At 45.4% G+C, this 475,817-nt stretch overlaps 70 protein-coding genes, 1 non-coding gene and 2 pseudogenes across 116 annotated transcripts; 39 read left to right on the forward strand and 34 right to left on the reverse strand.

Annotated features, from left to right (window-relative positions):
* Nucleotides 1–2,068: 2,068 nt before the first annotated feature.
* LOC108154033 lies at nucleotides 2,069–2,841 on the reverse strand. Its single transcript, XM_017284125.1, has 4 exons — nucleotides 2,719–2,841; nucleotides 2,507–2,662; nucleotides 2,277–2,444; nucleotides 2,069–2,224 (listed from the first exon to the last, which is right to left on the reverse strand). Exons 1-4 carry the CDS (start codon nucleotides 2,839–2,841, stop codon nucleotides 2,069–2,071), a joined length of 603 nt encoding a protein of 200 aa, XP_017139614.1.
* A 3,049-nt stretch (nucleotides 2,842–5,890) lies between these two features.
* On the reverse strand, nucleotides 5,891–8,053 carry LOC108157808. The gene is made up of 4 exons (XM_017290003.2): nucleotides 7,654–8,053; nucleotides 7,459–7,547; nucleotides 7,339–7,396; nucleotides 5,891–7,090 (listed from the first exon to the last, which is right to left on the reverse strand). Exon 4 carries the CDS (start codon nucleotides 7,084–7,086, stop codon nucleotides 6,142–6,144), a length of 945 nt encoding a protein of 314 aa, XP_017145492.1. The 5' UTR covers nucleotides 7,087–7,090; nucleotides 7,339–7,396; nucleotides 7,459–7,547; nucleotides 7,654–8,053; the 3' UTR covers nucleotides 5,891–6,141.
* Nucleotides 8,054–16,329: 8,276 nt separating this feature from the next.
* LOC108157766 lies at nucleotides 16,330–29,402 on the forward strand. Its single transcript, XM_017289948.2, has 6 exons — nucleotides 16,330–16,779; nucleotides 22,456–23,129; nucleotides 23,188–23,323; nucleotides 25,360–25,493; nucleotides 27,677–27,905; nucleotides 28,038–29,402. Exons 1-6 carry the CDS (start codon nucleotides 16,725–16,727, stop codon nucleotides 28,142–28,144), a joined length of 1,335 nt encoding a protein of 444 aa, XP_017145437.1. The 5' UTR covers nucleotides 16,330–16,724; the 3' UTR covers nucleotides 28,145–29,402.
* A 7,484-nt stretch (nucleotides 29,403–36,886) lies between these two features.
* On the reverse strand, nucleotides 36,887–39,496 carry LOC108154530 (annotated as a pseudogene).
* A 1,514-nt stretch (nucleotides 39,497–41,010) lies between these two features.
* Nucleotides 41,011–43,714, reverse strand: LOC108157665 (nose resistant to fluoxetine protein 6-like). The gene is made up of 9 exons (XM_017289824.2): nucleotides 43,416–43,714; nucleotides 43,017–43,350; nucleotides 42,890–42,963; nucleotides 42,626–42,828; nucleotides 42,440–42,552; nucleotides 42,171–42,384; nucleotides 41,939–42,120; nucleotides 41,413–41,881; nucleotides 41,011–41,348 (listed from the first exon to the last, which is right to left on the reverse strand). The coding sequence occupies exons 1-9, from the start codon at nucleotides 43,681–43,683 to the stop codon at nucleotides 41,112–41,114; spliced, it is 2,094 nt and encodes a 697-aa protein (XP_017145313.1). The 5' UTR covers nucleotides 43,684–43,714; the 3' UTR covers nucleotides 41,011–41,111.
* A 609-nt stretch (nucleotides 43,715–44,323) lies between these two features.
* On the reverse strand, nucleotides 44,324–47,188 carry LOC108157666 (nose resistant to fluoxetine protein 6-like). The gene is made up of 9 exons (XM_017289825.2): nucleotides 46,889–47,188; nucleotides 46,463–46,823; nucleotides 46,336–46,409; nucleotides 46,072–46,274; nucleotides 45,901–46,013; nucleotides 45,632–45,845; nucleotides 45,399–45,580; nucleotides 44,874–45,342; nucleotides 44,324–44,801 (listed from the first exon to the last, which is right to left on the reverse strand). The coding sequence occupies exons 1-9, from the start codon at nucleotides 47,157–47,159 to the stop codon at nucleotides 44,565–44,567; spliced, it is 2,124 nt and encodes a 707-aa protein (XP_017145314.1). The 5' UTR covers nucleotides 47,160–47,188; the 3' UTR covers nucleotides 44,324–44,564.
* A 3,932-nt stretch (nucleotides 47,189–51,120) lies between these two features.
* On the reverse strand, nucleotides 51,121–51,248 carry Trnal-caa. The gene is made up of 2 exons: nucleotides 51,211–51,248; nucleotides 51,121–51,165 (listed from the first exon to the last, which is right to left on the reverse strand). It is a non-coding gene; the product is annotated as a tRNA-Leu (tRNA).
* Nucleotides 51,249–52,280: 1,032 nt separating this feature from the next.
* LOC108157641 (probable low-specificity L-threonine aldolase 2) lies at nucleotides 52,281–55,327 on the reverse strand. The gene is made up of 6 exons (XM_017289786.2): nucleotides 55,224–55,327; nucleotides 54,310–54,520; nucleotides 53,482–53,556; nucleotides 52,984–53,386; nucleotides 52,750–52,886; nucleotides 52,281–52,682 (listed from the first exon to the last, which is right to left on the reverse strand). The coding sequence occupies exons 2-6, from the start codon at nucleotides 54,515–54,517 to the stop codon at nucleotides 52,363–52,365; spliced, it is 1,143 nt and encodes a 380-aa protein (XP_017145275.1). The 5' UTR covers nucleotides 54,518–54,520; nucleotides 55,224–55,327; the 3' UTR covers nucleotides 52,281–52,362.
* A 217-nt stretch (nucleotides 55,328–55,544) lies between these two features.
* Nucleotides 55,545–129,982, reverse strand: LOC108156685 (extracellular serine/threonine protein CG31145). Of its 2 annotated transcripts, XM_017288324.2 has the most exons (17): nucleotides 129,882–129,982; nucleotides 128,519–128,671; nucleotides 110,535–110,580; nucleotides 85,272–85,373; nucleotides 82,308–82,557; nucleotides 81,074–81,969; nucleotides 76,309–77,262; nucleotides 72,163–72,456; nucleotides 66,050–66,174; nucleotides 64,902–64,980; nucleotides 64,105–64,197; nucleotides 61,931–62,174; nucleotides 58,922–58,930; nucleotides 58,531–58,611; nucleotides 58,082–58,194; nucleotides 57,077–57,217; nucleotides 55,545–56,980 (listed from the first exon to the last, which is right to left on the reverse strand). In XM_017288324.2, the coding sequence occupies exons 5-17, from the start codon at nucleotides 82,329–82,331 to the stop codon at nucleotides 56,782–56,784; spliced, it is 3,252 nt and encodes a 1,083-aa protein (XP_017143813.1). In that variant the 5' UTR covers nucleotides 82,332–82,557; nucleotides 85,272–85,373; nucleotides 110,535–110,580; nucleotides 128,519–128,671; nucleotides 129,882–129,982; the 3' UTR covers nucleotides 55,545–56,781. The 2 variants fall into 2 exon arrangements, with proteins under 2 accessions (XP_017143813.1, XP_017143814.1); XM_017288325.2 differs by lacking the exons at nucleotides 58,922–58,930; nucleotides 85,272–85,373; nucleotides 110,535–110,580; nucleotides 128,519–128,671; nucleotides 129,882–129,982.
* Nucleotides 102,655–104,256, forward strand: LOC117187064 (G2/mitotic-specific cyclin-B-like). Its single transcript, XM_033388843.1, has 2 exons — nucleotides 102,655–103,758; nucleotides 103,826–104,256. The coding sequence occupies exons 1-2, from the start codon at nucleotides 103,018–103,020 to the stop codon at nucleotides 104,114–104,116; spliced, it is 1,032 nt and encodes a 343-aa protein (XP_033244734.1). The 5' UTR covers nucleotides 102,655–103,017; the 3' UTR covers nucleotides 104,117–104,256.
* Nucleotides 107,843–109,638, forward strand: LOC108154032 (G2/mitotic-specific cyclin-B-like). The gene is made up of 2 exons (XM_033388844.1): nucleotides 107,843–109,127; nucleotides 109,195–109,638. Exons 1-2 carry the CDS (start codon nucleotides 108,387–108,389, stop codon nucleotides 109,483–109,485), a joined length of 1,032 nt encoding a protein of 343 aa, XP_033244735.1. The 5' UTR covers nucleotides 107,843–108,386; the 3' UTR covers nucleotides 109,486–109,638.
* Nucleotides 129,983–137,885: 7,903 nt separating the features above from the next.
* On the reverse strand, nucleotides 137,886–142,283 carry LOC117187247 (annotated as a pseudogene).
* Nucleotides 139,359–140,319, forward strand: LOC108157174 (GILT-like protein 3). Its single transcript, XM_017289096.2, has 3 exons — nucleotides 139,359–139,696; nucleotides 139,764–140,072; nucleotides 140,136–140,319. The coding sequence occupies exons 1-3, from the start codon at nucleotides 139,418–139,420 to the stop codon at nucleotides 140,238–140,240; spliced, it is 693 nt and encodes a 230-aa protein (XP_017144585.1). The 5' UTR covers nucleotides 139,359–139,417; the 3' UTR covers nucleotides 140,241–140,319.
* On the forward strand, nucleotides 141,010–142,162 carry LOC108157175 (GILT-like protein 2). The gene is made up of 4 exons (XM_017289097.2): nucleotides 141,010–141,347; nucleotides 141,419–141,592; nucleotides 141,652–141,945; nucleotides 142,007–142,162. Exons 1-4 carry the CDS (start codon nucleotides 141,288–141,290, stop codon nucleotides 142,109–142,111), a joined length of 633 nt encoding a protein of 210 aa, XP_017144586.1. The 5' UTR covers nucleotides 141,010–141,287; the 3' UTR covers nucleotides 142,112–142,162.
* A 296-nt stretch (nucleotides 142,284–142,579) lies between the features above and the next one.
* Nucleotides 142,580–144,781, forward strand: LOC108155634 (eukaryotic translation initiation factor 3 subunit D-1). The gene is made up of 3 exons (XM_017286571.2): nucleotides 142,580–142,902; nucleotides 143,028–143,956; nucleotides 144,022–144,781. Exons 1-3 carry the CDS (start codon nucleotides 142,704–142,706, stop codon nucleotides 144,583–144,585), a joined length of 1,692 nt encoding a protein of 563 aa, XP_017142060.1. The 5' UTR covers nucleotides 142,580–142,703; the 3' UTR covers nucleotides 144,586–144,781.
* An 86-nt stretch (nucleotides 144,782–144,867) lies between these two features.
* Nucleotides 144,868–146,255, forward strand: LOC108155636 (spaetzle-processing enzyme-like). Its single transcript, XM_017286575.1, has 2 exons — nucleotides 144,868–145,690; nucleotides 145,749–146,255. Exons 1-2 carry the CDS (start codon nucleotides 144,942–144,944, stop codon nucleotides 146,146–146,148), a joined length of 1,149 nt encoding a protein of 382 aa, XP_017142064.1. The 5' UTR covers nucleotides 144,868–144,941; the 3' UTR covers nucleotides 146,149–146,255.
* Nucleotides 146,256–146,527: 272 nt separating this feature from the next.
* On the forward strand, nucleotides 146,528–148,004 carry LOC108155635 (spaetzle-processing enzyme-like). 2 transcript variants are annotated; one of them, XM_017286572.2, is made up of 4 exons: nucleotides 146,528–146,670; nucleotides 146,740–147,126; nucleotides 147,187–147,496; nucleotides 147,554–148,004. In XM_017286572.2, the coding sequence occupies exons 1-4, from the start codon at nucleotides 146,589–146,591 to the stop codon at nucleotides 147,981–147,983; spliced, it is 1,209 nt and encodes a 402-aa protein (XP_017142061.1). In that variant the 5' UTR covers nucleotides 146,528–146,588; the 3' UTR covers nucleotides 147,984–148,004. The 2 variants fall into 2 exon arrangements, with proteins under 2 accessions (XP_017142061.1, XP_017142062.1); XM_017286573.2 differs by having other exon boundaries at nucleotides 146,530–146,670; nucleotides 147,557–148,004.
* Nucleotides 147,988–153,829, reverse strand: LOC108155632 ((E3-independent) E2 ubiquitin-conjugating enzyme UBE2O). Its single transcript, XM_017286570.2, has 9 exons — nucleotides 153,161–153,829; nucleotides 152,690–152,952; nucleotides 152,408–152,609; nucleotides 152,097–152,340; nucleotides 151,255–152,029; nucleotides 150,310–151,192; nucleotides 149,218–150,238; nucleotides 148,931–149,149; nucleotides 147,988–148,865 (listed from the first exon to the last, which is right to left on the reverse strand). Exons 1-9 carry the CDS (start codon nucleotides 153,506–153,508, stop codon nucleotides 148,585–148,587), a joined length of 4,236 nt encoding a protein of 1,411 aa, XP_017142059.1. The 5' UTR covers nucleotides 153,509–153,829; the 3' UTR covers nucleotides 147,988–148,584.
* Nucleotides 153,830–166,936: 13,107 nt separating this feature from the next.
* LOC108156517 (outer dense fiber protein 3-B) lies at nucleotides 166,937–167,989 on the reverse strand. The gene is made up of 4 exons (XM_017288022.2): nucleotides 167,870–167,989; nucleotides 167,561–167,779; nucleotides 167,309–167,495; nucleotides 166,937–167,245 (listed from the first exon to the last, which is right to left on the reverse strand). The coding sequence occupies exons 1-4, from the start codon at nucleotides 167,886–167,888 to the stop codon at nucleotides 166,981–166,983; spliced, it is 690 nt and encodes a 229-aa protein (XP_017143511.1). The 5' UTR covers nucleotides 167,889–167,989; the 3' UTR covers nucleotides 166,937–166,980.
* Nucleotides 167,990–168,088: 99 nt separating this feature from the next.
* Nucleotides 168,089–169,130, forward strand: LOC108156518 (histone chaperone asf1-like). Its single transcript, XM_017288023.2, has one exon. The coding sequence runs from the start codon at nucleotides 168,290–168,292 to the stop codon at nucleotides 168,905–168,907; it is 618 nt and encodes a 205-aa protein (XP_017143512.1). The 5' UTR covers nucleotides 168,089–168,289; the 3' UTR covers nucleotides 168,908–169,130.
* A 90-nt stretch (nucleotides 169,131–169,220) lies between these two features.
* On the reverse strand, nucleotides 169,221–173,205 carry LOC108156510 (synaptic vesicular amine transporter). The gene is made up of 7 exons (XM_033388900.1): nucleotides 173,113–173,205; nucleotides 171,276–173,048; nucleotides 170,655–171,212; nucleotides 169,982–170,583; nucleotides 169,702–169,918; nucleotides 169,514–169,638; nucleotides 169,221–169,453 (listed from the first exon to the last, which is right to left on the reverse strand). Exons 2-7 carry the CDS (start codon nucleotides 171,442–171,444, stop codon nucleotides 169,361–169,363), a joined length of 1,764 nt encoding a protein of 587 aa, XP_033244791.1. The 5' UTR covers nucleotides 171,445–173,048; nucleotides 173,113–173,205; the 3' UTR covers nucleotides 169,221–169,360.
* A 146-nt stretch (nucleotides 173,206–173,351) lies between these two features.
* On the forward strand, nucleotides 173,352–175,396 carry LOC108156513 (lysosomal acid glucosylceramidase). The gene is made up of 4 exons (XM_017288017.2): nucleotides 173,352–173,546; nucleotides 173,628–174,640; nucleotides 174,696–175,038; nucleotides 175,098–175,396. Exons 1-4 carry the CDS (start codon nucleotides 173,489–173,491, stop codon nucleotides 175,361–175,363), a joined length of 1,680 nt encoding a protein of 559 aa, XP_017143506.1. The 5' UTR covers nucleotides 173,352–173,488; the 3' UTR covers nucleotides 175,364–175,396.
* Nucleotides 175,397–175,680: 284 nt separating this feature from the next.
* Nucleotides 175,681–178,927, forward strand: LOC108156512 (lysosomal acid glucosylceramidase). Its single transcript, XM_017288015.2, has 9 exons — nucleotides 175,681–176,039; nucleotides 176,098–176,240; nucleotides 176,296–176,455; nucleotides 176,514–176,661; nucleotides 176,720–177,040; nucleotides 177,105–177,234; nucleotides 177,308–177,421; nucleotides 177,482–178,005; nucleotides 178,166–178,927. Exons 1-9 carry the CDS (start codon nucleotides 175,979–175,981, stop codon nucleotides 178,263–178,265), a joined length of 1,701 nt encoding a protein of 566 aa, XP_017143504.1. The 5' UTR covers nucleotides 175,681–175,978; the 3' UTR covers nucleotides 178,266–178,927.
* A 625-nt stretch (nucleotides 178,928–179,552) lies between these two features.
* On the forward strand, nucleotides 179,553–181,474 carry LOC108156516 (alpha-tocopherol transfer protein-like). Its single transcript, XM_017288021.2, has 3 exons — nucleotides 179,553–180,396; nucleotides 180,464–180,836; nucleotides 180,895–181,474. The coding sequence occupies exons 1-3, from the start codon at nucleotides 180,104–180,106 to the stop codon at nucleotides 181,147–181,149; spliced, it is 921 nt and encodes a 306-aa protein (XP_017143510.1). The 5' UTR covers nucleotides 179,553–180,103; the 3' UTR covers nucleotides 181,150–181,474.
* Nucleotides 181,475–181,525: 51 nt separating this feature from the next.
* On the forward strand, nucleotides 181,526–182,747 carry LOC108156515 (alpha-tocopherol transfer protein-like). Its single transcript, XM_017288020.2, has 3 exons — nucleotides 181,526–181,842; nucleotides 181,911–182,283; nucleotides 182,345–182,747. The coding sequence occupies exons 1-3, from the start codon at nucleotides 181,541–181,543 to the stop codon at nucleotides 182,603–182,605; spliced, it is 936 nt and encodes a 311-aa protein (XP_017143509.1). The 5' UTR covers nucleotides 181,526–181,540; the 3' UTR covers nucleotides 182,606–182,747.
* LOC108156514 (myogenic-determination protein) lies at nucleotides 182,630–188,749 on the reverse strand. The gene is made up of 5 exons (XM_017288019.2): nucleotides 188,010–188,749; nucleotides 186,353–186,475; nucleotides 186,211–186,285; nucleotides 183,060–183,138; nucleotides 182,630–182,996 (listed from the first exon to the last, which is right to left on the reverse strand). The coding sequence occupies exons 1-5, from the start codon at nucleotides 188,538–188,540 to the stop codon at nucleotides 182,806–182,808; spliced, it is 999 nt and encodes a 332-aa protein (XP_017143508.1). The 5' UTR covers nucleotides 188,541–188,749; the 3' UTR covers nucleotides 182,630–182,805.
* A 5,792-nt stretch (nucleotides 188,750–194,541) lies between these two features.
* On the forward strand, nucleotides 194,542–203,260 carry LOC108156530 (glutathione-specific gamma-glutamylcyclotransferase 1). Of its 4 annotated transcripts, none has more exons than XM_017288038.2 (5): nucleotides 194,542–194,815; nucleotides 200,127–200,665; nucleotides 201,637–201,672; nucleotides 202,289–202,367; nucleotides 202,442–203,260. In XM_017288038.2, exons 2-5 carry the CDS (start codon nucleotides 200,330–200,332, stop codon nucleotides 202,876–202,878), a joined length of 888 nt encoding a protein of 295 aa, XP_017143527.1. In that variant the 5' UTR covers nucleotides 194,542–194,815; nucleotides 200,127–200,329; the 3' UTR covers nucleotides 202,879–203,260. The 4 variants fall into 4 exon arrangements, with proteins under 4 accessions (XP_017143527.1, XP_017143525.1, XP_017143526.1 ...); XM_017288036.2 differs by having other exon boundaries at nucleotides 194,542–194,809; XM_017288037.2 differs by lacking the exon at nucleotides 194,542–194,815 and adding an exon at nucleotides 199,897–200,006.
* Nucleotides 203,261–203,265: 5 nt separating this feature from the next.
* On the reverse strand, nucleotides 203,266–204,762 carry LOC108156529 (26S proteasome non-ATPase regulatory subunit 13). The gene is made up of 4 exons (XM_017288035.2): nucleotides 204,547–204,762; nucleotides 204,378–204,491; nucleotides 203,787–204,317; nucleotides 203,266–203,731 (listed from the first exon to the last, which is right to left on the reverse strand). Exons 1-4 carry the CDS (start codon nucleotides 204,654–204,656, stop codon nucleotides 203,338–203,340), a joined length of 1,149 nt encoding a protein of 382 aa, XP_017143524.1. The 5' UTR covers nucleotides 204,657–204,762; the 3' UTR covers nucleotides 203,266–203,337.
* Nucleotides 204,763–204,962: 200 nt separating this feature from the next.
* On the forward strand, nucleotides 204,963–206,261 carry LOC108157075 (ubiquitin-like domain-containing CTD phosphatase 1). Its single transcript, XM_017288910.2, has 2 exons — nucleotides 204,963–205,304; nucleotides 205,357–206,261. Exons 1-2 carry the CDS (start codon nucleotides 205,142–205,144, stop codon nucleotides 206,157–206,159), a joined length of 966 nt encoding a protein of 321 aa, XP_017144399.1. The 5' UTR covers nucleotides 204,963–205,141; the 3' UTR covers nucleotides 206,160–206,261.
* Nucleotides 206,204–211,182, reverse strand: LOC108157074. Its single transcript, XM_017288909.2, has 8 exons — nucleotides 210,486–211,182; nucleotides 208,847–209,266; nucleotides 208,593–208,782; nucleotides 208,150–208,384; nucleotides 207,841–208,021; nucleotides 207,556–207,769; nucleotides 207,294–207,491; nucleotides 206,204–207,236 (listed from the first exon to the last, which is right to left on the reverse strand). Exons 1-8 carry the CDS (start codon nucleotides 210,658–210,660, stop codon nucleotides 206,264–206,266), a joined length of 2,586 nt encoding a protein of 861 aa, XP_017144398.1. The 5' UTR covers nucleotides 210,661–211,182; the 3' UTR covers nucleotides 206,204–206,263.
* A 1,584-nt stretch (nucleotides 211,183–212,766) lies between these two features.
* Nucleotides 212,767–213,733, forward strand: LOC108154031 (vacuole membrane protein 1-like). Its single transcript, XM_017284123.1, has 4 exons — nucleotides 212,767–212,871; nucleotides 212,949–213,208; nucleotides 213,280–213,478; nucleotides 213,722–213,733. Exons 1-4 carry the CDS (start codon nucleotides 212,767–212,769, stop codon nucleotides 213,731–213,733), a joined length of 576 nt encoding a protein of 191 aa, XP_017139612.1.
* A 2,393-nt stretch (nucleotides 213,734–216,126) lies between these two features.
* Nucleotides 216,127–256,153, reverse strand: LOC108156814 (proteoglycan Cow). 4 transcript variants are annotated; one of them, XM_017288509.2, is made up of 11 exons: nucleotides 255,664–256,153; nucleotides 228,274–228,337; nucleotides 227,965–228,067; nucleotides 227,459–227,839; nucleotides 222,965–223,113; nucleotides 221,903–222,111; nucleotides 221,723–221,842; nucleotides 221,558–221,654; nucleotides 221,103–221,489; nucleotides 219,894–220,031; nucleotides 216,127–218,656 (listed from the first exon to the last, which is right to left on the reverse strand). In XM_017288509.2, exons 1-11 carry the CDS (start codon nucleotides 255,796–255,798, stop codon nucleotides 218,550–218,552), a joined length of 1,890 nt encoding a protein of 629 aa, XP_017143998.1. In that variant the 5' UTR covers nucleotides 255,799–256,153; the 3' UTR covers nucleotides 216,127–218,549. The 4 variants fall into 4 exon arrangements, with proteins under 4 accessions (XP_017143998.1, XP_017143997.1, XP_033244996.1 ...); XM_017288508.2 differs by having other exon boundaries at nucleotides 221,094–221,489; XM_033389105.1 differs by having other exon boundaries at nucleotides 221,103–221,492; nucleotides 255,664–256,152.
* On the forward strand, nucleotides 238,850–240,611 carry LOC108156815 (aminoacylase-1-like). The gene is made up of 5 exons (XM_017288510.2): nucleotides 238,850–238,940; nucleotides 239,036–239,137; nucleotides 239,225–239,716; nucleotides 239,770–240,187; nucleotides 240,251–240,611. Exons 2-5 carry the CDS (start codon nucleotides 239,047–239,049, stop codon nucleotides 240,453–240,455), a joined length of 1,206 nt encoding a protein of 401 aa, XP_017143999.1. The 5' UTR covers nucleotides 238,850–238,940; nucleotides 239,036–239,046; the 3' UTR covers nucleotides 240,456–240,611.
* LOC108156818 (aminoacylase-1-like) lies at nucleotides 240,838–242,342 on the forward strand. The gene is made up of 4 exons (XM_017288513.2): nucleotides 240,838–241,012; nucleotides 241,070–241,561; nucleotides 241,622–242,039; nucleotides 242,098–242,342. The coding sequence occupies exons 1-4, from the start codon at nucleotides 240,922–240,924 to the stop codon at nucleotides 242,300–242,302; spliced, it is 1,206 nt and encodes a 401-aa protein (XP_017144002.1). The 5' UTR covers nucleotides 240,838–240,921; the 3' UTR covers nucleotides 242,303–242,342.
* On the forward strand, nucleotides 242,571–244,084 carry LOC108156816 (aminoacylase-1-like). The gene is made up of 4 exons (XM_017288512.2): nucleotides 242,571–242,720; nucleotides 242,777–243,268; nucleotides 243,328–243,745; nucleotides 243,805–244,084. The coding sequence occupies exons 1-4, from the start codon at nucleotides 242,630–242,632 to the stop codon at nucleotides 244,007–244,009; spliced, it is 1,206 nt and encodes a 401-aa protein (XP_017144001.1). The 5' UTR covers nucleotides 242,571–242,629; the 3' UTR covers nucleotides 244,010–244,084.
* A 1,727-nt stretch (nucleotides 256,154–257,880) lies between the features above and the next one.
* LOC108156791 (serine-rich adhesin for platelets) lies at nucleotides 257,881–261,836 on the reverse strand. The gene is made up of 8 exons (XM_017288468.2): nucleotides 261,308–261,836; nucleotides 261,086–261,180; nucleotides 260,824–261,006; nucleotides 260,573–260,761; nucleotides 259,043–260,511; nucleotides 258,652–258,978; nucleotides 258,473–258,577; nucleotides 257,881–258,407 (listed from the first exon to the last, which is right to left on the reverse strand). The coding sequence occupies exons 1-8, from the start codon at nucleotides 261,345–261,347 to the stop codon at nucleotides 258,347–258,349; spliced, it is 2,469 nt and encodes an 822-aa protein (XP_017143957.1). The 5' UTR covers nucleotides 261,348–261,836; the 3' UTR covers nucleotides 257,881–258,346.
* An 807-nt stretch (nucleotides 261,837–262,643) lies between these two features.
* Nucleotides 262,644–267,937, forward strand: LOC108156310 (arf-GAP with coiled-coil, ANK repeat and PH domain-containing protein 2). Of its 2 annotated transcripts, none has more exons than XM_017287699.2 (10): nucleotides 262,644–263,090; nucleotides 263,991–264,107; nucleotides 264,182–264,275; nucleotides 264,350–264,514; nucleotides 264,571–264,714; nucleotides 265,120–265,415; nucleotides 265,604–265,741; nucleotides 265,815–265,970; nucleotides 266,032–267,195; nucleotides 267,258–267,937. In XM_017287699.2, the coding sequence occupies exons 1-10, from the start codon at nucleotides 263,038–263,040 to the stop codon at nucleotides 267,442–267,444; spliced, it is 2,514 nt and encodes an 837-aa protein (XP_017143188.1). In that variant the 5' UTR covers nucleotides 262,644–263,037; the 3' UTR covers nucleotides 267,445–267,937. The 2 variants fall into 2 exon arrangements, with proteins under 2 accessions (XP_017143188.1, XP_017143189.1); XM_017287700.2 differs by having other exon boundaries at nucleotides 262,645–263,090; nucleotides 265,625–265,741.
* Nucleotides 267,755–270,374, reverse strand: LOC108156311 (zinc finger and SCAN domain-containing protein 12). The gene is made up of 3 exons (XM_017287701.2): nucleotides 269,249–270,374; nucleotides 269,056–269,189; nucleotides 267,755–268,999 (listed from the first exon to the last, which is right to left on the reverse strand). The coding sequence occupies exons 1-3, from the start codon at nucleotides 270,297–270,299 to the stop codon at nucleotides 268,268–268,270; spliced, it is 1,917 nt and encodes a 638-aa protein (XP_017143190.1). The 5' UTR covers nucleotides 270,300–270,374; the 3' UTR covers nucleotides 267,755–268,267.
* Nucleotides 270,375–270,932: 558 nt separating this feature from the next.
* LOC108157254 lies at nucleotides 270,933–272,380 on the reverse strand. Its single transcript, XM_017289232.2, has 2 exons — nucleotides 271,464–272,380; nucleotides 270,933–271,404 (listed from the first exon to the last, which is right to left on the reverse strand). Exons 1-2 carry the CDS (start codon nucleotides 272,212–272,214, stop codon nucleotides 271,052–271,054), a joined length of 1,104 nt encoding a protein of 367 aa, XP_017144721.1. The 5' UTR covers nucleotides 272,215–272,380; the 3' UTR covers nucleotides 270,933–271,051.
* Nucleotides 272,381–272,711: 331 nt separating this feature from the next.
* On the forward strand, nucleotides 272,712–276,320 carry LOC108156670 (26S proteasome non-ATPase regulatory subunit 1). Its single transcript, XM_017288293.2, has 4 exons — nucleotides 272,712–272,813; nucleotides 272,902–273,881; nucleotides 273,945–275,252; nucleotides 275,316–276,320. The coding sequence occupies exons 2-4, from the start codon at nucleotides 272,936–272,938 to the stop codon at nucleotides 276,152–276,154; spliced, it is 3,093 nt and encodes a 1,030-aa protein (XP_017143782.1). The 5' UTR covers nucleotides 272,712–272,813; nucleotides 272,902–272,935; the 3' UTR covers nucleotides 276,155–276,320.
* A 1,083-nt stretch (nucleotides 276,321–277,403) lies between these two features.
* Nucleotides 277,404–280,727, forward strand: LOC108157579 (probable maleylacetoacetate isomerase 2). Of its 2 annotated transcripts, none has more exons than XM_017289699.2 (4): nucleotides 277,404–277,819; nucleotides 279,521–279,698; nucleotides 279,757–280,087; nucleotides 280,146–280,727. In XM_017289699.2, exons 1-4 carry the CDS (start codon nucleotides 277,592–277,594, stop codon nucleotides 280,273–280,275), a joined length of 867 nt encoding a protein of 288 aa, XP_017145188.1. In that variant the 5' UTR covers nucleotides 277,404–277,591; the 3' UTR covers nucleotides 280,276–280,727. The 2 variants fall into 2 exon arrangements, with proteins under 2 accessions (XP_017145188.1, XP_017145189.1); XM_017289700.2 differs by lacking the exon at nucleotides 277,404–277,819 and adding an exon at nucleotides 278,960–279,084.
* A 1,083-nt stretch (nucleotides 280,728–281,810) lies between these two features.
* LOC108157736 (probable maleylacetoacetate isomerase 1) lies at nucleotides 281,811–282,862 on the forward strand. The gene is made up of 3 exons (XM_017289911.2): nucleotides 281,811–282,211; nucleotides 282,272–282,602; nucleotides 282,667–282,862. Exons 1-3 carry the CDS (start codon nucleotides 281,902–281,904, stop codon nucleotides 282,794–282,796), a joined length of 771 nt encoding a protein of 256 aa, XP_017145400.1. The 5' UTR covers nucleotides 281,811–281,901; the 3' UTR covers nucleotides 282,797–282,862.
* A 7,514-nt stretch (nucleotides 282,863–290,376) lies between these two features.
* LOC108156012 (RNA-binding protein Nova-1) lies at nucleotides 290,377–324,810 on the reverse strand. Of its 18 annotated transcripts, XM_033389861.1 has the most exons (8): nucleotides 321,793–322,560; nucleotides 308,107–308,144; nucleotides 297,536–297,785; nucleotides 294,581–294,646; nucleotides 293,405–293,548; nucleotides 292,693–293,333; nucleotides 292,074–292,596; nucleotides 290,377–291,020 (listed from the first exon to the last, which is right to left on the reverse strand). In XM_033389861.1, exons 2-8 carry the CDS (start codon nucleotides 308,116–308,118, stop codon nucleotides 290,800–290,802), a joined length of 1,857 nt encoding a protein of 618 aa, XP_033245752.1. In that variant the 5' UTR covers nucleotides 308,119–308,144; nucleotides 321,793–322,560; the 3' UTR covers nucleotides 290,377–290,799. The 18 variants fall into 18 exon arrangements, with proteins under 18 accessions (XP_033245752.1, XP_033245757.1, XP_033245754.1 ...); XM_033389866.1 differs by lacking the exons at nucleotides 297,536–297,785; nucleotides 308,107–308,144; nucleotides 321,793–322,560 and adding exons at nucleotides 307,199–307,714; nucleotides 324,781–324,810; XM_033389863.1 differs by lacking the exon at nucleotides 297,536–297,785 and having other exon boundaries at nucleotides 307,199–308,141; nucleotides 321,793–322,534.
* A 605-nt stretch (nucleotides 324,811–325,415) lies between these two features.
* LOC108155782 (alpha-mannosidase 2) lies at nucleotides 325,416–334,857 on the reverse strand. 2 transcript variants are annotated; one of them, XM_033389565.1, is made up of 6 exons: nucleotides 334,726–334,857; nucleotides 334,355–334,669; nucleotides 328,736–328,941; nucleotides 327,220–328,677; nucleotides 326,098–327,160; nucleotides 325,416–326,036 (listed from the first exon to the last, which is right to left on the reverse strand). In XM_033389565.1, exons 1-6 carry the CDS (start codon nucleotides 334,837–334,839, stop codon nucleotides 325,878–325,880), a joined length of 3,315 nt encoding a protein of 1,104 aa, XP_033245456.1. In that variant the 5' UTR covers nucleotides 334,840–334,857; the 3' UTR covers nucleotides 325,416–325,877. The 2 variants fall into 2 exon arrangements, with proteins under 2 accessions (XP_033245456.1, XP_017142331.2); XM_017286842.2 differs by lacking the exons at nucleotides 334,355–334,669; nucleotides 334,726–334,857 and adding an exon at nucleotides 329,313–329,444 and having other exon boundaries at nucleotides 328,736–329,256.
* LOC108155785 (two pore potassium channel protein sup-9) lies at nucleotides 329,760–331,584 on the forward strand. The gene is made up of 5 exons (XM_017286845.2): nucleotides 329,760–330,091; nucleotides 330,155–330,310; nucleotides 330,371–330,432; nucleotides 330,492–330,892; nucleotides 330,948–331,584. The coding sequence occupies exons 1-5, from the start codon at nucleotides 329,911–329,913 to the stop codon at nucleotides 331,219–331,221; spliced, it is 1,074 nt and encodes a 357-aa protein (XP_017142334.1). The 5' UTR covers nucleotides 329,760–329,910; the 3' UTR covers nucleotides 331,222–331,584.
* Nucleotides 331,656–333,388, forward strand: LOC117187257 (tubulin beta-2 chain). Its single transcript, XM_033389566.1, has 3 exons — nucleotides 331,656–331,750; nucleotides 331,826–332,253; nucleotides 332,307–333,388. Exons 2-3 carry the CDS (start codon nucleotides 331,861–331,863, stop codon nucleotides 333,252–333,254), a joined length of 1,341 nt encoding a protein of 446 aa, XP_033245457.1. The 5' UTR covers nucleotides 331,656–331,750; nucleotides 331,826–331,860; the 3' UTR covers nucleotides 333,255–333,388.
* Nucleotides 334,858–334,899: 42 nt separating the features above from the next.
* Nucleotides 334,900–336,994, forward strand: LOC117187258 (two pore potassium channel protein sup-9-like). Its single transcript, XM_033389569.1, has 5 exons — nucleotides 334,900–335,504; nucleotides 335,568–335,723; nucleotides 335,784–335,845; nucleotides 335,905–336,305; nucleotides 336,361–336,994. Exons 1-5 carry the CDS (start codon nucleotides 335,324–335,326, stop codon nucleotides 336,632–336,634), a joined length of 1,074 nt encoding a protein of 357 aa, XP_033245460.1. The 5' UTR covers nucleotides 334,900–335,323; the 3' UTR covers nucleotides 336,635–336,994.
* A 71-nt stretch (nucleotides 336,995–337,065) lies between these two features.
* On the forward strand, nucleotides 337,066–338,930 carry LOC108155784 (tubulin beta-2 chain). The gene is made up of 3 exons (XM_017286844.2): nucleotides 337,066–337,160; nucleotides 337,236–337,663; nucleotides 337,717–338,930. Exons 2-3 carry the CDS (start codon nucleotides 337,271–337,273, stop codon nucleotides 338,662–338,664), a joined length of 1,341 nt encoding a protein of 446 aa, XP_017142333.1. The 5' UTR covers nucleotides 337,066–337,160; nucleotides 337,236–337,270; the 3' UTR covers nucleotides 338,665–338,930.
* Nucleotides 338,931–339,418: 488 nt separating this feature from the next.
* Nucleotides 339,419–341,827, reverse strand: LOC108155783 (LMBR1 domain-containing protein 2 homolog). Its single transcript, XM_017286843.2, has 3 exons — nucleotides 341,641–341,827; nucleotides 340,247–341,578; nucleotides 339,419–340,184 (listed from the first exon to the last, which is right to left on the reverse strand). The coding sequence occupies exons 1-3, from the start codon at nucleotides 341,809–341,811 to the stop codon at nucleotides 339,582–339,584; spliced, it is 2,106 nt and encodes a 701-aa protein (XP_017142332.1). The 5' UTR covers nucleotides 341,812–341,827; the 3' UTR covers nucleotides 339,419–339,581.
* An 82-nt stretch (nucleotides 341,828–341,909) lies between these two features.
* Nucleotides 341,910–342,317, reverse strand: LOC108155786 (BBSome-interacting protein 1). The gene has a single exon (XM_017286846.2). It carries the CDS (start codon nucleotides 342,162–342,164, stop codon nucleotides 341,928–341,930), a length of 237 nt encoding a protein of 78 aa, XP_017142335.1. The 5' UTR covers nucleotides 342,165–342,317; the 3' UTR covers nucleotides 341,910–341,927.
* A 372-nt stretch (nucleotides 342,318–342,689) lies between these two features.
* Nucleotides 342,690–344,277, forward strand: LOC108155773. The gene is made up of 2 exons (XM_017286830.2): nucleotides 342,690–343,956; nucleotides 344,018–344,277. Exons 1-2 carry the CDS (start codon nucleotides 342,805–342,807, stop codon nucleotides 344,159–344,161), a joined length of 1,296 nt encoding a protein of 431 aa, XP_017142319.1. The 5' UTR covers nucleotides 342,690–342,804; the 3' UTR covers nucleotides 344,162–344,277.
* LOC108155775 (omega-amidase NIT2) lies at nucleotides 344,184–345,242 on the reverse strand. Its single transcript, XM_017286834.2, has 2 exons — nucleotides 345,136–345,242; nucleotides 344,184–345,079 (listed from the first exon to the last, which is right to left on the reverse strand). The coding sequence occupies exons 1-2, from the start codon at nucleotides 345,152–345,154 to the stop codon at nucleotides 344,247–344,249; spliced, it is 852 nt and encodes a 283-aa protein (XP_017142323.1). The 5' UTR covers nucleotides 345,155–345,242; the 3' UTR covers nucleotides 344,184–344,246.
* Nucleotides 345,243–345,874: 632 nt separating this feature from the next.
* On the forward strand, nucleotides 345,875–346,528 carry LOC108155777 (60S ribosomal protein L34). The gene is made up of 2 exons (XM_033389570.1): nucleotides 345,875–345,955; nucleotides 346,018–346,528. Exons 1-2 carry the CDS (start codon nucleotides 345,891–345,893, stop codon nucleotides 346,463–346,465), a joined length of 513 nt encoding a protein of 170 aa, XP_033245461.1. The 5' UTR covers nucleotides 345,875–345,890; the 3' UTR covers nucleotides 346,466–346,528.
* Nucleotides 346,080–351,518, reverse strand: LOC108155774 (odorant receptor 85f). 2 transcript variants are annotated; one of them, XM_033389568.1, is made up of 4 exons: nucleotides 347,692–351,518; nucleotides 347,439–347,640; nucleotides 347,230–347,385; nucleotides 346,080–347,169 (listed from the first exon to the last, which is right to left on the reverse strand). In XM_033389568.1, exons 1-4 carry the CDS (start codon nucleotides 348,459–348,461, stop codon nucleotides 347,116–347,118), a joined length of 1,182 nt encoding a protein of 393 aa, XP_033245459.1. In that variant the 5' UTR covers nucleotides 348,462–351,518; the 3' UTR covers nucleotides 346,080–347,115. The 2 variants fall into 2 exon arrangements, with proteins under 2 accessions (XP_033245459.1, XP_033245458.1); XM_033389567.1 differs by having other exon boundaries at nucleotides 346,080–347,385.
* Nucleotides 346,589–347,097, forward strand: LOC108155779 (protein FMC1 homolog). The gene is made up of 2 exons (XM_017286838.1): nucleotides 346,589–346,672; nucleotides 346,731–347,097. The coding sequence occupies exon 2, from the start codon at nucleotides 346,732–346,734 to the stop codon at nucleotides 347,035–347,037; it is 306 nt and encodes a 101-aa protein (XP_017142327.1). The 5' UTR covers nucleotides 346,589–346,672; nucleotide 346,731; the 3' UTR covers nucleotides 347,038–347,097.
* Nucleotides 351,519–351,643: 125 nt separating the features above from the next.
* On the forward strand, nucleotides 351,644–352,265 carry LOC108155778. The gene has a single exon (XM_017286837.2). It carries the CDS (start codon nucleotides 351,745–351,747, stop codon nucleotides 352,195–352,197), a length of 453 nt encoding a protein of 150 aa, XP_017142326.1. The 5' UTR covers nucleotides 351,644–351,744; the 3' UTR covers nucleotides 352,198–352,265.
* Nucleotides 352,266–352,849: 584 nt separating this feature from the next.
* LOC108155771 (tyrosine-protein kinase Fer) lies at nucleotides 352,850–382,707 on the forward strand. Of its 6 annotated transcripts, none has more exons than XM_017286825.2 (14): nucleotides 352,850–352,935; nucleotides 354,620–354,925; nucleotides 357,016–357,203; nucleotides 376,182–376,278; nucleotides 376,334–376,670; nucleotides 376,732–377,010; nucleotides 377,076–377,253; nucleotides 377,467–377,670; nucleotides 380,549–380,923; nucleotides 380,990–381,203; nucleotides 381,283–381,369; nucleotides 381,432–381,560; nucleotides 381,622–381,804; nucleotides 381,871–382,022. In XM_017286825.2, the coding sequence occupies exons 2-14, from the start codon at nucleotides 354,730–354,732 to the stop codon at nucleotides 382,020–382,022; spliced, it is 2,619 nt and encodes an 872-aa protein (XP_017142314.1). In that variant the 5' UTR covers nucleotides 352,850–352,935; nucleotides 354,620–354,729. The 6 variants fall into 6 exon arrangements, with proteins under 6 accessions (XP_017142314.1, XP_017142312.1, XP_033244889.1 ...); XM_017286823.2 differs by having other exon boundaries at nucleotides 377,470–379,062; XM_033388996.1 differs by lacking the exon at nucleotides 352,850–352,935 and adding an exon at nucleotides 352,996–353,014 and having other exon boundaries at nucleotides 377,470–379,062.
* On the reverse strand, nucleotides 382,550–385,165 carry LOC108155772 (L-threonine ammonia-lyase). The gene is made up of 5 exons (XM_017286829.2): nucleotides 384,840–385,165; nucleotides 384,706–384,776; nucleotides 383,490–383,940; nucleotides 383,141–383,433; nucleotides 382,550–383,079 (listed from the first exon to the last, which is right to left on the reverse strand). The coding sequence occupies exons 1-5, from the start codon at nucleotides 385,095–385,097 to the stop codon at nucleotides 382,728–382,730; spliced, it is 1,425 nt and encodes a 474-aa protein (XP_017142318.1). The 5' UTR covers nucleotides 385,098–385,165; the 3' UTR covers nucleotides 382,550–382,727.
* Nucleotides 385,166–385,719: 554 nt separating this feature from the next.
* LOC108157089 (phosphotriesterase-related protein) lies at nucleotides 385,720–387,263 on the reverse strand. Its single transcript, XM_017288953.2, has 5 exons — nucleotides 387,135–387,263; nucleotides 386,537–387,049; nucleotides 386,320–386,484; nucleotides 386,040–386,257; nucleotides 385,720–385,976 (listed from the first exon to the last, which is right to left on the reverse strand). Exons 1-5 carry the CDS (start codon nucleotides 387,151–387,153, stop codon nucleotides 385,839–385,841), a joined length of 1,053 nt encoding a protein of 350 aa, XP_017144442.1. The 5' UTR covers nucleotides 387,154–387,263; the 3' UTR covers nucleotides 385,720–385,838.
* Nucleotides 387,264–388,743: 1,480 nt separating this feature from the next.
* LOC108156275 (AN1-type zinc finger protein 6) lies at nucleotides 388,744–408,976 on the reverse strand. Of its 4 annotated transcripts, none has more exons than XM_017287645.2 (5): nucleotides 408,411–408,976; nucleotides 395,762–396,205; nucleotides 395,549–395,707; nucleotides 392,648–392,846; nucleotides 388,744–392,572 (listed from the first exon to the last, which is right to left on the reverse strand). In XM_017287645.2, exons 2-5 carry the CDS (start codon nucleotides 395,858–395,860, stop codon nucleotides 392,424–392,426), a joined length of 606 nt encoding a protein of 201 aa, XP_017143134.1. In that variant the 5' UTR covers nucleotides 395,861–396,205; nucleotides 408,411–408,976; the 3' UTR covers nucleotides 388,744–392,423. The 4 variants fall into 4 exon arrangements, with proteins under 4 accessions (XP_017143134.1, XP_033244236.1, XP_017143136.1 ...); XM_033388345.1 differs by lacking the exon at nucleotides 408,411–408,976 and adding an exon at nucleotides 396,346–396,363; XM_017287647.2 differs by lacking the exons at nucleotides 395,549–395,707; nucleotides 395,762–396,205; nucleotides 408,411–408,976 and adding an exon at nucleotides 393,274–393,478.
* Nucleotides 393,404–395,542, reverse strand: LOC108156273. Of its 2 annotated transcripts, none has more exons than XM_017287642.2 (2): nucleotides 394,320–395,051; nucleotides 393,404–394,218 (listed from the first exon to the last, which is right to left on the reverse strand). In XM_017287642.2, the coding sequence occupies exons 1-2, from the start codon at nucleotides 394,615–394,617 to the stop codon at nucleotides 393,422–393,424; spliced, it is 1,095 nt and encodes a 364-aa protein (XP_017143131.1). In that variant the 5' UTR covers nucleotides 394,618–395,051; the 3' UTR covers nucleotides 393,404–393,421. The 2 variants fall into 2 exon arrangements, 1 of the variants encoding a protein (XP_017143131.1); XR_004471778.1 differs by lacking the exon at nucleotides 394,320–395,051 and adding an exon at nucleotides 395,131–395,542 and having other exon boundaries at nucleotides 394,131–394,218.
* A 4,021-nt stretch (nucleotides 408,977–412,997) lies between the features above and the next one.
* On the reverse strand, nucleotides 412,998–415,118 carry LOC108156274. Of its 2 annotated transcripts, none has more exons than XM_017287643.2 (7): nucleotides 415,026–415,118; nucleotides 414,633–414,767; nucleotides 414,423–414,561; nucleotides 414,233–414,362; nucleotides 414,082–414,176; nucleotides 413,598–413,834; nucleotides 412,998–413,533 (listed from the first exon to the last, which is right to left on the reverse strand). In XM_017287643.2, exons 2-7 carry the CDS (start codon nucleotides 414,701–414,703, stop codon nucleotides 413,432–413,434), a joined length of 774 nt encoding a protein of 257 aa, XP_017143132.1. In that variant the 5' UTR covers nucleotides 414,704–414,767; nucleotides 415,026–415,118; the 3' UTR covers nucleotides 412,998–413,431. The 2 variants fall into 2 exon arrangements, with proteins under 2 accessions (XP_017143132.1, XP_017143133.1); XM_017287644.2 differs by having other exon boundaries at nucleotides 414,633–414,757; nucleotides 415,026–415,105.
* An 823-nt stretch (nucleotides 415,119–415,941) lies between these two features.
* Nucleotides 415,942–416,779, forward strand: LOC108157188 (homeobox protein MOX-1). Its single transcript, XM_017289117.2, has one exon. It carries the CDS (start codon nucleotides 416,281–416,283, stop codon nucleotides 416,764–416,766), a length of 486 nt encoding a protein of 161 aa, XP_017144606.1. The 5' UTR covers nucleotides 415,942–416,280; the 3' UTR covers nucleotides 416,767–416,779.
* LOC108157187 (MKI67 FHA domain-interacting nucleolar phosphoprotein) lies at nucleotides 416,764–418,162 on the reverse strand. The gene is made up of 3 exons (XM_017289115.2): nucleotides 417,974–418,162; nucleotides 417,559–417,906; nucleotides 416,764–417,498 (listed from the first exon to the last, which is right to left on the reverse strand). The coding sequence occupies exons 1-3, from the start codon at nucleotides 418,067–418,069 to the stop codon at nucleotides 416,848–416,850; spliced, it is 1,095 nt and encodes a 364-aa protein (XP_017144604.1). The 5' UTR covers nucleotides 418,070–418,162; the 3' UTR covers nucleotides 416,764–416,847.
* Nucleotides 418,163–418,658: 496 nt separating this feature from the next.
* Nucleotides 418,659–420,452, forward strand: LOC108156736. The gene is made up of 6 exons (XM_017288395.2): nucleotides 418,659–418,877; nucleotides 418,935–419,126; nucleotides 419,189–419,392; nucleotides 419,454–419,687; nucleotides 419,754–419,800; nucleotides 419,853–420,452. The coding sequence occupies exons 1-6, from the start codon at nucleotides 418,725–418,727 to the stop codon at nucleotides 419,860–419,862; spliced, it is 840 nt and encodes a 279-aa protein (XP_017143884.1). The 5' UTR covers nucleotides 418,659–418,724; the 3' UTR covers nucleotides 419,863–420,452.
* A 341-nt stretch (nucleotides 420,453–420,793) lies between these two features.
* Nucleotides 420,794–422,162, forward strand: LOC108156735 (diphthine methyl ester synthase). Its single transcript, XM_017288394.2, has 2 exons — nucleotides 420,794–421,069; nucleotides 421,164–422,162. The coding sequence occupies exons 1-2, from the start codon at nucleotides 420,935–420,937 to the stop codon at nucleotides 421,872–421,874; spliced, it is 846 nt and encodes a 281-aa protein (XP_017143883.1). The 5' UTR covers nucleotides 420,794–420,934; the 3' UTR covers nucleotides 421,875–422,162.
* A 38-nt stretch (nucleotides 422,163–422,200) lies between these two features.
* Nucleotides 422,201–423,516, reverse strand: LOC108156734 (COP9 signalosome complex subunit 6). The gene is made up of 2 exons (XM_017288393.2): nucleotides 422,974–423,516; nucleotides 422,201–422,906 (listed from the first exon to the last, which is right to left on the reverse strand). The coding sequence occupies exons 1-2, from the start codon at nucleotides 423,370–423,372 to the stop codon at nucleotides 422,262–422,264; spliced, it is 1,044 nt and encodes a 347-aa protein (XP_017143882.1). The 5' UTR covers nucleotides 423,373–423,516; the 3' UTR covers nucleotides 422,201–422,261.
* A 1,328-nt stretch (nucleotides 423,517–424,844) lies between these two features.
* LOC108157234 (elongation of very long chain fatty acids protein 7) lies at nucleotides 424,845–440,137 on the reverse strand. 3 transcript variants are annotated; one of them, XM_017289193.2, is made up of 7 exons: nucleotides 439,997–440,137; nucleotides 434,111–434,351; nucleotides 432,001–432,191; nucleotides 431,843–431,920; nucleotides 430,036–430,198; nucleotides 429,833–429,969; nucleotides 425,549–425,830 (listed from the first exon to the last, which is right to left on the reverse strand). In XM_017289193.2, exons 2-7 carry the CDS (start codon nucleotides 434,268–434,270, stop codon nucleotides 425,549–425,551), a joined length of 1,011 nt encoding a protein of 336 aa, XP_017144682.1. In that variant the 5' UTR covers nucleotides 434,271–434,351; nucleotides 439,997–440,137. The 3 variants fall into 3 exon arrangements, with proteins under 3 accessions (XP_017144683.1, XP_017144682.1, XP_033244729.1); XM_033388838.1 differs by having other exon boundaries at nucleotides 434,111–434,416; XM_017289194.2 differs by lacking the exon at nucleotides 439,997–440,137 and having other exon boundaries at nucleotides 424,845–425,830; nucleotides 434,111–434,270.
* A 2,607-nt stretch (nucleotides 440,138–442,744) lies between these two features.
* LOC108157235 (elongation of very long chain fatty acids protein AAEL008004) lies at nucleotides 442,745–446,523 on the forward strand. The gene is made up of 4 exons (XM_017289195.2): nucleotides 442,745–442,782; nucleotides 444,792–444,982; nucleotides 445,065–445,630; nucleotides 445,690–446,523. The coding sequence occupies exons 2-4, from the start codon at nucleotides 444,922–444,924 to the stop codon at nucleotides 445,963–445,965; spliced, it is 903 nt and encodes a 300-aa protein (XP_017144684.1). The 5' UTR covers nucleotides 442,745–442,782; nucleotides 444,792–444,921; the 3' UTR covers nucleotides 445,966–446,523.
* Nucleotides 446,524–448,993: 2,470 nt separating this feature from the next.
* On the reverse strand, nucleotides 448,994–454,701 carry LOC108157570 (elongation of very long chain fatty acids protein 7). 2 transcript variants are annotated; one of them, XM_017289689.2, is made up of 4 exons: nucleotides 454,555–454,701; nucleotides 450,575–450,678; nucleotides 450,314–450,504; nucleotides 448,994–450,129 (listed from the first exon to the last, which is right to left on the reverse strand). In XM_017289689.2, the coding sequence occupies exons 2-4, from the start codon at nucleotides 450,630–450,632 to the stop codon at nucleotides 449,395–449,397; spliced, it is 984 nt and encodes a 327-aa protein (XP_017145178.1). In that variant the 5' UTR covers nucleotides 450,633–450,678; nucleotides 454,555–454,701; the 3' UTR covers nucleotides 448,994–449,394. The 2 variants fall into 2 exon arrangements, with proteins under 2 accessions (XP_017145178.1, XP_017145179.1); XM_017289690.2 differs by lacking the exon at nucleotides 454,555–454,701 and adding an exon at nucleotides 451,675–452,067.
* A 2,554-nt stretch (nucleotides 454,702–457,255) lies between these two features.
* LOC108156881 (adiponectin receptor protein) lies at nucleotides 457,256–461,534 on the forward strand. 4 transcript variants are annotated; one of them, XR_004471916.1, is made up of 8 exons: nucleotides 457,256–457,357; nucleotides 458,027–458,409; nucleotides 459,375–459,473; nucleotides 459,745–460,097; nucleotides 460,156–460,457; nucleotides 460,519–460,598; nucleotides 460,665–460,930; nucleotides 460,984–461,534. XR_004471916.1 is itself a non-coding variant. In XM_017288614.2 (7 exons), exons 2-7 carry the CDS (start codon nucleotides 458,059–458,061, stop codon nucleotides 460,797–460,799), a joined length of 1,320 nt encoding a protein of 439 aa, XP_017144103.1. In that variant the 5' UTR covers nucleotides 457,256–457,357; nucleotides 458,027–458,058; the 3' UTR covers nucleotides 460,800–461,534. The 4 variants fall into 4 exon arrangements, 3 of the variants coding, with proteins under 3 accessions (XP_017144103.1, XP_017144102.1, XP_017144104.1); XM_017288614.2 differs by having other exon boundaries at nucleotides 460,665–461,534; XM_017288613.2 differs by having other exon boundaries at nucleotides 457,286–457,429; nucleotides 460,665–461,534.
* Nucleotides 461,535–465,232: 3,698 nt separating this feature from the next.
* LOC108157695 (elongation of very long chain fatty acids protein AAEL008004) lies at nucleotides 465,233–472,886 on the forward strand. Its single transcript, XM_017289865.2, has 5 exons — nucleotides 465,233–465,490; nucleotides 471,261–471,352; nucleotides 471,413–471,670; nucleotides 471,732–472,031; nucleotides 472,101–472,886. The coding sequence occupies exons 2-5, from the start codon at nucleotides 471,269–471,271 to the stop codon at nucleotides 472,290–472,292; spliced, it is 834 nt and encodes a 277-aa protein (XP_017145354.1). The 5' UTR covers nucleotides 465,233–465,490; nucleotides 471,261–471,268; the 3' UTR covers nucleotides 472,293–472,886.
* Nucleotides 472,887–473,058: 172 nt separating this feature from the next.
* LOC108157541 (UPF0676 protein C1494.01) lies at nucleotides 473,059–474,513 on the forward strand. The gene is made up of 4 exons (XM_017289643.2): nucleotides 473,059–473,418; nucleotides 473,476–474,084; nucleotides 474,148–474,302; nucleotides 474,365–474,513. Exons 1-4 carry the CDS (start codon nucleotides 473,176–473,178, stop codon nucleotides 474,444–474,446), a joined length of 1,089 nt encoding a protein of 362 aa, XP_017145132.1. The 5' UTR covers nucleotides 473,059–473,175; the 3' UTR covers nucleotides 474,447–474,513.
* The last annotated feature ends 1,304 nt before the right edge of the window (nucleotides 474,514–475,817 follow it).

A 475,817-nucleotide genomic window follows, 5' to 3' on the forward strand; every position in this document is an offset into this window, starting at 1 on the left:
GGTCCCCATTGACCGGATACGGCCACGGGGCCGTGGGGTGGGATTGTGCCATGGTGTCCTTGGGCTGTCTTGTGCCTCCGCTGTGTCACTGTCCCCGGCGCATTTTTCTCCGGCGCTCGCCTGTCAATTTGTCTTTTCATTTCTCTCTTCTGCTCTGCTCTGTTCTGTTCTGTTCTGCTTGGTGCTGCTCAGCTCTGTTTCTGCTTCCCAGCCTCCCAGCCTGCCACTTATTTCCTGTCGCTGCCGTTGAATGCATTTTTAATTGGCTTCAAATTTCCAGCAGCGCCGAGTAAGACGAGACACAGAGAAAATAAAATGAAATTGAATTTTATTATTAAACACTCGGCTGTAGCGTGCAATCAGCCTTGGAATTGAATGTAAAGCTGAGAAAAACGAAGACGAAAATGCAATGCAATGCAATGCAAGAGTCTATTTGATATCGAGTAATTGCCGCGGGACTATCAACGAAACCTGCAGAAAAAGCACGGTTGTTCATCATAATTTAGCACACAGCTTCTCCTGATTTTGTCTCACCTCAGCTGAGAAAGTTTCCCAAGCAAAGGAAAATCTCCCAACTTTGCCCGGCAAAGAAAAGTGTTCGGCATCCCTCTCTGTCCGGTTCTTTAAAATCGCACTTTGTACCACTTTCGGAGCGTTTATTGATTTCAATGATGACCCCAAAATGCTACGTAAGTGAGGCGGCCGGCGGTCCTTCGGCCAATTGAAGGAGGTGACGATGGGCTGCACAGGCGGGGCAGACGGGGCAGGCTGTCAAGGTGAAAACGAGCAGAAGGCCTTGACATTTTATGCCTGTCTATCGGATTGCGTATCAAGAGTGCTTGTTGGTCCAAGTATTTAATTAAAATGAAACGCAATCATATGGATACACCAACATCCACGCACATCCATGCACATCCATAGAGGACACACTTAATCCATCTGCACTTCTGGGGAATACCGTTCGTGCTGCATTTTGCGGCAATAAATTCACAGCCAACTGCGTGCGATGCTAAAACAAACTACTAACTAACACACACACACAGATACACACGGATGCAAATATGCATATACTCACACACCTGGGGCGCAGCTGATCTCCTTGGGGGGTCTGCGTCGCCCCGCTCTCTGGTGCCAGCGACGAGGCTCTGCACATTTTTGTTACCAAGATTTTAACTGTCAGCAAGTTGGGCGACTTAATTTGAATTTACGGCACCGCCAGGGGCGTACTCGTTCTGACTCTTTACCACCACACTATTTCTAACCCTCTCTTCCTCGCTCTCTTTCTGTCCCTCTCTCTCTCCCTCTCACTCTCTCTCTCACTCTGTCTCTCTCTCTCTGGGGTAGCCGAGCTATTATTTTTCACAAACAGTATTAAATAGTGAGTGCAGTAGTGGCTGCTCCTGCTGCTGCTCTCCAGGTTGCAGTTCCGTGTCCAAGTGTACGTGTGTTGGTGCCTGGGGCCCCATGTAACAGTGTGTGTGTGCTAGTGGTGTGTTTGTGTGTGTGTGTGTCGGTTGTGGGTGACAATAATATTCAAATTCTACTTTGTTGCAGCGCCCAGCACAACGGGCACTGGGCATGGCAGTGACACTTTTACACTCAATATATCTGCCTAAGAAGTCGCCACTCGCCTGCTTACCCCCGTAACATACACTCAAAAAAAGCAGGAAACTCTTACGGCACGAAAAAGCGGTATCCCCGAGGAAAATCGGTTGGGGTTTGGCCATGATCCGACAAAAACCCGATATTTTGAATAAGCCTCAAAACCTCTATTAACTTTTTCGTGGTCAATGAACCTATTATTATTATGATAGTTTAATTGTTTTGTTATGCTCGTTACTGTCCATTTGGACTGTTTAAATAAATTGGAACGATTACGGCATGACAGACCTATAACTGTGTAAGTAATTATCGGATCACAATAATGTCGAGCAACTGAGCATCATCGACAGTCTCACTAAAAGATCAATGAATGGATAATCTTTACAGGATTATCTAATTTCTCAATCAATTTGAAGTTTTTCCGTGCCCATAATAGATATATATTATTGTTTTTATTTTACAAAGTTTAGGAAAGTGTCCCGTACACGTTGACAGAAGCTCGATTTACGTTATTAGCAAACCAGTTGGAATGGAAAAGGTATTGGCCATGGGGATATGGGAGAACTTCCGTGAATTGCTTGTTAATATAGTCGGTAGACAGCTTATCCACCACCAGATCTTGCTGGAGGAAACCAAATTTGTAGAGTAAGATAATATGTTGCGTGTATACTTACATCGAAGGGGCAGGTATGATTCATGTTAGAGTGTGCGCTAAAAAGATTATAAAACCAACCAAACACTGGGTTTGATTTAGGATATTTTATTACTTTACAGGCATCCACGGTGATATTGTAGAGGAAAGGCTTATAGCCATTGAATCGCTTGAACAGGGAAATGTTTATCTAGAACAGGTGAGAGATCACAACAACTTGAAAAATACACAAATTTAGCTCTATAATCATACTTTCACTTGTCTAATGGGAATTTTATACAAATTCACTTTTAGCGACATGTACTTGTATGTCCGATTCACCGACTTTAGATAGCAATACTCAAAATCGCAGAATTCCTTGTCCAATGAAGTGCAATTGATGTTTGTATACTCCACTTTGGTAGCAATCTAAGAAATGCGCTAGTAATTCAGAGGATTTTAATGTCGATTCAAAGGATACCCACTCCCCTGACTAGGTAAAGGAACACATAGAGCCGAAGCAGATAAATGTACGTAGCGTTCATCATGAACACCAATGAAACTATGGTGATATTTTCTCGCTTCGTGGATACGGCATGGTTACCCATGGTCAATGAAGCGAGTAATTATCCGATTTAGTGTGTATATTTCACATTTAAGCTGCGACTGATCAATCATGTATGTAAAGCATATGCAAAAACGATTGGTTGCAAGCAATAATTATGGAAATGAAAATACCAAAATATGATATACATATGTATGTTAATTGTTGCGGTGATCACTTCTTCTCTGTGTAAAAGCTTTACGGTCTAATACATGTTTGTAATTGTGGGAGTGCTTCGGCGTTGTTGAAGTTATAATTCCCATAGTTTCATCAAATAGTTATTAATGCTAAAAAAATAAATTTAAGATATAGGCAAATATAGGCAAATAGGGATAAGAGTAGTTCAATATCGCTGTCTCAATGAAAAAGTCCCATTACCTATTCAAATATATCGTGGCTAATATTATTTTCCACAAATCTGACACACATTTATCTATTTTCTTACAGTGTAGTTCTCAAGTCCCGCTTGCGTTTTCATATTTATGTGTCTCCTGATAGCGACGCCCGTTGCAGTCAAAAGTTTTACTTCGTTCACACTCGCACTTGTGCTAGTACTCTTCTCTCTCTCTCTCTCTCTCTCTCAGTTACCCTCTCTCTTTCTGTTTGTGTGCATGTGTGTATGTTTATATGCTAATACTTTAGCGCACATGGCAGGGCGCTATTATCGCGACTGCCACTTGGGCGTCGAACTTCCGTTTCCCTGCTGCTTTTGCTTTTGCCATCGCCTTCAGCCTTCAACTCTGGAAGGGTCTCCTGATGGAGGAGGATCTCCGAGCACTGAGCACTGAGCACTCGATGGCAGCCCAAAAGCATTTGCAATTTCAGTTTGCATTTGAGCCTGAGCTCTCGTCTCTCTCTGTCTATCTCTCTGTCCATCTCTTTCTTTGACTCCCGCGCTGCTTCTCTCTCTTTCGTATGTTGTAAAATGAATTTTACTTCATTTTGATATGTTTTCCCTGCTGGTTTTAGTGCTGGGCACATAAATACTTGTGGGATGTGTGGGGCGGCGTTCAGTTTGTTTTGCCACTATCGCAATGATAATAAATTTTATTAATCTGGCTGTCACCCACCCACACATACACATAGACATAGACAGAGAGAGAGAGAGAGAGAGGAAAGAGTTAGTGAAATGGATGGTGGAAGGGTGGGGTACACTCTCGCTGATCAAGTGCTCAACTAGTCGAGAATGCATTTGTAAGCGTGGCCGAGGATTCAGTGCCGCTTGGTGGCGTCTCTTACAGCTTGTTTCCATTTACATTTCGTGGCAGCTGTGTGTGAGAAAATTTATTTCATAATTATTGTTGTATGCTATAATCGTGTGGTATATTTATATTACTTATATACTCACGGGAGTGCCCTGTGTTAGCTCCAAGTCCCTTAAAGAAAATCTAAATAAACTTCCCTTAAATTCCTGATTGAATTTCCCTAAAGATTCTTATGGCATCCTTAGAAGGATTTTCTTCAGCGTACCTTCAGAACATTTCAGGACACTCTAAAGCCAAGTAACCACCTAAATAGTTCACTCAGACGCGGTCACCAAAAAAAGAGTCCTAAACATCCAACCAACGCTTTCCGTGAGAGCTCCGACCTCAAAGGGATATATGTAGGTATGATTGTATGTGTGTATATGTGCTAGGTAAAAGTATGAGCTTGTGTGGAGCTGTTGGAAACTATATAGAAACTGGCAGAACTGGCTAATCAAAAATTAATTCAATTTCTTGTCCGCTCAAAGGCTGGTGGCCGCAGTGAAAGTGCGTCCACATCCTGTAAGGCCTCGTCCGGACTAGGCCACCGATTAAGGCCCTGAAGCCTGGAACAGGAACGGGGCTGAAAGCCAAGCATTAAATTTGATGATGTCAGCCATGCACGAACCCTTCCGACCATGTCCTGTTGCTATACATGGCTCCGGGAAATGCAGTCCAAAAACCAACAAATGCCGGAAATGCGCCGCGACTGTCGCTGGTGGAGATGGAGCTGCCCCTGCAGCTGCCACAGCCACTGCGATTAAACTTTCTGCATTAAATATTTGGAGGAGGGAGGGGGCTTGGGGTTTGAGTGCCTGGGGAATAGAATTGGGAACGAGGCGCGGATGCTGTGGCTGCCTTTTTGCCAAATCTAATTGCAAATTTTATGTAGCGACAGACCAGTCCGCCTCCGCGGACTCCCACTCGACAACTCTGTAGAAACAATGTGGCGGCCACTGGAAACTGTCACTTTTTTCCGTTGTTCGCGCTTCCCGTTTGGGCGGCAGTAAATCATGAAATTTATTTAACAACATGCAAGCCAGAAAACAAAAAAAAACAGGCAACATAAATTGCACAAATGTCCGCACATCGAGTGGCAGTAGCCGCTGCCCCCCATCTGCGTGACTGCAGTGGAGCCAATCCTCCAGGAGCAGAAGGAATTGTCATTAATTTTGATGTGTTTTTAATTCGGTTTTGTGGGGGCAACCCATTGAAAAAGCCTCAAAGAACACACAGAGAGGAGCATGGAAACACTATTTGGGATTTAATTAAAACTAATGAAAACTTTTGCCCCAGCTGCAAACCTGCCACTGTGCCACTCGAGCAACAGTCAATCTTGCAATTTGGGCCCAACGACAAATGACAAGAGGCAGACACGGACCGGCACCGACTGCTGCCGTCTGGCACCGGCCGAACACTTGGCTGGCATTTTCAGAAATCTACCACAACTGGAAGGGAATTCGGACATATACGTATGAGACGGAGATGGAGACCGGAGACCGCAGACCGGGGACGAATTTCAGATTCGACCTCCAGGCAGAATGACAGAGAAAAGTTGAAAACACTTTTGCCACAATTGCAGAAACCGAACGAAATGAGCTACAGCCATGCACTCGAGGGCACCTCGGAAATGAGCAATGAAAGTGCGTGGCCAAGTTGGACGCCATTATGCAATTACACAAGTCCCTCAGTCTTCAGTCCCCAGCCCCCAGCCACCAGTCCCAGCGCTAGCCCTAGCCCAGTGTATTCTGGGAACAGAGCTATGGGCCGGAGAAACGAGTATCAAATCTCAATCTCTTTTTGTTCTTTTTTTATTTTGTTTATGTTTGTTTATGTTCGTTTATGTTTGTTTGTTATTTTTGTTATGTTTATTTTGTTTATTGTAGTTTATGATGAAATTGAACCGCATATATATCCCAGATCCCGTGAAATTCTAAGAGAGTTGTTCGCCTCAGTTCTTCTTTGGAAGATATCCAAATCTGGATTTTCTTAATAGCTTCCAGCGCGTTGTACTGGTCTTTGGAGCAACAATGGTGCCCGTCTTTGCCTCGGATGCCGCCTTAATTGTCAGACCTGGGGGAGGTCTCACAGCTTGGAGACCGGCATCTGGGTGTGCGAAGTATCGCGTAATTTTGGGACCGCATTGGTACTGTGGGCATCTGTCCTAGCTGTCGAGCTGACGATTTTCGAGCTAACAGACTGCGGTTTCTTTTCTGGTTGCTCGGCGACTCCGTTTCTAGTTGCACGAGTAACTCCTCTTCTGGCTGGAGGAAGGAGTCCTTTTCTGGCTGGACGATGGACTCTGTTTCTGAATGCACGACGGACTCCGTTTCTGGCTGCAAAATGGACACGGGTAATCCGATTTGCTGCACGAAGCAATTGGATGCCCCACCTTCTGGCTTAATGCTCACTAAGAAGCAGTAGGCGTTTCCCTCCACCAACGGCTGCTCCTGTAGGAGCTGCAGCTGCATGAGCTGATCCCCAATATGATTGATAATCCTCATTGATTCTGTAGAGGATCTCCTCCGATCGTTAAGTGACGGCTTGACTCTGTCAATGAGGAAGGTGGCCTGCCTGCTGATGCCAGGACGTTTTTCTCCATCTTGTTCCTCCGTCTCCTTCGAAAATATGCGCAGTTCCTGCATTTCCTGAAAGAACTTCTCGTCCATCTCGGTCATTGTGATTGGCATGTCGGGCGGTGGCTTTGTGTCCTCAAAGCGGTCTAGCAATCGGTCACACTCCGCCATTACCTTCGCCATTCGCTCGGCCTCTATTTGGTCCAAGTCAGCCACAGTCGGGGGACAGTATGTCAAAGGCATTGCATCCACAAGAATGAACGGAACGCCATCGCTGGTAGACTGTTCCCCCTGCTCTGTTCCAGCTATATTCTGATTCCCGGCATTGTTGCTTCCAATACCGTTCGCATTGGCTTTGTTTAATTGGCCAGTGGGGTCCGATGGCCCGGAATTCTTAGCGGACTTACGGCTCTTCTTCGTTTTGTTCATTATGCTGTGAGTATGGGTGCATCAGTGGCTGTAGGCATGGGTGTAGGTGTGGGTGTATGTGTGGGTGCTGGTATGGGTGCTGGTGTGGGTGGGTATGTGCATTAAGCAAACGATCGGCAGGCCGAGCAAATTTGCCAGCGCCAAACGCTTTGCCATTCATCGGATTGGTGTGGTGTGGTGTGGTGTGGTGTGGCCAGGGCTGAAAACTAATCCGCGATTAGCTGAACAGCTAGCGAACACTCGAGCACTCACCTGAAGGCCAGAAACTTAATGGTGCCGCTTCGATACCACAAACAAACAGAAATTTAAGCTGCTCAAAAGTACTCCGGATGAAAAACACAAAATTGAAAAGGAGGAAACTTCTCTGCGTACACAAGAATCAAGAGCACAAGGAAAGTCCCTCTTCGTCTTGGGTACGGGCACGGGCACTTGTGGCTGCTTCTCTCAGTAGACTATGGGATCTGGATCGGAATGGAGGGAATGGAGGGAATGGGAGTGGTGTACAATCCGTAAACCAAAACTTTATTTTGTGCTGATAAAAACTTAAATGTTGCTTCTGCCCCTTACTGTGCCTGTTCCTGTGTTCCTGTATTTCTGTTTCTGCTTTTGCCTCTGCCACTGCCTCTGCCACTGCCACGCAATCGTAAATGTTTGATATCCCCAAAGGTTAACAATTTCCTGCCGCTGGCCTCTTCCGACCTGCTCGGCTTTTCCTGGCTCAAGCTCAAGTTAGTTTCCTCTGTTTCTTATTTGGTTTTAAAAGAATTTTGTGGTTGGCCAAATGAAACCGCAGCGTTGGTGGATGCCACAAGCAAGTACACGTACACACCGTACACGGTGTGTATGTGTCTGTGCTGCTGGCGTGTGTGGCTCTTGGCTATTGCTGGGTTGAGTGGGTCGAAAGTGGAATTTAGAAATATTCCCGAATACTCTGTGACTATGATTTCTGATATTCTATATCTCGATAGTACTGTCACTCGTATCTATAGAACTTGACAGAACAGGCAATGCATCAATGATGCACATTAGATCTGTTCATAGTGAACAAATATTGGATTAACCCAAAGCAAACACAGTCGGGAAAGAGCGCCTTCCTTTCCGCTTCTCTCTTTGGCCTACGATATGACTTACGATATTCGAGGGCGCTTACTCTTTGTACTAAAAGAGCTTTTGGCTCTCTCTGGCCTAGTCCTGGCCGTCGAGGGGAGAGCCGAGACTGCCACACGAAGCTCCACGACCGCCACACGAGGCACAAACAAATCAAACAGGCCCGTGTCCGTGTCCGTGTCCGTGTCCCAGTGCATTCAGTCGAAATCGGCGCGAACTGTGGCAAGGACGTGTACGCAAGTTTCGGCAAAAGTCAGTCTGAAGTCGAGCTGTGGCTAAAGTTCGTGGCAAAGTTGAGCCATTGCAGGTGCTTGGGGGCAGGCAACCGGAGGCGTGAAAACACATTTGTGGCGAGTGTAATTTTTTCCCTTCCACCCCGCTAAACGTGTGCGGGCAATTAAAGTTCCTCGTGGCACCTCCATCGTCTGAGTGAGTGACTGCTGACTGGTCGCGCAAATTGCATGTCAGGGCAGAGGGTGCATGCCATCGAAATGAATGTGCCGCAGGAATACAAAGCTTAAAGTGTTGCATAGCTAGTAGCTACCCCTCCAGTTCAGTTTCAGGCCGCACTAAGTGGAATTACCAACCAAAAGTGCACAAACATACATATGTATGTACTTATGTAAACCGCATCAAAGGCAAGTGAAATTAATAAATGTAAATGGACTTACATGAAACCACACGTGTGCACAGTGTAAAAAATCTAATTAATGCTGAGAGAAAGACAGAAAGAGGGAAAATTTTGGATAAAAAACAAATGCAAATGGCCGGCAGGTTGCTGTGAAAGCAGCAGCCACATATGAAGCCAGGGAAATGCCATTCGGTTGACAAAAACAAAGCCCAGACCCCAGTGGAGAGAAACTCGCATATATATCAAAATTTATGGAACCCCCTCCCTCACATTTATGTGGGAATGGGGGCTCTTCTGGCATGGCTCTGGTTGTGGCAGCAATTTTATTTATTTGTTTGCTTTACTTATACAGCAGAAACGACAACAACTACTATGCCAGAGGGAAAACTCTAATGAAAACCAACAGCATTCTGTTGGCACTTTCTATTCTGGAATATTTCCCATCAAATGCCGAACTTTTGAGGCATCTCTCCAGATTCAAGTGCTGGCAATTAGCCGAGCGGTTTCTCTCCCTTTAAATCGTGTTTGACTTTTGAGTGACCACCCTTTGAGGGAGTCTAGCCCCCTGCTGGCAACATCCAATGGGGCCTGGCGAGTGGGGCAATTGTGGGCAAACAATGCATATTCTAAAATGCTAAATGGTTGGCCATTGTAGGTGCCCTTGCCACCAAACCACAACTGAAATGATGGCCAACAAAGCGCGGGAGTTGTCAAAACAAAGCACATAACGATTCAGTTAGGGTTCGCTTCGAATTGTCATAATTTCAATTAAAATTCAATTGAAAATATATGCACAGGCAAACAATGGCGTAAATCATGGGATTGGGGCCCACAGCACGGCCATAAAAGTCAATTGAATTATGCATTCAGCGAAATTTATCCCTATATATACACGAGAAACAATATACATACATATATCATATCAGTGTGTACATAGGCAGAACTCCAAAAGAATATCCATTCCTTCTCCCCTTTTCGGTATTGATTAACCATTGAAAGGTAATTGACATTTCAATAATTCCATAAATAGTCAAGTAACGGGCCCGAACCCTACCCTACCCCTTTCCACCATTTCCCATTAAGCGTTTTCCATTTTCTTTCCTTTTGCTTTCAATTTAGTTCACGCCACTTGAGCGAACTTAAATATTTCTTCACACTTTGCCTTGTCGCCATCGTCTTTTGGCGAAAGTTTTCCAATTATATGTCGCCTTTTTTGTACCCAAAAACAGTTTTTCCACAACGCGTTTCATATTTGCTTCTTTTTTTGTGCCTTCGCTTCTCTCTTCCTCTTCTCGCTGGGCAAAGTTTTTATCGGCGCACAGAAAAAATTATGCTTTCGTTCATATATGATTGGCATAGCGGCGGCCCGAAAGTTTTTCCCCCCCAGCAAAAGGTTATCATAGGCAGAGTTTTTCTTCCGAAAGAGACAATTTTTCAGAGCTACAGTATTCGTATTTTCGTTGCTGCCAGATCAAATGAAAATCAATTCTGATTTGGGACAAATGTAAGCCGAAAGTCAGGTACATTTTGGCCCTGCACTTATGGTCTTGTTCGTCCGGACTTGTTGATATTGTTTTAGCCTTATTTGCATTTGCATTACCATCACTACCTACCTCTATATATATGTATGTATAGGTGTATCTGTAGCTGTGTGTACTGCCATCCGCATGTTCCAAGATATGGCATACACGTTATTTCACTTTAGTACATTAGGGCAGACTTCCTCCCGCCGGTGCGCTTAATTTCCGGCAGAGTCAACAATACGAATAGGAATCCCTGGGGGGAGTTTGCGGAGTGGGAAAGACCACTGGGGATTAAGGATTGGTCTTTCTTCTCCCTTTCTCTCCTTCTCCCTCTTTCTTTGTTTTTGTGCTTGCTTCCTGTGCATTAAGAGACATTCTCAGAGAGAGAGAGAGACAGATAGGAGCGGATATATAATTATGGGTAACATTGGGGAATTTTGTGATTCCCAAGTATTTTATCTTTTATTCAATATTCAACGTTCTAAAATCGAATTTCAGCTTCATTAACATCCAAAGAAATATTTTCATTCAAGTCGTTAAACATTTCGAACCACAATCATGTGTCGGTTTTCACATGTAAACGCCAAAACCTTTGTCCAATTAGGGACCTGAAGCGGTTTCCTTGTAATTACATTACCGACTCTGGCGCACTTCCGCTTAATCAAATATTAATGTTCTTGCATTTAATTTATTAAAATGAAATTTAATAATGTAGATTTTTATGCTCCTTCCCTCCAACATACCAACCGCGCAGTGGGCGGGGGCCAATCAATTTGATGGGAATTCGTTTCACATGTACCATGTATTTTACGCTTCACGCAGCCGTTAAACTCTCAACCGCCACCGCCTCTACACCGCACTGTCGCTGTGTGCATATTTGAGAGCCCTCGTATCACTCATACGCACCGTTGCCCCACTCTAAAGCCATCTCTCGCGAGGCACAAACGTAGCACACAAATCTTTCATATAACATTTAATTTTTTTGACTCACGCGCCAACTTTTGCGGCAAGTCAAGCAAGTCAAGGAGTGGGTGCCCCAAGGAGCCAGGCTGAGCTGCGGCTGTGAGACTTGGGAAGCCGCCGCCGCCGCAGCCACAAAGTTGCCATGGGAATGCTGTGGTGCGAGAGCGATATTATATATAGCCGGAGCTAAGGGTAAGGCAATGGCCGCTGAGGGTTCTCAATTTGTGGAACTATTTATAGACGCAGCATTCATGGACCTTGGTTATGCCCGAAAACCGCTAAGGGCTTTCCATTGAATCACTTTTGTTTGTTTGTTAGTTGTATTTAAAATATTTTGGTTTCAAATTCCATTACTCCGTCATACTTCACCCCCTTTCCCTTTGCTGTGAAAATTGCCTTACACTCCGCTTTCTGGCGCATTAAGTACTTTTTCATTTCCTTTTCTGCAGCGACTCCCTGCCTCGTTTTCTGTTTTTGTGGCGCGCCGAGAGAGGGAGAGAGCAACAAAATTTGTTTGCCATAAAAAATGTTTGCGAGCTACGCGTCTGGGTGACAAAATGTGCGATGGTGCCCCCATCTGCCACACAATTGCGGCATGCCGTGGCTTTCCACTTGCCTAACGCTACTTTGCATACCGATCCGCTTTGTACTTTCCTCGTTGCCTGGTTTTGTTTTTGTTTTTGTTTTGTTTTTTCTCTTCCCCGGCTTTCTTTTTTCCAGCTCTGTGCTCATTTATTTTGTATGTGTCTTGCACCTGAAATAAGACACCTGGAACGGGGAGAGGGAAGGAAGAGGGAGCCACTGTCAAACGGATGGGCGGGCACAAGTATGGCATTAAAAATTTAAGTTTTATGTCAATGTATGTCTTCTGCTCTGACTTCCTGCCTCTGAACTGTACACGGAGTTCTCTTTTTGACGTTGATTTAATTAAAGCCCCAACAATTTGGACGAAAACTGCAGTCGAAGTAGCCAAACAACGCCCAAAAGTAATAGGCCCCATCAAATATATATGTACATAGGGCATGGGGGTGTATGTGCCTCGCGTTCAGCAAATTATGATTTATTTATAATAGTTGGCTTAGGACGATCCCCGGCTGAGGTTGGCCTATAAAAAGGAGGCAGTCATAAACACTTTGTAGTTGGCTTTCACGCTCCGCATGACAAGTTGGACCATTCCATATCTTTTTTTTGTATCCTCCCATAAACGCATTTTATCCTCAACACGTGATATTTTTTAACACACGAGAGAGAATCTTTATTAGTTGAGCACTCTATGGAGAGGCCATCAAAACTGGGATGGAAACAACGTGGAAGCACATCTGTGCGGATGGAATAAAATGTACAGCCACCCCGAAATGAATTTGCATTGTCCATCAAACTGTTCTTATTTGTTTTCCCTTTTCTCCCTGAGGTATATATTTTTTGTGAAGTTGGCAGCTGCATTTGTTTATGGGAGAACATTTTTACGACCCACTTTATCAGATCGTTACCGCAACGAACTTAAAAAAAAAGGTATCGTCCTCCCTCACCCTCATCCAATCAATTGTCATCGATGCGATGTCCTATGTGATGTCCTAATCCGTCAAGCCGCATGGGTCTGATGGAGTGCTTAACTGCTTGACATACAGAAGCCACATGAATTTATTGAGAAAGCCAAATCCACATGAAAGTCCCATTAAATATATTGTATCTGCCAGATCAAGCAGTGTCCGAATGGGAGCATCCCCACTTGATTTACTTTTCTCCTCAGTAATTGATATTTAGTGACATTTTTAGAGCTGGGATTCACATTGGATGTGAACAATCAGAACCACATTCAAAGCCATACAATTTGTACATCTTTAATCGCATGTCAGGTCCAACTTCGACGGGGACCACAATTTGGCTTTGAGCGCTAATGTAAAATTTATTTTTAATTGGATTAAGTGTCAAACATTTTGACTTTGTGCCAGCAATAATTTAGTCTGTTGAATTTTAATGCGATTTTTGGTAATGCAACTTTTGCACCTGCACCGGCCACACCACCACAAACTGCTCCCCATCCCACCCGTGCCTTCAGGCACATAACTTCCTGTGGAAAAGTGGCTGGGGCTGGGGCTGGGGCTCGGACCCAGATTCATGTGTCAAATGAAAAATCAATACCATTATATCCAAAATACACAGAGAAGATATACACTTGTGCTGGGCCATGTAAATAGCTGGTTGACATTCTGACAACACGACAGGCCGTCGGGAGGGGACTTCAAATGACTCCCCTAATGTTATTAGGTCACTTGCGGCTATATGTTTATTTCTATGTTTCTAAAGCACACACACACGTGTGCATGTGGGCATGTGTGTGTGGTTTTTCGTATTGTACGAGTGGAAAATGAAAAGCAGTAGCGGGACGGTGGGATGGCGGTATGATGGGAGGAAATTTAATTTCCCAGCCCATCACAGTTGGGAAAAATTATAATAATTGCTAAAATAATCGATTTGGGGCCGGGTGCTGATATTGGCCAGTGCATATTAAACCATATTCCCATAATAGCAGGGATAGCAGGGGCTCTGTAGTTTGTATATCGCAGAGCAGATACTGCCAGAGCTCAGAAAGTTGTGTCAACAATCTGAAAGATACACAATACATCCATTGCCTGCATGCACACAGAAGATACTCGCTCACACACACACACACACACATGTCAGCACCCGGGACAACCGAGGGACAAACTTCTTGTTTGGGGTTTTGTTTCACAATAATAAAGTGCGGCTGCAGCTTTAATAACTTCTGCCGTCAACAAGAGGTCCAACAATAACTACCAAGTCCCTGATAGAGACAAAAAAGCCACGGAGAGAGTGAGGGAGAGAGAGAGGGAGAAAAGCAGGAAAAGCCAGAGCAAACAGCCAGACTCTGCAGAGCGGCAGTGGCAAAAGTTCAACCAGAGAATGGAGCTGCATTCTAATATGATGGGACCGCAACTACAAAAGTTACCAACCTCCAGAGGGTGGTGGGACTCGGCTGAGCTAAATGGGGGGGGCACAGGACAGTGGAGCCTTGCCACAATGCCAGGAGACGAATTACATTTGTCGCGCAATGTTTGCACATATTTAAGCAACTTAAGAATTAGCCAACTTTGCTGGAAAATGCAGCGGAAAAATGCTGGCAGTTGCACTGCACTGCACTGTCATTGGAACCAGCAAATCTCCAACCCCCCTCGTGGCATTTCCCTCGCTTTCTCACTTCCTCTGTCAGTCAGTAATGCTTTTGGGGCAACATCAATCCGGCAAAACTCTTGAGCAACCCAATTTGAGTTGCCCGCGCTTTGCAATGCAAAATGGCGGCGCTGCAAAGTTTTTGCTGCATAATCGCAGGCGCAGCACTTTGGGGCAAGCAAAACAAAACTCTAGAAGAACGAGAAGCGAGTGGCAGAGTGGTGGAATAGCATAGTGGAAGGAGGGCACAGGAACAGAAGAGCAAACAAACTTTGCTGGCACTGCGCATAATGAAGCGACAGGGCAGAAGCGACAGCGGCAGCGGCAGCGCAACAGACAAATTCATCTCCGAGTGTGGACAAAAAGGGCAACAGCCAAGGGAAGGGAGAGGGATCTGGATCTGGATCTATACCAACCCAGAAGTAAGACCAGCAGGATTGGGGATGGAGCTGGAGTCGGGAAAAAGTTTCCGTTGCCAAATGCGAAAAGAATAAGACGGGACACAGAGCGTCACAGTTTACTTGGCATTTACATTTCCGTTGCCGCCCGAAAGTTGTTTTCCATTTGCTCTTGCTCTTACTCGAATTTTTTTCTGATGATTACTTCGGCTTCATTTTTCATTAGGACGAATTTTCCGGGCCGCCCGCAGTCCCAGGACGAACTGCTGCCAGACGGAACGCGACTCGTTTGATTTATGCCTATTTCATGAGCCCGAAACGTCGCGTCGCGTCGAAACGTTTGAAGGCCGCGATACGTGTCCTTGAGCATTGTTTTTTATCTGGTATAAAAATGTCCATTAGCACATCTGCTAGATGGGAAAATAGTCACAAGTTGGGAACAGTTTTTTGTGCTAGGGAATCAGCACTTCGATCCTCTTTTTTGCGGAACCGTTTTTCCGTTCTTTGGAAGTCATTTTCGTATTCTTTTGAAACCATTTTCCTCCTCCTTCTAAATGTTTATTTATGATTTTTTGTATGTTGACTAGCGTTTTTTTTCTAGCGATTTGAGACCAAATGCGCTTGCTTTTCCTCCGATTTCCTTTTTGGCAAATGTTTGCATAGAAATTCTGAATTCTTTTCGATTTGTTCCATATCCATATGCATGGGCCGGCCTGACCTATGACCTCAGTTGCGGCATGTGGCCGTAACAGCTGTCAACGTCCACGGTCTCCTTGTCCTTGGCATGCCCATGCTCGCCCACATATTAACCTTTATGACCCGACTCTGCCGCGTTTATTTATAGGTGGTAAACGGAAAAAATTCGAGAAAACGGCAACTAGCTCAATGGAGCAACATCTGACGCTGGGTGGAAGTCTGACCGAAATAAATGACAGCATAATGCTGATGGGAATGCTACATAATGGGCTCTCGTTTCTATTTCCATTTCCATCGGCAGCAAGTGCTAACCAGGAAACAATGGGCACAATCAATAATTTTGTCTCTCCATTTCGGTCACAGAAATCATTTGCTGATGGCGAAATCGAGGTTACAGCCGCTTGCAAAAATAGAAAAAAATAGGAAAAATAGATAAAGAAACAATGTCACTTGATTGAGAATTATTCTCGGAGCAGCCACAGAAATATGGTTACAGCGGGAGGGAGGGGGAGAAAGACAAATGTTTCGTTTGTTCTTTGACCTGGGGGAAATGACAAACTCGACCTTATTAAGGGGAAACGTCGAACAAATTGAAAAGCAAACTTGTTTTGGGTAGAAGCCCTCCCAAAGTCGATATGCAGATAACCATAAATAAGACAACTTTACCTTGGTTTAACTTGAATACTTTATTAAAGCCCATTTGTTTCGCTTCTTTCGTTCTCTTTGCAGGTTGCACAAGAGGAACAAAGCCGATTTTAATGAGCTCGTGGCAGTGGCAACACATGAGCCCAGCACTTGTCCCTGCAAGCCAACTATAAACGGCAACAGGCTGGAGGTTTATGCGAAAAGTTGCAGAAAGTAATAAGCCAACAAAACACAACACAAGCCAAGGCAAATCCATGGAACAATAAAGAAGAGCCATCAAAAGACCAAAAGAAACTAACCGAAGAAAAACGCTTAAATCAGCAAAAAGAAAACTCTGGAAGGCAGGGGAAAGCTTTCCCGGGACGCGACGTAACAGGATTCCATTTCCTGAACACAGCAATCCTCATCATCGGCTGCTTGGTGATTGTTTTGCAAAGGATTACTTGTACCCGTACTCGTACTCGTATATATTATGTTGCAAACATGAAATACCCAAACGATACACGAATCATTGTGCTCATTTGCTGTTTGCTGCAAGGTGAGTGCAAAAGCATCCCATGTTCCCACACAATACAGCAGGAATGGAATAAATGGGGATACGAGCAGAACAATTTCCAGTTCAGTGGCTGCCACTGCCACAGTCACAGTGCCATGCGCGCGTGTCGACACCTTGCCAGTCAATAAAAAGCAAATTGTAACTGCTCGACAAAGTCACTTGTGGCGTTTTAACACCCAAACGCACATATGAAACCTTCTGTGCGTGTCGGAAACCGAAACCTTCCCCCTTCCCAAAAAAAAAGGAGAATGCCCCACACTAATCCGCTTCAGATGAAGACCCCATCCTGCCGCCTGCTCGTTTCACTTATTTCAGTTATTTCTCCTGTGTGCCGCATGCGGAGCGCATACAAATGAGTGAAGCATAGGCCGGAGGCCAGCGATTGCCATGAAGCCACTTGGGCCTTTCGGTCATATTCGCCTTTCTTTAAATAAAACATGATCATTTTTTTAATAGAATTTCCCTGAGCTTTATGTGCGGTATACTATGTCCCACCTATTCGCTCACCTGCTGAGAGATCTGACAATTTGTGCTTGTGTGTGTGCCAGAGTTGGCTCCATTTCGATTTGCTTACGCATCTGTCAAGTGCAGGCAAAGGAACGTGACATGACAGACACAGTTCGACTGCAGTAAACCTGCCACTTCCACATATCCATCCACCCATCCACCCATCTATCCATTCACTCAGCCACCCCTCCCCAAGGAAATCACTCACTCGTATTAAACGCCATTGACGCACGAGTACTGCAGAGGGTCGTCGCGGCACAGGCTGGGACAGTCGTGTAGGTGGCTGCATAAATTCCATTTCATTTTGCAAATATGTAATCGCACCCAAAGTGCACCTAGTAGCAGTAGCAGTAGCAGCACACACAACACACAATGCCACATCGATTTCCTCCCACCTCCACCATCCAGCAGCCTGCCTTTCTGTACCTCCCGCGTTCGTGAAACAATAAAAGAAAACTTTGGCTGCATTGGTAAATTGTTTGTCGAACGTGCCACACTCCACTCCAGTCCCTGCCATTTCCCCTTGTCTGAAACTTGCGCTGTTCTTGTGTGTTTCATTCAACTTTAAGTGGCTGCAAATGAATCGTCCGTCCAAATATTACCCATACGCCGTGAGTGCGGCGACAGTTTACATGCTTCTTGGCTTTCCCTCGTCCCCTTTGTCTGTGGCACAGCTATTGTTTTCCTTATTTTCAATTACACGCTAGCACTGCTTCTCTATTGCTCTGAATTCTGCCTTTTTCTGTCCGTTTTCGTTTCCGTATGCGTGTCGGCCTTCTCCCCTGATGAGCCAGCCAGCCATCACCTGCGGTTATTTTGATTTTAATTTGCTCGTTTCTCGCTCGTCAGTTGCTTGTCGCTGTCGGTGTTGCCGTTGCCGTTGCTCTGGTTGTTTCTATTTTATTCATAAATGTTTTGTTCGCTATCTCAGCGCACCAACACACTTGGAGCTCTAAGCACAGAGCCACACTTGCACACTCGCACACATGCCTGTCAGAGTCCCTTAGAGTTGTGCTGTCGTTTTGCTTCTCTGTGTGAGGATTTGCGCCAGATTTGTGTCAACTTGAATACATCACAAACGCTTGAACAGATTTGCCTGTTGTTGAAACTACTGTTGTTGTTGTTGTTGCTGCTGCTGTTGTTGCTGCTTCTGTTGTTGCGTTGTGGTGTGGCTGTAAACAAAAAATGCACACGCAATCGCGCAGCGGCAACGGGGCGTATGAGTATTTCGCTTTCTCCCTCTGGCTCTGTGTTGCCTTTGAAAACTGTTGCATACTTTTTTGCGCGGTTGCCGCTGCCTCTCTTGTTGAAGCATTGTTCTTGTTGTTGCCGCGCAGCCTTGTGCGGCCCATGCCCATGCCCCTGCTGCCGCACGGCTGTTGCAAGGATACCCTTTGTTGTTGCTTGGTTACTGCACAAACTAAACTAAAACTATCCCAAAGGCTTTTTCATTACAATTTTGCTTAGGTTTTTCGCTCTCAACCCCTTCTGCTGGATTTCTCTCTCTCTCTGGGATTATTCAGCTTTCGCTTCTACTGCTGAATTTTTTAATATAATTGTTTGCTTACTTATTTGGGGCAAGGCCAAATGAATGGCCAGCATTGTGAAGTTTTGCTGAGTTGAGCCCCGAAGAGTGTTTCTTAAACGCAATTAATAAACCAACGCTAAACGAAATTTAAACTGTCAATGAAACAATAAATATTCATTAGGGATAGGGACCGCAATGAGCACCATGAAAAAGGTAAGACCATAACCGAATGTCAGAGTTTTAATGAAGTCTAGACGATGCAAATGAGGCAGCAACAAAAAAACACAAGAAACCAGACCTTAATGAGCTGCCTCTCCAAGTGGCTGGCATTTCACTATCCAGGGCCTGTCGTCCTTGTTGTGTCTTTTACTTTTTTGACACTTTTCGGCAACTTTTCCCTGGCACCCTATCTCGCATTGTCTGGGGGACACTGCAGGCTTTGGACAACACTTTGGCGTCGAATGATTTGCCAGATAGCAAAGTTTACCAGCCTCTTTCCACGCCCTAAAGTGGGGCCACATAATTGCTGCGAAGGCGCAAACTCATTAGTGGTGTAAAGTTAAGCGCCATTCAACCGATCCCTCCCTCCTGCTAAACCGGTACCCGTACCCGTACTGTGCCACTGTGCCACTCAGATTTCCCATCATTGATAGCAAGTAAGCTGCTCCAACCGATTTCTGTTGCTTGCTTTATCTTCTAATGGCGGCCTTCATTATGCGCTATTTGGCAGCGCACTGTGGGTCAGTTTTCGCCCCATCGCGCCACCCATCTAGCACTCCTATATCGCTCGACCCCTCCACCCATGTCCCTCGTTTGTTTGTCTTTCTACTTTTCCGTCCTTCGGTTCGTTCCCTTCTCTTCCCATCAGTTTGGTTTCCTTTCGTTTCGTTTCTGTTTGCCAATTTTATCGAATTATGCTAAACAGCCCCACCCTCCCACAAAACCGGTGGTGGGTGGGTCAGAGAACGGTGCCCGAGGACTTAGTTAACCTAAAGGTAAGCTGCCAGGTAACCTCTGGTCGAGTGGGCGGTTGGATTGGGAATAGGTGGAGGCCTGGCATGGCCTGGCCTGTTCAAATATGCGTTAATGAGCGAAATTATCATGCATACTAAATGATATTCTAAGGCCTGCCTCCCGCCACCACTCAGTCTTATGCATATTCAATTTACATCAAGTACCCCGCGTTGCTTTGCGGATACTTTACATAATAATTTAAATATGCAACATTATTTTAGTTCAAGGAACTCGCGGGAACAGTCAGGAGGCACACAGCGAGATATCTCGAACTTTTATTCCCCAACTTTATTATTCGTTCCCAGTGCCCGAGGGCACAGTGGGTGAAAAGCAGTTTTGTACTGAACTAACTTAATAAAAACTTGTAACTTTTCATTTCCTACAATACTCCTAAGTGAAAGGTGAATTTAAGAGAATAATTTATGCAGAAACTCTCACAAAAGCCACTCATTTTGCTGGGACTTTTAGGATAATTAGTCAGTCATCTCGTTCTCTATTTCCATCCGAGTGACGACCATCTATGGTTTCCCTTAGTAGAACTGCATTCGGGTAAAGCATTGACATACCCTTTTAAATGGGATTCCATTTGGGATTCCGTTCCCCTGTAATTTAATTTCGTATTTGAATGTAGGCTTTCGTCTGTCAATGGAATGGGAGGCTAGCGGAGGGGAGTGGAGCTAAAATTCTTTGATAATATCCCCTTTGCATACCCCGAAAGGCAATTTTAATCAGCTCTCATGCAACTTTCACCCATTGTCTGCGTGTGTCTGTGTATATGTGTGAATGTGTGCCACGAGCTGCTTGCCACCAGGCCGAGACCGAGCGCTGGCAGTGCTTTGTCTCGCTTTTCCTGGGCTGCTGCCAGCCTCCATTTGGCTCCAGCTACTCTGACGGGACTTTGCTGGTTTTTAATTAACATTAAGATACTTTGTTTTGTAGCCAGAATGACATGTGTTTGCTGCAGCTTCTGTTGTCTCGGCTCCTGCTTTGTCTTGCCACGTATCAAGGCGATCGCATCTGGGGACTGAGACTGGGACTGCGCCCCGACTTTTGTTGTGCCTGCCTCGCGAGCCGCTTAATTTCATTAAGAAGCCCATTTGCTGCCTTCGGCTGACTGACATCACCGCTGACAGGCTACGCCCACGCACCTGGAGGACGCACCTGGACGACGCACCTTGACTCGTTCATCAAAGCCGCGCTGTGGCTGTCATAAAAATTGGCCAATTAAATAACGCGTGCCGCCATTAAGGCAGAGTACCAAATATTCTTGCTAATTAATGGGAAAATGTAATTACTTCAAATGAATGTGTATAACTTTGAGGGGAGATGAAACTCTACTGCAAATGTTGGTTCGGTATTCGGGAATGCATTTAAATGTTTCTTAATCACAAAATTGATAGCAGATTGCCGAAAGTTTGTTGGAAATCAAAATTGTTTATAGGACTCCCAACGCATACCACACATGAACACAAGACCACAATCATTCTGCCAATCCATTTCCATTCGACATTTCAATCCGTTTCTAGTGGCCCCCGGGAGTTGGTAAAAGTTGTGCAGCTGCAATGGAAAAGTTTTGTTCGCAAAGCCCCAGCTCAGAGACTGTCAATCTGTTTAATCCAATTCAATTGCTGATGTCTTTAAGCGGCTTCTGAAGTTCTCCCTACACTTACAGCTACAGCTGCCAATGGTCAATTAGCTGACAGCTCTGCTCCTAATGGTCAGCCATTCTTGTCCAAATATTCAAATATTTATGACGACTGGCAGGGCGGACCTAGTCCTAGAAGTAGCAGCTAGAATTCCAATTTAACGCTGAGTGAACAGCTCCGCGTTTCCTCGAAATAAACCACTAAACGACGTATTTATTCAGCGGAATGGCAAGTGACAGCAGGGATGCGGATAACAGCCAATATCCTGTGGGAGGGCGGTGGTGGGATGGCAGCTCATAATTTGTGGCCTCGCCGTGGCTCTGTTTCGCTGTAATTTTACAAAGGATTAAGCCCGATTACGCACTCATTTATTAATATTTACGAGCCGCTCGACACAGGATAACAGATAGCCATGTCGCATGGTGTCATGTCCTGGCCCATCTCCCCGTCTACCCTTCCCCCATTCCAGGGTTACTCATAAATAAGCAATTGACGATCTATCCGCTGGTCATTTTTAATTAAAACAATAATTGTGTGTCCTGGCCAAGGGTATGGGTATGGGTGTGGGTATGGACAGGGAGCACGAGGTAGAGACCACTATATATAGTATATACATAGTGGCCTTTTCTAGAGGACAAATCAATTATGCAAATTTCTCCTTCAACAGGAGCCGGAGCGGGAACAAGGCAGGCGGAAAATCTGCGCCATCAACGCCATCAACGAAAAAAAAAGACTCGACTTGACTCGACAAGGAAAACGTTGGAAATATTTTAATTTTCCTTCGCTCTTGTTATGACTGGCGCAATCCCCCTGGAGGCGAGCACTCGCTTGCTTTCGATGCGCCCTTTTCTTATGCAAATATGTGCCCCATATCCTTGGGCGCCTTGGGAGCTTATTGATTTTCGGGGCGCTGATTTCAATATTCCCCGTATTTATCCTTGTGCTTATCCTTGCCGTCCCCAGGTCTGGCCGTGGGCCTGCGCATGATCAAGGTCTCCATTCCTGCCTACAAGCTGCGGGGCGAGTCCGCCTTCCTCGAGTGCCAGTACGAGCTGAACCGCACCCACCACCTGGGCCTCGGTGGCCATGGCCTGCAAACCCACTCGGATCACAGCTACGGCCGCAACCACGACCGACCGTCTCACGCCGGAGACTTCCACTACCCGGATGGGGCGGACTCGGTGGACGATGAACGACCGCCACATCGTGGTCGGATGCACCAGGGCCAGCGACAGCATGGACAGCGCCAGCGTCAGCGTGACCGTGAGCCGATCGCCATGGGACAGTACCGCAACCCGCCGCCACTGACGCCGCCAGAGAAGTCACCCTACGGCCACAGCGTGTATCGCGGGAGTGCCGCCTCCGGGTATCTGGGCGCCCATGTAGGTGCCAGCACCCACAGCGGCGGCAGCATCAGTACCAACGGGGGCTCCATGGGCTACATGCCGGAATTCGACCGAACGGACAGCTTCGGAGACAGCGCCGAGGAGGAGGATGAGGATGAGGAGGAGCAGGCCGAGGAGGGCGAGGCCCTATACGCCATCAAGTGGTACAAGGACAACGAGGAGTTCTATCGCTATGTGCCAAAGGCCCGACCCCCCAAGACCAGCTACCGCGTGGATGGAGTCCGTGTCATTGTGAGTATCCCTCCCACCCAGAGATTATGTTTGTCCAGGCTGATTGTTCCCATTGCAGGAGGAGCTCTCCGATGCCAGTCGCGTGCTGCTGCGAGGCCTCACCCTCAACTCCACCGGCCTCTACCGATGCGAGGTCTCCGCGGAGGCGCCCAACTTCTCATCGGTGCAGGGCGAGGGCCGCATGGATATTGTCTGTAAGTAGCCGAAAATTTCAATCAATTCCGAAGCACGTTCTGCATTATTTTGTTGCACTACTCAGGGAAGCAACAACCCAGCGAAAATGTTTGTTCGAAAAATTTCGATTCAATTACAAAGGACAAAGGCAAATATTGAAAGGACAAATAGAGTGTACCCTCAAGAGGGTGGCAGATGATACCCTTAGGATGTATGCAGATTTTAGATCCTGTATCCTTTCCCCCAGGCAGTTTGTTTGCTCATTTATCTGCATGCATGCAGATGCGTTTTGAATATTATTCATGGCTATCCAATGCACATCGAATATATTCCACTCCCTTCTCTGTGCCTTTGCATATTCACACTCGTAGACCAATATACTAGAATCGTTTAAAAATCAGTTACAATTAATGAAAACCATATTTAAAAATCAGTTTGGTATTATTTTCATAGCCTCATTTCAAGCACTTATCCCAAACTGTTTTCATAACGGGCCAAACTCTGACCTGACCTTCATTAGAATTATTCCGTGAGCCATTTACTATTATTGTTTTTTGGGATAAGCTTTAGCGATTCTAATTTGAATATTTAAACTGTGTGGTCCGTTTCCTACAGCAAATCCCACGCAAATCTCTCCTGGACCTCTCCACCTCTCCTTCCACCTCGCATGAATCCCAGAATCGGATCGAGTATATTTTTGCAGCTTCAACGAGGACTCACACTCGTGCTGGCCCCTGGCTTTGGCCGCCTAATGCGACTGGGGAGCGCTGTTTGTTTGGGGGTTTTTAGGGAATGCTTTTAAAAAGCAATTCATAAGCTTTAGTTGCGCAACAGCATATTTCTGTAATCCAAGCTCGGTCTCTCTCTGTTTTTTAACGGTTTACACTGGCGCTAAACTTTTCCTGCACCAACGCTGCCCTCTCCACCCCTTGTTTGCAGTATTTTTTCCGTATTTGTATTTATTTTAAACCAAATGGCCAGCAGCAAAAAGAGAATATATAAAAATGGCAAGAGCCTCGGCCCCGTCCTCGTCCTCAGTCTGCTGGAATATCAACATGGCAGTGGTTGGGGGCAAGCGATTTATAAGTTAAAATGCCATTTTAATGGATATTTCCGCAGCCTGGCCGCTTACTCGCACAACATATTTTGTGTAGTCCTCCCCGTGTAGAGAAGGAGGACGAGGACCTTCCCCCATTGCTTTATCTGTGTGTTTTATGTTCTATTTGAGCAGCGAAAAAATATTTATTTGTATATCCCATTGGATTCGGCGGTGCCCGTGCCCGTGCCCCTACCCTCCCCGTCCAGCACCACTGGATGTGTGCTCGGCAAATATTTGCAGGGCAAAGCAAACCAAAAAAAATTGTTAATAAATTACTCGACCAAAGGGGGGCCGAAAAACGAAAGCCGCAGCAAATATTTATTGACGATTCTTTGTGGGGACTTTGAACATAGGAAACATATTCCAGTATGGAAGATAATATTAAGTGAATAGCACAATATTTATGTGAATCAGTGCTTGAACAGATTTCAGTTTATATATTTCGAAAGAGAAACTCGTCTAGCAAGAAAGTTAAGTGAATATCATAATAATGCTTCATGTTAAAAGTGGGTCGTACTTTTGTTAATTGTTGGTTAAGGTCCCAATTCTTTATGCGTGTGCAACTGCGGGTTTTGGCTATGCGTGTAAGAGCGTCACAGATAGGTTTGAGATTAAGTACTTAAGCGGGAAAATGCTATAAATCTGGTATGGCATATAGTATGAATGACTACGAACTATAGAAAACTCAAATAAACGGCTAATTTATCAACAATGGTAAGTAATATACATATCCTTCGGGGTAGTAGAAGCCAGGTAATATTTATATTAATAAGAACCTGCCATCGACAATTCGTATATATGTATTTGTATGGTTTGCTCGAACAGTGTCCAGTAGGGAATATAGAATAAATAACTGTATGACAATAAAACATTCCAAGAGGAGGCCTGTTCATATTTCTGTTTATGGTAATCAACAATCAACAATTTATATATGCAATACCATTTTGTTTCTTTCAGTTCTCCCCCGCGATGGTCCGCACATCAGGGGCCAGCAGTATCAGTATCAAATTGGCGAATATCTATATTTAAATTGCACGTCGGGGAAATCGCATCCGGCCTCGCATCTGCAGTGGTTTGTCAATGAGCAGCCGGTGAGTTTGTTAACACCAAATTTATTCCACCTGCCACCCTTTTTTTCAACATCGCCCCAATTTTCCCCCCCAAACAAATAAAGCAGATCAACATTTACCCTTTTTTTTATCGGCCGTGCACCTAAACGGTCATGCACCCTCCTCCTCTTGCTAATCAAGACCTTTCGGCAGTGGGCAGTGGGGCGGATGGGGGGAATCGGTGAAAAGAAATGTCGGAATTATGCATACAGTAAATATTTGAGCCTCTAACAACGCGGCAGACAACGACCCCCGGGGGCGGAACCGTGCAGAACCGTGCGGATCCGGGGCTGGACTCCATCCAAAGTCCGGGGGAAAGGCTCAGCTGCCGAGCAGGTTTTTGAAATTATTTCATGAACAAAAATCATGTTCCCTCGTATATTCCGCATATTCGGGCTTTCCATCGTTCTCGTCGAGCCCTCGCTTTTGGCTTTGGCATGTTTTATGGCCGAATGTTGGGGGCTTAGGTATGGAAGGTGTGTGGGTGCAGTGCAGGATGGGTCTGGGGCTGGGCCATCCATCTGGCCGAAAGCTTGCTTCATGTCTGCCAGAACCGTAGCCGGAACAGAAAATATACTGGTAGAGGGACTGAGATTGGGGGGAGAGGGAGAGGGTGGCAGTGCAGTGCATTTTATCGTCGACGTTGACTACATGGCACTCAAATTGTGTGAATCGAGGCGTTAAGGTACGAGTTAGTTCATTGTACCATGCTACCTCTCGCACTCTCTCGTTCTACCTCTCTCTTTCTGGTGGATACACCGTCCCCCTGAATGAACCTACCCCACAGCAGCTCTCGTGTTCCATTGTATAAATACGAGAAAAATCAATAAGTGCGATTAGGCACGTTTCCCGGTTTATTTGCCTTCCAACAATGGCAGCTCTCCGCCGCCGCCGCTGCGTCCGTTCGTCCTGGCCACCGCCTCACCCTTCTCAGCCGTCAAATAAATAAAATGGAGGATAAAGAACAATGAAATTGTTGAACGTTTATTTAATAACATTTGTCATGCAGTCAGGCAACGGCAACAACCCTCCAATAGCAGCTTCAATTGTCCAACATGTCTTGTATGCTTGTTCCCCTCCCACCACCTTCCAGGCAACTCTGCAATTTACAATAAAAATGTCCATCAGAATGAGGAAAATATTCCGGAAATTCACCCGAAAAACTTATAATGCCCTGGCATTGGTATTGGTCAGGCCACAAACTGCGTAGAAATACATTTTTCTGGTAGATTGCTTGGCATGCGACAGGCATTTTGAAGGCCCTCATTTTGTAGCCTGTCTGCCACGACAGCTGTTTGTTGTGTAAGCAGAGCCGTTCCCTGGCCTCCACATTTTTAATTTATACTTTTAAAATTTCCATTTTAAATTCAGGCGTTTTGTATCCGGTTCCTGCAATGGGACCCCATAAAGAAACGCCAACCAATCGGCTAACAAATGGCAACAATTTCGCTGGCAAAGTGTTGCTCCCCGCCCACCGTTCCATTCGAATTCGAATTCCCAGTCCGATTACACTCCCAGAGCCTCTCTCCCACTCAGTCCCCAACCCAGAGAACAGAGCCCAGAGCCCACAGAAGAGAACCCAATTTCCCAAGAAAATCGAAAAAGGGAAGGCAAGGAAAAGTTCAAGTTATTTATTTGAGCATTTCACATTTTTTATCAGGTCTGCACATTTTTCTTATTTATGGCAAATGATTTTATTTCTTTTCGGGCAAAGCTTAAGTGTGGACCTATAACCCCTTCGTGGGGAGCTCCACTTCCACTTCCACCTCCACTTCCGCCCCTCAGAAAGGCAGTGCACTCTGCTGACAGCAGCAAACACTGAAAGGGAGGAATTATCAAGCTCTTGTAATTGTAACCTTCAGCTCAGACTCTCCCCGTCTCAGCAGCCCCAACTCCCAAGCTCCAAGATGGGAATACAAAAGCGTCCCCTTAAGCATTTGCCAGACATGGGCCAGACACGCCCCCTGCTCGTGGCTCGTGGCTCGTGGCTGTTGCTCATACGCCGTGTGTCAACCCCTGGCCAGGGTCGGAAACTCTTCTTTATAGAAGGTGACTCCTTCCAGTCGGCAGTTCCTTAAGCTTCCTTCCGGATGCAGAACATTTAATTTCGCTCTCAGACCTTCCCCATTTAAAACTCTGCTCTCTTATTCCGTGTTCCATTGCAGATCCTGGACGAGCATTACCTGTACAAATACAACGATATCGTGCACAAACACGGGCTAATCACCTCGACGCTGGGCCTGCAGCTGCCGCTGGAGTCGCGCCACTTCCACGACGGCGACATGCGCGTCAAGTGCCTGGCCAGCATATCCCCGGTCCTGTGGAAGGGCGGCAAGGAGAGCGTACTCCAGCGGCGGCCGGGCATCATTGACAATCGGGAGGCCATGCTCCTGGGTGAGTGAACTTTGAACACGACAACTGTCAGCACTCGACTAATTCAATTCAATTGCTTTCTACATCTATCTCTGTGTGTATCTGGGTGTGTGTATCTGTGTGTGGCTGTGGTATCTGTGTGTGTATGTGTAGTGAGAAGTGCAGCTGGTCATTCGCAGAACAGTCTACTGCGCTCCCTAACCATCACCATCATTGTGGCCCGCGCGTGTCAGTGGCTACTCGGCTCGGAGCTGACCTAAGCGACCAGAGGCACGCCCCTGCCTCTGCCACCCAGACTCGTTTCAATTAACATGAATTCATTTTCAATTCAATTCAATTGCAATTGCAGAGCATAAATGGTGATTTTGTATACTTTAAGTGTAATATCCTTAGTTTTTAAGAGCAAACCGCATGAGATCAGATCAGATCAGAACGAAGAGGACAGACGACAGGGGCACTGGATCACAGGATCACCAATCAAAAGGCGAGAAATTGGGTAAATGTGCTATGGCATGTAAAAATCATTAAGAAAGCAACCAAATACATAGTATTAAAAGGCAGGGGAGTCAGCCAGCACTCAGCCACTACCTTAAAACACTGCTTAATGCAGGAGCAGGCCGGAACCGAAACTGAAACGGAGGCTAGAATACAGCAGAGCGGAATTCAATTACCAAAATTGTTGAGCAAGTGAATTCCCATCCGGAATATCATGCATCCACTCCAGACCACTCCAATCCCGCCCCATTCCCGCCCCAGCCGTGGAATCGTTGTGCGTAATTTCTGTGTAAATACTTCAATGGGAGGACTAAAGGCTAAAGTCCAAGGCAAACTCCGAACTCTTGTCCAATAATGTCTCATTGGCATCAGTTTCGAATGGGAGCTGGAACTTTGCCATAACAGATGCTAAAACTAGATAATTCCTAAAACAAAAACGAGAAACGAAAGCTGCAAGAATGAAGAGTGCAACGACATTTTAGTTTTTCGGTCTATTTATTCTGTTATTCTGGCCATTGAAGGGAATTTTAGTTTGTATTTAGTTTTGTAATTGCTTTTAACAGAACAGAACAGAAGAGAACTGTGAATATGCATGAGTTAGCCTTGCTTTCAAGAATTGTCAAAAACTATATGCACATTCCCATTGTAAGACCCCTTGAAGTACAGCTTCCTGAATAAATATGAACACTGTATAAAAGAAAAACTGGATATTATCATATATATATACACACACACACATACATACATACATATATTCATAAGGACCTCTGTTTAACTAGAACCATAAGCCATCTGTTTAAGTTGTAGCTCTATCGAGGCGAACTATCGTTTGAAAATTCAATTGACTTGTACGTAGTATTACCAAAAAAAAGAATACTTTCAAAGGCTCCCCCCAGATATAACTACTATATATAAAGATTATATGTATATGTATACAATAAACGAGGAATGACGAGACTCGACACCCGTGACCCCAGACCCCTTCTCCCAGAGTGTTTAAACAAATATAAATGTGAAAGCAAACATTGAGTTGTCGTTTCTTTATTTTTTTTTTGGTGGAACAGATACGGGTGCGGATACGGATGCGGAAGTGCTATCTGCAGGCAGCAACACGCACGCGGGCCATACAACAGTAGACATTAACACCTGTAAAACCCAAGGCGGCAACGGCAGCTCTCACGCCCTTTGGGCAAAATGTGTTAAAATCGTGGTTGCCTCTTGGAACGACAACAAAGGAGACACAACAAATTATATACATATACATACTCGTATGTGTGGCACATAAAAGCGCGCAAAGTTAAAATAACACGTACAAATTTTGTATGCAAACAAACCGCAGAGCACTCACACCCATATAAACAGATACATTCACACGTACATCCGCACATATCCAAGCAGAAGCACAGACACACATGGCCACGTTTACAGAGGCACGCACGGGATGGCCGCAAATGAAAAAATTGCGTGTAGCCTTTTAGGCGCTTTCGGTGGAAGCTCGTCTTGTTTCGCTTTTTTATTTGAGCCGGCTTCTGCTGCTGCTGCTTGTGCCACTCTCTCTGGCGGACCTCTCTCTTGGTCTTGTTCTTCGTTTGGCCAACATTTTGATGGCATACTAAACTTTATGCGAGGCACACATAAATAGAAATGCGCGCAAAAAACTTTCACAAAGCAAAGGCCAAAATAAAACAAGGGAGTTGTTTTGGCGAGATGGTCAGACGATTGAGGGGATGGTTGGAGCTGGAACACACGCAAACGCCGTGAGCCAGCCGGAATTCATGCGTGGCCAGCGGCAGTTTCCACTGGCATCCGCCTACCTATTTACCTTAGGCTGTGAGGCACCACAATTCCTAACCTCACTCAACCACCCACACGCAAGCACCTGGACCACCCATACCGCCCATAACAAACCCCTCTACACGCTCCACAGCGAGTGGGACTTCACCCATCTAATCTGGAACTGCGCTTTGGCCAGTTTGACCAAAGATTTATGTGTGCCTTGCCTTGCATAAGCGGCGCCATTTAAATGTCTGGGATCCCCGAACCCAAACCCAAACCTCTGCCAGTGCCCCCCTTTCATCTCCATCATATGTTTGGGTTTGACCGGAAGTGGGCGGGCCTGGCCTCACTAGGCGGAAATGAGAGCAAGGGGGTGGAAACGAAAAAATTTATGACCAGCGATTGCATAGCTGATAAATTTAGCTTGCACTCAACTGGGCGCGGCCCCCGAGGCAGAGAGAGAGAGAGAGAGAGGAAGAGTGAACATCACAGCGATGGTGTTGGAAATTATGACGCGTCAATTCGTGGGTGGGTTGTCAGACACCACCACCCAACCACCCAACCACACAACCACCCAACCTGCAGAACCACTTCTCTGAGAGAGAGGTGCGTGCGGAAGTGACAGACTAAATTGCAGCGGGGCTGGAACAACAGTTGCTTTTGATTAAAGTTGCATTAAATTAGCCTCCACACACAGTCTCTCCCTCTGATTAATGAGTGCCGGAAAAGTTACTGACAGCAAAACGGAGTTGCCTTTTGCTCTGTGGGCGGGGCATGGGCATGTGGCAGAGTGGCGTTGCAGTCAACATTTAATCAGTGGGAGACGCTGAAAGGGAATGATCAGTGAGCACTTTGGCTGATTGAAATTTACGGCCCGAAGATCCCAGAGTTTTTTGTCAGATTGATGGAGCCCATTAACCGGAAACCGGACAGCAGATAGAGTAATCCCATCGGAATTATGCAATTCTGTTGACCGGACTTTCAGTGATAATCATGCAGGAGCATAGCACTTGACTTTTCGTAACCTTTTAAGTGCCCTGCACCACGGGACGGCTGCATACATACATGATATTGGTCTTGACACACGCAAAAAAAAACAAAAAAAAACAACACTGACCCGGCAGCATCATGCATAATTTATGTGGCAGCCATTCCTCTTGCGCCACACTCGATGCCATGCCCGTTAAGGGCAAATCACAATGCACTTTATTGCACAACGAAATGCAACAAAATAATATGCCATTCACATCGTTTTCTCGTCGATTGAAATGGTGAAATGAAATGGCAAAGGCGAAAGGAGAGCAGAGGAGAGGAGAGAGGAGCGGAGTTGACCACTTTGGCCATTTGCATAATATTGATTCCATTTGCCAGCTTCAATGCCGTGGAATACAGCACGTAATGCCCGTTCGAGTGCACCCCACACACACCCGCATCCTCAACCATGCCAACTGGCTTTCATTCTATCGCATACATTCCCGCTGTGGACTATACAAATAAATTTCAGTGAGTTGTAACCGAATGGAATTGAGTAAATGGAAATCACATGAAATCGCCGCAGCTTCTGCCATAAGCATATGAAAGTCATGAGAGCCAACACATTCAGAGGCGCACTCGAATTGCGAATGCAAATTAAGACAGAGCCCCAGCACATCAGCTCACTTTGGGCTGATGAACTGCAGCAGCCAGAGTCGGAGCCAGAGTCAGAGCCACACACCGAGACAGGCAGCCTCCATTAGAAAAACGCATTTAGTCGATGTTCGTCAATTAGGATCCCTCCCGTACGAGAACGAAAAACGAAAAACGATAAATGCTAAAATGAGAAATGTCCGAAATGGAAGAGGATTTCAATGAAGCCGCCGTGCCTGTGGCTCCGTAATGATATTTCACCCGGATGCCAATGCCGATGACGATGCCGATGCCGATGCCAGCTGCTTCGAAACTGTTCGCAATCAAGTTGGCCTCAGATTCAGGCAGGACTGCTACCAGGACTCCTCTGCATGGCAGGATGTGTGTCGTGGCCTCCTCGCTGTGCCTGTGTCCTTCTGGCATGATGATCTTGCTGTGCCCAAAATGACACTCCCACTGGTGGCATTTGCATGCAAAACCGGCTTGTTACGTTATGAATACTCGTACCAGAGACAGGACACAGTCAGGACCATCGACCAGTGCTGCAGTAGCGTGTCTATTTACGGCCTAAATTAGCGGTCAAATGATGCACTTTGTGCTGGAAACTCGGACATGTCCATTTGGCTGGCAGCGGAGTACAGGGAGTAACACTGCCACTGACAGCACGCCTCGCGGATATTAAGCCTTTGATTGATGGCCGCGAAATGTGGTAATAGTTTTTCGGCCTGTTCCTCTGCTTCTGCCTTATCTGGCCTTAGCTGTCATCCCAGATGGTTGTGCGCCTCCTTGGGCATATGCTGTGGGCGGGACAGAGTTCCAATTAGCTGAGCACCCTGTGTGGCAAGGCACCCTGTTGCTGTAACCAGCACAAAGGCATTCACATAAAGTGGTTACAAGTATGCGGCAATTAGCATTTAGCGAGCACCACATGCCAACCACAATGGCACGACACGGCACAGGACAGCGGAGTCTCTGGCTCCTCCTGCTGCTTCTGGTAGGGCTCTGCTGCAGGGTGTCCTGTCGACATAATACTATACATACAAAAACAAGGACAACCGACTGCTTCCACAAACACCCCCTACCTCGACTAGGCAATAGAATTACGAAGTGAACAATGTCATCGGCAAAACACAAGAGCCAGCGCCATTCCCTGACCAGGAGCCTCTTTTGTTTTGCTATTCCCCATTTGGGAGCCAAACATTTTACGCCCCCAACTACTCCTGATTACTTAACTAAATATGGCAGCTTATGGCGGGGCACGACATGTCCACTAAACTCTCTGATTTAGACGATTTGCATGTACAGGCGACTCGCCTACGCTGCGTATTGGGCGGTGGGCGGATTGAAGCCGTGTGCGAGGCTCTAATTAGCTTGCCCCAAGCATTTGCAACAGAATTATTAGCGAGAAGCTGCCCAGCCGCCATTGAGAACGAACCTAATGAAGGTGAGGGCACCTGATTAGGACGAGACACAGAAGCCGCAAGCTGGACGATTGGGATGGGGACATTAACTACTGTCATAAAGAAGAAACTCAAGGTTGATGCACTTCATGACAATGACCTAAGCAATAAATGGGAATCTCAAAGCAAAACAATAGACTGTAAGCCAGAAGAGTTCTGGGAATGGAAAAGCTGCAAAAGATTTGTTCTACTTTCCAGCTTTTTCCGTTTAAGCCAGGCCCAGATTTTCCCAAATCGCACTCGCACTCTATCCCATAAAACGAGTCGTTAAGTTGGCTCAAACACAATGAAGAAAAACTTTCCTTTGTAGTCTACTTTCTACTGAGAGTTTTCTTAAAGGCTGAGTTCATTAGCATGTCGTCCCTTGGCCAATACTTTTCGTGCAACACTTCAAGGCACAGACAGGCCAATGGTGGATCTATGGTCTTATCGGGGAATTCTTATCTGGGCTACATAAATTCCTGCCTCGACTTGGGCGTCGGGAAAGTTTCTTGAGGTTTGCTACATGGGGCAACCGGCTGTGGGGGGCGCTAATTAAGACACGCAAAGTGCGGCTCTAAGACAAATGGTTCCGTAGCACGTAAGCGGCGCGTCAATCTTTGGCCCTGGGAGTCGTGGTGGTCCCTCCAATGCCGCCTCGAGGCTCAGACACTTTTCTCTCTCAGACTCCCAGCCGTGTTTTATTTCCGAAAAGTTTTGTTCCTCTCTTCACCCCGCCCTCTGCCTTCATTCGACGCCTCATAAAAAATGTCAATGAAGTGATTTATAAAAGCAGAGAAAAACCGCCCTCTCAGAGAAAAATATGCTAATGTGCATCCGTTAATCAGCGTCCACTGTCGCCGAGATGAACAGCGTTTGATAAGGCCAAGTTTTCATATTGCAAAAGGTATTCATTTGGCCGTCAGTGGGGGCTGGCCACTGGTCAGCGACTTATTAGGCAGCCTGTTATTTCGCAAACACCAAGTAGCCAACCATTTTTCGGCCCAAGCATAATGTCTTCATTGGCCTTCTCCCTTTTTGCCCAATTCGTTGTTTCGTTGTGTGTTCTTTTTTGCGTGCCTAGAGTTGCACATTAAATTTTAATGCCATATTTTATGCTTTCAGAATTTACATAAATTTATTCTAGCCGCAGAATGTGTGTCGGTGTGTATTTGTTTGAGGGGCCTAATCAAATCAAAAGAGTGACGGACCCACAAGCTTCCCTCTTCAGCTCCCTGCAGTCCAGCCATGAATTGCTAAGCAGACATGCAAAGTTTTCTGCTCGAATTGCCGGAGGTTTGACTCAAGGGTGGAGCACACGGAGAAGTCTCCCCACTCACAGATACGCTCACATACTCACATACACACCTACAAACAATCACTCATGTTTGTTTGTGTTTTGATGTGGTTAGAAAAATTGCAGGCCACGTTGCGCATACGACGCGTTGCTTGGCAGAGGGCCAAAGGACCAAACAACAACCGAAGCCACAAAACCAAGAGAAAAGTCAAGCCATGAGAGTGGATTGTTTACACACCCTTTCAAATCAATAATTTCTATGACAGTCATATGATTAGCTGCACAATTTTGCCTTTAGCTTAAGTTGTATAGTTATTAGATATTGGCGGCTCTGTTTGTTTTCTGCCCTGCTTTCTTAACAACTATTCCGAAACGTAGCACCCTTTGCAAGGGTATAACAATGTAGTCATGCTATTGGGACACAACAACCGCAAGAACCAAAATAGGAACCAAGAAGAGCCCTTGCCATTGCCATTGCTTCGGCTATAGCTTTTGCCTTTCGAGCTGGCCCATTGTTGTTTTTCTTCCGCTTTTTTTTCTCGTCTCCCTCATGGCGGAAGGCGTTCCTAGAAAGGCGCATGTATAATTAGAGCTATGAAGCATGTCCGGTGAAGTTTGGCATTTAAATGTGGCAACAACAAAAACAGCAAGAACAGCAGCAGCAGCTGGGGCACAGAGGTAGCAGGATCGCCATTTTACCATTACCAACTTTGAAATTGGACAGAGTACTACAAAAGTACAAAAGAGAGAGTGGGCTGGGGATACTGTTGCCCAGATATATTTTATAATGCCACAAACATGCACGACTACAGCTATACATGAGAGTTTGTGTGCATTTCGTTTAGTTTACGTACTGCGCCTCCACATGCACAGAGGACACGGATCCAGGATCCAGGATCCAGCCCCAAACCCGCAGTCGAAACCAGACAGCCCCCGGGTCTGGCAGCAGGAACTTTGTGTGCAACTTTATCTTTTGATTTATACAATAATAAACAGAAATGTGCACAAAAGTTCTTTGTACTTCTTCTGGGGGGCAGGAGAAGCAGCAGCAGCAGCAACAGCAGCAGCCGCAGAATTGCAAAGTTAAATCGAGATATGTTTACACGAGCAGTTGACTCTTGCTAATTGGAAGCCACGTCAAAGGAACTACCCTTGGATCGCTTTCCAAGCAATTGTCATGGCTTATTACAGTAGCTTATAGCAGCAGCAGCAGCAGCAACAACAGCAGCAGCTTTCTCCTTGGACAGAGAATCAGAATATGCGATTACAATGGGTACTCGTACTCGTGCTCCTATTCAGAGTGGTCTTCGGGCTGCGTGGATCGATTTTCAATTGTAGGCGCTCAACGAGTTGTAAGTGGCCCCACCCTCACACCACACCCTCACCCTCCCGCACAAATGTGTGCCCAATAACCCATTAAATGCAACCAAATGCAATGGAACACGCAACCGTCTCTGCCGCCAGCCCCCTGTCCCCAAGCAACCAGTAACCAGTAACCAGTACCAGGCAGCCAGCCACCTGCACCATGTGGCATGGCGTCAATGTGGTGCACATTAAGCTTAACGCCGCTTAAATGCGAGTAGCGCAGAGAGCTTTAAGGCGCTGCCTGTAATGGCGAGCATTCATTTCGTATTCGCTGGGGGTGCCGCGTAATAATGTTAAATGTCAGGTGCAATGCAGCTGCAGCCGGAGACGTAGCCGAAGCCAGAATCGGAGCCGGGGCTGGGGACAGGGCCAGGGCTGTACCTGCCCCTGTCCCTGTCCCACCAGCAGTTGCAGTCGTAATCGAAGTGGAAATGGAAGTCAAAGCCAGAGCCAGAGGCAGAGGTAGAACCAGCGCCGGAGTCGAAGCGCACCAGCAGGCACTAATTAAGTTGCCTGGGAGCCGCGTAACTGCCATAAAATATGCGCAGTGGGGAGTTCGAATTTGGATCCGGATTCAGATCGGTTTGTCGGCCCCGCCACCGTAGCAGCCGTAGCAGACACCAGACACTCACTGCAAATAGTTGGTGCACACTCGCGGTGCAGAATGTACTTGCACTTGTACGATATTTTATGGCATTGGGCTAAGCGAAGTCGACTCGAGTCAAGAAGTTTTCAGTCTCCATTTGTTTTCAGGTTTAAACCTACACAAAACATGCAACCAAAGACTGTGGGAAGGCGAAGGCAAGCTCAGAGCTCCTCAAGGAGGTGGAGCATCAACCGGAAATGCAGGAGTACGTAGATAAATGTCTTACTCAGTCAGAGGCACACAGTCCAGACCAGTCCATGGTCTGCTCCAAAGGCGGAACCCCTGAGAAGGTTCGACGATCAGAGGTATAGGAGATTTTGGCAGAATTTCCACATTAAGTAAATAAAAAAAACAAAAATGACCTTTCAATCTAAGAATAATATAATCTAATCATCGGCTGAGCTTTCACTTTGTGTTTTCGTCTTTTTTCCCCTCTGTTTTTCTCGTCTCTAAACTGGAAAGCTGGGAAGCAGGAGCCTCCGCTTTTGACTTCACTTTGGGTCGTAGAAGAGTGTCGAATCCACCAAAAGGTGCCTCAATGATAAGGTAAAATACATACGCCATCAAAACCGTGAATCCGAAATCGGACCAAAACTTAAGCATCTGCAAAAATTGATAAAGGTTGCATTTAAGCCAGAAGAGTTGATCATTCACAAATTAAACCTACCACAGTGTAGTCGGAGAAGTACGTGCTGGTCCTTGTGTTTTTGCTGTTTACTTCCAGCATGAACATGTGCCAGATGTACACGGAATAGGAGAGTCTCGAGAGAGGCTGCCACAATGGCGAGGATAGGAAACTGTCTGCCAGACCGCCATGGCCCTGCATGCAGGCAAAGACGATCCAACACAGGGCTAGGGGCCAGCCCACTCGGGTAAGCGTGTAGTACAGAGACTCCTTGAGGGTAGACAGGGGTGGAGCACTCATTGGGTCACAGGGTACAGGGCAAAGATTGAGGTGAAGATCATGGCCAGACTAAGAACCCATCCTGACCATACGGCAATCCGGCCTAGCTGGAACTTCTTCCCCCGATTTAGGTGGAGAAAGTATCCGAACAGAAATCCAATCAGCCAAGGAGCGGCGTGCCGGTGCGTGGCGAAGTATAGCTTTTTATTAGCACTAGTATCAGCGGTAAGATTCCTTAAAAACAGAAAATGATTCTGAAAGGCGAGTAAGAATCTATCATTGAACTTACGTCAGAACCAGCGAGTATTTGTTGATCATCATCGTGGCAAAGAGGCAAGACGAAACCAGGAGCACAAGCACCACAATGCCAGCGGCTGCCTTCTTGCCCCACTTGTACAGAGCAATCAGCAGAAGCGGAGAGATAAGGTATAGTTGCATATCCACTGCCAAGTACCAGGAATGGGACATGCACTGAAAGGGTGATCCAGAGTTGTTCAAAATTGTCGGCGGGGAATAATTTTGTGTGCTTTAGTTACAATATTCGATGTGGCATAGTTCTGCACGAAGAGCAGTGTCCAAAACCACCCGCTCTCACATGCGGCACTACCAGTGTATCCACCGGCGAAAAGCGGCCCGCCTGATACCACGGGCATGAACTTCATATAGACTAGAATAGCCACTGCCAGGACGGGAACGATGCGTATAAGCCGATGGAGATACATCAACGGAGCGTTCAGACTACCATTGGATCTGCCACAAAATAAGGAATGCGCAATGATCAATGAAATATACGGTTTCATATACGGTATACCAGCAGGCCGCCAACGAAGAAAAAGGAGTCCACAGAGAAAACACCGTGCAGAATAATGCTGGAAAATGGTTGCTCGACCCACTAAAAAAATTAAGAAAGGAAAATTTACGATCTGAATTGTTTTTGCATAAACAGAAATGAGGCCACTAACCGAAAGCATATTGAGAGTATTTATATTCGGAGAAAGTAGCGAAAAAATGTATTCATGACCAAAAACAACCCAGAACAGGGACATGCAGCGGATTCCATCAAGACAACTGATCACATTCGGATTCGATTTGCTGTCAACAATGCGGAAAATGGCACGAGAACTTGACCGTGCCAAGCAAATCTTCACAATCGCAGGTACACTACCTGGAAGGCAAAATACGAGTTATTTCATTTTGTAAATCATTCCGTTCTCTCCGTTACTCACTCTGATCCTGGCATAGGAAGTAGTTGTAGAGCGTGCATAGACCCACGATAGTACCCATCAAGCCAAGAAGTACACTGCAATCCATAGTATGAGTCACAGAATTTAATTATGATACGGTCTAACTTACACTGTGAAAATGGTCATTCCATCCCAAGGTTTCGATTCACTTGTCTGGCAAGAAGCTTCTTTAATGTTCATACTTAAGCTGCTCGAGTTAAACAGTTTCTGCACTAATTGTTCTAGAAACAAATCCATGTTTGCCGCAGAGCACGAAGCCGGAAAGCATGATGCGATCTTCAATTGGTTCGTTAGTAACGAAACATATTGAGGCAGGGAACTAAAGGACACGTTGAGAAAGCAGTACTTTCCATTTATGCTGTGACTACTGGTGATCTCTTTGCTGATCTTGATGCATTCATCGAAATTGCCAAAATTGACGATGTTACCATACAGCAGTCCCGACGGAATGGAGCCCCAAGCATCGATCACTGCTCACAGAATTCATCCAGTTTAGTTCGCACTCACTTGAATATAATTTTCATTATTTACTTACTCTTCAGTGCCCATAATTGTCCAGCAGTAAGAGCCTGCATGAACTGCGCCATGTCCGCGAGACACAACAGATCCTTCTGACTGGGTATTAGGGAGTGGAATAGATCCAAGTCCGTGAGCGATGCATTTCGAAAGTGTTCGGCAAACTCGACTCCCAGTGAACGGAGCCCCGTCAGCCGCTGGTAATCTTGCAGGACATCTCCGTCTTTCAGTTGTGCGGCACTGACAAGTACCAGTCCGCAGACAAATACGGCTAATACGTTCACCATGGTAGCACAAATTCAATTGAAGGTGCTAGACAAATTACCAGGAAATTTATTAAAAAAATATACCCAAATCGACGATAAGCATAGGTCGCGTAGTCGATTACGAAAAGCCTTGTCACAGCCTTGTGACTGGAATAATGAAATTAAGCTTACGAACTACCCGATAGTATTGTATCAGCTAATATTCTTGGTAGACGAAACCCTATTTTGTTGTGCCATCTTATCATATTTAGTTAATCGTTATTTTATTGAGATTTGCCTATGCGACTGATTTGCAAAAACCAATACAAAGGTTGACTTTGATTTATATTTCATACCTTATCATTTCTATATGCCAAATCTTGTCCTTTCACTTGAACATCACAAATACTATCCCCTCAAATACTGAGTAAGCCTCAGACGGGACGACGCACAGTGGGACATTCGGCCATTTCAGCTTATTAAATTAATAGCTTCTGAAGAAATAAAAATATCTTCATGAAAGCCATTTGAAAGAAAAATCTTCCAAAAGTTCAAGAATAGTTTATATTTTATGAAAATTTAAATATAAATTTTAAAAATATACAAAACAAAACTTTATAATATAACTTCGTCGAATTATTTATTTGTGTAAAGTAATCATTCACATTCAAACATATATCTAACAGACCAAGCAATTCTGAGAAATTTCTGGATCTCACATGTCTACTTAATATCCCTTGCCTAAGTTTAAAAGCGCTGCGGTTCGGTGCTGTTTGGCTTTCAGGCTTCTATTTTTCCCTGATATGCGATTTCGTGGGCTCTTAAGCTAATGCCGGTTTCATTTTCATCGGTGTGAATCAATCGGCGAATACTCCCTCCAATAGATTATATTAGTTCATATTGTATTGGAAGGCGTAAAAGCTACGTGGCGCTAAGGCAGTATATAGATAATGCAAAAATCAGTGCACTGCTATTTAAAAGCTCTTCAAAGACTGATATCTGGTCAATAGCCTGATCGTAGTATAAAGGTTGTTCTCCATAAATAAACAAAACATGCACATATTGTTGTGAAGTAAGCCGCTTACTCTTGTATAATTTCAAATTCCTTCATATTCTAGCATTCCCTAATCATATGTTCATCATTCTAGCTTAATACTAAAGAACATACTTTTATGCTTATAAGTGTGCTGTTATTGTCTATATACCTAACTTAACTGTAACAAAAGCCTTAACCAAGATGGAAGATTGGACTATACAGCAGGGGTATTCGGGAGTGGAATATATCCAAGTCCGTAAGAGATGTATTGGATGTATTGACCAACAGAGGACCCCCACAACGCTTCCTATGCTAATGCTAATTCGATTGATGGCGTTTCGCCATCTGCCAGGGATTTTATACGAAAACTTTGAAGGCAATCGGACGATAAGTACTATCTATCTAGAACCACCAGCCGATTATAAAAACAACTGTGCTGAGTAAGGTAGTCTTGAGTAGTCTGAGGTACTCAGACTAGCACAGCGAAATACTTGATACAGCCGAACATCATTGATAATTACTCTTATCAGTCTAGTGTTTGGGTAGTCGGAAGCTCACATCTTTTTTATGTGGTTTTGTAATCTACAAAAGGTTTACATAAGTGCGAAAAAAACCCATTTTGATATTTACATCTTTAACTATTCTGGAGTAGTCTCTGTGGCTTCTTCCTTAGGCACGTTGGACTCAACCAGATTACTTCCGGCATTCAACTGGTCCTGCTGAACATCAACTGAGGACTGCTTTTGTTCGCTTGGAGCTTGGGGCTGCCGGGTTCGTAGAAGACTATCGAGTCCGCCAAAAGGAGCCTCAATGACAACGTAAAGCAGATACGACATCAAAATAGTGATCCCAAAGTCAGACCAAAATTTCAGCATCTGAAAATCATCAATGAGGTTAGTTAAAAATGAGCAATCATCAACAACTAGAAACAAAACCTACCAAATTGTAGTCCGAGAAATAAGTATTAGTACGAATGCTTCTATTGTTGACTTCCTGTACGAAAAGGTGCCAGATGTACACGGAATAGGAGAGTCTCGAGAGAGGCTGCCACAATGGCGAGGATAGGAAACTGTCTGCCAGACCGCCATGGCCCTGCATGCAGGCAAAGACGATCCAACACAGGGCTAGGGGCCAGCCCACTCGGGTAAGCGTGTAGTACAGAGACTCCTTGAGGGTGGACAGGTGTGGAGCACTCCATTGGGTCGCAGGGTACAGGGCAAAGATTGAGGTGAAGATCATGGCCAGGCTAAGAACCCATCCAGACCATACGACAATCCGGCTTAACTGGAACTTCTTCCCACGATTCAGGTGAAGAAAATATCCAAAAAGAAATCCAATCAGCCAAGGTGCCGAATGAGTATGTGTGGCAGAATACAGTTTCCTACCGGCATCTCCTTCCGTTCCATTCCTGCAATTAAATGGGGTTGAAGAACTCCAACGACAAACAGAAGGATCGTGGACCTACTTGAAGAGCAATGAGTATTTGTTGACCATCATCGTGGCAAAGAGGCAGGACGAGAGTAGGAGCATAAGAACCGCGATGCCAGCTGCTGCCTTTTTGCCCCACTTATACAGAGCAATCAGCAGAAGCGGTGAGATTATATAAAGCTGCATATCCACTGCCAAGTACCATGTGTGATCCAGGCACTGAAAACGATAATCGTACAAATGGTAATAAGAGAAGATCTATGACTTACAATATTTCTTGTAGCATAATTCTGCACGAACAGCAGCGTCCAGAACCAGCCCTTTTCACAGGCGGCTGTACCATGGAATCCACCTTTGAAATAAGGTCCCCCAGAAACAATGGGCGTCAGCTTTATGTAAACTAGGATTGCTATTGCAAGTATCGGCACGATCCGTATAATACGATGCAGATACATAAGCGGCACATTCAGTTTTCCTTTGGATCTGTCAGAAAATTGGCAATAATTCTCGATGGATACAAAATATCTCAAACACTTACTTATCCATTGAGCGAAGAGCAACCGTAGCCACAAGTAGGCCACCAATAAAGAAAAAGGAATCAACCGAAAAAAATCCGTGGAGAATAAAGCTGGAAAAGGGTTCCGCGACCCACTAGCAAACAAAAAAAACAGAGGAAATTAAAGATCTGAATGGTTTTTGCACATACAAGCATGAGGCCACTAACCGAAATCATATTGAAGGTATTTATATTTGGAGAAATTAGCGAATATATGTATTCATGGCTAAAAACAACCCAGAACAGGGACATGCAGCGGATTCCATCAAGACAACTGATCACATTCGGATTCGATTTGCTGTCAACAATGCGGAAAATGGCACGAGAACTGGCCCGTGCAGAGCAAATCTTCACAATCGCAGGTACACTACCTGGAAGGCAAAATACGAGTTATTTCATTTTGTAAATCATTCCGTTCTCTCCGTTACTCACTCTGATCCTGGCACAGAAAGTAGTCGTAGAGCGTGCATAGACCCACGATAGTACCCATCAAGCCAAGAAGTACACTGCAATCCATAGTATGAGTCACAGAATTTAATTATGATACGGTCTAACTTACACTGTGAAAATGGTCATTCCATCCCAAGGTTTCGATTCACTTGTCTGACAGCTGGCCTCGCTGAATTTTATATTTGTGCTGCTTGAGTTCAACAAATTCTGCATTAACTGCTCCAGAAACGTATCCATATGTGCCGCAGAGCAGGAAGCCGGAAAGCAAGATGCGATCTTGAGCGAAATGGATACGGCGGGTACAATGAGAAAACAGTACTTTCCATGTATGCTGTGACTACTGGTGATCTCCTCGCTGATCTTGACACACTCATCGAAGTTACCCAGATGGTAGGCATTGCCGGTCAGCACTCCAGAGGGAATGGAGCCCCAAGCATCGATCACTGCTCACAAAATTCGTCAACTTCAGTTCTCATTCACTTGAATATAATTTTCAGTATTTACTTACTCTTAAGGGCCCATAATTTTCCAGCAGTGAGCGCCTGCATGAACTGCGCCATGTCCGCGAGACACAACAGATCCTCCTGACTGGGTATTCGGGGGTGGAATAGATCCAAGTCCGTGAGAGATGCATTACGGAAGTGTTGGGCAAACTCGACTCCCAGCGGGCGGAGTCTTTTTAAACGCTGGTAATCCTGCAGGACATCGTCTTTCAGTTGTGCGGCACTGACAAGTACCAGTCCGCAGACAAGTAGACTGCTTAAAACGTTCACCATGCTAATACTTTTTCGATTGAAGGCATTGCACCTTTTGACTGTGATTTTATAGGAAAGTTTTGAGGGAAATCTGGCGATAACATTATCAGTGTGACAGCCCTCGAGTCGAGTATATCAGCCAAAATGCTTAATTCAGTCGAACATCACCGATAAGGAGCAATCCGTCTAAATTCTAAGTAGTCACAAGCTCAATTATTTATAATCTTTTCTCAGGTAATCGTTTTACTTATTGACTTTTGATGGATTAAATTTGGTTTTAATATGAGTGAGTAAGAAAAAAACAGAGAAAACAAAAGTTTTGCAAAAAATGGATGTAGAGTGCAATTATTGCCATTAGTGGTCGTAGATCCTCTCATTGTTTCAATTTTTTTTCCCATTCTCATGACAAGTATTAGCAAAATGGCGAGAGTTCGTGAAGAGATTCCGCCTCCCGGCAAAATTTTAAAAAATTGCAAACAGAGATGCAAAAAAAACAGGGAGAAAATCCCTACTGCTGTCATCGACTGCGATACAAACTCTGGCGCTTACGTATAATTACGTATAAAATATGTTCTATGTAAATAATCAACCAATTTCTTTTCGGTTTTATTTGCCGTTCGTTTTCTGACATGATAAATATAGTACGAGAACGAAGAATACAATAAGTATAGACAATGGAAGAGATTACTTGGAAGACTATATGTTTTTATTAGTTGAATTTGTGAGTAAAGCGCTTGTCGAATAGTTATTTGTAAGAGCTAATATCTCAAGTGGCTTCAAAGTCATAACTTAATAACAAACTTAAACATGTCTGGTCAGCGAAAAGTCATTGAATACAAGAAAACCATACTGGATCTAAATATGGAAAAGACAAAACACGACTATTAGCATCTTACATTTAACTATTCTGAAACAGTCGTTGTGGATTCTTCCTTAGGCTCTTCAGGTTCATCCAGATTCCTTCCGTCATTCAACTGATCCTGCTGGACATCGACTGACGACTGCTTTTGTTCGCTTGGAGCTTGGGGCTCCCGGGTTCGTAGAAGACTATCGAGTCCGCCAAAAGGAGCCTCAATGATAACATAAAGCACATACGACATCAAAATAGTGATCCCAATGACAGACCAGAAACTAAGCATCTGCAAAGCATAACATATTGTACATTTGTTATAATCCACTAGTTTCTATCAACTATCTGAAACAAAACTTACAAAGTTGTAGTTCGAAAAATATGTATTGGTCCGTAGAATTCTGCTGTTTACTTCCAGAGTGAACATATGCCAGATGTACACGGAATAGGAGAGTCTCGAGAGAGGCTGCCACAATGGCGAGGATAGGAAACTGTCTGCCAGACCGCCATGGCCCTGCATGCAGGCAAAGACGATCCAACACAGCGCTAGGGGCCAGCCCACCCGGGTAAGCGTGTAGTAGAGAGACTCCTCGAGCATGGTGAGAGGAGGAGCCCTAAACTTGGATGCGGGATACATGGCAAAGATTGAGGTGAAAATCATGGCCAGGCTAAGCAGCCATCCAGACCACACGACAATCCGGCTTAGCTGGAACTTCCTTCCACGATTCAGGTGCAAGAAGTACCCGAAGAGAAATCCAGTCAGCCATGGACCAGCATGCGTGTGTGTGGATCCATAGACATCCACACCATCACCTCCTTTATTTCCATTCCTGAATTAAATGAGACTTAATAACTTTAAATGTAAATAGAAAGATCGTGGACTTACTTCGCGAGCATTGATTCATTGTTGACCATCATCGTGACAAAGAGGCAGGTCGTGACTAGAAGCAACAGCACTACAATGCCAGCAGCTGCCTTTTTGCCCCATTTATACAGAGCAATCAGCAGAAGCGGAGAGATTATGTATAGTTGCATATCCACTGCCAAGTACCAGGCATGACCTAGGCACTTAAAAAAGGTAATCGTATCAATTGGTAGGAGCTAAGATCTATGACTTACAGCATTGCTTGTTGCATAATTCTGCACGAACAGCAGCGTCCAGAACCAGCCCTTTTCACAGGCTTCTTTGTCACGGTACTCTATATAGCCGAGCGGTCCGTCGGCGACAACAGTAATCAGATTCACGTAGACAAGAATGGCCACTGCCAAGATAGGGGTAATACGTATGAAGCGGTGAAGATACATCATTGGCACATTCAGCTTTCCCTTGGATCTGTCAGAAAGTTGGCTATGAGTGTTGATGGACTTAAAATAGTTCGAATACTTACTTCTCCATTGATCGAAGGACAACCATTGCAACTAGCAGACCACCAATGAAAAAAAATGAATCCACCGAGAAATATGCGTACAGAATAAAGTTGGAAAATGGTTCTTCGAGCCACTAGAAAATTACAAACGCCATAAAAAATGATGAATAATAAAATGATTAGTGGACTGACCAACACTGTGGGTAGGGTATTTATATTCGGATTGCCTGCAGAATATCCGACTCCATGTCCAAGAACCACCCAGAACAGGGACATGCAGCGGATTCCATCAAGACAATTGATCACATTCGGATTCGATTTGCTGTCGACAATGCGGAAAATGGCACGAGAACTGGCCCGTGCCGAGAAAATTTTCACAGTCACAGGGATACTACCTGGAAGGCAAAATACGAGGTAAACCATTTTGTACATCCTTCTGTTCTCTCCGATACTCACTCTGATCCTGGCACAGAAAGTAGTCGTAGAGCGTGCATAGACCCACTATAGTACCCATGAAGCCGAGAAGCACACTGCAATCTATAGTGTGAGTCACAGAATTGGATTATGATACGGTCTAACTTACACTGTGAAAATGGTCATTCCATCCCAGGGTTTCGATTCACTTGTCTGGCAGCTGGCCTCTCGAATTTGTATGTTTATGCTGCTTGAGTTTAATATTTTCTGCATTAATTGTTCCAAAGGCGCATCCATGTTTGCCGCAGAGCACGAAGCCGGAAAGCATGATGCGATCTTCAATTGGTTCGTTAGTAACGAAACATATTGAGGCAGAAAACTAAAGGACACGTTGAGAAAGCAGTACTTTCCATTAATGCTGTGACTACTGGTGATCTCTTTGCTGATCTTGATGCATTCATCGAAATTGCCAAAATTGACGATGTTACCATACAGCAGTCCCGACGGAATGGAGCCCCAAGCATCGATCACTGCTCACAAAATTCATCAACTTCAGTTCTCATTCACTTGAATATAATTTTCAGTATTTACTTACTCTTAAGGGCCCATAATTTTCCAGCAGTGAGAGCCTGCATGAACTGCGCCATGTCCGCGAGACACAACAGATCGTCCTGACTGGGTATTCGGGAGTGGAATAGATCCAAGTCCGTGAGCGATGCATTTCGAAAGTGTTCGGCAAACTCGACTCCCAGTGAGCGGAGCCCCGTCAGCCGCTGGTAATCTTGCAGGACATCTCCGTCTTTCAGTTGTGCGGCACTTACGAGTACCAGTCCGCAGACCAACAGACTGCATAATACGTTCACCATGCTAATAATTTTTCGATTGCTGGCGTTTCGACATTTTTCCAGTTACTTTATATGAAAACTTCGAAGGCAATCTTGTGATAAGCGATATCAAGGAGTGTTTCAGCCTTCCAGCCGATTATAAATATCAGTAAGTAGAAAAAATTTGAATTCAGACGAAAATCCCAATCAATGAGCAATCAGTAGAAGTTCTAAGTAGTCGCAAAATCCCCCCCATGTTAAAAAAATGTTATTGTTTTTGAAGATACTTAAAGCAAACCCTTAAAGTTATAAAACCCTTTTCTAACTTTACGCTTTTGTAAGTATTTTTGTTACGCTTTGGTAACTGTAACAAAGTTCTCTTCCACTGTGGCTTGAAAATAAAGACTGGCCGGGCCTTCCCTTACTCGGTATGTACTCGAAAAGAAACCAGCAAGGGGTCAGCCAGCGAACGATAAAAAACGGTAAGTTGTAAAGAATGTCCGGCTCAGAATTCACTGAGAATAACATTAGGATACGACACATACTTTAATTTTGCACACCTTTAAATAAGAAAATCAAATCATACTATTTTATTTTCCAGCTGCCATAGGAAGGAAATGAAGATCGTTTGAGCCTGTTGCATGGACAGGCTTATTCTCGGAGTCTAATAGCCTATCAATTGGCGATCGAAACCGAGATTAATTCGATTTTCAGAAAGTCCAGGAAGTTCGTTTGCAACATGTTCGGTGTATGAACTGGCACATTACTCATCGCCAAGTCATTTAGGAGCTTCTCAAGAGGTACAATCTCGAGTGGCTTTTAAGAAGTTCTACTGATTTTACGTATGCGTACAACGCACACCTGTTTCTAAATAATCGAAACAAAAAATAACTATCTAATCCATGGCGATAAAGTAGAAAGTTTTTTTTTCAAGTACGAATCTTATTGGTGAGACACACAAGCCAAAGGTCCTTCTACATTTTTTTTCTTTGATTTACCCATATAAGGGTTTCCCATTAGGGTTGGAAACGGTTCGCTCTGTCGAATAAACTATTTTAATTATATGATAAACTGGATATACATATTATTTTAATAATAAAGTATATAAATAATTATTTTAAAACTATACCGAAGCAGTCGCTGTGGCTGGTTTATGCACTTCAACAACAACATCATTCAACTGATGGTGCGGGGCATCGACTGAAGCCAGCTTTGCATCTTTGTCATTTGGGGGCTCAACCGGGATAATGGATCACTAAAAAAAGCGTCAATGATAGCGTAAAGCACATAACATTAAAATACGGATCCCAAAGTCAGACCAACATTTCAGCATCTGAAATCGAATATCATTAGCATCATTAAAGTTGGTTAAAGATGAGAATATTTTTTCAATAACCACAAGAGAGTAGGCCTACCATATTTTAGTTGGTGAATGAAAATTCGTATGAACAATTTTTTCTGTTGACTTCCAGAATGGAAAGCTGTGCACGGAAAAGGAGAGTCTCGAGAGAGGCTGCGACAATGGCGAGGATAGGACACTGTCAGCCACACCACCATCGCCCTGCATGCAGGCGAAGACGATCCAAAAGCACAGTGTTGGCCAGGACTTACTGACTTAATCTTGACTGATCATAATTTTCCATTAGTGAGAGCCTGTAAAAACTTTGCCATGCCCGCGACACACCACAGATCCTCCTGACTGGGTATTCGGGAGTGGAATAGATCCAAGTCCGTGAGCGATGCAATACGGAAGTATTCGGCGAACTCGACTGCCAGCGAGCGCAGCTCTATCAGACGCTGATAGTCCTGATAATCAGTTGAACGGCACTGGCCACGAGCAGTTCTCAGACAAGCGGAGAACCATAACGTTCACCATGCCCATACTAATTCAATTAACGCTACTCAACTAACGCCTAGTGCCTTTATACGACAAAAGCATTCTGTGCAATCTTGTGATAAGGGCTATCTTTAAAACACCAGTAGGTGTAGTAGCTTGGACTGAAACAAAAACATTCAAGTTCAGAGAAACACCCCCGATAAGAAAGAAGCAGCCTAGTTTCTCGGTAGTCGGAAGAACACATCAATTAATCAATCTATTGTTATTGACAGCTAATGAACCTTCTTGATACGTCAATTTTTGATTTCTTTAATAATTTTCGGTAATCAATAGACTAATCTGAAAGTAACCACACTTTTACGATTTGGCTAACCGCGATTCGGTGAATGATTAATAGGAGAAAACCCAACAAACAGTGGCATTTTATGGTTATTGTGTTTGTGTTAGTGTTAGGACGCATCTGGAAAAGATATTTTGTTCTTAAATTATACTATGTTGCAGTCTGTTGCAGCCATGTTAATACATTTTACTGATGATCGGTCAAAATAAAGGGAATTCATAGTTTATTAAGAACCCATAGGCACGACTGTTCCTCCTTTTCTCCTGTGCTCGTGAGTACTTTAAATGCTCACAGCTTGAACGCGACGTAAACCTATTATATTTTTTGCCAATAATTTTCGAAGCATTAGCTCATCATCAATTTGCTGCCTTGTGAAATTGGCAGCAATCACGTTATGCGCACCCGGACACGCCCCCACAAAGCCCGGGAAAAACCACAGGAAAACACATACTCCGAGAAAAACATACAGCCACACACACACGCCAACACAATCACACACACACACACACAAACACACCAGCCACCTATACTTGAGCACATTTGCTTAATTTTCGAAATGAGTTCGCATGACTTACAGCCACACCGACGCCATGCCGCCATACCACCCGATATCCTGTATCCCGTATCCTTTATGGCTCGCTCTTCCTTTGCCTTCGTCTGTGAGTCATTCGTTTGCTTTCTCGTTGATTAAATGCGGAAATTGTTTGACTTTAGTTAGGCGCATGCAATTAATTAAATTAGAGCACCCGAAAACCCATCAAACGAAAACATTCCATAAAAGAGTGCTCCAAGTGTACCGACAACATAAGAGAAAGTAAACCCGTTACAGATCCGATTTCCATGGGCTTATTGAAATTAAATTATCATTTTGTTTCCACGCCTCGATGTGGGGGGCTGGACCTGGAGCCAGCGCCATTTTATGCAAATTTCAATTTATGCCGCAGCACAATCCCAGCCGGCTCCTTGGGCCCGGGGCTTACGACTTTATTCCATGACAGTTTGTCGTTTAAGTTGGCCGAGCAAAGGAGGGGAAAAAGTGTAGCACGCCAATGCTCCTCAACTGCCATAATGAGGGAATGGCGTTTTTCCATCATATTTTATAGGAGCAAGGAGCCCATTCATCATGTATCGCGCATATAACAAAGGCATATGAAACACTTTTGCTCCGATTCCTGGCACGTGCCATAAAACGCGGCGCGGCATTGCCAATAAAGCCTGAGATACGCTCGGCGCGATAATAAACATGCTAATGGCCATTAAGAGGCGAATTTGAATTGAAAATCCCTACAAAATTAATACAAATACTAACGTAACGTGGCTTTACTTAATTGGACATGTCGACCGTGTAAATGCATAATTAAATTACTTAAACTTTAACTAAATCAAATGCAGGCGCAGGCACAGGCAGGGGCACGGGCACATACGCCCAAAGTGAAATATTCGCTTAAATAGTTCATTAGAAGCAATTCATTTGTTTAAACGCGTGTGTTACATAATTGAATGCAGTACATACTGTAGCCTTGTCCGTCCGTAGATTTAATTACGGTAATTGGCTAGAAATGGTATTTAATGTTTACAGAGCCAAAAGTACATGCAATTATGTCAGGAGCATCCTTAAAAAAACTGCTTTAATGGCTAACGAAATGCAATTATAAAATAATGTAAATTTACAATAGAAAAAAAAGACATTAATTGGGAATACATATGTACATAGTTATATTGTAAATTGATCTCAACTAATCGAGCATACATACATAAAATAAATTTCAAAAAAATTTAGAAAAAGAAGAAAACTAATAAAAACGATACAAAAGAAAAAAGATGATTGTCAGAAGTGGGATTCGAACCCACGCCCTCATAGAGGACCAGAACGCTCATACAAACGACCCTTCTGGGAAGGGCAAGACTGTTGATATCTTGAGTCTGGCGCCTTAGACCGCTCGGCCATCCTGACACGTTGCAAACCGTAGGACTAAAGCACTGTCAAAAGCTAAAGTAGGGGATGAGATGACGTCGCCAATTACAAAGGCAACAACAATAATGATGTTGTCGATGGGGAGGGAGTTTCTGGCTGGGAAGCAATAACAGCAAACAGGCATTTTCACACCCAAGGCAGCGTCGCGTGTTTGGCAGCTATTTATAGATTCTCTCCCGCTCTCTCACTCTCATTTCAAAAGCTCGCGGGTGTGCTTTTGTACGAAGGCAAGTGCATACTTTTAGGCTCAACTAATGGAAAATCAAATGCAGCTGAAAGTTGATAGAATCGCTCGAAATCCGGATCTGTAATTACTTGCCATTTTGGGAGATGACTTTTCCTTTACATTAATCCAGCGCAGAGGCTGCTGAGGGAGGGAGTGTAGGGCCGGCAGACAAAGCTGGCAACTTTGGTCGAGTCAATTCAATTTCAATTTATCAAATGCTTCAGCAATTTCTCTAATTGAATTTCGTTTCATTTGGCGGAGCATAATTTATAAAATATAACATTTCAATGCCGGCCAGGACAAAGGGCGTCCTACACCGAAATCCCGCCTCTTATTGATGCCATTCACTCAGCCCCAAGGAGCGCCCGGCTCTAATCTATTGTAAGGATGCCGAGCCCTGGTATCCATCCGCCGTAACGTAATCATTTTGAGCGCATTCCGATAAGTTTGCTTATAAATCACAAATGTCCGACATCCAGGATAGAGCAGAGCCCCGGAGGAGCTGTAGTTGTAGCTGTGGCGCCCAAGGGATGCCCTTGGCCGAAGGCTTTTAAATCGATGAGCACATCGCAGAATTGACAATAATATTTTTAAAATAATTTTATCATTTCATTCAGCCGGGCATTCATGCAGACACACAAGGAAAGGCAGGAAGAAGGAGGACGGAGGACGGAGAACGGATGACTGTCTGTCCATCAGCATCGATGGAGCTGCTTCGGACTCGGTCATGCGTGAATGTAAACGCAGCTTGAACCCACTCGAGGGGCAGTAATACAAATTTGGGCATTTCTTTATCCTCTTTAATTAAACGAAAAAAACTGGAATCTAATTATGTTTGTCTTTCCATTCCGCATTCGAGGGAACTCTTTACGAACGGGGCCACCGCTGGTCGTACTGCCCGATGACGTAGGTCAGCTTTTTGATGGCCAGCTCCACCTGCTCGTCGTCCACCTGGTGGTAGAGCACCACTCGGGCAAAGGCCCAGTCGCGAGCACTGGCCTTCAGGACAATCCCGGAGCCATCCTTGGCCGTCACTCCAGCTGCCAGTTCCTCGGGCTCGACCTGGGCCAGGCGCTCGGCAAACTCACTGGCCGTCAGCTGGGATCGCTTGATCTCGATCAGGAGAATGTTGCTCTGGACAGTGTCCAAGTCTACAGTGATATTGGGACTCTGTAGGTTATGTATGGCTGATGGAATAGTTCGTTAGTGAATGGAATGAATAGATAAATATATAGATCCCAATTAGATAGTTACCATTTGCAATTCGCTTTGCCCGCTCGTGATCCTTGCCGAGCAACGGCACAACCTCCTCCAGAGCCACCAGGCCGGCAGCAGCTAGTATTCCCGCCTGCCGCATGCCCCCACCCAAGGCCTTGCGCAGACGACGAGCTCTACGAGAAACCAGAAACGGAGACACAGAAAAAGGATAAGCTGGCATCGAAGGTGATTTCAGAGAGAGAGAGAGAGAGAGAGAGAGAGGAAACCCACTGTGAAATGAACCGCTGGGAGCCGACTAACACAGAGCCCACCGGTGCGGACAATCCCTTGCTGAGGCAAATGGAAACCGAGTCAAAGTCCCGGCAAATGCGCGCCACGCTGACGCCCAAGGCGGCAGCTGCATTGAACACCCGGGCCCCGTCCATGTGCAGTGCGATGGGTGCACAACCCACTCCTGGCTGTCGCAAGAGATTGGCCAGCTCGTCGAGGAAGGCCAGAGGAATCACCTTGCCGCCGCAGATGTTGTGCGTGTTCTCCACCACCACCAGCGAGGTGATGGGCTCGTGGTAGTCGTCGTGACGGATCCGGCGTCGCAGCTCCGTGAGGCAGAAGGTGCCATCGGGCTCGTTCTTGAGCGTAGCTAATTGCACGCCAGCCAGGTGTGAGGCTCCCCCTAAATGTGATTAATGAATACACACAGTCAATGTTTGTTCCCTGCTCCTGCTCCTGCTCCTTTTCCTCTGCGGGATCCGGGGATCCAGGTCTCACCTTGCTCGTACAGAAAGATGTGCGATAAATCGCCGACAAGGGCCTCCGCGCCGCGCTTGTGGCAATGAACCATAACTGTGGGGATTACAAAGAGATGCTCGAGTATTCACTTAGCTTGCGAGGGGCGGTAATTGAACTGGTATTAAATATTCATGCAGAGTCCCCACAAAACAATTCATTCAAGATTCAGTCTCTGAATCAAATGGAGTAATGCTTAAATTGTGTGCTGCCTCAATAGAAAAAACGCACTGCCTGGCCTCTATACGAATGATATTATATGAATGAAGATGACTCCTGGAAAGGAAAGTCTCTCCCGCTGCATACCCAATGAACGACCCTCGTGAAAAATTAGCACAATCATAAGTCTCGGTGCATTCTCTTTGAATGAAATGCAAATTTCAAATTCCATTAGAAATATTAATTTTGAGCGGACGCATAAATTTCCAGGAGGCACTCCCAGTCCTGAGGCTGCTCCCGTTCCATCCCCATCCCCGTCACCACTCCCATCTATCCACTTCTTTAGGTATACATTCTGTTGAGTGTGGCACACGTCCACGTCTAATATTAAAGTCTATAAAAATTAATGTTATGTTTATGGGCGCCCTTAACCTTTACGATAATGTACCTGATGCATGATATGAGCTCTGCTTTCTTGTTTCTCCCTCGTTCTTTTTTCTTGTTTGCCTCATTTCTGGTGGCTGCCCCTGGCTTTTGTAATCCGAAACTGGCCGCACTTTAAACTAATAAACATAAGCGACTCCACCGTCCGTCCCCGTCCCATGGAGAGGCTGAGAGCCGTGTTATTTATGTGCATCTCTTGCCACTCACTTGCCAGCAGATTTCCCATGGTGCCGCTGGGCACAAAGAGCCCGGCCTCCTTGCCAAAAATGGCCGCTGTCTTCGCCTCCAGTTCGTTGATGGTGGGATCCTCCCCGTAGACATCGTCCCCGACGACGGCCGTGGCCATGCGGGCCCTCATCTCAGCCGTGGGCTGGCTGACGGTGTCCGAGCGTAGGTCCACAATGGCGGGGGGCATTTTCTAATGTGGGATTGTGGACGGAAGTGGATTAGGTGCGGCATTTGCATAAGTTCTGTTATGTTGATTCGCTTGCTTTCTTTATGGTGTGTTTTCGAGACGAAAGAGTATATCTACATACATATATAGAACATGAAAGGAAGTCTAGCTTTTGATACCCTTGCAGATCATACAATTATCCGATTCATAATAAAACTTCACTGAACTTTTTAAATATACATATGTACATATTATTATTTTTAGAAGCAAATAAATATGTTTTCACTAAGATTGAGTTCCTGCTTGTAGTTCTGTGTTTAACAAAAAGAATGGACTGTCAGCAGATTCAATAAGATAATTTTGTTGGCTGTTAAAGGATTTTTACATAGTGAAAGATCGGAGAAGTTGGCACCTTCTCTTTAAACAACTGGCTAATATCATTATACCCTGTGCTTAGGGCATCAGATCAGGCCACGTAAGTTGCATTGCCATGATTTGATATTCACTTGCATCATACAATTGATTAGCCGCTGTCTGATGTAGCTGGAGCACCACACTTATGGACAGGCAGCAGCACTTGGACACTGATTTGCGATTATATAACCTTCAGCGATAATATTTATGCTCGAACACTTGACACTTGTCTCTTTAATTCAATTAAAATACCGGTGTAAAGCAAAAAAAAAAACATAATTGAATTAACAAACTATAAATAAGAAGAACTCACATAAGCAATTAGTTGATAAGGCGTGGAATGCGAATAAAAATTGGACACAACGTGCTCGCACGAGTAACAAAAAAGCAGTGACTGACCCCCCGCCGTTTGGGGCCTCCAGAAGAGAACAGAGCATTATCGGAGAGCCCCATACAGCGCGATTTACTGTACAGAATTGAGCGTCGATCGATGAGCAGAAAGCTCAAGCACAGCAAGAGAGAGAAAGCTCTCTCCAGACACCGTTCTTACACTGCCCTGCAAAGCTGGAAGACTTGCAAAGCTCGTATACACTGAAAATATTCAAGGGCCAAGAAATAACAAGAGCGCTGTAAATTTTCTTTGGTACTTTTTTTATTAATTATTTTCTGTAATTGTCACTAAAATTTTTACTAATTCTAACACAATTTTTGTATTCTTCCCGTCAATCGTTTTTCCTCACTCTGTTCACACTGTGTCTCTGGACCAACAAACAAGTTCTACAGAGATAGATCTCTCGATCTCTCTCTCTCTCTCTCTCTGCAACCACATCATAAGGTACAATTCAAAGATGTTACAATAATAAAAATAACAAATGTAACTTAGTTATACATATACTCGGTAATCATAATTAGTTTTTTTTAACAGTAGTGTGTTTGTTTTGTTTTGTTTCCCACATGGTGAAGTACATGATTTTCGCTGGAACTAATTGGACTAACTAAGAGGAGGGACCCAGGAGGGCGGTTGCCCACCCACCGGATCCGGATAAAGCTACGCCTGATATCGATCATAAAGTTATGTTAACTTACCAACTAAATTTGCAACAACTTTTCTTACGAATTGTGGGGTAGGTATAGGAGTAGGTGTAGGGGTAGGGGCTGGCAATTTGCATACGCGCTAAGTGTATGCACATCAAAGTTGTATGTAAAATGTATGAACAAATTATAAATAAATATTTAGAAAATAGTTTCAATTTTCCGTTTCAGTTTTAGTTTCTGTTCTGTTTCAGTTTCAGTTTTCCTTTTTATTTTTATAGTCTTTTGAAGAAGTTGCATTCCTGCAAACGCCAGCAAAGTGTAGGGTTTAGTTTTGTTCAGCGTTAGTTTTACTCTTGCCTTCAAGTTACGAGTTTTTGTGTACTTTTGGCACCCACTGTGGTGTAAATTGGTATGGATATAAGGGGGGCGGTACTCAATTTTCATTGCCAAATCACTGTAAACTCCCATACCAGGCGAACAGGCAGGGCCAAAACAAAAATGGGGGTGGAAAATCATATCAACTAACATTAGAGTGAATTAATTTCTGGCCTTGGCTCTTGCTGGGTTCTGATTTCTGGCATCTGGCTTCTGGCTTTTTGGTATGTGCAGACAGAGATATTTCACTTCAAGGAGATATTTCACTTAGGACGCTGATCTGATCTTTTACAAAGATCGATTGCCATTAATCTTAACGTTAAATTCCGTCTCCGTCTCCGTTTTCGTTTCCGTTTCATAATTGGACAACACACAGGACACGCAACTAATAGCTAGGGGTTTAAGCTAATGCTCTAGGATGCTTTTGTTGGTTCTGCCACGCGCCATTTCCATTCCTAGCGCTATGAGGACAGGTCATTCTCGGAGGCGTCCACCTCACCGGGGGGATTCCGCTTTATGCAATCCCGTATGCTCTGCAAGATGATGCCCGTGCGCCGATCGAGGGCATCCAGATGGGGCTGCCAGAGCACCGGACTCACCGGGTCGTTGCTCAGCGATTCGTTCATCAGCTGCGACAGCGTCTTGGGACCATTGTGGAACCTTGTGGAAATAAACATAAAAATAAAAAAACACAAAAATTTCAGAGGGTCAGTATTGGATTTGGGTGTTATCCTTTCTTTCTCAGGGTATACTCACTCAAGCAGCCTGATCAGCGTTGACTTGCGGATCACACAGCACTGCAGGACGGGCGCCAGGATGGAGAGCTCGTCCTGAAAGGGACGACCAAAGCCACGTCCATGGTCCAAGTGCAAGGGAAACGTCTCATTGCCATAGATTCTGTAATGCATGTGAAAGATCCGAAAGACCGAATTAAAGTGGATGCAGCACTCAGCATCCCCATCAGCCTCCCCATCAGCCTCCCCATCAGCCTTCTCCTGGCAGATATCCTGGATAATTGCCTGGCAATATGTGGGGAAAAGTGCCAGACTCAGACGCAATCACCGCACGGATGCTCGGATGCTCGGATTGGATTGGCTCAGTCATGTGTGAGCAGGGTGCGATGGGTGCGAAGGGTGCGAAGGGTGGAAGGGTGCCGTGCCGGCGATGACATCGCCATAAGCCCAACAAACGCTTTTGCATAACAAACAATTTAGTAGCAGCCAAGTCACCTGGTACCTGGTACCTGGTGCCTGTTCCCTGGTCCTAGTGCTGGCCAGTTCCCGACCACATCCCGGTGCCAGCATCGATGATGTACCGACTGTGGGAGCGGCGGCTTCTGAGGCTGAGATGTTTTGTAACCTTTTGCCAGACAGGCTGGGGAATATCTTTCCGTGGCACTGCTCTGGCTGTTGCTCCTGCGGCCATGGCAATAGCTGTTGCTGTTTGGCATGCAGGTGCAGGCATATCCTTGCCAAATGCATGCGCTTAGGCGGCCGCATATGAGGCGTATACGTAACGTGCTAAAAGCAGCCAGAGCCATTGCCATTGCCATAGCCAGAGCCAGAGCCAGAGCCAGAGCCAGAACCAGACAGTGAGAGGCAGCGTGGCAGGAAGCCAACGGAGCCATGTGTGCGGAAATAAACCGATCGCATTAGTTGCCATGCCAAGGACAGCCATCCAGCTATCCAGCCATATCCAGCTAAGCCCCAACCCAACACAACTTCCCTTTCCCCCAAAAAGGATACCCCGCCATATACTCACTTGAAGGTCTCATAATGATGACGATCCATGTTGCCAGTGAGGAAATCAAAGACGGCCATGTCCATGAGGTCGTACAGTCGCCTGCCCTCGTCGTAGGGTGGAATATCACGGACCTAAGTGGGTTTTTAGGGTGAAAATCAAATGCAAAATTAAGTTGCATCCAAGGGCAGAGAAATTTCCAGGCGAGGGAGAATGCAAAACAAGAAAATGGAAATCGACTTGGCCAGAGATGTCTTAATTAAGTCAACTCCGTGTCCGGGTCCGGGTCCGGGTCGGACCACAATAAAAACATTTGCATTTCAATCGAGTTTAAATGCAAATTAAATAAAAGTAACCGCAACGGAAGGAGCTCCTCGGAGTTCCTTCGAGTCACGAATGGAGGGCACTCCTTTTGCTGATTGTCCATTCCCTCTTCTTCCCCCCCATCCCTCGAATCGGGAAATACATACCAGGGCACAATAATTGGCATCTGTCTCCCACTGAGCCTTCTTCCGCTTGTGATAGGAGCGTCGCCAAGGATGCCGCCAGAGCTGTGGAAGGAGCAGAACAGACAAGAATGCAACATAAAATCAATTTCCATTCCGGAGGAGCAGTAAGAAACAGTAAATGCGCCCAGAAATCATCCTGTCTTAGCACGAGGCACCCATTCGGTTAAAATGTAAGAATATTAATATTTCGCATTTTGCTTTATGGCTTTATGGCTTTCTCTTTGGAGAATTCTTCCAACTGCAGCGAAATTAATTTTGCTTAAATTAAATTATTCGCCGGCCAGCAGAAGGGCAATAAAAGTTAGTCTCCCGCTAGACTTTGGCCGAGGTCCTTCCTTCCACCGCAACTTACCTTCCGACCCTGGACAGGCCAAGGGGTAGATTTGTATGTGGAGGAGGGGCATGCCCCAGGACAACAACAACGCAATGGAGGAACAGGAACAGCAACAGAAACAGGAACAAGATCAGGAACGGGAACGGGAGCGCGAGGCGGCGCAGAAGCAGCAACAACAAAAATTATATAAAATATATATATAAAAAAGGAATTAAAAAACAAGGTCCGGGGCGAGCGGGCGAGCAAGCGAGAGAAAAATGCAAAATAAAAGCTCAGCGCGTTGGGCGTTTTATGCATAGAGGGCGTGGCGTGACCATAGTGTGTAATGACCGGAAGCCTCATGGGGGGGGTTAACGGTCTCAGAATGCAGCAGCAGCAGTACCACGACCACGACCACCACCGGCAGCAATCGGTGCAAAGCAAAGCCAAATTCCCCGCCACACACACACACACACACCGTGGAAACTGCTGGAAAAGCGGGAAAAGCAACAAACTACAACAACAAGCACAAGAAGCAGAAGCAGAAGCGGCAGAGGCAAACATAAAGCACAAAGGTGAGTTAAGTTAACGGTAGAATGGTGACAGCAATGGAATGGAATGAAAGGGCAAGGTGCAGGGAAATCTGCCGTCTTTTAGGGTAATTTTTTGGTTGTTTTTTTGCATAGAATGCAAAGTTTTTCCACCCTTCCCATGGCTGCATCATTCCACCCACCACCCCAGCAGGTCAGCTTCCAAAAAATGCATAAATCAAGAAAAATTAAATTATATAAGGATGCGGGCAGGGGGTCAGATACGGATGGAAGCAACGGAATGCGGCAAATGTGAGGAAAGCAATTTGCAATTTTTGTTAGCACCGCGTTAAATGCCCTTGATAAATGCTCGAAACCTGAGCAAGATACTTAAAGATGGCAATGGCAAATGGCAGAATGGGGGAAATGACTTCAATGGGGCCATTTTTGGTGGCATTCTCCATGCAAAATGGGTATGAGTTTTGTTTTAAATAGTTGCACAGCCGCCTGCTTAAATGTATCTTAAAGATGAACGCAATTTAATGGAATTTTTTCAGTAATTCTGTATGCAAAATGATCCCCCAATGAGCCTAGGAAATAGATATACGTATATTAAACTGATTCGCTCGTGTGACTGTATTATTTCATGTGTTAATTGATGAATGTGTCTGCCAGACCAATTAACATTTATAGCTGACAGATTTAACAAATGACACTGACATGAAACCAAATATTATTGTGCTATTGGAAATATGAAAATCGATTATATGTTTAATATAAATATGTATGGGACTAAAGGTAGTCGTAGAAGTAGATGTGAAGCTACTATGTGTGTCCCAGTACCACAATTTTCCATAGCTGGCTTTTAGACAATTCTTCTGCTGTTCACTTTTAAACGCTTGAGAGGAACCTCTTCTCTTTGCACCTCAAGTGCTGCTGCCATATTGATTCTCCACTCATTTAGGGCATTTTTTGTTATCCACAACCAAGCCCTTCCGGCAATCTCAAAGCATTTAACAAGCGTGCAAATCAAATTTGCAACTTAATTAAAATTCTGTTCTGTTACAAAGAAAAAAACAAAAAAATTTTGCTCGTTGTTTACTTCTAGCCAACTGGTGCCCTCAGGGCGATGGGAAACCCGAACAGAGAAAACAGAGAAAAAGGGGAAACCGAAACGGATACGGATACGGAAACAGAGAATGTAACAAGGACGTGAAGGAGGCAGGAGGAACTGCACGAGGAGTGAAAAGAAAAATGATCTCTTGTGCATAATTTACAGTTTCGCCTTACGCTAAATCTCAAGTATACACTTAACCATTTTCTACTTGTAAACTGTTTTGAGAGCGAGCCGCAAAAGGAAAAAAAAGGGGGAAATAAAGTGAATTATTCCTTTGAGGCTCGGGGCAAGGATACCAAAAAAATAAATGTATAAAATAGACTAAAAATAAAATCTCTGGGCAGGACCTGATTGTGGGTAGAATACGGGAGAATGTTTGGGAGGGAGGGATGAACCCTTTTTATAGCCTTGGAGACGCTGTCCGGCAAAAGGCTTTAATTTTTCGGTAATTTGCATTTAAAATCGGTCCCTTTTCTCTCCCAAATCTGCTCCGTTTTGATGGAGTGGACTTTAGAATTTATTAACGTCACAGACCCAGATCGTATAAAGTCGAGTCCGAGTCCGAGTCCGAACCCGAGTCCGAGTCCTGCATTTATACATTTCATTTAACGCTCTACCAGACGCTGAAGAACTGATACAATATTTTGCTCTTAATTCAACAGCCAAATGAATGAATGAAACTGCCGAGTGGCTGGCCAAAGGACGGGGAAACGAATGGCAATGGGGATGGGGATGGGGATCGGAGAGGTAAGCGAGTCTCACAAACAAACAAACAAAGGATACAAAAAAAGTTTACAGCAAATTATGTAAATTAAAAGAGAGTTTCTCCTCTTTGCGAGCTCCAGCCATTAAAGGAAAATTTTTTAAAAATACCTCCTCTTTTCCTCTCTATAAGTGAGCTATTTTTTATGCTTTGAGCTCCCTAATTGGGTCGGGTCGGATTTGGTTTAGGTTTGGTTTCTGTTTGGGCTTGGGTTGAGGTTGAGGTCCGAGAGCTTAGGTAGTTCTGGCAATCGAGCTGTCTGGAGCCCCATGGCTCACCTGTTGCTGTTGCTGTTGCCACAACACATACTACATTCTGAGTAAATAAAGTGATTTGTTATTTGGCCTGGCCAAGCGAACGAAATTAGTAATGAAAGCGGGCGAACCACAGCACATAAATCGTAATCTGGCTGTGCAGTGCTGAGTGCTGGCCGTGCATTAATCAAAAACCACTTAGCCCGGCCCGAGGCTGGTGCTGGGTCCGCTCGAGGTCCTCATGACCACGACAGCAGCCATGAGAGACATGAGGTAGATAGATCCAAGCGAAGACCCATGCGTGCTGGATGCCGGATGCTGATTGTGTGGTGGAATGTGGCATGGCATGGCATGGCATGGGATGATAGAGAATGTAGTACATACCTTGCGATTTCCCGACTCAAAGTTGGGCAGAAAGGCGGCAAAGGAGCCCTCGAGCAGGTCCGGGTTGCCGCAGATGGCATGTGAGGTGTCACAATAGTAGGAGCACTTGCCATGGAAGCATAAATTCAGCGACGGCGAAACAAAGAAGGTCTTCAATAAATTCTCCTCGGCCAGTTGATAAATTTCGGTCGTAATGTTCAGTGTACGGCCCGCCACGGGCATGGCACGCCGGAATCCCAGTATCCTGTAACCAGAGAAAACGAGGAGCGGTTAATAAAATGGCCAGCAAATACACCGAAAACAACAAATAAAATAACCAGAGAGACATCTCAATTTTATTAATGGCAGAGACACACACACACACGCACAGAAAAATGGAGAAAATCTCGGAGTGTGAAGCGAAATGCGTAATCAAGAAAGGAGCAAAAGATTCCGTGGAAGCGGGGGAAAAACAATCGGTTGAATATTTACTTCCTTATTCACTTGAGGAAACCAAAACGAAAACAATCGAGTTAATTGGCTGCACGTGGCTGCCACATCTGACAGATACTTTTCCAGGCAACTATGTCTGGCAGTAACTGGAAGATTGCGTGCCCATCAATTTTAAGCTGTTTAAACAAAACTTTAATCCGATTGATTGGAATACAGAAAATAGATTTCAAATCCAATTACTGCATAAATCTTTAGACACCTTTCTGCCTCGAAATGGGTTTAAAGTGTTTCGCCCACAAAATAACATCGCAAAATGGAGGGAATATTTATTGTCTGGCAGCAGCCGCTCCAGAAGTTGGGGCACACTCCATTAGGGGGCTGACAGGCCAAGCTGAGCTCAAAGTTTGCCCTTGCAGGTGGGGCCATCGATGGGGATGTGGTATCTGTGCGGGGGGGGGCTTGCCTGCGTGTGGCAGCCACAACAATTACACAAGTTATGACGCCTTATCTGAATTCAAAAATGGCCCAGCGGGGGAGCACTCGACCTGGACACGGGCCTGGACTCGACTGAGCCCCGAACTGGCAATTAACCTCGCTGTCAAAGTTTTGTCAAACGCAAGCAGCTGCTAACTATGCAGACAATTTTGAGTCTAAATTACGGGGGAACATGTCAGCCACGGCCTGGCCTGGCCTGGCCTGGCCATGGACTTGGCCAAGTTAATTAGCCATGAAAGGGTCGCCACGTAGTCGGAGTCGCAGTCGGAGTCGGGATCGCTGGGATGTTCAAAGTTATGTGCCCACATAATTTACATGCGTTGGCGCCATATCCTTTTTTCCCACTCCCACTCTCTCTCTCTCTCTCTTTCCCTGTTGGCTTGAAAAATATTCTTAAATATCATTTAATGGCGCCATTTGGTTCCTGTCCTTATGTCCTTATGTCCTTATGTCCTTGTGTGTGTGTGTGTCCGTGCGAGAGGGTAAATGTATGAACATTTTTTATTTTATGCGACGGCCCATCATAAATAATGAACATAAATTGACTGTGGTAAGACCTCAGCATGCGTCCGAGGACCTCCGAGGGGGAGTGCCGGGATTATTGGGGCCGCCTTCTAATCGCAGAAGGTCAGGCATCCTTGTGGCTTTCAAATTGCCAACGAAAAAACGAAAAAAACGTATCATAAATTTGAATGCCGAATGTAGGCCCAGCGCATGCCGACAAATTGGTTAATTTGATTGCTTTGTCAGGTACCAGAAAAATAAAATACTGTTTCGCCAAAAAGTCATAAATGTAGAAGGGAATTTCCCGGCTGCGATGCATTGCCGGACCAGCTGTAATAATCCTTGGGAATGCCGTAATGAATATTGATATGCGATACGAATACTCTGGGATATTTTTAAATTAAATTTGAAACTGTTTTTCAGACCACAGACACAAAGCCCACCCGTGCACCACCGCATTCGATTCCCTTCAGATACAGTTTATGTTTACCTAATTGAATATTTCAAATTGATTTCGATTTCGATTTTATTATTTTTATTCTTTCATTTGTGCGGCTCTCCTGCTGATGTTGTGGTGGCATTTCATGAAATTTTCAGCATAAATATTTGCGTATAATTGAAAATTAAATGAAAAATAAATACAAGTGCTACCAGCTCTGCCAGACATTTACATCGAATGCGCATCGATTGGTTGCATTCCGGCAATGGGGCGGGGGAGGGCGCTGGGGGGGCGCGGCACTCACCTGTCCAAGTGGAAGGCAGCAATCTCGGCAGTGTGTCGCTCGTAGTCCGTGAAGTAGAAATGATTGGGCAGCGTTTGCTGGTCCCTGGGAAACCTGTGGAAATGTAAATCAGACAGGTGACAATGTGGCAGAAAAAAAGGCCAAGGGGCTGAATTGAATAGAAACTGCGGGCGTCTGTCACCAGCTTAATGCATTTGCGTGGGTGGCCACTTTTGAGTCGGTGGCCAGAGGGGGAGAGGTGTGTGGAGCAGAGCACCTGCAGTGTTACGTGCCAGCTTAATTACGTACACGAGGCCCCACACGAAGCGAGGACTGCAATTAAAAAGAAAATATTTAAAAAAAAAGAGACGAGCACCCATTCATTTAAATTGCAAATGAATGGCATTAAAAGGACACTTTGCACTTTGGCAGCTGCTCCAGGTCCTGGCTCCGCAACCACCTTCAGCTCCGCTCCAGCTTCACATCCAGCAGCAGGTCCTTTCGGAGTTGTGGCTTGGTTGCCAATGGCAGGTGGAAGGTGGAAGGATGAAGGACACATTGACCAGGGCAACACGTTTAAATCTCATTAAAAAGTGCATAAATGTTTTAAATTTGCTCACAGCAAAACGTCGGAATTTCCATCGACATGCGACGGACGCTCCGCCGCGAAAGTCAGCGAAAATGTGCGGATTTTTATTTACTCGGAAAATGGGCAAAAGTGTCGTCGACAAGTGGGCAAAAGTTGGATTCATTATGGGGCCAGGAGACAAATGCATTAAGCGGTGAAGATGCGCTGAGGAGTCCACGGCCATACTTACCGCATCGGCTTCATTAAGGCCTTGATATCGTTCGGGTATTCAATGATCAATTTCAGCTGGGTTCCGCCCTCCTTTTGCACTGCGGAGAGAACCAAGTGGAGAAATGAATGTTAATTAATCAGGCACTCGAAATTAATTGATGGAAAAACCGAAACCGAGACCGAAAACGAGAGAAAATCATGAAATATTCCCAATTCAATGACTCGTCGCTGTGCAATCATCGGCTTTGAAGCTGTTGCCAAACCAGAATCCCCGAAAATGTACACTCGACTAAATTACCAATTAAATTCCATTTGAAAGAGCTCACAAAGAAAAACATAAATATTACGTATACGTAACGCAAACGCACACAAAGGATCCCCCTGTTCGGTTTCTGCATGTGAAATCAACCGCAATGCATTGGCCATTACAATGACAGACAGTAGGGTAGCTCATTGGCCACATTTCGGACTCTGGCTGGGGGGGGGTCTGGCTGGGATGAGAAAATTAAACCGCATTTCATTCGAATTTAAACGGAAAACCAGGACTGGAGAAGGTGGGGAGCTGCAGAGCGGGGAAGATTCTACTTTACTCATGAGTTATGACTCGAAAGTTGCTCCCAAGCCCATGTCATGGGTGTGTGTGTTAGAAGAAGTTATTTGTGTACGTACGAGTATACGTATGCGTGATAAATGCTTGCCAGCGCCGGAAGGAACCCTTGCAGGGAGGCAAAGTTGCAACAATTATGCCACCAAAGTGTCATTGTTGCTCCGCTCTCTCCCCCTGTGTCTCTCTCTCTCTCCCTAACTGGAAATGAGTTTTCTTTTTGTTGCTCGGAGATGCTGCTGTTAAAAGTTTATTATTAATAAATTAAGACTTTAATGAAGGCGCTGGTAAAACTTTCAAATGGAAATAGTTTCGCAGCGGCACCTCAATAATCCAGCGGCCCCCAGGCCCCAGAGTCTCTTCCCTCCTTAATTGAGTTAAATGTGCAAGCAGCAGGCCCACTCCACAGCCAGGAGACATCTAATCCCGCAGGCCAGAGGCCAACAAACTTTGCCAGTTGAAGACTACGAGTATTTATGACTTTGGAGTGCCACAATTGCAGAATAAGAAGATATATATATATATAGATGTAGATATAGATATAGAAGGGGAATGCGTCTTACCAACATGCTGTATTGGCAGCTTGATCATGTCACGTAGCACCGCATCCACCAGAGTGTCCTGTTCGCTGTACAGCTCCTTCTTCGTGATGCGCAATTGGAAGCGCTCCAAATTGCTGGCATTGGCACTGCAGAAACAAAATGTTGGAAATGTAAGTAAAAATCGAACACTGAATCGAAGCCGTAAGCCAGCTGTCGTTTGACGGCACCCAGGCACCCAGGCACCCAAAAGGAAACCGTCGGGACAATCAGGGACTGGGTTTTGGGTTCTCCGTCTGGGCTGGTCTGGTCTTGTCGGGTCTGGTTCCCTCATAAGTATGCCATGCTCTGGGCTGCATATCAAGATTTCTCACATTGATTTGTCAAAGCAATGCACACAGAGAGAGAGAGAGCTGGGCCACCAGGAAAAGTGTTCATTCCATCTTTCCCTTCTGTCCGTCTGCCTTGTCTGTCATGACAATTTGGTTTGCAAATGCCAAGGCAGCACAGCACCCATATCAGCCGTAATCTTTGGTACACTGCCCCCTGCGTTTCTTTGCCTTCCGCCTGGCAATTGCCAGAAACTATCTTTTCCTCTCCGATTATGCTTTAGACTCGTTTTTGACATGTGCCGCTCCACATATGGCAAATGCTTTTGTCTTAAGCCCTTGCTTCCAGCAACTACTCGTAGATTCTGATTCCGATTCCGATTCCAATTCAGATCCAGATTCCGATTCAGTCCGATTTGTGCTGGTCGACCACAAAAAACCGATTGCAAATATGTAAGCTCCAAAATGTTCAAACCAAAACCCAGTCCCCGGTCTCCGTTCCCTTCGCTCTGTGTTAACTTTTGGCAGTGGCTTTCCCTGTTGCACTGCAGACAACAAATTATCCCAGCAGTCATGACAAATTGAAATGCAAAACTTTTCACTGAAATCTAGCTTCTGCTGCTGCTGCTGCTGCCACTTCTGTGCTGGCTGCCCCGGCACTTGGCCAAAAATGATGGCGAATGATGGTTGTGGAATGAGAAATGATTTCTGCTGCTCCATTGTACGCCAAGTTTATCACGATAATGAAGTCATATCCGGAGCTGTTCCGCTGCTCTGCTGCTCTCGATGGCATCCACATAACTCATTCTTTCCCCTTCTCTGTCGCTGTCGCTGGCTCTGTCCTCCTGGACTCCTTTCTCCTCCTCTCTGTCATAATTTGCCCGTGGACGTCTGTGCGGAACGCTCAACGCTTAACGCTTTTTATGCTGCCTACGTTTGTCTGCCTCTGATTCCTTTTGGCGTCTTGATCTTACCTTTTGTTCGACCGGAAGGAAACAAATGTCTAGCTGGCCGGCAACCTGGCTGCCTGTGCACGGAATGACTTTCAATATTTCAACGTTTTATGGCAACGGTGACAGCATCCTGACTGTCTAGCATCCTTTGCCTAGCAATGAGCGGGACTTTAAAGAGCTCCAGCTCTGGCAGCAGTCTAATTGCCACACCAGAGCCAGGCGGCAATTGTCATGAGGCTGCGGCGACCGCAAAAGCGTGGAATTGACACGGGTTCCAGGGTTCGAGTAAGTGCCATCGTGGCAGTGGCAGGAACACATGCTTCAGTCGTGCCACAAAGTATGCTTCATGAGGTTGCCATGGCAAAGTCAAAGTCCTGTTCATATTTCATTTGTCAACTGCGGTGGAAAGCCAACAGCAGCAGCAGCAGGAGGAACAAAATGCAGAGGAGCACCAGAAAGGAGCAACAGCAAGGAGAATTCACCACAAAAACAGGGGAAAGGGGAGGAGGAGGAGGAGCAGTAGTGGTGCCTCCTCAGAACCTGCGTAATTGATGAAGCCTCCCGCTGTGGACACTGACTAAGCACTGGACCCTATCCGCACAATCCTTGGCCGGTGGTCAGCAGCGGCTTGGCTTGAATGTTTTCCCAATAGTTTTTTGGCAGCAAGCTGTTGCACTGGGGCACGGTCGATGCTACAAGGAAAACCCACAAAATGGAGGAGATAGGAAATGCAAAATTCAAATCGCTTTTGTAATTGAGTCACGTAAATCAGTTGCAGCGGCCGCCAGTCAACAAAAGCCCGAAATCGCATTACAAGCGAAAGTAAAAGGGACACAGAGAGAGGAAGAGAGGGAGAGAGACAGAGAGACAGAGATGTGGCACGTGACACAAATGCACACAAGCCCACGTATACTCTGTCCCTCTCTTTCTCTATCATACACGCGAAATGCTGACAACCGCAGTGACAGCAACGCAACGCAACGTAAGCGGCTAACAACTCTGCCCCTCCGCTGATCCCCTAACCAACCCCCTACCCCTCACCCTCACCCTTTTGCCACTTGTCTAAAATCCGCGCAAAAGTTTGTTATGCAAAAGCGTTGACAACTCAACGACGTTGACGACAGAGAAAATAAGAAAAAAACAGAGCAAAAATAAAAATAAAAAAAATAATTGAAAAAGAGATTTTCATATAATTGGTCGTCTCACCGCCACCCCTGGGGCAAGGGGCAGTGGCACGTTCCTGCCGGTTACTTGCGTCAAGAGTTTACTTTGAGTTATGTTTAGCGGAAATTAAATTTAAATGTCAGCCGAAGGCCGGGCGCTTTGGCAGGCGGCCATCTTTGAATGACGCCCACTAATCAGCTTAATTGCGCTCGGTTTGACGATCCAACGGGACGATGGGACGATGGAACGATGGAACGATGGAACGATAGGAACGTTCATGGTGGGATGTTGCCATGGAGATGAAGCCAAAAATAAATAAAGCTAACTCACAATACAGTAAGTTCCAGGAGGTTTTTCCCGCCAAAGGATCTACTTTAAACAGATATCTGAGGCTGATGATATCTCCAGCAAGATACAAAATTATTAATTAATGCAATATTAAATTTCAATTGCCACCGGACTTGGGGCTCAGGCCGCGTAAAACATTCCAAAGTCCGGGAGAAACTTCCGCAGGATTATGACTGGTCGAGTGACTGGCTTTCACTGGATCTTGCTGCCGCCTACACCATTGTTGTCGGTGTTAGCCGTAGACCAAGGCCGGGCCCCTGAAGGGGAGGGAGTGGGAGTGGGAGTGGGAGGGGGGGATACTATAATAACAGCTGTCAGCCGGCATGTCCTGGCCTTTGCTTAAGCCTCGCAGTGGCGTACTCGCGAACGCACTCCCGCAACCCGCAATTATTTTCCCATAAGAAAATGTCAGTAAAGTTTTCCCTTCGCAGTTTCCTCTCCTGGCAGCTGCGACCAGGCCGAAGCCGCAGGAGCCACAAAAGTGCTCCACAGATAGACAGAGACAGAGACAGTGGGAAATAGGAAGGGGAGGGGACGGGTGAAAACTTTGTGCGTGTGAAATTTTGCGACCGCGAAGACCAAAGAAGGGACGCCAGTACTTTGGTGGACGGACGGACCACGATTGCAGCACGGCTCACACAACGGACACTTTGGCAGAGAGTTTGGCGAAGAGGAGTCGCTGGCAGAGGTGGAGGGGGGCAACGGGGCAGACGAGTCGTTGTAGCCGGGCACAAGAAAGTGAAATTAAACTTATATTGTAGCCGGGATAAAACTTCGGCGGCAAGAGCGCGCGAACATTAAAACCAATGACAGGCAACCGACTGCAGCTGGGATCCCAAGAACAAGAACAAGCACAAGAGGAGGGCGAGCAGGGATACGACACTCCTGCCGCTCTTCCTGGAGTATCCTTGAGATGTCAGCAAGCTCTCAGTGTCTTACACACTCGTCGACACTGAGCACAGTCGTTTATTGCTAAGCGCATTCCTCCAGCTCCACCTCATTCCCCAAGCCGAAACTGACTCGCATTCGCATTTGGACGGATCCTGCTCGACAGCTGCTAAAACTTCTTGTATTTCTCCTTTTTGTCCTGGCGTAATTCGCCTGAAATAAGATTTCTTCTGTGGCAGCTCAACGCGGTCGCAATTGCAGGCTAATTAAAAATTTGTCATACTAATTAAACGCAAGCCGCAGAAGGACGCGGCGGCCACAACTTTCGCTGAATCAGTGGCAATGTCAGTGGCTGTGCTGTGGCACCGTGCCACCGTGGCACTAACTTTCCGTAATTATATCCCAGCTAATGTTGGACAGGCTTTTGTAGTCACTGTGTACCTGCCTGCCTGGGACTCTTCAGCCCGGGGCTAATATTTCATCGTGTAATTTTAGGCACATTTGCATTATGTCACATTTTTTCACATCTTTTCACCGCCGCCGCCGTCGCTCGGTTGGGCGGTTAGGCGGCTGCATTCTCATGGAGATGGAGACGGATCTACCTGCGGTGCATTGTGCGAGCAAAAAAGTGCTGACTGAACCACGAAGCCAACTCCGGGAGGAGGGAAATTAGATAAAAGACAACGTCAAGCATATAGGGGCTTCTCGGTGTGCATCTGCTCACCGAGCGACAGTATTTTAATGAGATATAGTATCTCTGGCGACGAGCGACAGGCGACAGGACAGCAGCCTCAGCCAGATATGCCTCTCTCTCTTCAAGAAAGCCAAATTGGTTGCCTAAATATACCTGAGGCTGAATTTTCGGATACATTTCATTTAAAAACAGATTTTAGATTCACAAAAGACGCACTTGATTGTAAAGAAAAGACTCCGTTTGTTAACTAAACTTTTTGGTTTTCCAAAATATCATAGAATCTACCAAATTAGTGTACCTTCGTCTTCAACCTTATCTCTCCTTGAAAGAGCATCTAAAAGTCCTCAAGTGTCCACAAGTTATCCTTTAGTTTGTCCTTTTTCTTGTACCCACGAACATTTACTGGAAGCAATTTCGCTTGTTAATGAAATTTGCATTCGAGCTACGTGAGGAAGACCAAACACACAAACACAAAAAAAAAAGTGTAGCAAACTTTCTGGCTTGGTTTTCGGTGATGTGCTATAAATTAGAAAATCAAGCATTTTATGCTAATGCCGACGCCCCCACTTAGCCGGCGAGCGCTTGGCAACCCAGACGACAGCGGGGAGATTCCTCCCCTCCCCTGCAAAAACAACCAGTCAGTGGAGGTGGAGGTGCAGGAGCAGCAGGAGTCGGCGGAACAAGAACAGCAACAAACTGTTCAGTTTGACAAGTTTTTGCCACTTTGCATTTTCCCCTTTTTCGATTTTCCACCCCCCGGCTTTTCTCTTGTCGCTTGTCTCCTCGCTTTTCCCCTTTCTCTTTTTTGTGCAACTTTAGCCAACTAGTGAAGCAAATGAAATTACTCATACGCTACGTATTCAATTTTGATAAAAACTGCCAAAAACGATTTCGAGCGAACAGAAGCTTCAACATTGCTTCTTCGAGTGTCTGTCTGTTGATTGGGCGAGGGGGAGGGGAACAGGAAAAATGGAAAATAAGGAGTAACCTCTACCCGAAGAAAAGCGTAAAACGTAACGAGTACCGAAACCGAAACGGAAAGATGGAAGATGTAAGATGGAGGAAACTAAGCTGATTACCCGCCGACGGGGGGAGGGGGGAGGGGGGAGGGGGGGCAGGAGGAGGAAAATCAAATGACAGCTCGACGAAATAAATTTCATTGCTGCCTCAAGTGTGTGTTGAAGGTACGGTGGGGCTGCACATCCACATTGATTTTTTTATTGCAGTTTTATTTGATTGTACTTCCCTGCCAAATTACGCATACGCCATGTTGAGACAAGGCAAACTCTCATCAGCGTTATCGGTGAGCGGCATCTCCTCCAGCAGCCTCCCACCCCCCTCCCCCGAAAATCCTATTGCCCCGGGCAACAACAATCAGGCAACACTTACCCGAAACAGATAGAGACATATAGATATGGAGAAATGGGTTCTCGAGCACGAGAATGGGCTCGAGGATGAAGACGCACCAGTCGTAGAGCGCAGAGCAAATGTCTAAAGCGTAAATGTGTCACGTAAATGGAGCGTAAATTTCAATGAAAATCATTTCAATTCCGTTAAAGCCCCAAAAGTGCCGCAACTGCTGGTTGCACACTCAACCCGCTTTCAGTTGGCACTCCCTCTATCAATTACCACGTGCGCCTGGTGCCTGCTAAAGTGGCCCAAGGACTCGGGCCAACATTATGTCCTTCCGCTTAGAGGAAATTGAATTTTCTCCGTCGTCTTTCTCCACAGTCCTTCTCCGTCGTAGTCCCGCTCACTCACCTGGCTGTGCGATGCAGCATCTCGGACAGCGTGGGATTATCCACGGACACATCCGGCGCATTGTCCACTATGACATGGTAGTACTCGTCGGTGAGCAGCAGCTTCTGCAGATCCACATACCGATCGTGCGGCGTCGGCTTGCGGGTGGAGTGCATGGTTCCAGTGCCGGGTCCGGCAGCGCCTCCAGACCCTCCTGCCGCTGCCGCTGCAGCCGCATCTTGGCCACTGGTTACGCCTCCGCTCTGACTGGCAGCCGCAGCCTGAGTGGATGCCTCCTTGGAGCCCGATGAGTTGCTGTCAAGAGGGAGAGAAAGAGAGAGAAAGATTGTTAAAGGTCGGTTTAAAAAAGTGGCATAATTAGCTTCGGGCGGGGGGGGAGAGGGCGATGCTGATGCTAAGGCACACTCGACAATGGTCTTCGGGCTCTTGTTGCTAATTGCAACTGCCAAGTGGCAGGATCTGAGGTGGAGGCTGAGGCTGAGGCAAGCTTTAAGTGGCAGCAAGCAAGAGGCAGCTACGTAAGTGGCCCCTGGCTAAGCAACTAAAGACACGCACTTGCAGGTAAGTTGAAACTTTGTCAGCCCCGACTTTTAGTTGCATTTATCCAAGAAGAACACTCCCACACACACACAGATAGCTTCACACAGATACACGAGCAAACTTGACTGCAATAAACTGAAATTGCAGGCACTTCAATGTCTGGCCCTGCAATACCCCGCCCCCCAAGTACATGTAGGGCAGGGTCCCAGCCAGCCCGGCACAGTGGAAGGAAGTTCGACATTTGTTAGATAATTCCATTAGAAGCAAGTGCCCCAGGCATGGGGGACGCCTTTCCTTGGAATCCACCTCGACTCGTGCCACAGGTTCTATTTGCTTTGCCCCACTATGTGTGGCACACTCGACTTTGGTAATCATCTGCAGTTTAGTCGGCGGCGCCTTCTTCAGACAAAAAGAGTGCTCGAGAAATGAATTAAAGTTTTCGAGAATTTGTTGGCAGCCTTGACTCTTGGCTTTAACCATCGCTCGTTAGGCCTGGATGGGGCCAGAGCGGGGCGGCAAATATGAAATTATGTGGCACTTGTGTGACCATTAAAATGAATGTCAGATTCTGCTGGCAAGCGCCGGCCTCTTCACATGCCCCAAAATGCACATCATTAGACAGACTGGGAGCCGTGCCACACAGAAAATCTGTGCCCAAAAAGATGAGTACTTTCCATTTCGGCAAAGTGCCGTTTTCAATTTTTAATTGTTGCACAAGTCTTCCCCCTGAGCTCCTCCGTCTCCACCTGCCGCCAGTCTTATCCGTCACCTCGACAGGTGTGTGCACATGTGTGTGTGTGTGTGTGTGTGTGCGAGGCATCCGATGGATGCAAAACTTTTTCAATTAACATTTTGCCAGCCAAAGTCTGAGCCAAAGACTGACACGATGCTGCTTTAAACGAATTCCCCAGCGAATTAGACGATATCATCCGGGAAAGCCGGCTTTCACTTTGAATTTTCCCCCGTAACGAGTTTGTGCAGATTTCACGCATTTCATTGAAAACCGCATAATGCCACTTTACGTGCTAATAAGTATTAAAATCTCCCTTTGTGTACACACTTATGAAGCCGCAGCCGTCCTTCCTTCCGCTCCCATACAAAATTGATTCCACATGCCACCAGCAGCAACGCGCTGCGCCTGCCACACGGCCAGCCCCTGGCAAAAGCAATGACATTACGAGTACAAGGGTCGGCCCTTGTTTTGTCCTCCGTTTTGGGGAAGGGGCGGCGGCGGCGGCGGCGGCTGCACGCCGCGATCGATGGTGGCGTGCACTTAATTACACTCTGGCGAAACTTTGCTCATTAAACTGTCACATGATGTGCGTAACGCTGCCCACATAAGCTGCCCCTGTGATGCGGTTAATTAAACAGTCAACAGTAACAGCCAACAGTAACAGCCAACAGTAGCAGCCACGAAAAGCAGGGCGGCATACACACGATATACAGCAGCTGCGATTGACAGCAGCGGGATCAAATGCAGTTCAAAGTTTATGCAAGTCCAGGGGTTGGGGGGATATTGATGCTTCAACAAGGAGCAAATTAAGATCTAATGGACTGCCTTGGAGCAGTAACGCACAATTAATGGTACAGCCACGATAGGACCAATGAATGTCTGAGACAAAACAGTAAACCATAAACTGTGAACGGAGACTGTAAGAGGATTACGCTCAGGGAACACACACCTGCCACCTGTCGTAAGGATATGCAGAGGCATCTCCCCTTTTGGGATACCTCAACAAACGTTTCGACTTAAATAAGGTGTGGTAAAGGGTCTTGCATTTCTTTATAACTGCAATCGCTCAATGCTAATACTATTATTATTATTAATAAGAAATAAGAAACTATAACATTTATTGCCTTGTTACAGCAACTCCCATTGATACCCCTTTCCCTTGTTCCATTAAAAGACAGCGAGAAATATTCAAGCCGTTGCCAAGATGATGCTACGGTTTTCCGTTTTTTAATGAAATAATTAAAAAATTATGAGGCTGGCAGACGAAAGAGGGGTAGCAGACGGGTAGGGGGCGGAGGTGGAGATGGAGATGGAGCCACCTCTGACGACGAAACATTTGATGCTTAAATAGAATTTATTACGCTTCACAGCCACGTTGCACGACTCAGTGCATGGAGGCATCATAATTTTGCATTTTCCTTGGCGCATAAGTAGATAGCGGCAGCAACAGCAACAGGACCCCAAGACCTGGGGGCTGGGGGCTGGAGGGCGCCGTAACCCCCAGGACACGGAATCAGAATCAGGCAGGGATCCCAGCAGCTGGTAGTAGCTGGCAGAGGAATCTCCGAGACACGAAGCTCGGCAAATATGGGCAGGCAGGCGAACGACTTATGAATTAATTAAATATTTACTGGCTAAACATTGGCGTTTTACGTTCCCTGCGCCGCGCTGTCAGGTCGAGTCCCGGGACTCCACAGAACGGTATAGGGTATATATAGAGTGGGGTATGGGGTTCGGGATCGTTTGTTGCACCTGGAGGCCTGGACCGGTGAGGGACCAAACGGAAGGTCTTAACAGTTTCCCTTGCGCCTTGCTGCGTCATTTTGATGTTTTATTACTTGACTTCCGCCGGCCGCAGCAAAATGGCGCCGCAGCAACCTCCTCCTCATTACCACCCCCGCACGCAACGGAGAGACGGAAAGACGGGGCAACAAAAATAAAGAATAAGGTGTGTAAAATGAAACCGACTTGGCCCGGTCGCCGCTTTGTATATATATTCTATAGAAAGGCATTAAGGTGGCGGGCCACGGGTGGCTCTTCCAGCTTGTCTAACTCCTTCGCCTCCTGCCCATCCCCCTGGCCATACCTTGTTGTAGTTTCCAAGAAGGTACCTTAGCTGCTGCTCCGTGGCCGCCCATCAGCATGGTCTACCTCTTGGGTTTATGTTTTGCAGCAAATTACGTTTTAATGCCAGGCCAAGCCAAGTTTTATTGCAACTTTTGTTGCATTTCTGCTAAATTGAATTATGTACAGTGCCGTGTTCCATTCCATTCCCTGCCGTGTGGCAGAAAACAGGAGGAGTCGGAGCAGAGGTTGGGCCACGGCTAGAGGGAATGTTTGCCGAAGTCAATGGCCCCCGACCGCCGACCGCCGACCACCGACCCCATTCGCGATTTGTGCATAATTTTTAATCCCCTCGAATGGGCAAAGACGGGACGGAGCAGCGGATAGCGTGGCCCGCGCGAGCAGCAATAAATCTTGGCCCTTCAGGGGTTTCCCGTTTCCCGTGTTCCCGCTTTCCGTTTTCCCGTTTGCGTTCAAAGTTCACGATAACAACGATAAGTCGATTAACTGGCTAAGTCTTCATCGAAAACTAGCAGGGTTTCTTCATTTCCATTCGACTGTTCTCTTTATTCTCGGCTGTACTTTAAAATTTGACTATCGATAAGTTCCGATTATTGCGATGACCAACTATGTAATTGATTGATTCTAGTCCATAAACTTGAATTGTTAAATGTTTCATTCTTTAAACTGACTTTCCCGCTAGAAACTGCTCTCCCCACGGACTAGTTTCCAAATCTGATTCCACGATTCCGATCCCCTCCAGGGAGAGAGGGGGTCGGGGGATGGGCTGTTAATGGTTTTGCACTCACCTTTTCTGCAGGAATTTGCGCTTGAACTCGTGCAGCATTCCGCCGGCTCCCGCTGCGGTTGCATCGTAATCATTGCCATTGCCGAAGCGGATCTTCTGGTGCTGGCTCTGGTGCTGCTGCTGCAGCAGATGCCGATTGGCCACACCAAAGTCCATCTGCACATCGACGATGAGGAGGAGGGTGAGCAGGACCAGAGTGGCCCCCAGGCTGATGAAAAGCCGCTCCTTCAGCTTCATAGTACGCAGGACGGCCATGATGGGATTTGTGGGGCAGCTGTTGCTGCCACCGATGGTTTCTTTGCTGACTGTTGCTGTGGCAGCCTTTTGACTGTTCCAATCGCTGGCCCCGAAACTATTACGTAGCCTCGACAACCAGCCCAGGCTTTTGCCAGAACCTAATCCTGGAGCTGCGGCCGGTACTGCCGCGGGTGGTGCCTCTCTGCCAGAGGCGTCTGCGGTGCGAGGTGTGCGCACCAGGCGCCGCCTGATAATCACACGTCGTCGGGGCGGTACCTCCTCCTGCTCTGAATCTGGCTCTAGCTCGTGGGGCTGTAACTTCTCGTCAAGAGCTCGCAATCGCAATCGCTCTCGTGGCTCGGACGGCTCTAGGGTGTCGTCGTGCGAGTATCGCCGGCCGAGGGCATCAACTGAAGCGGAAGTCTCAGCAGCGGTTCCCCAGCTATTGGCTTCGCCCTTGTTATGCTTATGCAAATTGGTTACGCTTATTTGTTCAGCTGATAACTGGCCAAAGAGTGGGCTGCCATCGGTGGTGGGACGGGGGCGGGGGCTATCGTAGACTGTTTCGATGTCAGTGTAGTTGTTCCAATATTCCGACTCTTGCTCTGGTTGCACCTCTGCCTCTGCCTGCTGTTGTTGCAGTTGCAATTGCTGTCGATATCGGAATCGCTGCAATCGCTCTGCTAGCGGTGTGGACTGCGCTGTCGCTGTGCGAAGGCTGCAAAGAGAGCAACAACAAAAAATATCATTAGAAAGCCCAAAGGAATGGCCAGGAGTGCTGCAAGGGGGGAGTTAGTGCTGGGCGGAGCCTCTCTGTTCGAAATACAATCAAAATCGATCCTTAAACAAATTATGGCCAATGCGATTCCAAATCACTGAATAAACAAAAAGAAATCAGAGAGAAAAGAAGTCCAAAATTAAAGGAGATACCCAGACACCCTGTAGATACCCCTTAGCTCGATGGGCGGCCAGGAAATGGGTTCTATATCGTCGATCTATATCCATGAAATCAAAGCAAAAACATTTGCAAATCCTTTTCCATAGAAGAGTAAAATATCTATGAGGCCACTTCAAATGTTTACAACTTTATGAGAATGTTACTCCACTTTCTCTTTCTCTGCTGCCCCCCTCCCGCTCTCTCCACCTCTCTGACTAACCATAAAAAACATGAAAAATATGAACCGTTCGGACGGACATTTTGCAGTTCGTATTTTTTGCGTCTGGTTATTCATAAAGCGGCGTCAACGACGACGGCAGCGGCGTCATGGCATCCGCTATGTTGACTGCCACCGGAAATGCGACAGCAGCCATTTTTTTCTAGCTACTGTTATCGTTTGCCACTGCTGCCACTGCCACTGCAGCTGCTGTTGCTGTTGCTGTTGGAGCTGCCATCATGTTGCCGGCTGTAGTTCTATTTTATTGTCTCCATTTTTATTGTTCATGCTTTTTCCTGCCTACAACTGCTGAATGGTGAACGTTGCACGTTGCACGAGCATATTTTTCATGCTACTCGACTCGTTCCCAGTTCCAGTTCCCGTCCCCGACCCCGTTCCCTTGCCCGCTCCCGGCTAGTCGAAATTTTGAATTGTAACTATAACAGGATGGGGCTGGCCGCGTCCTGTTGCCACAGGACCGAGAGGACCAGGCCATGCAAAGTGGCCGTTTTCTGTTTAGAGCCGGTGGCAGAGTTAACGAAGCTTGTGGCACACACAAACACACACACACACACACACACACACACGTGCAGAGGAGTCAACATTGGTTATTTAAGCTGCCTGACGACCAACAAATTCGTTGGTCACTAGCGTTGCGCTTCTGTCTCTGTCTCTCTCGTTCAAAGAGATATTCAGAAAGCCCCCTTTGATTGACAGGCATATACACTTGCACAATCGATTGAGGGGGAGGGGCTGGGGCTGGGTCCGGGTCTGGGTCTGGGCCTGCTTTATGCCAACGTAGCACATGGTTAAAACTTGCACTTGCTCCACAAAATTAAATGTCAGATTCTGCAGTTTTGTATGCAAAATTGCTGATTAGAGCAGGCAGGCAGAGACAGACAGACACACACACACACACACAGGCAGAGTTATCAGACAGATACGAGTAGATAGATAGATACTCGTACTCGTACTGAGGGGCAGGCGGCAATAAATTGGCAAACAAAAGGCAGCTGAAAATGTCTGAGAAGCAGTCACGTCAATCAAATCACATATCATGCCAATTTTCTATGCAGGTCCCCCCGAAACCCCAGGGCCCCCTTGAATTGGTAGAATCATATCCATGACGAGATGATTTGACAGCCAGACAGCATAAAGACTGGATCTGTTCTTGGGTCTAGCTATGGGCTGGCTATGAGGCCTGTCAGAAAAGGGTTGCACAGACCTGTCTGCGGCGATGCCCGGCAACAGGCCGCCGGCCAGAGAGTGTTGCCAACATCAATGGCCAGTCGAATACGTAATCCGTGGGCGATGGAGGAGGAGAGTAGCGTAACACGGGTCTCTGTCCCCATATAAGGTGATAAGAGCTGGCAGCAGCAGCAGCAGCAGCAATTGCTGTCGTCGCACATTCGATGTTGCTGTTGTTTCTGCCGCCTCGCCTGATAAAATTGCTGCGTTGCATTAAATTAAGCTCAAGCGCGGTAGGGGGCGATGCGGTGCGGTGTGGGGTGTTTAAATGCCACACTGTCGCCTGTCTCGTACTGGAAGTCAAGTGCGAGGAGGGCACAAGCAAAGCAGAAGCCCCAGCAACAGATACGAACAGCAATGGCATCGTTTTAATGCAATTGCTGACAGCAGCAGCAGCGGCAGAGACAACAGCCACATCGCTACACTGAGTGACAGCAATTTCCTTTCCCATTTGCGCTTTGTTTTTATTAATCAGACATACAGCGGAAAAAAACAGAAAAGAAAGAAAGAAAGAGATGTACTTAAATCAGCTGAAGGGCAAAAGAGTGCAACGTAATGGCAGCGCAGAACGAAAGAGTGTGAAAAAATGGAAGGGAATTTCTATAAAAAGTTTTCCATATCATTAATTAAATTAAGGAATTCAGGCAAATTGATTTACGCCCACATGGAGATCTATCAGGGAAAGGGCCATAGGGAACCATCAAGGACACTTCCACTGTCTTTCAGCAATGCAAATACCAATTAGACTTTATTGAAATATTCAGAAACACTTCTATCCACTTCCGGAAATACGACTCCCTTCCGTAAAACATATCTCAAGTGGAGCATATCAAATATCGCGGGCTATCTGTTGGGAAACTGTTGCCACAAATCGAATTCACTTTCAATCAAAGTTGACAAATGCCTTTCCGCTACCTTTCTCCCGCTCAATTAGCCCTCTCGAAAGTCAATGAACTGAGCATTGGAAAAGAGGGTATTATATGTACGTGCACGACGAGTATATTGTCCAGCACTTGAATGGGAGACAGAGCTCTGTATCCCCGGATCCCCGAGTCCCCTTTTCCCCCCACATTGATATGCTATGCTTGATTGGGTTTTGGGATTTCCTCGACTTTCCTCCACCCTAATTGTTTGTGTGTTCCCAATAGTAAATGCAACTGCGTAACCCGCTTCCAACGCAACGAAATGCAATGTAACTCGACTGCTGCTCGACTTGGATCCATTCAAATCAAATCAGTGATTGTGCAACATCTGGAAATGACACGCTTAATGCATTTCCCCCCCTCTCGTGGCCCTCTGCTCGGCGGCGACCCTGCTACTGGTTTCGCTTTTTCTTGGGGCCACGCATCGATGCCGTCCGAGAATGTGGCTGTCCATCGCCGACAAAAGACTCGACTTATTGATCGGTTACGCCAGCTGTTGCCATGTCCTGGTAACACTATTAGAGCGGTTTGCACTTGAGTTGACAGCAGAAAGGCGATAGAGAAGGGCCAGATACAGAGATCGAATCTATGGATACCCTAGGATTGATCTCGACAGCCTGCAGCAAAAAGGGAAGAGTCCAATCTCCCCTCGAGTGTCCAAGAACACGTACTTTGTGGGGTCTCCATCGAATCGCTGTACTCTCCGCCAGAGCATACAACAAATTAGAAGAGCACTGGTACCGGCAACACCCTCCTCTATCACATGGCTTCGCCTTATCGACCCCCAATCGACCAAGCAATCAATCCAGCTGCAATTCGATATGCAAATGATTGGCAAACTGTTGCAGTGGCAGTCGGGGCAGCCATGGCCAGGGAGTCTCAAGGTTAGTTTGGCTTACATATTTGGTTCATTTACATGGCGGCATCGGCATCGGAATCGGCATCCAATCTGATGCGGATTCCATTCCATTTGCGCGTTCCCTCCCTCCCCCCCACCGTGTGACAAACGAAGCGCAAAACTTAAGCAAATTGGGTGCCAGGGGGCGGTGGGCGGTGGGCGGTGGGAGTTTAAGACACAGAAGAAAGCCAGGCTAAATGCAGTTCTGGTTAGTAGGGAGCCCTTGCTGGCGCTGTTGCTGCTGCTTTTCTGGCTTTTGCTTTGCCTTTGCTTTTGCCTTGTGCTCTGGCCCTTTTGTTAATTTACCTTTGGCTGTGCAAACTTTCGCGCTGCTCCCACTGGTCTCTCGGTGGCTGCCACTGTTGCTGTTGCAGCAGCTTATCATCATCATCATCGTCTTGGGGAGCATAAGCAGAAAGGGAGGCTGGGGCTGGGGCAACAGTCGAGCATCTTCCGTGCTGCTCAGGGTTCTGCAACGCTGTTCTCAGGTGATTCAGTGCCAGCGATTTCTCAGCAGATTTGCCCCAGGTCATTTCATTACCAAAGTCAACAGAAATGTCCTGTTGCGGCTCCCTTTGCTCCTGCTGCTGCTCCTGCTCGTTGTTAATAAAATTTTCCAGCTGGCTCGTTGACTTCCAGTTTTTGTGTCCACCTCCGTGGGACTGGTACTGGGACTGGGACTGCGATTGGTATGGGGACCAAAGAGCAGGAGCTGCCGGCGTCTGCTTCATTGCCAATTCAAATGCGCTCTGATGCCAGCCATTGTTGGCCCTCCACGGAATAGAGATGCCAGCAGCTCCCGGCAGCTCGTCAGGGCCGGCATTGTCCTGGCCATGGACGTTGACGCCATTGCATTGTTTCACTGCTGATTGATTCACAGTCATTGCCAATTGATTTATGCCCAAGGCGACCGAGCCGCTGCGCCTCCCAGCCCCGCTCTGGCAATCATTGTAGCCATCATGGTCGATCCCATAGCCGCCGTCGAGGCTGCTATCATTCCCATTGGTTTTCCTGGCCAGCTGCCCGGTGGATACTCCGCGCAGTGAGTCCTTCTCCAGGCTGGCTCTCTGGAGGGACACGCTGCTCTGGCTCCGCTGGCGCTGCTCCTTCCGCCGGGCCAACTGTGCCGCCGACGGGGCGAAGAGGTTCCGTATGCTCGCCTGGCGCTGGCCGACATCGATTTCGCTGCCGCTTGGCTTCACCTACAGATTTATTCAGATAATTGTACGAGTGCGTGGACGAGTACGAGCAAGTGGGGCAAACGGGGGACAACGAATCGGTTTTTTAGGCCCAAGAAAAATCATGCTCAAGGAATGCATAAAACGAACTTCTGGCTTTTTTTTGGGTTAGTAGAAGGCGCAACGATATGGAACCAAACAGTTGTTATCTTAATGCTAAAACCAACAATAATTTAAGCCAACGAAATGAAAGTAAACGAAGTGCATGGCTCAGAGCTATATCCAGGATCCACAGAGCGAGAAAGGAGATAGACAATGGCCCTTTCATAATCGGATGAAAACCATTCTGGAGTGCTACTTACACTCATCCTCGAGGCGAGTGACATTGAAGGAAGTGCCCGAGCTGGATGGAATGGACACGAGAGAGCCAACTAGACAGGAGACTAGAGAGCTAGAGCTGCTGCTGCTTCCCGGCCTGGTCGAGCAGAGAGGGTCATCAAGTGGATGAGATGGTCGGATGGCTGGGTGCTTGCCCGCTTGCTGAATGCCGATGGAGAGCTTTTCTCTTCCACTTTTCTTTTCTTCGGCGAAATTTCTTAAAGCTGGATCAGTCTGTTCATGTGTGTGTGTGTGAAAGAGAGCCACACAAAAGAGTGCCACAGATTGGAAGAGACATGAATGGACACAGAGGGAGAGAGAGGGGTACGGTAAATGCATGAAAATTTGAAACGTTAGACAGATTAGCATAAGCGGATAATTCGGAAAAGCACACAGCACAGCAAACGGGGTTCAACGGCGGGAATTCCAAGCAGGAAAAGGCGCAAGGAAAATCCAAAGAGAAATGGACAGCATGTGTGAGGCGCTTAAGTGCTGCTGCTGCTGAGGCTACAGAGGCTGATGCTGCTGAAGCATTAGGTCTCTGCCAAACGGGGTCGTCGTGGGGCACAGCAAGGCCACAACAGTCCTCCTCCCGAAAAAAAAAAAAAAAACAAAAACTGAAGCAAAAGATGAACGAAACGAAAGCTCTCTATCGGCTTGAGGTTCTCTCCACCAGATAAAAGCGAATGCCAGACACTGCCCAAAAATATAACTCTCTCTTAAATTTTTGAAGAGTTTAGCACTTAAAATTCTAGTCCAAAAAAAGCTTTTCCCATTTAGATTTTTATATTTAATTTCGATATCCGCTCTCTAGATTCAACTTTTTTCGCTCAGTGCACACAAAACCTGTGTACGGAAATATGCTGCAATTTTCCGAAGCACAGATACTCGCATTTCAATGTTTGCCAAATGCCAACAACACAGTCGTAGGTGGAAATGCGTGGAAATGTCTATGTATCTATGCTAAGCGACAGAGTGTCAATGAAAGGTGAGAGGTGAAAGGTTACGGGTGGCTATAAAGCTACATATTTTGATGTTTACACTTCCAGACACAAGACAAGCAAATAATATCACAAAAGTCACCAAAAATTGATATGAAAAAGTTAAAATATGTATCTTTGAGGACGGTTATGCGGGTGTATCTGCAGAATATCTTTAAACGGGAAGGTGCCAGCGCTTTAAAGAAAAGTGCACCAAAAAATAAAAAGGGGAAACGGAAACGGAAGAGCAATGGAGTTCTCTGTGGCAGAAAATCCATGCCATCCCTGTGTGAGATCCCTCCTCGGCAAACATTTGTCTCCTGACGTGCTCTCTCTCTTTCTCTTTCTCTATCTCTATCTATCTCTATCGCTTCTTGGCATTGACATTTTTCAGTTGCATGCAAGCACTGCTGAAAGATGCGAATACTTTCTATTTTTTCCTTCAGCTTTTACCCGAGTTTTCGTCGCTGTGTTTGTGGTTTTTCCCTCAAAAATAATCAAAAGGGGTTGAAGGGCAGACACACACACACACACAGACACACCCACACAAACAAACAATCCAAAAATAAGGGAAAAAGGGAATGAAAACCAGAGCAAAAGGCGGTGATTCCCTATCTGATACGGAGTTACATCTGTTTCGTTTGAGAGCGAGAGCGAGAGAGATTCTCGCAGAGCGACAGGGAAAAGATGGAGAAAGAAGATGGTGTGGAGAGGGAGAGGGAGAGAGAGAGAGGGGAAGCAAGCACATCTCGCAAAAAAATTGCATGTCAAGTGAAATTACTTGTTTGCCAAAGAGGAACGAATGGGTTGAAACGCGTCAGGAATGTTAAGGGTAGCAGGAAACGGAAACGGCCATGGGCAGGGCTGGGGGATGGGAATGGGTATATGGATAGGGGCAGCAATGACAGCTGCAGCACACACACAATGGAAGAGTGAGAGTAAATAATCCCGCAGGATGGAGGAGCAACAACAATACTACAGCCCTGTGTGTGTCCTGGCGGCAGACTTTGATATACGGAGACGACACTTCGATTCTGGCCGGGATATATGTATGTATGCCTGCACCTAAGCACGATAAATTGAGATGAATGTCTGGCATGCAGCTAAGTCTCTCACTCTCTCCTTCCAGCCATCTGTTTGTGCACCTATCCCTATATCTATCTTTCCATCCATCTATCCATCTGTATCCTATGGCGCGTCCTGACTTACACTTGACACATTTTCCAATCGGTTGGAAAAGTACATTTGCCTGTTGGCTGTCTATCTTTTGGGCACGGTCTAACCGGGGAGTGTGTGACTTTGAGGTACTTTGCGGCTTATCGTCTAGACGGGGGTGTGTGTGGGCGAATCGTTTGGCCGTCGCTGTGGCTGTGGGTCTATAAATATTTAAAAATGTGTTTCATTGCATATGGGCCATGAAAAGGATCCCGACACGACTGTTGCACCATTAAAATGCAGCACGCATTGGGCCTGCAATTGCATTGCATAATTTAAGGCGTTCTTTTGAGGGGTTCGAGAGGGGGGTGGTTGGTGGGGTGTGTGTGTGGGTGTTGGGGCGAAAGTTGCCATAAAATATTCATTTAAAATGCAACACGCAACACTTTGCAATGACGCATTTCTCCACCCACTCCAACCACTTCGCCCACGCATTTAATGGCAGGCGTGGCAAATGCAAATGTCAGCAGGGGGCAGCAGGGGGAAGCAGGAAAATTTGCATGCCGATGACATGCCCCCCCAAACTGGACACCGAGCCTGCTGTGAGGTTTATTCTCGGATATAGGAAGCGGGCAAGGAGATCTAATCCCACGCAGCGTCAGGCCTGAGGAACCCTGCTGACTGACTGAGTGACAGACTGACAGGCAGGCAGACAGGCAGCCCTGACGTGTGTGCGTGACTGTAGCTGTAGCTGTATCTGCATATCTTTGGCAATAGCAGGCGTAACAAATCAAGCAACAAACAAGAACTTACCGCAGCTCAAACCACAGCCAAACAGCTCTCGAGCCACCAGTCTCCGGCCTCCAGTCTCCAGCTCCGCAAAATATGTAGTACTTCAATTGTACGCAAATCGAACTGCAATATAATGTGGAAAACATTTTCATTAGCATTTTGATGGCATTAACAGTAGGAAGGGGGGAGGGGGGAGGGGGGAAACTTAAATTGGAAATTACTTTGCATAATCAAGGTTAACTGGAGGCAAACAGGCGGCCATTAAGTGATTGAAAGACAACAGAGGACAGGAGGACAGGAGATAGGAGATAGGAGAGGAGATTAGGCGGGCGATGAGCCCCGCCCCGAGACAATGCCAATTGATTGCCATTCAAATCTGTGCTGGAATGTGTCAGATTATTGATTATATCTCCTTAATGATGCCTCTGCCTCTGTCAATGCAAGCCCACATAATGCACAAAGGTTGTACGAGCAGGAGTCAAGCCACAGATGTGGCAGCAACAGCAACAGCAACAACAGAAGCATTAAGCTATCCCCCCCGACAATAGGCCACACATTAACAGGCAGATGTATTTTAAGAGGAAAATCAAGTAAGATATACCCCGTTTACCCCGTCAGGCAAACTGGCATTCGATCCATTAAAATTATGCACAATTATCCAATTCACTCGACCGTCGTTGCATCGTTGCATCGTGGCATCGATGCCTCGTCGGTTGTCATGATTGCTGGCTCGGCCATTGTTGTCTTTGGTCTTTGGTTATGTGTACTTTTATTTTTTAACCAAATTTATGGCTACGAGGACTGCGATCCACTCACGTTTTTCCAGCAGCAGCCTCGACTCGGAGTCGGAGTCGGAATCGGAGTCAGAGATTATGAGGCCGGTCCGGGGGCCTCATTGCACGTTTTGCAAAAGGCAACCGAAAAGGGAAATTTTCACGGTGCTCACGTAATTGAATTGCAATCGGGCTAAATTGGCATTTATTATAATAAAAGCAAATATGCAATTTTGCCTTTTCACTCGACGGAAAAAAATAAATAAACGGGAAACGAATAACAGCCAAAGGAAAGGTCTTGCCAAGGCTATAAGCAAAAGACTGGCCCCGAGTGTAGAGAGAGAGAGAGCAAGAAATAAGTAAGCCAAATGGGAAAGTTATTAAATAATAGACGAGACTCCTTGAGCAGCATTCACTCAAGTTCAGACTGATGCCCTGGAAAATTCATCTGAAAAGCCATCATCAATTCAAACGAGACTCCAGTGTCCGCCCGCCTGCCGTTGACCTACATTGATGGCTATTCCCTCCATCTTCCGCCCACAAATCAACCACAGAGAAATTCAATTTAAATAAATAATTTTACAGTATCAAAGCACAGCAGGAAAAAACACATAGAAAATGTGGGGAAAATGGAAAGGGAAACACCCGCCGACAGGTAATAATCGAAAGGCGAAAGGATTTTCCATAAGCTTTGAATCAAAATGGGGGAAAAACAGGCAATTAATTGTATAAATATATTTCAAAATTCCAGGATTTAGTGTATAATTAATCCATAAATGAATATTAGTTTAATATATGTGTACTCGAATACTCGTATTTATATGTGTACTCATATTTATTGCAGCGCCATTGTGCGAATTTAATTTAATTCAATTATGGCCAAAAGCCGTGCCACATTTAATGCGATTTTCATTGAATGAATGATGGACCAAAACGGCTTAAATCACTCTAAGTTGCTTTATCAAATCGGAACTCAATTAAACTCCCCGGCGCGGCGTTCTCCCTCCATCCTTGGATTTCCCGTTCGTTTCCTTTGGCCAACATTCAATTTGCAATTTTCTAATTATGTGGTTGAACATTTTGGTGTATTGAAAGCAATTACGCTAAATAATTACAAATTCCCGTTGCGTGTACGTAAACGTACTCGTATTCGTACTCGTACTCGCATGTGGCATGTGGCAAGTGGCAGACAGCCCACACTCCACTCTGCTCCCTTTACCTCCGCTACCTCCGCTACCTTTTCCCCTTTCCTTTCACAGTTCCTGTCTCTCTAAGTGACGTGCTGTCTGTCTCTGCCACACGGTTCTCCAGATGCTCTTTCCTTGGAAAAATATTGTTGTTTTGGCCTGAGAAAACTGTGATTTATACAAGGTATTTCTAAGGGCATCCAGCTGTTAGCTATTCCCCAGCCCTGCTTCTGCCTCTGGCTTCCCTAATGACTGCGACGCCGGTTTCAGGGGGGAGGCAGACATTGGAGCTGTTGATGTTGATGGGGCGCTTCAATGGAACAGTTAACGTCAAGTGCCAAATCAGTTTTGCTCTGCGCCAAACAATTTCCGCATTTAATTACATTGATTATCCACGAAAGCCCAAAGAGCGGGAATCACCTCGTCGTCACTCCTCCCGTAAATGGCCCACTCTTTAGCACCATTTTTTCCACCTTTTCGAAAACTTTCGCCTCAGCATTAATCTTGAAATTGCCACAAATTGTTGGATGCATCATGGCCCAGGCCGAGGCCGAGGCCGAGGCAGAGCCAGAGGCCTCTGCCTTGCTGTGACAATGCCCAGCGAGCGTGTCATTGCCGTTGAATGCCATGCCTCCTGTGGTGACAGCATTCAACACTTTCATGCTCTGGCAGTGCAAAAACAACAGCCACATGTTTGTGTCAACACATTTGGGCTTTTTGTTGCAGCAATCGTAATGATTATAATTGTGGCAGCTGTAAAGCTGCAGTGGAACAAACAAAAATCCATTAACTCATAATTTTCTGCTATGCTGAACACAATCCACAGCCCAATCCAGAACCCGGGGCTCTGCCAGAGCCTCTCCGCTGCCTCTGCTACTTCTGCTGCTTCTGCTCTTTCCACTGATTTTCCCTGAGTGTTCAGTTTGTTGTCGTTAAGCCAACACATACATGAACGATACAAAATAAAAACCAAATTGCGCGCAATTTTACGGGAGAGCGCATTTTGCCACACAGCCCCCAAAACCACACCCACCCGGGCACCACCCACTGTAGTAACACCCACTCCGCCTCACACCCACCACCGGGGAGGCAGTGGAGTCACGTATGCGTGAAATATTGTGCAAACAACAACTCACACAATAGCTTCAGCTGCAACACAAACAATCACTGCAGCAGCATTTAAAATACACTGCCACAAAAGCCACTGCAGATCGATTATTGCCATTGCCAGGTGTTCCAATCGATGGGCTGTGATTTGCTGCGTATATTTCCTATAACTGAATGGACACATGAGTGAATTAAAAATTGAAAATTATAGAAAACTTTCAAATTTGGGTAGCTACATCTTCAGGTATATCCATTCTATCGACACGACTCCAAAATCCTGTTAAAGGTCATACAATTTCCATTTCAACCCATCAATTATACTGGGAATATTCTGGGAGTGTACTGGAAATCTTAAATATGGGGAGTGCTATCGAAACTACAACCCAATTTTGGTCTCCTGCAAAGTACACTTAAAAGTTATCCTTTTTTTGCAAAGTGTAATTAATTCCACCCTTCGAATAGTTCCAAAAACCCATGGACCTCGAATATAGAGCACTTCTTGGATACATTTAAAGATTCTGTCTTGAGAATGCATGCAGTCTTATAGTCTGTAGAAGGATAGGCCTCCAATACCTCCTCCAGTGATGCTTCATCATATGAATATCCGTTACAAACTTCCCCTCAAAATCATGCTACCCCTCGCGGAGGCGTCACAGCAGCCACTGACTCATTTTAGACCCAACGTTTGAGTGCAGCGTCGCTGCAAGTCGGAAAAATTTTTGTGCCAGCCAGAGTGGGCGACATGTGTGGGGGGGGGTGGAGAGGGAGGGGGGTACATGTGGCAGACGGAACTCGTTTGTAACCGAAAAATAAAATTCACACGGCTTCTCAGCCGTTCGCTGTTGTTGTTGTTGTTGTTGTTGTTGTTGTTGTTGTTGTTGTTGTTGTTGTTGTTGCTGATTATGGGAAACAGTCAAAACGGGTTTGATTGTTGTCGTTGTTTTGTTTTTAGTTGGTGTAGTTGTTTTTGGAGGTAATTTAACTTTTGCATGTAACGGTTTTTGGTTTTTGTTTTTGTTTTTGTTTTTTGTTGTTGCTGTTCAACTGAGAGTACAACAATGATATAGTGGCTATTTATAGGCACATTCCCATAGTACGATGCGATTGTGAATCTTTGCAGTCTATAAAAAGTTATTTCCTTGTGAATATTAACCAAAATATCCCATAGATTTAACAGTCCATATATCATATGATACTTATTAGGGAGTGCAGGGAAAGACTGCACCATCAAGGGGCCCATGCCCAGAGCCTTCTGCCGAACAGACCGAGGGGCGCTGCCGCAGGACGCGCGACGCCTTAGCCAATGCAGGAATGATAGATGATAGTCTAGTATTCGAGGCAAATTCTAACCAAACTTACCAAAAGAATGAAGAGCATGCATTCAAATACAATTATAAGAAAGGTGTGTGAGCATTAGTAATTTAATAAGAGGAAGGGAATAGGGAATTAGTGGTGGATATATTATAATCCGAGCATAAGACCCTAAACCATTCATGCAAGAAATCGTGCATCAAAATCTCAGCATCTCTCTCTTAAAAGTAATCCATTAGGTCCCAAATTGATTGGTCTGAATTTTCTAGTCCTAGAATAATAGTCCAAAAGTCAAAGTACCCGTAAGCCGTGTTTCAGATCTGATCTAAACATCAGCCATAATCAAATTAATCCAACATTTATCAATAGCTGACGTTCAGGCAATAAATCACATGCAAATGATTGCTAATTGACTCCTCCGATGGATCATGGTGGCCGCCCCTCAAAATGGGTCCTACACCGGTACCAATTTGCGCTGATTACAGTGGAGTAGACCTACCGCACACAGAAATCAATCATAGTTCTGTATATAGAGAATTAACAATTGAAATGAATATTCCAGAAAGTACATAAATAGCCCCCTGATGGGGGAATAGAAAATGTCGCAAATTACAGACCCCCTGAGCAGTCGTTGAACTCAATCAAAAGCCGATAGAAAAGCCATATAATTGGCACACCTACAATTACAACGATTCGATTGGTTTGCCATTAAAGAAAGGATAATTAAATGATACGAAGTTCACACTTGTGATGGCCACCGAATAATCGAATCAACTGCAGCCTTGGGTTGGTTTTTCATGGCAAAACTCCATCTCAAGGCTGCGATTTTGAAAGCGAAGTGTTTTGTCTGCTCTCGTGTTCGGTTGATGCAGTTTTATGAACTGTAAATTGGTTAAATTACAAGCAATTATATATAATTCCATTGGCAGGCGGCTCACACACGGCTCACTTGTCGGGCTCCCCGTCAAACGCATTTTGTCAGACAATTTCATTAACAACAATTGCCGCCACGGAGCCCCGGGGCCTGCGGGGGTATGTGTGTGTGCATAACCGCTTCATTTCCATTAGCCATACAATTTGATTAAGTTCCGAAAGAGGGCCAGTCCAGGCCACAGCACAGCAGAGCAGAGCGGAGCAGGGCACAACTCCCATTCCGCTGGCAGATTACAATAATTTCTTTATCAAAGCAAACAATAAGAGACATACGCACAAACACGCAACAATAATAGCAGCCTGGTGTTGTTGTGGCAGGGGCAGGGCCCCAGAAGTCTTAGAGGTCGTTGCATGTTCAACAACAAGCAGAGACCTTAATTCCAGAGTAAGAAGCTCAGAGAGGGGGCGAGGGGAGGGGCCAAAGTTGTGCCCTTGGTGCATACCCCAGAGATGGATGGATGGATGGATGGAGAGAGAGGGAGGGAGAGACGTGGACAATGACAATGAAACGGAAACTAGCGGAAATCATTAGAGTCTGCACAAATGACTTCCAAGATACTTTTCCTACGGTGGCCCGCAAGCAGTTTTCGCCTTGGCTCCGTCCGCACAGTGGGCCACACGGAACGGACCCACAGGAAGACCCACATCATCACCCACAATAAAAATGGGGAAAATTCTGTCAAAAATGGTTCGCGGGAAAACTATTTCCCGGCCGAAATAAATGCTTGTCATCATGGAAATGGGAACCACTGCCATGAACGGAATATTGAGTGGGTTGAAGCCGCTGACAGACCTAAGATTTGGGGTAGATTTGGGCATAATAAAGGGTATTCCAGTTTGGTCGAACCCGTGTCGCATAGAGATTCTGACAGACTTTAGAGGATGATGGAGGATTCCCTTCCATTTTCATCCTTTTCCTACCACTGTGCTGTCGTCCGTTGGGTCTGTTTCCTTCTGCTGCTATCTATGGCATTGCCTTTGTTCCGCTTCTCTATGTATATTTCTATCTTTTTTTTTGGCCCCACACACACACACACACACACACACACACACACACACACAGAGAGAAGAGAGAGCCATGGAGCCAATGGTAGTTCTTGTTGTGACTTTGTTAGTTTCTGCTGCTGGCAGCTGCTTCTGGGGCATCTACTTAAATATCCGGTATCATTATTATAAAAATCACAAGCTGAGGATCCCCGGGCGGGCGGATGGACGACGCACTGGGTGGGGCCCAGGAAGCAATTAGGGATGCAGAGCATAATTGCCGGAATATTTCCCCAGCTAGTTTTTTTGCTGTTGTTTTTTCTTTAGCAGGGGGATCCAATTAACAGAGATTAAAGGTGTGAAAAGCTATAGCTTTTATCCCGTGATTAGTCCCGGTGGAGGGAGGGCCTGTCCTGTCCGAAGGGAGGATGGAAGGATTCATTGTCCAGGAGCTGCACATTTGTCCGGCATAAGCTGGACCCAATGAGGGACCCTAAATAAAACTCAAGCAGCCGTCAACGAGGCGTATGCGCCACGTGCAAATGAGATGCCAAGCTGCCGCCGCCGCCGCCGCCGCCGCTGCTGCTGCCACTGGATGGGGCAAGGGAATGCAAAGAGTGCCACGAAGTGGAAGGTAAATAAAAAGCAGATAAAAATCAAATTAACAAAACGAAGTGAAGAGAAATTGCTCTCGCAAGTAAATAAAACTCCCAGGCCCAGGCGACTGTCGGTCGGAGGGCGGGAAAAAGCGGAAAAGCCACCTGATAAAAAAAAGTGGACACTGGACTTGTGCCCCGTTTTTTGGGGGGAGGCCCAATTTATATATTTCAGCATTTGTTATGGCCTCCCCCGTTCCCCGTTCGCTGATTGCAAACAAAATGAATTCAGCTACTGAGAAATGACAGCGACAGCTTTTGGGCGGAGGAGGAGGAGGCCATCCAGATTCGTGGCAATATAAAAATACAATTTAACAATGGACTGCCGCCAGGACGTTTACAAAAATACATTTAATGACACAGAGGGCGTTGAAAAAAGAACCAGCCCGGCCCCAAAAAGTGTCCGTAATCTGCTTAAAAGCACAGCTCGGGGAGGACTACGACGGGGCGGCTATCGTGCGGCGCTACGTGTGCCGCAAGGCATCAAAATTAACGGCAAGAAATTTAAAAATGTAATTGACAGGCCAACTGACGGTCGGCCGGAGGCCATCAGCGATCAACAGACGCCTCCGTCGGCCCACCTTCGGCAGTTATTAAAACACACGCGGTCGACACACAGCACGACAGGACACGGTGCGTATACGCAATGAGGAAGCGGAAATGCAGCATTAAATGGAAATAAAACCAGCGGGCAGGAGCTGGCGCCGCTTAAGGACACTTTGGCCATGGCCATCGTCATGGGCAGGACGCGACTCGTTGTGGTTCGCTCTTGGCGTAATTGCTCTCAGCGGAGGGCTTAACATATCCCAGCCCCAGCCCCACGGCCATGGCTGATCCGTCCTGCCCCGTCCATCCGTCTGCCCGTCCGTTCGTCCGTCCGCCTGCGGATCCGTTTGTCAATGCTTTATTTGCGTTTATCGCAATCATTTCGCTGTCCTTCGCTGTCCCTTCGAATCCTGTTAATATGGCAATTTACATTTACATTATTTTTATGATGCCGCACGCAGAACACAGCAGACCTCTGAATGGAGCGAGTGAATCGGTTTAAAGATATATACTATACGAGTACGAGTACGAGCACGAGTATATGCATATATTTTTCCGCGTTGCGTACATTCTGTCATAATCAAGTCGGCCGCTTGTCAGGCAATCCACTCGCTGCCTGCGGTTATCGCATTTAACGGCTGCCCCACAGAAAAGTTAAATATTTTAAATTCCCGCCATAATGGAGCTGCAAATGCCAGCCGGCAGCCGCCAGCCACTGATGAGGCAGGCCCTGCCGCTGCCACTGGCGCTGCTGCCACTGCTGGAAGCCATAACAATTAGAAGCAATTGCTACTCTCTGGCAACTCCGACGACGACTGGCAACTGCTGAAATGCCACTGGCTGCCATTTCACTTATTTCACGTGCAACTTGCAGCTTGGCCACAAGGCAAGTGAGTGACGAGCGACCAGGCGACGTGGCGACGACAATGCCACTGTGCCATTGCACTTGGCTCCCAATCCATGCAGATGGCTCCAGCGAGTGGGAGATGGTCGGCAGATGCTAAGGGTAGATGCCACTGAGGAAAACTAAAGCCTTAAAGATACTCCAATCTCATCGAAATGGTAGCTTCTTTAAGGAGAGATTCCACAGGTACATTCCTCATCTTTTTAATTGGAAATTCGAGCTAGGATGCAGAGACAGCTTTCTATCAGTCAAGTGCCTTGCAGGGACTCACTCTCGACCATCATTATTAGGAATGTATCTCCCTTAACAAGGTAAAGGATCTTTCAGACCGAAGCCTTGCAAAATCCTAAAGTTACGTACATTTTCCTAGCTTTAGGCCACCTTCTTATTTTTCTCTCAGTGTAAGCTAAAGGAGAGTGAATGTTGGCTGGAATGTTGGCATCTCGTCGAAAAAAGGTAAGCCCCATGACGGGCATCGCATTGCCGCAGCGCAGCGCCGAGCCGGAAGCTGTGTGGAAGGCAGCGGCGAGGCAGCAGCGACCATGTGAAAATTTCACTTTCATGTTTGACTTAGACCAACAGCACACACACATACATACATCTCTGTCTGTCCTTCTTTCGCGCTTTTGTCAATTTGCTTGGCTGTTGCAACAATGCGTCGGTGGCTGCTGCAACTGCAGCGATGCTTCTTCTCTGCGGCTCTCTTGCCGCACCTTTCGGAGACACACTTTTGAGTCTCGCATTACCCCAAGGCATGCGTCGCGTTTTCGGTTGCATTTTCTTCTTGCCTCATGCTTCATGCGCCATGCATGTCGCTTCCCTGCCCCCTGGGTCGCTGTCGTTCCACCGGGCATTATGTGACATCCCACAATGAATGGGACTGCGCGTCATAAAAAAACCGAAAACAACAGCAACAAAACAGAAAGTAATACAGGAAAAGATGAAGAGAAAAAAACCCCATGCCACGTTGTTAAAGAAAAGTGCAAGCGACACAGTGTGTCCACTTAAAGCAGGCAACAATGTGTGCCACCAACAGCAGCAGCAGCATCAGAGGCAGAGGCAGCATCAGCAGCAACCATAGATGCAGCAGCAAGAGTCATGACAAAGCTGGAGGCAACAACAGCACAATCTGCAACAGCCGCAGCCGCAGCATCAGAAACAATTTTGAGGCATTGCATAAGAGGCTGCAGGGAGCACACGATCTCTCCCAGCAAATGAGCGTGGGAGAAGCGCTTAATTATCCCCAAAATGGGGGAAAAATAGAAACAAAAGGAGGTTTTAATGGATAAACTATCAGTGAAGAGAAAACAAAAGGAGAAAAACAGAAAAGATCCAATTTATGGATGATTGAAGGAAGGAATAATAGGACTTGATGTGAGGAAAGCTACTCCAGGAATATTTATATTGAAACCTCTATTGAGACCTCTTTGTGTGACCAAAGTGAAAAGAAGGTTATCGCTTAGGATCGCTTTAATCAGTGATAACACTTATCACACTCTTCCAATTTCGATATCTTTTTGGGATTTTCTGTTCAGAAATTCCGAATTGCTTGTGGGGAATGTTCTATTTTCGTGGCCTTTCGCAACATTCTTCAGACAAAAGTCTTACCTTGATAAATATTTATAATTTATTGTCTTTTACTATTCTGAGAACTTTTAACTCCCTTTCCAGCTGCACGTACTGTAATTCCTACCGTCAATCATCCATAAATCCTCGTGTTATCTCGTGTCACCGATTTAACTTCGTATCTCAGATGACGGGGGTGGGGGTGGAACACATGGAAAACTTCCAACAACAAAAGTCCCCCCCATGGCCCAACGATAAGAGAACATAATCAATAATGCAACGAAACTTTGGTTTTCCCAGGGAGTTTTCCTTGAGAGAGGGCGCTGAGGGTGGCACCCATGTGCCAAACCATGTGGCAAGCACTCGGCAACAGGAACCGGGGTGCCAACCAACGGAGCAACAAGAAAACAAACAAACAAGCAAGCAACAACTGCAAGTGCAACTGCAATCAATTGCATCTTCTGCCGCATGAATGCGTGACTGAATAGCAGCCCATCTATGAATGGGTGCACATGTCTGTGTGTGTGTGGGGCTCTGTTTGTGTGTGCGTGCGTCTGGATGAGTGGCATGGGGCACATATGGGATGGATGGTCATATCGGATGGTCAGTTGCAGGGTGCATCGAAGCTGTGGGCTTTTTTCTCCTTTAGTTTTCCCTCTCAAACCACGTACATATTTTTTGTTCCCCTGTTGCAACGGCAATTCAAGTGCACTGCAGTTTCAGTTGCATCGCATTGCATGACTGACCGACTCGACAGGGGGCAGGGGCAGTGGCCTGGACAGGGACACGGGGCAGGTGCAGCTGCAGGGAAAGGTGGAGGCTCGGTGAATGGCTGAGTAACAGAATATGGGCATGGGGGCGAGTGCTGTAGGCGTGGCAGGGGCAGTGGCAGTGGCAGCATAACCAAAGGGCGTAAACGTAAAAGTGCGCGTTATGTTTGTCGACGCCAACAAAATGTAAAAGAAAACCACGGGAAAAACCATGAAAAACAGACACTAGGCCCACAAGCGACGACATCCGAATGCGACGAATGAAAATCACACCCACACACACACTCGCCAAGGGGGGTGAGGGGGAGGGGGAGGGGGGAGTAAGGTGTGAGATAAGGAGACTTTTACTTTGTTGCACGCTGGCTGGGCCCTCGGGGGGCCTTAACAATGATATTGATTTGCTGTCATTATTGTTAGAGTTTCGCCGAGCGGCACGTCACTCCAGAGGGGGGGGTGGGGGGTGTTGGGCCACTGTGTGGAGGAGCACAGCCATCGATCCTTTGGGCGGCCTTGCCTTGGGGGCACCGCGAAAGGACGGGCGCCACAAGAGACGCCGCAGAACTGTAGTTACAGAAATTTGAATTTCAACCGGCACTCGATACTCGCGAAATTGAAATTGTTATTTGTTTGTGGGGGCGGCGGTGGGGGAGGAGGGTTTCTGGGTGAAAGGACCCAGCGACATAAATAGAAAACTACGCCATGGAGTTGCCACCACCCACAGCTTGCCCCAGGGGCTGACCACTCCACACACACACACACACACACACACACCGCCCCACGAGTCGAGGAGAGTGTTTTTTGGGGCCATTTTCTTCACCAGCTCTCTGTCAAAATTTAACTGCTGCTTGTTTTTTGGTTTCTGTTTGCTTCTCTTGCAGTTATTGACTTTTTGCAGGCAGGCCGGGAGGCAGGCAGGGAGGCAGGCAGGAAGGCGGGGAACAAATGCAATTTGCATTTTGATAACATTTCCCAGCTGTGCTGCATTTTAATTGCATTCCCTTTCTTCTTTCGGGAGACGTTTCCCTTCCCTCGTGAGTGGTGGTCTCTCCCTGCAACAAACTGAGTGAAAGACGTAACGAAATCAATTGTCAGGTCATCTGTCAATTTATTTGTTATTTCCCGCCGACTGTCAGGCTGTCTGAGGCACTGAGACACTGAGACACTGAGGCAGGGCTGCACGAAGGCACAGACACAGAAGGTGGCAGTGCAAGCGGCCAAAAACAAACACAAAACGTAATGCTTTTAATGCTTGCAACAAAATTGCAGCCGTCCCGCCAGACAGGCAACAAGACGGCCAGTAGCCCCTGCCTGCAGTACGGCAAAAAGTTCAAAAGTTCGCTTTGTCGCGCTTTGTTTGTTGTGCAAACAAATGATTTGTTTTAGCCGTAGTTTTTCCCATTCCCGTTCCCCCCCCTCCCCGTTGCAGGCAAAGTGTAATTGCCACACGACCAAAAGGCGTAGCAAAATTAGGCAAACGTTTTGCTCAACGTCTGGTTTCTCTTCTCTTCTGGAGAGTTTTCCTCCTTTCGGTTTGTTTGGCTTTTGCCATTTGGCTGGAAATTATCGACTTGTCGCCCAGCTGCCTCTCAAGAGATCCCCCTTCTGGTGGCGTCTCCCCCCCGTCGAATGGGACTGAAAATCTCCACAAAACGAACAACAAATGATTGGCATTATAGCATAGTTTGGCCTTAATTTGTTCAACAATGGGAAATGGGAAATGGGAAATCCATCGTTTGGGGGCCGCGCAGCAGGCGGCAGGAGGATCCACAGAATTAACCACACCAATTACACGCACAAAACGCCAAAACAATTAATGAAAGGGCTGTCGGGAAAAACAAGTGAAAAATCTATTTGGAGGCGGCTTCCAGTTTCGGTTCCGGCATAAATCAAATTAATTGAAATTAATGGTTCACCGGTACATCATCGGAGTGTTGGAGGAGTGCGCCCTCACGCAAATATTTGCCCAACAAATTTCCCTCTTATTTTTTCTCCTTCCTGGTTTTCGGGTGGTATTTGCCCTGCCACGAGGAGGATTGGCGAAGGATTGGTGTAGGATTGCTGTAGGATTCCATTGACCATTAGGTTTGTGCGCCCGCTCTCTGTGGCCCACTAATTATTTTGGCTTACACCCGGGCCCCGGATCCGGGCTACCAGCGTTAATCCCTTTGAAGCCAAGCGGTAGAAAGAAAGGGATAAAGCAAAGGGATTCGCCAAGGGTTTATGCGGATAATTAATGCGATATCTGATGTGACTTCTAATCGCAGCCATGGGATTGTTTATGCAAATTTTGCTGGGCCGAAGAATGGAAATGGATACAGGGCTGGTATTGGGCTGCAGCGTTTAACAATTGGCTTAAAATTGCAAAGGGAAAAGGTTAAGGGTCATGCATGATGTTTTTTCATTGAAAAAAGGCTTATAGAATATTTTTTCTGGATATATTTATCTTAATTATTTATAGTTTTTATTTTAATATTATTATTCCTTTAAATTCCTAATTTCCCACAAAATACAATTAAGGCGACCTTTTTGTTCAATAAATAATTCGTTTTTTTTTTGCATTATATATTTTTGTGTTTTCTATTTTATTCCTCCTTCATTTATTGCCTTTTAAATTATTTAAATTACATTTTTGTGGACACACCGGGAATCACTTTTTATTCCGACAAATCTGATCCACTGTTCGCGTTTTTGTCCCACGCATAAACGATCTATCGGAGCGGCGGCGGCACATCCCTTAGACCGGAGCTTTATTTGAACTTCAAAGGAGCGAGCGTTGGAGAAATTAATGAAATGTTTGTCAAGTGCGGTTTTTCGGGCCACCCTTTCCTCTTGGACCCCGATGCCCGCTTTATTTGAGTCATTAAAATGATTTAATAAGGCCGTAAGCCGACAGCCGAAAGTCCATAAACCGATTTGCCAAACGAAGAAGAGACAGTCGACTGGTGACTGTCGAAACGCAGTTCCTCAGTTAACTAAACGCAGGTCATTATATAGTTATGTCGGGGACGGTATCCGTAGTTGGGCCAGAGCCGGACGCACCCATGAATAATGATTAGAGCCTACAAACAGATTTTTGCCGCTGTAATTCCTGGTCAAAATTTACATATTCAGCCATTCATGAGTGTGGAGGGAGGCAATCCTCCATTCGAGTTCAAATTCAAATTCATATGCCATAATGGGCAGACATATGGAAGGCATTAGTTGGAGGCGTTGCTGTCCCTCCCAAGGGGGCGTGTGGGCGTGGTCTGCGGCGGGGGAGTGCCACAAAAACATCGCATTTTCCAATCAATTGAATTTCAATTTGCATAATTTTCTGTATGTCAATGTAATGTATACAAAATTCGATTATTTCCATTGAATTGAGCCAAAGACATGGCAGAGAGTGGATTCCGAAATCGGCCAAAGGACGGACCCTCAGAAGCGCTCCTTCAATTTCTCTGACCAGACACACACACGCACACAGAGAGAGAGAGAGAGAGAGAGAGAGAGAGAGAGAGAGAGAGAGAGAGAGAGAGAGGATAGAGGAGGATAGTGGATATTGAGGATATTGAGGATATGGGAATATGCTAACGCTCTAATGGGTGTGTCATGGAGTGGACAAACATTATTGCAGAATTTATTTCTATTCTGCCCTCCCACACGCACACACACAGGCAGACAGACAGACCCACACACAGGTCGCACACAGGTCACACACATTGTGACCTCAAAGTAACCCGAAACTGGCAAACGGAATATACATATCCAACAGATACAAAAGGCAGGACTCGAAGAGAAACTCTGGATCCAAAGCGGGAAAGCGTCAAAAGAAAAAAACCAAGCAATAAAAGGCACGGCCCTGAAATGCTCGCACCGATTCAGTTCCAGCTCGTTTCAGCTCTGAAAAACTATCAGAAATTCCATAAAAAGAAAACAAGAAGCAGACCGAATCGTAAACAACTTGTGGGAGGATAGATCGAATGGGTAATGCTCTTAAGAGAGAGAGAGAGTACGATTATGAGATATAAACAAGCTATAATTATGAATGATAATTCATCATGATATATCCTCTGATATTTCCACCACAAAACCATCATGGAACACAGAACTAAAGGATCCTGTCTTTCCGAATTTTAGCATTAATTTCTCCATCATTTTATGGTTCTTTTATGGCATTCTGCACTTTTGCGAAGAACCCTTCCAATAATTGTATTGCTTCCGAAGACACTCCATAGCTAAAGTACTCCAAGGACACTCTGCACTGTGCGTGTGTCCTTTTTGAGCATTTTACACGCCCACATGGCTGGCAGGAAAACCTTTTGAGGGAGCACAAAAAAATCAAATTGGAAACGACTCCGAGACAACAGAAAAAAGGGTTCAGAGATGTATTTACAGCCGGGTGTCAGGGCTCGCCCGCCGGCACTCCCCTTTCGGCACTTTTCCAGACTTGTGTTCTGTGGCCGTCTACTGGGAAATGCAGAGAACACGCAAAACCAGCCCGCAGCAGACAGAGAGTCCTGCCGAAAACTGCCCCACGAAACAATAAAAAAAATACAAAAAAATGTGCACAAAATTCAAGCAGAAGTTCCGCGTGGGACAGCCGCAAGATACAAGTTTGTGTCCGTTTCCTATTGCCACTCACTGGTTTTTTTTTGTTGGGTGGTCAGGGGGTGTTGTTGTTGTTGGTTTTGTGGGTGCGCGTGTCGTAAAAATTTAATTAAAAAATAATTTTGACAACAATAAAAATCAACGCTTGGAAAGTCCACTCTCCCGATGATGACAATAGAAAACCAAACCGAACCGAACCGAAGCGAAGCGAACCGCAGGCCAGCACTAATGATTAAGCATACGCCTCGAGGGACAGAGCAAATGGTGGGCCGCCTCGCGATTTTGCGGTTTTACTGTTGCTTTGCTCGAATGATTGCCCCGCCCATTAACTGGGCCCAAATGTGCGAATTATGTGCATGAAACAGCGGGCCATTTATGGCCATTTATTGTAACGCTCTCGCTGGCTGTTGCCTCTGATGTTTCTTTGGCTTTGACTGTGGCGGGATTTGAAGCCGCTTTTCCACGATACGTTTTTCACATGTTTCTCGCATCCTTTGAGTACTTTTTGGGGGAGAAATTAACCATCGCCGACAAAGGCATCGTTTAGCAGCCGGATTTAGGCACCTCTGGCACCGCTCCTTTTTCCTTCCCCCTCCGCACTTTTGTGTCAAGCTGAGGGAAATTATGATGACGACTTTTTATGGGCCTCCAAGCCATTGTCCTGGCTCTGGCTGTGGCCCCTCCTAGCCATTGTTTCTCCAGCCCATCCCTTCTTAATGTCCGCCTGACAGCTGAAGCGGTCCGCCCCGGCCGCCTGGATGTCCTTGCGCCTCAACACTGCCCTTTCTTTTGCGAGTCAATAAAAATTCAGTAAAACGTTCTCGACATAGGCTCAAGGATTATTATTGCTACTTTATGACAGTTTATTGTGTGTCTGTGTGTGTGCACAGATTTAAAAGGTTGTATTCACACAGCCACACAGACAAGTGGTCTATGGTGTTGGGGGCTGGGGGCGGGGGGCTGGGGCTCCTGCTTAACACGAAGTAACTTGTGTCCTGACAACCCAACTTGTAAAGTGCTCGAGACGCAAATTGCTGGGGCCCCATGTCCGGAGACCCAGCAACAAAGTGGAGCATTTTGTACTCAATATCACAGATAATTGAGGGGCCCAAAAGCAGAAGAACTTCTACAAAAAAGAAAGAGCCGCCTTTAAAGGGGATATTTTCAGCTGAATTAAAGCTCCTTCCATCGATTTCAGTGGGGATTACATATCCAGAATCCAGAATCCCCTGTCACCTTCCCATTTCCCCCCTCTGCAAAAACATCCTCCAATCAAATATTCAGTTTGACAAAAGCCAACTTCTTTTTTGGCTCTAAACCAAACGACAGCAAGGGGATTTCCCCCCCAAGAAAACTTTTGGCCAACAAGAAGTGCAACCAAAGTCGGCAGCTAATTATATGGCAACAGAAGGGTTTTCCAGGGGGGGAGGCAAAAATCTGCCGTTAGACAAAGCCTCTAACCCCAAACAAACTTTGCCTCTGACTTTTGGCCCAATTATGGCCACGTTTCAATGTCGAGTCGTAAAAATTTGCATACTTCCAAAGCTTTTTAATGTTTTTTTTTTGCTGTTGCCCGCCACAAGGGAGGGGGGAGGGGCCCAACACGTTGACACCTTCGTTTTCATTCGTTTCCCGGGGGCAGGGGGGCAGGGGGGCAGGCACGGGGAACACGGAGGTTGACCAGAAAAGAAAACTCGCTGCTAATTGCGAGTGTCGAGAGGCTCAAAGCAAATGGCTTAATTACGTTGCTGTTTCTAATGCCGCTGCTGCCGCTGCCGCTGCCGCCGCCGCTGATGCTGCCCCAAAGGTCAGTCGAGCACAAAAGTTCATTTGCATAATTTGGCGGGGTTTTTAATTTGGTTCGGCATAGCATTTCCCACGTAACATTTGCATAAACAGATTCTACAGTCGACGGTTGGGGCAATCAGCAAAAGTCCCCCCCCCCAACCGTCGCGACGGCAAAAAACATATTGGAGCCCAAAAAATCACTGCAGCACAAACACCAAAGACAAGGCACACAAAACTTTGCAAATCACATCTAATTTAATAATTACTTAAGTAAGAAAATAAAAGAGCACAGATTCGACAGCAATACCCTGCAAAAGTCGTTCGTTTATTCGGTTTTATTCAAAAACTTAGTCACTGTCGACTTAAATATCATCAAGTATTATTCAGTAGAAAAGTATACGTTACGGAGAACTAGAAAAAGTAAAACCAAAGCGTCGTTTCGTGTGTGTTAATTGTAAATTTTTTTGGAAAATCTATTCGAAATCAAAAGTCGTTCGTTTATTCGGTTTTATTCAAAAACTTAGTCACTGTCGACTTAAATATCATCAAGTATTATTCAGTAGAAAAGTATACGTTACGGAGAACTAGAAAAAGTACAACCAAAGCGTCGTTTCGTGTGTGTTAATTGTAAATTTTTTTGGAACTTCTATTCGAAATGTCTTGCGGGGCTGACGATCACGCCTCGAATAATATGGACGAGGTCCAGCTGAATAGACCGACAGTGCCCTCGAATGAGGAAGCCCCGAAACGTGCTTTTCTGGGCGCTCTACAGAACTGCGGGGACATCGTGGAGCCATCGACAATCATTCGGCCCGCCATCAAAGACATCGACGCCAAGGACGGGGGGCGCCTCGTGCTCGTCTCGGAGTATGCCAACGATATCTACGACCATCTGTACAAGCTGGAGGCCGAGCAGCCGATCCGCAACAACCACCTGGCCGGCCATAGGGAAATCGACCACAAGATGCGTGCCATTCTGATCGACTCGATCAGCCAGATGCATTGGGGGTTCCAGTTTAAGGCCGAAACCTTCCAGCTGACCGTGGCCATCATCGATCGCTATCTGCAGGCGGTCCAGAACACGGAGCGCGACAAACTGCAGCTGGTGGGCGTGACGGCCCTCATCATTGCCGCCAAATACGAGGAGACGGTCCAGAAAAACATTAACCACTTTGTCTCCATCACCGATGAAACCTACTCGGCCAGTGAGATCCGCGCGATGGAGCAGCAGATCCTCCGGGCCATCGATTACAATTTGTCGCGTCCGCTGCCGATTGATTTCCTGCGGCGCTTCACGAAGGCCGCTGGGGCCCAACGTGAGCACCACATCATGTCCAAGTATTTTGTGGAATTGGCTTCAGTTGACTACGATTTGGCCAGCCGCAAGCCATCAGAGGTGGGTTCTCGGCACACACTGATCTCAATCATGTATCATGCCACAGTGCCGTTCATGCTGCTTTCAGATTGCTGCTGCTGCTCTGTTCCTGTCGCTGCACTTGCTCAATGGCAACCACCTCGCCGGCACTGGCTTCAACGACCAGCTCTGGACACCGACTCTGGCCCACTACTCCCGCTACACGGCCGCCCACCTGCGGCCCATCACGCGGCAGATCGCCAAGTTGGCGCGCGAGGCACCGCAGGCGGAGCTGCAGGCCCTCCACAAAAAACACCAAGGCTTGCAGTTCTTTGAGATCGCAAACAGGGCCGAGCTGAGCGGCCCCCTGATTAACTCCATTGTGGGCCAAAACAACTAATTTTGTGACTCCCCAAATGTTTAAGTTTTGGTTTTTTCTTAGTTTTAATTTCAAATTTTTGGCGTTATTGATTGTTACTTGTTTTATATTTTGTATTCGAGTTTAAGTTTGTTTCGAACTGGTTCATTCGTTCAATGCTTTAAGATCGAATATATTATAATATCAGTCCAATGTTTATCACATCCAAATATCCATTCAATAGGCGACTTGTACAACTGTTTCACTACGAATCGATTTCATCCGTGATGGCAGTTTTTATGCAATACTCAAGTATTTCTAGGATTTACCTCAAAGCAGTTTTGCTTAAGGGAAAACTCGACAAATTGCTACCAATTTAGCTCCGGCTAAAAGCTAACTGGAGACTTGCATAGTATCCATGGATATCCATCAAAGTCGGAGAATCGTTTTGCTAGAAAATATTTACATAAAAGTTTGGTTTTTTTTTCCCATGTTTTCTGTGTGTGTTAACATTTTTGTTGTGCGGCTCTGGTTATTTGCTCATCAAATTAGTTTTCTCGCACACGTTTTCAATTTTCGACAAACGCTAAAAGTTTCTTGCCACGCACACACACACGAGGGGTGGCAGAGATGTTTACCTGCCCACAAATGCGTGAGAGTGCGGGGGCCGAGAAGCGCCAAAGAGCATGTCAATTGTGGAGAATGTTTGAGTATTTTTGGAAAATTTAAATAAACCGGTAAACACCCCACCAGAATTACAATCGAAATTCCTGTAATGCAAACACACACACACACACACACACACGCCTGCAGCACACATAGATAGACGCATCCGCAAACAATAATGAGAGATTCTGGCTGTGTGCTGAGATGTGCATAAATCAGCTGTGGGCAGTGGGAGGGCGTCCCGTGGCAAGTGTTGCCAAAAACTTCATTTTATTGGTGGCACTCTCATAATTGGCAACTTCCTTTTTGACATATTCCCAACGCACCCCCCATGTCCCCTCCCCACAGTTATTTGGGTCAAACAACATTTACAGCATCAAATGTCTCCCCCCAGCAGCCTCCCTGCCCGCCTGCATTTGGCATTGCGTATACGCAATGGAATCCACATATCAGATCTGTATGCACATAAAATATTTGCGTATGGGCTGCTGATTATTTCGGTTTGTTTATGAGCTTTAATTAATTGTATCTGCATTTAACTCGAATTGTTTCTATGCGTTTTTTGGTGTGTTTTTGTTTGCTCATTTGTGGGTTTAATTATTGGCCAGCCTATGGATTGTTTTCAATAAGGGATTAGAATGGATAATTTGTCAAATTCCAACAGTGCGTATGATTGATGTATTTATTTGAGCCTAAAATGATTCAAGGAAATGGGGAAAAGCACTGGAAAATCAGGAAGAATTCCCAGTATTTTCCATCATCATTATTTTCAGTCTCTTTTATCTGTACCATAATCAAAGGAAAGTTTTATAAAGTTTTGGCATTAAATCCAATCTAATGGAAAGAGAACTAAAGCCAAGGTAATATTCATACTGAGAGGGAGCCCAAGGAGCATTCATTCAATCTTTAAGATCAATCTATAGAAAGTGCATGCAGCGTAAGTCGATTGAAAGTACTACTAGGAATCTACGTACATGTAACATTCATAGAATCATCAGGTACTCAAATAAGGGTTATATTTAAATATGTATTTGTTTGATTCATTATCCCAGTAGCCCCCTTGAAAGGCCAATTCCATTCCTCAATCTTTTTGGTGACAATTTCTAAAAAATACATTATATTATTAGCAAAAACATCCCAAAAATGCCGCCCCCCAAAACAAGAATTTCCACGCATTTATCTGACAGATAGCCTCCTTATCTGCAAGATTGTGGCTTCGCGACGCGTCGTTGGCGATGGATTAGATAACAATGATCCAGAGAGAGCGAGAGGGCGCGAGTGGGAGTGGGAGGGGCTCCATCGTCCAGTATCCGGTTAGCCCCTGAGCCATTGGCAAATATTTGCATGGCTCTTGGCCCTCCTGCTGGATGGATGGATGGATGGATGGAATGGCTCTTATTGCAAACAGGCAAACATAGACGATGTTTATTTGCGGCTCTTGTTGACACAAATGTGTCATTGATTATGCACGATCCACATACATTTTGGGGGCATGTGCCCGTACCCCGCATAGGATATTCCTTCAAAATTTAACCCAATTTACGACAGCTTTTGTTTGGTCACGAAGCACACACACACACACACATTGTACAATCGTACAATCGCACAATATATTTCATATATTTAAAAGGCAAATATTAACCAATTGACAGCGCGAGCCGAGCCGCCAAAATATTTAGCATACGTGCTAAATAAATTTGTGCATAAATTAAACGCCAAAGTTTGTTAATGAATATTTCTGGTTGAACTGTGGGGGCCAGTTACAGGCCAGAATGAATTCAGGGTTTCATATTTTTGCTGATTCATTCCGACACTAATAAGAAAACCAAATTTCGTTATATCACATATATCAAATATCGTATAATTTCGAGGCACAAAACCGCATCTTTTTGGTGGCGGTCTTGAAAAATAAAACGCAGCCCAGGCCATCCTTAGATACTCTACAATTGTACAATTTAGGGCAGGCTTTGTAGAGGAATTATAGGGGAAATATATTTTATCGTAGGAAAAAGATTTATGCTTTAAGAAACCAATTACATTCCGCATCAACACCACGGCTTTTCGGCAGATTTTGCAGTACAATATTTGAAGAATCTCCATAACATTTTGCACAGTTCTTCGCACTTTTAAATATGTGTTGCCATGAATTTTCGTGGGATATTTCTGTAAGTAATAATTTGTTAATCTGTGGAAGAAGGAAGTACGTTATTTGATTGATATGATATTGATATTCCCAAGCGAATCCCCGAATTAAGGTGTTCAGCATTTTCATATTTTGTACGAAAGTCTTTCAGGAATAGCCAGAAATGGGATAAGTGGAGGATATAACAGTAGTTAGTACAAGGTTATTCCATATTTTCCACGATCATTCCGCTCAACCTTTGCTCGGAGAGTATCCCCTGTATCCACGACTATCTGTTGTGCAAATACACTTTTGCCGCATTTGTTTTTGTCAAATGAAAGCCCCCGCCATCCACTTTGAGTAAATCCTTTAATCCTCTTATCTTTTATTATAAAAAAGAAAACAACCCATCTTATACCCTTACCTTCCTCATAATCCATCTCAAAAAGAGAACGACACCAAATTGTTAGCCCCGAAAACCAACACACACTTCACTTGGCCAATTTTCGGCTACTTTGTTGTTAATTCACACAATTTGCACAGAGTTTTTTTTCCTCATTTCATTGGGAATTTGTTTGCCTCTGAGTCTCTCGGAGACCTCTCGAACTCACACACACACACCCACACACAGTCACAAATGTCGGTTATTGTTATTATATTTCGGTAAATATTTAACCACCAATACGATGCGGCTGTTGATATTTGCATTTGAGATGTGAAAAACGAATGTGGTTTTATTTTCGTCTTTTTTTCGGGCTGCGAGGAAGGCTTTTTTACATGCCTGTCTTTTCGTTTTTTTTTCTGTGATTTTCAACGAGAAATAAAATATATTTTGGCAGTGACATGCCAAAGCCGCAGTTGACATGACGCTGGAAAGTGTGACCCCGGCGATTGGTGGTGTTAGCCGTGCTAACAAATTACTTTTTTTATTAGCGAATCCGGGCACATAATTTAATAATTACTTAAGTAAGAAAATAAAAGCGCACAGATTCGACAGCAATACCCTGCGAAAGTCGTTCGTTTATTCGGTTTTATTCAAAAACTTAGTCACTGTCGACTTAAATATCATCAAGTATTATTCAGTAGAAAAGTATACGTTACGGAGAACTAGAAAAAGTACAACCAAAGCGTCATTTCGTGTGTGTTAATTGTAAATTTTTTTGGAACTTCTATTCGAAATCAAAAGTCGTTCGTTTATTCGGTTTTATTCAAAAACTTAGTCACTGTCGACTTAAATATCATCAAGTATTATTCAGTAGAAAAGTATACGTTACGGAGAACTAGAAAAAGTACAACCAAAGCGTCGTTTCGTGTGTGTCAATTGTAAATTTTTTTGGAAAATCTATTCGAAATCAAAAGTCGTTCGTTTATTCGGTTTTATTCAAAAACTTAGTCACTGTCGACTTAAATATCATCAAGTATTATTCAGTAGAAAAGTATACGTTACGGAGAACTAGAAAAAGTACAACCAAAGCGTCGTTTCGTGTGTGTTAATTGTAAATTTTTTTGGAACTTCTATTCGAAATGTCTTGCGGGGCTGACGATCACGCCTCGAATAATATGGACGAGGTCCAGCTGAATAGACCGACAGTGCCCTCGAATGAGGAAGCCCCGAAACGTGCTTTTCTGGGCGCTCTACAGAACTGCGGGGACATCGTGGAGCCATCGACAATCATTCGGCCCGCCATCAAAGACATCGACGCCAAGGACGGGGGGCGCCTCGTGCTCGTCTCGGAGTATGCCAACGATATCTACGACCATCTGTACAAGCTGGAGGCCGAGCAGCCGATCCGCAACAACCACCTGGCCGGCCATAGGGAAATCGACCACAAGATGCGTGCCATTCTGATCGACTCGATCAGCCAGATGCATTGGGGGTTCCAGTTTAAGGCCGAAACCTTCCAGCTGACCGTGGCCATCATCGATCGCTATCTGCAGGCGGTCCAGAACACGGAGCGCGACAAACTGCAGCTGGTGGGCGTGACGGCCCTCATCATTGCCGCAAAATACGAGGAGACGGTCCAGAAAAACATTAACCACTTTGTCTCCATCACCGATGAAACCTACTCGGCCAGTGAGATCCGCGCGATGGAGCTGCAGATCCTCCGGGCCATCGATTACAATTTGTCGCGTCCGCTGCCGATTGATTTCCTGCGGCGCTTCACGAAGGCCGCTGGGGCCCAACGTGAGCACCACATCATGTCCAAGTATTTTGTGGAATTGGCTTCAGTTGACTACGATTTGGCCAGCCGCAAGCCATCAGAGGTGGGTTCTCGGCACACACTGATCTCAATCATGTATCATGCCACAGTGCCGTTCATGCTGCTTTCAGATTGCTGCTGCTGCTCTGTTCCTGTCGCTGCACTTGCTCAATGGCAACCACCTCGCCGGCACTGGCTTCAACGACCAGCGCTGGACACCGACTCTGGCCCACTACTCCCGCTACACGGCCGCCCACCTGCGACCCATCACGCGGCAGATCGCCAAGTTGGCGCGCGAGGCACCGCAGGCGGAGCTGCAGGCCCTCCACAAAAAACACCAAGGCTTGCAGTTCTTTGAGATCGCAAACAGGCCCGAGCTGAGCGGCCCCCTGATTAACTCCATTGTGGGCCAAAACAACTAATTTTGTGACTCCCCAAATGTTTAAGTTTTGGTTTTTTCTTAGTTTTAATTTCAAATTTTTGGCGTTATTGATTGTTACTTGTTTTATATTTTGTATTCGAGTTTAAGTTTTTTTGGAACTGGTTCATTCGTTCAATGCTTTAAGATCGAATATATTATAATATCAGTCCAATGTTTATCACATCCAAATATCCATTCAATAGGCGACTTGTACAACTGTTTCACTACGAATCGATTTCATCCGTGATGGCAGCACTCCTGTGATATCGGACCTTGACCGTTTCGTGTCCAATTTTCGCCACACCCCCTTCCGCCCCCGCAAAGGACGAAAATCTGGGGCATCCACAAATCTCAGAGACTATTAAGGCTAGAGTAACCAAATTTGGTATCCGCACTTCTGTTAGATCTCACTATAAAACGTTTATCTCAGAATTTCGCCCCACCCCCTTCCGCCCCCACAAAAGACGAAAATCTGTTGCATCCACAATGTTGCACATTCGAGAAAACTAAAAACGCAGAATCATAGATAATGACCATATCTATCAGATTGCTGAATCTGGATTAGATCAGATCATTTTTATAGCCAAAAGCAAGAAATCAATTTGCACAGGCTACGCAGCCCCCGACGTCACGCTCAGACTGATTTTCTGTCTCTCTCGCACGCACTCTTTGTCGTGTCGTTTAATATTAGCGGCGTCTGCCGGAGGAGAGTTATACTGACTTAATATCGGGTATAACTGTAGAGTTGCGGTGTCCGCAGCAACTCACAACGTTCCCCCTCGTTTTATTAGCGAATCCGGGCACATGACCGGGCCATAACGAGGCTTTGGCTCGTACCTACGTTCGTCAGGTACGATTATCAGCTAGTTGTTGATTAAACATTGGTTATGTAAAATGCTGGTGCAAATAAACGACTGAGTTCCCTCCGGACTAGCATCATCATCATCATCGTCGTCACAGCTACTGGAAGCTACACGCTCAACGAATGTGTACACCTCTTTTTTGATAAGATTTTCAGCAAATCCCCGAAGAATTCCCAGCATTACTCACCTCTAGGTCTGCTCCCCACGGTGTTCAAATATCCTCTGGGAATTGTCTGCAAAAAGAGTGAGGAAATCGTAAACCTGATTAATATGCAAATGTCAAGTGCGTTATAATTAACTGCTTAACCCAGTTTTTTCTTGATTTTTTTCGTTTTTTTATTTTTGCCTGTTTCGTCATGTGTTTTGTGCTTCCGCCTACGAAGGGGCTTTGAGAAATGCCAAAAACCAGTTTATTGCACTTGACGTCTGTCGACTCTGAGACTTCGACTCTGACTTCGACTTTGACTGAATGTCTGGGATTAGGCTTTGGAATTTTGATAGCCGGTGTTTGGCGAATCGGAAGGGTATATATTACAAAATATTTATTTGTCAAGGTGTGTGCGGGAGAAAGAAGAAAATGTTGTCGAAGCAATCTTCGAAAAGTATCAGTGTATTCTGGCTGAGAATCATCTAGGGAAAGGCGTGTGGCATTCACAATTTTAGGATTATTTGGTTCCACATTGATGGTGCTATGATTCCAGACATAAAGGCCAAGAGATGGCATCCTAGCAACTAACCGAGGGGCTCTACCGCACGCCGCGCGACACATGGTAACTAAACAGCAGGAACAGGCAGGAAATATCAAAATAAATTTCTTTTATCAGGATTGGTAGACTGTTAGAGCCTCTGCGACCAGCCTCTGAGATCGAAAAGTCAGCATTTTTATTTTAAGCTCGGATTAAACATTGAAAGATCAATGATATTCCAGCCAATTGCAAAGAAAATCAATAATCATGACGATTGAACGAATCTCAGAAGATTAATAAGAAGATCTTCTCTTGCAAATACCGGGCATCCTCTAGTCGGAATAGCGACTGTCATCTTCTCACTTATTGGATCCATTTTCATGTAGCTCGAACCGGTTTTCCATTGAGATGCGAGGCGCAGAGTGCCGGCCGAGTAATTCAGATAAAATACTAAATTTCAGCAAATATACAGCTGTGGGTCACTCTTTCAACAGGGGCGTAAGAGGGGTTAAAGCGTCGTCGGTGGGGTGGGGCATAATGCAATGCAGCAAAATCGGGCAATGGGGGCATGTGGCAAGAGAGACTGGGTCACTTGATGATGCTAAGCTGCTTAGACGTTAATTAAATTAGTTTACAAGTATCGTGCCCCCATGTTTGAGGAGGTGTGACGCACTGGTGCATGCGGCAGACCACCGACCACCGACCACCCGCCGCACCCCTCCCCTTAACCCACTTGTGCAATTGCACTTGCACTTGATATACAATTAGATTCTTTGTTGCCCCCAGGCCATTTGCGGAAAAGGGGCAAAAACAACTGTGGCTCTTTGTGTGCAACGCCTGCCCCAGCTGCAACACCACATTGCCCCTCCAGGCAGCTCCCATCTCGGGCATCATCGTGCAGCTCTCCCATTAATGAACTTTTAATTGTTGGCATCTTGGCGGAGCCGCCCGCCGCCTGCCGCCAAGCTAATTGTTTAATTAAGTCATTAAAATGCTGTAAAAATAATGAATAGAAGGCCTAGGAGACCACAGCTAATATCTGGATTACCACAGAGGCTGCTGTTGCCCCCTGACATGCGACACTTGCACCCCAGGGAGGCTTACAGATATTACCCCCAAGTCAGGCCAAAGTTCGGCCTAAAGTGAATATGTTGCATGACTCTTAGTCGGACTCCAATTGGAGCTTAGTAAACCCATCAAAATCTCATACAAGTGGATGGAAATGCCCCGTGGCAAATGGTGTCTCTTTGTGCCGTTCGCTTATGGGAAATTTCGTATAGCGAAGAAACGTAAACCCATACTTTTCCCATTACCCTATCCATTACCGCATCCATTACCTAAATGATGGCTAATCTTCCAGCAATCCGAAGCCTGTCCCTTCCACAAAGTGAATTCTTTCTTCCTTTGTCAACTGTTCCCCATCCCTGTCCCTACCTCATGCCACTCTTCTCCATTAGCCAGGGCCCCGCATTAAAGGCGGGGCGAAGGGCCCCAAGAAAGTAAAGTAAGTATTAACCTATATCCCTGGGTCGCTCTGTCACATCTTGCCATTCGCGTGACTTGTCAATCTTTTGACAGACAATTGCCACACAACAGACACCGCAGCCACAACAAAGGGTGGCTGCCACATTGGTAACACCAACAATTAGATGGCCCAAAGTGGCGGAGAAGGCCATCCATAATGGCAGAAGGGGGCGGGGGCACAAAGCCCAACAACAATTGCTGTCACCATGACGATAAGCGATAACAAATTCATTAATTAAAATATTTAAGTGCCAACAAAGAGCAACAAGAGCAAAAAAGTTGCCATGCAAATGACTTTATCTATCGCTGCGGCCCCTGCCGCTTGCCGCATGCCCCCTGCCCCATGCCACATGCTGAACTGAATTGTTTTGCATTTAACGATAAAACAGATGGCAAAAAAAACGGTCCACATTACAGCGAAATGTGTCCATCAATAATAAAAATAGTAATAATATAAAGAAATATGTATTAATAAATGAAATGCCGCACTTGAAGAGAAGAGAGTTATGCACCAATTAAAGTGAATATCAATAATTTTTCAATTTGTTTTATCCGCAATTTTGCTCAGGTTTTTTCTGCACTTATTTTCGCCATGTTGTTTTTCCATCAAGCGGCAGTTTATTGTAATCTCTTTATGCGTTGACTTTGTTTTCACTTTAATTAAATTTCATTAACATCCGCAACATTGCTATAGCAACAAGCAACAAGAAACAAACAACCGGCGACGAGCGACGAGCGACAACGACAACAAATTGATTACATTCGAGAAATTGTTTCAAGGGGCAAGGTTTCTTGCCACTGGGGGGAGGGGTAGGGCTTCCTCTCTCGAATACAAAATTGCACAAAATGTATATTCAAATATTATTCGAAGGGAAAACTAAGGCTGAATAAACTTTTGCACCTTTTGCGTTGATACATTGCCACTCGCCTGAACCCCCATTCGACCTGGAGGTCCCTGCTGGAGCAGGGATAAATTGATAAATTGATAAATTGAAACACTTTTGCCAAGTCGGGGACCCACTCGGCAAGTTTCTCTCTCAGTGTGAAACTTAATATTTTCTTTTTAAAGTCCACACACACTGGGAATGGGGGGTTAGGGGGGACGTTATACCAGTAATAATGATGAATTTGCTTAAACTTGTGCCAATTAAAACCGAATTGTAAACAATAACTGCAATTGAGTCCCTTATAGATGGTAAAGTGTGTTCTATTTTACCAGAATCTGCCTTTGACTTGTGGCATAAAATTTGAAAAGAGTTTCAACTTTATTTTTATTTAATCAATCAAGAAATTTCGGATTTCAGAATCACTTTTACCCACAAACCATTTATTGCAGCTGAAATCTGTGCTTCTATAGATAAATGAACAGCCATTAAAAAGCAATAAATCCATTTACTTAGAGTCCGGTTGTGCTCCTCTAATAATCTCCATTAAAAATTCATTTGCATATCACTCATACGCGGCGTGTGACAAACAGCAAAAGCGGCAACCAAATCCCATTTTTGCGCGCACACACGAACAAAAATAAAGGGACAAAACAAATGAAATAAAAATTTGAGCAATAACAGCGGATAAACCAATTTAAAAAAAAATACAATCTGCAATCCAAATCCGCACACACGACAGGGAGACAGGGAGAGGGCGTGGGCGAGGGCGAGGGCGAGGGCGAGGGCGTGGGAGAGAGAGACAGGAGATGGCTACATTTTAAATACAATCATGCCATATGTATCTGTTTGTATCTGCCTCGCTTTTCTCTATTTTTTCCCGTACAGAACCGAAATTGCAATGTCTGTCACAGCAGGAACCCGAAACCGACCCCGACCCCGACCCCGACCCCAGCTGGACTGTGACCCGCAAAAATCCTATTTTAATTGTTTAAGTGTCAGCAAAGCCAAAGATAAAAAATATGCAACCAAAAAATTTGAATAAAAATCAAGTGCCGGAGTGTGTGGCAGTGTGCAGTGCTTTTAATGAATTCAATCAAACTCGGATTGAAATTGCAGCAACTTTGGATGGAGTGGAGATTTTTTTTTTGGTTGTATTCCATCCCCGCTGGGGGCATCATCGTCCTTTTTGTGGGGCATGCACGAGTTGCTGCGGGGCCAAAGAATGTTAATGAGGACCCAAAAAGAATCGGTTTATGTTCAATTTTATTGTCGGCAAAGGAGAGGCGAGGAAAAGGGAGGAGAAAACATGGATGCGAAGTATATGGGTGGAAAAAGAGGGAGCGGAGAGCTCCCAAGAGATTAATGATTCCTAAAGTAGATACATATAGAATATGATGTGATATGGCTTATCTCTCTATTCTATAGATGGTCGTCGTCCGCACGAGAGAAGCGATTAGAGGTAGTACACATTTCCCATAAGCGAACGGACACCTTCGTTATGACGAATAGATACTAACCATTCGTCAGAGACCCCTAAGTGAAACCAAATCGAAGTACTTCTGCTTCACTCTCTCTCTCTCTCTCTCTTCCTCTTTATTATTCTTTTTTTCTATGGATTGTATCCATCTTCTTCTGCCATTAATGTTTTGCGCGAAACTTTCGCTCGGTAAAACATGTTAATTGAACTTTCATTGAAACGCAAGTCATTAGAAAGCAAAAGCAGAACACAACAGCGCATTTTCCATGGCTTCGATAAGAAAAGGAAATTGAAACAGCAACAAATACTTGGCTAATTCAAAACTTAATGATTAGTTGGCTCGTTCGTCCGTCCGTCCGCTCTTCGCTTTCATTGTCAGCGCGACTGAAATTCAATTAAATGCAATTATATTATCGCCTTTTGTCCCGGACTAATTGGGTTAAGTGCGAACGCCCCTGCCCCTTCCCCCGCCCAATCGGTCCGCTTATCGGAACCGGGGGTTTCTCTAAAACTTCCTCCGAATGAATCAATCAGCAGAAATATCTCTGTATTCGTACATATTGTGCATTTTGCACTGAAATTTAATTAGATCAGAGAGGGGCAGAGTGGGGGAGCGGAGTCTGGGAATGGCGGACGACGCTCCCATTCAATTGACAACCCGACGGCAGACAATGGTTTATTTTCGGCATAAACAGCACAAAAATAGGATAAACGCGGACCCAGTGGGGGAGTTCGACTTTTGATACCCTGTATTTTGTTATTAAAATAAAAAGTCAATCCCTTGAACTAAATAAAGAACATAAGAGAAAGAATCCACAGAGGAACCCAACAAAAATTGTCGCCTTGCAATTGCACAAATATTTGTCTCTCTCTGTCCCTCTGAGTAGGTGCCAGAGTCCCGCTAGTTGGCTCTCTAAAGACACCTCCGAAGGTGCGAAGAGCAGGAGAATACAAGAGAGCAAACACAAACACAATACCCGGTAGGGCCCCCCCCTTCCAACGACCAACGACACGATCCGTCTTGTCGGCGCTCGCACTGTGTATATGTATGTGTGTGTGTGTGTGTGTGCGAGCAGCAACAACAAATAACAAAAACAGAAAAACGACGAATAAAAGAGGGGACGGACCCAAGTAAAAGAAAAGACAGAAACAAATTCAAAAACAAAGACAAAACAGGCAAAGGTCAATATTGGAAATTGATAAACAGCAGCAGAGGCAGAAGCTGAGGCAGAGGCAGCAAAAAAAAACAAAAACAAACAAAAACAAGAAAGGGAACACTTTTGTCATTTTGGGAGTCGATTCTTTGATGCCCTTCAGATTGTTAGACCTTAGGGAGAGAAAATATTAGAAAGCCAAATCTTTTTAAAACAAATTTTATTTAGTTTTAAAGCAAAGCCTTCCACTCTGAAGCTCTTCCTATGATAGGTATAGTCCCCCTGAGATGCCCTCAGAATTCTAGGGTAGCAATCGGAAGACAAGAGCCAACCTGAGCTCTACCCCTACTCCATCTCCTTCTCCTGCTCCTGCTTTAGATGTTTGTCCTTCGCGGTTTCATAATTAAATGTAAACAATTGTGTTGTTGTTTTTTTCCACCTAACCTCTCACCTAGCCACTACCTCCCGCCTCCCTTTCTATCTCTTTCGGTCCATTTCATTGACCACAAAAACCAAAAATATAATTTTGAATTAATTTGTTTTGCATTAAATTTGAGGCAGCAGGCAGCATCAAAATTCAACTACGAAACGGAAATAATACGAGCAATATAAATAGACAAGGCTATTTTTAAAGGGAATTGTGTTTTAAATTGGGACATGATACATCATTTTAAAATGTACATGAATAAAAGGGACAGAGGAAGGACTGAAAATAATAACAGCAAACCCAAAATTAGCAGAAATAATTAAAAACAGAAATCTTTCAAAGCGGGGCTTTAATTGATTGTATCAAAAAAATTAACTAAAAGAAAATAAAGAAAAAGGGAAAAAGAAAACAAAATAATTAGCTTGAATTCAATTAAGGAAATTTTTATAATTTTTCCTTCATTAGATACAAAGGAAGGCAGGCTCTGAAAAGGATATTTAACCGATTCGAAGCTCTATACCAGATTGATGCCAGAAGATCAGGTATATGTATATGTATGTACTCGTAAAAAGGGGAACCGTTCTTAACATTTTGAGAACTGTTCCCCCACGGAAATGTATTTCAAGGCCAGATTCAATGATAAATAAATGAATTTCTGTTCGTTACAGATATCCCTGCCATTTATTTTCCAAAAAAAAAGGGGTTACCTACACAATCTTCCCCTCCTTGGACTGCATCACTTCAAACACTCGTTGAACATGTCGATGGGATTCCACAACAAAGTACAAAAAAAGTATAAAAAAAATAAAATGTTCACTTAGTCATGATGCGTTGATTTGAGGCCGTGCGTAAAATTAATTTTACGGCCTGCTAGGGGCCATAACACATGTGGAGGATTGGCTAAGAGGCCAGAGAGAGAGCCATAGCCGTGGCCCATAGCCAAATCGAATATCGAATGGAATCGAAACTCGGCAAAAAGTTGTGCTGCTGCTGCTTCCACTCATGTGTTTGGGTTTGGTTTCGAGCACTGGTTCGAGTCTTTTTATATTCCACTTTACGAGTATTTCCAACATTTATTCGACATTCTGCGGGCCGCTTATATTGGTTGATTTTTGTATAAACAAAATCCGCAACGGAAGTTGCAACCAATCGGCATTTTTAGTTGTATTTTTGCAATTGTAATTGCAATAAAATATCTATTGAAAAAAGTGCTTTTGAAAAATTAATTTTCTGTCTGCAAAACTGTGCGCTCGCTCGCTCGCTCGCTCTCTGTCGCCGTCACGCTCGAACAAAGCCCCCAAAACACAATGCGAAATAATCAGAGTTTTCTTCTTCTTGTTGTATCATGTTGTATCTATAGAAATGTATATATAGTATAGTACATATAGCTACAGCATATGCCATATCTGTATGTCGTGTGAGAGCCCATTTACAGCCCCCCGGCAATGTTGTCGCTCGATAAAATTTTATTTGTAAACTAAATTCGCATTTAAATGTAAAAAAATCGAATTTAATTTCTACTTTCAAAGATATATTATTTCTTTATTTTAGTAAAACCAAAATATTTGTATTCAAAATCGATTCTGCGGCGGGGGGAAAGGAGGAAAGAAAGCCCTTACAAAGGGATGGCTAGCTTTTTGAAGAGCTTTCACACATACCCGACTCATGGACTAACAAAGTGCACTTGTAGTCGAGTGCTGGCGCTGCAATGTGGCAAAGCTCACGCATACACATACAGGCTTTTAAAAACTGCCGGATAATGCTGTAATTTGAGTTCGAGTTTGATTTTGACTTTGAAATGCAATACTTGGCCGCAATTAAATTCTGCATTCAGCTAAAGGATTCAATGGAATTAAATTCAATGGAATTAAATATTCACACAATGTGCGACCATTTAATTAATCTAGAAATTTCAATTGCCCATTGTCCCGAGGCACCAGGCACAGACACAGACAGACACGGCCTAATGACGTGTCAATCGAAGGTACTATTTGACAGAGAAGGACTCTCTTTAGCTAATAGTTTTATTCCCTCCATTACTCCGACTAACGTCCATTGACAGTTTCATCGTAATTATAGTCCATTTGTCCAGACATCACCGACAAACTCAATTAAAGCCAGTGTCTGTCCATTTTCATTTATCCAGATCCCAGATCCCAGATCGGGTTGATTTTCTGTCAACATTGCGGCGCTACCCATCAAATATAAACCGAACAAAAAACGCTTAAAAATAAAACTAAAACAATTCGCAGACAAAATGGAATACGATTCGATTTGGATGTGGACGTGGATGTGGATGTGGATGTGGATTGGGGTTCAGTGAGCGGTCGAATTCATTGAATATTTTGGGGGACACAACGCATTCAATAAAACGAAAAAAGAAACGATAATGAAACTTGAATACTCTAAAAAGGCTTAACAAATTAAAAATCAGACTGGATCTATTCAGGCTTAGAATACATTGAAAAGCCGATGAGTTGACCCAGTGATCCAAAATCTTATTCGTTCTAAGGGGAATGTCTTTTGTTGGCCTTTGGGCATTCCAAGAGATAAACTTCAACGAATAAAATAGAGTATCTTCCACTTAACAAATTGTTCATGAGGAAACTCCAGCTTTGAATTAAACTGAAAACTGCATAAAGTGCCACCTCAAGGGTAACCCCCTGTCTGCCCTTTATATTGCCACACACACACACACACATGCACTTAAGAGGGGGTGGCACGGACTGGCTAAGGTTAAAGCTCCAGCCACGCCCCATGCCTCATGCCTCATGCCCCGACCATTTAAGGTTGCAGCTGCACTGACGGTTAAATGGATATTTTAAGGTTGGTCTCTGGTTCTGGTCGGTCGCTGGGCTTTGAGCTCTCCGGCTTTCGGTTGTGGGGGATGCGGTCGACGGTCTGTTGCCTTTTTAAGTACATTCCCAAAAAAAAAAAACAACAAAAATGAAGTAATAATAAAGATAGAGAGAGAGAGAGTGAGAGAGAAAGAGCAACTCAAGCATGGCCAAAGCCAAAGGTTGTTGCAATACCTGGTCTCAAGAGTAGAGGGGGATCAGCAGAGCGGCAGAGAAAGAGAAAGAGAGAGAGAGAGCCACATTTAAGTTGGCTTATTTTTTTTTTTGTTGGTTCGTTCTATAAGATTTAATTACAAAACTGCCCCTCGGTGTGGCCCCTCGTTTTCTTTCCGCACTTTTCACCTGCCACCGAGGGGCACGAATAAAAGAATCTACGTGCACAGTTACGCTTTGTGTATTTGCAACCTTTTGACTGTTGCCTAAACGCCGCTGACTGCCTGCCCCGTTTGTTGGCCCCCATTTTTGGGGCATTGTTCTGGGTCCCCCGCAGACCCCCTCTGTCCGGGCCCCCCTCTAAATGGTTTGACACACTTTTCTTGGGGTCTGGCCTCTTCTGGGACTCTGCTACCGTTTCGCTGTGTTTCGCTGTGTTTCGCCGTGCTTTGCTTTGCTCTTTAAATGCTATTTAAGTTCTGTTTTTTTATTCTTCTTCAGAGAGATGTCTTTATTCATCTGAGATCTGAGAAAGCTGCCACAACGGGGAAAAATGAAAGCTGTGCCGAAAATTTCCGAGTCATGTTCTGGAAAGCGTAACAAAAGACGGAGGAGCACCGGGCATAACAGAAAATGCTCACATCATGGATGTGGCTGTCTGCAGAACCAAATTGTAGCCGACAGACACATGAAACAAGAACAGACCGAAGCACACAGGCACACACAAAAGTATAAGCACACCACAGAGACACACTAGCACACACATGTGAAGGCACATTTTAATAATGCGTATCGTTTACACTAAACAAAGTAAGTGGCATAAGTTTTATAACTCATTAACCTTTCCAGCGAGCAGAATACCGAGAGACCGAAAGACCACGGACCGACGACTGAGGACTGCGGAAGAGAGCCACAAACTTTCCTCCCGCAGACAGCTCTGTGGCTGTGGCTGGGTGTGGATGTGAGTATCTGTGTCTGTCTGTCGTTCTGTGTCACTGGCTCACACACAAGACCAACAATGGCAGGCAGCCACATCTCCAGGCATCCACCAGCCAGCAGCCAGCACCCAGCCGAGCGTCTTTGCCCAGAGTATCTATAAGATACTCATACGTTTCAAGCTTCATTTAATGCGCTTTATTAGCTAAAGCTGCCAAGCCCCACACTCAGGCTCACAGCCACATCGACATCGACAGACACACATCGAAATCGGACAATGATTTTCACTTTTCCCGAGGCACAAGCCTATTAAAATTATATTTATGATTAATCATGCACTCCCAATAATGCGAGCAGATGACAGCAACAACAATAACAATAATAACAATACCAATAACTGAACATTTTCTATAGCCAGTTAATGAAGGAATTGTAACACAATGTGATGATACTCCGGTATTGGAATGCAGTGCAGTTCAGGGCTTTCTTGAGGGAAATCAGAACACTGACCGATTAGAAAATACGCAATGATATGACAATTTACAGAGTCTTTTATGTAGGTCTAATAGGGGTAAAGGAAAGTAGAGCACACGGGAAAACAGAGCCGAGAAACTACAGTACAGATTAGTCAACGATACAGTTGATTCTTTGCTTAGCTATAAAAATGTCCCATAAGCGAGTGGACTCATTCGTAAAAGCAAAGACCATGCAGAGACCATACTGTCCCTATTTTGTTACAAAAAGTTAAGAAAAGTTCAAGGTAATATATATTTTATATAACTAAATCACTTTTTGCATAACAGATTAAAACAGTAGAAAGTTCTATCCTCCCACAAGAAGTGGTATTATTTGTGGTATTATTCAAATGATTCTAAGAATTTTATAACAATTGCCAGAACGTTTCCCCTTTCCTCTTCTATACCCGCAGTGCATTTCATAACCGACGCGTCGGCCATCAAAGACAGACATAAATCTTTGCTGGCACTACTCTGGGACTAGGACTACGAGTACTACGAGCTGTAGCTATGATATAACCAGTAACTGCAGCCATTGACAACAGTCCAGGCATACAAAATAGGTGGCATCTCTCAAACAAACGCTCGAAGGCACTCGTGTGGCATGTGCTGGCGGCTTCCTGCTTGTCAAGAACGAACCCCACACGCATCATGCTCTGAATAATAATCCTACAAATACAGAGGGAGAGGGAGGTATTTGAAATATTCAACACCGTTTTGGGGAGGGGAACAGCAGCAGAAGAATAAGGCACTCCACTTGGGGCTCAATCAAATGGATCTGCGACAAGTTAAACTTGTTTGGGTTTCTGTATTTCTCGCATAATTATGTCTGGCCAAAACGAACAAACCAATTATTACAAAAAGATACTCTCTTGCCGCAGCTCCAAGCCAAGTTAATGGGCGCGATGGATCGTATGAGAAATGCTCTGCCAAATCAAACAAGTTCGTAAATCACTCAAATGAGGGGCAACAACTTCAGACTGAGACTTCTGTCCGTCTCCGATATTTTACGAGGCAGCCGGCAATTGCAGTTTAAATGCACGAAAATTTCATTGACACACATATTTTTATTTCAGCTTTTTTTTTATTTATTTTTACTTGAACTCTACACTCCGCTACGTGCCTCCATAAAAAAGGTACAGCACAAAACTGCTTAAACAAAGAAGAAAACGGGTTTGTTTAGAGCCCAGGCTACGGGGAAGTCCACTCCTTTGGTTTTTGTTTTAAGTAGCAAATCAAAAATTATTGAATTATAGATAATGTGGTTTGTAAGGTTAATGAAGTTGATCTTCATTAAGAGGTCGTTTGGAATGGGAAAGATACTTATTTCGGAACAGTAAAAGCGGAGGAGGAGGCGTTTTAGGGATTACTCGTAAACTGTGATCGAATCGGAAGTCACTTTTAAATACTTAACAGAACAACTTTTTAGTTATTCTTTGAGTGTGTTTTACCAACACTGGTGGACTCCTTAAAGCTACTACTGTTACTGCTTTAATGATTTGTACCGTTATGTATGCCTTTTCCATGTGCCCCATCTTTAGCATTTATAAAGACCTTTTTCGGTATCTCCTTGCGACCAAATATTTCCTCCTAGCTCATGTTTCGCAACACTGGTCACCATTTTTTAGGCTCTCAAAGCTCACTCCTCAAGAACTTTTCATCTGTAGACAAGTCTGAATCTCATCCCATTCTCCTTCGTACTTATGTTTATCCTCTTTTAGCCTTCTCTCCATAAGACCATAACTGGGCTTTCCAACACTTCGCCCACCTATCCAACACTACTCCTTCCCGTTGCATCCAAGGCTTATGTATTTTTTTAGCAGCTTTCCATTGCTCTGGCCAGAGCCTCATTCGAAATTCAATGCAAAGCCGCGATCGCACGTTCCTCTGCGGCTTACATTTTATTTGCATTATTTCTCGCGTATTTTTTTCGCTGTTTTTTTTCCTGAATAATCTTTTTGTTGCCTCTCATTTTCGATGTCGCGACATTTATTTCGCATCGAATTTTGCGCTGACTTTTTGAAAACATTGACAAAAATTGAATTTCCTGCTGCCTCCGTAAACAGATTTTTTCCGCAGCGAATTTTTTAAGCAGCAATCGGTTTTATTTGTTGCTGCTGCTGCTGCTGCTGCAATTTGTTATTAAAACGAAAGCTACATTTATTTTGGAAAAAAGTTAAAATTAAACTCGAAACAAAACAAAACGAAACGAATATTGCATAAAACGTGACATTTGTGAAACTCACAATTTAATTTGATTTTTTTGTTTTACTATTTTTATTTTTGTTTTCAGTTGCATTGCACCGAATGTTTGGCGGTGCTTGATTTTTTTTTTTAGTTTATTTTATTTTGTTGTTTGTTTATAGGAACTACGACGAGTACGGGTACGAGTGTTGTGGCTGGTGATTGGTGATTGTTTGTGCCGTGCACGTTTTGGACCCACGCGATGTATTTCCCATACAATACACATGGATACTTACGGGGATACACACTCCTGGTGGGGTGATGTGGGGGTTCGAAACAATAAGGGTCTCTCTTTCGGTTGTAGATAAATCTCTATAGTTGTATAGAGAGACCCAAACGTGACATCTGTGAGAGTTTTGTAATGCATTTACATATATCCTCGTGTCTCTATGGCTGATTCAAATTCAATAACTCATTCACATGGATGATTAGTGGCTTGTAGTATTTTAGATATTTTCGTTGCTTGAAATCCCAAAGGGCTTGTTGGCAAACGGGCGCTGAGTGTTTCATGCGAATGTGGCCGTTCGTTTATGGGGAAATAAGTAGAAGAGATGCTTAAAACTTCTCAACAAACTCCATTCGACGAGAATACTATAACTCTTCCTAAGATATTTTTTCCTTGCAAGGCCTTCAAATATATAATTTTCGAATGCTTCCAAATTATTGTTTGGAATCTTTAAACTCAAGAATTTCCAGCACTTCTAGGCGAACATGTCTTATCAAAATTCATTTTTGTGTGGTGTTATCTCCACCAAGTATTTTTAAATTCTTTCTGGAAATGCCCCATCAATTGAACTTTGTTGCCTGTTCTGTTGTTGATGTTGTTTTTCTCCATGGCAGACCTTGGATTGTGCAACTTACATATTTTCGGAATCCTACAGGTGAGCTTTCCAAAGGATTCAGCTCAAGTTTCTAAGCAAGTTTAAAGCTCACTTAGCGCCATCTGGGCAAAGCTCCTGGAAGCAAATTCAAAGAAAGAAAGACAAAAAAACCAAGCCAAAACAAACACAAAACTTTCTTCTTTTCTTTATAGAAACTTCAGTCTTTTGCTTTGCGTTGCCATAAAAAACCCATTAAAATATATATGCATACAATAAATAAAATAAACAATTATTCATTTTTCATGACAAAAAGCGATTATTAAATGTAATCCGAGAGGAGGGCCGCTGCCGCTGCCTCCGCCTCTGAAAAGTAAAACGAAAAAACAAACCACATTTTTTTAACGATTTAAGCAATTTTTATGGCCCCGCGTTCAGGTTAATGTTATTTTTTAAGTTTATTTACTGCTTGTTGTATAATAAGCACCATGCGGGATGGCATTTCTGTTTTTTTTGTGTAAATTAAAAAGTTTGTCAAACAGAATTGATCCGCAAAAAACTAGTAGGAAATACTCGTAAATAATCGCACGAACGAGCAGCCGTTGATGAATGCTTAAAAAAAACTGGCCAATAAACCGGTCGGTGGGTGGGTCAAGACTAACTGTAAAATGGCCATCAGGCGACGCCTGAAATACACATTTGACGTCCAATAAATATTTAATAATTCGCGTGATGCATGGCCCATAATAAGAGTGTGTGTGTGTGTGTGTGTGTGTGTGTGTGTGCGTATCAGACACTTTTGACGGCATTTAAATATTACTATATGGCGTGCCGTTAACAATGCAGCGATAGGTTACCGCTCTCGCTCCCGTTACATCCACGAAACTGCTGGCCAACAACTCATCAAAATTGAATACAATTAAATGGCTGGCAAATAACATTAAATGTGATTGATCCAAAGTTTTGATATATCACGACAGATCCCCCGCAAAACGTTGAAATATGATGAAGGCATTGCGTGATCCAATATTATTTATTGGCCTTAAAAACGAACAGATAATGGAATTACACCAATAAAGAAAGCCATCAACCATATTAATTCGTGGAATAATGCCGGAAATACTGGCATCAAAGTGACAAAGCTCTAAAAATAAATGCAACTGAAAACTAGTTCAAAATTGATCGGTTAAAGGTCAGTTTAATGGTCTAATTTACCGAAACATGCACTCAAATTGTCATGCAACAATTACACTATTCCATACATATGTATGTATGTCAAATCTCATAGCCAATTTTTGTCAAATTAAAATGATTGAAAATATATAAAAATAAAAAAGACCGATTGCAGTTTTTTTTTCTCTGGACACCTTGAGAACACGCCTCTGAAAATCAAGAAATAGATAAGAAATCCGAGTTCCCATATTCATTAATATGAGAGCGTTCTTCGATATCTTTAAGTAAAAATTTACCAAAAATAATTCTCATCGGACTGGGGAATGGGTAAGCCGTCTTTATGGATTTCTGGAGCCTCTTTTTCCGCCTCTACGAACCTAATAAAAGATGTCGTCTTCATATATCTGCTATCAAATATGTATTTTCCAACTTTCATTTGAGTTTATTCGCTTAAAACCTTTTAGTTTCGGGCAATTATTATCGTATTAGCGATATCATATTCCCCCAATCATACCATGCCATTCTCTACCATTCCTTTCCATTCATCAGAGCAGTGGGGCCGAATCAAAGGGCGTAACAGAATCCACATTTCCCACACGATCACGACCAGCCTCGTGCACGTTTACAAATAATGAAAAACCATAATATTCAGCAGTTGTTTGTTTTGTTTCGTGTTTTTTTTTCGGATGCCGTATTAAAAAACCATTAGGGAAACGACAGAAACTCGATGAGTGGAATTGAAATCGAAATCCGCAACAATGCGGCAGAGAAACGATACAGAAATACAATGTACTCGTATTCGTAAAATATTTATGGGCAAATTGTCTTTGCGTTCGGTTTGTGTTTGCTTTTGGGGGTCTGCCCCGACGCCGCAGGCGGCACGGCGCGGCCCGGCACTGCGGATAGACATTTGGCGGGCGTGAAGTTGTGCATGGAATAGTACTCTCGTATAAACAATAAGCGATCTGGAAACGTGCTGATTAATGTTTCAGCCATGGAGAGGTGGAGAGAAGAGGAGAGGAGAGCGAAAAGTGGTACTGAAAAATGGCATAGGTCAGTTTTTACACTAATTGAAATAGAATGTTATTATGTCTGGTTGTGGGTCGTTCGTGGGTGCCACTACTGACTGTGCCATATATGAATGTATCTACAATTCCGGTTGTGAATGGCAGTGCGCTCCTCCTCTTGGAGTGGAGCCATCGTTTAGAAAGCATCTCCCGGCTTCAGCTTCAACTTCCTTTCACTTTAGAATGCGATTCACCAGCGACTGGGCGCAGAGCGAAAGTAAAGCCGCGGCGGTATTCAACAAAGAGGAAAATTCAACAAATGATATGCTTGGAAACCCCTTTAATGACAGCACTTTTTGGGTTCTGATCTGAGATTTTAGTCAGAAGAAACACGAAATCGTGTTATGGCTTGTAGCTTTTTTTTGAGCATTCGAGTAATTTGCATAAATTCTTAGCTGTAAAAAATCAGAAACTTTCTAAAGAATCAGAAACTCAAAAATGACATCAACAAGTGGCCAAAGTAGCAGCTTGGAGTAGAAGACCTGCAGAGCTTTAGGATGTGTAGGAGAGCTTTCGTTTGGTGGCAGCTTTTTGTGTGTGTTTTATGGCGCCTGTGGGAATTTTAATGAAAGTCCAAGTACAGCTGGATGACAGCTGAGCGGGAAAACTGTCACGTGGTGGAGCTTTCGGAGTGCGAGAGAAACGGAAATGAGAGAGTGTGCAGCTGAGAGAGCGAGGAGGAGAGAGACATCCCTGGGATGCGCATGTCCTTCAACTGTCAAAACAAGCAATAGAATAGCGCTGATTATATTTCCGATTGGGTTTGGGGGTTTGTTATTGAAGCACAGAAGCGTTTCCTTTCGTTCCTCCATTTGGCCTGGTTTGACGATTGAACTTCCTATCTGCTGCACTCTGGGCGGGGGACTTCAACTTTGATTGACATGATGGAGTGGCAAATGCAATCTAAAGTGCGGGGCGCGCGACTGATGAGTGCTCGCACAAGTATCTCGTGGATGTGACGTTCGTTGGCAAACAATCCCCAACTGTCTGGGAGGCAAACTAATGAGGCGCCAGGAAGCCAAGACAAAAACAGCAACAAACAACTTGAGCATGCAATGCAACAGACGGAGAGGGAAATGACATCCCCAACCACTGCCACTGCCACTCCCACACACACACACACCACCTTTGATAGTACAGTGAATGCTCCCAATACGAAAAGGTATCAATCAAACGGGGTATAGTTTCCCAATCGAAGTTTCACGTATCTCTTTTTGTTGCATGGAAAATACCCAATTAGTTTTATTTTTGTATATTTCTCTACCGAAAACCAAGGAAGTTTTGTGTTTTTGAAAATTACATTTAATGGAAATGTCTCCTAAAAAGATCAATAAGGGAAAAGCCCACCAGGTCATGTTTAATATTAGCTTCAGAAATTAATTACCACTTTAATAGGCTTGTTAAATGTGGTTAGAGGTGCTTTACACAGTCAATTCTCAGTAGAGTGAGTTTTTATTTCCCCGATTGCCTAACAGGTCTGTTCAAAGGGCTGGAAAGCAGAAAATTGACTAGATCTTACTCATATCTGTATATACTTTACACATTTAGAATGCATTTGAAAGGTTCACACTTCCTTGCAGTTTAACAATGATTTGAATGCACTAATCTTCCCCTTTAAGGTGTGTTTACTGTGTGATAAAATATGCACTAGCCCATCTCATATCAAAGACAGCCGAAGACAGCCCCTGTCACATGGATTCCAATGAAAACGGGGGGATTGTTTTGCTTCACAAAGCAATATTTTGGTAAGTGTTGCGAATAACTAAGAGATAATGATTACCCCACCTGATACATGCAGCCCCGTGTCCCCTTAACGCTGTGTTTACTGTGGAAAAAGGCGCGCCAAGGTTAAGCGTTTGCCGAATGAAGGAAGGTGGGGCTAGTGCTGCTGCTGCTGCCGCTGTCGGCAGGAGGCGGCTGTGGCAGGGGGTGGCAGGGGGTGGTGCGATGTGGGAGCAGCTTGTGCAATCAGCTGTTGCTAATGAAAAATGTCGGCAAGTTCAGGAAGCGGCAGGAGTAAGGCAAAAGTCAAAGCTTATTGATTTTCTACGTGCGGCGTGAGGAGCTCCTCACGGGGGGCCCTCGGACCCTTAGACCCTTGTATCCTTGTATCCTTGGCTCCGGGGTTACGGATACGATTGTTTACTTCTCGTATTTTTCAGAAGCAACCTGAGCTGGAGCTTCCAATAATGGACAATTGAGCCGTAAAATCACTTAATTAATTAGTGGAATTGTATGGGGGGAAAACTTACCCACTCTCCGGTCGTCGCTGTACGGAAGATTTTATGGAAATTTTTGTATAATTTCAGTTTTATTTCAGTTATAACCTTTTGATTTCATAATTGTTTAATTGGGTTTTGTTTTGTGTGTTGGCGGGGGGGGATTTTCTCTCTGATTTATTTCCGCTTGAAATTAAATGCAATTATAATTAAATACATATAAGTATGATATAAACGATAGTATTTTGTTGACGGCAATTATATTGTGTATATGCACTCGCGCTGCGCTGCGTCGTTTTTTGCATGATAATTACAGCGGCTTTTGCATATTTGATAAAGTCACTCGACAGAGGCGATTTTCCCAGCGCGAAATGGGATCTATGGGGAGGTGGGGGTCTCGGATGGAAGTGGGACTTGAACTGCGACTGCGACTAGGGCTGCGACTGGGAGGAAGGCATATGAAACGTCGCAAAAAAACCGATTTGATGATAGCTAAAGGTCGCCGGCAAAGCGCTGATAAACCGAAAACCTGACGCCCAACAAAGTAACGGGAGATAGAGACAGACACAGAGAGAGGTAGAGAGGTAGAGAGAGAGCTACAGAGAGAGTGAGAGGTATTAGATGGCTTATCAGTGGGATGTTATCAGAGCTGCCGCTGTTTCTGATGCCGCTGCTGATTCCTGCCGACGATAGCGATGTACACACCGATACACAAATTGAACAACAGTGCAATCAAACGGCAACGAACTGTTGTTTATATCTGTTTTGTGCTTGTTCGACATGTATCTGTATCTGTATCCCATGTTTGGCGCGCTGTAGAACTAGCATCGAGAGACACTGGGGCATAGTGGGGCTGGGTTTTGTGATAAGCAGACACCTGACTGTGAGATCTTTCCAGAGGCTGGCAAAAGCCAGCGTATAATTTATTTTCAGTAAACTTTTGATAGTTTTGTTGTTATTTTGACAGCCAAACAAACACCATGAACTTGAGGCACACACAGACGAACACTCTACGGGAAGCACACTCGTAGAACCGCACAGACACCAGATTTCTATATATAAATAAAGCTTCTCGATGTTGCACCACTGTCGCTTTGGGGTTTTCCTTTTGGTTTGGCTTTTCCTTTTTCTTTTCTATTTATGCACTACACAACGACGGAGATTATTTCAGTGATTATTGTGGGTTTTATTGAAATTATTTCTGTATGCAAATCAAAAAGGCAAAAACTATAACGATTTATTCTGCCCATCGTGATGTCAAAAGACAGAAAGAGAGAGAGGAAGAAGCGCGCGTGGGAGCTCCGCAGTGCAGAGGAGAGAGTGTGAGCGCGCGCGCGAGAGCAGCAGGCAGCAGGCAGCAGGCAGCGAGGTAAAAGCAGCCAAGCAGCAAACCCACCAAAAAGTAAAAGACACAGTCGTGCGCGTCCGCGTCCGTCTAAAGCTCCAACGAGACAGCGGCAACGTTCCGATAACAACTGACGGGAGACCCCAACAGCGGAGCCCCAACAGCACCAGCGTACCTCTGCCAGAGCGGCAGTGGCAGTGGCAGTGGCAGAGGCAGAGGCAGCAACAAACACGCACACATACAGTTAACCCGTAAAATTCCTTCAGTAGTTGTTGCTTTACGACGTTTCTACGTGATGGCACATTGCACACTGCCTTCTTGTTGTTGTTGTTGTTATTGTTTTTATTGTGTCAATCAATTGACAAGCTCTGGGACTGACCAGGCCTTAGCTCTGCTCTGCTCTGCTCTCATTTAACTGTACAATTTACACATCTCCCATCCTCTCTCTCATTCAATGCTCTTACTCTCATTCTCTCTCTCTCTCGGTCTCCGCTCTCACTGGCAGTGCTAGATGCTCTCACTAAGCTAAAACAGCTGATTACGTTATAAAATGTAAACAGACCCAAGAGAGCCATCAATTGCCTATAAAAAGCTTGCTCTCACTTTTAGCTTTTGCTTTTGCTTGTGCTCTCAGCAGGGGGCTGCGGTGGGCGACAGGTAGTGGGTGCCGCCGCCGTATTAATGAGCTTACATTAAAACGCTTTCAAATCCAAAATACAAGCTGTCTGGTAATTGCATTCGACTTAGAAGTAGAAACAAAGCCAAGGTAGACGGAAACGAGTTTCGAATGTGGCAGACACCAACGCCGACATCGACCCTGTTGCACTCGCAGAGGGCGGCCAAAAAGAGACGCAAAAAGAGAGATCAAACGGCCCAGGGCACGCCAAAGAGTACGTCCCCAAATTTCAGTCAATTTTGGATCCCACAATTGGTATACCCTAAAGGGAAGAAGGGTAACGTTACTTGAATGCAACACGCCAGATAATCCATTGAAAACGCGGATGATCAAAACTGCTTGTTTTTAGTGGTAGCTAAAATAGCACAAAAAAAGGGAAATTACTTCTTAGAATCGTTTCCTCCTTCATCCAATGATCTTAGGATTATCTATACTTTGATTCATTCCACTTTATAGAAAGTCTTTTTCCTTTTTCTTCATGCCCCTATTCAATCTTCCTACTTCCCATTATATCCTGGATTCACTTGTCTCTTCCTGATATAGAGATCCACCTCGATGAGGGTATGTTCCGTTTCGTCGAATTGAGTCTTCTTTCAGTGGAGTCCTCCTCCTCCCTCAACTTGGCAGACAAATTGTAATTGGCTCTAGCGTTAATGGCACGCTGGGCCCAAAAAATAAAAGTACTTGTATACTATATATAAACGAATCTATGCACACATTTACAAGAGTCTATGGGCGACACACAAACCGCAAAAGGCAACAGAAATAGATGGCAAAGAATTTCTAGTTGACTGAACACTGAATGTGGCCGCAGAGCCATCAGTCTGACAGGCAACGACCGACGACCTAGACCCAGATTGAAAGCCAAAGCTATGGTTAACGGAAACTGAGATGAGCACCCCGGAGTCGGAGGCGTCATAAATCTTGTGCAATGCCCCATTGGCAGCACAAGAGGCTGTGGGTTGTGGGCTGTGAACACCTCTGATCCCTGACAGAGAATGCCTCCGGAGTCTCTCCGCGCTGGGCCGAAACAATGGCCATTTGCATGGGTCGCATAATTATGGGCCCCCGGGGCCATCGCGCACACTCATTCTAATGGCAATTTGTTGGCCACTGTGCTAATGTGATTAGAGGTTGACGTGTTGAAGTGTTGCTGATGCGCTGATTGCTGCCGTCGTCTTGTTCTTGGCCACTTGTTGCCCAACGACCCAACGGCGCAACAGCCCAACAGCAAGGGGGCCAAAAGGAAGTTTTCCGAGCCGTAAATTACTCGCTTACTGTTTCCGCTTTGCACCTATGCAGAGTGCTACTATCTGTGCCATCTGACATCCATCTCAGATCCGAGATCTCTGCGAACGAATGGAAAAGACAGAACTGGGTAGAGTTTTCTATTTGTTATTTGCTTTTCCATCCACGCTTTTTGTATCTATGTAGGTATTCCTTCTAGTTTCCAATCCAATTAAAGCCCGGCCAGCTGTCGGGCCGTGCTGGGTTTGCCCTACATGGCTCGGCCTGCGTCTGCGTCTGCTGTGCCCCCAATTTTGAGTCAAGTGTTATTTTGGGTGGTTTCTGTGGGCATGCCACAATTATATGACAATTATAAATAAATATCACCGCAGTATCAAGTATCTTTCCCCTGACTGAATCGCTTTATCTTGGGAGCTACGTAAGTCCACCCAGTTTAGAAGGTGTCGTCCCAGCCCGGATACGTGTATCACTATGCTATCTTTGTTATTCTATCTGGACAGCGGCTAAGATTTACGAGGAACCAACACAACTCCACACTTTGGTGGGCCTTGAGTCATTTGGCTATGCGGCTATTGGCATCGGAACTAACTAACTGTTTGAAGTGAGATCATTAGCCGCACCTTCTGCAAGGCCATTGCAATGAATTTTACTCCTCTACTCATTTTGGTATAATTTCCATTTATTTTCTTTGAGGTTATTGGCATCGGAACTAACTGTTTTTAAAGCAATCACTCGCCTTGCCTTTCCAGCTCACCTTTTGCCCGGCTATTGCACTCAATTACCAGGTGCCATAAAGCATTCTTTTCGCCTCGTAAGTGGAAATGGAACTTTACCGCACCATCCAAGCACGATGAGAACCCGTTTTTACCTCCCAGCGAGCCGGCCCTCGGACTCGGACTCATCTGTCGACACTTGGTCTAGATAAACGCGAAAAAGGGTAAAAGATACTAGATAATAATTCTTCCTCTATCCTTCTCTGTCTGACATCATCCTCCACAGATAGAGATACACATTCGCCAAATTGGAGCAGTGCAAAAGGTTTTTCTCTTTTGGTTTTTGTGAAATTCTTTATGAATCTTTCAATCGGACAACAATCTGGAATGTCAAAGTTGACAACACTGCCTCTGTGTTTAGTTTCGGAAAACTATGAGATTTATTTGCCTGCAGTTGCTTGGGAAAATGCATTTTCGGCATTCGCGACTGTGTCTGTGGCGTCATTTATCTGTGTATGCCCCATGCCCGGTTGCATGTGCGGCAAAGCTCTTTATAGACGATACTCTAAGGTATGGTGGGGCATGTTGATCACCAGATCCAAGTAATAATTACCATAAAACTATACAGTAGGGTGTAAAGGTGACTAATGGAACAAGTACTAAATTAAAGAACAAATTGAGAGGGCACTAAAAATGCAAATTCAGTATGAAAGATCTGCAGGGGCAAGTTGAAGGTAAGATAATCCGAGTACTGGGGATACCTAAATATCTTTCCTTATTCATTCAAATCTCTGCAGCCCGAAACAACTCTCGAAGAACCTTAAACAATTGCTAATTCGTTCAACTAGCAGCTTGAACCGAGTTTATACAGCCACTAATCTCATGGAAACTATCTCGAAATGTATCTCATTACAAACAGAGCATCTGGCATTCGATTTCGCCATGCCCCCCCTCTGCTTTTTATAATACTTTTGCACGCAAGCCAGAGACAAGACAAACCCAAGGAGGAGCCACATAGTAGAGTGGAGCACAGCAGAGCAGAGCAGAGCAGAGCGGAGAGCACTAAAGCAAACCAGACGCTGATGGATATCATCATGTAATACCCGAGAAATGTGTAACGATGAGGCAATCGCAGCTGGGCTGCGGCAGTTGTCGGATTATGCTACTACGAGTAATAGTAATGTGGCAGGGAAGAAGTCTTTTTGTGGCAGGGAGAATTGACAATGCTAATGGGGCGGCGGAAATCAGGCATTTCCACTCATAATTTGCATAAGAAATCAGCTTCGACTCGTCACAAGGGACGGGGACTGGGGGGTATCTCAATTATATGTCCAGACACGTTCCCCAGACGTGGACAGAACGCATCCAATGGAGCTTAGGCTGTGATGCCTTGACCGCTTGTAGCGCATAGCGGATATCAATTTGTACAACTTTGGAAATTCTCAATTCAGGCAGAAAACTACAGAGAGAGACTGGGAGAAAGGCGGAGAGAAAAGGAGAAAGAGTCGCAAATGATATGCAACGAAACGAAAAGAAATTTCTTCCTGCCCCAAAACTGGCCGAAACTGCAAACTGGTCCACCGTGACCCACTAAGGCCTCTCTTTCGGAAAGCTGAAAGGCACTGAAAGCCGGCCTTAACACTGCCGCATGCCCCAATGGTGGAAAGGGACCCTCCGCTACTCTCTCAGAATGAATCAGTTGTTCTTATAATACAAACATTGGCAACTCATTCAAGAGAAAGTTCGTTTAATTATTTTTAAGCCATGCGTAATACCCCGACGGCTGTTTAACCGGTTTAAGCGAAAAAAATAACTGCAGCTCTTTAATTAATTACTAAATAAGAAGTGAATCTTAGGTTAGACTTCTTTCCGGAAAGAAAAAAATTTTATAAAAAAGAACATGGCAGATATTAGCAGGATACTTTGTCAAGAAATTATAGATTCTGTGACGATTGTGACTCATTTCATTGCTGCTTAATGAAATTAAATTTATTGTGGAACAGATGCCACATTTGGATGGCGATAGAGAAACGATTTTTGCTGGAGGAAATAAGCAATAATTAAGAGCATAATTCCCCAAAAAGATATATTGGATATCTAAGTCATCTTTTGCTATCTTTAGTGATATGCGAATCTCTTCTTTACTTTTTCGGATCGGAAATATTGTACTCTTTCGGAAGAATAAAATTCAAATTGCACTCTTAGGTAAAGGATTGTTTTTTGAAGTATTTCCCACAAAATAACCCTTTCATCATTGCCTTTCTATTGTAAGACGTACAAAATATTTATAAATTCTTCACCTTTAAGAGTTTAGTCTTGTAATTTCTTGTTTCTTCAACAAGTCGCCATAAAATGTTCACCTCACACAAGGGTTAACGGCTCTGGCTGAATGCGTTTTCGGCAACTAAACAAGATCAACCGCAAAAAGAAGAAAAAACAGCAATAAGACACAAGTAACGTGGCTTCATTGGCTTGCGGTTGAAAATTTCCAGCTCGAAATGTTGCAACAAGAACAGGCGATGGTAGAAAAACTGCAACCAAAAAAAAAAGACCCAAAACCTCTAGAAAATACGGCAGAAAAGTTTGACTTTATCGAGTCGAAACTTCGGATACTCTTAATGAAAAGATAAAAGCTATAGATGCTAATGAGTTGAGTTATAAATTCGAACTGTTTTATTTTCAAAACTTATGCACTATATATAAGAATCCAACGCTAAGAAGAGAATGTGCGCGATGTTCTCTCGCTCATCCCAAAGGTACATATGTCGAACCGCTCATAGTTCTAGGTGTTCCTTATCTCTCCTTAGATAAAAAACAAGACTCTTTGAGCTCTGGTTTTAATAATTTCCTAGAAAAGAAGATTACAAAAATGTATAATTCACTATATAATCATTTGATCATTGCTCAACTTTTAAATGATCTAATGATACCCTACTGTTACGGTCAGAAAAGAGTCATTTCTGCAGTTTGCGGCAAACAAAGCGACAAACTTTTGTAAATGCAAATTAGAAGACCGAGAAAAAGCACAATAAACGACTCCAGAAATTGGAACAGAGACTCCAACGAGTCCAATTCTGATTCCGAGGCGCAGATTGAGAGACCAGAGATAAACGGTATTCGTGGGATGGGCCCGGAGGCTGTAGGAACTCTGAGTAACTCTGCAGAGTGATCTATGTACTGGTCAGCGGAAAGGCAATTTGGGTTAACTGCAACTGCAACACGTTCGAATTTGGTGGCTTCCAGTGCCAGTGCCAGTACCAGTACCAGTGCCAGTTGGTATTTGCTAGCTGGGCAGACGATGCCAATTATTGTGCGGAAATCTACGAGGCGCTTCATGAAATACTGTCACTTTTTTTCATCTCTCTTTCTCTACCGGTTGGTGGATCCATCCTGGATGGTTGGAGACTGCTGGCCACCTGCTGTGGTTATGGTCAGCCACACAATTATAAATACTGGTAACAGAGGGGGTGCTGCGGGGGCTGCGGGTGCTGCGGACTTTGAAGGCATTCTTGCGTGCAAACCTTGACCATGAAACACGCTCTATGATGACGTGCCCATAAACGCTGCTGGCAACAATCCCAAACATTTACGTGGCAATTAAGAGCCACAGAAAATTAGTTAGAAATTGAAATTGCTCAACTACCCCATGCCATCGCACCGCATCCCATCCAGTACCGTACCTCCAGACCATGTCCAGACCAGGTCCAGCTCCAGGTCCCACTCCAGACCGATGGTCAATGGCATTCACTCACTCACTCACTCGCTCGCCGGCCGTTGTTGAGCAAGCCCCCAAGCCTATGCGACAGTTACAACTATATATGTGGCCAACAGGTTATCCAAGCCGAAAAAAAAAACAACAACAACCGTTTTGGACCGGCCTCCACCCGGGGAGCAGAGCGGAGCGCTCCACCAAAATGGAGCCGTTTGCCTCGCTCTGTCAATTAGCAGCAACGCGACATGACAGTGCACTGAACTTGTAACGCTTTGAAATGTTTGTTCGCTTTTTTCTGTTCCTCCTTTTTCTGTTTGCTGCTGAAAAATTCAGTTTTTCGGAATTGTTAATGTGACACACTTAGCGGATAGCTCCAAAATATTCGCAATTAACCCATTTTCCAGCTGATTTCTGCGAAGAGCTGCGAAAGAGTACGAAATCTTGAGCGGAAATTCTATGGTTTCTAGGGAAATTTAATAGCTGTGGGCAGTCTTCAGAGAGATTGTAAAATACACCAAAAGCTAATAATAATAATGGATGACAGCCTGTTTCTCTGTGTGTTCTGGCACATTGATTATAAATCTTTTTTGTTTGATTAAATAAGATGCAGATACTCTCAGAGAAAATAGCTTTAAGGATCTAATGGTTACACTTAGGTTTAAATATTTGTGCCACTATATTTGCACCGCGAGTTGTAGTTCACTGACATTAATCTGACAATATTTGATCTAAATACACATCATATATAAAACATATACATTTAAATGAATTTAAATATAATATATTTATTTTAAAATGTTTTATAGATGCTGGGAATAAAGACTTCTTTATGTGTTCTTTATGTGGCTTTGTTTTTATGTGTTTGTTCTTTGAGAGATATCATTGAGTCTTGAACAAGCAAATACATTTGAGAAGATATACAATGTATGTATAACTGCGCCAATTCGATAGCTTAATTCCTTTTTTAATGGTTTATTTCATTAATAAAATGCCTCCATATAGTAATTAATGGACTCTCAGATAAATACGAAAGTTGTTTTACAATTCTATTAGAAAACATTTTATTACTGACGCACCAACAAATTTGTGGGCCAAAACAATTACCCCCCAATAAGAGAGAGAGAGAAAGCGAGATTTTGGGAATCGTACAGTCAGTCCATGCTTGCAATCATGTCACCCAAATTGTCCACTGATTAGGGGATTGTAGTAGTTCAGTGGGTTAGGTCTGGAACTCCCCACAGCTGGTAAATGATGTTTGCAGATAGAGCGAGCGGGAGGGCTACTGTTGTTCTCTGGAGAGCTGGAAAATTCGTACAAACTCTAGAGAAGTACATGTACATAGTGGTGGATCGTACGTGTAACTATGGAGGGGAATACATATGTACATTGCACAATGGACCAGCAACGAAGGGCATTTGTGTTTGGTTTGTGAGGCTGCAAAGTGCGGAAGCGGACGATGAACAATAAATTAAGTATATTCTGCGCACTGGGAGTGCTTCTCATCTCCATAGCGACAGTCAGGTTACTTATTTTTAAGCCATGCGTAATTCCCCTTTGCTTATTTAACCAGTTTGAGCGAAAAAACATATGCAGTTCTCAACTTAATTAATATTTAAGAATATTTAATCGTTGGCGAAACTTCTTTCCGGTGAGTAAACAAGTGAAAATATTATCCTTAACGATGATATAAACAGCTCTCACTGGGATATGGTGTCAGGAAAATTGGAATTCAGTTTATTGGGAACAGTTTCAAATGTTTGTAATTCAACTTTTCATGAATTAAACTTTAGTTTAGAATGGTGAGCGTTTTTCACGTTGGACAGCTTTATTAATGTCGACCATACCGACACTTATTTCAGTTTTTCGTCCACAGATCCTCCAAATAGGTGAAAGAAATATTCGATGAAAACTGCGGCTTGCCATCGAACATCCAAATTAACGTAAGGAGATATTCCCCCGATGGCAGTACCACGGGCAATTCAATGCGATGAAAATCCCTTAGCGTCTGCACACCCTACGATTAAAACCTAAAATGTTGGAGAATCGAATAATGTACACGCTCAATCCGTACCATATAAGGACATGAATGATTCACTGTGGACGAATCCTTCAACAGATTATAGACCATCTTGGCTACTGGGTGGTTGCGTCTCCTCATAAACTCGCAGCAATCCAAGTGGAAGTCGAAGAGGCTTGTATCCATTCGCCCTCTTCCAAAATTTAAATTTGAGAGAGATTTTGTAGGCTGGCTCTAAGACCGTGAGATTTACATTCAAACTTGTTTTGTTGCGAGAGTGGGCCTTCAGGCGACACGTATGCATGATGACCCATGATTTATTGTAGGACTCGCACTTGGCATTTGTCAGTTTAACCGCCGGAGCCTCCTGCAATAATCAAGTATAAGTATTATTACGATTAGAAACTTGCAATCGATACTTACAGAGCCAATAAGAAATATAGTTAAGCATATTATGCCAAAAGAAATCAGTTTGTAGTCCATTGCTTGCCATCAGAGTTCCAATCTGCGACTGCCGATGAAAGGTCTAAAGGGAAGTGAATGTTCATGTCTGAATGGCTATTTTTAATCACTCCATTTATTTGAGGATCATTTGCATACATATATCAACATAATCTGCAAAACTACATCCATAATGTACCAGGTATCTCTCTGGTTATACGTAATGGTTCGGATTGAAATTATTTCCTAAAATTGTTTGATGGATTTGTTTATCGGATTTGTTAAATGCTGAAATTGGGCGTAACGTTTTGTGAAATACGAATTGTTTAAACGTTTCCTGCCGGGGAAAATTGTGTACATTCGGAAGAACAAAATTCTTATGGAACTCTCAACGAGAAAAAAAGTTTGTTTTAACATTTCGCCCAAATTCATACATAAGTTCTTCCTTCATTGCCTTTCAAATTGTCCACTGATTAGTGAATTAGTGTCTGTCCAAAAGTTTAGTGGGTTAGGTCTGGGGTCCCGCGTGCTCCCCACATCTGATGTAGATAGCAGTAAATAATGTTTACAGAGAGAGAGAGAGAGGAAAGGAGAGCTATTGTTGTTCTCTGGAGAGCAAGAACAGCTGTACATATTAGAGTAGTACCGTATATAACGTCTGTATAGTTGGGGATCATACGTGTGCGTGTTCTGAATATATGGAGACGAATATGTACAATGGATCAGCAACGAAGAGCATTTGTGTTTGGTTTGTGAGACTGCAAAGTGCGGAAGCGGACGATGAACAATAAATTAAGCATATTCTGCGGACTGGGAGTGCTCCTCATCTCCATAGCGAGAGGAAATGGCCAGCCACAGTCCAACGAGACGGTGGTGACATCCACCAGCACCACTGAAACAGCACTAGTAGTGCCTCAGAAACTACTGGTGGCCATCCACTATGAGGCCCTGTGTCCGGATAGCGTGTACTTCATCCGCCGACGGCTCCACGATGCACTGCTGGACAACGATTGGTGGCGATATACTGAGCTGAAGCTGTACCCCTTCGGTAAAGCGGGAGTGAGTATTTGGAGCTATGTATTCATCACGTTTGATCACTATTAATTCCCTGTCGTTCTCGTTCCAGTTCTACAACAACACTGCCACTAAGGAGATGCAGGTATTTTGCCAGCACGGATGGGAGGAGTGCGAACTGAATGCGCTGCATGCCTGCATACTGGAGACACTAGAGATTCAAGAGGCCTTCAAGCTGATCTACTGTATGCTGCGGGCCTATAGCAACCAGCTGGACAAGTGTTCCAATCACCTGGGTCTCGACGTGAGTGCGGCGAGGAAATGCAAGCAAACGCGCAAGACCCCAGAGATCCTGGCTCCCTACGGCAAGGAGACTCTGAAGTTGGGCCTGTCCTTTGTCCCCACCATTGTGTTTGAGAATGTAAGTTTACTTCGTAGATTCCCTCCAGACTTCTTCTTTGAATCGATGTCTCAATCCCTTAAGGTATTCGAGCCATACGAGCAGAGCAGCATTCGCTACAACTTTGAGGGTCATTTCTGCAGTCAATACGAGAGAAAGTTCAACATCAGGCTGCCCACCTGCGTCTAGCCAGATCCTATTTAACTATGATGAGCATGCAAATGTTTTATTATGTGGTAAAACCAATAAATTATAATTACACCCGAGATACCAGTTTGGCTGGCTGGGTTTCCCGCTGACTCAGAGACTCCGCCTGCCCCAAAACGGCAGTGAAAAGCTAAAATTGGATCATCTTATCGTTCGCATTTGCATAGGGATCCTATGATTAGCCTCAGACGCAGCTGTAAATAAGATTAGAGCCCCAGTGTGATGGTTCCGCTGCTCAATTTTCAGCGTAATTGCGCGCAGTGCTGTCGTAATCTGTGTTGTTCGGCCTTTGTTTTTTGGACGGACAGACACTGACGCAGGCTGGCACACGCTCAGCGGTGGGTCTCGAGGAAATACAATATACAGCCCAGGCCCCTACACTCATAGGTTGATTGAGAGACCCCCGACAGGGGCGCTGGTTACCAGAGGGCTGGGGAACAAAATGGTACGGAAATCCGCAATAAAACTACCTGGATGGGTACTTTAACTGCTTGTGTGAAGAACCAGACCGATACCAAAAATCATATATGATCCTGTTAATCGATAGTCACGTGAACGATCCTTATACACATATCCGTTGATTATCCTTAAGATAAATAGCAGTCGAACGACAGCGTCCTTTATCAGTAAAAGTCTGGGATATGCGCGAAGGATCCACGTGAATCAATGAAAATAAAAATATTTCATTTCTGATTCATCGATATTCCATCGAACCCATTGATCCTTCTCCCATCGCTGCGATAGAAATCTTTCAAATCAATAGAGAAATCTGTCAATATTTTTCTACACTTAAACTATGTATATGTACTCAACACAATAATTCTAAATTGAACCATCTAAATTGGATTGGCGAATCTCTGCGAAGTGAAAGCACCCTCTGGTCGCGAATTCAAGCCACGCCACTGCCGCCTTGTGGGAAACACTACGACATTGCGGCTCATACAAAATTTGGACTTTATTTCAGTGTCAAGCTGTCGCTGGCGCTGTGCGGGACTGAACGATTTAAAGATCATCAACTCAATCTTCCCAATGAGGGCGTTTGTCTTTGTCTGTCTACTGATGTGCATTATGGCGCTGGCCAGTGCGAGGGTGAGTGACATTGCTCCCTCCAGTTCAGGGGACAACAGCGATCTAAAACAAGAACATTGTGAATTTTGCAGCGTCATCATGCACGAGAGACAGAGGAGAGTGACAAACTGGCCGTAACACTGTACTACGAGGCACTTTGCCCCTACTGCATGACATTTGTCACCACACAACTGGGTCCCTCGATGCTTCTGAATGATCGACTGCCATTCGCGGATCTCCAGCTAATACCCTACGGCAATGCACATGTGGGTGGTTCTCTGTCCATCAGAATTTGAATTTAGCATTAAATCCCATATAATTTTAGCTGGATGACGAAGGAAATGTCGTGTGCCAGCACGGCGTCGAGGAGTGTGATTTGAATGCCTGGCATGGCTGCATACTGCAGCACCATAACATCACCGAAGCTATGACAATGATTGCCTGCATGATGCGCGGAAAGAAGAACAGACTGGACAAGTGTGCCGAACACTATAGCATCGATGTGAGCGACGTCAAGGAGTGCCGGAAATCTCGTAGTGTGAATGATATACTAAACGAGTACGGTAGGGAGACGGCCGAGGTGAAGCACCAGGGCGTTCCAGCCGTAGCACTGGATTACGTAAGATAAAATATGAGCATCGGATACCGAATGTGGAAGATTAATTTTTCCTCTTCCATAGGTGTACAACGTAGAAGAACAAAGCAGTCTGCTTAATCATTTCGATATTGTTTTCTGTGCTCAATATGAGCTCATGTACCATTTGAAACTAAAGAACTGTGTGTAATTTTTAATAAAAAAAACTATTGAGAAAATCTCTTACCAATCTATCAACTAATTCGATCGTATAAATCGTTATTCGGGTGTATGGAATTCTTGTCGCACAATTAATTGTTTGGCGCCATTTATTTATTTATTAGTAAGCATTATTCAACGGAATATCAAAATTGAGCAATTCTCTTACGTTTTCTTACGTTTTTTTTATTTTACCTATTTTGCTAAAACCTTTTTTTAGACAAGATCCAATAAAAGCAAATGTTTAAAATAAAGCAATCATTTAGAAAATATGTTAATTAATCGCATAAAATTATGTGGGCATGGCTGAGAGATCTATCTAGAAAGTAATATTCGACGGAACATTAAAAGCGAGGAATATATATAATAGAACTTGAATTCGTCAGTATATTTACGGTATATTTTTAAGCTGAGACGTGCTATTATGGTATTTTTCTGGGGTCAGACCGTATATCACACATGCGCTACAAACCCGCGGTCACACCGTTCGAGTAATTCGCGAAACAAGTTTTTTCAATTTTATATCAATTGATAAATTGGAAAAAATCAATTAAATATACAGACAGGCCAGTGAAAAGCGTGCGATGAGCGAGACCATAAACACCGCGGCGCAGTTTACGTCCTTTGAGGAACCGCCCGTGCAGTTCAACGAGCGGGGCTGGGGACCATGCGAGCTGTCGGACACGTTTAAGGATGTACCATACCAGCCGTTCAGCAAGAACGACCGTCTGGGCAAGATCTGCGACTGGACGAGCACCTCGAACAACGACAAGAAGTACCAGAGTAAGTGCAATACAGATGCCGTCTGAAATTCGCATTTCCTCACATTTGTCCGCCCTCAAAGTGAGGTTATGTACGTGTGTCGTGGCAGAGGTTACAGCGGTGTTGTGTTTTTGTGTTTCTTTCAGACAAGTACGCCTCCAGCTTTGGCACTGGCAACCAGTACTCGTACTACCATGAGGAGGACGAGACCACCTTCCACCTGGTCGACACGGCCCGTGTGCAGAAGCCGCCCCACCAGCGCGGACGCTTCCGCAACATGCGCGGACGCGGTGGTCGCGGTCGCAATCCCCGCGGCGGCCTGAACAACCACCACCACCACGGCATGACGACGCTCAACGGCAAGAATGTGAAGGCTCGTGATACCCGTCGCGGCATGGGCAAGAAGTTTGGTCATCGCGGTCCGCCCCCGAAGATGCGCGAATCGTCGGTGGCCGTGCGCGCCGACTGGGCTTCCATTGAGGAGATGGACTTCCCCCGTCTTATCAAGCTATCGCTGCCCAACATCAAGGACGGTGTCGATATCGCCACCTGCGGCACCCTGGAGTACTACGACAAGACCTATGACCGCATCAATGTGAAGAACGAGAAACCACTGCAGAAGATCGATCGCATTGTGCACACGGTGACCACCACCGACGATCCGGTTATTCGTCGTCTGTCCAAGACCGTGGGCAATGTCTTTGCCACAGATGCTATTCTGGCGACCATTATGTGCTCGACGCGCTCCAACTACTCCTGGGACATTGTCATCGAGAAGGTTGGCGACAAGATCTTCATGGACAAGCGTGATCATACGGAATTCGATTTGCTGACTGTGAACGAGAGCAGCGTGGAGCCCCCAACCGACGACGACAGCTCTTGCAACTCGCCCCGCAACCTGGCCATCGAGGCCACCTTCATCAACCATAACTTCAGCCAGCAGGTGCTCAAGACCGGCGACCAGGAGGCCAAGTTTAAATTCGAGGAGCCAAATCCCTTCATCAGCGAAGACGAGGACATCCAGGTGGCCAGCGTGGGCTATCGCTACAAGAAGTGGGAGCTCGGCAGCGATATTGTAAGCAAAAATTCACGACTCATCGAATCACTACTCTAACGAATTCCAACCCATTTGTGTGGTAGGTTCTGGTGGCGCGATGCGAACACGACGGCGTGCTGCAGACGCCCAGTGGCGAGCCACAGTTCATGTCGATCAAGGCCCTCAACGAGTGGGACTCCAAGCTGGCCAATGGCGTTGAGTGGCGCCAGAAGTTGGACACACAGCGCGGCGCCGTGCTGGCCAATGAGCTGCGCAACAATGCCTGCAAGCTGGCCAAGTGGACGGTTCAGGCGGTGCTTGCGGGCTCCGATCAGCTGAAGCTGGGCTATGTGTCGCGTATCAACCCGAGGGATCATTCGCGACATGTCATCCTGGGCACGCAGCAGTTCAAGCCGCACGAGTTCGCCACCCAGATCAATTTGAGCATGGACAATGCCTGGGGCGTTCTCCGGTGCATCATTGACCTGGTGATGAAGCAGAAGGACGGCAAGTATCTGATCATGAAGGATCCCAACAAGCCGATCATTCGTCTCTACGATATCCCCGACAACACATTCGATTCCGATGACTCGGACGACGGCGAGGGCGATGATGGTGAGGGTTTCCAGCAGGTCTACAACTATGCGAACAACAGCAACAAGATTTAGACGTTACGCATTCAGCACCCACTTACAGAACCACATCTGGGCTGGGCGTGCGTCAGAGCCCTTTTATTAACCATAATATCCATCGATAACCCATGTCCTTTCGCAGAAGTAGACGTGTTCTAGGCGCTAGTTGTAAGAATTTGTATCCGAGTTGTATATGCAGCATATTCCTAGTAAAACACAGACGGCGAAACGACAAGACCTGCTCTTTACTGGAGGGTGCCTCAATAGTTTCTTCATCATTTATACAGAAATTGGTCTGATTCATTTCGCATGCTGTTATAAATAGGAACATTCGACTGCCGCATGTTACGTAGAGCAGTCATCGCTTTAACTCTGGCGAAAGAACAACCGAAATGTGCTCCGAGAGAAGGCTTTTGCTCCTGCTGCTGCTGCCGCTGATAGTCGTGGTGCAAGCTGCTGCCTTGCTAGCCTTTGCCAATTGCACTCCCGAAGAGCGTTGCATCACCCTCAAGAGGTGTCCGCAACTACTGGACAAGATCAAGGCCTACAATGTGGCCCAGCGGAAAATGATCGGCCACAAGCAATGCGCTTTGAAGAGTCAGCACAACACACTCTTGGATCAAGTGTACGTCTGCTGTCCGGAAGTGCCTCCCGTTGCCCAGACGGGCAACATCCTCCCCATCATTGGAGAGTGCGGCGTGACCTTGCCTTCCTTTCGCATCGTTGGGGGCACCAAGGCAGGTCTCTATGAGTTTCCATGGCTGGCACTGATCCGACACGAGAAACCTGTGGCACTGCAGCTTAGGACGCTCCGGGATTTGCTCAAATTGTTTGTCGTGGAACCTACATCCTTCGGTTGCGGAGGGGCACTGATCAACACTCGCTATGTACTGACCGCAGCCCATTGCGTGGCCAGCCGAAGGCTCATCGAGTCGGGTACAGTGGTGGCCAGCGTTCGTCTTGGCGAATGGAGCACGGAGACTGCTCCCGACTGCTTCAACGAGGTGAATGGTAGAGAATTCTGTGCTCCCAGCCACCTGGACATAGAGGTCGAGAAGAGGATCGTCCACGACGGGTATGTGCCCGATAGCAGGGACCACTTCAACGACATAGCTCTGCTGCGTCTCAAGCGGAGTGTCAGGTGAGGAGCCTCCCCATCTGGGAGACCATCGGCCTAATGAAAGCTCTCCGCTCTTTAGCTACGCCAACAACATCCAACCCATTTGCCTGCCAGATAGCCAGAGGCTGCGCAATAGTCACTTCCAAATAGCCGGCTGGGGCCACACCGACTTGGACAGGGCGAGCCCCGTCATGCTTAAAGCCACTATTATGGGCCGTGGTGTGGATGAGTGCCGCGCAAGATATGGCCCGATGAGGGACACCCAACTGTGTGCTGGCGGCACCGATCATAGAGACACCTGTAACGGGGACTCGGGCAGCCCCCTAATGGCCACCATCAGGGTGGGCGGCCGTGAATTCATCTATCTCGCAGGCATCACCTCGTACGGACCAAGGCCGTGCGGTCTGCAGGACTGGCCGAGTGTCTACACCAGAACAGGGGCCTTCATCGAATGGATAGTGATGCATCTGGAGGCTTGATCTTTCTTTGAATGCGATAGAAGTGTGAGAGGAACGGCGCTGTATTTTCTATCTATGTATAACGTCATAAGAATAACTGGTTAAGAAATTAACGACTGCACATTGGATCTAGAGATCTTTAGATGGGAGAGCATACTCAGCACAGGCAGGGATTTGGACAGGTGGCTTGGGTTTGGCCCACATATTTTGCACAATGCTAATTGGAATCTCCGGGAAAACACTCCACATACATTGTACATACAAACATATCAGTATGCAATTCTCTTTCCCGTTATCTCGGGTCACCTTTGACACGCTGCCATTTTTCTCTCGCGATAATCTCGCGGTTGCTTATCTCGTCAGCGTCCCACTAATGAGACTTAAACCGGCTCAGCCACCGGAGAGTGCCTTTAGTCTCAGCTTGAAGCCCCGAGCGATCAGATCAATCGTAATCTGCCAAGATGCTGACGGATCCGAAGCAGATGCTGATGCCGATGCTGCTCTCGCTGCTGTTGCTGCTGGTGGCCGGTGCACAACGAGCTGGTGAGCTGTCCTTCGAGGGGCCAACAACCGGTTTTGATCAGTGCATTCATTCAATGCAATTTCATTTAGATGCTGCGCAGATCACCTTCGGCAGCTGCATCCCGCAGGAGAGTGCGGAGCGCGGCTTCTGCGTCCACATTGAGAGCTGTCCCTTCCTGTTCACCATCCTCAATACGGATAAGACGACCCCGGCCCAGCGCACCCTGCTCTCGAAGAGCCAATGCGGCCTGGACAACAGGCGCGAGGGTCTGGTGAACCGCATTCTGGTGTGTTGTCCGGTGAGCAAACGCGCCGGCCAACTCACGAATGTCCACACTGCGGCAGAGGAGCACTTGCCGGGCAACGTTCTGCCCGGCAATGAGACATGTGGCATACATTTTGCCGACCGCATTGTGGGCGGCCACAACACCACTCTCTCGGAGTTCCCTTGGATGGTCCTGCTGCAGTACAAGAAGCGTGAGTGGAGCAACAATTTGAGGGAATAGTTCTCTAGATCATCTGTTTCCGAATTTGCAGTTTTCTCAGAGGATTATAGCTTCAATTGCGGCGGGACCCTGATCAACTCTCGCTATGTGCTGACTGCCGGACACTGCCTGGCCAGTCGCCGACTGGACATGTCCGGCACAGCCCTGCATGCTGTCCGCCTGGGCGAGTGGGACACCAATACGGACCCCGATTGCGTGACCGAGAAGAATGGCCAGAAGACATGCGCCCCCAGGCACATCGACATTGAGGTGGAGAAGCTAATCATCCACGAGGAATATGTCCCCAACTCCATTGACCAGATGAACGACATAGCCCTATTGCGTCTCAAGCAGAGTGTCAGGTGAGTGGATCTCATCTAATCTGATCTGATCTGGTCTCTATGTAATCGTGGCCTTAGCAGCTTCTCGGATTATGTGCGACCTATTTGCCTGGGCGTCAATGGCGATGTGCGGACGAATCTGTTCGAGGGCTATGCCATGGACGTGGCTGGCTGGGGCCTGACCGAGAAGAGGGTGCCCAGTCCGTGGAAGCTAAAGATCACCGTCGATGTGTGGAACTTGAAGACGTGCCAGGACAAGTACAGCCCGTACAAGTACAAGCTGAACGATAACCAGCTGTGTGCTGGTGGCAAGGCGAATGTCGACACCTGCGGCGGCGACTCGGGCGGTCCCCTGATGGTGGCAATCAACACTGGCGGCAGGGAGGTGTTCTATGTGGCCGGCATCACCTCGTACGGTCCGGATCCGTGCGGCCTACCGGGCTGGCCGGGTGTGTACACCCGCACGGGTGCCTTCATCGATTGGATACAGCGTAAATTAGAGGCATAATAAATAATGTTTGCTAATTTATTCACATTTCTCGCATTGGCTAGCTTAAAATATAGAACTAGTGCTGGGACAAGGAGCGTTAAACTTAAATTATGCTAAGCTCTCTCCTCTCTTTCTTTCAAGTGGAATGCGAAACAAAAACAGATACAAAAATCGAAACTAGGCACGACATGCGTTCGATACATGGGATATATTGAGGGGGGATCGGGGCGGGGGCGACTTAGGGCGACAAAAATAAAATATATTTTGTGGCATTCCATACAATACAACATTTCGCTTAGCTAAACGCTACTTAATATACATACATGTTTGCTTCTTATATATTCTAGAACGCATCGCTATTATTTCATGGATGTGTGACAAAGTAAAGAACATTTAATTTAGTTTATGAACATTTTGCATAACTAAAAAGGCGATTGCCAGCAATTCGAATAGGCTTAAGAATATAGAGATTCGATAGTGTATGTATAGTATATAGTATATAAAACGCTGCCCATTGCCTGGGGCCAGCCAGACTTCCATCGCGGGTGGCAAAAGTCTTCTGAGTTGTGTGGGGAGGCACCACTGGGCATGGGTAAGCGCCGAGAATGGCGAGATTCAATTAAACTTCCTCTGGCGCAGCGCGTGGCGCTTTTCCAGTTTCGATGGCCATCCACTCGGTATTCGGCACATCCATGGCTTCCAAAGCGGGCTCTACAGCGTCCAAGCCAGCATCGGGGGCATTCAATGCGGTCTCCGGGGCATTCAACACGGGACCCAAGGCATCCAATGCGGGCTTTAGTTGAGCTAGAACGCCCTTGACCGCAACACAAAAGCCACGACTGCACGGGAGTAGGGGAAACTCGGGCACCTCGCAGGGGGCCTTGTAGTCCGCAGGCATTTCTATAATATGGCCATGAGCCATGAGTTACAATATCAAGACACTTTTATTGCACTACCATACTCACCCTTAATGTTGGTAATTCTCAGGCGCTGTGCCTCAGACGAGTAATCGGCCCAGGCCTGTATGCGGTCATACAGCTCGGTGCCAAACTCCTTAAAGTGCTGAATCAGTTCGTTGCGGAAGATGGGCGGCGGATTCTGCAGCTGCTTTACCGTGGAATGGGCTATTTTTATGATAGCCATTTCATTATAGACCCGAGAGTTCTCCAGGCCCAGTTGAGTGCCTAAAACAATGGGGAAATGGAATGAAATTGAATGTGTTCTTTGGTTGATCGAGTGCTTAAATTCCTACCGCGTTGCTTCTCATAGCCCGCCTCATTATAGTAGGGCTCATCGACCAGTATGAGACCCTGTATCGAGACGAGCACCTGCAGCATGGTGCTGGTTATCGACCACATTTCGGTGTCGCGCCCTGCCCAAGTGCCCAGCAGGGACACGCACACCTTGCCCTCTTCGTACAGGTTCGGATTGAGACGTTCTGTGCAGTAGCTGGTGTAATGACAGATTGGCGGACCCCTCGGGTAGTCGCGACCCATTTGAAAGTCAAAGAAGAACAAGGCGTTCTGGTAGGGCGTGCGCTTGGGCCCCACCATCATCACCGACATGAGATCCATCCGATCCTCATAGGCTCGCACCTTGACGCCCGGCGGCAGCGACAACTGTAGCAGGGAGTACTCGCGCTGAATAGATCGCTGGTACTGCGACTTGTTGGCCGGTGTCACAGGATTGAGGATGAAACGATGAGAAAGCGGGGCATTGGGCACCACCTCGAAGCAGTTCTCGCAGACTGGAGAGTGGCGAGAGGGAGAGACAATTTTGGGCGTGGGAGATGGCGATGATGAGGCCATGGGACGATCGATGGGTGGCAGCGACTCGGACAATGCCTTCAGGTCGAATGTGTGCTCCATGGCATCGTCGCACTTTTCCAGTTTCTGCTCAACATCCATCTCAGCTACTGGCTGCGGCGGCAACACCACCTCGTTGAGGTCGATGCAAACGTCCTCTGGGTCAACATCATACGTGCCAGGATCTGAATGTTCGTCTTCGTCTGTATCCTTAGCTTCTTGGGCTGCTCTGCGTGCACGTTTAATTTTATCTTTAACCAAAACGCGGCACTTGCACAATTGTTCCTTAATAAGCTTAGAAAACATCTCGATGGTTTCCGGGCCGCAGGTGTCGGAAAAGTAAATGACCACTTGTGGCTTCAGCTCAGGCGACGGCTGGTTCCGTGGCTCGACAGGATCATGATCGCTGGCCGAGTTGGTCAGCTCGCTCATGCTGTTTTCGCCCCGTGAGTGAACGCCAGAATCATTCTGATGGGAAATAAAAAAAAAACTTTGCTCAAGAAGCACTCGCGACACGGGCGACACGAAAATATCCTTACCTTTGCCTTAGTCCGTATGTCAAAAGCGACAAGAATACTGTTTCGTGCTACTTCGATCAAATGATTGTATTCGCATCGATATTTGGCAATCAGCTTGGCATTTTCACTATTCTCATCCTCGTTGGATGCTGTAACCTCCTCTTCTTCCTCCTCCTCCTCGGTGACAATATCGCCAGTTCTCTTGCATTGAACTTCGTCTATTTTGGTTGATAATTTTCGCTTTGTGGGCGTCGATGTCGACGTGGGGCTCACAGGAGGGCCAGCCACATGGAGCCTCAGTGGCGTCGTGGCCAAGTCCAAATCAGAGTCAACGTTTATTATATTTTGGATAGCCCTGAAGGTTTTGGAGATGTGATTCGAATCTAGCGCGCGCCCCAAATGCTCCGGCCCAAAGAAGCTGCTCTTCAGCAAGAGGTCCAGGTAATGGCAATTTGTATAGATGGCCACCAAATCGATGTGTACCTCTGACTTTGCGGCATCCGGCAGCAGATTGTGGATCTTCACCAACTTCCCCAGAGCATCGCTCACGCTATCGATGCCCGTTAGGATGTGCTCTTTCTCCGTGAGCTGTCCGTACAGACTATCCTCCGACTGGGTCTCCCACGAGTTATCCGATCCATCGGACAGATAACCTTCGTGGTCGTGATCATTCTGGTTGATCTCGAATAGATCCTGCGGATAGCACATGGTAATATGTCCCTTGGCCCACCAAACGCGCACACGGCCATCGGGAAAGTTGTCAACCACCTGGCCAGCAGCCGATTTGGCATTCTCGTTCGTAAAGTTCGCGACCCTAATGACCATGGTGCCGGGTCGATACTGATAGTCGGCGTGATCCTTCAAATCGTAGACGCTTAACTCCTCCACCTCTCTGCATATGGGACTGCAACAGAGAAAATCAAGTGAGCGGAGATTCTCCTGGTCAGAAAAAAGCACAATACATACACTGTATCTTTTTTGGTATAAATGTTGAACCATTTGACTTTTGAAATACGTTCGTCATGATCCACGGACTGAATGACGCCGTATTCGGTCTGCGAGAGGCTATTCTCGTTCGCCTTGCTCACAAAGTCGCCCGGAAAGAACTCATGATTGTCCAGATGGTGTATGGGATACAGATGTGTCGACTGGATGTTCTCCTCTACGGTTCCATCCTGCCAGACGATGGTTGCGGTACTGCGTACCACTAAGGTCTCCACCACAATCTTATCACCTTCTCGGGGATCAATATGTTTCTTAACAAATGGTGATGAAAGTGTCTTCTTTGTAATCTTCTTCTTTTTGCCGTATCGTCGGTTGCCAATCCGCATGGTGATGCGCTGCTGATAATTGGTGGCTGCCCCACCACCACTACTCGTTTTTGTGGCGGCATCCACTGGAGCCTCATTCTTTTTATCACTTGCCTCAGGTTGTAGTCCGGCTGCCAGCTCCTCTTGGCCTTCCGAGTCCTTAGTTACGTCCAAGGAGTCTTCGTCGCCATCGCCATCCTCAATCAAGTAGGTATCATCTGATAAAACCTTTGTAGACGATCCACTGCCCGGTTCCCGGACTTTGGCGGCGCCTTCGGTATCGCCATTTCGGGAGCGCGAATTGCCCGATTTATTCAAATTACGTCGAAACTTTGACGTATTGCGGGCACCGCCACTACTGGAGCCTTTCGGCTTGCTCCGCTTGGTATCAACAATTCCCTGATTTTCGTAAATAAGCCTATATTTAGCCGCTGGAATGGGAAATTAGGTGGCGTGAGTGATTATATTCGTCGAACAGTTGACAAATTAACTTATTACTTAGTTCTTCCTCCCAGTCCTGTTTATTGACTAGTGGATCATTTTTCGTATATTTGAGGAATGATCGATCGTGAATTTGTATCATGTAGGATTCATAAATATTGAGGCGCTTCATTTGCTTCAACTCTTCGCCCGTGACATGAGTTTTTGGCTGTTTCAGAGGATCGCCATTGCAATCGTTTGTAGTGACACGGCACGTCCAGTCCACGTCCACGCCAAGCGTTTGGATCGATTCCACGGTATACTATGGTAGAAATTACAAAAAATAAAAGTTAAGCCCTTGCGTTTGGTTGCATTGTGCGTTGTCTTACCAAGGCTCGCTTTCGTTTTAAGGGCAATGGTATGTCCGGAGTGAGATTTATAAAGCGATCGAAGGGCGGCAGACGACCCACAACCACGTTGCCGGGAAACAACACATGGGGAGTGAATACTTCAGGCAAATACTTGGAATTCGCATCCCGGAACTTGTGGAAATAAGCCGAGCCAATTTCCAGGCGACCCCCGCTGGCGGTTCTGCAAAGTCAAACATCCACAAAAAAGCCGCAAATGAGAATTAAGCAAGCCAAAGGCGATTGTATGTTCGGGAAGGTTACCTGAGCACGGTCACCTCGTCCACATTGATGGTGGTGCCCACCCAGGTGTCAAAGCATACGGGTATATCACGTGCCCATGGCAAGATCGGACACAAACGCTCCGCAGGTACATTCTTGATGACGAATTTTGAGCCAAGCACCTTTACGTCCGCGCTCACGTTTAGATCCCTTACATAGCCAGACGGCCCGGTAAGTACTCTCTGGCCGGGCAGGCAGCGACGCACAACATCGCCCGGCATCAATGTGCGGTCCGCCAGGCCGATCTGCAAAGCCACATGTTGGGGAAACCGAAAAGAAGCGGAAAGAAAAGAGCAAACAAACACGTGTCAATGCCGAAAAAATACGAAATACGAAAAACAGAAGAAAAAACAGTTGTTAAAACAAAACAGTTATGAACAGTTATTTGTAGGCCAATGCCACTGGCAATGTCACTGGCAGTTACATAACCTCAACTAGGGTGGCTGTACTTACGGCTGACTCCATTCGAATCTGTTCCTTGCCATCGGGATAGAAGGCCACTCGCACCTCGCCCGCAAACAGCGGATCATTATCATCCTCGTCCTCCGATGAGTGCGACTCGGTCGTCTCAGTTACGACGCCAAAGTGCACGCGTCCCCGTGAATCGATGCGAAAGATCTCGTCCTCGAAAAAGAAACGGCAAGGACTGTTCTCGGCACTCTTGGACGCCGCTGTTCCGCCGCCCGTCATCCGGTTGCTTGATGGAGCACCACTGGCCAGGTCCGCCTCGTAAGAATAGCACTCCAGGTTCTTGGGGAGGGTGCCAACATTCTTGTCAGCACCCGCCACACGATTTGACATATTATTACCAATGATGGACTGCGTTCGTGGAAGATAAGTTATAGCTTGCGAGAAAGTGGTGCAACGTCTTTGGGCTCAGTTGGACAAACAATTTGCGTGGCGAGCTCCTACCGACATAACTCTTCTATTAACGATTTAATCTAACAATTATGATACTGAAACTCTCTGCGAGTCTCTCTCTATACGGAAAACCTCGAAAACGGAATAAATTTTTATGCGGCAAAAATCTCTCTTTAATTCGAAAACTTTGCCGACTTCTTTTAAAATTAAAACTATAAATAAAACATTCAAATACTACAAAAACAAAACGAGAAAGCAAATGCGAGTGCTACTTATATTTAGTGTGACCGCGGATTTGTCGATAAGATATACGGTCTGACACTCAGAAATATACCGTAAATGTACCGATGAAAAAAATAACTTGGCTCACTTAACCCCTGAAGCAAGGCGGATATCTCCCAAGAGGAGAAGTCCAAGCTAGCCTGGGCTGAGCAACGGGTACAGGAGGGCCGCGAATACTACGCGCAGCTGCCGCAGATGAAGGCAACAAACGGTGGATTCGCCAACAAGGTGGAGGAGATGTTGGCCACCAAGAGGCAACGCTCGATCGAGAGTGCTGCCAAAGACACTCCGGCGAGCAAGCGGCAACGCGGGCCCCCCAGCCGAAGACGAGGAAGCCGAGGCAGAAGGCCATGAGCGAGGTGTCCAAGAGACATCTCATTGTGGCCTTGATCGATCGCAGCGATGAGAACGGGAAGATGACGGCGGCGCAGTGGAAGTTAGTCCACGCGCAGCTCGTCGAGGCACTGTTCTCCCGAATGGAGGAGGACCCTAGCGCTCCCATGCCCACGTTCGATGGAGCGGGATGGCTGAACGGGGTCAAAATCCTCAAGTGCAATGACGACCCAACGCGGCAGTGGCTGGTGCAGAAGGTGCCCCTACTGGAAGCTCTGTGGGAGGGGGCCAAGCTGGAGGTGGTAGACAGGGAGCTGATCCCGTCCATACCAAAGGCGAAGGTGCTCTTCCCCATTGCTGTCCAGGGGGAGCGAGCACTGAAGCTGCTGCAGAGGCAAAATCCGGACGTGCCAACTGCTGATTGGAAGGTTCTGCATGCCGGTAGCCCACTACCCAACGAGGGTGGCCAGCACGTGATCCTCCAGATCAGCAAGGTGGCGGAGGACATCCTGTATCCCAAGTTCGGGAGATTGGCGTGGGGCGTAGGTAGCGTATACCTACGGCTGAAAAAGCGCCACCCCGAGGATAAAGATGCGCACACCCTCCAGGCAGGCGAGGTCGAGAAGGACCTAGGTCTGGAGACCATAGTGGAGGCCGCCCAGGGTCTTACGCTGGACGACTCGGAGGAGGAGGAAGACGGTGACGGTGACCTGACAATCATAGTCAACCCGTCGTGCGAGGTTGAGTTAGCCACCCATGACACTAAGGGTGCTGCAACTCAATCTCCATAAAGCAAGGTAGCGTCGGCGGAGCTCCTCATTGCCATGGAGCAAGGGCCCGCCGACATAGCTTTAGTCCAAAAGCCGTGGATTGCGTCAGGCAACTCTGTGGCCGGACTAAAGTCCTCAAATTACAGCCTTCTCTACTCAACATCGGTAAGCAGGAACAGAACCGCCGTACTCGTACGGAAGGGAATCCATGCTCATCTTATGTCTCATTACAGCACGGATGACCTGACGGTGGTGATGCTGGAGAGCGAGGAAAAGCGCCTAATGGCAGCTTCCTGCTACAAGGCACACGACAGGCCCGCCCCGCCGGAAGAACTTAGGAGTCTGGTGACAGAAGCCGGCTCCAAAAATCTCCAACTCCTCATCGGTGCAGACGCCAACGCCCATCACAATGTGTAGAACGTACACTCAGGGAGATACGTGAGTGGGCGGAAGAGGTAGGACTCAGTATCAACGCGGACAAGACGGACCTCATCTTCTTTACCAAGAGGTACAAGGTACCGATATGGACCCCCCCGAAAATTGACCAAACTAGGCTGACTCAAAAATCACAGGTGAAATACCTAGGCACAGTACTGGACAGCAAGCTGGCATGGAGGCCCAATGTAGTGGAAAGGGTGAAGAAGGCTACCATTGCGCTTTATGCATCCAAGAAGATTCTCAGCAGCACATGGGGCCTGTCACCTGCTCTAATGCATTGGATCTACATCTCGGTGGTGCGACCAACTCTGCTGTATGGAGCCTTAGTGTGGTGGCAGGCTATTGAAAAGAAGACATGCCATAAGCTTATGGAAAAGACTCAGCGACAGGCTCTGCTCTGTATTACAAGGGCGCTGAGGTCAACCCCAACAAAAGCACTCGAAACTATACTCGGAATCGACCCCCTGGACTTTCACGCTCGCCTGATTGCGGGAAAGGCAGCACAACGCCTTATAGCATCAGGAAACCTATCCATACAAGGATACGGGCACAGTTCAATTGGCAGGGACATGACCAGATCAACTGATTACATGACCCCACAAACTTGCCTTGACGTCAAAACAACCACATCTTTGGGACCTGAAGACTGGAAAATTGGAAGGGACCAAACTGAGCACCTCAACATATACACAGACGGCTCCAAGATGGAAGGAGGAGTAGGAGCGGGCCTATACTGTACAGACCCTGAGATAAGCCTGTCGTATAAGCTACCGGACCAATGAAGCATATTCCAGGCAGAAGTTTTTGCCATCGGGAAGGCAGCGGAGGTCGCTCTCCTAACAGAACGAGCACACGATGCGGTCAACCTATTCGTCGACAGCCAAGCGGCGATAAGATCCATGCAGTCGTCCGCGGTCAGTTCCAGAAGTGTCTTGGCGAGCAGGGAGGCATTAGACATCCTAAGCACGACAAAGACAGTGCGGATCTATTGAGTTCCCAGCACCAGGGCATCGAAGGAAACGAAGCGGCGGACGCACTAGCTAAGGAAGGCGTCGGGCTGGAGAATAGGAGAACCGATAACGTGCCTGTCTCCCTCAGAACGCTGCAAGGCGATCTAGAGAAGCAGGCTAGAGCACAGACTGATAGCAGGTGGAGGAGTACCACCACCTGCAGAACCTCGAAGATAATGTGCAAGGAGCGCAACGAGAAACTTAGCCACTACCTACTGCACCTACCACGAAAGGACTGTAGATTGCTAGTGGGGATACTAACAGGTCACTGTCTGGCTGCTGCACATGCAGCAAAGCTAGGCATCACCAACAGAGACAGTTGTAGGAAATGTGGGGAACCTGGGGCTATCGAAACCCAGGAACATCTCATCTGCAACTGTCCGGCTCTCTCAAGGGCAAGGAGGAGATACCTGGGCGCCCCAGTGTTGGCATCACTGGAAGATGCCTCCAAAAGGACGCCACAGGAACTGCTGGCCTATGCTAAAAACACCTCGATTCTCGGGGACTTTTTAAAACCACATTAACACTCCCGCGACGGTTCATACACACCCCCATCCGGATAACTAAGGGCCATATTGGCCTATGCGTGGCCCCGCTGAGGGCCGTCCGGGTTAACCTAACCTAACCTAACCCCTGAACCAGTTTAGCAAATGGAGTTCTGTTATTACAGTGAATACTGTTTGAAATTTGACGTTTCACCTGAACTGCGCTAGAACTCGGCAAGTTTCATCATTTTCATGTAGTGTATTTTAACACCCACTTGTTGACCAGTGGGATAATCGTTCTCTGCACATGAGCGGATATCCTTCATATCCATAGAAAATTACACTGATGAATTATTTTTCTACAAGATCGGCTAATTTTAAGTAACTTCCTCTTGTTGTGGACGAAATGAAACTCAAACTCATATCAGCTATCAGTATGGACATTTTTATACCATGTATCCTTTTTATTTTGCGTTAAAATTAGGTTTTCCAAGCTGAGCTATATGGACCTATTTATGCTTTTTTTTTTATAAAAATCTCGACCGCAAAACCTATTCTTGGTGTCTGAAAGAGACCATAAACTGCAGAATTTCGTTAAGACAGCTTTAAAACAGGATCTGGCTAGTTTGTGCATTAAATGGAGCTTAAGATGACAAACAGGCCTTAAAAGCTCCAATCACAGTTCTTTATGTTCTTAAAAACTCACCATTTTATTCTTGGACCGTTGATAACGTATGAGTGAACAATATGTTCGGAGAATGATAATAATAATAAGTAAGGCGATACGAATCATAATAACTTCGGAAAACTTTAAAGAATATTTTAAACAGTTTAAACAGTTCTTTAAAAGTAAAGCAAAGACTACTTTGCCAAATTTATAAATCATTTACTAAAAGCCGATTAATTTCTACCCGTAAGTACATAATTCTCTCAACCAGTAATTCTAAAGTTGCTGAGACCAGATTTAAAAACCCAATGGCATATAGGGTCAGGCAACTCTGTGGCCGGACTAAAGTCCTCAAATTACAGCCTTCTCTACTCAACATCGGTAAGCAGGAACAGAACCGCCGTACTCGTACGGAAGGGAATCCATGCTCATCTTATGTCTCATTACAGCACGGATGACCTGACGGTGGTGATGCTGGAGAGCGAGGAAAAGCGCCTAATGGCAGCTTCCTGCTACATGGCACACGACAGGCCCGCCCCGCCGGAAGAACTTAGGAGTCTGGTGACAGAAGCCGGCTCCAAAAATCTCCAAATCCTCATCGGTGCAGACGCCAACGCCCACCACAATGTGTGGGGAAGCCCTGACACCAACGATAGAGGTGAGTCACTCCTAGACTTTATCTTATCCACTAACTTAGATGTGGCAAACGTGGGGGAGGAACACACCTTCGTGGGTCCCACCTCGTCAAACGTGCTAGACCTAACTCTTGTCACGGGAAAGAGTACCTTGGTATCTGACTGGAGAGTCCTCGAAAGTTCTTCTTAGACCATAAGTACATTCAGTTCAAGTGCGAATTCAAACACTCTTCGAAGATAACAGTCTATAGAAACCCCCGAAACACAAACTGGGTAAAGTTTAAAAAGACTGTTACTTCGAAGCTCGCGAATCCGGGCTCAGTGAAATCCGCGGAGGATATAGAGAAGTCCCTAAAGACCCTATCCAACGAGTTACTGAACGCCTACCATGCATCGTGCAAACCCTCGAGAACGAAGAGGAGGTCCAAGCCACTCTGGTGGAACCGAGATCTCTCTCTCCAAAGGAACAACCTCAAGGAATTCTTCAAGATCGCCAAACAAGCGAACGAAGAGATTGTCAATGAGGAATATAAAATCCTACTTAGGAGCTACAAGAAGGAAATACGTAAGGCACAAAGGAACTCGTGGAGAAACTTCTGCTCCAACATTGAGAAAGTGCCCGAAACCGCTAGGCTCCGGAAGCTGCTCTCAAAGCAGCCCACAGTACAGAGCCAACTAAAACTAGACAACGGACAGTGGACAGAGGGCAGTAAAGAAGCCCTAACAGCACTAATGGAGGCGCACTTCCCTGGATGCACCGAGGTCACTGACGCCAAGGAGCATCAGGACCTAGCAACTGAGGAACAGCTCCCCCCAATAGGTCTGTTAACCACTAAGAGAATCCACTGGGCCATAGACTCCTTCGCGGCCATAAAAGCACCAGGACTGGACGGGATATTCCCAGCCATGATGCAGTTGACCAAAGAGGTTATTACCCCATGGCTCTTCTCAATATACTCAGCATGCCTAAGTACAGGCTATATCCCCATCCAATGGAGAACCTCGAGGGTTGTCTTCCTCCCTAAGGCAGGAAAGTGCAGCCACGTGAGTCCCAAGGATTACAGACCGATAAGCCTTACCTCCTTTCTACTAAAAACACTAGAAAAGCTGTTGGATTTACACATCAGGAATGAGGTAGGGGGACTGATGTCAATAAACCAACACGCCTACACCAAGGGGAAATCAGTGGAGACGGCACTACACTCGCTAGTAGCCACCATCGAGAGCGCCCTTCACAACAAAAAGTATGCTTTGGGAGCATTTGTGGACATCTTAGGAGCATTCAACAACGTGGCAACAACCGCAATAACAAGTCGCCTAGAAGCGAATAACATACACCCTGCAATCAACGTCTGGATCAAAAACCTCCTAAGTTGTAGACGGGTGCAATCGGAGTGGGGCACCGCTTCCATGGTAAAGGGGGCACACAGAGGCACACCTCAAGGTGGAGTCCTATCGCCACTACTGTGGAATTTGGTGGTCGACGACCTCAATAAGAGATTTGAAAGGAAGGCCCCAAAAATAACAGCCTATGCAGATGACATAAGCATACTTATTACGGGTGTATGTACATCGACCCTCAGCTCCATAATGGAACGTACACTCAGGGAGATACGTGAGTGGGCGGAAGAGGTAGGACACAGTATCAACGCGGACAAGACGGACCTCATCTTCTTTACCAAGAGGTACAAGCTACCGATATGGACCCCCCCGAAAATTGACCAAACTAGGCTGACTCCAAAATCACAGGTGAAATACCTAGGCACAGTACTGGACAGCAAGCTGGCATGGAGGCCCAATGTAGTGGAAAGGGTGAAGAAGGCTACCATTGCGCTTTATGCATCCAAGAAAATTCTCAGCATCACATGGGGCCTGCTCTGTATTACAGGGGCGCTGAGGTCAACCCCAACAAAAGCACTCGAAACTATACTCGGAATCGACCCCCTGGACTTTCACGCTCGCCTGATTGCGGGAAAGGCAGCACAACGCCTTATAGCATCAGGAAACCTATCCATACAAGGATACGGGCACAGTTCAATTGGCAGGGACATGACCAGATCAACTGATTACATGACCCCACAAACTTGCCTTGACGTCAAACCAACCACATCTTTGGGACCTGAAGACTGGAAAATTGGAAGGGACCAAACTGAGCACCTCAACATATACACAGACGGCTCCAAGATGGAAGGAGGAGTAGGAGCGGGCCTATACTGTACAGACCCTGAGATAAGGCTGTCGTATAAGCTACCGGACCAATGAAGCATATTCCAGGCAGAAGTTTTTGCCATCGGGAAGGCAGCGGAGGTCGCTCTCCTAACAGAACGAGCACACGATGCGGTCAACCTATTCGTCGACAGCCAAGCGGCGATAAGATCCATGCAGTCGTCCGCGGTCAGTTCCAGAAGTGTCTTGGCGAGCAGGGAGGCATTAGCCATCCTAAGCACGACAAAGACAGTGCGGATCTATTGGGTTCCCAGCACCAGGGCATCGAAGGAAACGAAGCGGCGGACGTACTAGCTAAGGAAGGCGTCGGGCTGGAGAATAGGAGAACCGATAACGTGCCTGTCTCCCTCAGAACGCTGCAAGGCGATCTAGAGAAGCAGCCTAGAGCACAGACTGATAGCAGGTGGAGGAGTACCACCACCTGCAGAACCTCGAAGATAATGTGCAAGGAGCGCAACGAGAAACTTAGCCACTACCTACTGCACCTACCACGAAAGGACTGTAGATTGCTAGTGGGGATACTAACAGGTCACTGTCTGGCTGCTGCACATGCAGCAAAGCTAGGCATCACCAACAGAGACAGTTGTAGGAAATGTGGGGAACCTGGGGCTATCGAAACCCAGGAACATCTCATCTGCAACTGTCCGGCTCTCTCAAGGGCAAGGAGGAGATACCTGGGCGCCCCAGTGTTGGCATCACTGGAAGATGCCTCCAAAAGGACGCCACAGGAACTGCTGGCCTATGCTAAAAACACCTCGATTCTCGGGGACTTTTTAAAACCACATTAACACTCCCGCGACGGTTCATACACACCCCCATCCGGATAACTAAGGGCCATATTGGCCTATGCGTGGCCCCGCTGAGGGCCGTCCGGGTTAACCTAACCTAACCTAACCCCTGAACCAGTTTAGCAAATGGAGTTCTGTTCTTACAGTGAATACTGTTTGAAATTTGACGTTTCACCTGAACTGCGCTAGAACTCGGCAAGTTTCATCATTTTCATGTAGTGTATTTTAACACCCACTTGTTGACCAGTGGGATAATCGTTCTCTGCACATGAGCGGATATCCTTCATATCCATAGAAAATTACACTGATGAATTATTTTTCTACAATATCGGCTAATTTTAAGTAACTTCCTCTTGTTGTGGACGAAATGAAACTCAAACTCATATCAGCTATCAGTATAGACATTTTTATACCATGTATCCTTTTTATTTTGTGTTAAAATTAGGTTTTCCAAGCTGAGCTATATGGACCTATTTATGCTTTTTTTTTTATAAAAATCTCGACCGCAAAACCTATTCTTGGTGTCTGAAAGAGACCATAAACTGCAGAATTTCGTTAAGACAGCTTTAAAACAGGATCTGGCTAGTTTGTGCATTAAATGGAGCTTAAGATGACAAACAGGCCTTAAAAGCTCCAATCACAGTTCTTTATGTTCTTAAAAACTCACCATTTTATTCTTGGACCGTTGATAACGTATGAGTGAACAATATGTTCGGAGAATGATAATAATAATAAGTAAGGCGATACGAATCATAATAACTTCGGAAAACTTTAAAGAATATTTTAAACAGTTTAAACAGTTCTTTAAAAGTAAAGCAAAGACTACTTTGCCAAATTTATAAATCATTTACTAAAAGCCGATTAATTTCTACCCGTAAGTACATAATTCTCTCAACCAGTAATTCTGAAGTTGCTGAGACCAGATTCAAAAACCCAATGGCATAACTGAGAAATACGGCCATATATCGCAGTTTATCTGTCATGTTTTCGTACCCTACTTAAACCGTACTTAAACTTATATTCTTAAAAACTCACCTCTCATACAATAAGTAAATATGTCCGATTATATGTCAGAAAATAATAAAACTCGTATATAAATTTCTGTGAAAATGTGGGGACAAATTTGTTCTGCAATAGATCTCAGAAATTTGTTGTTTACTGTATTATTCACTTGTATGTATTTTGCACATACTCCATGACATTCTGAGAAACCCTAAACATAATGAAAAACATATCATCCAAAGCCCCCTATATATGTACATATTTGCACTCGGATATTATGAGAAGTAAATGCGTATATACTCGCACCGCGAAGATAAAATCTACTACAACAGCTACGACCCTTACGAGGCTCAAAGTTGACTCCCTTTTGCCTGTGCCTGTCTCCCTCAGAACGCTGCAAGGCGATCTAGAGAAGCAGGCTAGAGCACAGACTGATAGCAGGTGGAGGAGTACCACCACCTGCAGAACCTCGAAGATAATGTGCAAGGAGCGCAACGAGAAACTTAGCCACTACCTACTGCACCTACCACGAAAGGACTGTAGATTGCTAGTGGGGATACTAACAGGTCACTGTCTGGCTGCTGCACATGCAGCAAAGCTAGGCATCACCAACAGAGACAGTTGTAGGAAATGTGGGGAACCTGGGGCTATCGAAACCCAGGAACATCTCATCTGCAACTGTCCGGCTCTCTCAAGGGCAAGGAGGAGATACCTGGGCGCCCCAGTGTTGGCATCACTGGAAGATGCCTCCAAAAGGACGCCACAGGAACTGCTGGCCTATGCTAAAAACACCTCGATTCTCGGGGACTTTTTAAAACCACATTAACACTCCCGCGACGGTTCATACACACCCCCATCCGGATAACTAAGGGCCATATTGGCCTATGCGTGGCCCCGCTGAGGGCCGTCCGGGTTAACCTAACCTAACCTAACCCCTGAACCAGTTTAGCAAATGGAGTTCTGTTCTTACAGTGAATACTGTTTGAAATTTGACGTTTCACCTGAACTGCGCTAGAACTCGGCAAGTTTCATCATTTTCATGTAGTGTATTTTAACACCCACTTGTTGACCAGTGGGATAATCGTTCTCTGCACATGAGCGGATATCCTTCATATCCATAGAAAATTACACTGATGAATTATTTTTCTACAATATCGGCTAATTTTAAGTAACTTCCTCTTGTTGTGGACGAAATGAAACTCAAACTCATATCAGCTATCAGTATGGACATTTTTATACCATGTATCCTTTTTATTTTGCGTTAAAATTAGGTTTTCCAAGCTGAGCTATATGGACCTATTTATGCTTTTTTTTTTATAAAAATCTCGACCGCAAAACCTATTCTTGGTGTCTGAAAGAGACCATAAACTGCAGAATTTCGTTAAGACAGCTTTAAAACAGGATCTGGCTAGTTTGTGCATTAAATGGAGCTTAAGATGACAAACAGGCCTTAAAAGCTCCAATCACAGTTCTTTATGTTCTTAAAAACTCACCATTTTATTCTTGGACCGTTGATAACGTATGAGTGAACAATATGTTCGGAGAATGATAATAATAATAAGTAAGGCGATACGAATCATAATAACTTCGGAAAACTTTAAAGAATATTTTAAACAGTTTAAACAGTTCTTTAAAAGTAAAGCAAAGACTACTTTGCCAAATTTATAAATCATTTACTAAAAGCCGATTAATTTTTACCCGTAAGTACATAATTCTCTCAACCAGTAATTCTGAAGTTGCTGAGACCAGATTCAAAAACCCAATGGCATAACTGAGAAATACGGCCATAAATCGCAGTTTATCTGTCATGTTTTCGTACTGTCTGGCTGCTGCACATGCAGCAAAGCTAGGCATCACCAACAGAGACAGTTGAAGGAAATGTGGGGAACCTGGGGCTATCGAAACCCTGGAACATCTCATCTGCAACTGTCCGGCTCTCTCAAGGGCAAGGAGGAGATACCTGGGCGCCCCAGTGTTGGCATCACTGGAAGATGCCTCCAAAAGGACGCCACAGGAACTGCTGGCCTATGCTAAAAACACCTCGATTCTCGGGGACTTTTTAAAACCACATTAACACTCCCGCGACGGTTCATACACACCCCCATCCGGATAACTAAGGGCCATATTGGCCTATGCGTGGCCCCGCTGAGGGCCGTCCGGGTTAACCTAACCTAACCTAACCCCTGAACCAGTTTAGCAAATGGAGTTCTGTTCTTACAGTGAATACTGTTTGAAATTTGACGTTTCACCTGAACTGCGCTAGAACTCGGCAAGTTTCATCATTTTCATGTAGTGTATTTTAACACCCACTTGTTGACCAGTGGGATAATCGTTCTCTGCACATGAGCGGATATCCTTCATATCCATAGAAAATTACACTGATGAATTATTTTTCTACAAGATCGGCTAATTTTAAGTAACTTCCTCTTGTTGTGGACGAAATGAAACTCAAACTCATATCAGCTATCAGTATGGACATTTTTATACCATGTATCCTTTTTATTTTGCGTTAAAATTAGGTTTTCCAAGCTGAGCTATATGGACCTATTTATGCTTTTTTTTTTATAAAAATCTCGACCGCAAAACCTATTCTTGGTGTCTGAAAGAGACCATAAACTGCAGAATTTCGTTAAGACAGCTTTAAAACAGGATCTGGCTAGTTTGTGCATTAAATGGAGCTTAAGATGACAAACAGGCCTTAAAAGCTCCAATCACAGTTCTTTATGTTCTTAAAAACTCACCATTTTATTCTTGGACCGTTGATAACGTATGAGTGAACAATATGTTCGGAGAATGATAATAATAATAAGTAAGGCGATACGAATCATAATAACTTCGGAAAACTTTAAAGAATATTTTAAACAGTTTAAACAGTTCTTTAAAAGTAAAGCAAAGACTACTTTGCCAAATTTATAAATCATTTACTAAAAGCCGATTAATTTCTACCCGTAAGTACATAATTCTCTCAACCAGTAATTCTGAAGTTGCTGAGACCAGATTCAAAAACCCAATGGCATAACTGAGAAATACGGCCATAAATCGCAGTTTATCTGTCATGTTTTCGTACTGTCTGGCTGCTGCACATGCAGCAAAGCTAGGCATCACCAACAGAGACAGTTGTAGGAAATGTGGGGAACCTGGGGCTATCGAAACCCTGGAACATCTCATCTGCAACTGTCCGGCTCTCTCAAGGGCAAGGAGGAGATACCTGGGCGCCCCAGTGTTGGCATCACTGGAAGATGCCTCCAAAAGGACGCCACAGGAACTGCTGGCCTATGCTAAAAACACCTCGATTCTCGGGGACTTTTTAAAACCACATTAACACTCCCGCGACGGTTCATACACACCCCCATCCGGATAACTAAGGGCCATATTGGCCTATGCGTGGCCCCGCTGAGGGCCGTCCGGGTTAACCTAACCTAACCTAACCCCTGAACCAGTTTAGCAAATGGAGTTCTGTTCTTACAGTGAATACTGTTTGAAATTTGACGTTTCACCTGAACTGCGCTAGAACTCGGCAAGTTTCATCATTTTCATGTAGTGTATTTTAACACCCACTTGTTGACCAGTGGGATAATCGTTCTCTGCACATGAGCGGATATCCTTCATATCCATAGAAAATTACACTGATGAATTATTTTTCTACAAGATCGGCTAATTTTAAGTAACTTCCTCTTGTTGTGGACGAAATGAAACTCAAACTCATATCAGCTATCAGTATGGACATTTTTATACCATGTATCCTTTTTATTTTGTGTTAAAATTAGGTTTTCCAAGCTGAGCTATATGGACCTATTTATGCTTTTTTTTTTATAAAAATCTCGACCGCAAAACCTATTCTTGGTGTCTGAAAGAGACCATAAACTGCAGAATTTCGTTAAGACAGCTTTAAAACAGGATCTGGCTAGTTTGTGCATTAAATGGAGCTTAAGATGACAAACAGGCCTTAAAAGCTCCAATCACAGTTCTTTATGTTCTTAAAAACTCACCATTTTATTCTTGGACCGTTGATAACGTATGAGTGAACAATATGTTCGGAGAATGATAATAATAATAAGTAAGGCGATACGAATCATAATAACTTCGGAAAACTTTAAAGAATATTTTAAACAGTTTAAACAGTTCTTTAAAAGTAAAGCAAAGACTACTTTGCCAAATTTATAAATCATTTACTAAAAGCCGATTAATTTCTACCCGTAAGTACATAATTCTCTCAACCAGTAATTCTAAAGTTGCTGAGACCAGATTCAAAAACCCAATGGCATAACTGAGAAATACGGCCATAAATCGCAGTTTATCTGTCATGTTTTCGTACCCTACTTAAACCGTACTTAAACTTATATTCTTAAAAACTCACCTCTCATACAATAAGTAAATATGTCCGATTATATGTCAGAAAATAATAAAACTCGTATATAAATTTCTGTGAAAATGTGGGGACAAATTTGTTCTGCAATAGATCTCAGAAATTTGTTGTTTACTGTATTATTCACTTGTATGTATTTTGCACATACTCCATGACATTCTGAGAAACCCTAAACAGAATGAAAAACATATCATCCAAAGCCCCCTATATATGTACATATTTGCACTCGGATATTATGAGAAGTAAATGGGTATATAATCGCACCGCGAAGATAAAATCTACTACAACAGCTACGACCCTTACGAGGTTCAAAGTTGTCTCCCTTTTGACCATAGAAAAAGGTATACATTTTATATTAATATTTTATTTTACTGAAATTTCGAATATATTCGATCTAATATTACAAATCCCTACATGTTATCACACCTAACGATCATGGGCGGTGCGAACTGAGAGTGGCGCACACCGAAGGAGTAGGCCTGTCCAGATTTGCCAGGACGGTAGTACATCAAATCGTAGTAGTTGGGGCCTGGACCCAACCCCTTCGAGGACAGGCCCAAGCGCGGAGACATTGAGTAGAGCGGGGCGCGGTTCAGGTTCACATTGATGTCGCCAAGACCGTAGGCAGCAGGGCCAGGTGACAACCCCTTTGTGGTCGTCTTGGTTTGCAGTCCCCTAAAGGAGTAGACGGATGGGGTCAGAGGATTGCATTAGTCATCCACAGACTGATCTACTCACATGCTGTATGCCGGAGCAGATGTTTTCACGGTGTTGACGTCAAACTTGTAGGCATTCGGGCCAGGTCCATGCCTCTTGAAATTGTAGTCAGTGCGCAGACCCATGGAGTAGGCCGGTGCATTGATGCCCGTGAAAAAGGGCTTTAGATGCACATCATGTGCCCCGGGCCCGGGACCAATTCTTTTATCTGCAATGCATGGATGAAAGGTAACCTTACCACTGCACTGACATCCATTACCATCAAGCACTTACCAATGGTATTGAGCCGGGGCGCCATGGAGTACTCCAGGCCGCCACCCTTGCCAAATCTCGTCATCTTGTCGACCATATAGGCACCGGCGCCGGGACCAACGTTAGACCCCGTTGCGTTGGTGCGCATTCCAAAGGAATACTGGGGCAGGCGCTGCTTACGCGAATCGTGACGATCGTAGCCCACAGTGGGGGGCAGCATATAGGCGCCGGGGCCGGGTCCTACCGAAAACGCAACACATTATTCCAAATTCACATTCTTATATCTAAAACCGTTCTTTTGTTTTTGATTGGCTGTCAAATGTTTCTCACCTACAGGTCGCACTGCCATTTTTTATTTTGTTAGTTTTGGGGGAATATTAGAAAAAATATTTTACTGAAAATTTTGAACTCAAAAAAGAGTTGTAGGCCGAGCGGATCCCGAAAGAAGAATGAACATTTTCTTGGCTCCCCCATACTAGGATATCAAAATATATATTCCACGCCTACTTCATCTGTAAAAATGCAAAAAAAAACATGGCACAACATAGTCCGTTTAATTTAGTCAATTTAACAACGAAAAACTCTTCAAACATAAATTCTTGACGTAACTAGTCACCTAAAAAGGCTTCATTAAATACGTCGTGTGTCGTATTATTCCTCCTATTTCATCAGCGCACGCCATCAAAAAAAAAACCACTGCTTGCTGTCTGTAAAGTCTCAAGGAAGAAGAAGGCTCCAAAAAGTTCAGTCATGGCCAAGGTGCACATCACGAATGTTGTGGTGCTGGACAACACCAGCAGCTTCTTCAATCCCTTCCGGTTCGAGCTGACATTCGAGTGCATCGAGGAACTGCAGGAGGACCTTGAATGGAAAATGATATACGTGGGCTCGGCCGAGTCCGAGGAGCACGACCAGGTACTGGACACCATCTACGTGGGCCCCATGCTCGAGGGTCGTCACAGGTTCGTCTTCCAGGCCGATGCGCCAGATGTTAGCAAAATTCCAGAACAGGAGGCCGTAGGCGTCACTATTGTGCTGTTAACGTGCTCGTATCGCGGGCAGGAGTTTGTGCGCGTCGGCTTCTACGTGAACAACGACTATGAGGAACAGGAGATGCGAGAGAATCCGCCAACCAAGCCCCTGTTCGACAAGCTAATGCGCAACATACTCGCCAGCAAGCCGCGCTTGACCCGCTTCCAGATCAACTGGGACGACGGCCACACCAATGGCAATGGAGTGCCAGAAAACAACGGGCACAGCGATGAAATTATGATCGATGGTCCATCCACATTGCAGCAGCAGGATAGCATGCAGGACACCCTGCCCATCGATAACGGCATTAAGGCCCTCAACGAGAACTCAAATTAACTGACAATGAAATGAGATTCTTTCTGGCACTCCAACTGCAACGCACACAAACACACACTTGATCTGGCGCAGACTTGACGGAGACTCCCCCCACACGACCTCGCCCCCTTCATTATATTTTAAAAACAAACGCTTAAATATATGTATACATTAAATTTACTTAACTCATCTAAATAGCAAATACACAGGGATCATAGTATGAACATACTGGATCTTTATTTGAAATGTGGTTTATGCGTTGGAAACATTGTTAAGTGATTTTGACTTTCGGAGATTCGAGAGATATTTTAATGAAAATGAATTGAATGCTTGGAGACTAGGTTATTATATCCCCTCCCCTTCCTTGGGTACAGAAAAATCATCTCCCAATATATTGCTTTAGATGAGCCAAAAAAATGAAGAACGAAAGTAATTCTTTTCATTGATTGCTTAGTATTTACGAGGAATCGTGGTCTATTCCACGTCCATTGAGTTGTACAGCTGTTTATAACGGGACCCACGACCACTGCTTTGGAGCAGCATGTCATTATGTTGTTCTCTTAGGATCTGCGGATACGAAAGATAGTTAAGCAAGGGTTTTTTTTTATCAGAGATTGTTCTTATAACCTTTGGATCGTATTTGTGATAAAGATAGACCAGAACGGGACCATAGATCATGTTGCATATGCCCACTATGCGCATTAGCCAGGCAAAGCCAAAGGTCTGAGCCAACTCCCCACCAATCAATGGAGCTATAAAGACAGAATAGGATTCGATGAGATGGTAGCACTTGCAGAGATCAGGCTTAGACTTACCCAAGCAGTACGCCAGGCTGACGGATGTCTGTTGTATGGCATAGACAGTGCCGTAGCTGGAAATGGGTGTGGTGACCTCACCCTGCTCCTCTTGGGCCAATGTTGCATCTACAAAGGTGGCCAGCAGAGGAACCAGAGCGGCATCAATTACCCCAATGCCAAGACCCAGAGCAAAATGCGGCAACAGTAGTTGGCTTACAGTCGTCGCGCTGGGTATCTGCAGGAGAAGGAGAAGGTATAACATATGACAATATCACCAGGGAACATTTAAAATACGTACCAAAATCGAGGCGATTCCCACCAGCAGCAGACTAATGCAGGAGACCTTCACCTGGCCAAAGCGATAGGCTACGCTTCCAAAGAAATTGGTGCCCACAAAGTAGCCCACCGAATCGGGTATGAAGACAGTTCCCAGCTGCCATTTGTTCGGCTTCAAGTACTGAATCAACCAGATGGGCAAGCATGGCTCAAGCATGGCCATCGTGGACGTTGAGAACCAGATGGCGAGCACGATGGCCAGGATCATTTTGCACTCGAGGAGTGGCCGCCACTTGGGAGTTTCCTCCACCACCACCTCCGGCTGCACAGACAGATCCAACGTCAGCAGCTGCAGGCCCAAGCTAAAGAATATAAACGTTGAGAGTATGATGAAGGGGGCCGATTTCCCCAACAGATCGTAAAGGATCCCGCCGAATGGATAGCCGAGCAGCACGCCCAATGCAATACTGCCCAAGATGATGCCCATTACTTTGGAGCGACGTGCCTCCTCGGGATAGTTTTGGGCCACCAGACTCATGCCGCAGATATTGATGCACGCAGAGCCCACGCCCTGAACGGCACGAGCCACCAATAGCGCCCAATAGGATTCGCCCACAGTGAACACTGGAAGTAGACACACACACACACACATCAAGTCGTTATTATTGCAGTGATACGAGAGAAAAGGGGCTTACCCAATGAGGAGACGAGCAGGAAGAAGGTACCCACCACAATTGGCAGGCGGTAGCCAAACTTGCCGGTCGCGTTGCCGACAATCGGATTGAAAATTAATTGCACCAGGGCCTTCATGGCGAGCAGCAGGCCAATGGATCCGTTTTCCTGCGCCAAGGTCAGGCTTCGGTTGCTGTTCGAGTGCACATTGCTGGCTATAAGGCTGTCGGACAGTACCTTGCTGGTGGAGGAGGTCGCATTAGTGCCGCCCGACTGGACGATATCTAGAATTAGTGCCGTGGCCGTGGCCGTAGCCGTAGCCGTGGGCGTGGGTGTGGGCGTGGGCGTGATTGTGGTCGTTGTTGGGCGCTCTGTGGAGATCTGAAGCAACGTAAAATTGACCATCGATTTGCCGGGAATGGGATGTTTGGCAGTATGTAGCTGATGGCCGCCACCGAGCATCTCTCCACTGCGATAGAGATGGGACAGCTTTGAAGATGGGGTTGTCTCCTCCAGGCTAAGAACCAGCGGTGTGGAGGCCTCCAGATCCAGTCCGGCCAAGTAATCTGGCAAAATAGGCACTGCAAAGGGGAACAAATTGTTCTGAATACTGATTAAGTTTATCTTTGAATAATTTGTCTTACCAATCACGGTCAGCAGCATGTTATCTAGTAGCAGGGCCAGGTAGACAATCACTGCAATTAGACAGCGATTACTGCTGCCATTACCGGGCGTTGAGCAGCGTCTGGCCGGGGCATTTAGCTGGACAGCAGCTGCTTGGGATTGCTGCCTCTGTGTCGAGTGCTCCGACATGGCGGGGCACGATAAGCTAAATGTAAATCTTCCTCACAAACTGATTGGCACTGACAATTTATGCTGCCATATGGTTCGATGGATTTGCTCGGTTCGCGCCACAAAGTATGCTACACAATATTAATGCAGACGCACGCATACACACACACACTCGCGCCAGACAAACGCACTCACACTACGGCGATAACACCAGTTGAGCAGGAACCAACAACAGGTGGGTGTTGCTGCCTCAACGACGAGTGTGCGAATATTGAAAGGGAGCGACAAGTTGCCGTTCTATTTTATTGACAGCACGCGAACCGAGGCGACTCCCGAGTCCGTGTCCCGAGTCCCGAGCAGGGATGATGGGCCCCGAACGAGGTTTCATCTGGGCTTCGTTCTGATAGATTTTCTGTGCCTTTCTGTTTGTGTTCATCATGAATTTCAGGTTGACCTCTTCGAGCGGTATAGGCCAAAAGCTATCCAAATTGTAGCCAGTGTGTGTGTTCGCAGGCAGAGTCTATAAAAAGTACAACGTTATTAAGTTAAAGCCAGTTCAAATGAAAAGCTTTAAGCCGTATTAAATCCGTATATATTTCAAGAGTGGAAATATTCCAAGAAATAAAATGAAACTAATTCGAGATTCCCATAGATTTCTTGATTAAAATACGTACACGCTTTAGGAACTTGTAACCATTTTCGGAGATAGAGTAATCAGTATTCGTTTCTGGCCTAATCATAATTTCCTTCATGTTTCTATTGGCTTCGGGATAGTTTTTCGCTGCGGGACACACACACATGACTTTAAAGACATATCCGTGTCATAGGATTCTGTATTATTAGCAGCACTCCCAAACCCCCCTCCGGCCGCAGTACGGCTCCGCGGGGGGCTTAAAGCACTGGCTTAAAGGTCTCGCGCGACCCGGTCTGAACGAGTGTTTGCCACGGCCCCGATAAGCAGGCTATGGATTTGTTAGCCTCTAGTCACATTTTCCGTTTCATTGAATTTTCAGCCGTTTAAATTTAGTCCCCACAAATTTGTGACGGATTGCTGTGGCGCAGTGTTGGGTTCTCTTTCGAAATTGATTTTATAAGCAGCCAGGGAGAGGGAGATGCCCCGGTTCCCATGCCCATGCCCCCTTGTGCTTGACCTATTTTGAGTCAAGATGAGGTATAAATAGACCTCTCAGCTCCCTGAATATTTGCTATGGTAGTTCGCCCTTTGTGAGACCGGGACAAACACCTGTTCCACCTGTCAACATACGCCCACTCGAGTTCGGGACGCCGATTAGGGTAATCTAATTCCCCTTAATTCACGATTAGACAACAACAGCTTATTGTTAACCCATATATTCGTATATTTTGAGACTCTAACTAGCGAACACTTTTTGTTTTGTTGCTGCCGAGACCACGTCTATGGAAATACGCGTACTCCAGATTGTTAGCCTTTCCATAGCGCGTCACAAAGCCCAGGTGATACGCCGCCGGCCCGGGTCCGACAAGATTTGGACGATTGCTAGACCGAGATTGGGTCCCGAAGGAATACTGCGGGCTTCGCTGCATCCTGGAGTCGCACTTCTCATAGCCGAAGCAGCTGGGCAGCATGTATGCGCCGGGTCCGGGTCCTTGTAAAATATTTCGAAATTATGTAGCTAAATTTAAAACATCAAACAATCGTTTAGATCTTACCCAAAGGTTTATGCGACATATTGGAGTTAAAATTTAAAAATGTAATAGAAAAACTTTTCAAAAAAATTTTAAAGTTGGTATCAAAAGGGGAATGAGAACTAACATCAAATCCTATCCCCAACCAAAACAGAACGAAAAACCAAGGCCAGCTGGATGATGAACAAAATGAATAAATGAAAAGCTCAATAAACTCCTAATCATAATCCTAATCACGGGCATGGTATGGCCTTATCGGTAATGCTTCTTGTCTTGGCCACTCTGGGGGGAGTGCCCCAAGTGTTTAGATAACTTGTCAGCTTGTCCAGCTCATAGCTGCAGCTGCGTCCGTGCCGGTCAGTCCGTTGGCAGCCAATCAAGCGAACGGTCAACGAGGAAAATGTCTGCCAGCAAAGGAGTTTTGCTGCTCGCAGTGCTGCTGCTGATAGCTGCAATCGGTAAGTGGCAATGAAAACCAAAAAACCATAAAATGAAATTAGAAACTGGAATTGACACTTACCACCTGCACGGTTCTTCAGGTGGCCGGGGGGAAACGGTGCCGTGCAAAGTGAAGGATGCGGAGCAGGGAAAGGTGTGCGTGTGCACGGCTGATTATTGCGACTACTTGGAGAATCCCACGCTGACGGACGACACAGAATTCGCACTGATTTCCAGCTCCAAGCAGGGTCTGCGATTCGCCACATCCCACGGACACTTCGGGACAGAGGACACGTACACTGTGCAGGACTATGTGGAGCCCGTTCCAGAGGCCAAAAACAATACAATTTTCTCTCGCCTGCTGGATCAGGCTTTGGCCAGTGCCTTCACCTTGGAGTCGCGCGAGAGCACCATCACCCGCTTCGTGACACTGAAAGTGAATCGCAGCAAAACCTACCAGACAATGACGGGCTTCGGTGGCAGCTACACCGGAGCCGTATCCTACCTAGTCGACAATTTCAAGCAGCCTGAACTCGCCGACCATCTGTACAAGTCCTTCTACGCTGAGGAGGGGCTGGGCTTCAATCTGATGCGCATATCGATCGGCGGCTGCGACTTTGACCTCGGTGCCTGGGCCTATGCCGAGGAAGAGGACAACACAATGCTCGACGGCATGGACGAGCTGGACGAACGCGATGTAATGCGTGTGGGCCACATAAAACGCCTCGTCGAGGTCTCGGGCATAAAGAATCTGCGAATTAAGGGTGCGGCCTGGAGTGCTCCGCCTTGGATGAAGACGAACAACAGGTGGACAGGATTCGGACGCCTCCAAAAGCAGTACTACCAGACCTGGGCCGACTACCACCTCAAGTGGGTGAAACTGATGGAGGATAATGGACTGCCCATCTGGGCCATTTCCACAGGCAACGAGCCACTGAACGGCATCTTCTTCATGTACTTTGTCAAATTCATGAGCATGGGCTGGACTCCACAGACGCAGGCCATCTGGTTGAACGACCACCTGGGGCCAACGATCCGAAACTCTGAATTCAAGGATATCATCCTTTTCGGCAACGATGATCAGCGCTACTCCTTTCCACACTGGTTCAAAATGGTAAGGTCCTCAGCCAGCATCCAAGTTCATGGTCATTATCGCGCATCAATTCCAGATGAATTACACCCGCCCCAATTCGGTTGACTACCTGGACGGATTATCGCTGCACTGGTATTGGGATGAGATTTTCGGTAGCAGCCTTATCGATGAGACCACCGATTACGCGCCCGACAAGCTCCTAATCGTCTCCGAGTCGTGCATCGGCGATAAGCCCTGGCAGAGGTCGGCCCCCGTCCTGGGCAGCTGGGAGCGGGCTGAGAAGTACACGCGCGCCTTCTTGGAGAACATAAAGCATGGCTTCCATGCCTGGATCGATTGGAATATCATTTTGGACGAGGAGGGCGGTCCCAACTATGTGGACAATACAGTCGATGCCCCCGTCATTGCCAACACCACAAGTAAGTTCACTTAATCCAGAATTTTACAACGTATGCACATACTAACCGATTCCTTTCAGCCAATGAGGAGTTCTACAAGCAGCCCATGTTCTATGCCATGGGTCACTTCTCCAAGCTGGTGCCAGAGGGCTCCATACGCGTCGATGCTGTGCCCAGCAACGTCAATCTGGATTGCGTTGCCTTCTTGCGGCCGGACAAGAAGATTGCCGCCGTGCTCTTCAACAGCGGACGCGCCGATACAAACATTACTGTGGTGGACAGTGAGCGCGGCCAGTTTACGGTCAATGTGCCCGCCAAGTCCATTCACACCTTGCTGTACAGCTGAGCACATTTTTGCAATAAACGAACTTTTATTGGATTCCATGCGGTTTTCTTTGGCGGCCTGCAAGTGCGAAAGGGATGGCTATTGCTTGAAATTGCAAAGGGCTGGACAAAGGTATATTTGAAATAGGGTAAGGTTCAATGGGTACATATTTTGCATGGAAAACTGTCTGGCATTTATTGCGGACAATGCCTTACCTTTTTATTAATAGACCTTGGGCTTCACTGGGAGTGCGAAAGGGACAACTAGAGTTGTCCGAACGATACACCGTTTCGCAACCAATAGCTTTCGATTACCGGGCGATAACCAGATCACCTGTTTCTTTGCTTCGCGCGGCCCCTCTGGCAGTTTGCATAACTTTTACTTTTGATTGCGTGCGCCGATTTCCAAGTGGGTATGGATCGTTGCTTGTCGTCGTCTTGCCGGCCGCTTTATCAGATCAACAGCTGGGCCCGGGTCAAGTGGCTCACAAAAACACAAACAACTTGAGCGAAATTCAGTTTCCCGCGACGCTTGATTGGAGAAACGCTTTCGAAGTCCGCTTGGACTCAGTCGAGTGGACGCCTCCAATCGAGACTCATCACCTCTGCTGCAGTTTGACTTCCCCTGCAAACTAAAATGAAAGAAATTTGGCTGTGCTTTCTTTTTGCAGTGGCCGCAATCTCTGCCCAGTCGGGAGGTGAGTTAAACACAAGTGATAAGTGCCTACCTGTTCACCTCAACTGTACGATTTGCAGGTGCGGCCTCAACGCAGCTGCCCTGCGATCTCCGCGAGACACCGCATGGCAGTGTTTGCGTGTGCACCAGCACCTACTGCGATTACTTGGAGCAGCCGGAACTTAATGAGGTCTCCCGGATTGTGGTGATCAGCTCCAGCAAGGTGAGTGGGCAGGCCCCAAGAAATCCCATTGATTGATACAGCTGTTGTTTTATAGGATGGCCTGCGCTTTAAAGTAACCACTGGGGACCTATCCAACAAGGCACCTTTGGTGGTGGAAGACATACAGTCGACTGATGAGAACTTTCACGCGGAGGCCATAGTGGTGGATCAGCACAGAGCCTGGCTGAACTTGGCAAGCATTCCCCAACGATTGTGTAGCTAATCTAAGCATTCAAAATTGTCAAACATCACTTAATCCGTCTGTAATTGCAGTTATCAATGCCAGCGTCAAGACTGTAAGCGTTTCAGTTAAGCGGGAACAGCGTTATCAGAACGTAACCAACTTTGGCGGGGCCTTGACTGGAACTGTCTCTCACTTACTTCAACTGTTGCCGACAGAGTTGCAGGACCATGTCTACAAGTAGGTTTCAAATCCTGACAGCTCCACAATTCTAGATGTAATCTGTTTCCCATTGAAGATCATATTACCACGACGATGGCATTGCCTACAACAGCATCCGCACGTCCATAGGAGGATGTGACTTTGATTTGGAACCCTGGGCCTACAACGAGCTGCCACGAAATGATGTCGCCCTGTCCAACTTTACTGAACTCGATCCAAGGGATCTGCAGAAAATTGAACAACTGAAACGCCTCAAGAGTGTGGCCCGAATGGAGGAGCTAAAAATTATGGCTGCTGCCTGGAGTGCGCCTCCTTGGATGAAGACCAACGACCGATGGACAGGCTTTGGCCAGCTAAAGTCGGAATATTACCAGACCTGGGCCCTCTATCATCTCAAGTGAGCGGGAAAGAACTTTTACACACTGTGAATGCCATTCATTTTGGGGTGGAATCTGTTGCAGATTTCTCGAACTGATGCAGTCTAAAAATATGCCGATTTGGTCCATATCCACTGGCAATGAGCCGCTAAACGGCGTCATCGGCTTCTTCTTTGTGCACTTCATGAGCATGGGCTGGACGCCCTGGCAGCAGGTAGGAGGCATGGGCATGCCAAACGTTCAATCATGATTCTGGCTATTAAGCATCTTGAAATATTTACGACCAGGCAATATGGCTGAGCGATCATCTAGGTCCGACCATTAGGAACTCGACGCAGAAGCCTGTGCTCATCTTTGGCAACGATGACCAGCGGTACACGTTTCCCTCGTGGTTCCGCAAGGTGAGGTGGTGCCTGAAAATGTTTCAATTAAACACTCGCGACAGTTCTCATTTATTTTAGATGCGTTCATCCCGCAGCAATTCACTGTCGTATTTGGATGGCCTGGCCGTCCACTGGTATTGGGATGAGCTGGTTGGTCCCCAGCTCATTGATCAGGCACATGCCGAAATGCCCAACATGCTGCTGCTCAACACGGAGTCCTGCATTGGCGACAAGCCCTGGCAGACGCACGGCCCCGAGCTGGGCAGCTGGCAGCGGGGCGAGAATTACATGCGTGCCTATATACAGGATTTTCAACACAATTTCAACGGTTGGCTGGACTGGAATCTAGTGCTGGACGAGAAGGGCGGACCCAACTATGTGAACAACTTTGTGGACGCACCGATCATTGTGAATGCGACGAGTCGCAGTGAGATCTACAAGCAACCGATTTACTATGCCATCGGGCACTTCTCCAAGTTTCTGCCGGCGCAATCGGTGCGCATCGAGACGCGGATCGAGGGCGAAAACAATTCCTTTTCGCAGCTAAGTGTAGTCGGCTTCCAGCGACCGGACGGCAGTGTGGCGTTGATCGTCTACAATGGGTAAGTGGCGCGCGTGTCTACATATCCTGTATTCTATTTTGGGCCTCATCTGCGACGGTGCCGCTTAAGTGCGTCAACTTAATTGCCTACAACGCTGCAGCGTTGCACATTTATGAATGCCTTGCCTCTAATGGATGCTCTGCTTTGCTCTCTTTTGCAGCCAAAATCTGCCAGTGGAAGTGGCGCTCAACGATAGCCAAAGTGGTGCATTTAATCTACTCCTTCCGCCCCGCTCCTGGCACACAGTGCTCTATAAGTGAGATTCCAAGAAGTGAATCGAGTGGAGTTTCAAGTAAGTTAAGTAAGGTTACGAGTCCATCTGCCGCTGCCCAAAGGACCAATTAGGATAGACGACATGTCTCATGTTTGCGCGACACCACAGCTCAAGTGACAACAAAACGGAAGCCAATAAATTGCCCTCAACAGGATGGGCATGGAGATGGGGATGGGGATGGCGAGGAGGATGCAAGGATGTAATGCTCGCTTGAGACTATCTCCCTATGACAACGGAAATTTGTTTAAGCTGCTCAATTTGCCGTAACGCCGTCTGTTTACAATGAAATTTCATTTGCCGTTTAATGCCCTTTCCCGCCTCTCGCACAGAAGCCCGAATCTCTTTTATCTGGGGAGGAGGGAACGGCACAGTACAAAAGGCCCACATGTAGCATAGATATTTCAAGTTGATATCAAGTTGAGTGACAACTGCCAGTCGAGCGGCAACAACCGAAAAATACATATTTTTTTAGTTCTAGGATTTAGTTTTTCTTTTTTTGTGTTGTTCAATATATATGCTCTATAAATATGATTGTCAATTGAGCGCTAAGCAAATGCATTTCCCTCTGTGCATCGCACTTGGCGCACAAAATGGGGCGTTTTATGTAAGACGATAAATTAAAACATGAAACGTTTATACGCGACCATATGACGACTAGTGGTTTTGTGGCAGTGTCTGCTTTACTGATGCGATTCCTGCTGGATACATTTGATAATGTAGCATGAATTGAATCATCAGGCCCTGGGTGCTTACCCTTTTGTACTTGAAATCCATTCTTTGTGCATCCATCATACGAGTAGTATGTGCCTGTAGCATTGTATATGCAACAGAACGGCTTGGGAACAACATATCTCAAGTGCTTACAACAAAATACACTTATCAGCAATGAGCGTGTCAATTACAATCCGCCTCTACTGCCTCTACCCTTCCAAGCTAGAGAGGAAAGTGGAAAGTGCCAACAGCCAGCAATGTGTCGGGTGTTGTGTAGTGCATTCAGTTAATGAGGCTCATTATTAATATGGCAACGATATGTTCACGTCGGGAGCCATGAGGAGCAGGCCGGCTGCAAAGGGAATTTACACGCGCTGCCCTGTCATCAGGAAGATCAAAGAACAGTCTCCAGTCTCTCCAGTGGCAGTCGCCATAATGTGTTATGAGTTATTGGTGGAGTGGCAAACTGATCCGTTTCCTGGCCGCCCGATCGCTGGCTTGTCAGCAGCTGACAGCACCATGTCACAGCAATTTGCTCGATCTGTAGGTGTTCCATGTCAACTTCAGCGTCTCATGGCATCCCATGGCATCGCATCGCCACCAACCCGAGATGTCAGTGTAATGCCCTCTGACAGCCACTCAGATTGAATGCTCAAACACAAACTAAACTAAACTGGATACTATTTAGCGCTAGATTTATTTCGGGCATTAAATAGAGATCGCATTTCAGGCACAAAGTACCCCCATTCCCCCAGCGAGTCGGCGAGAAGTGCACTTAAGTGACTCAAGGGGACAGGCGCCGGATGTGCGCAATCATTGCCCTGTCCTCCTGCCCATGTTCCATGTTCCATGTTCCAGTCCCAGTCCCTCAGCTGGAGAAAAGTGCAAGTTATAAATACGAGTAGATACAGATACAATCCATGGAGTGGGAGTATCACGGTGTATGGGTAATTTTACCAAAACGATTTCTCCAGCCCTCCAGATAAGATTAGATTATGTGGCCAGCAGAGCACCATCGAATGCGGGGAATAGGCAAATTAGCCAACCATATCCAACTATCATAACCATAGCCATTGGCCAAATGTCATCAAACAGCGCACAGCCATCAGCAAAATGCGACGTCCGCTCTCGCCGACACTGGCCAAGCTGGCCGAGAAGGAGGTGAACGAGACGCCAGACCGCATCCAGCAGGACATCATTATCCTGCGCGTGTGGATACGCCAGCAGCCGCATCTGCGTGCCCGCACCGACGACGACTTCCTGATTGCCTTCCTGCGTCGCTGTCGGTATAGCCTGGAGCAGACCAAGCGGCGCATCGATCGCTACTTTACCCACTACAACCTCTTTCCGGAGATCATGAACAATCGGTGTGTGACCCAGCGACTGCTGGACATCAACCGCTTGGGGTAAGCCATAGAAACTTTATCCATGATGATGGAATCATCTTTAATCTCTCACCCTTCTTTCTTATAGAGTCTGCCTATATCCCGATATGCCAAAGGGCGACAGTCGCACTGCGCTGTTCATCGCTCGTTTCGGCCACTTCGATCCGAACCTCTATATGCTGCGCGAGATCTATCACTTCACCTCGATGGCCATGGAGATTGTTGCCTTGGAGAATGATTATGCCTCGCTGGCGGGTATTTGTGAGATAATCGACTTGGAGGGCGTCAGCTCGGATAAGATGCGACGATTCGACAAGGTTCTCTTTCGGAAATGGTGGAACTGGCTCTACAACTGCGGCCCGCTGAAGGTGAAGGAAATGTACATCATCAACATGCCCAAGGATATACAGGGAACGATCATGTTCCTCTACAATATTCTCAGCATGCAGGTTAACTATCCGGTAAGCAATCATCGAATGCATAAAGTCGGCTCTGAAGCATATATTTCCCTTTTTCTAGATACGCGTCCTGAAGTCTAGTGAGGAGCTGATCGAGCATATTGGCAAAGAGACGCTGCCGGAGGAGTATGGCGGCACCAATGGTCATATGGGCGAGTGCATGGCCTACATGGAGGACCTGTTGAACAGCTATCGTGGCTACTTTGACCAGGACTGCCACTACGGGACCATCGAGGAGCTGCGACACGACGAGGTTACCCATTATGAGGCAGAGTTCGGGGCCAGCGGCTCCTTTCGCAAGTTAAACTGGGATTGACATTGACCCAGATCGAAAGAGAACTCTCTTCGGGGACACCTCCGGATATTCCCCACACGTAAACGCCAGCGTATCTATATCCAAGCTTTGGTGTAGTCAGTCGATCAATTAAAGATAACACAAACATATCGCCTATCTATCTATGCACCCAACTATCATATCCGTACTTCAGTAGGTACATATGTATCCGTATCTGTGTCTGTGCTGCCGGTTTTGGGTTCGTGTGGTGTCGTATCGAACAGAGTTGCCGTTCGTTCCGTTGCTAATTTACAAGGTGTTCCCTGATTAGATATACGTATCGCTTAGCGGCAGCGATGCCAGCGGCAGGGTAGCACCCACCGCGATGCGTCAGTGGTCTTGGCATTCCGTTAACAGCTAGACAAGCTCCAGCATGGCGTCCGCACTCAGAACCCTAGACCCCGAACTGTTGGCCGTGGCCAAGACCGAGTGCAACGAGGAGCAGTCACAGCGCGAGGCGATGGTGGCCACGCTCCAGGTGTGGATTACCAAGTCGCCGCACCTCAAGGCCCCCACCGACGAGCAGCTGATCCTGGCCTTCCTGCGACGCTGCCGCTACAGCCAGGAGGAGACCAAACGGCGCTTCGACAACTACTACTCCCTGCGCAGCGTGTTCCCCGAGGTGCTCGGCTCCCGGCAGGTGGATGAGGCACTTCTGACGCAGCTGCAGCGCGGGTGGGTTGAAAATGCGCCGCCTCCCCACGAGGAAAAGAGAATGGAATTCATTGTTGTTCTATCCACAGCGTTCATGTGATACCCGCTCGTCCGGTCAGCCCCCAGGGACCACGGGTGATCATTTCCCCGTTCCGCCAAATCGATCCCAAGAAGTCGAGCCCGCGCGAGGCCTTCAAACTCGTGTTCATCCTGCTGGAGCTGCTCGCCCTGGAGTGCGACAATGCGAGCATTTCGGGTCTCATCTGGGTGGTGGATGCTCGCGACGTAACCATGGAGCAGATGATGCAGTACGATCCGTTTCTGCTTAAGAAGGCCTTCGCCCTGGTGGATCAGTGCCTGCCCCTGCGTTTTGTGGAGATTCATATGATCAATATGCGGCGCGAGGGACAAACTATCTTCAATTTCGTGACCAAATTCCTTCCCTCCAAGCTGCCTTTTAAGGTGGGTTGTGCATCGAAGTGATCCCCAAGTGGATTTTAATCGATTTCCATCTGCTTTTCAGTTTGTGGTGCACAAGAAATCGGAGGATCTGTACGAGCACATACCTCGGGAGGCCATGACCATCGAGTATGGAGGCACCAATGGCTATCAGGCTGAGGCCCTGGACTATTGGCGCCAGCGTCTGTTGGATAACAAGGACTACCTTGCCCGCGATGCCCAGTACGGGACCAACGAGAAGTTGCGCGTGGGCCTGGCCAGTGCCTGGTCGAACGGAGAGCTGAATGGGATGAGCGGCTCCTTCCGCAAACTGGAGCTGGACTGAGTGAGACGAGATGCTATGACGCTATTCATTGTTTCAATTATTGTTTAATTAAGTGCTAAGGCTATACAAATAATTTAAGTCCTATGTACTATAGTGGTCACTGGGTATCTCGTGTATCCTCTTATAAATATTTTTACAATTACCTAATGGACATGGGGATGGGGATGGGCATGGGCATGGGGGCTAATCTTAGAGCTGCATTAGGTGCTGCATTTCCTTTTGAAACTCGCATGCAGACTTGTGGCTGGCGGGGCTCCTGTTGTTGGCGGCGTCTTGGTGGACACTGGCGTGGCGGTGGTCTTCACAGGCGTGGATGTTGTGCTCTTGTTGATGCTCTGGACAATGAGATTCAGGCAATCCAAACTCGAACCATTAGCGTTCCCATCAAAGTCTGTCAATGGATAATGGATTGTTATGGCCATGCACTGGGGGCCGCGTAGATATACAATCTTACCTGTAAATTGGCCATACTTTTCCATGTGTTTGTTGTAAAAACTGAGTTTATCTTCCAGATAAGCGCCTGCATAGGAGCTCTGCAATGGAAACAGCGAACGTTTTAGTTTTAGCCTCCAATGAAATTGGGAAAACAATAAATTACACAAAAATACCGGCGACCGAAATGACAACGTCAGAATCTCTCTCTCTTTCTCTCCATCTCCCATCGGGCTGTCGTCTTGGCCAACAAATGCCATACAAAATGCAGTCTAATGATGAGATTAAGCCAAAATTTATGCCAGAACCGAGCAGCGACACCGACCACAGAGGAAAGTGAAGATTCCACATGGCCACAAAGTTGCAAGCCAATTAAAATGCATTGAACCAGTGCAGCACTGTTGCATTGTCTGGGGTAGTGAGAAGTGCTGCATTGTACGCACTCTTATTAGCAATTAAATTAATTTGATGCAATATTTTTGGTGCGCATACGCAGACGACAAGGCATCCGGAGACAACGGAGATGCGCTCGAGATTTCATTAGAAAAAATTGCATTAACGCTTTTGCTAAGCAAATTATAATTGCCACTTCTGGGTGGGTTTGGACTTCGGTTTCGGTTTCTTCCCTCGCCAGAGAATGCGCCGTCGTCAGTGCGTCTACAAGGATCGTATGGGATCGGGAACAGGGCAGAGCAGAGAAGTCCATAAGTGTCTCTGTGTGCGTGTGTCTTTTGTGTTTTTATATTTAGAAGCACCGAAGAACTGAAGTGAAGAACACAACAGAACAGAACAGAACTCACACTGCACTTTTATAAAGCGATTTATCATTTTCCAAGCGTTTAGTGACAGCATGCGCTCAATATGCGACAACTCGAACACGAACACCACACTGTCTGTCCGCCTTCCGATTATGTGGAATTTTTGTATATTTTTCCACTTTACCCGAGTAGCAAACAGTTCTTTATATATGTATATGTATGCATCATATGTTTGTATCTGAATGAAATGCCACTTATCATTTGAACATTTCGTTGCGTAAAGATTTTAAGCCGCTTTTTGGCGCGCTTCCTCTTAGAAGTTCCCTTCGCTCTTCGCTGCTTGTAACGGATATGAGGCATTATGCGATTTGTAAACCGCAAGCAACATGAATTTTTCCCACAAGATATATGGTTATAGAACGTTTGGCGATGTCATAATTCTTGGGACTGCGGTCTCGGATCGAAATAACGGGCAGGGATTCTGCTTTTTGCTCTCGTGTGAACACATATCATGAGCTAGTGCCGCATAAACATAAAGAAAGTGTCTTTCAAAATTCGATTGTCAATAATGATTGAGCTGTAAGACCAGACATACGTATGTACCCATAATCGAATTGTTATAATCAAAGGAAACCCTATCGCGACCTGAGTCACTTGCACCCACCCACGTCCACCGTCCACTCGAGTGTCTTCATTTTACTGAGTCATTTGCACCTAGAAGTTCCAGCTATCACTTTTTGCTATTTCGATTCCAATTACCATGGAAATCGCTAGCCAACCGATTTTAAAATTTCGGTTTCTGCCAGGTGTTGTACTCGCATTGAATATCTTTGAGTACTGCTATAAATTGTGGCCGATAAGCAAATCTATTGGAAGCTACAGATATACTACGATTACGATTGCGAGTGTGAGTGCGAGTTCGAGTACGAGGTACCTGTTCAAATGGAGTGCTCGAAACGCAGTTCACATCAGAGATATCGTCAAACCATTGAGGTTGAGGTTTATATATAGACAATCTCCAGGTTCAGTGTGGCCTGTGGCCCTCGAATAAATGGATATGGATGAGATGGATGGATTGCCAGAGTCTGAGACTAAGTCTCCAAATGCATTTCAATGTGTCTGCAAGTTTGGCGTAGTGCCAGTTTTTAATCAAACTATGGCCGCACATTAATATCTGCCAATGGGGGAAGCACTATACAGAGAGAGAGCAGCATACAAATATGCAAAGTTTTATGGTAAATTAACAAATTTGTACATTAAAAATGTGAAAAACTTAAACAAACTGCATGGAAATTACTCAACCCAGTCGTCGCCAGAGTCGCAGTGAAACGAAAGGGGGCGTGAGGGCGTGTGAGTTTAACATCAAGATGGCAAAAATGTTTGCATAATTGTTGACAATTTGTTGGCCTGTCAAATCCCCCCTCCCAGCACGAGTATGCCCCACTCAAGCTGGGGCCCATGTCCATGTCTTGCAACACCTTTCGAAGAACGAACAGAACGAACACCCCGAGATCTTGTCATGTTTTTCCTGTGCAATTTGTCAACTGACACATTTTCTTTTTGTTCCCGTTCGCTCGAAACTATTATGAAATACATGCGATCCCCCCGAACATGGAAAATCAAATAAACGCGCGAGGAAAACTCTTCCAAGCCTCCTCCTCAAAGGTGCTTTTTTGTCGTCTATGGCTGCCCTCGAGGCAAACGTATTTGTTGTAATTAATTTACAACACGATTTTCATTTAGAAGATGGCCCTAAGAACGGGGCATATAAAAAGAAAATTTATTTATTGCATTTCACTAAATGCAGGCAACGACCTCCCATACGATACCATTCGATTCGATCCCACACCCGTACCATCCCTTCTTTTTTCTCTTTCAAACACAAATTCTCCAGCTATTTGTCCTCTATATTCTTGCATTTCTTTTTGGAAAAGTTTTCTCTCCAGATGCTGCCTCTTTAGCGTGTGATCATAATTCATAAATTCACGGTAATACGGAGAATCTTGGGAGGACGTAGAGGGTTGCCGGGCGGGAGGGGTATCGGTATCGGGAGCGGGAGCTTATTAAGTCGCACGTCAGCGAAGGCATAAATTTTGGTCAGCAAATACAACCGGGTATCGGATGGGATGGGACCTGGTATGGGATCTGGGATGTGGGATAAGATCTAGGTGGGGACGATGTATATTCTATTTTCATGTTCAGCAAAGCGGCCAGACCCTGAGATTTTGATGAATGTGCGCGTCGCCAAAGAAAAATGTATGAAAACGTTTTTCAGGCATGAGAATTTTACGAGAAAATAATTGCGGAACATTTTCCCCTCTATCTTCACTGCTCTACCTCCTCCTTTGCCTTCTTGGCCTCCTCTCTCCTTAACTTTACTCTTAATATTAATTGGCGTTCAGTGAAAAAACTTACCAGATAATCGGACTGGCAGCTTTTGCCGCTTAGACTCGGCGCCAGGTTGTCGCCATCGCGTGAGGGCGAGGATTCCTATAAGCCAAAGAAAGATCGATCAATAAGAGTGTTGCCTGAGAATTCTGGGATGTTATGGCCGTACCTGAAGCAGATCCTCCAGGCTCTCGATATACTCGATGGCATTGCGCAAGATCTCGACCTTGGGCAGGCGCTGGTTGGGATTGGAGGATGTGCGTCGCTTCAGTATCTCGAAGGCCTCGTTAACCTAGAATGTGAAAAGAAATCATCAATTAACGGCGATCGTAGAAATCATGGAAACCCATTAGGAACGTCATAAAAACACGGACAGCCGCCCCATCATCAGATCGGGCGTGTTCCCCTTTAAGTGGCTGTTTAATAAAACATATTTCAAATTAAATAGAGCATCAAATTTTCAACAATTAAACCATTCGCCCACCCCATGGTCTTCTCTTTATGACAGCCAGCAGCAGTGTCAGACGACGATCGAGAGTCCCTCTCTCTGTCCCTGTCCCTGTCCTATCCTCCCCCTTTCGGTTTATGATATTTCGATTCCATTTGCATCGGTTAATGTCTCTATGTGGAGCTATAAATACTCGTACGCCTGGGGTTCATCTACAACTTTTACGATTGTCAAACTCATAAATGGTGATGCTTAACTCTTGGTCTTGGCAAATCTTCTTGTTTTATGACTGTTGTTGGGTGGTTTCCCTATTCATTCTTTTACGGCCTCTGGGCCCTCCCTGGCGGTTGGCAAACAAACGATGGCAAGTGGCAAAGTGTTAATTTCTGTGCTCTGTGGCTGCGGTGGTGGTGGTGCAACAAAGTTGCAATTGAGTACTGCTTAGGATCCCCCAAATAAGGAAATGTCATAAAAAATGTTGAATTAAGGAAGAAGCTAAGATTTGGAAATGAAAATGTGAAAATTATATTTTGTAATGGGATGTTAATAAGACAGATGGCAAAGAAACACGCCATAGAATAGAATTTACTTTGATTTAAATATAAAAAAGATTTTTTAGGTCGTCCTATATTTCATCTAAATAGAAAATTAATAAATACAAAAATTAATGGCATAAACATTAAAGTCTGAGTGAAAATATAAAAATTGTGTATAATCATTATCTTTTGGCTGATCTTCATTTTCTATTTTATATTTCCAGCCCAAGAAAACGTTATAACCGATGTATCTATGAATGCCCTTACAAATGATGTGTGGGATCCCCTCAACCGCTTAAGAACTTAGTTTCAAATTAACTGAATTCATTGAAAGGATAAACGTATAAGTCAGAGTTCAGGTTACATGAATACAATACTACAATGAAAGGGTTTACTGAAGGATTATTTCGCCGCTAAAGGGTAAAAAGCCATATAAAATGTAACTCATTATAAAGTTATGGTCTTGACATGGTCACTTCCTTTGCTCTTGAAACGATTCCGAATAGATGTACACAAGTGGTGAATATTTTACTCCTGGACACGGTTTTATATGTAAGGAATTCTCTTAAGGAATCTATTATATAATCCTTTTGATGAAATGGGTGATAGTATCATTTTGGAATCTAATCACTTAAAATAAATTTTCGATGATAAATGGAGGACTTGTTCCAAAATGGCACTTGCACCTATTTCTAATCATTTAAAGGATCATTCTAAGTGTGTTTTAGTTTTATATCAGAGATCACTGATCAGTAACTAAAAATAAATTAGAAATGCTCCCAGATCTCAGCTAGAAACTTCTTTCTCTGTAGCTACTGAAGCAATCGAAGCTACTTTCTTACCTTTCTCAGTCTCCTTCGCTCTCGCATGGTGGCCGCCTTCCGTCGATCCACGGTGACGCTTTTCTTCTTGCACGCTTTGCAGGCCCACGTGAGGCAGGGACGCGACGACTGGGCCGAGGCGCAGACCAGTGGCGCCAGGACGTGCTCCTCGGAGTCCAGGCTGCTGTTCTCGTCGTCGTAGTCCGTGGTGTAGATGGGCGACGGGGTCATGGTCATCGCCAGCTGCTTGTCCACATCCGCCGGATGGCCACTCTGGCCGTAGCTGCACGAGGAGGCTGATGCGGAGGCAGAAGCGGAGGCGGAGGCAGTTGCGCCGAAATTTGGATCCCCGACGGCATTGAAGCGGCTGAAGAAGTTCTGCAGCGTCTGGTGGGTATTGTGGCTGGCATTGGGGTGTCCCAGCACCTGGGATGGGTTGTAGCTGCTATAGCCGTATCCGGGATGCGGCTGTTGCGGGTAGCTGTTGTTGTACTCCTGCTTAATGCTGTGGCCCGCGGTCATTTCACTGCCGACACTGTGGTACTTGGTCATCTTCACTGCCACTGCCACTTCACTTTAGCTCCGATGCGATCCTTTTGAGATCACTCTACAGATCCTTTTGAGATCAATTCACACTCCGGATTCCGGATGGCCGATTTCCGATTCACGTGTCGACTATCGAGCGGCAGAGAGACAACGATCAACGAACCGATTCTCGCGGCAAACGCAACACATTTGGTTGACAATATCGGGGGAAAATAAAGCAAAGAATGGAACATACACATCTCGGGCTCGGGGGCGCCCCCAGATGTGCTCAACGATCCGATCCGCTCCGCTCCGATCGTCGGTGCCGCATTTTGAGTGGCTGGGATGTGCTCTCGAGTGGATTCTATTTTTAGGGGCGCCCCGCCATTAGACGACATTGGCGGCTCTCTAAGTCAGAAGGACGCTAAATCGTCCCCAGGCCACGCCCCTCGCCACGATCGAGTATAGTCTGAGTTTATTTACGAGTCGAACGCCTCATGGCATGCGGATTTTCTGCTCAATGAAAACTGTGTTCTTTCGTTGTTTGTGAAAGGCTTACTGCCCGTATATTTATGATCGCGCGGAGGGAAATCAAATAAATCGGATCCTACCTGAACAGCGATTAGTGCTGGGGCATAAATTAGTTGTGCGGCAGCAGAGCAATTCGTTAATGTGACACTTTTAATGGAGGAGACTGAGACTCTCCCCCAGTCCACAGAGTCACCGTGCCACAGTCCCCTCCTCCGCCTTTCAATTGTCTTCTCCGACTTTTCCATCGAGATTGAGTGGTTGGCTGGTGGGGGGATCTGCCCTTGTTTTTCCGACATCAAAATGAGCAAAAAATCAAACAGAAGGAAAGCGGGAGGAAAATAGAAAATGGTCTGAAAGAAATTCTGTTTATTTATCGCTACTCAAACACAATATATATCTTTGGAAATCACCTTTAAATCTTCCCAAGCGATATTGTAAATCTTTTTTGTCTTGGGCTCGTTGTGGTTTTCTTTTCCTGTGCATTTTCCATTTTCATTCTCCCATTTTCCATTTTCCACTTGGTTTTATTTCGCTTTCCTCGCTGTACTGTGATGGATGCTTTGTTTTGATTCGGTCTGATGGTATTTTGGTAACGCCGACTATTTGTTGTGCCACACGATAATCCCAATTGTAAATCCAATCATTATCGCCTGGCGAACGTTTTTATTCGAGCTATACGAATAAATACGTATTTTAAATAGTTTCAATTGGATATTAAAAAATAAAGTAGGGCTTACTTTTGTTAGTCGAAAGTTTTTATTAGCCCAACGTATCGATCTTTCAGATGAGATCTTTACGATATTGTGTACAGAAATATCTTGAAAGATGTTCCTACCGAGTGTCTTATTGGAACCGTTCCTTCATATGGCAACGTTAGCAATCAGAATCGTTAATCTTGTACAGGAGCATCCTCCTCCGATGTGTTTGTACAGGGACACGTTCTTCATGGCGGCACCGGCCAGGGCCACGGCCGGGATACAGGGGATGCTGACCAGGGGGCTGCTGTTGTTGTTGTTGCTGGAGTTGTCTGCGGACCTGCGTACGGTTGAGATCCCTGCTGGTACATTGGCCGGTACAATTGATTTTGTGTCTGAGCTGGCTGGTACGTCTGATGCTCTGGCTGCAGCGGATGAAGGGATGCGATGGACCACAATTAAAATAATAATTAAAATTATTTGACATGATAAAAAACCACAAAACCAGAAGATGACTAGCAACAAAATGTTCATGGAAAATGGCAGCTCTACATTTATACCCGAATAGAATAGAACGGCGGTAATATTAAACGACGGCCGTGTCAAATGGTTTTGAACCAGTTTTGAATTCCGTTGGGTCTAGAACCACCTCCTCGATGCAGCGTGATAGTGTATATATATACACTATATTTTCAACTCCCTTGCGGTGCTCGATCACAAAGTCGAACCTCTGCAGCTGCAATGACCATCTCGCTAGACGCCCATTCAGGTCCTGGAGTGACTTTAGCCACTTGAGGCTGGCGTGATCAGTGATTACCGTGAACGGCATCAATTCCACATATGGCCTGAATCTCTCTATTGCCAATACCGCAGCTAAACATTCTTTCTCCGTTACAGAATAATTTATTTGGTGTTTGTTCAGCTTTGAAGAAAAGAATGCCACGCTCTGCTTTGTCGTCATCCAGCTGGAAAAGCACTGCTCCCACTCCAAAATCTAAGGCGTCGCACTGGATATAGAAATGGCGTTTAAAGTCGGCATGGACTAATACAGGAGCCGTGGTGAACTCCTTCTTCAGGGATTCTATGGGCGCCCTCGCTTCCGTTGGTAAGGAAAACTTCACGCGCGGATGCTTCTTCAGGGCATCTGTTAACGGTACAGCGATGGTTGCGAAGTCCTTGATAAAGCGCCTATACCATCCTGCGTTTCCTATGCAGCTCCGTTGCTCCTTCACTGAGCTCGGGTTCGGGGTCCTTTGTATAGCCACAAACCTATCGGGATCCAGTTGCAGCGTGCCACCTCCGATGATAAGCCCCAGGTATTTCAGCGACTTAAAGCAGAATTTGGAATTTTTTTAGGCCTATCGTCAAATTCGCTCTTTTCAGGCACTGGGCCACCAGATATATCGCAGATATCGCAGATGCGTCTGGAAATCCGGGGCTATCACCAAAAGATCGTCCAGATACACGAAAACGTTTGATCTGAGCTGAGTCGGGATTACCTTATCCATCACTCTGCATAACCTCTGGGCAGCGTTACACAGACCGAAGGGCATCAAGCTATATAAAGCAGCAGGTCAACAACCTTGCACTTACTAGTGTCTAGTGTCTTACTGTGTCAAATGTCAACCATGAATCAAATGCACCATTTGATATTGCCGTTTGTGCGCACTGTTAGCGAGGAGAAACTTTTGCATGAGCTGGACGATGGTGTGATCAGCTTGATCTCGAATCTCCAGCATTATGCGAGTGCTCCTTTCGTATTGATCTATGATGAACTGCACGTATAGTGGGCTAGAGGTGGATCCATCAAGTGGAAGGTGCTAGCGATAGCAGCCTTTAACTTGGATGGGTCTAACTTTCACTTTCTGCACTTGACACTGGTAAGATACTGTTAATATATAATGAATAAAAATATATTGTATTAACATTTATTCGCAGGCCTTGGGATCAAAAGATGTCATGGGCAGGGATGCAATAAACAAAAGTGTCTCCATGGTACTGGACAACATTGAGGCATATGGATATGGCCCGAGATTGATGGCCGCCCCGCCAATTTGCTTGCAAAGATGGACGCCGCCCAGAGGTACCCTATGCTCTGGGATGTCGCTCACCTGCGCAAGCTTTTGGCGAAGGAATACGACGTGATGGACACGCCCGACGATTGGCGATACGCGGTATATCCGTCTTTTCATCAGGAGCAGGAGGATATACGGCACTGGCTTGGAAAGAAGGTGGAACAGATGAAAAGGCTGGTTGGCCGGGTATGCTCATACCCGGCGACAACACCTTTCACCACCTTGTTCTGCCTCAACAGCACCCAGCTGGAGCTGTGTGGCAAGGACTTATACGCTCCCTGGAAAAACAGCTTCAGGAGCTGGATTATGTGCACGAAGTAAAACAACAATATGACATAAATTTATGGCTATTATTTTGGGAGTTTCCGAATGGCCACCCGCCAATCTGCCAATCAATCAACAAATCGGTCCTTTTCAGGGCCACAACAATTCATAAAGATCTATATTTTTTTAATTTTAAATTTTTCAATAATTTCCATATTCATTATAACCTTAATTTTATATTTTTCAATAATTATAAAGCATATAATATATATACTATATATATATACATACATATATCACCAAAAATATATTTTCTTTAATTTTATATGTATATAAGCATATATATTATATGTATGCAAAGCATGCATATAGTATAGTAATAGTATATACAAATTAAAAAATTAAAAGTTAAAATAAGGCTTTTTGTTTTGTTGTTGTTATATGCCTCCTCGTGGCTCCATTTAAAATATGCCGCGTGAATTTTAGGAACTATACCACGCACCTAGCGACGTATCTACACAGTTACATGTAGTGTACACGTTTTCTACAACTACAACTGCCAGATTTGAGTGTCAAAATCAGCTAGATTTCCTAAAAATACAAGCTAGAACAAGCTAAAAATGATGAAAAACAGGCTAAATAAAACATATAAATATACACATTTATAATTGTGTTATTTCATCCAATTCACTATTACTCCAATCGGTATATTTATCTTTGGAACGTATTAAATTTAATATATTTCGAAGTTTGGTCTTAACAATGTTCATTTGGCTGAATACCCGTTCCACGGTAGACTGTAAATTCGAACACCCAATCGCAAATCCAATGCCGTTGCAGAGGTTTAAGTACGCTCCGAGAAGATTCGTTGGCGTAGCTGCTTTATACACAAAATTCATCTGGTAATGTGGCCGTTGGTGTTGCGCTGCGGGCACACTGGGTACTAGTGCTGCCAGATTTTGAGAGTCACCATAAGCTAGCTAGAAAAAAGCTAGAATAAGCTAAAAATTAAAAAGCTTACAACTGAGCTTACTATAAAAACACATCAAAATATGGGATAATTAAATTTTTAATTAAAGGAATGACATGATTTAATCCACTTCATTATGCCATGGCCGAGTGCTCAGCAATGTACAAAGTGCAGGCTTTTGCTCCTCTGTTTTTGAAGACTTTCTAACAAAAGGTATTTTGTTAGTTTGTGCCATGCTTGCATTGGACGCAAGCATGCTGGACGACAGTCATGCGACTCTCTTTTGCGGGCTGTAAGAAATTTCAAATTATAAGAAATCGCGTATTGTTTTTGATCTCTTCTTCCATGAAACATTGCTACTTAACTTACATTAAGCATATAAACATTGGAATAAATTTCATCAAAGTAAGTAGTCGTAGTTAATTAAGCGCTAAGAGGAAAGTTTCTGGACTGGTATATATGTATGTACAAGTACATCACCTCAAGGATACGAACAGGGTATTCCCTTGACATTATTTTTGAAAAACCTGGAATCTGCCCCGAAACAATAAACCAATTTCCAAAATGATTTTTACCTGTTCTACCTGTAGCTGACGAAATTTTTGACGCATTTTCGAACATACGGCTGCTTATCAGCTGTGTAGGTACATATCTCTATTTAAAAGGATGGGTCTTAACAAGGGAACCACTTCCGAAGAAAACACAAGCGGCACATCACTTTCCAATTAAGACAATTATAAACGGATATGTTGCCGTTGTCTGCTCTGCTAATTGCCGATGCCCTTGCGTTTTTTGATCTGTGTAAATTGGCTCCAGCTTTCTCACCTGTTGTTCTGGTTGCTTCTGCTGCTTCTACTGTTGCTGTTGCCATGGGACAGGTCTTCCCATTCATAAAAATGTGCACCATGCGGCAACACAGCGTAAAATTACGTCAGCCAATGCAAAAAAGAGAGAACGAGAGAGATGGCAAAAACAGATGGTGGCGGGTTAAATGTAAATGTGCGCAGTGAGAGAATGAGAGAATGAGATGCAGACATTTCCAAGGTATGGTTCATAAAAGAAAAGGAATTCCGATAGAACCCTCCTTCCGTAACACTTCAGACTTTTGTGAAGCTGCAAAACTATTAAGTACATATGTAAGTATCTCAGAGCAAATACAGAGCGAGAGAGAGTGGCAGGGATGCCGCCTCACCTTATACAAATACACTTTAAAGCTTTACAAGCACAACGTAAACCAAATAATGAACGTGCATACATACATACATACGTATGTGCATACTTGCACAAGTACGAAACCACAAAAAGCCGGTTCAAGTCAATAATAAATCGCAAAAGAAAATGTTTTCACATTGTATGCTTCCACACGGCAATGAAGTCAATGAAGAGAGAGAGGGAGAGAGAGAGAGAGAGAGAGAAGCGTGTCAGTGAGCAGCCACCCCACTGAGGAGCATCCAACTGCGTGGCATTATTTGAGCGCGGAAAAACGGCGCATTCACAATCAACCGTTGAACCAAAACGGACGCGCGCTGTGCTATCACAGACTTTGTTATTGTTATTGTTATTGCGAAACTCGAAAAGAGCGGGACAAAATGTTAATTCTACTCAACGTCGCGTAAACGAAACGGAAAGAAAATGCTGATAAAACAGAATAATAATAAACAATTGGTGCAAAAGTTGAACGGAAACTGATAAGTGCGTGCTGAGCCAAAAAGAGATTAGAGTATTCGACAATTAACTGTGAAAGCGGCAACAAATGTACAGGTACAGGTAATGCACAACTGCTGCAACAATGCCAAATTGTTGCATGCTGCTCTACATGGATATTCCTACTTTCCGAATATGTGTCAGTGTGCCAAAAGTTTTCATCATAAATCCCCCTGACAGACAGGTCTCGGTCGCGTATATTACATACACATACACGTGTATTTATGTACACAACACAAAGATGTAAATACATAAGTACATACATATACATACAGCTGAAAGCTTTCAGTGTCAGCACGTATATATGTACATATTTACTTTTAAAACTCTCGGGAGCGATGTTATTATTTTGCTTGTGTGCGTTTTGTTTTTGTGTCCTCCTTTGTACCATGTATCTCGCCCTCTCCCTGATGTTTCTCCCTCTTCCTTGTATTTATGCACCAAAAATTCAAATTAATATGTTTAAAAAACAGATTAAGATGCTAAATGAAGAATAAATACTACTTATATACATATGTACCTTGAAATGAAACAATAACAGCGCCTTTCATGCGAGAGCTTTTCGGAAATGCATCACCTTGTAGAATTACGCCTTGGCTTCTTCCACCTCACACTCTCACTCTCTCTAGGAAGGGCTCTCTCCCTCTCTTACCTTACAGCGATTTTTGCTATTGTTTTTATTTCATAATGCGTGTATGTGTATGTGTATGCGTAAATACCTATACATTAATTTACTGCCTACTCACTGTGCATGCAAGTTGTTGATGCAATTCGTGGGATGACCATGAAATTACATGAGATTCGATTTAATTGCACTATATAACTGTATGTATGCACGAAATGTAGTAGAGATCTGATTCAACAATCCTAGGATATCGACTGACTCTTTGTTGGAAGCTGGAATCGCTAAAGCTCTTCCTCTCCATTACATGGACAGCCGACAGCAGCTTTCTTCCCCGAAGTGTCACACGCCCAAGGTCAACGTACAATGCCCTGGCTGGCAGCTGAATGAAAGCCGATTGTTTATTGCAATGAAGTTATCATTATTTTCTTTTGCAAACTGCATTTTATTCAGGAGGAATCTGGTGGCTTTTTTCCCACTCTGCCCACTGTGCTCTTCAAGCACTCTTATGTATACACTTCAAAAGCTTTAGCTTATATTTAGGGCCTGTCACGTTTCACAATGATATCAATGGGTTTAAGCTATTATTTAAACCTATAAGCGAGTCATTTCGTTTCGCCCTTATTGGTACGTGCCGTGCGCATTCCACAGTTGGAAATGTATAAAAAGATTATTTAAATATATAGCCTCCTTTTCTTTGGATTTAATTTATGCTCCCTTGACAGCTAACCCATTTAAAATAAGCAAAATATTTCAATTATAAAGCCATTCCAAGGTTGTCTTGTCAGGCATTTAAGTACAGAGTAATGAAATGCAAAATGCAATCAAAAAGTTAATTTACGGGCAATGGCATACAGAAATAAATACGGGCTAATAATAGGCACAAGTAAATATATCAAGCAAACAGAAGAGAGTCTGAAGAAGAAGCTCCATACTATTAGCATTATTCAACATTGACTTTTTCCCAGTTGTGAGTGCAAACTTCCGCCCAAAGAACTTATTTGGGCAAAGATCTCCAAGTGTTGGCCGCAAACATCAATAAAGTTCAAGACGCCAGATTGTATTTTGTTTGATTATACTACGAGTATATTTAGAAAGAGAGCAACACGTGGGGTCCCACACTGAAACCCACTGAAAATGAGACGAATACCAAAATACAGACGGAACACAAATGAAAATGCGCAAAAGACAAAAATCGAATTCAGCTAAATTAGGCCAAATGTGTTAATTGTTAATTAAAGACATGTGTGTGGACGAGAGACCTCAAGAGTTGTTTACCTTACGTGTTATTGTCCTATCCGAATGTCTGGCAAACACTTTTATCTATCATCTGGCTTCAGTTAATAATTTCTTATCGCTCGCCTAGACCCTGCAACAAAATAGTTTCAAGGGGGCAGCATTTTGCAACTCTACAGCTCGTACGTGGTATCTGGGGGCCTCCGCTTATCAAAAGCCCCTCCTTCTCAGACGCAGTCATAATGAACTCTTATCGGGCCGAGCGATGATAAGGAAAGGCAACAATTGGACGCCTGTATATTACACACTCGAGTTCTGTCCGTTCTATTAAGTGATTTATCAATAATATTGAGCAGCCGGCCTGCCCGGTTGTTGCCTCCACAATACTAGTAGTGGTCAAATTTAATGTTTTAAATTGCATTATGTATAATAAAATAAAATATATTTTTAATTGTTTTTTGCACAAGTAGCGTGGTTTATTTAATTCTCAAGTGGCTTCAAATTAATTGTATAATCTGCAAAATAAAGTCAAAAGACACTTGAGACATGTGGAGAGGCATTTAATTCGATTACGACGGCATTTTTAGGGGCTTGCTTTGAAAACTTTTGTACCTTTTAGAGAGGGAGAGAGAGAGTGGCATTAATTCCATTCATTCTGGTTGCTGTCAATCTTAATTGTGTTAATTTGCTGTGAGATGAAAGTTAAGTCAAGTGACAGCAACAAGCAAATGATATAAGAAAGAGGGAAAATTAAGGCAGCTGCACGTAAAACCCCCCAATACCAAAATCCCACCCCAACCCAATCCAAAGGCCAATCCATGGAGTATTCGTGTCTGTCTATGGTATCGTGTCGTGTGCTTTGTGGACTTTTGACGAGCTCTGCTCTAGAGCCGCCCCCCACACATACATTTGGGTACACAGATACTTTTATGCCCCTATACAGATGTATGTGTATGTACATGTGTGTAGATACATATGGATGTGAGCGAGTACATGCCATATCTTTTGTACTTAAGCATTTTGCTGTGTACACAGAAAACGGAGCACAGAATTTTAGGCTAGCGCCTGCTACCGAAAAGCAAGTCGATTTTAGCCATAGTCTGGCCCTCCAGCTACCCCTTTCCCCCACCCACACACACACGTCGAGGAAAAGACACTATTAAACACTTTTATATAAACAAATGCAAGAATGAGAAGGAAAAAAAATGTTGGAATAACCTTGAACCGTTGGCAAAAAACTTTCACAATGAAAAAAGTTCAGTATCAAGGACCCAGAAATGTGTAGCGAGCAGATTCTCTTTTCGGAGCGTTTTTCATTTGCCAAAAAGCGAGGAGGGGACACCATTGCGTGTACGTAACGAATGCGTAAGAAAGGTGGATGTACGCCTGGGTATCGGGCATGGGAATGGCCGTTTGTGCCTGAGAATGTGCGTGTGAGTGCCAGTGCCGCCTGCGGATGTGCGTTAGGTTTTTGAACTTGTTTTCTTTTGGTTTTTGTTTGGTAATTTTCCATCCAGCAGCCTGTTTTTGGGTCAATTTATTTATGCAAAATACCAAGCCAATCCCCAAGAAGAAGACATACGTACCTCTATAGAGTTATAAATAATACACAGGCTGGTATTTAGAAACAGCGTATAAAAACAGAAAGCTCGGAGATACACACGAGCACGAGCACACACACACACAGAAGCCACCCAACGAAATTCTCTCGGATTTTGGGGAAGGAAGGCGACAATCAAAACAAAGTGTGCAAAATGTGGTATAAGCGTATAGGCGATATAAAATATCTAAAAATACAAGCACACATTTTATACACACACACATATGTAAATTTGAAATATAGCCGTATATATCGTATAAGCATACCATGAACGTGTCTTGTTAATGGGCCGCCACATCACGATCCGATGGTGTGGCAGGCCGACACCTCGCATGCCCAAACATTCACATTCATATGTCGATGGCCTGTCCGTTTAAATTATGTGCTTGGTTTAGGGAGGCGGCCGATGTATGTACAATAGTTAGCAGAGATCGCTCCCGCAAACGAGATGCCGCCATTCCATTCGCGAAAGTAAAAACTTGATTGAAATATGGTCGCGAAATAAGCGGAAGAATGAATGCTCTTCGAATAGTATCAGTTTTTGGGACGAATGTGTCCGTTCACTTATGGGACATTTTTAGCGCAAATCAACTTCATTTGCTAGAAGAACATGGTTATAATAGTACTTGTGATTGTACTTAAATTATTTTAAATAAACAAAGGAAATTTCTTTACGGCAAGTAACTGATGCATCTGTAATCATATTTTAAATTGCTTTAATTGGATGTCCTCACTGTTCAAGACACGATCTTCCAGAGAAATCATTTAGCGGATGAGAAGCGCATAGAGTGGCACTCAGAGTCGTTCAAAGAACTCTGTGGATGAGAATGGTTCTACGAAATCCGTCAGCTTTGGACTTATCTAATCTGTGTAAAGGGCTGTTACAATTTCCCTATCAGCTGTGGAGCTCTGGTGCTGTGTTGCCAGGCAGAGACAGACATGCATGGTTTATTCCTCATAAATATGAAAATCCAGGAAAACCAGCAATTAAATGAATATAGAAATGTTCACCAGTAAAACCATATATTAGTTCAAGTGATTTGTTTTGTGTCTGGCTGAGACTTTACGATCCTTGTGGATGGCATGATTGGCGATTTTTAAAAATCAGTCCACAATCAAATCTTAATTTGAGGGGCATTTATATATTTATTATAATTATTAAATGCCCCCCAATTTATGATCGATCCTTCAGGTGAATGGGGTTTCTTTTTGCGTGTCGATGACCAATGCCAAGTCATTATATGATCGCCTATTATTTAGCGTTTATAAGGTATATAAATACTTGACTTTATTTAATTGTTTGATTATTTATGGATTGTGCCACCTTATTTTTTGCCTTTAATGCGAAAACCGAAAGAACCCAAAGGCCGGTTTCCCTATCGATAGAGTGTGACCGACCTACAGAGAGCGACCCACAGAGAGAGAGAGAGAGGGAGAGTGAGAGTGGATGACTGAGAGAACAGTCGGGAGAGCAGCAACAATTTGAATAGACGTTCCTACATATTCATAGCCACAGCTCTCCGTAGATAAGTCTTGAGAGACGTCAGACACAGAGCGTCCATAAATATTTATTTAACATTTTTTTTTCATACAATATTTTTTGCACTGCCTGTGGGGGTGCTTCCTCTTCTCCGTCTGGGGCGTTGGAAATGTTTTCGGCTTTCGCGCTGGGCGGGCAATTTAGTTCCCTGCGGATCGCGGAACTATTTAGTCGCAGTCGACGAGGAGAAGCGACTAGCCAACAGAATAATAACAGAAATAATACTAGCAGAATATTTCGATTTTCGATTGACCAAGTAAGCGTCGCCTGAAATAAATATCACGATTCGACACAGTCGTACTCGTATTTGGCACACATCACTACAGTAAACAATGTACAAATTTGTAAAGTAAACTCCACTCGATTTTTCGAACAGAATTCACAACGTAGACTCTCGGTGGAAAGGTCGAGCCGGTGCCCGGCGAACAATGTAACAGAGAGACCATCGCGCGTGAAGAGACCAAGAGGAGCGGGAGCTTGCATGTCCCAAGCCAAACCAAGGAGCTGATCGCAACACGCATTATCGAAATTTAACTTTTGGAATCCATTGAAAATTATCCCAAACGGATCGCGGGGGACATGGCTCACTACAGCGCACATCAGCAGGCAGCGGCCGGTGCAGTGCCCGCTCACTTCAAAGATCTCTTCACCAGCGGGCGGCTCGGCTCCGCGGAGCAGGACAACGGCAATAGCCGCAACAACAACAACGGGAGGGACGACAACAATGAGCAGGAGAACCGCCTGAACAATGCCAACAACAATGGGCAGTCGGAAGCCGAGTGCTGGGTCTTTGGATACGGCTCCCTCTGCTGGCATCCGGGCTTCACCTTCAGCAAGTGCATCACGGGCTACGTCCGGGGATTCGTGCGCCGCTTCTGGCAGGGCAACGCCACACATCGCGGCACAGAAGAAAAGGTGAGTCCCAGCCCTGGCATGGTGCTGAATCTATTAGCTATTTATTTACACTTGTCTGGCTGCCACTGAAGCAATCTTAATACTATTATACTATTACGGCTATTATTTGCTAAATGTGCCGCTCAAACACATACGGCTTTCGTTATCTATTTGTCGCGTGTTATCAGCCTTTGTCGGGTCTGGGCCTGGGGCTGGGGCTTTGGCTAATGGCAAACAAACAAGTGAAATTAACATATGCCAGCCAGATAGTCAGATAGACAGCCAGCCATCAATGCTGTAGTACCCAGTACGAGTATGCCTATAGCGAAGCGATTCCCCATTAAGATTGGATCGGATACTCCATTAGCATAACTAATTCGCTTGCCCAACAAGTCGCGGGGCGGGACCAGCCCCTTGCAATGGAGACATCTACAAATGGGAGGGGAGGTGAAACACGTTTCGGTTTGAACATGTTTTTTTAGATGATATTTAAGGCAGCATTCCTGTATACTTTTGGAGAAAATTGAGTTACACTTCACGGTACGGTAAGGAATGTAGAATAGAATTAGTAGATCTGGGAATGTGTTTGTTATTCAGCCCAGATGTGCTTCTATCAGTTTTAGCTCTCCCTCTTCAACACTTTATGCAATAGTTACTAGGAAGCAAGCAATCTCAGCTCAAAAACCCTTATAGAAAAATATAGCTGAGTTTTACGCAACGACAAATAGAATATGTTTACCAGCAATCTGGGTCACTCCTATGACAAAGACTCCAAGGGCGAAAATGAGTCAAGGTCCGCCTTTTATACAATATATAGAAAAAGAAATCAGATCGTGCAGACGTGCAGGGAACCTTTGTGAGGGCGATAAAAGCAATCCATATACATACATATGTACATACCATAAAGAAAGACGTATAAAATGCATTTTATTTTATGATGACGAATAATACTGACATATACATTATTTTCCTCCTCTCTTTGTGTTTTGCAGCCTGGGCGTGTAGCGACCCTGATGAAGGACAAAGAGGTAAGTAAACTCGAATTTAAAACTCATAAATTACTGCAAAAAGTGTGTGCGCGCCGGCCCGAATTTCTCAATGTAAGCCCCATTCTGTGTAGGCGACAAACCCCAGCGTAGACGCATGGTGAATGCCAACCAAACCAACTCGTCCATATCTTAGGTGAGAAACTCTGGCAGATTTCCGCAGACAACCGAGCGTAATAATTCGAGATCCTTGCGGATCCCTCTTCATCATATGCAAGGCGCAGTTCCGCGGAATATAGGCGAATGTGTGCCTTTCTCTAGAGAGGCAGGCAAGAACACATGCAATTTTACACCTTGATACTTTCTATCCTAGGCCCGGGGACTTTACCCAGGGCATTGATCGAGAGAGTTACCAGGAACTCGTTTGTGACCCCGAGAGACAAGCATGAAAAACTCAAACCGGCTCATAGAACTACGAAAAGAGCGGTATATAAACGCGAGAACTAACGGAAAAATACTTGGGAATTATAAGCAGATTAGGAAATCTACGAAAAGTACCACGGGTTCAAATCACGCGCGGAACGAAGAAGAAACAACTATTTTTAGATTACTTTTAAATGTGATCTCTTTTTAAGTATTCTTTTCATTTCCGTTGCAGGGTATTACATGGGGCTGTGCTTACAGAGTAACGGGCAATACGGCCCTCGAGTATCTCAAGCAGCGTGAATGCACCCTAGGTATGTGACAATCAGAACTCTCATACCCGCTGTCTAACTAACTAATGACTAACCATGACTCCAATCCCTTACAGGTGGCTATGCTACACTCGAGGCTAAGTTCTTCCCCCGCGTCGCCTCCCAAGACACACCCTTCAGTGGCGAGGCCGTCGAGGTGCTGGTTTATGTGGCCACGCCGGAGAATCAGCATTGGCTGGGCGAAGCGCCGCTTTTGGAAATCGCCCACCAGATCGCCACCAGTAGAGGTCCGAGCGGCCACAACGCCGAGTACCTGCTGCGACTGGCGATGTTCATGCACGAGGAGATACCCGGCGTGCGGGATGAGCATTTGTTCGAGCTGGAGCGTCTGGTGCTGGACGAACTGTACCGCCAAGAAATACCTATGTCGTCTGTGATGGGCCGCAATCCAGATAGGATACGTCGCGACTCCCACGAGGACATTCGCCGCCAGCCCTCGTTCGAGTTCACGTCCCGCGTGCCAGAGACGAAACTCCGCTGCCTGAACATTTGATTGCGGGCACAGTGGCTAGAGGCGGTGGGTGTCGCCGCGCCCACGCCCGCCAGGCAACAGCAAGTGATATGCACGCGGCGGCGATTATTGCTGTAGAAGATTCCAAATTGATTATCGACATTTAGCACCCTAGGAAACCAGAGTCTACCACTAAATTCACTGTATTCTTACAACTGTAAATAACCCATACGGATAAGCACTAGCCTTAAGCAACAACTCCGCGATAAGTGATCTGATATGAAAACTAAGCGTTGGCTTAGTCTAGTCCATAAGTTCTGTCCTCAACGCACAAAAGCTAACATTTTTACACGCGAAACTTTCAGGGAGATATAAAAGAATGAAACAATAGTCCGAAAGTGAATAAAACCAAAACGAAAATAACACAAATAGTGACTTTAGATGGGTTTTAATTAAATACAAAGGCATTTACGCAAATGGAAATCAAGATCAAACTTAAGCCTAGTTGGTGAGAATTTCAGCTGCACGGTTCTCCATTAGCTTCTCCATGCTCGTGATCGATCCCATCCAGGAGTCCAGGGTGCTGGCCATGCCGGCGATCTGGTTGCGGTTCAGGACGCGGGGTTGCACCCACGACATGTTTACGACGCCAGCCACCTGATCGATCTCGCCGCGCACCAGATCCAGGGCCAGGGCTTTCATGATCAGCAGCTCCACTGCCTTGGCCGGCAGTTTGGTCTCATGGGCAATGTCCGTAAAGGAAATGGCTCGCTGAATGGCCGATCGCTTAAATGTCATCTCCATCAGACAGAGCAGAGAGATCTTCTCGCGCAGCTTGACCTCCTGGGCAGCCAGATCGGGAATCTTTGACCAGATCTTCTTCATGTCATTGAATCTGGGGAGTACAACGATTAGCTACTAGCCCACGGCTATGATGTGGTTCTACGTACTTGTTGATATCGCCGGTGTTAAATGCCTTGAGCAGGTCCACCAGCCACACGTTGTCAGTGCCCTGCAGCGACTCCAAAATGGGATGCGCCAGCAGCTCGCCTATGTTATAGACGCCATCGCCGAGCAGGGCAGCCAGTCCCAGGAAGAATGCCTGCTGTGCCCATTGGTCGCGTGGGTAGTCGTCCAGCGAGCAGCCCAAGAACTGCAGGCCGCATCGGTAGTAGTCGCTGTGCTTGCCCACACGGCGATAGTACTGCGAGGCGAGCATGTAGTATTTGCCGTGAACGGGCGTCACGAAGCCGGCCTCCTCCAGGACATCGCGCAGCTCCTCGATGATCTTTTTGGTGGAGTTCAGGTCGTTCAGATTTGTGAGATAGAGGTTGCCCTGCATGACCTGCAGGTACCACACAGCCTCATCGCAGATCTTGACTTTGTCCTTAATTTTCTCGAGGAATTCGATGGCCTCTGCTTTGTCGCTAATGTTGTCCACGACTACTTCGAGAATTTGGATCAGACCATACGGGTTTATTCTGTAAATCAATCAAGATATATGTGAATCTACAATTGTGCCAAGTCATGGAGGGACTCACTTTGTTTCAAAGGTGGAAAGGAAGTTCTGGTAGAGCTGCAGCAGCGCCGACTCGTCCTGCAGCGATTCATGGCGCACGAATGTCACCAGTTTGATTGTCAGCTCGTTCCACAACCTGTACAAATTCGCAAATTATATCAAAACTCTTGGGCCCATGAGTTTATGCTTACTTCTCGTTATGCAGCTCCTCGATGAGCGTCCACTCGGCAGCAAGATCTTTGTTTGTAGTCTTTTTTTGCAAAGCCAAGTAAGCGGTGACGGTCGCCTGTGTGTTGGACATTTTCGTTGCTTTTATTCCGGAGCTTTATCAAATAAAATATATTTTTTTATTTCCAAGCTACAAAAATTGCAAATCACAATCGCCGACGCAGCTGTCAAATTTGACATTGCGTTAACAGCACCATTAGTGTTAGGCGCAACACTAACAGTCTTCCAGCGTTGCGTTAACAGCCCCATCTGTTTTGCGCCTAACAGTCTCACAGCGTTGCTTTAACAGCTTATTGCTTTATTTCGTTTTGTTTTTTTTAGATTTTTCAGCAAATAAAGCTTATTTTAGAGCAAAGCATTATTAATTTAAAATTAAAATGCTTCGATTTTGGGGCGTAGGATACCAAATTACCATTTAATTGTTGTTAAAATTAAACAACATTGCAGTAGATCGGGTTGATAGCAGCTGTAAAATCACTGCTGAAATACCTCTACTGACAGCTGTTTTTCGTTTATGCAAATTTTCTCGCGCAAAAATTTGGAACAATTTATGCGACCATGAACGAAATTAAGGAAGTGGTTGTTGTTGTTAAATGGAGCGGCAAGGAGTACCCGGTGGACCTGACCGACCAGGACACTGTCGAAGTGCTGCGTCATGAGATCTTCCGCAAGACACAGGTGCGCCCGGAGCGCCAAAAACTATTAAATCTGAAGTACAAAGGTAATTGCCATGTACGACTCCAAAAACCTTCGTCTACAATCTGATCTTGCAGGAAAAACCGCTGCGGACAATGTAAAGATAGGTGCCCTGGAGCTGAAGTCGAATTTCAAGCTGATGATGGTCGGCTCGAAAGAGGCGGACATTGAGGATGCTTGTCGCTTGCCCGAGGATGTGGGCGAAGTGGTGGACGACTTCGATGACGCCGAGGAGCGCGAAGAGTCCGTGGAAAACTCGGCAGTTTATCTGGCCAAGGTGCAGCGTCGCGTCCGCGACTACAAGATAAATGAGCTGGCGCCGCCTCGCGAGGGCAAGAAATTGCTCGTCCTGGACATAGACTATACGCTTTTCGATCACCGCTCGCCCGCAGAGACAGGCTCACAACTGATGCGCCCGTTCTTGCACACGTTTCTCGAATCCGCCTATGTGGATTACGATATAGTGATCTGGTCGGCCACCAGCATGCGCTGGATTGAGGAGAAGATGCGTCTGCTGGGAGTGAGCAACAATGACACCTACAAAATTATGTTCTACCTCGACTCGAATGCGATGATCTCAGTGCACGTTCAGGAACGCGGTGTTGTGGACGTTAAGCCCCTGGGCGTCATCTGGGCCCTCTACAAGCAGTATAACTCCAGCAACACCATTATGTTCGACGACATTCGCCGCAACTTCCTAATGAATCCCAAGTCCGGCCTCAAGATACGCCCCTTCCGGCAGGCTCACCTCAATCGCGCCACGGACACGGAGCTGCTGAAGCTCGCGGAATACTTGCGCAAGATAGCCCTTCACTGCAAGGACTTCAATTTGCTGAACCATCGCAAGTGGGAGAGCTACCATCCCAAAAAGAACTCCTGAACAGCCAGCCGCCTGAACATTTGTCTCAGTGTTCCGCTTCGATTGTATGTAAGATTCGCATTAGTTTATTAAATTAAGATGCATTTTGTACGCGTCCCAGACAATTATAGTGTGTATCCGCCCTGGTCCGCCCAGTGCACGCGTCTAGCCTCTAGGTACTCCTCGTGCAGTCGCCGCCGCTCCTCCTCCAGCTTGGCCAGGCGTCTGTACCGCTGCAGCACCATGCCGCAGCCAAAGAGCATAGCCACCTGGCAGATGAGCCAGAAAATGAACAGTGCTATCAGCAGGCTCTGGTTCATGCACACGTTATCCAGATGCAGCTGGTCGTCGATGCCAGCAATCAGCAGCACGCCCCGCTCTCCATACATGTAACTGTTGGCGTTGGTCTGGTCCGGACCGTGAACGCGAAGATTGTAGTTAAGCGGCAGCTCCATCTGCGCACTCGCGTTGCCCATGGGAGGAGTAGTCGTTGGTGTTGTCGTGTTGGTGGGCAAATCCGGCAGCACATCCACAACTGTCGAGATGTACACGGGATTCTGAACTCTCCGCTGCTCTAGCTGCTCTAGCTGCCGCTCCGGGTGCTCCACCTGGCGCCTGTGACGATGCCAGGTGTCACTGCTGTGGCCCACACAGTTGCTAGGGGAGCACCTGTCCACGCAGAACCGGATCTTCACATCGAAATTGACGTTGGCGGTGCCGGAGAACTTGAACGCATGGAAGCGGGCTCGCAGCATACTCCTGGAGTGTGTGCGAACGCGCTCCAGGGCCGGAAAGACACTGGCATCGGTGGGACAGCCGCGCTCGTCGATTAGCAGCACGTAGTTCTCGTTATCCTGCGTTTTGGCCACCAGCGAGGTCGCTCGGAAATCCGGCAGTGGGGCCAGCTGCAGCTCCAGATGCTCGGCCAACTGATGCGGGCTGTATTCAGCCACGATTTGGAGCTCCAGATTCTGGCCAATTTGCACGTCATTCGTTTCGTGCTGGTGCGAGAGGTCGACTATCTGGAGCGTGATCTTGGGATGCGGCTGGGGTCCAGTGGTGCTGTTGTAGTGTACCACTCCCTCGTGGGGAAACATGCTGCGAGAATAGAGGCATTAAGAAAACAGTATTCTGTAGACATATGGCGTCGCTTACTGCTCGGCATATTCCACCGAGGACTCCAGAGCAATGGCACTGGGTACGTGCTCCGAGGCGTCCACACTGCTGTCCCGCACAGACACGCCCAGCGAGGCGGTGGCGTTGCTCTGGATGCAGCCGACTTTGATGAGTCGGTCGCCTTGGGTCTGTACATTCGGATTGTTTTGTATGACCACCAAGGCGGAGATAAATGTTCTAGAAAGAGTACAATTCTTGGATAGAGGAAATACACCTACATATGTAAAAATGAGAGGCTTACCTCTGGTATGCCTGCGTCATTTCATAGGCCCGCAGGATTCCGCATCGGTTCTCCTTGACCTCGCTGCCAATTCGTAGCGTCAAGAGGACACTGTCGTTGCCCGTTCCGCGTGCCAGGCAGTCCTTCGAGTGCATGCTGGCATAGATCTTGCCGGCAAACCAGTCCTTCGGGTTGTACCTGATGCTCATCTCCTCCCTCGTGCAGAAGACTTGAACTTTTTGGTAGCAGAAAATGTGTACATACTCTTGAGTAAGTATTGGATTGGCTATATACATATGTACTCACCATCCAGGCACTTAACCCGTCGCATATAGACTGAGTTATCGCGAAGCTTCAGGCTGCGCGGACCCAGCGAAACAATGTCCTCCGAGTGTAGGAGGCACTCGGAGAGGATGAGCTGGTTCACATAGTGGAAGGAGACCCCCTGGCAGTAGAATTTGGACTCGTGCGAGCACAGCGCCTGACACTGCAATACGAAAGGGTCATCAATCAATCATTCAGTTGCCATCCCAATCGATTACAATCATAATGCGCGACAGCCGAACTACGACGAGCCGGGGCCAGCCCGGGACAGAGACAGAGACGGAGACACACCTCTTTCTGGGTTAGGCCCAAATATTTGGCTTCCGCGTAGATGAAACTGCTGTTGGCATAGAGCTCGTACGAGCAGTTGTCGCTCTCTATGGCCCGCTCGTGGCACTGGTTCTCCATGTACTCCTCATCGTAGGGCGCCGCCCTGAAGGCATCTGGCTGGATGGTCTTGTCCCTGTCGCTCAGCATGCACCGCCCCAGGCGTGGCGATGGACTGGGACCCACATCGTTGCGAAACCTGTGGCGGATATTGGAATATTGTCAAACGGTTTCAGCTACTATTCGTTCAGGCTAGAACCCCCCGAATCGTATCTCTGGGTGATTTATGACTTCGCTTTGGGGGGCCACAGCCAGCGATGATGTCATAATCCGGTGAAAAGCCTCTGGCATGCATTAAAAATGCATAACAAAGGCAATTAATTTCACCAGAAAACCCCGACAATTACCGCTCACGATTGTTCCGATACGAGGGGGCGAACGAGGCCGAGAGGCATTTGAATTGGGTTTCGAAGAAACATCTCTCGGCGCACTCACGACGCGTGACCAGCCGCGAAATGGTCTTCTTGCTCTGAAACACCAGCGTGCTACCGGGAATTTTGGTCAGCGCCCACAGACGACCTTTGCACGCATCGGGAACTGCAACCAATTAGAAGTTAGCCAAGGTCGGTAACGCCCTCGTGTCCGGCTGTAGATGGCTTACCCCTCAGGCAGGTCTTTTCGTAGAACACGGCCTCGGCATCGGCCACCAGCGGCAGTTCCCCTGATATGGCCAGATAGCGGGAGGTGCGCTCAAAGTAGGAATACCCATAGCACTCGTCCGTGTCCAACAGATGCACATAGGCAATGCAGTCGGGATCCTCGTCGCAGATGCGCCAGCACATCTGACTAGCCGGCGGCTCCTGGTCTCCATTCTGATTCCCGCTCCGGCGATCCCAATCCTTATCCGCACTGCGGCGATCCCAATCCACGCCTCCGCTGCGTCTATCCCGATCTTTGAACTTGCTACCAGGAGGCGGTGCATAGATCAAATTTCCCTCGCTTAGATGATCGAGCGGCGGTCGGAATCCCACAATCTTCTGGAGCTGCATCTGGTGCAGCGGACATTTGAGTAGCAGGGCAGCTGTGGGGGAAGCGAAACGGTAAGAATTTGATGCCCGATAAGGCGCTAGATCTGTGGAATGTATATCCGAGGCACATATTTTAGAGGTACTACGAGTACGTACGGGTATGCCTGAGATGAGGGCCACGCATGACTGGGAATCAAAACATTTTTCAAATTGCTGAGCAGTCATAACGTCTGCGTTTGTTGCATATCAATTACTACTTAGCTGAGGGGATGTCTACAGTTGGTACTATATAAAAATATATACCATATACTGTACCTTTATGACTGTGCATCAATTAATGTGGAATCTTTATGCATAACTAAGCAATGAGAAAATCAATCATGTTCGAGTATCTAGAGGCTAAAGCTAATACATTCTATTAAACTGAACTCATTATAGTTTCCCCTATAAAACTGGATAATAAATTGATGGTTGGTTTATAGATTCATTCTAAGATTATAATGATTGAACACAGGAAAATAGGGGACTTCTACAAGTTGCATGGAGATGTAGGTTCGAAAAAGGGGGGTAGTGGGCAGAGAAATAGTAAAACATGCATTTATAGATAGAACTGCTCCTCCACATTATTCTCACCTAATCAAAAAATGGACAATTAATCAGCCTGATGCTTGTTTATAACTAAAAAATAGATACTGAAAGCCAATTTGTTAATGGATTAGTTTTTGATTTCCTTAATTGATAATTACCGTTTTTTTTTTTTTTGTGACACTATGCCTATGACCATGTTTGTCATAGAACCACAGAGATCTGATAATTTGTACTGAAGCCTTGATCTATTTAAGGCATACCTCTCAATGATGTTGTAGTTTCAACAGATTTTTCTAGTACCTCAAAGCAAGGTATTTCCTAGCCCAAGTTATTGTGTTACTCAAACCATTGCAAGCTTGTTCTCAGAATTTCTATGCCATATATAAATAAAGCTAATAACAGCTGACGTGCACATCTCCCATACTCTGTCTGGCACTCGCTTGTAAATTGATCTGTGTAGCTTAGGTTTTGGTTTTCCACTTGGCCATTGAATGCAAATTGCAAGTGCAAAACTGATTGGATCGATGCATCTTCACCGCTCTCTCGCTCGCTCGTTCTCTGGGATTACATCAGTTCTAAAACTTTTGTGAAAATTCCAAATGAAGTGCGTCAAAGCTGCCAATTAGCGGCGCCCGGCCCCCGAGAGGAGGAGGAGTCTGTGTCCGAAATATTCGTGTAACTTACCGCTGGAATGTGGATGCAGCATTAGGAATATCATGGCTATGGCTATTTTGCATAGCCACGGGGCCGTTGAAGCTGATTGAGGCATTGTTTTTGGTGGCTTTGTTGTTAGAGTCGCTGCAGCATGTTCGTGTAATAAATAGTAATTGATTTTAGGCCAGAATTCATAGATACACATGCACAGGAACACAGATGCACAGATCCACTGATACACAGATACAGAGATACACTTTTTGGTTTAGTTTGCGTTTGGATGTTTGCGGGCTATGTTTGGCACAGTTTAGCACGTGTTTGCCGCCCAATCGCCTGCAGATTAAACCCTTTATGTATTTACATATGCAAACAGGCCAGGAGCCCTATCCGCCCTTTCAGAGTCCGAATCCGTGTCCTGTTAAGCCGACCCATGAATTATAGATTTGCCCAATTTGCAGATGTGGGCCACGCGGGCATCGATGCGCTAATTATTCGCAAACACTTTCACATATTCCCGTTCATTGTATTGTTTATTTTTTGCAGTTTTTTCAAATATTGTTTGGCTTTGACTCTGGCCTTTTCCATTAGCCAAATGAACTTTGCATGCGGTTTGGTGTTCGATTTTGTTATTATTACTTTTGTGAGTATTTTATTAGTTATACGTTTTGGCTTGTTTGTAGTTTTTGTAGCTGCACGTCTGACTCGCGCGGCTCTCGACTTGCAAATAGCTCTGGCACTGATCTGGGGGTCTGAGTCGAGCGATCCCTCAGAGCGCCAGGTGAAGTCAGAGATACAGCCGAGCACACACACTCACAGAGAGAGAGAGAGAGAGAGATAGCCTCACACAGCTACACAGCCGCAGAAGCTGTGTATGCAAATGGCCGTAGAAGCGTAGAAGCGGGGGAATATAGACATATAGCCGATCGAGCGTCGACGTCGGGGCTAACCGAGCGTATGAGAAATTTCATGTCAACGTCGCGACGCTGAGATTGCTGATTAGATCGCTGGAGTGTATCCGAGCAGCCACCGAATTGCTCGCTGGCTCGATTTCAATGTGCAATAAACAAAACTATTTAACGCTCAGGGAACCAGAGGGACGGGCGGGGAGCGGGAATAGAGCTGCCACATGCGTGCCGTGCCTCCACCTCCACCTCCACCTCCACCTCCACTTCCATCTCAGGGCATACGGTACAGGTAATGCCCCAGGCTTGTATCTATCAAATACCCATCGCATCTAGCCATGCATGTTAGACTCCGGCTCCCGTCTTTCCGTCTGTTTGCACAGTTGCGCCCAGCATCGGTTTGTTGCTGTATTCAATGGCACTTTTAACAGTTCAGTGGTTTTGGCGTTGACAACGTCTGTTTGCCTTTTGTTGATGCCACTGCTGGATGTTGATGCCTCTGCCTCTGCCTGCTGCCACTGTCAGTTGCTTCCGAATGATAAATTGTTGGCTCTCGTTTATGCCATGACGTTTGCTTCTTCCAAGTGGCATAGTCCCCTGGGGCTAGGGTTCTGCTGCAGTCAATTGTTGAACTAAACTCTAATTAATACTCGAACCCGCAATGGTACCAATAGCTACCCCAACTAGCCTTTAATTAGTGTGTGATTAGAGGGGTTGGGTGTGGGGCGAGCTGTGCGTGACCTTTGCGGTTGCCACTTGGGGACATGTAACTTATTGGCAAGTTGGCCAAGGCCGTTGGGGGGGCTCCATAGCTTCATGGATTGCGTAGCCATTGCCACAGCGACCCAAGAGTCTTGGTTGAGCGACGATATGGCAGCTATTTCGTTTGACAGAAGACGGCAGACCCGATTACCTAACCTTATATGGGACATTTGGCTTGAGGTAGGTTCGAAAAGTATTGCACATATATAGAAAGTAGTAGAACAATTGAGGGACGGAAAAAAATACCTATTGACGGGTAACCTAATGGTAGTTACCTCAGTACATGTAATTATATGAGCTACAGGTCGAGATCATTATCATTCTTCAACTAATCCGCATTTACATATCTGCATGTTGAATTCAGAAAAGTTTTGAAATGGATGATACAAGCCTGGAGTTTTTGGCTACCTTTCCACTAGTCCCAGTCGATATTTAATCTTACTTCTAAAAGCATGTATTTTTTGAGTAGGTGAGTTCAATAAGCATTTAATTCGGTTCTACTACTTACTACGGTTCTGTACTTACCCGTAAATACCAGTGAACACGTCGATAGTAGCAATAGAAAATAATACGAGTAGGAACAGGAACAGAATCGAGATCCCCAGCCTTTTATCCTCCTTGTCATTGGCAATAAAGAGAAGATTAAAATGGACAAATTGGTATTTGGCATAGAAACAGGATCTAGCAGTAAGGAGAAGATTCAAAAGGAGAAGCGTCAGCGTGCTCTGGCACCAACCTTGGAGGACATCCAAGTATTGTGGCCTCGAACTGGATTCATGTGCCGGTAGCTGTAATGGTATTCGCTTTTTTATTCGGCTTAATCTTCAAGATGAATGGACCAGATCAGCTGGTCAGGGAGGAAGTGCATCGGAACACCTGGTTCTTTGTGTTCTGGTTGGGTCTGGGCGTGCTCTCGACTGCAGGGCTTTGCATCGGCCTACCCACATTTTACCTCTACTTGGGACCTCACATCGCCAGCGTCACGATGGCCGCATACCAGTGCAATTCGCTCCAGTTCCCGAGTCCTAGTCTTCCCTATCCGGATGACATCATCTGCCCGGCGGAGCCGTATGGGCCATTATATCGAAGGTACGACTGGAGGCATTTCTTTGGGGTACTGGAGTCGCTCTGGGAGAGCTGCCTCTCTACTTCATGGCCAGGGCGGCATATTTGCACGGCTACGATCCTGATGATGCCGAGGACCTGGTCGAGTTCGAAGCCCTGAATGCTGAAAAGGACCAGATGAATCTTTGCATGCTGGACAAGTGCAAGCTGTTCGTGAAGCGCGTGGCGGAGAGCATCAAATTCTTTGAAATCCTGGCTTTGGCGACCTATGGGAATGCTTTTTTCGAACTGGCCGTCATCGCCCGCGGACACTTCCTTGCAGACATATGGCATTGCATTCGTTGGCTTTTCATTCGTTTTAATTATAAACATCTTGGCCCAGAATTATCAGAAGCGGATACACAAGAAGATTGCCGACTAACTTCCCTTATTAATTATATATAATCGAGAATAAATGAGCTGCAAAAACTCCAATATATTCTGCATGGCAGTGTCGGGTAAATGTCACAGTTTCCTATATTTTATGACCATCTTCAGGCTGGACGGTAGGCCCTCCATAACATTCTTTTGCCTCTTTCTTGTCGTGCTTTCGCCCTGGACACACTGCGTATACGTAATAATTCATTGGGCCCGCACACGACATGCAATAACTGCGCAATAATTGCAGGCTGCATGCAACTGCAGGCAGTGCACCGTCCCCGGTGCCCCGGTGCCCCTGTGTCCCTGTGTCATGCCATCAACCGAAAAATAAAGAAAGGGTCGAACAATGTAAAACATTTAGTAGCGTGACACGGGGCAAGAATGTTGCAGCAACATCAGCAGTAGAAGCAGTAGCAGCAGCAAGAGCATGCCAGAAGAATTTGGGGTAAGTTTAAAATTTTAACGCTTTCGAAATAAACAAAAAGCTGCCGCAACAACAAAAGCATCAGAAGAACAGAAGCAACAGCAGAAGCAGGGGCAGTGGAAGCATTTACGAGTTTATTTCAAACGCCCGCAGCTCGACCCACAAAAGTTTTCCGTATTCACCTTGAACTATAAACCCGGAGTGGGTCTGAGAGTGGGTCCGAGAGTGTGAGTGTTGTACCATGTGTGTGTGTGCTTGTTGTATGTTGGTTTTGGGGCTGGTGTCAACGAAAACACGCACACACACACACACACACACACACAAAGAGCAACATCAGCAACAATTACAACATGCAGCAAGGGGCGGGACGGGGCCATGCGATGCCTGAATGACGCATGAAAATAAAAGTTGCACACTGCAGCGCACACAACGAAATAATAAAACATGGCCCAGGCCCAGCCCCGACACATGGCAAAGTTGGGCCTAATTAAAAATGCCAAAAAGTCAGAGTCAGAGGTTCTCCAGAAGCCGGCAGCGGGAGCGGAGGGAGCTCAGACAGAAGAGGCAGGGGCAGGGGCAGGGGCAGGAGGCAACAATAAAGCACACTCTCATGTCTGTGTGACATGAAAGCTTTTGAGCCGTTGCCGGCCTGTCTGGGCGGAAGGAGATGATGGAGAGGGTGAGTTATGTGTGGACCACCAGCCTTGCCACGCAGCCAGGCGTTGCATGCAACATGTCACATTGTTTGATTCACTGAATTATGCAAATGAGCTGGCCAAGAGCACAGACGCACTCACCAGTTGCAGACACACGGCCAGAGATTGCTTATGCTGCCTAAATAGTTACCAAACAAACAGCAGCAGCATCAGCAGCAGAGACCAAAAATCTTGGCCAGTTAACAGGAAAACAACTAGTAAGTGTAAGCCAGTCCAAGGTAGAGACTGCAAGATATCCTCTAGTATACGTTTGAACCAGATTCCGAATCCTAAACACTAGATGGACGACTTGGAGATGCTCTCAGTAAGTATTGTGATTCGGTCTACGGAACTACGGAGACCAAAGGTTAATCTGTCTCTTGTAAGTAGCTCCTGGCACTACTTATAGCCCTGCCAATTCCTAGTCGAATGTTGGGATTCTTCTAGATATCGTGGCCACTGAAAATCGAATGCTGTCTCCTCTGCCGTCTACTCTTTTGTGCCAACGAAGAACAATGGGTATCAAAATAATCGACCAGCACCAGCAGCAGTGGCAGCAGTGAACTTTGAGTGACTGACTGACTGACTTCACTAAGACTGCACTTTGACTGCAACTTTGCTGGGGCACGACACATGTGTCCCCAAACCCAAAGCTCACTTGTGTGTCTGTGTGGGTGTGTGATTCAGATTGTGCATGTGTGCTGTTTAATTGTCGTGGCTGGGAGCTTGTCGCCGGCAACTTCCGGCTGGAACGCCATGCCAAAGTTGCCACCGGTCTGTGCACCCTTGACACCACTGCCAACAGCAAGCGTCCCCCACTAACTGGCGTGTGAACTCGTTGTCGCTGCCGTTGCCGTTGCTGTGCTCCATATCCCCCCACTAAAAGTCCCCTTCCCGCCCCAGTGTGTCACATTTGCAAACTAAAATTTATTTAAATCTGCGCCATAATTGTTTTTTGTACGCCTGTTGCGCGTCGTGTCGCCCTCGTTGACTTCTTCTTGTCTTTGTTGCTGCTGCTGCTGCTGCCGTTGCCATTTGGTTGTTGTTTCATCGTTGTTTTGTTGCTGGTGTGCGCATAAAATTAGCTCAGTAAATTTATTGTTAGTCATTCGCATTCTTGGTGGATCTTGGTGCTGCCGGTCGCTTGCCGCTTGTGTTCTGGAGCCCCGTTTAAATGTCACAAGTTGGCAACAATTTGTTTAATGTTGTCAGCAAGTCAACTTGCACGCGCCCCACTGGACATTCGTTTGCCCAAAAGTCACATAAAAGTTAGTTCGAAGCATATAAATATTTGTACAAAAATAGCCAAGAGTTTGGTTTGGTTTGGTTTGGTTTGAGCCAGCAATAGAAAGGAATGCGGTCTTTGGGGGGCCGCAGATCGAAGCTATAGCAAAAGACAGGAATTAAATTGCATTAAATAATATTTATTGGTTTCATCATCATTCCACATACAAAGTATAAACGATATCGTAGTTAGTTAAAACGAAAACCTCTGCTATCGAATCGAAACAAATATGTTTTACGTACGTATTTAGTAATGGTTTCAAAATTGCAAATTATTTCCTGTTTTGTGGGTTGGCTTTTGCGTTGCGTTGCGTTGCGTGGATTAAAATATTGTAAATATAGGGCGCTAGGAAATCATATTTAAATACAGTTTATATCGAGTGCAGGTTGGGGTGCCAAGGGTCTGCAAATGGGGGTATTCCGGTTTTATGTGTTTGTGTGTTTTCGGTTTCGCATTATCGTTTTCGGTTGTGGCTTCCCCTTGGGCTCTCTAGAATTAATGCAATTTGCATAATAATACACAAGTACATAAATACATACATAAATACAATCGTAATCGTAGTACATAGTCAGTTTATAGGGTGTTCACCACACATACAATAATTTTTTTAGTTTGTTTTTGTTTTTTTTTTAGTTTTTTGTTTTAAATGCAGCCGAAAACAGATTCATCTCCGCGCTTTCGCTGGATCTCAAAATGATTGTTTTATAATGTTTTCTGTTAGTTGGTTATAATCGTACACGTACTCGTACATTTTTGCTATAATTAAAAAGTTTATTCATATGCATTGGTTGTTTTTGTTTTTGTTTTTCGTTTACTACAATTGGCTATATAATTTCGTTTTGGTTGCAAGCATTTCTTTATATTTATCATATTCGCTCATAAACATGTTAAAAACATTGATTCTCCTCTGATTCATCTCTGACTGTCTTCGAGAATATATTGAAAAAAGGTTGATTAAAAATAAATTAAGGATGAACTACGTCTTGTCGATCTGCTGTTGCTGCCACTTAATTATGCCACTTATATACTTACATATTAAACATATTATATATTTATTTGTATATGCATGTGTAAGCTGTTGCTGAATCCTTCGTCCTATCCTCCTTCACGTACGCTTATGTTTTATATATTATTTATTCGTATGGGTTGTGTTTTTATGTGTGTGTGTGGTAAATTTCATTGCTCTACCGGAAATCGGTTGCAGTTTAAGTTTTGCCCAAAATACAAATGTTTTCGTGTGTTCGCGTGTGGGTGTGTATCTGTGTGTGTCTGGTGTCTTACTGAGACTCGGTTAAGATAGAAGCAAGTGCTACGTTTTGCCCTGGCAGGTGCTGACACAAATGATTATTATTTTGTTTCTTAACAAAGCAATGCCAATGCTATTGCCGTTGCAGTTGCTGTTGCCCAAAAGCCTCAAGCCATTGCCCTAGCATTCTCGGCATTCTCTCACTATATATCTGGGGAAGTAACACTAAGTGAACGCGTCATGAGTTCGGCTCCACACTAAGTACTACACAAACTACTCTTTGGCCACGCGTTGACTCTGAATCCGCAACACCGATTGGGTCGGGCTTGCCATTATGCTTCCGATTCCGATTCAGACCGCCACTGTCCGGTAGTCGTCATTGTTCATGTACATATAAACTGCTGCTTCAATGCTTCATTTTTCAAAAACTTATCACATAAATTTTTATATATTTTTTGTTTTGTTTTGTTTTGTTTTGGGCGGAATTCTTAGCGTGTGTCGTGTTTTGGCTTGCGCGAAAGCAGAGTAGGACAGATGTGGGCGGGGGAGGGCGGCCAATAATTGTATATATCTAATGCATCTTAACTTGTCTCAAAAGGCTAAAGTAGACGGATTTGCTTGCGATAACGGTAGCAAGTAAAATGGCCGTTCAACCATCCGTACAAACGGCCCTGATACGTGGTAACGAAAAGGGAAAAATGGGGCTTCCTAGTGCTGCTGATTGGTTGAACAAATTGTTTGGGCGGATGGATGGATGCTGTGTGTGTGGTGTTTGTGTGTGTGTATAGGGGGCAAACGGGGGGTTTGGGGGTGGCTACTACGATTTGCGTGCAATGCGCCCCCAACTATGCCACAGTTTTTCTTTGGTTTTGCTCCGCATGCACCTTCCTTGCGGTTGCTCTTGCGGCTGTCCGATGATGTAGTAATTCCTTCATTTTATCCAGCGAGTGTGGGTGTGTGTGTGGCTCGTGGTATATGTATGTGTGAGTGGTTTTTCTGCTGTTTGCTATTACGTAGTTTCTATTCAAAAACGCTTACTTGGCTACTGCACATTTATGTTTCGGTTTCGGTTTTTGGGTTTGGGTTTTCGCTTTTCGCTTTTGCTGTTGATTTTGCTTCGTTTTTTTTTTCTTACTTCCATTTTCGGTTTGTTTGCTTTCATAATAGTAATAATAATAATATTAATTTTCTTTTATAACGCTGGCGGCCCAATGGCGCTTCGCTGATTGGCTGCGCCAGGGCCCAGGGCTATCAATATCCCCAGCCGGGTTCCATCCTCCATCCTCCGGGGTCGCTTAGAAGACCAGCATCTGATCGGCGCTGCCCTCCGCGCTGTCTTCGTCGTCGGCGCCTTCATCCTCGTCATCGGAAGTGAGTGATGCGGCGTTATTAACCACGGACTCTGCTTGGATTAGACATCAAATTAAAATTGGTGGGCGTCATAAAATACTTGCTTATTCATCGACCATTTTGGTGTGCTAATGAAGGAGCAGGATAGCTTTCCCGTTTCCTCTATGTCCCGCAGAGAGGGTACTTTGCCTAACGGGTCGAGTCTCTTCTGCCCACACTCATGCGTTATGCATGGCGTATACTTGATATGAATAGTTAAACTCAATTATTGATCCCCTATTACCCATGGGCCTGCCTTTAACAACCTTAAGTGCAGGGTTAAATCTGCTTAAGCTGACGGCCTGCCCAGGCACTGAATCCAGCTGGGAGATTCGTGTAAGTAGATTACGTATCCGCAGTGGAGTGCGAGAAGTTTTCGTTGCCGATAGGCTGGCATTGGCACTGGCCCTGGCACTAGCACTGCGGCAAAGAACTGGGCTAAAGCCTGGCTTAAATGCTGCCATTTCAATGCAGCTGTAAACCAAGAGCTCAGGTGGCCAATCATTCGTGCGGTCTGCAGCTCAATCCATATGAAACTAACCAAAGGAGCTCTGGTATATATGTTTTTTTGGCAGTTATCCGCATAAATTGGCATTTCACCCAGTGTAGACCACCAGGGATTACTCTCGAACATAAAAACCTGCATAGCTTTTTATATTTAAACACTCAAAAGACTAACTACAACGTGTTCGTTTTTGATCCTGGCAGCTTCTGCATGGAAGACATTGTGCTGCTATATGGAACAGCTTTGATAACTGATGTCGGGTGTTTCATCATTAAAACCCGTGCGCTACTAATCGCTTCTTTATAGTAACCTTAGTGCTACTACTAGTTCTTCATTGCTACTTGCTACAATCCTTCCGCTGCTTCTCGCTCCTTCATTAGAGTCCTTCAGTTCTACTCGCTCTTCCATTGTAATCGTATTTTCTCGCTTCTTTGTTGGTGTACAGGTTTCTACAATGAACCCCGTAGGCTGCCTCATACTTAAGAACTGTTTTGCATCTTTCCTTCGCTGTTCTCTGAGGGAAACCCGACGTGTACTTATTTCTTTCTTACTCGTTCATTCCTGCTGAAGCATTCCTGCCCCTGACTGTTCTATCATTCAATTATTTCTGCCTCTGATCGCTCCTTCAGTGGAATGTTTGTAAAACTTTGTGGGCTTTCCTTATACCCGTATTCCCACACCGAATGTTTATGTTAAGTGTTTATAGCCGACTAGTACCCTAGATAGTATACCCCCCCGTACTCACCGCAGTTGGGCTTGCCGCGTGTGCGGGTGTTGGCGAACTCCACTCCGTGCTTGTCCACGCACCAGCAGACCCCCACCGAATTGTGGCACTGGGTGGGCTTGTAGAATCCCTGGATGTCGCAGTCTGGGGCGTAGGCGCCTAATTAGTTTACGTCGGCAACAATAGGCATTCGGCATTCGGCGGCAGCGACGGCGGCGTAGGAGGAGTAGGAGTAAAAGAGGTATGCCACATTTTAGTAAGTCAGAGTAATTGACAGGGGCTGACTGGGGTAGGGGGGGCAGTGGGGTAGAGTGAAAAGCGGCACAAGCAAAGTTGTTGTTATAGTATTCTATTTTGATGTTTGTGGGTCGTGTGGCAGGATAGGCACAAAGAAATAGAAATAGAAAATTATATAGTTAAAGTTTAGAAAAAGCAAACGCAAAAGCATTGGGCATGGCCATGGGCATGGGGCATGTGGCGAGAGCGGAGCGGGAGGGTTTAAAAAAGTTCTGTGTTGTTGTTAAAAGTGTTTAATTTGCGGGCTTAAAAAAGTTGCGTTTGGCTAGGAGATAGAGAAAGAGGACAAGGGGAGTGAGAGTGAGAGACGAGAGCTAACAACAAAAGCAGAGCGCGAAAAAAGGTTACTCCTATAAATCGCTGGTGTTTCTATCTGTAGCTGTATCTTTATCTATGAGTGTCTGTATCTGTATCTGTGTGTATCTGTATGTGGCAAGTGTTGGTGGAAGTGTGTCAGGGTTTTCTATTTGGCTGTCAGGCGCCTAATTATAGTTTGAAAAGGGTTTTCCAACGAGTGTGTAAAGTAAGAGTAAGAGTAAGAGTACGAGTAAATTGTGTGAAGCAAACAAAGCGCTCTGTGGAAGGTGGAAAGTGGAAAGAGGCAAGAGGCAAAGAGGGAGACAGAGCTGGCATATAGTAGCAAATACAAAGAGATAGAGAGAGAGAGAGAGAGAGGTAAAGAGCAGTAGTGTAAGTAACGAAAAACCAACTGAAACAGAATTACTCTTCTTGCTACCCTTTAATTATTTTTTTCTTTTTTTTTTTGGGTCTTAGTTTTGCGTGGTTGTTTATTGTTGTTGTTGTTGTTGGGGGTAGGAGGGGGGGATAAACGAAACCCAAAGACCCCCGCACAACTCATACGAATACATAGAGAGAACATAGAAGTAGTTAGTGTTATGTAGCTAGAGAAATGTCCACCTGTACCTATCTCACCTGCAAAGTCGCCGGCGATTCTTCGTCGCACCGCAGCGCATGGGCGATCGGTCTTCTCGAAGCAGCGGCACCATTCCCGTGTGTTGATCGCACTGTCCGTGTCCAGGTCGCAGGTGTCAATGAAGGGCTTGATGCAACGCTCGTTCTGGTCGTGCTCCAGGTCGTACATCTCCTGCAGCGACAGCAGCCCGTCGTTGTTCAGATCCAGATGGCCGAACATCCACTTGGCCTCCGTCTTGCAGGCGGGCGGGAAGTGGGCCTTGGACTTCTGGCTGTGCTGACGGCGCTTCTTGCTGTCGGCCATGATCACGGAGAACCAGTCGAGCAGACGGTTGCCAATGGCGGTCAATTGCTGCGGCTTGCATTCGGCCGATTTCGAGGGATATCCTGCTGTTAAGGATGATGAGATGGTATTTTTTTTGGAGATGCAGCTGGCAGCTGGCAGCTGGCCTTACCATTCAAATTGCTATTCTTGTTGAACTTTTGCTGCTGCTTCTCCACCACCTCGTTGTAGTTGCGCATCTTGTGCTTGTCCTCCTGGTACTTGGCATCCTGCCAAACCGATGGAGAAAGGAAGTGCGTGAAGGACGATGTCTTCGTATGCAAAACCCCGGACTCACCTTCTTGTAGGCCGTGTACTTCAGATACTTGTAGTGCTTGTTGTCGTACTTGATCTCCTCGGGCGTGAAGGTGTACTGCGCATTGATGTGGTTGTAGTGCCGGTTGTTATCCTCCTTGTCCTGCGGGAAGACACCCACAAATCAGACCCCACGCCGAGGCTCAACCAAAAACCAACTTACATTCATGATCGTGTTGAAGTCGTTGGTGTTGCCACCCATGATGTTGCCGCTGTTCATCATGATGTTGTTGTTGCTGCTGTCCTTGTAGGCCTGCTGCTGCTGCTGCTGTTGTTGCTGTTGCTGCTGTTGCTGCTGCTGCTCGAGGCTGATCTTCTTGTTGTACTTGTTGTAGCCGGCGATGCGCTGCAGCCGCTTTCCATCGACATTCTCTGGAAAATGAGGCAACACGAAAATGGCAAATGGCAAATGGAAAATCGCAAAATGGTGGTCATAAAATCGCTTGGCTAGGCAAACTTTTCCCTGGCCAGCCAACTGTTCAGCGAGCCATCGTTTCTACTTTATGTATGTATTTTCCTTTCGTGCCACAACAAGAGCTGCCTGGCAGTGCTCTCTCATCTGTGAAAAATTGAGAATTAACGCTGCCTCCTGGCTGCCTCACCGAGTGGACGCCACTCGTTCTCATCCGCTCATGAGAGTGGGAGAGAGAGAGAGAGAGAGAGGCACAGAACAGCACAATGGGCGTCGGAACAATGGGCGGCTACTTGTTCGACGGCCTATTAAATATTTAACAAGTGATATGCTCGGCGAAAATATTTAAGGCCAAAAGCCTTTGTTTGGTAATTGGAATTTTTAATTGCCAGACTTGAATAAATCGCGCGGATTGCCAGCGGCAGCGGAGGGTGCACCACCACACACCACACCCCACCACACCACATACCCACCACGTACACCGTTTCTGTAGCATACTTCGGTGGGTAAATGACTCCCGACTCTGGCGGGCAGCCTAAGCCTGTCGCAAAATATGCATGCAATTTATTCTGTAGTCTGTCCACAGACAGAGAGGCCTATCCCCAGTCCCCAGTCCCAGTCCCAGTCCCATTCCCAGTCACAATCTGGCCGCTTGCCAGGTTCAGGACCAGGCTCAGGCTCATTATGCGGCCTGCCCCTGGAGCTGGGTCTCGGTTTGGGACTCGGGTTGCGGTGTGGTGTGGTTTGGCTTGTATTGTATTTGTTTCGGAATTTCCAGTACGTTTTTTTTGCCGTTTGTTAGAGAGGACTTACCCTTGCAGGGACAGAATCCCTTGCAGGCGATCCGTATGGTTGTCGAATGTATGCAATTGTGATAATCCAATCTGCATAGTGATGAGTAGGTCCTGTTGTCGGCGCCACACAGGAACGTCGGCTTGGCCACAGGACACGGCTTGCAGTTGCTGTACGGCAGCAGACGAGTGGATTTATGCAAAGAAAGAGAAAAGAGGTAGACTTAGACTTAGAGGGAGAGAAGTCATGAGAAATCAGAGAAGTAAGGCTCGAGAGGGCGCAACAGCAACAAATAGATGACATGCAAAATTAATTTTTATGCAAATGAAGTCTGCGTTGGTTTTTTTCTTCTCCAGCTTTCATTCTTATCCAGGAGTCCCCAGGTAGGTTCAACGGGAGACCTCTCCTGGCACTGTATGTACTTGCTGGCCAGATGAGAGTCCGGGCAGGACACACCAGCGGGTGTGTCCCCGTCTTCCTGCTTATACATTTATTTAAATATTTATTTAATACACGCCGCACGCACGCTCAGGCAAACAGTCGAGCCATGAGATTGGTCAGGAAGTTGTACAGGACAGGACAAGACGGGACAGGCACAGGTCGTGCCCTGCCTCAAACTTTATTTAATAATTTGTGCAAATATTTAAACTGCCAACAGGCTTCAAGTGAGACCGAAAAAGGGACATTGTACTACACATATATTAGATATAAAATATACGAATATTATAAACGTCTTTATATCTATGGCCAGTGAACCCTCTATTCGAAAATGAAACTGGGAACAAGTAAATGTATCTGCATACTGGCTACGTATCGGTGTACTGCATTATCTTTAATATTGATTTAATTTATAGAATACAAGGATTACAAGTTGTTTACAGGGGCTGTTTAAGGTGCTTAAGCGGGAAACCACAATGATGAGCATATGAATAGGAAACGTTATCGTATGAATGACTTTTAATATGCCTGGAACGCCTGACCTGACTTTCATGAGCCCTTAAAGGCCACTATTGCTGCCACTCTTGGTTTTAAATTGCAACATCATAATTGGACCCCAATCAATGCAGCAATGTATCTTTTATTCATTCTCTGTGCGGCCATTTGCAAGAAATAATTTACGCCACTGTACCACTTTGCGGCACTCTTTTTTTGCCCCACATTAAAAGCCAACAAAAAGATTAATTCAATTAATTGTTGGGCACTGCCACTGCCACTGCTGATGCTTCTGCTACCGCTGTTTCTGCTACTGTTTCTGCAGTGGCTGTCCATTCATTAAAAAAGGCTTTAGGTTGAGGCTTTTATCAGTTTTTATTGCCCACACACACACACACACACACACAGAGACAGAGGATGGCCCAAAAGAGCACTCCTTTCTCCCCACTATCCCCCGATATATTTCATAATTTTATTTCGAAATATATGTATGTGTATATGCAATGTTTTCCCTGTAATTTGGGGATTTTTTCCCCCGTGTTTTTTGCGCGTACTCGTACGAATATCAAATGCATTTGGCGTATAATTTTTTCCCATACTCCTCTGTCGGACCACTGAAAAGAAAGTAATTTTCCTAATTGGCCCAATTTGCCAGTCATTATTAGGGGATTGTATTGGTATGTAAAATATTAATTGGAAACTGGTCGGCGAATCAGATGCTGAACCGAATAGTGCTTTCCCATAATTACCGCTCGGCAGGAATACAAATGGAAATCTCAATTTTTATTGCAATTTCTCATAGCTATTTGTGTTTGCTCTCCAAACCAAATGCTATGCATTTTGGATAACAATAAATACTGCCTTAATACTATTATTTAGGGCCAAAGAAAATAGCCAAAAATTGAATAAAATGAATGGAAGGTTGCATTTGAGCTTGTGGCTGGGTAAACCTTTTGTGTCTTTTTTTTGTCCAACATTTTGCATGCAGTCGCCACTCAACCTGGCCAATTTCGTTGCAGAGCCAAAGTAAACGAACCAATGGCCAAAAACCAATACAAACGTATTGCTATATATTTTTGTGTGTGTGTGTGGGCCTCACTTTTAATTAAAAATTCTCTCGCATGTTCTTTTGCACGCTTCCGCTTGGATTTCTGTTTGCTTCCCTCTGACGGATTGTTTATATAAATTTAATGAAATTCTTAGGGGCAAGTAAATAGTAAGACGAATAAATTGTGCCATGCAACAAACGATGCCTCATCGTTTCGGCCACATTCAGTGACAGGAGCTCCGAGAGCGGCATCATCACAGGGCTGCCGTCTTGAATGGTCTTTCCGCCACAGGAGCTGCGGTTGCTTTGCACAAATTGCCCATCAAATGGCTGGCCACATGCCGTTTCCCTGTGTCCCTGTGTCCCTATGAAAAATGTGTAAATTTTTACTCAAATATTTGCTTTCAATTTTGCCACACAGCCCGACCCAACTGGGTTTTCGGGGGCAGGACTCCCTTTGAGCTGCTGTTGCTGCTGCTGCTTCTGATGCTGGAGCCGACAGCTTCATGTGCATAGACCACAAAACAGCTCAGTGGTTTCGAATAACTGCCAGAGACAGGCAGCATGTGGCACACACGCCCATGCCCACGCCCACGCACACACACAGTGGAATATCTGAGTTGAGGCTGAGGTGAGGTGAGAGCTGAACTATGTGGCACTTGCCACCGCTCCGAAACCCGCTCGATGGCATGGCATATTGTTACAGCAAACAATGCCCGCCTCACACATGAGTTATGACTGGATCACATTCGGTGCCGCCTGCCGCCTGCCGCCTGCCTGCCGCCTGCCTTGCCTTTTGGTCTGGTCTATTAGAAGTGGCCCCGTTTCCGAGCAGGGTGACCCCTTTGCCAAAGCAAATCCTTTGTCTGACATATGCCTGAATAGAAAGATGAGAGCTAGAGCAGGAGCAAAGGCTCCGGCCGCCTGCAGCCTGCCGCCTGCAGCCTGTCAGGCCCCGATGATGAGTAGGAAATGTTGGATCAAACTATTGATTTTGCCCCCTGCGTGGTGGGGCACACTACGCAGACGGCATTCATATTTCATGCCATTGACATAGATACTCTCGCCACACAAATGTATGCATAAAAGGGAAATTTCCGTGAAAGCAAAGTTGAAAAGAAAATTCGTGCACATAGGAAAAAATGTCAAAAGCCATTGTTAATGTCAGCGCACTGGGACCCGGACCCGGACCCGGACTCGTGATTTGCTTATAGATTGATTTTTACACTCAGACAAACACACACAGCCACAGACACGACACTTTTGGGGGCACGGATGAGGGCGTGGCTGTTTGGAAAATGGATTTTAATTCAATTACAATCGCCTGTGGGTGTGGAAATTTATCGCTCCATTGCCAGAAAATGTTCCACAATTTGTATGCGCAAGTATTTGCCGAAAATGAGTTTTCCGTTCAACAAAGCCTCATCAAAGGATATAGGAAAAAACTTTCACTTGTGCCACTTGGTGGCACCCAAAAAAAGTGTCAAGCGACGAGCATGAAATTAAACTTTTTTTGAAAACGAAAACAATTGATAAAAAAGATGAGCATCAACAACAAGCCAAATATTTTGAAAACATGGCTTTTGGGTCATGGCTTATAAAAAGATTTTCAAGTAGGGGCAGGGGAGAATCTGTCACAAAAGTTGGTCTTTAAATAAAGTTCTGTTGTTGATGATAACCTAACATAAGGTGCTTGGAATCTGGAATCTTGTGATTCTCGGATCTTCCGTAGCATCAGTAGTTCTAAGGCACGTTCTCCACTGATTTTTCTCTGATTTCTGTATGTATTTGTCGATATCCTCAGGCTTCACACTCCCCCGAAAAATTTCAGTCAAACATTTTCACAACGGAAATCGATGTTTGAAAGTTGCCAACAACTTCCTATCGCTGTTTGGAAACATGGTAACCCTTTCCACCTTTTTGGAGAGGTTCTCGGAAGGGAAGCCAATCAGGCCTTGACACAGACTCGACTTTGACTTCATTTTCATGCCTCTCCCACTGCCACACCTGCCGCAGGCACTACACGCTTTCCCTTTTCCCTTCTCCCGCCCCTGGCTAAGGCTCGAGTTGCTCTTTCCTTGAGGAAGTGTTCGCGTGTGGCTCCACAATTTGGGTTAGGGTCAAAGCGATAACACTGAACAAGTCAGAGGATACGACGACGGCACGCGTCAAAGGGTAAAGGCCGTAAAGCTGTCGTTGCGGCCCATTCAGGCAGAAGTATGCCAGCGCCAGCGAAAAAAAAACCAGCAGCAGCAGCAGAAACAACAAAAACATGGCCAGGGCCCGGGCCCGGGCCCGGGCACCAGCAAGACTGCGTGCTAAAAATTGTACCACTGTAAATTTATTGCGGAATTTTTATACACGATAAAACAATTTGTTATTAGCATGGCCACCAGGCAAATCTGCGATAGGAGACGGCACCCGGTTTTGATGTCAAAGGTGACCCTCAACCCTTTTGTTCGACGAGAATTTGCTTAATGAAATGTGAAATCCCATTGAAAAGGCGGCCCAAAGTTAAATGCTCGACTACTCACTCCAATTCCTCATCATCGTCCTGCTGAATGGCGGTTGGTGCTCCTCCTGCTGGTGGAATCTGCTGCTGTTGCTGCTGTTGTTGCTGCTGCTGCTGCTGTTGCTGTTGCTGCTTATCGCCGCCGGCAATGTTGTTTTCGTAGAAGACATCATCCTCCTTGGACTCGTCGTCGTCGCCCAGGCTCAGGCTCTTGTCCTCGTCGTCGCTCTCTTCGTTGGCCTGGACATTGGTTGGGGCATTGTTGCTGGTGCTGCTATCGTTGCTGTTGTCCTCATCATCATTGGTAAGGTCCTCGGCGTCCTGGCTGTCCTGGTTATCCTGCTGATTGACGCGCCGCTTGGCCTCCTCCTCCAAGTACTTGGCCTTGGTGATTATCTCATCCCTGGAGAAGGTTGGATTGAGGTTTGGGTTTGGGGTTAGCTTCGGTGTAAGTTTCAGTTTCCCTTTAATTAGGCCATCAAGCTTAACAACAGCCATAATGGCAGCCCCCTGCCCGATCCCACTTACCGGTTCTTGTGCAGCTCCTTCTTCGACACGCACACGGCGCTGTACTCGTCCTCCAGCAGGCAAATCTCACGCTTCTTGCAGTTCAGCGGTCGGCAAAGGTCACCTGCAGGCAGAGGAGTGTTTCAATTTAATTTATTAATTCACTCCGTGCCATCGCCGCAGAGAGGCCCCAAGCCCTGTAGCCGGCCATAACTGCGATAACACATTGCCGGCCATTTGTCCTTGGCTTTTCTGAAAACTTAATTGGCCGTAGCCACCCCCCAGGCGAAATCCAATGAAGTGTGCACCACCAGGACCTGGCTTACTTACTTGAGGGATCATGGATCCAGCGCTTGTGTTCGCCCAAATTCTTGTTCTGCGTGTTTTTGTTAATCTGTGAATATGAAACAGGAGAGAAAGAGAGAGTGAGTGAGTGAAAGAGTGAGATAAGGGAGAGAGTAAAAACAACCATAAATTGCTTTTGAAATATTTGCTAGTTTAATTTTGTTATTTAAATGCATAAAAAATGCAAAACTCACATAAGCCAAACTGACGTCTGTCAGAAATTCGCACACATTCAGGGACTACACATCCATATATCAACCAAACAGAACCCATTCAGACGCAGTGAGGTGTATATCATGCTCGCACACCCGGCGTATGCGTAATGGCAGTCCATATACCAGGACAAGGACCAGGACCAGCACCAGGAATCAGCCCGAGGACAATGTGTAGCATTTGCATTGCCAGTGTCGGGGAAGGGGAGTGCGAATGAAAGTAGAAAGGCAAACATTGCTCTTTCACAGCAGTCACTGGGGGAGAGGGAGGGGGAAGGGGGAGCTGGAGTCATGCTCATATGTAGGTGTTTCTAATGATGATCAATAGTTTATCTGTTGTGGCAGCAAATGGAGCTGAAAGTGGGTCTAACAGATAGCTACTAGAGAGGGCTCTTTAGAGTTTCACTGCAGAAATTTCATATTTCTGATTACGAGGATGAGAGTATGGTCTGCTTCAAAATTTGTGAAGGGGTCTTGTGACTATCTATGAAATGTAGGTCAGTATTTTAAATAATTTTGATAATGAAGTTGCCAAGAATATTCCACTTCATTTTGCAGAAGGATATGTCATATACTCGCTTTATATACATATATCGTATATAAGTATATATAGAACATACTCTGCGAGAACATATGCAAATCTGATTGTGAACAAAATATATGGCATACGCTTGCGTTGCTTAGTTATGCGACACTCTCTCTGCGGAGGAGATTTATTTTAATTTAATTCAATTCAATTCAGCACGCAGCTTAAGCACATACACTGCAGTACACATACATATGGATATACGTATATATACACCCTGTCCCTGTCCGTGTCCCTGTCCCATACACAGTCCCCATACGCTGGTGGGTATTGTCAGGCCAACCGAAATGTTATTAAGTGCAATGGTGCGTATGCATAATATTTAACTTGTCTATACAATTTATGACACACTAACAGCAGCTGCAACAACAGCAACATCCGGCAACAGCCGCAAACAACAACTCCGTCAGCTGCAACAATAAGCTGCTGCCACGCCCACAGTTCCCATAGTTAAAAAGGGGTGAAATATTGTGCAAAAAAATGGAAATAAGTAAAAATATATATATAAATTTTCAGCCGTCAGCCACCCACATTGACTTGACAGTTTTGCAAATGGCGGAGCGCCTGAAAGACTGCATTGAAATTGTTATACTCTAACAGAGGGCATTGTGATTAGAAAGCATTTCCGACTAACGTTTAATCTATAATCTTTGGCAAAGTGAATCCTCTAAAATGCTCTTATCCCAGATCCTATTACTATAATTATTTGCTGAAGTCGGAATTATCAAAATGTTTAAGGGTATATGCTCCATCGGTATCGGTAAATGGCGCCTTCTATTCCTGTGTCTCTTATTTTTACTGCTGCTGCACTACCTACTATAGTGCTTCTGTTGCTTTTGCTGCTGCTGCTGATATTGCAATCGCTGATGTCAGTTGGCTTAATGAAAACGACAGGAACAGCAGAACAGTTGGAGCGGCAGCTGAAAGCTTCGAGCCCGGTTTGGGTTTGGGATTGGGGGTAGTGCGACAATACGGAACCTGGCAACAAATGGCAACTGCCTCTGCCTGTGGAACCCTCTCGCTGGCACCCAACCACAGGGCCACACGGACATACAACAGCTCAAGTGCGAAGTGGCAATTTCAGGGCACACAGCCAGGCGGGCAGCCAGGCAGCTAGGCAGGCCTCCAACTCCGCCTCCGGCCTGCAATGTCTGTAATGCAATAAACTCGTCCAGGACGTGGACGCAGGCAATTTGCATGCGTTAAAACGCAATTTGTGCCCGTTTCCTGGCCGCGGTCACCGCCCCACACTCTGATCCATCCGGCTCCGAGCCAGCACTGGACCCACTGCATATCCCTTTGAGACTCTCCATCGGATCCAGGAGAGGCTCTGGTACCTCCTTTATCTTTAATGCTCTCCCTGCCGCCCCGCAGCCCACTGTGCGTGAGTGTGTCAGAGATGCGTGTGTGGCTCTGTGGCTCTGCGGCTGGGGCCGTTGATTGGCTTGGTCGCGAATCTGAGTGGGATGCGTTTGTGGTGCTCCATTTTGTTGGCTTTAATTGCGATGCGTTTGCTGCGGTGATGGTGGTGCTGCTGCTGGTGCTGGCAGTGGCTATGCGATTGACCTTATTGCGGTTTTAAGGTGGCACCCACGCGTGATAAACTTGCACGCGGCTGTGCTGGGCTAATGGGTAAATGGAGCCCAGCCCGGTGACATGGCAAGTCCGTGGTGTGACTCGCTTACGTGTTTAAAATGTGCCCCATCATCGGGAGCAGTAAAATTGGGTCACAGCTGTCGCTGCCAATCGGTGGGGCTCGTGGGGTTCGTGGGGTCCGTGGGGACCATGGGGATGTCCCACAACCGCCCAAAATGCAACAAAAGCGTGCGGACAATGCTGCAACTTGAGCCAGCACTTAGCTCCCGCTGCCACAGCCTCCAACTCAAACGCTGCCTTTGCTTCTGATTCCGCCTCTGCCTCTCCTCAATTCGCACTTTCTTGCAACTTCTTCTGCAGCTTGTTGGCCAAAGTTTGCCAGCCGTTTAACCTCTTTTGCCAGATTTCTGACTGCTTAAGTGGCTGAGCTTATTAAAGCCCATTTAATTGGGGTTCTCTTGCGGCGCCTTCCGAGTGCCCCCCAGGTCTTCCAGCAAAACTTGACCCTAATTCGGGTGCACTGGGGAGTAGTGCATGCACCCTCCAGGCACCCATCCCATCTCCCAGTCAGCCTCTGAGGGTTTCATTTTTCCTGCTCTGGGCAAATACTTTCCGCGGCTTGCTAGGCCAAAGATAAAAGCGGCCATTGTTGCTGGAGCCATTCTTGTTGCCGCTGTAACGTTGCAACGTTGCAGCTGCACCATTGTGACACGCCCCATGCCACTGCTCTTCGCCTCCGCCGCCGCAGTGTGGCAATCTGTCAAGCTTTAAATTGAATTTACGACTTTGTTTTCGTTGCGGGTTTATTTCATTTTCCTTTGTTTTCGCCCGAGCTTTTCTTGCTCTGCAATTCTTAGCAATTTTCTTTATTGTTTTCTTTATTTTCCACAGTTTTGTGGTAGCTTGGCCATCCATCCACAGAGGGAGCGGGCGCGGGCGGGGGCGGTGGAGCTGTCAATTTTGGGTTGCATTATGTAAATGTAATTTGTAAGTCGGTTCAGTTGAATATCTAGAGAAATGGAAATCGATAGCACCCACTGAAGGCTTAAGCTCCTTATCTATGCGCACACAAAGCCTTTGTGCTCCATTTGGGTACCACTCGAGCATTAAATACAGTTTCCATACCCTGCTCTGCCAAATAACTCATTGCCACATGCAATCAGCGGAGTCCAGGGGGAAGGGGCAGAAGGGAAAGGGAAAAGGGGAAAAAGAAAATAGAAAAGAATTCGCATTAAATCGACAGTTTCCTGTTCTGTTCCCCCCAGAAATGTTCCATCTCCTGCATAATGCCCGTACTTTTGTGGTAGTATAAATTTTGGGGGAAATGAAATTGGGCGTTGTTCGCTCGTTCGGTTTCGAAATTGCTGTAAAGCTGTAAATTATTCAGCGGACATCAAATGACTGGCAATAATGCGGTTGCACACTGCCACCTCCTCCGTTCCCGTGCCCCATCCCGTTTCCTGCTGTGCAATCAAATCAAATATGAGCGCCGGGCTGCCACAAACGACGCGGCGTTGCAACCGTCCGAGTTGTTGCCGGCCAGGTCAGCGGTATGATGATGATTGTTGCAAGAGCATTATTATTTTTCGGCAATTAGAGCGAAAGAGATCGATGGAACGGGTATCTACTGGCATTGATATGCTAAATGCGACCGACCCGGCTCTTCTGTGGCCAGTGGAATGACCAACTGACTCTGGATGCGCCTCCTGAATTATGCACTCCACTTGAAAAATGCATTAGCCGTGGCAGATGGGTTGGCATTTATGTACAGATACCCCGTCCATACGATATGCATACGATATGTCCTGTCCCCAATCCACAATTCACAATCCACAAGCCGCCGAGGTTATCATCTATTCTATGCTGAGCCACGAGGCAGGCACAAGGGGCAGGGGACAGGGGGCAGGGGACACATAAATTGCACATTTTCGTGCACACAAAATGGTAAATCAATTTCTATTACTATCACGGGCCACGCCAGACAGCACCAGCAGCAGCGCCATCGCCATCGCCATCGGCAAATGGATAGCTCTAAGCCGGTTGTCCGGGCCCCGGCCTGGCACATTTCCGGGCCCCAGCAGGAAGCCCCAGCATGAGGCCAGGACCGGGATGTCCTGGGACAGGGCGCAGCGTGCAAATCCATCAATATAACTTACATTTGACTTGGGGATTGGGAACTGGGATTGGGCTTTCGTTTTGGCTTCCTGCTGATGCTAAACTTTTCGAGTGTCCAAAGCCAAGTGGCAAACGAGAAGAGGACATTCGGGCAGGAAATTGCAGTCTTCAAGCCGCTCCAAGGTGCCGGGATAAATGGCAAATGTGTCAGAAGATGTCAATGCAAACATGGCTCGAAAGCCTCCATCCCCATCGCCATTCCCATTCCCATCCTGACACGACGCCTGTCTGATGGAAAAGTTAATTGCTCCCATTCCGCGCCACCTGGCTCTATTAGTTATGGCCGCAGTTGGAGACTCATTAAAAGAGCTGTCGGGGACGCTGTCACATGCATAAATTACACAATAATCTCATTTTAATGGTTAATTAAATTACCATAACGTTCGGCTGTCAAATCTGATGGTTGACATTGCCGATTCGTGTGGAGTGTGCAGCCTGTGGCTTGGTGGCACGGTGGCACCGTGAAATGGTGGCTGGATTGGTGGTGCTGCCGCTGGTGGCGAGTGATTCGTTAAAATGGAAAATTGCAAAATTACCGGACAAATATTTGTGTCAGAGGCAGTAAAAAAAATACATTATATGACTCCTACATTAAATAAAACATGGCGTGTCCGTGCCCCGGCCCCCCCGGACAATAAACAAGCAACACGGCAATGGCCGCCCCCCCATGGAACGTGCCCCGTGTGTTCAGAGTGTTCAGTGCACCATGCTTCGTGCCACGTATCGTCCCGTTTGGCCCCGTTTGGCCTCCACCTCAGCCCAGGCCTAGTTGCCTAGTGTGGGCGTGTCACTGGGGCGTTATGTTTATGCATCATAAATGCATTTTGCGGTGGCTGCATCTAAGAGGCAGAGAGGTCGAAGGGTAACCGCATTGCAGTCATAAAACATTTGCAACACCAGCGACTACAAAACGGAGAAAATTGCAACAAATTGCAACTATAGCATCAGGAAAAACGAGAACAACTGCCGCAGCAGCAACAGCAGGAGGGACAACAAAGGCCACTGAAATGTGCTTACCTATGTGGAAGAGATACACGGAATCCGCCAGATACATTGTTGCACTTCGCATTTATTAGCCTGTGCGGAAGAGAGAACAGGCGCCACAGAGAGAGAGAGAGAGAGAGAGAGAGATACTCTAAAAAGCCGCATCCAGGGCGAATCCGAATCCCCAGAGAAAAGTGTTGTGGGTAGTAGTTACCATCCGATTGTGGCGATTTTTTATGTGTGTTTGCATTTGGCCACCGGAAATACAGAAACACAGACTATCTCTATGTCTGTGTCTGTGTCTCCCTTCCTGTGTGGTATCTGTGTCTGGGTGTGTGTGTGTGAGTGTGTGCGGGAGGCAGAGATTGGAACAAGTTTATTACAAATCTGGACACATAAACACTGTGGCAGGTGGCAAGATGTAGCCGGGATAAAGGTGGAAAGCTCTTCGCCAGTCAGATGCAAAGGGGATTCAGATTCAGATGCTGTCTGGCTAAGGCTGGCTGGGGCTTGGGCGGATGTGAAGCCAACCACCAGACTGCATGTATTACTGAAAATCGATTATAAGGACTACAGCTGAATGCTTTGCGCTCGGGTCATTAATCAGTCAAGCATTACTTGGCCAGAAATAGGAACTGGCTGTCGCTGTAGCTGTCGTTGTCTGTGCTATTGTTCGTGCCACTCCCACTGCCCTTGTAATGGCTAATGGCGGGGCATTTAAAAGCTTTCAGCTCCGCATCCACATGCAATGAGCAATGTGGCACGGCCACGCCACACAAGCCACAGATACAGCACTGAGTGGAGCGTTAAATGCTCACTCGCCCAAATCCTTAATAATCGGGCCACACCCATTCATTCGGACAGCAGGCAGCGGGCAGCGGGCAGCAGTGCCCCGAATGGGGTAGCGTGCTGTGCATTCTCACCGATTGAATAGTTCAATCAATTAGTTAATTGCAGCTCTGGTCAAACGGAGTGCACTGCACAAATCGGGGCACTTACCAGCGGTCATTAGGAGCAGGGCGGGGCCCGGCGAGGCGAGCTCAGAGCGGATGTCTGGCGAAGAGATTGCCAGGAAGGAGCTGGCCAGTTGTCGAGTTTGTCCAGTTTGCCAGGAAACCAGATAGCTGGAAATGAGACTGGCACTAGTCAGCAGAGAATTGCCATTCGAATTGCTACGATCCTCATGGCTGACTCCTGATGGCTGCCACACGTGTGGCTGGTTCGCCCTCTCTTTTAGAGGGACAATTAAAAACACTTTAGCTTTGGCAGGATGTTACAAACATAGACTCACTCTCCACAGACTGTCGCAGACAACATCAAGGGAAAGTGCAAAAGTGAGTGGAGGACGGAAACTGTATCCACCCAGCACCCACCCCCCCCACCCCACAATAAAAGCAGGCAAAAAATTGTCGCGCCAAACACACAAAACTCAAATGAAGTAGCGGAAAAGAAGTTTTTCCGAGTTACATCAGGAACCGCCAGGCAGCAGTGCTACGGCCGTGCCAGAGCAAACAAAAACTTTGCAAATTGCAACTCATCGTTCACACAAGCAAGGGGGAATGGGTAGAATGGTGGGAACGGGGCGAAGGGGGGGTAGGTTGGGGGCAGACTGGGGCGGGTGCTTTTTCGCTGTTAATAGAAAATAAAAGCAAAGCGAAAATCATGTTTTATTTTCTGTGCTCTCTCTCACTCGCTGGTCTCTCCTTTCATTACAAGCCATTCAGACGCCACACCCGCACCCGCACCCACACCGACTGTCGCCCATCGCCCATCGCCTGCTCCCTGTCAGATATTACAACCCTGCAAATATGGCGGCGGCTGCACCCGGAAGTCGGCTGTTGCTTGACTCTCTCCCTCTGTTCTTTCCTTCTGCTCTCTCTCTCTCTCTCTCTCTGGCTGTCGATGCTAACTGATGAGAAATGGCAGGCAATAATGCCTTTAGCTATGCTCCATCTGCATTTATCATAACTTTTGTGTTTTATTTGCTTTGATGGCGTTGCGTAGCCCCCAGGCTGTTTGTTTGTGTTCCGGATCTGGTAAGGCTCCATCTCCAGCTACTGCTCCTCGTTTAATCTCTGTGGCTCTGTAATTGCCAAGTGAGATGGTTCCATTCTTACTGTTTGCCCTCTTTATGTGTCATGTCGCGCATTGGTTTCGCATTCAAGGAAGTTCTACAGCTTGTTGCTGTCGTTTAAGATTCTGTTAAATGACACGTTTTCCACCAAAGGCCATATTACTGTCTGTATGTGTTGTGTCATTCGGAATGGGTTCCCTCTTTCATTCATTTTATAATAATGTAGGTTGCCTTTGTCATATAAAGCTTCCACCGAGGGGTGCACCCACTCAAAATCATGACATACTTTCGCATAAACTATGGGTTCTGAGTGGAAATATTTTGTATTTCCATGAAAGCGGCAGTTGTGGAATTATTTACCTAGTTTTGTCAGGCTCTAGCTGGGGCTCTTCACAAACCAATAACCAATTTCGAATGTCATTTAATTTGGTCTGTCAAAGATAGTTTTGCCATGCACACATATGAATTGCAATGAATATTTGATTTGCTTTATTGCTTTATTGCATCAGGCCATGGCAAGCTGCATAATTGAACGATGAAAGCATACTCGTATCATGGCCATAGCAAACAGGAGTCAAAAGAATTGAATTATGTAAATTTGATGTGTATATCCGGCGGTAATGTTCAAACAAAAGGATTTGTTTATCATGAACGTTCATCAAGTGATTAATGTCATTAAATTCAATTATAGTTGTGGATTACGATTACGGGAGTACTGTAGGAGCCCTAAACTACTCATACTCGTATGTTCAAGGCCAGCTCTGAGTATTGGTTCCAATTTGCAGTCCCCTTGGCAGTGCTTTCAGTGCTCTCGAGTGCTCCACATTTTGATGGCAGTTGCAAAAACTTTTTGAATACAAATCTCTTCAAGCACTGTCATCATAGTTTGCTTTCTGCACGCACCAAAGCAGCGCAGAGCCGTGTGCACACCATCCATACGCACTGTTGGCCAGCCAGCTCTGTTTGTATATCGATGTCGGCCGTGAGTGCAGTTTGGCAGAGTGCTCGCCGAGAGCTCAGCGCTTTTTTGCAGACACACTCCAGCGAGGCCCAAACGAAACGTACTTAATGCGTCGACACACAGCCATAAAAACACATCAAATTGAAGCTCTTTGAGCGAGGCAAGCGCATGCCTCCCGGATTGTCCTTGAGCCTCTGGCCGCCTCTATTTCTATGCTGTTATAGTTTGTCCAGGGTTCTGGTTCTGGTTTTGGGTGCGTGCCACTACAACAAGCATGAAAAGGGAATACGGAAAAAGGTAATACCCGCACGCCGCAGGAGCTGAAGCAGGAATGGTAAGGGCAGGAATGGTAAGCCGGGCTCAGCTGATTTTATCTGAGTTTCCTCTTGGGGGAATCGCCACATTTGGCTCCCTAATGTGCCCATAACGGATTAGGGTGGCTCCAATCTCTGTCCATCGCCAGTTCGAGTGGGGAGACACTACACAGCTGCGGGACTCAATCTGAACCCACGTAGAGTAAACGCAAACAGTTGCCTGCGATGCTCGGATAATTGTTACAATATACAAAATTTTCATTTACTTTATTTGCCCGGCGACAACATGTCAGCACAGCAAACAGCCACGCCCACATCCACATTCACATCCACAGCTTTAGTTGAACAACAGGGGAAGAATGCTGGCGTCGGGTAACGAATTATTGGATACCCTTGCAGATCCACTGTTTCGGATCCAATCTCCAATAGCAACTACTAGAGAAATGCTTTAGCTCTTCGCATGTTTGATTATGGCCGTATCATCTGTTGTTGCTGAATGGAAAACAGCCTATCAAACCCCTGATACACCCTCCAAGGGTACAAAAACCCACATATGTGCATGTACATATGTATTTAGGAGGACTGTATGTTTATAGTTCTGTTTGCCTGTGTACAAGTGTACATATGTATAGCTGCCAGGATATATCCAAATGTTGTGTTTGTATGTCATTTAAAATGCAGACATGTGTAGCTGACACACTTGCTGTTTGTATGGGTGTTGCTGCTGCTGTTACTCATATTGCTTCGGGTTCTGGCTCTGGGTCTGGTGCGGGTTCTCTGGCCTGCCATTAAAATCCCAGCAACATTGTTAATGAACTTTTAATGACTTTTTTGCGAGTACACATACCAAAACAATATCAGCTTTGGGACCCTGTGCTGTGTGCATGCAATACAAATCTCAGAGCTTCAGCTTTCATTTCGTGCCACTTTTTTCTGTTGCATGTTGTTTTTCTGTTTGGGTGTACTGGCACGGTTCTTGTTGAGCGGCCATAGAAACGAGCGTGAAATCTAAATCTAAAACAAACTTTTGACACACAGGAATGACGCCCGTATGGGCGTCACATTGCAGCTGCTGCAGCAGCTCTTGTTGCACCAACAACTGTGGCAACAGCACCGGCAACAGCAGCAGCAACAACATAAATATGCGAAATTTGAAGTGCCTGCAACTTGTTTACATGCCCGACAGTTGAGGCGAGATGTTTACGGGTGTGTGCCTTGCATCCTGATTAACAAATCAACTGGAATTGGAATCCGATTGCAGGCGATTCATCAGTAATCAGAGAACCTGGCTGCGGGCCAAACGGAGGCAACAGCAATCGAGTTAAGTCCCGAGCGGAGTTCCTGTGATTCAAAGGAAATCAGTCCGCTCCCAGCAGAGAAAACTAAGCCAATAAACCTTAAGCCCAGATTTGGCATAGAGCGAGAGTCTTTGGCTATTGAATTATTTAAGTCTAAGCTGCTCTGCGTAGCCTACCGCTCAATTTAGTTCGACAAACGCAAAGTACTCGTACAACAACTAAAACCCACACAGTTTATGTACATATGTCTATCTGCAAGTCATATGCACATAAAAAATAGATTATCAACTAAAATGTAAGCACAGACTTCTGATAAAACGAGGTAAACCACATCGAAACGGAACGAAAAGAGCAGATAAGCGTTTGACATTCAATTTCCCCACACTCGTTTTCTGATATTTAAACGCGCGCTCCCCACCACGGCCACACAGTCGCGATCTAGTGTTGAGAAGGTGCGTGTTTTCCCCACGGGAACAGCTGATCCGATCGCATGTTTGGACAAACAATTAGTGCTATTATTAACTTCTTATCTCTCCGATCCGTTTAGTTGACTTCGAAATGAGTGCCACACAGTGGGAAAACAATGAGGAAATCAAAATATTCCGCGAATATCTTCGCATACCAACGGTGCATCCGAATGTGGATTACAGTAAGTATTTATCTATACGGCGACGCAATCAGACTTTTCTCCCGTGATCTTTATGACCCTGCCGTACACCGTATCTGCTATTTATAGCCGCCTGTGTGGAATTTTTGAAGCGCCAAGCTGCCGGCCTGAACCTGCCCGTGGATGTCGTATATCCCGTGAACGAGAAGAATCCCGTGGTGATCATGAAATGGGAGGGTACTCAGCCGGAGCTCCCTTCGATCATCCTGAATTCGCACACGGATGTGGTCCCCGTCTTCCCGGAGAAGTGGACCCACGAACCATTCAGCGCCGATCTGGATGCAGAGGGACGCATATTCGCACGGGGCTCTCAGGACATGAAGTGCGTGGGCACCCAGTACCTCGGTGCCATTCGCGCCCTCAAGGCCAGCGGCTATAAGCCCAAGCGAACCATTTACCTCACCTATGTGCCGGATGAGGAGGTTGGAGGCCACCTGGGCATGCGGGAACTGGTGAAGGGCGACTACTTTAAGAGTCTGAACGTGGGCTTCAGCTTTGACGAAGGCATCTCCAGCGAAGATGAGACCTATGCCGTCTACTACGCGGAGCGCACACTATGGCGTGAGTATATGAATCGATAGTCGGTATTTTTATGACTGCCCTACTCCCCACAGATCTCAGATTTAAGATCAGTGGCACTGCTGGACATGGATCGCTTCTGCTGCCGAACACCGCTGGCGAGAAACTTAACTATGTGGTGAACAAGTTGATGGAGTTCCGCAAATCCCAGCTCCAACGGCTCGCTGAAGACCAATCTCTTGAAATCGGGGATGTGACCACTGTTAATCTGACCCAGCTGAGGGGAGGCGTACAAAGCAACGTTGTGCCGCCGCTGCTGGAGGTAGTTTTTGACATTCGCATTGCCATCACTGTGGACATCGCAGCCCTGGAGAAGCAGATTCGTGACTGGTGCGAGGAGGCCGGTGGCGGCATTGAGCTGGAGTTTGAGATGAAGAACCCCTTTGTGGAGCCAACGAAGATAGATTCCTCAAATCCGTTCTGGGTGGCCTTTAAGCAGTCCCTTGACGACCTGTAAGAATTGCCGACACTAGGCCTCAGGTGTAACTCTAGTATGCCTTTCTGTATTTCTTTCAGGGGCCTCAAAACCCGCGTTCGAGTCTTCCCTGGTGCCACCGACAGTCGCTATGTTCGCTATGCTGGAATCCCTGCCCTCGGCTTCTCGCCCATCAACAACACTCCATTGCTCCTGCACGATCACGATGAATTCCTGCGAGCGGATACCTATCTGCATGGCATTGAAGTGTACAAGAAACTGATTCCCGCTGCGGCCGATTCCTAGATTCCCAGATGGTCCCCCATAACCTAAAGAGAAGTTTAAAGCATTTAATAGCTACTATAGGCATTTTTGTATTGCTATCAGTTCCTTTGTGAAACAATATTTTTTAATCTGTGGTCAGAATTGTTCTGTATGTTAATAAATATCTGAAAAACCTAAGATAAAATCTATATGGTTTTACATGCAGTTTAACATGTCTTGTAGAATCCTTTTGAATTCCCGAAACGGTCCCCATCCAAATGAGATGAAAATGGAGACTTTCTGAAAATCGAATCAAAATCAACGCTGTTATTTCGATATTTTGAATGGAACAGCTGATGCGAGCCTTATCTTATCGCAGTCTTATCAGCTGTTAAAATGTCAGCGGCTGATAAGAGCCTAAATCCAAAGAAAACTGAGAATTAAAAGAAAGCAATTGTCATTCATCGCAGATCACTGCACATTATAGCACCGAGAGATTATCGTAAACATGAGCGTGAAGCAGTGGGAGAACGACGAGGAGATTATGATTTTTCGCGAATATTTACGTATTCCAAGCGTGCAGCCCGATGTGGATTATAGTAAGACTTTACTTGACGACTCAACATCACTCGCTCCCACTCCTCGTTGATTTGCAGGCGCTTGCGTGGAGTTCCTAAAACGTCAGGCGAACAGCCTGAATCTGCCAGTAGATGTGGTTCATCCTGCGCTTCCAACGAAGCCTGCTGTGATCATCAAGTGGTTGGGGAAGCAGCCGGAACTCCCTTCGATCATCTTGAACTCGCACATGGACGTGGTTCCCGTGTTTCCCGAGGAGTGGACTCATGACCCCTTCAGTGCACACATGGATAACGAAGGTAGGATCTATGCGCGCGGCTCGCAGGACATGAAGTCCGTGGGAACTCAATATCTGGGTGCCATTCGCGCCCTCAAAGCCAGCGGCTACCAGCCCAAACGCACTGTGTACCTCACATATGTACCAGACGAGGAAATTGGCGGAGACCTGGGCATGCGAGAGCTGGTGAAAGGAGATTACTTCAGGAGCATGAACGTGGGCTTTAGCCTGGACGAGGGCATCTCAAGCGAGGATGAGACCTACTCGGTCTTTTATGCGGAGCGCACTCTGTGGTGTGAGTATATCAGAGACTAAACCATACTCCTAATTGCCTCATTAATCATTCCTTTGGCAGATCTTAGATTAAAGTTCAGTGGCACTGCTGGACATGGATCCCTGCTGCTTCCGCATACGGCCGGCGAAAAGTTTCATTACGTTTTGAACAAGATGATGGAGTTCCGCAAATCGCAGGCCCAACGACTGGCTGAAGACTCATCCCTTGATATTGGCGATGTGACTGCCGTAAACCTTACTCAACTGAGGGGAGGCGTCCAAAGCAATGTCGTCCCTCCGCTGCTGGAGGCAGTCTTTGACATTCGCATCGCCCTCTCCGTCGACGTGGATGCCTTTGAGAAGAAGATACGCGACTGGTGCCAGGAGGCCGGTGGCGGCATTGAACTAGACTTCGAGATGAAGTGTCCATATGTGGAGCCAACAAAGCTAGATGCCTCGAATACCTTCTGGCTGCCCTTCAAGGAGGCTCTCGAACAGCTGTGCGTATTGATGTATTGCTGTGAGATTCATTTTTTTCATTGTTTTTATTTCCGACAGTGGTCTCAAAACCCGCTTCAGGGTCTTTCCTGCTGGAACTGATAGTTTCTTTATTCGAGAGGCAGGAATCCCTGCCTTCGGCTTCTCGCCCATCAACAACACGCCCGTGCTGCTGCACAATCACGATGAATATCTGCGAGCGGATACCTATTTGCGTGGGATTGAGGTGTACAAGAAACTTATTCCAGCTGTGGCCGATGTCTAGGATATTTCATGATAAAGTTTATCCGTATTCGAACAGGCAATTTGTCGTTTTATTCTTATTATTACAATTTTGTATGGGTGGCACAGCTGCATCTCAATTGGTAGGCTCTGAAGCAAGAGTTTTGTTATCCGCAATCTGTTATCGCGGTTTTTGTAGTCGACAGTTGAGACAGTAAAGATAATCACAACCACAGTCCCACTTCACTATCTCTAAGAAACCGCAGCAATAGAGGATGATGGGCTTTATAAAAATACGCAGCGGCGTGTCGAAACAGACACATTCGACGTTGAACAGTGACAGAGTTCGCTTCAAGAACATACCCTCAAAATGAGTTTGGAAAAATGGGAGAATGACGAGGAAATTAAAATATTCCGGGAATATTTAAGAATTCCAACCGTACAGCCAGATGTGGATTATAGTAAGGATTCAATCGCTGATCTAACAAATCCTTATTCAGTCCTTAATAACTTTCAGCCGCTTGTGTGGAGTTCCTTAAGCGTCAGGCGAGCAGCCTGAATCTGCCAGTGGATGTGGTGTATCCTTCGCTTCCATCGAAGCCTGTGGTGATCATAAAATGGGAAGGCAGCCAGCCGGAACTCCCCTCGATCATCCTGAACTCCCACACGGATGTGGTCCCGGTGTTTCCTGACAAGTGGACCCACGAGCCATTCAGCGCCGACATGGATGCCGAGGGTCGGATCTACGCCCGAGGTACGCAGGACATGAAGTGCGTTGGCACCCAGTATCTTGGTGCCATTCGGTCCCTGAAGGCCAGCGGATTCCAACCCAAGCGGACTCTGTACGTGTGCTTTGTGCCAGATGAGGAGATCGGTGGCAAGTTGGGAATGGCCGAGCTGGTAAAGACCGAGTACTTCGCGAAGATGAATGTGGGCTTCAGCCTGGATGAGGGCGCTACGAGCGAGACGGACACATATCATTTGTTTTATGCCGAACGTTTGCGATGGGGTGAGTACTAATTTTACCATTCGTACACCTTCTGGTCTGGATTTTATGCCCCTTAATAGCATTCAAATTGAAATTCAACGGCACTTCTGGACACGGTTCCCTCTTGCTGCCAAACACCGCGGGAGTGAAGCTCAACTATGTCCTGAATAAGCTGACAGAGTATCGCACCTCGCAGGAAGAGCTTCTGGCAAAGGACCCGACCCTGAGCAAAGGTGATGTCACCACTGTGAATCTCACTCAGCTGAGCGGCGGAGTTCAGAGCAATGTGGTTCCCCCGTTCTTCGAGGCGGTCTTCGATCTTCGATTGGCCGTCACTGTGGACGTGGTGGCCTTCGTGAAGCAGTTACGCGACTGGTGCAAAGAGGCAGGGGACGGCGTGGAATTGGAGTTCATCATACAGGCGCCGTACGTGGCACCCACGAAGCTAGACGGATCGAACCCTTTCTGGGTTGCCTTCAAGGCAGCTTCCGATGAACTGTATGTATCGGTTGAGCATTTTCCATGAATTCAGATTATCCCTTTCTTTTATTTAAAAGTGGATTAAAGGTCCATCCCATCGTCTGCCCGGGTGCCACCGATAGCCGCTACATTCGCCAGAAAGGAGTCCCGGCCATTGGGTTCTCACCCATCAAAAACACCACTGTAAGGATCCACGATAATGATGAGTTTCTGCATGCGGATATATACTTGAGTGGCATCGAAGCATACAAGAAAATCATTCCAAATCTATCTAATGCCTAGAACATATTGCTGATACCAAGTGCAAACCTCTTTCCTAATAAAGATTGATCTTTAAATAAAGATTCACTAAACAGATTTAGTTTTTGTAAGCTCATGATAGTATTATAGAAAAGATGCAAGAACTATTAGGGTGTGAGGAATTTATATTTTTATAATCATTTCTTACTGTTGCCCATTGGTTCAGTGATCTTTTTGATTAGATAGCCGAATACCACAAAGCGAGTATGCAGTTAAGATATGCAAAATCCAGACGAATATTTGAGCAACTAATCTACGTTAATTGTTCGTTAAACGTCCAAGAATTTTTGTCGGTATCGTCTGAGTTTCTAGTACATGAGACACACCCCCTCGTGCCACTTTCTCGACACGTTCTCAAACTGATGTCTACCTTGAAGCCGTTAAGATGTACAGGAGACTCCTGCCTGTCCTGGTCAGTGCAGCAGGGACATGCACATAGCGTATACGCCCTGATGTTCACGACGGAGTGCTGTCATCGATTTGACAGCCTCATATGTGCGACAGGGCTGCAAAGTGGACCAGACAAGTGGGAGAGAATTTTGTCAGTTAGTCAAACAAAATAAATTTTAAGACCACCTCACCTGGCGGTGGGCGTGGAGAGGAGAGGATGGGGATGGGGTGCTATGGGTGGCAAGCACTTGCACGTCACTCACTGCAAATTGTCGGCTGGGCAGCACTTTGGAATGTCTGACATGTGAGTGGTGCCAAGGGCAATAAATTATGCTGGGCCGCAGAATGAATAATGGCCATGTGCACTCTAACCCTCCCGTAGAAGCCACATTCCCATCCCATCACATTCCGTCCTATACCATTTTCCGTGTTGGTTGCAACTGTGACCCGTGCGTGCCGATTAGACATGTTAATGCATGTGTCAGGACAATGAAATATGTATTGATGGGAGCCAGGAGAGAGATCTGTGGGAGTGTGTAGTGTTTGGCCAGGAATTATGACAATTTATCAGGCGAATGTCGTTGGCTTCAATTACGTTTTGAAGTGGGTCTGAGAGTGGTTCTGGGGCAGTGTGACGGTCTACTGCTGGCTGCATTTCAAATGCTTTCCACACAATTAACACTGACCATTAGTGGCGGAGGATCTCATCGCCAGTTTGGCATAATGAGTGTAGTCCAGCCCTTTAACGCTCTCGTTACGGCTGCCAACTTAATGCATATCATTTTTAGTTTTAATGAGCTGTTGGCGGCAGTTGGCAGTTCCCTCTGTCCGTCTCTTTCTCTCTCTCGTGCGCTTGCTCGCCTGCCCTCTCTTTCACGCCGTGTGTCTGCTCCTGGCAAAAGTGCACTTAATGCAGCAAGTTTTTGCAGCCCACCTGCCACGAACCCACTTGAACGCAAGTTCTGGTCGTTTTTCCTTCGCTTCCTTGGAGCTTTCTGCTTTGCATTTTAAATTTCCCCACGCCTGTAGGTACCTGTGTGTGTGTGTGTGTGTGTGTGCATGCGTATGCGTGAGGGGTGTGGAAAAGTTTGGCAACTTTTACATTTCAATTTTAATTTCTTTGCCCTAGACTCGATCCAAACTTTAAGCTTCGGCTGCACATGCCCCAAGAACCTGAGCAAATTTTTAATGGCCCACTCACACTAATTAGGGCCTGACGAAAAGTTTCTACGTCTTCTTTAAGAGTTTCTTCCAGCTACCAGCTCTAGCAGTTGCCATCGTTCTATACTTCTGCCTGTTGTTGCCCCATAAGCGTGCTACGCCATTTGCATTTGGCTGGCATAAGGATCCTTTATTGCCAATTGCCTAGGCCCGGCCCCGTCTGACCAGTTTATGACGAATAAAACCCAACAATCAAAATGAAAAAACTCGCTTGTAATTAAATTCAATTTACTTGTGACTGCTGCGGCTCAGTCAGTGTCTTGGGGAAACATTATGGCCATACAATTAAAATCCAAGATTAAACGAGCTTAGGCTTGTGCCTGTGTCTGGTTACGGGACAACAAAGTGGTTTTATGGTAGCTTCATACGCCTTGTTGCACAGCTGCACAGTGGGCCAGACAGGTGACCGGTGAACGTGAACCGCTTTGGGGATATTCAATTTTAAATGGCAATGGTTTTCTAGGATGTATTCAAGCTTGGTTAACATCCCATAGATCAAAGTCGAGCTCTCATTTGACACGCACACACAGAGAGAACTCCCATGGTGGCAGGGATTGGAATGGGGCTTCCTGTCTGAGGGATAATAAACGTAAGTTGCAGCCAGGATAGCAGCTGACTGAAAAGTGTCATTAAGGCGTAAGCAAGCCTCCCCACACGCACTCACACACACGCACACACACAGAAACCACACTGACACACGCTTAATAAAGTCAATTGAAGTCTCTCTCTTCGCCATTGCCGCCAGGGCGCTTATGTGTGCGGCAAATAATTTATTTTGTCATTAAGTTTAACGCCGAGAGAGCTAGCCGCCCCCACTCGTCTAAGCCATGGCAACAAAAAACGAATGGGGAAAAAGGGGAGAGAGAGCGGGGAAACTAATTAACTTGTTTAGCGCCAAAGCTGCACAGTTTCCACGCTTCCAGCTTCAGCTTAAGCGTTGCTCCCGCCAAACTAATGAGCTTCTGTCGGGTGAGGGGCAGAGAGAGGCAGAGGCAGCGCTCGTGTGTGGTGGTTGCTGGGGCGACATTAAGAGCGCCCAGAGAGCGACCCAGACCCAGACCCAGAATACTTCTAGAAACTTTCGCCTGATTAAGCCCTTGTGGTTAGGGGTAGGCGTTGGGGGTTCAGGATCTGGTTTTGGTGCTGATTTTGCTTCTGCTTCTTCAGTGGAAACCTTTATTGCATACTCTCAGGCGCAACATGAGAAAGCGCCGGAAATGGCATTGCCGTCAAGAAAAAAAATGGCTACGAGGAATAGGAATAGAAATAGAAATAGGAATACACTTTCAAAGGCAGTGAAAACTTTCGTTTCTCTCTCTGCATCAAAGCGTCGTCGCGACTTGGCGTCGTCTGCCTGCCCTGCGATTGCAATTTCATTTCCGTCTTTGCCTTTTTATTTCCTTCTTTTTATTTTATGCATACACTCGCAGTTGCCGTTCCGTTTATTTTTGTGCAATAAGTATTTTCCGCTACTTCTTCTTGTGTTTTGGCTTCTGTTTTTGCTTTGTTTTGGCTCTGGCTCTGACTCTTGCACAGATACGGCGAAATTCTTGCATAAACTTCGGGATCCAGCCAAATAGCAGATAGCAGCAGCCAGAAAATGCAGCAGACATCTAATTGAAGCTGAGTGGAAAGCGCGTTGCGGGCGGGGCAGCACCAGCGAGGAGGAGCAGTGGCGGTAACAAAGTGCAACAGGAAGTGGAAGCAGCAATTGAATTTGCCACTAAAATGCAGACTCCAGTTAAAATACAAATTTAATTTTCTTTTCCGGAGTGCAGTCCATAGAAGTGGCGTGGGGTGGGGGGAGAGTGGAGAGTGGAGAGCACAGCCATGTGCGCATAGAAATTTATTTGAAAATGCCTTTGGAGTTGTGCCGTCAGCCAACAGAAAAGCCAATCAACTGTGATTCTTTGGACTTGTCAAACTTTAGACTTGTTTTCCACTTGAGTGTCAGTGTCTGTGTATGTGTGTCTGTCTGTGTGCTGCTCGGCACTTCTAAGGCCAGATCTGTTTTCACAAGTTAAACGCCTAATTGCTGCTCGAAAGAAAAACTTTGGCACTTTTCTCCCATTCTGGCAGGCATCATTTTTTGGTGCTCCCCTCCGCTTACATTGTTTGCCGAAGCCCAAGGGCCATCTATTCCATCATTGGTTTGTGCCGTTGGCAAGCACTGCGTACGAGTAGCTACGAGTCGTATTCGCAATATTATTTTTACAACTGTCAGCGCAAAACTTTACAGGACCCATGGAGACGGGACCCAACTCCAGGGCAACTTTCGCTTCGACTCGGCATAAACTTTCGCTGACAATTTGTCAGAGGGTTTTCGGTTCTTTTTTGACTATTTCACAAGGATTCATCGCTGACTCGGCAGCCGAAGAGACAATTTTCTGAATTTGATAACAGCCGGAAAAACTTTAGCTCAGCTTTTAGTTTTTTAAGAACATAATATACATCTTGGTCTCGATTTTGTGCCACCACCCCCCCCCCGCTCCGCCCAACTAATTGCATAATTTGTATGCAGGATTTTGCGGCTGGCTGCAATTCTTTTGGCCCGCACACGCCCCCATTATAGTGGGAAAAGTTTTATATGTTCTCGTTCTTAGGCGACGTTGCGTTTTTGGCTTTGTGTTACATTTCGACGAGCCATTGTGTTTTGCTTTTATGCCGTGAATTATTATCGCAATATCTGTCTCGCTCTCTCTCTCCCTCTCTCCTGCCCTCTGGCTCAGACTGTCTCTTTCTGGCTTAAGCTATGGGTTTCGGGTTTCGGCTTTCGGGGAAAACGTGTGACTTCCTCCTGCTCCCTGCCTCCCTTTCATTTTCAAGTTACGAACTGTTATTATCTGTCTCCCTGCTCGTTCGTACATTTACGGCGCCATATATCTACCTCTCTCTCGCTCTAGACTCCCAAAATTCGTTACAGTATGCATGTCCCAGTGCCTGTCTGTGCATGTCTGTCCGTGTGCATGTGTGTCTGTGTGTGTGTGTGAGTTATCGCATACACGCTATAAACTCCCAGTCAAAGTAGCGAACGTTATAATTTATTTATGGTAATGCGCACACACACACACACACACACATATCCCAAAAAAGAGAAAGAGAGATCTTCCTTCTCTGCAGTGTCTCTGGTAAAAGTTTTATGTGCCCCACTGTGCGACACCGCACCGCACCGCACCACAACCCAAAAGTCATTTCGTTTAACGTCTCTGCCGAATCCCTTTATCTTGCTTTTAATTTTTCCCTGCCACCTTTGCCGCACAGAAATATTAAATCAACTTTTTTTTTACAACATATTCGGGATGCTGCCTTCGCGACTTGTCATATCTTGGCCCCGAAAACATCATCGAACTCCTGAGCTGGAGGGGGACGTTACTTTCCTGCGAATAGCTTTGTCAATGTCAAATGCCAATCACGACATAAAGAGAAATTTAATATGGCAAATTTGTAATGTCAAGAATGTTCGTCAACAAACTCAGTACCGAAAATGAGTTTTTCGTGGAATAAATTCGTATAAGCCAATGCCGGGCCGCCGTCCAGGGCCAAAAGCAAATGGCCGCCGGCAACAGAAACAGCAAGGTCGCCGCCCTTCATTACGTATACGCAGCGCGGACCCGGGGAATATACGTATGTACGGGTATCTGCCAACTTAATTTGCCATGGAAACGTTTTCGTTTTCGTTTTTGTTTTTGTTTTTGTGGCATCCACCGCAGACAGTGCTTAAGACGCGCAATTAATATGCATAATTTGTAACGGTTTTCGTCGTCTCGAAATCAGTGCGAGAATGCTGTCAGCAAATGGTCCTTGAGTCGGAGGCCCATAAATAATGACAGCTTAACAGGCTGGCACTCGTTGTCCCAGTCCCAGTGCCAGTCCACATTCAGAACCCTGTGACATCCCATTTGACATGTGCTTAGCTGCCATAAAGCCTAGTGCTGCTGCTGCTGCTGCTGCTGTCTCTCTATATCTGTCTGGGAATCGTGTTGAGTAATTGATAGGACGAGCGACAGTTTCAGGCGACATCTTTGCATCTTCGATCTGCGTGAGTGCCGTTTCCGACGAGGCAAACCTCTTGAAAACTCATTAGATGCCATATGTGGCCTCAGGCCTAAGGCTGTCTTCGCTGTCTGCTAACTGGACCAACTGGTCCAGCAATTAATTAAAATTGCACACAGTTTGGGCCCACTCTCGCTCCTGCCCCGTCTTGTTGTCAATTTCCGAATCACTTTCACCAAATCACACACCAATATGAGTTTTGATTGGAGTTTACTGGCAGTCCCTGAAGTCTCTGATTCAAAATAAAACCTATTGGCCTATTTCCCCAGTTTTCAGCTTCCATCAATTTTGCGGCTGTGTAGCAGTGTACCGTGTACCTCTACCTCTCGGCTATGGACTGGATTTGAAAATGTAATATTTGCCAGGCAGTAAATACAGATGTTGCTGGAGCAAACAAGCGCCGAGAGAGAACCGGAGAGCCGGAGCTCGTCTTACATAATCAGTTAAGTGGAACACACATATGAGCAGCCCCATACGAGTAGATATGTGGGAGGATATCAGGATAGCAGGGATCTCCTTATGCTCGGAAGAGCAGCCACACAACAATATGAAAATGAAAAATGAGTTTGCTCAAGTTTTCTCCTTCACATTGAAGTGGCAGCAAAAAGTGTTTTAGTTTCGCATCGAAGTTGTGTTGCTGCAAAACCAATTTGTCTTATTGGGGAGAGACACTGGCGAAGGGTTCTCTATAAGATTTATGAAGCATGGCTCTGGAGCAGAGAGCAGTGCCAGCACCGACCATGTAAAACAGCGAACAGCTTAGGGGAGCTCGTTGTGAGTAGGCTCTTAAGTGGAACACATCGGTTCAATTCAGCCTAAATCCGAGTTAAGCTGTTAATTATTCTGGGGCTTCAAAGGAAAAACGAGGCAACTGCCAGAGGCAGAATCGCATCCTGGGCCTGTCCGTGCTCTTCATTTCATAAACGATTTTCAGGTTTTTTTTCGGCCTGCAAAACCATTTGCCAGGCATTTCCCTGCACATGCCATAACCCACATCCCATGCAGGCCCATATACGAGTACACTGGTACATCCCGGGCACATGCAGGCAATTTGCTAATGTGTACGTGCACGTCTCGACTTTTCCCACAAAGAAATTAACCGAGTCAGGAGGCAGGAGCCAGCAGCCAGCAGTCAGCAGCCGGGAAGGGCCAAAGCGAGTGCGATTGGCAAGGACACGGAACACAATGCGATAGCGTAGACCATAAAGCAGACGAAAACGGAATGCAGAACAAGGTAGATAAGTGGGAACGTGGCCAGGATGGAATTGAGGTACCTGCTCCTGGGCCGGTGAATAAAAGAGTGAACAAAACTTTGCACCGGATTCATAAGTTGCCCTGTTCCATTCTCGGCGTTTTCTCGGCGTTTTTTCTTCGCTCCAAGACAAGAGAAATGGTTATGTCTAGTTCGGGTCATATTTCCTTCAGACTCGTGGCTGTGCTCACTCCTGGGAAATTTCGCAGGCTAAAGAAAACTGCAAGTTTCAGAATTTTCAGCTGTTGAGGTTTCCCCATCTCTCCCTACGCCGCATCGGCATTCACTTTGGCATGCAATATTCAAATATTCTTAGCCCCGAGAACCATGGGAATGCGAGGATGGGAATGGGGTCTGGAAATTGCAATGCTAATGAAAACGAACCTGCAGTAGAGCTCTGCACTCTGCAGAAACCGAAGCTGTCTTCACCTGAACTTCACCAGGCTGCGGTCCTAATCGGGTTCCCTAAATAGGTGCTAATGCCCAGGCCAGACGTATACGTACATTGGAAGTCGTTAACTTTTACAGCCGCTTTTATAACTTCTCAAGCTACGCTGTCCGTACAGCCGTACAGCCGTATAGCCGTATACCCGTAGAAAACACACATCTCCTATTCTCCTACTAGTTAGCATGCTGGTAAAACTTTTTTGGCTGCGTGTTGGCAATTTATGCAACAGTTTGACAACATAAAAGTTTATTACATAACTTGTGCACTATATACTCCACTCCACCGTAGTCCGTACCGTACGGAAATGTATGTGCGAGTGACAAAGTCAGACTGGGGTCAAACGAATGTTGGGAGATCGGATACGCGCCTGGGAGTCAGACATTATCCCCTCTCAAGCTCATAAAAATGAATCTCATGCTCGAATGACTGACCACTGGAGAGGGGGGTGGTGCTGAGGCAGATGTTTCAGCTACAAGTAAAACTGTAATTTGCACACATTTTGATTTTGATTTAGTTTTTCTTTTCCATTTGTGTGGGGGAGTGATGTGTCTGCTGTCTGTGGGCTTGCTTCCAATCTACGAGTACTCGTAAGTGGCGCTTATACGAAATTATGCATATCATCTTTATGGCTGGCAGCAATTTCGCACACAGATACGAGTAGAGGCACAGAAGTGGAGGAGTTTTGCATATACTACAGATACTCGCAACGCACTGCATTTTACCGAAGCCTCAACTGTCATTGTAGTCTGGTGGCAGGGAGGAGTGGCTCTCTCCCGAGGTGGAGCCGAGTTTGATTCCAATTTTATTCATATTTTATTTTATGCAGCAACGACACAATTTCCATGCGCTCAAATTGCAAAATGCACAATGTAAAGATTTATTTTCTGCTGACAAACATAGCATCATTTGTGGGGTAATCGATGGATAAGAGCATTTTGCCAAAGCAGCAAAAGGACGGCTCCGGATAGACTCTGGTTCTGGTTCTGGCTCTGACTTCGTGAATGCTGTTTGTCTGTCTGATTATGCATATAAGGATATATGGAGAGGAGTTGAAAGAGGACCTGAACTACGAGTAGCCATGAATAGGCTGGGGAATTATTGCTTAGTTGACAGCCTCCCCGGGAGGGTCGGGGTCCCCACCCCCAATGGAAATGGTTGCAAATCAAGGGAAATTCTCTACGATCTGAGCTAATTTATTATCATTTTTATGACTAATGCTGGGGCTCACAAAACGGATAGAAATCGGACGGGGAAATGGATGGAAATGTATGTATGCAATGCATAACTCATAACTGGATTCTATGGATCCTTTGCTCTCCCCCTCCCTCTCTCTCTCTCTCTGTGTTTGCGTGTGTGTGTGTGTGTATCTGTGAGCCGTGCCATTCCCTTTTGTGCTTGATTAACGTCAACTGTTTATGGTTATTTATTTTTTGGGTCTGCTTTCTTTTGGGGAGCCCTTCCATGTTGTGCGGATTATTTCCGCCATGCGAAGGCGTAGGCGAATGCTGCTGGGCAGCAAACCAAGGAAATTACCTTGGAATACGAAAGAATGGATTTCTATTATGTATAAGCTAAGGCTGTAGGCCATTTACTGGCATATAGATATATATGTATGGAATGCGATGCTTCGAGAACAATATTGCTTTTAGCTTAGATAAGGCTGCGGCTTTAAGCCTCCAATTATTTGGAGGAAAAACATTTGAAATCATCTTAGGATTCAACTTTTGGCCAACCCAAAACCTACCGCCGACAATGCCCCAGCCAAAACTTTTCAATTAAACACAATGCCAATGTCTGGGGTCCGTGGCCATTGAAAATCACACTCAACTTGAAACAATTTGGATATATAAACTTTTCAAATAATTTATGCCGTTTTCCAAATACTTGCAAAGCGCAAAGTTTCAGAATAAACAATAAAATTCATTGGGAAATGGAAATGTCTGGGGAGGCGGTGGGAGGTAACGAAAATTTGCGATTAGCCAAGCAGATGACATAAAAAGTAAAGCCAAAGTTAAAGAAGAGAAGAGAAAAGAACGAAGGGGAAATAAAAGGACATCAAAGTGAAATTTATGCAGAAAGAAAACTCGAGCTGAAGCTGTAAATTGCTTGAAATTGTTCTCTTTTCTGTTTTTGGTATGGCTCACACGCACTCAACATCAACACGAAAACAAACACATGCTCTCGTAATCGTATCTATAAGGACGAAGGGACACATGTGGATTTGGTTTTTCGGCAACTGTTTAAAATTCTGCGTATGTGGTGGTGCCTTGGCCAAAATTTGAAATGCCTTTTTCTTTTTTAATTTTGCTTTCTTTCTATGGAAACTTTTGCGATTCGCAATAACTTTGCTTGAAGGCCGCTCGTTCTTCAGGGTTTTTTGGGTGGATGGGTGCTCGGATGGTTGGTCAGATGGGTGTGTGGGTGCATTTAACGGCTGCCAACACAAACACACACTTTGCCATTTATACATACATCAGACTATTAGCACATACACACGCATAGAAAGAGAGAGAGAGAGTGAGAGAGAGAGGGTCGGTTTGGGTCGGGACTCAACAATGGCCACGCACAAGAGAAATGGGGAGAGCATAGGAAAAGGGAAAGGAAGCGAGAGAAATAAAACCAAAATGCCAAACAAAACAAATACAAAAAACCAAGCCACAAAAAAGAAAAAAAAAATATATACAACGAAAGCGGAAGAAGAAAAACAAGTTAAAGCGCCGTAGATGACTTTACGACTAAAAGATACCCGGCACTTGGTGGATTACGAAGGCGGTCCGGGGAAATAAGTAAACAAGAACTGAAACATTGATCCGTTCGCAATGATAAGGGATGAAGGGGTTCAATTCAGTTCTTCAAATCTGGTTGGTTTTTATTGATTTTCTTGATCTTAATTTGGTTACGTTACTCCTCTCTCTTAAGCATAGTCTCCAATATTCAAATGCATTTAAGGACTTTAAATCATAGCTGTAAAGTAGTGGTTTCTTCATTCCGATCGGTATGATTTCTAAGGGATGGGTCTTTAACAATAAACTGATCCATCAACTTCTTTTTATTTTTTCGAATGTAATCAGAGTCCCATTACTTTTTTTAGATTTTAGGTTTTCTTTATATTCTGTTGCTGTCTAGCTCTTCTAGCTAAAAATTAGTCCTAGCTTATTTCATACATCCCCGCGAATATAATATACCCTTGTCCAGGAGGAGTATAGGGGGTAAAAAAAGAACTAGTCCAAACCGAAAAAAGGAGCCAGCGAGTGGAAAAAAAGCGCAAAGCGCCAGGCAAATAATATGTAGAAAATGGTATGAAAATGGAAGGAAAAACAAAGCGACGACGACGGGGACGGGGACGACGACGACGTTGCGTCTGTGACTAACAACCATTGATGAGGAGGTGGATGGGCTGTGGGAAGATGTGTTCTGTGTGGGCTGTTCGGAGAAATAGTTGGGAATAGGATGGGGTGCGTGCTGGCAGACAAACTGAAAGCAGCTTAGGGCTTACTTCATAGTTTACGCGCAGCCAAACGACAACAAGACTGCCAAATGCTATTGATTTTCCTTGTTGTTCTGGGTCTTGGGTCTTCTACTCTACATGGCTGGCCACCTTCCATCCCATTCCATCCCATCGCAACCCAGTCCATCCGGGATCTCGGATCGGCTTAGATATCCGATGCTTTACTGAGTCTCCGAAGGCAGGTGCGTGCTAAAGACCAGAACGGAGCGGAGCCATGGATAGCAGTGAGCATTGAGCAAGCTCCTCGATGGCGACCTGGCAACGACTACAAACTACTACAAATCGGATTTGCGTGAGTAATTGGCACGTTGGAATTTTTTCGGGGCTAGAAAAGCGTATTGGGGATGCAAAAAAAAGCAACGAAAAAAACAACAAGGAAGTTGGTGTGAAACCTCAGCAACGACGAAGCCCAGAAGACCTGGAAAACGAAACAAAAAACAAGTTGGCCAGCAAATAAAAGCGCAATTGCGTTATATCGTGCGAGTATTACAGACACACACTCTCTCTCTCTCTCAGGGGCCCTTGGAGGGTTGGCAAGTGTCAGCAGTCAGCTTAAAATGTATTAAGTAAGAGACAGACAGGAGGACGGCAACCTGGGACCGAGACGGGGTCTGGTACAGGGATTGGGATTGGGATAGGGATAGGGACTGGGACAGACACAGAAACAGAGAGACGGAGAGACAGGGGAGGAGACGACGACGACAACGACAGTCAATGAGACTGCTTCTGCTGCTTCTTGTACTGTGAAGCCATTTGGGACTTACCTCATCGATAAACTCAAAATCACCGCCCGTTTCGCCGACATACTTCTTCTTTTTGGCCTCAGAGCTGCCAATCAGGCTGGATGAAATCAACACCAATGCCAGACAAGCGCTGGCAATCAGCGGCGAATGCTTCATGGCTGATAAACGGCGCACAGGAACAGGAGATGCTCGAGGAAGTGCTTTAAATGATTCGCCTTGTTGACGGGTTCCGCTCTTCCTGAATCACGAGCGTGCCTCAATCACAGGCAATGTTAAATGCTAGAATTCTGTGGTGTCCGGTGGAAAACTACCGCCGCGGACACTTTACGCACACACGCACACAACAGGCGACACACGACACGCACACAGAATCGCACACAGAAAACTAACGATGAATGACAATGAGTTCTGGTTGAGCTCTGCAATCGGAGGCGCCTCTGACGATGCAGTGGAGCCGAGACACGAGGAACGCTCTAGAAGTACAACTGAAGGCGACGCGGCCGAAACGTAAACTGAGCGACTGGCTGCTGGTCTTCCCACTGGCTGCCACAGCCAACAGCGTTGGAATTTTGCGACAGACGGGTATAAGCCTAAGAGAGCGGCAGGATGTCTTAAGAGAGCGATTGGAACGGCCTTAGGGTTGTCAGCATTTGGGGGGTTTTCAGCCATTTTATATACATTTGAAATCCGAATAACAAGAGTGGTTTTCTTCAGTTAAATCGATGGTCGATATAGGATAGACTATGATGAAAATTTTTACTCTAGATGAATTAGGAATACGATGTAATTCTCACAGTGTACTGCACTGCGTATGCGCAATGCGAGTACGGCTCTCTCGCGCTTAGCATTTCACCACTCTTCAACGCCCTCTCCCCTCCGCCCATTCCCGTTGGAGCAACAACTGCCGAAGCACTTCCAGACCGCCACCACCAACAAAAACAGACAGCAATGGGTGCAAATACCAGCGAACAGCACTCATCCAAAATCGATTTTCCGGACTCTGGACGCTCTTTCCTCTCCGGATTCCGTAGGAGAGGCTCAACAGCCGCCCAGCGCTCTCTTAGACGATAATTGCTGGGGCCAAGGCAGGCGACGGGTCGTGAACCTGCCACTGGCGCCTAATGCGACCCTACATCCCAAATGGACTTGAGTTTTTGTTGCTTGACTGCTGGCTGCTGGCTGCCACTGTCGCTGGCGCTGGCTTTTGATTTTTATGTATTGGCGCTTGGCACACTTGGACCGCGTTGGCTGCTGTTGGCCGGGAAACCCCGAAACCATTTAACGCGTCAGCATCAGCGCGCCTCACAGGCTGGCCAAAGCTAGCCCCCTAGTCGTCGCGCACTCAGAGTCCCAGGCACGTTGTCCCGGACCCGGACACGGACCAGGACTCGGGCCCAGTGTTGGTCCCGTTTTTGTTCATGTTCTTGTTCTCGTTCGCGTACTCGGACCCGTAGGCTCTGTCAGTTTTAAATTAATAGCCACGCACACACCCCGGACACACACACACAATGGCTCCGCTTCGTCCTGGGGTGTGTGTATGAGAGTCTGCCTACTTTAGTCGCATTCGTTCCTCTGACGCTGCGGCTGCTGCTCCTCTATTATAATGGCATCATTGACTTGTGCTTTGATGGCCGCTTTGGCCCGGACAGGGCTTTGCTGGCCGTCCGCCCCTCTCGTGTGTGTTTGTGTGTGTCCCACAATCCGCCTCCACTCGACACTCCACTCGTTCTTGTATGCCCGGCTGGCGCCGCTTGCTGCCTTTTTTGAATATTCAACTCACACTTGTGACTGCTGCTGCTGCTGCTGTTGCTGGTGGGCTTCAGCTCCGCCTCTTTGCACTCTGGGGCTCGTAACTCGACAAAGTTTGCTGCTTTTAGGGGCCGGGGGGGCCTTAAACTCAGAGCCTCACTCTGCTGCTGGGCGACTGGTCACAGTTGCAGCTGCCTCTTCTTGTAAAACTTGACATTTTATTGGATTTCAAAATGATTTTCAATCAACAAGTCCATGTTATGCAATATGTAGTATATATATAGTTATTGTTATTGTTTCGCAAGCATTGCAAGAGGAAATCAAATTGATTTTTACACATTTGTTCAATGGCTTGTTAAAAGGGCTTAAAGGGGATTTCCTACCAGTTCCTACCAGGGGGGAAGGGGCGGGTTACCTTTGCCTTATGCCATACACATGTATTCGGCTTAATGGATAAACTTTAAACAATAGATATACATGACACACCGATTGTACGAGTAACGTGACCCCAAACGCACACACACATTTTGATTATCATCAACAGAATGAACAAAACTATTCGCATGGTAATGTGGTACATGGATTAATAATTATTTTTTGGTTAGTTACAAGTCTTAAACGCTTTCTAAACAAAATGGAAATGCCTGGATCGTAATTGTTAGTTTCGGCTGGGAAGAAACGACTGTAATTATAGGGATTTCTGCGACCTGCAGCAGCTGCTTTGCTTTTCTGTTTGTTGTTTTTTGATTTTTGTTCACTGGGGCGCCTAATGTTGCTAATTCGTAATTTGTTCTAAATGCTACATAAAAATATATATATGGTTTTTTTGTTTCTTTTGTTTTTGTATAAAAAGTGAATACTTTTGGCTTAGCTGCTGGCGACGCCTATTTTTTGGCCGAATTGATATTTATGGCTATTCAAAAACTTCTACTACTTTTCGAGATTCCTTTTGCGCTTACAAATGCACTTTTAGAGATTCCATGCGGCTCACAATGCGGCGACGCAGCTCGGCGTATCTACGAAAAGGGAATATTATATTGCATATTTTATATTTTATGATATTTTACAATGTGAAACCCACCTCTCCTTTATTTTGGCCACCTCGCGATCCACTTCCTGTTCGTAACGCTCCAGAATGGCACGACATTCGGGCAACGATAGATTTAAAAATTGAGCAACTTCATTACTAAATCGGATCAAAGAGAATTCCTTAGTTACGAATGGATACACATCGTTTCATGGGGGTCTCCGAAGACCTACCTGATTTCATCAGTTTTACGAGTATCCACCAAAAACAAACGAGCCACATCCTCGTGCGGTCCCAGGGTGACGCGCGTCACCAAGGGATATTCTTCGTCCTTGAGCCGCTTCTGCTCCCCGTTGTCGCGCATTATAAAGAGCGAAAAGTTCTCCGGGGCCATATCCACCTTATACTTTTCGAGCACCAAATTGATGACCTCGGGGGTGGTGACCATCGACGAGACCCACACAGACATCTGAGAGCCATAGGGCGGAGTGAAGAAAGACGTCTCCCGATTGTAGTAATGGCCATTGATGGAGCATCGACGTTTCAGTTTGGTACGAGATCTGCGACATTGGAAATGGCTAACATAATTTCACTGTTCAAGATGTGGAGGCTTCTTTGACTTACCGCCGATTGCCACTGCGTCGTTTGATGGCTGCGGCACCAGTGCGCGGCGGTCTCCGCAGAACCACTCCATCCTCGGTAACATGCAAGCCAGACGTGCCAATTGAATCCCCTCCAGCACCTGCTGCCCCATCGCTGGCCGTATAGAGCTCCTCTGTTTGAGTCAGTTCATCACCGGCAGCAGCTCCGCTTGTAATGGACGGAGCATCGGCGCGGCTCGACTCTCCCTCGCTGCCGCAGCCGCCGCCGCCGGCAGCAGCATTCTCTTTGGGATAGCAGTCCATTTGGATTTTAATGAAACGGGAAGGCACATCACTGCGTCTTATGGTGGCCAGACGCTGCGGACGAAGCGTGTTGTCATCGTCGTCATCGCTGTCCGAGTACACAAAGCAACTGGGTCCCGATTTGGATCGATTTATTCCCTTTTCGAAGAGCTGTCGACCCTGCTGATATGGCTTCCTCTGCTCCTTGCTGGGCACCGTTGATGCTGACGCCGATCCGCTCTTTTGCAAGGCGTACTGCCGCTGCGCAGACCGTGGAGAGCCTACGCTGCTGCGCAAGTTCATGGTATCATTAATGAGCGATGGATCAATGTGGGAGCGAAGGGCATGCTCGCAGTTGAAGCTCTTGCTCATCACCGAGTTCTCGCCGTAAAGCTTAAGGGAGTCGTGTATCCGAGAGGGATCTATCGGCTGATTGCGCTTTAGTGTCCCATCGTTTGGTTCCTTGAAGGAGTTCGTCCCATTGACATAGTCTTGATGTACGCTACGCTTGAAGTCCTCAAAATCCATCGGTTTCAAAGTAGCATCGTCAGCGGTCTCGTAGTTGTCCAGCGTCGTGGCAGTGGTGCTCACTGTAGTTGTGTTTTGGGTGGTTGTGTTGGTCGTGAACGAGTCCGTGGCGGTCATAAAGTTGTCTGTTGTGCTGCTGCTGTTGTTGTTGCTGGTGGTGGCCGATGGCGTGGAGCTTGAGTCTGTGGTGGTCGTAGTGCTGTCAGTGGATGTTTTGCTGGGGGAGCTGTCGCTGGAGGATTGCGATGAAGGCAGCTTCACCGGCATCGTTTCATAGATCTTATCCTTGTGATTGTGGCGTCTTTCAACCTGAAGCAGATCGTCAATATCATCCCAGTCGAGTTTCTCCAGATTGTCCAGTTTGGACGGCAGCGTGCTTGACACACAACTGGTGCTGGCCGTCGCACCCTCCACCAGAGTGCCTGAAGAGTCCGTTGTGGTTGTGTCCTCGTCGTCGTTTGAGACCTTTCCATTTGTGACCTCTTTGCTGTTTCCGGTTGTATTGGCAGAGGCATCTTCGGGTGTTGTTGGCAGTTCGGATATTTCGTTCAAGCTGCAAGAGTCGAAGGTCATGCTCTCCGACAGCGACACATCGGTGGAGAGCGCATCTACCTCGCCGGTTGTGGTTGTGGGCGGAGCCAGCGATTCGCTAGCCTCGTTCTCCTTGTCTGAACTGCTGTCCTGTGGGTGCGAAATGCGATTAAACGGGATGATTACTGCTTTAGAATCTAGTTATTCTTACATCCGCTTTGGAGGTGCGACAGGAGTTCCTCTTGCGCACAACAAATGTGCGCTGATCATCGTCTTCCTTGAGGTGGATAACTCCTTGCACTCCCCAATAGACGCGCAGCGCACCCTCCAGTATCAAACGGTTATTGACCTCGCGGCTACGTATCTCCAGGCTTTTATTGTCGTAGAATTGATTGTAGAGCTGCGAATGAATCATATCTCGGTTAGCGTGCAAGGATTGAGTGGATTCGATTGGTGGCACACCTTCAGCTTCGACTCAAAGTGATCGCGCGGCAGTGTGGGTCCATTCGGTTGCGCGCCAGTTGATTTCTGGGCCCCCTTGATGCCGTAGCTCTTGTGTGACTCAACCCTCGTGCCGTGACCAAAGAGTTGCGGTCCGAACAGGGCGCCATAACAGGGCACATGACAATAAGGCACACCTTTGTGCTAAGAAGGGATTCAAAAATGGATGGAGATTCGTTAAGATATTACGACCTGCAATCAATCAACCTGATGCAGTATTTACCTCCGCATGCTGGCCGGGGTTCAGCCGCTTGCCGCACTCCTCGCAGCGCAAACATTCTGGATGCCAATCATAGCCGAGCGACTGTTTACGTTCCGCTGTGATGCGAGGCAACAAAAACGATTATAAATAATTTAAATGTTATTTACAAAAGGCAAGTGTCTTTCTGTGTTCGTGTGCGTGTGCGTGTTCGTGTGCGTGTGCGGGGGTGTATATGTATATTACCGAAGAAAACGGGTTTGCCGCACTTGTGGCACTTCCACATTCCGGCGCTGCTGCTGTCTCAGCTGTGCCCGGGACGCCACCAATTGGTCAAGGCAGGTCAAAGCTTCCTGGGGACGGGGACTGGGATACTATACTGGATTTGGATCTGGATGGGCGTGTATGTGACGTTTCAGCTTTGTCTCTGGCGATTTTATTCCGCAGTCGTGGGCCGTGTGACGTAAAGATAATACTACAGCCACGAGATTTATGCAAATGAATAAAGTTGAAGCGAACACGAAACGCAAATAGAACGCAAGACAAAGGGTAAACACATGAAGGGAACCGAAGAGAACGAGAATTTCTGCGCTCACTGGGCCATTGGAGTGGCTAAGTGTATGATGTGCATGGTTTTATAAATGAAACTGGCACTGGACACATTCAAACGGCAGGAAATATGCATGTGCAGGGAATATAAATGCTTTTTTCAATGGATAATTGCACCAAAACAGCACCAGAAGCACCAGACTTATTGATAAAATATACCGTCCGACCCTCAGAAATATACCAAAATATACCGTCTCATTTTTTAAATATACCGTAAATATATTGACGAATTCTAGTTTTTTTATACATATGTATCGTTTTTAATCTTCCGTCGAATATTACTAGCTGTATAGAACCTTCAGCCCTGCCCACATAATTTTATCCGATTAACGAATCAATTTTCTTCTTGAATGACTTGTTTTAAATACTTGATTTATTTTCTTTGATTCTTTTTGCCACAATTTTGGGTGTCTCAACAACACATATCGTCACGTATGATGAAAAAACGAGCTAAGCCCACTTAAGCCCCCTCTATTTAAATAGTTCAACTACTTGAGGTAATTGGCAGAAAATATTAAAAATTTTAAATTCTTCTTGTAGATTCATGCCATCTTTCTTCTGTCACCTGAACTGCGCTAAAATGATCAAATTTTCATTATTTTCGGTGGAAAATTAAAATACCCCCTTGGCTTATAATAGGTTAATGGTTCTCCGTCCAGGATTGGAAAGCATATTGCTCAATTTTGATATTCCGTGGAATATTACTAGCTAAATAGATCTCTCAGCCCTGACCACATAATTTTATCCAATTATTGAACCCGTTTTCTATGTGACTGGTTTATTTTAAATACTTGCAATGTCGTCACGTCAATGTTACAGGTATTTGAAAACTTGTTGCTTGTCAACCTCCAAGTTTTAAATTTTGCCTACCGGTTAAAAGAGAGCCTTAACCGATTCAGAGAGCAAAAAAGACAGTGCAGTGCTGGCAGCGCTTCTTTTGTGCCAGCACTAGCGCGTTCGAGCATAATTAGTGCCAAATCGACCACAAGTAGAAAGTGAGACGTTTTTTTTATGTTGTGTTGTGTTGTTGAGTGCGCGCCTGTGAATTTAGTTAATTTACCTCGTTAATCTCTCGACTTGATCAATTCGAGTTATTAAGAACGGGAGTGTACATGTGTGTGTCCGGTTTGAGTACAATGTGAGCGTCCCCCTGAAGTGTGTCTGCCCACAATTAGGTTCTCACGGATCGAAACCGCAACCGAATCGAGAGAGAAGCAGCAGCAACAGGCCAAAATATTTTGCAGCCTAGAGCCTCTATCTCTCTGTCTTAATTAGCAAATAGCCAACAGTGCAAGTGCCACAGCAACAGGCCAGCCAGGCAGCGTGTGTGTTGGGTGCTGAGGAGGTGCCTTCGTGTGTGTTTAATAATGCGCGCCACAATCGAGTTTGAGGAATGCCTAAAGGATTCGCCGAGATTCAGGTGCGTATCAAGGCCATACCAATACCATGACACGGATCTCGCGTATCTTTGGCTGAGCTGCTTTTGTCGGGCTGTTTCCGCTTTTGGCAGTTGATATTTTTGCATTACTGCGATGCGAGAGAGCAGAGCCTCGGGCCATGTAGCGTGACTGGTTGCTATCAGCACCACCCACCCCCTCATTCTCCTATTCTCTGACTCCGTCTCTCGTTCCATCCACGGCTCAAACGCTGGCTGTTTCGGGCTTAATCATCAATCGAACAAACTTTGCACTTGCCCGTCCCGTCACTGCTTTGGAATTTACACATATATGCCGATGAAAAACTATTGCATCTCTCCCCGTCATGCCGTCCATCCCCTGGTCCCAACAATTTCTATTGTCTCCCCACTAATTGTCGAACAGACAGACATTCGGATGATAAGATTTCACCAAAATTGACTCTGCTTTCGCTCGTAAACACAAAAAAAGAAACAATCCGAAACAAACCCGATGAGGCGACAAATCGATGCTTTTAGAGAGCAGCAGTGGAGATGATTAGCCCCACAAGAGGCGACGCAACAGTTCGGCCTGCCCTGCAGCGCCACTTTAATTGGAGGCGCAAATATCGCTTTAATAAAGCGGCATGGCATAAATTAAAAGTGTCATCGTAAACACAAAACGACACAAAGAGTAAGCGAGTCTCCTACCCCGACAGCCGATGGCTTCTTGGATTAAGCACGCACAGATAATGTTTTGTTCAAAAGCAACTTTAATCGGTACAACAGCAAGAGCAACGTCAGCATCCATCCCCATTCCCAGTCCTACCATCTACAGCATCTGCTGTGCTGTTGTTTACATTTTCAAGATTGTGCTAACGTTTTCAATTTGCTTTTGTTTGTTTGTGTTTGTGTGTGTGTGTCCAGACAATTTGTGTCCAAGGAGGAGAGCGATATTGAGCACTTGGAGCAGCGGCTGGAGAAAATCATCAAGCTGTGCAATGTTGCCGTCGACTCGGGGAAGGAGTATGTCAAGAACCAGAGGTAAATGCGCATATAAATTCCGCCTCATGCATATTCATTGATATCGATTCGACTTCCACCTGCCATGTCCACAGCGCCTTTGCCATGTCCTTGTGGGATCTGCAGCAGCATTTTTTAGACAACAAAAACGCCCACAATGCGCTGGGAAAGCTGATTCATTGTTTCCAGGTGGGTCCAAGCAGGTTGTCACCGCCAAAAAAAGGCTCCTAAAGTTTAACTTTTTGTTTTTGGATTCCTGGCAGGAAATGAACAAGTTCCATACGACTCTGTTGGATCAGGCCAGTCGCACGGTGCTCAAAAATCTCACTGTATTTGTAAAGGACGACATTAATCAGGTGAAGGACTACAAGGGACACTTTCTCAAGGTCTCCGAGGGCTATGACAATGCATTGATCAAGAACGCACAGGTGTGTTTCAAAACTGTATCCTATTTTATAATCTGTAACCCCTCTTTCCTGTGCAGGCTAGTAAAAATCGCCCGCAGGAAGTGCAGGAGGCAGCCAATATCCTTGCCGCCTCCAAGTCCTGCTTCCAGCACACCGCCTTGGACTATGTCAACTATATAACGCTGGCGCAGTCTCGCAAGGTCCCATCAATACTGTCGACGGTAAGCAAGAAGTCTCCAAAGAGCGGCCAGTCTAAGCATTACTTATCTTTCATGAATGAAAAGGGGTTTTCTGCCTCTTCTCTGCTCCGCGCTGCTTCAGTACATAAGTGCACGGAGCAGTGGTTTTTTGTTATTGGCATGACGTCACAATTATTGTGCGATATATAGATAAGTACATATGTACGGCTTGCTGTTTTCGCCTGTACATTGCATATCTATAGCCATTGATCAACATGTTCGTTGAGTCAGTGGTTGAGTGTCCGCCAGTTGTCTATCGAGAGTGCTTGCTGCCGGATCGACGTGGACTCACTCTGTCTAACCAGCCTTTTCTTTGTATTTGTCACGTTTTCATGCTGATCTTCTTGTATATTTTGCATGTGTTTTTTGCGGTTGTGCCGTCAACAGCTGCTGGATTACTATCAGGCGTGCGTGACCTACTACCATCAGGGGTTTGACTTGTGCAACGATTTCGACGAGTTCTTCAAGAACATCAGCGAGGACTTGAATGCCCTGCGCGGCGATTACCAGCAGCTGGAAAAGGTCATGCAGAATCGGCACATGAGCGTGAATCGCTATTGCGATTCGAACACGAACAGTTCCTCGAACAAAATCGAGGGCTATTTGTTTAAGAAAAAATCAAAGGGCTTCAAGACCTGGTGCAGGCGTTGGTTCTATCTGAGCGACAACCAGTTGGTCTACAGGTGGGTTCTCATGGCTCTCCATTGATCATTTTAAACATCCTCCCAACACCAACACCAATCCCAAACCCAATAAACACCCCACCATTTGCTTGCTTAGTTAATCGTCTATTTTTATTTGCAAACTTTTGATTTTTGTGATGTTTTATTGTGTTGTGATGTGATGTGATGTGTTGTGCTGAACGCTGAAGTGATTTGGATTCGCATTGCAGAAAACGCAGCAACGAGGACTCGTTTTCGGTCATGGAGGAGGACCTGCGCATCTGCAGTGTGCGGCCGGTGAACGAGGGCGATCGCCGCTTCTGCTTCGAAGTGATTTCGCCAACCAAGTGAGTACCTGAAACGCTGCTGTCATCCAAACTCACAGATAGCAGGTTCTAATCGCATGCCACTCCCATTTAGATCTCACATTCTGCAGGCTGACTCAGCCGATATGCTTTCCCTGTGGATTTCCGCACTGCAGCACAGTATTGGGGCAGCTATACAGCATGACGCCACGCACAACTCGCGGCCCCAGTCGACGAACATGCCCAATGCACTGCCCGCAAAGCGGAGAATGTAAGTGGAAAACACATAATAAGGAAATATAATAATAATAATGATTTCCAATTCCATGCAGCCACTGGGAGGAGTTTTTAAAGATACCAGGCAATGCACAGTGCTGCGATTGCCGCAGCCAGGATCCTCGCTGGGCCTCCATCAATCTGGGCATTACGCTCTGCATCGAATGCTCTGGTGTCCATCGCAGCCTCGGCGTCCACTACAGCAAGGTCCGCTCCCTGACTCTGGATGCCTGGGAGACAGAGAATGTCAAGGTCATGATGGAGCTCGGCAACGAGGTGGTTAATCGTATATATGAGGCGCGGGTGGGCGATGACTGCGAGCTGAAGCGTCCCACGGAGCAGTGCGAGATTGGAGTGCGCGAGGCCTGGATTAAGGCAAAGTATGTGGAGCGACGGTTCGTGTGCGCCATGCCCAAGCCACAGGAGCTGCTGGCCAGTGAAACAGCCGAGGTGCTGAGCATAGACAGCGGCGGTGTGGCGGACGAAGGTGGCAGCGGTGGTGGGGGCAGCAACGTTCTTGGAAAGCATGCCACGCTGCCGTTGGGCGGAACACGAAAGTGGGTTGTCAAGAAGCTACGCAGGAGGCGACAGCAGCGTTCTCTGCCAAAAACATTGAGCGACGACCCAAGCATCTATAACACGGCCAAAACGGGCGACGAGCTGGACGAAGATGACGATGACGAGTCTATCAACATTCCATCAATGTCGTTGAGCATCTCGCGCGACGATTTGTTGGTCATTGGCGATGACCTAGGCCTGGACAGGTATGAGACGCCCTGCATTCTGGGCAGCGACCAGGAGAGCACCGAAGGCGAGTCCGATCCGGAGCTACCAGAGGAGGTGCCCTTCACACAGCTGGACGCGAATCAGTTGCTCTACAAGGCCTCTGTTGTGCACAATCTTCCGGTAATGTGCATGGCCTTTGCCCTGGGCGCTGACAAGACATGGAAGAATCCCCAGGATCGTCAGCGCTCGTTTCTGCACCAGGCCGTCATCTCTGGCTCGGTGATGGCCTGCGAGTATCTGCTGCTGAACGGAGCAGTCATTGATGCGGTCGATGAGCTCGGCTACAGTGCGCTTCACATATCCACGGCCAAGGGGCACATTGCCCAGGTGTATCTGCTATTGAAAAACAAGGCCGCCTACGACCTGGCCTCGAGTGATGGCAAGAAGGCGCTGGACATAGCCGTTGATCAGAAGAACGCCGACATTGTGACCCTGTAAGAAGAATACTTTTGCAGAATCGAATCGTCGATGCAATGCTAATTTCCATATTTTACAGTCTTCGGCTGACGCGACTCAACGATGAGATTGGCCTGAACGACGAATACAATGGGGAGGACGAGACGTACAAGGATGTGATGAAGGACTTCTCCAACTTTGCTGCTAGTCAGCCGCGCATGCTGCGTCAGCGCAACGACTCGAACACACTGGAATCCCAGCGTAGCTCTCTGACCAACTCCGACTAGCAGAGAGCAGTTGGGGGTAGTAGCACTACACCGACGCCGACGCGTCTAAAAAGTTGAAAACTTACTCGTTATTATGGATATTGTATGGATTAGTTAGTTAGGGCGCATATTGGATTGTTATTGGCTTTAAAGCGCGCTTTACGCATACCAAACCAACTGTTAAACGGTTTCGATGTCTTCTCAATTGCCACTCAACACACTCAATGCATGTCGTTCTCTGTAGGCAATCTCTCTCGCTTGAAAGGCGCTTCCGATTACACACTTTCATTGCATTTTGCAAACAAGCAAACAAAAAAACATATATCTGATATATAGGTACATTTGGCATATATGTAGGTTTCTGTTTCCGAAGCATTTCAAGTCCGTTTTTAGCTTAAGCTTAAAGTTATACGTATTTATAGAGGAAATTATCATTTAAAATACATGTATTTACCTATATCGTATTGTACATCATCTTATTTGGTATTTATTAAACGATATTTTGTATTTGTAACTACATATACTATACGTATAGGTACTATATGTATGTGTACTATGTCTAGCTAGAAATTATATATTGTATTGTGTGTCGTGTATCGTATATCGTGTTAAAGAACTGTTTCAATGTTTGCATGTTTTCGAAAACAATCCAATACATATGTTGATGATATTTGGTGCCAACTGTTGTGAGCATCTCCCTTTAGTATCAGAATAAAGTTGTAACTTATTCGAAGTAACCTAATTACAAATGGTTATTGCTGTTCCCCCCCTGGCACAGCAAACATTAAGTACAGTATGACATCCTCTGTGTTGTAGCTAAATCTCTAGTGAGAAAATCCCGCCTTTAGGCAGAGGAAGCCGATTGAAACTCAATCTCGCTCAACTCTGGCTCTGGCTCGGAAGCATAGTCGACACTTTTGTTTTGGATTTTGTGGACCGTCTGCAGATGTCGCTGAACGGCGCTCCGATCGTTGAACTGCCGCCCACATTCCGTGCAGGAGAACATCACGCCAGCATGGGCAACGAGGTGGCGACTGAGGCCGGACACGTGATTGAAGCTCCGATCACAAAGATGGCATTTGTGCGTACGTGAGTTACCCATGTGCACACGCGAAATGTGCTGTTGCAGGTTGGACTTTTGGGCAAAGCAACTCGAGCACTGCGAACACTTGTGACGCTTGGCCCCCGTGTGGATGTCCATGTGGCGCTTGAGGACTTCGCGCTGCGAAAAGGACAGGTCACACGAATCACATTTGTAGGGCTTGAGGCCCGTGTGGATAATCATATGGCGCTTGAGGGAACTGGCGCAGGACAGTTGCAGCTCACAAATGGGGCACTGCAGCGAGCCGCCTTTTCCGTTCTTCAGGTTCTTTATGTGCGCATTGTGGTGGCGCGTCAGCAGTTTCTCCGTGGGGAAGGCCGTTGGACACATTTGACATTGAAACGTCTTGACCGTATCGGTGACTCGACAGGCCTTTGGTTGAGGCTCGCGAGGCGACTGCTTTGACACGAACTCGCTCGATCCCTTCCGTTTGCCGACCTGCCGGCTCTCCCGTTTGGGTGTTTTCTCTTTGGGCTGAAAGGACGCACAGAATGTAATAGGGAACATGCCTCAGCCTTTAATCGACTTACCACAATAATGAGGTTCTGCTCAAAGTTGTAGACCTGCTGCTCCTCAGATATGTCGCCGTCCAAGTTAAATACCACAACATCGCGCATTTCCTCAGACTTCTCACCGCTGAACTGAATCTCCCCGTCGTCCTTAACTGCACGATAACAGGGTTAAACAGGGATAATCTATATGAGATTCCTTTTTCATACTAACTATTGTAGGACGTGATGTCGCTGTCCTGTTGAAACTCCGGCGGAGGTGAGTCGTGCTTGGGTTCCACTGTACTGGTTGAATTGATAATGTAAATTTCCCCATCCTCGGTCCTCACCACATCCCCAGCACCGACACCGACCATCTTGATATCTGTAAATTCGTGAGCAGTGACATCTGTTGGAGAGTCTTCCTCTATGTCGATCGGATCCAAGTCGACTTCATCAGCGGCTGAAGTCTCTGGATCGCCGCCCAGCACGAATTCGACCTCTTCCGCTTTCAGGCATTGTGCGGGCGGGTGCTTCGAGGTAGAGCTGAGACGTCGTTTAATTGGATGCTTGGGAAGAAGGGCGGGGGGCGAATCTGGAACGGGCTCTGGGGCAAGCTTTACGTCCGGATCCATAGGTTCCCACGAACCAGCTTTCTTTTCGACTAGGAATACTTCTAGTTCGCCCATGAGTTTGGCCAGTTGCTCCCTGCGAATCTCCTCGTTCACTTCGTTGCGAAGTTCCTCCCGCACATCCTTGCGCACCTCGTCGGCCAGCTCCTTGCGCACCTCTGCAGCTACTTCTTGGCGCAACTCGAGGCGCGCGGCCTCCAAACGCTTGACGAACTCCTGCTCCTGATTCTCCTTGGACTTTTCACGCCATTTTTCGGCCTCTGCCTCGCGCACCTTCTCTTGGTTTGCTATGAATGCCACCGACTCCTCGAACTCCAGCTCATCCTCGTCGTAGTCGTCCGACTCCTTTGAAAAGACGCGGCTTTTCTTGCCCAAGCCGAGCAGGCGAATGTGTTTGCGCAATTTTTTCTCTGTTGCCTGGCTGCGTTGGCGGAACAGGAAGGACTTCTCCAGTTGGTAACGGCACTCGTCGCATATCTTTTTGGGGAATGGATCTGATGGCTTTGGATCCAGTGAGACACAGGCCATCAGACGCATCGCAATTGAGAGCCCAGTGGCATCGTCGCCGAATATGGTGTGGGCATCTAGATGCTCCTTCAGACACAGGCGGCACAAGGTCTTCAAGTCGGGGTAACACAACTCCGCCTCTGGCATCGCAAACTATCTTTTTCGAATTGTTTTCAAGAACAACAATTCTGATTCCCTCAGAAATATACCAAAATATACGTCAGATAAAATATACGGTCTAACCCTCAGAAATATACTGAACTATACCGTCTTATTTTTAAAATATACCATAAATATACTGACGAATTTCAAGTTCCATCATGAATATTTCTCGTTTTTAATATTCCGTCGAATAATGCTGGCAAATTAAAACCATTAGCTCTGCGCTTTGAGTTCTAGGCCTACTTTTTATTGTATTGTGTCTAAAACAAGGTTTATTCTATGTAATCCATTGGAATAAATGATGCAAGGACATAAGTTTTGAGGGAGCGAAAATTCTAAAAACCTGAGTTTAGTAGAAGTAGCCTAGTATGCAGATCCAAAATTAAATTTTGGCGCGTACAAATTATAGCTGAGGGAAAAGTACAAATAAACAAAGAATCGTTAAAACAATTACTTTAAATTTTGTGTACCCCTAAGGCCGTAAAGACATTGCTGGAGAACATTGCACCTATTCTCATTACGTTCCTGCGTCTGCCAGTGCAAATGCCTATTCTGCGTCTATTCCGATATCGATAGCAAACGTACGGTAGTGTAAATAGGCTATTTTTTTTTTATACGTCCAAAAAAAAAAGTATGTTTTATTTATACGACCGATTGCTTATGATAATAGTATGTTGATAAGTAGAGCTATGAAAAAAAAACCATGGTTACATGGATATTGGCCATTATTTCTGCTGTCACTTCGACAATGTCGAACTATGCCTATCTCCGTGCCTGAGACGACAGCGTATACAATTGGCAGGATCCTCGGATGCTGGATCGTAGCGTTGGCTGTGCTTGCGACATAATATGTATCGATCCTTTCGACGATGGGAACGAACTTTCTTGAGAGGTGAAGGCTTCACCTGGGTTGTTTTTTTAGCGGTAGATCTAAAAGACAGGAAGGTGTCGGTGTTGAAATCTTCTCGCAAGTTATTCAATTCTGGATCCGATATAGGTATTTCCACCATGGTTACTGGCACAATTGGCCCAGGAGTTGCGACTGCTTCTGGTGCTGTGGTCGATGGAGTTTTCGGGTTTGAATCATCATCTGAAATGTATGAAATAGTTTTAGCCAACGATGAGAATTGCCATATCAAAAGAACTGACCTAGAAGATCCACAAAGCTCACATTGCCGTCTTCCCTGACCTTATCAGGCATAACAGGAGCTTCAGCTACGTACAGCTCGGAACCTTCAAACGCCATCACCTGGTTCGAGGACGTAATGCTTCTCAGTCTCATATTGTCCGAGTCGGACCAGTAACTCTCGCAGCATTCGACATTGCCGTAGAGTGTCTCGTTGCGTTTGCGCTCGAAGAATCGCTCCATTTCATGAAAAACATCATCCAGGACGCCGATGCGGCACTTTTTCTTAGCTTCTTCCTCAATTTTCTCCTCCACTTCCTTTCGCAGCTCTTGTTCTATCTCGGCGCGCACTTCCTGCTTGCATGCGCTGAGCAATTGCTTTTTGTAAGAATCGATTTCGGTGCGGATCAGTTGAGCCGTCTGCATGCGCCACTGGGCGCTGCTCTCGGAGCAGGCTGTGGGTGTGCAGCCAGCCACATCGTGCAGCTCAAACTCGTCCTCGGCGGCTACCAAAGTGTCTACCAGCACGCCTTTCGGGTCCCGGCTCTGCAGGACCTTATTGCGCCGTAGCCTTCTGTCAGCAGCATGGCAGCGTTTGCGAAAAGCATAGTGCTCCTCGACTCGCAAAAGACATTCCGGGCAGATAACTTGGGGCAGGTCATCGTTGGGCTGCACCTCGACAGCAGTGCAAGCTATTATCTTTAGGGCGGTTTGGCCATTGGAAATCAAAAAGTTGGCGTCGCTTGAGAGACACAGACGGCACACATTCAACATTGTTTGCCGGCACGGGACGAAACAGAAGCGCAAACACAGGACTTAGAACTATTAGTTTCTTAATTTTTGCACCTTTTACAAAATCAAAACCCAACAATTAACAATTTTTAAAGTTGGATTCAAAATAAATAAGCAAAATAAAAACTGGACTTATCGATAAAATAAACCCCCCAGAAATATACCGTCTCATTTTCAAAATTTACCGTAAATATACCATCAACTCAAAAGTCTATAATATACCGTAAATGGTCACCCTGATTTTGAGTTGCTTTCGATACAAATAATAACGAAATGTATGTATTTTTAATATTTCAAATATCTTATTCAAAAAAATGTGTTTTGTGCCAAACTTAACACATTGATATAAAAATATCAGTTATTGGGCTGCTTAACGACATCATCTTGTCCCATATCGCCATCGTCTAGATCGCACACTTGTATATTCGTATACCATTCAAAACATTTTGTAGTATTTTCCAGTATTTTGAAGACGCGTTACCTCTTGTCCAATGCAATGGAGAAGTACGGCCACACTATCTATGAGTGATTTTGCATTTTCGGCATAAAGAAAAATTTATAAAAAAAGGAGCAAATTGTTGGTTAGTACGCAGTAAATTAACTTAATTACATTCTATTTTTAAAGTGTTCGGTGTCTAAATTTGACATATCTCAATTACACATTTGTAGAACAGATATTCAGCTGGAAAAAAAGAAGCACAAAATGAGTCTTACATCCGCCGCGGGGATAATATCCCTACTCGATGAACCGATGCCAGATCTTAAGGTATTTGCCCTGAAGAAGCTGGACAACATTGTGGAGGAGTTTTGGCCGGAAATATCCGAGTCCATAGAGAAAATTGAGATGCTCCATGAGGACAGAGGTTTTCCGGAAAACAAACTGGCTGGCATGGTTGCCTCCAAGGTATTCTATCACTTGGGATCATTCGAGGATGCCCTCACTTATGCGCTGGGCGCTGGAGATCTGTTCGATGTGAATGCGCGAAACGAATACACGGAGACAATCATTGCCAAGTGCATTGATTTCTACATTGCCCAACGCGTCCAGTTCATTGAGAGCCCCAAGGAGGCCACCGCTGTAGATGAGCGCCTCGAGGGCATTGTGAATCGCATGATACAGCGCTGCCTGGACGACAACCAGTTCAGACAGGCTCTGGGCATTGCGCTGGAGACCCGCCGCATGGACATCTTTACGGTGGCCATCATGAAGTCTGACGACGTACGTGGCATGCTGGCCTATGCCTACAATGTGACAATGTCCCTGATACAGAATCGCGGCTTCCGCAACGAAGTACTGCGCTGTTTGGTCGGCCTTTATAAGGACCTGGGCGTGCCCGATTATGTCAACATGTGCCAGTGCTTGATATTCCTCGAGGATCCTCTGGCCGTAGCAGAGATGCTAGACGCTCTGACAAGATCCGTTGTGGAGACAAACAATCTGATGGCCTATCAGATTGCATTTGATCTGTACGAGTCGGCCACCCAAGAGTTTCTGGGCAACGTACTGCAGGCTCTCAAGGATACAGCACCGCTACCCACAGCCCTGCCCAGCACATTCAAGCCCCAGGGGACTAGCTCTGGCGATGCGGCGGCCAAGTCTGACGAAGATAAGGCCAAACCGGACGAAGATATTACGGAAGAAAAAGAACGTAAGTCTTGGACTCTAAAATATAGCATTTCGGTTGAATAAATTAAATTTTTTACGTATCTAGCCGAGCCCAAGGTCGAGCGCACAATCGATTCCTTGAACGAAGTGGAGAAACTGCATCAGAACAATATTGAGAAGCTGATTTCCATTCTCTCCGGCGAGATCTCAATTGATCTGCAGCTGCAGTTCCTTATTCGCAGCAATCATGCCGATTTACAGGTGCTGCGCGGCACCAAGGAGGCTGTGCGCGTGTCCATCTGCCACACGGCCACAGTCATCGCCAATGCCTTCATGCACAGCGGCACAACCTCAGATCAATTCCTGCGCGACAACTTGGATTGGTTGGCGAGGGCGACCAACTGGGCCAAATTAACGGCCACCGCTTCGCTGGGAGTCATCCATCGGGGACACGAGAAGGATTCGCTGGCGCTGATGCAGAGCTACTTGCCCAAAGAGGCGGGTCCCAGTTCTGGCTACTCTGAGGGCGGCGCCCTCTATGCTCTGGGCCTCATACATGCCAATCACGGAGCCAATATCATTGACTACTTGTTGCAGCAGCTGAAGGATGCCCAGAACGAGAATGTGCGTCACGGCGGCTGCCTGGGCCTCGGTCTGGCTGGTATGGGAACCCACCGACAGGATCTGTACGAGCAGTTGAAGTTTAATTTGTATCAGGATGATGCTGTTACCGGCGAGGCGGCGGGCATTGCCATGGGCATGGTTATGCTGGGCTCCAAGAACGCTCAGGCCATCGAGGATATGGTGTCGTATGCGCAGGAAACGCAGCACGAGAAGATCCTTCGGGGTCTGGCTGTCGGCATATCGCTTACCATGTTCTCTCGCCTTGAGGAGGCCGATCCCCTCGTCACCAGTCTTTCCACCGACAAGGATCCCGTCCTGCGTCGCTCCGGCATGTACACCCTGGCCATGGCATACAACGGAACCGGGAGCAACAAAGCCATCCGCAAACTCCTGCACGTGGCCGTCTCCGATGTCAACGATGATGTCCGACGGGCTGCCGTCACCGCCATTGGCTTCATACTGTTCCGCACACCGGAACAGTGCCCTTCGGTGGTCAGCCTGCTGGCCGAGTCCTACAACCCGCACGTACGCTACGGAGCAGCGATGGCCTTGGGCATTGCCTGCGCCGGCACTGGACTGCGCGAAGCCATTGCTTTGCTGGAGCCGATGGTCAAATTCGATCCCGTGAACTTTGTGCGCCAGGGAGCATTGATTGCCTCGGCCATGATCCTGATACAGCACACGGACCAGAGCTGCCCCAAGACCACCTTCTTCCGCCAGCTGTATGCGGAGGTCATTAGCAACAAACACGAGGATGTAATGGCCAAATACGGCGCTATCTTGGCACAAGGTGAGTTCCCCCCTTTTGTGGGATTGTAAAACATGACAAATAATCGCTTTGCCCCATTGCTAGGTATCATTGATGCCGGCGGACGGAACGCCACGCTCTCGCTGCAATCACGGACCGGACACACCAATCTGCAGGCTGTCGTCGGAATGCTGGCCTTCACTCAGTACTGGTACTGGTTCCCCCTGGCTCACACTCTGTCGCTGGCCTTCACGCCGACGTGTGTGATTGGTCTGAACTCGGACCTGAAGATGCCCAAAATGGAGTTCAAGTCGGCTGCCAAGCCATCGCTGTACGCCTACCCTGCCCCGCTGGAGGAGAAGAAGAGCGAGGAGCGAGAGAAGGTGGCAACGGCAGTGCTCTCGATTGCCGCCAGACAGAAGCGTCGCGAGAATGCCGACAAGAAGGAAGACGACAAAATGGACGTGGATGAGGACAGCAAGGAGGGTGCGACTCCAGCCAAGAAGGATGATGAGAAGGCCGAGCCGGCGGCCAAGTCGGATGAGAAGGCAGCGGAGGAGAAACCCAAGAAGAAGGACGAGAAGGAGAAGGAAAAGAAAAAGGAGGATGAGAAGGAGAAGGACAAAGAAGCGGCCGGCACAAGCGCTGACAAAGAGAAGGACAAGAAAGATGAGAAGAAGGAAAAGAAAGAGCCGGAACCGAATTTCGAAATCCTCCAGAATCCCGCACGCGTCCTGCGTCAACAGTTGAAGGTCCTGAGCGTCATCGACAACCAGACCTACGAGCCCCTCAAGGAGGTCACCATTGGCGGCATCATTGTATTCCAGCACAGCGGCAAGGTTGAGGAACAGGAACTCGTCGAACCCGTGGCCGCCTTCGGTCCAATGAACGATGAGGAGAAGGAGCCCGAGCCACCAGAGCCCTTCGAATACATTGAAGACTAAATGGGCATGTTGTTCGTCATTATCTAAGTATATTTGTTCTGAATTTTCAGTTTTGGCAAAAGTGTCACGATATCTACTAAACACAAACAATTGCATACGCCGATTTAACGCTAATCCCTAATTATAATAAAATAAATGGTTCATCTTCTATGATGTAAAGAACGTGCTTTGCTTGGTTTTTGAATCGTAAACATAGGGCAATTATTAGAAATAATTAGAACATTTTGCGGTCGAATCAAGTAAAAAAACGGGGAACGTTGTGAGTTGCTGCGGAGACCGCAAAATTTATACATTGAGCGACAATGTGTGCGTGCGGGAGAGACAGAAAACGTGTCTGAACATGTCGTCGGGCGCTGCGTAGCCACTGCAAATTATTTTTTCCTTTTGGCTTTAAAAATTATCCAATCTGATCCTGATTCAGCAATCTCATAGATACGGTCATTCTCTATGATTGTGCGTTTTTACTTTTCTCGTATCTTTAATATTGTGGATGCCACAGATTTTCATCCTTTGTGGGGGGCGGAAGGGGGTGGGGCGAAATTTTGAAATATACGTTTAATAGTGACATATTACAGAAGTTTGGATGCAAAATGTCGTTGCTCTAGCTCTTATAGTCTTTGAGCACTAGTCGCTCATAGGGACGGACTGACGGACGGACGGACAGGGCTCAATGGACTCGGCTATTGATGCTGATCTTAATGGGGTCGGAAACGATTCCTTCTGGACGTGATACATTTTGAGTATCGGGTATAAAAAAAAACCGATGAACAGTTGACGAGAGTCGAGTTCGAAAATTCGAACTTTGTGCGAAGCAACAGCAAAACGCGTCAGTGACCAAAAGCCAAGCCATGCGAGAGAAGAGCACAACTAATAGAACTGAGCATTTGGCGGGATGACAGTTTATTCAAATAATTGTATATTTCAAATGTACACATATTTGAGTTTAAAAAATGCAGTAACAGTAGCCTTAAATGCGGGAAATGATTGGGATGAGGCGAAAAAACATCTAAAATAAAGTGTTAGTCACATGAGAGCTTTACGGTCCTGTTTTTATGTCAGACCCTTTGATCCCTGCTATTGTGAATGAAAGCTTTCGGCAAAAGCTCTTTCATAACATTCTCCTGTTCCGTTGTGCTCGCTCTCGTCCTCCCACCCTTCCTTTTTCGCACACACACAACTCATGTTTTGTTGCTGGAGTTTATCATTGTCCTCTTTGGGTTTGCGTTTTCTTTTGCTTTCGCTTTCGCACTCGCTTATTTAGTTCAGTGTGTTCCGTCGTTCAGTTGCGTCCTGCGTCCTGGCATATCCTGTCGCTATAGCTGTGTGTGCTGTCGCTTAGCGTTCTCCTCTCGTGGCTTTTGAGTGCATTTCAGCGGCTGCAAACAACAACAGAAGTTTGCCAAAACAAAATTTGCATAATTCCGAAGAATTTAGTGGATGGTGATTAGTGAAACGCGGCCCGATATAGAGAGTCCGATCCGATCCAAGAGCGGAAACAGTAAACTCTTGTCAATTTCGTGGTGGTTTAAGCCGCTTTTAGTGAACCGGCTCGGATCACAGAAACATTTGTACTCGTCCACCTGGTGTGCGTTGGCACTGAACGGCTTCAAAATTAACTACTCAAAGTATCACCACAACGCTATGTCCCTATCGGCCATAGCAAAGGTAAGCACAAATCGGAGTTCCCAGCGCCATTGGATTGGCGCCTTGTTTGGCAGAGAAATCCATTACCCGAATTGTCACTCATACCCCCCACGCGGGCGACATAGGCAATCTCTGACTTCAGTCGTTACTGGGGGTGGGTGGGGGGCTTGGGTTGGCTCATACCTTGATTTTGTGCTCGGATCGGGCATGCGCAGACTTGCAGAGTTGGACAGCTCCCTCGCGTACACACTGCGAAAGTTTCGGCGGATAGGGTTGCCAGGCGGCCAACATGGCCGTGTGCAGGCACAACATGGATTACTTACTGCGAGGACTCGACAACCCAATGGCGAGGCTTTTAACTCAAACTCCGGACTCCAGGAATGGCGGGCACTCGGCAATCAACCCCTAAAAAGCACACCCTCTCTGCGGACAAGCGCCGGACGGGCAGACCGACAAAGCTGCTCAACGAAACTTCTGAGCCAAATATCCTCTCGTGCTTGGCTGCTTGTGCTTCCTCTTGCTCCCCTTGGTGTCCTTGGCGCGTTTCTGCCGCGGCTGGCTTTCGCCTCGCCTCGCCTCGCTTCGGTTCGCATCGTAACGTTCGACGAGGACGAGGACAAGGACCAGGACAACGTCAACTTGATTAAGGTTAATGCCCCTATCCGACCTTGGGGTGCGACATACTTCGGGACTCGGCGGTGCCGGCCTCGGTTCGGGCCCGGCCTACTCTGTGGCTATTGCCACTGCTGCTGGCTGTCTCTCGCGATTTGACTGCTGCTGCTGTCCGACGCTTTCGGCTTTACTTTCTCATGGGTTCATTGAACTTTTAGGGAACTTATTATGCTTTCCGTGCACACATACACACACCCATTATTCATGTGTGTGAGTGGGTGGGTGGGCGTAGGGTAGGCCGTCGTCGATAGGCCCTGTTGGGTTGATTGGCCAGCAGCAGCCATCCGGCGGCCGCGCTGTATGTATATCATTTTAGGGCTCGTCCTCGTCCGCGGCCATTGCCACTTTTCACTGTTCTGTTCCGTTCGCAGCACAGCGTGTTCGTCATTCGGAGTTCACTGTTGCTCTGCAGCTGTTGTCGGGTGCTATTTTTGGTGCAAGACGAACTTGACTCTGTGCTGTGCCGTGCCGTGCCGCGCCGCTCCGTGCTCTGGCTGTGTGCTGTGTGCTGTGTGCTCTGTGCTGTACTGTGCTTTTGTTGCCCCATCACATCAGTCTGTCTCTAGCGTTGCTCCTGTCTGCAGCATTTCGCCGCTTACAATACGATGAATCATGTGGGTATACCTATGCGAAAAAAAGAAAAAAATGTGTTAAACTGTGCTTACAAATCGATAAGTGTGTTTAATTGAAAGTAGAGTAGATCTCGTTCCGATTTAACTCCGCAGCCTAATCAATGAGTAAACAAAGGCATAAATAGCGCCGAGTGGCATTTAATGCAAATGATTAAACCAGTTTGACTAGATGGATAATATTGAAAATAGTTGTGCCGTTTGTGCTGTTTGTGCCCCCAACACGTTATCAGTGGCAACCTGTTCTGTTCTTTTCTGCCCTGGGCTCGCTCTCTGTGTTTAAATTAGAATTTATGTAGATTTCGTAATAGAATTTGTGGGGCTGGGCCGGACAGTCGGCGTCCGGCACAGCAAGCGAAAAGAAGGTTTTTGTGACAAAATGTCTACTAATGCTACCAATGTTTCCTCCTCCGACGCACAGCCAATACTCTACTCGTATTGGCGCAGCTCGTGCTCCTGGCGCGTGCGCATTGCGATGAATCTCAAGGAGATACCCTACGACATCAAGCCGATCAGCCTGATCAAGTCCGGTGGAGAGCAGCATTGCAACGAGTATCGCGAGGTCAATCCCATGGAGCAGGTTCCGGCCCTACAGATCGGTGAGTGCTCTTAAGTCGTGCCAATTTATACTACTTCCGTGTACAACACACCCCCTAGATGGACACACCCTCATCGAATCGGTGGCCATTATGCACTACCTCGAGGAGACGCGTCCCCAGCGACCCCTACTGCCACAGGACGTCCACAAGCGGGCCAAGGTGCGCGAAATCGTGGAGATCATCTGCTCGGGCATCCAGCCGCTGCAGAATCTGATTGTCCTGATACACGTGGGCGAGGAGAAGAAGAAGGAGTGGGCCCAGCACTGGATAACACGTGGTTTCAGGGCGGTGGAGAAGGCCCTCTCCACCTCCGCCGGAAAGTACTGTGTGGGGGATGAGATCTCGATGGCTGACTGCTGCCTCGTACCGCAGGTGTTCAACGCCAGAAGGTGAGACTATCCACTGACAGATTAACAGAGATGAAATGCCTATCCCATTTTTACCCAGATTCCATGTGGACTTACGCCCGTATCCCATTATTCTGCGCATCGATCGCGAGCTGGAGAGCAATCCGGCCTTTCGGGCAGCCCACCCCTCGAATCAACCGGACTGTCCGCCGGAGCTGCCCAATAAATAGAATTTTCCGACGACAACTGCAAAGCGCCGTAAAACGAAAAAGTGAATTGCAGTTCGTGACCGAAACAAACAAACACACAAGACAAACTCCACACACAGAAATCAGATAAGTGAGCAGGAACATGGACGGGAACGTGGACAGGAACGGAGGACGGACGACGGAGTTGGTGCCGAGGAGCTGGCGAGGATTCCATTAAGCATAAACAGTCGGATGTGATTTAAAAATTTGCTAACAGCATTTGAAATATGCATAAATGCATAAAAATACTATCGATAACATAACGAAATTCCAGCACGAAATTCAAAAACTTCAAAATTCCAAAAAATTCTCAAGAAAGAACGAAGCAAAAACAAGAAAAACAAAAAAAGAACGAAAGAGTAATAAATTCCATAATTTCCCTTAGTTTGTCAATGTGAACATGATCTAAAAGATGAACTCATATACATATTAAATGTAACTTATTTTTATGCATTTTATTTAGGCTAACAAAAACTTAACAAATTCAAGGAACACTCATGACGAAAAGCAAAATTCAATTCAGGGATCTAAAACGAAAAACCAAAACAAAAAATATGAATACTATCGAGGATACAAAGATATATATACATATACATATACGTATAAGTACTTCATGTCAAAGTTGGGCATACGCTAGACAAAACGTTCACAAAGTACAAAACTTCAGTCAAGAATTAAGTAAACTATACCAACAGACAAAACTATATGTTAAATCGAATAACTCATAAGTAATATACGAGAATCCATCGATCGATCCATCGATCGGTCAGTGTTGGGTCAACTATTTTATGGCTCCAAGTGGTCCCGCAAATGCATAATTAACTAACTAAAGTATTTCTCTCAACTCCACTCAATGCACATAGACGAATGACAAAGCCAACAAATTAGGTGCACAGTATTTTTAATAGAAAGTCGATGTAAGCTATAGGGTGAGAATCTGTTCATAAACCCGTGTACGAGTAGCTGTAAGCCTGCCAATGCCAAGTACTGCTGCATGACGGTACAATGCAAGAGCCGAAGGACGAAGGACATTAGTCACATCATACAAATATACATACATACAAAATATATATAAAAACTTATATAAAAAGAGCTGCGCATTTTCGCATACCAAACCAAAAGCAAACCAAATTGAAATCGAACAAAACCAACAAACTAATATTCATAATTTCCGAAATATTGTAACAGTTCCATATACTATTAATAAATAAACTTCAAACTAAACTAAGCTAAAGCTATAAGTTTCTGATTATGTTGTGGCTCCCAAAAATCGCTGTGGTTGGATCACTGGCATTATAGGGCATCACCAGATCAAGTAAAATGCGATACGCAAAGGTGAACATATAGTAAATGGTCAAAGTTTCTCTCGCTCTTAATTTATAAATAGATTTATTTAAATAACACACAGGTAATTACACGTAAATCTACACGTAAATACCTGACGATGAAATTGGCTTACAAAAAAATACCAACGACAGTTTCAATCGATCTATCGATATTCGTAGTTACCTGAAAGCTCATAATCTATAAAAAAAAGTAAACAAGAGATAAGAGATAAGAGATCAATTATATTAGCTCTACAAGCAGATAATATTCAATCCAGTTGCAATGACAGCGCTGAGATTATTGGCCCACAAGGGTTTGCAACGTGTTCAGTTCTTTAGGCCACCACTTAGTGCTAGTATTGCTTCCAGCTCTGTGCCCAAGATGGAGACAACCGTTGCGGACGAACCCCGACTCATACTCTACGCCACTTGGTTAAGCTCGTGCTCCTGGCGTGTTCGCATTGCGTTGACCCTCAAACAGATCCCCTATGATGTCCAAGCAACCAGTTTACTCCAGGTCGGCGAAGATCATGCCTATACCGACAAGTATCGTGAAGTGAATCCCATGCAGACAGTTCCATCGCTTCAAATCGGTGAGTATTGCCTTCATGATTGTAGTGCGGAAGGCCGGTCTAATGTTGAAATGTCTACAGATGGACACTCTTTGTGCGACTCGGTGGCTATTATGCACTACCTGGAGGAGACGCGGCCTAAGATCCCATTGCTGCCACAGGATGTCATGAAACGCGCCAAGGTCCGTGAGATCGTAGAGCTCATTTGCTCGGCCATTCAGCCCCTGCAGAATCGCTTGGTCCTGGAGCATGTGGGCAAGGAGAAAAGCCTCGTGTGGGCACAGCATTGGATAGCTCGCGGATTTCAGGGCCTCGATCGCGTGCTCGCCGGATCCGCTGGAAAGTATTGTGTGGGCGATGAACTATCCATGGCGGATGTATGCCTCGTGCCGCAGGTCTTCAATGCCCGAATGTGAAGAAACACCCAAATCGGTTAATTTTTCAGTTAAGTACTTCCATTGTATTCTCTCTTGCAGGTACAAAGTGGACCTGAGCCCATACCCGAACATCGTTCGCCTGGATCATAAGCTACAGAGCCTGCCAGCCTTCAAAAGCAGCCATCCTCATCAACAGCCCGACTGTCCACCGAAATTTGCTGGCAAATAGGAAAAGACTAATAGGAATATCAACATTCTAATCGCATTTATATTCAATATTTAAATAAACAAAAAGAAGAAAGAGAAACTTCAGTTTAATTTATAATATAATTTTTATTAGTTTCGTCATTTTCATATAATCGTTCTTAAATGTGTAATGTGTATTCCATGTTGTAATTCATTTATGTACCGTCCTAGCTTTTGCAATTTCTATTCTTTCATCCTGGATGCGGATGCGGATCTTTATAATGTTTCTATGTGTGTGTGTTTGTGTCGTATGCACTTATTGGCGTTTCTGGTTGGTTGGGTGTCTGTGTGTGTGTGTGTGTTTTAGTATGTTTCTGCGTGTGTATATATGTATTCAACAAATTTTTACTATAAATACTATTACATACAGATGCGCCAAACGCATGCCATAACATTACCATACCATTACATTCGATATACATGTACTGTACTGTACTGTATCGGTATCGGTATCTATTATCGGTACCGATGATCGATCATCAGCCTACCTAGAGCTTAGCTTTCCGTTTTATTGCTGGCCAAGACCGTAAAGAGTTCTCTTGCAATCTTCATTATCCTTCTTCTTTCACTATCTTTAATGTTTTATTCGGTTTTCGGTTTTTGGATTTTTGTTTATCGAGTATGATCCTTTTTTGGGGGTTATATAGCTATGTATATATATATATGTATGTAGAGAGGAGTAACTGTTTTGCATACGTTTTTTATTCGCAATTGTACAAGTTTTTTTCTTATGTTTTGTTTAGTTGCAAAAATTATGTTTTTCGTTTTGTTAAAATTTGAATGAGCTACATTTAAAGAATCTTCTTTTGTTTGGGATACCTTTTGACTTAATTGTTTAAAGATTTCACTATACTATGTTTTATTTCATTGCGGCATGTGTCTCGCATTTGCTTTTGCTTTTGCATTTTTTCAAATCTATATCTCGTTTTTTGTCAAGTTAAATGATATTGAGAAATAAAGAAATCCTACACTATTTCGTGGTTATGTGTGATCCATTTGATTTGGTTTTCGAATGCTAAACGAATAAATTTATAAAATCCTTGCTTTACTACTTGATCGTTAAAAAACTTCAATTGATTATAAATTGTAAATAGAGCATAACTAAATATCGTTGATTTCATTTTATACTTTTGTATTTTCTTTCTTTAATTTAATTAGGATTTTACCTGATCCGTCATTTCCACTTTCCATTTTGGGTTTCTATTCATTATTTTTCGTTTTTCTTTCGAGTTTATTGGGGCTTGGTTTGGTTTGGTTTGGTTTTGCTAAAATTTTATTTAAATATTTTGCTAATATGTATAAGTAAAACACGTCTCTCTCTCCGCAAATACATTGCATGTTCTCTCGTTCTCATTTTCATTCTCATTCGGTTTCGTCCACCATCTGATCGAATTCGATTTGCCTACTTTGAGGGAGCCTGCGCCTGAGCCTTCAATTTGTATCGCACCTACGTTAATATTACATTAGCTTCGCCTATATACGTGGGGGTATTGTATATACATTTATATATACTATACTCTATGTTATATTTGTTTAATTTGTTCTCCACCTCCGTTCTACCTTTCTCGTTTTGTCATTATTATTATCACAGTCAAATCATAAAAGATTTAGTACTTTTACTTTTGAATGAGTTTCCATGATGTTGGTTTTTCTGCTAAATGTTTCGCGCCTCCGAATGACCACCGATCCACGCCAATTTCTTCATTGTGTCTTCTACATAACTATTGAGAGATCGAAACTGCTCTGTATTGCTGTGGCTGCTGTTCGTAATTCCTATAGAGAGTGCAACGGACAATTTGACATTGTGTGACGAGGGGTGCTAGTATTTCCTCTATAATGTACTATTCTCCTAAGAAAACGTTAAGAAGTTGTTTTTGCAAAGTAATGATATCGAATTAACCTCCTTACGCCCTCCCTGCTGGCTATACGGTTATATCTAGTCGTTTGTATAAAATATTAACAGAATCGGAATCGGAAATTCTACATTGAGCGAAATATTGGACTTTCGGGGAGCGAGCTGCTGCAACAAATCGTGAAGGCCGTTTCGTTTTTTTATTTAACATTTGTTCTCATTGGCTAAGGTACTCACGTATGCTACTTTTTGGATTGGATTGGATTGGATTCGACAAAGTACATATCTACTAGTTGTACAATATGAGAAGAAATTTCGAAAATACCCACAAACATTGGCATATGTTTGCTTTGTTTTTTTTTGTTTCGATCCAAATTTTAATTTTCAGTTAACTATTTTGTACATTGAATATACGTGTATATTGCATTTCGAATGGTGTGGTGACTCTCAGAGGGTATACATATATCTCTTCGCTATGACTGTGATGCACTTGCATGAGTTATGACTTATGTGTGTATGTACTCCTAGGTGTGTATATCCTAGGTTCCTTCCTTGTATCTAATCTACGGATACACTTTGCCAGCGTATCAGATATTGCACAGCAATATCCGAAGCAATCCTTATAGCTAAAATGTAAATTTTTCAACCCTTCAACGCAGACCCATTTGCTAAGGAAACACAAAGAAACGATAGGTAGGGCTGCTATACATATATCGTATGTACCTATGAGGAGGAGCTGGAGCACTTTGAGATGTTGGCAAAGTGCGGCCCAACAGATCATTCCCAGTGGGTTGTTTAGTTTCAATCGTTAAACCGCTTTTATTTGCTTGAATTGTTTAATATTAATTTATGTATCACACTAACGACTACTTTTTATACTTTTAGTGTATGTATGTATTTATATATATATGTATATTAAATATATATATATTTATTATTATATTTCACTAATGTTGAATTGTGTTCTGCTCGGTTCTTTCTTTTCTGTTGTGGCTGTCGAATGCTCCGTAGCTGTCTTCCGTCGAATAGCTTTATACAATACATGGGCTATACTGAGGTTATATTATGAATCAGTTAGTACTCGCCTCGTACCCTCGAAACATCTCTTGGGCTTGCATATTGTATGTGTGTATGTCTATATATAGGTGTGTATTTATATATATATATATATATATATATAATATGTATGTATATGTAATACACATATGCATTCGTTAATGTTTAATTGTTCTAATAACAGTGTGGGGTGGCAAAGCATAACAAATTATATTTAACGATTCTTTTCTTTTCTTTCTTTTGTTTTCATTTCTTTTCTTCGTTTAAGTTCTTTATGTATGTATTAATGATTCCATATATATATGTATGTATGCACTATACGAGATTTGATTGATAAATTGAACTCCTCTTTACATATTTTTGTATCTTTAGCAAATTACGGATTTTTCATTATTGTTTTTGTTTTTTATTTTTTGTTTTACTCAAATTTGAATTACTTTAAATATTCATGTACTGTATGTATATGTATATATGTATGTATATAGTTAATAAAAGTTGCATTTTATGTGGTACTACTTTAACACTAATAGACTCCGTCGTTGAAATAACAGCTGTTTTACTTTTACTTTTCCTTACTCTCCTTCTTCCTATCCTATCCGTCCTATCCTTCCATATTTCTATTCTTTTCCTCTTATTGTTATTAATTATCCTGCCTTTAATAAAAAAAACTCTCCTTCTGAATCGGTGAACAAAAACAAACATTAATGCACACGTCTATCCAAAGTTTCTCTTTTTTTTCTTCTAATGATTGCAGTGGAAATTGGAGTTGAAGTGGCGATAGTTTGGTGATTGGGTTGGATGACAGAATGTGTCTGATAAGTGGCTGGGGGAAGGTGTGGGAGGTGCTTGGCATTAACAATTGAAGGGTGAGCACAAAGCAATCATGCAATCATCCAATATCATCCCTTTGGATGGATCGATCTTCCCCACAGTCCGTTCTCCGACCTGAACTCCGATGGCGCGAGATGCGTGAAGCTTCAATTTGTACAGCAAATAACAAACGCGTTCAAACAATAAAAATCCAAACAAGCATAAACACGTCGAAAGCGCAGGACACTCATGTATCCTGAACAGATCCTCTGACCTTTGTCCCCTCTTATTTCTGTCCTCTCTTTCGTCACGCCCCCAGCCCTCAGCCCACACACAACCCACAATAAAGGGGATAACATAGGGGGAGTAAATGGACATATATCGGACATTTGCTGAGAAATGGAGTTGGATTTGGGGGGGGTGTGCTGGGGCTGTAGCTGTGCCTGTGGGTGTGGTCGGGGCCTCCGACTTGGAACTGTGTCCTTGCAGATTTTTGTTGATGAATTGAATTGAGAACTTGATTTTCGGGGAATTTGTTTGCTTTTCAAGTAAAGCTTTTCTTTTCTCTTAGTTGTCTCATTAAAAAAATTAATTATTTCATAATTAATTTCAAGTTTCATTTGACTTCTTCTTCGTTTAATAAATATATTTTTGCTTTCTTTTTGCTTTGTTTTGTTTTTGTTTTTCTTTAAATACATATCACAGATCCAGTACAAATATATGTATATATATTTGTGGTTATTCTCCCTTCTTCCTTTCTTCTACTATAAGTTCATATATATATGTCATATAAAACTCATACATTAAACATAACTCAGTGAGCACGCGCGCATGTGATACTGATATTTAGTACGAATGTGTGTATGTATGGGGGGGGGGGGACATGTATGCATGTGTGTATCTGCGTGTTGGTGTGTGTGTGTGTCTGTGGGGGGGTGGGGGTATGTATCTGAGTTAGTTGGCGTTCTTGTGGTGCTTGGATTCTCTGGGTGGCTCTGATAGATTGTTCGTTGCTCTCCCGTTGCTGAATTTGACATGTGACCCAAAAAAAAGGACGAAATCGAAAAGTAAATGTCGTTTTGTTGTTGAATTTTGTAGGTTGTTGATTGGTTTTTGGTTTCTTTTGTGGGGGGTGGGGGGTGGACGAAAGGGGATCTGTGTATTATGCTTGTTGTGATTCTTGTTTTAGTGGATTTCTGCTGCTGCTGCTGCTGGTGGTGATGCTGTTTTGCCTGGATAATTCCTACTTTAGACGATCTATTGCTTATCATTTCTCTCGACGTTCTGCTGTTTTTTTTTCTTTATGTTTTCCATAAAATAATAGTTTCAATTAAAACACCAACATCATCTTTATTCCCTTCCGATATTTGTTTCTTTTGGTTTTTGTTTTGGATGTTAATGCATATTTCAAGGCACACTAGCATTTACGACTGTACTTTCAAATTTACTTTCATTTTTTGTTTCGTTTTTCCTCTCGTTTATGTAGTTAGGTAATAGTTATTCTTTAAGACAAGATTTCTTTTGTTTTGTCACAATTATCTCCTCTAGTTTTCCGTTTGATTTCATACTTTTATCGTATTATCTAAATATTGCACAAATAAGAACAATTGTAGGTATGTAAGTTTTAACAATAATAGCAAAACAAATTAATAAGAACAACTTTTCAACTTAAACATAGACTTAGCTTACGATTGGTTGCTGTTTTTGCTGTTGCTGTTTTCTTTTTCCATCTGAATGTCCCTTCGTTTCCCTACATTGATGAGCGTTTTCAGTGATTGAAATTGATATTGAAATATTGATATTGATACTGAGAGCGTATCAAAGAGAGTGGTTTGGTTGGGTTGACTGACTGACTGATTGACTGGTTGGTTGGTTGGTTGTTGGGTTGGTTGATTGATTGCTGATTGGTCATGATAATGTTGTAGACTGGTTTTAGGATACGTTTTGTGGCTGTTTGGGTTAGTGCGTGAGCTGAGGTGGTGGTGGTGGTGGCTTGGTGTTGCACCTGGTGCGCTTTTTACAAATTAAATTAAACACATAAAACGTTGCATGTTTTTCTCAGATTTTATTGAAATTTCGTTTCATCATTGTCTTTGTTTATTAATCAAAAAGAAAGGTTAAACTTAATTATGTGTAAGGAATAAAGTAAAATAAGAAAAATTTCATTACAAGTAAGGCATTTCTCTCTCTGTATGGATGGGGGTATGTGGACTTTTCCTTGTCTTTGTGTGTGTGTGTGTGTGTATGTATGATAAGGCGGAAAATTTGTTTGATTTTTTTTTTTGTGTTTCAATGTGATGTTAAATTGTTTTTTTGTTGTCTTTACACTGCATTCTAGATATGTACATAAAATTTGTGGGGTTTGTGAAATGTTTTGTCGAAATTATGTTTAATAATTGAACAATACTTAAAATTAAGAGAGGGAAATCGTTTGGTGGCTTGTCTGATATTTGTGGCATGAAGAAAACCCTAAATGAATGCTTTCATATGAGAATATTTTACAGAGAAATGTCGTTTTCTTTTTGTTTTGTTTGTTCTTTTAATTAAGGGTCTCAATCAAAAGAGTGTGATGTGAAGAAAATGTACGACTTAAGATTAAGAATGTAAGAAACAAATGTGCTAAATTTACCAAAAAAACGTAAAAGGAAAAAAGGAATATGAAGTTAACAAAACAAAAATAAAGGAAATCAAGAGGTGCAGTCCTCAAACTGGCAGCTTACAAATCGCATAGGTATAAATTAAATATATATAAATATATACCAAACAATGATTGTAAATCGGGAGCACAAATCACAACCAAAGGGAGACTCACGTGCGCGCGCAACACATTAACACCACTTCGATTGTATGGGGGATAGAACAGATAGTCTGTCTCTAAAACTTAACAACATTATCATGATCAACGTCAACTAAATAGCTATACATATATATATATATTCTGTTTTTAAAGCTGTGGAATCGTGTATATATATATATATATATGTAAGCAATAGGGGAGGGGGGGGGGGGAAATAGAGGGGTCAACAACAGAGAACAGAAAACAGATAAAACAGGAAAAAGAAAACGGTAACGAAAGAACGTAATATGTCAGTAGTTTTTTATTTTTTAAAGGTTTTGGTTTGGGTGGGGGGGAACAACACTTTTCACTAGCCTGTCAGCAGTAGTAGTACTCGTAGTTTTTTCTTGTAAAATATTTACCTTATTTCGAGGTTAAGAATCACCTGAAGTTTTCACTGAAAACGCTCGCTCAGTACACGGAAAGGAAGAGGCCTTTTTGGTGGCCTTTCCACAGCTCGTTTTAGTTCAACGTAATGCTAATATTTTTTAGTGTATCGTGTAAGTGTGTGTGTGTGTGGTGGTGGCATATGTAGATATATATATGTATGGGCATATGTGTGTGTGGATAATATATAAACAAGACTCAACAACGTGTGTACATAACATATACATATGTATATATGCCCCATATATATGTGTGTGTGAGTGTGTGTGTGTGGGGGTCGTATATAGCTTTTGTCGGGGCCGAAAAACCAAAAAAACAGAACACGCAACGCAAACACATACGCATCACAAGCAAACAAAACAAAAGACCCAAACAGTTTTGCCTTCTTCCTAACTATTTATGTATACCCGATCTCTGGCATTACAATATCTGGGCTTTAACTTTGATTTCGATACAACAAATGCAACAATCATCTTCTACAGTAGAGGCATAGTATAGTCCATATTATTATACAAGTTTCCTTTCGCGTTTCCTCTCTTCCTTTCTCTACGGCTTAAAGCATTTCTCCTTGGGGGTTTCGAGGTACCCAAAATGGTGAATGGGAGGGAAAGGGAGAGGTATATGCAGTACATAATTAACATTTATTAAGTGTTTAACTTTTCTTTGCACTTCGCATAACAATTGGTGTTTTGGTTTTTTGTTTATTTTTTCTATTGCTGTAGTTTCCTTTCTCTTATTTCTCTTGTTGTTGTTTCTGTTTTTGTTATTCGTTTGTTTAAAGTTAATATTTCTTTAGTTATTTCGTTTTTTTGTTTGCTTTTTTTCTCATTTTTGGTGTTGCTTCTTACAGAAAATGAACAATTTTTTGTTTAAAAGGGAAAAACTTGCTATAGCCTATAGGTAGGGTAGGGTAGGGTAGGGCAGGGTAGGGAAGGGTGTATGCTGTGTTGTTGTTGTTGTTTTGCTGTGGTGTTTTGTATGTTGTGTGTTGCTTGTTGGTTGTTTGATTGGTTTTGGGGGATTGATTGATTGGTTTACTTGGTTATTAATTCACAACAGTGGTTAATGGAATTTGTCGCGCCCTCTTTGTCTCCTCCTCGGTGATTTTCTGCTCAATTAGAAACTGCGCTTTGGCAATGGCGTTCGGCTGACCAGTAATGGTTACAATGCGATTTCTAGTGCCAGGTGCGAATATGCCCTTTTTGGAAATTTGAACATTTGCGCCAGAAACATGTTGAATCTCAACTAAACTACGACCGTTGGGACCTGGAATATTTGCATCAGATTTATGTTAAATATATTTTAAGAATAGTTATATGACAATATGTGTGGTTTATATACGATTACGAGTTATATATATATATAGATATATGTTGTATATTGTATATGGAAAGGTGTGCAGGTGTTCAGGTGTGTGTTTTTTTTAAAGCAGTTAAGTGTTTTGTGGATAGAAACTTACGACACCAAAAGGCATCACACACAAGAATAAGCTCTGGAATGTTGGTTTTTTTGGGGGGGAGGGTAGAGTGGTTTGGTCAGAATGCCGTGACCCTACTAACTAATGACCTAACGACCTTATAAATGACACTGAGGTAAATATAACAGCATCCAACAAACATAATTATCCAAGAATTGCACTAGCCGACTGGGGGCATAAGTATTCATACACATACATCTTCGTATCTGTCGTATGTATAGGTAAGAAAAAATTCGTTAAAAATAAAAAAAATGTGAGGGAGAAACCTACAACCTAACGTTTGGGGGGGTGGTAATGTGGGGGGGGTCTAAAGCTAATGCCTACTACTAACTGCTGCTGCCTTTCAGATACTGGGAATGTCTGTGCGGGAAACTTGTGCGAACTTTCAGTTGATCGGAATGGGAGTGGATCGTGGACTCATGGGTCGTGCGGGTTGTGTGTGAGGCAAGAACTTGACTAGAAATTTCGCTATAAGTTGGATGCATCTGTTGGGAATATCATATACAGAATGTTGAACGGAATGCTTCGAATGCAGCAGATCTCTTGAGAGTCTGCCCTACGATGAGTCTGCTGGAATGACTATGGCTATGTCTAATGGATCTGATCTATGGCTAAAGCGCAGAGTATGGGATACGAGTGCGATGTGGGGGGCGGGGCGGGGCGGGGTGGGTTAACTCTTTCGGCTTTTCCATCTTTTGGCTTCTGGTGTGTGCTAGGGATCGGGCAGGTGGGGCAGGAGGAGCTCGGGGTTCGGTAAATAGAGTTGCGGCGTTGTTGCTGTAGTTTCTGGTAGGTTGTTTTTGCGTTTTGCATTTAGTAGGGGTAATAGTAATGGCGCCCACCTAGAATTGCGCCGATGATCATCTCGGGCACCTCCACGTTCTTCGAGTCCTTGGAACTCAGGTCCCCGGGTGTGGGGCTCTTGCTGAGGCCGCCCAGCTGGGCGCTGTTCGCCGCTCCCGTGGCGGCTGTCAGCCCGAAACTGTTGTTGTTCAGCGAGACGGGCGTGGCCGGCGCCGTGGCGGAGCCCAGATGGCGGAATGGATCGAATTGGGCCGCGGCGGCGTCCAGCTGCGACTGTGTCGGCCGGCTGGCGGCTGCGGCAGCCGCTGCTGCAGCGGCATACTGCTCCAGATTCACCTGGCCGACAGCGCCAAACACATTGCTGGCGTTGGCCGCATTGGCGGCCGCCGTCTGCTGGTCCAGCGTCGTCACGCCCAGGAAATTGCCCAGCGTCGAGTGAGCACCGTTGGTGTGGGGCACGCCCACGCCCATGCCGAGGACTCCGTACTTGGCCAGGACGCCCAGGGCGTTGCAGACTTCAGTGGTGACGGTCTCCGAGTAGCCAGAGCCGCGCATGGCAACCTGCAAGGGGGAAGCCCGAGAAATTCGTTGGTTAGTCATCTGCCAGAGCTGGGAACGCCACTGATCATCAGTAATCACCAGCGGATGGGACCGAACCTTAATATGCTCGAGCAGTTGGTTGGCAACCGCCAGGTTGGGCGCCGGATTGGGGGCGCCCAGGTTGATGGACAAGTTGATGCCGGTGCCGTTGACTAGCAGACTGGCCGCCGAGTTGGCGCCACCGATGGAGGTGCCCAGCGTCGAGTTGAGCGATGCGGTGCTCGAGTTGATGGCATTCTGATTGGTGGCGTACGGGGAGCCGGTCGGATTGAAGTTGGCCACCGGCCCGCTGACGTCCGCGTAGGAGACATTCAGGCAGGTGCCCGACTGCGGGTCCTCGACGATCTTCGAGAGGATCATCTTGCAGGCGTTCTTGTTGTTCTCCTTGTCGCCAATGATGGTGATGCAGCGCTCCTGCAGCGAGACATCCTTGGGCTTCTGCGAGATCTGAACGTAGGAGCCGCTGTCCTCCTTGATCTGTTTGATGAAGGCACCGCCCTTGCCGATGATCATGCCGGCTGTGGAGTTGGGCACCAGGATCTTGACCTGCTTGTCCCGCTCCTGGGTCTGTTTCGACTCGGCATCGATGATCTTTGTGGTCAGGTCGGGCTTCTCGCGGATTTTGTCCATGATAAAGTCCAGCACGACCATGATGGCCTCCGTGGATCCAGTGATCAGGCAGACGCGTTCGGTGGTGCCTAAAAAACCGAAGATACGATCGGTTCAGTTGGAGGCTCATGGGGGTTTAGCATGGAGAGACGGGACTCACCTGGATAGAAGTCATGCGACTTGGACATCTTTACTCTAGCACCCGTGTCCTTCTGCAGGGAGGCGATCGTCTCGCCTCCTTTGCCAATGATGGCCCCAGAGGCCACCGCGGGCACCAGTATTTTCATGTGATACGTTGTCTCGCCTGCAATCAAAGAATCGAAACGGGGTTCACAGAGCGACCAATGGTTGTTGGGGGAGGTAGAAGGGGGGTTATAGATTAGGGGTTCGGGTTCTGGTTAGTCGGGTTAGGGCACAGGGCACTTGAGGGGCTGGGGCGGCTCTGGCTGTTGCTCTTTGCTGTTGCTGTTGCTGTTGCTGTTTGGGTTAGTTTCTTCTATGTTCTTTTAGCTACAAATTATAAACAAATAATAACAGCTCTCTTTCAGCGACGATCGTTTGTTCGTTCGGCGGGGCGCTCGCAACGATACGACGGCGATTCGTTCTTAAATTTCGATTTTTGGTTAGTTTTTGTTTTAGTTTTAGCTTTTCTTTTGTTTGTTTGGTTATTGGTTATTGAAATTAAATTTTGGTTTAGTTTTTAGTTGAATTTTTTGTTTGGTTTTCTTTTTTTGTTATTTGCTGTGTGGCTATGGCTATGGCTATGGGCGGGTTTTGGTTATGGTGGTGCAGGCGGTGTGGTTCGACTGTGTGGTCTGTTTGGGTGGCTGTTGTGGTACGATTTGTGGTTTGTGGCAGGCCATGAGACGCTCGTGATGAGATGCAACGGACAGAATGCGCTGGCGACACACATGAACACGAAACACATGAGTGAACCGCTTACTTCCTCCACTAGACCGGACCGGACCGGACCGGATCGGATCGGACGGGACGGACGCAGGTCATCCGAGTGGCAATCGTAATCGTAATGGCAATGGTACTAGCCCCAAAAAAAAAAGAAACCTCTTACAACCACAATTTTGTGCTGGCTAAAAAGTTGGTCAAGGGTTCGGAGGTTAATGTTCGTTGGGTCAAAGTCGGTTTTCGTTTTTCCTCAGTCGTTTTGAAAGTCAAGCTCAAAGCAGATAAACAGAGATACAGAGACACAACGAAACGGTACAGATAGCATTGATTCTACGCTCTTTAGTGGTTTAGAATTAATCGCTTTAATTAGTTGATCATTTGGCTAGACAAAGATGGCTTTAATGGTATTTAATGAAAGTGTGAGAAAGCTTACCATGATGAATATGATTATTGTTATTATTTTCAATTTCAACCTCAATTCCAGAACAAACTGACTCACCTGAAATGGCAAAGAGAAGAACGAGAATAGAGGTTTATATTTAGCGGAATATGCTGCTTGCTTACAAATACACATTAACTACGTAACAATAGCAATAACAATAACAATTGGATGATGTAAGGCAGTGGAAGGAATGAGCGAAAATGTCAGATGGGGGGGTTACAGTGGATACCCTTCCCAGAAGAAGAAACAGAGAGTAGAACAGACCCAAAGCTCAAAGTCCTAGACTCAATGACAAGATCATTGATGGGAGAAAATGAAAACATATGCCCCGCCCCCCAGAGATCCAGAAAGCAGTGTCAAAACCAGGAAGGGCATTGTAGACGCCACAACAAGATGATGTATGAGGCATATGTCGCACAGTGGATACCCCAGCCATAGCCTAGAAGAACAGCTAGTCACTCAAGGTTTCTTCCACCAGCCAGTGGCCACTGTGGAGAGGGCATCTCACACAGACTGAAGTCGCCTGCCAGGGCCGCGCCAGTAAACAAACAAATTTCAATTAATAAATAAAATGTGTCAAGCGGAGACGCTCTATTGCACAAACGACCATGCGGCAGCGTGGCAGCGTCACAGATCTAAGCGCGTTGCACCTGAATGGCGCTGCCACAGCCGTCTGTCCGCCTTACTTGACTTGACTCGACTCGACTTGAGGCAGGCAACCCAAGACTGTGCCACCGACGCGCCACCGTTGTCGCTGCCACTTGCCACTTGGCACTCGTTTTGTTTAAATATAGCTTCTCTTTCGCTCGCCCTTCCATCCCACCCCACAGATCCCACCGCATAGATATGCTGAAATGTGTGCCAGTCGTCGACGTCCTCGTCGTCTTGGTCTTATTGCCACTCAGAGGCAGAGCACAGAGTGGACAGGGGCAAAGTGTCCTTCAAAAGTATTTCTCTAATTAGATGCAACACACATGGTGTCGCCGCGCACAAGCGATGACATTGCAGTGGGGGCGGGGGGAAGGGTGCATGGGAGACCGTTTGCCCCGCTTTGCAAGCATGTGTGAAAATGCGATTTGCAAAGGAATTTGCAAGGCGAAAACAAAAGCGAAATGAGCAGAGAGGCAGAGCAGAAGAGCTGCAAGCCACAGCCCACATATTTAACACCACGCCCACAGTTTGGCCAATTTCCGTTTGCAGAAAGCGAATTGCAAAATGCTTTAAAATAATTGAAATAGCTTCAACATTGCCGGTTGGCCTGGTTGGCCTGTTTGCCTTTTTGCCGGATGCATCTGTCAGATATCTATCAAATGTGGATAACCGCAAAAACAAAGGAGAAATAAATAAAATTTGGCTGCAATCTGCACAGTAAATATTGCAGGGGCAGAGCCCGCAAAGTTGGCCATTTACTAAGGGGTTTTTATGGGCCACCCAGGACCTACCTACCGCCAAGGGGCACGCAGCGAGGCTGCTGTGGCTCTGCCTCTGCCTCTGCTTCTGGCTGTTGACACTGAGCTGCAGCTTAAATTATGTGACTGCCATAAATAACACTTGCAGCACGTTGGCCAGACCGCCCAGAGGGTTGCACTGCTTGTGGCATACAAGTGGGCGTTGCACAGGCAGGGTGGCCGGGTGGCCGGGTGGCAGGCAGACTGGAGACTAATTTCATATGCATTGTGTGCAGGATTGGTTGTGGAAAACTCGGAAAACTAGGCTAACGACAAGCTGGCACACTCGCCGTCTCTCTGGTCCTTCTTCCCTGTCCTTTTTCCCCCGGGAAAACCAAAACGAATGCAATGAAAAATAGAAACACCTCCGTGCAGCAATCTGCAGCACGCAAATCGCTGAAGCAGAGTTCGTTGCAGCCAAGTGGTTGTCGCGTACCACGCGACGTATGTGTAATGTGGCCAAATGTGACACGCGAACAAATGCCCGGACTACACGGCATTCATTAGGCCACAGCCGCGGGAGGGAGCCGGGCTTATGTCCACTTAAGGGAATGTCCATGCTAAGCACAATAGGAAGTTTACCATCGATAGGAAAACAGATGTCAAGAAATGCAGGCAAAGCCGTAATCAATGGATATTTAACACTCTTTAAAATCACTGCAGTGGCTTTGCAACCTCCTTCTTTCTCCTTTCCCTTCCTTTCCGTAACCCATTTCGTTTCTCTCCTAAAATACGAGCGGAATATACATATGTCATGCCGTAATATTTATGCAACACCCATGAATCACTAGGGCCCCCCGCAGACCCACAAAAAGCACATGTGTACCTACATAAAAGTGGAAAGCAAATTTTTAGATGGACGCCCACATTAAAGCGTACGATTAGCATATGATGGGATTTCTTATATAGTCGATTGTGGCGGTGGCTGCTGGTTTCGATTTGTTTCGGTTTTCTGTTGCTCAGTTTTCGATGAGTGTTTTGTTGGTTTTTGGTTTTGGTTTTACTTTGTGTTTGTGTTTTGCGGGATGTGTGCTGTGCTGTGCTGGATGTTGTGTGATCTTTTGGATTAATTTTCTCAACAAGAAATACTGTCAACTGGCAATGTTAATGGATAATTCGTTTATAGCTAGGAGCTTCCTGGGGTCGCCGTTGGATTTGTTTGTTTCTGGGGGGCGCTTCTTTGTATTTATTATTTTTTCTGGTTTTTTGTGGATCTTTTTTTTTTGTCTGCTGGCGGCATTTTCTGAATGAGGCGACGTGGTGATTGATGCTGTTGCTGTTTGTTGGTTTGTTGTAGCGATGTAGCTCGATAGTTATAGTAGTTATATATGTACATATATATACAATATATACGATTGATAGACGATCATATATAGATAGGAGAAGTGGTGTTCATTTTGACGAGTATGTAGGGTGTAGTATAGGAAGTTGTGCGCAACTTTTCTGATTGTTTCAATGCTGTTGATGTTGATTGCTTTGTTTCTTAGGTCACACTCACCGTAGCACCAACAGGAGGCAGTCTTATAGTTGCCCAGTGGCAATGCTTGCTGCTGGGATGTGGATGCCGCTGCTGTGGCAGCAACTGATGCCGATGCTGATACCGATACCGAGCCCAGTGCTAGGGCTGTGGCTGTGGCTGTCGCTAAGGCTGTGACTGACGACGCCCCCGTCGTGTCGGGCGGCGTATTGGCACCTGGCGTCGCATTCGGTGAACCATTCTCACTCAGCGGCGACTGTTGCAGCTCCATCTGATGGTGTTGAATATTGTATTGGGGATTAGCTTTTAGCTTCTTAATGTAGCTATGAACGGCTGATGAGTATGCTGCTGTGATATTGCTATTGCAGATGCTGATGCCGCTGGTGCTGGTGCTGCTGCTGCCGCTGGAGTAGGAGTTGGAGTAGGAGTTGGAGTTGGAGTTGGTGCTGCCACCACCGCCACCGCCACCGCCACCGCCACCGCTGGCCAGCGAATGTGTGGATGAGGGCGACGACGACGTGTTTGTGGAATGTCGTGGCTGATAGTTACTAGCTAATTGCGGCATATGTGTGGGCGTTAATAGCTGATATTGGAATATGAAATGTTCTTGTTCTTGTTCTTGTTGTTGCTGCTGTAGTTGTTGTTGCCTCTGGAGTTCTTGCCTCTGATTCTCTTGCTCTCGCGACATCGATTCAATCCCATACTTCTGTATCAGCTGCTCGGCGGCCCTGTCCATGGCCGTCCTCATGGTCGTAATACTATCCATTGCGGGGATTATGTGGCTATCACCACTTTTCACCCTTTGTGCCGCTGGAAATGTTCTCCCTTTCCCGTTCAGTCTTCGCTTTGCCTTTTTGACGGAATTGATTTGTTCTCTCTCTTTTTGTTTTATTTTTCTTTTTATTCTTATTTTTTTAATGATTTATCTTGGTTTTTTTTTGTGTTTATCTAACTTTTTATTGGTGTGCACTTGTTCACTCGTTGAGGTTTTTTGCATCGGTTGCTCTGTTTTTTGTTTGTTTTGCTTTCAATTAAACTCTACGCAATTTTCCAATTATAAAACTTGTTCAATAAACGAAAAGAAAAAGAAATGGAAAATTGGTATAAATTAAGGCATTCTTTAAAAGAACAGTTTTTGGTCACAATAAAACATACACCACACAGGCACACACACAAGCATACGCACACACACACACACACGCATAGATGAAAGCAGAGTGCCAGAGAGTGAGAGAGAGCGAGAGCGCTAGAGATTAGGGACGCTGGTTGCTGGTTCAGTGTGACCTTGCTATTCATTTATTACGGTCTTATCTCTTCCTCTCGCTCTCTCTCTCTCTCTGGATATTCCCATTAAATTTTAATTGTTAGACGATTCAAGTGTTGTGGCTCTTTGTGCAGTTTGTTGCTTTACTTTTTTTCTTTTCTATTTTTTTTTTTTGGGATAATGCTCTTCATGATGATGCGGTGGTTTTAGGTTTTAACATATAGAAATAGAGCGAAAGACAGAGAGAGAGAGAGAGAGAGAGAGAGCGAGCGAGAGATCGGGTGGAAAGAGTGGTGACATCGGCAGTGGTTTTTAGTAGATTTCCTTATGGATTGGTTTGGTTTGGTGGTTTTTGGATTCGACTGATTCGCTGAGTTCGATTTTTGATTAGAGGTGGTGTTGGTTGGTGGTGGCATGACGATTGATTTCTTTTTAGTTCTGTTCTGTTCTGTTGGTGCGTGGCGTGGCATTTGGCTTGTTCATTTTGTTGTTTTCTTGATGGTTTCGGTTACATATACATATATTGTTTTTTGTAGGCGACAACGATAAGAACAACAACAACAACAAAAATTACGAGTACGATGCGAGATAGTATTCTTTTTTTGATGTATATAGAATATAGTATACGATAGATGCGCAAGTAAGAGACAGACAGACAGAGAGCGAGAGGGAGAGATACATATGTGATAAGAGATAAATTGATTGATCTTTTTGCTAGGAAAGCGGCAGCAGCAGCAGCAGCAGGTTTACAGCAAAGGTATTCGATTGTAGTTGATTGAAGTGCTCAAACGATCGGCTGGTTGATTGATTGGTTGATTGATTGCCATTGGTATGATTACATCTGCTTAACAGCGCTCTGGGATGATACAATGACAACTATCGACTCGGAGGATATCCTTCAAATTTGAACAATAATATACGAGTATGTACATACATATAGATTTCGATTTGGAAGTACGAGTATGCATGGTGCTATGGCGAGATAGATAGGGTTTATGTCCATGTACAATACTATGGTTTATTGTTAATGACGATAGAGTTACACAACATCCAAATAAAATGCTATGGAGGACAAGAGTTTACCATTCAGCAGTAGAGTTAGAGTTGAGTTCAGTGGAGTAGGAGATGCCGATGCCGATGTCGATGTCGATGTCGATGTCGATGTCGAGGATCGGTGCTGCTGTTGCTGTTGCTGTTTCGAGATGCTGTCGGAGGAGGTGGAGTCGTTTCTACTCGTAATACTTGATGCTTGTTTCGGGCTCGATGGCAGGACGGCGATCATTTGAGATGCTTTTGCTTTTGCTATTGCTTTCGATTGATGCTGCGTCGCATGGAGTTGCATTTGATTTTGTTTGCTTTTCAGTCGTTTAAATGTTCATTTGTTTTGGATTATGAATTATTCATCCTTTGCGTAGTTTTATCACAATTTAAATATACATATATATATTTTGGGGCTTTTATGTCCTTTTGCTTTTGTTTACTGAATTTATCACATTTGAGTTGAGTTCAGCTGAGAGTTTGTTGTTGCTTTTTTGTTTGTTTGTCATTAGTTTTGTGGGAATGCTGCTGCTTTTGGAGGATATTAAAGTGGATTTTTGTGGTTTATTACATAAGTCTGGCTTTTCGCTGCTAATCGCACGCCCAACGTCGGCGTCCAGTCGGTCACTGGCGAATGTTCGTGGGTGGGACGGGCACACAACAACAAAAACAACTGTTCGTGCTCATTGGAGGAGAGTGTTCTGGTTTTTTTTTTCTTTTCTATTATATATATATTCGAAATTGGTTGTGTGTGGTGTGTGTGTGAGTGTGAGTGTGTGTTGTGGCATGCAGCACATCAATTTATGGCTTTATATATTCGTGTGCTCGCATTATCTATAATTATATTTACGCTATGGTCTCCGACTCGATAATTACAAGCACATTTATATGCATGGACGGCAATGAATAAAAAACCAAACGAAAAATAAACAAAAAATCAAAAACCGAATCATATGCAGTGGGTAATATAATAGTAATCGCATGGGGGTAACAAATAGTACGAGTATCATGGTCATCGAAAGCGTTTTAATTGATGGAACACCGGAAGCCCCTCCCCCAGCCACTGCCCCATTGATAAGCCAGAAGCTGAAAATGATTCGTGTATGTGAATGAGAGTGTGTGCGATAGATCGGAAATGGATAGGAGAATATACTCTATCACTCTATGACTCTGCCTAACAATTACCAATCGATTAAACAAGAACTGCTTTTGGGCCAAATCATAACCTTGGACTCTGTTCGAAATCCGCTCCACACATTAAACGGAATGTGTGGCAAGGTATTGCCAAACCAAGCATGAATGCGGCATTAGGGTGGACATTATTAAATAGCAGCAATTTCGAGAAATTAGTAGAAAATTTTAAATTGAGAAATTATTAAAACGGAATTCAACAAAAAACAATATGCAAAGCCAACTGTGGGCGTAACACAGCCATGAGATCATCGCGGAGTGGAAAACCCTTTCTGGGATGTCGGAGATTGATTTATTGTGCGCTGCTGTTCCCGCCATTGAGAAGTCTCGACAGAAAAATATGATTTGAAATGCGGGCTCAATGGGCAACAAAAAAAGCACCTGCCATCGCCAGAGCCATAGCCAGTGCCAGTGCCAGTGCCAGAGTGTGTTGCCAAATGGCAGGCAAAATTAACAACTGGTTGGCAATAGCCAAAACGCCGATTACACAATGAAGCTGGGGGCCAATGGCAGCAGGCAGCCAGCGACTGGGGCTGAGGCTGAGCTCCACAGAGATGCTCTGCGGCAATATGTTTTGCCTGTGGTTTTGTGGCACGCATAAATAACACATTTCTCGAGACATTTTTGCGCCAAATGGCAAACAGACAAAAGACACAGAGGACTGGCCGAGAAAAATAAAAGTAAAACGCCTCTAGAGCGTTTCTTTTTCATTTTATTTCTATCTTTCAGTTTGTTGTCTTTTCGTATTTCGCTTTTCAGGGGGGGCTACGGGTTACCTTACCGAAAGGTAGCACCGAGAAGCAACGTGAGCACATTTTTTTGTGCTTTTTTTTTTGTGTGTGTTTTTTTTTTTGGGCATTGCTATGTGGGGGTTTTGTGGCTCATACTCGTATGTGAGTGAATGAGTGAGTGTCTCAACTTATTTTTGGCTTTTTCATGCACGCACACACACACACACACAGACAGAGAGCGAGACATGTTTGCCCACATTCAAATCACTTTTCAAGGTTACATTTGCTTCCCGCATTTCAGCCTCAAATCAAGCCGAGATTTTATATAGTTTTTTAGCCTAAGTACCGAGCACACACACACACACACACACAGACACACTCGGGCAGTCAGGCGGCCTGACAACGCGACTCTTGAATTAATTATAGTGGACATTCGCTTCGAATTGATTTCAAGAATCCACTGATAAAGCCCCCCGAACCAGGTCGGGCTCTGCTGAGGTCAAACTTCATGTTGGGCTGTCGTCTGTCGTTGGTCGTTGGTCGTTCGTTGATCGTTGTCCAAGGCATTTAGGCATTCGCTTTGGTTTAGTTTTCAGTGTTTCAGAGTTTCAGTTTTGTGACTCTGAATAATCATTATTTTGCCTGACATTGAACTGAATTCGTGGCTCTGCTCTCTGTGTGTGTGTGTGTGTGTGTGTGTGTGGGCTTAAAAAATCAAATATTTATGGAAAAGTATTTCCAATTGGAGTCTCAAATCGAATCACAACTGGAATGTTTTCGCAGGCGAGATAATAATAAAAATAGAAAGAGAACCCACCCAACGGTGGTGCTGGCCTTCAAATACTAGATAAACCGAGTTGACAGCCAGTTAATTGTCGCTGTAGTGTGTGTGTGTGTGTGTGTTGCCTAATATTCATATTGGAATATTACGCATACGCAGCGGTGTGTCTCCGTGCGAAGAGCACTGTTTTTAAGCCGTTTAAAGCGGGGCAGATAAACCCCATAATCATAATTATTCGTAGAGTTTTTCATTGCATTGCAGCACACGTTAATTGCCAAGGTCAACAAGAAAGCACAGGCACACAGATAGAGAGAGACATGGGGAAGATAGATACAAAGATACGGGGCAGATATGGAAGATACAAGGGAAAAACTTATGACCAAATTGCACTTAACACATACAGAAACTCTGCTGTAATTGAAACGATGGCGTCAGTGGCTGCTGCTGTTGGAGGAGGTGGCTCTCCTGCGGCTGCTGCTGCTGCTGCTGCATCATTGTGGGGGTGGTGGGTGTCGTTGTTCTGGCAAACAACATGCTTCTGCCTGGGTAGCCAATGTAGAGTGTGTCTATCGGAATGGCTGGCGCGCGGAAGCGAAGTCGAAGGCGATGGCGATGTCGGGCAGCGGGAGCGGGAGCTGGAACGGAGCTGGAGCGACGACGACGAGCGAGCGCACGAAACGAGCGACTGACTGAACCGAACTGAAGAATTCCGTGCGCCGAAGACGGAGACGGAGACCAGACTCAAGCATAGAGTTCGGAAGAGAGAGAGAGAGAGAGCAAGCGAGCGAGCAGGCCCGCGTGGAGAGAGCGAGCGAATGGTGCGAGAGCATTGGCTAATGAGTCACGAGTGTGCGATCATAACCAGAGATGATGTCGCTGCCTGTGTGTGCGTATGATCTAATGGCGGGGACCGACTCGGACTCGCTCGTTGATTGCCTCACTTTAGTCGGTCCTCCATTATCAGCAGAGAGAGAGAGAGAGAGAGGGAGAGCATTTCAGTGGCAGTGACAGAGAGGGAGAGGGAGCTGTAGAGAGATTGGGGGGCGTGTGCCGAAAATAGAAACTGCTGTGGCAACATGTGATACCAAAAGCAACAGCCAACAGCCAACAGCCATTCCGAAATGCGTTGATAAGCCAGCAAAAGAGTGAACGTGTCACGTTTTGGAGCGGACCCCAATGCGGATCCCCATGCGGATTGTATTTGCCATTCAGTGAGCAATGAACGCGCGTTTCCCAATGATCCACAAACTGGGAGGAACACACTGCGTATGCGTAATATCTATGCATGTGACCCAATTTATTGGACGGCACAAAGGCAGAGGCAAAGGCGGAGGCGGAGGCGGAGGCTTAGGCGAGCCTGATTGGCCTATTTCCTTTTCTGGCCTAATCACTGGTCGAAAGGGAAGCTACCACTCGTGCCACAATAGTTGGCCCTCGAGTTATTAGTAGGCCACTTGAGGCCAGGCCAGGCCAGGGCAAGCCAGGCCCAGCCAAGCCAAGCCAGAGCAGGGGCCGGGGCGGAGATGCTCTACAAGTGCAACAGCAGCAGCAGCAGTGGCAGCAACACTTGAGCTGCAACAATAGAATGCACCTAAGAATAAGGTAACCCAAAAACACGCCAGAGAAAGATACCAAAAACATTGAGAGAGGGAGAGAGAGACAGAGAGAGAGAGCGAGGTGGTGGGTGCCCCCGCAGGCAGTAAACGCACTTGAGATGTGGCCAGGCAACAGCAGCAGTTGCAGCAGTGGCAGCCATGGCAGCAGCCTGCCAACCCAGTTACATAGCGGTACTCAAGGACGTTGGCTGACGCGAGGCTGCCTCTGACTCGGCGGCAGGCTGCAATGGCGCCAAATGCTGCAGTGCAGCTCCTGGCCTGGGTCTGGCGGCTCGTGCGGCCACTGCGCAGGACCTTTGCCTAGGCACTTGCCACAGACACACACACAGATACACACACACATCCACAAGAGCGTGGTCACACGCACACTTCGCACACCCGCATTGTCATCAAAGTAGGTCAACCGCTCGCCGCTGCTGTCAGCTCTCGTTGCGCTCTCACTCACTCACTCTCTCTCTCTCTCTCTCTCTCTCTCCCTGTCTCTCTTCGTCTCTGTGCGGTGTGCTCGTCTTTTATGCGCTCGGCTTATGGCTCGTCTCGGCTCGGCTTTTATGCTTATACACCCCCATCCGACCCACACACCCACACAGACTCATACATAATTTTCCAGCATTGATTACATAAGCCCCAGCTCTGGCTCCGACCCCAAAACGTTGACCCGCCCGCCCCCTTATTTTTCTCATTTTCTACTGCATTTCCTTTGCAGCCTCAGTCGCTGCTGACGCATTTCCTACCCCAGAGCCCCAGAGCCCCAGACCCTCCCTCCATCCTTTCGTTGAAGCTGTTTTTCCCCTTGTGCGTGTGTGTGTGTGGTTTTTCAACTATTCCTGACAGCTTCTAAAAACTCTAATAATTCTATTCTGACAGCCGTAAATAACAAACAACAGCCCGAAGATAGAAAACAGAACACGAAATAAATATTAATAAATAAACGACTGACTGGCTATCAAGACAGCTAAGTAAATAAATTAATAAATACGGACCTGTTCCACAGCCAATGAGGAGACAATAGACACACAATGGCGGTCTTTAATGGTGGCTCATTAACGACAAGTGCAGCTGTGTCCATACACATCTCAATCTTGCCGCGAAGACCCTGCAGCTAAGCAAAGAAAAACTAATCATTTTCCCACCCGAAACAGATACCGAACAACCTATCGATCAACGACCAAAATCAAGCAAAAACTTCCATAGGAACATCAGAATATTTACCTTAGTAATGCCTTGTCAACTCAGTAGATTTCCGCATTCCCAGCCCAAAGATACAACAAATTATAGCTCTTAAAATTTAGATAAAATATTGATTTTTTTGTCGTTTGGTTTTAAAAAATAAAATTACTTGGAATTTGGATACCAATCGAATGGTATTGTTCCCATTGCCTACTCTGTAAAACGAAAATCGTGTCATTATTCGTATCTCATCTTCCATCCCTGCCATCCCCCCCCCCCCCCCCCCCCCGATGTTCCCAATTGACAAACAGACTTTGTGCCAAGTTAAGTCCATCGTTCAGTCATTCAGTCACTCAGTCAGCCATTCGGTTAGCAATTAAGAAATTTTGAAAACGTGTTTCAGCTGCTGAGGCTCTCACGAGTGCGAGCGGGAGTATTTTGTATCTATCTATATGTATCGTAATCGTATATATCTAAATATCAAATGTTAGGCTTGGCCATGCCCGCGGGCTGCCGCGGGGGCGACAGCTCCTAACAGACTCTAACATTTACACTTTTGCTATTTTTGTGTCTATGACGAGCGACGACAGCGACGCAATCGAAGTACCTGTCGTCGTGGCGGCTCACCTTGGGTCTGCCAGCCAGCCAGCCAGCCAGCCTGCCTGGCAGCTGGTTTTGGCCCGAACAAATCATGCAAAGCAAGCAACTAGTTAATGGCTTGTGGTCAAACACACTCACACACTTTGTATGGGGTTTGGCAATGGCTGACTGACTGACTGACCGACCGACCGACCCATGTTGGAGCTTCTTTTGAGCACACGCTAATCTTTGACTTTGCATATGAATGGCGGTGGGGCGACCTATTCTCGAGGAAGAGATGATGAGCTGCAGAAGTAGCTGTCGAAGCTGCTCAAATGCCATTCATTATGGTCTCTTTCAGTCAGTCAGCCCCAGCTGCAGTCCCAGCTCAGGGCCAGACTCGGTATTGTATCTAATTGCAAGCCATTGATGAGACGATGGGAGGAGCACACAGCAGACAGAAGACAGCACACGAAGCGAAGCCGTCCTGCAGGCGGAGGTCATTGGGAAAATGGGTCAAACTGGGCCCAGAGTGTCTCGGCGCCAAATCCTGCGCAAAGATTCGACCCAGCCAAATGCCAGATGCCCGATGCACGATGCCAGTTGTCATGCAAGAAGCAGCAGCAGCATGAGATTGTGTGTGTGTGTGCGTGTGTGTGTGTGTGTGTGTGTTTTTTGGGGGCCGGCCCTGTGGGCGTATACGCTATATCGGACTTAATTACAAATCAAAAAAATCAGAAAACGTATCCGCATCCCCTGCAGATTGATTGAAATTACTTAAAACAAAACGAACAGCGACAATGAAAAGCAACAACATTTTGAGATACAGTGAGAGATACGAGAGGGGAGACAGGGGAGAAGGAGACGGAGGATTGATCTGATGGCAGGGATATATGTACATACAGATGTACGATACGATATACGATATACGATACGATGCGATACGATACGTATTGCAGTAACATCGAAAAATGACTATACAACAAAGAAAGAAAGTAAGGAAACAACGGCACGATTCGGCTATCAAAAAGTTAGGCGACAAAATTCAATTAGTTATATTATATATACGCTGCGGAGATCGGAGATAAAGAGCAGTGGATAGATAACGAACGAGAGAGATAGAGATAGAGGTAGATAGAGAGGTAGATAGAGAGAGAGAGATAGAGATAGAGAGCACGATAATGGAATATGCAAGAGCGATTGAAATATTTTCTGTTTCTTTTCTTTTCTGATTTTCTTGGTCTGTTCTTTCTTTCTTTTCTTTCTTTTTTTTTATTTTTTGTATGAATTGGATTTGGATTTTGATCAACTTACCGGAACTGAAATGTGAGCGTTTAGTTTGTTCATTTTCCGGATCGGAATCGAGCGGCCGTTTGCGCGAATCGCCGATCTCAGGACTTGGACATGTCTCCATGGTACCGTCTTCGGCCATTTTTAACTGAATGTTGACTGCTTTTTGGGCTATCGACTTTGACTGATGATTGCGTTTGCGTTTGCTTTTGCGTTTACTTTTACGTTCTGCTTATGCGTTTTTGCTACTGGTACTTTTGGTATATGTTTCTCTTTTGATTCAATTTGATTTGATTTGATTTGATTCGATTCGATTCGACAACGCAAACTTTCGATGTTTGGTAATGAGGCGTCTGGGTTAAGCTTGGTATTATTTAGTTTTTGGCTTGGTTGTTGTTGTTGATTTTTGTTTGCTTTTTTTTGTTGGTTGGATTTCTGTTTTGGCTTTAGGTGTGTGCGAGCGAGCGAACAAACGACCAAACGATCCTAGTCTGTGTGTCTGTATCTCTATCTGTGTCTGGGGGGATCCGCAACTGTCATCTGAAAGTATGATGGGCTATGTGAGCGATGGTGGCTGGTGGCTTGGTGGCTTGGTGGCTGGGATGATGAGGAGTCGGCGGCGATGGTGGCGTGGCGGTGGCGGTGGCGGTAGTGGCGGGAGTCGCAGCAGCAGCCAGTCAGTCGCAGGAGGTCCTGGGGCGCTCTACTGATGCCGGGACACATGCACACACACACACAGCGGGTTAGCGATGGGCATAGGCGCGGGCGCAGGCGCAGGCGCGGGCTCAGGCTATCGTTTACAGAGTTACAGCTAGAGCTATCGTTATCGCTATCGCTATCGTTATCGTTATTGATCGATCAATCGATCAGTCCGCTCTCGGCTATCGTAATCGTGACAGTGACAGTTGATGGACGCCAGACCATATACATACACATATATGCATGTACTCAATATATCTTTATGATCCTTCTAGATTTCAATGCATTTTTTTGGTTTAGTTTCGATTATTTTGGATTTTTATTGAATTTTTTTTTTGTTGATATTTTTTATTTGGTGGTTTTGTGGTGGAATGTGCGATTTTTGGTTTTTTTTTTTTTGTAAACGTTTATATGAAAAAAAGAAAAAAGGAAAAAAATATTTATGAGTGAATTATGCAGCAATAATAAATATACGTACATACAGTAAACATTTAGGCAAATATATAGGTACGCAATGCATTGCAGCCGATCCAACAGATACAAACGTACGTATGTATCTATGCAGCATCTGTCGGAGTGGCAATGCAGTTCTCGCGAGTAGTAAAACACACACAAGTGAGTAACATTTAGATAGATTTAGATACAAACAGTTTTTGGTGGACTGGGAGGGGGTACGAGTATATGGATTCGCTTGATTTCGATTCGTTTTGATGCTGTTTAGTATAGGCATATATACAAATATATACAAAATGAGGGCGGAGCAGGGACATGGTACTGGTTCTGGTTCTTGGCGGGAGGGGTGGAAGGTTACACGAGTATCTTCTAAAAAGCGTGGCTTGGGTGGTGTGAAGGGGAGGCATTCTCACATATCAAAGGCAGGCAAATGATTGAAACACACAGCGAGCGAGAGAGAGAGAGACAGAGAGAGAGATTGAGATTGAGTTAGAGACAAAAAGTTGATTTGAATCAAGCATTTGTGAATGTCGAGCATATGCGTGTGTGGAATGGCTGGATGGTAAGCAGACGACAGGATGAATCACTGGAATCCATAGAAATGTTACGGAGGGGATGCAGGGGAGCACCCATATGGTGAGCGCCCATATGTAAGTTTAAAGGTTCTCTGGGTGTTTTTTTTTTAGGTATGGAATTACTCAACCCATTTCAATGTATCCATTCTGTTAGGCGATGGTCTTATAGAAGTCTTAAAATTCTATGAAATGCTGTTGCATATTCCCAATACACTACAGACCTCTCTTCTAAAGATCTTTCAGATCTTGCAGATCTGAGAGAGCTCTCAACTTTGTTAAATTCCCATCAAATATACGGAATACGACATTCGCTAATCTTTTAATTATTCAACAAATTTCATGGTTTCAAATCTATCCATAATCTTTTGCCCAAGCCTCCTTCTCCTCCTCCTCCTTTGAGTCCATCGTTTATGTTTATTCAAAGACATATCAAAAACCGAGCCAGTTTTTGCTGTGAGCGTGTGCACGGCAATGAAAACTCGAAAACTTGCAGCTCAATTATGCATGAGTTGGTTTATTTTATTATGATTTCATTGCTAATTAAAACGAACCCAAAGAAACCAAAAAAGCCAGCAGCAACAGCCACATTTTGCAGTGACAGACAACGCGCATTTATTTATTTGTTTAAAATGGCGTTTAATTATACAAACATTTTGTGTATTTTGTTGTTATATTTGTGGTAGTGCTGCTGCTGTCTACCACTCGTTTATAGGGGCACTCTAAGTGTCCAAGTGTTGGCTTTCGATTTGACTGCAAACGACCTTGACCATTGAATGCGATGTCAGTGTGTGTTCGTTAGCTGTGTGTGTGTGGTTTTTCTTTATTTTTTGTTATTTGCGTTTCTTTTTCGGTTTTTTGTGCAGTGACCACAAAACCAAATGAGCAATAAATCGAAGAGAGGGCAGAGCCAACGAAACGTTCAATGCTACATGATACAAGATACATAGATACCCATACCGAATGCGTACTATCAGATACAGATATTCGTAATTGTTTTGCATTTGCTATTAAATTCTGTGGCTGTGGCTGCGACTGTGTGGCACCTGTCGCAAAACGAGTAAGCCGCACACGAAATTTGCATTTACTCAAGGAATTAGTAAACAACAGATACAAATACAGAAACTAAAGATACATTTTAGCAGCAGTAGCAGCAGCAGGAGGAGATGCCGCCGCAGTAGAACGAGTTTTTGTTTGGATGCGAGAACCAGTTGCTTTTGCGCCTCGGCTTGGCATTTCAGTTTTTCAATTAATTTATTTAATGATATTTGTTATTTGTGTTCTGTTCTGCTCTGTTCTGTTCATTTTTTATAGAATTCCCTCCCATTCGGTGGGGGGCACAGCCACAAAATGGCGACAATCGATGTCGAAACAAAAGGCGGATAATAAATGCACAAAAACTAAAAACTTGGCAATCAAATTTCAACTGCAGTCGGGTCACAAATCTCTCAGAAGTGCGGGGGGGGCCCCACCGCCCCACCGCACCACGAGAGATGCCGCGGGGCCAAGTCCCCTGCCACATGCCACTCGCCATGCGCCACACCGCCCTGCAGGCAGGCACGCAAAGTGCTCGACATTTCGCTTTCCCTCACACTCAGAGTTTCTGTGGCCTTGAAATGCAACGGCAAAAATGGTTGCAGCAAAAAACAATTTGTGCCCCGATTAGAAGGAGAAAAAGCGATGGCGATGGCGATGGCTATGACGATGATGACGGAGCAGCCAGAACGACACCGCCAGCGCCAGCGCCATCGTCATTGATGCAGTCAAGCCGAAAATGTGTTAATGGTGATGAATGCGAAACAGCTGCCTCCCCGGCGGCCTTACGTAATGGAATGCACTCTCCAATCAGCCCAAGGATTTCTGCGATTCCCCAGCCACCAAATCATAATAATCAGCAAAGCATTCGAAATCGCTTCGTGGACAAGACTTGTGGGTGGACAATGTGGCCTTGAGGCCTCAAGATATGTCACATAACATTTGGAGAAGTACAAATCTTTCAAGTGTATCTTTGGACTAACCATGTGTGAAAATTTACTAAAAGGATTCAAGGTTTAACTGAAATTTTAAGGCGCTTTTTGGTGTGAGAGAATCTACAGTGGAAAGTGCCTGCCAAATTGTAATAAAATTGGGAATATCTTTTGTTTTGTTTTCCTTTCCTATACATCTTTTGTATAAAAGACAACTCTGTAAAGGTGAACCTTTTAAAAACAAATAGACAGCAATTTACTTATTGAAAACCAAAATACTTAACCAAATCTCCATCTAAGCAAAATGTCCTCCTAATTCTTACTGAGATCTAAAAGTTTAATAGGAATATTTCTTAATTTTCTACACGCCACAAAGTCGAGTTCTTGCTTTAATCAGCAAAAATTCAATTTCTTCGCTCACTTTCGTATATATTCTCGTTATACATATATAACTATATGTACGATTTATCTGAATACCATTCTATATTCTGTAGGAAACTACACAAAAAGCCGAGAAGAATAGAACCAAGACTCAACGACAACAACGCTTCTCCGTCTGTTACTTTCGGATTTATCTTGGAAGTTCTTATGTACAGGAAAATAATAAAATAACCCCAGAAGCATGTGGGAGAAGTACTTCATTTGCTCAACAACTAGCACTTCTTTCGATCGGGAGAATCGTCGTATTCGTACATAGGAGTACGTACAACTTATCTGCCTGTCGTGCGGCGCGCAGGCACACAGTTATCACTCGAGCGGAGACGTTCGCGATAAGGTTTATATTTTCGTTGTTTTGTTGTTGTATTTTTGTTGTCGATAAGGCGCCCAGAGACGTGGCTAGTACAAGTCTCTGAAAGAGGGGTTATTTCCGAATACAACAAAATCAATGGCTTCCCATCCCCCCCCCCGACCCTCCCGCAGTCGAACGCTGTCTGGCGAACATCCAATATGCTGAACATTCGTGAGCAACTTGTTTGCAGTTGAAGCGATTGAAACGAGAAATGAGAAATCAAAATAGAGTCAGGCATGACATCAGAAGTTGGGAAAGAGTTTTGGGTGGGTTGTTAGAAGCCAAGTGTTGGGTGGCAGACGGGCGGACGGGCGGACACGCGACTCTCAGTGCCAGCCCGATGCCCGCATTCTCCACACAACGAGCCACCATTGTCGCAGGGTGCAAAGATTTATGTTTTTTGTATCTTAATTGAAAGGCTTGTTTGTGCGGCTCGGCTGCTTGATAAGCCACAATTCTCTGGCAACAATTCGTTTATTTTTGTGCTCTGTTTTGGGGCGCCACCACACAAATTTCGAGTGCAGGCCCTCAACCACTTTACGAGTGCGGTCAGAGGGGGGGCCGGGGATGGTCGGGGGCGGCCTCCCCCCTCTTCTCACATAACAAATTGTCAGCGGCAATGATTCCCAGCACTCAATGACACGATAAAGCGACACTCACTTCAACAATTCCGATGGATATTCCGCCGAATGGAAACTTCAAAAATACTCGTACATTAGCGAGCGTCCGAGCGGGCGAGCGGGCGGGAAGAAGCGGGAGGCAACAGCAACGACAACGGACGGGGCAGTGCGCGAGTTTGTGAAAATCAAATACAACTAAATTCGAAACTGAAAATAATTAAAAATGAAATGGCTTTCAAGTCGGAACGGAACAGTCGGAGAGGCAGAGGCAAAAGGCAGAGGCAGGCAGGCAGGCAGGCGACAGGCCAAAGTATCTACGAGTTTCAAACACTTGCTAATGACAGAGAGAGGAAGATACTTATGAAGAGAGAGAGAGAGAGAGCGCGGGAAAGAGTGACACTACAGATAGAGAGAGGGAGAATGAGAGCAGGGAACAGAGAGAGAGATAGAGAGCCAAACGAGGGAGAGTGAGAGTTGTTGCTGTTCTGTTCTGCTCTGGCTGCTGTTGTTGTATCTTGTAGATACTTTATCTACAAAACTGTCGAGTGCTGGGTTTGCAAGTGTTTGCTCAGCCGTTTTTCCCCGCTCTCTCTCTCTTTCTCTCACTCAGAGAACCCATACGATGGAGTGCCTGTGTGTGTGTGTGTGTATTCTTATCAGTAAATAGTTTATGTTATGTGCTGCACTTTGCTCTTTCTCTCTCTCTCTCTACCGTTCCCGCTCTCCTTTCAACCTCTTTGTTGTTGTGTTATCTCAGCAGACGCCTTGACGCTGATAAAAACTCAATGTTGAGCAATATTTTGGGATCCTAAGTGGATCACAAAGGAGGTGCTAGCCCGCAGATAACCCCCCTTTCGAGAGAGCCTAATTTGTAGGCCAGGCCATCATGTTTGTTTGCTCCAGCAACCCGACAACCCGGCAACCCGGAATCGGACTCATTTATCGTCTTTTCATAGGCTCTCCTCAAACATCAACAAAAAATATGCTGACAGCCACAGAAGCAGCCGCTGCGGCTGTTGCTGTTTTGTATCTTTTTCTGTGTGTGTCTTTATCTCTATCTATCTCCTTTACTTTTTTTTTTTTGACAAATATCATGTGCGATAAATCGTTGCCTCAGACTCCGACCTCAGATCTCAGGACACACACACGGGCACGGTGCAGACAGTCAGGCATCCCGAGGACAAAAGCCTGATGTGACGGCAATTTATCCCCGACATTTCCGAAGCACCATTGACATTGCTAATCTGAAAAGGCTCTGCTCCTTTTCGTTCGTTTTGTTTGGCTTGTCAGGCGGCATTAAGTGGCGGCTTGTTGGAAAACACTTTTCCACAACAAATTTGAAAAATTATATGACTAATGGCCCCGAGACTGTAGAGTGTAGTGGGGCTTGGAACTACATTTATCTGTATATCTGCTGTCTTACGAACAGGTTTTTAACTGCCAAACGATGACTCAGAACCGGACCTGCTTCCAGAGTCGTCGTGCGATTCGATTCTAGCCGAGGGATCGCCGCTAATGACTGCCGCATGCAAATGATGAGCTAATCTTCACTGAACAACACTTGTCATTAGGAAGGTTAACAGATGTACATATGTACATACATAAGTACACAGGTATATATGGAACATTTGTGCTTGGAATGCCCTCAATCGATAAGATTGCCTTATAGATAGTGTCTCATCTATCTGTCAGATATGCGAGGGTACGATAAAGGGTGTCACATCCATTTCTGATTAGGATGTACATTTTTCTATGTGTAGGTGTGTTCCGATAAAGGCTGTCATATATTTCGATTAGAAATTAAGATCCATATGCAATAAATCACAGGAGAACCAATCAAAGTTCCAAAGTAAAAGTAAGGCCCTATGCCGTAACAAATGGACTTTGTTCCACCTACCATCCATTCCGGATAAACTCTTGCGCTCAAATCAAAGACCCCGCGCCATGGAGCCATCCAAGCGAGCACCAAACAATTGCCCCAAATTCATAATTGCAGACCGGCAAAATGGGTTGACAACTAAAGAGAACTATATATAGTCGTATATTTCTATATAATGGGCGGCACACCCCCACCCTTATCCCCCCACCGCATCCAACAGAGGAACAAAGCGGCAGGGGCACGGAACGGAAAGAGACCTAAAAATGGGGCAACAGAAATAAAATCAACGTACAGAGCAAAATGAACAATGAAAGGAGCCGGGGACGACGACGACGACTCGACGGCTGTGGCGGACTGTCGAGTGGGGGTCAGTGCAGCAGTTGATAACTGCCGGCGAACCGGAGAGCCGGAGTCAGTGGGTTTTATCCGTAAACGAGGCATCGAGGGAGGGGGCCGTGGGGCGCTGGGAATTGGGATGTAGAAGGGTGTTTAGCATTAGCGGAAGTTGACAAAAGAACCTAAAATGAAAGCCACATCGACACGAATGCAAATACAAAAAAAATACAACAAAAGCGCAAATGTCATAAGCCATAAAGAAAAGGAAAAGCGCCCCAGGACACTTTATTATGAGCCTCGGAAAGAGACAGAGACAGTCAGAGAGAGAGAGCGAACAAGAGTGAGTGGTTGGTTGAGCTTTAAAGCCAGCCCCCACAGCAAGGACATCGCCTGCAAAAGGTAAACACGGCGCATACTTAACAAACCATTCAAATGATGGGACGGGGTGGTGGCAGCCTGCTGGGTGCCTGGGGCAAGGTAACAGCAACCCAAGCAAGTGTGCCACAGCGGTACAGAGTGCGACCTCATTGACTTTGGCGTCACGTTTTTTCCTTCTTTTTTTGGATGAGTCCGCTGTCGCTGTCGCTCTCGTCTTCTGTCAAATGAGTTTTCCTCGTGTGTTTGCCTTTGTCCAGCTCCCAGCTCCCGGCTCCCTGTGCGTTTACCCCATCCTAGCTGTCTTTTCTTTTCCCCAAAAAAAATAAGGAAAAAGGAAAAACTTTAGCCGCATATGTAAGCAGGCGCCCTGCGAGCGTGTGTGTGTGTGTGCAATTATTGGTTGTTCCTCTGCTTGTTCTTCCTGTTGCCTGTTCCTCGCACGCCACATGAAAAATGAAAGCGAAAATCAATAAACAAGGCACGCGATATAATATCGCCAGGAGCCCCATCGGACGGCCGCCCACTGACCCCCAAGATGGCTATCAATAAAAGCGGAGAGAGGGGACAAGTTGAACCCCAAAAAGGGTTTCCCCGCTGTCTATTTTGGCCATGTAAGTGGCTCCAGACCGAACCTAAGCGAACAGCACCGAAACGATCCGAAGCGTGCACCTTCGCCGAGCTCCATTCTGAGCCATGAATGTCGCTGGCGCCAGCCAACCTTTTCGTCTACTCCTCATCATCATCGCCATCCTCCCGGTTGCCTTTGTGCGCATAATTTATGCTCATTGCTGGCCCCAAACCCCCACCAGTGCCCCCCTGCTCAAGGCAACCCGAAGCAAACATCAACCAATGCCAGTCCCCATTTCCTGGCATACCCTCAACGAGCGGGTATCCTGACTTCTGTCAAATGTATCCAATGAAGAGCAGAAAGCATGGGATCCTTCAAGGGCTATAGTTGTTTCTGGTTCGAGGGTACTCTTCGTTTGTGAGGAAGGACTCGAGTGGGATTCTGAGGGTATCAAACCCATCGCACTGGTAGTAGCCCTCTTCTCGAGTGGTGGAGTAAGCTGCTTTGGATTTTGGCTTTAGATTTCGTTGACTCGGCTCAGAGCCGCCTGCCTGCCTCTCTTTTGTTTAGAATGTGTACATACATATGTATTTGATGATGATGTGCACGAGTGTGTGCCGTTTGATGATGATTATGCGTGTGTGTGTGTTGGTGTGTGCGTGGGTATCTGAGTGTGTTTGTTATAAATATCAGACGAGAGAGCGACTACTATTTGTGTCGAGTCAACAGAAAAACAGGCAGCAAGCCGCATGCCGCAGGCCGCAGGAAGGAGTTTAAGCACAGCTGCTGTTTACTTTTATTTTTTGTCGGTGGCTGGATGGCTGCTAAATTATAATTATTAATGAGGATATGAAATGAAATTAGAATTTCACATTAGCACTGATTATGTGCGTTGCATAATGGAGCTGCGGCCACGCGGCGTATACGCAATCCGTATGTGTGTGTGTGTGTGTGTGTGTGTGGGCTCGCGGTCCCATCTCCGTCACCTGCAATGCACGGTGGGCTCTGCCCCGCCCCGCCCCGCCCTGCCCTGCCCGCGTCTATAAATATGAAAACATATACCCAAATACATATTGCTCTGCATATTTGTACCTAAATGTTCGTACATCTGTATATAGTGTGAAACATTCAGATACACATATGTACGGGTATATGTATGTTAGCCATGTACTCCCCAATGCTGCGCTTTTTCTCTGCGGAATCGTTGGTTTCTTTTCTTTGCTTTTCTTTTTTGTTCGTTTCGTTGCTGGTTTTTTGTGTGTGTGCTGTATTTCTGGTGGTTCGCTTGGCCATAAATGGGTGAAGGTTAAGCAACGTAATATACGGATGGCCGAATATAAATACAACAACTATGCAGCAACAGCAGCAACAGAAGCAGCGGCAGCAACTTTATGCCCAACCATCGTCCGTCCGGCCGTCCGTCCATCGCCATGAAAAGCGTGCGCCCTACGAAAATGTATCCGAACGAGCCATGAAAAAGCATACATATTCAAGGCATGGAAAATATGCAGCGGCTAGAGCCAATACCAATGCTGAGCTAGGCGAAAACAAGAGAGACACAAAGAGAGGCGACATGCAACATCGTGACTGGGGGAGGTCTCAAGGGGCACACAGAGACAGAGACAGCGACAGAGACAGCGACAGAGACAGTGCAGCGGCAGGGGCTTCCCATGAAAACAAAATCAAAAGCTCACAATTAGGCCAAACGAACAGCAGAGCAGAGAGCGGAGAGCGGATAGAGGAGAGCGAAGAACGAAGAGTGGCAAAGATAGTGGCAGAGGCATGCAGTGTGTGTTGCATGGGCATGTTGTATGTTGCATGTGTGTGTGTGTGTATGTAAATTACTTGGGGGCAGTGAAGCCAAACTGCGAAACTATGTCGCTAGGTCGCCTGTCAATACAATCAAGGGACGGGGGCTGGGATGGGGTACGTAGTACACACGGCTGCCCATAGGGCGGGCGGGGAGGGGGGAAATCGAATCAAATCGATGTCGTGTTTGCAGGTGCCCAAGCCAAGGTGCGTCTATGAATTATCCATAAATAAAGGCAGAGGCAGATACAGAGCCACAGACAGAAGCAGGGCAGTGGCAGGGGCAGATACAAAGTCAGAGGCAGTCAAATGGCAACACGAACAGCAACAGCAACAAAAGACTAACTCAAACACAAAGAACTTATGGCAAGACCAACGTAAACAAGTGGGCAGGTCTATGGGGGGCAGGCCTCTCTGTCTCTCTGTCTATCTGCCACACAGCCACTCTTTGTCCCTCTTTGTTTGTTCCTCACTGTGGCCGGTGTCTCTGGTGCACACTCAAGTGGTTAGACCTGGATATGGGTGCCATTAAGAAAGGTGTCAATAGATTTGCCTGCTTCAAAATGTGGAACTGTGTTTAGGTGAAACTGAAAAGCAGAACATACTTGCCAAGATATTAACCAAGGAAGAGTAGGTTGGGAAACCCAAAAAGATAACTTAATAGAAACTCAGTAGCCCCATTTGACCTGCAAATTAGTTGGCAACCCTGGCTGCAAATGAAACAAATAGCGTATGATGCATTTATCAAGCGAAATTAAAATGGAAAGCATCGTTTTTAGATACAAACCCCGAAGAGCTTGAGAGAAATATACCATCACTAATTGAAAATGCACCACAAACTGTCACATGCTCTTTTATGCTCATTTTACCTCTCTTTTGTCGTCCCTTGACAATCATTAATTTCCTCGTTCGTTCTTGCAGATGAAATATTAAATCAAATTACTTGGCAACCCTGGCTGACAATGAAACAAATGTTGGCTTGTGCGCTTTATTTTTGGCATTTTAATTAAAAATTGCCCTAGTTGTCGAGTTGTCGGACGAGCCTGGCGACAGTTTTTGTACTGCACTTGGGTCAGGCCAACAGATTTTCAGATTTCAACAGCAGAAGCTCTTTTGGCAGTCGGAATGGTAGATAGGAAGAGACATACATACACTGCATATATGTACATACATACATATATATGTATATATAGAGAGAGAGAGAGAGAGAGAGAGAGATAAGGAGACAGCGACAAGCAGTGTCCCAATTTAGCCAGAATCGATGCTTGGCAGCAGGCGCGCAAAAGGGCCTGGGCGACAATGTAATTCATTCAGATTCAGCCCGGTTTCATCCCCGCCCCGCCCTTCCCTTCCTTCCTCAGTGCACCAAGCACATGACACTACTGCAAAAACAGCAACAAAAACAACGGATTCTTGTTTGAGGTATGCACTGTGCTATTTTGTTGCCTTGTTCACCTGCCGACAGAGTTGCTAGACCTATGTACATAAGACACATACTGCACCTTCCTGCTGTTCGCTTTCCACCTCCCAACCCAAGGTATATTAGGCAGACGGTAAGGCGTACCTAGAGCCAACATCACAGAATCAATCTGGAACATGCGTCCGATCGTAGCAACGTTTGCTCTTTCTGGCTCTGGCCTCACCTGCTGCTTAACATGCCCTGCTCCCTTCCCTTCTCCCACCTACCATCTCGGCCACGACGCCACGCTCTCTTTCACTCTGGTTATGGCTATTATGTATTTGGCTTCAGAACAGATTCTCTTCTACCTTATTGCTTATTGCTGATTGTGTCTGTTTCTCTTCTTTCTTGTTTATTTATTTCTTTATTTCGCTCGCTTCTTGATTTCGCTTTTGTTGCTGTTACGTCACTCGCGCACTCAGATATTTCATTAACAGGAATTCCATTCTGCGGAGATGCTTTTTTCAAGCGAGTAAAAATAACATCTTTATTTTTTCTTTCATAATTACAAATGCAACTAATTTGTTATTGCCCCCGTGGGTAGCGAAGCTGGTTTTCTTTGTTGTTGTTACTTTTTTGCTTTGTTTTCTTTTTGCTTTTGACTTTTTTGCGCTTAGCTTTTTGTTTCGTTTTATTCGATGACGCTGTGAACTTGAGCAGCCTCAAAGTCGATGGGTAATTGCCGTCCCCCGCCCCCTGTACCCCGTGCCACGAGCCCCACACCCCGCTGTTACGGCTTACATACTCGTACCTCTAATAACATTCAATTGATGCAGCCAATTAACAGCCAGTGCCCGCTGCAATTGAAAACAAACAAAAAACGCGACAGCGACAGCGATATCTATCTGAAGGCATTGGTGGCAATTATAAAATTGTTGAATATTTATGGGCAGGGCAAGGCAAGGTCAAGAAATGGGGTTTCCAAGCCGACGGCGCCGCGCCGTCAGGTGGACTAAAGATCAGCAAAAGCTCAATAAAAGGCACGAACAGCTGATCCAGCTGATAAATTAAATTGATGTGGAAAGAGTGTGATTACAGGCGATATGCAATATGCAATAGATTTCATTTAAAAGCACAATTAAAGGGACTAAAATCTATACGATCTACACGTAAATGGATTAAAGATGTTAAAAGGCTGTAGAGAAGCAACAAATATAATGATAGAGATTCTAAAATGAAACTGCCATGGGAATGGGAATAGAACAAATCCAAAAAGGGATAATCAAACCTCTGTAAACAAATCAGATGAAACGTTTTGTATAAGTACTGTTTATTAGTAGTAATAATAGTAGTTCTATTAGTAAGTACCAAATATGGGATGGAATTGTCATAAAATCACAATGAATTGGATTCAGATGAACTGAAAATCATGAAAAGATCGTCTTAATTGAACTCTCAGTTCGCTGGAAGTTCGGTAGAAGCTCGCTAGAAGTTCGCTAATCTGAAGAAAGAGATTAAAGTACCGCTAGTACCGTAAAACAGCTACCTGGGTCAGACGTGTCTCCATTAAAATGTATTCTGTGAATTTCGTCTCGGACAAAAGTACTGGAATATATCGGACTTAATAGATTAGAGTTATTGCAAAAGTGATTGGCAAAGGAGACCGTGAGGCTTGAGTTTTCATTCTCAAATTCCATTCTACAAAGCCACAAACCAAAGCCGCAGCTTTAGTAACTGTAAACCACTCCTTCTCGCATAAGTTACGGTCCGTCTACCATATGGAAGGGCCTCTGCACTTATTTCCACCCTGAAAATAATTGCGTCTCGTTTTCGGATCTTGAAAGTGATTCATTTTTTGCAATTTTCATTTTCATAAACCAATTTAGGCGGCTCAAAGTTTTCCTAGAATCTCCACTCGCTTTAATTTTCTGCTAACATTGCAGTTTTGCATTTTGAGAGCTCTACGAGTATTCTGGGAGGCCTCGATTATGGCCCAACGCACACACACACACACACACTCGGAGGCACGCATATAGGGCTCGGACTCGGCTAATAAGCCGAGAGAGTGGAGTGGCAAGGGGAGTGTGAGTGTCCCCGTCTCCGGGTCGAAATCACCGCCGTAACCATTACGGCAAATAGGTTAACAGCAGTTTCGTGCCTTTTGCATGAACATTTCTCTGTGTGTATGTATGCACATACATACATATGTACAGTATATGAGAGAGTGTGTGCTTGTTTACATAAACCTTTTCTCGTTTTCGGGTTTACTTTTTTTCTTCTCAGTTACTTTGTCCCCTTACTGGCTTTACATTTACTCTACTGGTACTATACATGTGTCTGTGGCTGTGGCTGCTCCTCTACAACACCAGCAGCAGCAGCAGGCAGCAGTTTAACCCACATACGAGCACTGCTCCACGAAATTGCGCAAAGGGGGTGGGGGTGTGCTGCTGGGAGGCGACCGTCAGGGGGCGGGTGTAAATGCAAATGAAACGAAACGACAGACAAGCGGACAATTTAATGCCTATTTGCATTTAGCAGCAACAGCAGCAGGCAAAAAACTAGAATCAAGTGTCGGGTTAGGAGGTGAAACGAGCAAATAGATGAGTAAAAGGAAAGCGGAAAAAAACGTAGAAAGAGGGAGGGACAATGACAGAAACCGCTATAGAAATGGGTGCAGGGTGGCAGGGGGTGGAAGATGACCGACTGCGCAACACGAGGCGGCAGGCAGAAAGGATCGGCATATCTGAGCAGCGACTCAGATAAATCATTCACATATGCGTCAGGTTTTGTAAAAAAGTAAGACGCAATTTACTAGTTGAAAAGAAGACGTAATTTTCCTGAATTTCCAACCCCTCGTTGGAAAGCTGAACAGTTAATTGGAGTTCCTGGAAAACCAAGGGATGGAGCAGCCCACTATTATGTTTATGTCAGGGCTGGAGAGGATCTGCACTGCAAGAGTAATCTATAGCGGGCCCACTGCGTATCCTGTCGAAGACCCACTGCAAAGGACTCCCCTGCAATGCCTCTGTAGAGGATCCGCTGCGTAGTTCCGTTATAGATGATCTTCCCACCCCACCCCATTACCCGATTATTCTACGCTTAAGGCTTAAAGAGATCGATCTTACATCTAGTTTTTAGATATATTCACCTTTTTGCAAGGAGTCGTGCATACAGCTGCAATTAATTTGAGTGTGGCTATATAAGAACGACTATATATGGTACTTGGATACGCTCTATGTGGATATCGCTTTATGCTGGGCTTACTTTACTTTACTTTACAATACAATATGTACTCGTACGTTATTATTATTTGTTATGGTATTCAATTATTCAATTATTGTTTTATATGTGACGCGACAGTTGCTTTTGTTGTTGTTGTTTCTTTTGCTGCTGTTGCTGTAGCTTCTGTTGGAATTGTTGTTAGTTTATCAACTTTGTTTTGACTCTGTTCTTTCCTCTCTTCGGCTCTCTCGTTAGGCGCTGCTCAGCAGGCTAATGTTGCTATCGTTGTTGTTATACTCTTTGGAAATGTTGGTTGATTTTGTTGAATTATGTAAAATGCACACACAAATAGCACAGAACACGCACAAACGTTCACAAAGCTGAGGCCGTACAATAGATTTCAGTGATGCAAAAACGTTTATATCGATGTTAATTTATCGATCTGGGAAACTATCGACGAATATGGAAAATCCTTTCCTGAAGCAAACAATTTTTTTAGTTTAGCGTTTTATCTGTGTGCCCCTTTCGCTGTTGCTTCTTTTTCAGCTTTCTGTGTTTCGTGCGCGTCACGCGGCGTCTTCGTCTTTTCCCGTTGCGCGTTTGAGTGAGTATGTGAATATGTGAGTGCTTTTGTCGAGGGTTATGAGTGTGATTGTTATTTTGCACCAAATTCAAATAGAGAGAGAACGAAGCGAGCCGAGTACATGCGAGAGATTCTAAGCTCTCAAAAGTTACTCTCTCCTCTTATATGTATATTGCTCTCTGGCGCTCGTCGAGTATCTGTGTGCCACGTCCACGTGCCCGTCTGATCACATTTCTGTCTATCTAAAAGTGTGTGAATGTGTGTTTGCTGTTGCTCTGTTATTTCTTTGTCTCTTTTTCGCGTATTTTCTAGATTGATTTTTTAAGTTTTTTTTTGTTTTATTTGAAATGCGTTACGCGGTTGATTGTTTTAAAATGTATTTCAAATGATTGCCGGAAAAACGGTTCAACCTTAAGCTTTTGCTCTCCCGCAACCACCATATGTACACGGCTCTCTGGCTCTCATCTCTCTCTGCCTCTCTTTGTTTTTCCTCTCCCACTGTCAGTTTCTTATTAGGGCACTAGGTTTTCATGCAAACGTTGGAAAATTGCTGCACGTTCACACACACACGAACGCACACTTATGAAGAGCGACATTTTTGGGACAAACTTTTGCATTTCCTGTGCACTGCCAAAAGCTCGCTGCGAACATGGGGTGCAGGCTTCAAGCATTCATTGCCTTGAACAAATTGAACTTCTATCGGATTTTGCCATTCAAATTGTTTATGACATAATAACTGAGAAATGCCCAGGCAGGCCATATGTTTGCCCTGACAGAGAGTGCGAGAGAGAGAGAGAGAGCATTCCATGCGGGGGGAACGTGAGTATGGGAGAGAATAACGAGAAAAACTCGTTGGGGACACACAAACGAAAACGAAAAGCATTTCAAATAAAATAGTATATAAATTATGTATACGCGCTGTGTGCGTTGCGTTTTATCAGCCTTCGGCCTCAGTCTCAGCTTCAGCTCCAGCTTTAGCCTTAGCTTGCAAGCGCTAATCAAGTGAGGGGGAGGAGGAGGTGGATGAGAGCGAGAAAAAGCTTTGTACACACACACACACACACACACTGGGAGAAAAAGAGTGTGTTCGAGTGTGTTGGTGCTGCTTTGACACACTTTTTTATGACGTCGTTGATTTTAATTTCGTTTGCTCGTTCCAACGTTTTGTTTTTGGTGTGTGTGTTCTCGTTCTCGTTCTGCTCTTAGAAGGAGCGCTTTGCCTGCCATTTGACCATTGGAATGGGTTCCAAATAGGAAGAGGGGGAAGAGTTTCTTCCCAAGGGAATGTTTGTTGATAACATATCCACGAAGCATCTGATAAATTAACACATGTTTTGTGGCTACCTCCTCTCTCTGTCTCTCTCTCTTTCTCACCAACTGATGCTTCCAATGGGATAGATGGAAAAGCGTCTCCTTCCAGTTGGAAGTGGAATTGTTTTTGGTCGGAGGGGTTTTGACCAAGTGTTAATTAAATTTGGTACAAAATCTAGCGCGTTACAATTTCAGTTTCTTTTTTTTATATACTTTTGGTACATGAACATGTGTGTGTGTGTGTGTGTGTGAGTGTGGTTTCGTGTTTGTGTGAGTATTTATGTAACCAGCCTGACAAACGAGCGAGCGAGAGAGAGCGAGGCGAGGCGAGAGCCAGAGTAAAGCGCACATGCCAAGGCATAGATACTTTTTGGCATTGAAACAAAACGTAGTTCACAAAAAGCACACACACTCACAGACGCACACATGAACATGCGAACACTTGCACACAGATACGGATACGGATACGACACGAAAAAAGAACTTAGAACGAAACGAAACGAAACGCAAAGAACAAGAACCGAGAACAGTAGAACAGAGCTTAGAGAGGAGATACATAGTACATATACACACACACACACACTGCGGGAAAGACACCACACACTTCTATGCCTCTCTCTCTCGTTCCCGTTCCCGTTCCCATTCCCACTCCGCTCCTCTCTGGGTAGCGCGTGTGTGCATTATTTAATTTAATTAAATTTTATTCCGTTCATTCTCATTAGACAGCAGAGCAGCCAAACCAAAACGATAGCAACAGCAGCAGCGTTGACGCTGACCCAGCGTTAGCCCACTTCGAGATACTTTTGTGCAGCACTTTTTTAATTGGTTGCTCGAAAACCACTTTTGTTTAGATACGGATTTCGATTTGATAGATTGATATTGATAGATTGTTGTTTTGGATGTTGCAGAACTTTGTGCTTATTTCGCTTCACGATTACACACACACGCACACACAGTCACAGCCTGTGTATCTGTGTGTGGTGTGGGCTTTTGTGGCATAAACATATAAACAAAACTCACAAACGACGACGCTGGGACGCTGTGACGACTCGTCTATGAATCCAACTGAACTGAAACTGAGGAGCTGAAAACTTGAGGCAGCGCTTGCTGCTGAGATTTCTGTACAGAAAAATTCCGATGGTGCACAGTGGTTGTGCACCCATACACCCAAACATCCGAGAGAGCCGGAGAGCGGCGCCTGTGTATCTGTGTGCAGGCCACAATGCGCTCAATCGTATCTCAATCCCATTGCGTATATTTCGGTTTTGCTTTCGAATTGGAAGAGAGCGAGCCAAGAGAGAGAGAGCGGGCGAGAGTCCCAAGAGAGCCAACTGCGCAGCGGAGAGAGTCGCTCTGGCTGCGTAAAAACAACCACTTTACGCTCATTTCGGATTCAATTTGAATTTCTATTGTGCATTTTCCAAGCAGATACCCCTCCCCCTATCGCACACCACGTATCGCAGCATCTCCAGCGTCGTCGCATTTCCTAGATGACTCTCAGAAATCCAATAGGTCATAAAGGCCATAACAATACCCCGTAGATAGCCAACCCATAATGCCACTGATAAGACGAGGCGGCATGCAATGCCCCAACATTTTTGAAACTAGTCCCCATCATCACGTGGAAAGCTAAAACGGCTAAAAACACACTCCTGTGTACACAAATGAGACTCAATTTATTCGCAGATGGGCCTTCGATTTGCCTTGCAATTGCCGTAGTTTCCTCATTATCACTAATCCTACATTTTTATGTTATAGTTACATACGACTCTTCCGATTTAGACATACATGGATTGCAAGGACAGGGAGGATTCTAGAGATATCACAAAACATAGAAAACTACATAAAATTAAGCAAAAATTATTATGAAATTACACGAGGGGCGAACCCTGCTGTGAAGTCAGTGCGTCAACGTAAAATGTTTCCAAAATCCCCGATGGAAGCATGAATAAATAAGTTATGCACATTTGGAGCAATGTGCGAGTCCTCCTGGTGCTTAAGTTTTTGACGTAGCTGAGATTGCGTGTTGCGTCAGAGATTCATGTGTTGCTGTACTTTGTTCCTGTCTATTTCCTTTTTAAATTCTGCTCCCCTTTCCCGATTCTATTCCTGGCAGATCAGCTCGATTTGGAGATATGACTGGTTACATAGGCCTCCGTCTCCATGGCACACAAAGGTGGCGCCGTAGGCGGCTCAAAATGTTCCAGGACCTGAAGAAAGGTGAGCGTGGTGCGCTCGCAGCGGTCTGCGTGCGGCATTAGGTGGCACACATCAAACTGCAAAGAACAAGGCATTTATATTGGAAACAATAAGTAAATAAATAGAAAGGTATTTTACCTTCTCCGTCTGTTGTTCTTCACCGCCGCACTGCATTAGATTCGTGCGATGCAGCACGTAGCCTACGCGCTGCGTCTTGGCCGTGTTCTTGGTGAGACGCCGCATCACGGTCACGTCCAGATCCTCGTTGGCCGATATATGATTGCTGCCAAACTGCCCCTGGGCGCCGGTCCACTCATTCTCCATATAGATGAACTTGTCCAGGGGGTCCAACAGCGACTGCGAAGCCTTATGGGCAGCGCTCGTCAAGTATCCCGCTGGATGGACCTCTGAAGGCCGACCACAGCCAACGATCTTCTCCAGCACCAGACGAAAGATATGCAGCACCGGTTTGTTGTCCAGCACACCCTGCCCCAGACCGCGCTCATCGTCCCTGGCCAGGCGGCGATCCTGCATGATTTCCATTTCTCCAGAGGCCAGCGATGAGCCGCCCAGCGGTTGCCCTGTGAGCAGAGTAAGTCGCATGTTGGCATCTTCGATGAACATGGCCGATGGCACCGGATAGTAGTTCGCCTGCAGTGGCAGCTTCCACAGGCGCCGTCGTTTGATGTGCTGCAGTCCATTCAGATCCGTGTAGAATACGTTCGTGCTGTCGATGTGCGTCTGGAGCCGCATCACGATCTCCGTGTTGTCCTTCACACCGATGTCCACCAAATTACGTATCTCGGGTGCCCCCCCACGCATTATTGTCTGATGGATAACATTGGGCAGACCCACAGTCACTGTCGACTCCAGCTTCCCCTCGGTGACCAGCACCACGTAATGGATCTCCGGGTAGGGTGTGGCCGGACCGTTGGGCAGGAAGAGATAAGCACCAGAGCGATCTCCGTGCTCGCGAGTTCCGTACGTGAGGAACTTTAGATGGACAGGCACATGCTCGCTGTCTGGCGTCAGCTGCATGGACTTGAGGAGGCCATACTCGGAGAAGGCCAGCGTGGGACCATTGCCCACGCGCAACGAAATGTCTCGATGCTCGCCGAATTTAACGTCCTCCGGATATAGGCCCAGGCGAACGGTCTGTGGATTGGTGCGCAACAACAGATTCGAGGCATACGAAGTGTGTCTGCAAGAGTGTTGGAAATGTGAGAAACATTCTAAAAGTATGTCTGTGGGGGGACTCACTCTGGCTTGCTGTCGGAAACGGTCAGCAAATAGGTGGACAGTCCCATGGGCGGGACGCGAGCCTTGAAGACGATGCGATACTTGGTGGTGGAGGCTTGTGGGTGTGTGGTTTTCGTCACCGTGTCGCGATGCCAGGTCCAGACGGGCGTCACTTGCGCCTCAACTGGATTGTTTGTGGAGTCGGTGACGCTGACAAATGGACTCGAGACGAAAAAGTCCACCAATTGCTCCCGCCAGTGGGGCAGAGTGTTGTGCATCACCACATGTTTGGTGGGCAGCTGATCGCCGAGAATGATGGTGGTGCGTAGGTCCTCCACTCCGGAGCCCGGCAAGCGGGAGTCGTCCAGCATGAAGTAAACAAAGTTGTAGTCGGGACTGTAGATGGAGGGCTTAGTGAGCAGGCGGTAGATGGATTGCTGCATCACAGACTGGCAACCCTTCAATGCCTTCACCATACGCTTCTCATAATCCAGCACCACATGGTTCTTGGCGGTGCCGGTGATGCCGTCGTGATGTTGGAACAGCGACAGCTGTCGACGTGCATTCGACAACTGTCGTTCAAAGTCTGTGCTGTTCGGCCACACGTTCCAGGCGGAGAGCATCTCCGCTGACCGCACATAGTGCATCAGCACTCGATCCATGCGCTTGTGGTAGGGCCGCGACGTATAGTAGCCACTCCAGTAGTTGTCCGCTCGGTCTGCATAGGTGAAGAAGTCGCCGCTGAGCGAGGGGAAGGTCTGCGGCTCCTGGTGCACTGCGTTAAAGTACTCTTCGAGCGTGCCAAACTGTGCCTGGACATTGAAGTGTGGCTGGCTGTTGATGTGCTCGAAGAGTTTATCGTAGTTGACACGCTGCACATCCCACTCGGTGTTCTGCTTGAAGCGGAAGTCGTCTCCCAAGGGAACCAGCAGCACATTGGTGCGATACAGCTCGGCCTTTTTCTTCCACTGATCCACCAAGAGATCGGAACGGGCGGCCACGTTGTTGTCATCGATGGCCTTGGCCTGTACGCGCCACGGACAGTTCAGCCCGAAGGCTCCCGTTCGCTTAAAATCGAACTGGCAGCACACCTTGGGATCGGGTCCACAGGTGTGGGGGATGTCGTACGAATAGAAAGGCATCATGTGCGTGAAGAGAGCAGTGTCCCCGGTCGTGTCCCATATCTGGCGCCAGTGGAACTCCAGCTGGCGCTGCTGGGCCAGCTCCTTCTTCACCGAGTAGTGGGTCCTTTGGATGAGGAGATTCTTGAATCCGCTCTTCTGCAGGATGTACGGCATTGTTGGGCTGTGGCCAAAAGGATCGATGGCCCACGAGGCGGTGGGAGTTACATTGAAATTATTCTTGAGCCAGGTCTGTCCTTCGGTTAGCTGCAGCAGCACATTCCGCCAGTGCGTGTTGGCTTCATCGGGCATCACCCAGCCGCCAGTGACAAACTCCAGCTGTCCGCCCTTCACGATTCTGCAGGGAGTTGGGAAGGATAAGCAAATCCTTTGGTTATAAATTGATTCGTGCTTACGCTTTCATTAGTAGCTTCTTGTGCTCCCCCAGATCCTGATAGAAGCGCGCAAAGTACGAGATTTCAGCCCAAATGAACTTCATGTCAGGATTCTCGTGGAGGTGCCGCAGCGCATTGGACAGAATGTGCTTGGTGTCGTGCTGATAGTATTCCTCGAACGTCTCCAGCCAGCCAGGATCGTTGTGCGAGTGGGGCACAACGAATACCTTCAGCTTGTGGTGCATGTTGTACTTCAAGGGATCGTACTTGATGTTCCAGCCCTGTTTCCACACGCCGCCATCAATGTCCTTAAAGGTCATCTTGTCGTAGAGCTCCAACATCTGCACATCCACCTCTGGCACCTGCTGCACCAGATCCACGCAACCTGACTCCTTGCGTGGACCCACCTTCACCGCCAAGCGCTCTGTTTTGACACCATCCTCCTTGGCCACCCGTGCGCGAAGATGGCGCATTTCCACGTCATGCTCTTGCAAGCCATTCTCTAACATCTGTAGCTTGTCCTCAATGGACGAATAGTTTGGCTGAATAAAGCGAATAATTGTTTATTTCCGCTCAATGCGAGACCAATTAGTCTTACCTTTTTCTGGCTGGCTGCCGGCGCCGCAAAGTTGAGAACCACATAGAGGCTGAGGAAGACGAGCAGGATGCCCGCGCAAATTAGGAGCGCAAAGCGACGACGTATGCGCAGCATTTCTTTGCTAATGTATCATGGAAATGGTTGCACGTCAGACAACAAGCCTACTGCAACAACAAATTTCCAATTGTAGACTTGCGTGGATTTTTCGCATAAACAAATAATTAGAGGTGGACAGAAGGCTGGGAGCTGCCACAGTGTCACGCAGAGAACTGTTATCGGCTATCGATAGTCAGCCTGAGTCACTGCCATCACTGACAATTATTGTTCTCGCAATAACGGTATTAAATTCAGATAAATCATGATGCAATTATAATTGCATCATGAGATAAATATTGCCCTTCGTGGGCTGAAATTTTCGGTTAAAGCTGTTATTTCAAATAAATATTCGAAAAATCGTAACCCCAACCCTAGACGTAACACGGCCGATCGAGGCGCGCGCAACAAATTTGTGGATGCTGTGTATTTGTTTTTGCTTGGCATCTATCGATTTTGTGCAGCTGAACTCTCATCGGCGAAGAAACCAGCGGACGAAATATTAATGCTTATTGAATTGTACCGCGATTCGGCCTTTGAGTTTATTCCTGACTGCATCATGAAGCGTCAGAATGTGAGAACCTTGTCGCTGGTGGTGTGCACCTTCACGTACTTGTTGATTGGAGCCGCCGTTTTCGATTCGCTGGAATCGCCAACGGAGGCAAGGCGCTGGGAGTTCTTACAGGGTATTTATTGACCCTCCCCCAACCCTACATTTCCCAACTGATACACCTACATATATGTTCCAGCCGTAAAGAACAATTTTGTGAAAAAGTACAATGTAAGCGACGAGGACTTTCGAGTGATGGAGATTGTCATCATTGAGAACAAGCCGCACAAGGCAGGACCTCAATGGAAGTTCGCAGGCGCCTTCTACTTCAGTACCGTTGTTCTGGCCATGATAGGTGAGTCGGTCGTTATCTGAAGTCTATCCCAGTATCAGAATTAGTTTTGGCTTCACTCAGGATACGGCCATTCTACGCCAGTCACCATTCCGGGAAAGGCATTTTGCATGGGATACGCGATGGTGAGACGTCAGAGCCGTATCTTTGCTTTTCCGCCATTCATCCAGGTTTCCTTTGGCAGGTCGGGATTCCTTTGGGACTGGTCATGTTCCAGTCGATTGGTGAACGTCTGAATAAGTTCGCATCGGTCATTATACGACGGGCCAAGCGGGCAAGTGGGGCCCGATGTACGGAAGCCACCGAGATGAATCTTATGCTGGCCACCGGAATGCTCTCGTCTGCCATCATTACCACGGGAGCAGCTGTGTTCTCGCGATACGAGGGCTGGAGCTACTTCGACAGTTTCTACTATTGCTTTGTGACCTTGACCACGATCGGATTTGGCGACTATGTGGCACTGCAGAACGATCAGGCTCTGACCAACAAACCGGGATATGTTGCCTTGAGCTTGGTGTTCATCCTCTTCGGCCTGGCCGTAGTAGCAGCCAGCATTAATCTGCTCGTCTTGCGTTTCATGACCATGTAAATCGTGTGGCAAATGTTGAATTACACACCATTAATCTTCTGTTTATTCCAGGCAAGCGGAAGATGCCAAACGGGATGAACAGGATGCTCAGAACCTGGCGGGCAACGCGCAGCCAGTTACCTTCGACGACGAGACCACTTACAACATGAACGGCAAACTTTTGGAGCACAACTATACAACCGAGAACGATGAGACAGCCTCGCTCTGCTCCTGCACCTGCATGGGCGGAACGCGCTGCCTGAACCACGAGCAGTTTATCGACCCGGACTTTCAGCCCACGGACATTATACAAAGCACACAGTGCCTGCATCGCGCATCCATTTGAGACAGCCGCCTGTCACTTGTGACAGACGTCTACTTGAAATAGGAGCCAAAGCTCGATTTGGAGCCAAAGAACGGGTTGGAGGCGGAGCCAATGCCAAAAGGAAGCCCAAACCCCCAACGAGGGGACGCCAAAACGTAGTTGCAATCATGTAGAGACCCAACCGCCGCATCTAATCGTTGTACAACCAGCATATACACACATATACAAGGGAGTAACCTCCGACAAATCATGGCAATATCAACCTCATCACCTACGAGGGAGGATGTCGCCTCTTTTGGCGACCACCCTCACATTTTATACATCTCAAAAACATACAAATTTTAAGTGTGAAATCAAAGTATTATTAAAACGAATTACTCGAAATCCTTTAGCCAACAAATGGAAACAAAATTCTGAACAAAGTAGTCGAGCAGTTAATCTTCACGGCTCCACCCCTGGGTTTTGTTCTCATTCTAAGTTCGTTTGATTCAGTGACAACACGTATATCGGTTGAACTTAAAAAATTCATTCGTTCGTCGGCCTTATTCCAGTAAGTTGCTCCTTTTTCAGAATTTTTTCTGAAATTAAATTTTTTATTTCCTTTTTTTTTTTTTTGTGCTGTCAGTAATTTGTTAATTATTTTCAAAATTCGAGGCTGAAATGCGCGAGATTGTTCACATTCAGGCGGGCCAGTGCGGCAACCAAATAGGGGGAAAGTTTTGGGAGGTAATATCTGACGAGCACTGCATAGATGCCACCGGCACGTACTACGGCGACAGTGATTTGCAATTAGAGCGAATAAATGTGTACTACAACGAGGCGACAGGAGCGAAGTATGTACCACGCGCCATTCTTGTCGACCTGGAGCCCGGCACCATGGATTCGGTGCGCTCGGGGGCCTTTGGTCAAATCTTCCGGCCCGACAACTTTGTCTTTGGGCAGTCGGGGGCGGGCAACAACTGGGCCAAGGGACACTACACGGAAGGAGCCGAGCTGGTGGACTCTGTGCTGGATGTGGTGCGAAAGGAGGCGGAGGGCTGTGATTGTCTGCAGGTAAGTGAGTACCCCCACACAGCGTGAATCAGGATAAACCCCTTCTCCTGCAGGGCTTCCAGCTGACTCACTCGCTCGGCGGAGGCACCGGCTCGGGCATGGGCACCCTGCTGATCTCCAAGATCCGCGAGGAGTACCCCGACCGAATCATGAACACCTTCTCGGTGGTGCCATCGCCCAAAGTGTCGGACACGGTGGTGGAGCCCTACAACGCCACCCTGAGTGTGCATCAGCTGGTGGAGAACACCGATGAGACGTACTGCATCGACAACGAGGCGCTGTACGACATCTGCTTTCGCACCTTGAAACTGACCACGCCCACCTACGGAGATCTGAATCACTTGGTGTCGGCAACCATGTCCGGGGTGACCACCTGCCTGCGCTTCCCGGGCCAGTTGAATGCCGATCTGCGCAAGCTGGCCGTGAACATGGTGCCCTTCCCCCGGCTGCACTTCTTCATGCCGGGCTTTGCGCCGCTGACATCCCGCGGATCCCAGCAGTACCGTGCCCTCACCGTGCCAGAGCTGACGCAGCAGATGTTTGACGCCAAGAACATGATGGCTGCCTGCGATCCGCGTCACGGTCGCTATCTGACAGTGGCCGCCATCTTCCGCGGGCGCATGTCCATGAAGGAGGTGGACGAGCAGATGCTGAACATCCAGAACAAGAACAGCAGCTTCTTCGTCGAGTGGATACCCAACAACTGCAAGACGGCCGTGTGCGATATACCGCCTCGCGGTCTCAAAATGTCGGCCACTTTCATTGGCAACTCAACGGCCATCCAGGAGCTGTTCAAGCGCGTCTCCGAGCAGTTTACGGCGATGTTCCGGCGCAAGGCCTTCTTGCATTGGTACACTGGCGAGGGCATGGACGAGATGGAGTTCACCGAGGCGGAGAGCAACATGAACGATCTGGTGTCGGAGTATCAGCAGTACCAGGAGGCCACTGCCGACGAAGAGGGCGAGTTCGACGAGGACGAGGAGGGTGGCGGCGATGAGTAGTCGGCCTCAATAACACACCTTACACCCACCGCCCACAATCACTCACCTTACACCCACCGCAAACAATCACACACCTTACACCCACCGCCAACACAGATCATATCAATCAATTCTAATGAAAATCTCACACTGTTCGTGTCTGTGCCAAAACAATGGGATATTTGGGGCCACCACTTCCACCTTACTGATGTTGTTGCACATATCTTCAGTTGGAGATGCGTTGGCTGATATTACACAAAATTACTGTTTGTAATTACTATTACTGTGCCTGAACATTGAAGTGTGGCTGGCTGTTGATGTGCTCGAAGAGTTTATCGTAGTTGACACGCTGCACATCCCACTCGGTGTTCTGCTTGAAGCGGAAGTCGTCTCCCAAGGGAACCAGCAGCACATTGGTGCGATACAGCTCGGCCTTTTTCTTCCACTGATCCACCAAGAGATCGGAACGGGCGGCCACGTTGTCATCGATGGCCTTGGCCTGTACGCGCCACGGACAGTTCAGCCCGAAGGCTCCCGTTCGCTTAAAATCGAACTGGCAGCACACCTTGGGATCGGGTCCACAGGTGTGGGGGATGTCGTACGAATAGAAAGGCATCATGTGCGTGAAGAGAGCAGTGTCCCCGGTCGTGTCCCATATCTGGCGCCAGTGGAACTCCAGCTGGCGCTGCTGGGCCAGCTCCTTCTTCACCGAGTAGTGGGTCCTTTGGATGAGGAGATTCTTGAATCCGCTCTCTCAGGATGTACGGCATTGTTGGGCTGTGGCCAAAAGGATCGATGGCCCACGAGGCGGTGGGAGTTACATTGAAATTATTCTTGAGCCAGGTCTGTCCTTCGGTTAGCTGCAGCAGCACATTCCGCCAGTGCGTGTTGGCTTCATCGGGCATCACCCAGCCGCCAGTGACAAACTCCAGCTGTCCGCCCTTCACGATTCTGCAGGGAGTTGGGAAGGATAAGCAAATCCTTTGGTTATAAATTGATTCGTGCTTACGCTTTCATTAGTAGCTTCTTGTGCTCCCCCAGATCCTGATAGAAGCGCGCAAAGTACGAGATTTCAGCCCAAATGAACTTCATGTCAGGATTCTCGAATACACAACGAATACCTTCAGCTTGTGGTGCATGTTGTACTTCAAGGGATCGTACTTGATGTTCCAGCCCTGTTTCCACACGCCGCCATCAATGTCCTTAAAGGTCATCTTGTCGTAGAGCTCCAACATCTGCACATCCACCTCTGGCACCTGCTGCACCAGATCCACGCAACCTGACTCCTTGCGTGGACCCACCTTCACCGCCAAGCGCTCTGTTTTGACACCATCCTCCTTGGCCACCCGTGCGCGAAGATGGCGCATTTCCACGTCATGCTTTTGCAAGCCATTCTCTAACATCTGTAGCTTGTCCTCAATGGACGAATAGTTTGGCTGAATAAAGCGAATAATTGTTTATTTCCGCTCAATGCGAGACCAATTAGTCTTACCTTTTTCTGGCTGGCTGCCGGCGCCGCAAAGTTGAGAACCACATAGAGGCTGAGGAAGACGAGCAGGATGCCCGCGCAAATTAGGAGCGCAAAGCGACGACGTATGCGCAGCATTTCTTTGCTAATGTATCATGGAAATGGTTGCACGTCAGACAACAAGCCTACTGCAACAACAAATTTCCATTTGTAGACTTGCGTGGATTTTTCGCATAAACAAATAATTAGAGGTGGACAGAAGGCTGGGAGCTGCCACAGTGTCACGCAGAGAACTGTTATCGGCTATCGATAGTCAGCCTGAGTCACTGCCATCACTGACAATTATTGTTCTCGCAATAACGGTATTAAATTCAGATAAATCATGATGCAATTATAATTGCATCATGAGATAAATATTGCCCTTCGTGGGCTGAAATTTTCGGTTAAAGCTGTTATTTCAAATAAATATTCGAAAAATCGTAACCCCAACCCTAGACGTAACACGGCCGATCGAGGCGCGCGCAACAAATTTGTGGATGCTGTGTATTTGTTTTTGCTTGGCATCTATCGATTTTGTGCAGCTGAACTCTCATCGGCGAAGAAACCAGCGGACGAAATATTAATGCTTATTGAATTGTACCGCGATTCGGCCTTTGAGTTTATTCCTGACTGCATCATGAAGCGTCAGAATGTGAGAACCTTGTCGCTGGTGGTGTGCACCTTCACGTACTTGTTGATTGGAGCCGCCGTTTTCGATTCGCTGGAATCGCCAACGGAGGCAAGGCGCTGGGAGTTCTTACAGGGTATTTATTGACCCTCCCCCAACCCTACATTTCCCATCTGATACACCTACATATATGTTCCAGCCGTAAAGAACAATTTTGTGAAAAAGTACAATGTAAGCGACGAGGACTTTCGAGTGATGGAGATTGTCATCATTGAGAACAAGCCGCACAAGGCAGGACCTCAATGGAAGTTCGCAGGCGCCTTCTACTTCAGTACCGTTGTTCTGGCCATGATAGGTGAGTCGGTCGTTATCTGAAGTCTATCCCAGTATCAGAATTAGTTTTGGCTTCACTCAGGATACGGCCATTCTACGCCAGTCACCATTCCGGGAAAGGCATTTTGCATGGGATACGCGATGGTGAGACGTCAGAGCCGTATCTTTGCTTTTCCGCCATTCATCCAGGTTTCCTTTGGCAGGTCGGGATTCCTTTGGGACTGGTCATGTTCCAGTCGATTGGTGAACGTCTGAATAAGTTCGCATCGGTCATTATACGACGGGCCAAGCGGGCAAGTGGGGCCCGATGTACGGAAGCCACCGAGATGAATCTTATGCTGGCCACCGGAATGCTCTCGTCTGCCATCATTACCACGGGAGCAGCTGTGTTCTCGCGATACGAGGGCTGGAGCTACTTCGACAGTTTCTACTATTGCTTTGTGACCTTGACCACGATCGGATTTGGCGACTATGTGGCACTGCAGAACGATCAGGCTCTGACCAACAAACCGGGATATGTTGCCTTGAGCTTGGTGTTCATCCTCTTCGGCCTGGCCGTAGTAGCAGCCAGCATTAATCTGCTCGTCTTGCGTTTCATGACCATGTAAATCGTGTGGCAAATGTTGAATTACACACCATTAATCTTCTGTTTATTCCAGGCAAGCGGAAGATGCCAAACGGGATGAACAGGATGCTCAGAACCTGGCGGGCAACGCGCAGCCAGTTACCTTCGACGACGAGACCACTTACAACATGAACGGCAAACTTTTGGAGCACAACTATACAACCGAGAACGATGAGACAGCCTCGCTCTGCTCCTGCACCTGCATGGGCGGAACGCGCTGCCTGAACCACGAGCAGTTTATCGACCCGGACTTTCAGCCCACGGACATTATACAAAGCACACAGTGCCTGCATCGCGCATCCATTTGAGACAGCCGCCTGTCACTTGTGACAGACGTCTACTTGAAATAGGAGCCAAAGCTCGATTTGGAGCCAAAGAACGGGTTGGAGGCGGAGCCAATGCCAAAAGGAAGCCCAAACCCCCAACGAGGGGACGCCAAAACGTAGTTGCAATCATGTAGAGACCCAACCGCATCTAATCGTTGTACAACCAGCATATACACACATATACAAGGGAGTAACCTCCGACAAATCATGGCAATATCAACCTCATCACCTACGAGGGAGGATGTCGCCTCTTTTGGCGACCACCCTCACATTTTATACATCTCAAAAACATACAAATTTTAAGTGTGAAATCAAAGTATTATTAAAACGAATTACTCGAAATCCTTTAGCCAACAAATGGAAACAAAATTCTGAACAAAGTAGTCGAGCAGTTAATCTTCACGGCTCCACCCCTGGGTTTTGTTCTCATTCTAAGTTCGTTTGATTCAGTGACAACACGTATATCGGTTGAACTTAAAAAATTCATTCGTTCGTCGGCCTTATTCCAGTAAGTTGCTCCTTTTTCAGAATTTTTTCTGAAATTAAATTTTTTATTTCCTTTTTTTTTTTTTTGTGCTGTCAGTAATTTGTTAATTATTTTCAAAATTCGAGGCTGAAATGCGCGAGATTGTTCACATTCAGGCGGGCCAGTGCGGCAACCAAATAGGGGGAAAGTTTTGGGAGGTAATATCTGACGAGCACTGCATAGATGCCACCGGCACGTACTACGGCGACAGTGATTTGCAATTAGAGCGAATAAATGTGTACTACAACGAGGCGACAGGAGCGAAGTATGTACCACGCGCCATTCTTGTCGACCTGGAGCCCGGCACCATGGATTCGGTGCGCTCGGGGGCCTTTGGTCAAATCTTCCGGCCCGACAACTTTGTCTTTGGGCAGTCGGGGGCGGGCAACAACTGGGCCAAGGGACACTACACGGAAGGAGCCGAGCTGGTGGACTCTGTGCTGGATGTGGTGCGAAAGGAGGCGGAGGGCTGTGATTGTCTGCAGGTAAGTGAGTACCCCCACACAGCGTGAATCAGGATAAACCCCTTCTCCTGCAGGGCTTCCAGCTGACTCACTCGCTCGGCGGAGGCACCGGCTCGGGCATGGGCACCCTGCTGATCTCCAAGATCCGCGAGGAGTACCCCGACCGAATCATGAACACCTTCTCGGTGGTGCCATCGCCCAAAGTGTCGGACACGGTGGTGGAGCCCTACAACGCCACCCTGAGTGTGCATCAGCTGGTGGAGAACACCGATGAGACGTACTGCATCGACAACGAGGCGCTGTACGACATCTGCTTTCGCACCTTGAAACTGACCACGCCCACCTACGGAGATCTGAATCACTTGGTGTCGGCAACCATGTCCGGGGTGACCACCTGCCTGCGCTTCCCGGGCCAGTTGAATGCCGATCTGCGCAAGCTGGCCGTGAACATGGTGCCCTTCCCCCGGCTGCACTTCTTCATGCCGGGCTTTGCGCCGCTGACATCCCGCGGATCCCAGCAGTACCGTGCCCTCACCGTGCCAGAGCTGACGCAGCAGATGTTTGACGCCAAGAACATGATGGCTGCCTGCGATCCGCGTCACGGTCGCTATCTGACAGTGGCCGCCATCTTCCGCGGGCGCATGTCCATGAAGGAGGTGGACGAGCAGATGCTGAACATCCAGAACAAGAACAGCAGCTTCTTCGTCGAGTGGATACCCAACAACTGCAAGACGGCCGTGTGCGATATACCGCCTCGCGGTCTCAAAATGTCGGCCACTTTCATTGGCAACTCAACGGCCATCCAGGAGCTGTTCAAGCGCGTCTCCGAGCAGTTTACGGCGATGTTCCGGCGCAAGGCCTTCTTGCATTGGTACACTGGCGAGGGCATGGACGAGATGGAGTTCACCGAGGCGGAGAGCAACATGAACGATCTGGTGTCGGAGTATCAGCAGTACCAGGAGGCCACTGCCGACGAAGAGGGCGAGTTCGACGAGGACGAGGAGGGTGGCGGCGATGAGTAGTCGGCCTCAATAACACACCTTACACCCACCGCCCACAATCACTCACCTTACACCCACCGCAAACAATCACACACCTTACACCCACCGCCAACACAGATCATATCAATCAATTCTAATGAAAATCTCACACTGTTCGTGTCTGTGCCAAAACAATGGGATATTTGGGGCCACCACTTCCACCTTACTGATGTTGTTGCACATATCTTCAGTTGAAGATGCGTTGGCTGATATTACACAAAAGTGCTCTTCTGGTTAGATCACACAAACACACGCAAAACCACCCACACCTTACACCTGCACCCTGCACCTACTCAAGCCCAAAGACATTCCTCTCTTCTTTTATTTTCTGTTGCAATTGCTATGTAGATACCTGCTCCCACACTAATACATACATATATACACATGTAACAGTAATAAATCTGTTTGGAGGTTATGCTGTATGTTTTTTTTTGGGGTGGCAGTGCCTTGATTGACGTATAAATTGCAAAACCTTCCATGTGCAAAAGTGGGGTTAAATGTATTCTCTACGAGTGATGACTCTTGACACGCCTCTGACCTCACGTTGTGCTTTTTTGCGGGGTCGCAAGCGTATCCATCCGCATCCCATATCGGGGCTACAACCGAAAATAAAGGACTCGGACATGAACCAGAAAGATTTGGAAACGTAGCTCAAAGGAAAGCGACTACAATAATAAGCCCATCAAGAAAAGTATAGGTAAGCCTTCGCACAACAATCAACGGATTTATAGCAATATATTTTGTTTGTAGCCTTCCTTTTATTAAATGGCGTGCATGGTGCGCAGTGCCGTGCCTGTGAGAGGAACAGCAGCAGCAGAAAATACTTAAGCGTCAACGAAACTATTTATGGAACATTGCAGACATTGAGATACATTAAAATAAATTAAGCCATTGCTTGTCTAAACATCATCGAAGAGACCGCGTGGCGGGGGCCCCACAATGCGGCGTTCGTTTTCCGCCTCATAGTCCGGGTCCAGTTCACTGGTGCCCCTGAATCCCACCTGCATTTGGGTGCTCACGCCAAACCGGTCGTTTATCTCCTCCGACAGGGAACGGGGAACGCCTAGTGCTGAGGATGAGGCCACCGCAGCATAGTCAAAGCTGCCGTCGCCGTCGCGGAGTAGTCCATCGGCTGGGGTGCGACTGCCGGCCAGGGCGCCTGCACCTGTGCGGTACTTGTTCATGTAGTCATTGCTTGCGACGGTCGGATCGGGCCGATTGAAGTCACGCCGCCTAGCCATGGCCTCCTCGGCGCGCTGTCGCCTCCGCTTCTCGCGGGCGATTAGATCCTTGCCCTCCTGCACCAACTCCGTGGCAATGGTTTCATTCTGGAGGAACTGTTGAAAGCCCAAGGCGTTCAAGGCGCGACTGCCCAGGCTGAACCACGTAGACAGACAGAAGGCCAGCATGCACATGGGAAAGTAAATGTTGAAGCCGTTGGAGATGATGCCAATGACGTCCATGTGTCCCATGATTCGAGTGTAATAAGTTTCCATCATTCGCTGATTCGAAAAATAGTTAAATAATAAGGTTTAAGGCATATCAATGGATATCTAGGACTCACCTCTGGTATAATGTGCGAATCCATGTGTATTAGACCCAGAAAATTAAGACACATTGGCGGCGTAAGGCGACACAGGAGCATGCCACTAAAGATCAGGCTGTGCTCGTTGGTCTGATGGTGGGGCGCCAGGTAGTACAGATTCAGAAAGCGAATGCGCAGAATAGTGGAGTAGGTGCAGTAGAAGAAGTAGCACAGAACCATCATCGAGAATACTTCAATGGTAAAGAAGTCGTAGCTTTCCTTGGCCAAATAAATCACATTGGCGAATATGGAGAGCACGGGATCGCGGCTGAAGAAGGTCACTTCACTCCACACGACCATAGCGGACATGGTGGCAGTGACCACACAGAGAGTCTTCAGGAACGGCGCCTTCAGTAGACACTCCCAATACCACTGCAATGTGGCGCTGTAGAAGATCCTCTCCAGATGTGTGCGTTGTCGCGGGAACTCCGATTTGAAGCGTCGCTCGGCGGAATGTATATTCCTTGCCACATCCTCCAGATGCAGCACTGTGTCTACCTGCACACTCCACAGCGCCTCAGTGCGTTGCAGCGTCTGAAGGGATTTGATCACCTGCTTGTGGATGCGAACCAGGGCCTTTTCCGAGGGCAAAATAGTGGAGCTAGTCGCTCCCATGCCGCTGCCTCCAGTGCGTGAGAAATTGCGGCTGGCCCGCTCCTGCAGCTCAATGGGAACTTTACGCATGATGGTCTCCACGCAGGGCCGCAGCTCATGGTTGTTGGGCACCACCCGGCTAATGCACTGCAGCGACTCCAGTATATCATCGACATGCTCCTCGGCCTCCGCTTTGTCCGTGCTGAGTTTGGCTGCCTTGAAGTAGGCGTATTGCAAAGTGAATCCCGGCTTGGCGTTGTTCCACAGCGAGCGTGGCACCTCAACCAGCGCGTAGCCCAGCAACAGGATTAGCAGGAACAGACCCCAGGTATTCGAAGCCGACGAGGCGATTGCCTTTAGCTTCTGCCAGTCCAGGGGCACGCCCTTGACGGCAATGTAGATGAGCAGGACACCACAGATGAATAGGTAGGAGCCGTAGTATATGGCATTCTCGATGAGCGCCGACTTTAGTTTGCCTTTGATCGTAAAATCGCCGGCCTTGAGGTACGATTGCATCAATGGCATAATCAACCAGGTGAGGAACTGCGAACTCCAGTAGATGATGCGCCACAAGTTGGGGAACACCGACTCGGGCACCATTCCCCACGGTTCCTGGCATTCGGGCGGCGGGCTTATATTGGCCGGCGCCGTTGTGCTAGCATTGCCTGCTGCGTCCAGTGCCAGCTTGTGTTCCGCCAGGCATTGCCTGTAGAGCGTCTGTAATTGGAGTTTTAATCAACCATATGGAACCATATGCCAATATGCAATTCTATACTCACCGAAGTCACGTCCAGCGGAATAGTGAAGACAATCAGAAACGAGAAACACCAGGCTGTCAGCACGGACAGGGTGACCAGGATGTGCTGACGTGGTATGTTGCCATAGCGGTACAGCGAGATGCTGGCCAAGCAGAGGGCCGCGATGATGCCGAATGTCAGTAGATAGGCCATGGTAAAAGTATCAACAACCAATTTGTGCTTTTCGTGAGTGTGTGGTGTGTGTTTGTGTGCTGTGATTACTGGCTAAGTGTAATAACTAATTCATTTCGGGCCACTTGATTGACGGCCTATTCCTTGTGGGGCTCGGTGATTTTCTTATTGTTTCGCTTCTTTTGCAGCTGACGCGCAGTTTCGCGATGCATTTCCTCTAGCCGTTCCAGCGCCTGCGTCTTTAGCGGCATCAGGTGCGGCCTACAGAAAGCCAGCTCTGTTTTGTGCTCGAAAAACAGTTTTCCGGTTGTGGGCTCAATCAGATCGATTTTCTCATTCACTTTTCTAAGCAGCTCAGACTCCACTGCGGACATGCTAGCGGATGGATGTGATACCCAATCGCTGGCACTTAGTAGGAACTCCAGCTAAGACACTATGGCACAGAGAGCAGCCGTTCGATGTGCGTTTTTATTTTACTTTATTTATTTGTTTTTGTTTAAATCAGTGGGGCCGTTCATTGACGAATTGAATAAGTTTCTCTTAGCCCACTTCACCCACCATTAAAAACACTCTTTTTAAGCACTGGTCTAAAATGGGTTAATTTGTTCATGATCGGAAATGATATTCCTCCATTTTGATATTCGGCTTAATATTACAAGCTAGCTAGGGCCCACAATTCAGCACAAATTATTTTAACTAATTAATTGATCCATTTTCTACAAGATATGCCTATTTTAAGTAATCTATTTTATTTTATTGGTTATAAAATGTTGTTTAAACAAAAAAGGGCAACACCAGGGTACACAAAATAAATTGTTTTTTACATGGTGACTACGATGGTTTTTACATGGTACTACGATGTCTGCATTGCCCAACAAAACATCGATGGCATCGATGTGTCTTCAGCTCTACAACTCTGCCATTGTTATTGTTCGATTTTGTTTTGCTGGCAAAAACCAGAAGATAAATATTCTATATAATACAGGGAGGTGGCACTGCCAAAATCGTCAATAAATGAATGACCACACAGATGTCAATGTTGACAAGACCCAGGACTGCCGCACCAGCGGCGATGGGATGGAACAACAAACCGATGGAACAAGTTCTGATGTAGTCAAGCGACCGCAACTGTCACGGAAAGACAGCACAGTTGTCCAGGAGGCGGCGATTACAAGGAGAACATCCTCAAGCAGTGGCCATGCCTCCCATCTACCGCTGCCGGGCCTCCATACGCTCTACAGACGCCCCGAAGTTGTTACCCGAAGCCTGGCCCCGGCCCTGCCCAAGGGAGAGCTGGTGCAGCTGAAGCCGCGGCTTGTGCAACCGCATCACGAACCGCTGCCGGAACACAAAAAGACTAAACCTCCAAAATTCGTTCCCTTTGAGCCATATCCAGGAGCTGTGAATCCCATGACTGCTGCACCATCGACCAAACATAAAATTCATCGCGACAAAAATAACCTTGACATCGGTGTACTCGTGGATCAAGTGTCCACACTGCGCACCCAAGAACTGGACCCTGAACCCAAGGAGAGCGACAATAAAGATGGTAGCAACGGCGAGTTGGATATCCTGAAGGAGCATTTCTCGAAAATGAGGGAGGAACGTGACTACTTCCAGGCCCAATACAAATTTCAAACGCAGGTCAATAGCGAGCTAAAGAACCTGCTGGTAGCGTCAGTTGGTGAGGATCTGCAGACTCGCGTCAATCTGCTGACCGAAGACAAGTTGCAGCTGGCTCGAGCCCTGCTGGATACTGCCAACAATCTGACGACGCATACCGAACAAATTGAGTTTCTTGCGGGACAATGCGAGGTGTGGCGATCCAAGTTCCTGGCCAGCAGTGTCATGGTCGAGGAGCTGGCACGTTGGAAGGCCGATCTCACGCAGAAAAACCAGATGCTGAACGAGTCCACCAAGCAACTGCTGCATGCCACGCACCAGATACGCGAGATCCAGCTGGATATGCTGAAGCAACTAAAGTTTTTGGCCAAAATTCGTTACCTCAATCTGCCCGCCACCGATGTGATTAGCCTGAGTGCCGAGAATCTGAACATACTACAGCGAATGGTGCTCCACACGGGAGTGGGCATTCCCGAGGAGACTCTCAAGCTGTCCAGCGCCAGCACGAGTCCGCTCTGTGAGGCGGAAAAATATGCAGTTCGGGTGCGTATTCGTATTTTTTATACAGAACTAATGTTAATCATCGTCTTTAATGTTCCTTTAGGCTCTGGAGTTCATTAGTCAGCCCCTGATGGCTACAGACGAGGCCATACGCGCCCTGTTCGACCAAGCCCAGCGACCCCACTATGTGCAATCAGTTTCTGCGGAGGCTCCTACCGACAGTCCTCTGTTGGACTTAAAGCAATAATATGTTAGTGAATCTTAAGAAATTAATGTGAAATCTGTTTAGTTATATTCAATTTTATATACAATACAATCAACAATCATTAAAATTACTGGCCATTTCTTGCGGTGGCGTACAGATCCAGGCGGCGTTGGCTGAAGACGGGAATCTGCTGACGCACTTGCTCCACCAGCGAGAAGTCAATGTCGGCCACCACAGTCTCCTCCCCATCGCTGGCACTCTTCTGGACCTTGGCCCAGGGGTCAACAATCATCGAATGGCCATAGGCCACATATTCAGCGCTGGGATCTCTAGCCGGCGATGTGGTTACCACAAAGAGTTGATTATCATTGGCCCGGGAACGTTGAAGCAGCTCCCAGTGCAAGGGTCCTGTGGTCATATTGAAGGCGGCCGGATAGATGATCATCTCACAGCCCTCGTTCCGATAGAGACGCGCCATCTCCTCGAAGCGAATGTCATAGCAGATGCCAATGCCAATCTTGTGTCCATCCACATCGATGGTGGTAAAGTCATTGCCCGCCGAGAGTGTCTCCGATTCCTTGAAGCGAATCCCGCCCTTCACATCGATGTCGAATAGATGCATCTTCCGATGTTTGGCTATCAGATCACCGCTGGGCGACCACACCGTACACGTATTGTATATGGCATCGTTCTCGCCGAGCTCTGGGATTGTTCCACCCACAATGTACACCTGATGTTTCTTGGCGAGATTCGAAAGCTGCTGCGAGGTATAGCCATCTGGTATGGTCTCGGAGTATTCGCGGAAGTATTTGGTGCCGTACGGAGCGTTGAAGCACTCGGGAAGCGTGATCAGACGGGGCTGGTGCTCCCTGACGGCGGCTTCTATTTTGCTAACAGCATTTTGCACATTGACCGTTTTGTCCTTGGAGCCCTTAAGTTGCAGCAGCGCAAGACGCATGACTACAGCACAATTTATGGTTTTATTATAAGTGAGTTTCAGCACGATATCTACTTACTGTTGCTTACTTTGCTCATGTTGACTATATGCTATATATATATATATAGAAATTCTTATCTGCTGCGGTTTGATAAGGAATCGACGACCAGCTGTTGCTTTCTATCGAAAATCACAGGCCAGGCAGAGCTGCAAAATACGATAGATAACGATAAATAAATAACCGATAAGTCATCAATAAAATTATGTAGGCACAATTAGCCAGAATTATTCAACGGAATATCAAAATTGAGCAATAGGAACGACTTTCCTCTTACGTTTTATTTGTTTGACCTTTTTTGCTAAAACCTCTTTTTAGACTAAACCCAATAAAAGCAACTACTTAAAATAAGCCAGTCTAGTAAAAAATTTATTCATTAATCGGATAAAATTAGGTGGACAGGGCTGAGAGTTCTATCTAGCTAGTAATATTCGACGGAATATCAAAAACGAGGAATATGTATAAAAGAACTTGAAAATTTCAGTATATTTACGGTATATTTTTAAAATGAGACGGTATATTTTGAGGGTCAGACGGTATATTCGATAATTCCGCTGCCATCTTTCTTTCTTTTCCTGTCTAGAGGGGTACGCACGTGTTTTTAAAAATAATTTTTGGGGAATATTCGCAAATTGGCTATAGCTGCAGAAAATATTTAACATACACCTGTTGCACATGCACCCCAAATAGTGACACAACAAAATAATAATGAATTTCTCTGCTTTTGCATACACTTTCCACGCAATCTCCTGGCCTGCAGCAGCAACAAAAACAACATGGTCCAACGTCTGACGCTAAGAAGACGCCTGTCGTACAACACACGCTCCAACAAGAGGCGCATGTAACTATATCATTCTAAGCAAGTTAAAGGTGCATTCTAATGTTCCTTGTTTTGGCTTTCAGTGTGCGCACTCCTGGCGGTCGCCTGGTGTACCAGTATGTCAAGAAGAACAAGACTGTGCCCCGTTGCGGCCAATGCAAGGAGAAGCTTAAGGGTATCACCCCCTCCCGGCCCAGCGAGCGCCCACGCATGTCCAAGCGCCTAAAGACCGTCGCCCGCACCTACGGAGGCGTTCTGTGCCACGGCTGCCTGCGCGAGCGCATCGTTCGTGCCTTCCTCATCGAGGAGCAGAAGATCGTCAAGGCCCTGAAGAGCCAGCGCGAGGCATTGGTGAAGCCGGTCAAGGCCCCCAAGGTTGAGCAGAAGAAGAAGCCCACTGGCAAGCCCACGAAGCCAGGAGCCGGCAAGGCCGGTGCCAAATCCACGGGCCCCAAGGGAGCCGCTGGCGCTAAGGGAGCTGCCGGCAAGAAGCCCGGACAGAAGCCTGCGGCTGGCAAGCCCAGGAAGTAATCGCATCGCGGACATAGGACTTCGGAGTTCAGTTAACTGCTAAATAAGAAATTTATAAATAAATTGTTTTTCCAAAACGGATTTATGCGGTTTTTATTTAGGAACTGATGAATATGACACAAATAAGGCGAGGAGGTGGCAACTCTGTTGCCAACAGCTGTTCGGCTCCGATAACTCTTCACAATTTTCGATAATCATCACAATCACGTAAGAAGGCGCTCTCTAATTTGTTTTCAATAAATTAAGTTTTTTACCCTTGGCGCAGGATGTCGGCCACCAAAGTTCTGCGCTCCCTGCTGCACGAGCTCCGCCAGGCGTCGCCAAATGGCTGCATTAAGGAATCCTTGGCCGCACGCTACATACTGGCGCAGTACAAAAAGTATGAGACAACCGACCAGCAGCTGTGCAAGGCCCGCAACGAGGCAGTCTTCTTAGGCCAAACATATCTCACCTACTTGAGTAGTCTGCGCAACTATAATGAGCTGTACAAGGAGTACCATGGACGTGGAGAGCGGTCCGTTAAGGAAACAGCCGATGTGGTCGGCTTCAAGTTGCCCACGGATCCCAAGTGATGCTAGTGACTAGATTCCTATAGTGTGTAGTGCGATTAAAGCTGATTAATGTTCAAATAATGTGTGCGTTCATTCCTTCTATTCGATCATTTGACGTATCATGGCGAGACCCCGGTAAGTCACACTCATCAGCTGAATCGGACAGGCAACTCGGATTAAGCAATGCTCTGTAAAACTACGGACTGTACTTGCCTGCTTGAAGGTGTCCCGCGAGATCGGCAAATACCCCATGGCGCTGAGTTCGACTGGCTTTTGGGCGCGGATAATGATAATCAGCAGATACTTCTTGTAGGCAATCGAGGCTTTGTGCCAGTTGTGGTTATAGGCGGCGTGGCCAATGTCTTCGCCCTAAGGAAGAAAACAGCCCATCAGATGGAACCCGAATCGACGGCACGACATACCAAATCGAGAAGCTGCTGGCCGTGATTACAAACCAAGAACAGCTGCATGACTGAAGTGCCGATGAAAAACACATATGTAATCCCCTCCAAGGTTAGGCCCTGTATAAGCGAATACACCGAAACCGTGCAGATAACTGCCGAAGTGGTAATGAGGCTTAACAACAGCGACCCACCAAAGATACCGTTGAGATCGTTCTGAAGGCTGATGGAGCAAAATAAAGTCGATACCTCATTAATACGTTTTCTCACTCACATAACCAGGTATTCGTGCTTGTTCACAATCTGCGCCAGAAAGCGATTATCATCTCCATCGTGCGTCCGATCGGGTTGGTACTCCTCCAGGGATCGAGTCATGCAGCTAAAGTGCATGCAGATCTGCACCTGAAAGCACAGCAGCCAGAGGTCTGTGGCTACGTTGGAGATCACCATGTGGGTGCTGTGAAGCCACTCCGTGGCATAGATGATGATATAGACCCAGACCGGGTGTCGATTGGGATCGTATATGAAATATGGATAGCAATGTTCATATGTAAACTGGTGCCGTGTGAAATAGGCGAAAATCGACTGTAGAATGGGACCAATGACGACCATAATGGAGGACCCAATGTAGATGAAAATCATGGCCAAAAATGATCGCGACCAGTAGTGTTCATTCACCCTATAATATTCTCTATCCTTGGTAGTTTTCGGATACAAGTCGGCCAGTTTCTTATTGAGATTTCGAATCGAGTCTCGCTGCATGGCGGTGGCGTGCTTGGTGTCCGAATTGATGACATAGGTGACCAAAGTGACGTAGCGCATGATCAGCGGGATGCTGTCTATGGTTTTGACCTCAAAAATTCGGAAAATCATAAATCCCACGCAGACTGCGTGGCTGCAGGTGCACAGCCAGCGGTAGATCCACATTACCAGCCTCCGCGAACGCGTCTCGTCCGGTGCGTCCAACACATTGTAGCCCATGAGTCGAAAAACGGCGCTGGGCATTGCGGGGAAGTCTTCGTAGCTGCGTTGCACGGATTCCATTTCGAAAGTGTTCTGAGTGCTCCATTGACGAATGAGGCGGTATTTATAGAGCTCTGATACTAGGAATAGCTTGCGGTTAAGGGTTTCCCCTTTGATGTGGTTTGCATTCAAGGTGGCAGAGCAATTAAAGGACCTCAGACACCTGTCGCTATTAATGGAAAGGATTACGTGCCCTCTGTCAATTATACGAAGCGTCAAAATATTTCAATGATGTATGTAAATGTCCCCAACACCCAAGCGATTGCCTCATTTGGAAAACCAAAGGAATGCGAACGGAAACATCTTAAAATTTTAGTATATTGTATACTTATTTTTACTGCATTACAAAGATCAGACCATAAAAAGAGAGGCGTACGAATTAAAATGAACATTAATTAAGATCAATTGAGAGATCCGCAGAATCAAAGATGCAATAACCAAGGCCAAATGGGGTTATATGTACATATGTACGGTTTCTGTGCTCAATTCGTACTAGGGTTTCATAGGTCAGCTGTGCCTGTATTCTTAGTCGTTCAATTTAAGGGGTAAAACCCCTATCCAAGGTTTTCTGGTCGGGGAATGTCTTGCGGTTTGACACCTTTGAAGCCTAATCGTTTATTCTTTGAACTTTAGAACCCAGTAAGACGATAAGGCGACAATTATATAGTGGGTTGAACGAGGTTACACGTTGAAGGAACTCTCTAGATAAGTCCGTTTCCATTACCATCTGTACTGTTGTTGAGAAAGAGTTTGATGTAATTATATCTTCGTAGCCAGCGTGTTTGCTGTTGTCATTCCAGCAAATGCCCATAAAAATATCTACGCACAAGAAATGCATTCAAGCTGTTTGAAAGGAAAATGGGAAAAAGACGAAGAGAGAGAGAAAAGAAACCACTTGGTCATTGCTTGCACTTAATAATTTCCATAAATGTGCACCTCCTCAGTTCTCTGGGGTGTATTTACCGTTTCTTTGTTGCTGTGGACATTAATGAAATTCTTGCACACAGCAGCAAATTGGCATGGGATTCCTATAGCTGCCCTCCCGGTCCCCAACCCATTCCTCCTACTAGTATCTGAGTGGAATGCTAAGCAGCCCAGGAATTGGTTGCCTCTCGTCTGGGGGGAACACTGCTAGGTGTTGGGTATGTCATATAGGTACGTAGTTTTCTCAGACATATAAGATACTTGGGCAGGCTATCTCTCAAAGGGATTTCTCATTCACTTTATAATGGTTTTGTTTTGATTCTCTTACTTAATACTCGCCCCTCCGACCGAGTCACTTTACTGCTGTCACTCTATTGCACAACTTTCAAGTCGGTCATCTATTGTTTGTCGAGTTCCCATTACCGAACCGAACCGAACCACTCGGTCACACACCAGAACCATGGGTTCAGCCCCCAGTTTGAACTTCTCTCATCAATTTTCCACTGTCTTACACTGCATGGGTAATTTATTCATTAGTTTCAATTGACAACAAAATGTTGGTCTCCATCCGCAACCGATGCCAGCCGGGGAGCTCTCTATATATCGAGAGTATTGAAATTGAAACTGAAATTGCAACATTGTGAGTGCGTTCTGTAGAACTCACTCAACCAGCGGCCACCCCAAACATTTACGGCTCATTTCGGGAGATTTATGTCTGGCGAAGATGCGTCACTTTCGAGTATTCCTCTCGTGTTCTTAAATTAGATGCAGATATTTGGGACGCTCTTCTACTTATAGTTGGCCCAATTACCCGCACATACCCCTTGCACCCGCAAGTGCCAGGCGGCTGTTAAGTTCCATTCCTGTTTATTTCTATGGGATATCCGCAAATAAAATAGGAATATTGTCATCCTTGGATAGGGTCTGGGAAATGGTGCCGGGTGTGCGGCATCCCGGTATCTCTGTCGCACTAAATACTTTATGAGGCTGAGGCGCCTTGATTTTTTTTTATCGTCTGGCTCCAACTAAAATAAACTCAGCAGTCCCGGTTTACAGCTCCCAGTCCCGTTTGCCGGACGCCGGTGCATACAATAGACAACGGCAAACACCCTAAAACCCAAAAGAAAACACAGAATGCAAACAAGAGCATCCGAGATGAATGACTGGGCAGAACAAAGGAGTGCCAGAGTCAGACGTGGGCAACAGGCTGGCGGTGGACAGGAATGGCAGTGGACCGGGACTGGGACGGGGAGATGTCTGGCAGCAGCAGGAGCTGCCTCGGCAGAGGAAAAGGACCATTTGCCCGGCAATCAAATCAATGGTCAGGGGTTTTGTCCTCCAACACGGCAGCATTAATCGGTATAAAGTACAATTTCTCACACCCCTATACGAGTCGATGCGATTTCAATATCCATTATTCAAGTAGTGGGATGGGTAGATGGGTATCGGGGAGTGGAATGGACTGGACACTAAAGCAAGAGAAGGCGCCTGACATTGCAGAACTTTACAAACAGTGCTGGCATTATGCGCAGCCCAGGATCCAGGACGCAGGACCAAGCACCCAGCACCCAGCACCACCCAGACCACAAGGATAACAAAGGACGCAAGGAGCAGGAGAGGAAACGTAAAGTTGCTGCGCTTTTCACTTTTCCATTTATTAATGAATTTATTGGCCCGACTGCATTTGATGGGCAAATGCATTTCCACATTTATCCTGGCACTGGCCCTGGCAGGATTCGAACGGGGTCGGAATCGAATGGTGGCATGGAAATGGCTGAGTTTGTGGGGGGTGCCATTGGTTAAGGGGTAGTAGATCTACGCATAACATTTATCATACTCGTAGCTTTTTGTTTTGGTTACATTTCAGCTGCCTTTGTTGTCCGGGCGGGTGTTTGTCTCCTGTTTGATGGGTGGGTGGTAGCGATGGTAATGGATCCTGGCAGCTGTCGAAAACCAAAGTGCTGAACCATGGTAATTAATAGTGCGGAAAGGCAGTTTTGGTAATTCTAGGATTACAATAGATAGGAAGAGAGAGGGATACACAGGGGAGAGAATAATGGAACTGGCAAAAAGTAAAAGTCAGCAAACATTTGAGATCCCTGTCAAATCCCCTTTGAATGCAACTCGTTTTGGACTTCCCCGAGAATGACTTTTCGTTTCTTGCAAGAACAACAGATGTCATAGGGAAATCGGTATCTATTTAAACGCAATTTTCACATTGGTTATACACTTCAAGGGTATATAATCGAAGATTAAATTAGTGGATTCGTAGACTCCTATTTATTGGACAAAACTAAAACTACATCTGTTCTATCTGTTCAAAATTTGTCAACCTAGGAGATAAGTTTGAAAAATTGCTCGTTCGAAAGTATTTGGAAACATGCAAAAGACCTGGAGAACGCCGCTGCACAAGCGTAAAATATGGAAGAAGACCTCGATACTGGGTCGCTTGGTGTACTATATGCAGCCTTTGGTGGATCATCTGCAGGATTTCTGGCTGCAGCCTTGGTTGGTTCCCTTCCCCACAATGCTGAAGGTCGTATATACCTGCGTCCTCGTTTTCGTCATTCTTCTGCCGATCCTTTTTCCACTATTTGTCGTGCTCGTCTACTATGGCATCTTCCAGTACGTGAGCGAGCAGCACTCTTGGTTCCACTTTGGTGAGAACTGGGATCTCCTCGGTTCTTTGGTATATCTTTGGAATTTTGAAGTGACCAACAACAAGTATAAGCTCTACGTGAACATGTGCTTTGATCGGTATCGCGTGATCATAACAGCAATATCTGCGACAGTGGACTATACGCGCATGGCCCTGAATTTCCTCTGTGAATGAATGAATGCCGATCTCTCCAAATTGTGATGTGACAAAATTTTAATAAATGCAAATGTATAAACAACAAAGCGACATATTCCATAAATGATTTTTAAAAATATACATTTAAATTTTTAGTAAAGAACAGGGTATGTAAACGTCCATACCTCTCGTATTATTTTCATTTCACTTGCAGCATGTTGACGAGGCCTCTGCATGTAGCTGTAGAGACTAGCAACATTATCGAACATTTAAAAGTATGTGGCGATGATAATCAAACAGATATACATATATATCGTATGTGTTCATGAGCCCGCGGGTTTTCAAATTAACTGGGCTCACGGCGGCAAGTATTATATATAGAGATTATAAAGTTGTCACGTATACCTCTCGTTTCGGCTATTGGATCAGCCCAAAATGACCATGTGCCTAAATTGGTGGATTTGAGAAGACATTGCCTTGGGAATTCTAGTCCTGATAAGTGCGGATGAAATATTTAAACTATTTAATACATCGATATTATGAAGCGATACATCTTATCGAAAAATTCTATCGAACATATTTTGTCAACATGATGCCGGGCAACATTTTTAGGTCCGCAGCAACACTTTTAGGTCCCCAGCAACATTTTAAAATGGTCGAATTGAAAGAACGGCCTTTGCGCCCCGAAACAGAAAAAAATCTCGTGAGTTTTGAACATGTCGGCCCCGGAGGAAACAACAGAAAAATAGTGTCGAATTTTTTTCTGAATTCAGAAAAGTCCGTTGATATTACTTAAGCAATAATATTATCAAAAAAAATATATAAATATCAATATTCGATATATATATCAATAAAAGTAAATATCTTGTCCGCGGCTCGCAATACAACAAAAACCCGACGGTTGGCACTTTTAAGCGAATTTAGCAGTTCCGTTGATACTTACATATATCCCAAATCATTATGCCAAAACCAAATATCACCTACAAAAATAATATACAATGAATATTCAACATGCCTAGGGCATTCGCTTCCTTCCGGTTTCCAGTGACGTTTTCCCGTAGTGAAGTTACAGATCTCTGATAGGAAATTTGAAATCGTCGTCGCTGGCGTCAACATTTGATAAAGCCTTTAATACGATAACGATCTATATATAAAATCGTGATTGTGCTCTGATTACGCAAATTGCAGTGACAGCCGCAGTCCAAAGAGAAAAGAGAGATTCTGCGGTAAAAGTGCTCCCCGTTTTCCCGTTTTCCCGTTTCCCCTCCATAAACCATAAACAAATGCAGATCGCCTTATCAGATCGGGGGTTTGGAGATTTATTTCGTTATTGCTTATAGCGGAGCACTAAAGTTTTTTTGTTTTACATTTTTAATTTATATAACGGTGTGGTTGTGCGGTGCTGTGCGGTGCGGTTCCTGTTCTGGTTCTCGAAGAAGATCCCCCAGTTAGTGGTTGTTGTTGTTGGTGCTGCCTAACCCGTTTATGTTTTACCCGACTTGGCCAACTCCGATATGGGGAGTGGAGTAGTGGAGTGGAGGGGCACGCACATACAAACAATGCATCAAGTTGTTGTTCTGGCGCATCCATGTATCTGTAAGATACACGTACTTGCCGCACACACCTTGTGCCCCTCAGTGTTTCCTTATTGACTGACGACTGGGCTGGCTTCTCCTCCTCCTCCTCCTCCTGCTGCTGCTCTCCTCTTGCGCGGCGGCTCTTGGGGCAATGTTTATTTTCGTTTGCTATCCCCACAGCAAGCGGGAAAAACAAGTTTTCCTCTTTGAAAAAGAAAAAAAAACAACCTCAACACAGCACACAGCAGCAGCAGCAGCAGCCACAACTGCGCCGCAGCTTAGGTCTTGGAAAATACTTTGTGAAAAGTTCAAGTGAAGACAACTGTTGCATTCAAAATACCACAAAATGAATTCATATATATTTTACACTCAACTTGGAGTTGAGGCGAAGAAAGAGATGCGGAAAATGCGTTAATTAGCGGATAAAAAAGTATCTGCCAGTGACTCGAATAAAGTCGTTAATCAAAAGCCGGACGGATCGGTGTGTAATTAGCAAATGTCGCCAGCCACAGCCGCAATCGAAGAGAGAAAGAGGGAGATATCTGCATAAAGAAATACGAAACATGTGAAAGTTTATTTTTTTTTGGCTGCATTTCAGAGCACCCAAAAAAAAAGTGAATACGAAATATATGTAGGAGTGTGTGTGTGTGTGCGGCATAAGTAATTAATTTCAGTGGGGCCCCTTTAACAAGGGGAGACAGAAAAGTGTCAAAACGGGCGTGAAAAATAACCCCCTCCCCCCATTAAAAATATTTATTGGCATGCAACAAGTGTTTGCCATATGTCCGCGGCCGCCGATTCGATTTTCCCTCAGTGTTTTTTCTGGTGTTCTGATTGTGCAATTTACTCAAAAAGTGAAGTTCTTTACCCCCACCTCCATCTAGCGCCCCCCCGATAATCACAAAAACTGAATCATCCGAATGGTATTCCTATATCAGAGAGAGCCATAGCGAAAAATAGTGCAAATCGAGAGAAAATATAGAACTCCATCAAAATGGGCTTCTCATCGGCCCTGCAAAGTCGGGCCGCACACGAGGCGCTCATCGTGCGGCAGGATGCCGAGCTGCGTCTCATGGAGACCATGAAGAGATCCATCCAGTTGAAGGCCAAATGCGACAAGGAATACGCAATCAGTTTGACAGCTGTGGCCCAACAGGGCCTGAAAATCGATCGGGCTGACGAAATGCAAGGTAAATACAAGACCAAAACATCCCCATTTCCAGCGCCATTTCCAGCGCCATCCCCATCCCCATCTCCACATCCCATTCCGAATAGACAGTCTTTGGCAGATAAGATACCATACCCCAGACAGCCGCCAATTGTTTGGTCAATGATACTACGGATATTTTGCAAGTACAATTCCAAGAAAAGAACATTCCTCTGATTGCAGTAGACCAACCTGCCTAAAGATAAGTGTTTTTGTTTTGTTTTCTTTTGTTTTGAGCTCGCCAAACAGACTTTATGGGGCAGTGATTGAACACCAGCTATGATAGCTGTAGAATACAAGTCCTAATCAATTTATGATAGGCGGTTCGAAAAGGGATCAGCTCTTAGTTGGAAAAATTCGAGCTGTAGAAGTTCCCCCAGAGTGATAAAAACTATTACAATTTTGAAATCAAAGCAGAAATATGCATTGCCAGAAAATACAGTTGTTGGAAATTGTTAACATCTGTTCAAAATCTGGAAATATAGTTCAAACAAGTGAATGAATCTTTCGGATATGCTCGAGAGAGAGTGTTTCCTTTGAGGCTTATGTTGCAACTGTTGACATAAACATTACTCAGAGAATTGTTTCGAGGTTTCCTCGGTTATAGGAACCACCAGCTATCATCCATTAGTCAGAGTATTACGCCCGTTGCAAGGGTTGCCGTCTGTTGTTGTCGATAAACTGGCCAGTCAATGTCCCTTGTCCCTTGTACCCAGCCGAGTGACGCCAAATGGACAATCGCCACAAACCAGAAATAAGTAGTCACAGCCCAGGGAGGGAGGGAGAGGCAGAGAGAGAGAGAGTTATTAAAGCTCGCATGCCATTAAGTTGGGAAAGGAAGCATCTGTTCAGCCATATATCTTACATATAGTTTATCTCCAGAGCCTCTTGCCAAAATCTAGTCTCCTTCCTATTGTTGTTTGTGCTTCGGTTTTAGTGTGAATTTTGGCAGCCTCCGCCACCGGCCAAAAGGGAAGTTTCCGGAGTGAAGCCAATCGCGTGACTTGATCGCGTTTCCCAGTGAGTAATACGCGTAAGGTTTTATTTCAAGCGATTTGAGATAATCACCAGACAAGCAAATTGTTTTCAACTACCGTGCTCCGTGCTCCGTGCTCTGTGTGGCATCATCAGCCCCGGACAGGACTCGGCTCCACCTCATGTGGGTAATTGCTGGAAAACTGGCAAAACGTTCTGTGTATCTCCAAGATACTTGCACTGCACTGCACTGCACTAAGCTCATCAAAGTGTCGACAAAGTGCAGCTGTCCGCCCCAGAGCCCAGAGCAGCACACACCCTTCCAGATGCGGACTACGAGTGTAATTGCTATAATTTCCAGTCAGTGTCAGTTTTGGGGCCTGGGAAATGTTTCTGTTTGCTGTTTACATTGCCAAACAAACGTATCCGCTGGTTGGGAGCGCACAAGCACTCACACACGCACACGCACACGCATTCCATAGCGAATGATTTAGTTCGGACCATTTGATAGTTTCACAGATACAGCCAGACACAGACACAGACGTAGACTGCAGCAGCTGCCTCGTATTTTATTCTCTGCTGACTTCTCAGATTTGCCTCTCGTCTCACCTTGACCATGAACTTGGGGTTGGAAGCAAGCGGCTCTGCTCCACTGTTCCACTGCTCTGACTGCAACGAAACTGAGTTTCAAATGAAACTCAACGAACCGAAAAAGATTTTGGCCAACTATTCCGTTTCCGTTTTGTTTGGCAGCTAGTTTATTGTGGAATCAACCGAAAATCTGAGCTGAAGCAAGGCTGAATCATTGGCTGAAATTTTCCCCAACTGGTAAGTGGAGACAATTCGAGTGGAGACATGACTCACAGCCGTATGCAATTTGTGGATTTGTCTCGGGTTTTGCGGTCATTAAAACGGTCCGATTGTTTATCAGTCTATTGCGTCTTTGGATTTGCGAAATGCAATGCCACCGGATACCCATCATCCAACATCACAACCTGTTGGGTATCGAAATCAAGTGCCTAATTACATTTTTCCTCCCCCCATTGTATCAGCTTTCTCTTTGGCTAATGAAATGATCGTTTGTTTTTCGTCTTGCAGGCAGCCTCATCACAAAGTCCTGGCGATCCTACATGGATGAACTAGACCAACAGGCCAAACAGTTCAAGTCGAATGCCGAGCAGCTGGAAGTGGTCTGCGACAAGCTGACACATCTCTCGCAGGACAAGCGGAAGGCGCGCAAGGCCTACCAGGAGGAGCACGCCAAAATTGCGGCACGCCTCAATCATGTGAGTGTCCGGGCCAACACCTCAAATAGCCCGTAATGCCCGAACCCAAACCCAAACCCAAAAACAATTTTAAGACGCACCCCAATCGCAGTGCAAATAACTCATTAAAGCCCTGTGTGCACTGGGGGAAAAAATGTTTGATAGTAATTCTGTATCTTTGGAGGCGCTAAAGAATGTTGAATAAGATTAGAGTATCTGTGGATTATGAAACTCTTGCATGATTATCATTAAAGATGAAAGATCGTTTCTCAATGACAGATAGATCTTTAAACCATTGAAGCTTGGATGTTTATTCACGAACACCTTGGAAATACCTTGCAGATAAAGTAATAATCTTCTTGCAAGCAATCAGATTTCTGCGCGTGTAGAAATTAATTTATGATTACCATTGAAGAACAGCAATAACAAACAATAGCAATAATGATTATGAGAGTTCGGTGTTTGGGGCTCGGGGCTCGGAACGGATCCATGAACCTATGGGACTCTCGCCCACAGCTGGCTTTTGTTGTTTGTCTTCTACTGGCTGCTGCTTCTTGCTTTTTGCCTATTGTTCGATGTTCTTATGTCGTATATTAAGTATTTGTATAATCAAAATAAATATTATTATTATTATGCTTTGGCTGCGGAAAAGAAGAAACGAAACTCTTGGGGAATACGCGTATTTAAGCGGCTTACGGCTTTCGGCTTACGGTTTACGGTTTACGGTTTAAGGGGCTTGTAAACACTCCACTCCACTGGCGAAAAGCAGAACGAAACACACACCACAAACGCCTTTGTTAGAGAGCCCCGAAAACACCGCGTACTAAATCAATAGAAGTGTTTATTTATGAGTCGTGTCGTGCCGTGTTGTGTGCGGCAACAAGTTTATTAACCCATGGGGCAACAACAGCCGAGAATCGAGAGCAATACAAGCGTGAAGAAGGGTCAACAAATTGGTCTATACATCAGTCCTCCTGTATTCACGGATGCTGGCTGCTGACAGCGAAATTAGCATTTGACAGCCAACAAAGAAGTCGCCAAAAAGGTGGCCATGCGGCATGTTGCAAACAGAAAACAGATCTGTAGCCGATGTGGCAGCAGCAGCGGGCAGGGAACAGCGAACAGCCGCTGCCAATATGGCCCCGCCGATGACCCAATAAAAATTGTTCTGTTGTTGTGATTCTGGCATAGAATTCAGGCCCGGCCACTGTTTTATATCTTCCTGCGGCCTTTGTCAAATCTAAACAAAAGTCTCGCTGGCCGCTGCATTGCTCTACGGCTCTACGGCTCTACGGCTCTACGGCTCTCTATACTCTAGTATTATTTATTTATTTATCAGTATATGTATCTTTATCTGTATCTAGGTGGCCATCTATCTATTATTTGCTTGTTTTCTGCCGCTGCAAACAACAAAAAGATATTTGCGCCGCAGCTTTTGCCAAAAACGAAATGCCCAGAATGCCAATCAAAAATTTCGGCAATTCCTCGAAGATTTCTTCTCTCCTCGTACGAATTTGTTTATGGCGTCTATGGCCGGTTCAAAGTTTAATGGATCTGATGAAATGTTCAACAAACTTGTTCCAGTTGCGACTATTTCTTTGCCACAATGGAGTGGCATGGCTTGGTGCGCTGGCTGCTCTTTCCACTTCATCGTCCATAATATGTAATCGAATAAAAAGCAAAGCAGCAAAAGGAAGCAAAATGCCACTGGCAACAACACATGCTCCAAACTTGCGCCAAGCTCCAGTCAATTGACAACAATTTAGTGAAATAGCTATAAAAATTACTAAGAAGACAGCAGCAGAAACAGCAGCAAACGAGAATGAAAGGGTAACCTAGGCACCGAAGCGATTGATACCCTCAGGAAACAATGATTTCTTTTAAGACTAGTTTTAGTTTTCAGACTCTACTAGCTGTAGGGTATATGACTTCATATATAATAGACAGTGACGGTCTGAATTGTAACTTTTCAGTTTACTGCTGTTTTAAGAGTTTTACCATTGCGATTCTCAAAAGAAAACTAGTTTTATCCGAAAAATTAATCGATTTTCTATAGGATGGGCTAATTTTTACATGCGTGACTTTAGTGCATTATTTTGAACAATTTTTTAAACGAAAAATGGTCAAAAAATTTGTTGATTAAGATGTGACTATGGTTTCTAGATTCCTATTAGGTTTGATCGAAATTTCTTAAAAAATACATAAGTTCTTTGCCTAAAAGAATGCTCAAAATACCAATGCCCATCCGGGAGCTTTATAATATAGAAAAGCGAAACATCTGGGCCGGATATCAGTTCATCTGAAGGAAGTATAAAACATTGCTTTTCGAGTCCTTTGACCTCCTCTTTTGACAAACTAAACGACAAAACCATAGTACCCTCTTTTGAAGGGTATAAAAAGCACAACAAAACTCTGGATAAAAGACTCCAAGTGGAAGATGAGTCGAGCTCGCCTTTGGCTCCGGCTTGAATAAGTTGGAGCAGTCAACACAGCCACAACTCTTGGCCATGCCCTCTCTCAGCCCCTCGACCCCTCTACCCCTCTAGCCAGTACCAGTTCTTTTCTTTCTTTATTGGACTTTGACTTTGTAATATTTGCGCAATGGTCTGTTCGAACAGAGCAGCAATATCGCTTGAGTTATTGTCCGAAAGAGCGAGGGACCAAAGGAGAACCATCGAGGAATTGTTGCTGTTGCTGTTGCTGTGCTGTTGATTTAATAAGTGTCTGGAAATGGGTCGCCGAGTCGGTTAGAACATGCACGTGTCCGTCTGCGGGAGTATCTGTGTGTGCTGTGTGTGTGTGTATGTGTGTGTAGTGCAGCTGGAGTGGCTTTGGTTCTACTACTACAATATATGGTGTTGATGGATTGGAATTGCTGCTATTTGTTACTGATGGATTGGCATTGGATTATTGGGAGCACTCCGCAGACAATCCACTTGTCTGGGGCTGGGAATCAAGCAAAAGAAGAAAAATTGATTGGCTTTGTTTAGATGATGCTAGCGATATAGCTAGGGGAAGCTCTAATTAGTACATTTCTAGGAGAATATTATGTTTATGGGATAGTGATTGTATAATTATCGTGGAAATTTATTGATTCAATAAACAGTGGAAGTACTAGCTATATTTTCAAAGTTTATCAGGCTTAGAGGACAGCCAATAGAAGACTATAACTCTATAGGAATTCTATAGTAATTTGGGGGGTGTTCTTATTACTATTCCACTAGTATTATAGTACCCCTTTACCCCGCCCCTTTAATCAATCGACCAATTTCCGGTCAACTTAAAAACCAATTTAGTTTTTGCTTTCGTCTGCTTGAGAAAATTACGAAAATGTACTGATATTCTATACCGATAGGAAAAACCTAACAAGTTTTTCATTTCGTTAAGTACTTGACTTTACGACTACTTATAAAGATTACAATGTTCGCTATCAATCGACCAATGAAACTAGTTCTAGAAACCACTAAAAAACTATAACGAAATTAGAGTTTGCGGCTTTTTACATACCCAATTTCAAAATCAATATCCTTCCAGGCATAGACTGCTAACTTTTGGGTGGAAAACAGTTTATATTTTCCTCGGGAGAGTAATTGGGAAAACTCCATCGCTTATCCAGCAGAGTGTCATCCGAAAATGTTGGAGAAAACATTTTGACTAACTGCGACTCTGGTTATTAATTGACACCACTTAAGGGCGCCCGAGAACGCCCCGCTCTACGCCCGCACTCTGCCTAATGGATGTGGAATTGGTTTTAATGTATCTTGTATCTTCTGGCTTGTCAAATGCGTTGCACACGCACACGCCTACCCTGCCCGAGGCTGAGTGTGGGCATACCAAGAGAACGCATTAGTGCGCTTCCATTTCCGGGTGGCTTTCCCCACACACACACACACATGCCACACATGGCAGCAGCAGCTTTTCTGGGGCTTCGCACCGACTATCTTTTGCATTGATAAACCGCAGAAGGCATGCTGAAATGCTCCGAAGCTGTTCGCCCATTCTGCTGCCCGAGATACATTTGTATCTATCTATCTGCGCTTGGCATTGAAAATACTTGCGGCAGCAGCGGGGCGCACTCGTATTAATTACAATAAGTTCAATTCAAGTATCTTTATGGCTTTAAGGCAACAATCGGTCGTCTGTCTGCTCGCATTGGTATGCCAGATAAGCCGATAAGATACGGCTGTGAGAAGTCGGCCCAGAGCGGGGTGGATCGGGGGCTGGGTTGGGGTGTGCAAACAACAATTTTACTGCATACGAATGCAGTAGCCAGCATTTCTATTGAAGTAGTATCTATCCGGTCCACATGGCCCCGCCACTTGAAGATACTTCACGCAAAAGTGAGCTCCGGCCAGCGTCTGATTGAAATTTCCCATTAAACGCATAGAAATCAAGTCTAATGAGAGTCCCACATCCAAAGGGGGCTCGGAATGCTCTGTATGTTACTCAAGTGTCGGCGCCAAAGTTATTTTTTCCACCCCAACCCCCACCGAGAACGCTGAGAACCCCGGGGGCATGGCACCCCTTCACTTGAGAGACAATTGGTTCTATACAAAGGCCTTTGGACATGCCATTTAATTGAGCTGCATTGACCTGTGTGCCCCGTTCGGGAATTCTCAAGTGTCTGCAAAGTTTTCCCCCATGTATAATTGCCCCACGCATCCACAAAGGACCGATGAAACCAGAGATAGATTCGAGGATGAACTAAATGAATGCCGACCGAAAGTTGTGAATAGTTTTCGGGGCAATCTTGGGCTTAGGATACGGATGGTTTCGCACCACCAAATGCGTTTGGGGCCATAAATTCTGAATGCCTTGATCCTTAAATGCTGCAGCCCATAAAATGGCAAAACAACTTAACTGTTTGCCGGCTGCGTGGGGGTTGTGTCGGGCCGAGGGAGTCACAAAAAGTTTCTTGACATTGCAACAAAAGCAGCACAAATTGCTGGCGGGGTGGCAGGCGGGCAGGCAGGCGACAGACAAGACACACACATGCTGTTGCTCCAGCGAACACAAAGACATCTTGTAGATACTTTTGTATCTGTTTATCTGCTAGTCACTGCCATAAGTTGCCCGGCCATGTAAGCCCAGTGATTTCCATCGTTGTGCAGCTGCAAAGCTCAGTCTCTCAGTCTCTAAAACTCCAAACTACAAACTCCAAACAGAACTGCACGCAGCATAAAAATTAGAGTTGATATTTGTTGACAACAAACATGTGGCAAAGTTTGCTTTCCTCGGTTCGAGGGGGCGAGCTGGGACTCCCCTTGTGATTGGGACTGGGGGGGTGCGCCTCCTCCATGGATTGTATAAACGAAACTTGCGGTCTGCCGGACGACGTCATGGCGTGCGTCTGGCTCCGGGCGACAGGCGCTACAGCCTGGGGTTGCTTTCGAACATTTACCCCCAAATGTTTTGGGGGGTTGCTGTTGCTGTTGCCAGCATAATTGCCATATAATGGAACTGGCATTGGCGCCGTATCCCCCAGCACGACTGGGGCCCAGACCCAAGCCGGAGGCCAGTTCCGGCTGCAGTTCTCTCTGACTTGCAACTTTCTATCGGGCCATCGTCTGCTGTTTGCGGAACTATTAACCGGCCATCGCCAGCTCCCAGCCACAACTACATCGTCTGGAACTGCGTGTTTGCCAAACTCCAAAGACTCTGCGCTGCGCTGCGTTGTGCTGCGCATCGACAATGACAATGATGACGCGACTGATGATGATTACTTCCGTCAAGTGGTGACATTTTCCACAGGGCACACCGCACAGACGTCCGCGGAGAAATCTTGCAGCTGCAGAGAGTAGAGTGGCTGCTGTCTGGCCAAAAGCACAATTTCGGTATGCCATTATCTTCGCTGTCAAAGCTCCATTTGCAGGCATTGCATTGGAAATGAAGCCAACAGATAGATGCAGGGGTAATACCAGTGTACTTATAACCTTGAATTTTGGGGAATTTCCTTGTATTAAACAAATAACAAACTCTTTCTTCAGTTCTTTAGTACCTAAAATATATAAAACTTTGTATTAAAATAGTGACAAATTGTTTTTTTTAGTTCCAAGTTCATTTGCTAATCCGCATAAATCCCCAAAAATATATATAATGAAATTCAGAACTTAAAATACTTTTATTTTCCATCTGATTTATTTATCTCATTATGGGATTTTTCCTTAATGCATTCCTTTGCCGTTTATTCGCTTTTATTTCTACTTTTTCCGGATTTATCCAAAATAACATTAATTACTGCTGTATCTTCTTTTTTTTTTGTTTATTGTTGTTTAAGGTGTGGGATCTTTTTTTGTTATTTTCCCTAGGAAATTAGCAAAAAGATAGATGGACGGCCGGGTCGCCCCGGGGTCTACTGGTTCGGGGCTCGCCCACGCCTTAATTTGATCTGAAAATCAAGCAGCAGCAGCAGCAGCAAAAATTGTTTACTTATAGCCAAAAACAGCCACGAAATCCTGTTTATTTATAAACAACATTTCTTGCGCGCTAAATGACGACAAATTATAGCTATTTCATTGCTGTTAATTTTCTAAAGAAATGAATATACCCGTCATCATGGGTATTACCCGCCTCTCAGCCGCCCTGCCACAGGGCACACGTGTCTTCCGTTTGCATTTCCATTTTCATTTTCATTTCGGAAAGTCCAGTGTGGTGGCAAATCGAGTTAAGCCTTTTGGCCAACCGCAAAAATGGCATCAAAAAAAGGCAGCCACAAATCTGGAGGGGGGGGAACGAGAAAAGTTATGCAACGCAAAGGGTCATTCAGCGGGAGGGAGGGGCTGGGTGGTGTTTGAGTGACAGCCAGACGGACGGGCAAACAGACTGACGACTGACAAACGACTGGAGTGAAGCGAACCACTGTGTGCAATGTCAAGCATCAGGGTTGTCAGGCCGACAGGACGGGACGGTACGGGACGGTACGGGACGCAGCCCGGCGATGGGCTCCCGGACAGACGCCGACAATGCATAAAAGTCACTTGGTCCACACGCAGGAGGGTCCTCCTGGCTGAAATTCTAATAACGCCCCAAAACGTCAACACCACACAGTGGGCTTAAAAGTGCAAGAAATGGCGGGATAATGGCTTTCAAATGAGAGTTTTCTGCGTTCAAATATATTCAGTAATTTAATATAGACTCTCCCTAGAAGTAGCTCTATAAGATATGTATTCTATGGGCGTCATACTAGGAATTTATCTTCTTTGAGGTATAGCTTTTGTGCTTTTTAGGCATCCTAATTCCTTAAGTATACAGAGATTTATTTTACTATTTGCTGAAATGTATGACTATTCGTCTATCCTTAAACATTCCTTACTTTATCCAAGAATCAACAGTAATTTCCCTTAATACTCCTAAGACTTAATTCTTTGATCGAAATGGCCATATTCGAGCTCTATTTAGGCCATGTAATAACTATGCCAATAATGATATTCCCATTACACACAGGTTCATTCCCATGGGTGTCTGAACCAGGGTGCTCCATCGACGTCATATCCTCCCGCTGCACCAGTCTGCGGGCAATTTGTTTCAGTCCTGAGGCACAGCCAAGTGCCAACAAATTTCGTGCATGTCATGTACGAGTAGCCCTATGTCCATGGTTACAGCCTGGCCCTTAGCTCTTTGCCTTTTGGTTAGTGTTCGGACTTGGCCGCACAGACTTGTGGCAACATTTGGCAGAGCAACAAAAATGGCCAAATGTTGTCCTTTATGGATACACATGTAGATACATTGGGAGAGAATAGATACATTCAGTGCAGTTTTCGATTAAACTAATGGATGCCATAAATCAAAGCCAGGGCGGCCAACAGTTGGCGGCAACTTTAATCAAATTTAATGCTGGCGACACCCCGAAAAAGTCGCACCGTTTGGGGGCAGGGCGAACAATTAAATTGGCAAAGCCATAATCATGGGCATTTTATGCGGCACAGACAGCCATTCTAATGGGCAAAGTTAGGGCCAGGCCAGCCCAGACAGAGACGGAGATGGAGCTTGGAAATTGGAGTCGCACGAGGTGGTTGGGGCTGTCTATGTCTAGGTCTGGGCCTGGCTCTGATAATGGCAACGCCGCCGCCATTAACAAAACGCATTATTGTTCGTAATTTTCTGTCAAATTCCTGGCGGCGCGGGAGCCGCGGGGGTAAAGCAATTTTGCGGAACGAGCTGGCGGCAATCAACAAAACTCCAACAGAACCGAACCACCAGACACGCCCCCGACAGGCCATGCCACCACTTTCCTTGAAAACGCATTCGGTTTTTCTTTTCGTTGTGCAAAAATATTCACGTTCCTTGAGTTGCCTCCCCGCCGTAATTTCCAGAGATGTGCAAATATTTTTCGGCTTTTTTTACGGCGCCCAAACACTGAGAAAATGTTGTCGTTGTCGTTTCCATTGCCCGGCGGCGGCATTTTACGCTTCCCTTGAACATTGCTCATACGCGGCGTTGGCTCTGCAGAGAAAATACAGTGGAAAATTGAAAACCAACGAGAGATAAAGGCTGGCAATGGGAGGGGATTGCGGCATGCGGCATGCGGCCTGCGGACTGGGGGCTGGGGGCTGGGGGCCGGTCTGTGTCTGCGTTAATTCGGTTTTGCTAATTTGGAATGGCGCCAAATTGAAAATAAAAACTTTGCAAGCTCGAACAAAAAAATCCCGCTCGCGGCTACAGTAAACAATCGATAATACGGCTAATTGAAAGGTTTTCCGAGGGAAGGGTGCATGGGATGGGGTATCAAGATTTATTGCAAATTAAATCAGAGAAGCACAAAATAAATGACATTCAATTTCAGTCTATTTTGGGCAGATTAAATACGTTTCAAGGGGTTTAACTTTCATTGACTGGGCCCTGTACTAAATCATATAAATTTCAGGCACAAATATATCGCCTGGTTCCTGTGTCTTTAGATCTCTATAAAGTGAAATGTTTTTGTTTCTCCTCTGATTTTCTTTTTTCTTTCTGTCTTTCTGTCGAACAAAACACACACAAAAGTGAAATTTATGTTCTCAGTTTCGGGGGGTGGTGGTGAGCGGAGGGAGACTAATTTATGCTGCGAAAAATAAGGCGGGGCAAAAGCAAACATAGCGCCAAACATCGACCAGATCGTTGTGCATCCATTGAAAATAGGAAATTACGTAGCCGCCGCGTGTGCCGCGAACAGGGAATTGCGACAGCTGCAGTCGAAAAATTAATACCGGCACAATTGTATCCCGAATGCTGGCTAGATTTTATAGCTGCTAAAACTAAAAATAAAAATGGCGCACTGCAACCAGTGACTCAATCGCTTTTGGTTTTTGCTTCCCCCTCATGGACGGGGCAAGCGATGGTCACTTAAAGCCACCAGGGAATCGGAACCACCTTCATTATTCGTTGTTTTGGAAACCACAAAAGTGCTTAAGGGCATAGGTCATGTGCGGCGACCCTGCCGCGTCTTCACCAGCGCCTGCCTCCCACCTGCTTCCTGCCTCTCCTCTGTCAGCCATCTATGCAAATCAATCGATTTCCTTTCACAAAAATTCACCTTGAAAGCCCCCCGCTGTGCTGTCGAGGGCGGGCCACGCCAAAGGGGGCAAGGGTGCACAAAAAGGACAACGAAAATGTTTTGTTTGCGCTCATTAAAATGTACTTGAGCAACCAGTCAAGTATGCACAGCGGAAAACAAGAAGGGGTGTTTGTTTGAGGGTGATTTGACAAAGATTTTGGGGGGATATTTTGAAGATTAAAAGATTTGTTATAAGTATTACAAGTCCTTATTGCACTTTGAACATTTATTGATCTTTTGTACCGGCCCTGTCTTTTTGGTGGGTCCTATTTTCCGATTCCTGTGCTTAGATCTCCTTCTTTGGAGTACAGGGATTTCCAATAGGATGTGTTCTGATGTTTCCTGCTCTATTTCAAAGCATTAACAGAGGTCTATCTTCAAAAGTCTCGAATTCTTAAGGTGATAGAGATGGTCATAAGAACTATTCAACCAGGACTTCAACCTACACTAGGTCTTGTATCCGTTGGATACAGGGAAACACACCAGTCAATATTCCCTTCAAATATATCCAATAATTTTTTTCCAAGTGTAGACGCTGATGCAATCAAACGAAGACTTTGCTTTATACCATAAGGGAATGTAGAGGACAGAAGACTTGATGGTTATAAAAAAATGAGGGGGAAAAAACCAAAGACTTGCAGGGTCTAAAGGAGGGGAAGAAGGAAAGACTTGCAGGGTCTAAGGGAGGGGTAGAGGGAGAAAGACTAGCGTGGTTTAAGGGAGGGGAAACGAGGGCAGAAGACTTGTTGGGCGCTAAGCGAATGGTAAAAATCCAAAGACTTGTTGTCTCTAAGGGAAGGTAGAGAGCTGTTGGATGAAAAGGGAAAGAAAATGATGGAAACCCCACAGATTGAAGGTAGCATAAAATGCATCGAAGAGTGAAAATGACAGCCAAGCTAAGAAACTGCTTAGAAGGCAAGAAAATTTGTGGATTTTTCTTTATGCTGGCCAAAATGGCACGCACAAAGCCATAGCCCCAGAGCCCAGGGGCGAGGCGGGACGAGGCGACGCGAGTCGAGGGTTGCTCATTCATTTATACAAGTTCCTACCACAATTGGGGTCATTCCAGTGCCAGTGAACAACGTGTTAATTGATGAATGTGCTAATTCATGAATTGAAAGTGCGAAAGTTACGTGAGGCGCCCGCGAAAGCAGACCAAATTATGATGAAACATGAGAAATGAGTCAACTCAAGCGTGAAAATTAAGTGGAACTTCTAAAAGAAATAATAAAAGAGAATAAGAAAGCCAAAGACTAAGTGATTTAATTTAAAAGTGTGCTAAAGAATGTATAATTCTGAGTAGTTTGGCCTTAGATACCCGACCATTCCCCTGACTGGGATCCTATGAGACACCTTCCTATTGAACCCCTGATCTGTAATGTATTATTTTTGACACTCCCTTTTCTCCAGAGTAGAAATACCAATTCCCCAACCAATTCCATAAAAGTGGACCTACCCTCGGCATTGCCCAATTCCGTATTGAATCTATTTTTGCCATCGCTTGCAGCTTTTTTGGGGCCCGGCCCCACCTTTCTGTTAACAATTGATTGTGCCATTACAATCGTAATTAAAATCGTTTAAACAAGACCCAAAAGAAACGGAAAAAACTCTTTGGCGGGAGAAGCACGAGGAAAGCCAATTGGCCAATTGTATTACCAATGTGACATTGAACTCTGCTGGCAACAGTGCTCAGCACTCTTGACCACTTAGGACCCACCCTCCTGCCCATTTTGGTCAAGGCGAAAATGTGAACTCGAGCCGCTCTCGTGGCCAGTGCCGGAACCCAGGCTCTCGGGCACAAAATAGTGACAAAGTGCCACTAGAAACAGGCCAAACGGGCCGAAAGTATGGTCTCTGTTGGGGCGGCTAGGGGCCATGGAAGTCTGTGATTATTTATGGCCCAGAGACAATAAGCGGTCCGTGTCAATGGCCAACAATGACCACCAGCGGCAGGGGCAGTGGTGATGCAGTGGAACGTGCCAGAAAACATAAAAAGAAGTACGAATAATGATAATAATTGTTGTTGTATGGCTTGCTAATTTCTGTAAGGTCACAGAAGTGGGGTTTTTTTTTTATTGGGGAACTGGAATGGACACTGGGGTGGCTTTTCCCTGTGCCAGTTTTGGCGACTTCCCAGTGACGCTGATTGTCAGATGAACTTGTTTCACTTGCGGATTTTCCATGCGCCATATCCGCATCCGTGTCAGCAGAGGCATCAGGGGCAGCGGCAGCGGCAGCGTGTTGGGACGAGCAGAAAGTGGAGCAGAAAACCTGAAAACACTGGAAACACGAACAAGCAAAAGCAAATCAAACTACAAACTGCCGCAGCAGCAAAGAAAAAACAAAACAAAAACAAAAAGAAGTCTGGTGTGTAGTTGTTTCTGGTTCTGTTTTGGCGGGGGAGGGGGGCTGGGGGCTGGAGGGGGTTTCTGGTTGTGGTCTTGTGGCAAATGCTTAATTGAAGAGATTTGGAGTCAATTATTGCGAAAGAGAAATTCTTGAGCGTAAAAACTTTCGAGCGTGAAAGTCGAGTGGCTCTGTCTAATTTGTGCTGGAAAGCCGACAACTCGCCGACGACTCTGATCCGATCCGATACGATCCGGCAAGAAGCTGATTATGATTTGATGTGCATTTTGGCATTTCATTAACACTAATCAGAGGGAAATTGCCGAGTGCTAAATGTGGAACACGCCCACAGACAACACACATACAACGCATGCCACATGCCACACAATGGCAATCACATAATTGCCATCTAAATGAAACAAATCGGAAAAGTAAAGACAAATCAAATCAAATCGAATCGGTAGTGTATATCTCCTTCTAATTGGCAATTTATGTAATGAGCCATCGATTGTCTGGCAATTACTTGGCAAAGTGGAGCAACACCGTGTCTCCACGTAAGTATCTGGACACATATACTCGTGTGTATCTGAATATGCAGTATTTCAGTGTGTTTATTCCATTTCTGATAAACCGGTTAGCGCGCACTTGCCGCTGCACTCCCCTCCGTTGTGTCAATCTCTTCTACTTAGTATATTCCAAAGAATTAATTTGAATTTACGCTCAAAGTAATCACAAGAACGACCCAAAGTTGATCGCCCTCGCTCCGGCTGGTACGAGAAATCCCCAAAAAAAAGCAATAAGAAAATAAAAAGATACGCAACCGAAAAGCGAAGAACAGCTCTAACAAGGCCATAAACAATTAAAAGAAGTGACAGACTATGTATGACAATAAATACTAGGAGGAACAGCAGCCAGCAGCAACAACAATCCACAGATCTCACGTAGTTGAAATGATTTTTATCTCTTGTGTGTGAACTTTTATTTTGTTCTTATATCTTTTTTTTCCATTTTGCTTTTGCTTTTGTCTTTGGCAATCTTTTTGTTGTTGCTCCGGTCCATGACCATGCCCATGCCCATTCCCATTCCACGAATTTCAGCTGCAGACAGTGGGAATGTTGATCCCCTTCCTGAAGGTGGCGCTTGTTTCGTTTCAACTTTCATAAGCCCATAGATACCTAGAGATACATATGGTGCGATATCCCCGATATGGTCTTGACCAATTTGGTTAATGATTCGAGCGCTGATTGAATATTAATCGGAAACAGAATTTTCGCATGGATTGGATGGTTGGAAAACTAAGCTGGAAGATCATTCAAGTGTTAACACATCTCGTGGCTGGTAGTCACACCAAATCATCCCCCGAGAACCCATCCAAGAGGCTCCTTGTGTTTGGTTTGATCGCACGAGTTCTAATTGGAGATGCGGCTTGCCATTAAAATTAAGTTGCCGCCGGACTCGGACTCGGACTCGGTCTTGGACTCCGATTCGGAGCGCGTTAAAAAGGTTTTTCTAACACGCCAAAAGGGTCGGGGCAGGGGCACCGTCTGGGGTAACCCTTTTGCTGCCTCTATCTCACAGTAATCTACGCGCATGTGCGGCACATTCGTATCTTTTCAGTCATTTTCAAGTACATTCTGCCTGCCCCGGAGATGCAGGCCGGGCTATGGGTTTGGGTTGAGCAAACAGCCGAAGCAGCTGTGGCTGTGGCAGGGGAAGAGCCGGAGTCAACGGCAAACAAGCGCAGACAACGTTTGTCGGTCAAAATCAAAATCAGCCCCAGCCTTTGTTCCTTCAGTTCCAAGAATCGTGGACCAGTTATGAAACAAGTCTGCAACATGCACACACAGGCACAGAGACAGGCACAGACACGGGTAGAGACACCGAGAGAGAGAGGGAGAGAGAGACAGAGACGGCGAGGAAAACAATAAAGAACCCAACCCGAGGGCTAAACGTATTGGGCCCGAATCTGGACTTCAACCTGAGACTTGGGCCTGTGCCTGTTGCCTGCTGCCTGTTGCCTGCTGCCTGTTCCCCGACTTCGACTTGAGTTTCGTCTCGTTAGCTGCGCCTGCGCACCGGAGCAAAATACTTTATGGATCTGGAGACGAAGTCGGGGCTTTTGTACCTGCCACTTGGCTCTGAGACTGCGACTGCGACTGCAACTTAATTTCTTACTGGTGCTGGTGGTGGTGCGGCTGCTGCTGCGGCAAGTACTTCATCATGTTTGGGGAGCAGTAAAAATAAATTAACAAAAGCCAGTGAGGCAGTCAGCCCAGTCGCAGTCCCCATCGCCTGGTCGTTCACCACTTCCCGACTCTAAAGTCTAGCTACTCAATATGAGTGGTAATAACTTGGCCAAGAGCCGTACCCTGCCCTGCCCCGCCCTGCCCTCCCTCCCGTGCCGTGCGAACTGACTTTGCTCCCTTGACATCAAAAGCGCAGCTGTGTGCCTGCTCTGCGAATGCTCTGATGCTGATGCTGATGCTGCTGTGGATCAAGTTCAGGCCTCGGTTTTGCCCAAATGCAGCGACAGGCAATAGCAAAAAAAGACTCATAAATTGATTTAGAAACAGACAAAAGGGAAATCTGTTTTACACTCTGGTTCCTGGGGAGGAAATGGGTTATAGGAAATGTCTGGTACTTTGGTTCGGGAAAACAAAGATGGAGCCTTATTTGGTTGAACGTTTATTGACTGGAACTATAGCATCAGTTCATGAAGATTAAAGTTCTAATAGTATCTGTAAATGAGCCCTGGAATTAGCCTCTGAAGCATCGGAAAGTAAAGGTCCGATAGTAATGCCCTTTGCCTGAAAGATATCAGATGAAGTACCTCAGTTCCTCCCAGCTTATGCCTCTAGTAATATGCCCGTTCCCCAGCCAAGGGTATGCGCAGAGTTATTACAAGTTGTATGGAGGCCCTGCTCGGCTTTCAAAAGTTATGCCCATTCCCTGAAATGATTGGCGAGAGCTGCCGCAGTGCTCTGTAGATCTGTTTTGTACGGGTATTTGTGTATCTGTGTGTCTGTGTGTATGCAAAACAAGTTGCAAGCGACACGTAGGTGGCTTTGAATATTGAAAAGTCGTTCTGCAGCCTCTCCTGCGGCGGATTGAGACCTCCCAGTGGCACTGGCACTGGCAGTGGCAGTGGCCCGGGAGGCAGCCCCAAAAAACGAAAGACTCAAGCCACAAACTTGAGGCCGAAACTCGCTCGGCCCTAATGCGCTGACACTTTCACTGCGATCGTCAATTTTGCCATTCTATTCTTTTGTCTGTGCCACCGATGCGACACTCTCGGCCTGAAATAGAAAGTGCTGATGGCGACCAAAAAAAATACAAATACAAAATTCGATTGCTTTTTTCGTCACGCTTCTTGCCGTTTCTTTTCTTTTCACTTGGCATGCATGCAAATTTTCGCCACAAAAACTTGGCAAAAAAACACAATATGATCCCAATCCCAATCCGAAATGGCCAATAAATGTAGCAACGAAAGTGAAGTGAATATTGCGTGGCAATTATGCGACTGATTTTTCGGAATCGTTTGAACAATGAAATTAAACAGAAGCACACGCTGCCGTGGCCATAGCCCTGGCCCCCTGCTTATGGATTGTACGGTTAGAGCCATCAAAACGGGTTGGCCATTAATATTAGCGTGTCTCTATTGTTGGGCCTGGCCAACAGCAGCAGGAGGTCGTTGACCAGAGCCAGAGCCAGACCCAGACCCAGACCAAGGCACGAACCTCGACCACCAGCGCCGACCACGACAACGAGAGCTCGAGGAAATTACGAGTATACGAAATGCCAGATCCGCGGAAACTCGTGTATTGACCAACGGTCATAAATTTGCATAATTCGCAATTGCGGGCTAAACGCCAGTGTTTAAACAATCTCGAAATGTTTCATAAAACATCATTATTGTCAACGCCACGCCGCTGTCCGCGCTTATGCAATGCCATCTTTCGGGGCGGCAGCTGATTGAAAATTCCCATACAATCAACTGCATTGATTTCCCAACAAACGGGGAAAATGAGCCCCGCCGAACCCCCCAATCGAAACGCGTGTGGCATTTCCTATCGCTTTAGCGCCCATGACTTTTGTCACAGCTGCTGTCGGGCCATTTCATATTCAAATATGTTGGCCAAGAAAAACTCTCCCGCGCTGACAGGCCAAAGAAAAATGGAAAATGTCTAACACACACACACACACACACACACAGATGCAATGCCGTCTGGAGTTTCAGCCTTTTTTTTTGAGTTGGTTTTTTGTGCCTCTTTTGCCGGGGGGTTTTCTTGATTCGGTCTCTCTTTATTGCATCACGATTCCGCAATACATTTGACAAATTTATTTTGATTAGAGGCAATTTCTTTGGAAGTGTAGACAAGAATTGAATCTCGCTTTGATTGAGTTGTGCTCTTTTTTTATTATTATTTTTATGGGCCTGCTATTGGCTGTGGTCGTACTTTATTTATGCTTAAAGCATAAAGGGTTGGGTAACTTTAGAAGACAGAAAATATGGGAATTCGTTCGTAGAAGATTGGAATTGTGTGGAGTATGATTACACTCTTTTTATAGGACTTTTAGCATTCATCTTTTTGCACTTTCAGTTTTTAAAATTCTATTCTTAATAGACCCCTTAAATGATTCGTTTTACAGGCAATTATAAATAATTGTTCGGCTTGATGATTGATTCCCCGAATTGTTAGATAAACTTTAATTGAAAAATGAGCAAAAATCTATGACATCTATAGGAACCAGAGACTAGCGGAGACTTGTTTTGAATTCCCCATAGCCCACATTTCATATGACACGATGCAGCTTAATTTATCACCATTAAATAAGAATCAGCCAGGCCAGGCGAATTTTCTGCTTAATTTGTAGACATTTCATTTCTAATAGATTTTGAGCAAGAAAATACACCGATTTCTGAGGCAGAAGAAACCGAAACAGCAACAGATACAGATACAGATACAGAAAGAGCAACAGAAACAAAAAAAAAACCGAAATCGACGAAACAGAATGGCAAAGAATCAAGCTGATTAATGCAAAACGTGGCAGTTGGCACCACTTGTCACAGTTTCCATTAGGTCATCGCCGCATTTACATATAGATTTGAAATATTTCAACTGTGCGTTGGCCAACTAATGGAATCGTTATGGCTTACCATCTGCAGCATATGGGGGGGCAGAGATCTCCCCGAGAGATCGGAGAGGAGGGGCGTGAGAAAATTGAGAAAGTTTCGCTCGGTTTTGGTTTTGGTTTCGGTTCGGTGCAGGTGGCAGATTAGCAACTTTCCTTGGCCGCTCAGATCCGGCGGCGTTCTCGGGGCAGAAAACAGCGAAATAAAAGAAGAAAAAAAATTGGCAATCATTTGTAAACAATGTGTGAGGCGAGGTCCACCTGGGGTCTGGGGACTATTGACTGTTTGGCTGCTGAGAAGTAAGAAATACGCCGAGCATGACCCACTTTCGAGCCATGTTTACTTCTCTCTCTATCTATTACTGTGGCCCTCTCTTTCTAAACAACTTTTTAGGCAAATTAGCAGCTGCAGAGGCATTGAAAGTTGCTTAACCACTTGCCGAAAAAAAAAAAAAAAAAAAAAAAAACAAAAACAAACCATGGCCAGAACTTTACAAATGCTGGCTATTACGTAGCCAAAGCCGGGAATGGCTATGGGAATGGGTATGGGAATCGGTGACAATAGCAACAAGTTGTCTACGATTGCAACTAATTTCAAGATAACTCTCGAAACACTCTCGACGCCTGTTTCAATGCCAAATCGGTAAACTGGGTCAACAATTTATACGAGTACTGCATATATACTATGTACCCATATATATATGTACTTATGCACATATTCGTAGTACATGCGTTCGAATTGCCTTTTGGTTTGTCTTGTTGCTATTTTCATTTCGATTGTCCCAGGAATGTCTTTGGGCCTGGGGCCTGCTCATCATTCAATTAGTTAATTTCGCTGCGTGTATTTCTGCTGTCTTCCGCGTGCAAAACTGTCTGCAATTAATATGCATGGACAAATGCAACAGCAACAGCCACGACAACGACAACAAAAAGCGGCTCAGGTTGCAGACTTAAGCCGTTGACCAACATTGGGACGAACTGTGGGAATACCGACTCGATAAGGATAAGGAAATATCAGTCCTATAAGCTGTTTCTTTAAAATACAATAGCTAAAGGCCGTTCGCTTGCTGTTCTCCCTCATTAAAAATATTCCTGATAAAAGCTAACAAAGAACATTCCCCAGCTATAAATAAATCCATAGAAGCTAGTACGTATTTTCAGTATCTTTTAACCACTATTTGTGGACTACATTTTAGTGCTATCTTCTATGCGGTTTGTTCCTTGCCAGGCTTTAAAATGGTTCTCATTCGAGTCGTTTTCTACCGCTTTTCGGCCACTGTTCCGGGCCCAGCATCAGCTGCAAAGTGTCTATGCAACTTGAACTCGGCAACTTTGCAGCTGCTTGGCTAACTGCACTTTGCAGCCATTAGTTTTGCAGGCCGAAAGCATCAGCCATCAGCCCCAACTTCGGTTTTACGTCTCCCTCTGCCCCTCTGCAACATTTGTAGCTGTTGATTTTGTTGACAATGCTAACGGATGCTGCTGAAAGCTGGATGCTGGGATGCTGGCTCAGCTGCATAATGCTGCAATCCTTTTGCCCAGTCACTTATCAGTCATTTGCGAGACTAAGTCTTTGGCTGTGGCTGTTGCTGTTGTTGCCTGTTGGTGTTGCTTGTACCTTGCATAATATGCAAACGTGAGAAAATGTTTCGCCAAAGAAAGTGTGAGAGAGAGAGACCCCATGGAGGAGTACGAGTGTACAGAGAGAAAGAGAGAGAGGGAGGGGTGTTTGGGTGGAAAGCTATATGTTTCATTATGCGATTACTCGCATGTGGAGCACAGACAGTGCGCGACAAAAGACACCACACCACACAACACGTAGCCGCAGCCGCGTTGACGATGACGATGATAATGATGATGTAATGAATAAAGCTCGCTTTTTTTGGGAAAGTGGCTTAATGGCACAGTCCACGCACACGTGTGCAAACCGCATTGAAACCCCAACCTCAACTTATACTCATTTCTTGATGATCTCTCACTCATTTCAGCTCACTGACGAGGTGCTGCGCAAGAAGACCGAATACCAAAAACATTTGGAGGGCTACAAGGCGCTGCGCACGCGTTTCGAGGAGCACTACATTAAAGGTAACCCGATCCCGAACCCGATCTGGAATCAATAATGGTGATCTCTCGTTTTCAGCACCCGGTCGGAGTGGCCGCAAACTGGACGATGTGCGCGACAAATATCAGAAGGCCTGCCGCAAGCTCCATCTCACACACAACGAGTACGTGCTCTCCATCTCGGAGGCCATCGAGGTGGAGAAGGACTTTCGCACGGTCCTGCTGCCGGGCCTGCTCGAGCATCAGCAGTCCGTCCAGGAGAGCTTCATCCTGCTGTGGCGCAACATTCTGCAGGAGGCTGTCCAGTACGGCGATCTCACGGCCGACAAGTACAAGGAGATCCAGAAACGCATCGACACTGTGATAGGTGGCATCAATCCGGGCGAAGAGTATGGCGAGTTCACCGAGAAACACAAGTGGGTTGCAGCTTCATGGAAACCACCCTGAATCAATACTGATCGCTCTGATCTTCCGCAGAACCTCACCGACAACGCCGCTACTCTTCCAGTTCGACGAGACGCTCATCGAGGACATACCCGGCAAACTGCAGTCCAGCACTTTGACAGTGGACAACCTTACGGTGGACTGGCTGCGCACACGACTCTCGGAGCTGGAGGGATCCGTGAAGGAGTGCCAGGAGAAGCAGCTCAAGATGATTGAGCATGTGAACGGTGGCTCGCCGGTGGCCAACGGCAGCATTATCTCGAACGGCAGCAACAGCTCCAATGGCATACAGTCCAACAAGGACAGCCAGTGGTAGGATAGCTCACCGAAACTACACAATAGATCACTGTAAATCATGTAATTCTCTCTGTCAACAGTCGCCAGTCCAAGGACCTGAATGCCCTGAGATGCCAGGAGAAACAGAAACAGAAGCTGGTGGACATGATCAAGTGCGCTCTGAACGAAGTGGGCTGCGAGGAGCTGCCCTCCGGCTGCGATGACCACCTCACCCTCGAGCAGACCTTCATCGAGAATGGCTACAACAACGAACAGCAGGTGGGTTGGCACGTTGCCCCTTGGGTTGTGGCTAGTCCTAAGTTGTAGGTGGTTTCTGGTCTAGCTCTAATGATAACTAATCTTCTGCCATGAAACGATTTCTTTCTCTCTGGATGCCGCCCTCTGTCCCATCCACACATACCACACAACACACTCGAAATCTAACCCATTTGAAACCCCTACCTCCAATCCCACATGGGATGATGCTGGCAGCAGCGCTCCAACTCCACTAGCTCTCCAGGGCTGGGCATCATGAATGAGCTGATGCGACGCGGGGGAGTCCTCACTCTGCTGCGCGGCCGTGGGCGCCACTTCAAGCGCAAGTCGACGCCGCAACCGACGACGCCCATGACACGGACGCGCCAGGGACGCTTCTCGAAGATGCAGCCGCGCTCCCAGAGCCTCGGATCGTTGTCGGTAATTGGGGATGCGCGTAGTCCTGCACGTTACGAGCCCATTACTAACCCGCTGCGCCTGGCGGCCAGCGTCCACTACTTGGGCGAGGAGATATCCCTCAGCTCGTCGCCGCCGGCCCTGCCGCGACTGCGTCGCACCCAGTGTTCCATGTTGTGTTTGGGCGAGGACGAGGAGCCGCTGGAGCCGTTGCCGGCGGTCTTCTCGCCCGCCCCGCTCACCCAGCTAACCGTTGCCGTTATTACTAACACTAACAACAATCACATCTACGCGGATCTCGAGCTGGGCCTGAAGATACCCCATGCGGACAGTCTCGCCAGCGAGGCGGAGGAGGAGGAGGAGGAGGCGGAGCTGCCCGCCCGGAAAGAGCAGATCAAGATAGAAATCAATCAGGCAGTGCCACAGAACTCGATTGATGCGCATTTGGACAGGATCGATGAGCTAAATCGAGTGCTGGACGATCGCTTGAAGCGAAGCCTGCAGCCCACGACGCCCAACGATGATGTGAATGCCATCGAGAGCATGGACGAGGTGCAGACCCGCAAGCCAGCACCCAGCGATGTGGACGCCCAAACGAAGCGCAGCTCCAGCTCCAGCTCGGAGTGCCGCTCCTCACAGCTGTCCTCCAAGGAAATGGGATACTCGAAGAAGCGTTCGCTGTCCTTCACCCAAAAGTCCATCAGCAACATCTTCAGCAATCTCAAGGAGTTCTCCAAGAGTCCCCTGGTGCGAATGGGCAAGAGTGCGACGCTGCCCGAGGAGCAGCAGCACCCAGAGAAGCCCCAGGCCCCGAACGACCAGCATTCCAGCGGCAGCGAGTCCCAAACGAATCCGAGCAGCAGCAGCCAGAACAACAACAATGCCAGCAGTAGTATTAGCAATCACAGTGCCTCACAGTCCACGATCATCACGAGCACGATCACCACGACGATCACCACGACCACATCGTCTGCGACGCCGTCCAAGGAGACCTCAAGACTGAAATTCAAAGTGCCAAAGATCCAGAACAAATCGAAAGCCATCCGCAATACATTCCGATCCAAGTTGCTCAACTTCCAGTTGAAGCGATCCAAGCCCTGCAAACAGTGCACCAAACGGAGGCGCATCCACCCCAGCAAGAGTGTCTTTGACTTTGCCAAGGAGTTCGACACGGAGCACCAAGAGGGTGCCGCCGAGGAGCAGTTCTGCAGCTGCCCCGCACCGGCCCCAAAGTCGAAGCTGCCCATTCAGATGGAGCGGAAGTTCGAGTCGCACAGCTCCGGGGAGCTGGACGAGAACGACGACGATGACCGGGACCGGGACCATGATAACGATAACGATAACGAGGATAGCATCAGCGACGATGTGCTCAGCATGAAGGAGCACTGCTACTGCATTCCCAGCTTGGCGGCCAGTGTGAGTTCCCGTAACCGTCTCTCGACTCTCGCATTCGACAGCTACAACAGCACCCCCTCCACCGTATCAAGAGTATCTAAGCAACCGGACGCCGGATGGCGCCTCCTCACAATGAACAAAACAAAAACCGCATCGCCTTTTGCCTCTATTTGCATGTTTGATTGATTGTTTGTGCATGTTTCAACGTTTACGTTCAATATTGAAAGCATGTGGGGGAGAGCTTTTTATTGCGGGGTCCTAAAAATAGAGCACAGGGTGCTCCCAATTCATATAGATCTTTGACGGAAGTTCTTGGCTTAGGGTATGAGAACTATGTGTCTCGGTTTGGCCAAAGCAGGAGAGACATAGTTTCTGGCATTTCTTGAAAGAAAAAAGGTGGGGAAGCAAGGCTTTAGAAGGAGAACCTTTCCATACAGAGAGGTTACAGAGAGGGCTTTACAAATCTGTTAAAAAAAAGGGGATAAAAACGTTGAGAATAGCTTTGCATGTTGTATCTTTCTTTAACAGAACAGATTTCATATCAGAGGAAAATACACCCTCTACTTAGCATTTCCTTTGACCCTCTTTTGATGTTCCACACTTGATTGACTGAAAGAGTATCTATATTTCGATCTGCCAGAAGTATCTTTCTCCCTTCCGATATCTAAATTTACGTGTGCGTGCCACAAAAAGATACAGAGCACACAGTGTCTCTCTCTCTCTCTATCCTAGATACAAGTTCAACTGAGAGCGTAAAACGATTATAGCTTTTAGTTCTCCCTGATCCGACGAACAGTTTGGACACTGGGCCGCAGGCAGTAGGCACTAGGCACTAGGCACTAGGCACTAGGCAGCCGCTGCCATTAATCTCTCTTGAAAGTCTCTTGAAATGTTTGGCGTCTGTTTGGCCAGTGAAAAGTTGGAAATCATATTTGTAGAACGCGTTTTTTCGATATTGCGCAAGTACTTGGACAGTTGATAGTATCCCTATACGTCCATAATGACCAGCACCAGCACATCCGGTCGGAGCAGTAATGGTGGCCCCGATGGTAGCGGGATCTTTGAGACCTTTGTCTTTGCCGGCCGCCCCGTGCCGCCGGCACGTAAGAAAAGACCCAAATCGAAAGTATTTGTGAGTCACACAAGCGTCAGCCTTGAACGTAGATCTTCTGTATTGTCCATATCCATATCCGATGTAGTAATAATATTTATTTTTATATGCCTCTTGCTTACAGTATTTTATTTTAATTTGCGTGTGTATCTATGTATCTCTGTATCTTATTAAAAAAAAGGCTGCTGCATTTCGTCAGAGCCAATTGCACCCACGCATTTCCGTTCCACCGTTTGTGGAAATTGTGGAAATGGCGTGTTAAGCTTTCCATTCTATTTTATTTGCCATCGTTTCACTCTTTCTGTATTTCGTATTCTGTATTCTGCATGCCGTTCACTAATCTTCTGGCTAAGTGGGTAGAACATATTGGCTAAGCTAATTGTCTGGCTCTTGCAGATATCCCTGTCCACGAATCGGCCGCTCTACGAGGAGGAGTGGTTCCACGGTGTGTTGCCCCGCGAGGAGGTGGTGCGTCTCCTCAACAACGACGGCGACTTCCTGGTGCGCGAGACCATCCGGAACGAGGAAAGCCAGATTGTGCTGAGCGTCTGCTGGAATGGCCACAAGCACTTCATCGTCCAGACCACGGTCGAGGGCAACTTCCGCTTCGAGGGTCCGCCCTTTGCCAGCATCCAGGAGCTGATCATGCATCAGTACCACATCGAGTTGCCCGTCACTGTCAAGTCCGGTGCCATTCTCCGACGACCCGTTTGCCGGGAACGCTGGGAGCTGAGCAACGATGATGTGGTCCTACTCGAAAGGATTGGCCGGGTAATCATCCGTGCTTGTTTGAATTCTGAAAGAGTTGGATATTTACTAGACTTGTTCTATTTCCAGGGCAACTTTGGGGATGTCTACAAGGCCAAATTGAAGTCCACCAAACTGGATGTGGCCGTCAAAACCTGCCGCATGACCCTGCCCGACGAACAGAAGCGCAAGTTCCTGCAGGAGGGCCGCATCCTTAAGCAGTACGATCATCCGAATATTGTCAAACTGATTGGCATTTGTGTGCAGAAGCAGCCCATAATGATTGTCATGGAACTGGTGCTGGGTAAGTGAGGGGAAAAAGAATAAACGAGAAAATAAAGAATGTATTCCAGCGAAATTCATATTTGAATGTACATTTCCAGGTGGTTCCCTGCTTACATATTTGCGTAAAAACTCGAATGGCCTCTCCGCTCGCCAACAAATGGGAATGTGCCGAGATGCGGCAGCAGGTAAGAGCCACATAAACCCAGTAAAAATCCCCAACTAAACCCATATAATATTGTTAATTCAGGCATGCGTTATCTGGAGTCCAAGAACTGCATTCATCGGGATCTGGCGGCGCGGAATTGTCTCGTCGATCTAGAGCACAGCGTAAAGATCTCTGATTTCGGAATGTCCCGCGAGGAAGAGGAATATATAGGTAGGGTTAACGATCTAAACAAACTCCAACTCAAACTAATCTATATTTTGTTCTGGAACAGTTTCCGATGGCATGAAGCAAATACCCGTGAAATGGACAGCGCCAGAGGCCCTGAACTTTGGCAAATACACCTCCCTATGCGATGTCTGGTCCTATGGCATACTGATGTGGGAGATATTCTCCAAGGGAGATACACCTTACTCGGGCATGAGCAATTCAAGGGCCAGAGAGCGCATCGATACAGGTAAGGAATCAACTTAAATTGTACAAAATAATATAATGTAATATAATGGCTGTATATTATTAATAGGATATCGCATGCCAACGCCGGAGAATACGCCGCCAGAGATGTATCGACTGATGCTCAAGTGCTGGGCCGCCGATGCCGAGTCCCGGCCACATTTCGATGAAATCTACAATGTGGTCGATGCCCTCATACTGCGCCTGGACAACAGCCACTGAATGACTGAGTGTATCCGCGCATCCGGTAGCTGTAGCCGCATCTGTATCTATAACTTTAAGCATACTCAATGTAGGTTTAGTCAACGCTTTTAAAGTACGTCACGTCCTAGGACTTATCAACGAGATGCCTGTATTTCTGAGATACCATAAACCATACAACATACAACTGATACATTTTACCACATAAACGATATTTATATACCTACCTATATTTTTTCTAGCCATGTAATCTGTAAAGTTTCGATATTTAACGGTATTTTGATGTACGAGCATGTGTGTATCCGTGACTGACTGAGTATGTATGATATAATGAATCCTTAATGTGCCAAAAACCGCAAGAACTTTAAAAGAAAAGTGAAAGAAATTCTAAAAAAAAATGTGTGTCTGCTTGAAGAACTGTAAAGCCTAGGCCTAAGCTCATTGAATTTATATCCTTAGTTGTTTTTGTGTTTTTCTTTAGTTTAAAAAACCAGATATTTGTAAATTATTCAAGCCTTACGTTGGTCAATTCGTTTGAAGACTCTGTATTCTGTGTATTGTATATTTATTTACACCTAATTTACATATTTTTACTTCGCCTACGATTACGATTATATATGTACTATATCTGTATATCTACGCTCTAAGTTAAAGCTTTAAGTTGTGCTGCGCTGCTGAAGTGAATAAATCATATGTGTACCGTGTACTTGTTGGAAAGTTTTGATCCTACGCCTCCGGGTCATTCCGCAAAGCCAGTGGCACATCGGAGAACTCTACTTTGGCGTAGACTTTCTTCAGTTCGTTCTTCAGCTTCAGACTGTGCGTCCAGTCGACTGTTTCGCACACCACTTTCACCTCCACGGTGTAGATGTCCCTGAGCCAGGCACGTTCGTGCATAATATCCTTGATGGAAACTCCTTCGCGCACCAGCAGGTTGCACAGATCATTGATGCCGCCCGGCCGATCGCTGATCTCCACATTGAACTTGACCAGACGACCCACGGCAGCCAATCCTCGCTCCAGACAGCGCCCAAAGACAGTGGTGTCTATGTTGCCACCACACAGCAGGACCACAACCCTAAGGAATGGGGTAAAATCAGTCGGGAATCCTACTTTCAGGCACCCCAATCCCCACTCACTTCTTGCCCCTCAGTTCATCGAGATGTCCGGCCAGAATGGCAGCTAGACCTGCACCGCCAGCTCCCTCAACCACACACTTCTCCTCCTCCACCAGTCGGAGTATAGCCAGTGCAATCCACTCCTCCTTGACCACCACCATGCGATCAATCAACGGCATGGCCGTGGCATAGGCATTGTAGCCGACCTTTGGAACCGCCAGACCATCGGCCAGGGTGTTCTTTATGGGTGTATGAATGGGTCCCTTGTTCTCCATGGCTCTAGTAAAACTTGCGCACTTCTCCGACTCCACACCCTGGAAAAACAATAGAATACAGGCTTTGGTTCCTTTTCGAGAACGATTCTACTTACAATGATCTTGGTTTTGGGGGATAGTGCCTTCACCGCTGTGGCTATGCCGGCTATGAGGCCGCCACCGCCCACCGGCACCACCACAGCATCCGGTTCGGGCACCTGTTCGAGGATCTCCAATCCGATGGTACCCTGGCCGGCCATTATGTGCGGATGATCGTAGCCATTCACATAGAGCAGACCCTCGTCCTGGGACATGCGCATGGCCAGGGACTTCGCCTCACCCATATCGTTGCCCTCCACGATGACGCGAGCCTTGTAGTTGCGGCACTTCTGGATCTTCATGATCGGCGCCGCCTTGGGCATGACCACCGTTACGGGAATGTTCAGCTTCCAGCCATGGTAGCACAATGCCTGAGCATGATTCCCCAGCGAGGCACTGATCACTCCCGTCCGCTTCTGTTCGTCTGTTAGGGACAGCAGGGCGTACCGGGCACCACGCTCCTTGAAGCTGTCGAAACGGATGTCAAATGGATTCGGTGCTCAATCACATGTTGCTCGTAAAATCGGAAATCAATTAGCAACAGTAATTAATTTCCCCCATTTAACCATATCAGCCTATTAAGCGTTATCTTATCGGATCTCTGCCTATTACTTTTTTGGCCAAGTGATAGAAATGCGTTGTAGCCGCTCAATGAATGATGTATGCATGATTAATCATAGTAGCTGTTCGAGCGCCCCAGAAGATGACAACAAAATTGGAATATAGACACTTTTCTTATCAGTAGCCGGAAAATACCGCTGCCAGACAATATTCAGATGCACATTATATAGGCTATTAGGCACAATACAGATTATTACAAGCAATAATAATGCCAGAGTGATCATGAACCTTGGACCTAATTTCGCAAACAGAAACCCATAATAAAAGGACGGGGGAACAGCGTAGAAAACTGTGTATATATTATACTCGTAATCGTTTGTACGAATTTTTCTAAAATGATCGGTCATTTAGGGGATATCACAGGTAACCATAAACTATTTTTGTACCATTTATTGACTTGCTGCTCAAGAAAGCCCCCAATATTATATAGAGACATACCTGTAGGATAGACGGACAAACTAAAGGACCCAAAACACCTAAAATCTTTAAAATCTCATTTTCAGGGCACAGATTACATCTATTCCGTCGTATTCCAATGGATAATATAATAGCAACCGTTCCTAACTCACAGGATATTTCAATGGTTTTTGTATGGTTTCCCCGATCACTCACCTGCCTGTATATTGTAGGAAATCCTTTTTCAAATAAAGCTCCATGCCATATAGATCCGAAGAAGTGGATTTCTGCAAGCCACTCACTTAATTATAGCAGACCACAATCAACGATCAGCAGAGATGGATATTTACCGGACATGGTGTACGCTCGACTCCACCTCGGATAAGAAACGCTGCCGATGTGACATCATGGAAGGATATTTTTCGAGGATTCGCGGGATCGCAGAAGGGATCTAAGATTTCCTCCACACCGCCAGAGACATGTCTGGGTCTGAGCTTCACCTCAGAGGGTTCCACCTTGCTTGCACCATTGCTGTTCCCATTCTTATTTCCATTGCTTTTTGGAACATTCTGTTCCTTGAGCGTTTCCGTTTTTACCGCCTGCAACATTTTGTTCCCTCAAAGTTCTTCCAGCTTCTACGACTGCTTGCCGACAACTGCCTGGTGAATACTACTGAATGCTGGAATAGTCGGAACTCGTATATATAGGCAGGTCGATTAGGAGTCTCTATTGACGAGCTGATGGTCGTAAAAACGGCACCTTTGCGTTTCGATTGCCTGGGGCGGCTGGTCACTTTATGAGGCCTGGCCTGGCCTGGCCTAACGACGACGCGGTGTTGATAAGAAGCGGGCTTTGGTAACCGCAAATGAAACAAAAACAACGATAAGGCTTAGATTTACTCAAATTGTAGTATTTTTGGCAACATCACCAAAAGCAGAAAGGTTCCATAACCAATTGGAAAATACGTTCAAAGTCGTTTATATAAAATACGGGTCAGGGCGATAAGAAATTGGTAGGGCCTTTCCACAGTGGAATTTTCGGAAACCTTTTGAATCCAATCATCAAATACCAAGCGAATTTGTATTCAAATGTTTTGGATTGTAGGTGATTGCACCACTTAAAGGTCGAAACATTCATTCGGCTTTCATCTGTAGGCAGGAAAAGCTGCGCACAAGCCCCCAAAAAATACCATTAAAAAAATAATAAACATACTGGGCGATAAGACGAAACTTATGAACATTTTGTGAATTGCTATATTTTCCAAGTTTGCCAAAACAACAGAGCTTATCTAATCCACTCGGAGATGATAAGGCATGCAGCAGTCCAAACAACATCATACAGCCCTCCTTCTAGGGATCAAATGCGAGCCAATTGGCGGGATTGGTGACAGTCATTTGCTCCACTTGCTCCAAGGTGACGCCGCGGGCGAACATGCGAGGCAGGATGTTTGTGTGGATATGATGATAGCCATGACCCCCGTAGGAAGTCTGTTGGAAAAATTGAGAATTAAAGCGATATATTTATAGGTAATGTGGCTATTTTTAGCCCACCAATCGATGCTTTGTATGAATGTCGTGGGACATGAGCAGCCTGTCCAACAGACCCTCCTCGATAAGCTTCATCAGATTGTCAATGCGCTGGCCGTCGGATATCATGTCCACATTGGTGTTTAGCTGGTAGTATGAGCACTCAGTGCCGAATAGATCGTACTGTAGGTAACAACCCAGCTCGGAGAGCTCTACCAACTCTTCAATCTTGAAAAGGGTGCCTAAAAAGATCAGTGAAAATCTCTTAAAGGTCAGTGGGAAATGGTATTGTCACTTCACTTACGATCCAAATGCGACATAACACACTTCTGGGCACGACCGCCAGCCTCCAGGTACAGGCGCATGATGTCAAAAGGAGCCTGAGCATCTCGATGGGGATGGAAGGAGACGCCGCAGCCCAGAACCTCCTGGATCTCACCCGTTGCCTTGATGGAATTCTTTTCAAACTCTGCAGGGGATTACCGATTATAAAGTGGTTCCTGGTAGTCGTTAGGGCTTACCATGAATGGGATAAACGCTGGCCACCTCCCCAATGAAGCCACACTTGACCATTTTCCCCTTGATCTCGATACCAGTCAGAATATCCTTGGTATACAAATCACTCATCTGCTCCACTGTGAGACTCGCATGACTGGCGTCCTGCACGGCATGGATATAGTGCCCGGTGCCCGCTATGAAATGGACACCCGTGCTCTCTGCCAGCTCCACAATGAACTCGAGGTTCCGCTTCAGACCATAGCTGCTGTTTTCTACGATGCTGCCGCCGCCGTGCTTCTTGTAGAGCAGCACATCCTTCTTGGCGGCCTCGAGGGCCTCCTCGTCGTAGAACCGAACATTCTCCTTGCTGGAATAGGGATACAGACGAACATAGCCCAGGGTGGACATGCTAATCTTTGCCTTCAGTTCGCTTTCAAAGTCCGCCGGCGGTGGCCTGTAAAAGTGCTCGAAATCGAGGGCCACATGCTCGTGGGTGAGGGTGCGACCCAGCAGATTGGGTGTGATGCTACCCAGCACTACGCAGATGCATAGACAGTGGAAATTTTCATGGAAATAAGCGTAAAATCCGCTCTTATCATAATATATACTCCACCAACTTACCGGTCTCTACCGCAGTCATGTTTGCAGCCTTCTATTTGGGTCACACTCTAGCAGGAACTTCTATTTTTAGATAGCTCGTTTAACCTGTTGGCGTCCGAACTCCCCGACTTTCCAAGAGCAACTGATCGGATAGAACCCCTGCGGGGCTTCGTGGTGAATAATTCTTTACAGTTGTTCTGCTTTGTTCTCGTAGATCATAAATACTCGTACATACATATGTATTCCAGTGTGGGTATTGTATTCCACAATCAGAGATTGCAATTGCGTCTATTATCTCTTTTAAGTGCAATTAAAGTCGTGATGATATGGCGCTGTAAACTGGAGAAGATGTGTTCTAGGGGCGTACTGTACTTGAGAGAGAGTTCAATGGCAGCAATGGATGCTAAGATCATATTCTGGTGCTGTTACTATATGTCAGCCCTCCAATAGTTCCCAGAAAACGATTAACTCCAGCAAAACAGTTACAAAACAAGAACAAAATCTATCATATCATAGCCAGACCTAGTTTTAACCTCTTCATTTCTACTCAACCACCATATATATATAATAGCATACAAAACCATCATCAGCTCCTATCAAAACCATACAAAAACTCTCAAAAAACTTCTGCTCAATCAATAGACTTTAGTTGTTTATATTTCTCAGAATAATTCTCTTTATTAGTTCCATTTCTTTCCGTGTTTTTTTTTTTGTTTGTTTGTATTTTTCTTTTAATTTTACTTAGTTTTTAGGTTTATCAGTTTTAGCAATTTCTCATTTATCAGATATATAGTCTATATATATATACTCATTTTAACTTAAGTTATATTCATTTGTTAATTTCATGACATTGCTGCTGCTACCTTCATCCATTTCAACTGTTATATCTTTTGTATATATATCTATATATATATATATTTCCATATCGATTCTCCTTAAGATCTAAGCACATCGCGAATAATCTGTCAAATATTGTATCTTTTATTTTGTGTGTGTGTGGGTCTGGTGTGTGTTTTTCTAAGCCAATCTTGATTACAACTTAAGTTTTAAGTGATTCCTTTTGTTGTTATCTAAATTATTATTGTTATGAAGGTTTTTTGTTTTGTTTTCGATTTACATAAACGACTCTATAAAGAAGTAAGCACGCAAAACTGCTTGCATTATAATATTTCGTTTTGTTGAGTTTTGTTTTGTTTTTAGGTAGTTGCTGAGTTTTGCTTTTGAACACTTGCTGTGACTTTAGTTAGGTTATTACTATTGCATCGAGAGAGCGAACCTCCTGCCTGGCCCCCACATAATCTGTCATAAAAATAAACCTCTATGCGACCCATCTTTCCACATCTCTCCGGCTCTCCAGCTCCCTAGCTCTCCCGCTCTCCATATCTTTTCTATATATCCTACTTAGCACCTGGGCCTGGCTTCGGGTCTGGTTTTTTTTTTTTTTTTCGAATTGGTAAATTGGTTGTTAGGCAAACGGAAGAAATTCAAATAAAACATTCACTTTCTGCAGGTTTTTTTTTCAAAATAATTTAATTGCCATTTATTGAACATTATATCCAGTTAGCTATATAAATTTTCGCAATTAATTTCTTGATCTTTTTAATGGTTTTTTTGTGGTTGCTGTTTGCGGTTGTTTTTGTTTTTGTTGTTTGTATCATCTATGTTTTTTTTATTGTATTTGTTATGCATTTGTTTTACGTTTAATTAAAATAGTTTTCGCTCTTATATATAGGCCCAGATCTGAGGCTGAGGCTCGTATATATGTATATGTATATATCTATTTTCTATTTAGATTTTCTAGCTTTACCATTTCTCTGTGTTAATTATATGTTCAGTTTTAGACCCCACACTCTGCTGCGGCTTCTCCGAGTACTACCCCGTCGATTCACCGCCTCTAATTACAGTTACACATTAGTACAATATTTATATATATAGTATATATATATATATATATATATATATATAGATGTTCCGCATAAAGTATTGGATATTGGTTTCCATTCATAATTCATATTCAAATTGTTCACTGTTGTATATCCCATTCATACGCTTACATCGACTAATTTCGTTTCGATTCTACTCTCAACAAAACACTCAAAAGAATCAATCAAACAATCAATCAAATTCGGCTAGCAATTGCAAAAAGATTTAACACAAATTGAGAGGTTAAAGGTCAAAGGTTAAATCGGGAATCTGGGGGGTGTAATCGGGTGGTGTGTTACGTGTTTGTTACTGTTTGTTAAGCTTATAAGCGCAAAAGTGACTAAGAGGTGCACACAACAAACAAAAAAAACATATTTAATAATTCGAATAATAATAATAATTATGATAATAATAATAATAAAGAATTACTGGAGTAAACGTTGGTTAATTATAATTAAAATTTATTACGCGTATAATAATTATTTGCCTTTCACTTTTAAAACACAAAAATTCAACTAAAGCAGTGTAAATTATAATAATTTGATAGACTAAGAACTAGGCACAAATAAAAGAGCGGTTCGAAATAGGTTTTTAGATAATTTAAAAATTTTGTAAGTGTAAAAATTCTATTTTAAAATTGTGTAAATTTGATTTGTTTTAGTTTTAGTTGTTTTTTTCTCAAAATTCCCCTTCTTTGTGTCTGTGTTTGCATACAATTTTACTAATTAATTTTATAGAATTTGTTTAATGAATTAAATTATGAATTATATATGTACGTACGAGTAAATTGTCGCCTTAAATCGTTTGTTGCGAAAATTATATTTAAAATGACATTTTGCTGTTCTTCGATTTACAATTCTTTGCAGTTTGCCGTGTCTCTATACATCTTTAAAAATTATATTGAAGTTGGTGTTTTATAGGTTGCTCTTTTTTGTACAGTTGTGGTTGAAACTATTATTCTTGACTTGAAACGCTTTTCAGGGGATACGGGATAACCTACCTAGAACCGAACTTAAGAATCCCCTCCAGAGAGAGATCAGATCCCTCGATCAATGAGTAGATAGAAGCGCTGCTCCAAAAACGAGTGCACGTCTAGCTAGAACTGATCTGCGTGATCCTATTTACATATGTATAAGCTCATAAGACATAACATCTTTTCAATTTTCAGGATGCTTATGGTATGAGCTCTTCTGCCGGAGCTCTTTTTTCTCAGTTCTTTGTGTGCCAAGAAACGTATGTATATTAGGATCTATATATTATAGGATCTGTTGGTCGTGGGGAGAATTTCAATTGAAAAATCAAAATTTATTGCATATTTCCATTTTTTTGTTTTTGTTTTGTTATTGGTGTAAGTTTAGTTTTTACTCAAAATATTTTGCTTTGTTTTCGTAGGGGGTTAACAACACAATTTATCGCTAGATTTAAATTTATTTTTTGCATATAATAGTAAAAATTGATTTGAATAAAAGTGGTTTTTGTTTTTTTTGTAAATTATGTACTACAGAATGAAGAAGAAAGCAAAGATTAAAAGGGGGTTTCCTTATGTTTTTGTTGTTGTGTGTATGCAAGTATTTTTTGTTTTGTTTTAAGTTTTAATATAAACAAAGAAAAAACTAAATAACGCTTAAAGCAATAAAACCTAAAGACGAACCATATATATTTATTGTATTTTTTGCATTTTTATGTTTGTTTTTAAGCGGATTTCTTGGTAATTCCTACTACAAATATATATATATACTCGTAGAATATGTGTGGGGTGTATGTTCGTGTTGCATGGTGAAAGAAAACTATGCGATTGACGACAGACACATCCTACCCTATATATATATGTAGAATTAGTTGTAGATATAGTGTACGTTTATGCATATCATCATATATATATAATTCATCGAAAAAATCAAAATCAATTCAATTTTATGTTAGACTTTTGTTTGGGGGCGTGGAAGTGGAAGTGTGGGGGGAGTGGTGCTGGCCATTGGTAGTAAAAACGAAGAAAAAACGCCGCTTGCACTGCATTTGCCTGCTTTGATTCACTAATTAATTATAATAATTATTAATTATATCTCTATATATATATATATATGTATGTATAGGGAGTTTTTTATGCTCCAAGTTGCTTTACACTTTAACGCGCTCCTCATCTTTCTCTATCTTCCTTCCTTCCTTCCTTCCTTCTCTCTCGCTTCTCTCGCACATTTTCGCTCTCTTTCCTCTAAATATGTTTTTAGCATGGTCGTGGATTTTTAGCAAAATGTTCATCCTCTTCTTCAGGTTTTTGTTTTTTTTTTACATTTTTTTTGTCTGTGTTTTGAGGGTTTTATGTTTTTTTACGCTTAAATTTTGAATATTTTTGTTTTTCTTTGTTTTCTTTTTTATAATACATATACAATAATTTTAATTATATAATATTTGTTTATTTTCTGTTTTTTAGTAGCTGATAATTAAGAATTGAGAAAGAGTTGGTTGTTGTGTGTTGGTTGTTGAATTTTTTGAATGTGTTTTGTGTTCTTTGAATTTTCCTTCCTTTTTTCTTTAGATTTTGGTTTGCAATTGAATTTTGCTTAGTACTTGTTCTTTTCTTATAGTTTTTTTATTGTTTTGAATTTTTTTTTAATACACTTCAACAAATTACAAAAAACATTCGACCCACATTGTCTGAAAAGTCTGTTGTTGCTGTTGTTGCTGTTGTTGCGTTCTTCAATAACATGAAACAATTGTTGTTTTTGTTGTTTTTTGTGTGTGTGCATTGCTGTCATTGCATATTTGTTGCAAGTGTTGAATGTTTTTGCTGTTGCTGTTGCTAAATACAAACAATTTGCAAAATGGTGTTTTTCTTGTTGGTGGAGCAAAACAAAAGGGTTTCCAAAACGACGTGGCTAAGTCTGGCTCCAGCAGAAGCACTCAATCTTGTGCAGAGGCTGTTGTTGAATTTCTTTTGTTGCTGCTAGCGCTGCTACGTGTCTGGTTCAATTCGTAGTCCCTGCTCGCACTGCTCCTGCCTCACTGAGATGATCCGATCCTGATCGCCCGGGGCTGTTGCTCTTCCCTTTTTTGTTGTTGCTCCAGGTGTGCTTTATGCGTGGTTTTTGGTTATCGTTTCTCTTCTCTGTACTATTGTTTGGCTTTCGGCTCTCGCCTTTTGCTTCTTTTACAATTATAATTACATTATTTTTTATAGTACTACTCTTCCGTGTTTGTGTTGGTGTTTGCGTGTGTGTGTGTATATGGTGTGTTTGTGTGTGTGTGTGGTGGTAGGTTTTTGTAGATTTTGTTACAGCATAGCATTTTATATACTATATATATCATTTTGTGTAGGGGGATTGTGGTTATTATCATTCTACGGCTACTGTTACTGTTTACTGTTACTGGCACAATATCTCGCAAAATTCAAATCTTTTGAATTTTCTCGCCAACGACAACCGGATTGTTGCGTCGAATCTCCTGTGCACCGTGCTCTCTATAATCGAATGTGCAGTTATGTTTATCAGAATAACGATGCACAGCGCAGTATAATCCGCCGCAGCGACATTGAAAACCTATCCGAAAAGGAAGGGGGAAATAAATAAATAAATTAGAAACGAAACTCAATCATATATCAACACTGTACTCACCAGTCAGTCCAACCTTTTTGCGGCATTCGCCACATCGGTTCTTCTTCTTTTTGGCATCCTTATCATCTTCCTTGTCCTTGTCATCCTCCTCGTTGGCGGAGGCGGCTGCTTGTGTGGAAGTATTTGGACCGGTCGCCGATGTGATGGCTTCAGTATTGACTTTGGCAGCAGCAGCAGCGGCGGCTTCTACGATGATTTTCTGCAGGCAAAAGGAAAGGAAAAATAGAAGTGGCATTTTAATCACATGAACATATGACAGAGCACTGGAAAACTATCCCTATAAGCCCTATAACAATGCTAATACTATGTACTATCTGTTCTTCCTCCTCCAACTGCATTCAAAAGCCTTGACGATCTTTTTTCGAATCAGTTTTTCTCGTTTCGGTTTTTTTATTATTCTATTCGACTGCTTTATCAAGTTTTTCTCGCTGTTTGGTCTCCGCCGAGTGTTGATGTTGTTGTGTGTCACAGCCAGAACTGCCACAGTTGCAGTGGCATCAACTGGGCGCCCAGCCAAAAATTCCTAACCCATTCGATTCGTAAATATGTGTTTGGTACAGAGAAAGAGAGTGATCCCTCGCTGTCATTGTATTCTTGTGTGTTGGGGGGGTAGGAGGGATGTTTACCGCCCGCTTCGATGGCACAGCAACAGGAACGTTTAACGGGAATTCCTTGGTATCATGTGGCTTGGTATCCCCTGGCGTGGGCTTTCGCTTTGGACTGCTATCGACGATATCCGCCGTGTCTTGTTCCAAATCGAGACGGCGCTTCTGGTTATGACGCTCCGGTTGCTCGCCCCCCTCGGACTTGTCCATGGCTTTTGCGGCGTCGAAGAGCGCTCTTTGGACTGGTCTCCGGAGTGGTCTTCCTGCGGTGGACACCTGCGACTGGAGTGTGGCCCAGACGGGAGGGGGTTGCTGTACGCAGCTTGCTGTTGGCCTGTCCCTTCTCAGGACTGGTCCTCTCCTTAGCGGCGCTGAATATAACGCTGCCACTCGGATACCTGGTATTAAATATTGTGGCCGAAGGAGGAGTTGCAATCCTCTTCTTTATACTAATGGGATGTGCCCTTGATCCTGATGCAGCAGCAAGCCTTTTCCTGGGAATCCTTGGCGCCGCTTGCACATTTACAATGTTGCCGGGCTGTTTGTCGTCATGACCGGACCTAGATCCTGCGATGCCGGTGCTGCTCAGGCCAAAGCCAACGCGGCCTTCGCTGAGGATGCCACTGCCGCCCTCCTTGCGCGTTCGATTACGCTTCAGCTTCTTCACGCGCTTCTTCAGCTGCAGTTCGCCGATGCGCGACGACTTCTTGGTGGGTGTCAAGGGGAAGGTATGCACATTGGCCGAGAACTTGACCCGACGCTTGGCACTGGCGTCGACCACCTTGCCGCCGCGCACCCTGCGGGACAGCGAGCTCTTCTTGAGGGCCGAATGGACGGACACTATGTTCGGTGCGCTGGCACTAGAGCACGTCTTGGCAGAAGGAACTTTGGCAACAGACGTAAGGGGGGTAAATACGGCAGAGACTGCTCCCCTGCGAAATGGAGGCGATCGTTGGAACTCTTGGCCTGCAGCATCGCATCGAAACGGAGGAGAGAGGTGTAGGTGGGAAAGGAGGTTAGTGCCGCCGGGCGGCGCCAATAGATCCAATAACCGCAACAATCAGTACCGTTTGTCGACAGCAGCTTCGGGGTTTGGGCGCCCGTGCCCGCACCCCCCCTTCCCAAAGTGGAGACGCGTCCCGTGTTGATACCCATCGTTGCAGCTCCCAGGCTCCCAGCAATCCTTCCGCCCAGCGCCAGGGCCCCCGCTGCGGAGCGGGGATTGCGGCTGATGCGCCGCGCATTAAGAGCCGTCGAATCGATCGCCGAGATACCACTTGTCCGCAAGGGCACGCGATTGATGGCACCACAGCTACTGGCCTTGCCCTTGGGCTTTGATCTCTGTAAACCACCACCGACGACCATTGCTGGGAATTTTGAAATTGGAATTTTTTTTATGAAAAACCGAAATTTTGATTCAGAGCCTAAAATGAATATTTGAAGGGTCAAGTACAGAAAATGTCAGGCAAGGATTGCTGGGATCCCACGATTCAAAGTGACACTAAACCGAACAAAAAGGGAATGCGAGCGGGTTCTGCGATGATTGTCGAGAGTTGAATTCCGAAGTATCCGGTCGCTTATGGGATCTTTTTACTGCGAATCAACGTCTTTCGCTTCACTCGATATATGTGCTTGGTGAGAGATCAATAGATCATCTTTACAAGTCTCTAAAGCTCCCCCATCTTGGGGAATAGCTTATATGCAGATACGTAGATACTTATAGATTGGCTTAGAGAATACTCCTTATATCTTTGGCCTTTTGCGGGAGTCCCATTTTTTTCAGTTTAGTGTCACTTCGTAGGGAGCTTCTTTTGGCTTCTTTGGGCATCTTTGGGTGCCGGGCAACGGAGCGCAAAGACGTGGAAATCATAACCTTACCTTCTGAACAGCTACAAGTGGGTAGCTCCCACGGTGTAGATCATATAACACATAAAATTAACACAAACGAAACACGAAACCAAATAGCAAAATAAACAAACTGAGAAAAGCAGACACAATGGGTCGTCTACACTTGAATCCCGTTTGGGTTAAACAGACAACGAATTTGTTCTACAATAAACTAAAATAAACACTGAATTTATATCCGAAAAGCAATAATTTTTGCAACAGATTTTGTGATAGACTGACGACTGTGAGAGAGAATCTACATCTAATGGAAAATCTTTGCCTACAAATTCAAAGCCTACATTTCTCATCTGAAAATATATTTGTATATTTGTGGAGTGGCCCAAGTGATCCCGATCGCTCCAGAGTGTGGTGTGTGTGTAGATCCGCTGTGTGTTGCGTCGGCACTCACCTCTTTGACATCATTGTGTGGCTGTTGTAAGCTGGTAACTGTGGGCTGTGCGGTGTTGGTGATTGCAATGGCCGGACTGAATGTGGGGCTAGGCTGTGGGCTTGGAACCGAGACAGGTGTACTGCTCACAGGTGGCTGTTGCTTTTTTCTAAGCGAGTCCTGCATAAACGATATCTGAATTAGTTTGTTCTCATCAATTGATTCGGTACTTACCTTGTAGCACACCGAACAGAGCCCATCTGTGGCTGGGTTACCATAGAAGCCGCAACCAGAGCGGCACATGGGTTGCATTGGATTCGATTCACGTTCCATGGCTGAAGCTACAGTGCCTCTATTTGTCTGTGCAATTGCGAGCGAGTGTCTTGGCTGTTTATTATTTTTATATCTTCACTTTCGCCCAGCGAAGTTCCGTTTGTTTGCTGCTGACTGTCGAGCGGCAGCCTACTGCTCCTTTCCTTCCTGCACTCTACTCTGTCTGTGTGTGTGGAAGCGTGTTGATTCGTCGCCGTTAATATTTTTATTTTTTACTGTTGCTTTAACTGTTTTGTTAATCAGTTCGTCCAATTATCCAGGTTGGCTGCGGCTTCCTCTTGTAGTTTTCGATTCGTGACTGTGGATATGCTGCAATCTCCAGGCAGATTTTGTTGCAACCGTAGACTGTAAAAAACGAAAAGGGAAGAAAAACAGTTAGTCATGCACATCGATAGATATCGTTAGGAAACCGTGGATGGGTGATATTTTCGAACGAAATGGAATTGGAAAAGTGTACTTCGCGATTAAGTTACCAAGATAATTACAGTTAGATAAGCAAACCCAGAATGTTGTATGTAAACGTTCTATACATTTCGAAAGTAAATATGGATATGAATGAAATGTATAGAAAAGAACATACGACCGTGACGTTTTGAGAGAGAATAGTATCCAAATATCACATCCATATAAGGGGCAACAATTTATTGGTGTTTTTGACACAAAAATAAACGACAAATATCGCCTGGGAAGGTGCCGTGTCGCTGCTGCACCCCACCCAAGTGCAACAAATTTTCGCCTTGCATTACAAAACACTCAATGAACAGAGGCAGACCTCACACAAAAAAAAAAAATATGTTGCAACAACAAAACAAGCAAAACTATGTTGTTTTTTTATTATCTTCTCGTGTTTGCTCTCTTCAAGGCTGTCTCAGTCATACCACACACACACACTTGCACACAACCAGAGATACAAAAAAAAGACGAAGCTTAAACCAGTTCCCACAACAACTGGTCACACTAGAGAAAGAGCGGGACAGAGACAGTTAGTGAAGAAAAAAGAGGCAGTAGTAAGAGGTAGTAAATTAAACGAGTTTTGTTTCATGTTTTAATGAATTTAAAGCAGCTGCACCTCCTAACGGTAACACACACACACACACGTAACAAACATTTGTAGTATGTATGTATATTTTTTTTGTAGCCAATTGTTGATAACAATCGCAAGTATCGATACCATACCCATTGCGATCAGTTTACTTTCGCAAAGCCAGGCTTTGACGGACGTGCCATCCATCACGGGGAAGAGAAAACGCAGATTACGAGAGAAACCCCAAAGAGTAAAAGCAAAATGGTAAACGCACATCAGCACACAAAAAGGCAGCCATCAGACGAAAGAGAGATAGGCAAAGGGCGAAAGAGTGGGAGAGGAAGAGAGCAAAGAATGAGCACAATTATGTTTACTGTTATTTTCAATGCGACGCTGCTGGGAGCCAGAATTGAAATGGGCACACGCACACACTTGTACAGCTTTGAGCGCGCTTGAGTGGGTGAGTTCTGTTATACTCAAATTGACCTTAGTGGTGAATGTTATAGTGAATAACATACATTCAAAAGCTAGCCAGCGGCTAGCAGAGGCCCACTCACACACGTCTGGGGCATAAATTTCAAGAATTTATTACGTCCAATCCAGGAGGGGGATCCCTCTATTGCACAACTTTTGGTCGAAACTTTTACCAACACTCTATACACACACACACACAGACGGTGTAGCTGGAGCGTTGTGGTTGTGTGCGACCGCAGCAGAGAGACGACTTTTACATTTACAACGTAGCATGGGGAGTATTTTTTTTTTTGTTTCCTCAAGCCACCACAACAGCGACGCCAGCAGAGCTCTGTGACAGCGATGGTGGATTTTACTTTTACATGGAAGGGGGCGAACCATATGGAAGTCGAGGAGGCAACCGTCGCAGTCGCTGCAGATGTTAACGTTGGCAGAGACGCTTCCCTGTTGGTATTGCATTTACAATATAAATTTTACATACATATGTATGTATGTACATGCTCTGCTTGGTTGCTGCTTTGCTTGGGCGCAGAAATAAATAATTTGTTTCTCCTTTTTCTCCATTTTGTATGCGTACAAGTTTAATTATGATTTATAGTTTTACTCCAACCATCGGAAACTATGTAAATTTACTATTATACATATGTTTGTCTGCATGTTTGTTTGTGGGTTTAGTTGATTTCCTGCCGTTTGCCATTTAATTGCAAAGACAAAACAGCTGTCCGTCAAACTTACACACACAAACAGTATGACAGAGGTGACATGTAAAGCCAATGGGGAGAGAGAGAGAGATAAAACACACACAATGTTAAGGCAGGGAAGAGAGAGACATGACACACAGGCCAAGAGTGACAGAGGGAGGAAGGTGGTCATCAAAATGTCAACAACAAAACCAAAAAATTCCCCACACAACAATTGGCAGCGGAGAGAGACAGAAACAGGCACCACCGCCAGCCAGCGTCACAGAGACAGCACACTCACACACATTTAGGTAGTATGTACACACACGTATGTATGTAAATTATACATACAGACGTCAACAAGCACGCGCGGCTGCTGCGCCTAAAGTTTTGTTTTTTTGTTTTTCGTCCAATGAAATAAACAAGAATAAAAGTTGTGTAGTATATCTATGCATGTATGTACATATGTACTTCTCTATATATTTCAACATATGTTTGCTTGCTGCCTATAGTTTATTTATTTTGTTTTGTGTGTAGACTTCGTCTTCCGTTTTTGCTTGCTATTTTTAAGCGCAATACGCTCATAATCTCAAGATACTAGGAAATCATATGAACCGTTCAGCCATCAAGTAGTGTCGTCACTCTTTTGATTAGTGTGACGTCATTAGCGGCTGCTGTCACATATCAAGAGATAAAGAGGTGGAGCGAATGATAGGCCAAATGCGCATTTGTGTGAGTTGCATAAGGAATAACAGCAATCACAACGGAACAGGCGTACAAAGAGGAACAACTAAAGCAAAACCAAAAAGTGCCAAGTGCGAACAAATTAGCAACTAAGAAATTGGCGCGTGGGGGAAAAATAAATAACAAACAGTATACACTACACACATTATGCAAGTCAAAGGCAGATAACAAATAGAAGGAATGAACGAACAAAAGAATACCCCCTATAATGTACACCCCACACCAAGCGACTTATTGATAACGCTCTATAGGGTATAGACAAGTCGGTTACCATGGAAGGAAAGGAAAACTCTGTCACAAGGCATGTACATATGCATGAGAGGTGAGCCTCTCCTTTCTTTAAGAAACACATTTTAGTTTCATAGAATGATGATCTCTCTATAAGGTAGCCCCGCCGAACCCCATAGATATGAAAACTGTGATAAACTGGACTCACACATACACCCACCCATACAGGTTAATGTGCTGTTGACCTGCATTCAAAAATACTGAAATTTACAACAGGAAAGACCCAAAACAGAGAGATGATGATGATGATGGGCATACAACAACCATATAAAAGGTAAGGGAGAGATACAGAACACCAAGTAAGAGAGTGAGAGAGATAGAACCCCCGTTCTGACTCACATTTGCATATTAATAAGCGAGCAGCAGGGCAAGCGGAGCAGACAACCGACAAAAAACAACAAACATATGTACATATGTACTATATGTTGATGAAATGCAACAAAGAGACAACATCAGGCTCCGAAGCGCGCATTGAATTATTAAACTTTATTAAAATGTGCGCAAAAGGAGCAGAGGAGCAGAGGAGAGCGAGAGACAGGCACACAGCAAGATGGCCGCCCAAAGGCAGCTCAACGAAAGCTGAGAGCTAAGCAGAGAGCTGAGAGCTAAGCTCTGGCCTGAGCTTTAAAACGGCCAGTTGCCGTTCCCGTCTCAAGAATGCACAGAGCTTCCGGTCACGGTAGAAGCGACTCGAGAAGTAGAAGCAAAAGGAGAAGAGAAGCCATAGCCTTTATGACAATTACTTAAGGGCAAGATAAGGTAGGTGGGGTACAGCTATATGCGGTGTATGGGAAGCTAAAACTAGTGGGAGGGATAGGTAAGCTTTTATGCTGGAATTAAATTTCTTCTCCGACGAATCAACTGTTTATCCGTGCAGTTTCTGCATTTGATCAAGAAATGTATACCTGCAGACTTTTCTATCGATCGTTTGACATCACTTGAGCTATGAAATCAGGTGTTTTTTAGCACTTCCAGCTGCAGGCATAACAGAAATAAAAATCAGAAGTTTATTTTAGAAGGTATTTATTTGTTTTTCAACCTTTTTCAAGACTAAAGTGCGAAGATATTATTACAAAAATTCCACTTGTAGCAACTACAATACTCCAACAACAGGCAGGCAGTTATTTACTCGGGAAGCAGTACAAATTTTTGATATAGCTGCACTGCTTTAATGAATCAATATCATTTCCTTTAAATGTCTTTACTGTTCAACGACTCAGCCTACGACTAAAAATGGAAAACACCATACGCACAATCAATCAATGTTCCAGATAGGAGAAATACCAATTGAATTGCTTCCAAAATTAGAGTTGAAAACAACAACAAAAACAATAAATGTGGAATATAACGGCAATTGGTTGGCCTCCAGCGAGCAAAAGAGGAGGACCCACTAGAGAGGAGAATCAGAGACGAGGCACGAGAGCGTGCCGCCCATCATTAATCAAAATAAATTACAAACTAGGAACGGGGGGCGAGGGAGAAGGAAAAAAAGTGATATGACGACTACATTTTGTGAAGCAAAACTCTCGGAACTGAGAGGCTTCGGACCAAGGAGTGTTATTTTCCACATAATAAATGATCGCACGAATGGGCGGAGAAGACCGACGAGGAAGAGGATGTGGGACCCAGACAGCTTTGATGCTCCACTCTACCTTTGAGCTCCATGTTTCCGGCGATTTTGTGGCGAAAAATTATTAAAACTGAAAGAACGCCCCCCGAAAAGGTAATATGAAATAAGACTCATGAACAATTCATGGATGGATGAAAAGGTCTGGCCTTTCAGACACCGAGGAGTGGCTTAGGATTAAACGAAAACCACAACGAAGAATCACATGGAAACACCTGTTCAAAATTACACACAAGAGGAGAGAGAGAGAGAGGCAGCACACAAAATAAGTTACCATGAGCACGCCGATGATGTGCGATAGGTCAAAAAACTCTCCAGGAACGCGTGCACTTGAATGTGGTATAGTCAATGGATGGAACGGAATGGATATGTGGTGCACTCTGCACATAGGGGATGGAAGGAGAGAGGGTTTATTGATTTGTTTTGTTTTGTTTTCGGGGAACAGAAGGGAGAACGGAACATGGAACCGCAGAGAGCTGTGCGGCTGCGTGGCAGGATACCAACAATCAGCAAAAGACAGACAGACAGAGACAATCCCTCCTGCAGACTTGAACCGATTTCACCTTGAACCCAACTCTGGTGTTGGGTCCAAGAGACAAAGGCCCGCCAGCAAAAGTCAACAACAATGGTGGCCATTAAAGAGGATGAAGAGAAACAAAAATACACACACGCACACACACACGGGAAACACTCTCAAACGTAAGACTCTGGCTAAAAGGCCAGCAATATATATTGTCACATTCTGAGAGCAGTGAGAAGAACCGACGGCCAATCGTTATCGAGTCACTGCTGCATATTTACCTATCGAAGTGGAGATGGAGTCTGGAGTAGGGTTCCGTCCAAGCCCGAAACAAAAAGTCAACAAAGGGAAACAGAGGAAAAAGGAGTACGGCAGACAAAAGGAAAACGAACAAGTCATTAGTTGTGGTCTCTTGTCGCCAACACTCTTGAAAGAAGATTGATGTCAATATCTCAATATTCCAAAAGCAAATACATACTCTTTAAAACAAACGTACATGATTAATAAATATAAAACAGGTGTTAACAACTGTTTTTCCAAATGCTTTTTCCACGTGTTACGATTGCTCTCTTCGCTTTTTTTCTCTCTCTTTAGCCATAACTGACCTCAACCCACAGTTCTGTATGAGCATCGACATTGATTGAAATTATTTTCCCTCCGACCCATAATTAATTACCCTGTAAATATGTATAATTATATAAAGCAGACTTGCATATAAAGAGTGCAAAACGAACGACGAACACGTTCCCAAAGTGCTCTCTGGTCTGGTGCTCCTTTAAAAAAATTGCATTTATAAGAATTTACGAGCCCCAATAATTCACTTGAACCAAACCATTTTTTATGAATTATGTTGGAAGGAAGGGGAGTGTGCTGCATGCAGCACACGCAGCAGTGGCCATAAAAATACGAGAAGAAGCAGGCGTTGGCTCCGGACTGTTGATGGGTTGTGGGGAGTGGGAGGTTCTGCCAGCGAAAGTCACCATACAATACAGCTCCTTCCCAAGGTGCATAAATACAGGGTAGGGCATTCACAATCTTCTAGTTTCCTTTTTTTTGCCTCTCTTACTCTTCTTCGCTCTCAACAAATATAAATGAAACAAAATATGCGATTTTTGTAGAGAGAACCGTTTGGAAATGCCACACCTTGTACACATTACACCTTGCATGCTCTCCATGAAACTCTACCACATGCTCTCCTCTATCATTCCTTCTCATCCTGCTCTACAGGTCAAAGAATAACAGAAAAGGAAAACAAATGGCAAGGTGTGCAGTTACAATGCTTATGCTCCTCTTTCTGGCCGTGTGTGTGCGCGGGAGTGCGACAGAGACAGCGATAGCAATCCCTAAATTGTTATAAAGTAGTTTTTGTAGTTGCTTTTTTGCTGTGAAACTGGGGTCGGGGGACGGACGAACACGACTCCGTTTACAATTACATACTATACATACACAAAAGCACACACACACACACGTATCGTAAAGATTAATGAAAATCGCATGGGAAAATGAAATATGAAACGCTTCAGGAGAGCGCGACCGCGTCCACATGAGTGGCTCTTGGCTCTGGAGAAGGTTCAAAACCAGCGGGAGGAGACGGAGAATGGGAGAGTTGACATTTTCAACCACCGCGACGATGACGATCATATGGAAAAACGCTGCAGGGGAGCCGAGCCGAGCCGAGCCGCCTAGACGCACAGCATAAGAAAAGGAAGAGAGAGAGGAAGGCAGAATCAGTAGCAGCAACAGCGGGAGCATTGCAATGGCAGAGAGAGCGCGAGAGAGAGGAGTGAGCCAGAGAGCAACGTGTGAAGCAGAACTAATTGGCAAATTGATATTACTGCAATAATACCAAAAGAAATACCACAAATTACCGTACAGTGGAAACATGCGGGTGGGGTGGGGAATACTTAAGGAAGAGAATGAAGTCAGAGAGAGAGATCCCAAAACCAATGAGATATGACGAAATAAAAGCTAAATTCTAAATGTATTTCTACAGTCAGCGCTCACTGTACTTCGGACCCCACCGCGAGACCCTTACTTTATGGGCTAATCAAATCACTGAAGCAGCGCAAGAGAGGGGGGATCTCTCCGTGGAGCACTTCAAGAACCATCCCCAACATGAACCGAAACAAAAAGAAAAGAAAAACCAGTTTTATAGAATTCACGAAAAGTAAGTGCACAAAGGAGCAAAACAAATAAAACGCGAGAGCAAATAAAACCTCTGTCCGGAGAGACAAAGAAAAAGTGCTTCGGCTCCGACTGTCTGCAGTTTCTCTACTCCCCTCTCCATCACACTAAGTAGCTGTATGTGTCTCCCTCTTGCTAAGAGAGACTAAAAAAAAAAACGCCTCAACGATCGGTTTTATGGGAACTGAAGGCCGTTCAAAGACTATTTGTATACCCTTTCAGAGGGTAGGGTATTATAGTTTAAGTCAACAGATTGGCAGCAAACATTTCCTTAATCTCTAAGATCCTCCTTTTCCGGCTGGACTTCCAATCATATAACTCTTCCAAGGGTATCCACCCTTCGCATAGCCCCTTGCATAGACATTTGAGCTTTGAAAAGCGCCTCGGATCTGGTAATTTCAATGACTGACATTCATTCGCTCGCTCGTCAGAAAATTGCGAATAAAGACGACGAAAACAAAGCAATGACAGATGCGGAAGCCTTGAGTCCGTGGATGGCTAGATGGCTGGATGGATGGATTTAAGCTAGAAACTTTTCTGAACTGCCATTTTGTGCTATTGAACTTTGCCGTTGGCCATTGGGCGGGCGGTTGAACCTTGCCGGAGTGTGAGCAAACCCCGTCAATACCCTGGTTGTACGTACGAAGGCGGCAGCTGAGTCACGAGACATTGAGCTGGGAGAGAGATGATGACGCTGTTCCTCTGTTTGCACGATGATGATGATGTTTGGGGCGGTGGCAGCAGCACCATTTACATTAAACTTGATTTTTATTGATTTATGCATTTACTGATTTCTGTTGCTTCTTCTGCTGCGGCTGCCTCGGCTGCTGCGCTGCTGCTGCTGATGCTCTCTTCTTTTTCCAAAGGCAATGAACTGTAAGACCAAGAGCAAGACCAAGACCAAGACAAAGAAGCCGTCGCGAACAGGGCGAGGCAGCAGCTCCACTTCGCTCCTTTCCTTTCCTCTCCGCTCCACTCAAGGAAGCAACGACAGCAGCACACAAAGGCAGGGCCACAAAAGTTTCGCTTTTCATTTTGTCTGGCTAACGGTGGTATGGTATGGCTCCGACAGCTAACGGTGGTTGCCATGGTTGCCAGATGTGGTGAATATGCGCGTCACAGAGGCGTCTGCTTTTGTGTTGGATAAAAAAGCAAAGGAAACAACACCGAACCCGAACGAACGAACAAACAAACGAACGAACGAAGCCACGGCACGGATTTAAATTGCAAGAGAAAAGCGCCGCCTCAACTTTTCCTTTTGGGCGCACAACTTTAATTTCGTGGGTGGGTTGTGGGTGGCGGGCAGAGCTGGCGGCGGAGAGTCAATCGAGCGCCTAAATCGATTCCCACAAACAAACAAAAAGAGCAGAAGGAAAAACCTGTACAGCAAATTGGAGAAAATTGAAAAGAGAACCACAATAAAGAGATAGATATAACAATACATGGTGGAGGGGAAGGGTAGCCAGGGAAAAGAAAGGTTAGGATGGATGAGAAAATCGATGTTTGAAAGAAAATTGTTTGTGGCTCTCGGTCGGGTGCAAGGTGAGCCGCCGCCAGTCGATTGGGATTTGCCCCCCTCCTCCTCTTGCTACCCTTCCCTTTGGCTACTCTCTTCTTGTGGCTCGCTTTTATTGCTATTTTTTGTGCTTTGCTCATTTGTCCGGAAATTAAAATTGCATTAAATGTTTGAACATTTTAAATGTTTGCGCACTTGCTCGTAAATTAGATCTTCGCCTCATAAAACATCCAAGGTTTTCCCCAAGGATTTCCCCACGATTTAGTTTCCCTCTGCTAAATATAAAAGTATTTATAGAGCAAACTCTCGTATTATTTGACCTAAATTTCTTCTTATTTTTTGGTTTATACGAGAAAAAGAAACCAAAAAGATTTTCCGGGAAAAATGTTTCCTATAGTATATTTTTGGCCACAAAATACTCGTACATATGGATTTATGGATATTGAATCTGTTCTCCTCTAACGATGAAATATTCATCGGAATTTGATTGATGAATCCCCCAATCAATGATCCAATTTATGCAGAAGACCATTTACATGTGGGATCTCTATTGGAAATATGTGCATACGCAAACGATTTCTTCAATGGGATCCTCATCTCTCTCTCTCTATCTGTCTCACAATCGGAGGTACAGTCTGTCTCATGAATGAAGGGAATACTACATACAACAAACAAAATTGCATAACTTATAAAAAAAAGAGAGAAAAACAAAGCAAAAAGAAGATCAAGTATAGGGGATTAGAGTGGTATAAATAGATCTCAACACAAAAACAATTTGAAAACAACAACGATACTCGACGACAAAACTGCGCGAAAGAGAGAATCAACGAAGCAAACAACTGAACTGAACTGAACGAATCGAAATGACAGAAAGAAGCGAACCCGAAGCTCAATCGAATCCGATCGTGTGTGTGTGTGTGTTGTGTGTGGGGGAGGTGGGAAGAAAAGTGGGGATTGTGGGGCGGGAGGAAGGGAGCTTCTGGGAGGGCGTGCGTTCGTTTACACGCGACCTATAAAAAACAGACGTAACAACAACAAAAACAACATGGGGAAAAAATGGGGCCGCGGGCATACACGCGTCGAACGCCAGACGGCGTTCGCTTATCAGTTTTCAGTTGTTTATATAAAAAGAGTGCATGAAAACTCAATCTCGAGAAAACGAAGATTGTATGCCCTTCCCTATGCTCCTGCGACATAATTTCGTGGCAAATGGACAATGTTTGTTCGTGTCCGTTCACTTATGGGATATTATTTACAGAAAATCATTTGACGAATATACCCTTCTTGAAAAGGAGTATTCAACCCATTATACCCTCTTCTATTCGCAAGGGTATACGAAATATGGTCTAGCCGAGACAATAGAAATTATGATAAACATAAATGAAATTATATGCGTAACAAAAATGAAGAGGAAACAAATGTGAATAAATAGCGACGTGTACGTGAGACGATTGACGGCGATTTGTTTGTTTTTATTATATTATATTATTCATTTTCAGTGCGAAAAATGTGTTTAAATATGCATATAACAATATACAATAATTTAATAGAGAATTCAGAAAGAAAGGCGACACGTGTTGTTTATCCAACTTTTTGCCAAGAATTTCAAACAAATATATGTTTATTTCCATAGAATTATTTACTCAAGAATTAGTCGCAGTCGAACGGGGAAAGAAGGTTCTCGAAACTAAATATTTCTCTCCCTGAATCATGCAGGGGAGGAGTGCAGAGGTTAGGAAAATCTATATACCAGCCTTGCCTTGGAATTTGCAACAGCACACACACACACATCCAGACACCCACACAAGTGTTATCCATTATCATATTACGATTTCAGCTGTTTGGATTTCTGATTCACTTGCAGGAATTGAGCGAAAAACATGTTTGTTTGTCTATACAATCAAAAACAATTAGCGTTCCGTTTCTCTCTCTTTCCTCTTACTCTTATCTGTCTCTTTGGGCGCCCTATCGCGGTCTACTGTACATAAAAACAAAATTTCAACAAGAAATGACGAAATAAACCATAGAAACTTCAAGAAGTTTGGCTCTAAAACTCTATTTAGCTTAAGGGTTTAGCATATAGAAACACACCTACATATAATTAATTTATGATTAAATAGGACGTGTAAAAATGTATTCTATGTAGAGCAAAAAACGTGCCCCACTGGAGATAAAACATATTGTTTCCGATAAGAGAGGGAGTAGGCGAAACGTGTGGGATGCAAAAGCAACAGCAAACACAGTGAAACCTCTTACAAGTGTTACAAGGTGAGCGAGAGTTTGATCAAAATGCAAAAAAAAAAATATATATAGAAAAACAAACAGCAAAATGCCAAAAACAATGACTCACCGAGACAGAGAGCATGACAAAACAAAAAGCAAACAAATCAGCTGATTGTCTGCCAGGGTTGTCAACTATCTGCCCTTATCCAAGCAGTACCTAGGGTTGCCACAATGCACCCCCATGCACAGGCAGCAGCTGATTAGAATCTGAGGATAAATAATGCAAATAATCTGCTGGCATATTGTGGGACTTGCTGCGACCATATATGACTATACAGAAGATATGTGTTTTGTTCTGGTCTATGATTAGGCGCGACTTTGGCATGATGAGTCATGCACAAAAAGTTCCAGTCACGCACTGCAGGCAAAAGCAAAGAGAGTGCAGAGCGCACACACAGAAGGAGTGACAGAGAGAGAGATAGAGAGAGAGCGAAGCGTGTGAGAGTGCGGATAAAGCAATTTTCAAGCAGCGCGATAATGCGGAAAATGTTATTTAAATTATACACTATCTCCCATTCCCTCTTTGTGTGCGTGTGTACTTGAGCTATCAGTCATTTGTGGTCGACTTATCAGCCACGTCCTCTGCTGGGTTTTTAGTTTTTTGGCAAGTCGTAATATTTTGTTGGCAGTGCAGCCAGAAAATTTGCCAAAATACACTGCACGAAAAGAAGAGAACAAAGGTGCCAACGAAATGTGAAGGTTTGCCTGAGGATGGTGTATGTGTGATGTGAATACGGTTTACCCAAAATGTATTTCTAACAATTTACACAATATTTTTTTACCAAATTTAATCCCGTTAATTATCACTTCATTATTTATTTTCTGATTTTCTTTCATTCTTCATTCATTGTCTTGGGTATCTCTCATTCGACTATCTTTTAACACTAATCCTTTTCCGCTCTCTCCCATCAGTTTTGCCTTTTGCTTTTATTTGCTTTTCTGTCCAACTGCTATTTATTTTTTGTTTCCACTTTTTTGTGTTTTGCGCGACATGGCAACGCTTGCCTGTCCCATACAAACACACGCACACACACACCCAACAGAGTGACGTATGTCTGCCATTGTGTGTGTGCATGTGTGTATAACGTCTGCCGTGGTGAGCAGAGAACATTCATGTTGAAATTTTTTAGCTGTTAATGGTGGTGAATAAGCATTTTTACAGAGACAAAATGAAATAATAAATTTTCTTTTTCTTTGCTGCAGCACTTACTTTTTTTTTTTAATATTTCGACTTTTGTGGTATTTGCACAAATTTGAAAAACAAAAACTCAGAGTTTTGTTTAAATCACAGTTGTATTCTATTCAATTTTTTATGTGGCTTCTATCTGCTTGCTTTTGCAGAACTATTATTAATTATGATTAATTTTTTGTTGCGGAGAATTGCACAGGGATCGTTGTTTTGCAGAAGGAGGGGCAAATAATATATCACAAGATTACGCACGACGCAGTTGCAGTTGTAGTTATATATATTTTCTCAATATGTATTTGTAGAACAATTTAAAAATTTTCCGTTTTCTTGGTCACAACGCACACGGTGACGACGACGCTGAAGCGTCCTGCTGGTGGCTCGGCACCTTTGGTCGCAGAAAAATCGTAATATTATTTAAAATTATTAACACACACACAGAGCTAGGCCAGCGAACGAGTGAGCGAGCGAGAGAGACAGCGCGTGTGTAATTTCCTAACAGTTGTTGGTAGCTGAAGCCAAAACGCAACGTGGATCTAATCCTCCAAACGCTCGAAACGCTCCAAACGGGGGCTCGAATTGAAATGCTGCCCAGTTTCTACTTTCATGCTTCTGGCCCTCGAAACGCACACAGCGGTGAATAGAGAGCGAGCGCAGAAACCAGCCACGACGACCGCTGTTAGCCACTCAGCCGTTGGCCAGACGGTGGTGGGAACGCATATGCCAGCAGCGGATGCGTGCAGGGTGCAGAGTTAAAAAGAAATCGCGTATCAGAGAGCAGTGCTGAGAGAGCCAACACTTAACAGAGGGTGTGGTGAAAAATTCCGAGTAGGAAATAAGTGATAAAATAGCCATAAATTAAGTGAGAGCGAATAGTTGAAAATGCGTATTTAAATAAAAAAAAAAAACTTGAACAATAACCAACAAAATGAGTGCAAAGTGCACAGAAGAGCAGAATAGAGCGCACAATAAGAGCAGCAGACACAAAAGACCCATGCAGCGAAGAGAACGAAAGAGGAGGGCAAAGTTTATAACAGCCTGTCATATGATTCTCCCTGCGGGCTCAATAAATGGAAAAATCATAGTCAATTTTGCTTGATGTGCATTTTCCCCAAATATGTATAATACACATGTATGCCTTACTGGCATTTGAGGTTTTTATAAAAATTTTAAATTGGGCGACGACACAATTTCAAAGACGCCATATTGTTCGCTAGCTGCGAGAGCAAGAAATTAACAGTGACAGAGAGGGAGCAGAGACGGAAAGAGAGTATGCGAGAGCAGTGAGCAATTGGAAGCAACTGTTGTTGTCGACGACATTGTCATTGTGTTTGTTGCTGCGTCATCAGTGCAAACTGCGCACTTTGTTGAAAAAGAAATGTTACTAATGTTAACCTCTATGCGTTCGCTATAGGGGTGTACTTATGTTGTAACCATTCAGCATTAACAGGAACAGCCAATTGCATGTTAATTGTTTTGATTTTCCTTGCAATTGAAATAACAGAGTCAAATTGTGAAATTGCTGTTGTCTCCGTTTCTCTGCTGTGGTGAGTTTAGCAGGTTAACATTTTCGTTGGCCTGCAATTCGTTATGTGTATACCCTACAAAGGAGTATATTAATTATGAATTCCAGTGTGCAGGTAAGGGTATACACCTGATTGTTAGGTAAAATTTAAATTGTATATTTCTGAAAATGTATTCCAAGTATTCCATTAGATGACATATGCGTATGGCGAGAATGGGACTCTACCAAATGGCTTCCCAACTGGAATGCTTTCAGTGATTGGTAGGGCATCCCGAATATCGACTTGTTCTGTAGCGCTTTGTCTCTTTCTGATCACTCGCACAGTAAATGCAAAGGCAATGTGAGGCTAAAATTCGTTTAATTAGAGGTCATAGGATCCAATGTGATCATGTTTGATTGTTCCTACAGAATTATCTATGTATGATCTGTATACCGAATCCAGTTTTCTCTATAGCACTTCGAGGGCTATCAAAAGCCGTTTCTGGTCTTACGACATGCGTTCTGCACTAACCTTGTGGCCGACGACTTTTTTTGCTGATAAAAATAATAACAAATTGAAATTCCATCCATATAAGAGCGCTAAAGCTAACGAACTCCGTGGAAGCGGCCAGTGCGGGGGCTCCGGCAACGCTATGAAAGAGCTACGAAAATTATGCGAGACGTAAAAAAGAGGAACAAAAAATTTAAAGTCGCAGAGCGTTAAAAATAAAATATCAGACACGCAACAGCGACGCCAGCGAAGGCAACGTCGGCAGCAACTGCGCTGGCAGTGTTTTCTATAGAAAACGAAAATTATTTCCTGTTTTTAGTAAATAGCAACAATTGCGCCGTCAGCGTCGCAGTCAGCGTTGATGGTTGAGGTGGGAAAATACATACATACATACATACAAACGTATTGCCCTGCAGCCAGAGATAACAGAAAAAGTTGGGCAAAAGACATGCCAATCAAGGTGTATTGAGACAAGGTGCGACTCCAGAGAATGCTCCCATGACAGTTGTCTATTTTGCTTCCACTGCGCATACATAAATAGAATAAAAGAGGGGCAACAAAAATAGGCAACTCAAACGGAGAATAAATCCACACTCAATACAAAGGCACCTTGCACTGCAGTGCACTGCACTGCTCCCTCTGTGTGGGGGTGGCATAACATGGCGTGGTGAATAGGCTCAACAATCAGTAGGGGAGAGAGAGGCTGATGCAGAGGGAACCGTTGCAAAGTGCCCCGTTGGAAATGACGCAGTGCAAAAGACAAAGGTGGCCAAAACAATGCGTACAAGAGCTGATTGATAACATGGTGCGTCTTACAAAATGAACAATGTAAAGCCAGTGGAACAGAGGGAGCTACAGCTAGAGAGGGAAAATGTTTACATATCTATGTATATGTAAGTTTGCTACAAGGTTGAGTGTGAGAGCGAGTGCATTGTACAGCCATATGGGGAAAAGGACCATAAATTGAGCATGTGGAAGCAAATCTAGCAAGGGGGAAGAGGAACAGACTAAAGCTTTGTGTATTTTTGGCACGCACTCACTCCATCTCGCCAAAAATTTCTGTTTATCTAAAGGTATGTATGTTTATATAGGATAGGGTGAAGCATTTCCACACATACATATGTATGTACATAATTTTGCAACTCTAACTCAATTTATATTTAGTGGCGAAGGTTCCCTAAATCATTTATCACGGAGAGCGCTCTCTGAAAATTCCCCACCCTACATTAATACACTTTGGTTTATCCCATTTTGCTTTGGTGCATTCAACCTGAGGGAAAGGAAAGGAACGGGAAGACAGGTGCACGACAAGCACATTTACCGTTTGCGGTGTGATCAACAGCTGTGTGAGTGACAGAGCAAGAGGGCGAGAGAGAATATGCAGTGAGAGTGCGAGACTGACCTAAGGACTTGAAGAAAACGCAATTTGTCGAACTTTAATGCGTAGCAAACCATCACCCCCTAGCTTTTGTTTGCCTGGCTTGCAGGAGGGGGGTTGGTTGCTTCTTCCTGATGCCTGAAGTCAATGGCGCAAGCAACAAATTGCGTTCTACAACCGAGACAGAGACAGGCACAAAGACTCTCTCCATCCAGAGTTGCTAGATTATGACGTAGTTTGTATTCCAGCTAAATTCCAATTGCAATTGTTTAAATTAACCCAACGGGATGGATGCCCTCACCCCCCTGCTGATGATGGAGTGAAACCTGAATGCGCCATCATTAGCAGCGGGCCGTGAAAGTACTGCAGTCGTGGGGTTAGGGAGGGAGGAAACTCCAGCTAACCGATGCACCATCACCACCCCTCTATCGAAAGAGTCGTCGTCGTCATGATTAACAAAAACAGTTGATTGAACTTTGTTTGGCCTCCACACACACGACACGCATCCACACATCTACAAGTCCCATCGCGTTTGCTCATGCCCGTGTCTGTGTCTGTGCCTGTGTCGCCTGTGCGCTCTTGAACTGCCCCACTTTGCCGTGTGTGTGGGGCTCATAATATATTTTCGGGTGTTAATGACCAGTAAATGCCTTCTCTTCGCACTTTGCACACTCTCATGGAAAGTCCAGCCGCAAATGTGTTTCAAAGATTGTTCTTTGGAAGTACAATACAAAGTCATAGCTCCCTGATGCTTGTGCAAGTTGATTGAAATGGAAACCCAGAGCGCTTCCAGAGCTGCGTCTTGGATTGATTACTCCTTATAAATGTCTTCATTCAAAAAGCGGTTCACTTTTGAGTAGCCTTGAACCAGTGTGCCTTGTGCTGTCCTAATGAATCATCATGAATTAAGATGAATTACTTTTCAATGGTGGGCGTACGGTAAACGCCCTGATAATCGTCTCCCAAGTGAACTGTGATCATTAACTCGGTAAGATCATCTTCATTTGCCTGCAAAAGAGAATCGAATATAGGATTTCCTAGCATTTACAATTGGTTCTTTAAATTACATCAGATCGGTTATCTCTCATTGGGCTAAAGTTCCCCATTGGCTAGCCCTTGCTTCACTGTGGCTTCTGAATCATCACAGAATAAGTTGTATTGCTTTTTAAGGGTGGGCGTATGGTCAACGCCCGGAAAATGATCCACCGCACGACCATCATTAGGAAAACTTATTTATGTTTGTATTTTGTTTTTTATAATTGCTTGTCGCTTGTCGAAAGTACTACTTTCCATACAAATATAGCTCCTATTCGGGATGTACATAGTATATGTATATAAAAAACATGATATGTTGTCATACATAAAGGCAGAGAGATTCTTTAACAATATAGAAAAGCATTAGAAAAACATTGCATCTTGCATCGGTTGGACGGAACAAAACTTAAGAACTATTTATGCAGATTCGTGTATATAATTTGTGGTATTCGATAGACGCATCTCTAAGGCACTATACTGGTGGATGGAATGTACAATCGTTTAAATATTTAAATGTTGGTGGAAATAAAGCGCATCGGGGATAGTCTGGTGCAGCTTTTGGACGGTCTGGTTTGTGCAATTTCGTTGTGATCTATCTCATATAGAGAATACGATTCCTAGCCAACGGGCATTGTGGATACGGTGCTATGAGGAGTTGTGGGACGTGAACCAGCGAGGGAATTAGCTGTAGAGGCATGCAGCGACGCCATTGTACCCATCTGCAACAAGATATAACGATAAGATATATGCTTAACTTAATGTTTAATTAAGCAAGAAACTTGCGCGTAAATGAGCCAAATCCTCTAGTTTGGTGAGATCCACCAGTTCCAGGAACAGCGAATAGACCACGGCCCAGCCATATATCGAGAGCAGACAGAAGATGCTCCACAGCATCACCATTATTACATTGTAGGCAAAGTACAAGTCATTGACAATGGCAAAGAAGATCAGCGCCAGGGCGCGCCAGACCGTGAACACGGCAAAGGTCCACAGCCAGGGCATCACCTTCCGCTCGTATTCCTGAGGAGAGAGAAAAATCAGATGGTGATTACTATAAAAACAATGCATAAAATGCAGCCAATTAGTTTGGGGTTGGGGGACAAGTGCAAAATTTCTTTGTTCATGGTTGTGCTGGATGCATTTGTTACCCGTTTGCTCAGTGAACGTTTCTGTGCTCCCAGTTTTTGTTGCTTTCGGGCAGTGAGAAATGTAAATGAAATCCATGCATATGTTTTAAGGTACTACCACCATCAAACCCACAACTTACCTTTCGGAGCGCCACGCACAGCAGCACGCTGGTCACAAAGTTAATCAGTGCCATGATCAGGGAGAACAGGGCAAACACAATCAACATGTTGCGCACTAAAAGGAATTTACATTTATTTATGCTTGAAATGGGGTTCCTAATGATTCCATACCATGCTTATTTCCCACATAGACAAACTCATACGATATGATATAGTAGCCATAATGCGTGGACCCAGGTGCGGCCATCGCATAGCAGTAGATATCAAAGACGCTCGAGGCAATGGTAAACAGTGAAAGGAACTGCAAGGAAGAGAAGATTTATACACTTGGGTAGGGCTTAAGATCTTGCAATGGTCTTACAATGGCAAATAAGCCAATGAGCATGGCACCCTTTTGTATATCAATATACTGATTGTTTTTGAGCAGCGGCCGCTGGTACCAAGGAATCCGCACAGACCGCGTCGAACGCGACATCTTGGAATGCAGATTTGTCGAGGATCTACAGGGATATATGTACAAAATGCCAGCTTGTCAAACCCATCATTAGATTATACTCTGTTAAATACATACCTTCCCGTGGCATGGGAGTACACCGAGGGATTGGAGCGATATGTGGAGGGCGTTTTCCTTCCGTAATTCATCTTGAAGCCTTGCAAGTGACGTCACGTACAGCAGAATAGAAATCGGTTTACAGTCTATAAAAAACTGCATTAGAAAATTAATACTGAATACTTAGCAACCATTTCGGACATTGCGATGGTCTGCAGGGCGTGTTTGCTTAATTTGTTATTTTGGGTGTGTCGCCCAGTGGACGTCCCCAAGCTGGGCTTGAAAGCAGCTAACTTTTAACGCCAAATTTACACGTTTAACAATCACTTAAGCACCAGCTTTAACTTTGGGTCTGTTACTTCAACTTCTATGTGCACGGTGTGCACATTTTTATACATCCATGCATTTATTTACCTTTTAAAATCAAAGAAATTGTTGCTTCGCAACGCATCAAAAACAAAACACCAGTGTGACCGCGGACGTGTCGATAGGATATACGGTCTGACCCTCAGAAATATACCGTCTCAATTCAAAAATATACCGAACAAAATAATTACCTGAGTACCCTCAACTCTGGCCATATATTTTGAGCAGATAAATCAATTTTCTACAATATATTCTTATTTTAAGTACTCCCTTTTATAGGACTATGCCTAAAATAAGGTTAAAGCAAATAATGTCAAAGCTTTAATCGTAAGTGAGCATGAAGTAAGACGTTGAACACTTGTTGCTTGTCCACCGGTGGTATGGACATTTCTATACCCTAAGATGCAAATATTTTGCTAGGCATAGAAATATTCCATATTGCGCCGTGGAATTATGCTATGTTGCTATAATTGTGTAAGAAATTTATATACTTAAAACACCATTTGTATAGAGTTGCCAGATAGGTTTTGCTTATTCGAATTAACATTTTAACGGAACACCCGTATATATGTATATGAATTGAAACCAACTCGTATCTCCTAATAAACATTTAAATTAATTATATGAAAATGATTTGATGTTGATAGGCTCTTCACTTTCCCCTCCTCCATATTCTAAATTACGACATCAAATTCCACTTTGGTTCTGCAGACAGGGGGGTGGGGTGGAACTACGGACAGTAGCCAGAAGTCGATCTGCCGCATCAGCTTAAAAGCGCGTGCAATTGCGCGACTTTAAGATAAATCTCCGACACAGTTTTACGACCGTCGGAGATATTCAAATTTAATAGCCCCCCTCCCACAAGGGGCACAAAGCACTTGACTCATGCACACCGCACACATGCGCTGTCCTGCATCTTGCTCTAGCGAGCACTTCCGTTTCTGGCCGGAGTCGGATTCTGGATCGTTTCGGGTTTGTTTTGACAAGAGATCCATAGACTAAGACAACATAGGGGAGGGGAGGAGATGGTGGGTGTCATAACCGCTCAAAACTATAAAAGAAAGGGAACGAAGATCGGGCACGCGACGATTGGTAGTCGGGGGTTGGGGTTCGGTCTTGTGTGTCCAGATGTTGCGGACAATTATCATATCAGCAGCACATCATTTGCAGTTAAGTGAAAAAGCAGATTGAGCCGCGATCGGAAGAAAGAGAGCGAGGGGCCACTTCCTTAATAAGCTTCTCCCTTGGGTCCGAGCGATCAGTATTACGTAGACTCTAGCCGCGAAAGGAACCAGCATCGAGCATGAAGAACTCCAACTCCATGGATTGCGAGACCTGCTATTATGTGGATATTAACAAATCATGGCTCAGCCAGACCCAAGGCTATACGGACTACAGCTATGGCTATGATCAGATGTATAATCAGGGATACCATGAAATGGAGGCCACCTGGTCGTCGTCCAACGATGCCCACGAGCTGGATGCCACGCAGCAGGAACAGCACAGATCACCCGCCAGGCAAGACGAGCCAGTCCGAGACTCCAATCCGAAGGCCAGGACAGCAACCACCTCGCAGCGCAAGGAGCGCACAGCATTCACCAAGTCGCAGCTGAAGGAGCTGGAGAGCGAATTCCTCTACTCAAACTATCTGACGCGCCTGAGACGGTACGAAATCGCTGTGGCCCTGGAGCTGACGGAGCGGCAGGTGAAGGTTTGGTTCCAGAATCGCCGCATGAAGTGCAAACGCATCAAGCTTGAGGAAGGAGGAGCCACCAAAACGCACTGCTAGTTTGTACAGGGACATATTTTAACACAACTTCTCTTACAAATGTTCGCTTACTAAGTAATTAGAGTAAAATGTAGTTTACGACTATTTCTTCAACTTCTTGGACTTGACCTTCTGCAGCGGCTTGGCCAGCGTCTTGGCTGCGGCCAGCTGCAGCTTCTGTGTGACGGCATTTTTATTGGCCTTGGGTGCCGGAGCGGGCTTCTTCTTCTGCACGCCACCAGCGCCATGTTTGCGCTTTAGTTTATCTTCCAGCCGGGCCACAGGAGGGTTTTTCTTCTCTGACTTTTTCGGCGGCGGTGGAAGATTCTGCTCCTCGTCGCTATCCTCGGAATCATCGCTGCCCTGCGCACTCTCCTCTTCCTCAAGCTCAAGATCAGACTCATCTTCGGAGGCATCCACATAGTCCTCGTCATCAGAGTCTTCATCGATGGTGGTGCCCAGCAAGTCTTCTATGCGAACCTCCTTTGCTTTTTTCTGCTTCTTTCTGGACTTGGCAGCCTCGCTTGTCGATGGTGCATCGGCTTCTGGCGATTCCTTGGACTTATTGACAGGCTCCACGATAAGACTCGAGAAATCAATTCCCAAATGATTGTACTTCTCTTGTATCTTCTTGATTTTTCCAAGGTTGGAAACAGTGCGCTTCTGGCAGGAAGCTTCGTTCCAGTTGTTTTGCTTCTTTACGCTGTTCTGCGTTCGCTTAGTGATCTCCGAAACGTAGATTTCTTTGCCAGCCTGAAGAGCATTGGAATAATTACAGGACCTATCATTTCACTATCCCCCTTACTGCCTTACCTTGTTGTGTACCCTCTTCACGGAGGACTTGAAGTAGTTGAATTTCTGGTTTTCGGGCGGAATGTACGACGCCTTGACCACTTTCTGGAACATCAGATAGTTGTCCATGGTATCGGCGGCCACCTTGGCCACCTCCGGATACTCAAACTCGACGAAGGCAAATCCCTTGCTGTTGCCAGAGCGTGGCGAACGGGCCAGCCGGACACGCAGCACGCGACCGAATTGCTTGAAATACTGGCGCAATTGCTGCTCAAAGAATCCGTGCGGCAAGTGCTTGATGAACACGATGCCGCGCTCCTTGCGCTCCTTCTGGTCCTCGGGCTTGGCTTTTGGCAATTTTTTCTTGATCTGAAAAGAAATGGAGCAGCATTTACAGTTAGCAGGCGGCAGCCATTGGAAATGTTGTTCCCATTACCTGTCCGGAGACCACAGTTTTGACCGCCTCTGGCTTTTTTGTGGGCGAAGCCTGTTTAGCTATCTGCTGTGCCTTGGGCTTCTTCACCGGCGCCATGTTTAGTTCTCTTTAGCAATTAAATTAAAATAAACGAAAAAAATGAAACTGCCGCACGTGGAGCTGAGCAGTGTGTCCCCCTCAGAAATATAAATACCGACTCATTTCCAAAATATACCGTAAATATACTGACGAATTCAAGTTATATTTTACATATTCCGATTTTGATATTCCGTCGAATATTAATAGCTTTGTAGATCTCTAAACTTTTCCCACATAAGATTTCCTTGTTTTTAGTCCTTGCTTTTATTGTATTTTGGCTAAAACAAGGCAATAACAAAATAGTTCAACAAGAAAAAAAAAACAGTCGTTGGTATTTGAAGACATGATGCGTGTATATCCTTTGTATACCCTATTTCGTTAATTTAATATGAAGATCCTGTTTTCCGAACTGTTTTTAAAACGTAATTAATAAATAAATTTTGCAAAATTTATATGTTTCAGACATATTCATGCATATGATTAGTATCTTGTAACCTACGGAGCCGGGGATGACAAAAATTTACTCAACTCCATTATATCCTTTTCCCTAGGGTATGAAAATTAGTTTTGCTAGTTTCGATATTTAAAAAATGCAGCCCTTCCTCTCTTCTTCTTCTTCTTCTGCTGCGTTTGTTTTGTTTACAAGAAGAGGCTCGCTTTACACAATTTTATAATGAATCCGACGGAATTACATGATTCTTCCATTGAATCAGACGAGGATAAGATTCGAAAGAGCTACGATCATGAGGACTTAAAAACATTCCTGGCCAAATCGACTATAAAGGATTATTTTCAACGTGCACTGCAAATATCAGATTGCTATCAGGTAAGGTAAACAAATTTCCCCCTGAGTTTATTGTTCTCAAAAGGCATTTTTTTGCAGCTGCTAAGCTATTTGCAGGCGACTTTGTCCAGATATGTTTGGGCAGATTTTGATCTGGAAGAGAAGCTAGACTTATATATTCTGGCCATAATGATGATGACATACGAACAGGATAATTTTATAGTTATTGATAAACGCTTCACGCTGTTAGATACTGTCTCCAATTTAGGATCTAATCTTTATCCAGACCAGGTAAGTTATCAAGCAAATACACTTCGCCTTCCTACATTATATGTGTTGTGATTGCACTTCAGATTAAATTTATTGCCAATGGCTTGTATAAGAACTTTGTGCAAGGCGTGGGAGCCAAGCGTTTGGAAAATTTTTTGAATATGCAGGCGGCCTTTCCTCGTCTAATGCTCTCATCTGGATCTGGCAGTGACGTTGTCCTGGCCCTGCTTCTGACCATCTTGAGCGGATACACCAAGGTCCCAGCAAGACTGCAAATTACTGGAAATGTGAATAGCCGCGTACCAGGCATTGAACCCAATATTGTACGAATATTATTCCTATTTGCAGGCGCGTAATGCATTCGAAATGGCAAAGTTGGTCAACTGGCAGCAGCTGGCGAACTCTGATCAATACCATGACATGTTCATTCTGATGCGCTCGTTTTTCCTCGTCATAAGTATGTGGATTAATCGTCAAGAGTTTCTCGAAAGTGATCTTGGAGCGGAAATGCGCACATACTTCCTAACCGTGTGCAAGGTATTGTGCAGAAAAACCGCCATCGAATCAGACTTTGCCATGACGGTTAGTTTATTGCGCATTATTTCACTAAATGGACGTTAATAAGTTTATTTTCAATGGTGATTCCAGCTGGAGCGATTCATTGCCCTCTGCGTTGTACGTGCAGCAAGGATAGAGTAAGGATATTCTGAATATAGCGTATATCTTTTAATTCTTGATCTCTTTCAGTGAACCCTAATGGTCCCTAATGCTAAGAGATTACCATAAGTGTTTTTTTTTTTTATTTGTCGTTCCATATGGAGGATATCCAAGGGGCTGGGTACCAATCTAGCTGCAGATGCATCCGCAATAAATGTTTTCATAAAGTTCTCATGGGTGCGTATCAGTATCGATACTACGGAACACATATACATACAAAGAACAGTTAATTTGAATAGTTCGCCATTGTTGGAACACTTGGTGGTATTTTTTGTTGTTTGCCTGGCGCACACGATGTCTTTTTGGTTTTTGTTCAGTGCCATCAGAATCACTGGCACCAGGTTGATCGATATTGAGTTGAAGGTATTTGATCCATTTCATCAATCTATTATATTATCATTGTCAGAGTCACTCATTCACTTTCGAACAATGTATATTTGGCGCGCAACAGTCGATAGTATCGGCAGCCGTTTGGTGGGATATTTTCTTTCTTTTTTTGGGACTTGCTCTCTTTTCCCTCGTCGAGGGATTTTTCAACGCAGCAATGTCCTTTTTCCCAACATTCCGTAGAACTTTTTTGTTTAAACCTTGTTTTATACAGAATGCAATAAAAGTGGTTATTTAAAATGAGCTAGTGAAGTAGAAAATTTATTCATAAATCAGAAAAAATGATGTGTTTATGTATGGAAGTCATATCTATCTAGTAATATTCCACGGAATATCAAAATCTATGAATATGCTTTGCAATCCTTGACGGAGAAGGATTAACCCATTTTAGACCAAGGGGGTATTTTAATATTCCACCGAATTGAATGAAGATTGAATAATTTGAGCGCAGTTCAGGTGATAGATATCGTTTAAGTTTAAGTTCAGAGTAGAGATGGCATGGATCTAACAGAAGAATTTACAGTTAGTAATATTTTCCGCCATTATTTCAAGTCGTTGAACTGTTTAAATAGAGGGGGCTTAAGTGGGCTAAGTTCGACAAATTCGCGGGCGGCACTGACGGGCACGTGTTGGGGTCTGGTCCACAACATTTAAATTATTTTTAAGCGCAGAATTGGCAGTAGCACGCACGCAAGTAACAGCTCCAGCTCCAGTCAAGTCCCAGCATGTTCTATCTAATCGGACTCGGCCTTGGGGATATCAAGGATATCACAGTGAAAGGGCTCGAAATTGTCAAGCAATGCAGTCGTGTGTACCTCGAAATGTATACATCAATTTTGGGCTGTAGCCTTGAGGACATGGTGAGTAGTCTTGGGGGCAGGGCAGGTGGTCGCAGGAATACCGATTTTACGATTTTCGCTTAATTTTTTGCCTGCCGCTTTGTGTGTGTTGCAGCAAGAATTCTACGGTCGACCGTTGCTGCTGGCAGACCGTGACCTTGTGGAGCAGGGTGCCGATGAGATTCTGGCGGGAGCGGGCGAGACAGATGTGGCCCTCCTGGTCGTCGGCGACCCCTTCGGCGCCACCACGCACACAGACTTCATTTTGCGCGCCAAGGAGAAGAACATACCCTACAAAGTAATCCACAATGCGTCGATAATGAATGCCATCGGCTGCTGCGGCCTGCAATTGTACAAATTTGGAGAGACTGTCTCCATACCATACTGGGACGAGACCTGGAAGCCAGACAGTTTTTACGACAAAGTCAAACTGAATCGCCTGCACAACATGCACACGCTGTGCCTGCTGGATATCAAGGTGAAGGAGCCCACCCCCGAGTCGCTAATGCGCAAACGCAAGGAGTATATGCCGCCGCGCTTCATGAGTGTGGCGGAGGCCGCCCACCAGCTGCTCAATATCGTGGAGAAGAAGGATGCCCTGGAGCGCAACACAGTGCTCAATGAGCAATCCCTGTGCGTGGGCCTGGCACGTGTTGGCCAAGAGACGCAACAGATTGCCGTGACCACGCTGCTCGAAATGCGCTCCACAGACCTGGGCGGCCCGTTGCACTCGCTGATCATTCCCGCCAAGGAGATGCACCCACTGGAGGTGGAATTCCTGCAGCAGTACGCAGCCAACATCAAACTCGATGATTACAATCATTAACTAAATAATTCCCACCGACTTTGCATTGAAATGAAATGAAATTATGATGTATCTACATCTGCACATAAGTGTTTAGGAAATGTTGTATATGCATACGCCAGATGGGCGACACATTGAATTGAATTTAAGAAGCTCGAAGCTCTGCATCTCTCCATGGATTATAAGAAGAAAGTGATATACATATGTATGTGGTTTCACCCACTTGGCTCTGCCCGCTAAATTCCATCTTTATCTGTAGTTTGCCAATTGTCAGCAAAAAAAAAACAATAAAATTGCATTAACCCATTACACCAACCCAACCCAACCGAAACAACTCAAAGGAAACATAATTTTGACGCTTTAATTGTACATCCTACCTCACATCGCATTTGAAAAACCATCATTAGTTCAGTAGTATAGTCCGCGCATGCGGCGCGATGATCCCTGGCGGTCGTAGAGCATGTTGAATTTGTTAACAAAGTGATGCATATCGTTGCAGCCCTTGGTAAGGGTACCCAGATAACTGATGAGGCCCACGTCGTTGCATTGCGTGTAGAACTCCTCCTGAAAGGCGGGCACCTGCATCACTGGCAGGCGGTGGCACAGTGCGTACGCTTCGCGCAGTATCTCCTGGTTAGCTTTCAGCTTGCCTGCCTCCACATCTTTGATGTACTGCAGAACGATTTTGATGCGTGTATTGAGCATTTTGATGGCACTGTCCTGAGCCACCAGGTGCTCGGCGACCACACTCTTCTCGCCCGACTCGTTGGAGGTCATTCGGGCCACATGATCAACGCCAATGCGCTCCGCCTCCTCGGTGGCCAGTGTGTAGGTTAGCGGCACAAACAGCATGGTGGCCTCCCCGTCCACCAGATCGATCAGCGACTCGTAGAGCTTCAGCGGCAACTGATCCACGCTGCGCGACAGCGGGTGCAATTGCAGCATGATGGGACACTCGTTGATGGCGGCTATCTGTTTCTGGATCTTGATGTCGTCCGCTGTGGGATTCTCGCCCGTCGTATACCAGCCAATGAAGTCGAGGTCGCTGAATACCTGTACAGAAAATGGGCAGACTCAATTATTGCCGCGGACCAACGCAAAGATTCAATTGGGGACCAACCTGCTTGTACTGCTGCTCCTTTTTGTTGTAGTAGTCTTTGTTGATTATCGTCTCGTCCCCAATCACATCGGTCTTGAGTTCGAACGAGTTCATTATTTCAATGTTGCGTCCCTTTTGTTTGCCAATCAGCGCCCCGTAGACCTGACGCGGCTCCCCGTGCTGAGCACGGAAGCGTGTCCAGTGCTCCGATATATTCATTATGACCAGCGGGTGGAGCGAGATTGTCACCGAGCCGGTTGTACCCTCTGCAGCCATCACATTCCCCATGGGCTGTTGCAGCTGTGCCTCTGGTTTGTTGCTGCCGGCGGCAGCTGCGGTTGCGGCTGCGGCAGCTGCAGCCGCCGATGATGAGGTGCTTGGCTTCGCCGTCATGTCCACATCGACCTCCATTTGTTCCATGCTTTGAGTGTGGTGTCGTGAAGTGTGCGCAACGAAAATGGGTCACGAAATTCCTAGTTTTTTGGTAAAAAATATAACTCAAAAACTCTTTTTGTTTGATCCCGTATGTGTGTTCAGCAGTGTGACCGTATATTGTCACACACCCATACAATGAAATACCGAAATCTGAAATCGATAAAAGATATTCTCAGCTGATTTGTAGCTCGATACTCAAATTCAAAAATTGCTAAAAATTTAATTGCTAATAAACAACAGTGTTTTTTTTCGTGCTACAAGCGAATGGAGTCTGCGATCTTCTGCAGTGCTCCTTCAGTGACCAGCACGCAACAAGCGCGGAGAACCAAGCATCCCATTTTCGCAAGGTTTGTGGAATCGCTCGGTAGAAGAATGCTCAGTCGCCTAAACAAAGCTGGGAAGCTGACTATGTTCGTAATTGGTAAGTATTGGATATTTTTTCGACATTTTCCAATGGATTTATCAATAAAATATCCCGTCTGACCCTTAGAAATATGCCGCAATATACCGTCTCATATTCAAAATATACCGTTAATATACCAATGAAAAATCTTAGCCCATTTAACCCGCTCTATTTAAACAGGTTAACAAATTGAATTAAGCCGTTACTGTTTGTTACTGTTTCTTGTAAGTCTATACCTTGTCATTCCTTACAACAAAAGGTACCAAGATATCTTTCAACTGAACTACGCTAAAACTTCTCAAGTTGCATAATAACGTGCGTGTACTGGTACTGGTCGACAGTGGGTTAATCGTTATCTGTCCATGATTTTGAAGTTCGGTTTTCATATTAATTTTCTCCGATTGAATTATCAATTTTCTACAAGATATGCTAATTTTAAGGACATTATTTTATTGGATTGTGTCTAAATAAGGTCAAAGCATAAAATGTAATGTATGGAATGAAGGGAAATTCTTGCAATAGAAATAACCCACCTATCGATACTATCGACTGGCGCGCCTACGTTTGAAAGTGAATGATTGACAAGGATATAAGTGCATTACAGTGAATACATTATGCATGGAAGAGATTTGATTTGAGAGAGCGAAAATTAAAAACCCTGTGTATAAATGTTTCAATAACCTATATGCATTAATATATCATTGAAAATGAAATTATAGATTGGAAGGCGGTCACACTGTTTTGACAGAGTGGCCACCCCTTTGTCAGTCTTATCGGATAACGACGGTTAGACTTAAATTCCAGTTCGAATGTTAGACATGTTTTGGTTAAGCACTTTTTTGAAGAATACCCCTTTAAAAATCAACTCAAAGCACACAGAATATTGATTCATTAATCGGATAAACTGTGCATTCAACATTCCCACTTCAGATTTCGTTGGTTTACAGTGATTTCTCGTAAATTAATTGATATCTTCCGCATGAACGACCCTGCCAAGTGTTGGCTCTGTCCAATGGGGAAGTAAAACAAATAAAATAGACTCGGGTCGTTATTGAAATGTATCTTTTCTTCGCTTTTATTTGTCTTCGCTTTATAGTCGTGCTCCTCAGTATTGAGTTGCGCGCATGTTGTAAGTTAGACTAGTTTGCTTAGGCTAGAGGGCTTAGCGGACTACAAATATTTAACATTTAACAGGCTATTTACAAATCGTCTATACACAATTACAATTAACACTTACTTAGGCACTATCGGGGGTAGCGCAGAGTTCGATTAAAAACTACGCTACGTTCGTGAGGTTCTAGAATTAGGTGACTTACAGCTTAGGCAGATCTCGAAAATTGACCCAGTTTCTTATACAGTTCACATTACGAATACAGTTACGACTGCTAACCAGAGGGGCATTCTCTTCAGCGGACGCATGACCGGACGGATGTCCGTGACAAGCGAAGCAATAAAGCAAAGCTAGCGCAGTCGTAGGAGAGGCTGGTAGAATAATTGAATTCCTCATACGCCCCGTAAAGAGGTGGCTCTTCTTCTGGCTGTTTGGCTGTCTGGCTGGACTTCCTAACTATCCGTGTGCGTCTGTCTATCTGTGCATTTATGGCTCTTAAGCTTAAGCTTAACGTAAGTTAAAACCTTTGTACCAAAACTACTTCCAACGTTTGATCTGTTGCCAACACCAATTTGTCCAGTTTACGAGTATGCAAAAAATTTTTGTTCCCTTTTCGAGCAATCCGTGGAAGCACTTCCTCTTCTATTCTAGTGGGCCTTCAGCTTCTGTGTCAGCATCTCCATATGGTTATTGTTGTTGCTGTCTGCCTTCGACGCCACCTCCTGGGCTGCCGTGAGCTTCTCCTGCTGCTGCTGCTGTAGCGCCTGCTGGGCCTTGGACTTCTTGTAGCTCTGCATGTAGAAGTTCATGAAGAGGCAAAAGAATATGGAGGCATTCAGCAGAAGGAGGGCCGAGATGAACTTCGAGAACTGGCACTGGTTGCTGAAGAGGGCGCGTAACGTATGGAAGATGCACAGCACGAACTGGGCCTGGAGGGAAAAAGTATAGATTGACATGACATATAAGTAATTATATATATTTTGTGGAGGGACTGGGAAAGTTCTAGTGCATACTATTGTTACGCCTGACTACTGGGAAGACCTAATCACTGGTTCAGCTCGGCAAATACTTGACTCGACTTGGCACCTGCCCTCCTCTTTGCGGTCATTGTCGTGGCATTGAAAGGGCGGCTTAGAGCTTGTCTCGTTACGGAAGTTGTAACGTCATCCAATTAGCCCGTGTGCGGTCGTAACACTTTTATTCTCTTGACTTACAGCTCTTTTGAATGCGGCTAATAAAACGGCTAATAACTGGGGGGACGGAGACGGGGCCGAATCAACACCAGCATCATTGTGGCACCCTTGAGAGCACCCAGCGAAGGCAATCAAAAAGTACTCAAATATGCACATGAGTGACCGAGTGAGTGCTTCGGATTCGCTGTAATTACTACCAGTATTATGTAGTTATTAGATATCCATAAATGGGGCTCGTGTCTCTGTTTGACCAAGTTCAACAAGCCACTGGCTGCTTCCATTGACCTTTGGCGACCCCAATAGCCCCCCGTGTTGGTAAGTGTTATACAACCCATATTTAGCTTTCCTTTATTGATCACTGATTGATCGTAAATTTGATGATGTTTCAGATGTGCGGCAGTCTAACGAGTCGCCCCTGCAGCTCCTCCCACAGTTCCTCCTCTGCGGCGCCGCCTCTCGGTGCTGCAAGACCCAAAAAAACCTGCTTGTTTTGGTCGGTGTGTGCCACCGAGTGTGCAGTTTCTGATGACCTACAAAATATTACGTTGGTCAGCCAAGCGCTGCAAGTTTCCATTAACACTGCACTGCAAGTCGTGGCAAAGTCACTGAGCCAACGAACCGCTGCCGCTGCCGCTGCGTAGCTTGGGGCACACTGTCGGTTGGCCAAGCGGACAACTGTGCCTCTCGTTGCCACTGCTGTTGGCCAAGTTTGAGAATTGCTTGTAGCCGGAGCGTTGAAAGCCAGCGTCAACGCTTAGACGCTTCGCTGGCACTGTGGGCACCGGAAGATTGATGGAAACGGGTCATTCTTTGGAAGAGTTCTGAGGGATACTGCATGGGGTTTTGGTCAGAAGAATTCTAAGATCTTAACAGTGGACTCTTTGTGCCTTTGTTGCATCTAAAATGTATATTTTCTCCCAATTTATTCGTTTCATTCGCCCCACTGTGCCGTGCCGGGCCTATTATTGTCAATCGATTGCAAAATCCATCTTTAGAGGCATTGTACGCTCTGCCACTGTCTGGGATTGCGTGTGTGGCATGTCTCCGTGCCTGCAAATGCCGGCAAATGGCCAGAAAAATGCAGTTGCACTTGCAACATGACTTGACCAGACATCCCGCTTCCCGCGTCCCGCTGGCTCCAGTCTCCAGTCTCCCCCCAGCGCCAACAGTCTCGGATCACTGGCTGGCAATTGAAAGTGGCAGATCGCTTGTTGACTTTTACCCAGACACAGGCACTGGCACAGGTACAGGCACAGGCACAGGCCGTGGAAAATTGCATGAGTGCATGTGTAGTCTGCCCAGTGATTGCCATCGACAATAGCCACAGACAACGCAATCGCCGACATAGACACTCACCCGGTTGGTGTGGCAAGTTCGTCGCGGTGCTGGATAAAAGTGAACGCTCCACTCTCGACTCGACTCCACTCGGAATCAGCTCGGAGCGGAGCGGAGCGGATTGGATCCGATCGGATCGCATCGGATCGGATCGGTGGCGGGCAACATTCATTGCCGCAAAACGGAACGAAACACGAAATGATAATGTAATCGAAACTGGTCGGATCGGAGTGGAAGTCGGTGGGCACCAAATGTGGAAACTTCGGAATTGGAATTGGAAATGGAATTAGCCAGGTCTGCGCTGCGCTTGGTTCTGGTCTTGTCTGGCTTGGCTGGAGGATGTGGCAACAAATCTAGCCACCGCGGCTGGCCAAAATGTTGCCAACAATTGGAACCTAATTCTCACTTGGCTCTGGCCACAATTTAGAGCGTGCGATATATGGTTTGGCTTTTGCGGCTAATTGCTCGGCAGGAACTGAAAGAATCTATTGCTACGCTATTGCGCATAAGATACGAATACTCGCAGATCCAGTACTGCATCAACAACAGCACAGCAGCAACTAGAACTGCAACAACAACTTAGTATAACCGCTTTAACGGTTACAGCAGCATGACAGATAAATTATCTATGAGATGCGTCTGCCCACTCAGCATTTGATTGCGGCTCCGCCTCATTATAAATGTCGGCAGCGAGTGGAGGGGCAGAGGGAATCGCACAGAATCGAGCGACAAGCAATTGGAAAACATCAAGAAAACTGCTCGGAAACAACTGCGAAAACAACAGCAGCAACAATCTAAATAAGCACTCAACTGGCGACACATGAGTATATCATATCATACCCGCATAAGACGGGTACAGTGAGGACTCCCAGAGTGGGATTATAGTTGGGGTACGGGTACAGTGAGACTTTAATTGATTAAAGGTATAGATCAATGTTCAATCAGTTTTATAATTCAAGAAACAACACGTATTGGTTGGATGAAATTAATCGACTTAAGAAAGATTATCTCTGAGCAAAGGTACCCAATTACTTATGCTATAAAATCCTCTAACTGTCCCATAAAGAAAATGTATATAAATTATTTGAAATAAATCTTAGTTCAAGGAAGCTTTCCACATGACTAAACTTATCACTGTTCAAGTTTTTGTGGGATTCCCTAAAGTGGTTCAAGTAATTTTCCTAGTCACTGCCGGATTCCGCAGGGGGTTTACAGGTTCGGCTTTCCAGGAAGCACATACTACTATCCTTTTCAATTTCCATTTTAGTTTTAAGCAGTCTTATTCTCCCTAGTTCTATCATATGGAGTTCCCCCTGTTTATCTCCTGCATTTCCATATAAAACCAGTGCTTACTTAGTATGTACTTAACTTAGTCACCGAACGTTTGACAACTCAACTGTGGAGCAGAGAGGCTTCAAGGCGATTCACTAACAAACACAACAGCAGTGTGGCATAGAAGGAGGCCAGCAGCTACAGCAGAACAAACTAAACCTGCCATGTCTCCATGCGTTTCAAGAATTTCGAAACTTGGAAAAAAAGAGAGATAGAAAACCCAAGCTAAAATGCAATGAAACATATTTACCCACCAAAGCTGTCCCCTTCTACTATATACGAGTATATATGTGCTTCTGTTTACTCGTGTCCGAGTCTTTGAATTATGCGTAGACAATCCAGCGAGAACCGATCATGTGGAGCCGTTGGTAACAACAACAAAAAACAGATGGGAAAAACCAGAAACAAAACAAGATCAGAGCAGCAATCTCTTGTTTTATTTCAGTCTCTGATTCCATTTGGTTTCACTTTTGCTATTGCTTTTGCTTTTTGCAGAAAATCGGTAATCAGAGCTTGTGCAATTCTCCAGAATGCATGACCGATCGATCGGTGGCTAGAAGATTCGGCCTTTGGCCCCGGCTGCTCATCGGAGTCGAATAAACAAACAGAAACCACTTGCAGAGGTCGAAGAATCTGAGTGCGAGAAATGCCACTTGTGCTTGTGGCTAAACGCAAGACACAGCTAGAAGCATTGGCCAATAGATTTTTTGGCATAATGCACACAGATGCTGCACTGGCGTCTAGGAACGTGATTGCCAATGTGATGGTGTGTGTGCCTTTTGGGCTAAATGAATAATACCATTTTATGTGGCAGGGGCTTAGACTGGGGGGCCCAGGCAGAGGCAGAGGCACGGCACGGCACGGCTGGGATTGCCGGTCTAACAGGTTTGCATTTTTGGCCAATTGCCAACAGCTCTAGCAGCAGTCACTAAGTTCCAATCTATGTCCGAGAAGCATATTTCTAACTTCTAAACGAGTTTCGTTTAATTTTCGGGCGGTATCTGTGCTGGAACAGATCTATTTTAATGCCCCCTCCCCCTCCCCGTGCATTCTTGATCGATCTATACTTACGATCTGCAGCTCGGTCATGTATTTCTTCCACCACAGGAACTTGGCGTACTCGGGTCCCATGGCGGACATCATGTAATAGAAGTACATGCACACATGCACAAAGTTGTTCAGCAGATTGGGGAATGTGGCATTTCCACCTGGAAAACAGCAATCAAAGGTTAGAGTTTCCCAAAGAACACAAAGCGAGAGAAGGCTCCACCCACCTGCAAGGAACTTGACCAGGACCCAGGTCTCCAGCGGCGTCACCGAATGATGGTAAACATGCAGCCAGGTGATCTGTGAGGATTTCTTGCGCAGCACAAAGAACACGGTGTCGGCGAATTCCGTCAGTTTTGACAGGTAGTAGATGTAGCACAGGTTGAGCATCTGCCAAACAGAGAGAGACAAAGCGAGAGAGATTGGGGTAAGTGGGGTGTTGGGTGTGCGGTGAGACCTGACCTTGCAAGGTCGTTATGCAATTCTCAACGCCCATCGAGCGATGTGACCAATTAACGTAGAAACCACAAAAGCAGCGAAGAACTTGCGCAATGACATTGACAACGTCTTCGCATCGCTTCGCGTCTCGTTTGGTTTCTTTTCGTTTTCGTTTTCGTTTTCTTTTCAATTTTCATTTTTCATTTTCTTTGTGGTTTCTAGTTTTTCCTGTTTCGTGGTAGAATTTTCGTTCAACAAGAGTGAAACCATGTCATGTAGGGGCGCACATGGCGTATGCGTAATGTAAACAATATTGACTTTTATGGGTCTCGCTTGGAATGATGATAATTATGCTAATATCCGGAGCCCTGTGACCGGCCTTTGAGCCCGGGTTTATTGACTTGTCGGCGGTCCGTCTTATATTTCGGTTTTCTGGCATTTACTGCGGATGTGAAATCGATCAATGGGTAGATCTTCCGCTCGTGAGGGATGTTTGTTTACACACGGTTTATGCTCTATTGATTTAAGGCTTAAACAAAAGCCAACTACAATCACAATCACAGCTAGAGGCCCTTGTAAATGTTGCTAATTTGATTGTAACATAAGCATGAGGCAAGGGCCTTCGGGGGGTGTGGCACTCTTAAATGGATTGTGGTCCAAATGTTACTACTGGAAGCTTGAAGTGAATGTAATATGAAGTACTCTTTGTTGGGGGTCATTACTTATAGATAGATATCTGTCTTTATCTGGAGAAAAGTTGATTTGAACATCTGAAGAGTAGCAAGATGGGGTAGGATTAACTGGTGAATGTTTTTTATTACCCTCAAGTATCTTTTAAGCTAATATAGTAAGCTCTTATTATTCAATCCACTTTGGAATCCCTAAAAAGAGCATTCATCCATCGGTTTTCATGTAACTTCAGGTTTTCCTCAGTGTTACAGTTTTACGAACATTTTTAAATGCCTCATTTTGTGGTCCACAGCCAAATTGGCATTAAGTGATGCACTTAACTTCAAACTCTCATTATCCAGCTATTTCTTTAATTGTTTTCCAGTTGCGAGCGCTTAGCCAGCCATTTGAGTGGCTGAGAAATGGGGAACACAATCGATTGAGAGGCGTAACAAAAGACTGGAAGCCAGCAATTATCTTTAGAATTTGGATTAAAAAAAGCCCCCACTCCGGCCGGCTAATTGGACTTCCGAAATCTGCTGCCCATTTGAATGTGAACTTTGTGCCACGATGGAGGCATAATTAAAACACTTTGGCTGTAGCTGTTGTTGTTTGCCTCTTGGCCGTCTATGACCAGTCGACTAACTGACTGGCTTTGAGCCGAACTCGAGACGCACTCTTGATTGCTCTTGAGGTGGCTGGCGGAGTCGGTGATTCATCAGACATAGAGGCAACGAACTTGCCGACTAGAGAGCGGAAGAGTTACCGCCGCAAGGTGAGACGCGGACAAAGGAATAATGCCGAATGATATAATCGAATCTATAAAATCTATAAGTCCACGCGTCCCTCTTAAAATAGCACCGTTCCATCGGGGATGAGCCAGTTTCGTTTTTGTGTAGATTTGGGTGACCGGTTGCGTCGACTTACCCGCTTGGACATGGGACCATCCGAGTAGTCAACCGGTTGGCACTTCAGATTGTAGTTCAGCCAGCCGGCCATTAAGTGCTGAAACAGAAACGGGAACGGGGATGGGGCTTGGCATTAGGGGGATGTACAGTGGGGAGGATTCCAAAGTCCGGACTCACCTCGTAGAACATGTAGCCGCTGAGGGCCACCTGAAAGGCGTTGTAGATGACCAGGGTGCGGCGTAGCTGGAAGGGCTTGCGGTCGCGCATGAAGAGGGGCCCCAGGACGAGCACCCAGGAGAGGTAGATGGCCACCAGGCCGAAGGTGAACATCGGATGGTCCATCAGGTGGAAGCGTTCCGCACGCGGATCTGGAAATTCAAGCAACAAAATCATCAAATTAATTGCCGCAATCTGTTCACAAGTTATTTGATTTAATTTCTCTTTTCGTCTATGCAAATCCTCGAAGACGTCTCGGTCCCAGAGCTGGTTTCGATTAGCATTTCATTAGCTCATAGCACCTCGCGTTTTGTTAGCCAGGCAATTCATCCAAGCTGAATGAAATCGTGAATGTATTCGAACAAAACAAAAAATACGAAAACTATTTGCCGGCTAATTTCTTTGTCACTGTATCGCGTTATATGTCGACACAATTGGCTTTCGAGTAAACAATAATTGATAAATACTCGTACTCGAACATGAACCGGAATTGTAGCTTGAAATAGAATATTTCCACTTGCAAAGAGTCTACGTCGGTAAATGTCGTCATAGAAATGTCAGTGCCGAGGAACCCCTAACCCTATATGGAGAGTAATTACCAACTGTTTAACATTATTATTCCTATTTTCCAACTTTTCCATTCGATTGCCTCTGGCTGTTTATTGACAGCAATCGACTAAAGACATTCTGGGGATTCATTAATTGGCAGGCAGTTATTCCTCATAAAGTTTACTGGATGGCGTATTACAATTATTCCATTTCGATGTTGTGAAACTTCGAAATTGTTATAAATTGTTCTAAAGAAATAAATATTTATCGTGGATCAACACAGTGCCATCTAGTATAATCCCTACATTGATCATATATCTTTAGATATTATAAAGCTTTGTTTAATAAATCATGCTTTTTATACCCCATACTCATTCGCGTTTGTTTTGCCGGTAAATTCCGCAATTAAAGTCTATTCAAATTTATTCCTATATTTCTCACATTCTGTATTATTTGAATTTGAATTTCTGCGCAAAAGTTCCCCTCGAATTGCTTGTCTAACCTTTGAACGGCTTTTTCTACAAATTTTCCTTTTCAACTATTCTTCTTTAACCATTGTTTTTCACCCTTGACAAATTTTCTAGAAATTTCGCCTTGTCATCGTTTCAAGTTCGTTTCCTAAGTCTTTCGTTTATGGCCCCGCACTTGATGTTTGTTCAGCTTATTTGCATGATTTTGGCATGATTCAATCTCAGCTGGCTGGTACACTGCGCACTATTTGCACTTTTTTTTATTTTTATTTTAATCGCATCTGCCCGACCTGCCATTGACCTCTCGCCGGCGACATCGACCGGCGCGGCTTCTGACTGCCACAGTCGAGAGTGTCAATATGGGGCACATGTGCTCAGAGGCAAAGGCTGGAAACGGAACGTTGGGGCAAATGCCCTTAGATACAGGGGCAATCCCCATGTTGTACGATCAATGCTGATGCATCATCTTCGGGTTAAAAGTGCTGTATTTTTTTTGTTTGCTATTTTTTCTACATGCTCAGCTGCACACGGAAAGAGCCAGCGGCAGAGCCAAAGGTAAAGCCAGAGGCAGAAGCAGAAGCAAAGCCTGAGCTGAGTCGTCGATCTCGACGGTCGCTTCATAAAAATGGCTAAGATAAGCAATGTAAATACATTTTAATTACGTTAATAATTGTCAAAAATACAATTGACATTGCCAAGGTCGGCATTTAATACACTCATACACTCACACACACAAACACACACACGAAAAAACCTTTTTTAATTGTCCTAGAAGTTTTTTTTGGTTGAGCTTTTGGTCTGAATCTCTTTCTTTTTTTTTAGGCATTTTTGTTTTGCCGCTTTGTTTGCTTTCATGTACGTTATTTTGTTTATGATTTGTCGGACACAAAAAAATGGCAATTCATCATTTTTATGCGTTTATAATATGGTTAAATGTGGACTGAACGATTTCGTGCTGTTTAGGGTAGATGAGCTGTCGCTTTAGTGTCACGTCTCCGATTGTAGGGCCTTCAAAGTTAAATGCAATTTGAATCAATTTCAGTTCCACCTACCGCCATAATCCTCTTCCACCAATTGGTAGTAGCGCTGCACCAGGCCCGTGTAGTTGCGTGAGGTATGATGGGTCTTGAACTCGTCCAGCGCGATATTGGCTATCTCCACGACCATTTCGTAGCGCGAGCTGGCATTGTAGTAATGGTAGTTCATCGTCATGTTTCTCCTTTGTTTTTGGGGGTCTGGGCAATCTGCTGAATGAGTTACTTAAGCTGCAAACACTCTCAGCTCAGCTCCGTTCTGTATAGATTTGACTATGGTTTCGTTAGGCTCTCTGTCAAAGGCTTGCCGCAGGATTTCTCATGCTGCGCTCAAGCGGAAAAAAAAACTTTCGATTTTTGCTTTGGAGTTCGTGGAGCTCGTTTGGCTTTCAGCTTCGATCGAGTAGAAGCTGCAGCTTGTGCCACTTTCCAAAAACACTTTTCAACGATGATGATCGCTTCACAAATTGTTCATACTAAATTGTAGTATACTAAATGGCTTAGCTTAGTCGTTCGACGCGCAGACTTGGCTGATTCTACCACCACACCGTAGGAATGTTTATGCTCAACTGAATCTAAAACTTCTCGGCAATCACAAGATAAAGTAACTTTTTCGCGTCGCTGTCGACCGAGCAACGGCAGCAGCAGCAGCAGCAGTAGTGGCAGCAGCAGCAGCAGAAGGCAGCAGGCAGCAGGCAGCAGTTGCCGATCACGACGCCTGAGCTTGTGCAAAATACTTAGCAACAACACTAATACCCATACCATCCCACACCAAAACCCATACACAAGCACCTCTCCGACTTCGACTTCGACATCGGAAACTTGACGAACACTGAGGCTTCGCACAGAACAACGGAAGTTTCGTTGAGTTCGTTTGAGCAGCTCAGCGCCGCACTGCATGCAATTGTCTGCGACTGTACCGGCACCTGTGTGTGCGTGTCTATGCGTGTCTGTTCGTGTCTATCCGTGTGGCCCAGTGGGTTCGTTTTTTATTTTTTTTTCATCTATTCGCTTGATTTTGAGCATGTTCCGTATGGCATTCAACTTTGAAGTTGCTGCCGCTGTCGTGCTGCTGCTTGGTGATGCTCGTGTATTAGTGGGTGAATTCTGCTCTTTAATGGGTCAATGCACTGAGAATTGAATAGCGTTTTTGGGGTTTAGATATGATAAGTGCTTTGGCACACATTTAGCAATGTATCAAGGAAATTGCGGGGCTTGTCTTGCAATAGATTTCATTCAGCTATGAAAGTTGGAAAGTAATTTGATCGAAAGATCTGAAATCGGAAATCTTGTTAGGTACGATTCGATTGATTAGCATATCCGTTGGGTAGACACAGAAATAGACGTATTCCCCAATAGAGATGCGGCTTTGTTATAGCATAATCCATTAGAAACGATTAAACTTTACGGATAGAAACGATGCTAATCGGAAAAGAGGATTAAACAGGCTTATAGAACTATTTTCAGCTATAAATAAATGATCGGAAATTGTAAAGAACTTTGGACAATACAAAGTCTTAGTTCCTTCTAGATTATTGATCTTGAGTAGTATTGTTCGTGGAATTCCTTCCATACTCATTTTAATATTCATTCTATCCATAAAAATTTTCCTTCAAAGAATCTACAAGGTTAAAGAGAATATTGTTCGATCTCTACTAATTGTTTTGTCTCTCGTAGAAATTAAGTAAACATTCAAAAAATTTCATTACTCCAAGGAGTTCAACAAGTTTTCGTTTAAAAAACTTCACAAGCCATAATGTGACTGCAAAGTACTCATAGTTACCCATATGTATGTACATAAGTAGTAGTTAAAACACGTTCGTAAACATCTTTAATGGTGCCTTACATTGTGACAAGTTATATTATGTTTTTGGGGTTGGTCTAGGTATGGCATATTCCTGGACTTCCGCCTTGTCTTTGAATGACCTCAGATGAGTTTTTTATTTACGAAAATATGACAAGGTATCCATACACACACGTATGTGTAAGTCCCATTGATGCTTACAGGCCTGGCCCGCAGAGAACTCAGTTAACATAACCTGTTCTCGGGCAACCGGCCCTGGAGGTGTTGACTCGGGGATTGACTTGCTGATAAGCTAAACGAATTCTCGGTCAGCATCCAGAATGAGTGCTCCCTAGAATGGTAAACGTGTCAAGGTGCCATCTAATTTAAAAGGAGATCCAGATGGCCTCAGATCCATAATCGATCTGTGTTCTGTGGATACGTGCAGAAACCTATCGTGATCAAGGCAGGAGCCACTGGGCTAAGTGTCATTAAATTGTGTAAGGCATCGGACGTGCAGTGAAATCTTCATCGAGGTCCGGGTCGCGAGCGGCAGACATTTATGCGAATATCTTAATTATGCCACTGAATGCCACATGAGCGGGTCGACTCCATACAGAACCATTTTCATTTTGTCACAAATTAACGCCGTCAACGCTGCAAATTGTTCTTTGAAGTTCAGTCAGAGACCCCCCTCCCCACGGTCGACCTTTGGCTTGATTATTTTGGCCATGTTTGGGGCCGAAGCCGAAAGTGGCAAGGATGCCACGTCGGCCACTGCTGCTTCCACTGTTTCTGCCTCTGCTAACGGTTGAATGCGATTAGCCAAGCTTGACTCCAGCACAGGCGGCTTCTCCACTCTACTCTGCTCTGCTCTGCTCTGCTCTACCTGTGGCAGAGCTTGGTAACAGTCTCGTGGCATTTCACGGTCTAGGTCTAGGTTAGTCGGAAGTCAAAGAAGGCAATGGCAACGCCGACTCTTCGATGATAAATGTATGCTTCGATAGCTCCAGTTTTGCTGTGATTTTTTCTCTGCATTTTGTGAATTTCTGTTTCATCAATATGTGATCTTTGCCATTGGCGAAACAGCTTTGACTTCATCATAATCAATAATACATTTTTGAATATGTTTACTAGGGGCAAATGCTAAATGTTGTCGCTTATTATTTGCCTGATTAATGGCCCTGGCGTTGACAAGGGTTTACGCATTTCAATTGCCAATTTTTTGGGCAAAACTATCAAATATTGAGTCATTTGGTAAATGTTGACATTTCTGATTAATACCTTACTTTTACTTAAAACAAATGGTGTTGGTAAAACAAATGCTGACATTTTGGCTCCACTTGTAAGAGTGAGTAATGGATTTTGTATCGTTTTTACGGTGGGAACCAGAGAAGACTCTGATACTTTTTGCAAAGCCTTTATATAGATCAATGCTAATCAAATGATTGAAAGAATTTTTACCTCCATCTCAATGCTAATCAAAATGTTGAAAGAGTCGTTCCCCAACTTCTTGATAGTATTTATAGATAAAATATATTTTGCATATGAATAGACATAGTTTGACCATTTTGCATATTTACAAAAACTATATCAAACTGATCCCCAATCAACTCCAACTCCAACTCAAAATATATCCTACAACTTTAAAGTTCTGAACCCAGAACCACGCACTTATGAAACAATGAAGCTGACGCAGCATGATTGCTCAGAAAATATATTTAGCACGTAGAATATAATTAAAAATTAATCAATTAATTAGCACAGAGGCAGGCAGAGGTGTGGGTGTCCACACTTCCACCCCTCACACCCGATGGGCGTTACCGGAGCCCCGAGCCTGCACTCAGATTGACCCTTGACCATTGGCGTTTTTTAATTGATAACGGCATCTTTTCGAAAGGCTGGGCCCTGGCCAGCCCCCCGATTAGAGGCCATTCCGTATCGGAGCTGTAAACAGTAATTACATTGTTACAGCGGCTTGTTAACGCTTTCCCCCATCGGCGTCATGGAAGTAACAATATTTTCCAGACATTTCGTAACCTCTGCTATTCGATTGCAAAATATTTCATGTTAACTTTTGCTGGCGGCGCGCCGGTGGCTTATCCGAAGATCGGGCCATACTTAGTCTTAATTGCGTTGCAATTTGGTGCAGAAAGCCGAGCACGCCCTGACCCTGAGCGCCAGAGAGACAAGACTTTAATTTAAATATATTTATATCACATGTGCAGATGAATTTGGCTCTCGGAATTTCAAGCCCAAAATACATTCATTCGCTTCGGCATGGCTAAGCACACAACACATTGGCCCGGCCCTAATTGAATGGGCAAAGCCAGAATTGCTGGACCTTAGTTGGGCAATGTCGGTGGAAGAATCGGTGGCTCTAGCAGAAGTTGGCACGTTCCCCCGATTGTCACGCACAATGACTTAGAGGCCAAGTGCTGGGGAGAGCTAGGCCTACTAATCAATTGGCCAAACATCTCTTCACATACAGCCAAGACAAGAGGAACTCAGAAGAGCGGCTAGGGTAAACCCCGTACACCAGAAACGACCTAATCCGACACTTGGTCTTGCGTTTCAGACTTAATGTTTTGACTTGAGGTTTATGAGGCAAGACGGCGGCCAAATGGGAATGTTCTTGGCATCACATGAGTCTGAACTTGAAATCACTTTGATACTTTTTCGCTGAATATTAATTAGGAGCAGAGCAGAGCAGCCAGCGCTAGTGCCAAGAATAGATCCCGCGTCAGCTCACTCGCAATTAAGTTTCAACTTTGAACTTGACACAGTTGCTGGAGCGCGCAAAAAAAAAAGAAACTAGATAAATTAAAATATATAAAATTGTTTCAGAAATTTATTGAAAATTGGCAGAAAAAAAATCAAGACTAGAATTGATTATGCATTTTAAGTGGCTTCGACTAAATGAAAACCGCTCTGCGCCATCGAATCTATTAAGCTTCTTAGCCATATGTTGTTCTTCTCCATCTCCGTGGGCCTCTGCGGCGGCTACATATGTACGTCTAGCCGATCGATCAGGAAACGGAAGTAACGATTTCTTTTTCTCTACATATTAATCTTTTTGTTTTTTCTCTCGTTTTTAGCGCCTGAAACGAGTTCCTCTCAAGGGCGACCCAACGGTAGTTGTGAGCCAGCTACGACTTGAAAATATTCGATTGATCGAAATAGAGGGAGAGCGAGAGCGAAAACGAAAACGAGAGCCGAGCCGCGAAATGTATCTCTTAGACGGTTGGAAATCGTATCGTATCGGTATTTCCGTGCTGGCAAACGAGTTCGATTTGCGCAATTAAAGACCAAAGCCAGTGAGCAGTGACCAGTGACCAATGACCAGTGCTTGACTTGATAACAAGATGCTTTGGATGGGTAGAGAGCCCGCCCGTGGAGGCAACGACCCTGTTACGACACTGGAGTTGGTCAGTCCCCGGGTCAGTGTTACTTTGCAACTCATGTAATCGGTTAATGGCTGTAGCTAATAATAGGTTTAGTTAATTTCCCAGATGTGTGTTCTTGATTGTTCTACATGAAAATGGGCTGTGCGAGTACTTTTCCCAAGGAAACGATGCAGTATGTAGTTGTTAAATATCCTTGCCCCTGCATTCTTAATAACATATTTTATCTCATATTATGTGAATTTTTCATTACTATTTTGAATAGTTCTCGGGAAAACTTGAACTACTGGCAATTAGATGATACGTAGAGGGAAAATGTGGACTTTGCATATGAAATGGGTTATCTTTAACACTTTTCCAGAAACACTTCCAACTTTGACTTTAGCTCTCAAAAGTTGAATTGAAAATGTCATGCCAGACAGTCCAAAGTTAAAGTTAATTTTCATACGACCCGTTGTCCATGTACCTTCAAATGGACTTATAATAAGTCGTGTACACACACGCACACACACACACGCACGATTGATTAATAAGTTTCCAATAATACAGTTTACAAGAATAAAAGCTTAATAAGCTTTGATCGTCAATTTATTGAAAATTGAAAACAAAACCGTTAAGCAAGCACTAAAGTCAAACTTTATTCAGCCATCTGGTAACTCTAATCGAAGCTTTGAGCTAAGCTTTGAAACACCAACGCCAGATGACGCCAGCATGTACCGGCTTCTTCTTCGTTTCACTTCGTGGCACAAGATTCCATTTTGTGAGGGCCTGCCCGTGCAAGCCTCACCAGCACCAAAATCGCGATATAATACTCGAAATGCACTACGCAGATCCCATATCTTCTTTTTCAGTTCAAGACGTAAATATAACTAAACAGGTGTAAGCCTCTGCATCGGGTTATAAACTCTTTCCCAGCTTCCACCTAAAAGGAAGAAGCATTTCCGACCCTAAATGTTACATATACTCTTGATATATTCATATATTCAGCACATTCAACCGATTCGATATATGTATAGCCCCGTTCGTTTTTCTGTAATGGGTATTCTAATTTCAGCCAGAAGTTTAGGGAAAAAAGGCATTCGAATGGAGGTGGGAAAGGGCTCTACTTCGTGTGTGGGAAGTCGTGAAAACTTTCGTGGAAAGTTTTGTAGTTTTTAACTTAAATATTTGTATATTCTTTGCTCGTGTCGTTCCGTGCTTACAAAAGCCAGCATGCTGCCATCTCTTCGAGGCAGCGAAGCAGAGTCTGAGGCTGATATACCACGAAAAACTTTAACGCTAAAATTATAGGTTTAAGAGCCTAATTTGCAATTGTTGTTGACAACGCTAAGAGCAATACGTTGGGCAGAGCAATAAAGCGGGTTTAAATGCACACACGTTGCAAATCTTGTGGCACAGGGCTCACAGAGCACTCAATGGTTGGGCATCGGAAATCGATTTTGGCGCCCCATCCGCCGGCCTTGGGGACAAACACGCACACACAGCCATCCCTCCACAAACGCACAGAAATGCCAAAAGCAATATTTATAATTAATTTAGAAAAAAAATTGTCCCATCTGCCATTAAGAATTCTACAGAACGTCCGACGAAACGAAATGAGCCAAAAGACAAATTTTTTTTGCACAATTAATTGTTGTTCGTGCGACTGCTTTTGTCTACGCAATTTTGTACTTGCTGGAGAGAGGCAGGGAGCGGGGTACAAACAAATTCAATAATAATTGTTTAACGGTTGTTCGCCTGCTTTGTTTTCGGTGTCTATGTAAATGTTTGCGGAAGGCATTTGCATAACATGCAGAGGCTCGCGGCTGCGGCTGGCTGAAGCCCCTCTGATCGCGAATGAATCGATTCGGCAGCCGCATCGCCCAGAGATAATAAACCAACCAATCTTTTGCATATCATTATGATCTGCTATGTGTCTGGTGACGGCGACAGACAAAAGCCCAATGCAAATTCCCAAGCCGGAAGAAAAGGCAACGGCACACGCGGCGTGTGATGGATTCTGTTGGAAAAGGAAACCTGCTCGCAGGGATTCACACACCAACCGACATTCACCCACATCTTATGCAGTCAAAAAGTATTCGCCGATTGCCGCTGCGCTGGTTATTGATTCGCATATCGAACAATCTAATCGACATCGAAATACACATTGCCATCGCAAGTTCAAGTTTAATTCGCCGGTGACACAGTTAGCATAGCCAAAAGTTGAACTGCGAGTGACCCCAGCCTTAGCCTCCGTCTCGGTAGCGGTGTCTGTATCTGTATCTGTATCTGTATCTGTGTGGTCTCATTAACCATCCAATACCGAATCAATGTAGTCTTGACCCGGAAGTGGCGTTAATCGATGCGCTGTGATCTTTGTGGATCGTTAGAATCGATTGAGAGCCCTAGGCCCCAAAAGAATTTGCATGTAAATTATTGGCCAGAGCGCGTGTCTCCTTGAATTAACTCGCTTTTAATGGAACTTTACATCTGAAACATCCACAAGAATTGTGCCAACAAATCCGTAAATTATTCGTTGCTATTAACGCTTTATGCTTGTTTAAATCAGTTCTGGCATTTATTAAGAGTTGTAAGCTTGAGAATTTTGTGGACTGGGCAGTTTTCCGCAATGGCCCAAAAAGGTCAACAGAATTCTTAACCAGCTACGCATAAGCCCCTAAGAAACATATTCTTCTGGAGTTCAACATGATGCGGAAAGAAATCTAAAGAATACTCAATCTGGGTCAAGGCTGATCAATCTAAAATGGAATAAATCTCAAGCCGAAGCGATGAAAATGGAGGAATTGGAAGAACATGAAAGCGAAATCGAATGAAAATCTCATTCGTGTACCAAAAAGAGATTCTGTTTCAGAGATTCTTGATGAGGCAAGTAATAAATATTGAAAGTTTCATTGGCTCATCCTTTAAGATCCTCAACGAATGCTGCAACGCTATGTGCATATTTATTGAAAACTATTCAAGAATTTTTTATGAATCTATCGGATTGTACATCCAAATACAATAGAAAATAAATTAATATTCTGGCAAAATCAGGCAGCAACAACAACCGAACGCACATTCATTTAGAATCATAAACAAACACAGATAGAATTATGGCCAAAACCCTATAAGCTGTTGCCATCATAATTTTGAATTCTGAATAGAAAAACGAGACCAGACCAATCGATGTGTTCGATGCGACTCGATCGCAGCCTCCAATCAAACGGAGCGGCACAAAAGAACATTTCGGCCCGAAGATGAGGCTGAAGATGAGCAGACGCCAGAGGCCCCCAACAAAAGTTCCCCAGCAAACGGACCAAATAGAAACAAAAACAAAAAACTGAGACCAAAATCGAAATCGAAACAGAAACAGAAACAAAACCAATAGAGCCCCAAAAACAGAGCCAAAGAAACAGCGAAACCGAATCGAACCTTTAGACGAAATTTTTATACATAGCGCCGTGCAGCTCGGCGTAGCAGTTCAGTGCGCGTACAAGTCTCGTGGGTAGCGGATGCCAGCAAAGGTCTCTCTCTTCACCTCATATATACTATAGTACTACCACCATATAGTGCCTACCTTACTAGATCAGATCAGTCATAAGAAGCGACAGCAGCAACAAAACAAAAAAACAGTTGTCATGGTGTTAACATTAAGAGTTGTCGTAAATTAAGTGCACGGCAATCGAAGCGATTGCAACAGGTGCCCCAAAAGCTCTTGAAAGTGTGTGTATGTGTGCGTGTGTGTGTGAACTATCAGATCAATCAAATGATATATATATGTAAATTTAGAAGAAGAATCAGAAGGAGATGAAAATCTTAGAATCCGAAACTTCTCCGCTTAGAAAGGGCATTTTCCCACATTTCCCTGGCAAGGTCAACGGTTGCTTCATATTCGAAAATTGAAAATTGGCAATATTTGGTCTGGAATTGAGCAACAGTTGACACAATATTGTGTGCGTTGGCTTTAGGCGTGGTCAAGGCCCATAGCCAAAAAAAAGAAATCGAAAGATCTTCAGAAAGAGAGCCGCCGACTATTTGGCAAGTGACTAGCCAAGTGGAAATGCCCCATAAAATTTGTTGACAACGATCAGCCAGACACGACGGAGCATTAGGCTGGGCTGCCAGGTTTCCCAGCAATGTCACCAGAACTGGCCATAGACTGTGGCAAGGTCGTGCAACGATTTTACCAATTGATAAACTGGATTTTGCTTGGAAATATCTGTGGGACCACAAAAGCGTTTAGCACCTTTGCTATCGTGCTGTCATTTATCGCCCCATTTTTTAGCCCCATTCTGCCTTGATTGCTGCAGCTAATATTCATGAGAGCAAGTGCAGGAAATGGCTGGCCGAAAACCACAATAGCCAAACCCGTTGATAGTCTCGCTGTTGACCAACTTGCCCTTCAAAATATTTATGCTTCATTTATTATTATCTCAATTTGTTCCTCACTTTGCACACTTCACATCTCTTGAGATCGCTCTCGAGATGAAAAGCCCAAGAAGCTGATCAGAATAGCCTCGAAAACGAGCAAAGAAATACAAATCTTATGCGATTGTTGGTAGCTCAAGAAGTTGTGTTCGGTATTTCTATGGGCCTTAATCGGTCTTTTGCCAAGTTCAAGTGTGAAACTGGAAGTCAATGAACGTCATTTCATAATTTCGTATAATAAGATGGAGTTGACTGCTTATTGATGGTATGATCCTGCTTAAGTAAAGAGGATTTTAGGAGGATAAAGAGGACTTAGGATAGAGAACCTTAAAACACTTTAAGCTGCACATTCAATGCAGATTTCGTCCCAGAAGAAAGGTTTGGGTTCTAAATTAATAAGGGGAAAGTTTCCAAAGAGATAGAAATCCTATGGTAAGAGCATTCCGTCTTCGATGCAATTCCAAGAGGAACTCCAATCTAATTTTGTTGTAGATTTTAGCTCAAAGAGGAGTCAAAACAAAAAGCTCAACACAAAATTAATTTGTTTCGAGTTTTGGGGTGTTTCGAGTGTGTTGTGTGTGGGCATCGCATCTGCTGTATTCGTTCCACACGTGAGTCGCCGCGGCGTCTCGGAGTCCGTCCCAATTTGCTGGCGGGCCGTGAGGTAACCATCGCCTCCCCGTGTGGTGACCACCACCAATTTGTTGTGTGTTTTGTTTGTTGTTTAATTCATAATAATGAATATAATTTACTGTTACTGTTACATGATAATTTTATGACATTTCACCTCCGCCAGCGAACGGCGACAGCTTTCAGTATCTGCCGCACCAGAAAAGAGAAGATGAAATGAAGACAAAGGTCTTGGTCACTTTGCAACCAATTGTTATTCTGTTTCGGCTTTGATTATTAGTATTATATTTATTCAGCTTTCGGAACTCCCGGCAACAGTGCCCCGCCATCCCGCCATCCCGCCATCCCGCCATCCCGCCATCCCGTCATGACAATCAATTACTAGTGGATGGCATTAACATAATTTAAAATACAAACTTGAAAACCTCTTTCGCTCATCCAGACTTCGTATCCATGCTTCTTCCCCAATCTTTAGATTTGGCAAAACTCGTTCGCTTTGGACTTTTGAGGAACGTTGCGACGCGAGCTTAGCAGATTCTTAAATTTCACATCGAAGATACAACTACTATATACTTTTGTAGCGCGACAAAAGCGGGATATTAAAAATGGCTGCCGTCAACGCATCGCAAACCGATTATTGGAACTTTCTGTTCATCGAATTGGCAGGTGAGTGATCGTCCGTCCCCCTCGCTATAAAAGTTACATGGAATCGTTTTACTCAATCTTGTGGGTACCTGTTCTCCTGTAGATCCCCGCACCAATGACTGGTTCCTGATCAAGTCCCCCCTGCCACTGCTTGCCATCCTCGGCCTTTACCTGTTCTTCGTGCTGGGATGGGGTCCGCGCTTCATGCGCGACCGGAAGCCCTTCAAGCTGGAGCGCACCCTCCTGGTCTACAACTTCTTCCAGGTGGCGCTCAGCGTGTGGATGGTGTACGAGGGTGTGGTCATCTGGCAGACATACAGCTGGCGGTGCCAGCCCGTCGACTGGTCGCGAACCCCTAAGGCTTACAGGGAGGCGCGCGTCGTCTACGTCTACTATCTGGCCAAGATCACCGAGCTGCTGGACACGATCTTCTTTGTGCTGCGCAAGAACGATCGGCAGGTGACCTTCCTGCACGTCTACCACCACACCGTGATGCCGATGATCAGCTGGGGCACCAGCAAATACTACCCGGGCGGACACGGCACCTTCATCGGCATGATCAACTCTTTCGTGCACATCATCATGTATTCGTACTACTTCCTGTCCGCCTTCGGGCCCCAGATGCAGAAGTATCTCTGGTGGAAGAAGTACATCACCAACCTGCAAATGGTGAGCCATCAATGGGACATCTCACACGGTTTCCTGTTCTACAACTTGTAACATTTCAGATCCAGTTCTGCTGCGCCTTCATCCATCAAACCCAGCTGCTGTACACGGACTGCGGCTATCCCCGGTGGTCTGTCTGCTTCACCCTGCCCAATGCCGTCTTCTTCTACTTCCTCTTCAACGACTTCTACCAGAAGTCCTACAAGAAGAAGCAGGCGGCTGCCCAGGCCAAGGCCGACGCCCTGATGGCGAACAACAATAACGAGAGCTGTGCCAAGGATCTGAATAAGGTGGCAGCGAAGGACCTGGAGCTGAAGCAAAAGCAGAAGGCCTTGTAGGGTAGATGTCATACCAATCCCTCCCCCTTTCAATACTCATACAAAGCGGGGCACACACTGAGAGCTGATACCCCATGATGTTCTATGTGCAACTTTGTTGACTAATTTCTTAAGTAATCCGCCGCCAAAAACACGTAAAACAAGAAAACGAGACACCATACACTCGTCTATTGGAACAGATGAGGTTTTCAAGATACAGATACACACAATATCGTATGTAAATGTTCAAACAGTTAAAATTGCTTTTTGCAGCCGTCGCCATCATCGCTCGCCTCGTTTGATGTCCGCTGAGGCGGACACCAGATGAAAGAAGTGCTTGTATGTCTTTCGGTCAAAGCTGAACTAAACTACAAGTAAGTTAGGTAAACCACACAGAAGATGATGAAGAAGAAGATGTGTTAGTTGTGTAAATAATTGTAGGTACGCATATGAATATGTTTTCTTAAGATTTTATATACGCATCGGTATGTAAAGTAGTTATAAACGAAGAGAAAAAGATATTTACGTCTAGCTAAAACAAACAAAATCTTACAAATAAAACTAGAATTTTTTCTACAAAATTTTATAAAAACAATAAGAATGGTTCTTTGTTTGTTCAATGAATGGATTGATGGATGTGGTTGGGGTGGGGCCTTCAATGGATTGATTCATAGATATAATTCCTCTTTGATCATCTTCAAGATATGTTCAGGAAATGTTTGAACAATTGATTTGCCTAAAAGTGCTTTCGATCATAACACGATGTTTAATTGGATAACATTCGAATGGAATTTCCAGATCCAAATCCATTGTTTGATTAGACTGTGAGAAAATGTCTCTTTTTCTCCTTTTCACTTAAACTCACTTCCTATGATAAACCTTTGACGTAATCATAAAAGCATTTGCTTAAGGAACTATTTACTCTTGCCCGCGTACCACAAAAGGTTCATGGTATTTGTTTAGGTCACACAGCCCCCAGCCACACCTTCTTCCCAGGCAAAGTGTTCTCATTGATAATTATATGACCAACACCTGACACATGCTTAAGGAAATCCATTCTCAAGGAACGCATTTCAGATTATATACAATGGTCGGATCAAGCTATTCATTCATTCATCTGCGGAAACCAAGAGATATGTACATATGTACTTAATCGCAGTGATATTCGAATTTGAATTTGGATAGGCGTGGCCCGAACAGGTCTGATGGTGGGGTGATGTTGATGCCGATGGAGCATGTCCAGTTCATGAATTTTTACGAGGCGATTCTCTGAGAACACGGTCCACACACAGCGGTAGCAGAAGATTGGGACCACTTGCCATCGATGATCGTATCGTCTTGCCTCGGTCCGGATCCGCTCATTAGAAGCTCATTTAAAAGGCACCTTGAGCATACACGCAGAAAAGCTGAGCTGTTAAGATGAAGATCTGATAAATTCCACAACACAACATACAACCTTTTATTGATCAATCAGTCAAAACGGAACCCAAAGCGGAAGTGGAAACGCATCTTCAAGTGGAGTTGCTGCCAGTCGCTCTGCGGATACAGTATTCAATAAAGCCGGTTTGGACAATTGACCTTGATCTTGACCACAAACACATGCACACAGGCACACAAAAGCCGAAAGCCCAAAGCAAAACCTCTTTTGCCTGAGGACTGGCCCAATCGGAGCCAGTTTATTACGTGTTGTATGGCATGATCATCATAGATCTGATCAGGCTGTTCAAACATAAAGAAAAAATCAGAACTAGTTTTATAGAAAACTACCCTGGTATCCAGAGTTCTTCTTTCATTGCATCCAAGTGAGAGAAAATATACAAGGAAGGAGATATTAGGGGTACCGGACATTTATTATTCAGCTTTAAAGTGTTCAAACTTTTCCGGGTCCGTTTTTGTACGGTTTTCTCGTCTATTATCTACAAATTATCTACGCCCCAACTACATGTCTCGGTGGCGACACCTGTCCGAAGGTCTCTTCATTGAGGCGCCACTGCAATATCTTCCATATTTTTAATATTTTCATATTTTTGGCTTAAACAATCTAGATTTCGATGCTGATCATAAATATATATTGTTTAATGGGTTGGAGCTTACCACCGAAGGGCAATTCTACATTTATTTTACATAGATTCTGTAACTAAAAAAAATAGTGCACACTTTTTAGCTGAAAAGCTGCAAATTTTCACGATTTTCTGGAGATAACTTTCCTCCAATTGTGGCCGTAATTTACAAAAAACCTCCTCAGTACGGTTAGTTTTTCTTTAAAGGCAAATTTGAGTGAAAATTTGAGCCTCATAGCAGTTCTCGTTCAATCTTTAGGTTGATTGACAGTTTTTGGCGATGACCTATGCAAATTGCCGCGAATTTACACTGAAAAACAGTCTAATATAAAAAAGTTCTTGGGTAAATATCGAAATTCGTTATATGGCCCTTGAACTTTGACTTGAACGAAACGTTTTTGGCCCCCCTAATCTGCATAAAAACGAGTAGGCTATTCTTTAAACGTTGCTCGGCGTGTGTGTGTCAGAATTAATTCGAAAGAGATCAAAAAAAGGAATTAGAATTTCTAATTTAGCTATGACCACACTCTCTGAGTCGCCATGGTGTCTGAGCCGGACCCGAAAACGGGTTAGAAGCCATTGCATAACCAGCCCAGCAGCCCAGCAGCACGCGTGCCAGGTTCCAAGTTCATGGCTAGGAGGACTAGCCACAGAACAGAGAATTATCGTACGAGATTGGGGGACTGGGATATTCAGAGATACAGAAGTTTCGGGGACTGGGATATTCTGAGATTAATCGTAAGGTATTAATCATGCTGCCGTAATGTGCCGCTAAAGAATATCTGGTAGATGGCAGATCTGCATAATTTTATTGGGGTGGACAGAGAGAGCGCGTGGCCGGCCCGGCACAAGAGTTCGGAAATGATTTGGGTATGGGATCGGCGGGTGCCGGCGCTGTCATAAATAATGGGATACAACAGGTTTTAAGATTTTTGTTATCTAATGCGAAACCCGCCTCGAACCGGCAAAGAACAGACACAAAGCCTTGGTTTTGTTAAAGATAAAAAATCAAAGTTTTATTCAATTTTTCTTGTTTCCGAGATGACAATTCGAGAAACGATTTACGGCTGCATTTCATTAATAAAAACTCTATTACACTCGCACACTCAAAATCAAACGCAAAATCAAACTCAAACTCTGGAAAACATTAACACATACTCAGTCAGACTGTCCACAATCAGATCAGGCACACTCTTACGATCCTAGCTATTTTTTGGGTTGTAATCTTCGGCTGCTCGGCATAAACATTATACATACATCGTAGATAGTACGTTGTGCCTGCTACAGATGCGTAGATATAGAGATTAAGATACACTACAAACTAAACTAAAGCCCCGCTCTACAAAACAATAATTGCTAAACTGAAACCCAACCAAACGGGGGCTCGCGCTCATTCCACCTTCAGCGGCTTCACGCTGTTGTTGTTCAGATCGATGTATGCCTTGGCCGGCTGCACCTGGCTCTGGCTCTGGCTCTGGCTCTGACTCTGGCTTGTGATCTGGGTCTGGGTGGGCATGCAGCCCATGCCGCCGGCGGCGCGGAGTGCGGACTGGGCCAGACTGCTGCCGGTCCGGGAGCTGCCATCGATGCCCTTGTTCTTGTTGTAGGTCTTGCGGTAGAAGTTGCCGAACAGATATAGGAAGATGACGGTGTTACCCACGAAGAAGAAGGTGAGTGTCTTGGGCATGTTGCAGCCCTTGGCGCCGACGGCCAGCATGTAGCCGAGGATCAGGACGAACTGGATCAGCTGGATGCTTGTCATGTACTTCTTCCACCAGAGGTACTTCTGGTACTGGGGTCCCATGGCCGCCACCATGTAGTAGAAGTACATCATGATGTGCACGCCCGAATTGAGGATGCCAATGATCACGCCCTGCTCGCCGGGCGCGTACTTCAGGTAGCCCCAGGAGAAGAGCACGGTGATTGTGTGGTGGTAGACATGCAGGAACGACACCTGGTTGTTCTTCTTGCGCAGCACAAAGAACGTCGTGTCCAGCAGGTCGATGATCTTCGAGAAGAAGTAGAACCAGGCTCCCGAGTACAAAGCCAGATTCTGTTCACGCGTGCGATTGATTTCGCACTTCTTCGAGAAGATGGAGGATATCACGTTGCTCTCCTGGATGGACTGTAAATGAACGAGTGAAATGAAATGATTAGAATATGTGAATATTCAATATATAGCTGCCCCCATTTAGTATGTCGTACGAGCACGTTTATAGGGTGCTTATGATAACTGAATAATACATCAATGGGGAGCATCAGCAGCCGCTTTATGGTCTGAATAATTATGACGGGTTTTATGGACTCACCGTGCGACACATCCAAATGGAGTAGCAGACCTGGAAGGCGTTGTAGAACACCATGATACGCTTCAGATCCATGGGCTTGCGGTTCTTCATGAACTCGGGTCCGATCTTCAGAATAAACGCAAGGTAGAGTAAAACCACACCAAACACAGGCGCTGGCGAACTCATCAGGAACCAGCTGTCTACAGTCTCATCTGCACACAAATGTTTGGGAAGTTAGTTTGAGTATTACCGAAGAGTTTTCCCCATTAATATTTTACTCACCCACGCCCTTGGACAGGCCGGAGATGCGCTCCTCGAATATCTTCATGTAAGTAGTCATTGCGGCTGCTTGGGTTTGGTTCCGATTCGGATTCTGCAATGGGCAACTGCAGGATGGGAGGAAAGGGGAAACAGGCTTTAGAAATTTTCGCCCAAAATCGAAAATTCAGAGCTTGACGTCCGCACGCCGCGTTGCCAAAATATTGAATGAAAAGATATTCTAAAAGCCCGAGTGCTTAGAGAGGCTTGGCACGTTCGAGAGTCGCGGCTCGAGAGTCGCGGGCTATTGATTATGCTAGCGAGACGAGCGTGATCCGCATTGGAATGCCAGAAGCCAACTACGCAAACGCTTTATTAATGAAATGTAAGAGAAGACTTATTTAGTTATCCCATATGCAAAACGGGACGAGCACCGAGGCAGGCGAAACCCAAATCGAATGATGAATGACGACAGACGAATCCAGATAAAAAGCTGCAATCCGAGGCTGCCACTGTTGCACCCCAATGGCGCACGAGTATGATTGCAACTTGAAAATTGCCATCTCGAAATCGATAATGGCTCGAGATTCGCATTATAGAGATGCGATGCGATGCTGGTGGCTGTTCGCTGGTGGCTGGCTGTTGGCTGCTGGCTGGGTATTTAAGATTCTTGGCTGACCACGACCGCAAGTCAATGGCTTCGAAACCTGAACAGAGCCAAACTCAAGGCTTCATTTGAATTTCTCGCCTTGGCACTAAAGTCGATCTAACTTTGGCATTCATCTTGTACGAGTATCTATGTGTCTGTATGCCGTATCTCTGTGTTTATATCTCCAAGATAACAACCAGCACACTCACATCGTTTATGTTCTAGGCATTTACATAGTAGCCATTGCCAAGCCAATCGAAGCCATTGCCTTCGTGTCTTCCTTTTGGGCGATTGTTGGGTATTGTTATTTAAATTGCACACGGAACATCACTATTCGATTGAATAAATGGATGCGATCCACCGAAATGTATTCAATTACAAATGTCTTAAGAACTTGTTCTTGTGTAACATTCGGTTTTTCGTTTTTTGTTGGTTTTATAGTTTTAGTTATAGTTTCTGTGTGTTAACCACTGACCTAGGCAACTCGAACCGGAACTTGAGGCAGAATCTTCTGGAATACTATTAGCGTGTATAATTAGCTGGTCGCCACATATCCAGTTTGCGGCATCGGCAGGGAGATCAACTGGGTTAGGTGCTCTCTAACTTTGCTATATTTATAAATATTTTCCAGCGCACGGGTATACTTGATTTGTTTGTGTGTTTGGTTTGGTGAAAAGGAACTTTAGAATCAAGGCCTTCTTGGAGTGTGTGGTTTAACTTAATGACTGTCAAATGACTGGAGTTTTCAAATCGCAGCGTTTCTGGGCTCTAATGTCAGACAATTTTCATGGATCACATGGCGGGTAATTGAATTTGGAGAGCCTTCGCATTGAAAGTCGCCATTTGCTGCCACCTGCCACTGCCACTGCCAGTGCCAGTAATTGGTTATACACGGCGTATGATTGATATTTTGCGGACTGCAACCGTGCGACTGCCAACAGCGACTGAGACTGGGGTCTCTGTCAGGGTTACAGCCCCATACCCGTGTACCCATTCCCATTCCCATTCCCATTCCCATTCTGTAGCCCATTCCGAAAGCAATTCCTAGACCCATTCGTATGCAAGGCACTTGGCAGCCGTAGATTGACACTGGAGACAGGAAAAGTGAGCTCTGAGCATCATCACGACCAAAAATGTGACGCCAATCGACACGACGTCTGAGTCAGTAGTCACCCGTTCCACTGGCTGTTGACGCTGTCACCTCCGCCTGTCCTCCTGTCATGTTCTAAATTTAGGGGCACCCACACACCTCCTCCCACCCCTAGTGCTAGGCTCTTCTCGGGCTTTGGTACACTTTTGTAAGCCCAAAGGCCGCCGGACCATTGCTGGTGCACGCTGGGACTCTGTCTGAGGCAGAGAGTCTTCCGGCTGCCCCGCCTTGGCCAGTCGACACAAAAAAGCTCGACAAATAGGAACAAATAAATTAAGAAACGAACAAGGAGAAGTGGCAGCAGAGGCAGACTGCCACGCACGCATAAAATATGTGTTTTGTATGCATAATTGATTCTGGTTTTTGCAAATTTCATACCCTTTCAGAGGTGCTTGTCGAACGCCTTGTCAGCATTATCAGAACCGCGACTCCGCTGTGGATTTACCCAGCCCCCAGGTCTCGTCGCCTTCGCGTGCTGTACTCGAACGTACATGTAGGTCTGCCGAACATTTTGAAATGTTTAACAATCGTTCAGCTTCAGCTTCAGTTTCAGTTTCTGGTTCTATTTTTTGGCCCGTCTGTGACTAATGCGAAAAGTACGAGTATCTAAACACCCAAAGGCTGTCTGGACAGTGCGGAAAAGCCCCGCAAAAGGCGTTAATTTTTATGATTTTTCAACATGAAACAAAGAAAAAAAATAAACAACTTAATTTGCCACTAATTTCGGATCTAATGAAGGCCGATGGAGGGCATTAGCATTAGTCTTCTACTCATTGTCCAACGAAACAAACCATCTGTGATTCATTTGCTATTAATGAGCCAGTCGCCAGATTGCAGCTTTTGCATGTGTCTTTTGCATAATTGCATTTGGCAAATGCATGGCACAAAAAAAGATCTTAATATTTTGTCGTCAAGTATTTGACGAACCTCATGTATGGGGCGGATGTTTTCCTATCGTAGCACGATTTTCACACGCATTTGTGTTGTGTAAATGAAAACAATCAACCAGGCATGTGAAGTTCCCGAATACATTAGCCCTATCCCCATCCCCATCAATGGGTATAGGCAGTGTGTTAGACAGAAGAACTCAGCGACAGTGACGGTGACTGTAAGTTCAACCTACAGTAGAGGGTATACCATGGGGTCGAGCAACCCTCACTGTCGCGTTCTGACTCGTTTCGTTTCGTTTCGTTTTGGGTTTCGCGAGGAGAGGGAGTGCAACAGGTTAATCATTTAACTCTGGCTGTGTCAAGTGCATATGTTTTATGGTTTCATGCTTGCTTAGCGCAGTAAATTAATTTTTTTTTTCTGTTTCTGCCAGCCGAGGCATTTACAGCAGAGGAGGAGGCAAGGCAGCCAAGCCAAGCCATTGCGCCGAGTCAGCCGAGCACTTGGCAACCACACATCCACATCCACATCCAAATCCACATCCAAATCCAAATCCATAGCTAACACGGTGCCCAGCGCCAGAGTCAGAGTCTGAGACAGGTTCGGTTCAGAGTCAGAGACTTTTTGGGCAGACGCTCTTCTGACAATCTTTAATTACTGGGTAAATATTTGCAGCGTTAATTGGATTTTTTCTCTTTAAAGTCGGTGTGTTTTCTTTTTGTTTTTTCGTTTTTTGGGAACTGTAACGGATGGATGGAATGGACGGGAACCTTTTGCAGGGGAGTAGGTACAAATCGTCATGAAATTTGTTTGCTTAACCATGATTTCATGGCTGGCGGTGTCGGGTCTTCGCAATGGAATCAAATGATGGGGTGCAGATGGAGGCCAGGCACCTGATGCAGCTGCGAATTGAATTGCAATCGATTACAAGTTCAAAACGTTTAGTTTTGGCCGCCCCAATGCTGCCAGAGTCTTGGCCTTGGCTGACTGGCAAAATTGCAGCTCCTCAAGCCAGTTTTTAGCATTTAATCTATGTGCAATGCATTGGGTTAAGGTCGACTAGAAAATCTCAGACAGACAGCAGTCCCCAGTCCCCCAGCAGCAGCACCACCACTGCCATCAGAGGAGTACATATCACTGTCCAAAGAGCAGCGAAAAAAGTTAAGTTGGTCAAGTCGATTGCAACCCACTTTTGCTTGCTGGCAATCCAGTTTCCACCGATTTGGGTTAGGAAATGTCCCGTCCCGAAAACTTGCTCTCTAATTTATGCAACACTTTCACACCACAGATGTCCCAAAAATTCAATCACTTCCGTACCTGTTCTGGCCGCTCTGTGGATGGCTTCTGCTTATATTCTGCACGTACGCGTATGGAGTTCCCTCCGAGGAATCAGCTCACTCACTCACACACGCCGCACGCTGGAAGAGATTCGGACTCGACTGGGGCCAACGCCAAGAAGACACTAATATGGAGTTCTACACGCTCGGCTGTATAAATAAACAAAATGAACGAGCTTCGCGGTCTCCGGGCCCGGGCCGGCCATGTTTTTGCCTTTGACGTCGCTGCCGCTGCTGGCGTCAGCTTGAGCTGCGCAGTCGGCTATACGTACAGGTATATGTATGTATGTACATACATATAGATATAGTATATTCTCTGTCTGTCTTTCGACCCGATGCCAATGCAAGTCGAAGCCGCGTTAATGGCCAATTTTAGTTTTCAGTTTTGTTGCTCGGTTTTTCAGATCTCCGGTGGTAAGGTCAAGTTTGAAACAATTAAAGCGAATGTGTTGGCCAAAAAGAAAGCAAAACTGTTGGCTCCGCTTTTCTGCCACTGCTGTGGTTTATTTTGAACAAGTTTATTAACCCTATACCCAAATTGGCCAACAAAACATGCAGATCCTATCGGAAAAAAAACAGCACACCCGCCCAAAAGAGAAACCGAAAACGAAGACGAAGAGAAAAGGGGGATAGACGAATACCAAAATAAAGCAAAATAATGTTTGGCTTTAAATTAACCGCTAGACAATTGATTTATTATCGTTGTCACGTCAATACAGTCCTCACATTGGGTCTGACTCAATCGTGGGCTTATATGACACTCGCCACAGCCCCACCCCCTTCCCTTCCCTTCCCTTTCCCATTCCCACCCCCATCACCGACCTGACTGACGGCGGACACTGATTCCGTCTTTATTACGGTCTGGTCTATTTACTTACGCAAATCCATCACTTAGCACATCCCCAGGTATTTTGGGAAGCACTTTGCCGCTCCATTGATGGGATTTCAACTCACTTTCCACAAATGTCGGTCAGGGGCCACGGCCACACCCACGTGCTAAGTGTCCGGACAAATGTTTGCCAAAGTCCGTGCACTTTCCATCATCTGGTCGGCGACGCAGCGGAACAATCTTCCGGGTCTTTAGCATTTTCATGAAAAAAAAAAACAAAAACACACACTGAAAATGGCAACAAAATAGCCGTTTTGCATTTTATTTTATCGCCCGTTTGTCATTCAAGCGGCGTGTATTATCGGCGTTTCTACTTTGTGATATTGTGATGAAGACCCTGAACTTCAGCTACTCAATAATTTAATAAAATCAATTTTGTACCGCTAGCTAGAGTTTATGCTAAATCTTCGTCTGATCCTTGGCCAAGTTTCTGACAGTGCTTATCAGAACGACGTGTAGAGAGCAGAAACTCAACTGATTAATTAATTTTAATGGCCCAGTTTTTAAGGTGAACATGAAGAGTTCAAGTTTATTCTTCGACTTTCTGGGGGAAGTACACGGTGGGCAAAAGAATATGAAATCGACAGAAAATCATCATATTTTGAATACATATTATTGGAGAGAATTTTAAATTATTCAACTAGAAGAAAAAGTTATTTAAGTACCCTCACTTTGTACTGTAAGATTTATATATTTAGCCTGTTTGCTTTAATTGATGTTACTGTACATTGTAGGCAAGTAGGATAGGTAAGTTTTGTAAGCGCTAAATATATACCCGATACCTTGCTAGCCTGCATTATCGGCGATTTCAAATTTACCGCGCATCTAAAGTGCTGTCACATTAAGAGCTGTTAAGTGCAATCATATAATTCTTTAACATTTATATCGATATATGTATGAAAAAAAACCACCATCACGGAAGCTGATTAAAATTAAATATAGGCAAAAAGTCGATTTAAATCATATATAATGGTATATTTAAACAATTTCATTAAATTTTGTAAGGTAAAGATCATAGAGTATAACAACTTCCAATTCGTACTTCCGTGCATCAATTATTCCTCTGGATTCCAAACAATTCGACTTTGGCGAATGGCTCTTCGAGTTGGTTATGCCTATCTTTGTCGCTCTTTCGCCTTGATATAGGGATCTACACTAAGAATATTATTATTATTGGTATTATTTTCCGCGATTTAAAAAAATTTGTTGCCGTGTTAAAATAAAAAGGGTTTCAGTGGGCTAAGTTCGATTTTTCAATGGTGTTGCTCACCTATTTTAGCTCACCATTTTCTAATATTATCCAGTATTTTTATGGACAAAAATGTCGAAAAAGTCAGTCAAAAAGTGGATAACGGAGGTTTCACACTGCCGCTTCCATGGGGCTTATATGAAAAATAAGGCCAACAAATTTCCAAATGGACACATTTTGCCTACATACAAATGTAGTTAACATGTAGCAAAGGTGCAGTTAGGGTATACAAAGGCTATACACGCATCAAACCAGCAACATTCCGACTGTTTTTTTTTGTTGAACTATTTTGTTTAAGCCTTGTTTTAGACAAAATTCAATAAAAGCAAGGATTAACAACTAGTCAATCCTGAAGAGAATTTATTCATCAACGTCCTAAAATAATGTGAGCAAAGATGAGAGATCGAAATAGCTATTAATATTCGACCGAATATCAAAATCGGAATATGTGAAATATAACTTGAATTCGTAAGTATATTTACGGTATATTTTTCAAATGAGACGGTATATTTTGGTATATGTCTGAGGGTCGGACCGTATATTTTAACTGGTCGGACCATATATTTTAATAAAAAAAAAAGAAAAAAAAATCTGCTGCGCCTGCCCTTCCATCCAAATATATAAAGTAAATAAATTAATTACTGGGTAAGTGCTAGCTTCGAGGGTCCTTTGGAGTTACACGCACAGCAGCGCAAGTTTCAGGAAGCGCTTAAATATGTGAGTGACGCATAAAGAGTGAAATCTTTCCACATCTTAATTGTTGTGGCCGTGCTGGCCTCAATGGTCTGGTCTGGGAAAACTGAATTGTGTGCACTGCGCAGGTGAAAAAAGTGCATCCGAAGTGTCGTTTTTTGGCTCTCACACGTGGCCTTGTGGCCGAAGTTCTCAATGAGTGTCATGTGGCTGTTATCAATGTGTGTCCCTGGGGTCCTCGTGACATCTGTCCCATACTCCTGCCTTTGTTGGCAACGCTATGCCCCATCTTATGTAAAACTTTAATTGGCAGCTAACTCGCTAAATGATAAAAAAAACACAGTGCACAGACATCTGTACTCGTGCCATGCATATACGCTATACAGCCGGCTGCGATACAAAGTTCACTTGGACTGTTCTGTTGCTGGGAGCCACATGTGTATCCATATAAAATTGATATTGCCGCACTAATAAAAGCAATTCTCCTATAAAATTCCCCGAATGCCAGCTGGCCATGATTTCGAGAATGTGATATCGTAGAAATGACAATAATCGATCCTATTTCACTCTGGGAAAACTTGAGTTTCTGTTTCTAGTTTAATTAAAACTCCTACATTTCAGAACTTTTTGTGTGGGAGGTTAGAAGGAGCGTCATGGAATCTTCTTCGAATCTGCTCGAACGCAAGAAATCGGTCAGTGATTTGTCTGCCGAGGTGGAGGAGACCTCCACAGCAACCACTGGCCTGGACTCGTCTGGCCACTCGTCTGCCGGTGCGGGGACCACTGCAACCACAACAGCCACGCAACACGGCAGCGATGAGACCGAGGAAGATATCTTCGAGCAGGTACAAATGATACTTCGCAAGCGTCGCGGCTGGGGACCGGATGATTCCCTAAGCAATGATCTACATTTGCTGGAGTACGACGATGAGCTGGGCGAGGAGGACGATGCCGGATGCCCACTGCCCTCCACACCGGAGGACACACAGCTCATCGAGGCTGAGGTAAGTCAAACCGCCGTTTAAGCCCGTCCTTGTCGTTTACGCTAAACAGCTGTGCAAAAAGCATTTGCACACTCAAGTGCTGTGCAACCTTATCGCTGACCTGGCACAGCGTTGTGTTATCGCGCTGTTGTTGGTGGTCGCAGCCAGGGAGCGCAGGCCGAAGGCAGGGTGCTCTAAGTGTCTGTAGTCTTTTCAATGTCGTTTTCAACGACTGCTCTTATCGTTCGAACTATTGCAGAGGCCCACAATGTGGCCATTGCCTTACTGCCGCAGGTGGCAATTGCAAAAGTTATAGAACATTCGATACACTGGAGCAGTGGAAATGCTTTACAGAACATTAAGCGCATTTTCCAATCCTGACTTTCAGTGGAATATTGAGTATAGTTCTCTCGATACTTTCAATCAGTTCCGTTCCGGATTAGAGGTGCCGAGGGCCGGCTTAGGCCGAAAACGGTGGGAAAAATAACCAGACGACGTCAGATGTGGAGCTGATAATGGGACGTTTGGGACGGAGAGAGGCAGCATCGGGCGCGCTATCTTATCGCCAGGCGCATTTTGTTGTTTTTTTTTGTTGTCTTGTTCCGCGAACAAAAGTTTATACAAACCGTTTCAACTAAGTATGCGACAGTCAGATTCTTCAAAGTATAAACGCTCGTTGTGCCGCACACTTAGTTTTAGTTTTTGAAACGAATCGCTGTTTGCCGCTCAAAATGCCAGACAAGCAGCAGTCCCAGCCGGAGGTTGTCTTGACTGTGATCGACCCGGATCTGGAGCCGCAGAGCGATGTTCCGATCGAGGACGCCCCGAAGAAGAATCAGAACGAGGATGCAATTGAGTGTCAAGCGATCGATAAAGACGTCAGTCCCATTTGCTATTAGTTTTAACGTTTTGAATGTAGTCTAAGCTTTTGTTGTTCATATCCGGCTCGAAGCATGTTTAATTCCCGCATTATTTCCTTCCCTTAGATGACGGAAGTACTGAAGGCTGGCGTGCTGTCCGACGAAATCGATTTGGGTGCATTGGCCCACAATGCCGCGGAGCAGGCCGAGGAATTTGTACGCAAGGTAAGTACTTTTGGATAATTGATGAACTATGGCTCAAGCGGAACACCCCTTTTCATTTGAAATTCCGTAACTTTGTTGTACTTTATTTTCCCTTGAATAAATATAAAAACTACTTTTAATTTGTTTTTAATTTGTGTTGAAACTATGCCCCGTTAGCCACTGACTGAGGCCCTTAACCCAAACCCAAACACAAACTCAAACTCCAAGCCACCCCTGCCCTATTAGTCAAGTTCACTAACCGTTTATATTTAACTTTCCCTGACGCATGTAGGTGTGGGAGGCCAGCTGGAAGGTGTGCCACTACAAAAACCTACCAAAATGGCTGCAGGATAACGATTTTCTACACCGCGGACATCGCCCACCGTTGCCCTCGTTCCGCGCTTGCTTCAAATCGATTTTCCGCATTCACACGGAAACGGGAAACATTTGGACCCATTTGCTGGGCTTCATTGCGTTCCTTGGCGTCGCTGTGTACTTCATTACGCGTCCCTCGGTGGAAATTCAGACACAGGAGAAGATCGTTTTTGGCGCCTTCTTTATTGGGGCAATTGTTTGCTTAGGATTCTCATTTACTTTCCACACACTGAGCTGTCACTCTGTAGAAATGGGAAGACTGTTTTCAAAGTAAGTCCACCACATCATAGGAAGTGTATTCTGTTCTAATTATTTCGTTTACCCACAGACTGGACTACTGTGGAATTGCGCTGCTAATTATGGGATCTTTTGTGCCTTGGCTGTACTATGGTTTCTACTGTCATTACCAGCCAAAGGTGATCTATCTGTCAGTGGTCTGTGTCCTGGGCGTGCTCTCCATCATTGTCTCACTGTGGGATAAGTTCTCGGAGCCAGCACTTCGTCCATTGCGCGCTGGCGTTTTCATGAGCTTTGGACTGTCCGGCGTCATTCCAGCCATTCACTACAGCATCATGGAAGGATGGTTCAGTCAGATGAGTCGTGCCAGTCTGGGATGGCTAATCCTCATGGGTAAGTTTCATAATCAGAGTATAATTTGAGGATGAAATCGAATTTTGTTTCACTCTATTAGGCCTACTCTACATCATCGGTGCCTTGCTGTATGCCCTACGTGTGCCTGAGCGTTGGTTCCCTGGAAAGTTCGACATTTGGGTAGGGTTTGAGTTATCTCTTGAGATAAGGAAAATGACTCACTCAACGCTGAATTTTATTTTGCAGGGACAATCGCACCAGATATTTCACATCCTTGTGATTGCTGCGGCCTTTGTGCACTATCATGGCATCTCCGAGATGGCCATGTACCGTGTCATGTATAGCGAGTGCACCGTGCCGATTGAGCCTATTACCTTCTAGAAGCTGGATGTGGATACTGAGGATAAAATCATACAATCATAAATACATAGAATCCCACACATACGAGTATATTCACATACACAATACTGCGATTTAGCGCAATTTTACAATGCAACCGTTTTTAGCGTTTGGTGAGCATCTGTACCTTGTTATACGAATAGATGAAAACCGATCCATATTCCAGGCATAATTTACGCGCATTTATCATCCAATTCAAAATCGTTCATTATACAAAAGGGAAATCTAGCAAAACGTTAATTATCGAATGAAATTTGCAGTAGAGTAATTAATATATGTACAACTATTTATAAAATTCCAATTTCGTTTACTTAATATTATCTTTAGTTGATGAAAGGGATTGCTTGCAAAGGGACGAAATGCCCGGGTCATTCATGGCCAGGTGGGGATTGTGGAGCCATTCCCATATTCGCTCAGGCTTACGGTTACTCTCTCTATACTGTAGAACCATTCGAAAAGGCAAGCAATTTCCTCTTTTAAGTTATATAATTAGATGAATTAGAATCATTAGGATTACATGGAATAGTGAACACAGATCTAAAACGTTATACGAGGTCTAAATTTACGTTAAATTCTAAATCCAATCACACACATACTCGTACCAATGCTTGTTTTCACAGCAGCTACCATCACATATATTACAATATGCATGGCCGATCTATTACCAACACGCGGCGAAGTGCAAACAATAAATAAAGAGAAGACTTCTGATTTGTATTTGTATTGAAAACTGACTTCAAAGACCTTAATTCCCTCGGCTTATATCAGAGATTCTCAGCCAAGGAGCATTTCATAATCATACATTTTCATCATTAAAGATATATATCTGCAAAATCTTGCTAATATTTATGTACATACATATGTATGTATGTTCGATTTGGCAACGGTTGCCATCACCCTAATGCCTTCGCATAAATATCGTCATAGAGAATTAGAAATACGCGCCGGGGTTATTAGTTTAGTTCAGACTGGCGGCGCGAATTTGGCTGGCGAGGGCAAAGCATTTGTTGCTGATGACTGGGCGAATGCTAGAGTTGACTTTGACCCCCTTGATGGAGTGAACAGCCCCGCAAGTCGTGGTCTAGTCTTGAGTCTGTCTGCCTCCCACCTCTGCCTTGTGTTCTATTCGTAGGTACATATATGTGTGCCAGTTTCTATTTTCGAGTCCGTAGATCATTAAATCTTTTCAGTTGTTGCACAAATAATCGAACAAAACACTTGAGAGCACCGCGCACGTGTCTTTTAAGTAAATGCGATTGTAGGCTTTACGAAAATTCAAGTTCAACGGTAACAAAAATAGAGCCAAAATTACTTGATGACATGAATCAAATATGGCAAAAATCTGTTCCGATGGAAGCGCCGAACAGAAGAGAAATATTTTAAATATTCCTCAAGCAGGTGCATAAAGGCTTCGCTAAGTCAATCAAGCAGGGTTCAAATCGCAACGCATTACCAAATGAAAAGCTTTAGTCCACAAATTGTTTCAAAATGTCTCCCCTTAAACCGTAAAAAATGATTCAAGAGCCGATGCGTTTTATGATTAACGCAGTCTTTTTGTGGTCGAATGCACATAAAACACCCTAAATAGGGTTTAATTACCCGTTCTGAATAAATGCAAATCGACTGCCTATAAATCGTGGCCAGATGAGGAAATATGCCCATGCCTCAGTTTGTGTTTCAGCTCTGTTTTACAGGTGACAACGAACTGGTTTGTGCCGAAACTTCGCCTCAGTCCAATGCGGTTTGTGGGTGATTTTTATAACCCTAAAACTATTGTACCGTCTGCTGGGCTTTCACTTTCAGTTGCACGATACACTTGTACTCTTACGACTATCCAACCCAATGCACGCCACATAGCTGTAGTACTCGAATTACTTCTCATTAAACATAATTTGACAATTTGCTCAGATGCGGTGCGTCGCGTCGTCAGGTCAGTGTGAGACCTGCTCCACTGCTCTCTGGGCCAGGCCAATCAATCCGGAAGAGCCGGAAGAGAAGACATGTGTGCTGGATTCATAATCGCGATTGGCCTGTCATCGTCATTAGGAGATGTGAGATGTGTGCTTTGTGCAGTTCAATGTCGGTAAAACTCGAATGCGTCTGCAGAGTTCAGGCAGCCACCCAGTTTGGGCTTTCAGCTTCTTATTAATGGTCTTCTGCAGTAGTTGCCTTTATGCGTTAAATTCAATATACCGACTGTGAATCTAAGTCTGAGTCTGAGTCCGAGTCGGAACCAAGAGACTCAGACTGATGCTGAGACTGCGACTGAGACTAACAAGCAGTAACTTGTATTTGAAGGCTTTTGGCGTTTAAGTGTTATGGTCAAGGCCGTTGCCAGCATCCGCTGTGTGTCCAGTTCGTTGGTTCATTGATTTCCAATCAGCCTCAGTTCACCTCGGACTCGTACTTCTCATATACTCATATACTCTCCGTACAATACTTACCAACTTGCCAACAATTGGTGGCTGCGTTTTTCCCCAATGTTCTCCAACTGTTACGCACTAATTGAGTTTTAATGTACACAGGCGAGTGGTACAAAAAGTCCAACCGAAATTACCAAATCAAGAGTAGAGTGCAGAAAAAAGAGCGCACAGAATGTTTTTGCTCAATACTCTAATGGGGCAGCAGACAGCATTTATTCTTTCAGAGTCTATCATCCAATCATTATCATGCAAATTTGGATATCTTGTCAAGTTCAAAAACATTAAAAGCGTATAATGGTACCAAACACAACAAAAAGATATTCCTATTCCCCCCAATCATATCCAAAAAGTGGCTGTCTGTATGCTTTTTTATTTGCATTTCGTGGTGCTGTAGTTTTCCATGTAAAGATGCTTTGAAAATATAATAAAACAAATCAACTCTAATCGAATAAGTCGTTAAATGAGCCGCATCTGTATCTATAATAAAACACGATGCTGGGGGGCATTGTGGCGAGTTTGTGTCCGAAGTCTTTTGTTTCCGCCATAGGCCAGCGCCGACATTGACTTTGAACGCGATTGAATTCGACACAAAGTGAAAATTCGTATTGAACATGTACGGAAATCGATGGTGAAACAATAAACTGATTGATAAACTGATTGGGCCCGAAAATGCGTATGGAAATAGGTATTTCGATTCTTGGCGATGACTGGCTTTGATAACGTTTTGGCACGCCTTGAAATGGGTTCAGTCCGGGTATCGTTAACGTAACAAACGCTGCGTAGAATCTTCCTCAAATTGCCAAAAATATTTAGCAATTGAAATGAGCCGCTAGCACAACACCCCCCAAATAAGATACGGGCACGCGTCGGGCATGCCAAAGCGGCGGGCCTTTGGCCTTCGGAATTGCGGAAGCTTAAATGAAGCTCCGTCGAATCCGTCGTATCCGAAACCCAAAATCTGTGAATGAATTGATACAACTTTATGATTTTATGAGCTGCAGTACCACAGTGGCGTGGGCGTGGAGCTTCACAGCTAAATGAGGCTTAAATCTGTGAGGTTTTCACTCCTTTGTCTTCTTTATTCCGATTGAGCAATTAGCAGTGGGCCCAAATGGGGGGACCTGGTGGCAAATGTCAGGCAGTCATTGGGGCTGGGACGGGTGCGTTGCTTTTGGGGTCTGCCAAGCCATTTCAAGCTACTGTTCATTCACCATGGCCTACTACCATGTGGGTACTCGCACTAAAGCAGACAATGCAGTTTCCACTAGTGACTGCTACTACTACGAGTGTGCGGAATGACGCGGCTAAAATGTGCATCAAGTGGCCAGTGGAAACCTGGCTGCCACTGCTCTTTTCTCGTCAGCCCCACAGACGCTGGCTTCGGGCAGCTTGGGGCCATTTAATTGCACAATCATAAGGCACAATCTCGCACGGGCTCCGGCTCCCAGACCCAGCCAGGCCCACAGATAAATCTAGTGGATACATTTTAACGATTTGGTTTGGCCAACTGCACAATCCACTTTGGATATAAAAATAGTTTTATTATAGGAAGAGGCGCTTGTTTTATTATTATAATTATTGATTTGGAATGCATTGTGTTTATCGATTTTAGCGACAATTAACCTGACGGTTGATGTTCTTATCGCAGATCCTAGAACAGGCCCTCAAAAACATGCAATGGCTGAGAATCAGTGCCCAGCCACCGCTCCCGCTCCGCTTCGAAGCAACTAAAATCTGATGGAACATGGCGCGCGCAAGCTTGGGTCGGATCGGAGCTAGCAATCGGCTGAGATCGGGTCCCATCCGAATCCACATTCGAATCGAAGTCTGAATCCGAATCGTTGTCGCCGTCGTCTCTGTCGTTGGTGTTGGTGTTGGTGTTGTTGGCTGTTTGTTGTTGGTGTTGGCTTTTGGTCGGTTTCGTGTCCGTGTATCTGTGTCTGCGGCGCATAGAAGACGGCTTGTAGGGCCCGGATATCGCTTAGTCTGAAAACGGCGCCTCAACAGCAAAGCAGCCAAGTGTTCGCTGGGAAATCGTAAAGCTGGCCGAGATCTGCCGCCTCGTGTTGTGCTCTGTTCTGTGCTCTATTCTCTGTGTTCTGTGCCCAGCAGCGTCGCGCTGATCGCCTGGAATCGAGTGTGAAATATTGTCTCGAAGGATAACAGAAAGAATTCCTCAGTTTAGTGTTTGTTCTTGCGCGTTGTGGCGGAAAGTGAAGTTTATTCCATTCAATATTTCGTAACCGAAAGGCAAGTGCTTAAGAACCGAATAATACTCATCCCGAACAATGGCGAATTGTGTCTAGATTTTATGCTAAATTATGCACACACGTTTGGGTTATAAACAAATTCCTGGCCTGGCCACATGTTTTGACCAGCAACCTGTTAACAATTTGAGACATTTTTGGGGTCATTGCGAAACGAAAAGCGAACCAAAACACCCGGGAACGGACGAATTCAAAAGAAAAATACAGACTAAATATTGTATAAATAAATAACATGACGATGGCCAACAGGCAAAGCCAGCCAGCCCTCAAAAAAAAAAAAATGAGAGACGGAGGAAAAAACGGGCTTACAAAACGAGCTGTAATACTCCGCTGCGCCATGAAGATGCTGCCCCAGCCACAGAAACAGCCAGTGGCATCCCGGCAAGACAGCCAGCTAGCCAGACAGCCAGCCAGCCAGCCAGCCAGCCAAGTCAATCACATCACTAATGTGGGGCTCATATGTAAATCGCACAACGATTGATCAATTCTGTACGTTATAGTAGATGAAGCAGATGAAGATAAAATGCATCAGCAGCAGGCCAATATCGCGTCAGGTTGTGTCTGCGACTGCCACTGCGGATGCTGTTGCATTACCGCACACCGCATACCACACGCAGTATACGCGTTAAAGAAAACTGCCCAATTTCACGGGGCATTATGTGTTATGTCATCGTCGATCTCCCTTAGCCCTGAATTTTGCGTTACACTTTTCGTGGCAATTGCGGCCCAAACAGAAATCAGAAGATGTGCTAAACGAAGAGATACACAAACAAAACTCGTACAATGCCTGAAAAACCCCCAAAAAACTTGAGCTGTTCATTGACGTTTATACTTTGAGAGAAGTTGTGATGTGATAAGAATAGAGCGGAAGTCTGGTATATAACATTGGCACACTGATACACATATCACACTTCCCATAGACGAGACAGTTATCAAGTTACCAATTCTTTAGAGAAATATTTTGGTTATAATTTGGTTGGACTTGCCCTTCGTCAGAGGCAGCGCTGACGTTCACGCATGCGCACAATTTGTTGATTTACGATTTTATTGTTGTTTTCTTGGCACAAACAAAACTGCCAGCCCAGCGGTGACTCTGAGTGACACTCCGGAGAGACCGGAGAGATAGTTAGTCAAGCAAAATTATCTTCATATCACACCCAGCTCTGGTACAGGTGGGAGATCTGGGTACACAAATGGTTACTGCTGCACATCCGTTCGCACTTCGGCGTCCGCGGTAAAAGAAAAACGCGGGCGATGTTTATTGCCTCTTGGGTGACAATTTTTTTTTTTTTTGACATGGCAAATTACATTTTAATATTATGAATCCAATTGGGGTCACATGCGTCGTCGGTCACACCAACAATTAAAGCAGAAACCCATCTAATTCCCACCTGCTTGCGGGGTTTCTCAATGCTTCCTCCGGCCGAGTGGGTTTTAGAGTGACTTATTTGCCCAACCAGACAGCAGCTTGCAGTAAGCAGCCAGCATCACCCTCAAAGTTTGGCCATAGAAAAAGAGATTTGATAATAATGGCAAGGTAAACAAATCGAGAGGCAGAACAAGGCGATGGCTATGTGGACGATGATGATGTTTCGGTAAGGTGATGTGATGACAATTGCAAATATTGGAGGTCAGATGTCGTACATGGGTAGATTTGAATACGAGTACGAATATTCTATATACCCGTAGGCACATATATTGAATATGCATGACTGGTTCAATCTGTGCACCCTTGGGAGGGAACAAATGATTTTTTGCAAAAAGCAAGTGCAACGACATTAAAGCCACAAATAAACAAACAAACAAATATTAACATTATTAATAGTTCTAGTGATTCTAGAGAAAATGTAAGCGTTGATTGTCACAAGATATTTGTCAATTAAAGGCAGTAGTTTCCCCCACGTATCGAATTTCCCCGCCCCTCTAATGGATCACAGCTGAAAGTGATTGTAGCGATTGGCTATCGAAGTGCAAGTGATAAGAATTATTTTCAATCGAGTGCTTTGATCGACTAGTTGTTGCTTTGCTCGTAATTTATTCAGACTGCAATATGCGTCAGCCAACGAACTTTGAACCTGTTTTTCGTGTAAGAACCCAGACATATTTGCAACTAATTGCATATTTATAAAGTTTGACAAATTGCTAATATTTAAATAATCCAATAACTGAATGAAGCACTCAGAAAACAAACATTGGCGCTGTGTTCCTATGGCAATGGCTGTGACTGTTTCACGCCTAGCACAACCTGCCAATCGGATTGATCTGCTGTTGTACGAGAATACGGAATCCAGACCTAGACAACCTACATAGTACACACTCGCTCATATAGTGACCGACTGATTAGGCATATTTCAAATCACAATAATTGACTCAATTACATTTTTATGAAATATATCGCAGTGGAAACTTTACAGATTCCGTTTAATTGGCTGAAGGAATGTCCAGAGCGAGTCACATTCCTGGTGGTATTTCTGCTGCCAGCCGCCACGCGGAAGTTAGTCGCGATTAGTCCGTCAGCTTGGTGTTGTCTGTGTGGCTAAATTAGCTAATTTATGAGCCTGCAGCGGCTAACACTCACTCACACCACTAACACTAGTTCAAGGTCAGATCAGAGCAGAGCAGAGCTGAAACTAAGGCTAATGCAAAATAGTCGAGGCAACAGCCCACAAATCTGCATAAAATAAAAGTAGAAATCTCTTTGGCGGTCAGTCAATAGGCAGAGATAATACGCCTCTCAGTCTCCGCGCCGAATATTTGATTGTATCGCAGAGCCACGCCCAGAAGTGAGATGGTGCTGCTGCCTCCTCTAGCTGCTCGAAAATGCAAGAGATCAGCTCTTTGGCTGCTCCGTTTTGTTTCCTCAAAACGTACGACCTTGATAGAGATTTTACAATAATGCGTTGCCGTTGTTATTGCCGTTGCGTTAACTTTATTCCATCGATTGATCAGAGACTGCTTGCCGCTACGGCTTCAGGTTCAGGTTTAGTCTTTTGTTTCTCCTCAACATTCCTAGCCATTTCTGTTGACGTTCAGGGCTTCCCATGAGACCTCTCGACCATCCAGAACTAAGTGTTCTAGAGGCTGTAAATATAAACAGATTGGGATTGGGATGGGGATCGGAAACATATTCAGCCACAAATTGCGCATACGCCACATGTGCTCCACGAACCAAAAATGGTAGGCCAACTTGACGACAGAAAAAAGAACGTGCAAATCTCTTTATACAGCCGCGAGTGCGACGCGTGTCTAGAATTTATCGGCCGACATATAGCCGGGCTGATTATCGCATAATAAACTGGAATGTGACGTCAGGGCTGTGAAGCTCATTTGGGAGTCGAATTCTATTTATTTGTCTTTCCATTATTCCATTATTTCATTTCATATTTACCCTGCCGTTGCCACGCACTCTCGCCTCCCTGACAATCGCTAATTGGAAGGCAAATGGCATCCAACAGAGTCCGACATTGGCAGAGACGCCTCCATTTGCGAAATACTCGCATATTGTGTCAAAGAATATTCAAAATGAGAGCATAGATGAGTAAATACTAGACAAAGGTCATCAGAAACCCAATGGGTGGGAATTCTGAAAGTCAGGATCAAATTCTAAAAACTAATCTGCCAAATAATAATGACCCAACAGTTCTGACATTTGATTTTCGGGTTTTTCGGCCACAAAGTCCCAACTAATTTGCATGTGGACATCGAACGTCGATCGAACGGTTTGAAAATCAATAGACAAATAAATATGCAAAATTTTACAGCAATTTGAATTCGCATGTTTTGTTGGGGAAGCGAATGGAGTGCTGCAGGGGGAGGAAGCAGTTTTGGGGCAGGGCAGATGGTGATGGCCTCTTGTGATAAAACTTGAATTCTACAACTATTATCTTGATATTTATGACTGCTAACTGGTCATAAAAGAACTTCGCAGATGAAAGTCCCCAAAACCCAAAGTCAAAGTCAAGTTCATGCCTCTTCGCAGCCAATAAATCACGAATTTTGCGGAAACCGGTGGAAGTTTTTAGCGATGATCGTACATATATTCTAATATTGTGCTTAGATAATACTTTATTTGAGCTTCCAGTGGGGTTTCTGCAGTTGAAATTTCATTAACAGGTTAGTGGAGCAGTCTCCTCACAGATATTTCTACTTAGTATTTAAATTATTTATTAAATAATAATATCTGTGAGGCAAATAAAACCAGTTTATAATCCGGCTGATGCGATTTGCATTTAAATGTAGAATTATATACGTATCCGGTCTAGGTTACATATTTATAGTCGACTTTTTAGTTTGCCGACTAGTATAGATACAGTGACTAGATGGAGGCTCTCCCTAATGGTTAAGAAAAGTATTTGCCTAAATCTGAGAAATGTTGCTCGGCCTCGCCGCAACAACAATTGACAAGAGGCCCTCAAAATAATGCACACAACTTGGTCGAAATTCTCGTTACCGCAAAATCCAACTGAATGAATGCATTTTGGTGAAGAGCGATGACTGAACAGAAAACGGTAATTCGAGGCGATTGCGCTCACTTGGAGTGCGATTCGGAGTTGGTGATGGCAGGTGGTGCATAATTAATAAATAACAAATAGAGAATCAAATCGAAGCAGAGCATTCCATTTAGTAGGATTTCCCATAGAAGCGAGGTTAGAGGCCAAAAGGCCTACAGGGGTAGAACCAAACTGGGGCAGCTGTCTGGCCAAGATCGGAGATTGAGCAAGCGGATCCAACGCAATGCCAGCCATGGGAAGCCATGCAGCTCCTGGGGTTGAAGCAATTATGGCCAAATAATGATTGATATCAGAGGCAGGTCTAGGAAGTGGCAAAAGAACTTGGTCTGGCTTTGGGCGGGCCTGATCAAGCAGAGACCCACTAACCATAACCATTAACACACAGAGATTGCAGCAGCCGTTGGTTGCATCCCGCAGGTTGGAGAACTGGTTTCCCTTCCTTGAAGACAATGCCATAAAATTAATGATTCATACGTGCCTGAATGGGCCGTCCTTGGGCACTGTCCTGCCGCTGTAGTCGGGCATGGGTGTGGGTATGGGTCTGAGACTAAGGCTGAGGCTGGGTATTTCCCCAGCCTGAACAAAAACTAGCCGAGGAGGGAGAACGACAATTTGGCCAAGTTAACGAAACTAAAGCGTAGCAGCCGTAAAACCAGTTCTGTGCACGTAAACCACATTGCGTCCCTTGGCCGGGGGCCTGCCGTTAAATGCCCTGTAGCAATAAATGTACATCATAATCTTGGGAGGCACAAAAGAAGCCAAATTAATTGCTGATGCGGCAGTTCCAGCTCGAAAGAAATTCGAATCAGTAATAATCAAATATGAACATAAACGCAGGGTTTGTCGGATTTCCTTTTTTTCTGCTGGTTCAACAGAAGTGCAATATTCGTCGGGTTATTGGCTTCCAGAACTTTGCGGCGCGTTGCCTGATGATTACATGATTATATCAATTTGAAATTTCGCACTGCCATCATCGTAATCAAGCAAATACATATGTCAGACATATGTATATGTATTTAAGTATATTCCGATCTGCTGGAGCGTGGGCGAGGCCTTGCCTTGGGTAGCATTAGTTTTGTGTGTGCACCGCTAATTAACAGGAACTACGGCTAGTAGCATCTTCTATTGGCTCTCCCCAAGGTCGCCCCAGGTGCTAATTATACTGCATGACCCACTTGACTTACTATCCCCCCAGGCACTGGATGGATGATTATAATTTCATGATTTATTCTTCACTTACAGTTGGCAAGATGTCGGTCAGACTGAACGAGACGAACACTATTGTTGACCGGATGGTCAACTTCTTTGTGGAGCACGAGGATCTGCGCACAAAGGTGAGTCCTTCAGAGCGGACTAGTGCCTATTTATAGCCAAATTTTGGATACTTTTCACAGAGCTGGTTCCTTTCGAATGCCCCCGGACCACTGTTCACGATCCTGGCTGCCTATTTGTACTTCTGTCTGTATGCCGGTCCCCGGTATATGCGGGATCGCAAGCCCTTCGAGCTGAAGAACACGCTGCTGGTCTACAACGCCGTGCAGGTTCTCTTGAGTTTGGTGCTGTTCTACGAGGGCTATAAGGGCGGCTGGGGCGGACACTACAGCTACAAATGCCAGCCCGTTCCCTATGCCACGGATCCCATCTCCATGAGGGTAAACTATTTCTAAAAGAGAGAATTACACCTAGAATCTACAATCGATTTTTGAATTTTAGATGGCCGGTGCTGTGTGGCTATACTACATTGCCAAGATCACCGAGCTGCTGGACACCGTGTTCTTTGTTCTGAGGAAGAAACAGCGCCAGATCTCATTCCTGCATCTCTACCATCACTCGCTGATGCCCGTGTGCGCCTTCATTGGAGTGAAGTACTTTGCCGGCGGCCATGGCACTCTCCTGGGCTTCATCAACTCCTTCATCCACATCATCATGTACGCCTACTACCTGCTGTCGGCGATGGGACCCAAGGTGCAGAAGTATCTGTGGTGGAAGAAGTACATCACCATCCTGCAGATTGTGAGTGCCTATTAGAGTGATGGAACCACGTTCCGGCTGAATCTATAAATCTACTCGTATCTTTCGCAGGTTCAATTCTTGATCATCTTTGTGCACACGCTGCAGATCCAGTTCCAGCCCAACTGCAACTTCCCCAAGTCGATCGCCGCCCTGCTGACCTTCAACGCTGGGCTCTTCACCTACATGTTCAGCTCGTTCTATGTGCACAACTACAAGAAGGAGGCGGCTGCCCAGGCCAAGCTGACGGCGAAAAAGGAGTAGGACTAGGATTAGGAGCTTCTCTAATCTGTATATTTACATTTATCATTTATGGTCCCTATCCCTCTGCCTATCCTCTTCCTCTCACCTCTCACCTCCCGCTTGCCCCTTTCCACTTTCGAATCGATCTTCCCTCCTAGTTATAGATTCATAGGTCAAGATGAATATTATTCACACTGTAGTCTGTTGTAAGCTTGTTTCGTAGTATTTCGTTAGTTTGAGGAAAACGGCTCATTTTATATTTGATCGAAACAGTCGCCATTGCACAATGCAATTTCTTAGCGTTCGATGTATTGGGAGTACCCGTACGAGTACTCGTATTGTATGTAGTGTTTCCGTAGAACCAAATATTATAGTTTAGTAGTTTAGCTATTACTTAATGGACTTGGCATGCATTGTTAGTCAAAGACAAAGACAAAACAGGGAACAGGCAAATGGCAAATGGCAAAACTCCTTTCTGAACTTTTGCCTGTCCTCCGACAACACCATGGATGGTCGGTCCTGTCTCTCGCTGTCTTTGGCATGCACATTTTATAAATAAATGTTATTTTTTTTTTATATTTTATTTGCAAACAATAAAAAAACAACAACGATTTATATTATTTGAAAATCCTAATCGGGAGATAAACACTATCAATAGAGATGACTAAGACTGCCACTTCTTTGTGTATCTATCTCCTCTATCAGTATACTGATATGTATATCAGTATATACTGATTGTATACAATCCACCATAGAGAAAGCTAAGGAAGCAACTGCAGGCGCACTGCATAGTCACTCGGCCAGAGAACAGCGCCCTGATCACATCGAAGTCGGTTGTTCCGGAATCAGCTCGACTAATACTCTCACTGTGTGGCTTATCTCCGTGTACTAATATTTACTGAGAATGATAAAGAGTAAGATAGTGGAGGACAAGCTTGATACGCTTGTCTCGAGCAATGCAGTGCCGATCATAGATCTCGCAAATTGTGGTCAGCGCGCCCCACTTCCGGATGGACTCATGAGATGCGGCTACAGCTCCATAGTATACAAACAATCTGTGAAGACTCGCGTCGGGCAACAGCTGGACAAGGCTCTTTCCGAGAAGGGGATCGCTCTACTGGTGAATCATGGCATACCCGATGAGAAGGTTCGTTCTTAGCCCATTTTTAACACTTCATCTTGATTACTGTTCAAATCCGCTCAGATCAAAGCTGCCTGGGATCAATTCGATCACTTTTTGGACCTGCCAGCTGAGGTACGGGACCGCTACAAACGAAAAGATGGCACAAACTACGGCTATGTCAGTCCCGGAATGGAACGCTTCGATGGGAAGACGCCAGAGCTGCGACACACGTATAATATTTGCACACTGGACGACAACAAACTCCCAGCGGAGGCTGAGACACTGCCAAAGTTTGCTAAGACCATCACGGAGCTGGCCCTTGATTTCCATAACTTGTCCAAGTTCATACTGTGGGCAATGCATTCCGCCCTGGAGATGCCCACCTGCGACTTCGTTGACAAGCACTCGGGGCTGCTTTCCGGGGATGATGTCAATATGACGACCCTTCGAATGATCTACTATCCGGCAATAGTGGACGATGAGCCTGGTCAGAGCGAGGGGGCCATTCGCTGCGGTGCCCATGTGGATTATGGCACGTTTACCCTTCTGACTCAGGACTCTGAAGGCGGTTTGGAAGTGCAACTACCTGGAAGCGAAAAATGGGAACGTGTGGGTCATCTGCCCGGAGCTATTCTCATAAATGGCGGGGAGATCTTATCAATCTGGACAAAGCAACGTTATCACGCTTTGGTACTGTCCTACACTTCCATTATCCAATAGCATACTCATACTAATCCTCACCCTGTTTTACAGCCACATCGTGTCATTGTACCTGAGAGGGTACAAATACGCTCTAGAGGAAGACATTCCATTGCCTATTTCTGTCATCCGGATAACTCGACGATGATTTCGCCCGGGGATCTTCTCCCAAACCAAACGGAGTCTGCAAAGGACTCTTCGGACGAGAAGTGAGTCTTACAGTATATGTTTTGAATATCCACAAACTGATATTCGATTTTGTAACCCCCAGAATCTACAATGCCTATGAGCTGATTCAGAAAAAGTTTTCTGACACCTACGGCCAGCGATCGCAAGGAGGCAACGAAACTTAAGCAAGAATTTATTCTGATATTCATATAATCATATTATGCCATTCAAATAAAAATTAGATAAATATTTTTTTTGTTTTTCGTTTATTTGAATACGTCCTAGAAAAAAGCTGAATACTATAACACTGTCTGCTGTCGATCTATCGAAATACACATTGAATTTTCTATCGGATGCGATCGTGCTGCCATTTGCTGCTCTGCTCTTGTCGATTCCATGATAGAAATTTTTAAAGGGTACGGTCAAAATGTTACAAAGCTGATAATCCGTACTTAATCTGCCTCTGGATATTGTTCCCATGAAATTAATTAATTTATCTTGTTTTTTTTGGTGCAACTTTTAGTACATTTTAGTGTCAATTTCCTAAGCTGAAAAGAATTTTTATTTTAGTAATATAATTAAGTCCCTCGATGCGTCTGTAACCAATGTTAAATTCCATACACAAGACCCTGTTAAATGTTAGAGATCGGAGGAATGTTAACCTTAACCGCCCCAACATTTTCGATTCGGCACTTTTTCCCCCGCCGCGCGAGCAGCCAACAACTAAATTATCTTCTTTGTTTCATACATTTATGATGGAAACGACGCCGGTTCTCGGCAAAGCTTTTCTATAAAGCTTTTTTTAGGCGCCAAACTTAAAATTTTCATGAGTTCCAGTCGCAAAGTATATAGAGGAAACTTAGGTCCCTCCTGCTCTTTTCTGATGTGAAATACTCTCTTCGTGGAGGGATTTTTCCCCCGCCACAATGTCCTTTTCAGCTCAACAATTTCCCTTACATTCCATCCTCACTTACGTTTTCTTACGTCTTATGTTGCTGGCAACATTCAATTTGTATGGGCCAGACTCATGTGCCGTGAAATCGAGCAGCATTGTTCCCCAACATGGCGCGGATTGAGCAACATTTTGCATACCCTGGGAAATGGATGTTATAGAATTGAGAAAATGTTTGTCATCTAATGCACCAATAAAGGCCAAAACTAGTCAGTTTCTGTTATAAAGGTATTTCAACGATATTTTGAAGGTAGTGGTCTTCTTACAGAAACCAAGAATGGGTATCGGGATCGAGATATATCTACAAGACCCTCATCATATGCATTAATATGTCCAAAACAAAACAATCTGAGATCATTTCTATATTAATTATTGGAAAACCAGTTTTTTCATATATCAACGAAATAGGGTATACCTGCGCCCAAGCTCCGGTTGACGTGACATTTCATACTCACTTACGGCGCATTCCATACTCACTTACGTTGCCACGGTTTTTTTGTTGACCTTTTTTGCCAAAGCTTGTTTTATACACTAAACAATAAAAGAGAGTACTTAAAAGTAGTCAATCAAGTAGAAATTGATTCATCAATAGCATAAAATTATG

This window comes from Drosophila miranda, chromosome 2 (genome assembly GCF_003369915.1).
Source record: "Drosophila miranda strain MSH22 chromosome 2, D.miranda_PacBio2.1, whole genome shotgun sequence".
NCBI lineage: Eukaryota > Metazoa > Arthropoda > Insecta > Diptera > Drosophilidae > Drosophila > Drosophila miranda.

Excerpts from the sequence above, each read along its gene's own strand:
- LOC108154033 (XM_017284125.1), bottom strand. The coding sequence starts at position 2,841 with ATGGGTAACCATGCCGTATCCACGAAGCGAGAAAATATCACCATAGTT. Across the intron at positions 2,445-2,506 it reads TTCCCATTAGACAAGTGAAA|ATAAACATTTCCCTGTTCAA; the intron begins GTATGATTATAG and ends CACCTGTTCTAG. Across the intron at positions 2,225-2,276 it reads ATCATACCTGCCCCTTCGAT|CAAGATCTGGTGGTGGATAA; the intron begins GTAAGTATACAC and ends GGTTTCCTCCAG.
- LOC108157808 (XM_017290003.2), bottom strand. The coding sequence starts at position 7,086 with ATGAACAAAACGAAGAAGAGCCGTAAGTCCGCTAAGAATTCCGGGCCA.
- LOC108157766 (XM_017289948.2), top strand. The coding sequence starts at position 16,725 with ATGAAATACCCAAACGATACACGAATCATTGTGCTCATTTGCTGTTTG. Across the intron at positions 25,494-27,676 it reads GGTTTGTCAATGAGCAGCCG|ATCCTGGACGAGCATTACCT; the intron begins GTGAGTTTGTTA and ends GTTCCATTGCAG. Across the intron at positions 27,906-28,037 it reads TCGGGAGGCCATGCTCCTGG|TGAGAAGTGCAGCTGGTCAT; the intron begins GTGAGTGAACTT and ends GTGTATGTGTAG.
- LOC108157665 (XM_017289824.2), bottom strand. The coding sequence starts at position 43,683 with ATGGTGAACGTTTTAAGCAGTCTACTTGTCTGCGGACTGGTACTTGTC. Across the intron at positions 42,553-42,625 it reads ATACCTTCAATATGATTTCG|TGGGTCGCGGAACCCTTTTC; the intron begins GTTAGTGGCCTC and ends TTTGTTTGCTAG. Across the intron at positions 42,121-42,170 it reads ATTATGCTACAAGAAATATT|TGCCTGGATCACACATGGTA; the intron begins GTAAGTCATAGA and ends TATCGTTTTCAG.
- LOC108157666 (XM_017289825.2), bottom strand. The coding sequence starts at position 47,159 with ATGGTGAACGTATTATGCAGTCTGTTGGTCTGCGGACTGGTACTCGTA. Across the intron at positions 46,410-46,462 it reads GGAATGACCATTTTCACAGT|TGTGCTTCTCGGCTTCATGG; the intron begins GTAAGTTAGACC and ends TATAGATTGCAG. Across the intron at positions 44,802-44,873 it reads ATTTTTCGAACTACAACTTT|ATGCTTAGTTTCTGGTCTGT; the intron begins GTAAGTTTTGTT and ends TATGCTTTGCAG.
- LOC108157641 (XM_017289786.2), bottom strand. The coding sequence starts at position 54,517 with ATGCCCCCCGCCATTGTGGACCTACGCTCGGACACCGTCAGCCAGCCC. Across the intron at positions 53,557-54,309 it reads CATGGGAAATCTGCTGGCAA|TTATGGTTCATTGCCACAAG; the intron begins GTGAGTGGCAAG and ends TAATCCCCACAG. Across the intron at positions 52,683-52,749 it reads GGCAAAGCGAATTGCAAATG|CCATACATAACCTACAGAGT; the intron begins GTAACTATCTAA and ends CTATTCCATCAG.
- LOC108156685 (XM_017288324.2), bottom strand. The coding sequence starts at position 82,331 with ATGTCACTCGCCTCGAGGATGAGT. Across the intron at positions 64,981-66,049 it reads GCTGCCAATACAGCATGTTG|TGCAAAAGGAGGGCGGAACC; the intron begins GTAAGACGCATT and ends TTCTCTCCGCAG. Across the intron at positions 57,218-58,081 it reads CATCATTATGAGACCTTCAA|AATCTATGGCAATGAGACGT; the intron begins GTGAGTATATGG and ends CATGCATTACAG.
- LOC117187064 (XM_033388843.1), top strand. The coding sequence starts at position 103,018 with ATGTCTTGCGGGGCTGACGATCACGCCTCGAATAATATGGACGAGGTC. Across the intron at positions 103,759-103,825 it reads CCAGCCGCAAGCCATCAGAG|ATTGCTGCTGCTGCTCTGTT; the intron begins GTGGGTTCTCGG and ends TGCTGCTTTCAG.
- LOC108154032 (XM_033388844.1), top strand. The coding sequence starts at position 108,387 with ATGTCTTGCGGGGCTGACGATCACGCCTCGAATAATATGGACGAGGTC. Across the intron at positions 109,128-109,194 it reads CCAGCCGCAAGCCATCAGAG|ATTGCTGCTGCTGCTCTGTT; the intron begins GTGGGTTCTCGG and ends TGCTGCTTTCAG.
- LOC108157174 (XM_017289096.2), top strand. The coding sequence starts at position 139,418 with ATGAACAATAAATTAAGCATATTCTGCGGACTGGGAGTGCTCCTCATC. Across the intron at positions 139,697-139,763 it reads ACCCCTTCGGTAAAGCGGGA|TTCTACAACAACACTGCCAC; the intron begins GTGAGTATTTGG and ends TTCTCGTTCCAG. Across the intron at positions 140,073-140,135 it reads CCACCATTGTGTTTGAGAAT|GTATTCGAGCCATACGAGCA; the intron begins GTAAGTTTACTT and ends CAATCCCTTAAG.
- LOC108157175 (XM_017289097.2), top strand. The coding sequence starts at position 141,288 with ATGAGGGCGTTTGTCTTTGTCTGTCTACTGATGTGCATTATGGCGCTG. Across the intron at positions 141,348-141,418 it reads TGGCGCTGGCCAGTGCGAGG|CGTCATCATGCACGAGAGAC; the intron begins GTGAGTGACATT and ends TGAATTTTGCAG. Across the intron at positions 141,946-142,006 it reads CAGCCGTAGCACTGGATTAC|GTGTACAACGTAGAAGAACA; the intron begins GTAAGATAAAAT and ends CCTCTTCCATAG.
- LOC108155634 (XM_017286571.2), top strand. The coding sequence starts at position 142,704 with ATGAGCGAGACCATAAACACCGCGGCGCAGTTTACGTCCTTTGAGGAA. Across the intron at positions 142,903-143,027 it reads CAACGACAAGAAGTACCAGA|ACAAGTACGCCTCCAGCTTT; the intron begins GTAAGTGCAATA and ends TGTTTCTTTCAG. Across the intron at positions 143,957-144,021 it reads GGGAGCTCGGCAGCGATATT|GTTCTGGTGGCGCGATGCGA; the intron begins GTAAGCAAAAAT and ends TTTGTGTGGTAG.
- LOC108155636 (XM_017286575.1), top strand. The coding sequence starts at position 144,942 with ATGTGCTCCGAGAGAAGGCTTTTGCTCCTGCTGCTGCTGCCGCTGATA. Across the intron at positions 145,691-145,748 it reads CGTCTCAAGCGGAGTGTCAG|CTACGCCAACAACATCCAAC; the intron begins GTGAGGAGCCTC and ends TCCGCTCTTTAG.
- LOC108155635 (XM_017286572.2), top strand. The coding sequence starts at position 146,589 with ATGCTGACGGATCCGAAGCAGATGCTGATGCCGATGCTGCTCTCGCTG. Across the intron at positions 146,671-146,739 it reads GGCCGGTGCACAACGAGCTG|ATGCTGCGCAGATCACCTTC; the intron begins GTGAGCTGTCCT and ends AATTTCATTTAG. Across the intron at positions 147,497-147,553 it reads CGTCTCAAGCAGAGTGTCAG|CAGCTTCTCGGATTATGTGC; the intron begins GTGAGTGGATCT and ends TCGTGGCCTTAG.
- LOC108155632 (XM_017286570.2), bottom strand. The coding sequence starts at position 153,508 with ATGTCAAATCGTGTGGCGGGTGCTGACAAGAATGTTGGCACCCTCCCC. Across the intron at positions 152,953-153,160 it reads AGATTCGAATGGAGTCAGCC|ATCGGCCTGGCGGACCGCAC; the intron begins GTAAGTACAGCC and ends GTGGCTTTGCAG. Across the intron at positions 148,866-148,930 it reads GAGAATTACCAACATTAAGG|AAATGCCTGCGGACTACAAG; the intron begins GTGAGTATGGTA and ends GCCATATTATAG.
- LOC108156517 (XM_017288022.2), bottom strand. Across the intron at positions 167,496-167,560 it reads GCCCCGGCTCAATACCATTG|ATAAAAGAATTGGTCCCGGG; the intron begins GTAAGTGCTTGA and ends CATGCATTGCAG. Across the intron at positions 167,246-167,308 it reads TCTGCTCCGGCATACAGCAT|GGGACTGCAAACCAAGACGA; the intron begins GTGAGTAGATCA and ends CTACTCCTTTAG.
- LOC108156518 (XM_017288023.2), top strand. The coding sequence starts at position 168,290 with ATGGCCAAGGTGCACATCACGAATGTTGTGGTGCTGGACAACACCAGC.
- LOC108156510 (XM_033388900.1), bottom strand. The coding sequence starts at position 171,444 with ATGTCGGAGCACTCGACACAGAGGCAGCAATCCCAAGCAGCTGCTGTC. Across the intron at positions 171,213-171,275 it reads CATGCTGCTGACCGTGATTG|TGCCTATTTTGCCAGATTAC; the intron begins GTAAGACAAATT and ends TCCCCTTTGCAG. Across the intron at positions 169,639-169,701 it reads CAGCCTGGCGTACTGCTTGG|CTCCATTGATTGGTGGGGAG; the intron begins GTAAGTCTAAGC and ends CTGTCTTTATAG.
- LOC108156513 (XM_017288017.2), top strand. The coding sequence starts at position 173,489 with ATGTCTGCCAGCAAAGGAGTTTTGCTGCTCGCAGTGCTGCTGCTGATA. Across the intron at positions 174,641-174,695 it reads TTCCACACTGGTTCAAAATG|ATGAATTACACCCGCCCCAA; the intron begins GTAAGGTCCTCA and ends CATCAATTCCAG. Across the intron at positions 175,039-175,097 it reads CGTCATTGCCAACACCACAA|CCAATGAGGAGTTCTACAAG; the intron begins GTAAGTTCACTT and ends GATTCCTTTCAG.
- LOC108156512 (XM_017288015.2), top strand. The coding sequence starts at position 175,979 with ATGAAAGAAATTTGGCTGTGCTTTCTTTTTGCAGTGGCCGCAATCTCT. Across the intron at positions 176,040-176,097 it reads AATCTCTGCCCAGTCGGGAG|GTGCGGCCTCAACGCAGCTG; the intron begins GTGAGTTAAACA and ends TACGATTTGCAG. Across the intron at positions 176,456-176,513 it reads AAGCATTCCCCAACGATTGT|TTATCAATGCCAGCGTCAAG; the intron begins GTAGCTAATCTA and ends CTGTAATTGCAG.
- LOC108156516 (XM_017288021.2), top strand. The coding sequence starts at position 180,104 with ATGCGACGTCCGCTCTCGCCGACACTGGCCAAGCTGGCCGAGAAGGAG. Across the intron at positions 180,397-180,463 it reads CTGGACATCAACCGCTTGGG|AGTCTGCCTATATCCCGATA; the intron begins GTAAGCCATAGA and ends TCTTTCTTATAG. Across the intron at positions 180,837-180,894 it reads GCATGCAGGTTAACTATCCG|ATACGCGTCCTGAAGTCTAG; the intron begins GTAAGCAATCAT and ends CCCTTTTTCTAG.
- LOC108156515 (XM_017288020.2), top strand. The coding sequence starts at position 181,541 with ATGGCGTCCGCACTCAGAACCCTAGACCCCGAACTGTTGGCCGTGGCC. Across the intron at positions 181,843-181,910 it reads CTGACGCAGCTGCAGCGCGG|CGTTCATGTGATACCCGCTC; the intron begins GTGGGTTGAAAA and ends TTCTATCCACAG. Across the intron at positions 182,284-182,344 it reads CCTCCAAGCTGCCTTTTAAG|TTTGTGGTGCACAAGAAATC; the intron begins GTGGGTTGTGCA and ends TCTGCTTTTCAG.
- LOC108156514 (XM_017288019.2), bottom strand. The coding sequence starts at position 188,540 with ATGACCAAGTACCACAGTGTCGGCAGTGAAATGACCGCGGGCCACAGC. Across the intron at positions 186,476-188,009 it reads AGCGAAGGAGACTGAGAAAG|GTTAACGAGGCCTTCGAGAT; the intron begins GTAAGAAAGTAG and ends TTCACATTCTAG. Across the intron at positions 186,286-186,352 it reads GCCTGGAGGATCTGCTTCAG|GAATCCTCGCCCTCACGCGA; the intron begins GTACGGCCATAA and ends TTTGGCTTATAG.
- LOC108156530 (XM_017288038.2), top strand. The coding sequence starts at position 200,330 with ATGGCTCACTACAGCGCACATCAGCAGGCAGCGGCCGGTGCAGTGCCC. Across the intron at positions 200,666-201,636 it reads ATCGCGGCACAGAAGAAAAG|CCTGGGCGTGTAGCGACCCT; the intron begins GTGAGTCCCAGC and ends TGTGTTTTGCAG. Across the intron at positions 202,368-202,441 it reads GCAGCGTGAATGCACCCTAG|GTGGCTATGCTACACTCGAG; the intron begins GTATGTGACAAT and ends AATCCCTTACAG.
- LOC108156529 (XM_017288035.2), bottom strand. The coding sequence starts at position 204,656 with ATGTCCAACACACAGGCGACCGTCACCGCTTACTTGGCTTTGCAAAAA. Across the intron at positions 204,318-204,377 it reads CTTTCCACCTTTGAAACAAA|AATAAACCCGTATGGTCTGA; the intron begins GTGAGTCCCTCC and ends ATTGATTTACAG. Across the intron at positions 203,732-203,786 it reads AACACCGGCGATATCAACAA|ATTCAATGACATGAAGAAGA; the intron begins GTACGTAGAACC and ends TGTACTCCCCAG.
- LOC108157075 (XM_017288910.2), top strand. The coding sequence starts at position 205,142 with ATGAACGAAATTAAGGAAGTGGTTGTTGTTGTTAAATGGAGCGGCAAG. Across the intron at positions 205,305-205,356 it reads ATTAAATCTGAAGTACAAAG|GAAAAACCGCTGCGGACAAT; the intron begins GTAATTGCCATG and ends CTGATCTTGCAG.
- LOC108157074 (XM_017288909.2), bottom strand. The coding sequence starts at position 210,660 with ATGTGTATCTATGAATTCTGGCCTAAAATCAATTACTATTTATTACAC. Across the intron at positions 207,770-207,840 it reads ACGGGTTAAGTGCCTGGATG|TTCAAGTCTTCTGCACGAGG; the intron begins GTGAGTACATAT and ends GCTACCAAAAAG. Across the intron at positions 207,237-207,293 it reads TCGGTGGAATATGCCGAGCA|CATGTTTCCCCACGAGGGAG; the intron begins GTAAGCGACGCC and ends CTATTCTCGCAG.
- LOC108154031 (XM_017284123.1), top strand. The coding sequence starts at position 212,767 with ATGGACAAATTGGTATTTGGCATAGAAACAGGATCTAGCAGTAAGGAG. Across the intron at positions 212,872-212,948 it reads CAACCTTGGAGGACATCCAA|ATGAATGGACCAGATCAGCT; the intron begins GTATTGTGGCCT and ends TTAATCTTCAAG. Across the intron at positions 213,209-213,279 it reads TATGGGCCATTATATCGAAG|GGCGGCATATTTGCACGGCT; the intron begins GTACGACTGGAG and ends CTTCATGGCCAG.
- LOC108156815 (XM_017288510.2), top strand. The coding sequence starts at position 239,047 with ATGAGTGCCACACAGTGGGAAAACAATGAGGAAATCAAAATATTCCGC. Across the intron at positions 239,138-239,224 it reads GCATCCGAATGTGGATTACA|CCGCCTGTGTGGAATTTTTG; the intron begins GTAAGTATTTAT and ends TGCTATTTATAG. Across the intron at positions 240,188-240,250 it reads AAGCAGTCCCTTGACGACCT|GGGCCTCAAAACCCGCGTTC; the intron begins GTAAGAATTGCC and ends TATTTCTTTCAG.
- LOC108156818 (XM_017288513.2), top strand. The coding sequence starts at position 240,922 with ATGAGCGTGAAGCAGTGGGAGAACGACGAGGAGATTATGATTTTTCGC. Across the intron at positions 241,562-241,621 it reads TGCGGAGCGCACTCTGTGGT|ATCTTAGATTAAAGTTCAGT; the intron begins GTGAGTATATCA and ends TTCCTTTGGCAG. Across the intron at positions 242,040-242,097 it reads AAGGAGGCTCTCGAACAGCT|TGGTCTCAAAACCCGCTTCA; the intron begins GTGCGTATTGAT and ends TATTTCCGACAG.
- LOC108156816 (XM_017288512.2), top strand. The coding sequence starts at position 242,630 with ATGAGTTTGGAAAAATGGGAGAATGACGAGGAAATTAAAATATTCCGG. Across the intron at positions 243,269-243,327 it reads TGCCGAACGTTTGCGATGGG|CATTCAAATTGAAATTCAAC; the intron begins GTGAGTACTAAT and ends GCCCCTTAATAG. Across the intron at positions 243,746-243,804 it reads AAGGCAGCTTCCGATGAACT|TGGATTAAAGGTCCATCCCA; the intron begins GTATGTATCGGT and ends TTTATTTAAAAG.
- LOC108156814 (XM_033389104.1), bottom strand. The coding sequence starts at position 255,798 with ATGAAGCATTCGCCGCTGATTGCCAGCGCTTGTCTGGCATTGGTGTTG. Across the intron at positions 228,068-228,273 it reads CTGGATCCATGATCCCTCAA|GTGACCTTTGCCGACCGCTG; the intron begins GTAAGTAAGCCA and ends CTCTGCCTGCAG. Across the intron at positions 222,112-222,964 it reads GGGATTCTGTCCCTGCAAGG|AGAATGTCGATGGAAAGCGG; the intron begins GTAAGTCCTCTC and ends CTCATTTTCCAG.
- LOC108156791 (XM_017288468.2), bottom strand. The coding sequence starts at position 261,347 with ATGTGGAAGTGCCACAAGTGCGGCAAACCCGTTTTCTTCG. Across the intron at positions 261,181-261,307 it reads CGGCAAACCCGTTTTCTTCG|CGGAACGTAAACAGTCGCTC; the intron begins GTAATATACATA and ends CTCGCATCACAG. Across the intron at positions 258,979-259,042 it reads CGACGCAGTGGCAATCGGCG|ATCTCGTACCAAACTGAAAC; the intron begins GTAAGTCAAAGA and ends CCAATGTCGCAG.
- LOC108156310 (XM_017287699.2), top strand. The coding sequence starts at position 263,038 with ATGCGCGCCACAATCGAGTTTGAGGAATGCCTAAAGGATTCGCCGAGA. Across the intron at positions 264,515-264,570 it reads CATTGATCAAGAACGCACAG|GCTAGTAAAAATCGCCCGCA; the intron begins GTGTGTTTCAAA and ends TTTCCTGTGCAG. Across the intron at positions 267,196-267,257 it reads AACGCCGACATTGTGACCCT|TCTTCGGCTGACGCGACTCA; the intron begins GTAAGAAGAATA and ends CATATTTTACAG.
- LOC108156311 (XM_017287701.2), bottom strand. The coding sequence starts at position 270,299 with ATGCCAGAGGCGGAGTTGTGTTACCCCGACTTGAAGACCTTGTGCCGC. Across the intron at positions 269,190-269,248 it reads CGACATCACGTCCTACAATA|TTAAGGACGACGGGGAGATT; the intron begins GTTAGTATGAAA and ends GTTATCGTGCAG. Across the intron at positions 269,000-269,055 it reads AGCAGAACCTCATTATTGTG|CCCAAAGAGAAAACACCCAA; the intron begins GTAAGTCGATTA and ends GCGTCCTTTCAG.
- LOC108157254 (XM_017289232.2), bottom strand. The coding sequence starts at position 272,214 with ATGTTGAATGTGTGCCGTCTGTGTCTCTCAAGCGACGCCAACTTTTTG. Across the intron at positions 271,405-271,463 it reads GAGCTTTGTGGATCTTCTAG|ATGATGATTCAAACCCGAAA; the intron begins GTCAGTTCTTTT and ends CATACATTTCAG.
- LOC108156670 (XM_017288293.2), top strand. The coding sequence starts at position 272,936 with ATGAGTCTTACATCCGCCGCGGGGATAATATCCCTACTCGATGAACCG. Across the intron at positions 273,882-273,944 it reads TATTACGGAAGAAAAAGAAC|CCGAGCCCAAGGTCGAGCGC; the intron begins GTAAGTCTTGGA and ends TTACGTATCTAG. Across the intron at positions 275,253-275,315 it reads CGGCGCTATCTTGGCACAAG|GTATCATTGATGCCGGCGGA; the intron begins GTGAGTTCCCCC and ends CCCCATTGCTAG.
- LOC108157579 (XM_017289699.2), top strand. The coding sequence starts at position 277,592 with ATGGTGATTAGTGAAACGCGGCCCGATATAGAGAGTCCGATCCGATCC. Across the intron at positions 277,820-279,520 it reads CCCTATCGGCCATAGCAAAG|CCAATACTCTACTCGTATTG; the intron begins GTAAGCACAAAT and ends TCCGACGCACAG. Across the intron at positions 279,699-279,756 it reads GGTTCCGGCCCTACAGATCG|ATGGACACACCCTCATCGAA; the intron begins GTGAGTGCTCTT and ends CACACCCCCTAG.
- LOC108157736 (XM_017289911.2), top strand. The coding sequence starts at position 281,902 with ATGACAGCGCTGAGATTATTGGCCCACAAGGGTTTGCAACGTGTTCAG. Across the intron at positions 282,212-282,271 it reads AGTTCCATCGCTTCAAATCG|ATGGACACTCTTTGTGCGAC; the intron begins GTGAGTATTGCC and ends AAATGTCTACAG. Across the intron at positions 282,603-282,666 it reads CAGGTCTTCAATGCCCGAAT|GTACAAAGTGGACCTGAGCC; the intron begins GTGAAGAAACAC and ends TCTCTCTTGCAG.
- LOC108156012 (XM_017287217.2), bottom strand. The coding sequence starts at position 298,280 with ATGGATAGTATTACGACCATGAGGACGGCCATGGACAGGGCCGCCGAG. Across the intron at positions 294,647-297,535 it reads TGCCTCCTGTTGGTGCTACG|GTGAGTCAGTTTGTTCTGGA; the intron begins GTGAGTGTGACC and ends TTGCCATTTCAG. Across the intron at positions 291,021-292,073 it reads GATCATCGGCGCAATTCTAG|GTCCCAACGGTCGTAGTTTA; the intron begins GTGGGCGCCATT and ends CAAATATTCCAG.
- LOC108155785 (XM_017286845.2), top strand. The coding sequence starts at position 329,911 with ATGCTTATTGAATTGTACCGCGATTCGGCCTTTGAGTTTATTCCTGAC. Across the intron at positions 330,092-330,154 it reads GCGCTGGGAGTTCTTACAGG|CCGTAAAGAACAATTTTGTG; the intron begins GTATTTATTGAC and ends TATATGTTCCAG. Across the intron at positions 330,893-330,947 it reads GTCTTGCGTTTCATGACCAT|GCAAGCGGAAGATGCCAAAC; the intron begins GTAAATCGTGTG and ends TGTTTATTCCAG.
- LOC117187257 (XM_033389566.1), top strand. The coding sequence starts at position 331,861 with ATGCGCGAGATTGTTCACATTCAGGCGGGCCAGTGCGGCAACCAAATA. Across the intron at positions 332,254-332,306 it reads AGGGCTGTGATTGTCTGCAG|GGCTTCCAGCTGACTCACTC; the intron begins GTAAGTGAGTAC and ends CTTCTCCTGCAG.
- LOC108155782 (XM_033389565.1), bottom strand. The coding sequence starts at position 334,839 with ATGCTGCGCATACGTCGTCGCTTTGCGCTCCTAATTTGCGCGGGCATC. Across the intron at positions 334,670-334,725 it reads CGGCAGCCAGCCAGAAAAAG|CCAAACTATTCGTCCATTGA; the intron begins GTAAGACTAATT and ends CGCTTTATTCAG. Across the intron at positions 327,161-327,219 it reads GTTTCCGACAGCAAGCCAGA|ACACACTTCGTATGCCTCGA; the intron begins GTGAGTCCCCCC and ends ACACTCTTGCAG.
- LOC117187258 (XM_033389569.1), top strand. The coding sequence starts at position 335,324 with ATGCTTATTGAATTGTACCGCGATTCGGCCTTTGAGTTTATTCCTGAC. Across the intron at positions 335,724-335,783 it reads CGTTGTTCTGGCCATGATAG|GATACGGCCATTCTACGCCA; the intron begins GTGAGTCGGTCG and ends GGCTTCACTCAG. Across the intron at positions 336,306-336,360 it reads GTCTTGCGTTTCATGACCAT|GCAAGCGGAAGATGCCAAAC; the intron begins GTAAATCGTGTG and ends TGTTTATTCCAG.
- LOC108155784 (XM_017286844.2), top strand. The coding sequence starts at position 337,271 with ATGCGCGAGATTGTTCACATTCAGGCGGGCCAGTGCGGCAACCAAATA. Across the intron at positions 337,664-337,716 it reads AGGGCTGTGATTGTCTGCAG|GGCTTCCAGCTGACTCACTC; the intron begins GTAAGTGAGTAC and ends CTTCTCCTGCAG.
- LOC108155783 (XM_017286843.2), bottom strand. The coding sequence starts at position 341,811 with ATGGCCTATCTACTGACATTCGGCATCATCGCGGCCCTCTGCTTGGCC. Across the intron at positions 341,579-341,640 it reads TTCCGCTGGACGTGACTTCG|ACGCTCTACAGGCAATGCCT; the intron begins GTGAGTATAGAA and ends CTCCAATTACAG. Across the intron at positions 340,185-340,246 it reads ATTCGCACATTATACCAGAG|CGAATGATGGAAACTTATTA; the intron begins GTGAGTCCTAGA and ends TTTTCGAATCAG.
- LOC108155786 (XM_017286846.2), bottom strand. The coding sequence starts at position 342,164 with ATGTCCGCAGTGGAGTCTGAGCTGCTTAGAAAAGTGAATGAGAAAATC.
- LOC108155773 (XM_017286830.2), top strand. The coding sequence starts at position 342,805 with ATGAATGACCACACAGATGTCAATGTTGACAAGACCCAGGACTGCCGC. Across the intron at positions 343,957-344,017 it reads CGGAAAAATATGCAGTTCGG|GCTCTGGAGTTCATTAGTCA; the intron begins GTGCGTATTCGT and ends ATGTTCCTTTAG.
- LOC108155777 (XM_033389570.1), top strand. The coding sequence starts at position 345,891 with ATGGTCCAACGTCTGACGCTAAGAAGACGCCTGTCGTACAACACACGC. Across the intron at positions 345,956-346,017 it reads CGCTCCAACAAGAGGCGCAT|TGTGCGCACTCCTGGCGGTC; the intron begins GTAACTATATCA and ends TTTGGCTTTCAG.
- LOC108155779 (XM_017286838.1), top strand. The coding sequence starts at position 346,732 with ATGTCGGCCACCAAAGTTCTGCGCTCCCTGCTGCACGAGCTCCGCCAG.
- LOC108155774 (XM_033389567.1), bottom strand. The coding sequence starts at position 348,461 with ATGGAATCCGTGCAACGCAGCTACGAAGACTTCCCCGCAATGCCCAGC. Across the intron at positions 347,641-347,691 it reads AAGCACGAATACCTGGTTAT|CCTTCAGAACGATCTCAACG; the intron begins GTGAGTGAGAAA and ends TTGCTCCATCAG. Across the intron at positions 347,386-347,438 it reads GCCAGCAGCTTCTCGATTTG|GGCGAAGACATTGGCCACGC; the intron begins GTATGTCGTGCC and ends TTTCTTCCTTAG.
- LOC108155778 (XM_017286837.2), top strand. The coding sequence starts at position 351,745 with ATGCAAAAGACCTGGAGAACGCCGCTGCACAAGCGTAAAATATGGAAG.
- LOC108155771 (XM_017286823.2), top strand. The coding sequence starts at position 354,730 with ATGGGCTTCTCATCGGCCCTGCAAAGTCGGGCCGCACACGAGGCGCTC. Across the intron at positions 377,011-377,075 it reads TCCAACAAGGACAGCCAGTG|TCGCCAGTCCAAGGACCTGA; the intron begins GTAGGATAGCTC and ends CTCTGTCAACAG. Across the intron at positions 379,063-380,548 it reads TTCCCAGCTTGGCGGCCAGT|ATATCCCTGTCCACGAATCG; the intron begins GTGAGTTCCCGT and ends TGGCTCTTGCAG.
- LOC108155772 (XM_017286829.2), bottom strand. The coding sequence starts at position 385,097 with ATGTTGCAGGCGGTAAAAACGGAAACGCTCAAGGAACAGAATGTTCCA. Across the intron at positions 384,777-384,839 it reads TCGAGCGTACACCATGTCCG|AAATCCACTTCTTCGGATCT; the intron begins GTAAATATCCAT and ends AGTGGCTTGCAG. Across the intron at positions 383,941-384,705 it reads TTCCTACAATATACAGGCAG|CTTCAAGGAGCGTGGTGCCC; the intron begins GTGAGTGATCGG and ends CCGTTTCGACAG.
- LOC108157089 (XM_017288953.2), bottom strand. Across the intron at positions 386,485-386,536 it reads CAGCGTTTATCCCATTCATG|AGTTTGAAAAGAATTCCATC; the intron begins GTAAGCCCTAAC and ends AATCCCCTGCAG. Across the intron at positions 385,977-386,039 it reads TTCATACAAAGCATCGATTG|ACTTCCTACGGGGGTCATGG; the intron begins GTGGGCTAAAAA and ends TTTTTCCAACAG.
- LOC108156273 (XM_017287642.2), bottom strand. The coding sequence starts at position 394,617 with ATGGTCGTCGGTGGTGGTTTACAGAGATCAAAGCCCAAGGGCAAGGCC. Across the intron at positions 394,219-394,319 it reads GAAGCTGCTGTCGACAAACG|GCCAAGAGTTCCAACGATCG; the intron begins GTACTGATTGTT and ends GCGATGCTGCAG.
- LOC108156275 (XM_017287645.2), bottom strand. The coding sequence starts at position 395,860 with ATGGAACGTGAATCGAATCCAATGCAACCCATGTGCCGCTCTGGTTGC. Across the intron at positions 395,708-395,761 it reads TCTGTTCGGTGTGCTACAAG|GACTCGCTTAGAAAAAAGCA; the intron begins GTAAGTACCGAA and ends TCGTTTATGCAG. Across the intron at positions 392,573-392,647 it reads CAAAAAGGTTGGACTGACTG|GTTTTCAATGTCGCTGCGGC; the intron begins GTGAGTACAGTG and ends CTTTTCGGATAG.
- LOC108156274 (XM_017287643.2), bottom strand. The coding sequence starts at position 414,703 with ATGAATTACGGAAGGAAAACGCCCTCCACATATCGCTCCAATCCCTCG. Across the intron at positions 414,363-414,422 it reads TCATTGGCTTATTTGCCATT|TTCCTTTCACTGTTTACCAT; the intron begins GTAAGACCATTG and ends TCTTCCTTGCAG. Across the intron at positions 413,835-414,081 it reads TGTGCGTGGCGCTCCGAAAG|GAATACGAGCGGAAGGTGAT; the intron begins GTAAGTTGTGGG and ends CTCTCTCCTCAG.
- LOC108157188 (XM_017289117.2), top strand. The coding sequence starts at position 416,281 with ATGAAGAACTCCAACTCCATGGATTGCGAGACCTGCTATTATGTGGAT.
- LOC108157187 (XM_017289115.2), bottom strand. The coding sequence starts at position 418,069 with ATGGCGCCGGTGAAGAAGCCCAAGGCACAGCAGATAGCTAAACAGGCT. Across the intron at positions 417,907-417,973 it reads AAACTGTGGTCTCCGGACAG|ATCAAGAAAAAATTGCCAAA; the intron begins GTAATGGGAACA and ends ATTTCTTTTCAG. Across the intron at positions 417,499-417,558 it reads TGAAGAGGGTACACAACAAG|GCTGGCAAAGAAATCTACGT; the intron begins GTAAGGCAGTAA and ends AATGCTCTTCAG.
- LOC108156736 (XM_017288395.2), top strand. The coding sequence starts at position 418,725 with ATGAATCCGACGGAATTACATGATTCTTCCATTGAATCAGACGAGGAT. Across the intron at positions 418,878-418,934 it reads AAATATCAGATTGCTATCAG|CTGCTAAGCTATTTGCAGGC; the intron begins GTAAGGTAAACA and ends ATTTTTTTGCAG. Across the intron at positions 419,393-419,453 it reads GACTGCAAATTACTGGAAAT|GCGCGTAATGCATTCGAAAT; the intron begins GTGAATAGCCGC and ends TCCTATTTGCAG.
- LOC108156735 (XM_017288394.2), top strand. The coding sequence starts at position 420,935 with ATGTTCTATCTAATCGGACTCGGCCTTGGGGATATCAAGGATATCACA. Across the intron at positions 421,070-421,163 it reads GCTGTAGCCTTGAGGACATG|CAAGAATTCTACGGTCGACC; the intron begins GTGAGTAGTCTT and ends TGTGTGTTGCAG.
- LOC108156734 (XM_017288393.2), bottom strand. The coding sequence starts at position 423,372 with ATGGAACAAATGGAGGTCGATGTGGACATGACGGCGAAGCCAAGCACC. Across the intron at positions 422,907-422,973 it reads AGGAGCAGCAGTACAAGCAG|GTATTCAGCGACCTCGACTT; the intron begins GTTGGTCCCCAA and ends TTTTCTGTACAG.
- LOC108157234 (XM_017289194.2), bottom strand. The coding sequence starts at position 434,270 with ATGACGATGAACTACCATTACTACAATGCCAGCTCGCGCTACGAAATG. Across the intron at positions 431,921-432,000 it reads GCGGCTACATGTTCTACGAG|CACTTAATGGCCGGCTGGCT; the intron begins GTGAGTCCGGAC and ends TTTCTGTTTCAG. Across the intron at positions 429,970-430,035 it reads CCTGGTCAAGTTCCTTGCAG|GTGGAAATGCCACATTCCCC; the intron begins GTGGGTGGAGCC and ends GCTGTTTTCCAG.
- LOC108157235 (XM_017289195.2), top strand. The coding sequence starts at position 444,922 with ATGGCTGCCGTCAACGCATCGCAAACCGATTATTGGAACTTTCTGTTC. Across the intron at positions 444,983-445,064 it reads TCTGTTCATCGAATTGGCAG|ATCCCCGCACCAATGACTGG; the intron begins GTGAGTGATCGT and ends GTTCTCCTGTAG. Across the intron at positions 445,631-445,689 it reads ACATCACCAACCTGCAAATG|ATCCAGTTCTGCTGCGCCTT; the intron begins GTGAGCCATCAA and ends GTAACATTTCAG.
- LOC108157570 (XM_017289689.2), bottom strand. The coding sequence starts at position 450,632 with ATGACTACTTACATGAAGATATTCGAGGAGCGCATCTCCGGCCTGTCC. Across the intron at positions 450,505-450,574 it reads CGGCCTGTCCAAGGGCGTGG|ATGAGACTGTAGACAGCTGG; the intron begins GTGAGTAAAATA and ends ATTTGTGTGCAG. Across the intron at positions 450,130-450,313 it reads CCATTTGGATGTGTCGCACG|TCCATCCAGGAGAGCAACGT; the intron begins GTGAGTCCATAA and ends GTTCATTTACAG.
- LOC108156881 (XM_017288614.2), top strand. The coding sequence starts at position 458,059 with ATGGAATCTTCTTCGAATCTGCTCGAACGCAAGAAATCGGTCAGTGAT. Across the intron at positions 459,474-459,744 it reads CCGAGGAATTTGTACGCAAG|GTGTGGGAGGCCAGCTGGAA; the intron begins GTAAGTACTTTT and ends TGACGCATGTAG. Across the intron at positions 460,458-460,518 it reads GGGATGGCTAATCCTCATGG|GCCTACTCTACATCATCGGT; the intron begins GTAAGTTTCATA and ends TCACTCTATTAG.
- LOC108157695 (XM_017289865.2), top strand. The coding sequence starts at position 471,269 with ATGTCGGTCAGACTGAACGAGACGAACACTATTGTTGACCGGATGGTC. Across the intron at positions 471,353-471,412 it reads ACGAGGATCTGCGCACAAAG|AGCTGGTTCCTTTCGAATGC; the intron begins GTGAGTCCTTCA and ends TACTTTTCACAG. Across the intron at positions 472,032-472,100 it reads ACATCACCATCCTGCAGATT|GTTCAATTCTTGATCATCTT; the intron begins GTGAGTGCCTAT and ends TATCTTTCGCAG.
- LOC108157541 (XM_017289643.2), top strand. The coding sequence starts at position 473,176 with ATGATAAAGAGTAAGATAGTGGAGGACAAGCTTGATACGCTTGTCTCG. Across the intron at positions 474,085-474,147 it reads AGCAACGTTATCACGCTTTG|CCACATCGTGTCATTGTACC; the intron begins GTACTGTCCTAC and ends CCTGTTTTACAG. Across the intron at positions 474,303-474,364 it reads AAGGACTCTTCGGACGAGAA|AATCTACAATGCCTATGAGC; the intron begins GTGAGTCTTACA and ends TGTAACCCCCAG.